The sequence below is a fragment of the Peromyscus maniculatus genome, chromosome 20 (assembly GCF_049852395.1).
Source record: "Peromyscus maniculatus bairdii isolate BWxNUB_F1_BW_parent chromosome 20, HU_Pman_BW_mat_3.1, whole genome shotgun sequence".
NCBI lineage: Eukaryota > Metazoa > Chordata > Mammalia > Rodentia > Cricetidae > Peromyscus > Peromyscus maniculatus.
The window spans coordinates 46,204,057-46,758,684 of record NC_134871.1 but is presented as its reverse complement, the minus strand read 5'-3'; the positions used below and the strand labels follow the sequence as shown (position 1 = coordinate 46,758,684).

Here is a 554,628-nt window from a genome sequence, read left to right as displayed (position 1 = left end):
AGCTGCCTAGCAACTTGCTCCTAGTGTCCAAGTTGAGTCCTGTCTACTGCTGAGCCCATGTGCTATGTTAGTGAACTCTGTGCCAGCTGCTCAGCATCTGTCCCTTAACTAACTCAAGAGCCATCACCAGAGCTCACCACACCCTTGACCTTGAACCCTGTACTCTTTCCTGACTGTCAGTCTGGCCCTTTGGGACATCAATTATTGAAGAGCCTGTCCCTTTGTCCTTGCACTCCTCCAGGCTCTCAGGCCTCTGGAAACCACTGCACCACAGCCCTTTGAATGAATGACCACTAGGTGTCCAGTGCTCAGTGTCCAGATAGATCCCTGCAGCCTTCTAGTCCAGGGCCACCTCACCCCCACAATTCTGCCCACCTAGGAACAAACCTTCCTTTATGAAGGAGACAAACAAGCCATGGTGAGTGTTGGGGGAAGAATGGAAACAGCCTATTGTCACTTCTTGTAGATACAGCATTACTTTATGGGTGTTGAAGTTATCCTGGTAGGCAGCAGAATACTTGAAAAAAAGAGGTACATCTAAAAAGAACTTAAAATGAATTTATGTGATGTAATAATGTGTCTCAAGTTTTGAAGTTGCTCTTAACAAAAGAAAAGGCTATGGAAAGAGACTAGAGAAGTCTCAGAGATAAGTAGAGGCCCCTGAAATGGACAAGAGAGATGGACAGTGTGTAAAGAAGAAAAGTGCTGAGGAGAAGCTGTGACCATGTCTGTCCCGGCCAAACACAAGTGACAGACAACAGGACAGTGTCTGCAGCTGCTGTCCCTGCAGGGATACTGCATTCAGTTCAGGCTCTGAGGGTGTCCTGGGATATGGGCAAGACTAGGAGGGTCCTCATTTTGAGCTGTGATTCCTCAGCCACAAATAAGGGAAGAATTAATGGTGTCCACACCATTGCAGATGGATGTCAACAGCATGTGCTTAGTCAAAACAGAGCCAATTGTAATGGGTATAACATCTGTGATTTCTGTTATGAAAATAAACTATGAAATGAAAAATGGTGAATGATGTGGAGAGTTGGGTAGTTACTTTTGGAATATGGAAGATACAGAACCCTGAGAGATTAACACCAGGACGTCACGTTGTATGATAAAATATTCTTGACCTTGATGTGACAAGGGCTCTATGAATCCATATCTGTGGTGAATAATCAAGGACGACTGTGAACACATGGAAATGACACAGTCAGATCAGTGGAGTTGCAGTGTGTGCTGAGGTCAAGCTCATTGGGCAGGCATGGCAAAGGAAAGCAGTTCACCACATGGCAGCCAGGAATTGACAAGGAGGGACAGGAGGAGACACAGCCAAGATGAACCAGTCTATGACATGCTCAGAGTGACCCACTGTCTCTAAGAATACCCCACTTCCTCACAGACTTCTCAGAATATTACTAGTCAATAAGTTGAACCACCCTAGTTAGAGCCTTTCTCAAGCAATTTCTGCAAAGAGACGCACAGAGGCCAAGTAACAAGGAGGGCTCTAGGACAGAGACATAGATCTGTGTGGGAAGGGGAAACAGAATAGATTTTTGAGTGGATTTTGTGAGGGCAGGTGGGGATGTGAACAGGGGGTATCAGGTGGGAGAGGGAGGGGTGAAGGAGAGAGTACTAGGAGAGACACATGGAATAGCGGAGCATTTAAGTGGCAGAGTGGAAACGTAAAGCAGTGGAACCTTCCTGGAACCTATGAGGGTAACCCTAGAAAGGACTCGTAGTAATGGAGAACATGCAGCCTGAACCTGCCATCTTCTATAACAGGCAAGGCCCCCAGTGGAGGGACTGGGACACCAATCCAGCCACAAATCTTTGACCCACAGCCTGTCCTGCTGTCAAGATGCACTGGACAATGGTGGCTCAGAGTTTGTGGGTGTGGACAACAGGTGCCTGGTCAAACTTGAGGCCCAAGCCACAAGAGGGAGCCCATGCCCAACACTGCCTGGATGGGCAGGAACTGGAAGCTACAAGGCTCACAGACCTAGGGTAGAACCAAACAGGACTGCCACAAAAAAAAAAGTCAGTGAGCTGATTCCTAAGGACAGTCTTCTATACTCACAGGACCAGTGTCTACCCCAATTGTCATCAGAGAGGCTTTTCCAGCAGCTGATGCGAGCAGATGCAGAGGCCCACACCCAAACATTAGGCAGAGCTCATGAGACCCTGTAGAAGAGGGAGAGGAATTATTGTAGGAGGCAGAGGGGTCAAGGACACAGGAGAACACAGCCCACAGAATCAACTAACCAGGGCTCAAAGGGCTCACAGAATCTGAAGCGGCAATAACAGAGCCTGCATGGGTCACTAAGGTCCTCAGCGGACATGCTATGGTTGTTTAGATTGGTGTTTTTGTGGAGTCCTAACAGTGGGAGAGGGGGTGTCTTTGATTATTTTTTTCCTGCTTGTGGGACCCCTTTCCTCCTACTGGGTTGCTTTCAGCCTTGATATGAGGGTTTATGCCTAGTCTTCCTGCATCTTGTTATCCCATGTTTGGTTGATATTACTGGGAGACCTGCTCTTTCCAGAAGGGAAATGGAGAAGCAGTGGATCTGAGGGAGAGGGAAAGTATGGGGGCGGAGGGGAACTGGGAGAAAGGGATGGAGAGGAGGCTGTCATCAGGAAGTATTATATGAGAGAAGAATAAAGTTTTAAAAGAAAAAATAGACTTTTGAATACATATTGGACCAACACTGTAAGCACTGTGGGGTGTGTGTGTGTGTGTGTGTGTGTGTGTGTGTGTGTGTGTGTGTGTGATTCCTACTGCGTGAGCAACATCTCCACCATCCAGATCACCTGATCTGTGTACTGACACTGAATGCTTATATAATAACTTCTCTCCACAACCTCTGCAAACACCACTTGTTCCTCCCTGCAGGATCTGTCTTCCCCAAAGGACTCTCGAAGGAGATATGGAGCATCTGTTCTTCCATGTCCTGATTATTTGATTTATGCTGATGTCCCCAGGCTTCATCATGTTGGGGAGGGGTGTCAGAATTTGCTGCCACTTAATGCTGAGAGGTTTTCCATTCGACACACTGTCACATTCTCGGGTCTGTTCATCTCAGGATGAACATCCAGGCTGTGCCATTGACTGGATCAATCAAGTCACTGGGGATATGAGAGAATGGACATCCATCTATGTCTCTGTTTTCCTTGTTGCTTCTGTACATTGACTCAGAAGTGGACTGGCATGATGATGTGGTTCTGTATATTTGGGGTGATCCGCCACATGGTTGCAGGGGATGTCAAGACTTTGCTATGACCTAACAGTGACACCTGCCAACTCTCTATGTCTTCTAACTCAGGGTACAGGCGGGTAGACTGGACGGTACCTTTAAAAATTGCTGCAGAACTGCCTGGTAATGTGACTTTCATAACCAGTCCCCTCTCCCACTCAGGAATCTACTGAACATGAGCCCATGTCCTCTTCCTGACTGAACTTTGTAGGCAACTTTCACAGTAATCAGCAGAAAGTCTTCGGTGTGATTTCGAGCTCTTCTGGGTCAATTCTGGATCGTCTCACTGTGGTTTAATCCAAAAGCTACTGTCTTCACTCAGCAAATGTGCCTGGTGCTCCTGATGATCCCGCATGCAGCAAACTGAGGGTAAAGTCATCTGCGCTTCGACACAAAATATTACATTCATGAGTTAGACTCTATTCTTATGTGCATGCCCCGGCCAGCAGGGTCTTCAACAGGGACCTAAAGGGAGAGCCAGCGAATGAGAGGGACAAGAGACACAAAGAATGAGAGCAAGACAGGATGTCTGATCAAGCTCCAAAATTTTATTTTCCTCTTAAGGCATATATAGACAGGGGAAAAGGGGATTGCAAGCAGGGAAGGGACTTCAATCATGGGTTGCTCAGCCAGCAGGAAATGTTGCTCTGGTGGTTTTCTATCTACTCTTGCCTAACTGCCTAATTACCTAACTGCCACTCTGTCACCTGATTTCTGAGAAGAGGTTCTGGTAATTGTGAGAAGAGGTGCTGGTGCTATGGAGACTTAAGCAAGGCCTAGATCTAAGAAAAGAGGAGAGAAGCCTAAATATGGTGGCATATGTGTCAAGGGTCACTTAGGCTTATGGCTCCCATCATGTGCAGTTCTACAACTGGTCATAGAACAAAGACTGAGAAGTTATATTTGCACTTGGAACCTTCCTGAAATGACACTTGTTATCTAGGGCCAGGTTTTCCCCTAATAAGCAAAACCAAGTCATGTGTTCTTGGGGTACAAGGGGCCAGACTATAATCATCTGGGAGCAGTGGCTGTCCATCACTCCCAGGAAGGAACCCAGGGCCATCAACACTGCCTGCTTACTCTCTTCCCTGTGCTTTGCATTGTGGGAGGTTTGTCTATCCTGACCAGGAAGATGATTTCAGAAGCCACCAATCACATGCTCATTAGGAAGATTCCAGCCCCTAGAGAAAGGAGACCAGCAGAGAGGTGAATGCTGTTCTGGGGCCATACCTCTTCTCTAGTGTTTGGACTGTGATAGGGTGACCATGGTGGCCAGACATCTTGGCTGCTGACCCCTCCACTAGGAGATGCTGGTGTCCACACAGCTCCCCTTAGAGTTCTTTCAGCTGATGTTTCCCATTGCATCAAGGTCACATTCCATTGGTATAAATTACCTCTAGATCATCCTCAACTCTTAAGTGACAGCCACCCTGAGAGACATTTCTTGGCATGTCACTCACTGGTCAACTGAACTGTTCTTTCAGTAGATCTTCAGGATGTTCAGGTGGGACAGACCCAAGGTTAGAGACCCCTACTCCACCCCTCATCATGTGATCCTGCAGCTCCATCCTGCTGCTCAACCCAGAGACTGTTTAAGAGTGTGAATACTTCAGTCTATTCTGTACTCTGCAGAGGGTCCATGTCACTGCTAGCCTGCAGCTCATGTGGACCCTTTCATGGTTCTACATCTCACTGATGTTCTCTGATTGTCTAGCTAAAGTCATGAGAATAAAATGGAACAGATTTCAGTGCCAGAGAACTTGTCAAAAGAAACATGGTAAACAATCACTGTAAACCAGAAAACATGGCCACAATTATTCCTAGGGGAGAGCCAAATAGCCTCTAGGAGAGCCAAGATGTTCTCTTTGTTTTAAATGTCTTTTCCGTGAGGTGAGAGGCCATCTTTCACTAGATTGTACTGTGGACATGCACAGTAGTAAAAGCATCGTGACTGTCCATGTATATGTGATGAACTTTCCTTTTTCCCATCTGAACCCAGGTCAGGTCAATCAGTTTTACTCCATGGACTGAGTAACCTGGCTAGGGCTAAAATCATTTTAGTTTAAGTAACTGTTTCATCTTTCATCTTATGACTCATGGATGAGGACCTGTGTGTTGAAATCAGGCAAAAAAGAGTAGCAGAATTGAAGGCAGTGGGCTTCTTAAACTGGACTAGAAGGAGGTCCAAGATTTGAGCCAAGTACTGAGAGACATGAGCATTAGACAGCCAGCATTTTTGTGTTCCTCAGGGATGAGGTTCAACAGTATGGGATCCTGGTGAGAGTAAGATCCTAACCCATAGTGAACTTGTTTTGATTTGTTTTTCATTAGATTAATGGTAGCCACCACAGCCATTAGATAAGTGGGCCATCCTGTGGCTACAGAGTCCAACTGTTTGGAACGGTATGTCACAGGGCATTTACATGGCCCCAAAGTTTGAGTTAGAAAGCCTTTTGTATGTCTTTTGTTTTGTGGACAAACAGATGGAAAGGTTTTGAGACATCCGGAAGTGCTAGGGTTGGAGCTGGAGTCAGAATGCTTTTAAAGCTTCAAATGGCTCTTGGTCAGTGTCTGTCCAGATTAGGGGGTCAGTGACCTCCCCACCTTGGGTTGAGGCCTTGCTATTTCCACGGACTCTGGTACCCAGAGGCAGCAATACCTGTCCACACCTAAGGACTCTTGAACCTGCCTCTCAGTCTTTGGAGCTGGGATCTGAAGGACGGCAGCAATGCTACTCTGAGACAGGCTCTTTTGCCTCCCCTCAGCACGTAGCCAAGATAGGTAGCCTCTGATATACAAAGTCGGCCTTTCTTGGGTGACATTCTGTGGCCCAAGGTCTTTAACTCTTGCAGCAGTCCATAAATGGACCTTTTATAATTTATTTTAGCTTTAGAAGCCAGGAGGAGGTATGGTAAGAGTATATATTGTAAGAGTGTGGTCCCAGGAAACCACTGATGGATGAACAGGAGGTCAGCATTTAATGTCTCATCAAATAGGGTTGGAGAATTTTCAAAACCTTGAGACAACCTGATCCAGGTAAGTTGCTCACTGTTACCTCTCTCTGGGTCGGTCCATGTAAAAGCAAAAATGGGTTGACTCACCTCTGCCCATGGGAGACTGAAGAATGCATCCTTCAGATTCAAGACTCTATACACCTGTTTCGCTGGAAGAATGAGACTTACAAGAACCAGAGGACCTAGGTTTCTTCACAGGCAGGAGAGGTGTGTTCCAGGGTGGCTGGCAGGGCACCAGGATGTCTGTCTCTCTAAACCTGGCAATGTGGACCACAGCTTCCCTTTTTGTTTCCAGGGTCACTGGGTGATGTTTAATCTGCATGAAAGTAGATGAACTGATTAGTTGAACAATCACAGGAAGTTGGTGTTTGGCCAGTCCTGGGGGGTTGGTTTCTGCCCATATCCCTAGGAATTGTACATCTGAGAGATAGTCCAAGCATATCCTTGGGCGAGGAGATATTCTTCAGGCAGAGTGGAAGACACCAACATTCTGCTGGGTATATGTGAGTCTAACTGTGTCTCATCATCTGAGAAGGTGACTGTGGCTTTCAGTTTATGCAAAAGTTCTCATCTCTCAGTCTGTTCTCTGTTGCTAAGTATCTTTGAGCTACTCCAGAAAGTGGGACCTATTTATACCTTTAAATTACTCTAATTTTCATAACTATTTTCTAATATTGAAGGCTAACAGGGTGACAAAGAAAATCTATTCAGCAACTGTTGTTAATCTTTCTAAAAAAAAATTTTTTAAAAAGGACCCAGCAAACATTTTTTAAAAGTCCCCTTGATCAGGGTTGCACAGAAGGGAAAATCCATTCTGTCCAGGAGGAACTAATTCCCACCCTCTCAAGGTCCAAAGGATTTTATACTTTTTTAGAGAATGGTAGGTTAAGAATTTTCCAATTATACAGATTGGAAAGGACACATAAATCATGAAAGAGGAAGGTATGGAACTTACTTTTCCGCTCAGGTGAACTTTTCCCATTTCCAGGGGCTGCTTAGAGGAAGGGGGGCTGATAGAGGGAGTGTGTAGCTTAAGAAACTATTTCTCCACTTGTGTGCACTATGCTTACATGTCAGGGCCCTCCTGCACAAGATCCTGGGCCCTCCCCTCCTCTCCATGGGGCCTGGGACTCACTCCAACCATGGTGGGGAGTCAAGCAACAAAACCAGGCAGCGCTCTGGGAGTGGGACAGGCAGAGGTTTTGGGTTTCTCTGTGTGGCCTAGCTGTTGGTTAAGGAGCAGTGTTCGTGGCTGGCCGGCACTCTCGGCTGCCATGCCACAGAACAGAGTGCTGGATATATCAGTGACAGAAGAGTCATGAGCCATAGTTACCTTTCTAGAGCTTTATTGGGAGAGAGAGGGAGGAGGGGAGAGAGAGAGAGAGAGGAAGATAGGAAGACAGAGAGAGAGGAAAAGAGAGAGTGAGGGAGAGAGGGAGAGAGACGGGGAGAGAGAGGAAGAGAGAGAGAGAAAGAGAGAGAGAGGAAGAGAGAAAGGAACAGAGAGAGAGGAAGAGAGAGAGAGAAGACCCCGTGGAGGGGGAGTACAGGAGAGAGTGCGGAAAAGGAGAACACACAGAGGGCATGCCTGCTTTTTAGGCTGGGATGCTGTGGCAGGATGGTGACGTAATTAAGGACATAATCCTTACACCCCAGACTTTCACTTAGTATAAAAAAAAAAGCACGTAGATTGGAATAGGGGCATCGTTCCTCTCAAAAACAGATTCCAGCTGACTTTTGGATGTCAGTTGGCTCTTGGGAGAATGGAGAAGGGGAGTCTTGCGAGGTAGACAGACATTGTGGGATGCTGTCTGTCATCCGTTTGCTCTGGAGACATGTATCCCTCTTGGCTGTGGCTGGGAACGTTCTGCTTGACAAGATGCTGGTGACACAGAAAAAACTTAGAGAGAGAACAGAATCATTATTTTTTTATGTTGACATTTATCTGAGTTAGATCCAGCCTGTCCCTATGGATTTTGAAACATGTTAAGCTTTATCAGAGACAGATTATTTTAAAGCACCTGTTTCCTTTATTAGTTTGGCATCCAGGAGACAGGTGATCAATTGTTAACAGCATCTCACAGTAATAGATGTTTATATTAAGTCTTTTTATAGCGCCCAGACGCTTTTGGGTCTGTGGGTGTAAATACCTTTTAGCTGTTACAGTTTCTTACTTGATGATCTCTGGACTCTGGTTCTATGGTGGTCCTGTATCATTGGATGAACAGTGAGTTAGAACAGGGAAGTAGGAAGAGAAAAGCTTATGGTGCATGTGGATTTATTTTTTTGGAATTAGGGACAAAGGAAAGACCAGGGCCCTGTCTGTATGCACATGAGAAACACAGGCAGTAACTCTAAAGGTGCAGTTAAATGTGGTGAGGTGGTAAGGCTGTCCTCTGTACCCGTGTGTTTTCTGCAAATGATATCCTGTGTTTACTACATTGTTGACTATAGAAAGTTGATCATTTCCTCCTGATTTTTATCATCTCCTCTTTTAAACGCAGTTTTATTTCTTGTGGCTTAACAAGAATATTTGAAATTTACACAAGAAGCATTTCCTTCTCTTTGCTGCCCTCCCCTTCTGGCCTCAGATGCTCCCCTGAGGCTGCAACACTGAGTGGTGTCCCCTCCTCCCTTGCAGCTCGGCGCCTTCCTCCCAAGTTCTCACCAACAGAGACTGACGGATGACCTGTGCATAGTCTAGGTCTTGTCCTCTAGAGGAACTTTCTTGTGTTCCACAGCCCCTCCTGTCCTTCCTGGACTGCAATGTATGCGGAAGGGAAAGCTGGATGTGGACAGAACCATTTCCCTGGGGTGCAGAGCAGGGACAGAACGGAGTCCTGGACAAACTTAGGAAAGAAAGCTACCTGCGTCCTGAGCTGCCTAACAACTTGCTCCTAGTGTCCAAGTTCATTGAGTCCTCTCTACTGTTGAGCCCATGTGCTGGGTTAGTGAACTCTGTGCCAGCTGCTCAGCATCTGTCCCTTAACTAACTCAAGAGCCATCACCAGAGCTCACCACACCCTTGACCTTGAACCCTGCACTCTTTCCTGACTTTGTCAGTCTGGCCCTTTGGGACATCAATTATTGAAGAGTCTGTCCCTTTGTCCTTGCACTCCTCCAGGCTCTCAGGCCTCTGGAAACCACTGCACCACAGCCCTTTGAATGAATGACCACTAGGTGTCCAGTGCTCAGTGTCCAGATAGATCCCTGCAGCCTTCCAGTCCAGGGCCACCTCACCCCCACAGTTCTGTCCACCTAGGAACAGACCTTCCTTTATGAAGGAGACAAACAAGCCATGGTGAGTGTTGGGGGAAGAATGGAAACAGCCTATTGTCACTTCTTGTAGATATAGCGTTACTTTATGGGTGTTGAAGTTATCCTAGTAGGTAGCAGAATACTTGAAAAAAAGAGGTACATCTAAAAAGAACTTAAAATGAATTTATGTGATGTAATAATGTGTCTCAAGTTTTGAAGTTGCTCTTAACAAAAGAAAAGGCTATGGAAAGAGACTAGAGAAGTCTCAGAGATAAGTAGAGGCCCCTGAAATGGACAAGAGAGATGGACAGTGTGTAAAGAAGAAAAGTGCTGAGGAGGGGCTGTGACCATGTCTGTCCCTGACAAACACAAGTGACAGACAACAGGACTGTGTCTGTAGCTGCTGCCTCTGAAGGGGTACTGCATTCAGTTCAGGCTCTGAGGGTGTCCTGGGATATGGGCAAGACTAGGAGGGTCCTCATTTTGAGCTGTGATTCCTCAGCCACAGATAAAAGAAAAATTATAGTGTCCACAGCATTGCAGATGGATGTCAATAGCACGTGCTTAGTCAAAACAGAGCCAATTGTCATGGGTATAACATCTGTGATTTCTGTTATGAAAATAAACTATGAAATGAACAATGGTAAATGATGTGGAGAGTTGGGTGGTTACTTTTGGAATATGGAAGATACAGAACCCTGAGAGATTAACACCAGGACGTCACGTTGTGTGATAAAATATTCTTGACCTTGATGTGACAAGGGCTCTATGAATCCATATCTGTGGTGAATAATCAAGGACGACTGTGAACACATGGAAATGACACAGTCAGATCAGTGGAGTTGCAGTGTGTGCTGAGGTCAAGCTCATTGGGCAGGCATGGCAAAGGAAAGCAGTTCACCACATGGCAGCCAGGAAGTGACAAGGAGGGACAGGAGGAGACACAGCCAAGATGAAGCAGTCTGTGACATGCTCAGAGTGACCCACTGTCTCTAAGAATACCCCCACTTCCTAACAGACCTCTCAGAATGTTACTAGTCAATAAGTTGAACCACCCTAGTCAGAGCCTTTCTCAAGCAATCTCTGCAAAGAGACACAGAGAGGCCAAGTAACAAGGAGGGCTCTAGGAGAGAGACATAGATCTCTGTGGGAAGGGGAAATAGAATAGATTTGTGAGTGGATTTGAGGGCAGGTGGGGATGGGAACAGGGGGGATCAGGTGGGAGAGGGAGGGGTGAAGGAGAGAGTACTAGGAGAGATGGCTGGAATAGGAAGCATTTAAGTGGCAGAGTGGAAACATAGAGCAGTGGAAACAAGGCTCATAGACCTAGGGTAGAACCAAACCAGACTGAATAAAAAAAAAAAAAAAGGCAGTGAGCTGATGCCCAAAGACAGTCTTCTATACTCACAGGACCAGTGTCTACCCCAATTGTCATCAGAGAGGCTTTCCCAGCAGCTGGTGCGAGCAGATGCAGAGGCCCACACCCAAACATTAGGAAGAGCTCATGAGACCCTGCAGAAGAGGGAGCCAGAGAAGTCAAGGACACAGCAGAACACAGCCCACAGAATCAATTAACCAGGACTCATAGGGGCTCCCAGAGTCTGACTCGGCGATAACAGAGTCTGCATGGGTCACTAAGGTCCTTAGAGGACATACTATGGTTGTTTAGCTTAGTGTTTTTGTGGAGTCCTAACAGTGGGAGAGAGGGTGTCTCTGATTCTTTTTCCTGCTTGTGGGACCCTTTTCCTCCTACTGGGTTGCTTCCAGCCTTAAAATGAGAGTTTATGCATCTTGTTACATCCAGTCTTACTGCATCTTGTTATGCCTTGTTTGGTTGATATCACTGGGAGGCCTGCTCTTTCCGGAAGGGAAATGGAGGAGCAGTGGATCTGAGGGAGAGGGAAAGTATGGGAATGGAGGGGAACTGGGAGAAAGGGATGAAGAGGAAGCTGTCATCAGGATGTATTATATGAGAGAAGAATAAAGTTTTAAAAGAAAAAAATAGATTTTTGAAGCTGTGGTAAAATATATATTGGCCCACCAATGTAAGCACTGTGGTGTGTGTGTGTGTGTGTGTGTGTGTGTGTGTGTGTGTGTGTGTGTGTGTGTGTGTGTGTGTAGCATTCCAACTACATGAGCAACATCTCCACCATCCAGATCACCTGATCTGTGGACTGACACTGAACCCTTATATAATAACTTCTCTCCACAACCTCTGCAAACACCACTGGCTCCTCCCCTGCAGGATCTGACTTCCCTATAGGACTCTCGAAGGAGATATGGAGCATCTGTCCTTCGATGTCCTGATTATTTGATTTATGCTGATGTCCCCAGGCTTCATCATGTGGGGCAGGGGGGAGTCAGAATTTGCTGCCATTTAATGCTGAGAGATTTTCCATTCGACACACTGTCACATTCTCAAGTCTGTTCATCTCCTGATGGACATCCAGGCTGTGCCTTTGACTATGATCAATCAAGTCACTATGGATGTAGGAGAATGGACATCCATCTGTGTCTCTGTTTTCCTTGTTGCTTCTGTACATTGACTCAGAAGTGGACTGGCTGGATGATGTGGTTCTGTATATCTGGGGTGATCCGCCACACTGGTTGCAGTGGATTTGAGACTTTCCTATGACATAGCAGTGACACCTGCCAACTCTCTATGTCTTCTAACTCAGGGTACAGGCGGGTAGACTGGACGGTACCTTTAAAAATTGCTGCCGAGCTGCCTGGTGATGTGACTTTCATAACCAGTCCCCTCTCCCACTCAGGAATCTACTGAACATGAGCCCATGTCCTCTTCCTGACTGAACTTTGTAGGCAACTTTCACAGTAATCAGCAGAAAGTCTTCGGTGTGATTTCGAGCTCTTCTGGGTCAATTCTGGATCGTCTCACTGTGGTTTAATCCAAAAGCTACTGTCTTCACTCAGCAAATGTGCCTGGTGCTCCTGATGATCCCACATGCAGCAAACTGAGGGTAAAGTCATCTGTGATTCGACACAAAATATTACAGTCATGGGTTGGACTCTATTCTTATGTGCATGCCCGGGCCAGCAGGGTCTTCAACAGGGACCTAAAGAGAGGGCCATCGAGTGAGAGGGACAAGAGACACAAAGAATGAGAGCAAGACAGGATGTCTGATCATGCTCCAAAATTTTATTTTCCTCTTTAGGCATATATAGACAGGGGTAAAGCAGGGCTCAAGCAGGGAGTAGACTTTAATCATGGGTTGTTCAGCCAGCAGGGAATGATGCTCTGGGGGGTTATCTATCTACTTTTGCCTAACTGCCTAATTGGCCAACTGCACCTCGGTCACCTGATTTCTGAGAAGAGGTTCTGGTAATTGTGAGAAGAGGTGCTGGTGCTATGGAGACTTAAGCAAGGCCTAGATCTAAGAAAAGAGGAGAGAAGCCCATATAAGGTGGCATACGTGTCAAGGGTCACTTAGGCTTATGGCTCCCGTCATGTGCAGTTCTACAATTGGTCATAGAACAAAGACTGAGAAGTTATATTTGCACTTGGATCTGCAACTTGGAATCTTCCTGAAATGACACTTGTTATCTAGGACCAGGTTTTCCCCTAATAAGCAAAACCAAGTCATGTGTTCTTGGGGTACAAGGGGCCAGACTAGAATCATCTGGGAGCAGTGGCTGTCCATCACTCCCAGGAAGGAACCCAGGGCCATCAACATAGTGTGCTTACTCTCTTCCCTGTGCTTTGCATTGTGGGAGGTTTGTCTATCCTGACCAGGAAGATGATTTCAGAAGCCACCAATCACATGCTCATAGGAAGATTCCAGCCTCTAGAGAAAGGAGACCAGCAGAGAGGTGAATGCTGTTCTGGGGCCATACCTCTTCTCTAGTGTTTGGACTGTGATAGGAAGACCATGGTGGCCAGACATCTTGGCTGCTGACCCCTCCACTAGGAGATGCTGGTGTCCACACAGCTCCCCTTAGAGTTCTTTCAGCTGATGTTTCCCATTGCATCAAGGTCACATTCCATTGGTATAAATTACCTCTAGATCATCCTCAACTCTTAAGTGACAGCCACCCTGAGAGACATTTCTTGGCATGTCACTCACTGGTCAACTGAGCTGTTCTTTCAGTAGATCTTCAGGATGTTCAGGTGGGACAGACCCAAGGTTAGAGACCCCTTTCCACTCCCTCATCATGTGAGTCTGCAGCTCCATCCTGCTGCTCAACCCAGAGACTGTTTAAGAGTGTGAATACTTCAGTCTATTCTGTACTCTGCAGAGGGTCCATGTCACTGCCAGCCTGCAGCTCATGTGGACCCTTTCATGGTCCTATAACTCACTGATGTTCTCTGACTGTCTAGCTAAAGTCATGCAAATAAAATGGAACAGATTTCAGTGCCAGAGAACTTGTCAAAAGAAACATGGTCAACAATCACTGTAAACCAGAAAACATGGCACAAGTATTCCTAGGGGAGAGCCAAATAGCCTCTAGGAGAGCCAAGATGTTCTCTTTGTTTTGAATGTCTTTTCCGTGAGGTGAGAGGCCATCTTTCACAAGATTGTACTGTGGACATGCACAGTAGTAAAAGCATCGTGACTGTCCATGTATATGTGATGAACTTTCCTTTTTCCCATTTGAACCCAGGCCAGGTCAATCAGTTTTACCCTGTGGACTGAGTAACCTGGCTAGGGCTAAAGTCATTTTAGTTTAAGTAACTGTTTCATCTTTCATCTTATGACTCATGGATGAGGACCTGTGTGTTGAAATCAGGCAAAAAAGAGTAGCAGAATTGAAGGCAGTGGGCTTCTTAAACTGGACTAGAAGGAGGTCCAAGATTTGAGCCAAGTACTGAGAGACATGAGCATTAGACAGCCAGCATTTTTGTGTTCCTCAGAGATGAGCCTCAACAGTGTGGGATCCTGGTGAGAGTAAGATCCTAACCCATAGTTAACTTGTTTTGATTTGTTTTTCATTAGATTAATGTTAGCCACCACAGCCATTAGATAAGTGGGCCATCCTGTGGCTACAGAGTCCAATTGTTTGGAAGGGTATGTCACAGGGCATTAACATGGCCCCAAAGTTTGAGTTAGAAAGCCTTTTGTAATGTCTTTTGTTTTGTGGACAAACAGATGGAAAGGTTTGGAGACATCTAGAAGTGCTAGGGTTGGAGCTGAAGTCAGAGCAGTTTTTAAAGCTTCAAATGCCTCTTAGTCAGTGTCTGTCCAGATTAGGGGGTCAGTGACCTCCCCACCTTGTGTGGAGGCCTTGCTATTTCCATGGACTCTGGTACCCAGAGGCAGCAATACCTGTCCACACCTAGGGACTCTTGAAACTGCCTCTCAGTCTTTGGAGCTGGGATCTGAAGGACGGCAGCAATCCTGCTCTGAGACAGGCTCTTTTGCTTCCCTTCAGCACATAGCCAAGATAGGTAGCCTCTGATGTACAAAGTCGGCCTTTCTTGGGTGACATTCTGTGGCCCAAGGTCTTTAGCTCTTGCAGCAGTCCCTCAATGGCCCTTTTATAATTTATTTTAGCTTTAGAGACCAGGAGGAGGTATGGTAAGAGTATATATTGTAAGAGTGTGGTCCCAGGAAACCTCTGATGGACGAGCAGGAGGTCAGCATTTAATGTCTCATCAAACAGGATTGGAGAATTTTCAAAACCTTGGGACAACTTGATCCAGGTAAGTTGCTCACTGTTACCTCTCTCTGGGTCTGTCCATGTAAAAGCAAAAATGAGTTGACTCACCTCTGCCCATGGGTGACTGAAGAATGCATCCTTCTGGTTCAAGACTCTATACACCTATTTCTTCAGAAGATTGAAACTTACAAGAACCAGAGGTCCCAGGTTTCTTCACAGGCAGGAGAGGTGTGTTCCAGGTGACTGGCAGGGTACCAGGATGCCTGTCTCTCTAAACCTGGCAATGTGGACCACAGCTTCCCTTTGTGTCTCCAGGGTCACTGGGTGTTGTTTAATCTGCATGGAAGTAGATGAACTGATTAGTTGAACAATCACAAGAAGTTGGTGTTTGGCCAGTTCTGGGGGGTTGGTTTCTGCCCATATCCCTAGGAATTGTACATCTGAGAGATAGTCCAAGCATATCCTTGGGCGAGGAGATATTCTTCAGGCAGAGTGGAAGACACCAACATTTTGCTGGGTATGTGTGAGTCTAACTGTGTCTCATCATCAGAGAAGGTGACTGTGGCTTTCAATTTATGCAAAAGTTCTCATCTCTCGGTGTGTTCTCTGTTGATGTAACCAACCATCTTATTAAATAAGAAACACAGAAACAATATAAAAGAGAAAGCCAAGAGGTCAGAACTCACAGCTAAAATCTCACCCTTCCTCCTGCTGTGTCCCAGCTTCCCGAAAGAGAGCTATTTCCTTGTGTGTCAGTCGGTTCAAAGTCATTCTGCCTTTTCATTGGTTGTAAACCCAAACACGTGACTGCCTCGTCACTGTCTGAATGTACAGCCCCCTAGGTCTTAAAGGCGTATGTCTCCAATGCTGGCTGTATCCCTGAACACACAGAGATCTATGGGATTAAAGGCGTGTGCCACCACCACCATGCTCTTGCTATGGCTCTAATAGCTCTGACCCCCGGGCAACTTTATTTATTAACATACAATCAAAATCACATTTCAGTACAATTAGAATACTACCACAGTTCTCTGTTGCTAAGTATCTTTGAGCTACTCCAGAAAGTGGGACCTATTTATACCTTTAAATTATTCTAATTTTCATAACTATTTTCTAAATATTGAAGGCTAACTGGGTGACAAAGAAAATCTATTCATCAACTGTTGTTAATCTTTCTAAAAAAAAATTTTTAAAAAGGACACAGCAAACATTATTTAAAGTCCCCTTGGTCAGGGTCGGACAGAAGGGAAAATCCATTCTGTCCAGAAGGAACTAATTCCCACCCTCTCAAGGTCCAGGGATTTGTATACTTTTTTAGAGAATGGTAGGTTAAGAATTTTCCAATTATACAGATTATTTGTTGGAAAGTACACATAAATCAAGAAAGAGGAAGGTGTGGAACTTACTTTTCCGCTCAGGTGAACTTTTCCCATTTCCAGGGGCTGCTTAGAGGAAGGGGGCTGATAGAGGGAGTGTGTGATTAAGAAACTATTTCTCCCACTTGTGTGTACTATGCTTAGATGTCAGGGCCCTCCTGCACAAGATCCCGGGCCCTCCCCTCCTCTCCATGGGGCCTGGGACTCACTCCAACCATGGTGGGGAGTCAAGCAACAAAACCAGGCAGCGCTCTGGGAGTGGGACAGGCAGAGGTTTTGGGTTTCTCTGTGTGGCCTAGCTGTTGGTTAAGCAGCAGTGTTCATGGCTGGCCGCCACCCTCGGCTGAAATGCCACAGAACAGAGTGCTGGATGTATCAGTGACAGAAGAGTCATGAGCCATAGTTACCTTTCTAGAGCTTTATTGGGAGAGAGAGGGAGGAGGAGAGAGAGAGAGAGAGGAAGATGGGAAGAGAGAGAGAGGAATAGAAAGAGTGAGAGAGAGGGGGAGAGAGAGAGGAAGAGAGAGAGAGAAAGAGAGAGAGGGAGAGAGAGAGGAAGAGAGAGAGAGGAAGAGAGAGAAGGAGAGAGAGAGGAAGAAAGAGAGAGAGAGAGAAGACCCTGTGGAGCAGGGAGTACAGGAGAGAGTGCAGAAAAGGAGAACACACAGAGGGCACGCCTGCTTTTTAGGCTGGGATGCTCTGGCAGGATGGTGACGTAATTAAGGACATAATCCTTACACCCCAGACTTTCACTTAGTATAAAAAAAAAAAAGCACGTAGATTGGAATAGGGGCATCGTTCCTCTCAAAAACAGATTCCAGCTGACTTTTGGATGTCGGTTGGCTCTTGGGAAAATGGAGAAGGGGAGTCTTCCGGGGTAGACAGACATTGTGGGATGCTGTCTGTCATCCGTTTGCTCTGGAGACATGTATCCCTCTTGGCTGTGGCTGGGAACTTTCTGTTTGACAAGATGCTGGTGACACAGAAAAAACTTAGAGAGAGAACAGAATCATTATTATTTTATGTTGAATTTATCTGAGTTAGATCCAGCCTGTCCCTATGGATTATGAAACATGTTAAGCTTTATCAGAGACAGATTATTTTAAAGCACCTGTTTCCTTTATTAGTTTGGCATCCAGGAGACAGGTGATCAATTGTTAAAAGCATCTCACAGTAATAGATGTTTATATTAAAGTCTTTTTATAGCGTCCAGACGCTTTTGGTTCTGGGGGTGTAAATACCTTTTAGCTGTTACAGTTTCTTACTTGATGATCTCTGCACTCTGGTTCCTTGGTGGTCCTGTATCATTGGCTGCACAGTGAGTTAGAACAGGGAACTGGGAAGAGAAAAACTTGTGGTGCATGTGGATTTATTGTTTTGGAATTAGGGACAAGGGAAAGATCAGGGCCCTGTCTGTATGCACATGAGAAACACAGGCAGTAACTCTAAAGGTGCAGTTAAATCTGGTGAGGTGGTAAGGCTGTCCTCTGTACCCGACAATAAAGGAGAGGTGACATCCCAAAACTCCCAGGACTAAGTCAGTGGCTCTGATGTCCAGAAGGAAAGAAACGGATCACTTCCCTGCTGCGTTCTGGGTCCCTGCCATGTCTGTAGCCAAGCCAAGGACTGCTGGAGGTCTTAGCTTGATGTACCCAGGCGTTTTGATGCCTGGGGGCAGTCAGCTGACTCCTTGTCTTTCTAGGCGGCACTTCTAACAAGGCTGTTGATGGCCTGGCAGGGCATTCGCTGGCCCATGGCCTTTTTCTCACTTAAAACAGGGACCCAGCAGCTTTTGGGAGTCAGCAAGTGCCAGCACTTGGCAATTTTGTTTTCAGGCTTTTATCTTTTCCCTGGCACACCTTAAATGCCACAGATGACTCTTTTGCCTGTGGGGTCAGAAGCCTTGCTCTCCAGATGTTTAAGTTTTAGTCAGGGAGGTGTGGGGAACAAGAGATGGATTTTACTCTGTGTCCTGATTTTTTTTTCCCTGATGATTGGTGGCTTAAGGACAGCTTTTGGAAGATCTGCCAGGAGGCAGACTATAAACCGATCCTTTTGGAAGACTTGTCTGAGGCTATAAGCTGATATTTCACTTAATTGCCATTCTGACTACTGTAAACTTTTTTGTATGGATCTTAGTCACTTCCAGATCCATCTGTGTCTCTCAAGGCAGTTTGAGAATGAGTGGGTAGAGTTAAGGTGGGTTAGTGCGAGAATCGTAGAAACTGCCCAAGCCCGCCCATTTGAGCCCGCCCACAGCCAGCAGAAGTCAGACAGAAAAGGTTGCATTTGCTAGAGGCAGAAATAGGGAGGGAGAAGGGTTGAGAGCTTTAGCAGAAAGTTTGGGATAAAGTAACTCTTTTATTTGCCCACTCGCTGGCAGAAGTTCCCGAGACACTGTTATGCAGGCAGGTTTATGCTGTTATGTGGCCAGGTTTGCCGGTACCCGCCCCTATTCGCCAATGTAAGTGGTAAACGTATCCGCTCCTTTGTCCCATGGCTGTAGCCAAGAAAAAAATGAAAAATTAAAATAACAAACCACGATCAGACTCCAATCTCGGGCATCCCCAAGGAGTGAAGAGAGATCTAAGAATCAGCTCAAGTTACCCGTCCTCTTCGTCAAGGGATGGGAAGGGATGCGGCTGTGCTGCAGTTGGTCCACAGTGAATCCGAGAAACCATTTACCTCCTCCTCAGGAGCAAAAATGTGCCTGCCGTTGGCAGCACACCCGAGGACAAACCCTGGGGTGTCCGTCACAAAGAATATAGGTCAGACTACAGCCTCGAGAACGGCAGACTCACTGTGGTGAATCATGGCGGTAGCAGTAGTGGTAGCTGTGTGGGAGTCCAGCAGAGGCGAGGGACACATGTGCATCGTGGTCTCCAGGACTCACTGGATAGGGTAGGAGGCGGCAGGTGGCAGAGGTCACAGCAGGTCCTCTGTGGTCTATCCGAGTCTGAACTGCACCAAACGGCACCAAGTGTTATTTTAGCGATGGCGCTTGTGGCTGGCCACCACCTGCAGTGGCCTTGCCAATGAAACAGAGTGCTGGATGTATCAGTGATGGAAGAGTCACGAGCCATAGTTACCTTTCTAGAGCTTTATTGGGAGAGATAGGGAGAGAGAGAGAGAGAGAGAGAGAGAGAGAGAGAGAGAGAGAGAGAGAGAGAAGACTGCGTGGAGGGGGGAGTATGGAAGGAGAGAACGCTTAGAGGGAACGCCCGGTTTTTAGACTGGGAGTAAATTAATTAATTAATTAATTTTTAGGCTGGTGATGTAATGAAGGACATAATCCTTACACTAGCAAAACCAAAAAGGATTCAGGTCCCCAACAGGAGGGCACAGGTCATAAGCAGGGATTGGTGAGTGTCTCACACCAGAGAAAGCCATTGGTCAGGTCAATACAGGGAAATAGAACTGACAGAAACAAATAGAGAGACACACAATAAAGACAACCAGTGTTGGCCGCCACACGTTCATACACCTGAGCAGCCCAGAGAAGTCTGGTGATGTCTCACTCAGATCCTGGACCCTGATCAGTGACCATGTCAGGCCTCTCCTTGTGTCCTAAACAGAAGGACTTACCTTAACCAGACTTACCCCCAGGGTAACATTCTAGTGTGTTTCCTTTTCTGGTGGAGGTGTCAGACCCCTCCAAAGCATTAGGCAGGGATTCATCAAAAGGAATTCTGGAGACCTGGAACATCTTAGGTTTCCAATCCCCTTCAAGCCCCTAGACCACTGCACTCTTTCCCACTCTAAGACCCCAGTGTCTCTAGGGATCTCCAGAAATGTTGTGGGGTCTCCACCAGAGAAGACTACTCAGACATGGGTTTAAGCCAATAGAAAGTCTTTGTTAGCCCGCCAGTTACTACACCAGTGTTCAGAATGCCAGTGTAGCCCTGATCCTTTCCCAGGGTGAGCTTTAAGCACAAAACCCATATCCTGGGTTGATATTCTTCAGGTAACAAGAACAGTTAACCAGCAGCAGATCTTCAGATGCTAAAAAGCAAGGTTAGCACATCCAGAGACTTCTGGGAGAACCATGGACTTTGATGGATTAGCACTTTGTATTCATTTTGTCAGGTGGTGCTGTCTATGTGCTGAGTTTGTGGGCCTTAACGGTGCTTCCATCATGGAGTCAGTTGTGCTAAGGTCTGGGGGCCTACAAAGGTTTGGGGTCTGTTACACTGAAAGGATGTGATACTTAATGATTCAGAGCAGGAGCTCCTGGAAGGAGAACCCAGGAGAGCAGATGTCCATGTGCCCTGCACCTCATCCTCGGCAGCACCACAGTCGGCATCAACAGGGCCAAGGAGGTGGGGATGGTGCTGAGGCTGCAGTTGGGGAAGTGGGGCATGAACAGAGCCCATGGGGTACAGGGAGTGATCTGTGGAGTGTCCCCTAGTCTGTGGTGGCAGGTCTTTTCCCTCCAGACCACAGAGACCTCATTTGAAATGGGCTCAGCCAGAAGAACCTAAAATGACAAGTTCAAGTTCATGCCTTTGAGTGGGGTCAGCAGGGAGCTTGGGATGAGGGTAGCATCCAGCAAGCAACAAGTTTCATGTGTAGTGTCAGTGGAGAGTTCCTTGGAAGCGGGGCTTTCGCTTTCTCTTTCTAGTCTGGGTATATCAGCAGGACACTGTGTTCTGTTATCACTTGGATGCACAGCTGGTCACAGTGCCCACACAGCTAAGGACTGTCCAGTCCTATCCAAACTCTGGCTGTTTGTAGTGGGTAGCTGTTCCACCTTTGACCTAGAAGTACTACCCACATTGAGGCTTGAGGTAACTATCACACCTACGAGGCGGGGCTGAGACAGGAGCCCTTAAGACCCGAGATTCAGATGTGCCGGTCTCTTGGTTCCTGGATTCTGGACGCTGGAGGTAGACGGAGCAGAGTTCTCCAGAGAACACCGCTGGACGGCACTTCACCTCTCCAGGACCCTGTAACCTATCCCTTTACTTGTAAGTTACACTACAAAATAACCCCCCCCCCTTTTAACTATGTCAAGTTGCCTTAATACTTCCACTGATACCTGTTGAAGATTGCTGGTAAGTTGGGGAATCTCTAGCTCTCACACCTGCATACCCACACAGCCACTCTGAAAGAGGATTATGGACCCATTTTGCTGATAAATTCAGCAAGGTTGGGCATCTGCCTCAGGTCATACAGTAGCAATGAAGCTGACCTTGCAGGCAGATTGGAGTCGGGCCGCTCCCCCTTTCCATCTGCTCTAAGCACAAGACAGGATGAGGGACACCTCAGAGAAGACCATAGAACTTATGGGGGCTCAGTGTATGCACAGGACACCCAAACTTGACCAGGAGACCTCAGAGAGATGTCATCAGTTACAAGGGCAGAGGGCAGTCCTGAGAGTGAGCCACCATTATCTTCAGCTCTCACCATATCAACAGGTCGTTCACTCTCATCCTGGTCAGGTCCCAGGAGGAGCTGATGCCTCCGACCCACACTGCCAAACATGTTTTCATTCCTTCCTCAGCTTCAGGCAATCTCAGTGCAGATTGTGTGTCTTTATGAAGATACTGAGGACTGGTCAGAGGAAGGAATGAGCATCCTCACACAGTGCCTGTGTTAGATGTTAACACCCTTTTGTCCAGTCCTTCTACTTCTACAAATAGCATAAGGAAATAATCTCAAATGCGGGCACTAACAGGCAGAAAGAACATTCTTTGCATTACATTTGCATAATAATTAGGAACAGCACAAGGTCCAGGAGTCAGGGAGAAGAGCAGATGTCAAAGGCAGCACACAGCAGGACCAGGGCCAGGTAGGACTCCAGGTCCTGACAGGACAAGGAAATCACAGAAAGAAGGAGGGTGTGGTCCCTGGGAATCACAAAGGACCCCATGAGCTTCCTAGAATGAGGACCTGGTACTTGGCACAAGGCAGTGCTGTGGAAACAGAAGAAGCATTTATAACATACACACACATACAATGATGCACACGTGTAATATAAAGAGGAGGGAATGCGGTTGTGTTTTTAAGATAGTAAAGCTTTTCATCTGAAAGTGAGAGGGCAGCAGGGCTGGAGCCACAGATTGAGTTCTTTAAATGACAGAGTCACAGAGACAGGGGAGCAGACATGCTTTGGTCAAGTTCTTCTGGCCCTTTGCATTCACCATTGAGAGAACTGTGGGTCACCAGATCCCTCTTCACAGCACCTGTCCCCATTCTGTCCCACAGGTTGTTTTTCCTCCTGTACCTGGATGCCTAGTGAGCTGTAAAGAAAACCTGTCAGGATTCCCTGAGTGACACCAAGACCCAGCAGCTGCCATGGGCTCCCCAGGTAACCAGTCTTATTAATTCCAAGCAACCCAATCCCCATCCAAAAGCTGTATTAGGGCACCTGCCCTTCACAGCGAGGACCAGAGCTTGCTTACAGGTGTGCCTACCTCAAGAAAGGCCTGGTTTTTTGTTTGTTTGTTTGTTTGTTTGTTTGTTTGTTTGTTTGTTTATGTTTTTGTTATTTTGTCATGTGAAAAAAAATCTGAAGTTGATACAGAAACCCGGGGCTTGAGGAACAGGAAATAGAATCCTCCACTCTGGAGTGACTCTGCCCAGGAACACCCTACACCAGCCTTGGATCCACACCAATCTCCAAGCCCTCTGTTCACTGGCTTCCTCCCCACCTCTGCTGCTTAGGCAGTCAGGTCATTTGCTCAGCACTTGGCCAACCCACACAGCACAGCAGTCGTGTTGACGAATGAGAGAGAAAAAACTGCAGAGACGTGTCCTCAGTCAGCACGGCTCTCATTAAGGAAATAGGCAACAGATAGCCAGGGAGAGGGACACGTGTTCGTCATGGGAATGTAAGTTCGTCTGGCCACTGTGGAAATCAGTATGGAGATTCCTCAAAAATATGAAAATAGAACTTCCATAAGACCCAGTTACCCAGCTCAAGGGTGAACACCCAAGGGAACCTCCATCAGTGTGTTAGAGGGGTGCTGGTGCATCCTGGTTTATCAGTGTGATTCACAGTAACTAAGATATGGAAGGAGCAATCTTGCACATCCACAGATGGATGCATAAAGACAATGTGATGTACTAACTATGGAATTTCATTCAGCCTTAAAGATGAATGAAAGTATGTTGTCTGCAGGAAAATGGATGGAACGCTGTGGGTCATCGTTTTGACCAAAATAAGTCAGACTTAGAGGACAAATATTGAGTGTTTTCTTTCAAATGTGGAACCTAGATCACACACACACACACACACACACACACACACACACACACACACACACACACACACACAGCATGAAAGTAGTAATGGGATTATTTAGCCAAAGGCAGACTAGTAACAGGAGATGGTACAGACTGAAAACAGTCCATGGACATGATAAACTTGAATGAAAGTGGCATTTTGAAACTCTTCACTATGGACAATAAACAGATGTTAATAAGACAGAAAAAACACTCAACAGAACAAGGAAGGGAGGAAAGTTTAGAAGCAGGGAGCTCAGAGAACCCAACAAGCCCTGTATTCTTGAGGAAAGTAGAGAGCATGTGGATTCCTCGGGGTAAATGTTCCCTTTTACTGAATATGGCAGTCTGAAAAACCTTGACAGGTGCTGGGGTATCAGTCCCTGACACATGATGAAATCACAGGTCAGCGTGGAGGGTCCCACCTACCAGCAACCTCCATATGCTGCCAATCTTGGCATGTCCATCACAGCAGGAATCCTCTTCACTGACAGTTGATTTTAGTAGTGTGACATTTGAAATGTCATTTTCAAATGTAAGAGGCACACCCACCAGGCATGTTACAAATAACTCGTACTCACTCCCTTCCTCTTAATACGAAAACCTCCACATCCCTGAGAACACTCATTGTGGGCAACTCACTTGGGCTGGAACCTGACCTCAAGGGACCTGAGAATATTTGCGGCCATTACACTGTTGGTCTCATTTCATGGAAAGCGCCCCTGTTCTGCTGCCATCGTGAATAAATGCCTGGACTGCTGGGACTGCCTCTGGATGCCTCCTCCTTTCTTCTTCTTCCTTTTGCATCTGTCCCTCCTCCTCTCTCTCTGTCCTCCCTCTCTCTTCTCTTTCCCTCAAACAAAGTCTTGTATGTCACCCAAGCTGTCCTCAAACTCACAGTCTTTCTACCTCATCTTCGATGTGCTGGGATTATGGGTCTGCACCATCATTTCAGGATTCCATTTCTCACAGGTTATAAATGCTAATTAATTGAATATTTTAGAGTAGCTAATTAATTGAACATTTCAGAGTAGATAATAGTGATAGTGAGAACTTAATTTTTAATATTATTTCTTTAGTGATTTGTTTATTTTCATTTTATGTGAACTTGGATTTTTCCTGAATGTATATCTATATGAGAGGTTTGGATATCATAATGCTGTAGTTACAGTTATGAGACACCTATGAGTGATGGGAATTGAACCTGGGTCCTCTGGAAGAACAGCCAGGGCCCTTAACTACTAAACCATCTCTCTAGCCCTATTTTGAACATTCTTAGCTGAATGACAAAAGTTTGAACTAATAACATACTAATTTTCCATGAAATATCATACTGTGTTACATATATACATACAATTACAATAGGACAGTTGAAAATGAAAATTTAAAGTCACTTAAAAATATTGTGAAAGATTTAGACTCTGAATGAGTTGAGTGTTTGCATGTATGTGTGTGCGTGTATGGACATGCATAGAATAATCCACGAATATTCACTCTTCCTCTGCTGTTTCCTCTGGTGTTGTCAATTCCATTTCCTTTTAATGTTTTTTTTTTCAAGACAGGGTCTGACATTGTAGCTGGAGCTCTCCTGGAGCTCACTACGTAGACCGGCGGGACCAGGAACTCACAGGCCTGCCTCAGTCTCCCGAGTACTGGGATGAAAGGCGTGCACCACTGTGTCCGGCTGCATTTCCTTTTTAAGATTCTTCTATCGGCTCTGTGGACCATTCGTTTGTTGATTAATTATGAGTCAGTTTCTAAACTGGTATTACTCACCTTTGTCGTTGTTGTAACTAATGAAAACATTATTTTGCTTATAATATTGCACATTTATTATCATTTTTCACATTATGGTCCATCCTTGAAGGGAAGCAGGGGGAGAGCTCACATCATGGCACAAAAAAGCGGTAACATGAAAGGGCCAAGACAAGATGCCCATCAGCCCCAAAGACACATCCCAAGTGCCCTCCTGACTTTATCCAGGCTCCACTTCCCATGGTGCCTCTGCTCAGTCTTTGAACCACTCATTAGCTCAGAGCAATTATGCTCTACTTATACCTGGGAGCCCCCTCACAAACCACCCAGATAAGGGCTACTGATCTCTAAGATATTTATTAATCCAGTGGATTGAAACTGGGGATTAATAACTAACCATTCCAGTGTCAAAAGTCACATTTGAGGCTGGAGTGGATCAATGGTTAAGAGCACTTGTTGCTCTTGCAGAGGACCAGGCTTCAGTTCCCAACACCCATATCAGGTTCACAACAGTCTGTAACTGCCACTCCAGGGGACCCAAGGCCTTCCTTGGCCAACACACACACACACACACACACACGCACGCACGCACGCACGCACGCACGCACGCACACACACACACACACACACACACACACACACACACGCACGGTGCGTAGACATGCATACAAGCAGGCAAATATTCCTATACATAAAATAAAAATCAAGGAAAAAAGTCACATTCAAGGTCCATGCCACAAGCACCCAGTAAATGGAAGCCATTTCTAGAATCTCCTTCTTCATGGGGATGAGGGACTCACCTCCTACTTGTTCTGAGTTAAAAACGATACACATCTCTGCAAAACACCATGACACCTCCCTGGTATATTGATCTTCTCAGGATGACATCTCCAAGTGACACTGGGTAGGAGACTTAAAAAGAAAAGGTGTCATTTCTCACTGCCCTAGAATCCGATATCCACAATCCAAGTGTGATATTTGGCACTGGAGAGCTCTGTCTTCCTGGTGGACAGAAGGAGCCTGTACCCTGTGCTGGCCCATGGACTCTCTTATGTGTCTGGAGGGAAGAAGAGAGGCAGGAAAAGAGAGAAAGGAGGGGGGAGATAGAGAAGTGGGGAAAGGGTGTAGATGTAACAGTCTTATTAATAAGAAACACAGAGCCAAATGCAGAGTTAAAAGCTCCAGAGGTCAGAGCAGTAGCTAAGAGCTGATACTAAAAATCCTTTCTTACCCTTCACTGCCGCTGCCATCCTTCCCCTCAGGAAGAGACCTACTTCCCGTGTGTCTGTCTTTTTATTGACTTTCTGTTCTGCTTTCTCATTGGTTGTAAACCCAACCAGATGACCTCCTCATCACTGCCTGTCTATACAGACCTCCAGGTCTTCTATGGTTGGTATTGAGATTAAAGGCTTGTGTCTCCATGCTGGTTGTATCCATGAACACACAGAGATCTGCCTGTCATGTGTCGGGATTAAGGGTGTGTGCTAATACTGCCAGACTTCTGCTACAGCTTGCTATTAGCTCTGAATCCCAGGCAACTTTATTTATTAACATACAAATAAAATCACATTTCAGCACAAATAAAATAGCACCATAAAAGGGTGGGAGGGAGATTTTTCTGGCTGCTATAAGGACCCTAATGCTATGGATTAGGGACCTCACTCACAACCTCACTTGGTTCCTTAGCAGGTCTATCTAAAAAATACAGTCACTAGTGGTTAGAGCTTTTACAAATGAGTTAATGGACACAACTCAGCTCCTTCCACTAGTGACATCAAAATTTACCTCAAGGGACAGATGCTCAGAACCACATTTACAAAGCTAGTTCCCAAAGCCATTTAAGCGCCAATGCACAGCCCTCTAACCATATTCCTTTTCCTTCCCATCTAGAGAGAAGAGGCTTCATTGAGTCTGTGGTTGAGTACGTCTGGGGCAAAAGGAGCATGAAGGACCTGAAACTCCAGGTTGTGAAAGTAGCAGCTTCGTTCACTTCCTCTCCAATTATTTTGATGTTGATTGTCGGCTTGCTGTGTATGACGTATATTACATATAGGTATGTTCCTTGTATCCCTGATCCCTCCAAGACCTTTATCATGAAGGGGTGTTGGATTTTATCAAAGGCTTTGTCAGCATCTAATGAGATGATCATATGGTTTTTTTTTTTCATTTTGTTTATATGGTAGAACACATTGACAGGCTTTCATATGTGGAGCCATCCCTGTATCACTGGGAGGGAGCATAGTAGATCATGGTGGATGATTTTGTTTTGAGATGTTCTTGATTTGGTTTGCCAGTATTTTATTGAGTGTTTTTGCAACAATGTTCATGAGAGAGATTGGTCTGTTTTTCTTTCTTGGTTGCATCTTGGTGTGGTTTGGGTATCAGATTAATTGTAGTATGATTTAAAAAAAAAAATGTTACACCTGGCTTTTCTATGTGACCATTGCAAGACAGAACTCATGTCTACTTTGCATGGCAAACACATTACCAACTTAGTCACATCCTCAGGCTGCATCTAGGGCTTTAAGGGAAAATTTTCGGAAGGCCTCCAGACACAGGCCAGCACAAAGGAAGTGCCCAGAACAAAGCAGGTGTTCATTAAAAGTTGATGAAGACAACTCCAGAAGGGCCTGCAGGAGAAGACAGGGAGGTATGCATCCATAGATTCAATGAAGCTTTTTCTCTCTAGTTGGGAAAAAGAAATGAACAAGATTGGGGGACAGTGCATAACAGCTTGAATGGCATCAGAGACCAGCTGTACAGATGTGTTTCTGAGCACCTGCCACGAGATTTATTTTACAGAGCTTAGGTCCAAACCCATGGCCTGCAGTTGATAGGCAAGCTGTCTACCACTGAGCTAAATCCCCAACTTAGCTGGGTGGTGGTGGTGCACACCTTTAATCCCAGCTCTCGGGAGGCAGAGCCAGGCAAATCTCTGTGAGTTCGAGGCCAGCCTGGGCTACCAAGTGAGTTCCAGGAAAGGCACAAAGCTACACAGAGAAACCCTGTCTCAAACAAATAAATAAATAAATCCCCAACTCCCACATGAGATATTTTAATGGTGTCACTAGCGGTAAGGACTGAGTTGTGTCCCTAAACTAGTTTGGGAAAGTCCTATGCCCAAGTGACTGTATTTAGACATTGAGACTTTAAGGGAACAAAGTATCGAAATTAATTAAGGGCCTGAGTGAGGTCCCTAATCCACAGTATTATCAATAAAGGTCAAAAGAGGACATCAGACTCCCTTGAGCACTGAGCCACAAATCGTGGGGGCTGGGAACCAAACTCACATTTTCTGGAAGAGACACGGTCTGAATGGAGGAGCCATCTCTCCAGCCCTTCGAAAAACAATTCCCTTTATTTACTTGGACATCAGCAATTTGTCTAGACCAGCTGGCCAGAGAATACCAAGGATCCCCATGACTCTGCATCCCCAAGCAGGAATTAAGGCCATGTCAAGCACCTGGGTTCTCTGTGTGGACTCTGGAAGACTGAATTGAGCTCCATGTGTTTGCATGGCAAACACTCTACCAACTTAGCCACATCCACAGTCCTCTTCAAGGGATTTCAGGGAGATTCTACTGTTGTCCTCAGGGTACGTGCAGTCTTGTGAGAGTTCACATGGAGTGTCACACACCAAGAAAGCTCCCATGGGAAGGAACAATTATTCTGATATAAGTTAACAGTCAGGAAGATGTTGTTCAGGACAGTTGCTCTAAGGAAAGAGACAGAACAGTTCTGGATATACATTCAGCTGGGGACTCTAGAGGACAAGCTGAGTGAGGGGCAGTAGACAGCAGAGAGTAGGGGCACTGGGCAGCTGACCTCAGGAATCCTCCTGAGGGGAGTCAAGGCCTAAGACTGCGGAAGTTAGACACAGGAACCTGATTGAGTACTGAGTACCGAAGGTAGGGCAGTCTCACAACCTGGCAGGATTCTTGACAAGCCTGGACAGGGCACACCCACCATACACAGGAAAAGCATGGAAAGCCAAGACAGATCCACACTCTGGAAGCTGTTTAGAAATAAGTACATTTACTCTAGGAAAATGTTTGTCAACGTAAGCCTCAGTGTCCAGAAGAGTGTTGGTCCTTAATGACACACACAGACCCAGAGGGAACCAGGGTCTGCCTCCCACCTGGAGTCCATGCTTTTAGTGTCTGGTTCCTCTGCAGGTCAGAAATGACAGCAAAATCCCACCACACATTGTCTTTTTCAGGCTGACCAATCCTGCTGGGGAGTCTAGGGAACCTATGTGTTCTGAACTCTCCGCTCAGTTTTACCTGCTACAAAAACAGGTGCAAAGGCACAGAGAGATTTCTTGGGGATGGGACACACATGTCAATGAGGAATCCACTCTGGTTTCTTTGTCTTCTGCTCACAGCTGGAAAAGAACCTTCTGTGCTGTGTTTTGAGTGGATGGATCTCAGCTGTGAGCTGCCCCACCAGATCACACATGTACACAGCACTGCAGTGAAAAAAGAATTCCCATAAAGGGTTTCCCTCTTAGGAATGTGCACTTTGCAGTCTCTCAAAACCCAAGTCCTCCAACAAACATGGACATCTCCAACCAGCAGGACATAGGTCATGTCTCAGTAACTGAGGTCATAGAAGGTTTTTCTTTAGGACAGTGAACTCTTCAGGGAATAGTAACTTTTCCTAAAACAAAGTGTTATTATATTTTCCTCTAAATCCACTTTTCTGTGTTTGTTTAGAGTTCCTACAGAGAAGTATTTTAGTTGTGATAACATTGACCTGGAGGGTAAGGCATCTTTATTAAATATCTAGCAATAGAGAGGTATGTTAAGGGACTAGAGATGTCTCAGTGGTTAACTCTGGTTGATCTTCCAGAGGAACCATGTTCAATACCCAGGACCCTCATGATGGATTACAACAGAATCTAAAGCCAGTCTTAGGAATGTGATGCCTTCCTTTACCCTCCACTGGCAACAGGCATGCACATGGTAAACACACAGACACACACACACTCACACACGTGCACACAGGCAAAATACTCATACAACATAAAAGAAAAATTTAAAAAGACACATTAGGATGGGTTTTAACCCACCGTCTTTTAAACAATTAAAGACATTGTGGTGTGTCAAGTGTTCTTGTAGCTATAAGAAAGATCCTGTACAACTGTAACACTCTCTGCCATTTCATTCAGAGCAGATGCTCTGTGCTTTCCACAGGACAGATCTAAACTACAAGCTGTCTTTCTCACTCAGTTGTTCTCTCCTGTCACAGGAAAAAGAACGATGAACAGAACAGAAGACTTTTAAGCGTTTATCTTCAGATGAAACCGGAGCTTGAGCAGCAGATCAGGAAGTTGCACGCCCTTGCAGACCAGATTGACAAGGTGCATAAAGGCTGCACAATCACACAAGTGGTGGCCAAATCTGCCAATGCTGTGTCCGGAGTCCTGACCATCCTTGGTCTCGCTCTGGCACCCGTGGCACCAGGAGTGAGTCTGGGACTTTCAGCCACAGGCTTGGGACTGGCGGTGGCAGCAAGAGTAACTAGTGATTCTACAAGCCTTGTGGAAAAGATCAGCACAGAGTTTGCGGAAGCTGAAGCCAGCCAGCAGGTGCCAACCAGCAAAGACACAGGGAAGACCATTAAGAAAATTTTGGAGAAGAACATAGACAAGCTTATTTCCATATATAAGAATTCCTTCCACAAAATGAAAGACGTGAAGAAGTACATTGATGCCATCAAACTGACCAAAGCTGACTCTCCCCAAGAAACTAATACGAACTGTCACATGACCACAGAAGGGGTGTCAGCTGGAAACACTAAACAGGAAGAGAATCCCTTTAGAGGCACTACTCTGGCAATGTCCAAAGGAGAACGGATCACAGGTGCAGTCAGTGCAGGTCTCTACCTTGTGCTGGATGTGGTCAGCCTTATACAAGAGTCAAAGCATTTGCAGGAGGGTGCGAAGACAGAGTCCGCTGCAGAGCTAAGGCAGAAGGCTCAGCACCTGGAGCAGAGGTTGCAGGAGCTCATCCAGGTCATTGACAGCCTGACTCAGTGACCTCTTCTTCAGTGCAGCTCAGAGGATTGGGCATGGGGGATGCTCTAGACACCTACTGATAGCCCCTGTCTGTATCCCCTCTACAGCAATGTCACCATGGTGGAAGTGCCTGCTAGATGGGGAGGCCACATTAAGAGAAAGGAAGCCAGAAAACAGATGGGACAGGCCTGGGACCTCCGAATAGACTCCACTTCTTAGCTCCAACAACTTCCCAATATCCCACATGAGGACCAAGCTCCCAAGCTGCAGAGCACATCCAAGGCATGATCCAACTTAGTCACAGCATGGCTGCTCCTCAGTCATGCCCACCACACTGCTCCTAGCTGAGGCTCACCATCCTCACTGTCCTCTGAGCTGCCAACATTCATACTGCTTTCTGATTGGTTGCATAGAGGCCTTATTCTCCTTCCTAGATCTGCCTACTTCTCTGTTTTTCCAAGTATTTCCAAATTCTGCAATTAGCCTCTGGAAAGAGCACCATTTCTGTTTTCATGATTTGGGTCACGTGGAGTGATGGGTCTTTCGGGGAAATACTCAGAGAGTTGAAAGGAACAGACCCTGGGAATATCATCTGCAAGGTATTTACAAGTTCTTGGTCCTAGTGCCAGCCATGTATCCTACAAGGAAATAGATGAGATAGGGTTGGCTGGTCAGTTCTGCTCTCTGCTACCAGATTCTGGGGAAATCACATGGTTTAATTCCTATTGACGTTTAAAATCTGCTGTGATGCATGTGAAAGACTACACTTGGTCCATAGCGTTTGAAGAATAAATTTCTAAACACTGGCTTAGTCATGCTTTGTGTGTTTTCTGCAAATGATATCCTGTGTTTTCTAGATTGTTGACTATAGAAAGATGATCATTTCCTCCTGATTTTTATCATCTCCTCTTTTAAAAACTATTTTCTTTCATGTGGTTTAACAAGAAAATTTGAAATTTTACAAGAAGCATTTCCTTCTCTTTGCTGCCCTCCCCTTCTGGCCGCAGATGCTCCCCTGAGGCTGTAACACCGAGTGGTGTCCCCGCCTCCCTTGCAGCTCAAGAGCCTTCCTCCCAAGTTCTCACCAATAGAGACTGACAGATGACCTGTGCATAGCCTAGGTCTTGTCCTCTAGAGGAACTTTCTTGTGTTCCACAGCCCCTTCTGTCCTTCCTGGACTGGAATGTCTGCCTAAGGGAAAGCTGGATGTGGACAGAACCATTTCCCTGGGGTGCAGAGCAGGGACAGAACAGAGTCCTGGAAAAACTTAGGAAAGAAAGTGACCTGCGTCCTGAGCTGCCTAGCAACTTGCTCCTAGTGTCCAAGTTCATTGAGTCCTCTCTACTGTTGAGCCCATGTGCTGGGTTAGTGAACTCTGTGCCAGCTGCTCAGCATCTGTCCCTTAACTAACTCAAGAGCCATCACCAGAGCTCACCACACCCTTGACCTTGAACCCTGTACTCTTTCCTGACTGTCAGTCTGGCCCTTTGGGACATCAATTATTGAAGAGCTTGTCCCTTTGTCCTTGCACTCCTCCAGGCTCTCAGGCCTCTGGGAACCACTGCACCACAGCCCTTTGAATGAATGACCACTAGGTGTCCAGTGCCCAGTGTCCAGATAGATCCCTGCACCCTTCCAGTCCAGGGCCACCTCACCTCCACAGTTCTGCCAAACTAGGAACAGACCTTGCCTTACAAAGGAAACAAACAAGCCATGGTGAGTGTGGAGGGAGAATGGAGATGGCCTGTTGTCACATCTCATAGATACAGTGTTACTTTATGGGTGGTAAAATATCCTAGTAGGTAGCAGAATATTTTTTAAAAAGAGGTTCATATAAAAAGAACTTAAAATGAATTTATTTGATGTAATCATGTGTCTCAGGTTTTGAAGTTGCTCTCAACAAAAGAAAAGTCTGTAGAAGGAGACCAGGAAAGGCTCAGAGATGAGTAGATGACCCTGAAAGGGACATGACAGATGGACAGAGTAAAAGAAGGACAGTGCAGAGGAGGAACTGTGACCAGGTCTATCCCTGCCAAACACTAATGATAGACAACAGGACTGTGCCTGCAGCTGCTGCCCCTGCAGGGATACTGCATTCAGATCAGACACTCTGAGCGTGTCCTGGGATATGGGCAAGACTAAGAGGGTCCTCATGTTGAGCTGTGATTCCTGAACCACAGAAAAGGAAGAATTAATGGTGCCCACACCATTGCAGATGGATGTCAATGGCATGTGCTTAGTCAAAACAGAGCCAATTGTAATGGGTTATAACATCTGTGATTTCTGTTATGAAAATAAACTATGAAATGAAAAATGATGGATGAAGTGGAGTGTTGGGCAGTTGCCTTGGGAATAGGGAAGGTTCAGGATCCTGAGGGCTTTATACCAGGGTGTTATTTTTTGGTGATAGAAAATTCTTCACCTTGATGTGACAAGGGCTCTATGAACCCATATCTGTGATGAATAATCAAGGACTACTGTGAACACATGGAAATGACACAGTCAGATCAGTGGAGTTGCAGTGTGTGCTGAGGTCAAGCTCAATGGGCAGGCATGGCAAAGGAAAGCAGTTTACCACATGGCAGCCAGGAAGCGACAAGGAGTGAGAGGAAGGAGACACAACCAAGATGAACTGCTGTGGGATGGTCTGTATGTCAAATTGCTCTGATTGGTCAATAAATAAAACATTGATTGGCCAGTGGCCAGGCAGGAAGTAGGTGGGACAAGGAGAGAGGAGAATTCTGGGAAGCGGAAGGCTGAGGCAGGGAGACACTGCCAGCCGCTGCCGCCATGACCAGCAGCATGTGAAGACGCTGGTAAGCCACCAGCCACGTGGCAAGGTATAGATTTATAAAAATGGGTTAATTTAAGATAAAAGAACAGTTAGCAAGAAGCCTGCCACGGCCATACAGTTTGTAAGCAATATAAGTCTCTGTGTTTACTTGGTTGGATCTGAGCAGCTGTGGGACTGGCGGGTGACAAAGATTTGCCCTGACTGTGGGCAAGGCGGGAAAACTCTGGCAACAATGAACCAGTCTATGACATGCTCAGAGTGACCCAATGTCTCTAAGAATACCCCACTTCCTAATAGACCTTTCAGAATGTTACTATTCACTAAGTTATCCACTCAAGTCCAAGCCTTCCCCAAGCAATCTCTGAAAATTCAGACACAACCAGAGGCAAGCTCTATTAACCTGCATATTGTCCTGCAGTTCAGCCAAGTGGACAATCATGATGACCATTCATACCTCGCCCTATGCCCTGATAGTTCTCCATAACGAGTTTAGTGCTCTGCAAGGAAAAAATGTAGGAGAATTTTGAAGAATGCTGACAAGTTTCAGGATGGATGCGTAGAGTTAATTTTCTGCTCTCTGCTGATCAGAGTGTGATCTTGTGGCCCTGTTCCATTGCTATCCACATGACATAAAGTAAAGAATAAATACAGAAGGAAGAGAAGTGGCTGTGGGCACTGCTTACCCACAGAGTACCATGTAGAGTGTAGGCAATGATGCCATTCCAAAGAAAGACCTCAAGTGAAATTACAGTTATGAGATTCTTAAGAAACTGATCCAAATATCAATAACCTGGTTGGGTCAGAGCAAGAGCAAGTGTCCACAATCAGGGTCTCCTCCCAGTGAAACCATGAACACTAACATGGGAGTCCACACTCATGTGCCATATTCCCTTCATCTGTATTAGCTATTACCTTGCTACACACAGGTCCCAGCCCAGATGCCAGAACCTTGTTCCTCATCTCTCCCTTGTGCCCATTCAATCCCTTCTCATGGCCACAACTTCAAATGATCAACTTTTCCTTGGATCCTAATAGGACTGGAGGCCACTGTCTTGGCTGGAATGCCCACAGCTGGCTGGACCACTTCTATCATCTGCTAGTTATGTGACTTTGGCAAGTTAGTTACCACTTCCCGACTTAGTGTCATTGCCATTGAAATTAGTGTAAGCAGAACAGGATCATGCACATGGAGTGCAAAGAATATGGTCAGCACACAATAGGTGCTCCTCAAAGTTAGCTTTGAAAGTCTAATGTAAAGAAACCAGAATCAAAAATCTCCTTGTAGCAGAAAAGACTGAAGAACTCATTAGGGGACAATTCAGAAGTGTGGACATGGTCAACATGTCCCCAGGTTCTGTCTCAGTCACTTTCCTGCCATCTGAGGAGCTGGAACAACAGCAGGGTCCTTGTGTGAGATGAGGAGGCAGAGAGCCCACGGTGCCACTGCAGAGCTGGGGTGACCCTGACTGTCCTCACTGAGATCTGGAGCCCCAGTGTGCTCAGTAGGAATGGGAATTCAGTCTGAAAGGACGTGGTGATGACAGCCTGGGGTGAGCAACAGGTCAGGGATGGAAACCCAAGTGCCAGCACCCTTCCCAAAGCCCAGAGACCAGGGCCAGGGTCACAGCCAGGGCTCAGGAGAGACTGTGAGTGACCTAGAGAGGAGGTGTGGGTAGAGGGTGAGGACAGCAGGGCTGGAAGGAGAGGGAAAAATTGATGGCACAGAGAAGAGGCCTAGCACAGAACAAGGGACATTATCAGCCCTGCTACGATCTCATACTCCATGTGTGAGCAGGGCTGAGCTTTGATGTGCTCTCCACACAGTGTCTTCGCTGCAGAGTTCTCAGGTGGCTGCTCTCTTCTATGCTGAGCTCCCTGAAATTCAGGAGGATTGAGACAGCTTCCAAAGGCAGTGTGGTCTGAAGACAATTTGCACAACCTGAGAATCTCAGGGAACTCCAGGTTCTGACCCCAGAAGAAAATACATCCCCTACTGCACTGTCCAAATTCAGGAAACTTCTGGCCTAGCATTTCCTACAGCTGGGTCTAAAATGCTCTTGAATCTTTAGGTGTGGACTTAATTTGTTCCACGTGATGCTCATGGTTCACCTCTTCTGTCATTGGAGGAAGCAGCTGTGGTACCTGATGCTCTGAAGGAGCATGTAGCACACGTGGCTGTGCATGCCAATGACAGCCTTCAAAAAGAACAGGACAGGAAGAGGTTTTTAGAAGCTTTTCCTGGGTTGAAAGGAAGCTTGAGGCGACAATCAGGAAAACTACGAGCCCTTGCTGACCACATAAAACAGATTCACTGGGGCTGTGCCAGCTCCAACATGGTGGCCAGTCCATAGACACTTCCTCTGGAAGACTAGACATGGCTGGAATAATTCTGGGACCCTTCACATCAGGTCTGCTGCTCTTAGGAGTGAGGCTGAGGCTGGGAGTAGCAGCTACTGTAACTGGTGGTGCCAGTTCCTGTGGATAAAGCAAGCCAGTTGTCAGATGATGCTGAAGGCAGAATCCTGGAAGGATCTTCACTGGAGGATTCAACGCCCAACGTGCCTGTCAGGTGTGGAATGCCTTTGAAGGTACTGCTTGGTCAGTGAAGAGAGGAGCCCGAGTCAGAGGAGCAGCATCTGGGAATTCCTTCCTTGCATTGGATGTGTATAGTCTTGTAGCAGACTCCATTTATCTACACAAGGGGGCAAAGGTCAAGGCTGCCTGAACCAACAAGACAGGTGACTGGTAGCTTGAGAAGTCTGTAGAGCTCAGCCAGACCACACGTCCCCAGACAGCACAGGGTGAACAAAGATGGCCGGACAGAGCGGGGAACAGTGGATCCATATTGTTAGAGGGAGAAGGGTGAGAGCAAGTCTGGGAACCAAACACTGAGCAGTGTGGATTTGGGTGTCTGAGCCCAGGGTTCATGTGGATCAAAGGGAAGACAACCGCTGGAGTCTGAAGCAAAGGGGCAGAGGAGACAAGAGCAGGGGAATGGACTGAAACACAGAGAGGGCTGGGCAGCCGGAGCAATGAGAACAGTGGGGAAACTGAGGTGCTGAAAACGGGGGAAAGTCAGAGTGAGAGTATTGAAGATGGAGAAGACACAGCGGCTCTCCCATCCCCCTCCCCTCTGGACGGTGAGATGTCAGCCACAGACCTTCCTCTCCAGCAGCATCAGCACCCTCTCATGCTTGGTGTAGGGTAGAGGGGCCAGCTAAAGAAACCCACCCTCACCCTGGAACCCAGAACCAGTGAAACAAACACAGTCTGGATCAGGGACCCAAGTCAATAAAAGAAACACTTTATCCCTGAACCCAGATCCAAAGAAACATGCCTGACTCTGAGACCAGTTCCAAAGAAACACACTTTGCCCTAGAATCAGAGACCGTGAAAGAAATCTGCCCTGGCCTTAGAATTAGAGCCTAAAAGCTAAGAAAGGCCAGTGAAAGAAACACAGTTTGGCTCTGAAACCAGGGCCATCTCTGCCTTTGACCAAGAAAACTAAAGAATCCCTGAGCAGGAAAATCTAACCAATCCCTGAGCAGAAAATCTCCCTAGAGAAACTGCACCCCTAAGTAACCCTATATAAACCACCTGCCTGTTCAGTTGTTGGCTGTTCTCTCCACCCTGGTAGAGGCAGCCACCTTCCTGGCCTCCTCCTTCTCAAATAAATCTCTTTCTCATAAGAGCCTTGGGTGTGAAGATCTTCATTTGCTGGAGCAGAACAGAAGAACCTGGCTGAGCCATCCCTCAGGGGACTGAGCAATGTGGAACAGAAAAAGTAGCAACATTTTGCCAGAGCCAGAGGGGATTGCTGTATTTCTGCAGGGATTTCCCCTTTAGCAGAGTGAAGTAGAAGAAGGAACACCTTGGGCTGGAGGAGAAGCAGAGCTCTGCTGGGAAGCCCTCTGAAGTGGGGGCTGAGCAAAGCTCAGCTGTAGCAGCTCTCCAGGAGAGGAGCAGGGTTGCTATATCCTGTGGGGAGATCATCCCCACTGCACCCCAACTCCAGGTATAGCCTGACTCCCCGATCAGTCAGGAAACCTTTCCCTCAAGAGCAGAGCTGTCGCATTGCAGTTCCAGCCACCAGAGCTGTCCTGGCAGCTCAGGGTATAGCCTGACTCCCTGAGCAGTCAGAATACCCCTCCCCCGCCCAGAGTTGTAGCATTCGCTTGTACTTTGTCAATCAGAACGTGACTTCCAGATGGTGACAGTGGTGGTGACAGCAGAGTGGGGGGAGCCTTTGGCAGGGTTTAGATACCCAAAGGACCAATGGAATTAAAATGGATCCCATGTGCAGTGCTGGGACAGTGGTGGTGAATGTCAGAAAGAAACATGTGGTACACATTTATCACCTTTAATGTGCACCTGGTGTAGTCACACTTCTGTTTACACTAATGTGCACCTAGTGTAGTCACACTTCTGTTTACACTAATGTGCACCTAGTGTAGTCACACTTCTGTTTACACTAATGTGCACCTAGTGTAGTCACACTTCTGTTTACACTAATGTGCACCTAGTGTAGTCACACTTCTTTCTACACTAATGTGCACCTGGTGTAGTCACACTTCTGTTTACACTAATGTGCACCTAGTATAGTCACACTTCTGTTTACACTGGAAGCTTAAATAACAATTCCTACTCCAGGCCTCTAGGATTAAGTAGAAATAAAATGAATTAAAATTTCACTTCTGACACACTTAGGATACAGTGCTAACCTCAGACTTGTGTTCCTGCTTGCCTCAGCTGAACCCCAACAGCACCCTCACTCCCCCTGACCTCGGGAGGGCTAACACTTGGGAAAGCTATCTCTTCAGCAGACATGGCAGAAACTGCAGGAACCTTGTCAGTCCTGCTTCTGTAGGCAAGCCTGACTGCAATGGATTTCCACTAAGAGCGCCCTCTGCAGGTGACTGCACGGGGAACGAATTCAACACAGTAGTTCAGCCCCTAAAAGCAGTAAGAAAACCAGGTTGAGGCTGGACTTTGCAAAGCACTAGCTGGGTCCAGGCCAGATTGCACAAATCTACGTGAGCTCCAGCTCTCTGTGCTCCGCTTGGTTCTTTGCTGGCCCGTTTTTCCACCACAGCACTTTTGGGGGCTGGTGAGTGCAGACAGATATTATCAGAAACCAAACAATTAGTGGTGTGTAGTGTCAACCAATGGGGGGGGACGGGGGTGTCACAAGACATGTTTTTGGCCTAGCAGGGTGGCTCAAAGGATGAAGGCACTTTCCTCTATACATGGTGATGTGAACTTGATTCTGGGGGACCCCGTGGTGGAAGAGGAGCACTGACTTCCTCAAGCTGTTCTCTGACACCCCTAAACTGGCTATGGCACCCTATCCACCCCCTACAAAACATATGCACACAGTAAGTTAATAAATGGCATTAAGTATCTTTTGTAAAAGATGCTGAGGTTATTTCATTTTAAAAAGAAGATGCAGCCCATGAGCCTCAGCTTCTTCCAGAGCTGGGAATGGGGTGCTGGTCAACACGATGTCTCAGGTCACCTGGCTCTGACTGTCCTATGCTCTATAGACATGGGTTGAATAAAATCACTTACTGCTCAGGAAAAATGGATGAAACAGTCAACCATACGAGAGAAGATGGCATGGGACAGAAGAAATGGATAGAAAGTGTTGGGGTGCCACCTACTGTAGTCTTTATTGGGGAGCTATGGCTGATGTAAGGTCAAGGGAATCAGGAAACCTGGGGGCCAGCCTGGACTTAGAGGGAGGGTTGTGGGGTGAGTAGGCTAATGGTGACATTCGCCAGAGCCAGGTAGTGGCTGTTCTTATCTCGCTGACACCTAGGCTGTGAGGCCGATTTCTAACGCTGGCAGCACAGGGATCCTGTGGTAAAGTCCCATGTGCTGCTGTCATGGCAGGGGGACCATGGAGGGAAAGCAGGGTGGGTTTTCTCATGGCCACTCTTGATGGTAACATCCCAAGATGGCTGCATCAAGCCAAGGTGGATCCCTTCAATAACACACTGAACCTCTGTAGTGTTGGCTGATGATGCCTGGGACCCCATGCCTGGCTTCTCTTTACTGTGAACCTTCTGTGTGGTGTGAGGGAACTGAATATTCCATGGTCTTCCTGTGCCCTCACTCAGGCACTTCCTTTGGTCTCTGCCATCTACAGGCCTCTCTGGAACGATGGTCGAAAACCACAGCTGTCTGCTTGGCTGGGCACAGGTGCATTCCTCAGCCATCATGGGAGAACAAGATTGCCTAGGCTCAGGGACCTGTACAAAGGAGGGTGTGAGGACCGGCTACAGAGAGATAGCTGGACAGCAAAACTCCCCCAATCTGCTTCTGGGTCCCTCCTTGACCTGCAAGAGCTTCCATAAATTTCTTCTGTGGCACTGCCCCTGAATACTTTCCAAGGGGGCCTCTTGTCCTTGAGAATACAGATTTGGGGAAATACCTGCTTCACCTCCCTGGTGGCTTCCACTACCATTCAGACAAACCCCTACAATTCCATGACACATACGGTGAGTGCTGTACCCAGAGGGGTCCACAGGCACCTCCAGGGGTCAGGGTCACACACAGTGGCTGAGTAAGGACTGATTCTGGGGCGTGTGGAGTGACTGTGAGCAATGATGGAGGGAAGAGCAATAGTGGATAAAATGACACCTTCTTCCTCCCCTGTTCACGTGGATGACTAAATCTGACAGAATGTTCTGAGGAGACTTTAAGGGACCATCCTCAGATCTCTGTCATGGAGAAGTGACAAGGCTCCGTGTGAGTCCACACTAGGGGCATCGATTCTCCGTTTATCCACACATGCGTCTGAGTGGAAGCTCTCCCTGTACAGGAGCAGGAGCATGGGGTGTGCAGACCTCCCCACACCACCTGTCACTCCTGAGGAGGCCACAGTGCTCAGTGAGTCCCTTAGTGCCCACAACCCTGCTGAAGACTTCTCACTGTCCCTCTAGCTGTCCCTTGTCCCGGCTTCCCCTGTGGCCTGCAATAGAGTCTTGCTTTCTCTGAAGCAGTCCACAGAGCCGTGGTCCCCTTTCAGCCTCTCATCGGAAAGACACATTTCACTTCTTAGTCAATTGTCATCTGTTTCCTACTTCACATTCTTCCCTAGATGGTCCCTGGGCACCGAGTGCCTCAGGCTCCAGTGCTGAAGTTCCCCTTGGGCCTGGATCACTGACTCCATTCATGGTAACTGTGCAGTCAGGGGCTTTGGATGGGAAGCAGCGGAAGTGGAGTTGGCTGATTTGAACAGAAAGAGCATCCATTAGAGGGAATGATACACACAGAGGATGGCAAAGAACAAAATCCACTCAAGTCCCAGGCATGAGGACCCAGCACCAAACCAGGAGCTTCTGGACACCCTCCCAGTGCTCTGCCCTCAGATGGCTTAGGTCCAAACACCTTGACCTCTAGGGCCCACCTTTACAATTGCAAATACGCAGGAGACACCAAGGGTTGGCTGAGGTGGTGAATAATTGGACCGTCCATCCAGAGGATGAGGAGAGCAGTGGATGATAGCAGTTCACTCGAAGGGGTCTCAGGTTAATTACACTGCACTCACAGCCTTAGCTGTGGCCTTGATGTCCTCCTCCTTAATGTGACAAACAACTGCATGACCATTTCCCAAGATGATGGAACAACAGATACTCTGCCTGCATCTCAAGATCAGGTCCAAGTGCAGGGCTTCCTACTTACTACTGTGTCCATTTCCCTGTTCATGTGTGCGTGTGCTTGTGCATTTGTGTGTGTGTGTGTGTGTGTGTGTGTGTGTGTGTGTGTGTGTGTGTGTGTGTATGTGTATGTGTTTGTGTAGGAAGAGAATCATACAGTCGACCCTATGGCCTGCAATTGCTGCCTGGGAGACTGAAATGTCAACATTGCAGCTGGTGTTTCTATCTGGCCGTCAGAATGGCTTTGGAATAGAAGTGGTCAATGGGGACCTCTCCAGGCCCATCTCCCTGTATCTACTACAACAGAGGAGGTGGAATCTAGGTTAAAATCTTGAGATATATGAGGCGTAGTGGCATGAGAGTGACCCCAGCCAACCTTCTCTCTGGTGAATAAGGAGTGTGGGGCCCTTTGCCCATTCTCCACAAAAGCCTGGTGGGGTGACTCTCATGGACCCTCCTTTCTCTCTTCCCCACTCATATTTGGGAGCCTTTCAACTTGAAGATGGATCCTCTCTCTATCTAAAGCTCACTGGCACCATCCTCAGGACTCAGCAGCGAGTCTTCAAGGTGAACCTCAGGGACTGTGTCAATCACTAGATCCTGTCTGAACTGGAATCACAGGACTGTGTTCCCTCTGCAGATACACATGACATTCCTGACCTGTATATGTGTTTAATACTGTAGGTGAGTTATCTGCACTTTGTCATAAAAATATAGTAATTGTGAGTTATACTCCATCTCTACACACTGTTCCTCTGTGATCTCCTTGAAGTTGGCACTTCTTATTTGGGATCTGGTGTCTCATCTGAGCCAAAGCACATAGGTTTCTTCTTGGATTCAGGCTGTCGGCTAGACTCAATGTTTGGGGACAATGTCTGCCTCTTCTACTTCCAGGTGGTCACAGAGATGTGAGCATAGGATGTACTTCTCTTCCCTATGTCCTGGGATGTATGTCTTTGAATGACGTCAGAAGCCTCCTTTCACATGGTTAATTGGAAGATCTCCTGTCCCTATTACATGATGTCCCTAGAGAAAAAGCAGCCAGTAGAGAGATGGACCCATGCTTCAGGGCACCGAGTACAGTGTCCAGCGTGTATGAGTAGAGTATATTCTTCATGGTGTGGACTGGATGGAAGCAATAACCAGGGTAGCCAGATGCCTTACTGAGGACCCTCTGAGCTCCACTAGGTGGTGCTGGTGTTCACCCTCTGCTTTCCAAAGTCACTGCAGGTGACTTCCCATTGCATTAAGGTCACACTCCCATTGGCTACAATTGCCTCTGGAACAAAGGTCTTATCAGCATCCTCACCTCTGAAGTGGCAGCCACCCAGGGTGACATTTCTTGTCATGTCACTGATCTACTGAGCCTTTCCTTAGCATACCTTCAAGATGTCCAGGTGGGATGGTGTCTTCTTGTGTACCTGGAGGATGCGATCCTGATTTCTGTCTTTCAGGTGAATCTTCAGCCGGGTCACACTGCCCCATGTGGGTTCTATTCAGGAGTGTGTTAATGTTCTGGTTCATTCTATGCTCTGTTCTGAGAGGCTGCCTCCAAATTTTTGTGTACATTTTCATAATGTACATCTGGCTGTGGATTTCTCTCACTGTCTACCTAAACTCTTGGTGATGAAGAAGGAAAAGGCAGAGCAAGAGAGTTTAGAGGAAGAGAATAACAAAAATAGCTTTAAATTTTTAAATTCTATTGATTCTTTAAATGTAAGTGAGTGAGTGCGCGTGTGCATGTGTGTGTGTGTGTGTGTGTGTGTGTGTGTCTGGTTGTCTGTGTGTGCTCCACTGTGTACAGTGCCTACAGTAATCATAACGGTGTGTCAGCTCCCCTGAAGCTGGAATTACAGGAGGTTGTGGCCACATGATGTATGTATGAACTGAGAACCAAACTACCTAGCCCCCAGATGACTTCAAGGAAGAAAGTATGGTCACAGTTGTCTAATGTCTAAGGCTGAATCTTGGTTTGAGTTTGACAAGTCCCTGAACCCTGGGATGTAAGCCATTCCCTCTCCCAGTGCCTCCTTGTCCTCAACAGAAAGTCACAGCGCTCCCTCCATATGAACACAACAGTTGCGTGTGATTTTAGGAACTAGGAGAAGAGGTGGATAATAAGGAATAAAACTCAGTAAACACTGAATAAGTGTGTTGACAGTAATAGGGTGAGGATCCCATGTCACCTGCCCTCCTTCTCTCAAGAGTGGGGATGGCCGCTAAGCTGCAGGACATATGTGTGGAATGGAACCTTTCCTCATACAAGGCACAACTGGCCACTGAGGTCCAGCCATGCTTAAATCCCCTGCTGCATGGAGGAAAGCTGTGGTATTCCACAGCCATCCCACCTGAGGTTGTAGACACAAAATTTCTATCAGAGATGGGCTTTGCCTCCTCTAGTCTAGGGATTATAGGAGCCAATCAGGGAGCCAGGGAGTCTGCCATGTAAGATGCTGGGGTTTCTCAGAGGAACCTCTGGAATGGTCTGAGCTCAAAGCAGAAACGTGAAGAAGAATAATCCACATAGGCAGCTGTCTGAGCACTGTGCTGCCACACTCAGCAGCGCTGTCCTCGTCAACCAATGGCACTGGGATGCTCCGCTGAAGTGCAGGAGGGGTGGGGTGGGGTGTGCAAGGGCACTGGGGAGGCTTGCCAGAGCAGGAAGGGGCTGGCAGTGATCTGCGGAGGGCTCCACAGTTTGTGGTGGTGGGTCTTCCCTCCATGGAGAACCCACCAGAGATGGGTTGCCCAGAACAGAATTGGGAATGTTGAGCTGAGGTCATTCTTTGACTCAGCAAGATGGGTGGGGCAGTGGGTGGTACCCTCCAAAGGTCCATTGCAGGATGCTGATTGGACCAGGTCTGCCCAGGTGAGGCGTTCAGTTTCTATTTCCCAGCTAGGTCTATCAGCCCAGAGGCTGTTTCTCCTTATGACTCAGATGTGCACCTGTTGACAGAATCTACACAGATACACCCTCAGAGGGATGTGGCTGTTCTGGGTGTCCTCTGGGAAATGGAGGAACTGAAGGATGTGAATGGAGAGAACAGGGGTCCCAGAGTCCACACATCCTTGTGTCTTGACCAAGGGTATTGCCAAATGAACAGACGGTGGCAAATGTGGACTTGGGAGACACAAGGAACACAGAGACTGAACCATGACTCTCTCAGAGTGTGTGTCTATGGCAGGATCCACAGTGGAAACTGAGGCCCAGAAAAGAATGTCCTGTTCCACATACCAGAAGGAACTAAGTCAGTGGGTGTCCTGCCTACACCCCTGGCCTTAGCCATCCTCTCTGCAGTCTGGGTGCTGGGTGGGAAAGAGAGCCAGCCTGTGGAGAGGGAGGGCAAGGTACCCAGTCCTGTAAACAGCACCTTTGTGTAATTGAAAGATCCAAGGGCAGAGTCCAAGTAAAGGCAACCTATTTGTCTATACAAGCAAAGAATAGTCTAGAAACTTTACAATTGTTAAAAATCACATTTTCCCTCCAAGTCAGAATCAGTTGTGTGACACTGTGTACAGTACTTGCCCACTCAGAATCTCTCTTTTTCTCCTGATCAATAGATATAGGATCGGCGGCTCTGCTCATCCCTAGCACAGCACTGCTCTCATCACAGCCAGATAGATGTCTGGCACACATGCCACAGTTCTCAAGGGAAAGTGAATACCAAAAAACCTGAGCTTGTCTCTGATCCTGGAGATGCTCAGAGGGAAGAGGCCAGGCTCTGCATCCTGGATTCCAGAACCATCAAGGACTTGGAGTACAGAGGATGAAAATAATTTGAATTTTTTCCACTTGAACTAATTGAAACAACGTCCAGACACAGTGCACATAAACACAGGTGCACACATAGTTCCCTATCAGACAGAGCTCTAAGAAGCTGCATTTCACCGGGCGGTGGTAGCACACGCCTTTAATCCCAGCACTCAGGATGCAGAGCCAGGCAGATCTCTGTGAGTTCCAGGCCACCAAGTGAGTTCCAGGAAAGGCACAAAGCCATACAAGAAACGCTGTCTTGAAAAAAAAAATAGAAGAAGAAGCTGTATTTCAACCTTTATCCCACAGGTTTCCAAAGAGGTTTATTTTCTAACACTTCATTTCTGTGTCTGGGTGCCAGAGCACCCCTTGGCGTTGGGGGACTCTGGTTGAGTGGTGTGGTAGCTAATCTTGGTTGTCAACTTGACCACATCTGGAATTCAATTAAAACCAAATATGGGGCACGCCTGCGAGGGATTTTTGCTTAATTTGAAGTGAGAAGACCCGCTTCTAAGCCGGATCTTTGAGGTGGGAAGACATGCAATTAATACAGATCTTTTCAGGAGGGAAGCCCTGACTCTAATCTAGGCCACGCCTCCTGCTGGAAGCCCATATGAGAACACGGAAGAAGGAAGTTTTTGATCTTTGCCTTCTTGCTTTCACCTCGATAGCAGGTCCATTCCTTCCCTGGCATTAAAGCCTCCTTCTTCAGGATTCCAGCCTGTACTGAAGAGCAGCTGAGACATCCAGCCTTGTGGACTGAGCAGCTACTGGAGTCTTCAACCTTCTATTCATAGGCAGCCATTGTTGGACTAGCTGAACCACAGCCTGTGAGTCATTCTATAAATCCCCTTTCTGTATGTAGAGAGAGATTTATTCTGTAAGTTCTATTCCTCTAGAGAACCCTGACGAATGCAGAGGGTCACGTCTCTCCTTCCTCCACTTTGGCCTTACAGCTGCTCTGACTTGTACCTCAAAGCCCTGCTCAAGGTTGCCATGGACTCACTCTGCTGTCTGCCTGATGGACATGTGTGTGGCTGTGGCCCGACCTGGGCAAATTACAGTCCTGGGTGGGTGTTGTTGACTGTCCTATAAAACTCCACAACCTTCCACAGTTCAACAGCTACAAAGGGGGTGTGTACCCACAGCCAGATGAATGGGCCTCTTCCAGATGTTTAAATTCTTTGACCAGTAAGTTCATTAAAATGCATCTCTGTATTAGTATGATTTTTTGAACCTGTCAATGAAAGATGGATGAATTCATCACCCCTGTACGATAATGTTCCAAGTCTCTGTTAATGTTATGGAACAGAAAGGTTGCTGGCCCTGAGGAGCTGACCCTGGGTCTCACTTTGGGGACCAGACTTCAGAACACCTGTTACATCTCAGTCCATAGGTGGTCCTTTTTTTTTTTTTTTTTTTTTTTTTTTTGTCAGAGCTGAGGCCCGAACCCAGAGCCTTGCACTTGCTAGGCAAGCACTCTACCACTGAGCTAAATCCCAAACCCCGACCCATACGTCGTTCTTATAGTTTTTGAACTATTCTCTTTCTATCGCCTTTTAATTTCATGTGAATATGGGAAGGCTGGAACAGGGAGGTGGAGACAAACCTGGAATCCTCACACTTTTGTGGGACAGGCCTAAGATTAGGAGTTCATGGTTCTGCTATGCTACATAGTGAGTCTGAGGCCAGGCTGGACTAGGTGGATACTTTAAGGTTTGGGCAAGAACACTGAGTTACAAGGGCAGAGTGCAGTCCTGAGAGTGAGCCACCATTATCTTCAGCTCTCACCATATCAACAGGTCGTTCACTCTCATCCTGGTCAGGTCCCAGAAGGAGCTGATGCCTCCGACCCACACTGCTAAACATGTTTTCATTCCTTCCTCAGCTTCAGGCAATCTCAGTGCAGATTGTGTGTCTCTTTATGAAGTCTTCCCCACCCTAAATACTACTGAGGACTGGTCAGAGGAAGGAATGAGCATCCTCACACAGTGCCTGTGTTAGATGTTAACGCCCATTAACCCAGTTCTTCTACTTCTACAAACAGCATAAGGAAATAATCTCAAATGCGGGCACTAACAGGCAACAAGAACATTCTTTGCATTACACTTACATAATGATTAGGAACAGCACAAGGTCCAGGAGTCAGGGAGAAGAGCAGATGTCAAAGGCAGCACACAGCAGGACCAGGGCCAGGTAGGACTCCAGGTCCTGATAGGACAAGGAAATCACAGAAGCAAGGAGGGTGTGGTCCCTGGGAATCACAAAGGACTCCACGAACTTACTAAGATGAAGACCCAGTATTTGGCACAAGGCAGTGCTGTGGAAAGAGAAGAAGCATTTACAACATACACACACATACAATGATGCACACGTGTAATATAAAGAGGAGGGAATGCGGTTGTATTTTTAAGATAGTGGAGCTTTGGGGCTGGAGGGACAGCTCAGTGCTCTTCCAGGGTTCCTGCTTTCAATTCCCCAGCAACCCACATGGTGGCTCCCAACCATCTATAATGAGAACTGGTGCCCTCTTCTGGCCTGCAGACATACATGCAGGCAGAACACTGTGTACACAATAAATAAATAAATCTTTTTAAAAAAAAAATTAAGATACTGGAACTTAGTCTTCTGTAAGTGGGATGTGGATTAGCATGTCCCAGGTTCAAGTCCTCACTCTATCAACACTGAAAACTCAAACACATTAAATAAATATATGCCTTTTGAACTCCTTGAAGTCACAAGAGTCTCGACCTAATAGAGTATGTGCAAAGAATTCATTATGTATGAGTAAGGAGCCCAGAGCACCATGGACAGTACGTGGCATGATTTGGAATAGGAATGGCCCTGTAGGCTCATATATTTGATGCCTGCTCATTAGGGTGTGGTGCTACTTGAGAGTAATTAGCAAATAAGGTATTGGTGGAGAGGTTGTGGCCTTGATAGAGGAAGTGTGTCACTCGTGGTGGACCTTGAGGTTTCACAAGCTCAAGGCAGACCAGCGTCTCTCTCTTCCTGCTGCCTGCAGATCTGGATGTAGAATTCTCACCTGTAAAAACACCAGGTCTGCCTGCATGCCACCATGCTCCCAACATGAAGGTAAATAGGTTTAACCTCTGAAACTGTAAACAAGCCCCAAATAAATGCTTAATTTTAAGAGAGTTTCCCGGGCTATGGTGCTCACTCACAGCAGTAGAACGTGACTAAGACAGTAAGTGTAAGAAATGGGACCCAGGCGGTGGTGGCACATGCTTTTAATCGAAGTACTCAAGAGGCAGAGGTATGTGGATCTCTGTGAGTTCAAGGCCTGTCTGGTCTACAAGTGAGTTCCAGAACAGCAAGGGCTACACGGAAATCCCTGTGTCAAAAAACAAAAAACAAAAATTTTAAAAAAGAAAGAAAAAATACCATTAAAACAAACCTGGTTCCCACACCCAAGTGAATACCAGAACATTCCTCGCCATCTCTCATTCTGTGTTTAGAGTCTGTTGTTTCTCCACAGCTGTGTCCTCAGATGACACCTTCTCCATTGTCCCCAACAGGACAGGAGTCCTCCACCTTGGCTGGAGAGAGGTCAAGTTCTCTGGGGCCGTGGTAGTAATAATTGAATGATTTGCGGATCACCTGATCCCTGTTCACAGCACCTGTTCCCATTCTGTCCCACAGGTTGTTCTTCTTCCTGTACATGGACACCTGGTGAGCTGTCAGGAAAGAAAACCTGTCAGGATTCCCTGAGTGACACCAAGACCCAGCAGCTGCCATGGGCTCCCCAGGTAATCAGTCTTCTCTGCTCCTGCTCATGGCCTAGGACTGCCAGAACCACGCACCTGGAAACTCTCACCTTACATTACCTATCCCTTCAGGACCCAGTGTCCCATGCTGTTCTGAGAGTAACGTGGAGGCAGGCAAGGGCCTGCTGCATAGCAGGTCCTCCCTTGGGTGCCTCCTGTCCCTGGACCCCATTAATTCCTTGGGATCCAATCCCCATTGCAGGCTGAGTTAGGACACCCACCCTGAACTTCCAGGACTGGCGCTTGTTTACCAGGTGTGCCTACCTAAGGTGGGGCCTGATGGTTTCTCTCCTCATTTAAAAGAAAAGTCTGAAGTTGAAGCTGAAACCCAGGGGGACAAAAAAGAAAAAAAAAAACACAGAAACAAAAACAAAAACCAAAAGTGGCTCCTAACCAGTAACCACCCTATACCAAGGGACCACCCACCTCCCTGGAACCACCCTACACCAACCTGATCCATACCAATCTCTAAATCCTTTTGTTCCCGGTCTGCTCCTGGCAACAAATCACAGAGATCCACCTGCCTTAGCCTTACAAGGGCTGGGATTAAAGGCATGCACCACTGTGCTGCCTCCATTTTCTTTTTCAAATGCTTCTATTGGCTCTGTAGACCCTTCATTCATTCATCCACTAAAAGTTAGTTGTTAAAACTAGTGTTAGTCAGTGCTAGAAATGGCTCAGCCGTTGAGTGCACTGGCTGCTCTTCCAGAGGATCCGGGTTCAAATCTTAGCACCCACAAAGGCAGCTCACTGCTATCTGTGACCCCAGTTCCATGGATCTGACACCTTCAAACAGAAATACATGCAGACAAAACACCAATGCACAATTTTTTAAAAATTAAAGAGAACTAGTGTTACTCACTTTGATCATATTTTGATTAATGAGAATGGATTTGGTTTGCTTACAATGTTATAGGATTGGGTCCATCCTATCAGGGAAACAAGGTGGGCAGCTCACATCATGGCACACACACAAAAACAGACACAGCAGTAACAAGAAAAGGCCGGGCTGGAGAGATGGCTCAGAGTTTAAGAGCACTAACTGTTCTTCCAGAGGTCCTGAGTTCAATTCCCAGCACCCACATGGTGGCTCACAACCATCTGTAATGAGATCTGGCACCCTCTTCTGTGTACATAATAAAAAAAAAAATTTAAAAATTTAAAAAAAGAAAAGACCTCTTCTCTCACTGCCCAGCAATCCAACATCCACAATCCTCGGGAGCACTGTCTTCCTGGTGGGCAGAGGGAACCAGTACCCTGTGCTGGCCCATGAACTCTCTTATGTGTCTGGATTGAAGAACTGAGACAGGGAGAGAGAGAAAGGGAATAGGGGTAAGATAGAGAAGGAGGAAATAGTAAGGCGGGAGTTTCTTCCTCTTGCCATGAGGGCACCAACGCTATGGATTAGGGACCTCACTCATGACTTCACTTAATTTCAATTACTTTTCTATCTTAATGGCTCTGTGTGCAAATACAGTCACCTGGGTTACAAATGAGTTAAGGGACACAACTCAGCCCCTACCACTAGTGACACCAAAGTATACATTAAGGGACAGGTGCTCAGAAACACATTTTTTTAATCAGCATATTACAGATGCCATTCAAGTTCTAAAGCATGGTCCCCAACCATATTCCTTTTCCTTCCCATCTAGAGATGAAACACTTCATTAAGTATGTGGTTGAGTATCTTCTGGAAACATGGAGTACAGAAGACCTGCATCGCCTGCTGACTGAAGAGGAAGCCTGGAAACAGCTTGTGGCAGAAGCTGATTTGTCCAGGTCACCACCCTAGGGGAGGCTAGCAATGCCACCAGAGCCCATGACTGGTTGGCTTTTCCTGGGCAGGAATGCTCTACTCAGGAAGACCAAGTAACTGAGGTTCAGGGTGTCCATGCTCAGTAAATATTTCCTCAGTGCTGTTCACTACCAGGGTACAGCTTCTGGTTGAGGAGAGATGGCAGCCACAGGGGACAAGATTGTTCCTGCCATTGCTGGTCCTGTGATCATGACAACTTAGTTTATGACCTTGTGCTTTATTTGGAGACATTGAACTTCATTGTAAGAAAAATCAGAGGATGCATGTAGAGGGCTCACCATATGTCCATCATATAGTATGTGTTCAGCACATAGTAGATGGTAATTGAAAATTGATTTGTACAAAATGTTTTGATTTTCATTTGTGTGTGCCAGTGTGTGCACATGTGTGTGTGTGTGTGTGTGTGTGTGTGTGTGTGTGTGTGTACTTCTTGCACTTGAGTGAGCTTACCTTACAAACTGTCTTTCTCACTCACTTGTCCTCTCCTGTCACAGGGAAGAGGAGGTTTTCTTGCGTAAAGCTCTTGAAGAGATCATTGCAGATGATGATGTAGAAGATGAAGACAGTATCCAAAATGACCTGCAGGACAAGAAAAGGTTTTTGGAAGTTTATCCTCAGGTGAAACTGGAGCTTGAGCAGCAGATCGGGAAGCTGCGCGCCCTTGCAGACAAGATTGACAAGGTGCACAGGGACTGCACCATCACACAAGTGGTGGCCGGCTCCACCGGTGCTGTGTCCGGAGTCCTGACCATCCTTGGTCTCGCTCTGGCACCCGTGACAGCAGGACTCAGTCTGGGACTTTCAGCCACAGGCTTGGGGCTGGGGGCGGCAGCAGCTGTGACCAGTGTGTCCACAACCATTGTAGAAAAGGTCAGCACGGCGTCTGTGGAAGCTGAGGCCAGCCAGCTGGTGCCAACCAGCAAGGACCCAGGGAAGGTCATTAAAGAAATTTTGGAGGAGAGCGCCCCCAGGCTTTTTTCTGTATCCAAGAATTCCTTCCGGAACCTGGAAGTCATCAAGAAGAACATTGATGCCATCAAGCTGGCCAAAGCTAACACTCGCCTGGCATCTAATGCCAAGCGTCTCATGACCACAGGGAGGGTGTCAGCCCGAAACACTAGACAGGTGCAGAAAGCCTTTGGAGGCACAGCTCTGGCAATGTCCAAAGGAGCCCGGATCATGGGTGCAGCTACCGCAGGTCTCTTCCTGGTGCTGGATGTGATCAACCTTGTGCAAGACTCAAAGCATTTGTACGAGGGTGCGAAGACAGAGTCTGCTGCAAAGCTGCGGCAGCAGGCTCAGAACCTGAAGCAGAAGTTGCAGGAGCTCATCAGGGTCCATGACAGCCTGACAAAGTGACCACTTCTTCAATGCAGCTCAGAGGACTGGGGATGGGGGATGCTCTAGATACCTGATAGACCCTGTCTGTATCCCCTCTACAGCAATGTCACCATGGTGGAAGTGCCTGCTACAGGGGGAGGCCACATTAAGAGAAAGGAAGCCACAACACAGATGGGACAGGCCTGGGACCTCCCATAGACTCCACCTCTTAGATCCAGCAACCTCCCAACATCCCACATGAGGACCAAGTTCACAAGCTGGGGAGAAGATCCAAGGCTTGACTGAGCCACAGCATGGCTCCTCCTCAGTCATGCCCACCACACTGCTCCTAGCTGAGGCTCACCATCCTCAATGTCCTCTGAACTGCCAACTTTCCCACTACTTTCTAAATGTGTGCATAGAAACCTTCTCCTCCTTCCTACTTCTGCCTAATTCTCTGTTGTTGGTTTGTTTTCTAAATATTTCCCAATCTTCCAACCAGACTCTGCATATGAACCCCTGTTGTAGAATATTATTTTAAGATGTGTTACATTTGTTTATGCTGTGGAGCACTTACTTTAATAATGCCAAGATGTGCTGCATTCTTTTATGTTGCATTTGTTTAACTCTGTGAAGCTGTGTTACTTTGCCTGTCTAAAACATCTGATGGTCTAATTAAGAGCTGAACAGCCAATAGAAAGGCAGGAGAATGGATAGGCACATCTGGCAGGCAGAGAGAATAAATAGAAGGAGAAATCTGGAAGGAAAAAGGAAAGAGTGAGAGAAGAAGAAGAGGAGGATGCTATGGGCCAGCCACATAGCCACACAGCCACACAGCCACACAGCCACACAGCCATCCACGGAGTAAAAGTGAAAGTAAGATTGCAGAAGTAAAAAAGAAAAAAGCCCAGAGGCAAAAGGTAGACTGGATAATTTAAGGTAAGGAAAGCTGACTAGAAACAAGCCAAGCTAAAACCGGGCATTCATAACAAATACTAAGCCTCCATGTATGGTTTCTTTTCCAGCTGGGTGGCAGGCCTCCCAAAAAGGCCAAAGGAACAAAGACAACCAACAACAAACCCCATTTCTTTGTTCATAGTTTGGTCACGTGGAGTGATGTGTCTTTTGGTGAAATGCTCATAGAATAGAAAGGAAAGGATGTTGGGAATGTCATCTGCACGGTCATCACAGGTTCTTGGTCCTAGTGCCAGCCGTGGGTGCCACAGGAAGGAGAGGTGACAGGGTATGGCTGGTCATTTCTGCTCTCTGCTACCAGATTCTGGGGGAAATCACAAGGTTTAATTCCTATTGAAGTTTAAAATCTGCTGGAACTGGATGAGATCTGCTGAGATGCACATGAAGAGCTACACTTGCTCCATAGTATTTGAAGAGTAATTTGTGAACACTGACCTGGTCATGCTTTGTGTGTTTTCTGCAAATAATATCAAGGGTTTTCTGGATTTCTGACTATAGAAAGATGATAATTGTCTCCTGGTATTCATCAACTCCTCTTTTAAAAACTGTTTCCTTTCTTGTGGTTTAAAAAGAATATTTGAAATTTATTTATTTTATTTATGTAGACAAGTGTTTACCTGCATGTTTATGTGTTCACGAAGTCTATGAAGTGGCCAAAAAAGTCAGAAGTGGATATCAGATCTGATGGATCTTAGGTATAAGTGGTTGTGAACCATCGTGTAGGAGCTGGGAATTGAACTCAGGATCTCAACAAGAGCAACAGATGCTCTTAACCACTGAGCCATCTCTCCAACCCCAGAATATTTGAAATTTAGACAAGAAGCATTTCCTTCTCTTTGCTGCCCTCCCCTTCTGGCCGCAGATGCTCCCCTGAGGCTGCAACACCGAGTGGTGTCCCCTCCTCCCTTGCAGCTCCAGCGCCTTCCTCCCAAGTTCTCACCAATGGAGACTGACGGATGACCTGTGCATAGTCTAGGTCTTGTCCTCTAGAGGAACTTTCTTGTGTTCCAATGCCCCTCCTGTCCTTCCTGGACTGGAATGTCTGCCTAAGGGAAAGCTGGATGTGGACAGAACCATCTCCCTGGGATGCAGAGCAGGAACAGAACAGAGTCCTGGAAAAACTTAGGAAAGAAAGCTACCTGCGTCCTGAGCTGCCTAGCAACTTGCTCCTAGTGTCCAAGTTCATTGAGTCCTCTCTACTGTTGAGCCCATGTGCTGTGTTGGTGAACTCTGTGCCAGCTGCTCAGCATCTGTCCCTTAACTAACTCAAGAGCCATCACCAGAGCTCACCACACCCTTGACCTTGAACCCTGTACTCTTTCCTGACATGTCAGTCTGGCCCTTTGGGACATCAATTATTGAAGAGCCTGTCCCTTTGTCCTTGCACTCCTCCAGGCTCTCAGGCCTCTGGAAACCACTGCACCACAGCCCTTTGAATGAATGACCACTAGGTGTCCAGTGCTCAGTGTCCAGATAGATCCCTGCAGCCTTCCAGTCCAGGGCCACCTCACCTCCACAGTTCTGCCCACCTAGGAACAGACCTTCCTTTATGAAGGAGACAAACAAGCCATGGTGGCTGTGGGGGGAGGATAGAGATGGCCTGTTGTCACTTTTCATAGATACAGTGTTACTTTATGGGTGATGAAAGTATCCTAGTAGGAAGCAGAATATTTTCAAAAAAGAGAGACATATAATAAGAACTTAAAATGAATTTATGTGATGTAATAATGTGTTTCAGATTTTAAAAGTGCTCTTAACAAAAGAAAAGTCTGTAGAAGAAGACCAAGAAGTTCTCAGAGCTAACTAGAGACCCCTGAAAGGGACATGACAGATGGACAGAGTGAAGGAAGGACAGTGCAGAGGAGAAGCTGTGACCAGGTCTGTCCCTGCCGAACACAAGTGACAGGAAACAGGACTGTGACTTCAGCTGCTGCCTCTGGAGGGGTACTGCATTCAGATCAGGCTCTGAGGGTGTCCTGAGATGTGGGAAAGACTAGGAGGGTCCTCATGTTGAGCTATGATTCTCAGCCACAAAAAGGGTCAAATAATAGTGCCCACAGCATTGCAGATGGCGGTCAATAGCACATGCTTAGTCAAAACAGAGCCAAATGGAATGGGTTATAACATCCATGATTCCAGTTATAAAAATAAACTATTAAAATGAAAAATGATGGATAAAGTGTAGAGTTGGAGGGTTGCCTTGTGTATAGGGAAGGTGCAGGACCCTGAAAGATGAAAGGTGTCTTTGTGGTGATAGAAAATTCTTGACCTTGATGTGACAAGGGCTCTATGAACCCATGTCTGTGATGAATAATCAAGGACGACTGTGAACACATGGAAATGACACAGTCAGATCAGTGGAGTTGCAGTGTGTGCTGAGGTCAAGCTCATTGGGCAGGCATGGCAAAGGAAAGCAGTTCACCACATGGCAGCCAGGAAGAGACAAGGAGTGACAGGAAGGAGACACAGCCATGACAGCATTCAATGGCATGCTCCCACTGACCCATTATCTATCTCTATGTATACATCACTTTCTAGTAGAGTATTTAGAATTTTACTCATTCAGTAAATTAAACCATTTAAGCCAAATCCTTCTCCAAGCAATCTCTGCAAACTCAGACACAATCAAAGGCAAGTTCTATTAACATGCATACTGTCTCGCAGTTCAGTCAAGTGGACAATCACATTGACCATTCACACCTTGCCTTCTGCCTTGCTATTTCTCCATGGTAAGTTTGGTGCTATGCAAGGGGTTGGAAATGTAGAAGATTTGGTAAGAACCCTGACAAGTTTCAGGAGGGATTTGTAGTGTTGATCTTCTGCCCTCTGGTGGGTAGAGTGTGGTGGCCTTATTCCATTGCTTCCACATGAAACAAAAGGGAAGAATAAATAAATACAAAAAGGGAAGGAAGAGAAGTTGCTGTGGGCAGCGCTTACCCACAGAGTACCATGTACAGGGTGGGCAGTGATGCCATTCCAAAGAAAGACCTCAAGTGGGATTACAGTTGTGAGATCCTCAGGAAACAGATCCAAGTATCAATCACCTGCTTGGCTCGGGCAAAGAGCTGTGTGTAGTTCACTAGGGATTTGGGACAAATTCTGAAAGAGCATTTAGAGCAGTGTTTCTCAACCTATGGGTCAGGACCCCTTTGGAAAGTCAAACAACCCTTCCACAGGGGTTGTATATCAGATATCGTGCATATCAGATATTTACACTATAACTCAAAACAATAGCAAAATTACAGTCATGAAATAATGACATAATTTTAAGGTTGGGAGGGGTCACCACAACATGAGGAACTGTATTAAAGAGTTGCAGCATTAGGAAGGTTAAGAATCACAGGTTTAGTGTAAGGTTGAGACTCCAGCTATAATTCCCAAATGGACAGAAGCTCTTAGAAAATCTACAAATAGAGACCTCAAATCAGCTGGAGGGAGAGGCCTGACACCCATGGACTGCTTAACCAGCTCCGGACATCAAGAAATATCAGCAATCTGCAATAAAGATACCCAAATCCCATAGCCATCTGCTCCCTGAAGCCCTTCTAGCAGGGGAGTCTGTGTTAATTGCCTTTCATCACTGTGAATAAATCCCCAATAGAAACAGTTAAAAAGAAGGAAGGATTTATTTGTGTTTGTGGTTTCATCCGTTGTGATCTCTACTTGGCTGGACCATGGTTTCTTGGCCTTGAAAGGCATCACGGCAGACAGGGGTGTAGGACTGAGGCTGCTCACCTCACTGTAGCCAGTAAGCGGAGAAGGGAACTTGAAAAAGCTTGTCCACATCAGTGTGACTCTGAAGTCACAATTGCCTCGGTGACCCTTCCCCCAAGCAGCTAAGAATTCAGAGAAGACATGAACAGTGGTGGAGACATGCTGTTAGAAGAGAAGGAATGTGAGATCAAGTCTGTGCATCTGAGTGTTGGAGAGTTTGCATTTCTGTGTCCGAGCACAGCAAGGTCAATGCAGACAGTCAGTGACTCAAGGAGAAGACAGAAACTGGAGTCTGAAAGAAGGGGCAGAGTGGCCCAGAGAGTGGGGAGTGGGACTGAAACATGGTGGGTGTGAACAGGGAGGGCTGTACAGGAACAACCAATGAGAAAGCAGGAAACCTGGGGAGCTGAAAATGGGAGAAAGCCAGAGTGGGAGTTCTGGGCATGGAGAAATCATTGCACTTCACCACATCCCTCCCCACAAGACAATGCCCTGGGGTACCCAGTATCATCAGGACCGACTCACCCTTGTGCCTTCCAGGCAGAGACTTCGGGATGACAGTAGTGGTGCTGATGGTAGAGATGCTACTGATGCTGAGAATAGTGGGGAACACTACAGAGCAGATGGAGCTCTGGGCAAGTGTCCAGTCCTCCAAGGGCACAGGATGACCTGAAGACCCAATGCAATTAAAATGAATTTCCATATGCTTTGCTGAGACAGTGGTTGACTAAGGGATCAGGGAGGGGTGAAGCTAGATCTGAGTAAAAGGTAAAACAATTTATGGTGTGGTGACATAAACCAGTTTGGAGTCATGATGCTGTGGGCCTCATTTCCTCTCAAGAGGTGTTGGATAAGATAAAGTCTCAGACAGGGCTTGGTGGCACACACCTTTAATTTCAGCGCTTGGGAGGCAGAGGCAAGTGGATGTCTGTGAGTTCGAGTCCATCCTGGTCTGTAAGGCAAGTTCCAGAACAGTCAGGGCTGCACAAAGGAACCCTGTCTTGAAAAACAAAAAGCCAAAAACAAAAACAAACAAACAAACAAAAGGCCCACCAGGTATGGTCTTGTTGAAGAAGGAAGTGTGTCATTGGAAGTGGGCTTTATTTCTTGGTCACTCTCTGCTTCATGCTTATAGTTCAAGATTTGAGCCCTCAGCTTCTGCCACCATGCCTACTACATGCTGCCAGGCTTCCCCTCCATGACAAACTCTGGAACCGTAAGTCCAAATAAACTCTTCTCTTTTTGTTTGTTTGTTTGCTTGTTTGTTTTGTTTTGTTCTTCGAGACAGGGTTTCTCTGTGTAACTTTGGTGCCTGTCCTGGATCTCGCTCTGTAGCTCAGGCTGGCCTCAAACTCACAGAGATCCGCCTGCCTCTGCCTCCCGAGTGCTGGGATTAAGGTGTCAAATAAACTCTTCTTTAAGTTGCCTTGGTCATGGTGTTTTATCACAACAATAGAAAAATAGCTAATACAGAAACTATGGATAATGGGAGGCCAAGGGAAGCAGCAAGCCTGGAGGCCTGCCACATGGGTCACAGGGAAGGGTTTATATGCTGAGCAGGGTAACAGTGACATTCACCAGAGACAAATGTGTCTGCTTTGCCTCAGCTGACACCAAGGATACCAGGCATGTCTCTAACACCGACAGCACTGGGGTGCTTTGGAAATTCCCACATGTCACTACAATGACAGGGAGGCCATGCAGGGTTTCTCACAGATGCTCTTGATGATTGTGAGTCAAGACGGCTGCAGCCAAGCTGGATGGCCGCACTGACTCAGCCTCTGCTGTGTTGACTGGCTCCCCTGGGCACCCGACTTCCCCTCACCATGAACCTTTCTGTCAGCATGTTGTCAGGCAGCAAGTCTTTCACGTCCTTCCTATGCACTCACTGTCCCTCCACCCAGGCATTTCTTTCAGACTCTGTCACCTCAGGCCACCCTGGAACAGTGGGTGAAGCTCACTTATGTCTGGCTAGGGTGGACACAGGTACATTCCTTAGCCATCCGCTGAGCACAGCTGACTTTGCTTGGAGGACCCATGTTCAGGTGTGGGCAAGGGTCAACTGTAGAGGGACCAAGATAGACAGACAGACAGCAAGCATCCTCATCCAAGTTGCCTTCATATTCCTTCTCTGCTCCTGTAGAAGCCTCTAGAATGGTCTTTCTTGCTGTGTTCCTGCCCATGCACATTGTCCAGAAACAGATTGTCCCTTGAGAAGGTAGATTTGATTGATCAGATGTTTACCTCTCTGTGACGGCTTCCAGTACCCTTAATACAAACAGTCAGAATTTAACGATGTCTGAATGAGTAATTGGAATGAACCGCAATTAAGGCCAAAAGGTGTGTCTTAAACCCTGTGGCTTTCAATTTTAACTTCAACAGCTCATCTTCGGTCCATAAGCCTAAACAGGGCAGAATGTTACAATGTTTAAATGATCCTGGTCATACCTGAGCGGACATTTCTGAAAGGAATTCCTTAGGTTCTTCAGCAATAGGCTGCAGGTCCTGCTGTCCCTGAAAGAGTCAGTTTGAAGGGACAGTTGCAAAGCTTCTTCACTGGGAAATGGTAGTGGAGAAGACTGTGTCCTGTCCTGCCCTGCCCCTGGGGATAGTAACTCAGGGTGGCGTGATGCTTGTACCTCCTGCCTTAGACACCACATGGATGTCTTAGTTTATACTATGGCTGGCCTCTGGCCTCTTTCTGGTTTAAGGTATCTTTCCTATTGTTTTTGTCTTAAGAAAACATAGTTGGCATCTTTGCTTATGACCAAGAAAACTGATAGATACCAAGAGACAGAGGGTGGCTTTGTGTATTCAACAAAAATACTTTGGCTAAGGAGACTGCATCAGCATTTGAGCTTGAGGAATTCAGGAGCTCCCATCTTTGTTTTCCAAGACATATCACTGCTATAATGGTGGCCACACTGGAGCTATGAATCAATGTCCTGTGAATATCCCTACTCCTGTCCCTGTAAACCATGATGATGGCACCAACTGATGCTAATTTTTGACTTTGACATTTTGGTAGAGATGGAGAACCCAGTGGCCTCCACCTGACAGTCTTTCTGAAAGAACAGCTCTCCTCTCCCACCCATAGATCTGCTGGACTAGATGAAGCATCCGACTGGGGCACTTCACAGTCTGTAACATGCATGTTTGCATTTCATTCAGTAGGAAGGGACCTGCACTGTCCATGGTTCCTTCTGAGATGTCACTCAAACAGCTCAGGAAATTTCTGAGTTCAAGGCCAGCCTGGTCTATAGAGCAAGTCCCAGGACAGCCAAAGCTACACAGAGAAACCCTATCTCAAAAAAAACAAAAACAAAACAAACTGATTTTCAACCTCAAATGAGAGACTCCATTTTACAAGCAGCTTTTGACTCCATTTTAAGGATGGAGGATGACTGTACACCTGTGTGGACACATGAGCACACCTTCTGCCCTGTAACACACACACACACACACACACACACACACACACACACACACACACACACACACACCACATTGCCTCTGTAAGGCCGGCCACCCAAGAGATTTGCTGTGTGAAATTGCCCAGGCTTTCAGAGGCAAGGGTGATTCCATGAGATTCAGCTACGTATCATTGGTGTGATGCTGCCTTTGAATACACAGAGAACACAAAAGTTACAGGGTCGTGTTAACATCTGTGTTTCAAAGAAAGGCCTGGAGGGCCAAAGAATGTGTAGCAGAGTAAATTCCCTTCAACCAGCCCCTACTGGAGTAGGAGGGAAGCTGTGGACGTAAAATGAAGACACTGGGAAATTAGAGAAGCAAGAAGAATGGAAAACTAGCCCAGGGAAACTGCAGGCCTGGAGGAAAAGGTAGGCATAACCTTCAGAGGTCCACCCCCGGTCTGGCAGCTAGACCCTACCTCCAAAAGGTTCTGCAGCCTCCTAAAACAGGGCCACCAGCCATGGAACATGCACTGTTCAGCTCTGGCAAGAAATGAGCCAGAGAGAGAGCTCACAGTGTTAACAAAACGTCCACACGAGGGCTCCCACACACTTTTAAAAGGAGGCTTTGGAGCAAGCTGGACCCCAGAGGGACCAGAAGTCTCTGCGGCAGAGCCGAGCCTCCCTCCAGGCCTTCGCTCCACAGCCTTCTGCCTCTGAGGATTTCCTTGTAGGTTTCCACGTTTCTGAGGGAGAGATTCGATTACCCCGAGGGGTCTTAGAACCGTGATCCATGGCTAGGGGGGCAGAGCAGGCAAAGGACCGTACGCAGCGGGGATGAGTTGAGCAGGCAGACCGCTAACCTGAGCCTTTCCACAGCATCCCCATTCACCAGCAGAGAGAGCCGGCATTCCGGCACTGCCTTTTGTCACATCCTCTCCCAGGACAGGAGCTGCTGGCAGCTGGGCCAGCTGGGTGGCTGTGTTCACTAGCGGGGCCAGGCGACCGAGCCTCTGAGGCTGCAGCTTCCTTCTCTCTCACACATAAATCAAAGAGCCCCTCCTCTGTAGCAAGGACTGCCCACGGCTCTGTTCTTTCTCCCCTTGCTGCTGCCTGCTCCCTTCTTACCAATTCCTCCCTGCCTCCACCCCCAGCCTCCCGGTTCAGTTTTCCATCAGCATCTGGCAGAAGGCGGGTGGAGGAGGAGCTGGCTAAATAAACTGGTTACCACATGGCTCTATAGAGCCAGCCATACTGATCCCAGGAGACACGGGGAGAGCCTCACCAAGCTCCGAGGCCAGTTTCCATGGCAGAGCTGAACCCCGACAGGTTTCTGCACTGGGCTGGGGGACAGGAACTCACCGAACTATCTATCCTCCTTCTTTCCTTCCTTTCTTCCCTCCCTTCCACCCGCCCCCCTCCCCCAGTGTTAAGACAGGGGCTTGCTAAGTTGCCCAGTCGGTCTTGAACTCCTTCTGTAGCTGTAGCCCAGACAGGTCTTGAGTTCGTAATCCTCCTGCCTCAGCCTCCTCAAGAGTGGGGTTCCAGATCTCCACCAGCAGTCCCAGCTGGTTTCCTCACAGTGGTCAGTCTGTCCTCCCTCCTCCCCCTGTGCCTCCTGACTGCCACAGGGAGCCCAGGACAGAGGAGGGTGCAGGGCAGAATTTGGGGAGCACAGATGCACTCAGAGCACCCCCCAAGCTGCATTGGAGTAAATCATGTGCTGAGAAGATGCACACCCCCAGACTAGGACTTAAGGACCACTGGACACTGTGGGGACCCCAGCATTCACATGGGGGCTGCAGCTGTGGGGACCGAGCCAAAGTAAAGGTTTGATGCTGATGGACACAGACTCTTCTATTCTGTTCAGTTCTTGGAGGCTGTGTTGGGGGAGGGGGAGGGTTACTGTCATTCAGGCTTCCAGAGGCTAGTGAGTGTGACAACTGTCTTTCACTGTCTTTCATTCCTTTACCTAATTTTTCTTAATCCTTTACAGACCCACACTGGAGACCGTGAGATCTCTGTTATTGCATAAAATCCCTTGTGTGTGTGTGTGTGTGTGTGTGAACCACGTTTCATTATCCATTCATCTGTGGATGGGCATCCAGGTTGATCCCACTTCCCTGCTTTTGTGACCAGAGCATCTATAAACACGAATGCGCAAGCATCTCTGTGGCAGGGTACAGAGTCCTTTGGGTACATGCCCAGGAGTGGAATATCTGGGTCATATGATGGTTCTATTTTTAAATTTCCAGGAAAATGGATGGATCTGGAAATTATTATAATAAGTGAGGTAATTCAGACTCAGAAAGACAAACACCACATGTTGTCTCTCATAGGCAGCAGATCCTAGTTATTAAACCGTGTGTGTGTGTGTGTGTGTGTGTGTGTGTGTGTGTGTGTGTGTGTACATATACGGATATGAACGTGACTGAGATGTGTAATCCAAATAAGCCCCTTCCTCCCCAAGTAGCTTTGGTCATGGAAAGCAAACTAGGACACTGGGCAATAGCTCCGTCCCCCTCCCCCTACGCCTTCCCACCTTCCCTTCCCCAGATTCTGTCCTTTCTCTGAGCATCATCCTCCATCAGAGAAGGAACTAGAGTGAGGCCAACCTCTCAGATGGATGGCCATGGACTCTGAAGCCAGCTTTCCCCCAGCACAGACATCACCAGGGCTCTCCAGAGATTTGCTGTGTCAGCCTTAGCCCCTGGGTGGAAGCGCTCAGGAACTAAATTGAACAGCAAAAGGGGGGGGGGGGGAGTCAGAGTCCCAATCTTCCGAGCTCTGTGCTATCCCATCATCCTTGAAAAAGTAAAGTCTTTCAAGTGGATTATTAAGTCCCTCAGCCAAGGAGAGTTTAAAAGACCTGTATCTAGGAATCCAGCTGCTCAGAGGAGCAGGGAGAAGTGGCTGGCATTTGCTCCAAAGCAGTCTTCAGAGTCCTGTTGGAATGCTGGGTCCCTCTAATCTGGGGACACTGAGGGTAGCACACTGACTGAGCAGGGGAAATGGGTGGAACTCCTAAGCAGAAAGGCTGAAGTGTAAGAGCCAGAAGTACTGGGCAAAATCCAGCTGCTGCCTCCAGCTGCTCCTTAGCACAGACCAGAAAAGTGTGGAACTGCCACTGCCCAGCTCCAGGAAGTGCAGGATCCAAGAGACAAAGGGGTGCTTCCACGCCCCAGTAAGGAGCTGAGGTGCAGGGAACGAGCCAAGGGAACTTTCTAGCGGTGATGGAGAGAAGCTACATAGAAAGTGCAGCAGAGCATAAGCTCTGGGCAGACCGAGATGGAGCTTTCAGAAGCCAGTTCACGGAGAGGCTCGGGTAAGTAGGAACAGCCCATATTTCAGGATGCAGGGGCATGCAGGGATGGGACTAAAAAGGACAGTGGGTCAGGAGTAGTGAAAAAGGAGGTTGCTGCACAAGTGTGAGGGTCTGAGTTCGATCCTCAACAGATTTTTTAAAAAGTCAGGGGTGGCAGTACATGTCTGTAATCGCGGAACTGGGGAATCAGGGACAAGAGGGTGCTGGGGCTTGCTGGCCAGTCAGCCTAGCTTACTTGGTAATCTTCAGGCTAATGAGAAACCCTGTGTCTAAAAAAAAGTCAATGTGGACAGCCCCTGAGAGACAATCCCCAAGGTGACCTCTGGCCTACACACACACACACACACACACACACACACACACACACACACACACACACACACACACTCCAAGAGGGGAGGGGGAGGAAGAGGTCCAGAAAAGACACATTCAAAAAGCTCAGACAAGGGAACCATGGATGGAGTCCAAACCCAAATTAGATGTTGTCTGATAGGAGGAGATTTCTCTTGTGAATCAGTCATTCTGGGAAGCGGGTGGGGGATGCTGTGCTTTTTCCACCACGGGAACTTTTTGCTTGGGTCTCTCAGTATGGCAGGCTGTGCGAGACAGACTCCAGAGGCTTACCTGGGGAAAACTCATGCCACACCCCAAAACAGAAACAGAGGCACCGTGACCCAGAAAACCACCCCGCCAGCCCTGCCCGGGTTTGAAAGGGAGCAGGACCCCACAGTGCTGAGAGGGGACAGGGTTGCAGGGAGGAACCAGCCAGCTGTCACGGAAGCTGCACACATTTCCCAAAGCCTGAACGTGAAGGACCGTGGAGGACAGAGCTCTGGGGAGGAGCACAGGAAGGTTTCGTGGGTCTCCTAATTTTCGTTCCTGCGCCCCCACCCCCACCCCCACCCAGTCAGCTCACTACAGCTTCACTTTTAATTCAACCTGTCCATGGGGCACGGCCTTTCCGAATTCTGTTCATATCCGTCCAGCCTGCCAGAGCCTCGGTGCCTATGAATATTGAAAAGGTCCAGTTGGGATCGCTTCTCTCCCATGAATATTTAAAAAGTCCCCTTGGGACCTGCTTCTCACTCACCCACCAGCATGTCTGACTCCAAGGTCACAAAGCCGAAGTCTAGCAAGGGACACAAAGGACTTGAAGAAAGTGTTGCCCCCAAAGGAATGAGGAGCGCTGAGCCTGTGTGAATTGGCAGGGAGACTCCAAAATGAGGTGGAGACCTGGAGCTGAGAAATTCCCACCTCATTCACTCATTCATTCATTCACTCATTCATTCGTTCATCTACCCATCTGCTCATCAAACCTTCATGGATAATGTTGGGTACTTTCTAGGTTCCGAGAAGATAAGGCTGAGATGGGGCGCACAGGCAGACACAAAGACTATGCCCTGGGACCCAGGCTTCCATACAGGCCTTTCTCTTCTCTCTGTGCCTGCCTCACCCCTGGGCTCCAGTGGCACTGAAGCTCTGGCTGTGGCCCCCCAACTCCAGGACACTCCTCCTCTGCTGTTCTCTGGATGCTCTCCGCTCTCCACCTTGCACACCTCTGCTTGCTCTTCATAACACACACAGCATGCGGGGAGTTCTTCCGGGGTCTGCCTGGACCCTCGGATGTGTGACTGATGCTCCTCCTCTGGGCTCCCCATTGTCCCACAGGCTTCCTCTGACCTGTGTCCCGTTTGGTACCTTCTGCTTACCGTCCTGTAAAGCACAGAGGCCTGGCAGCTGCGAAGCTAAGTGCATCACCCTCTACCCTTTGTGTTATTATTGTGTATTATTGCAGGTATGCCCACAGCACAGACCTTACAAGACAGCATTTTACCTTTTGCCTCAATGTGACGTCTATTTCAGAATTCTTTCTTTTTAATTTTATGTGTATGAATGTTTTGCCTTCATCTGTGTACCTGTATCACGTGAGTGCTTGGTGCCAGAGGAGACCAGAAGAGGGTGCCCTGGAACTGGAGTCACAGATGGTTGTGAGCTGCCATGAGAGTGCTGGAAACTGAAACTTGGTCCTCTGCAACAGCAACATGTGCTCTGAACTTCTTGAGCCCTAAGGAAGATGTATTTAAAAAAAAAAATTTTTTTTAAGTCAGGCGGTGGTAGGGCACACCTTTAACCCCAGCACTTAGGAGCCAGAGGCAGGCAGATCTCTGTGAGTTCAAAGCCAGCCTGGTCTACAGAACAAGTTCCAGGACAGCTACACAGAGAAACCCTGTCTCAAAAAACCAAAAGTAACTTAATTAATTAATTAAACTATTAATTCATTTAAAAATAAAGAAATAATAGTTCTTCAGTTACTAATAATTTCTTTTTTTTTTTTTCCTTTTGGAAACAGGTCTCGCTATGTAGCCCAGACTGGCCTTGAATCCACAGTCCTGGCTCACCCTCTGGGTGGGATTATAGGCACATGCCGTATTTATAATTTCTGATGTGTTTGTATCTGGGGATTCTCCTGTTGGTGTCATTTGACTTCGGCCTGAGGGCTTTGCTTCTGCAAATAGTTCCACATTTCTGGAGGTGAGGCCGTCTTTGTTCTCTGTGTCCCTCCCTCCCTCCCCCCCCTCCCCCCCTCCCCCCTTCCGTCCTTCCACACATGACTGTTTTGTCTGAATGTATCTATGTTCACCAAGAGCACATCTGGTGCCAGAGGAGGTCAGAAGAAGGCATCAGCAACCCTGGGACTGTAGTTACAGATGTTCCTGAGCCGCCATGTGTGTGCCGACGAGAACTAAACCCAGGTCCTCTGCAAGAGCAGCAAGTGCTCTTAACCGATGGGCCGTCTCTCCAGCCCATGGTGACTTCTTCTATTGTTCCTTTAGCTAGAAATGCCATTGTCATCATGCTTTTGTCTGTTCATTTAAGGCAGGGTCGCTTGCAGCCCCCCACCCCAGGGTAGCCTTGAGCTAACTATGTAGCCAAGGACGGCCTTGAACTCCTGATTTTCCTGCCTCAATCTCCCAAGTGCTGGGATTGAGGCCTCTACTGCCTTGCCCAGTTCGTGTATTACTGAGGATCGAATGTGCTAGACGCTACCGCTCTACCAACTGAGCTACATCAGCAGGCCCTGTTTTCATTCTGAGAGATAATTTTTCTTCTAAATATAGGATTTGAGGCTGAAAGGCTTTCCCCAGACACTTAATGATGCTGGGCTGCTGTCTTCTAGCTTCCCTAGTGTTTTGAATGACTCTCTTGAGTATTTTCTATCAACTCAGCAGGTGGCTCCTGTCCCCAGCAGCCACTAGATACCCAGACAGATGAGTACCTGCAGGGATCCCCCTGAATGGGTTCCTTTGATGTGGCCTTGCTGTCAGGGTTGACCGAGCAGCCTGGCTTCAGTGGCATGGGGGAGGGGGGGGGGACGACACCAGCATGCCTGGTGGATAGGAGGAAGGCAAAGAGAGGGAAATGTAGGCTGAAGGGTAGAGGGGACCCACAAGCCCACACCTTTCTCAGATGCACAGAATAATCCAAGCAGATTTCCTGTGAAATATAGAATTGGAAACTGTGTCAAAGGTAATGGCACTCTGCTTCTGGCAAGAGAAATCAAACTTCTATTTAAAAATGGATGCTAAGTCTCGAAAAACCAAAAAAAAAAAAAAAAAAAAAAAAATGGATGCTAAGGGCTGGGTGTGATGGCATACGCCTTTAATCCCAGCACTGTAGAGTCAGAGGCAGTGGGATCTCGGTGAGTTTGAGGACAGCCTGGTCCAAATAACGAGTTCCAGGACAGCCAGGACTACATAGAGAGATCCTGTCTCAAAAGTAAATAAATAAATATAAATAAAAATAAAAAACAAACAAAAAATACACTCGGAGATAGCACACAATCACACTCTTGCCATACAAACATCTCTGTCTTTTGTGTGGTTAGCATGTATGTAACATGTATATAACACACATGCAACATTATGCAGTATGTCTTCGGGATGATTTTAAGGTTTTGTGTTTGGTTTTGGTTTCCAGCAGGTTTACTATGATGGGCTTAGGGGAGCTTTGTAGCATGAATCTTAAAGAGTCTTATTAATAAAAACAAATCCGAGGCCAGTTATTGGGGTGAATACTGGAAGGTCAGAGAGACAGAATAAGCCACAGCTATCTCACCTCGCCGGATCTTCAGCTGGTCTTGTCTCCTCAGACTGGAGGCCTCTGAGTCCTCATCCGGAAAGGGTCTCAGCTGAATTACTGCTCAAAAGCCTGAATGCTTAACCAGCCAAAATCTTCTAGTTTCTGGTCCTCACGCCTTATATATCTTTCTGCTGTCTACCACCACTCCCTGGGATTAAAGGCTGGCTTTCTGGGATTAAAGGCGTGTCACCATGCTTGGCTATTTCCAATTGGCCTTGAACTCACAGAGATCCAGAGGGATTTCTATCTCTGGAATGCTAGGATTAAAGGTGTGAGTGCCACCATTTTCTAGCCTTTGTATCTAGTGGCTGTCTGTTCTCTGACCCCAGATAAATTTATTAGAGTACACAATATTTTGGGGAACACAATACCACCACAGAGCTTCTGTGTTGACTCTGGGGTTCACCAAACCTCTTACTTACATATCTTTATCTCTTTCACCAAAATTGAGATGGCTCTGGCCATAATTTCTTTAAAAAAATTTTTCCCCATTCCAGTTCCTCTTCTGAGGCTCCAGTTCTCCAAGTGCCCATTACACTTAGAGCAGGGAGGGGAGGAGCCCTGAGTGAGTAATCCTGAGCAAATGTGTGCTATTGACATGAGCCAGCCTTGAACTCACAGAGATCTGCCTGCCTCTGCTTCCCAAGTGCTGGGATTAAACACAAGCACCACCATGCCAGGCACACATGGCAGTGATCTTGATGGCAATCTCTGTTCATTTGGGCCTCCACCTGTGTTTCCTCGGACATCGCAATCAATTAACTCTTCTGCCTCAAACCCCAATCCCTGATTCTTCCCTGAAGGTGTCCTGGGGAATCGTTGCTTTGAATAGAAGCTATTTTCATCAGAATTAAAATCAGACCCAGCAGGAAGCCTTCTTGATTAACCCAGCACCTGAGTCATGTGGACAACGTCTTTATGTCCTCTGCCCTGTGCCACCAGCCTTCCTTATGACCTGAAGCTTTTCAGTGGGGGCTGGAGAGATGGCTCACTCTGTGCTTAACATTGCTGTTTGCTTGTGTAGAAACCTGGGTTCAGTTCCCAGCACCTGCATGGCAGCTCATAACTGCCTGTGACTTCTGTTCCAGGGGATATGATGCCTTCTTCTGGCCTCCATGGACATCAGGCATGTACATGTTGCATAGACATAGATGCAGGCAAAACACCCATTCACATGAAATAAAAATAAATATTTAAAAAATAAAATTTTATTTCTGGATTTTTCATTTCAAGTTTTCAGATCTCAGGTAACTGACTCCTTGAAAAGCAAGACTTCAGAGAAGGAGGAAGCCCTGGATTTACAAAGATGTCTCTATGAAAACTTGTCCTGGATATGTTTCAAAACTTAACTGTGCTGGGGAACCTGAATTACACCCACAGTCCTCTATGAAAACCTTCTATTAGAGGTTTTGGGATAAAAGCAAAATAAGACTCAATGAAACAACCATCGGGCTGTATTCTGGAGCACTTTTTACACACTCTGTGTCCTGACTCAGAGCAGGCTGAGTGTGCAAGAGGTGAGGCTAGAGTGGAAGATAAACTTAGGTCACGGGGAGGTAGTACCAAAGGAAACTCTGTAGCCTGCGTCACACTAGAGCCCCCAGCAGGTCCCCACAGGACAAGATTCTGGAGATTGGGGTGAGTTTGGACCTGGCCAGCCCAGGGTGGGGCTGATGCTGAGGATGGAGCTGCTTCCTTCTGTGTAGTTTCGGTTTCTCTTTCCCTGTCTCTTGGATACTAGAGCGTGCAGCTGGCTGAAAGTCCTCAGATGGTCAGTGATCCCAGAGCCAAGGTGGGAGCATGGCTTCCCTTCCAACTGCCCTTAGAGGAAGTGGTCATTGTCCTAGTCTGGCAAATGAGGACCCCTCTGAAGTAACAGCCTGAATTCTAATCTAGAGACTGTTCATTGAGCTCCTGAAGGGTGCTGGGGGCAAGGCCTCCTGTGACTAGAAGATCAATATATTTTCCTGGATACAAGGAAGCTGGGAGGTGTCCTTGGCAAAGACAGAATAAAGGAGAGGATTCCTCTCCTGGCCAGCTACAGCAGCAGACACCTACAGAGACTTCTCACTAAGGTCAGCATGCTGGCCGAATTCCCATCTCTCTCTGGAGGGTCAGAGTGTGAGCGGCCAATTTGAAGACATCATTTAATCCTTGAAAATGCTTTTTCAGAGAGTAGAGCTCAGGCAGGGGACTAGACTTCATCCAAAGAGCCACAGACAGCTCCCTCGGGAGTGGTACTGGAGCCTTGTCTTGAAGATTGACAAAGGGATGGAGACTGGAAAGAAAGTGGTCCAAGGATGCTGTGGGCAGCAGGCTGCATCCCGAAAGACCTATGGCTGGGGAGATGTCGGAGGAGGGAGAACTTGGATGCAGAGTGTGAACACAGACCAGCAGGGGTCTGAAGAGCAAGCGAGCTCACCACAGGGTCAGCCACTGGCAAATCCCTGTGGAGAGTTCTCCCCGAATCCTTTGGCCAGAGCTGTGTGAGATCTGGGACAATGGAAGCCTGTGCATCGCCAGCAGCTTCAGCAAGGACGGGAGGTGGCACTGTCTGCACAGTCATCCACAGTTGGAACTGTGCCTCCGCGCCCTCCCCCCCCCCCCCCCGCCCTGCGTCCCCGTCCCACCTCCCTCGGGGGCAGGGGTGGGGGGACCTGGAAGCCAGCGTCCACAGAGCGGCTGCTCCTGACGTCAGCAGTAACAGGAGATGTACAAAGCCTGGGGATCTGTGAGGGGCCGTAGCCAGGAAGAAGGGGGAGGCTCCAAATTGAAAACACACCAGAAACACTACCTTGGGGCTCCCTAAACCGTTGAAAGCAGTGACTAGGCTCTGGAATCCAAGCAAGTGGGCAGGGCTGTTCTGTGGCTGTTGTCTAAATTGCAGGGCAAGGCAAACACTGATTCTGCAAAGCTTCCCCCATCAGTGCGGACCATCCAGTGCTCCACTTCCATCAGGACCAGCTGCTGTGCCTGCAGCGAAAATAGTCCCTGGGCTGTTTGGGTTCAGGCCCATCTGAGAAAGGTACCCAGTGTTCCCATGGTTTCAGCCCTGCCCTGCGGTCCAGTAGGTTGAACCTTTGTGCTGGACCCTCCTCATCCTCTCCCTGCCCTCTAATTCCTACCTTTTGTCCACTGTCTGGCTGAGCCTCCATACCTCTGGCCTGGGCTGTGGTTTTCAAAACCATTGTGGTAGTTGTTAGGGCGGCCACATTCTTCCTGCCTTCCTCCTTTCTGCATGTGGAAGGATTATTCTTCCTGATCTCTTTACATCAGGTAAGACTATGCAATTAGAGGCTGCAGAGACGGCTCAGTATGAAAAGTACTTGCAGCAAAGTCATGAGGACCTGAGTTTGAATCCTCAGCACCCATATAAAAAGCTGTGCATGGCCGGGCGGTGGTGGCGCACGCCTTTAATCCCAGCATTCAGGAGGCAGAGGCAGGCGGATCTCTGTGAGTTCGAGGCCAGCCTGAGCTACAGAGTGAGTTCCAGGACAGGCTCCAAAGCTACACAGAGAAATCCTGTCTCGAAAAACCAAAAAAAAAAAAGGAGGTAAGTCATAATGGACATGCAGCATGAATAGGGACTCTGTTGGGGCTGTTTGTTATTGCAGTGTAACCTTGACTCTCCTGACTGGTACACGCAAACTCCTGTAGATCATGGGGCTACTGGTAGAGTGTCATGAAAGTGTGTGTATCCTTACACTAACTAGAATTATTAGCAGTAATGAGTATCACTTGACACTATGTGTCAGGAATGATATTGGGCTTTTTGGCAGATGGTTTCTCATTAATCCCTTCCACAGTCCTATGGATTTGAGGTTATTATTCTGTTCAGTATTAGTAATCTCATTGCAGAGTTCAGAGGTTAAGGCCAAAGGACACCTGGAGGTCATGACTGTAACTGGTATGTACTGAAATTAAAATTCAAACATAGAAGCTTATGGTTTCAACACCTTCTTTTTATCACTTTTTACTGTGAATATGCACAAAGCTGGACCAGGCATACCAAGAAAAAAAAAAAAGTAAATAGTTTTTAAAGAAATGATTCCTTAATGGGAGAAACATGAACGTCAGCATCAGGACTGAATCAAATATGAAAGGCGACCCGGACGCACGGATGGAGACGCTCGTGCTGGAAGGCTCATTCATTTTCTCCTCTGATTAGGTGCTTTGCCAGATAAGCTGTGGCGAGCGGCAAAGGTTTGAGAAAAATTCAAAGGGATCATTTTGTCTGTCACTTAAAATTGCTCTGAACAAGCTGGGAAACAGGTTGCATTATGCATTTTGCATAGCAGAATGAATGGCCCCGGGTCTTCGGGCATGGCTGGATAGAAGACACAGGGATGGCTTGACACCTTCCTGCCTACCCAGGTGTCCTTCTCGCCCTTGAGCCCAGCAGCCTACACCGGTGCATACCCCACCACACCACACCCCAGGGCTGCCCTCCCTGCCCCACCAGGCAGGGCTTTTCTCTGTCACCACAGCTTGCAACACATAGCAGGATGCAGAATGCCATCTCCAGGCCTGAGCCCAGTGAAGGCAAGAGCATACACCACATTCTTGCTGTGTGGAGGAGGTGGGTGGGTGGCTGGATGGATATGGAGGCCAGAGAATAACCTCAGCTGTTACACACATGGGAGCCGTGCACTTTATATACTCAGACAGACAGATCTCCGTTTAGCTATGTGGGCTGCCCAGGGAGCTCCACGGAACCTCCTGTCTCTGCTCTCCCAGAACTGTGATTCTATGCCTGTGCCACTACACTCATGGGGGGGGGGGGGCGGGCTCGCAGAGGAGGAGAGGGACGATTGTCAGTGGCCAGAGGACAACTTGTGCGAGTCATTTCTTTCCTTCCACCATGTGGGTTCCAGGGATGGAGCTGAGGTGACAAGTTTAGCAGCCAGCACCTTCACTCCTGAGCGGTCTTCCCACCTAGAGCTACGTAACCACGCCCACTCCCTTCCCACCCCGCCCCGGCCATCTTCTCTTCTATCATCCTACCTTTCAAGATGGTTACTTGAGCGATATGTATAACGAATAACCTTGAGAACCGGTTCTTTATGCTCAGCACAACTACCTGCAGACTCATCCAAGCTATGGTACACGTGATCAGAGCTGCAAACAGCTCAGCGGGTGCCTGATCATGACCCTGGGGAAGGGCTCCGCCATTTTTCACTCGCCAGTGCTTCATACACACATATTGGTTGGAAAAGTAAGTGCTGAAGAGCGCATGGAGTGTGGGCTCTGGAATAAGAAACCCCTAAACTCAGCCTCCAGGTGGGAGCAAGCGAATGACGTCATTTCCATCTGTCTTTTTTTTCTTCATTTGTAAAGTAGGAATCAGGGTGGCACCCATCTTCTATGGTTGTCCTGATAATTAACAAGTCAGCGCATGGTCTGCGTTTAGTTAGTCCACGGAACATAATTCACAATTATTAATTATAATTAATACTATGTATACACTGGACTGAATTGTAAAGTCTGGGATGAGAACATTCAAACTTGCAAAATGTTCGAATCAGGGAGTGGTAGCACATTCTAAAAGAAATTATTCTTTTTTTTTTTTCTGGAGCTGTCACATGATGTCTTTCCAAATAATGAGCTCCCCAGACTCATTGAAATACAAATATTTGAAAACAATGCAGCCGAACGCATTGGTGATTCTGCATCCATTCCAATGCAGCCACGGCGTCTCTCGGGGACAATGGAGACTGGATGGACTGGAACAATAGTTACTGAATGCCTACTGTATAGATGCCAGGTGCTGGTCTAGGTGCCAGGAAGGCAGCAGAGAAGAAAAGACACCTCCTCCAACCTCTGCCCTCCTGGCAGGGTCAATAGGAAGGAGGGAAGCTGTCTATTTCCCAGCTCCAGTTGCAGGCTGTGGGGGTTGCCGTGTGCACAGATGAAGTCTGCTGTCAGCAGGAGGCAAGTGGTAAAAGGATGACCTTGGAGGCACATGGACATGCCCTTTGCTCCAGTTTTGCAGAAGCAGAACTGGCCTTTCTCTTCTTGGCTGTCAGGGGATGAATCTGATGGGCCATCTGGTCCTCTCCCCATCCCCACCTCCCACACTTTAGTTCCTCTAGTGTATGGATGTGACTTCAGGAGGTGCTACCCTGAAGTCACAGGGGTACCTGGGACTTGGGCCTTCCAGTAGTTCCTACTGGACGTGGTGGTAACTTGTAGAGGCTGACTTTGCTCTCCTTTCTCCCTCCAGGGCGCCTCAGCCCAGAGATGGGTAGTAAGAGCTGCAGTCCGGCTGCAAAGCCACAGTTTTCTCCAAGGGATGCTAACTGGCCCATGACCTTGGCCTCATTAGCTTAGAACTCTCCACCTGAGCTGCCTGGATCGGGGCCAGCCAGAGAAATTAGCTCAGCCCACAGGCCCTCGGGAGAGGTATCAGGCAAAAATAGATCAGAGAGAGCCAGAGACTCCTTATGCAGGAGGACCCACGAAGCCTGTCGGCTCTGGCATTGTCCTACCTCCGCAGGCAGAGGCTGAAGCCCGGGAGAGGAAGGTCATATGGCCATCGGCGCAGGCCTGAGTGAGATTGGTCTCCGGACTTCCAAAGTCACATTCTTCCCTCACCTGGACAGCCCATCAGGCCATGATAAAGGAGCGATGAAAGCTGCCAGTAGACAATAAGCATCTCAGACAACGGAGTCACTAATTACAAGCCATTTGTTGGTTTTGCTTTTATTTTATTAAAAATGCATATAACGAAGTAAAAATAAAAATGGCCTGTAAGTAAATGGCAGTGGATTATTAAATATATAAAGAGAGGCAGTGTTGTGTGCTAGCTAAAAGGGGACCTCCATTGCCTGCATTCAAATCCCAGTTCCCCTCCTTCTTTGGCAGGTGTCTTCAAGCAGGTTATTCAATGTCTCTGTGCCTTGCCTGTATAGTAGGGAGAAGAGCAGAGAGCCTGCTGAGGCTGAGAGGGAGTGGGGAGCAGAGTTCCCCAACCCCCAATCCGCAACCTGCACGAAACACTGGAAGCCAGGACCACAGCAGAACAGCACCAGGTCAGCATTTGCCAGGAATGTCAACGCCACAGACGAGAATCAAAAGAGCAAAAAAAAAAAAATTGCCAGCCTGGACTGTGGGCTGAAAGGCAATCAGCATTAGCAGCTCTCTGTGGAGCCTTACAGGAAACCAGCTGTGTGAGCGTGCGTGCACGTGTGTTCGTCTGTGTTGAGCAATATCCTCATAAGGATGATGTCACATCGTCTGCTTTATACTGTTCCTGCACCCTGCCTCATCCCAAGGCTACCACGTCTGGGCATTTTCCTCTTTCAACCAGTTCTGAGGCACCCCTTCTATTTAAGGGCTCCACAGTATTCAGTGTACTGTTGGCTCTCTGTCCTGAACCAGACCCTGGCGAAGACAGTTGCCGCACAGGGACGTGGCTCCGCACAGCTGAAATGAATGAGTCCGCCGCACAAAAGCAGGTTGAGGGGAAAGGCTATGGCTCAGCTGCACAGCTTGATGCAAATGAAGATCTTTGTGCATGTACGGACACCATTCACCTCGAGAGCTCTCGGCCTCACAATAATTACTTATTATCAGAATCCCACTTGTGGCGAAGGCTAGCGACAAAGTCAGTTCCCCTGAATCATACCTTAGTAGGGCCAGGGTAGAACAGTCTAGCAGGGTGCCGTGTTCTAGTGCTACCGGCCGTGGGTGGTCTGGGCTTGATCCTAGAGGAAGTGACACTCCCCCAAGCTGCCTGCCCTGGCGGATCCTCTTGTCAGATCTTTCTCTGCCCCTGGCTGCAGCCAGCACAGTGGTTGGAGGATCTGGAGCCGTGAATAAAGGAAAGAGGTCCTCCGAGCAGCCTGAGTGTGCTCGGGGCCTTGAGGGGGCAGGCCTGTTGGGCCAAGGTCAAGGCTAGACTTCAATGAGAGCTGGCAGAGGAGAGCTTGGGTCTCCACTCAGCCCCAAGTCATTGTCCAGCCTGAGTTTTAGCCTCCTTTGGAAAGAAGCTCAATTCATCAGCCGTGTGTCTACAGGATCACTGTGAGATCACCATGGTTACCAGCACATCCCTTTCCTTAATAAGTCCCCTCTTCCCACCCTGCAGCCTCATCTAAGGGTGCCCTCCTGCTTAGTCAACTCTACTCTCTTTCCTGTGTGGTGGGACATCGGCCTTGGAATCGCGGTCATTTTTTATGAGTAACCCCTCCGCTGCACAGCTTGTCACTAAAGCCTGTGTCGCAGCCTGCCCGGTCTGTTTCTCTAACGGGAGTGTATTTGTCAGCTTGGTGAGTGTGTCTCCAAAAGGGAAAATGAAAACAGATCCCACACACACACTGTACAAATCCGTGCCAGGCAGCCTTGTGAATGACAAACCTTCCAGAGTCCTAGAAGTAAAATAATGTGAAAGAATGGATCTATGCCTGACTGTGGGGCAGGGAAGAATTTCTTGCCCCTTTTTCTTTGTGGGTTGTTGGTATTATTGTTGAGAAAAGATCTCCCCAAGTATCCCAGACTGGCCCTGGACTTGCCATCCTTTTGCCTCAGCCTCCAGAATACTAAGATCCAGGCAAGAATTCCACTTTGTTTGTTTGTTTGTTTGTTTGTTTGTTTGTTTGTTTGTTTGTTATCTGCCTAGCTATCTGTTTTTATGGTACTGGGTGTTGAACCTAGGGCTTAGCCCATGATAGGCAAGTGAGTAAGTACCCTTCCCCTGAGCTACATCCCCACCCATTAAGGAAGGACTCTTGAAGAGAAAAAGGGAGCATAAACCATTCAGTACAAAAGATTAACGGGAGGCCAAAAGATGGCTCAGTGGAGAAAGGCACTTGCTGCACAAACGTGGCATCCTGAGTTCAATGCCCAGGACCCACAAGAAAAAAAGAAAGAAAGAAAGAAAGAAAGAAAGAAAGAAAGAAAGAAAGAAAGAAAGAAAGAAAGAAAGAAAGAAAGAAAGAAAGAAAGAAAAGAAAAAAGAAAGACAGAAATATCATCTGGAAGTGTCCTGTGCTGCTCATTGAACCGCCATGAATACACAGCCCCGCCTCCATTCTCCGCTGCCTCCACTCCACCTCCCACCTCTGCTGCTGTGAGAGCCTAAAGATAGAATTACTGCAGAAAGGCTCTGAGCATGTCTGTCTACACCCTGGACCTCTATCTACATTCCTCACTGGTTGGCTCTGAGCATGTCTGTCTACACCCAGACAAAGGGAGGGTCATCTGAGTATGCCTTGAAATTTGCATGGCAATCATTGGCCATCCTGTTGTGTCTTTCCTGACATTCTTGTCCTGTTATCTGATGCCTACTGGTAGGAAGTTTGCTAACCATCCAGACAGCGTCATAAATGAGCAATCTTTTCACCTACTCAGTACCATGGGCTATGTTACTCCTAAGCCAGCCTTTAATACCCACTATTAGCTATTGTGTTTTTGCAGGATTACGGATGTCTAAGACGGTCCTGCCCAGGTCTGATGACCCAGGAGCCACTGTACAAGGATGTCTAAATGGGAGCGTAAAACGGGTTGAGGAGGTGAGGGGCTTGGGGTTGGCAGTTTCTCTCTTTGAGCAAGGATAAAACTGGCCAGTGACTGAGACCCAGTGCCAGAAGCTGAGTAATGGCTCCCTAGTGTGCTGAGCCGCCAACCCTGTCGCTGGGTCCCAGACATGAACTGTCCTCATAAACGCTCCCTTAGGCTGAGCACTGAGTGAGTGAATGGACCCTTAGGAACAAAGCTAGACATCTCCGTGGAGTGAGCATGGCACTGTGAGCCTGGAGGAGCCCTCCATCAGAACTGCCCTGGACACTGGGGGAAAGCTCCCTAGCCTGGGGGCCTCTCATCCCCACCCCACCCCCGCCCTCACCCCCCCACCCTACCCCTCATCAAAACATGGCTCTTTCCTCTAATGGCAGCATCTTCAGGGGAGCGAGCGGAAACCATTATCTAAGATGCCATTCTCGGGGAAGGCAGAGAAACATCTCTTCCGGGTAAAGCAATCCCACCCTCTGAGGACAAGGCAGCTGCTTCCAGCACAGACAGAGACCAGTAAGAAAACCCTGCTGGAGCTGTGTGTTTAGCGGAGGCCAACCCAGCTCAAAATAGCCCCAACAACCTCACTGGCACCACATCACGGAGGCAGGGAAAAATTAAAAAGCCCAATGACATAGAGTGATAGGGTTCCCAGAGGCTGCTGGGAGTGCAAATTGGTACCACCAGCCTGGAAAATGATTTGGTATTACCTAGTGAAACTGTACTCTGTGACTTGTGGATTCTAGTCCCATGTACCTATGGTGGTTTGGCTGATAAATGTCCCCCATAGGGTCAAGTATTTGAACATTTGGTCCCCAGTTGGTGGTGCTGCTTGGGGATGCTATGAACCTTTAGGAGGTAGAGTCTTGCTGGAAGAAGTGTGTCACTGGGGGTGGACTTTGAGAATTCATAATGTTGCCTCACCCATCTCCATCCAGTTTGTTCTGTTTCTGATTTGGGGTTAGTTTTTTTTGTTTTGTTTTGGTTTGGTTTTTATGGTTTTTCAAGACAGGGTTTCTCTGTGTAGCCCTGGCTATCCTGGAACTTGCTCTGTAGACCAGGCTGGCCTGGAACTCAGGGTTCAACCTGCCTCTGCCTCCTGAGTGCTGGGATTAAAGACGTGTGCCACCACCGCCCAGATGTTCTCTGTTTTCTACACACAACTGGAGCCATCTCTCGGCTTCCCACCGATTACTGCCACGCCCTCCCCCACGATGATGGACTCACCCTGTGGAGTCATAAACCAAAATAAACTGCTTCTTCCAGAAGTTGATTTTGGTCCTGGTGTTTTACCATAGCAACAAAAAGTAACTAATACACCACCCTGGAAAATACACAAGGAAATATGGACAACACATTTGTAATATAATCACCCGTCTGAAAAACTGGAAGCAGTCAAAGGGGCTGGGGAGACAGCTCAGGAGACAAAGAGCTTGCTAGGCAGCCGTAAAGACTTGAGTTCGGATCCCTAAAACTCACATCTCAAAAAACAAATATCAAAAAAAAGTGTGTGTGTGTACACACATGCACATATGCTTGTGTGCTCTTACGGCCGCTAGGGGTTAATGTCAGTGTCTTCCTTGATTGGTCTCCATTTTTATTTACTGAGACAGAGTCTCTCCTGCGGATTAATTAGTGCTCTTTTAGAGAGACATGGGAAGAGGTGACCTTTCTCTCAGCCCTGTGAGGTTACAGCAAGAGGCAGGAAGAGGCCTTCTGGAACCAAGCCGGCCCGCGCCTTGAGGTGGAGCTGTCTGCCTTTGGAGTTCTGAGAACTCCACGTGTGTCCTCGCTGGGGCAGTGGTGCTTCGGGTCCCGTGCTGAGCTGCCTGGGATGGTGGTGTGAAAACATAAGGGCTGTGGAGAGGAGTTGATGTTTTCCACAACTAGGGTAGCCGGACCCCAGCTCAGGAGAGTATGGAGCCGGAACTGGAGACTAGAGGATCCTGGGGCGGGTTGAGCACCATCCATGCAGGTCATTTTGGCCTGGGGAAATCTAGAACACACACACACACACACACACACACACACACACACACACACACACACGCAGTCTTTACCTCCCTTCCCATACTTGCAGGTCTTCACTGACCTCACAGAGGTCAGCCAATAGCTGTGACAAAAACAGGGTTCAAACCCAGATCTGCAAGCCCAGAGCCTGAGTCTATTACCCAAATCCACTAATTTAACCCAAGAGGATCCACTCGGGCACAGCCAAGACATAAAGAGGCAGCCAGAATCCAAGAGAAGCCACAGACACTGCTACTGCAATGTGGGAAGTGACATTCCCTGGGTCCACTGGGATTTGAGCTGTTTTCCAAGGCAGCAAAATCTATAAGGTCAGAGCCCTGCAAACCTGAGAGAGACTCCCTGAACCAATGGGAGGATCAGGGTCCCAGAGCTCCAGTCAACTGTGGCTGTGACCTTCATGAGGTCACTCAGCCTCTCTGACCCTCTGTGTCTTCATTGAAAAAACAGGGACGATAATGTATTCTGTGTGCCCTGGAGCAACACTGTCTTGAGTCTAACAAACTCTAATTCACAAGAAGCGCTGGAGCTGGAGGACAGGGGCAGTGCAAGTTCCGTCTCTTGTGGCATGACACAGGATTGGGCACACTCTCACACACATGGAGAAGGCTAGCCCTCCTGTCCTCTGTAGGTGAGTGGGCAGCACAAGTATTTTTTGAAGCCGGCCCAACCTAGTGTTCGGGATGTGGGCACACTTCAAGGCTGGGGTCACACGCTAATCTCCAACCTTTTCCTCAACGGTGAGCCCAGAGAAGATCATGGCTCCACTCCATCTTGGTGACTCTGGAGAGGGCCTGGGAACAACCGTAAAACTGAACAGAGGTGGCCGTCCCAGCTCTATCCTCCAGCCCCCTTGGGTCCCTCCCCCTTCCAGCTGGTGTCTCTGCCTTCTGTCAGGCCTGCCTGCCTCCTTTGGGTCTGTTTCAGGAATGCTGGTAACCGGAGATTCTTCGCCTTCATCCCGGCTCCAAAACACCCGCTCAAACAGAAACATGCTCGCTGCCACAGTATCCCAGCCTAGTGGGAAGCTGCCTGCCTGGACAGAGATGGGAGGTGCGGGCCCAAAGAAGAGGGGCAGGTTTTCCCTGACCCAGACTCCCTTCTCTGGGCCTATCCCGCTTTCCTGCCCTTCCAGACTTTTCCAGATTTTTCCTCTGGCTCTCAGCTACAGTGAGGGAAGCATGGGAAGGTAATAGTCTGTTCCCTTAACCCTTTCCATCTTTCCCTTCTGGGGCCTCTGCTTCCTCCGCACTCTGTTTTTCAACCTTCTCTGGGCTCCAGCCACCTCAGAAGCCCGTCTCTTATTCTATGAACAACGACAGTATGGTGACACCTGGCCAGGGAGCAGCTGCCCCTTCCCACTTTGTCCCATCCCTGCTGTGCCCGTCTCCTCTCAGCCACCAGAACGTACTTGACAGGTTTCCCATGTCACCGAAGGGGAGCCAAGACCTAAGAAAGTCAAGCCGTTTGCTCAGGCGCACAGCCAGGATGCCCCGGAGCCCTGACCTGGTTCCCTGAGGCCCGGACCTTCTGGCTGTGTCCCCACATGACGCAGGGAGCGCATCTGGCCACGTTAGAGCCACGAAAGGCTGTGGGGCCACCCATCAAGGAAGGGGCAAGCACTGGATGCTGCTCAGGAAACCCTGAGAGAAGGCGCTTCCTACACGATCCTGGACAGGGGATCTGGACAGGCAAGCTGGGCAAATCCCCTGGCAGAGCGCCCCCTGCTGGGTTCTCCCTTTCTGCGGTTCCCCTCGGCACCCACAGCTTGCTTTTTGTGAGCCAAATCTAAGAAAGCAGCAATGGCGAGGGCCACTGTTTCCCTACAGCCTCTCCGAAGACACAAGACTTCCTGCACTGTGGTCCCCACTGTCAGCCTGGGCCTTCCCATGCTCTCTGTCAGTCTCCCCACCCCCACGCTGCCAGGCTCACGCCCAGGTAACTTTAGAAGGAGATGCAGAGTCTCGTGACGGATACAGACTGTCCCTCTTGCAGCTTGGAAAAGCATCTACAGGCTCCTCTCATGCACATTTCCTTCAGCCCTTCTCCTGCCCATCCTCCATCCCAGACGTGGCCCTGCCTGGCAGGGAAGACAGACAACTGCCTGGACAGGAGTGGCCAGGCTTGCCCCCAGTGGGACAGGAAGTCCCTACGCAGACACACAATGGGTCTGTGCAGGGAAGGCAGACAATGGGGGTATTAATAGAAGCGCGCTCCGTCGCCACAACTGACAGGCGTTGACAGGCGTTGCTTAAGCACTCACTGCCTGGCATGTGATATCCCACTCGGTACCATGTGCTCAAGTTCTGCACACCTGGAGTCAAGTAAGGAAAGCGATCAAGTGCCTGCCCTGCCCCGCCCCGCCCCGCCCCGCCCCGCCCCTGACTGTGTGACCTTAAGCAAGTGACTTAGCCTCTCTGAGTCTCAGACTTCACGTCTATAAAACAGAAAAATAATGATTCCCTTCCAGCCGTCGTCAATGTATCGCTGCCAGGACAAAGTGATACATAAAACGAACGCACAGACACGCTATAAACTCTGTGAGTGCAGACCACACCACACATGCACATGCATCACATCATTTATCACTATGTACTTCATCTACCAAAGAGTCTCCCGTTAACTCCCATCCTAATTCTCCGGTCCTGTTCTAGAGCTTTCTCCTCTGCCCTCAGTCAACAGCGGTGAGAGGAGGTGTGTGAGCGGTGCTCCATCACTGTCACAAACACCCGAGAAAACCATCTGAAGGGAAAAAAGATTAACCCTGCCTCGCGGCTTCTGAGTCTCCTCCGCCTGGGCTCTGCCGGCTCCATGGCTTCCGGGACTCTGTGAAGGCAGAGCATCAAGGCGGGGAGGTACGGTGACGCACTCATGGTGGCCAGGATGAAGAGATACTGGAAGAAAGCGGCTGGGTGTACGATACCCTCTCCTAGGACACGTCCCCAGTGACTCCTTCTGACAACCAGACACCGCCTCTTAGTTCCCGCCACTTCCCGACGGCACCATCGGGGCTCTCGGCTTTAGCGGTACCCATCAAGGGAAGAGCGGAGAGGACCCTCTGAGAAAGCTCCTGAGGTCAAATGGGCCGTGGTATGCCCAGAGTGGGAGAGGGAGAGATGGCATGAGAGACAGTGAGAGTCCAGCAGGGGGCGCTCTGCCAGCAGGTAACACTCAGAAGGGGGGGTGTAGATCAGTGGTTCTCAACCTGTGGGCCAAGACCCCCTCGGAAGTCAAAGAACTTTTTCACGAAGGTCATATATTAAATATTTACGTTACGATTCATAACAATAGCCACATTACAGTTATGAATAAAATAATTATAATGGGGCCGGGCGGTGGTGGCGCACGCCTTTAATCCCAGCACTTGGGAGGCAGAGCCAGGTGGATCTCTGTGAGTTCGAGGCCAGCCTGGGCTACCAAGTTAGCTCCAGGAAAGGCGCAAAGCTACGCAGAGAAACCCTGTCTCGAAAAACCAAAAAAAAAATAATAATAATTATAATGGTTGGGGGTCACCACAACATGAGGAATTTTATGTGTTAAAGGGTCTCAGCATTAGGAAGGTTGCAAATCACTGTTGTAGAGTTAGCAGGAGCCCCGCCGCCGTGTTCTGAAAAGAGGGGGACTTGATTGTGTTTTAAAGCTCAGTGGATGTTTGACGGGGTAGGAAGTACAGCCCTAGTTCTCGAAGATCTACCGTCTGTGCAGCATGAAGGAAGGCTAAAACACAGACAGCTGGTTTTTGTACTGAGCCTTGCTGTGGAACCCATTTTTAAGTTTTGATTGAACGAGAATTCCAGTATAGGCCCTCACATGTTTATAAATGTCTTTATTTACCCCCTCACATACTGGTTTTGACGAGGCCCAGGATTTTAAGTTGCAAACATGTCCGGGAGAGCTTTGAAGAGATGGCCCATTGTCGTCCACGTCCAGTGTGACTGATACAAGCTCTAACTCCATCACAACGCCTTTCTTTGCCGGTGACCTGCACATCATTAAGCCTCCATCTTACCCTGGATGCTCACGAATTCCACCAGAAGCAGATGCTCTTCTTTTCTTCTATTATTTCTTCCTTTAAATTATTTGTTCTTTCAGGCAAGCATTGGAAGATGCGGTAGTCAGACCAGTCTGGTCACTGATGTCATGAAACTTTTCTTTCCTGCTTTCTAGATCTGCTTTGTTTTGCTACATCTAGGCTCCCCACGCTAATCACTCTGCTCTCCGACTTCCTTTCTCGAAGCTGCCTGTTCCTTAAGTTGGGTTGGGTTCTTTGATAAGCAAAGTCTTTAAAAACTGTTTGTGTGCAAAAGTGTATTTGGAACCTGATACCAGGAAGTACCTGCAGGGCAACAAGGGCAGTAAGATGAAGAAGCCAGGCAGCCAAAGAACTCGGTGTTGTCAAGACAACAGTCACAGTCAATCGTGCTGGGAAATGCCAGGGTGGAACATGATCAGACTCATTCCAACCAAGGTGTGGGAGAACTGAGGTATGTATTCCAGGTCTTATCAACTATTGGCTGAGGGCTCCTCCCAGAATATGAAGTGTTAGTTCTTGGATGCATCAGACAGGTAAAGGGAACTCTGAGGATGAATGCGGGATCTATGTGTTTTCCCTGGAAGTTTCACAAATCACACCAGATGTTCCAGGAATCAGGATCAGTGTGTCAGTTCCAGGGAGGAGTCACCAAGGGGGTCAGAATAACACGGCGTTCGGGATACATTGTTGGATTGTTTTGAGACGGATCTCACGTCACCCAGGCTGGTGGATAACTTTGAACCTCTCTTCCCACTTTCGTCTCCTAAATGCTGGGATCCCAGGTGTACGTCAACACACCTGACTTCACGTGGTGCCAAGGACCAAACCCAGGACTTTGCGCATGGCAGGCCAGCACGCTACCATCTGAGTCAAATCCCCAGCCCATCGGGTTACACGCCACTTATTTAATGTCCTGTGTGTTATATGGAACATAGTAACATTCAAAAATGCATTTCCTATTTGTCTGAAATTCTAAGTTAGCTGAGAATCCTGTCCTCTATCCGGCTGCCGTGTTGAGAACTGAGGCGGGGTGGGGGGTGGGGGGTGGGGGGGTGCGGTCCTCTGTGTCTAGGACTAACCATCCCCTTTGTGAAGCTTTTGCTTTTAGGGTTATCTGGTTATCTGTTTATTTTGAAAGAGGTCTCCAGCAGGGCCATGGCACCTAATGTAGAAGGAGCACAGTAAATATTGACAGACTGGCCGGGCGGTGGTGGCGCATGCCGGGCGGTGGTGGCGCACGCCTTTAATCCCAGCACTCGGGAGGCAGAACCAGGCGGATCTCTGTGAGTTCGAGGCCAGCCTGAGCCCAAGAGAGTCCCAGGAAAGGCGCAAAGCTACACAGAGAAACCCTGTCTCGAAAAACCAAAAAAAAAAAAAATGGAGCAGCTGCTGGGTTCCCTGCCTCAGAGAGGTCAGAGTCCACAGAGGGTGAAAGAGGAGGCATGAGAGACACACCTCATGCCACCCGGGTTCCGTGGAGAGGGCAGGCGAAGTCAGACCTGACCTGGGAGTAGAAGGACCGGCCGAAGCTTCTAGAATGTGGTAGGACCTGAACTGCAGGCAGGGAGCAGAAGCAAGAAGCTGAAAACGTCCTGAGCTGCAGATGGCTAAAGCCGGTGTCAGGAGAGGGGTGAACTTGGCACCTGAGGGCCTGGCAGGCGCCAGCCAGGCCTGGAGGATGTGGGAGATGGGGACAAGAGGACTGAGCACAGGCTCGGTGAAGGAGGATGTGTGTGATACCTGCCTCCTCATGCAGGACTTCCGCTCTGTGGGGCAGGGAGCCTAGCACATTAGTCAGGCTCATTAAGTCAGCCTGTAAACGTGACATTGTTTTTATAAGCTCTTCTTCCCCAGCACAGCCCTCTGAGATGCTGGGCCGCTGGGACGTCGTTTGGTTCCAGAGAGACAGATGCCCAGTGTGAGCAAAGCTGCCACCTTGTGGTGATGCTCATCAAGACACCTTGTGGAAGCCGCCCAAGCCTACCTCGTTTTTTGTTTTTTGGTTTTTTTTGGGGTTTTTTGAGACAGGGTTTCTCTGTGTAGCTTTGCGCCTTTCCTGGAACTCACTCTGTAGACCAGGCTGGCCTCGAACTCACAGAGATCCGCCTGGCTCTGCCTCCTGAGTCCTGGGATTAAAGGTGTGCGCCACCACTGCCCGGCCTACCTCGTTGCTAGTGTGGAGATGGTGGTAGTGATGGTGAGATCTCATTTTCTGAGATTCTATAAGATGTAAAATACATTGCATACATTAGGTTATTGACGATGACAACAACTACTACTATTACTTCTTCTTTATTATTTTTTTTTTTTCAGACAGGGTCTCTCTGTGTAGCCCTGGCTGTCCTGGAACTCAGTCTGTAGACCAGGCTGGTCTCAAACTCAGAGATCCACCTGTCTCTGACTCCTGAGTGCTGGGATTAAAGGCATGTGCCCCCATGCCCAGCTCATTATCGACTTCTTGAAATAAACATTTCAAGATAAGTAATTACCCCCAAATAACGGAGGAGGAAACTAAAACCAAACAACAGAGAAGGCAAGTTACTTCCTCAGAGTCACACAGCTGGGAAGACAAGAGTCTAGGATTCGAGCCCCAATCTTTTTTGGCCACAAAGTCCATATACAGTAGTGCCAAGTCCAATAAAAACAGTGAGACCTTGTCTCAAAAACACAGAGAGAAATGATGATAATTATGATGATGATGATGATGATGACGATGAGGAGGAGGAGGAGGAGAAGGAGGAGGAGGATCCAAAGGAGAACAAGAGACTTCCCACACTGCAGTGCTAGGTCGTTTCACTTAAGTCATCCCTCTTACTCTCTGATGAAGAAAGTGCTCCTGGCTTAAGGGCGGCCACCAGGCACAGCGGCCATGCTCTGGTCCAGCGCAAAGCTGCCCCCTCGTCTTGGCTCCAAACCCCTCAAGGCTTCCGTGTCCTTCAGAAGTTCTCATTCGTTCACACAGTGGAAGGCTAAGGAAGCGCAGGCTGGGGAGAGGTGTAGGCAGACCTTTGGGGATCAGGGCTGCTCAAGAAACCTAGAAGGGGCTACTGGTCACAAAGGGACGGGCCAGCCCTGCTCCGAGCCAGCTGTGAGTCTCAGAATCCGGGCAGAGTCTCCTCAGAAAAGCTGTGTGAAATCAGAGCTGCAGGTGTCACGGCTGCTCTACTGAGGCTGCTCCTCTCCATCCAGGCAGCACCACACCCCTGCTCCTCTCCATCCAGGCAGCACCACACCCCTGCACTTCTCCATCTAGGCAGCACCACACCCCTGCTCCTCTCCATCCAGGCAGCATCACACCCCTGCTCTTCCTGCATCCAGGCAGCACCACACCCCTGCACTTCTCCATCCAGGCAGCACCACACCCCTGCACTTCTCCATCCAGGCAGCATCACACCCCTGCTCCTCTCCATCCAGGCAGCATCACACCCCTGCACTTCTCCATCCAGGCAGCATCACACCCCTGCACTTCTCCATCCAGGCAGCACCACACCCCTGCACTTCTCCATCCAGGCAGCATCACACCCCTGCTCCTCTCCATCTAGGCAGTACCACACCCCTGCACTTCTCCATCCAGGCAGCACCACACCCCTGCACTTCTCCATCCAGGCAGCACCACACCCCTGCACTTCTCCATCCAGGCAGCACCACACCCCTGCACCTCTCCATCCAGGCAGCACCACACCCCTGCACTTCTCCATCCAGGCAGCACCACACCCCTGCACTTCTCCATCCAGGCAGCACCACACCCCTGCTCTTCCTGCATCCAGGCAGCACCACACCCCTGCTCTTCCTGCATCCAGGCAGCACCACACCCCTGTTCCTCTCCATCCAGGCAGCACCACACCCCTGCTCCTCTCCATCCAGGCAGCATCACACCCCTCCTCTTCCTGCATCCAGGCAGCATCACACCCCTGCTCTTCCTGCATTCAGTCATCCTCAGCCAGGGAAAGTCCTTACTGGCCTTGATGGGCATAACCCCTACTAAAAACATGGATTTGGTTTCATTTTATGTTTGGGGGAGATGGCCAGAGAATATGGTGGCTGGTCCAGGTCCCATTGGCATGACAGGGGATCTTGGGAAGGGGCACACACACATGTGAGATTATTGCAAGAAATTGGTTTATGTGCCTCTGGGGGTTGACTGGGTAAATCCGAAGTCTGAAGGACAGGTGGTGGAAGGGCTGGAAAGAGCGGGCACAGCCAGCTGCTGTTCACAGCAGAATTTCCTGTTTCCAAGAGCCTTGGCTATTCTTAGATGACGCGTCCACTGATGAACTGAGACCCACCCAGCCACTAAGTGGCTTAAGTAAAGAAATCATATGCCAAAGACAGCTAGCAAGGCCCTCAAGTACCTCCATGTAACAAAGACAGTGCCTAGGGCCTGGATGTGTGGAAACCACAGCCTAGCAGAGTTCACACATAGCACAGGCCTCTGGAATGGCTTAAGCCAACGTCGGGAGGAGCCTGGGGTCCCTCAGATGTCCTACGTTTGGATCTGCTCTGCCAGCACTAACCTCATGATACTGTTGGATCTTGGTGAGCTCCCTATGCCTCAGTTTCCCAAATGTGAAATGAAGACAGTTATAATTCATTACAACTGTAATGAGGATTAAAGGGACAAAAACGTGAAAAGGACTTGAAACCAGACAACACAAGCTCTTTATATGACTTTGCCACCCTGAGTACCTCACAAGGTAAGTGGGCAAGCCAGGCTCCTGGACCCTGGTCCCAAAACTGGGCTTGGTGCACACCCCCTAGAGGAAAAGGAGATGCAAGAAGGCTTGAAGGAGGTTTCCATCTTTAGGGATTCTGGCAGCTTTGCTGTGGGGCTTTGCAGCACAGGCAGGTTTCTTTTCTTCATCAATTAAAGGAGACTTGTAGGAGGCACGTGATGGACCATCACACCACTCTCTCCAAGCAGAGATGGAGGCAGGTCACTCCTCTCGCACCAGGAGGTAGAGCCAGGAGCCAGGGAGGAGTAGCCTCCAGGGGGCGCAATAGAGCTTCTGCTGCGGTCGCGGGCGGGAGGCGCGGGCTCCTGGGCGTTCTTGGAAAACCCTTGGAAAACACTGGACTTCCTGCCACGAAATGGGTGGGGACCGCAAGCGTTTGCAATCCCGGGTAACACTGCGCCTGTAACTCCATTCGCACTGCCAGATTGGGGGACACCCATCACGTGGCCCTGTCTGCTTTACAGGCCAGCCTGAATTTTTTGGAGCCAGGCTGGTTTCTCTTGGGTCGCTGGATGACCCAGGCTTTCGGTTTGATCTATTTGAACATGCCTGTTGTCCTTTACCTGCTGTAGCCCAGGAGCGGTCCTTTAACTCTGCAGACCACGTAGTGATGCAGGATAGGCAGGGGGTCGTTTAGAGCATGCAGGCAGTGGGAAAGCCTGAAGGCGGATGTTATATGCCGCAGTGGTTGACTTGGCTGACTTTGCCACCGCAGGCTAGAAGGAATGGAGAGGCTTTAGTAAGAATCTCCCCAGCCAGGCGTTCTGAATCACACTGGTGCCCTCGGACTCCGAGCCCTGCCTGGGCACAGAAGTAGCTCTTATCCTGGGCTCTTACAAGCCATCGGAACCTCATACACACAGATTCCCCCAAAGATGGCAGTTCACAGTCATCTTTTTCCTCATCTCCAGGGGACCCAATACCCTCTACAGGCACACGGACACATACATAATTAATTTTTTAATCTTTAAAAAGAGTTAAATGAAAATAGTAAATCCATCACATTCAATATTTTGTGAAGAAGAAGAAGAAAAAAAGGCTAAATCTTGCAAGACACAGACACCGGGTGAGCAGCATGGTGGTGTTCCCTGGTCTTGTCCCTGTTTTTCTTGTGTGGCTGAAACAGAGTAGAGCTTGCTTCTCAGTTTTGTTTGCTCAGCCTGTAGCACTGGGCGGCTCTGTTTGAGATTCAGGGAGGAACTTGGACCCACACGGACTTCACAGGAACAGGAGTCTGGAATGAGGAGTGTTTTAATAATCTCCCAGGTCCTTGTAAATAGTCCGTACCCCACCAGAACTGAACAAGTGGTACTTTCTTCTTTTTTAAAGATGTTGTCTTACTCTTTGAGGTACGTGTTTTGCCTGCATGTATGTATGGGTCCCACGTGTGTACTTAATGCCCTCAGAAGACAGAAGAGGGTGTCAGGCCACGTGGAACTGGAGTTATGGACGGTTGTAAACTGCCTTGTAGGTGTTGGGGATGGAACCCAAGGTCCTCTGCAAAAGCAGCCAGTGCTCCTAATCACTGAGCCATTTCTTTAGTCCCCTGTGGTAGTTTTTGTTTTTGTTTTTTATGTTTTATTCTGCCTCCCGAGTGCTGGGATTAAAGGCTTGCACCACCGATGCCCAACTCCAAGTTGTAGATTCTTAAACATCAGTTGCAATATGGAATATGGTTTCAAAGTCATTGGCCTTTGTTTGTTTGTTTGTTCATTTTGTTTTTCAAGACAGGATTTCTCTGTGTAGCCCTGGTAGTGCTGGAACTGTTTGTAGACCAGGCTGGCCTTGAACTCACAGAAATCCACCTGCCTCTGTCTGCCTAGGGCTAGGATCAAAGGTGTGCACCACCACCACTGGGCTGTCATTGGCCTTTTCTTAGTGTATTACATTATCCATTTATTTTGTGTTTTTAAATGGAGGTTTCACACGTGCATGAACTTACAGCACTGATTCTGTGGAAAATACTGACTACCAGATCTCACTGACACAGTTCATCACATGGCTAAATGCTGAATGATAGATAGCTTCAGCTCCCAATAATACTGGGTTCTATTTATTCTTTACAGGCAAGGTCTCATGTAGCCCAGGCTAGCCTCCAACTCCAAAGTCCTTATGTAATAGACAATGGTTTTGGACTTTTGAATCTCCGGCTTCCATTCCCCCCTACCACCCTCACCCCCACCTCCCACCACCACCACCACCCCCGCCAAGTGCTAGGATTAAAGGCATGCATCACCACAAATGGGTTTATACAGTGTTGGGGGCTGAATCCAGGACTTTGTGCATGCTAAGCAAGCGTTTTACCAACTATGTCCCTTACCACTCTTCATCAGGAAAATAAAAACAAACCAAAAATCTCCTAGTGTCATAGTCAGGGTTATTATTGCTGTGATGAACCCATGACCATAAGCAACTTGGGGAGGAAAGGATTATATATCCTGAATCATAGTCCAATGAGGGAAGTCAGGGCAGGAAGTCGAACTGAGCAGGAACCCGGAGGCAGAAGCTGATGCAGAAGTCATGGAGGGGTGCTGCTTACTGGCTTGTTCCTTGTAGCTTGCTCAGCCTGCTTTCTTATAGAATGCAGGACCACCAACCCAGGGGTGGCATCACCCACAATGGGCTGGGCCCTCCTACGTCAATCATTAATTAAGAAAATGTTTTACGGGCTTGCTTACAGCCTGATCTTATGGAGGCTGGATTAGTCAGGGTTCTCTTGAGGAATATATATATATGTATGTATATATATATATATATATATATATATATATATATATATATACACATATATGTTGCTGGAGGGCTTCTCTCCAGATTCCCCAAGCCCCGCAGTCCCACAATCCATTTATAAAATAATCACTCAGACGCTTGTATCACTTATAAACTGTATGGCCGTGGCAGGCTTCTTGCTAACTGTTCTTTTATCTTAAATTAACCCATTTTTATAAATCTATACCTTGCCACGTGGCTGGTGGCTTACTGGCGTCTTCACATGCTGCTTCTCCTGGCAGTGGCTGCAGTGTCTCTCCCTCCTTCTTCCTGTTTCCCCAATTCTCCTCTCTCTTTGTCCCGCCTATACTTCCTGCCTGGTCACTGGCCATCAGTGTTTTATTTACATAGAGTAATATCCACAGCATATATATATATATATATATATATACATATATATATATATATATATATATATATATATATATATATATATAATTCATTAGAGTAGCTTACAGGCTATGGTCCAGCTGGTCTAACAATGGCTGTCTACCAACAGCAAGTCCAAGAATCCCGTAGTTGTTTAGTCTGTGAGGCTGGATGTCTCAACTGGTCTTCAGTATATGCCAGAATCCTGAAGAAGTAGACTCTAATGCCGGTGAAGCAATGGTTTGCCCACAAAGTGAGGGCGAAGAACAAAAGCTTCTTTCTTTGTGTTCTGATATAGGCTGCCACCAGAAGGTGCGGTCGATATTCAAGGTGCATCTTCCTACCGAAAAAGATCCAAATTAAAGGTGGGTCTTCTTACTTCAAATGACTTAATTGTGAAAAACCCCCTCACAAGGTTTACCCAGCTTGGGTTTTAGTTAATTCCAGATGTGGTTAAGTTGACAACCAAGAATAGCCACCACAGAGGCATTTTCTCAAGTGAGGTTCCCTCCTCTCAGATGACTATAGCTTATGTCAAGTTGAACTAAAACTAGCCAGCACACCTAGTTTTAGGATTCTGTCAAATCTTCATAGTATGAAATTTTTAACATTTTAGCCGGGCAGTGGTGGCACATGCCTTTAATCCCAGCACTTGGGAAACAGAGGCAGGCAGATCTCTATGAGTTTGAGTGAGTTCCAGGACAGCCAGGGCTCTCTTATACAGAGAAACCCTGTCTCAAACAAACAAACAAAAGCCAATTCTAACATTTTAACTTACGCTCAAAAGCTGAAATTTTTATCGTTGGCAATCTACACTAACAGTTGCCTGGAGTGTAACGCTCACTGCAAATACATCTGAATAAACAAAGATGGGGGAGGGTTTGCTTGCTGCCCCTGAGACGCAACATCTGCATGAGCTCTCCCTAGAGACAACCAGGGCACTTTGCTAGGAAACCAAATGGCTCCATGCATACTCCCCATTGCACCCCACAGAAACATTGGGCTCCTTCTGGGGAGGGATCCCTGGCTGTAGATTTCAAGTTACCCAGTGGGTTATTTTCTCTGGGAAAGAGGCACAAAATGGCATTGTTTCGTGACCTCTGGACCTTGCCTACATTGCTTAGTCCGCCGATGGAACCCCCTTGTACTTACCCCAGCAAGATTCCTCCACCTAGACCTCTCCAAACAGTACCTCCAAACGGGGAATGAGTTCGTGAGCCTGTGGGGAAACCTTCTCATGCAAACCACCATACCATTCTTTTGTTTAAGCAAAACCGATGTGTCCTCAGTTCCAACAGAGCTCCTGGGAACAGCAGCAGGCAGCAGAGTTTGCAGAATCAGTTACAAGAATTTATAAGTTCTCCCTAACTCCGTGGGGGCTCTCCCACACCACCTTTCATGAAGCAGGACTATAGCTTAGAATTTTCTGGAAATGTTCAAGTCACAAAGACAGGTTGAATATGCAACAGATTTTGCTGTCTCCTGAAACCTTACCAGCATTTCTAGAGGGGGAAAAAAAAAAAAGACAAACCCACACTGTTGAGAATAAAAAGGAATGGAAGCCACAGCCACGAGGGGGCTGGTGGTGACTAAGCTGGCAGGCCCGGGAAAACCAAGTCCAAGGCGGCGGTGTGAAGGCTGAGCACCAGTGATTTACAGAGTGGAGTCTGCCAGGGACAAAGAGGCTGGCCGCCAGGGTGCCTCTGCAGTGGGGGGTGGAGCTAAAATAAGGCCTGGCAGGGGGACTCCGCAGGACTCAGTCAGATTTCCTAGGTTTGCCTCCCATTACCCGCCCCACCCTCCTATTCTATAAAACAGCCCTAAGAGTATTCTCGGGTCTGGGAGGCAGGAGGTACAGTTGAGGATGTTGCTGAAATCCCAGTGACCGAGTAGGTAGAAGCAGGAAGAGCCTGAGCTGGAAGCTAACCTGGGCTACATAGCAAGACCCTGTCTCAAAACAAATGAGATATCCAACAAACAAACAAAAAAGTTTAAAAATAATAAAAACCAAGAAAAAAAATTAACTGGGTGTGATGGCATATATCTGTAATCGGAGCACTTGAGAAGCTGAGACAGGAGGATAGTTGTAAATTCGAGGGCAGCCTGAGCTACATCGTAAAACCTTGTCTCAGAAACAAATTAAAGGGAGAGATGGGTCTGCAGTTAAGAGCACACGCTGTTCTTGTAGGGGACTCAGGTTTGGTTTCCAGCTCCTACCTGGAAGTTCACAATTGCCTCTAACTCCAGTTTCAGAGGATCCAGTGTCCTCTTCTGTCCTCTGAGAGCCCCAGGCATGTGTGTGGCACACACACATACACATATTCGGGCATTCACACACACATGTGGGCACACACACACACACACACACACACACACACACACATATTCAGGCATTCACACACACATGCGGGCACACACACATACATGAAGGCACTCACACATATACATAAAATTAAATTAGAAAAATGCAGAGGAAGAAACAAGTATGTTTTAAGAGCCAAATGTAGAAAGGGCACATTCTTGTTGCTCCAGCCCTCAGCCATTACTCAGTGTGACCTCACCCTCCAGGGAGGGAAGTGCAGGATGACCAACCTAATGGAAACTCATAAAGACACTGGCATACTGGGGTTCCTAGCAAATAGCCACCCAGACCACCCTGCGGTGAAGCTCAGAGTGGACAGCCCATACATGCTCAGAGCTGCCAAAAAGCCTCTCAGCAGGGCCCTGAGGAGAGAGCCAGGAAACACCTCACAGCCTGGGAAAACTCTGAGCACCGGAGAGAGACCAGAATAAACGGGACAGGCAGCCTGGAAGAAACAGATGTGTATGGTGGGAGGTGTGTGTGTGTGTGTGTGTGTGTGTATAAAGCACTTGTCCTCAGACTAAAAGTGCATGCCTTTAGTGTCAGCCCTCAGAAGGCAGAGGTAGGCAGATCTCTGTAAGTTCAAAGCCAGCCTGGTCTACATGTTGAATTCCAAGCTAATCAAGACCACACAACAAAACCCTGTTGTGACCCCCACCCCTGAAAAAAGGTAAAGATCTGAGTAGGGTATTGGGCACACCCTTGTGATTCCAATACTAAAGCATATGGACTGGGAGATCAGGAGTTCAAGGCCATCCTCAATGCATAGCAAGTTTGAGGCCAGCCTGGGCTACAAGAGACATTATCTCAAAAAAAAAAAAAAAAGGAAGAAGAAGGAAAAAGAGAAGAAGGGAGAGAGGGAGGCAGCCCTGATCACTGAAATATCTGAAATAATAATAAAAAGAGTTGGAAAGACCAAACTGAGGGGAGAAAAGAACAAAAAAGACAGATTGGAAGTGGGGGGCAGGGTTAAGTGGAAGTCTAGTTGAGACCACCCAGTACTAGGTAATTGGCATTCTAGGAGACAGCAGAAAACCAGAGAGGATCACCTGCCTCTGCCTCCTGAGTGATGATGGGATTAAGGCACGTGCCATCACCACTCGGCCAGAGAGGATCAGTGACATTTTGTTTTGTTTTGTTTTCAAGACAGGGTTTCTCTGTGTAGCCCTGACTGTCCTGGAACTCACTCTGTAGACCAGCCTGACTTCAAACTCATGGAGATCTGCCTGCCTCTGCCTCCTGTGTGCTGGGATTAAAGGCAGGTGTGCACCACCACTACTACCACCACCACCACCTGGCCAGAGAGGATCATTGTTTTTTTTTATAAAAAAAAAAAAAAAAAGCCTACAAACTGGAGTCCAACAAGTGCTGAGCATAGTGGGTGAAAAACTAGCTCACATTAAGGCCACTGTGAAGGCTCCGAATACTAAGAAATGAAGAGAGAGGGAGATGGGAAGTGAGGCGAATGCAGAGGAGGAGGAGGAGGAAGAGAAGGAAGAGGAGGAAGAGGAGGAAGAGGAGGAGGAGGAGGGAAAAAGGAAAAGTGAATCAAAATCACATCAGACATCTGATAACACCCACAGCCAGAAATTGACACGGGTGTCCTTAAATGCCTGAGAAAAATCATTTGCAAAATGTCTGGACAAAGCCGCTTTAGAGCTGTGGCTCAAGAGTGGCAGTTGTGCCCGATTGTCCGGAGGGCAGACAAGCAGTTCACCTAGTCCAGAGTCCTGTGAATCAGCGGGTGGACACGGTTTGGTTGTTATCGCAAGGTCGTAGCTTGAGGAAGACACTGTGCAGATGAGCACGCTGGCCCTTCCTGGACCACCTAGCCCCAGGCAGGAGCTCCAGCAGGCTCTGTTCTACCTACAGAGTCAGCACAGCTCAGCTCTGTACTACCTTGAGGCCTAGAGATAGGCACTGAACTAGGAAACAAATCAAACAAATCAAGGAAACAAGATCTTCCCCATCATGCAAGACTGCAGTCCGTGCCTTCCTCTCCAGCCGTCCTCCTGTCCTCTGGACATCCCTGACAGAAGGCTCAAGCCAGCCGAGGCAGCCTGTGACTGTGCTCTGTCCAGCCTACTCAGCTGGGTGACTTCATTTATTTGTACCCATACTGCCACTCCCTTACTACAGGTGCAGAGGGCTTCTTGGTTTTCCAAACTGAAAAAGGAGTGTGTCACTTCTGGGTAGTCACGTAGATAGCGTAGATAGGACAACTACGCATTGGTGTGAGGGAAATAGAGGACTGTGTCTGCAGCTTTGGTGGTAGAGCTGGTCTGGTAGGCAGGAGGGCCTGGTTTCCATGCCCAGAGCCCCCCAAGGAGAGGAACATCCTTTAAAAGAATCAGAACAGCCAGGCATGGTGGCACATGCTTTTAATCCCAGCACTTGGGAGGCAGAAGCAGGTGGGTCACTGTGAGTTCAAGGCCAGCCTGATCTACAGAGTTCCAGGACATCCAGGGCTATACAGAGAAAGCCTGTCTCAAAAAAACAAAAACAAAAACAAAACAAAACAAAAACAAAGAATCAGAACAGAGGTTCCCTTTGCAGAAGCAGAAGAATGAAATTCCAAGTAGAATTTCAAAGCATAGGAAGAATTTTTCTTTCTTATTTCTTTAACTAATGGATTCTTACACATTTATATATAACCCACAATTAAAAAGATAATTTAGGGTAAATGGGAGCTATAGCTACACTTTCTTTGGACCACCAGTTCCCAAATAATGACATGGAGACTTCTTATTAATTATGAGAACTTGGCCTTAGCTTAGGCTTGTTCCCAACTAGCTCTTAAATTGATCCATTAATATTAATCTACGTTCTGCTACGTGGCTCATTACCTCTCCTCTATACAGTACATCCAACTTCCTCCACTTCTGGCTGGTGAATCCCCCACCTTTCAGACTCTTCCCCTGAGTTCCTCTCTTTCCCCAGAAGTCCCGCCTATCCTCTCCTACCTAGCTATTGACCATTCAGTTCTTTATTAGGCAGATGAGGTAAACAGAGACATCTTCACAGAGTGTGATCTGCAACAGGGAACATTTTAATTTTTTCTTTTGTTTTATTTCATTTTAAGTTTTAGTAGCATACTTGTGCATATTTATGAAGTATAGCAAGAATTTTAAATAGCAACTTGGAAATATCAGATATTTGATTTATGCTTATCTTTTCATTCCAAGTTATAATAATAATCCCCCCCTTTTTTTTTTTTTAGTTTTTCATGAGGTTTCTCTGTGTAACCCTGGCTGTCCTGGAACTTGCTCTGAAGACCAAAATAAAAAGGAAGACTGTCTGCTCCTAGGTGTGGTGGAGGAGGAAGTTTATTGTAGAAAAAAGGGAGAGCATAGCCAGAGGCAGGGACATTTGGGAGAATCCAGAGTGGACATGACCCTGAGCCATGTGAGAAGATGGGGGAGAGGAAGGAGAGAGGAAAGAGGGGAACCAGGTGCAGCAGCCAAGAGGGCAAAAGGTAAAGAGAGGCAGGCAACAAAAATGTCAGGATTATATGGGGAAGAGCCTCTGGGGGAAGGGCAACCCATCCCCTGGGCTGAAGAGTTCAGGGTAGAGATTGAGGTGTGCCCGTCATATTCTGTAACAGGTGGGGACTGAGGGATGCTGGGAAAACCTGGCCAGGTCCACTTTGATATGTCAAATAAGCACCTCAGCCATTTGTCCCAGGGTTTGAGATATGACCTAGACCAGGCAGCCTCAAACTCAGAAATCCACCTGCTTCTGCCTCCCAAGTACTGGGATTAAAGGCACGCACCACCACGGCCAAGTTTATAATTTGTTTTCTTAAAGATTTATTTTGCTGGGTGGTGGCGGTGCATGTCTTTAATCCCAGCACTCGGGAGGCAGAGGCAGGTGGATCTCTGTGAGTTTGAGGCCAGCCTGGTCTACAGAGGGAGTTCCAGGACAGGATAGCCAGGACTGTTACATAGAGAAATCTTGTCTTGAAAAAAAAAAAAAAAAAAGAGGTTTGTCTTTATTATTTTAATCATGTGTATGTGTGTGGGTATATGCACATGAATGCAAGTGCCCACAGAGATCTGAGGTGTCAGATGCCACTGGGGCTGGGCTGACGGACAGTTGGGAGCCACCTGCCATGGTGGGAATTGAACTCAGGTCCTCAGGAAGAACAGTATGTACTCTGAAGCACCGAACTGTCTCTCCAGCCCTCTATAATTCACTATTTAATACTGCAAGCAGCGCCTCCTCTGTGTCCTACAGCTCCCCCCTTCAGCCCTTTCCATTCTCTCTGCTTTTTCATTTTCTCATACTTCTTACTAACTTCTTAATAGTGTCTACAATAACAAGCATCTCCAGGTTTTGGACCCCCAAAATATTATGTTCTTCAATCTGATTGAAAGCTGTAACAAATCCATTACAGGGGTTATTATCTGTTGCTATTTACCAGGTTTTAGAAATAAAGCCAGCTGAGCCTGGAACTCACACTTGTAATTCCAGCAGCACTCAGGAGGCTGGGGTAGGAAGTTCAAGGGGCATGGAATCTTATCTTAAAAATAAATAAACAGAAAATGTTTTTTAAAGGCCAGTGAGATACTCAGCAGGTAAAGATACTTTTGGCTAGGCCTGACAAGAGTTTCATCTCTGGGACCCACATGGTAGAGAGAGAAAACTGACTCCCACAAATTGTCCTCTGACTTCTACACATACTGTGACACACACCTGTCAAAACCATAATATATATACATACACAAAATAAATAAATGTAATAAAAATCCTTAAAAGGGGGCTGGAGAGTTGGCTCCTGGCTGCTCTTATAGAGGACCTGGGTTTAATTCCCAGCACCCACATGGTGGCTCACATCTGTCTGCAACTGCAGTTCCAGGGGATCCGATGCCCTCTTCTGACTTCTCAGAGCAACAGGCATACACATGGTGCAGATATACATGCAGACAAAACATCCATACATCCATACACATAAAATAGTGGAATAATAATTTGAAAATCCTTAAAAGATTAAAAAAAAAAAAAGAAAGAAAATCAAAATAAAATGAAGCTCTGAAGCCTGGGAACAGAGGAGTCCCAGATGTACAATGTGTGATCTATCTTGTCAACTATCTCGTAGCTTTGGAAAGTTCTGCTGTAACTGATAAGGTAACAAGAATGAAAAAGAACCGTGCATGGCAGCACACGCCTTTAATCCCAGCATGGCAGAGGCAGGCGGATCTTTGTGAGTTCGAGGCCAGCCTGGTCTACAAAGCAAGTTCCAGGGCAGCCAGGGCTACAGAGAAACCCTGTCTCTTAAAAAAAAAAAAAGAAAAAAAAAGAAAAAAAGAAAGAAAATAAAAGAAAAAGCCCAGCAAAGTTTGGCATTTAAACACTTTTTATCCTAACAATGCCCTGAAAGGGCCTTAAAAACCCTTATGGGGGCTGGAGGGATGGCTCAGTGGTTAAGAGCACATACTGCTGCTCTTCCAGAGAACCTGAGTTCCATTCCCAGCAACCACATCGGGCAGTTGCAACTGCTTGTAACTCAGCTCCCAGGGGGATCTGACACTGTTGGCCTACACAAGCACCTGTACACACTTACGCACATATACACAGATTTAAAAAATAATAAAAAAAAATATATATTAAAAAAAAAAACAAAACCTCTTATTGGGCCTGGACAGTACTCTGAGACCCATTGCTTAGAACAATGGCTGGCCCATGGAGGGTACAGGAAACCCTATGCCAGGTGCTGCAGATGTTTCTCACATAGGAAAGAACCCCCTCCCCACCCCTCCCCACATGTCATAGACACCTTCTGAGGTCTCTGGTAGAAGACAGTACTACAGTCCACCCTTCCTTCCTAGTTTTTTCATCTGTGGATTCAACCAACCATGAGTTAAAAATATCTGAAAAAAATATTGTGTGTGTCCTGAACGAACCTCCCCAAAACAACACAGTAGAACAGAGCCCTGTACGTATCACTCACTTGGCACTGGGCAGTACAGGTTAACCAGGGAAGACTTGAAGTGTATGGGAGGAGCTGGGCGTGGTGGTGCATGCCTTAAATTCTCACACTTGGGACACCGAAGTAGATGGATTGTCAGCCAGGGATATACAAGACCCTGTCTGGAAGTATGTGGGAGGAGCCAAGCAAAATATGTGCTGTGCCATTCTGTGTTCAAATTCTGTTTCTAGAGAAACCCTTTCGGGGCTGCAGGCCTGGTGTTAGGACAGAGTCTACAGCCCAAGGGCTAGTAAGATGGCTCAGCTGGTAAGCGCTGCAGGGGCCCGGCAACCTGAGTTAGGCTCCCCAAACCCCTATACAGATGGGAGAAGAGAGCTCACCCCACAGTCAGCCTTTGCCGTTCCCATTTGGGAGGCTTTGTGACGTATCTGAGCGCCTCTTGCAAAGACTAGCCCCTGCTTTATGGGCGAGGAAATGAGTTCATGGGACTCTCACTGAGAAGTGGAGGAGAGTCCACACAGGCCCAAGAGTCATGCAGCCAGTCGGTTTCCTCCTCTGCTAATTAAAGCTACACACTAGAGTTTATTCCCTTGGGGATGGGATACTCCAGGCTTCCAGAGTCTACAGTTTTGTTAGCACCAACAGGGTTACACTTAGCCAAGACATGTCTGTCTCATTATAGCGTGATCCAGCTGAGCTGCCTGGGAAAATTAGCCAGTTTGGGAGACATTTGATCTGGCCAGAAAGCCCCTGGGCCACTCGAGTCATTTGGGACAGTGGCATCATGAAGAACCCCATCACGTAATCTTGTTCAGAAAACAAAGCCTTACGCTCTGTCTCAGTGGAACCCGAACTTGGCTAAATGATGCTGATCTTGTAGTTACTGACAGTTATTAGCTGCCATGTGGGTGCTGGAATTGAACTAGGGTCCTGTAGAAGAGCAGTCAGTATTCTAAACCACTGAGCCATCTTTCCAACCCCACTGGGATACGTTTTTTTTTTTTAAAAAAAAATTATTCATTCATTTAACAAATAATGTTCAGTAGCTGTGGTCTGCCATTAATTATGTGCGATACTGTAGAGATTTGAATGAGAAATATCCCCCCATAGGCTCATGTATGTATTTGACCACTCGGTCCCCAGGTGGTGGTGCTCTTTGGGAAGGTTATAGGACTCTTAGAAGGTGGGGCCTTGCTAACAGAAGTATGTCACTGGCGATGGGCTTTGAGGGTTTATAGCCTAGTCCCATTTCTTCCCTCTCACTGTGTGTGAGGATGAAAATGTGATCAGCCAGCTTCTGCTCCTGCTGCCATGCTTTTCCTGATCATTGCACACCTTCTCTGCCAAGATGGACTCTCCTTCTGGAACCATAAGCTGGAATAAACTCTTTTCTCCCATCAGTTGCTTGTGTTGGGGCATTTCTTTTTTTGTTTTTTTTTTTGTTGTTGTTTTTGAGAAAGGGTTTCTCTGTGTAGCTTTGCGCCTTTCCTGGAACTCACTTTGGAGACCAGGCTGGCCTCGAACTCACAGAGATCTGCCTGGCTCTGCCTCCCCAGTGCTGGGATTAAAGGCGTGTGCCACCACTGCCCAGCATGCTGGGGCATTTTATCATGATAACTAAGTAACTAAGGCAGACACTGAGAGTTCGACTATAAAATGAGGTCCTCATGCTTAAGGTTCAGAGGGCTGTGGGTCAGAGGTGGTTTAGGTGCAATCTGTCCCCTGAGGGTTTATGTGCTGGAAGCCTGGTCCCCAGGGCAGCAGTATGAGGTGGGGGAAGGTTTTTGGAAAGTTCACTGTGGGTGCTGCCCCTGGATGGCATCCATGCCAGCATCCTGGAGTAAGCTAGTTCTCATGAGAGTGGCTGTTATTATAGGAGCAAGATGAGCTGCTGCTGCCCTCTGTCTGTATGTACATCTTGCCATGTGATCTCTTGCCACTGTGATGCCATCTGCCATCATGTGCTCACCGGGGACTGAACTACATGGGGCTGCTGGATCTTAGATTTCAGCCTCCAAAGCTGGGAGATCCGGGCTTGTCATATTGCCCACCAGGAAAATGTGCTTGCTGCTGAGAGCCTGAGTTCAAACCCCAGAACCAACTTGGTGGAAGGAGAGAACAGACTCCAGCAAGTTGCCCTTTGACTGCTACATGGTACTCATGTGTGCGCATGCACTGTTTCTCTCTGACACACACTAAACAAACAAACAAATAAATAGTTGAGGGAAACAATCTTTTCTTTATAAAATTACCCGGCACTGACTGTTTTGATATAGCCACAGAAAAATTTAACCCTTCAAAATTATGAACTAATTCTAACATTTTTCTCATACTCCTAAAGTAATTCTGGCACTTATTATCTGGAGATCTCTCTCTCTCTCTCTCTCTCTCTCTCTCTCTCTCTCTCTCTCTCTCTCTCTCTCTCTCACACACACACACACACACACACACACACACACACACACACACATCCAACTTCATGGAATTATGTGAGAACTGGCTGCTATTACCAGGCTTCGTTCAAACGCTACAGGCATGGACTTTCCCCATCCGATGGACTTTCCTCCATCAGGTCCTTGCTGCACAGTCGGAGAGGAAGTGTGTTAATAACAAGGGTTGCATATCATACATGCTGCCAAGGAGCCCTTCAGTCTGCAGTTCTCTGCATGCCTACTGTGTGTCCAGCATTCCCCTAAAAGAGGGACAGGAAAGAAAGAGACTCTGGCCCTATAAAGCCCCCAGTTCTCCTTTGGACCTTCCACCATGGTGGCCTCTCTTTATGGAATGTCTCCCCACTCTATTTTTCTATAGTTAACACCCTCTTCTATTCTGCTTTTCTCTTAAAAGTGGCCCTCACAAAGAAGCCTTCTGTGGGCTACCCATCAAAAACAGGCCGGTTTCCACCGGTCTCCACCCCGTTTCGTCCTCTGAGTGGCACTTACCCGGATTGCATGTCTTTCTTGCTACTTTCCCATCCTCCATACTAGAATGTAAGTAAGCTCACGAGAGCGAGGCCTTTGTCTTCTTCACGGTCATGTTCCCAGTGAGGGGCTGCTCAACCTTGGCTGAATGGTTCCGGAGGGACAGTTGACAAATCCTAAATTACAGGCCGGGAAGAAAGAAGGGCTTTGAGATGTTTAAGCCAAGGCTGGCTGGCACCAGCATGGATGACTACGAGGTCACAGTGGTTTGACAGGAAACCAGAAGCTTCTTCAAGAGTGCCCAGAGTAGAGTGGACATCAGATGCTCCTTGGTGACAAAGGTCAGGGTCAGAGGTATATGGCCAAATAATTTGGCAGAAGAATTCTTGCTGAATGACAAGAGATTAAAAGGGTCTTTTAAGGCCTGGAGAGATGGCTCAGAGGTTAAGAGCACTGCTTGCTCTTCCAAAGGTCCTGAGTTCAATTCCCAGCAACCACATGGTGGCTCACAACCATCTGTAATGAGATCTGGCGCCCTCTTCTGGCCTGCAGGGATACAAGCAGACAGAACACTGTATACATAATAAATAAATAAATCTTAAAAAAAAAAAAAAAGGCACAGGCCATAAAAGGGTCTTTTAAAAGTTTATATTTATTTTTAAATGAACAGATAAAATGATACATACTTATGGAATACAGTATGGTGTTTTGATATGCATATATATATATTGTGAAATGATTAGTTCAAGTTAATTAACCAACATACATTCCTCCACAACTTTGTGCATGTGTAATGAACACTTAAAATCTGTTTTCTGAGCAATTTTCAAGTCTCTGAGACAGTATAAGCACATGATGCTGGCAGTAGATCTCCAGACTTATTCTTCCACTCTCCCTCACACTCTCAGCCCTGAGACCAACAGTGTCCGACCCACCCCCCCTCGGCTCCTGGAAGCCAGCGTTCTGCACTCTGCTCCTGCTAGTTCCACTTTTGTGGTTGTTGGTCTGTCCGTGCCTGACATGCTTCATTCAACACAATGTCTTCCAAGTTCATCCATGTGGTTCAAGTGGTAGAATTTCCTTCTCGATTAAGATGCAAGCATGGCAGTGGTGGTGCATGCATTTAGCCCCAGCACTCAGGAGGCAAAGGCAGATGGATCTCTGAGTTTAAGGCCAGCCCCTGGTCTACAGTGAGAGCTCCAGGACAGAAATCCAGTTTGGGGGTGGAGGAATCGTCTAGCAGTTAAGAGTTCTGTTTAGGGTGGTGGTGGCACACGCCTTTAATCCTAGCACTCGGGAGGCAGAGGCAGGTGGATCTCTTTGAGTTCGAGGCCAGCCTGGTCTACAGAGGGAGATCCAGGACAGGCACCAAAGCTACACAGAGAAACCCTGTCTCGAAAAACAAAACAACAACAACAAAAAAAACCCAAAAAAGGAAACCTATTGTTCTGTGTGCTGATTTAAAAATAAACAAAAGAAAGACTATGTCAGGTATATGTGTTCCTCTGTCTTAATGGATTAATTAATTTTTATTTTATGTGTCTGAGTGTTTTGTTCAATATACATGTTAAATGCACCATATGCATGCCATGACTGCAGAGGTCAGAAGAGAGCATCAAGTCTCCTGGGACTGCAGTTAGAGCCAGCTGTAAGCCTCTTTGTGTGTAAGTGTGTGTGTGTGTGTGTGTGTGTGTGCGCGCTGCTGCTGCTGCTGCTGCTGCTGCTGCTGCTGCTGTTGAAAGAGCAGTCAGGACTTTTGTTTGTTTGTTTTTTGGTTGTTTTTTTTTTTTCAAGACAGGGTTTCTCTGTGTAGTTTTGGAGCCTATCCTGGAACTCACTCTGTAGCCCAGTCTGGTCTTGAACTCACAGAGATCTGCCTGCCTCTGCCTCCCGAGTGCTGGGATTAAAGCCGTGCGCCACCACCGTCACGCACAATAGGTTTCTTTATGGCATTTTCATACATACTTAACTTTGGCTGGTTCCCTCATCCCCGTTCCTCTCCCTTATCTTCCTAAGCCCCTTCCCCACTTGAAATCTTCTCCCCATCTACTTTCATGTCATTTGTTTATTACTCTTTTGACACCCTCTCTTAAGACCTCTTTTTCCAAATGGGGCTATGGGGCATGTAGTTTGGTGGCAGAGCACTTGTCTGGTATGCCTAGGATGAGGCCAGAGATTTGTGATTTTGTTCTACAATGTATATAGACATCATTATATAACTTGTCAATTAAAATTAATTTTAGGGCTGCCTAGCCAAAAAAAAAAAAAGACCTCTTTTTCCTGTCTCTTGGGCCCCTTTCCAGTTTCTTGACATCTATCCACAGTCAAATACACATGCTTAAAATGAGAAGCAAGGTCTGAATATGAGAAAATATGTAATATTTCTCTTTCTGAGCCTCAATTACTTCACATAACATAATATTTCCAGTTCTCATCTGTTTTGCTCTAAATTTCATAATTTCATTTCCTCGCAGATGAACAAAATCCCACTGTGTAAATGTACTGCATTTCATGCAGGCTGGTTCCACGTCTGCTATTGTGAGTAGAGCAGCAACAAATATGGATGAGCAAGCATCTCTGTGGTAGGATATGGAGCCTTTTTAGAATACGCCCAGAAGTGGTATACCTGGGCTGTATAGTAATTCTGGTTTTAGTTTTCAGAGGAACCTCCAATGCCTCACGCTCTTTTTCCTTTTGTTAGGAGCTAGGAAACATCCTTGTTGAACTGGGTTTCTCCAAAACAGTCCGGGAGCCAACATTGTGGGTGCCGTGGTTTATGTGGGTGGTAGTTCTGCGTGGCAGGAAGATGGAAGGGAGAGAAGGAAAGGAAAAACTACTTCCCCTTACAATACCCAGCAACTCCTTAAAACGGCCCTAACAAAAGAGGGCCGGGGCCGGGCACTTCATACAGACCTCCTCTGTGTGTGGTCCAGCATGGTGGCCAGCATGCTTAACCCCAGCAACGTGCCCAGCAGGCACAGAAAGCCCTTTGCCAGGTTAGGGCAGCAAATGACATCTGTGGGGCATGTGGGCTCTGCCTACAGATCTGCAGGAGACTTCACGGTAGAACTAGAGGGTGCATGTGTGACCACAGCTGCTTCTCCTGTGCTTTCGTACAGATTGGGAGAAGCAAGCCACGCCTTTATTCCTCAGCCCACCCAGGAGAAAAGGTATGGACAATGGCCGGATCTCAGAAGGACTAAACACCCCACTCCATGGAAGGAGGAATCAGCCAACGGAACAAAAGCAGAATCCCGGTGTCTCCTCCTGAGAGGTTTGAGTGAAGATGACAGACAGCTGACCACAGGAACAAGGACCCTTAGAGACTGTCGGTTACTGCCACATTCTTTGGTGCACAGAAGCAGTGATTTATTAGATTTGTGACTTTGGAAGAAGAAATTAGACAGGACCTGGTTCAGCTCCTTCTTGACTCGTTCTTCAAATCTGCCTGACAGCTGAGAGGGTTAGAGTTCTGGTCACCTTTTTGCCAGGCTGTAAGGCACCTGTCTCTGTTGGGGACTGCTTACAAGCACTCAGCTGTGCCAACAGTTTGGTGGCTGGGTCTATTTAGTTGGAGGTCCTAGCTTTTCTATGTGTTACACAGGACTTAACCCCTTGCTTATCCATCACGTGTCCTGACTTCCTCTCTCCTCCTGTGGCAATCGCTAAGGTAGTTCCTGATGTAACAAGGAAGGGAAGTGTGTATGGAACTCCTTTAGTGCTCCAAAATCTCTTGGGTGGGTTTTGTTTGGTGGTTGTTTTTATGACAGGGTTTTATTGCATATCCAGGTGGCCTTGAATTCTTACCAATCTTCCTGCTACAATGTCCTAAGTGCTAGGATCCTCATATCTGCATGCTCCTTCAGCTTTATAGACTTAATTGAAAAGAGTCAACTTCTGGTCCCTCATCTCTGATATTTTATACATTACAAGCATAACAGATATTTAAATATTTTATTGGTGAATAATGTAAACTGATATAAAACCAAACAATTAAAAACCAAACTTGGTGGCTGGAAAGATGGCTCGGGAGTTAAGGACACTCTTGCAGAGGTCCCTGAGTTTGGTTCCAGGCACCCACAGGGCAGCTCACAACCACCTGTAACGCCAGTTCTAGGGGACTGGACCCTCTTTTGGTCTCTGATGGCACTGCACCAGAGTGGCACACAGGCGTACACACAGACAAAACACACAGACATGAAAAATGAAAGTGAATGAATCTTGGGGGCTACATGAAAACTAAAAGTAAATCAATCTTGGCTCACTTGTTGAAAGCACCTATTGCTCTTCCAGAGGATGTGAGTTCAGTTCCCAGCACCCACATTCAGCAGCTCATCATCACCTGTAACTCCAGCTCCAGGTAATCTAATGCCTCTGGCTTCGAAAAGCACCTGCACTCACATGCACGTACACACACACACACACACACACACACACACACACACACACACAGCTAAAATAAATAAATAAAAATAAGTAAATCTATTTTATAAATCAGATTTTAGCAGGGTTAACCAAGTAAAAAGTCTATGCCTTGCTTACCCCAAAGCATCACCCACAGCTCCCTCCACTTAGCGATGAGGGCTTGGGTCTCTTCTTCTTGCGATGTTCCTGTCTTCAGACCCAGGTCTTTCCAGCAACCATGGAAGGAAGAGAGAAGGCAAGAGGGCAGGAAGGAGGACTTAGGAGCCACACGCAGAAGTGCTTCCATCGTTTTTATCCATACTCCATTGGCCAGAGCTGCCACACATGTCCATCCGGACTCCAGGGGAGGCTGGGACTGTTACCTGTATTCACAGAATATACCCAGAGTTGTCTTTACCGCAGAGACAATGAGGCTCTCCCTTTCCTTGTGCTCCGTGGTACCTTTTGCCTCTCCACCAATTAAACTGCTACAGTGTTTGGGCGGCGGTGGCGCACGCCTTTAATCCCAGCACTTGGGAGGCAGAGCCAGGTGGATCTCTGTGAGTTTGAGGACAGCCTGGTCTACAGAGCGAGATCCAGGACAAGCACCAAAACTACACAGAGAAACCCTGTCTCGAAAAACAAAAAAAACAAAGCAAAAAACAAAACCCCCAACCAACCAACCAAACCAAAAAACAAACAAACAAACAAACCAACAAAAACTGCTCCAGTGGGGCTGGAGAGACCGCTCAGCTGGAAAATGCCCACTGGGAGGAAACATAAGGACCTGAGTTTGGACCCCCAGCACCTGAGGAAAACTGGCAGAATTTACCCATAATCCCAGAGCCGGCCGGGATGGCGGAGACAGAAGGACTCTAGGGCAGCAGCTGATGGCCAGGCGGGGTAGCTGAAGCAGTGAGTCCCAGGCTTAGTCACGGACCTGTCTCAGCCAACCAACCAACCAAACAAGTAAGGAGGAGAGCATGCTTAGGGGGACCCCAACATCAACCTCTGGCGGCCACACCCACATGCATATACCTGCACACACAAGTACATACATGAATACATACACATGCACATACATGCACACATGCCACACATACACAGTTGCTACAATGAAAATGTAAAGAGAAATAACCAGGACCTAGGTTTTGAATCTCAAAACATACTTTTGAAATGAGTTTTGAAAGAAAATCTGTTTTTAAAAAAGCCTGGTCTTTTTTTTTTTTTTTTTTTTTTTTTTGCTGGCCACACCTAACCCTGTATGACTCTGGACGTGAAGTCTATGCTCTGGGAATAAGCAGAGGTTCAAAAGAGTCCAAATCAGCTGGACCAGTCTGGTGCCCACTCAGAAGAGGCGAATGCAGCCGGGGGCTACAGAGAATCAGGGCCAGGGCTGGGGAGGGTGTCAGCTGGGGGCTACAGGGAATCAGGGCCAGGGCTGGGGAGGATGTCAGGAGGATGCTGATGCCTGTGTCCTCCTACGTGGAGCCTCAGAGGGGCCAGAGGGAGAGTCAGCACTCCAGGTCTGTGTGACATCTGAGAGGGGAGAAGCCCTCGCTTGCTCGCTCTTCAGGGTCCTGGGAACAGCAGTTCAGCAGTTTCTCTTCAGCAAGGTGTTGGGAGCGGAGACACCTGGGTGTCTTCACCATAGGGGCAGCAGCTGAGTCAGCCGCTTGAAGTCCCGAGCTCCCAGAGCCTGGGGGGCTGGCGGGAGGGGGGGGCGCGGGGGGGGGGGGATATGCCATGACATTTTTCTGTGCCCTTGACTGAGGCAACCTGCATGGCTCAAGGACTGGAGATCAGATAGCCAGCTCAGTGAAGGCTGATGGGATCGGTACTGACAGCCAGACAGGAACCCAGAGGAGGACACTTGAGCAGAGGCCAGCAGGGACAGCAAAGATAACAAACACCTCACGCCTTGATTCAGAAAGCCCAGGAGATCATGCCACCGACACAGAGCTTGATCAAGGCACTTCAGTTCCTTATCTGAGAATAAAATGGTAAGCCTTTTTGGTCTCCCTCTTCCTGTAAGATTTGGACCAGCTCAAATGAAAACACACTAAGAGGTCCCTGAAGAGGTGTCTGCAGAATTGGTGAGAGACCTCAGTCAGAAAGGAGGAGATGAGTTCAGTCTCAAGAACCCATGTCAAAAACCAAAACAACAACAACAAAACCAGACCCGGTAGTTCACACTTACCAAGCCCAGCACTGGGATGGCGGAGAGGCAGATCCCTGGGGCTCACTGGCAAGGCTATTTAACAAGTTCTGGGTGGGGCCTGTCGGGATACATTTGAGCAGCAGAGGCAGACACATTTCTGTGAGTCTGAGGCAAGCCTGGTCCTTGTAGCAAGTTCCTGGCCAGCTAAGGTTACATAGTGATAGGACTCTGTCTCAAAAAAGAAAAAAGAGAGACTATGTGTCAAGATTGACCTCTGACCTCCACACACACACATGCACATACTTGCCCACAGTCCACACACGCAAAGACAGGGCTGCACTGGAAGGGACAGAAACGGAGTAAAAGGACAGGAGGAAGGTCTTTGTCATTAACTATCCCATGTGACCTTGAACAGGTCATTCCATTTCTCTAGGTCTCCATTTTTTTTCATTTATAAAAGGAGACGTAATGCTGCCCACTCCACGGGCCTTTTGTGAGAATTAAAAGCAAAAAGAGAAAGGCAAACAAAACGAAGCCTAAAACTATTCAGGGCTGCTATCCATGAGGGGCTAGGCAAATATCTGCACCTCCCCGCCCTTCTCCTCTGAGGTCATTGCCAGGATGAAACCCTGTAATTCTCTTCAGGAAGAACGGCACATGAGGCTATGTATAGCCTCGCCTAGAAAATGGAATAAAATAAGGCTTTCCTCCATTCCGTGAGGAAGCAATAAAAACCGAGGGCCAGGCACAAATCAGACAATGAAAACATGACTTAAGAGCAGGGTAGGGGGCAGGGGGCAGGGTGAGGGCGGAGACTGCACTAAATGAAAAACAACAGCTCAATACCCTGCTATCATCCTTCATCAAACTACAGAAATAGAAACCAGACAAACACATTATGTGAAGGGCGAAAGGGTTGGCAAGGTCCTGGCCTATAGGAAAAACCCAGGTTCAATAATGCCACAAGCAGAGAGGACGTGGGGAAGCGAGGTCAGAGTCAATAGCAGGGCTGGCGTTCGAAGGGCTGCTTTTACAGTTCTAATGAGGCTTAAGCATCTCCCGGTCCTTTGCTGCTGAACTCAGTTTCTCATTAGACTCTGTATCTGCTCCGGGATCTGCCAGCCACACGGCAGGAGTTGCTTCCACTTCCTCTGGCCGCTGAATTGCCGAGGGTATTCTCCGCCTTTCTTTTTTTTGGGAAAACGAAAGCTTTGGGGTAGAAAGCAGTCTCTTCTATTTATATGCAGTACTCTGCTCTGTCTGATTCTCTAACATGGTCAGTTCTGGAGATGGGGTGGACTGGGTTCTGAGAACCCTGTTTGGAGGGGTGTACTGTGAGGACTGCCGTCTAGGAGTGCTCGCTCTGCTGGGGGGTCTCTACCTGTTTATGGGGGGGATCTTAGACCCGACTGTACCACTGAGCTTACCTGGCCCACTGGGTTGTCCTTTTTTAACATCTTTATGATTGTTAGAATAGCTACATTTTGTGGCAATCTCACAAAACCTACATTGTGTGTCTCTGCTAGGTTCCAGGGACACAGGAATGAAGAAAAGGACTAAGTCAAGCTCATGTTCTCCAAGAACTTATAAATAAAGAGAGACGTCACCAGCTTGTCAATGACTGTTGATAACCAAGGGACTGGTTTTAACTCACTTTTTGAACCCATCTTTCCTAAGATCTTTGATCTCCTAGGGGCCTTGTAATAGTCTTGCAGACGGGTGCTCTGGTCCCCACTTCCAGATGGAAAGGCGACTTCAGTTTTTGTTTATTTGAAGACCACTGCCATTGTTCCTGAGCCAAACTGATAGCGTCTGACTTCTACTTGAGGAAAGGCAGCCGCCAGCATTTACTTCGCTTTCATCTGGACACCATAGCCTGGGGCTGCCAGGGTGGCCAACTGAGTTAAAGTCCTTGCCTTCCAGCCTGAGTTTGATCCCCACCCTCCACCCCCAGCCCCGCCCATATGCTGGAAAGAGAACTGAAGGCAGCGAATTGTCCTCTGACCTCCACACACACAAAATAAACATATAAATGTAGAAACAAAGCAAAACAAACAACAACAACAACAAAATCAACCAACCATAGTAACTTGTTCATTTTTAAAGACCCAGTTAAATGTAGCATTCTGGGTGAAAACTATTCTATCTCCTCCTGCCAGGGAGTAGCAGCATTTACCTCTGCAGCCCTCTTGGTTTGGGCACATGGGACAGTCATGGTAATAAGGATGGGACAGCCGGGCGGTGGTGGCGCACACCTTTAGTCCCAGCACTTGGGGAGGCAGAGCCAGGCGGATCTCTGTGAGTTCGAGGCCAGCCTGGTCTCCAAAGCGAGTTCCAGGAATGGCGCAAAACTGCACAGAGAAACCCTGTCTCGAAAACCAAAAACAAAAACAAAAAAAGGATGGGACACACAGCGGTAGGAGTAAAAGGTCTTTGGTACCACTCGCTCGGTGTCTGTAAACCAGGTGTTCTGCTCACTGCCTTACATGCATTATTTAATGCTCAAAAGAACCGCAGGGGAGACACTGCCTTTATCCTGCTTATAGAGCCTATCAGTTAGGACTTGGGTTGGGCTGGCTGCATGTTGAAACCTATCCACAGCGGCTTAGCCAAAGGCCAGCTGAGCTTCCGTTTCTCAAATAACAAGGAATTACAGGTAGCTGGGCTTGTGTGGGTCTGGTGGTTCTCCAATACCATTCTCAGAATGCTGCCTTGCTGCTGCTGGGACAAGCTGACTGCTGTTTTCCCAGTTTGCATTCTAGGCAGGCAGAAGGCTAAAGGGCAAAATTTCTTTTCTTCTCGTGATTTTTGTCTCACCAGTTGAGATGGAACGTTACCTCGTATGGACATCTTGAGGGCCATAATCATGCTACATGGCTGTCCTTAGCCGCCAGCAAGCCTGGAATTCTTCCTTCTTTGCCTCCTTTCTTCCTTTCTATTTTCTTTTTCCCCCGGAGCCTTGCACTTGCTAGGCAAGTGCTCTACCACTGAGTTAAATCTCCAACCCTCTATTTTCATTACATTTTGTGTGTGTGTGTGTGTGTGTGTGTGTGTGTGTGTGTGTGTGTGTGTGTGGTGTGTGATGGTGCATGTGGAGATCAGAGGACAATGTGGAGAAGTCAGTTCTCTCCTTCCATCAGGTATGTACTGGAGATCAAATACAGTTCACGAAGCTTAGCAGTAATTGCCTTTCCCCACGGAGCCTTCTTACCAGGCTCCCTCCTCCCCTCCCCCTTTCTTTCTTTTCCTTTTTCTTTTTCTTTTTCTTTTTTTTTTTTCCAGAGCTGAGGACCGAACCCAGGGCCTTGCGCTTGCTAGGCAAGTGCTCTACCACTGAGCTAAATCCCCAACCCCCTTTCTTTCTTTTTCAAACGTGGGAAGATTGAACAGAGTTGTGATTTGGTAAGTAAGAAAGTGGATGTTGGGCAGTGGATGTGATATAAAAGGCAAACGGGTCATCATCAAGGCGAACGTTCTTGCACAAATGGAGTTGGAAGTGAAGACAGAGTTCAACTCGAGTCTAGTGGACGCCAGAGTCTGTGTCTTGCCCACTGTGAGAGATGAGTTCCAACCATGATGCATTACAGTTAGCTCTCTATTTGTTCATTCTTTCTTCCTGAGTGATGGGCTGTTTGGTACTAAGAACAGATTGTAGCTACCTTGGTATTTGAGAAGCCTGTCCATAATTTAATCTATTTGTTAAATGGATAGATGAAAAAAATGTCAGGAAAGCACTCATTTCTCCAGATAATTTTTTTTCTAAGAAAGTGTTTCTCTCTCTCTCTCTCTCTCTCTCTCTCTCTCTCTCTCTCTCTCTCTCTCTCTCTCTCTCTCTCTCCAAGTAAGTTTGTACTCTATTTTCTGAACTCCAAAAATCCATTGAATGTCCTCAGAGGGTGCACTAGATATTAAGGTAAGAACAGGTGCTGGTACTTGATATTAGTGGAAAGGCCAAGGAACTATTAATTTTTTTTTTTACTCCTCATGCATACATATGTGTGCTTGGTATGTGAACCATTATATGTGTGAATGTGCACATGTGTGTGAGGCGACCTGAGGGTCTTCCTCAGTCGTTCTCCACCTCGTTTGTTGTGGCAGGGCCTCTCAATAGACTCCAGAGTCCACTGATAAGTGTAGGCTGGCTTGGCTCACTGCAGGAATCCCTTGGCTCTGCCGCTGGAGTGCTGGAATTACAGGTAGCAGCCTGTCATGCTGGGGGATCTGAACTCTTGCCCTCACACAAATGCAGCAGGTGCTTTAACCATGGAACCATCTCCCCATCTTGGAAACAGTCTTTAATGTTATCTTCTTCTGTACTTTGTTGTGGGACTTTCCCTGGGGTGATGTGAATAAATGTCTATTCACCCCAGACAGGGCACCAATGACAGACCAAAGAAACAATTCCACCCAGGTCTAGCTTGTGAGCCATTAAGTTTACGAGGGCTAGTTACAGTAGCATGGATGGGGGTTATCTTTAGCAACATGGACAACTCAAAGGCAGGTGCATCAAAGGAAAGCCCATCCTAGCACGGGTGATGACTCACAGAAACTGCATCCTTAGAGCTCATTGCAGGACTTAGAGGCACTTCCACCTGTCAGTCTCTGGGGATCCTACTGCTTATATAGCCTTGTGGGAGGGAGCATTATGAATCTTTTACATTTCAGGACCTTCCTGAGACCTGGGAGTTGTTTACTTCTTGATTTTGAACCTCCAGGATAGAAAGTTTGAATTCCGAGGAGACTGCTACTTATGTAACTATTTCCAGACAAGTAGCTTCAGATTGTAAGAAAAGAATGAACGTCTTTTGCAGTTACAGTTGTATTTGACATGTTCATTGACAGACTTCTAGTCTCCTCTTCCCCCCCACCCCCATTTACTTTTAGCTGGGCGTGGTGGCGAATACCTTTAATCCCAGCACTGGAGAGGCAGAGCCAGGCAGATCTCTATGAGTTTGAGGCCAGCCTAGTCTACAGAGTGAGTTCCAGGACAGGCGCTACACAGAGAAACCCTGTCTGGAAAAACCAAAAAAAAAAAAAATTTTTTTTTTGCCTGCATATATGTCTGTGCACCATGTGTGTGTATTGTCCTGGAAGGTTACAAGAGGGTGTTGGATCCCCTGAAACTAGAGTTACAGACAGTTGTGAGCTGCCATGTAAGTGCTGAAAATCAAACCCAGGTCCTCTATAAGAGCAGCAAATGCTGTTGTTAACTGCTGAGCCGTCTTTCCAGTCCCCCTTTAGTCTCTTCTTGTTCCCTAAATGCTTTATGTGTGTTTACGAAGTCATGGTGCTGTTTCTCTTTGTTCCAAAATCATCCAAACACTCCTCCACTTTGCCGCTCTACTTCTTAGGGACTTTAGTACTACCTGAGTAGCTATAATTTGAGTAATAAGCAGCTTTGCTCCCAAATCTTATTTTTCAAGGATCTGACATTATTTAGATGATAGAATTTTGGCAAAGCAGGTAGGGAGGGGAGAATTATTCTAAAAATAGCAGTTTAGCAAGTAACAAAATTCAAGAAACCAACCATTTATGTGCTTAGGCTTGAAAGAAAAAGGCCATTGTCGGCCCCGAGGCACCTTGATTTTCCTTCAGGCTATACGGTTGGGTGGACAGGATCAGGCTCCATCTGTTGTTGTAGGGTACGCCTGTAGGAGACCTTTAATTTAAGTGGGAGCTGTCCAGTTAAGCACAGTGAGCTGGGAGGCAGATGGACTTCCCCTTTGGTGGTGCAAACAGTCGTATTAAGTAAGAGATGTCTGGGTTTCCACTCCCAGACCCATGAGCTCCTGGCCAGTAGCTTATTGGCACCGTATAAATTAGATGACAAATAATTACTACGTATTAAACAGTTACTACGTTAGGCATTCTGTTAAGTGCTTTCATTTAGTGCTCAGAAAAACATCATGACTATTATTGTTGTCATCTTACAAAGGAGGGATGTAAGGCTTAGTAAAAAGGAATAATTGGCTTTAACATTAGTGGTTACACCCTTGGGTGACTTGTGGAGCTTTGTCCAGCCCATCTGAAATCTTATGAAGCCTTATCCAAGCCACCTTATGTAGCAACCTCAATAATAATTAACTCTTTTCTTTTGCTGGACATCTGAAGGCAAGATGGGTCACTGCAGCTCTCCTGGAGTCACCCTTGATAACTCAGCCAGGGTTCTCACTCCTCAGGTGTCTGCTAACTGCCACAGTCAGATCCAGAAATACCGGCTAAGCATGAGCTCGCAGTGTTTCCATCGGTATGGAAAGGACATACGCTCATTAAGTTGAACTAAGTGCTCTTCCTTGAATGGATTATTCAAGACTCTCTCTACCCACTAAAAGATCCTTCTAGCTCACTGTGCACACAAAACACTTAACAACCTTAAGAATAGTGATAACGACAGTTTTTGATTTTGATAAACAACATTTATTTGGTCGATCTGACCTAGAATGTGAAGAAAATCATAATGATTGGGCCAGGAAGACAGCTCGGTGGGTAAGAGCGCTTGCTGAGAAATCCTGATCTCAGGGACCCAGTGGAAGGACAGAACCAGCTCCTAAAGGTTGTCTTCTGAACTCCACATGTGTGCTGTGCTATGTAGATGCCTGCACTCACATGCCTACCTGCACACATGCCTGTGTGTTCGCGCATACACACACACAGAGATATCTGAATTTAAAAAAATGAAAATTCACAATGGCAATAATGTTAGTAACTAACACCTGCGTGCACTGGCCATCCTGAACTTGTTAGTTTATTTTGTGTCTCTGTGACAAAGTATCTGAGAAAACAATGTAAAGGAGGAAGGATTTATTTTGTTTCAAGATTTCAGATCAGTCCCTCTGTGGCTCCTGGGTCTGAGTGAGGGAGGTGAGGTATAAAAAAACACCACAGCAAGGATTCGGTGGTGGAGCAAACAAACTCACCTCCAGGGAGACTGGAGAAGGATGGAGACAAACAGGAAGAGGCTGGGGACTAGAGACAGGCTTTCAGATCATGGCCCTAGCAACCCACTTCCTCCAATCCGTCCTCCCTGTCCACTGTTTTTACCACCACCCCCATTATGAATTAATCAATGCATTAATCCACTGTGTGGGTCATTAGGCCCTAGTAATTAGGTCCTCATGATCCAAATACTTGGCACAGTCTATCAGCTGTTACCACATAAGCCTCTGGAGGACATTTTTGATTCAAGTCATAATATGATCAATGTTCTTAATGCTGATAACTCATTTGGTCTTCACAGTAATTCTTTTGAAAAATACTATTACTATGCTAATTTTAGGTGTAGAAGCTGAGGGACAAGAGCCACCAATTGGCTTCCTTGCATAAGGTGTCAAGACTTGTAAATAACTGAGCTATTGCAGCCTAAAAACATACAATGTACTCCGTAGGAAAACCCAGCTTCAAGGCAAGTTGTGCGGACTTTTCCAATAAACCTGCAAATCGAGCCTCATTGGACTGGTCTGACTCTGAAGCAGAGATCTTGACCACTCTGTCCATTTTTAGGTGCTTAATTCAAGTTCAAAGGCCGAGTCATAGTTGTTCCAAGTGACCTTAGAAATCATCTAACCCGGGATTTCTCAATCTCTGGACTGATTTGGACAACTCTCTCTTGTGGGGACTGTCCTGTGCACAGTAAAGTTTCGAACATTGCCAGCTTCTATTCACTAGAAGCCAGCAGCAGCCCTCCATTTGTGAAAAATAAAATTTATCAAATGACAAATGTGGAAATGGGAGGTGTTGGAAAGGTACCAATCCTTCCCTGGTTGGGAATCTCTGACCCAAACGATTGCTTTACAGATACTGCCGTTGGGATCCAAAGAGAAAAACGAACTTGTTTAAAGTAGCAAGAGAGGGAAAGGCTAGAAGCTAGGCTATTGTGCAACATTCTTTCACAATGTACATGCCACAGTTTGGGACCCAGAGAGGCAGACGCAGTTTCCATTTACAATCAGGTAGAGAACCTACTGGACAGACCTAACTGCATGAAGCTGATAAGCAGTGAAGGGCTACTCAGGCAATAAGGAGTGAAAACAAGAGAATGCGATCTGGATCGACCACGTTTCTGCTCCAGGACTTGAACAAATTCAGGTTCATCCATTGGGACCGAAAGCATGCCTTCTATTACCAGGCTCAAAACGGGTCCGTGCATGCATTGTGTAAGCCGTAAAGCTCTTATAAACATCAGGCACTATTAAAATCATCAGGGATGCGATCATTCTATTCATAGCAAAATTTCTCAGAAAAGCACATATGAGAGCCTTCATTCCTGGACTTCCCAGTTCTTGGGCGGGAGAGGAAGCAGGCAACGAGACTCTCCTCTCCCCGAGCTCCCTTCTGCTTCCCCATATCCCAGGCAGCCCGATGGGAGATACCAGGTCACCACTTCGCACAACTAATACAACTAGCGGGAGCCGCAGCCCCTTACTCGGGCCCTTCCAGCTCCGCCCTCCGGCCGCCGCCCTAAAAGAGGCAGACCGTTCCCTCTGCGTGCCTCCCAGAGCATCCCGGAGATTCCCGAGCTTTTCCGATCGCTTCCCGGCCTCCCGCGGGCGGCCCGCGCGGAGGGGGGCGGCGATTGCCGAGGGGGGCGTAGCCACGCCCCCTCGCCCCAGCCTCCTCTCGCGCGGGCGGCCCGAGTCCCCACACATCCAGGTCCCTCCTTCCCTCCCTCCTTTCTCTCTCCCCGCCTTCCCGGCGCTGCCACAGTGGCGGGACGGAGGATCCCGACCAGTGAGCTGGCTGCGGCTACGCGCTCCTCCTCCTCCTCCCAAATAAACAGCCCTCCCCACACCGGGAGCCCGGGCCGCCCCCTTCCTCGCGCAGCCGGCGAGTGGTGAGGGAGCGCGGGACTGAAGGACCAAGGGACGGAGGGAGCGGCGCACGCGCGTGCGAGCGAGCGTGCGAGCGTGCGTGCGAGCGAGCGAGCGAGCGAGCGGCCGGCGCGAAGCCGGAGTGGAAGCCGGAGCCCGAGGCGGAGCGGGAGCCGGAGCCGAAGAAGCCTGAGTTGGAGCGGTAGCGAGAAGCCGAAGCAGCCGAAGCGGGACTCCGGGGCCGGCGCGCACGCACGCACGCACGCGGGGGGCGGGGCCGGCGCGCGCCCGCCTGTCGCGACTGTCGGCGCCGAGGCCCAGGGGGAGGTGGCCTGTCGCGGGTCGCCCGGCTCCCGGAGGCGAAGGGGGCGCGGGCGGATGGCGGAAGGCGGCCAGCCGCAGCAGCAGCCGCCTCAGCTCGGGCCCGGTGCCGCTGCCCGGGGCATGAAGCGGGAGTCGGAGCTGGAGCTGCCGGTGCCCGGAGCGGGGGCAGACGGACCCGAGCCCGGCCTGAGCAAGCGGCCGCGCACCGAGGAGGCGGCCGACGGCGGGATGCAGGTGACGGCGCGGGACGGGCGCCCGGTGACGGCGGGCCGCGGCGGGCTCGGGCCTCGGGGCGCCGGGTGGGCCTGGCTGGAGAGTGGGCTTGGGGCCCGGTGCAGGGGCTGTGCTCTTAAGGGGGCCCCGGAGGCAGCGCGAGGGAGTGGGGTTTTCCTTCTGGAGTTGGGGGATTGAGCAGGATCGGGATGCAGTCTATTTCTTCAGCCCGTCCCCAGTTTCTTGGGAAGTTGGGGTATCCCGGATCTGTTGGTCCTGAGGAGAGCTGTTGGGCCGAGTCGAGAGCGAGGGAAGCTAATGGGAAAGCTCCCGAGAAGAAGGAGACTCCTTTTGGTTTACCCTGGGCACAGTGGGATGGGGAAAGGGGAGCGGCATGTGGAGGACAGACTGAAAAGCCAGCCAACTCCTGGAGAGACCCGAAAGCGGATGTGGCTGAGCTTGTGGGTTCAATCAGTTACACGGGGAGTCCTGAGAAGTCCGCGGAGTTTGGAGGTGTGGAGGCACCGTGATGCTCAGTCTCATTAATTTTGTGCAGCATGCTACTAAGTCTGGAGAGAGGGATCAGGCATGTCCCTCCTGTGCTTTACCCGTTGCATTCTACCTTCGTAGGACGAGTGTCCTGGGGTAGCGGAGAAAATTTATAGGGTTGTTAGGAGGCTGGTTTCTTGAGTTGTGGCCTCAAGGGTAAGCTGACTGATGAAGGGAGGGGGTGGCCAAGGTATTGATGCTGTCGGTTATTACTTAGTTTGAGGAAGGGCTTTAGGATTTGGTCTCCGTTTAGAAAATAATTGGTTATGAAATGGAGAGGCTCATTCAGCAGCAGTGGGATGCTGTTTAATTCTTTTAGAATCATAGAATGTTAGAGATGGAAGGGGCCAGAGATACCCACCTACTTTCCCGCTGCGGGTTCTCAGTCTTCAACACTTGGCAGAGCTAAGCAGAATGGCTTATATGTGCACTTTCAGTGAAGGGTCAATACTTTGCATCTTTTTTTGTGTGCGTGGTGGGAAAGGGTGTGCTCAAGTTCCAACATGTTTGAACAACCTCATTTTTATAGATAGGGAGTTAGAAGTCCTGAGAAGACTAGTGATTTGACTAAAGCCACCCAGTTCGCTGCTTCTAATTCCTATTCCTGTGCTCTCTCCATTACACCACTCTTGGAAATCTCTGCAGTGCTGAAAGACTTCCTGTGCTCTGCCTGACTTCCTGTGGTAGGGAAAGGAGCTGTACTTAAAGCCTGGCATGTTTGCTGTGTGCCTCTTGTCTCCTTTGCAGAATCCACCCTGTTAGCTCCATTGGTTTGGTAAAAAGGGACTCCCTTGGCTGTTTATTTTTGAATTCTTTTGTATGCTGGCTTTTACTTCCCTTAGAAGAAGTCTGTGAGGCAGAGGGGTTGTGAAGTCAATCTCGGAGCCGCAGAAGAATGGGGAGACAAAGTGAGGTGGGTTGGCACTGGATGATAAAGAGGGATCGCCGGATACAGCTGTTGATGGGCTTGTTCACTTGGTGTGTGCATACATCTGAGTACACGTGTAGTCACTTTCCCCCGTCTCTATGTTGGTCTTAGTTAATAGTTCTCTTTGCTCTCTCATTCTTTTGCCTATTGTTTGCTGGCTGCTTTCACATTGGCTAAGGATAGTGATACTTGGAAATGGAGTGGTGCATAGGGACTTGGGGATGTTCAGAGGAAGGAGTGAATTAGGTCCTTTGGGTGCAATTGGACAACTTAGAACTATCCCACAGAGAATTATTTTACTCTGTATATTTATGAATATTCTTTACTTTTCCCTTTGTACGTTCTTATGATTGCAGGTTTTGCTTTTGTTTTTGAAACGGATTCCAATTTGTAGCCTAAGTTGGTCTTGAACTCAGTGTGGTTGGTAGCTGAGGATGACCTTGAACTCCTGGACTCCTGACCTTCCTGCTTCTACCTTCCTAGTAGATTTCTGAGATTACAGGCATGTACCACCATGCCCAGCTCATCACAGTAGTTCTCTCACACCCTGTCACACAGGTGTTAACATAGTCATTGACTTAGCTCTCCCTCTGTTTTTAACTAGCTCTGTATTAACCCCAGGGAAAACCTATGTTTTGGGACCTCTGTTTCTTATTTAGAAAAGTGTTTGTATAAAGTGATTTCTAGGTTGCCTTCTTGAAAAACATAAGCTAAGTTCCCTTTCCTAACTGCATGTGACCTGGGCAGGGAGACAAATGAATGAAAAGTTAAACAAAAAAAAACTGTGGGTGTGTAAGCTTATTTAACTAATGTTTATCAAGCAGCTGTGACACTCTTAGGCACTGTTTTTTTTTTTTTTTTTTTTTTTTTTTTTTTTGAGCTTGCTATGTACACCAGGCTAGCTCTGAATTCAGAGATCTTCCTGCCTTTGCCTCCTGTGTGTTTAGCACTGTTTTAACCCTAGAGGATAAATAAAGAAACCCTACCTTTATTGAACTAATAGCCCATGGAAAGAGACAAATCAGTAGTTTTTCTTAGCTTGTGGGAAAATTAAGTAGAGAAAGAGACAACTTTAGAGTGGTGCAGGAAGGTCTCTCTGTAGGTGACCTTTGAAGTGCAGATGTGGGTCATTCAGAGGTTTTAGGGAAGAGGATTCAGGCCATTCAGTGGTTTAGGGAAGAGGAACCCAGAGGGCTGAGACATTGGGAGAGAAGCAGCTTGGTGCGCTGCATAGGAGGCCACTGTAGCTGGGACAGAATGAGCAGGCATGGGCTTTCTCAGGAGATAACGTCAGCGTTAGACGGGCCTGGAGGTGCTACATAGATATCTTATCTCTTTATATAGGCTTTTTAGTATATGGGTTTGTCTTAGAGCATATATGTATTTTTCTCATCTGAAGACAGAGTTTTTTCTGAAATCATAGCTGGGTCCTTGAAGATTTCCCGACAGCATAATTGGCACTATTAGACTTTGTTTTTGCCTGCTGGTATATTTATGCGTACTTATGCTTCATCTTTTATTGTCATTAGAGGCTTTATTGTGCCTGCTTCTTTAGACTGTAAGCTTCTACAAGGTAGAAACTGTATTTCCTTTATTTATTCTTCATAATACCTGGGTTTATAGTAAATGTTCAATGTCTGTTAAATTGAAGTTGAGATTTATCACTTACAAATAACCTAGGGATTAATCGTGAGATTCCTGAGTGAAGGAACCATCACAAAATTACTCAGTGCCCTAGAGTGCAAAGAATGAACTCTCCCCCTCCCCCTCCGAATTCAGTAGTTGACTGAGTTAATTCTACTTACTAAATGGAACTACAACTAAGTTTCAAGGCTGAGTCTTGTTAGGTTAGACCACCAGCTTTTGGACATCATTACTTCCAAAGTGGAGTTCTGGGACTCCAGAGTCTGGGCTTGTGTTGTAAGCCCTAGGCTCAGAAGGAACCTGAGGGAGAGAGGAAGACTTAGTGCTTTCGAGAACAGTGCATGAAGCCTCATGAGGGGAGAAGAGTCTACTCAGCCTGGGGAAGAGTAGAGAAGTAGAGAAACCTGGACTGCAGAGTTGGAGGAAAGAGATGGAGTTGGTGTGAAAATTGAAGCATGGTTGAGAAATGTGGCTATTAAAAAATGGAGCCTGGAGATAGTTATTGTATTAGTGGAAAGCTAAGTGTGTCACATGTACAGATGTTAGCACATCATCCCACTTTCAGCAAGGCTGGTACGTGTGACATGGAGGTTCTACCAAACAGACCGAGGCATGCTTTGGGTCAGCCTTTCTAGTGGTTGCAAACAATTTAATCGTAAAAAAATTGTATTTTTATGTAATCTTCCAGGAATTTGGCTGCAGTATAAGGTGAGGTGTATCTTAGTTTTTACTTATACCTTCAGCAAAAGTCTTTATGGCAGTGAAATGTTGGTGTGTGATTTTTGTGGCCTGGTAACTGCTTCTGACCGTAGTCATCAATTTGGAGTAGCTTAGTGAGTGCAGCAGTGTGAACAAGTGTGGTATACATGTATGTCTGCATTAGTGTGTATATAAAAGCATACACTCTGGGGAATGAATCTAAGGCCTCATGTGTGCTTGGTAATTGTCCTACCACTGAGCTACCTGTGTAGTCTGTGAGAGTTGTGTGTGTGTGTGTGTGTGTTTGTTTGTTTGTTGTTGTTGTTTTGTTTTTTCCAGTACTGGAGATTAAACCCTTGATCATGCTAGGGAAGCATTCTACCATTGAGCTATATCCCAGCCCTATTTTTATTCTTTATTTTGAGATAGTATCTTACTACTTTGCCTGGGCTGGTTTTGAACTTACTGTGGCCTAGGCAGGCCTGCTATCCTCCCGAATCAGTCTCCTAAGTAGCTAGTATTACAGATCTTGGCCATCAGGTGTGGGTCACTTTTTAGTGACTGTAGTAGCCAGAAGGCTCTTCCTGGTCACAGGGGAGGGCTCTCAGGTATCCTGGTGTCTTTTGAATTCAGTTATCTTCACATTTGTTCATTTCCAGGTTGATTTCCTTCTAGGTAGGTATCTATTTGGACCCTTGTTTGGGTTTTTGGTTCTGAAGCTGGGCATTGTGCTACTCTCAGTAAAGTTACTCAATAGTGTGCTTTCCTTACAAGTAATTTTGTGGACAGTGTCTCATCTGAATGACGTAAACCTCATTTCTCTCTGCCTTAGTTTTCTTAGGCCACCACAACCAAATGTCATCCACTGGTGGTTAAATGACAGACATTTCTATCTCACTGCTCTGAACGTCTAAGATGGTGCCAAGAGGTTTGGACCTGGTCTGCCTCATGGCTTGCAAGTAGTACCTTCTGGCTGTCTGCTGAGGTGGCCTTCAGTCACTCAGTGCATCAAGGGTAGTGATATTTATCTCAGTGGCCACAGCCTCAGGACCTCATTGAATTCTAATGCTTTACAAAGACTCCCATCTCCAGATGCTATCACTCTGGGAGCTAGGACGTCCACTGAATTTTGGGAGGATATATTCAGGTGGAGAAAACTGAGGCATAGTCAAGGGGAAAAAAAATCACTGGAATTTAAAAAAAAAAAATTCAGGTTGGGGATTTAGCTCAGTGGTAGAGCACTTGCCTAGCAAGCTCAAGGCCCTGGGTTCCGTCCTCAGCTCCAGGAAAAACAGAAAGAAAAAGAGAAAGAAAGAAAGGAAGGAAGGAAGAAAGAAAGAAAGGAAAATTTTTCTTTCCTGTATGACATGAAAGCCCAGAAATGTAAACCTGGTGATGTATTTGAGTTACAAGTAGAATTAGTCTTCTGGTAACTCAGACTGAGGGGACCATGTCTCCGCTCCCTCCCTTCTTCTAACCACCTTGTCATTCTTTTCTCTCTCACGCTGACATTTGAACATAACCTGAGCTGACTAAAGATTGAACTCTCTTCATGTGGTTGTAAAGCAGACTAGTACAGACAGGCCTCAGGATTACAGGATGAGGGGAAAGCAGTGCAGAAAATGAATGTAACTGTGCACAGCACTGGTGGGTGCCCGTGAAGTGCTAGTCTGATGTCTCTCAGGCCTTTAGTGGCCATTGTTGGGCTTTAATTGCCGAAACAATCGTGAGTGGACGTGTTTGAGTTTTTGTTGTATGTTCGTAAACACAACGTCATAAACACCTTTTTTCTGGGGCACACTTAAACTTCAAGTAGAGACAGAGGGAAGGAACCATAGAGATGGTGGGAAGGAAGCGGCAGACTCTGGAGCATGAGCAGACAGATGGAGCGAGGCCTGACGAGTGCATGCCATGTTTAGGTGGCCCCTAGCCGTATTGAGTTTCTTATTCTTTTCCCCTGCCGCCCCAGGAGGAGCGGGCAGCTTACATGGCTAAGGTTTCATTATCTAATCCATCACAGATCAGCTTGACTAAGCCCATTGGCCGCTGCTGATCTAGTTAGAGTGGTGCAAAGCTGCTTGAGCCAGGATTGGGACAAAGCGGATCAGAACTGCCATGTGAATCCTGGACATATTTCTGTAATTTGGGTTGGCAAAACGGTTTGGGAAATTAACTGAGAGAGCCAGGGAGCAGCAGGGCACTTCTCCCCCACCCCACAGACATTATCTTAGGGACCCTGAGGGGAGTGTGTATGGAGGGTATGTTTCTCTGGAGTATGGCTAAGTTGCTTTGATTATTTGAGCCTGAACTTTAAAAAAAGTTTTTTAGATTTATTTACTTTATGTGTACAAATGTTTGTTTTGCCCGTATGTATGTATGTGTAGAATATCTGTTGAATCTCCTGGAACTGAGGCCACAATATGGCTGCTGGGAATGGAACCCAGGTCTTCTACAAGATCAGCCAGTGCTCTTAACCTCTGAGTCATCTCTTTAATTCCTGAGCCTGAATGTTTTTTGATTATTAATGTTTTTTAGCAGCATTTGGAGATTTAATTTGTTATCATCTGGTTGTGTCTGACCTTTCTGGGTGATCCCTTATCTGAGATTTTAAAGAGTTATCTCTTCCTTTAAAGGGGGAGAGCCTGTTATTACCAAGCTGGTCGTATAAACATTTGTTATCTATATATTTTACAGGTGGTGTAGTAAACACCACTGGAGTCTTCCCGGTTTGGATTTGAGTCCTGGCTTCTCCACTTACCAACTCTTGGCAAAGTCCTGAGTCCTTGCACGCACATCTGTGACCTGGGAGAATTAATGCTTATGAGCTACTACAATGAGTAACTGAGATTATTTAAAGTGCCTATCAGTGCTAAATGTTGATTCCCAGCCCTCCTTATATCCTGCTGTACAGCACTCAGTAAGTTCCTGCTTACTGCTTGATCAGCATGGAGTGGTTAATGTGCTTCCGATTGATTAAGTGCCAGAGTTGGGGACTGTTGGAGATGAGCTGATGAGCTGTGTGTTAAACTGGGAAACCTCATTTGCTCTATATCCAGGGGAGGAAGAGAATGAACCTGGCATTAAGGGTGTGTGTGTGTGTGTGTGTGTGTGTGTGTGTGTGTGTGTGTGTGTGTGTGTTGTGGGGGGCTTTATTCTTTGTAAGAAGCGAAGGCTACTGAAGTGTCTTGGTTCTTGCTGGGCCTGAGGGTAGTGTAGCTAGTCTGTAGAATCCAGGGGAGCCTTCCTGGGAGGTGGGTGACAGATTGGCTGTTCTTCTTCCAGAGGACCAGGGATACAGAGTCAGTGAAAACGTTTTTTCAAATCATTCAAGTTTGCTGAATAACTGTGCTGCCTTAAGTAGATGGATTGCTGTCTTGTATGCTTTGTAATGGCTTGGGTTAGTGGAATTGAACAGCGAGCGGTACCTCTTTTCTCAGTGTCTTCAAACCAGCTTCAGACTGTTAATAGGAGTGACTCCCTAAAGGCAGAGCCGCTGTTAACTCTGCTCAAAATATTGTTGGAACCTGTGCTTGCCCCAGCATCATGTTCGTTCTCCTGTTTAGTCTACCAGCCCCTCCTTTTTCTACACTCTACCTCCATGTTCATGGCCAGAGACTTGTAGTTTTTGAGGACACCAAGCCTCCACTTTGTTTCTGTTCCTTTTCAGGAAACTCCTGTCTCTTCTCTCTGCACTTGCCCCTGCCTCCTTACCCCTTATTTGTAAGGCTCAGTCTTCAAGACTTTCCTGAGTGTTGATTGTCCCCAGATGTCTCCTGACTACTCTCATCTACCAGTGTCCATGGTTTTGTTAGTTGTTTTTTGTTTGTTGTTTGCTTGCTTGTTTGTTTTTGGTATGCACATGTGTCTGTGTGTTTGCATGTGTGTGTATGCTCACTGGTGCATATGTGGGTTTGGAAGCCTGAAATTGATGTCTGTTGTCTCCCACAATCACTGTCCATTATATATCTTATATAGGTAGGTCTTTTGCTGAACCCTGAGCTTGCCTTTTCTGCTAGTCTAGCTAATGAGCTTGCTGGGGTCCAGTTCCCAGTCTCTGCCTCTCTCTAGCTCAGAACATAGGCTGACCACCATGCCCATTGGCATTATTGTGGGTTCTGATCTGAACTCAAGTCTTCACACTTGTGTGGCAGGCACTTTACCCATGGAGCCATCTCCGAAGCCCGTTACAGGACTTTGTAGATTAACATTTGTTCAAATGTCTACCCCTCCTCTCCTGAATAGACTGTGAAATCCTTAGGGCTTTATAGGATTTCATACCATGCTTGCCCCAAGAGGCCAAGGAACTCTGTTCTTGGAGAAGTGAAGATTTTTCTTGTTTCTCAGTTGTGGCTCACAGATGGCTTTAATAGTTGCTCCAGATTTTCCCTGAGGGTCTGGCCCTTGGTGTCTGCCTTGCAGCTCCTGTGAAGGCTGGGTGTTGCATGCTCTATGTGTGTTACTGGATCTCTCCATTGCCATCAGGGTTAAAGGTGAGAAAAGGCTTTCTGAGAACAGAAGCTGGGGTGGAATTGAACAGCCAAATGTGTCAGGTGGGCATGGCAACCTGATATTTGGTTTCCTGTGCTCAGATACTAATTGACTGCACATGTGTATGTCTAAAAGCCCCTTTGTAACAGTGTGTTAAGGAAAACAGGGGCCGTACCAGTGAAGGGCATTTGGAACTAACATGTCGGGGTCACTGGAGCAGCCTGTTGACTTGCCTTTTACCATGCTGCCTGGAGAGTGTGGAGGGCTGTGGCTGAGATACAGCACTACAGTTACCACGATTTACTTGATCAGTTGTGGACTTTAAACCTTTACTGATCAACCAGCCAGTTTTCATCAGATACTGTAAGGGGTCCAGGAAGATTAGTAAGTGGAGACATTTTACACAACACACATTTGTTTTTTAGGTCACCCATGTTGGGTACATTTGAAAATGAGGAAGTTTGATACATTTCTTTGAAATCTCAGCTTTGGAGGTAGATTCATAGAAGAATTTTACAAACATTTTCTTCCTGGGCCTTGTTCTTCCTTCTGGTTTCTCTTGGGGCTACTTGTTCTGGGTCCTCTGTAACTCTGGCCTCCTGCTTTCCACCTTCCAGCCTCCCTGGTTAGTGTAATGGAGGCTTCCTAAGGGCATGTTTCCTGCCTGGCCTTTTAGATTCTGAGTGGGTGCAGCAGGCTCTAAGAGGAGGAGGGAGAGCAGCCACGCACCCCTTTTGACCTATCTTGCACTGTGTGGCATCTAGGAATGCCATGAGTATTCATGATAAACACCGTCACAAAGTGGGTAATATTTTTTGAATTATCAAAGATAGTAGTTGAATAACAGCATTAAAAACCTGCTTTTCCAAGGGAGGAAACTGAGTTTTTCAGATGGGTGTTTTAAACCATACATACTTTTTTCTTTTTTTTTTTTTTGGTTTTTCTGAGACAGGGTTTCTCTGTGTAGCTTTGCGCCTTTCCTGGAACTCACTTGGTAGCCCAGGCTGGCCTCGAACTCACAAAGATCCGCCTGCCTCTGCCTCCCGAGTGCTGGGATTAAAGGCGTGCGCCACCACCGCCCGGCTACTTTTTTCTTTTTTAAAGGACCCAAGTCCCCAAAAGTGTTCTTGTGAGAACTTTCCCACATAGAGGCTGGTTCCCTGGTTTCTCTTTGTTGAGGAAAAGTACTTTAGCTTTGGTTTTTTTGTTTGTTTGTTTGTTTTGTTTTTTTTAATTCCAGGTTTGTGGTTTTTTGTTTGTTTTTGATACAGTGTCTCTCTATAGCCCTAGCTGTCGTGGAACTCACTGTGTAGAACAGGCTGGCCTCTGCCACCCATGTGCTGGGACTAAAGGTGTGCACCACTATGCCTAGCTCAGGCATATATGGCATTTAAAGGAGATGTTCTGTTTATTTTTCTTTCTGGCTGCATTGATTCCCCCCCCCCCCCTTATCCTGATTGGAAGTACCACAAGCAAAACATGATTATTTTGAGAGATGGGCTGGTGGCTGTGGGACTCCTCTCACTCTGGAGGTGGAGTTGGGTGTGGGCAGAACAGGGGGCAGAACTGGTAGTAGGAGAGCTAGAGAACCTACAGACAGGGCTGTGGGGTCCAGTGTGGCCTCCAGCTACAGCTTGAGTTGGAACACTTAAGGAACAGAGAGGCTCATGGGAAGTTCTTCCAACTGTTTTATTTTGAGAGCTTTTTCCTCTGCATATTGGCAGCTGTTTGGAGGAGGGGACATTAATTGCTGACAGAACGTTTTCCAGAGCAGACCTATATGGATCTCATTAGGGATTAGTTTCTGGGGACTTTGGTTCAGCTTCCCAGGTTTTTGTGATGGGCCTGCCTTATTTGCCTGGGACGCTGGGTTGGTAGAAAAGCAGTTGCCTGAGGCATGGAGCTAGTCACAGAGATTACCTTTAGTGGGACTTTCATACTCATTCCTACAACCTTATCTTTTTGTTTGTTTGCTTGCTTGCTTTTTGGGACAGGGGTTCTTTGTGTAGTTTTGGTGTCTGTTCTGGATTTCACTCTGTAGACCAGGCTGGCCTAGAATTCACAGAGATCTGCCTGAGCACTGGGATTACCACAAAGGCATGGGGCACCACAGCCCGGCTTATCTTTGTTTTTAACTGTTTTCTTTCTGCACTTCAGCATGCTCCACAGAGATTCTTGAGAGCGTTGGAAATAATCTTGGTGGAAGGCAGGGCTTGCAGATCTTTGCTCAGCGTCATCCCTCCTTCAACGTTCCACCCATGTCAAAGCTTCTACAAATGAGGTCCTTACCCCAATCTGTCAGGTGTGTAGCTTGGCAGCCCTTACTGCTGCAGCTCGGTTTCTGTGGGATGGGATGGTAGGATTGTGTGACTTGAAAGCACAGTCCAGCAGATTTGGAAGTTTTATGGTAGTTCTCAGCATCACATTGCTTAACTTATCAGCTTTCACCTCATAGAAACTAGCAGGAACACTGTCACTGTTAGTGGTGGGCAGAGTGGGCTTGATGCCTTTGTTGGAACTTGAGGAAATCTCCACAATGACTGCCTCTTACACTGGGAGATTTGGCAGAGCTTGTTGGGAGTTAGTAATGCTTCTTTTGAAAGTACCACCAGGTTTTGTACTGTACATATCTCCAGGAGAGAGGCAGAGAAGCAAATGGTTTACCAGAGTGGAGCGGAGTGCTAGGCAGGGTTTCATATATCCTGTGTTTGCTGTATGCATAGGCTTTACTGCATGTTTTATGTGGTGCATTGGAACTTGAAGCCATAGGCTGATTCATTCCTCTCAATAAAGCCAATTTAATATCAGTGAAGACTGAGGTAGGTAGTGCTGGTCTTGTTCAGATTTGCATCTGGCTTTAGACAGTCCTTTTTTGAGGAATCGGGGGAGGGGGCAGCAAGGTCTCTTTGTGTTCCTGGCTGGCCTTGAACCAGGTGTGTAGCCAAGGGTAGCCTTGAACTTTGGCTCTTCCCGTCTCTATCTTCTGAGGCCTGGGATTATAATAAGCATGCCCCACCATGCTCGGTTTAGGCAATGCTAGGTGTTGAACCAGGGCTTTGCTCTTGCTAAGCAAGCACTATACTGACTGAGCTACAGCCTGTGTCCCTAGATACTAACATTTTGACCACCTCTGGTTAACTCATTGCTCATTGTAGACATCTTTGGCTCCCTCCTGAGCATAGATCTGTAGCTGCTTCCTGTGATACTAAGTAGGTCTTTTTGCTGTAACAATTTGGCCTTGAGCTGGTTGTTTTACAGTGTTAGAGATCAGTTGGTTTCCTTGGTACAATCTACCTTGTTACAGTAGTCACTCAGAAAAGATGCTTCTCAGGGACCATTAATGATTTTTGTCAACTGGCTAAAAATGCTGTGATGATAGATGACCCTGTGTCTGTGTTTGTGTCCCCTGTATACTTATGTCACTGTAGGCTTTGCTTTTTAGCCATGGAAAGCCTATTTTAAGACTTCCTTTGATATTCTTGGGTTTAGTGGTGGGCTCATTTACTTTTTTTTGGATTTTAGCTTTAGTGTTAATTTTAGACAGTTAAAACTTAACTTAATCTCCAGAGCTTGACCAAACAACTCATCTGGTCTAACATTGTTTTAAGCAAAGCAAATTGTTTTAATTAGGAGTGTCAAAAACTATTCTGTTGATCTTTGAGAAACATAATAAGTATCATTTTGAAAAAAAAAAAAAAGAAGTCACATCACTTTAAACAAATTAAACAAAAAGGAATTAAACAAAAGGTAAAACTGCTGTACTGTACACTTCCAAGCAGATGTTGTGACTGTGGAGTAATTTGTTTTGGTTTTTTGAGACAGGATTTCTCTGTGTAGCTCTGGCTGTCCTGGGACTTACTCTGTAGACCAGGCTGGCCTGGAACTCACAGAGATCCACCTGCTATTGCCTCCCGAGTGCTGGGATTAAAGGTGTGCACCTCCACTGCCCAGCAGTGAATGTGAAGTCTTACACAGAATTTCCAAACTGGCTTAACTGAGTCCAGATTTGTGCCCGTTTTCTACATCTAAGTTAATTCCTGACTCAGATTTTATAAACATAACATTTAATGAATTGCCTCCCTTTCGTGGTGAGTCCCATCTGTCCCAGATGCGAGTGCACCGTAGTCACCACTTGTTCTTGGAATCCTACATTTTTCATTTGCTCTACTAGAGTGTAAATGCTTTTAATATGGCAGTGAGAGTGTTCGCGTTAATGGTTTCAGGCCTGTGATGCTCATAGATGCTTTTCTCAGTCCCCATTAGAAAAACTAGAATGGGCCTCACACAGTCCTTCCATTTCCAATGCCAGGGAATAGTCATAACTTACTAAATGTTTACGGAAAACAGATCAAACTGTGTATATCTCTGAACATCTCTCGATGATCACATCTCTGAATCTGAAGCATGCTGCCTAAAGTTGCATGTAGTGGTCATGAAGCTCATGGTGTGTTTGTAAAAGGCTTCCCCACAGGCTTCAGCCAGTCCCTACAGCAATCCTAAAAGGTGGGACTAGGGAGAAGCAAGCTGAGACTCCTCCTCCAATCCAGAGGCTCTTTATCAAGGCCTTCTAAGTTTTGTTCTTTCATAGGAATTAATGGTATGACAGATAAAAAATGGAGCACATAGGTACTTACTGTCCTTGAATGCCACATACTTAATATTGAAAGTATTTTCTCCCTCCTGCTTCAAGTTCCCAAGTGCTGGGATTAAGGGTGTGTCCACCAAGCCTGTCTCAAAACATTTCCAGTGCTGTTGCTTTCTGTAGAACTTGAAGCCAGCACTGAAACCCAGTTTTTTTCTTAAGTTATTTTGGATATAGCCAGTGTATAGTCCAAGTGCCAAACAGTATATCAGGGCTTTGTGTTTATCTTGGTTTCCTGTGGTTTAGCTTTGTGGGAAGTAACATGAGCTCATTGGTTGTGGTGTGTATGATGGGTTGAGTTTTTGTTGTTGTTTTGTCTCAGAATTATCTCATTTCTAATTTTATTGTTGCTTGAATGATGAATTAACAGCATATCAGTAGATTGATCATGGAAGGCAAAATAGAAGTCATTAAAGATGGATGGCCTGGAAGGTAGCTTTTCCCTTGGCTTTAGTTAGGGGGAATAGTTGATGTATTTAATTTACTTTTGGGACAAGGTCTCGTTGTGTAGCTCTGGCTGGTCTGGAATTCACTATGTTGATCAGGTTAGCCTCAGACTCAGAGATCTGCCTGCCTCTGCCTACTGAGTGATGAGACTAAAGGTGAGTGCCGCCATGCCTGGCTTTACATTTATTGTAAAATTTACAGCATATTCACATGGTTACTGTGCAGAATTCACAGAGGTTAAGGAGTAGAAAGTCTGCCTTCCACCAGCTTTCCATTCTCTCCCAGGGTAACTGATGTGGTGGTGGCCTCTCCACAACAGAGACAGTTCCTATGTATTTCCCTACCTCTGACAACTCTAATGTAGGGCAATACTCGCACTGTTCTGATTGCTGCTTTTCTCTGTTTGGGCATCCTCTCCTGTCAGTTTGATCTCCCCCCTCCCCTTCTACTTGTTGGCTTTCTAGAATTAAGATGATTTTGTTTTGGTCTTTTGAGATAACCATATCTGTGTGTTCAGTGAGAATGAGTGATTAGTCTTGGACCGCGTTTGGTATACTGCCATATTTTTCATGGAACCAGAAATAAAAGGCCAGAGACCTAAACTGCATCTTTATCCCTGACTGGTGATGGAGTAAAGACAAGTACTATCAGCTTTCTGCCTTCCCAGCCAGCTGCTTTGGGTTGTCTGTCTGTCTGTACTAGTAGGGCAAGCTGTGGGTCAGATAGCCCATTTGTCATTGCGCTCATGGTCCTCAGAATCTGCCTTGAGTCACTGCACATGCAATCTGACTTCAGTGATTTATTTCATATGACATCTCTTGTAGATCAGACATCTCCCAGGTGCCCAGGTTTATTATGATTGAATGTCACTGCCAGGCAGTGAACCAAATTTGGTGTTGAGTTGTGAGAAAGGAGGGTTTAATTGGTAGTAGGTGTTCCCATCTCAGCAGCCATAATTGCCTTTCTCTGCATGTAACCCCTATGTTTGTGGAAAGCCCCGGGTTGATGTTCTTCCTATAATATGGGCTCCATGTAACTGAGGCCTGTTGGAAAGTAAGATACTGCTCAACACACAGGAAATATCTTTGTTTCCTGGATGGTAGAGGATTAGGTTTCAAAATTAGGCTTGATTCTAGCTCTGTTACCTTTACACACTAATGCATTTAAAGCTAGGAAAGAGCTGTTATACTTTGCTTTGAGACGGGTTTTGCTGTGTAGCCCTGGAATTCACTGTGTAGACCAGGCTGGCCTTAACTCACAGATTTACCTACTTCTGCCTCCCGAATGCTGGGATTAAAGGCAAACACTGCTGCGCCTGACTTGAGCTGTTTTTAGAGTTGTACTTGAGCTGTTTTTAGAGTTGGCTTCTGTAGTAGAGTTTGTTCTCATGAGGAAGAATGTATCGAGGACCAACATCCTACAAGAGATGTCATCATCTTCTAGATGGATGTCAACCTCTCCTCAGTCCAGGCTCATCACGCAGTCATTGTGACCTCCAAGGCTCCTCAATGGGTGAATCAGGTTTGCTCTGTCTTAGTGGCCTGAGTCTTTTGCCTCAACAGTGAATGGAAGCAGACAGGGCACCAGATGCTCTGTTGTTTCGCCTATTGCTCTTTCCTTCACACCCAGTGTAAGGTTTCCAGGCATTTGTGCAACCTGATAGCGGAAAGCGCCTGCGGGAGCAGTCTAGAGATGGGTTGGCAGAGGGCTCAGGTTACTCTGTGATCTTGATAAGAGCCATCGATCTAGGTTGGTGGCTGTTGGAGGTGGGGGATAAGCTGCCAGTGCTGTCGCCAGTGGGGAAGGTGATGTGGGCCTCTGCAGGATCTGTAGAATGTCTCCCAGTTAGCCTGAGGGGCCTAGCCAGTCTCTCTAGGGAAACAGCACACATTTGATATGTCTATCTTACCTTCCAGAGAATGTGGCTTAGGAAATGATGGCATTCAAGAGTAGGCTAACAATGTAGGAACCGTGAGGTGCAGACCTAAGGGATAGGGTTATTATTTTAAAAACTTTACCTCTTAACCTAAAACCCGAATTTACTTGAATCATGAAGTGCTGGGCACAGTATCTTGAGTTTTCAGTGGGGCAGTGACATGTGCATAGACTAGTGACTACGTACGTACTACGTAATGCTTTGGTGACACTGTATTTCCGAATCTGAACAATTATTACATTGTAATAAAGTCCCGAGTCTAGAGGACTCATGCTGGTATGAGATTGCCTAAGATCAAATTTTGTCTCCAGTTACTTATCTGAGAGTCTTATGGGCAAGTTACTTCTGGTTTTAGTTTTTCATTTGTAAATTGAAGGTGGTAATTCCTGACTCACAGGTGAGTAGGTTAAATGAGTTAATAATAGGAAACTATAGTCCTGCAGCAAGGGCTCTGTGTTATTTTTTGCTAGGGGGCTGTGACACATAGGTGTGACACATACAGTAAGGATACAGGAGACCATGGCAAGCACAGCTAACAGGTGTGCAGCCCTGAGTTTCTGTGTTCACGGACAGACTACCCGGAAGCAGGAGAGTACAGGGTTAATGTGACTAAGTACTTGGGTGGGGGTGGGCCGGTCAGTGTTTTCAAAGCTGTATAGAGTGTGGATGGATGCACTTTGGGTTCTGTGATGCTTTCAGAGCGGGATTCCCACTGTCTTGCAGAGCTGCATGAATGTCTTTCAGCCTTCTTGGCATTTGAAGGACAGAGTTAGGTACTTTAAGGCAGGACTTCTTAAGCTTTTTCTGCAAATAACCTCTTTTTGCCCTAGAATTTTAGAATTTAAATAAAAACATTTAAAACATTATTTAGGTTGTGGAGATTGGGTCAACAGTTAAGAGCTGTTCTTTTTGAGGACTGGGTTTCAATCCCTAGTTACCCACATGGTGGTTCACAACCATCTCTAACTTCAGTCCTAGAGGATCTGACGCCCTTTTCTGGCTTCTAAGGGCACTGCATACATGTAGTCCACAGACGTATATGCAGGCAAAATGCCCATACACATGAAATAAAAATTAAAAAGGGGCTGGAGAGATGGTTCAGCGGTTAAGAGTGCTGGCTGCTCTTCCAGAGGACCCAGGTTTAATTCCCAGCTCCCACATGGTGGCTCACACCTGTCTGTAACTACAGTTCTAGGGAACCTGGCACCCTCACACAGATAAACATGCAGGCAAAACACCAGTGCACATGAAGTAAATATAAATAAATTATTAAAAAATTAAAAGAAAAAATCCCATTTATTGAGTGTATGTTTGTTGTGTATCCACACAACACACGTGAAGGGCAGAGCACTTACGGAGTCCATTCCCTGTTTCTACCTATGGATCTCATGGATTGAACTCAGGTTGTCAGGCTTGGTGGCAGGTACCTTTATCCACTGAGCCACTTCCCTGGCCCTAAATTTTTATTTTTAGAAAACCTCATATATTATGTAGTACACACTAACCACTCTTATCCCCCACCTCCTTCCCACGAATCTCTGTCACATTCATGTCTGTTCATTTTGTTTTGTGCCCCACTGAGATTAACCGGAGTCCTAAGTGAGCCTGGGTTTGGAGCTGCCCATTGATTGGATCTGGTGGACTCTGCAGAGGGCACACAGCTGAAGACAGTGGTTCGCGCTCTCCCAGAATCTGCTGCTAGCTAATAATTCAGAGGTGAAGTGGGGGGCCAGTAAGCTCCTCCTTTTTCTTTGACTAGTGTTGATGGGGCCAGACTTTGGTAACTACGGTTGTTGTGAGTGAATGATTGTAATGGTTGTACCAAGTCTAGAGGATGGCACTTTGCAGCCCTTCCCGTCTTCTGGCTCATATATACTTCTACCCCCCTTCCACAGTGTTCCCTGAGCCTTAGAGGGAGGGGCGGTATGAATGGCTTTTTGATGTTTCGAGACAGGGTTTTTCTGTGTAGCTTTGCACCTTTCCTGGAACTCACTCTGTAGCCCAGGCTGGCCTCCTGGCACAGTGCCTTATGCAGAGCTGGTCATGATGGGGTTTGAACTAGAGTCCCACTACCTCAGGGGACACCTCTCCTCCCCCACTCCTGGCTCCTACAGCAGGAGGCCTCCATTGCCTCAACCCTTGAACTCAGAGATCCGCCTGGCTCTGCCTCCGTGGGCCACCACCGCCTGGCTGAATGTCTTATTAGTGTTGCTTTTGTGCATCTTGGGCAGCCATGAGTCTGCATTCGCCACCATTCATTGTAAGGAGAGGCTTTTCTGATTAAGTAAGGCGGGGCCAGCCTTTGCCTAGGGTATAAGAACAGATACTTAGCAGGCAGTTCGCTGCTGTGTCAGTCTGGTTAAGCATCTACAATAAGTTCCTCCCTGGGCCTGCGGCCTTCCCAGACCTCAAATCTAGTCAGAACACAGACTATGCCCCCACCAGAGTCAAGCTGCATTACACATGAGGGGTGGGAGCACATATCTTGGCTCGTAGATTGGCCTTTTTGTTCATACAGTGATGCCTTTTCTGCCGGAGGCTAAGTTCCCTGAACGCTAGGCACCAGGGAGGAAGTTTCCGGTTCTGTTCAGCCTGCTTTCTCTGTGTTTGTGACCGAGGTGTGTTGTGTCTTTGATAATAACATCTTATTCTCTAGTTCTGGTTGCCCTAGAATTTTTTTATACAACTCTGGGTTTTATGTGTATACAATATTTACACAATGAAAACATTTACTGGTAATAAATCACAAAGACATTTATTTTAGGAGAGATGTTCCAGTGGTTAAGAACACTAGTTTCTCTTACAGAGTACTGGGATTCTATTCCAAGCACTTAGAGGTGCTCACAACCATCTCTAACTCCAGTATCTGGGGATCTGTCTGTTCTGAGACAGACATTGCAGGTACCAGGCATGCACATGGTACATATAGACTGCATGTAGGCAAAACGCTTATAAAATAAAATAAATAAGCTAAAAATGTTACTTATTTTAAAACGGTTTTTCTATATATTTTACAGCCAGTTAAAGATGAAAACATCTGTATAGTGAGATATGTGTGGGTTTGAGGACACCCTAGTCTTCAGAGCAAGTTACAGGACAGCCAAGGCTACATAGAGAAACCCTATCTTGAGAAACCAAGGGATAAAAAACAAAACAAAACTATTTTAGATAAAAAAAAATTTTTTTTAAAGATTTTATTTATTTTGTATACAGCATGTATGACCAGAAGAGGGCACCAGATCTCATTACAGATGGTTGTGAGCCACCATGTGGTTGCTGGGAATTGAACTCAGGACCTCTGGAAGAGCAGTGCTCTTAACCTCTGAGCCATCTCTCCAGCCCTTAGATCAAAATTTATTAATGCTTTTTTTCTTTCCTCTCTAAAAGAAAAATTGCTAGTGTTTTAAGAACTTTCTTGTTCTTTGCAATATGAGTACATCTCTCAGCCCAGCATGGTATTGAATTTTAATTCCAGCACTGGGGTGGCGGAGGCAGTCAGATCTCTGAGGTAAGTTAAAGACCAGCCAGGTCTACATTGTTTGTGAGGGTGAAAGGTCACATAACTTTCATAAAGACCTATTTGGAGAGCTGGCTCAGTGGTTAAGAGTGTTTCTTCTGCTCTTACAGAGGACCTAGGTTCAGTTTCCAGCACCCATATGGCAGCTAACACCACCTGTAACTCCAGTTCCAGGGACCAAGTGGGAAGGGGGATAGTGTATTCTCATTTCTCAAAATAGCATACAGTTGAAAACTTATGTCTTATTTCTGGACTTTTCTATTTAATATTTTTAGATTGTTTGAATAACTGAAATTATGGAAGTTAAACAGTATATAAAGGGGACTGATATACATGCATTGGCTGAGTGTGCTACTCAATGGTTGAGCACACAGCATGAGATTCATCCCAGCACTGCAAAAGAAAATTTATTAATTAATAATTGCATGTTAAAGAAATGAGTGAAGTGATGCATTAGAGCAGAGGTTTGCTGGTTCTGACATAGCAGTCAAGAAGTGAGTGGCACTTGTAGTGCCATACAATCAATTTAATTTTGTCTTATAATAATGTTTTGTGAACACATAGGGTATTTCCATTGCTAAGCATATTTATGCTATGTATGTTGTTATGCATAGTTTTGCATATATTTATTGTTAGCTATGTCGTTTATTGTTGACTGGAAGTGCTTATATGAAGGGATGGGCAAATGCAGAGAAGAATTAAAAATGGAAAATAATATTAGAAAGTTTGATGTGCGTACAAGTGAGTCATTTAACAGTACAGTTATAAAAGGACAAGTGCAGGTCAGGCAGTGGGCTGAGAAGAAGCCAGGTGACTCAGAACCAATGCATAAGCCTCTGTGGGCATCTATGTTTTCTTTGGTTGGTTTTCTTTTTGGCATTTTATGGGCAGATGGACTTGGGAGCAGCCTTTTGTTTCCATAGCTGAGCTGATGGTAGATGGAGGAGCTTCTGTGACCTGACAGGAGAGAGCACAAGAGTGGAGTGGAGAGTTCTCAAGAGTGTTCTGCTGGAGCTCTTGCTGAACTCTGAGGGAGAGAAAGGAGCAGTCCATTCTAGGAGAAGCAATGGAGTGTTTATGGACAAGGCTTGCAAGCCTGGGGTCGGGACTGAGGGTGGGGATTTTCCACAGTGTCATTGGCATTTTCAAGACAGCCGTCACCTGACCATCCTGTGCCAGTGTTCACAAAGCTAACTGCCTATGGCTGTCTTATCCTGTTCCTCAAGGAGTGTGTTCTGTGGTGTAGTGACACTGTGTTTTGTTCATTAATAGAAAGCTGGGGCTGGGCATGGAGCGCAGTGGGAAAGCACTTGCCTAGCACTCCCAAGGCCTTGGCTTCCACCTCTGTACTGCATCAGGAGATGGTGGCAGGTCTCCAGTGGACTCACCCATTTTCCTCTTTCTCGGCTGTCATTATTGTAGAAGAAACTCAGTTTGGAATCACAGTTTGCCAGTTTGCTCTGTGGAAACAGCTTGAACTTTGTGCTCTGCTTTTTTAATTCATGCAAAGCCCTTGCTTCCATTCGGGTATAGGTTTTGCATTTCATAGCCTGGGATGCTGCAGCTGGCTTGATCCTGAGAAACTTTGAGCAGCTCCGAGAGTAAGTGCTCCATTGCTGTGGTGATATTTTATTTGTACTGAAATGTGATTTTAATTTTATGTTAATAAATAAAGTTGCCCTGGGGTCAGAGCTATTAGAGCCATAGCAAGAGCGTGGTGGTTAGAAGAGCTAGGTAGATTTCTGTGTGTTCAGGGATACAGCCAGTATTGGAGACATACGCCTTTAAGACCTGGAGGGCGGTACTTACAGGCAGTGATGAGGCAGTCATGTGGTTGGGTTTACAACCAATGAGAAGGCAGAACAGAAAGATTATTTAAACAGGGACACAGGAAGTACCTCCCTCTGTCGGGGAAGCGAGGAGCACTGCAGGAGGTAAGATTTTATCTCTGAGCTCTGACCTCTCGGCTTTTTTTTTTTTACCTTGGCTCTGTGTTTCTTATTTTAATAATACGATTGGGTACATCTACATCTGGCGCCCAACGTGACAAGAATCCATTAAAAACTGCTTGGGGCCGGCTCCCTAAATACTTTACATTATTACCAACTATTAGGATATAAAGAAATAAAAGTTAGTAGTTAGACATTACAATAGAAATTGTAGTCATATTAGATATGTTTTAAAAATTGAGCAGATGTATTTTAGACAGGTCATCTTCAAACCCTTCAGAGATCTACCGAATATGACATTTAAAATATTTTAAAAACTTAGAAATTTTTCTTTTTTTGAGACATGTCGGCTCCTGGCAGTACTAATCTACTTCAGAGAAAATATGGGCATTGAAGAAACTGCATATGGAGTTAACTTTCATTGTGACAAAAGTTAGCCACTGGACAACAAAGTATCCTCAAATCAACAGAAAAAATGGACAGACAGAACACAAAACAAAGGAGTACCAATTCCTTCCAAAACAAGTGTGGTTATGGCTTTATCAAAAGGCATCTTCTGAGGCCAGGACAACATGGCACCATCCCTAAAGTGGCCTTCACAATCCGGAAAAGGTACAGTGTCCTTTTCTTAGAAGGCAGCTGAACAGGCAGTGGGCCGATGGCTTCTGTTGTGCAATGGAACAGCAACTGAAAGCTCACGCCTCTCAATAGTAGACTGGCATTTAATAGAGGGATGTGGAGAAGGGCATGCTTAGATGAAGCCATATATACACAGCCAAGAAGAATGGACAGCTGAATTCAAAAACCATCAACAATTTCCAGAATTTAAAATCCTGAATCATGACATGACACTAGTGGAATTCAGGTGTTTCTGGTACATGGACTGCTCTCACCCAAATGGAGGTTGAACTGTTGACCTTGTGTACAACCTACTTCACAAATGAGTCTGTCAGATACCATAAGCCTATAGGCTGAAGATGATGCCCCAACACTGTGGAGAAACCTCAGGTGACTGTCCAGGCAGCTGGCTGTTTCTGTCAACTCACAAAATTTTTGGAAGTTGCTTTTGTGCACTTCCTGTTTTTATTTTTGTTAGCTAATATTATTTCCTTCTTGGGTCTCTGAGGGAGTTAAAGATTAGTTAGTTATAGTTAAAGATTAATTAGGATAGAAAGTGAATTAGATACATTTTGGACTTACTAAAATAAGATAGATAAGGGAATTATTTTCTCTGATTTGTCAAATACAAATGGACTAGACATCGTTTAGGTATTTGTTACTTGTATATATTGTATATAGTTATTGTACTTTTGTATATAGTTTTTCTTTTGTTAGTTATAACCTTTTGCCTTTTTTCTTTTTATTAAAATAAAAAAGGGGAAATGTGGTGATATTTTATTTGTACTGAAATGTGATTTTAATTTTATGTTAATAAATAAAGTTGCCCTGGGGTCAGAGCTATTAGAGCCATAGCAAGAGCGTGGTGGTTAGAAGAGCTAGGTAGATTTCTGTGTGTTCAGGGATACAGCCAGTATTGGAGACATACGCCTTTAAGACCTGGAGGGCGGTACTTACAGGCAGTGATGAGGCAGTCATGTGGTTGGGTTTACAACCAATGAGAAGGCAGAACAGAAAGATTATTTAAACAGGGACACAGGAAGTACCTCCCTCTGTCGGGGAAGCGAGGAGCACTGCAGGAGGTAAGATTTTATCTCTGAGCTCTGACCTCTCGGCTTTTTTTTTTTACCTTGGCTCTGTGTTTCTTATTTTAATAATACGATTGGGTACATCTACACATTGCCATACATAGTGCACCGAGTAGGTGCAGCTGGGCCAGTGGTGGTTTCCGTGAACCCTGGGTGTTAGCACATTGTGACTGTCTGTCCCTTTTGGAGAAAGCTTTTCTTTTGGAGCTGAAGGTTCTATACTTTGAATCCACTCAAAGACAAACGATTCTGAAAACAAAGCTGGAGCTGAACCTGGTCAGAACCTCTGAGTTAGGAGAGAGGGATTGAAATCAACTTTTCCAGCTAAAAATAATTTTGCTCACACGTTACCAAAAATGGCTCACTAGAACTGCTTTTAAGACACTTGTCTAAGCTTTTAGGTCAAGAAAAAGTTTAGAACACATCTTAAGAAGGTTTTGGCTCTAATTTGCTAAAACTTTTGCCAGGCTGCTTACCCTGCAATTACCTCATAAGACAAAAGCTAGTAAAAAATGTTCTGCCTTGGATTCAGTAGGCGCCAAGTGACTCTTTTTGTTTGTTTGTTTGGTTTTTGAAATGGGGACTCATGTAGTCTAGGCTGGCCTAGATTTGTTTTGTTTTTAGTGTCTCATGAATGTGAGGTTAGGGGAGGGAGAATAGTAGGTGTCGAGGGCTTTTGCTGGATAGGAGAAAGACTGTAGAAGTAGCTGCCCTTGGTCTGAGAGTAGTGGTGGACACTTACAACGTCATGCTTGGGAGGGTAAGGCGAGAGGATCACTACGAGTACAAGGTCAGACTGTATATCAAGACCCTGTCTCAGAAAACTAGAACAGTGCTCCCGTGGGCAGCACATAACACTGAAATGGCACCTGTACAGAGAAGGTGAGCATGGCCCCTGTGCATAGGTAACATGCACATTTTTGAGCCTTTCCATATGTTTTTAAAATTGTGCTTATTTTTATGTGTTTGGTGTTTTGCCTGCATGTATGACTGTGTAATACTTGTGTGCCTGGTATCTGTGGAGGCCAGAAGAGGGTGTAGGTTCCCTGGGGACTGGAGTTGCAGGCAGTTGTGAGTCACCATGTGGGTGCTGGGAATTGAACCTAGGTCCTCTGCTAGAGGATCCAGTGCTCTTAATCAGTGAGCACCTCTCCAGGCTCTTTGTTGCATACTTTTCTTTTTCTTTTTTTTTAAAAGATTCATTTATTATATGCAGTGTTCCACCTGCATGTATGCCTGCACATCAGAAGAGGGCACCAGATCTCATTACAGATGGTTGTGAGCCACCACGTGGTTGCTGGGAATTGAACTCAGGACCTCTGGAAGAGCAGTCGGTGCTCTTAACCTCTGAGCCATCTCTCCATCCCGTTGCATACTTTTATGACGTGAAAGAAAGATGGGGCGGGGAAGTTATAAGGGGATGGGGGACAGGGGAGTTGGGAACATAAGGGAGAAGAGGATCTTCTAAAACATACTTTGTTTACAATGTCATAATTATCTCTTGACCCTTTGTATGCTAATTAAAAAAATTAAAACAGAAGCAGCAGCAACAACAAAAAACCCCAAATGAAACAAGACAAGTAGTAAGGACTTGAGGAACTCTCAGGCTTGGTTGGAGTCAGGTGGTCTGGGTGGTTTAAATTTTTTTTTCTCCAAAATTTGTTGTTAGTGTATATGAATGATTTATGTATGTAGACACACATGCCATGGTGTACATTGTGTAGGTTAGGATAACTTTGTGGAAACAGTTCTTCCCTTCCACTATTATGTGGGTTGTAGGGATCAAACTGAGGTTGCCAGGCTTGCATGGCAAGCTCCCTTACCTGTTGGGCCATCTTGCCAGCCCCAGTTCTCTTCAGTTTATCACACAGACTTACAAGTCTATGAATGTAGTCTGGTGCCATTACTCAGGATCAAGCGCTGATCTGCTGCTGAGGCAGATGGGTTTGGGTAGACTAAAGGAATTGGAGAAGAGAAGACAGGTAGGAGGAGCCTGAGATCTGAGCCTGAGATGAGGACGCTGCAGGTTTGGGTAGTGATGAATCCTGAGGGTCTGGTGGGTGACTGTCGGGGTGACCCCTGGAAATAAGAACTTGGAGTCTAAAGTGAGGATATGTCTGTCAGCTTGAATGTTGAACAAACAAGATTGAACGTTGAAATCACTGGGCAGGTTGGATAGGGAATGCTTCACAAGTTGGAGACTGAGAAGGTGGAGGTGACGGAGGGCTGGAATTAACTTTGTTCTCGGCTGGAGGCCATCATTGGACTTTGCTAATTGTGGAGATGCTGGCATCTAGTGGCTAGAGGGCAGGGATGCTGCCTTATATTTGAACAGGCCCAGTCCCAGGCCTGCAGGGAAGGGCTGTCTAGTAGTCTGGAGGTCCAGAAGCTACACTAACTTAAAGAACAGTGGCGATCCAAGGCAGTGCTTTTTGGAATATGATTTTCTCTTCTTCCATTCTGCTGTGTAAGCCTTGCCACATCATCTGGTGACAGTTGTGGAGCTCCAGTTACCACTAGGCACTGTGCTCAACAGGCCTAAGGACAATAGATTAACTAGACATTATCACTTTTTTCAAGTTTCTTTTTTACTTTCATTTTTTTAAAAGTTTAATTTAAACATTAAAGAAAAGACTCTTGCTTTGTAGTTTAGGCTGGTATTGGACTTGTGATCTCCCGGCTCAGCCTCCTGAGTGCTAGGATTACAAGTTTGCACCACCACACCTAGTCAGTTAACATGTAAATCTGTTCTTACAAATATCCCATCCACACCCGCACACTCTAAGATCCAAAGCCATTGGTCACAGTGAAATCAGTAATGTATTTGTGTATGTTTGGTGTTTCACATGCGCCTTCATGAATTCATGAAAACGAGCTTTTGTCCTGTGAGTTTGTCCTGTCCTCAGTGGGACTGTGAGCATGGCTGTTAATTGCTTCCTGGTCTGTTGAGCACTGAGGTACTGTCTGCCTCACAGTATGGAAGGCAGATTACTCGCAGGGACTTAACCTTTTGATGTTGTGACATGATGTTGTCATTTACAACAAAGTTCACATTTGAGAACTGTGCAATTGACTTACAAAAAAGGATACAATTTTATGTTTAATTAAGTTTATGAGCTTGTGTTGGGCTGCATCTGTAGCTGTCTCTGCATGTAGGTCTTGAGTTGGACAGGCCTCAAGCATTGATGATTGTATCAGTTCTTTTTTTTTTTTGGTTTTTTCGAGACAGGGTTTCTCTGTGTAGCTTTGCGCCTTTCCTGGAGCTCACTTGGTAGCCCAGGCTGGCCTCGAACTCACAAAGATCCACCTGGCTCTGCCTCCCGAGTGCTGGGATTAAAGGCGTGCGCCACCACGCCCGGCTATCAGTTCTTTTTAAAAGGTCAGCTTGTGGCTTGAGGACTGCCTCAATGGCTTAGAGCACTGGCTGGTCTGCCAGAGGACCTGAGTTCGGTTCCCAGCACCCATTTGGTGGCTCACAGTCATCTCTTAACTTCAGTTCCAGGGGATCTAGTGCCCTTTTCTGATCTCGGTGGATACCAGGCTCATGAATACACACACAATGAAATAAATAAGCAGAAAAAAAAAATCACCTGCTTTAAAGCAGGTCAGTTTGTACTTTGCCCTTAGATTCAGTTATGACTATCTTGTTCTTGTTATCTTGGCTGAAAACGGAAAAACCTGTAGGAAAAAATTCTGTGGTTATCATGTGCATACTTAGGTTGAATACTCTGACCTTTCAGCTAATGGTAATTTCTTTCTTTTTTTTTTTTTTTTTTTTTTTGGTTTTTCGAGACAGGGTTTCTCTGTGTAGCTTTGCGCCTTTCCTGGGACTCACTTGGTAGCCCAGGCTAGCCTCGAACTCACAGAGATCCGCCTGGCTCTGCCTCCCGAGTGCTGGGATTAAAGGCGTGCGCCACCACCGCCCAGCTGGTAATTTCTTTTAAAAAACTCAACTTACCTTTCCAACTATGCCGGCCCCTCTGGAGCTAGCCTGGGCTGTTCTCTTTTGTTGGCTTCTACAAGTTGCCCTTGAAAACATGATCATAAAATGGTTAAAATCATATCAAAATGGTTTCTGTGGCATTGATTCTTCCTGACTAATTGGAGGAATTTTCTGTGGTCAGAAATTCGTAAGGAAGGAGAAGGAGTGAAAGTTCCAAGTAGCTTTGGCTCCTTCGCTCTCTTACTGATCATTTGTCACGTGGCGGTGGAGAGATCACCCCATCCCCATAACTTCCATGATTTGGTCGGAAGCTTTTTCCTTCTCCACCGCTGGAGTGTGGTTCACTTCTGTGATTCCTCATTTGTGTAGCTTCCATTGAGTCCATCCTAGCCCTGCCCTCCTGTGTGAACTAGAACCTGGTTAGAGGTATTGTCTGAGGCTCAGCTGTGTGTATGGTAGTGTGGAAAAGGGATTCATAGAGGGTTCAGGATATAGTTGATGACAGTATGGAAATTCATCCCGTATTTGCTATCAGTTGAAGTGGGTGATGAATAGTATAGGGTCATAAATCGCTGTTTTGTTGTGAGAAAGATATGACTATATTTAACATCAAATTGAACTGGAATTTAATAAATAGTTTTAGCTTTGACACTGACTGGGAAAAGGAAAAACAAAAGAAGGGGGAAAGATAAAGAATGTTACCTAATGTAAATGAAAAAATTCTTGTGACTATTTCCTTTCTTTCTTTCTTTCTTTTTTTTTTCTAAGACAAGGTCTTATGAAGACCAGGCTGGCCTCAAATTCATGATATAGCAGGAGATGACTTTGTACTCCTGACCTCTCAGGTGTTGGGATTACAGGCATACACCACTGCCATGTCAGGATAACTTTTAGATTCTTCAATGAAACTGTCAGTAATTATTTTTGTCTTAAACCTGGTGTCCTCTGTAACTTTGTCTCACCCTAGAAACAGTCTCTTGGTCTGGTTTCCCTCCCTTCTGCTTGCCATCCACTGCTTGCAGGACCTCCTTGACTCTCTCTTTGTTACTGCAAAATGTTTCACAAAATCATGCTGTAGTAATAACATTTGTGGAAGAAATAAAATTCTGTAGAAAAAAAGAAAAAGTGGGAGGAAGAAGCATGTAGAGTATTTGGTATCTTGTGTCTTGCTTAGGGACAGTGTTACTGATGGCCTGGCTGGCCTGGAACTGGCTATGTAGATCAAACTGGTCTTGAGCTCACAGACATCTGCCTGCCTCTCCTTTCTGAGATAAATGCAGGCCACTATGCCTGGCTTCATTGGCTTTTAGTAATCTCTACGTCTCTTCTGAAGGCAGCCTTTCTTCCATTCTCATGGTTTGGCTGGTGTCTCCGGTTTGGACTGCTTCAATCATGTGACTGTCTGTAGTGCTGAAGACTGACCACCCAAGGAGTATGTGGATCAGATTCATTTGAATCATTGTAAGTCAGAGATTTTGAAGGATTATTGCCATGTGGGTGTAGAGAGAGCAAGTGGGACAGATTGCTCCTTAGTTCTTAAGGCCTCATAAACCGGTGCCTACCGGGTCCTTGTTAGGTACACGATGCCAGGAAAGGTCTGTTTTCTTCCCTGTCAGTCACTGAGAAGTTCTTGTGTAGAATTAGTGCCTTCTCTCTGGGGCACTGCTGTTCATTCTGGTAGTGTATCAGGACCTGTGTGCAGCCACTTTTCCTTCTAGAATTGATGTGTGACCAATTTTGGGCACAGTGGAAAGTAGATTAACAGTACTGAGGCTGGTGGGCTTGGGCTTGTCCAAAGAAACACTTCAGAGTCTTCTTTCTTAATCAACAGTGCTTGAAGATCTTTGTCATTTGAGGCCCAAGAGACGATTCCCTCTTCCCTAGGTTTCAGCAGCCTTGTATTTCTTGGTGTCTTCTCCCCTGGTGTGTGTGTGTGTGTGTGTGTGTGTGTGTGTGTGTGTGTGTGTGTGTGTGTGTGTGATGTGTATGCGTTCACATATGTGGGTGTAGGTAAGTGTGTGCCACAGTGGGCAGGTGGTCAGAGGACAGTCTTGCATATCAGTCCTCACCTTCCACCTTGTTTGAGATAGGGCCTCCTTGGTGATTTTTGCCCCTGCTAAAGCCAGGCTAACAGGTCCACAAGCTTCTGGGGACCCTCCTGTCTCTTGCCTCCCATCTTGCCAATGAGAGTGCTGGGATACAGACTTGTGCTACCACCCTTGGCTTAGTGTGGATTCTGGGGACTCAGATTCAGGTCCCTTACACTCAGGCAGCAAGTACTTTACCCACAGAACTATTTCCTCAGCCGGACATTTTTTTCTTTTCAAAGTTTTACTTAACGTCAGAGGTATTGACTTTAGCAGATACTATTAAAACATTCTTTTCTCACTTGGTGGATTCTGGTCTACTATGTATTGTGGGAGACCCATGGTACCGGTGGTCTCACATACTGGCTAGTATTTCTGTGAGGTCTTTGGTTGTGAATCTGTCATTTCCTTCATTAGGAAAAGAATCTTAAGAAGGGAGAAGAAACATTGGGGAGAAGTCAGAAGTAGCTTTTGTAAGGTCAGAGTGGGATCATGTGTGATACACTGTGATTCCTCCTTCTGCTCTCATTCTGTAGATCTCATAGCAGCTGTCTCCAGCCGTCTTCTGGATTTTGCCCAGGCCTCTTGGGATGGCTGCAGTGACACACAGCTGGGCTTTCCCCTCCATAATGATCTGAGTCTAGAAATGGTGGAGGAGGAGAAGGGTGCGTTGGATTCTAGGAGGTAGCATTGGTGGGAGGGAGTGTCAAAGGAGTTAACTAGAGGAGGCCAGATGTGCTGCCTCTGCTTCCCTCCTGCTTTTATTCCTTTACTTAGTTTTTAAATATTTGAATCTTTATTTTATGTGTGTGGGTAAAGTTTTGCCTGCATGTATGTCTGAACCATTGTGTATGCAGTACCAGGGAAGACCAGAAGAGGGCCCAGCATCCTCCTGGGATTGGAGTTAACAGATGGTTGTGAGCCATCATGTGGGTGCTGGGAATAGAGCTCAGGTTGTCTGGAAGAGTGGCCAGTGTTCTTAACTCCACTGCTCCCACTTTTTATTTGAGATGGGGTCTCTCTACATAGTCCTGGCTGGCTTGGAACTCACTATGTAGACTAGATGTAGATCAGGCCAGCCTCAAACTCAGAGATCCACATGCCTCTGCCTCTGCCACTCAAGTGCTGGGATTAAAGGCGTGCGCCACCATGCCTGACTCTCTCTGCTTTTTACTCTTCCATTTCTTTCACAACCTTCTACTTCAGGTCAAACCACATCTGGCCTTTAGTCCTAGGTCGGTGTGTGCAGTAGATGGCGAGGAAGCACCAGTTAGTGAAGCTGCAGGCAGTGTTTTCTGTGCTCTTGGTTTTGGTGCTTTATAGGGAGAATTCATTTCTTTTGGAGTTTTCAAAGGGGGCCTTCCTTTTCCTGGCAGCAAACAATTAAGCACTGTCTTCTCCAGCTTTGGGACCTGTATAAATGAGATAGCCAAGTGAAGAAAAGAGAAAGAAGTCTTTGGGTGTTTGGTGTTTCACATATTATACCATATTCTGCAAGGGAAACAAGCTGCAGAGCAGATACTGTACAGGTCGTCACTGCTGGCCGCAGTTGGCTGTCAAGGACCTTAACTGGCTGGTCTGCATTCAAATGCACTGCAGATGTTAAACATAGGCTTTGAAGAACTACTACAAAAGTTATGTGAAATATTTCATTATGCTTTTAAAAATAACCATGTTTTTATCTCAGTATGTGAAATTCCAATATTTCAGATATATTAGATTCAATAAAATATATTATTAAATCAGTCTCACCTCTTTTTTTTTTTTTTTAAAGATTTATTTATTTATTATGTGTACAGCATGTATGATTGCAGGCCAGAAGAGGGCACCAGATCTCGTTATAGATGGTTGTGAGCCACCATGTGGTTGCTGGGAATTGAACTCAGGACCTCTGGAAGAGCAGTCAGTGTTCTTAACCTCTGAGCCATCTCTCCAGCCCCAGTCTCACCTCTTTTTACCTTCTTAATGTGATTGTTAGAAAATTTTGACTTGTGTAAATGTCCCATATTTCTGGCTCTCATTGTATTTGCAAGCCCTTTCTTGGTAGAAGTCACTGCAGTACAGGCAGTGACCCCAAGATCCAGAACCTGTAGAGGTTTGGGATTTCTGACATATAGCCCATGACATTTGGGCTATAGTGTCTTCTTGATATCAACTGTCAGTTGGTGCATAGCAAATGGCACCCATGCCAACTGGCTTCAGACAACAGTTTCTTCTGGTCACAAATTTGGTAGCAACTTGGGGTCTCTCGTGAGGTTTAGGCTTGCAGTTGACTGGACCTCAGTCATCTGAGGGCATGGCTGCAGCAGTGGATCTGCTTCTGTTTTTGCCCAGGCTATTAGAAGCAAGTCTATCGCCTCCTGGTGGGAGGAGAATGAGGCACTGCTTCTTGAATGGACCTAATAGCCGAGTATCTGTGATGTGGTTTAAAGACTGCCTGGATTTCACTGGCGGCTGCTGCTGACAGGGTTTCTCTGTGTAGTTTTGGTGCCTGTCCTGGAACTCGCTTTGTAGACCAGGCTGGCCTTGAACTCACAGAGATCCGCCTGGCTCTGCCTCCCAAGTGCTGGGATTAAAGGCATGCACCACCAAGCCCGGCTATGGTCAGTGGAGTGGCAGAATCTCACTCCACCCTCAATCAGTGCAGTGACTGCAGTTCACTCAACCCTCAGCTGTCAGTTCTGCTGGATTATTTGGAATAATTGTTTATTTTGAGATCTCAAATTCTGACCTATTATAAAAACAGACCTTTAGTGGGGAGGGCAAAGGTAAATTTAGCTCCACCATCACAGATGCACATGTGTGCATCACCTGTGCCTCAGCTGAGGCTCAGGAGTGTAATAATGCTGCTGGGGCTTTGCATGGTAATTGTGTTAGGAGTACTAGTGAATTATCTGTGTATCACATTTCTGTTAAATACGTCAGGATAGCAGCTTTTTATGTTGTAAGTAGGGAGAAGAGGTGTGTTCATTTCCATGTGAGGCTAAGTCAAGCTAGGGGGAGAATTATAGAAGTGGATAAGGCAGAGATGCAGTTGTATCCGGCAGTGGGTTCATATGTGCCTCTTACCGTAATATAGCTGTTTTGTTTTGGACTCAGCCCCAAACTTCTGAAGCTTATGTTGTGGCAAGAGCTCTAAACTAAGTGGCCAGGAGATGCAGTCTTGAGAGTAGATTGCTGTCTGCTTGGGTCAGAAAATGAGCTTTAGTACAAGGTTAAAAGGAGTGCTGGAAAAAGGTTTTGGGTTAGGATAGGTCCAAGATTCAGGAAAGCAAGTATTCAAACCACTTGGATGCATGTTTCATGGTGTACTGTGCTTTATTTAGCCAGGTGTTTCCTAAAGAGTGTAACCATTGCTGGGCGGTAGTGGACTTGCCTTTAATCCCAGCACTCAGGAGGCAGAGGCAGGTGGGTATCTGTGAGATCGAGGCCAGCCTAGGGAGTTCCAGGACAGCCAGAGCTGTTACACAGAGAAACCCTGTCTCAAATGTTTTTGTTTTTGTTTTTCCGAGACAGGGTTTTTCTGTGTAGCTTTGCGCCTTTCCTGGAGCTCACTTGGTAGCCCAGGCTGGCCTCGAACTCACAGAGATCCGCCTGGCTCTGCCTCCCAAGTGCTGGGATTAAAGGCGTGCGCCACCAACGCCCGGCCCCTGTCTCAAATGTAACAGTATCTCTTCAGCTTGAAAGTCTGAGATAGGCCCATGGACTTTGTAAAGTTTGCTGCCTTAGATGTGAGTTAAAAAGCTGTTGACTTGGGGGTCCTCTGTGTCCTTGTTATTTCTGTCCCTGTTTAGCTATTAAGATTGAATTTTGGGGGGCTGGAGAGATAGCTCAGAGGTTAAGAGCACTGACTGTCCTTCCAGAGGTCCTGAGTTCAATTCCCAGCAACCACATGATGGCTCAATCATCTGTAATGAGATGTGGTGCCCTCTTCCGGCCTGCAGGCATACATGCAGACAGAACACTGTACACATAATAAATAAATCTTCAAGAAAAAAAAAAGATTGAATTTTGGGCACGCACTTGCCTTTCTTTTCAATTTAGAGATGGTCTCACCTAGCCCAGGCAGGCTTCTGTGAAGTGAGTATGATCTCAAACTGCTGATCTTGTCTTTACATATTACATAGTAAGTGTAGGGATCACAGGGATGGGCGACATGCCTGTGTGTGTGGTGCTGGGCTTTCAGCCAGGGCCTGGTGTGTGTCAGACAGGCATTCTGTCAGCTGAGCTGCATCTCTAGTCCTGTGGTCAGTATCTGGTCACTCTCTTCATACTAAGTTTCTAACAGTAGTGCCTTTGATTTCTTTATTCCCCTTGATAGCTGTGTTCTGAACTGTGTAGGTGAGGGGAAATGTACTTAAGCACACGGATGGCCATGGCCACTTGTGCAGTTCAGTGAGCAAGAAGCAGAGCCTAGTGGGCAAGAGTTTAAAGCCACTTGGCTTTGCAGGCAAGTTCCTTCTCTGTGGCTGGATGTCCTCACCTGTAAGGTGTTGCTAGTAGTTTCTACCTCATAGATTTTGGAGATTAATGTTATGTTATGTGACAGATACAACACTTGGTACAGAAGAGCTATGCATATTATTATTACGTCGGTAACACAGATTATTTTATTTTTCACTTAAAGGCATCAAAGTTCTTGAGTCTTGAAGTAATAAGTTATTTACCTGACATTTATTGGTTAGTCATTACTGCCCGAGGTGTCAGAAGACTGAGTGTTAGGCCTTGCCAGCCTGAATTGATCCAGATCATAAGTGACTCCATTAGAGTTCTCTTGTCTGATCTGGGAAAATACAAGCACAAACCAATTCTTAAGAACTTTGCAGTGGCCCAAGGGCGCAGCTCTACAGCTCTTGTCTGTGTGCAGAAGGTATGGCTCAGGTGCCCGTGTGTTTCCATCCCAGGCCCAGCCAACTTTGGTTTTCCCCCTGGGCCTGATTGTCAGTGGCTTGCTCTCGTGTGGTTTGTCCATTTTGCTGTTGTGTAGTAGCAACGCTCCTCCTCAGCCTCCTCACTGGCTCAGTCCTGTTTCTTTCAGAGGGTCCTGTCCTCAGTGGGTGCTCCTAGTGCTCTGTCAAGGGAGGTGAGGGTCTTCTCTTGGCCCTTCTTCCTTCTCCATTGCAGGTCCCTGAGCACTCTGCCCTGCCCTGGGGCAAAGTCCCAGGTGTCTCACATTCTGATGTCACTTGTTTGTCTTACCAACCCCTCCCCATTTAAAACAAACAACTTCTGGCTCTTGGACCATGGGCCATTATTTTAGGAGACTGCAGTGCCTCTGGGAAGATTTAACATCTGCTCTACTGACTGTAGTCTCCCCTCCCACCTATTTTAAGGCCCAGCTCTGTCAGGCTGGAGCTACTTCATTTCTGAAAAGGTTACAGTGTCCTTGCATTAAGTCTGCCTAGTCTTGGCTTCAGGCACTTGCAGCCTTTGTGCCTCCAGTGTCACTTAGGAATGGGGGCGTTGGGCTTTGGCCTCTGTGTTCTTGTCTTTCTTCCTCTTTGTTCCCCTCTCCAGCTTGTTCAAATTGTTAGTTTGCTCTTTGCTTACACAGCCCTTTGGTCAGAATCCTTGCAGACCCAGCCCATTTCAGTACAGGCGCTGCCTTCTGCCCGCATGCTTTCCAGCCTTTCCTAGCCCAGAACTCCTGCCCTTTGTGCCTTCTCACTTGGATCTGGGGTTTCGAATTCTTGTCCTTACAAGTGTGGCAAGTGCTTTTACCCATAGAACCACCTCACAGCCCCACTCATCTGTCCTCCTTCCTTTGTGCCCCTTTTCTCCTGCAGGAAGTGCTCCTGGGTTTCCTAGATTTTGACCTGTCTTTCTATTTGGTTTCGTCAATTGTGAACAGAATGTTTGAAATCCAGCATGTTTTGTTCTATGACTATGTTCACTTCCTGCTTCTTTTCACTCTTCTCCCTTCTACAACCCCCTTCTTGCAATAGCTGTCCGTCTGTTTGAACTGTTTTCCTCCATATCCCCGTTTACTCTGTGCTGATCCTGGTGGTTTCCCTTCCTGTCGTCTTGTCCTCGAAGTACCTCCATTCTGCTGCTACTCTGGCACTATCCTTTGAAACTGTTCCCTCTCCGTCTGCCATTGCTCTTTCCCAGTCCTCTCAGGGAAAGATGGACTCCAGGCCTTTCATTTTGGGTTGTTATGTATGCTCTACTTGGGCAAACACATCTATGGATAACTTTATTTATCTGTATGGTGACAGTTTCCAGTTTGCATTTTGTGGCTTACCTGCATTTAGCTAGCTGTGTCTGCCTGTGTCCTGCGTGCGTGCTTACATCTGTGTTTCCTTCCTTTGTAGCCACTGAAGATCTAGCATTGTATAAAACTGAGGGTTCCCATCTGGTTTTGGTGGCAAAACTCCTGACATATAACTCAGGAGCCAATGCCACCATTTGCCCAGTTTGCAGCCATTGCCTATAGCCTCCTAAATGACCCCTTTACTCCTACTTTTGTCACTCTTGATTCCTGTCACTGCACCATAGTGACCTTAGAGTGAGCCTTCTGAAAAGCAGCTGTGATCACACCTCTGCCAGTCAGTGTTTCAGTGGTGTTTGTGATCTGTGTGTCAGCCTTCCACTATGGTCACAAATTATCCAGGATAATCAGCTGTCCAAGGAGAAAAGGATTTAGGTGTTTTGGTTTATGGTCCCTTGGCCCTCCTGCTTTGGGCATGTGGTAGCTAGCACAGTGTTGAGAGTATGTGGTACAGGAAGCCTGCTCACTCACGACAGTGGAAGGTCAAGAGAGAAGAGCGGGCCAGGGCCCTTCTATCTCTGTTAGGGGCAGTCACTCCTAGTGACCTAACTGCCTTCCACTAGGGCCACCTGAATGGCTTCTCCTCCACCGCTGCAATAAATCCAACTGAGCTGAATGAAAAAGTTTATTTCGGGCTTAGTCACTTTGTGCGGGCGAGTTCCTGGTCTCACAGTAGGAGGTCCATGAAGTCGAGGGGCTGGACTGGGTGAGGGGCTTTGGACTAGAGCAGGGTGGGAGGTAGTGACATGCTTGATAAGGTATTGGAGAATTGCTTGGGTTTGGGGGTCTGGTAGGTGTGTCCTGAGTCCAGTAGTCACTCTGGAATCTAGAACTTTGTCCATCGTTTTGCGCGGGCCTTTTAAGTGCTGGCTTCTGATGGGAATCTCTTTGTCTTGTTCATGGACTTCTGCAAGCGTCAGCTTCTGCCTGGGGGTATAGGGGTGTGGATTTTTGTCCCGAAACCTCCAGCTTAACACCACTCCTTAAAGGTTCTGGCACCTTCTGGCCACTGACTAGGGACCAAGATCTAGAGACATGACTTGAGGACATTCAAGATCTAAACTAGAGCAGACCATGCTGTAAATGCCTGTTGACTTCATATGATCCACATTGAGTTCCTCCAGGGTGAGTGAGTGCCATGCTTGACCATTTCCCCTAGTATCTAGACAGTGCCTGGTGAACAGTAAGGCCTGTATTTAATTAGATGGTTAATGGTTGGAGAGACAAGAATTTCTTTTGTATAGAACACATACATTCCAGGTTTTCAGAGTAAATGATGTGTTGTATTTGGTTCCTGTGCACAGTCTTTAATACCAACACTGGGGAGGCAGAGGCAGGTTAATCTCTATGACTTCAAGAACAACCTGGTCTACAAATTGAGTTCCAGGCCAGGCAGTGTTACATACCGACACTCTGTTTCAGTGTATGAAACAAGCCCTGGGTTTGATCCCCCAGCATAGCATAAAACCAGTTCTGGGGCTGGAGAGATGGCTCAGTGATTAAGAGCACTGGCTGCTCTTTCAGAGGACCCGGGTTCAGTTCCCAGCACCCACATAGCAGATATATATACCCCATCCATTTTCTGGTGTATTAAAGGTGGTCAACAGTGGTTTTTTGTTTTTGTTTGTTTGTTTGTTTGTTTTAGACTGAAGAAAGAAGATCAGGTAAGACTATATTATCTCATTTTTAGGTCCAGCAGCCATTAAGCATCTAGAAATCTGGGGCCCTTTTCTATCTGAGACTTTTTGGGAGTTTGCCTTACGGACCTTGGATCATGATCTGTAACACAGTTTGAATAAGTTTCCATCTTTTGTCTCCTCTGTAGGGTTCTGTGGGTTGAGTCACTGCTGTTGTGTTACACACTCTGTAGAATGGACTGGCAGATTAATTCCCTAGAGGTTGGCTGGTTGGAAATAGGAGCATTAGTTATCACTGGAAGAAGCCGGTTTTATTTAATTACTTTTCCATTTTAATGCCATTTCTTCATTGCTTTTAGGGCTGAAGTATTTCCCAGTCAGCCTTTGAATTTTGAGAAGTTCTTTATGGCTGTTGATAACTTTGGGAAATGTTTTTTAAAAGGATGAGCTCACACTCAGTGCATTTATTTGTGGCATTAATTGCTTGACAAGACACACTTCCTGCTGCTTAGCCAGTGCAATAGTTAGGATCTGGTCTTTGCTTTAGAACATCTGTCTCTTTAGAGCCTTAGGATTTGAAGCACACCCAGATATGTTCTTCATTCTTGGTTGTTGCAGCAGTGTGACATTAGTGTGTGGCATTCAGAAGCCAGTGCGTGCTTTGTGTGTTGTTAACAAGCAGCAATTTCACAGATGCCAGATGGAAGAGTTATCTGCATTAGTCAGTATTACAATTGGGGAATTTGAAACACTTGAACCATTTTGAATATTCTGTTGTCATTAACAAACAAAACTGGAAGTTAAAATGCCAAACTGATCACGGATACTTGAAAATGGGCTGCTCACCAGTTTTCTTTCCTATGTCATTTATGTAGTAGGTTTTTATTTTTAAAATCTTTACTTATACCCCACCCATCAATCTTAAGAGTTAATGATGACTGACTAATGCTCCAGCTGTAAACTGGATCTATTTTTTCGACAGGCCTAGGGGTTTGGTTAATAGTGATAGGGCGCCCATAAGGCAGAGGTTGGCATTGCCAGCTTGCAGATAGATGTTAATGCTTTGACCTTGCTTCCTCCATGGGGTAGTAGTGGAAACGGTTGGGAGGAGTGCCTCTACTTTTAGCTCTCCTGGCTGATAATTCTTTCTTTTATGGTTTTGTTGTTGTTGTTTGATTGTTTTGTTTTTTGAGGTGGTCTTATTATTTTGCCCTAGCTGTACTTGAACTCAGATCCCCTTGCCTTTCTCTGCCTCTGGTGTGCTGGGTTTAAAGACACATGCCCCTAAAGGGATTCTTAGAAGATGAATGTGAGTAAAACACACACACTAGTTCTTTTTTAAACTGCTTACTTTCAGGTTTGGTCATTTATAATAAGTTAGCACTCAGAAAAATAAACTTCTCCCACCCCCACCACAGGTGCTGTCCATTCAGACAGCAGTCCCGTTGCTTTTAGCTGAGGGAGCTCAGTGCACAAGCCATGGGGCTCAGCTTGCACATGACAGGACTTGGTTAAGTGAATCAGGCGTCTGAATTTGTCACTCTTCTCCATCCCACTGTTCATATCCCATTCCTGCTGTGTTTTGGGGCTTCTCACTAGTCTTAAGTGTAACTGATCTCCTCATTGTCCTGTGCGGGGCGTATGTCTGTGTACATGGCTTATACCTGTTTAAGCACCTCATCACCTAGGGTCCTGCCTGTTGAGCATGCGGTCCAGGTTAGAGCGTCTCTTTTGGTGACACCTTTGCTGCTTTCCTGTGGGGGCAGTAATGACGGCTTTCCTGTGGTCTCATTAGATCATTTGGGAAGGGACTGTTTTCTTTTTGTTCCCTAGCTCTTGTTACCACCTTGCTGTTTTTTTGTTCAAAAGCTATTTAGAGTCTGGACTCTTAGAACTATGAAGAATTTAGGGATGGTGTGGGCTGGAGGAGCAAGCTGTATGGCAGTGGATTGACCTCCTGAGTTTGTTTGTGTTTGACTATACCTAATTTTAAGGACAGGTTTCAAGAATTCAGGATTGTTTTGAACTCATTGTGTAGCTCCCAAGGGTGACCTTGAACTTCATTCTCCTGCCTCCACTTCCTGAGTGCTGGGATTACTGGCATGCACCACCAGACCATGTTTATGTAGTGCTGTGGATTGAGCCTCGGGGCCAGCCACACAGATCGAATGCCAGAGGAGCACTCTTATTGACTCGGCTGTCCCCAGCCTTGACTAGCAACAAGATATTGGATTTGTCATTAAAACACTGGGGAAAGGTCATGTGAAGTCCCAGTTATTGTTATTTGTTTGTTTTTGTGCACACAGACTTACACACCTCACATGGAATATAGCAAGGAAATTTGAGGTAGGGTCTCATGTAGCCCAGGTTGGTCTTGAGTTTACTATATACCTGAGACTGGCCTTGAACCTCCTATTATTCTTGTCTTCACCCCCTGAATGCTGAGATTAAAGGTGTGTGCCTCCATGCCTGGTGAAATTCAGATTTCTGACTTCTCCTGGCAGAGTGGAATAGTCTGCAGTTGTGTAGATAGCAACCTCTCACTTCAGTTTCAGGAAGCCCCTGTCTGTGCACGGCATGTTACCAGCCCAGTTTGTTTGGTCTGCCTGTCTTTCAGAGAAGGATTGCCTATAGTCCCATAGGTGATTAGAACAACTCAGGCTCCATGGTTCTTGGCCTTTAGTTGGTTGTGATTACTGCTACCAGTTAGAAATTTCTACTTTCTCCTTCATATTTTAAAAATTAATTTATTAAAAATATTCATTATGAGCCAAGCCTGGTGGTACACGCTTAAGTCTCAGAACTCAGGAGACGGAGGCAGGTGGATCTTTGAGCTTGAGGCCAGCTTGGTCTATGCAGTGAGTTCCAGGACAACTAGGGTTATGTAGAGACCCTGTCTTAAGAAAAGCAAACAAGCTTGGCAGTGGTGGCACACGCCTTTAATTCCAGCATTCAGGAGGCAGAGACAGGCGGATCTCTGTGAGTTCGAGGCCAGCCTGGTCTACAAAGCGAGTTCCAGGAAAGATGCAAAGCTATGCAGAGAAACCCTGTCTCGGGAAAAAAAAAAAAAAAGAAAAGAAAAGAAAAGAAAAGCAAACCACAAAACAAAAAACACAAACAAAATATTCATTGTCTACTAAGAATCTGAAAAGGAGCATGGCGCATGGCAAGGTTTCTTGTTCTTGATTTGGCCTTGAGGACTCCATGAGTCTACCACCATTATTAACTACTGTAGCATTATGTTGTTCTTTCTGCTATTACTTAACCTTAACTACTGTCTAGAGTTATCTTTTTCTGGTGAGGGAGCGGAATTGAGACGGTTTCTCTGTGTAGCCCTGGCTGTTCTGGAACTCGCTCTGTACCAGGCTGGCTTCGAATTCGAAGAGATCTGCCTACCTCTGCCTCCTGAGTGCTGGGATTAAAGGCATGCACTACCATGCCCAGCTTTATGTAGAATTATCTTGTTTCTTAGTTTATTATCTGACTTCCTAGTAGAATATAAGCACCATGAAACTACTCTATACTTTATTCATTGCTTTTATTTTATTTTACTATTACTACTTTTGTTGGTTTGTTTTTTTTCGAGACAGGGTTTCTCTCTGTATTTTTGGTGCCTGTCCTGGAGCTTGCTCTGTAGACCAGTCTGGCCTTGAACTCACAGAGATCTGCCTGGCTCTGCCTCCTGAGTGCTGGGATTAAAGGCGTGTGCCACCACCACCGGGCTTTATTATTATTTTTAAAAGACAGTTTCACTGCATTGTTCTGGCTGGCCTGGAAATATGTAGACTAGGCTAGCTTTGCTCTCAGAGATTGGCCTGCCTCGGCCTTCTTGAGTGCTGGGATTAAAGGCACACACTTCCACCCCCGGCTTCATTGCTCTATCTCCAATGCCTGTGTCAATTCAAAACACAGCTGCTGTCACCTTAACCGAAGAGATAACATAGACTAAGTCAAATATTAGTGACCATGGCCTGGGAATGTGGATTTCATGTTGCCTCACATGATGTGTTCCAATCTGGAAGTGTTTACATGAACGATTATAGTTACATAACAAAAGAAAATCACAAATTGGCTGCTCTTTCCCCCCTCCTTTGGTTTTTTGAGATAGGGTTTCTCTGTGTAACATCTCGCTGGCCTGGAACTTGATCTGTATATGGGCTTGGCCTTGAACTCACAGAGGTCCACCTACATCTGCCTCCTGAGTGCTGGGATTAAAGTCATGGGCCAACACTGCCTGGCTAATTGGTGGCATTAAAAAAAAGTGTTGATGAGAGCATTAAGTGGGTGAGTTACTGGAAAGCAGGGAACACTATAGGTTAGATGTTACCTGTTGACATTCTCAGCCTTTGGTATGGTGGAGGATGCTGGTCTGTTAATACATTCTAGATGTTTTACCTGCTGATTAAGAAGATATTAGAACTCACATAGAAGTGGATAGTGAATGACTGATTAGGGAACTAAAGATAACACAGGATAATTTGCCTTTGGATCCACAACATTGCAATTCTTGATAATCAGAGATTTTTAATCCATCAACTGGCATTATAAGAGTCATTAAAATAGATGTGGTTTTTAACTTCAGTTCATACTCTCCATGTAGTAGAGTCTTAGTGTTTGTTGAGTGAATCATTTAAAGGTAGTGGTTGAAGGGTTTTGAAAGATGAATAGGTTTTGTAGAGTTAACAGGAGTTAAGTATGCACAGGACAACACATGGAAATGCATGGCGTAGTCTTGTGCCTTGTTGGGGTTGGGTTTGTACATGTACCACAGAAAGCTGTTTTTGATGGAGAAGGACCATCTGGATTCTTGGTTTAAAAAAAAAAAGTGAAAAACTAAATGTTTTTGAGTAAAAAGCCTCCCATGCAGCCCTTTCTCCTTCTGTGCTCTTTTAGCTTAGTGGGATGCCAGTCATTTGTTGTCATTAGTGAGCTTTGGGACCCTGCAGCCAGACTTGTCTGAGCGTGGCAGGGAGCACTTCCAGAGGGCCTTCTGTCAGAGCGCCTCTGCCTTGGTATTTTAGAAGTCCTGAACTACTGGTAGTGTTCATTTTAGAGTGTAGAATGACTGCATGGGGAACTTCTGAGGTGTCAGCCTTTGCTATCTGTGCATCAGAATCCCCTCAGGACCTTAGAAACATTCAGTGCTTGACAGCCACATCTCAGTGGGAGCAGTGAAACCAGGATTCTGTGGATGGGGCTTAGGAATCTGTATTTCAAAACTTGCCTGGTTTTTATGCTGCCACTAGTTTAGGAGGCCACAAATAAGCAGAAGGAGCAGGCTTCAGGATGGTTTGTAAGTTAACGTGAGGAGGATTTCCAGAGGTTCCAGAGGTCTTTGAGAGGAAGTTGGTTAATTAGGAGAATTATTAGAAGAGACTCTGAATGGACAAAGAGGGATGTTTTAATTTACATTTTAAATTTAAATCTTGTTGTTGTTTTCAAGACAGGGTTTCTCTGTGTAGCCTTGGCTGTCCTGAAACTTGCTCTGTAGAACAGGCTGGCCTCAAACTCAAGAGATCCGCCTGCCAATGACGGAGTGCTGGGATTAAAGGCGTCCTCCTCCATCACCATCACCATCACCATCACCACCACCACCACTACCACCACTACCACCACCACCACCACCACCACCCAGCATAAAGGTTATTTTTAAAAGATTTTATATGAGAACTGTATTTACATCACCTCTCCCTTCCTCTCCACTGACTCCTCCCAGGTCCTCATCCCCATTCCCCAATGCATAGAATAGGGGTGTTTTTTTGAAACTAGTTTAGAAATGTATAATTTTTAGAGTAGTGAGAGGAAAGGCAGTCTGGGAATCTCAAAGCTGGTTCAGGGATGAAGGAGTGTGCCTGGGTATTGAAGCAAGATGTCGTGGGCCATGGTTCTAGCTTTCCCATGAGTTACTGTGCTCATCCAGTTCAGTACATGTCAAGAGTTGAGCACTTCTCGGGGCAAATCAGATACAGCTCTGTCATTTTTGATTTGACAGGGTAACTGCCAATAGCAGTTTTTGATTCCTGTGAACCTTCCTCCATCTGCCTAGGGTTGGGAGAGGCTATTTCTGAGGTTGTTTTAAGCTCTGATGCTCCATTACATAAAATCTGGTCAAGACCAGTGCCTCCTGAAAGTAGTTGCTGTTTTTCATCAGGAGGGAGAAAACATCTTAAGCAAAACTGTGACTGAGGATGCAATCAGAAGCAGCTTCAAGACCTTGTAACTGCTTTACCTGCCATACTGTGTTCTGTCTGGGTTTTACCAGTGTAGTTAGTAAGGAAGGATGGGAGGTTAGAACCAGCGGTCCTAGGATAGCTCTGTGCAGGTAAGACCCTCAGGGCAGGTGCTGTTGGTAGGGACTTTTCATATGCCGTCTTCCCAGTACCTTATCAAGTTAGTAAATGCATCCTCACCCAAATGAGTTTAGCTGTAATTGGTAATAAATTGCACATCTTCTTGACAGCCTTAAGAATCAAATTGGAAGAAGTGGGGAAGACAGTCTTTCTGAGAATTCATGAGGATTGGAGTGCATTCCTTGTTTACTTGGGGACCTCTTGGGGGAGATGGTGAGCAAAAGGCAGAGAGAGGAGCCCTTGGAGAGCTGCTAGAGGATATAACACTAATATGGGAAGTGGGTTTTTGTTTTGTTTTAAGTAAATGATGCTTTTAACTTTATCTTATTCTAAAGTTCTCTGTTAAAGACTGTTAAGAGCCAATTTTCCCATATAAGTATGCTTGCTCACCAGGCAGGTTTTTTTTTTTTTTTTCAGTGTAGATTTGAGCTAGCATGGTTTCTGTGCTGATAGTCCTGTACCCTTGCACCTCCAATTACTACCAACCATTTCCTTTCCCACAGCCCACTTCTCTGTTCATTTGGCACTTTTTGTATTGATCCAGCATATCTTTATTTTGCACGGTTGTCCTCAGCACTCTCTGTAGGTGTTGTTCAGGATCCTGGCGTCGGGGAGGGGAGAAGCTCTATCCTCAGTAGCTCTATTATAATGGGGAGACCAGTACTGGCCACATTGCAGTGGAAAGCTGAATATCTAGGGAAATGGGGAGGGGATTTCTAAGGCACCCAGGAGCAGGGTAGATGTCAAAGAGAAGGGCTGGGCAGTGGGAAATGCCAGCTCATTCAGTTGGAGACTTAAGACCTTTGCTTTTTGGTCTTTTGTGTTCAGAAGTACAGTGGCTTTCTTTGCTTCTTGTTCCTGGCAGCAGATTATCTATTCCTTTGAAATTATGTGGGTTGGAAAAGAATGGAAAGGAATTGGCCCACCTGCATGGAGGGAGAGGGTGGCATTAGGATGTGGGTGTTTAAAAGCTCTTGGCATGCCTGCCTCTAAGTACAGATGGCTATTTGTGTTGCCATTATTGTAGCTGTTATGCCTACATTCCCTTCGCTATGCCTCTCTACAGGGATAATTGTAGGGCCCTAACTTATATCTCTTCCTGCTGCCAGATAAAATGGATGCTGATGTGTAGTGTGCTGCAGAATATACAGTGAATTCTGTGTGGGCTGTCTGCTCCCTTAATCTTCTGGGGCTTCTGGAACATAAGAAAAATGTGTTGCATTTTTACAACCCACATTGGTGAAAACATAAAAAACGAATATACTAGATTTTACTGAAGGGTTTGCCTCCAAATGGGGCCAGATTTACTTTGGTGAATGTTTGGGATTTAAAAGTGTTAAATACAAAGGACTTGAATATCCAGGGGGAGGAGATTTGTTAGTGGAATCCAAGCAGCCTGTCAGGTCTGAGAATAACTCTTGAGGTGGTAGAGCAGGAAGATGGATTTTCCAGTCAGGCTGTGTGTGTGTGTGTGTGTGTGTGTGTGTGTGTGTGTGTGTGTGTATGCCTTCAGTTTCTGACTCTCTGCAAGTCCTCACTTTCTCATTAATAAAATGAAACTAGTGATAATTACCAGAGAGTTGTGGTGATTGTTTATTCCCTGCTAAAAAGCCCTTCATAGGATGCTTTATTAAACTTACGTTCAGTCGAATAGATTCATCCTCTATTTTTCTCTTTTTTGCATTGTTACATTTTTTTCTTGAAAAATTCTTAACCAATTGCATAAAATTCTCTGCAGAATTAAGATATGAACTTGACAGAATCAAGTTGATACTTGCTTGTTATTACTATGTTTGCACACTTACACGTGAATTGTGCTCTTGTGAGTGACTGGTGTGCCAGTCAGAGGACAGCCTCTGGTGTCAGTGTTTGCCTTCCACCTTGTTTGAGACAGAGTCCTTGTTTCTATTCACTCTGTACACCCAGATCCCTGGCCTGGGAGCTTCTGGGGAGCCTCCTGTTTCCACTTCTCAGATTCCAGACATATGTGCTGCGAACCCAACTTTCATGTAGTTCTGGGACTCTGAACTCAGGTCTTCGTGCTTGATCAGCAAATACTCTCCACTGAATCATCTCCCTAGCCCTTTCTTGTTGTTTAGATGCCAGCCAAGTGGTGTTTCCTTTTTGAGGAAGCTGATGGCTGGTTATTTTGGCTGATGGTTTTGGAGATTGAAGTTCAAGGTCTGATCTCTGGTGAGAGTGGCGTGTCTTGGTGAGACAGTGGAGTGGGTCAGAGCAATCTCACATCTGGAGCCAGGAGGCAGGGAGGGGAGAAAAGACCCAGTTTCTGTAGTCCCTTTGAGGGCTTTCTAAAGGGTTCCAGTGCCTGAGTTGTTGTTGTTGTTGGTTTTTGTTTCTTTTCTTTTTTTTTTCTTTTCTTTTTCTTCTTCTTCTTTTTTTTTTTTTTTTTTTTTGTTTTGTTTTTTTGAGACAGGGTTTCTCTGTGTCATTTTGATGCCTGTCCTGGATCTTGCTCTGTAGACTAGGCTGGCTTCGAACTCATAGAGATCCACCTGGCTCTGCCTCCCCTGCGCTGGAATTAAAGGCATGCACTGCCACCGCCACCACCCAGCCACAGCAACTCTTACAAAGGAACACATTTAATTGTGCTGGCTTACAGTCCAGAGGTTTAGTGTATTTTCATCTTGGTGGGTGGTGTGCAGGCAGACATGGTGCTGGAGAAGGAGCTGAGAGTTCTACATCTTGATCCACAGGCAACAACAGGAAGTGAACTGTCCCACACGGGGTGCAGCTTGAACATATATGAGACCTCAAAGTGACACACCTCCTTCAGCAGGCCACACCTACTCCAAGGCCACACCTCCTAATAGTGCCACTCCTGTAGGCCAAGCACATGAGTCCATGGGGGCCATACCTATTCAAATCATCATATAAGCTCACCATTTCCTCTCTTATAATTGGTTGCTTTCTTGTGGAAAGGTATTTTGAGATTATACATTATTGTGTTTTATAGCAGACCTCTACCTGAGGGCCTTAGGTTTTTTGTTTTGTGATGTTTATGGCGCTGAGGAGTGAATTCCAGGGCTTGAGTATGCTTGAGTGTTGTGTCACTGAGCTACAGCCTCAGCCCTTACCTTAGTACTCTTGGTAATTCCTCCCTGGGCCAGCCCCTTCTGTGCTACTTGAGTGATGAAATGATCCAATTTCTCACGGTCTGTGTTTATCGGTGCCATTCTGTTATAGGAAGGAGTGTTCTCGTTGATTTCTCTGTATGTCTTTTTCAGTGTGTTATAATGAAGTTATATAATTCTGTTACTCAAGCTGTTCTGCATTTGAGTAGGGCCAGTTGGACCCATCTTAAGCTTCTTTGCCTTTTGATCTGTCTCCATCATTCATGAGACATTTCCTTGCTTTCTGGTATAAGGTTTTTTCTTGCTTGTTTTGTTTTATTCTTGTCAAAGGCCTGGAATGAGTCATTTCTAAGGAGCTACGATTCTTTCAGATGAGGACGCTGGTTAGAAACCAAGGCCTGGGTGGCAGCTGTGCATGTGGCTAGGTTTGTCATTGCCTCTAGGCTCTCAGCAGACAGAGTAAAATGCTACCAATACAACATACATATGTATCTTGTGGCGTATCTTGGTGAGACAGTGGGTCAGAGCAATCTCACATCTGGAGCCAGGAGGCAGGGAGAAAAGAGAAAAGACCCAGTTTCTGTAGTCCCTTTGAGGGCTTTCTAAAGGGTTCCAGTGCCTGAGTTGTTGTTGTTGTTGTTATTGGTTTTTGTTTCTTTCTTTTTTTTTTTTGTTTTTTTGTTTTTTTTTTGTTTTTTTGAGACAGGGTTTCTCTGTGTCATTTTGATGCCTGTCTTGGATCTTGCTCTGTAGACCAGGCTGGCCTCGAACTCACAGAGATCCGCCTGCCTCTGCCTCCCGAGTGCTGGGATTAAAGTCATGCACCACTGACGCCCAGCCGGCTTTTTACAATTTTTTTTTTAGGAAGATTATATGTTTTATTTTGTTTACTAGGTGTATTTTATGTGCAGTGAAATATATCCTTAAAGATTTTATTTTTAATGAATTCTGACAAACTTAGTCATGTAGCCATTGTCACCATCAAAGTACATACAGTGCTCTCATGGGCTCCTTTGAAGTAGGTCTCTCTTGTTCCAGCTGCTGGCCTTTCCATAAATGCTACATGAACATACCTTTTTAAATTTGGCTTCTGGTGTAATTCCTTTGGAATTAGTCCACTGTGTTTTGTGTAATAATTAATAGTTTATACACTCACTATAGTTTGCCCATTCTCTTTCTGATGAACATTTGGGCTGTCTTCAGTTTTTGACATTTGTGAATAAAGATTTGTATGTGGATTCTTGTGCATAGTTATATCTTTATTTCTTTGGGGTAAATAAGTAGAGGTGGGATTGGTGGGCCATGTAGTTAAATATATGGTTAACTTGATGGGAACACCAAAATGTTTCTCAAAGTGGCTGTTGTATTTTGGTTTCCATCAGCAAAGATTATATCTGCTTTCTTTCCACTACCTGGTATTGTCAGAGTAAGAACCTGGCCAGAGTTTTTCCAGGAGGTGTGCAGTGATCTATCTTTGTGATTTCAGTTTTTACTAATGAGGTTGAGTGTTTTTCATTGTATCTTTGTCCTCTGAACCTCTTTGATGGATTTTATAAATCTTTTTTTTTTTTTTTGGTTTTTCGAGACAGGGTTTCTGTGTGTAGCTTTGCGCCTTTCCTGGAGCTCACTTGGTAGCCCAGGCTGGCCTCGAACTCACAGAGATCCGCCTGCCTCTGCCTCCCGAGTGCTGGGATTAAAGGCGTGCGCCACCAACGCCCGGCTGGATTTTATAAATCTTTGCCTTTTCTTTTTCCTCCTTGGTGACTGGGATGGAACCCAGGACCTTGTGCATGCTAGGCAAGTTGCTGTACCATTAAAGCTACAACTCTGGCCGCTTTAAAATTTTTTTAATTTAAAAATATTTGTTTATGTATTTTATATAGATGAGTGTTTTGTCTGCATGTATGTCTGCATACCAGAAGAGGGCATTGGATCCCAGGAGCCTATGGTTATAGATGGTTTTTTTTTGAGCTCTCATGTGGGTGTGCTGGGAATTGAACTCAGGACCTCTGGAAGAGCCGGCAGTGCTCTTAACCATTGAGCCATTTCTCTAGCTCCAGTTTTTGTTGTCTTTCTGAATTTGTTTAGAAAGTTCTTCATCTTTGTTACCAGGTTCCCCACAGGTGCATGTATTTGAACACGTGACCTGAAGCTGCTGGTGCTGTTTCGGGAGATTATGGAGCCTTCAGGAAATGGGGCCTGGCTGATGGAGTCACTGGAGGTGGACCTTTGAAAATATGACTCAGTCATGGTTCCAGTCCTGCCTATTTTGCATCCTGTCTGTGAGCAGTGTGTGACCAGTAGACTTGCTTTCTCTCTCCTTCACACTGTCACTCTGAATCACTGTGCCTTTTCTGCCATCATAGACTGAAAGGATGAACTCCTAGAATGAAGCCTTCCTGCCTCAGTTGCTTCTGTCGAGAAATAGAACTAATAACCACAACCCCTTTTCATATATGCATTTGCAAATATTTTCTCCCATTTTGTTCCTAGTTTTAAATAGACATGTAGCTTTTTTTTTTTTTTTTTTTTTTTTAGTACACTAAAGTGTTGGATTGGATTCATAGGGGCTTTACATATAGCCTTTATGCTGTGATTCCATAAGGAGAATGAGTATTTATGAGAGAAGGAACCTTATGCAGAGGTGGAGCTCTCGGGGATCAGAACTGCCTCTCCTCCGTGGCTAGGAAAGGAGGGCTGAGGGTGCTGGCAATCAGGGCCTTAGATGGTAGGTTAGCATGCTAAATGCAGTTATGGGAAGAACGCTGCTAAACTGTTGAGAACAGAAGACAGACAGCAGGAGGGTTTGACAAAGCATTGAGCCTAGACCAGATCTTACAGTGAACTGTAGAGAATCTTAGCAACCATATTGCTCCACTTCTTTATTTGATAGCTAGGAGTTGGCCTTAGGAAGGGATGGGGCTTCCTGAAGATCAAGTGGGCTGTGGACAGCAGTAAGCAAGACACTTCATCCTATGAAGTAGGGTGGGTAGGAGAAAAATAGAATATAAAATACATAGTCCCATTGTTTAAAAAATATCCTTGTCAGGCGGTGGTGTGCACACCTTTAATCTCAGCACTCTGGAGGCAGAGGTAGGCGGATCTCTATGAGATCGAGACCAGCCTGGACTACAGAGCAAGTTCCAGGACAGGCAGAGCTGTTACACAGAGAAACTTGGCTTCAAAAAACCGAACTAAACAAACAAGCAAACAAAACTGTATTGATGTAGTATTTAGTATAATAGCAGTAATAACAAAAGCACAGTGGTATAGTTAGTGACTGAACTGGGAATATTTTGACTGGAAGTGAGATTAGAATATATCTCAGGTCCAACAGAAACTGCAAGAGATCAATTGAGAATTTATGTTGGCAAGCAAGAAAGTGTGTTTTTCCTGAGACCAAAAGGAAATACAAGAGATTGTAGGTCTGGATTATGCTAGTTATAATTAGCTGTGAAAACACAAACTCCCAAGGTGAGAATTTGCTGGAGTTTGAATTGCTTTTGGATTAACAGAGTTTGCCAAAGGAAGTACCTAGAGGACCTGACAGTGGTATTGGGCTTCTTGCCTCTACATTTTCCTAATCCTTCATACAACGAGGAGTATCTTGTGACATTACATTTCTATTTATAAATGCCAAAACTGGGATTCAGAGAAACTAGACGACCGGCCAAGGTCATAAGACCAGGAAGTGGTTGAGCTGAGATTCACTGTAGGGATTGCAAGGTATCCCAGCATGCTTTTTCTGTGCAGTGCCAGTGTTAAGGTGTCACTTGTGGGCTGGTGTTATTTCACTCACCGTTTATTACCAGTTCATACAAGATAGGTACAGAAATTGAAAGCACTTAGACACTCATAGTGATTTGACAGTAATTTTGTGAGTGCAATCCAAGAAGGTTGTGTGTCTTTGGATTTTTTTTAATTTGATTTCACACTTTTAGTAATACATTTTAGTTCATTTAAAAAAGACAAAGATGCTATTCACTGATGGGTAGGAACCTATAAAGAATGGATTTCTTTTCATGGCTGATCTGAGAAGCCCCACTGGGCTTGCTGTAACCTAGCTGCAGCCATCTGAGTGGCCGGGGAATGAGCTCAGGGAACAGGAGAGGCAGGAGCAGAGCGGAGAGGACCAGGGAAGAATGTGCAGCAATGACAGTAAGGTGAGGCTGCCCTGCCCTCTGTGGTCGGGATGTCCGGCAGCTGCTTTCTGGAGAGCCCTGACCTGCTTTTTACTACCCTTGGTGATTGCAGTTCCTGCCTGTGATGCAGAAGAGACCAAATGTAGGAGAAGAAAGCCATAGAAATGCAGTGAACTGAAGATGGGAGTTCAGAAGAAACTCACTCACTCACTCACTCACTCACTCACTCACTCACTCACTCACTCACTCACTCACTCTCTCACTCTCTCACTCACCTCTCCTCTCCTCTCTCACTCTCCTCCTCCCCTCCCCTCCCCTCCCTTCCCTTCCCCTCCCCTCCCCTCCCCTCCCCTCCCCTCCCCTCCCCTCCCCTCCCCTCCCCTCCCCTCCCCTCCCCTCCCCTCCCCTCCCCTCCCCTCCCCCTGCTTCCTTTAAGTGTTTCCCTTTAAGGAAAAGGCTGTAGCGTGTTTTTTTTTTTTTTTTTTTTTTTTTTTTTTTTTTTTTTTGGCAGAGCCAAGAGTTTTGATTGGCCCCTTCTGTTGTTTGCCAGAAGAATCCTGACCAGTCCAGTTTTGTTCAGAGTTGGTTTGGGAGTCAGCCCAGCAACCAAGTCTCTGGATTTAATTTGAAGTGTATAATGTTTCAGAGAGGGATGGACCCGGCAGATGTGCCCCGCTACTTTCAGCTTTCCAGTGTCCACCAGGGAGTGTGCCATTGCTGTTTTTAGAAACTCCCCAACCCCCCTGCCCTGCCTCATGGAGTCTTAGTGAATTTCTAAGGTCTTGCCAGTATGGGGAGGAAGGAGGTTAACTGACTGAGGAGACTGGTGTTAGGGACCCCCATGCATTGGCTGTGGAAAAAGCCATCCCACCTCTGTCTTAGCCTCAGGACATGAGGCTAAGGAATGTGCTCTAGGACTGGACAGATCGGCTTTCTCTTCTTCTTGATGCTGTACGAGCTAGATCAGTTTCTGTTTTGAGGAAAACATCTTGGACGGTGACTAGATACCAGGGCAGGTGTTGTGTATAAATGGACCCTCTTGCTGAAAACTTTACATTTCATTTTAGTCAATCTCTGCCATCTTAGTTGGGTCCGAAGGCAAGGCTGCCAGCAAATGGCAATTTAATCTCCCAAAGTTTGGGTGCTGACTGATCTCAAACCCCATAACTCAGCCTGAGGTCAGGAGCTGGCTCCTGGCTGCTTAGGTATAACAGTACCCATTGGGACCACCGTTGGAGTATTCTGCTAAGTCTCGCCTGATGTGGCTTACTAGGTCTGCCCCTCTGTGTAGAGAGACTGCTTGTTTATTAACATTCATTGGCACTATGGGGAGGTTGGAGCCTGCACATTTCATGTGAAACAGTTTTCAGATTTGTTATACTCCTGTAACTGATTAACTGAAGATAAAACAAAACAAAAAATATCCACTTTGAAAAGTACCCCTTAAGGAAGGCTTGGGGGAACATCAATCATAGGACTCTGATACACACTTCCCTCATACACAGCTCCCAGAGTCCCTTGTCTAAATGCCACAGTGCTTGATGTTAACCTGGGTATCCTGTATGTTCTCAGTGGTCTCTAGACCACTTAAGATATCTAATACATTGTCACACTCTGTAAATCGTGGCTGCACTATATTGTTTAGGAAAAAAGGACAGAAAATCTGTGTATGTTCATAACAGGTGTAGTTTTTTGGTTTTGTTTCCCTCAAATATTTCCAGTTGATGGTTGTTGCAGGTGTGGAACCTATAGCTGTGGAAGGTGGTTAGCTTTACTTATCAACAGTGTGAATTAAAATTGCCTTCCAACACCTATGCCTCTCCAGTAGCCTGTAGCTTCCTGGGGTGCAGGGCAGTTTCTTAGTCTGCTTTCTTCTCAATCTGGTCTTGGTAATTTTGACTCTTAAGTGATTTTAGTTATATAAGAAGAAGCTTTTAAACTGAGAACAAAGGATGGTGCTTTTTCTGTGGCTTACTTGTGAATTGGTGCTGTACTTCTCTGATAGTTGCTGGGTCCAGGGGCTAGTAGACACGTCTTCCTTTAACCCTGTGTACACCTGCCTTGGGCTGTTAGGAGGAGGATCTGAACATGAGTTTTACTAGTAGACAGGCTGTGTCCATTCTCCTGTAATACACTTAACTCTTTATAGCCTGGAGGGAATGAGAAACTGCCTTGAAGTGATAGTTCTTATCTGTGCTTCTGTTTTATTAAGTATATGGAATTGGAGGGGTTTGGTGGGTGCTGAAAGAGACTGCTGTGCACATTTTACCATATTAAAAGATAGAGACCTGGGAGAGTTAAGTAATAGCTAATAAATGATGGCCAATATTATTGTCAAGACTCAGATTTACTGAGCTGAGTCCCAGGCTTTCTCTATCAGGATTCCCATTTTTAGTAGAAAGCATCAATAAAAATTGACTTTCTGAAGAAACAAGTGTTAACAATTAACTCAGGATTGTGAATGGGAAAAATAATTTCCCTTTGAATGCTAGGACAACTATGCAAGTCTTTTTTGTACTTTTTGCACAATTTAGAAGACAAGATAAATGCCAAAAGTTTCACAAAAGATACGCTTCATTTACAGCTTAAAAGAAGTGGAACAATATTTGACTGTCTAAATATAGCATTTAAAAGTGTTAATTATTAAAAAGGAATTTTGATTGCATGAATGGTATAATTTTCTTGGGGTTTCTGGGCCCTGAGAGAATGCTAGCCATTGATCATATGGGTCTCCTGATTGTGGCTCCCAGGAAGAGATGGAGAAGTGAAGTTTCTTCCCTTTTGTCCCCCAATCCCCCTTTCTCTTTCTTTCTTTCTTTCTTTCTTTCTTTCTTTCTTTCTTTCTTTCTTTCTTTCTTTCTTTCTTTCTTTCTTTCTTTCTTTCTTTCTTTCTTTCTTTCTCTTTCTTTCTCTCTCTCTCTCTCTCTCTCTCTCTCTCTCTCTTTCTTTCCCTCTTTCCCTCTTTCTCTCCTCCCTCCCTCCCTCCCTCCCCCCCTCCCCCCCTCCCTCCCTCTCTCTGTCTCTGTCTCTCTGTCTCTGTCTCTGTCTCTGTCTCTGTCTCTGTCTCTGTCTCTGTCTCTCTCTCTCTCTCTCTCTCTCTCTTCCTTCCTTTCATCTTTAAGAGAAAGCCAACTACAAGCCTGGTCCTAACTGATTCCAGATGGGCTTGCTACAGTACAAAGGTTTTCAGTGTATTTGGGCTAAGGCTGACCATGAGGCCCCTGAGCACTTCCTCTGCAGCTCTGCAATTGTATTCATCTAATAAGAAACAGCCCTTACTGCTGGAGCCCAGAGCAGCCGTGTTGGTGTCCTGTCTTTGTGCCTCATTCTCTGGACCACCTTGTCCTCTTGCCTGCCTTCTTTACGTTTCCATGGACTCACATGTACGCATATTTCTCATGGATGAGAGCAAAGAAGTGTCCAAATAACAGCAGATGATGAATATTTAGGAGTTTTTTTTTTTTTTTTTTTTTTCTCTTCCTCTTTCTGAATGTGAGGGGAGTTGGCTGGCATGTAAATCAGACTGGGAAAACCAAGGTACTCTTTATTTTTAGTTTTTAGAACATCCTGGTACTCTTCTTGAACAGTTGAGAATAACGTGAGTGGTGGTTTACTCACTTTATACACTGAGTATCACAAGCGGTGTCTGTGCGGAAGGGTGAGCATGACCTTGAACTCAGAGGAAGGTGTTTTGCATTCAGACCCTGTGCAGCATTGTTGCCAAGGAGCATGCCTGCTGTCCTGTGACACTGGCTTGGATTTGGCTGTCCTCCCAGCCACCGCAGTGTATCTCAGGCCTACACAGCTTAAAAGAGGATTCTGTGACGCTCTACTGTAGGCTCTGTGAATTCTTCTTCGGGCCCTTCGAGAGGTTGTCCAAAACATATTTTATGTATATACTTGACTTTCTGTTTTGGTTCAAGTACCTAATGACTGAGGATGTGCTGATCTCAGCTCTCAATTTTTTAGATCTAGCTGATGATTGCAGAAACTCTGCCATCCCTGGGCCTTGCATCTGGGCCTTCGCAGCCAAATTCTAATCTATTTAGTATTTAGTTTAGTTGTTAGAGGAGAGCTTATGGGAACCTGTTTCTCTTTCCTTTGTGTGGGTTCTGGTGATGGAACTCAGGTTACTAGACTTGGTGCCAGTATTGGCAAGTACCAGTACTTATGGAATCATCTTTGTGGCATTCCCCTCAGTTTTTTCTTGAGCCAAACGTGAACTGTATTTGATGAATTACGCTGTTTCTGAGTAGTGAGGTTAGCTATCTGGATGTTCTGGTGTTTATGATAGGTCAGAGTACTTAAAGTGGGATGACTTAAGACAGGTCATACAGTCACCTTTAATATGAATGAGCCCTAGCTTTGCTGATGAAGGAGATTACCCATATTTAAACACCCACATCTTGTAATGTTCTCAGATGACCAATAGGATCCTCTTTTCTTTATTATTGTTAGCTCTGGAGAAAAGGAGGCAGCCAAGGTGTGCACTCATTTGTCAAGTACAAGGCTCCTATTATTTCTTCTTCATTAAACTGATAGATACACAGCCTCATTTCCCCTTTCACATAGGAAAACTGCATTCACTATTGTCACAGAACTAGTGAATATCAGAGAGGTAGGCTTAACTCTTGCATGCTGTGTCCAAAGGTGCGATACATTCTCCTGTCAGACCTTTCTCAGAAACTTCTCCAAAAGGATGCAGTGACCTAGAAAGACATAAAAATAATTTTAAGTTTTTTTTGAATATTTATTTGTTTGTTTGCTTAATATACAGTGCATGTATGTCTGGGGACATACAGTCCCTGCATGTATGCCTACAGGCTAGAAGAGAGCATACAGATCTCATTACAGATGGTTGTGAGTCACCATGTGGGTGCTGGGAATTGAACTCAGGACCTGGAAGAGCAGCCAGTGCTCTCAAGCTATCTCTCCAGCCCCAATTTTATCTTTTTGTTTGTTTTCATCATCTTTTCTTGTTAGGTTTGCTACCTTGTTGTCTCTGACTTATAAAATGTTAATACTGGGGAGAGAAAGAGTCAAGCTCTTTAGCCATTGTTTATAGAGAGACTTAGGTCTCCAAAAGATGCCATTTTTGTTGTTGAAATTTTTTTTCAGAGCAATTAAAGAGTGACACGTATTTGTATAAAAAGCAGCTTTGAAATCACAAAAAGACAAACTTTGTGACCTGGACAGACACCATTCACTGTCTTCCAAGGCATTGTTCAGGGAGAGTATATGAGGGACTTTGGGGACCCCACTTTAGGATGCGCACTGGTCAAAGACTCAAGTGCTGTGCTCTGAGGCACCTGATGTGTAGCCCAGAACTCAGACTGTACCCTGAAATTTTACTGATTTGCCTGGGCAGACACATGAGAATGTGGGGCTAGGTGGTGGGATACAGTAGTTAATCATGAAACGTAGTTGGAATTGATGGAAGTGGGGTGGGTTCACTCAAGTCTCCATATACATTTCTCTTGTGCTTGCAGTGGTGACATATAATGATATATTTCATGTAATGTCTTTGTCCCAACTTAACTAAACTTCACTAGGGCAAACACTGGGTCTGCTTTTTCATGTAGGATTCATGGTGTTTGTTTATTGGGTTCTGGTCAAGCCTTGTCTGTTATTTTGGGTCAGGGAACTGACTTGGCAAATTTTATTGGACAACCCCCCCCCCCCCCCCCCCCAGACTAGGTTTCTCTGTGTAGCTTTGTACCTTTCCTGGATCTCACTCTGTAGCCCAGGCTGGCCTCGAACTCACAGAGATCCTTCCGCCTGGCTTTGCCTCTCCAGTGCTGGGATTAAAGGCATGCACCACCACCACCACCACCACCACCACCACCACCACCACCACCACCACCACCACTGCCGCCGCCGCCGCCGCCGCCCGGCTGAACTGGGTCTTGTGGTACATTTGCATTTCCAGCCACGAAGGAGACTTAAAGCAGGAAGATTGAATGTTCAAGTCTAGCCTGACTGGGCAAGTGAGTGAGAACCTCTCTTAACATAGGTGAAAGGACTGGAGGTGTAGCTTAGTGTGCTAAGTGGTAGAGTGCTTGCCCAGTGTGAACGAGGCTGCTGGATCCAAACCCACCTACATTGGAAAGAGGGGGAGGGGATTCTCTTGACCCTTGCTACTGTCTTGTAGTCTTTCTGAAGCTCACCAATAGGTCCTTGCTTGGTGTGTAGGATGTGCTCACAACCTAGAAGTCCGGGTGGGTGTTTCTCCCTGTTCTGCATGTTTAGAAGAGAACAAGTTCTGTCTTGAGATGTACTGTAAAGTGGTGGAGAAAGAGAATTCAGGAACTGTGCTTTCAAAACTCTGTCCATCTAACAGAGTTGGTTTAACTACTGTTCTTTCATTTAGCCCCTTTCAGCTTCCCATCTTGAATTGGACTGTAAATCTTTTTTTATGAAAAAGGTTTGTGTGTGTGTGTGTGTGTGTGTAAAATCTCTAGCTTACTGGTTCTTCTTCTTCTTAAGACCAGGGTAAAGCCTTTACAAGACCAAGAAGAAAGAGATAAACAGTTATGGGCAAGACAATTAGAGAACATTTGGGGAAAAGAGTAGGGTTGTCTGGGTGCATGTCAGCATGTGTGGACATATACACGTTTCCCTTCTCTGCTCTTCTCTGGCTAGAATGACCTAGTTATTTTGTTTGCTTTGGATTTTTTTTTAACATTGTGGAATTTAGTGCATAATTGGTGGACTAGGTAGTTGGGTTAGAAAATACTGGACTTGTAACTTTCCCTTTAAAGATCTTTCTTATACTTTTAAGAAAATTGTTAGCCGGGTGATGGTGGCGCACGCCTTTAATCCCAGCACTCGGGAGGCAGAGCTAGGCAGATCTCTGTGAGTTCAAGGCCAACCTGGGCTACAGAGTGAGTTCTAGGACAGGTGCAAAGCCACACAGAGAAACCCTGTCTTGAAAAACCAAAACCAAAACAAGGAAAAGAACATTGTTAAGTGATGTGGATTTTAGATATGCGAGTTGAAGAGGCAGTTGCAGTAGTAAAGTAGTGCCTTTCCCTTGTGTTCTCTGTTGAAGTAGAAATTGCTCAGAGCTAGGATAATATAATGGAGGATTATTTATTTCGGGCACTCTGATGTCAGAATCCTTTGATTTAATTGCTCAATTAATTTATTAGCTTGTTTTTGTTCCTGTAATGAAGTATTTGAATCTAGATATGTATAAAGTTTTGAAGGCTGAATTCCAAACTGCATAGTACTCCTTGTGGAAGGCCCCTTAGCTATACTATTTCATGACTGATGACCCCCTGTAGTCCCTGGGATAAAGTTTGAGATGTCTGACCTATGTGGTAGAAGAAACTTCATTTATACATGTGGTGATACATTGTGTACCCTAATAAAATTTGTCCAAAGATCAGAGAACAGAACAAGCTACTAAATTAAATATAAATACCAGGTGGTGGTGGCACATAACTTTAATCCTAGCACTTGGGAGGCAGAGATCTGTCTGGATCTCTGTGAGTTCAAAACCACCCTGGAATGAGATTGACTCAGTCTAGAAGAGAAACAGAGCCAGGCAGTGGTGCCACACACCTTTAATCCCAGGAATAAGAAGGAAGTGATGGCTGGATGGAGAAAGGTATAAAAGGCATGAATTTCAGGCCTAGGAGTCCTAGAGGTAAGATGTGGCAGTGGCTTGTTCCTTTGTCTCTCTGATCTTTCAGTTCCAAGTTTTTTTTTTTTTGTTGTTGTTTTTTTTATTAATAAGACCTTTTAACATTTGAGCTTACATATACATTTTATGTATACATATCTGATATACAATATGCCTGGGAATCTTAAATGGTAAATTTTAAATGCCACTATATTAAAGTTTCTAGAAGAAAGCAGACAGATACTGTCTAAGGGTTTCTATTGCTGTGTTAAAACACCATAACCATAGACAACTTAGGAAAAAAGGGTTTATTTCAGCCTAAAACTGTCAGCTCACACTTCATTGCTGAGGGAAGTCAGGGCAGGGTCTCAAACAGGGTAGGAACCTAGAGGCAGGAGCTGAGGCAGAGGCCATGGAGGAGCGCTGCTTACTGGCTTGCTCCTTATGGATGATTGCTCAGTTTGCTTTGTTACTAGGAACACCAGCCCAGGAGTGGCCACTGCTCACATCAATCATCAGTCAAAAAAATGTACTACAGGCTTGCCCACAGGTCAGTCTGGTGAGAGTATTTTCTCAGTTGAGGTTCCATCTTTCTAGATGACTTTAGCTTGTGTCAAGTTGGCATAAACCAGCTAGCACAGCCATCGTTTCATGATACTCTTTATTTGAAAGGACTATTCAGAAGACTCAGGATAAGCTGAATGCATTGATTTTAGGAATAGCTACTCATTAAGAGACACTTTTAAGAAAGTAAAAAAGCAAATCACAGAGTAGGAGAAAGTATTTGCAACACACAGATTTGGCTGCTATCCAGAATAGGTCAGTTATCCCTGCAACTTAGTATATAAAAGGAATGCTATAAATATTTTTTTGAAAACAACCTAGTAGTAAAGTGGGCAACATATATGAATAGGTACTTTACAGAACATGGTACCCTGCTGTTCAGAAATGGTCACATGACTCTTCTCCAAGGTAAAACAGATGGCCACAGTGAGGTTCTGTTGCCCTGTCTCCTGAATGACTGAACGAAGAAGGCAGACATTTAGCACCTGGAGCCCTCATGCGGTGCTGGGGAAAGGTTAAGGAGCATAGCTTTGGAGAACTAAAAGTTGGTAGTGTCTCCCAAAGCTGAAAACAGGAGTGCACTGCAGCAGTCTCACTCCTTGCCACAGCAGCAGAAACCTGAAATGTGTATGTATGATTGCCCAAAGAGTATGTACAAGGATGTACATGGCAGCATGTTTTCATAACAACTTGAGATAGTGACTCTTTGTTGCCCACTTGGCTGGATTTGGAATCACTTAGAGATATACCTTGTGACATTACCTGTTCTTTGAGGAAGGAGACCCACCCTGGATGTGGCCAGCATCAACCCTTGCTGGGGGTCCAGGCTGAGTTAAAAAGGAAAAAATGAGACAGCCAGTTGAGCACCAGTATTCATCTCTCTGCTACCTGATCTGCCCCAGTGGGAGCATGCAGCGTCCTGCCACCATGTCTTCCTTGCTGTGGTGGACTGTACCCTTAAATTATGAGCCACAGCAAGCCCCCTTCCCCCTACCATAAGTTTCCTCTTGTCAGCTGTTTGTTCATAATCACAGGAAAAGTAGCTTGTACATAGCCCAAGCTGAAAATAATGGGACTATTTTTCAGCATCCTAAAGTGCTTTCCAGTACATTAGGATATTTAACACATACATGTGTTATTGAATACAGTGCTTCACAGAAGGAAGCATGGCGTGTGAGCATTCCTAGAAAAGTCACAGCAGAGTCAGTTATGTTGTGAGTAGCTGAGAGTGACTGCAGAGGCACAAGACAGACCTAGGGTGCCAGTAGGTTTTCTTCTCTTTTCTGGGTGCTAGGTTTCTCTTGGGGCGGGCTCACTTTGTGAGAACGTATTAACATTGTACACACAGGATTTCTGCATATATATAATTAGCAAAAAGTTTACGTCCTGTGATAGCTGCAGCTAATAGATGGCTGGCTCCTTAGATGTGGTGTACTTCATCTGTTCAACTGGTAAGATGTGAATATGCACATACATTTATGTGTTAGAGTATTGCATGAGGATGAAGGGGCTTTTTGAAAATGGTAATTTCCTTGCCAGATAGTCAACATGCTAATAATCTTTTTAAAGAGACATAGGAAAAGAGATGTGATAAATAAACTCCAGTTTACTTTCAAACCAGGTCTCTGAGAAGAGCAAGAAAATGTTCACTATCCTTACCAGACAGCAAATTTAGACTTGTTTTCTGGACAGAAGAACATTCTTCATGAGTGTTCTTAGCTGCTAGAGGCTTCGTTTTCAGGACATAACTTCATTTTGGCCTTTAATTTCACCATGGATACTTTAAAGATAAGAACTATCCATATAACATTAAAATGTTTTTTTGTTTTGTGTTTCAAGACAGGCTTTCTCTGTGTAGCTCTGGCTGTTCTAAATCTAGTCTGTAGACCAGGCTGGCCTCAAACTCACAGAAATCTGCCCACCTCTGCCTCAGTGCTGGGATTAAAGGTGTGCACCACCACATCTAGCTGACATTAAAATGTGAAACCCTGTCTCGAAAAACCAAAATAAATAAATAAATAAATAAATAAATAAATAAATAGATAGATAGATAGATAGATAGATAGATAGATAGATAAATAAATAAAAATGTTTTAACCTATTACTTTTTGGAGATCTGACAGAAAAGACATTCTAGGCAAACCCTATCTGCTATGGAAGATTTTAGGAGAGATTGCCTGTGCCTTCTCTTAACTGGTCATTTCTCTCAGCTTTTAACCTGGCCTTTACAATGAACCCGAAAGTTCTCTATGTTTGCTGTGTTGCCTTGCTCTCCTCCTTCATTTGTGCTCTTTGTTCTCTCTCCCTGAGATGCCTTTACCTTCATTCTTTACCTAAGAATTTTCTACCTAATAAATTCTGCTTCATGCATCCTCTGGTGCTAACCACGTGGCTTACCCACCCCCTACAAGTGAATATCTTTGCTGTGTTGCATGTCATTCATTGTTGTGTTTATTTGCCTAAAGCACTTATCTTTTGAGACTTGCTTATGATAGGTGTTTAATTAATATTGGAAGTCAGTATCTGTTTTCTAAAGGATAAAGGGAATTATATTACATGGTATTGGTAGATGCATGCTTTGAATTTGTTTTCAGAAGATGTAGGTTACATTACTTTTTGGTAAAAGCAAGCATACATGTTTATAATTAATTGTGTGTGGCGGTAGGAGAGAGTGATGCCAGTTGGATTCCACGAGTACCAGACATGTGACCTTGGCCTCTTTGGCATGGTCCTCTAATCACCTGATTTAATTTTAGTGAAATCCCTGCAGAATTGCTCTGATTCTGTATGTAGAATGTGGAAATTATAAATTTAATATAGACTCTGACTGCATTAGGGTTTCTGGAGTAAAGCTGATGGATGAGCTGAGGCATAGCTCAGTCAGTAGAGAGCTGCTCGTGCTTAGCACGTGTGAAGCCCTGGGTTCCATTCCAGGCACCAAAACCCATTTACAACAGCTCCCCATCAGAGCAGAACAAGCAAATGAGACTCTATAGGCATTATGACGTTGTGACTGGGTCAGTATAGGCATTAAGACTCTGATAATTGTCTTTTTATCTCAAATAGAAGAAAATTAAATTCCAGAATATGTTATCCGAAGTTTTGGCATTTCACTTCAGCATGTAATTTTTTAAGCTAATCTTAATTTAAAAGATCTGAGTAAAATCATTACCATTTGTTCAGAAGTTTAGAATAATAGGATTAGAATAATAAATTAATAAGTATTGAGTACCCACTTATAGTTAACTATGGTTATTAATACATCAAAAGTATGACATTAACTTTTATGTCCAACAACTTATGTTTTATTGATGATATAAGAGAACATAGACACAAAATGATACTTGAGACATTTCTTTATAATTATGACTGTGTGTGATTGGGAGTAGAAAAACTGCATAGGTTCTGGAGTTCAGAGAGACTAGACACACTGACTTTTTGAACTTTTCCATTTTCAGAATGGAAATAAGAATATATACAACTCATTATTTTTTGTATAAAGGTTCAGTGACTGATATGATGGATAGTCTCAGGCCACTTGGGTCTTCCCATGTAGAATAAGGTGACCATCTCTGAGAGTTAAGAATTGTTCTTGGTGCTAGAGAGATGGCCCAGTGGTTAAGAGTTCATGCTGCTCTTCCAGAGGACAACTCTCTGTAACTCCAGTTCCAGGGGACCTGACACCTTCACATGGACATACATGCAGTAAAACACCAATACACATAAAATAAGAATAAATAAATAACATAAATAAATATTAATTAATATGCATATAATTTTATAAAGAATTATGCTTATCATAGTTAATCTATGGAGTCACCTCTACAGCAGTGTTGTTGAGAGTGGTTTCACCTAAGGACTGGTTTGTTAGGGGTGAATTTGGAGAGCATCTACCTCCATCTCAGAGGCAAGCTAATCATATCTACCCCTACTGTTGGGATGAGAGTCTTCAGTGTCTCTCATGTACTTTTGAAGCTCATTCTAGATGCTTTGTGTATTAGTTTGAAAACACTATCTTTTGCCATGCAGAATTATGCTACGTTGATGCCACCCTGCTTTGGAAAACGGGTGTCCTGGAGCTGGATTTCTACCCTGTAACAAAACCACAGATTTCCTGGGTGTGCCTTATTTTTATTCATCCCCTTTTCTGATATAAGGCCCTGACCTACTTGATGCATTTCCAACTTAGTTACAGCTTATGCTTTGTCTTTCAGAGTCATATAGGACATGCTTAGTTTAAATCAACCAAGTAGTTTCTGAGAAAGAATCCCTTCCTAGATGGAAATGGATAGCTGGATTGAGAAGCAAAGCCCTGGTCCAAATTTACCTGTTGTTTAGGGAGAGTGGGAGCCACTTTAGAATTAGATCTTGGATTAAGGCAAGAGTAGGATCAGTCCCAGATGCACACTAGGCACAGACCAGCGCCAGAGTGGAGACCTTCGAAGAGACTGTCCAGGGATTTGAGAGAGCATATACATATTTTACGGCATTATGAAAAAGTGGTTTTCTAGAAGTTCATCTTCTGTGGCAGTTTCAGACTTCTCATTAAGATTTCAGGAATTTGCTTATGGTGTCAACTTCCTCAATCCCTTTGGCTCAGGGACCTAAACTACTTACCATTTAGTCAGCAGTTTTGAGAGCATCCTTGTGTGGAGCTATGTTGTAGATGATGGGTGTGAGAGTCTGCTCGAGTTTCCATAGGAGGTCAGCCTGGGAGGTGAGCATTTGGATGCAGAATTTGCAGTGTGTCGGCTTTCATCCTCACCTCCCCACTCCTGTTTCTGTGATGGAGGAAGTTCCGTCAGAGGGTAGATACTGTTCTGCCTGTAGGCATGGCTTTTCTCTCCTTGGCTTAGGGTGGAAGGAGTCAGCAGACTGATGTTCCCTACATGAAATGCCCCAACGGTGTTTTTGTTATTGTTCTGTTTTTTCCTCTCCTGATGGGAGGAGGTGAGTGGGGAATGTTCTCTGTATGTGGGGCAAGCCATCTGGTTGATTTTTGAAGGCTCAGCACATACTGCTGTTTGAGTTGGGGGCCAGACAGGAGGAGAAACAACCAATTTGGGGTGTGGTTTAGGGGCGGGTAGAATATAGGAAGGAGGATATTTCTATGTTTTCTTAGTCATAAGACTCAGAATCGCAAGTGGCTAAATTTAGCCCAGGTTCCTGTTGAAAGCATCATTTTTGCGGGCGGGCAGTGGGGGCAGAACGGAAAACCTTTTTGTGTATCCTGCTCCATGAAGCCAATAGGGAAGCAGGAGGAGGTGAGGTTGCCATGGAGATGGTAGCTGTGTGCAAGGGGAGAGCAGCAGGGTTTAGAATTCCAGGAAGGAAGAGAGAGTGATGTCATCAGATTCCATGGACCAGCCCAGGAACCCCTGTGAGGTTGGTGGGGCGTTGGGTGTGTGTATGGTGGGGGTGGAGTGGGAGTTTGTCGAGGGGAACGTTGGCCTCAATAAGGTGTGGGGAGTCCAGTTCAAACAGAGGTTGGTTGTGTGGAATTATATGCTGATCTGCATTAATGCTTGTTTGAGAAAAAAATTCGTAAATCATTTCTGAATTTGCAGAATATTTTCTTTGTTGAGAAAGGACATATTTCTTCCACAAAGGAGCTCACCAGATATAAAAATGTAATATCTTTTTATAGCTAAATCCCTATAGTATTTGTGTATGCTTTTATCCCTTGTATGTGAGGGTATTTGGGTGCATATTTTAGAAATGTACTTAGTTACCTTTGCACTATTTCTTTTATGATACTACATGCAATTAAATGATTCATTAATGCCAAATTATAGCACCTATTTTTATATGGATGGGTGTAAATAAAACACTTAAATTCTGAAATCAAAGCAGTTGCTTTTCAGCAGAGAGAAAAACTATATGCTTCAAGACAGTTCTGAGCACATACATGTTCATATTGGTAGCCAAGGACAAATGAATTTGTTTAGATGTGACTAAAAGGATGATTTTTAAAAGGAAAACATGTGACAGAATCTGTGCATCCAGATGAGTACTGACTGTCCTTCAAACAGTCACCTGGGCTCTGGCGATAGAAGCATTGTGCATGACAGAAAGAACTGGTTTGAGTCGGCTTCAGAGACCAGTGAGGAGGAAAATATTTTCCAAATCTAACTGAATTTTCCACCAAAAAACTTAGTCAGAATTGGCTTTTCCTGATTATGTCCATGCTCAAATGGGCTTTTATCCCAGTTAAAGCTATTTCAAGCACGTGTCGGTTCTGAAGGCATTTTTGTTTTCTGAACAAGAACTGTGGTGTGCTGTAGTTTAGCAGTGATGTTTGGAATAATGGTAGCATGTGAGAATACGAGCATTAGCTTTCCCTGGATGACATCTCCGAGGTGACCCACTTGGGTTGATTTGTTCCACTGTACCACTGGGCAGTGCAGTCTGTGTGTTTGAGAGCCTAGGTGCCGGGATCAGAGTGGCCCGAGTCCAGACCTGAGCTTCTCGAGCTGACCGTGGACAAGTCACTGTTTCTTGCTACCTTGTTTTTCCTCATATATATGAGCTGTGATGTAAGAACCAGCCTCAAAATGCAGCTTGAGGATTAAGCAAACCAATATATAAAACATTTCCAAATTTTGTATGTTCTCAGTGCCTGCTGACTGGTCATTTAATAAAGCCTATTTCTTAAGCTGGTGTGATAGGACACTCTTGGAATTGCAGCACAGAGGAAGCTGAGGCAGGAAAGTTAGGAGTTCAAGGTCAGTTTGGGCTACATTTAGAGACCTTGTATCCTAAAACAAAAGAGGTCAGTGAGGGCTCGGTGGGTTAGGCCGTTAAGCCTGATGGTGAGCTTGATCCCTGTGACCTACCTACAGGGTGGACGGAGAGGACTGACTTCCACAAACTGTCCTTTGACCTCCCTGTGCATAGTGTGGCATATCTCCCTCTCCCAAAATAATTAAATAAAATGTTTGAAAAGTATTAAGACCTAACAGGGACTGGGGAGATGGCTTGGTAGATAAGTGGTTGCTGTGCAGGTGAGGACTGGAATTTGGGTCCTCAGCATCATGTGCAGCTGTGGCTGCCTGTGTTCCCAGTGTGGGAGGCTGAGACAGGATTCCCACAGCAAGCAGGCTGGCTTCACTGGCCACAGTTGGTGAACTCTGGGTTCAGTGAGAGCCCCAGCTTCACAAAATTTATAGATTGAGGAAGACAACCTCCATCAGCTTCAGTCTTCCACACGCACTAGCCAACTTGCACCTACACACAATGTGTTCACATACGTGGGAAAACTCTTACACATGCATGCATCTCAGGGGTGTACACACACCACACAAAAATGTATTTTTTGAGATGAAGAACTATGAGAAGCAAGTTATCTGGGATAGGATAGTCCAGTGGGCCCACTTTGGTATTAGAATCAATCTGGGACCTTTTCTACATAATTTGGGACCCAGAAGGAAGAGGCCCAGAACTCAATAGTTTTAAATGGTTGCCCAATTATCACTAAGGATTGAGAACCACGCAGAGTAACCTATTTAGAGTGTGGACCAGGTACCTTAGCTTCATCATGAGTCACCTAGGAGAGGTGAGAACTTCATGTATCACTCAGAACAGCTCTAAATTACAGAGCCTGCATTTTAACAGGGAACCAAGTGACCTGTCTTTAAATTAAAGCAAAAGGCAGCACTGGGAATAACTATAGGTTTCCTCCTTTACCAGAAGAGGATCAGTTTGCCAAGCCAGTGTCCAGATCATCCCCTTCTTGCCTGGCCCTGAAGAGCAAGGCTTTTCTGCACTAAGCTCATGTTTAACGTGTAATAGAAAGAACATTTGCAGTTGTGACTGTGCTTCAACCACAAGTAGCTGTTTGCTTCTCGGTTAACCTTTCTGAATCTCACTGTCCTCATTTGGTAGTGGACATAAGACCCAATCATGATCTAAAGTATATGAATTGTATAGCACCTTGTGCTATGTGAAAGTTACAGTCCCTCTCGCCTCCCCTTCAGCCTTTTATCTGCAAATGTGTGTAGTAGTCCTGTTTCTCAGAAGGGTCCCTTCTTGAGTCTCAGTATCTTCTCATCTCTTTAGTTAGGTTCCTTGCCACTTAACCTGTCTCTCAGCTGTCTCAAATATTTAATTGTACACACAGAGAACTGTATGAGTAGGTTTTCCCTATCAAATGTTTATTATTCCCAATAAGGGTTATACGAGGAGGAACTGCAGGAGCTGAATAGTTCAGTGGATTCAGGATTCAAGTGTTCTGAAAAAGAGAGCTGATGAAGATAGCTCTGTGAATTCCTGATAGTTGATCACATGTTTAAGAAAGGGAAGTTTGTGGTTTTTAGATCTTGATCCTGAAAGAAAAAGGTTTGGCAGGGAAGGTACCAAGATCATGAAGAAGATTGCATTTCAGATAATATCCATTGCATTTTAGGTGTGATCCATTGCATTTTGGATGTGTTGACCCCTGCAAATTCTCAAAATTGGGGAAACTCAGTTGTGTAATTTGTGAATGAAGAAATTGTGTATACACTCCCCCGCTGGCCCAAATCCAACTCTCAGGTGGTTTTATTTGAGGTTTCCTTGATTGGTCCCAAGCAAGAATTATCATGCTGGGCCGGAGAGATGGCTCATCAGTCAAGAGTGCTCACTGCTCTTGTAGGTGACCTGGGTTTCATTCTCAGCACCTACTTTGATGGCTTACAACTGCCCCATCCTTAATTCCAGTTCCAGGGGATCCAGTTGTTTCTTCTAGCTTCCATGGACACCAGACACGCCCATACAGTGCATTTACATATTCAGGCAAAACACTCATACACAAAATAAGATTTATCAGCTGATCATGGAGTCAACAGCAGTGAGTACTGCCTTCTTCCTGAAGGGAATCAACACAATGAGAGGAAGGTCAGGGAATTGTTTTAGGGACCCCAGGAGAGATAGGGAGTTGGCATTGGGAGTGACACGGGAGTAGGAAATAGAAAAGGCCCATTTGTACTTAGTCATGCAGATATTAAGGGAGGGAGAGGAAAGACAGGATTTCAAGCTCAAAGCTCACAACACCAGTGATTGTAAGCTTTTCTCTGTAAGGGAGGTTGACTTGCAGGTGCTTCTCTGCGCTATGCTGAATCTTAACATCTGTGTACAGCATAGGTATAATTACATACACGTTACAGATCAGAAAACAAATGCCTAGCAGGGTTGTCCTAAGTCACCGGGCCAGTAAGCAGTAGAGCTAATTTGACATGTTGAATAGCAGTGTGAGTCAAGAGACAGCTGCAAAAGCTAAATTGAAACAGTCAGTATGTACCAATTAAGAAAAAACATTATTGTTTTGTCTATATTGACTTTGGATAGAACTGTTAATTTAAATATAGAGTATGATATTCAACATGTTAGCGTGTCTCAGAGGGACTTTTTTGAATATTGCGGAATGGTTATTTGGGATGTTTCTTTTGTGCTCAAAAGCTAATTAAGAGGTATATTTTTTTTAAAGTGCCAAAGCTTGTGAATCCTTGGTTGGGCTCAGTGAAACACCAGTTTGAATTGAATATCACAACACACTAATTTGTTGGTGGTTATCAGTTGGCGTATTTAGTCATAATAAGCATTGTAATCATGGCTGCTTCAAATCCAGATGCAGATGATTATCAATTATTGCACAAAACAAATTTCATCTTCTTAGAAAGTTCTAAGTTCCAGCTGGAAGAACCCCAAGTCTGTAGTTAGAAAACTTGGGTTCCAGGCCACTTTGTTATTTACTGCCTGTGCACCCTTGGGCATGTCATTTAACCTAACCAGTCTGAACTGAGATTTCCCTTATCAGCCAGAAGGGGACATAGTTGTTCCTCAGTGTCTGCAGGGATTAGTTTCAGGATCTGCTCGGTCACCCAGATCTGCTTACACATCTAGCATAGATAGAGTGGTTTTTTTTCTTCCATGTAACACATACACATATGCCTGTATACTTTAAATTTACAAATGCATTGTCAGTGCTCTGTAAATAATTGTTATTCTGTGTTGTTTAAGGAGTATTGACAAGAAAAAAATGTATGCCTGTGTTCAATACAGACAGTTCCCCCTGCTGTTCCCTGAATGTTCTTTGTCAGATGCTGAGGTTATGGTATGGGGTGTGTGTGTGTGTGTGTGTGTGTGTGTGTGTGTGTGTGTGTGTGTGTGTGTGTGTGCGCGCGCGTGCGCGCGGGGGGGGGGGGGGGGAGGGGGGCACAGCTTAATGTTACCCGTTTACCAGGACTGTTTCCAGTAAGATGTTTAATACCAAGTCCTACCTCTTCTCAGCTCTGTAACTGCAGAAAAGACATCTGAAGCCTGCTTTGGCTTTCCTATGTGTGTTGTGTGTGTGAGTACAGTACAGGTAAGAAGGGTGCATACCAGGAATCTCAACCTGTACAGGTCAGAACTGCCCACATTTGTGGGGGTGGAAATGTATACAGCTGAAGCATTGTTTCTCATTATCTTTGTTCTTTTGTTGTTGTTTTGTTTTTTCGAGAGGGTTTCTCTGGGGCTCTGTAGACCAGGCTATCCTCAAACTCACAGAGATCCGCCTGCGTCTCTCTCCTGAGTGCTGGGATTAAAAGTGTGTGCCACCACTGCCCGGCTTTTATCTTTGTTCTTTAGAAAGACTACCCCATTAAGGAGCAGGGACTATGCAGATAATTTTGTACATAATACATTGATCCTTAAATAGATGGTGCTCTCATTTAAAAGGCTAAGAATTTGAGGCTGAGAGGCAGACTGCCTTCACGATCACAGATAGTTGTGATACAACAACTATTCTTTCCTCTTGCACAAATTGTGACATGTCAGACTAAGGCATGGTTTAATTATGCCATAGACAAAATGCTGGTAGTAAAGGAATGTAATGACTGTTAAATTATATTCTGTGTGAGTGTGTACATATCCATGTGAATATGTGCAAACATGCATTCCAGTTGTGTCCATGTATACACATGTCCCTGTGTGTGTGCAGGCATGTAGGTTGAGGTCAGAGGTTGCCATTAGATACTGCTCTTGGTCACTTTCCATCTTACTTTTTAAGATAAGATCTTGCTGGACCTAGGCCTTGATGATTTCATTGGCTTGCTGGAATTCACCCGTCTCTGTCTCTTCAACCCTGAGGTTACAGATGTGTGCTGCTGCCAGCTTTTATGTGGGTGGTAGAGATCAGAACTCAGGTCTTCATGTTTTACACAGCAGGCACTTTACCAGCCAAGCCATCGCCTTAGCCCCCAGGAAATTGTATTCTTCACTGACACATGGTTAGCATTAAAGAAGTGGAGAATAGCATAACCGTCACTGCTAATGTTTAATTTTCCACCCTGACTGTGTATCTTTTTAATCTTGTGGTAAAATGGCAATATGTGGAAAGCACATATCTTGTGGTGTGTGCTGAGTATAGTGTCTGTTGCAGTAGAAAGTGCTGTTGTGATTATTTGAGTTACCAGCTGAACTAGCTACCTTTCCAAGGGATGCCATTTTTAGTTGAAAGCACAACCCATAGACCATGATTACTGAGGCTTGGGTACTGGCAGACATTTTATTAAAAGTGGATGCCTGTTATTTGAAGGAAAACAGTGACAACGATACTTGTTGCTGATGATAAATTTTGAGTTTTCAAGGAAACATTTTGGAAAACTTACCCAGAGGTGTGCTTTATTGATCTCTTAGGTAGGCACTCCTCAACCGGTCAAGTCAATCAGGATTTATTTACACTTTCCTAGTCTACTTGCAGCCATATTCACCTCCTTTCCTTGGCCCTTTGTTTCACTTTATTGCATGGCTAATGTTAATATTTTACGTGCCCTTCTCCCTTAGGAGTCAAAGTTTCTCGTGACAAGAATCCCTGTGGCAATTTGTTCTTTGCTTTCTTTTTGTTTTTTGTTTGTTGAGATAGTTTTATGTAGTTAAGGGTGAGTGCTGGGATTACAGGTGTGTATCACCACACACAACTGGTGTTTGCATTATTAGTACAGAACCATACACATTTTAAAAAAAGTTCCCTAGGAATACTTATTGAAGAGGCCACTAAACTGGTGAGACCTGATTTAGAATATTGGGAACTTAATCTTTTAAGATAAAGAGTGCCATTAATATTGAAGTGAGAGAGTGTGGTTGTAGGCAGTTAACCCTGACCTTAAGAAAGCTTTGGAGGGATGTTTAGATAGCTATGTTGCTGGGCCAGCCGAGAGACTGTTATTATAGGAATTCAGGCATGAGGTAGTCCAAGTTCTAAATTAAGGAGAATGTTTTTGCTGTAGATCATAAGGCACTTAATTTGAGGAATATTTTGAAAAACAGGAACATCTCAATAGTTGTAGTATCTAATGCTCAATAAGGGCTTTATGTGTGTTACCTGCTACAGTCTCTGTGTTTATCCCAAACTTCAGTAACATAAGGCTTGTTTTAGCATACTATATAATAAATACATTGCTTTCAAAACCGTTTTATTTGAGTAAAGATTCACATATGATTAACCTTATTTTTATTATTAAAGATTTATTGGGCTGGAGAGATGGCTCAGAGGTTAAGAGCACTGGCTGCTTTTCCAGAGGTTCTGAGTTCAATTTCCAGCAACCACATGATGGCTCACAGCTATCTGTAATGAGATCTGGTGCCCTCTTCTGGCCTGAAGGGATATATGCAAGCAGAAGCAGAACACTATATACATAATAAATAAATAAATAAATCTTAAAAAAAAAAAAGATTTATTGTGAGCTGGGCAGTGGAGCTGCGTACCTTTAATCCCAGCATTCAGGGAGCCAGAGACAGGTGGATCTCTGTGAGTTCAAGGCCAGCCTGGTCTACAGAACGCGTTCCAGGACAGGCAGGGCAACACAAAGAAACCCTGTCTCAAAAAATAAAACAAAACAAAATATTTATTGTGGGTTTTTTGTTTTGTTTTAGGTATGGTGGGTGTTTGTCTGTGTGTATGTCTGTGCGCCATGTGCAGGCAGTGCCAATGGAGGCCAGAAGAGGTTGTTGGATCCCTTGTAGCTAGAGTATCAGTTGTGAGCTGCCATGTGGGTACTGGGAATCAAAGTTACATTCTCTGGAAGAACAACCAGTACTCTTAACTCATGAGCCATCTCTCCAGCCCCAAGATTAACTTCTTAAAATGGAAAATTTTGTGGCATATAGTACATTCTCAGTGTCAAACCTATCAGTGCCTCCATATTATTCTGACATTTTTCATGACCCCAGTAGAGATTTGTCTTTAGCAATCACCAGTCCATTTTTGGTTTCCAGGATTTCGGCTGCTTTCCACATTTCATACTCTGTCGTGTCTGACTTCTTCCAGTAGTGTGATGAATAATAAGTTGCTACATGGCATACGTGCATGGACCTAATAACAGCCCCTTGTTTATGTAAGTCATACTTTACTGATGTGCTGGTTACAGTTGAGAAGAGTACCAGGGAGCAGTGCATCTAGAATTTGTTTGGGTAGCCGGTCTAGGGTTTATGTGCCTGGGAGTGAAATGACTGGGTCATGTGATAGCTCTTCATTTAACTTCCCAAGGAACTGGCATGCTGTCTTCCATAACAGCTGATCTTTTACATCCCACCAGGAATGCTCAAGGGTTTATCAATTTATTATTAATGAAGAACACACTAAGATGGGGAAGGTAAGAGAACAATGTATGTGTAGTCTTTTGAGTTTATTAGAGCTCTGTATTTCAGATTTTGTCTGATGGACTTATTAAATATTTATTTACCATCACTTCAGCACTAAGAATGAAATTTAGCCCAGGGAAATATATCTAATCCACTTAAGTGGTGCACAGACAAAGAAGTGAAGACCAAAGAAGTGAAGGAAAGGGAATTTAAATAGCCTATGAAGTTCCTTGAGGGCAAAGGACCTACTTATCTGTACATCTCAGCATTTAACAAAGTGATCAGTGTGCCAGGAGGTTGTTTTGGGTCTCCCAAGACATCTCAGGCCCCCTGATTTGCTAGAACTTAGCAGCACTGAGTGCAGTAATGCTGTAGCTTTGTAACAAGAGGATGTAGTGAGTGACAGCAGCTAAAGGAAAGGGCCAGGTTCTCCTTCTCACACCACAACAGAGTTTGTCACAGTGAGTTGTGACAGCGTTGTCTACTAGGGAAACTCAGCAGAGACTTGAGTGCTGAGGTGGATATGGTGGGGCTGTTCACATAGGGGTACCCTGACCCTAAATTTCAGACTCTAAACAAGCATCAACTGATAGAGTCGGTATGACTGGTTCTGAGCTAGAACTCTGCCCAGATCTAATTTCTTAGACTACAGCCTTCTTCAGAGGTAACAGTGGGACTTGCCCTGTCCTTCTGTACACAGATGCATCTCTAGCTTTGTGAAGAAAAAGAAATAACAGTAGAGAACAGCTGGAGCATTAAATGGACCTGGAGTTCTAATACTGTGGAGAAAATGCATAGTTTTTCTGAGTCTGTTTCCTTACTATAGAATGATGTATCACAGGTTTTTTTTTTTTTTTTTTTAAACCTTTCCCAATTTATTGCCAGCAAAGGCAATGCCTGCTCTCCATCTCATAGACAGAACAATTGAAACATTTATAGCATTGTCTTGTAGCAAAAGTCACTTTTTTGGGCTTTCTTTTTGTCCTTATTATACTCAAGAGTTCGGGGCAAAGTTGGTCAACCTGATCTACAAGTACTAGGCCCCTGTGATCGTAGCATTCCAGAGGTGCAGGGTATAGCACAGTTTGGCTATGTTGTGAAGCAGTTGTATCAGGAGAGGCAGAGACAGATTATTATCAATGAAATTGACCTTGGTGAGCTGGCAGCATTGGCTCAGGGCAGGCAAGAGCACCCTGAATCCTGAATCCTCCAGCCAACATTTCTCCAGTTCTAGGCTTTGCAAAGTGACTGACTCTTTCCAAGAGAAGTCCAAGTGGTCCAGGCCACTCAGCTAAAAGTACAGAACTCAGGTGCAGATGCCGGAGCTCAGAAAGGTTCAGGCACTGGGGCAGGTGATCCAAGTCTGACTGGGAATGGTGGCAATACGTAATGGATAGGGTCTCCAAGGGCTTCTTCAGGGACCTGAGCCATTCTCTCATGCAGCCAACTAGAAGGTAGATATCATTTATATAGAGATGCTGTAGGCAGTGGAATTTGGGGAATTGAGAGAGCAATGTGCTTATCCACTCCTCTTCCAGTCCTTGGGATTCATCCATCCTGAAGGTATTGGTGATGCCCTTTAGGATTAGAGTGTGAAGGTTTCTTATTTGCCCCAGGTAAGGTCCAAAAGCAGCCATATCGTCTATCCACAAATCACGCAGGTGCAGCTCCCATATACAGTGGGGATCTACAGAATTTAAGATCTCTATGACATTGGAAACACATGATTCTCAAATCTGAAGTTTCAGACAGCATAGATGAATGGAACCTTTTCTCTGCTGGGCCCACTGCACCAAGTGAGTGGCATATTCTTTGGTGTCGTTGTCCACAAGTTTGAGGTCAGTTACCACCTTCAAATTGTTCTTCATCCCTGAGTCATGACATGTCTCCATGGGCTGCTCATGACTTCATCCCTGAGTCATGACCTGTTGAGAGCAGTCAACTTCATAGGTTCCAGCCCATATGCTCCAGAAGTGAGTGTCTATGGTCGTCAAATCCAGCACTCTGACTTTCCCCTTTGTCCAGAGCAGAAATGGCCAAGGCCTCCTCCCTGAGTAGCCCTTCTATTGCAAGCTGCTGGAGTGTTGGTGGGGCTTGGTCTCCCATTGTGACTGGCTTTTAGGAGTCAATATCCTGATCTGGACACTGGTGAGAGGCCTCCAAACCCAGGCAGGGGCAGGATGTGACTCCAGGATCCAAGACTGAGCCAACAGGGTTTTAATGAGGTAATATATTAACATTAAACACAAAGTTTATCTTGTACTAGTCAGTAGCTTTCACTATTTCACTTATCTCACTTGTACACTCTGGGTCTAATCAGGAGAGAGAGACTGCTGGAATTTGGACAGGAAGTTTGGTAAATGTAATGCAGAATTGACTTATGTAAATCAAGGTAAAATCAGAAGAATGAGACATATAGTAGTAGTTATAATATGCTAATATGATTGATACATGATAAAACATATTTAGTGTAACTTGTATATGATACCACCTACTCATGAAGTAGGACACCTAAAGAGCTGGCTCCTTCAATGGCTTCCCCACTTTTCACCTCTCCACATCAGATCTGGACATTGTTGGAGAGGGTATGGCCATAATTCTAGATATCAGAGAATGAAGTCTCATACCAAATTGCCACAAGTTTACCCTCCAGGATACTGGAGAATTCAAGGGGAGCTGAATCACCAGAGATCTTCTGCTGGGTAACAGCCTGCAGGGGACTCCTGGGGAAGCTTCCAGCTGTTGGCTGCCCTGTATTAAAGGAGCTAGAAGGAAGGGGAACTTCTTTTCCTATAGGAGCAGCTAGACCTGGAAGCAAGACCTTTTCCTCCTAAAGTGTCTCTGCTGTGCCCTCTACTGACAAAGTTCCACATCATGCATGCTTGAAAAGCAAAAATAAAGGGCCTAGGCAAAAAGGCAGTTTGGAGATAGAAATCTTTGCAGATGCATAGAATGAGTATTTAAATCCATATCCTTAGAACTAAAGAAGATGGTAAATGGATGGAATTCCAAGGAACCTTTAAAAAATGCAAAGAAGTTGGATCCTTATGTGGTGAGAGCTCTCTCCTCAGGGTGGAGCCAAGACCTAGACATGAGGAGGTGAGACCTTAGAGCCATCAGAGAAATCTACGGTGAATCTTTATGACCCTGGGTTTGACCATGGATTTTTGGGCACGACACTAAAAGCACAGAATAAAGACAAAAGAAACCAATATGTTTGATTTTATGAAAATGAAAAGCTTTAGATGGGTTTGGCTATAAATGTAAAGGAGGCTGAAGCAGATTGTCATGAGTTTTAGGTCAGCCGTGGTTACATAGCAAGATCCTATCCCCAAAAGCAAACTAAAAATCCAGAGAAGATTTAAACACTTTTATGCATAAGAGGATACTAATAACAGAATGAAAGGCAACTTACTGACAGAAAAAAATATTTGCAGCCCGGTGGTAGTGGTGCCCTCAGAGGCAGAGGCAGGTGGATGTCTAGACTATAGAGTTAGTTTCAAGACAGCCAAGGCTACAGGGAGAAAACCCATCTTGTAAAACAAAACAAAACAAAACAAAAAAAAAAAGGAAAAAAAGAAGAAGATGGTATTGGTAAACACAAGATGAGCAATAGTACCTAGTAACAAAATAATCTTCAACAGCTCAGTTGAGCAAAATAATTTAATAGGCTGTCAGGATAGTTCTGTAAACATATATAAATGACCAATAAGGACATGAAAAGATGCTCAATTCACTAATCATAAGAAAAAGAAAGTTAAAGCTATTGTTAGATGCTACTTCATACCCACAGGATAGCTGTTAATAGAGGGGGGGGGAGGACAAAATAAGCAAGTGTCTGTAAGGATGGGGAGAAATGAGAACCCTTGTGTATTATTGCTGATAGAAATGTAAGATGGATAGTACAGCTACTATGGAAAGTAGGTAGCATGGTGGTGACTCAAAAATTTAGAAGCACCACTCCTGGATGTAAACCCAGTTGAGCCCGAGTCAGGTAGTGAGCAGGTACTTGTCTGCTTAGATGCTTCTCAGCTTTACTACTCAAAGGTAAAAGTAGCCCAAGTGTCCAAGATAGTGAAATATGTTTCCATGTGCAGCACAGTGTTACTGAGACGTAAAGAGAAGGGGGTTTGACACATGCTACAATATAGATAAACTTTGAAACAACTGTGATAGTGAATAAGCTACCCACAAAGAGACAGATGCCATGGTTCCATTCATAAAGTATCTGAATAGTGTTCTGCCTGCATGTGTACATAGGTACCAGAAGAGGGCACCAGACCTCATTACAGATGGTTGTGAGCCACCATGTGGGTGCTGGGAATTGAACTCAGGACCTCTGGAGAGCAGCCAGTGCTCTTAACCTCTGAGCCATCTCTCTAGCCCTGGGTATTTCTTTTTTCTTTTTTTTTTTGTTTTTTCGAGACAGGGTTTCTCTGTGTAGCTTTGCGCCTTTCCTGGGACTCACTTGGTAGCCCAGGCTGGCCTCGAACTCACAGAGATCCGCCTGGCTCTGCCTCCCGAGTGCTGGGATTAAAGGCGTGCGCCACCACCGCCAGGCTGGGTATTTCTAATTAAAGCAAACAAGTAGTAAAATCAGCAAGATCAGGGTGTGTGTAAGTGTAACAAAGAACTGTCATCCATTGTGACCAGGAGCTGCAGTGAGCTGTATTTTGTAATGTCAAGAAAGCTCATAATGTAATGGCTTTAACAGTTAGCAATTGAACGTTGGACTGGGAGCATTGCTAGACCTACCAGGTCTACACCCTTAGAGCCTTCATCTTATCTCTAAGTACTTTGAACCCTGTGGTTTGGAAGCAGAGTGATACCATGATTGCTTAGCAGCCTCTCTTCGTGAGTTAGAGGTGTTTGTTGCTGGGATTCATGTGCAGCTTAGGCTCATGCTCAGTGCCTATGGTATTTACTTCTTTCTCTGTTTAAACTAGAGCCAATACTTGAAAAAGAGCAACTTGCAGTGATTAAGGTAATGAAATATCCCAAAGAATTGCCCCCAGTCCATGTGGCAAAAATCATTTCTCCTTCCATTGTTCCAAATGTATGCAAGTCAATAAATTCATTTCAAACAGAGATTAAATCATTGGACAGCCAGAGTTTGTGGTTGGTAGAGAAGAGGTCAGTTGCTACCTTCCTTTGTTTGCTTTCTCCTAAGGCACAGATTTTATTTTATTCATAGTATCCTTCCTCTTCCATTTTGTGAAATTGGTTTGATTTTGTTAGATACAAAATAAAAAGCAGTGATGTTAACTGTGTCCATTTGTACCTCTCCTGGGTTTTCTCACCAGATGTGTTGGGGAGGGGGCAGTAAGGAAATTGCTGACATGACCACTCCATTATTTGGGAAGGTTTTGTTGTAGATATGGGAGAGAGAGGGAGGGAGGGAGGGAGGGAGGGAGGGAGGGAAGAACTTAGAGGTCTCTGGAAGAGTCCAGAGAAGAGAGTAAGGGAATCAGACTGGACATGGCCAGTGCTAGGGAAGTGGGAGAGCAGAGGAGACTATAGCCGGAGATAGAGAATAAGAGAGAGAGTGCAGGATAGGAGAGAGAGAGAGAATAAGAGAGAGAGAGAGTGCAGGATAGGAGAGAGAGAGAATAAGAGAGAGAGTGCAGGATAGGAGAGAATAGGGGATTATAAGGACAGGGAGTAGTTGTTGGGAGGGAAGGGACAGGGTAGCTGAGTGGGGGCTTTGACTATAACAAGGGACTAAGAGAGCTTTGGAATAGGCTTTTGTATGCAGCCACAAGTATATGTCAGGGGAACCATGCATCCCTTCCAGAAGTAAGGGAAATGACTCCTTTTGGTAGCTGGGAACCAGTTTCACAAGTTCCTGAGGAATGCTAGCTTTTCTCTAACCACTAGAAATCCTCCTATAGTCCAGTGTGTGCTCATTTCTGGATATCTGGACAACTTGAGCCCTAACAGTGGGATAGTTCTTGAACTTTTTTCATTGATTAGCTTATTTCATCGTATATTTATTATTTCTGCTTCTATTCCCAGCCAGCCTTCATCAGTGATACTGGCCAGGATGACATGCTTGCATGATAAAGCTTTAGATTGGTACAGCATGATATGTACATAAGGCAGGAGGATGGGCAGTGTGGTGTCCCCCTAGGCTCCTGGGAGACTTAGCTTTAGTGCTGTATGGACTGCTGCTTGGGGTCCGCCTCACAACTGTAATTGTGAACCAGAAGAAGGACCTTTGATGCTCAGCATTAAGTGTTCTCAGCATCCCCTAGTTGTACTTACAGTTGTTTCACCTACCTCCCATTCAGTATTCTTGACAAAGGTATTTTTTAATATATTTGCTGGTGTTTTTGTACATATATTAGCTAATTCAGAGATGACACTGATAATTTTCACAAAGCAGTTTTTTAAGAGTGGCTTTAAAAACTATTGTGTAAGGAACAGAGTATGGTAGAGCTCTTGCTTGGCATGCATGGGGCCCTGGCTGGGTCCCCCATCTTTGGAATGAGGGCAGAAACTGACCACTACTGCAAACAAACAAACAAACAACCCTGTACTGTTGTCGTTCAGCATGCACCAGTCTGTCAGATTGATTGATTGATTGTTCTAATAAAAAACTAGGGGTATTAGGCTATTGTGCCCCCTCCCTCTTTCAAAAAAAGTCCTGTGGTTCTAAACAGCTCTACCCACGTTACCTTGCAATCATCAGGACTGCACCGTCAGTACCAAGGACACTGGTGCCTGGATTGTCACACAGCTGTTGCCAGGTTCATTCTTGCTCCATAACGGAAGGTTCTTCTGCTCCGCTGATCTTCCATCCATAGGTGTGTCAGGGAAGGGAGGGAAGCGGGTAGCGTTTGTCTTGCTGTGTCACTTCTCAGTGTCCACCAGCACAAACCACATCCATTGTGGTTTTGCTCTACTTGGCAGTTACTTAGGGACCTTCTGTTGCCTTTTCACATGTCCACACAGGTTTAATTGCTGACCTCTGTAGCTAAGAAGCATTTCTGTGGTAGTGAGTCTCCTCTTCCTCTTTTTTTTTTTTTTGTTTTGTTTTGTTTTGTTTTGTTTTGTTTTTTTGAGACAGGGTTTTTCTGTGTAATAGTCTTGGCTGTCTTGAAACTTGATTTGTAGACCAGGCTGACCTTGAAACTCAGAGATCTGCCTGCCTCTGCCTCCCAAGTGCTGGGCTTAAAGGCATGTGCCACAACCGCCTGGCGTGATTATACTTCTTCTATGTGTATATATTTAATTAGTTAATGGGTTTTTCAGACAGAATCTCATGTAGCCCGGACTGGCTTGGATCACTGTCACCAAGGATGGACTTGGAATTCTTGGTCCTCCTGCCCCATTTCGTCAGTGCTGGGTTTTATAGGTTCATGTGACCATGCCCTGCTTTTATATACCTGGTTTCTATCTAAGCTTTTAACTTTATAATTCCACCCCTTGTTGGTTTGTACTGATTAAAAACTCAACAGTAAGGTATCTTAAGTGAATGAAGTGCATGCCATGCCAGCCAAATTATATGCTTTTAGATCATTCTTAGAGATTTTCCTTGATTTTTAAATGTGCACATAGGATGTTGAAATCACATAAATGATGAAATGCCCCCATGGTGAGGGAAACTGAAGTTCCTCCTAGGTTTGTCCTGTGATTGACAACACTGACAATCTGCATACATGCTTCCTGAGCACATGTACTGGTGATTCTCTAGAGTAGAGAGAATGATGGGGTTCCACTAGGTAATTTTGTCCCATTGCCTGCCAGTGACCTCTGCATACTTATTTCCTACCTCAGGCATGATGATCCCTGTTTGTGCATCTTCTTGACAGTTGTAATAGTCTCATTTTACTTCTTGTTGCATGCATGAATGGGAAGTGGTGTCTCAACTCTAAAAGGATGTCCACAGGCTGTGTGGTTAGTAAACACAGAGTATAACCAAGAGGAATTTCAGTATTCATCAGCAAGAAAGTAGGATGGTAATACCTGTTGGCATTTATAAGGATACAGTACTAATAGAGCAGCATTCAGAATGAGTGGAATTAGTGCTGTGGAAATGAGTCCCACTATATTGAGCAAGTTGCTAGAAAATACATAGCGCAAAGATCCGTATTTAGAAAATCCAAAGCCATAAGAAGTTAATGTAGAGAGGCGGGTGTCTACACAGTAAAATTGAAAAGGAAAGCCATACTTTTTCATTTAGTTCGGACTACTCGGAGGCATGGCTCTGCAACTCCCAGAAGAGTTCCCAGTAACTTTTGGCCTTGTTGTACAGCAAGTAGTGATGTTGCTCAGTCTTTGCTTCTGGTGTTTTTGACGATACTGGCTTCTAGGATCATGATATCTCTCTCTCTCTCTCTCTCTCTCTCTCTCTCTCTCTCTCTCTCTCTCTCTCTCTCTCTCAACAGAGTTTTCTGTGTTGTTGGTTTCTAGGATGTCAGGACACAGGATGTATATGTTGTTTGGAGGTGGAATGGGTCCTTGTTAGCAAGCACTTGGACTTTTTGACTATCTTTTTTTGTTTTATTTAAATAACATTTTTTGTTGTTGTTGATTTTACATACTGACCGCAGTTTCCTCTCCCCCCTTCCCATCTACCCTGCTCCCCATCCACTCCTCCTCCAGCTTCATTCAGAAAGGGGCAGGCCTCCCATGGGCTTGAACATAGCATGGCACATCAAGTTGAGGCAGGACTGAGCCCCTTCCTTTGTGTCAATGCTGGGTGAGGTAATCCAGCATGGGGAACAGGTTCCCAGAAGCCAACTAAGCACCAGGGACAGGTCCTGATCTCACTGCTAGGAGCCTTACAAAGAGACCAAGCTATGCAGCTTTGACTACTTTCTTAGTCATATAACCTCTTTGAGAAAATGTTGAAATTTTTATAGTTAAAGGGTAATATGGAATGGTCCTTGAGATGAGAACCCGCAGAAAGGGTAGAACAGGTCCCTGGAGTACTGGGTTCTGCAGGCTAAGGTCAGCAGTTCTCCCAAAGATAGGAAATACATACACCCTGACACATTCCTGTATCATCTCTTCTTTGCTTTGTTCTCTTCCTCTTCTCCCCATCCTGGAGTTATACTGCAGAGACTGCCCATGATCTGAGTGTTTTCTTTGTCGTCATCACTGTAAGGGAATGGTGTGGAGATAAATCTGTGAATCCAGAACAAGTAAAGTGCGTGTGGACTTCAGAAGCCATGTTCTCTGTCCTCTCCTGTCTTGTCTTCTGTCCTTCCCTGCCGTATCCTGCCCTGCCCCCTTCTCTCTCCCCTTTTATAAGTAACCTAAGTTATATGTCTCTCCTGTGACTGCTAGTGTGAGGGAGAGGCAACATTGCTTTTAACTATTACTGTTTTTATTTTCTCATCTTTTAATTTTAAAAATGTATGTGCTTAGACATGTACATACATTTTGTATGTACAAACAAATACATGCCACAGTGCATGTGTGGAGGTCAGAGGACAACTTCCGGGAGTCAGTTCTAGACTTCTATGCTGTGGGTCTGAACTCAGGTCTTCAGGCTTGGTGGCAGGCACCCTCACCAGCTGAGCCATCTTGCTGGCCCCTAACTATGATTATTTTAAAGTAAGAGATTGACTAAGGTGTTCCTACACTATCAATTTCACCTTTTCAAAGGATTGGTGTTTTTTCACCAGTATAATGACTGAGCTGTATGTACATCTATCACCAATACCCAATTCTGAGCAGTTTCATCACCCCCAAATAAAACCTATTAGTGTTACTGCTCATTTGTACTCTGTTGCCTCTGAAACCACTCATCTATTTTCTATTACTGTGTTTTTGTCAGGTTTGGACATTTCCTGTAACTAGAATGTTGACATTTGTGGCCATTTTCTCTTTGGTCTTTTTTCACTTACTGTGCTATTTTCAAAATTCATCCACACTTAGTATCTCATTTCTTTAATTATTCTGTTGTTCACTGTTTTGCTCTCTGGGTCCTTTGGAATTATCTGCTCTGACCATTTATGTCCCAGTCGATTGGATTGGACATGTGTTTTTGTTTCCTTGGCTGTGTTCCCTGTTACGGAATTGGAGTCCTGCGATAACAGCGTGTTTAACTTTTTCTTGTTTTATTTGTGTGTGTGTGTGTGTGTGTGTGTGTGTGTGTGTGTGTGTGTGTGTGTGTGTATGTATGTGTGGTGAGTATGTACATGTGAGTGCAGGGGACCACAGGTGCTACAGGTATCATCAAAGCTGGAGTTATAGGCAGTTATGAGCTTCTGACTTAGGTGCTGGGAATGAAGCTCAGGTCCTTTACAAGAGCAGTCTGTGTTCTTAACCACAGAGTCATCTCTCCATCTCTCTAGCCTGTGTTTAACCTTTTGGGGGACTACAAGTTATAAGATGACTTTCCATTTTCACCAGTGGTGTACAGAATCTTGATTTTTTTTTTTTTCCCCATCCTCAACACTTGGTGCTGTCAAGTCTTGATTGGAACTACCCCACGGTGTGTTGTCTGTGTGGTTGGGCTGTGTCAGTGGCTCGTGAGACTGAGCCTCCGTGCATGCACTTTTCTTACCTGCCATCTGCGTGTCTTTAGGAGAACTGACTGTTCAAACTCTTATTTTATTTTTTCTTTCATTGTTGAGTTGTAAGAGTGCTGTCTATACTTTGCACACTTCTCCTTTGCAACTATGACTTGCAGATGTTCTCCATTGTGTGGATTACCTTTTTTCCTGGTGGTCTTTGAAGGACAAATGTTGTAACTTTTAGTGGTGTTTAATTGGTCTCACTTTCTGATCTTCCATGCTTTTGGTGGTGTAGTGGAGAAAGTGCTGTTTATCCAAAGGTACTGAAGATTTCCTTTTTAAGTTTCAGTTTCAGGCCAGTCTATCTGGAGTTTTTTGTTTGTTTGTTTGTTTGTTTTCGAGACAGGGTTTCTCTGTGTAGCTTTGCGCCTTTCCTAGAATTTGCTTTGGAGACCAGGCTGGCCTCGAACTCACAAAGATCCGCCTGCCTCTGCCTCCTAAGTGCTGGGATTAAAGGCGTGCACCACCATCGCCCGGCTGGAGTTAATTTAATACATAGCACAGAACTTTAATTTCTTTGGCACGGGGCTATCCAATCGTCTTATCAAAGTTTTTCTTAAAAAGACTAGTCTTCCTGCCTTTGGCTTTCTTGGCGTCCTTTAAAAACATTAATTGGTTATAATTGTGAGGCTTTTGTTTATTTGCTCAATTCTCAGTTATACTTTATTGACTACATATCTAGTTTTCATCCCATCCAAAGGCTTTTATTTAAATAAATATAAAAGGGCTGGGGACATAGCTCAGAGGTAGAGTGTGTGTCTAGTACATCTAAGACCCTGGATTAACTTCCCAGCAGCACACATACACAGAAAGAAATGGATGTGGGGAGAGGATAGTTCATCCTTAGACAGAAACAGACATGCCAGTGTCCCATTGTCCTGATTGTTAGAGCTTTGAATAGTCAACTTCAAGATCCTGCTCTTCAGCTCTTTTCTTTCAAGATTTTTGTTTTTTGGTATCTATAATTTTTTTTTTTTTTTTTTTTTTTGGTTTTTCGAGACAGGGTTTCTCTGCGTAGCTTTGCGCCTTTCCTGGAGCTCACTTGGTAGCCCAGGCTGGCCTCGAACTCACAGAGATCCGCCTAGCTCTGCCTCCCGAGTGCTGGGATTAAAGGCGTGCGCCACCACCGCCCGGCCGGTATCTATAATTTTTTAAGGCAGTTATCTCTAATAATGACTAGTGGTTGTTGTTTTGTTTTGTTTTGAGACTACAGATATTTAAGTGTCCAACAGAAATTTAGGTACAGAAAATAACTTAGATTAGAATTTTTAGCTTATGTAAAACCAATTCCATCTCTTTGCTTAAATATTGTTTTAGGTGTCTACCATGTGTTAGTCATTGTGCTAGATCTTGGGAGAGAACAGCGTGATGGACAAGGTACAGTGGTCCTGTATAAGCTTAAGTTGACTCTGCCTCATATTTTTGAAGTGAGTGCATACTTTGACTGTATATGCATAAATATCGATGCTTTTGAATGTAATTACATCTTTAATGTCTCTGCCATTAAGTGGAAAATTTATTCTCTTCCCATGAAGCCCCATCAGGGAAAATTCTTGCTTCTTCTCTTCAGTATGAATGAAAATCCAAGTGCCTGGAAGAGCGTGGGGCTCTTTAAGTAGCTGCATTGAGCTCTTAGAAACGAAAAGAAGTTATATGCTGTCATTACTCCTTTGTGTATGCACTGTTGTCTCCTAAAGTTTCCCGGGATATAAGGATATCGTTTTACTCAACTTTCTCATGTCTTCAGTCATCTAACATTACTCTGGAATTTCAGTGTTCAGTGTCTGTTGCTTGAATGATCAAGTTGGTCCAGCGAGCCCCAAGTGGATGCTTAGGCCGTGGGTTGTGGGACTGAATTAGCTGCATAACTTTTGTTGGCTAGCACTTCTGTCCTCATGGATCTTGATTTAATTGTTTGGTGTGAAGATGAAACACACTAAATATGATGAATTTTTTAAAGGAAGAAATTAAAATAGTAACATGGAAAGTGAACTGTGCAAGTAATTTAAGTAATACTAACATATATGCACGCTAGGACTCACTTCAGTCCACAGATGATTAAGTGATATGGAAGCCTTGAAGCGAAGTGGAATTTCTTTCTTCCTTCCTTCCTTCCTTCCTTCCTTCCTTCCTTCCTTCCTTCCTTCCTTCCTTCCTTCCTTCCTTCCTTCCTTCCTTCCTTCCCTTCCCTTCCCTTCCCTTCCCTTCCCTTCCCTTCCCTTCCCTTCCCTTCCCTTCCCTTCCCTTCCCTTCCCTCCTTCCTTCCTTCCTTCCCTTCCTTCCTTCCTTCCTTCCTTCCTTCCTTCCTTCCTTCCTTCCTTCCTTCCTTCCTTCCTTCCTTCCTTCCTTCCTTCCTTCCTTCCTTTTCCTTCTAATTTTTCAACAATTTTATTTTTATTTTTGGGGGGTGGGGTGCTTGCAGGAGTCAATTTTCTGCTTCCATTCTGTGGAACTCAGGTCATCAGGCTTGGTGGCATGTACTCTTACCTGCTGAGACACCTGACCAGCTCCAATAATTTAAAAAATTTTATTTTGTGAGAAATCTATTTCAGCCATAATGTCTCAGAAGCAGTGGAGATGTTTAGGAAATCAGACAAACACTGTACGGGAAGAAATTACTAAAAATTGTGAGCGAAGTGGAAGTTATCTGTGTTTAAAAGAACTGATAGGATGAACTGAAACTTTCCAGGTTAGAAAGCATTTCTCGACAAGGTGAGTACACATGGAAATGTGTGGATCTCTGGTTCTCCTTCTGTCAGCTTCTGGGTCTGCTCCAACTCCAGGGATGAATGAGGTTAGGAATTATTCTCCCTGTGTCTTCTCAGTAGTACTCTGCTTGAGGTACACCATGAAGGAAACAGTTTGTCTTCATAAAGAGGAAACTAGGATTTGTCTGTAGTGTGTGTGTGTGTGTGTGTGTGTGTGTGTGTGTGTGTGTGTGTGTGTGTGTGTGTGTGTATGGCATTGTAAGGCTTAACTGGGGAGTGTGTGTGTAGTAGGCAGGTAGAGTACTGAAATGGCCAATTTTCGTAACTTGGACAGAAATTCATATTTGGTTAGTTTGAATGATTTTGATTCTTAACATTTTCTTTTCTCTTAAAGTTTGATTATTATTTTTCTCTTTGTCTTAGAACGAGCCGCTGACCCCGGGTTATCATGGATTCCCAGCACGGGACAGCCAGGTGGGTGTCCGCTATGTCTAATTCTGTTACGTGTGTTTTGAAAGGATGCATTAAGACAGAAATGGTGGCTTTTCCTGAAATAATTATTTTGGAAGGTAATATAGTTTGTTTCACCAATGAATTTGCTTTTAGAGGTTATGAGTTAAATACATTTCTTAATACTAAAGTTATTATAATTATGTTATTTAAATTATGGGTCTTATAGGAGGAACAATCTCTTAGCCATAATACCTGCTTTTGATTTCTAGGCTGTGTAATTTTTTGGCCTGGTTTTCCTGATACCTCCTACTTCTTTTTTTTTTTTTTTTTTTTTTTGTTTGTTTGTTTTTTTTTTTTTTGGTTTTTCGAGACAGGGTTTCTCTGTGTAGCTTTGCGCCTTTCCTGGAACTCACTTGGTAGCCCAGGCTGGCCTCGAACTCACAAAGATCCGCCTGCCTCTGCCTCCCGAGTGCTGGGATTAAAGGCGTGCGCCACCAACGCCCGGCACCTCCTACTTCTTAATACTGGACTTGTCTTTTTATTTTCTATCATTTGGCTTCTGTTCACAGATTACTTGAATCTTTTTTCTTTTAATTATTATTATTTTTTTAGATTTATTTATTTATTATATATACAATTTTCTGCCTGCATGTATGCTTACAGGCCAGAAGAGGGAGCCAAATTTCATTATAGATGGTTGTGAGCCACCATGTGGTTGCTGGGAATTGAACTCAGGACCTCTGGAAGAGCAGCCAGTGCTCTTAACTGCTGAGCCATCTCTCCAGCCCAGATGACTTGAATCTTTGCAATAATCTGCAGCAAGACAATTCCATTCTTCTCCCTGGAGTGTTCTTAGTTGGGTGGGTTTTAATAAGGGAAGCCTTACTTGAGAGAAAGCAGTTTCTGTTGCCTTTATTGTTGGTTTATTGGTTATAACCTCTATGGCAGCCTGGGCTGGAGTGCTTTCTATAAGACAGCCTCAGTACAGCCGGTGTGTAAACCCTCAGCCTCACTGCAGCCGGTGTGTAAACCCTCAGCCTCAGTGCAGCCGGTGTGTAAACCCTCAGCCTCACTGCAGCCGGTGTGTAAACCCTCAGCCTCACTGCAGCCGGTGTGTAAACCCTCAGCCTCAGTACAGCCGGTGTGTAAACCCTCAGCCTCACTGCAGCCGGTGTGTAAACCCTCAGCCTCAGTACAGCCGGTGTGTAAACCCTCAGCCTCACTGCAGCCGGTGTGTAAACCCTCAGCCTCACTGCAGCCGGTGTGTAAACCCTCAGCCTCACTGCAGCCGGTGTGTAAACCCTCAGCCTCAGTACAGCCGGTGTGTAAACCCTCAGCCTCACTGCAGCCGGTGTGTAAACCCTCAGCCTCAGTACAGCCGGTGTGTAAACCCTCAGCCTCACTGCAGCCGGTGTGTAAACCCTCAGCCTCAGTGCAGCCGGTGTGTAAACCCTCAGCCTCAGTGCAGCCGGTGTGTAAACCCTCAGCCTCACTGCAGCCGGTGTGTAAACCCTCAGCCTCAGTGCAGCCGGTGTGTAAACCCTCAGCCTCAGTGCAGCCGGTGTGTAAACCCTCAGCCTCAGTGCAGCCGGTGTGTAAACCCTCAGCCTCAGTGCAGCCGGTGTGTAAACCCTCAGCCTCAGTGCAGCCGGTGTGTAAACCCTCAGCCTCAGTGCAGCCGGTGTGTAAACCCTCAGCCTCAGTGCAGCCGGTGTGTAAACCCTCAGCCTCAGTACAGCCGGTGTGTAAACCCTCAGCCTCAGTGCAGCCGGTGTGTAAACCCTCAGCCTCAGTGCAGCCGGTGTGTAAACCCTCAGCCTCACTGCAGCCGGTGTGTAAACCCTCAGCCTCAGTACAGCCGGTGTGTAAACCCTCAGCCTCAGTACAGCCGGTGTGTAAACCCTCAGCCTCAGTACAGCCGGTGTGTAAACCCTCAGCCTCAGTGCAGCCGGTGTGTAAACCCTCAGCCTCAGTGCAGCCGGTGTGTAAACCCTCAGCCTCACTGCAGCCGGTGTGTAAACCCTCAGCCTCACTGCAGCCGGTGTGTAAACCCTCAGCCTCAGTACAGCCGGTGTGTAAACCCTCAGCCTCAGTGCAGCCGGTGTGTAAAATATTCAGTGTCGTTCTGGTATTTAAAGATTTGAGCAGATGAGACTGGAACGGGGTAAGGTAGGACCATAAGATCATCCCTTAGAGAAATGTTGTGAACTAACTTCATCTTGTTGGCAGGATATTGACATTTTTAAGGAAGTTTGAAAGGGCAGTTTCTGATACTGTCAAAGGTTTACTCATGGTTTTTTATAGGGTTATCCCAAAAAGCCACCCAGGTTACACTTATCTAAGGAACACATGGAATGTCAGTGCTAAGTGAAAGATTGAGTAGTTCCCTGTTCTAGAAGGTAACTGAATCTCATCAGAGTTGCTGAAGCAAATCTCACCAACTAGGATAATCAATAGTCCCCTGCATGGTTGCCTTCTGCATTGAAGAATATTTGCCCGGTGTTTGCATTTTTGCTAGGTTGATGTCAGAGTGCCCACAGGTAAGATAGGAAGGACAGAGGAAGAGTTGTTCTTCTCAGGGTTCATCTCCCAGTGGGATCCTTACTGTTGAAATAGAAGATGAGCTCTTTTATTGAAAGATATGGTCACTGACCCCAAATCTAAAGAGAATGTAGAGTGTGTGTATGTTTTTCTTTTTAGTGTAGGTTTGCCACCTGGCTGTGGTGTTTATGACCTTCTATAGTTCTATATCTTGGCCGTGCATCAGAAAGAAAATGCTGGTGACTGGAGATGAGCCCTGCAGATTCTGACTGAGCAGGTCACGGGTTGGGCTTAGTGGTTCTAATGTTAGAAATCACTATAGGTGGTTCCATCATGCAGAGAGGGAATGGTAGTGTTAGGGGCTGCTTTACAAGGAGGGGTTTTTCTCTGTATTGTCTTTTGCTTTTCATCCAGGGTGCTAACATATAAGAGATCATGCCCAGTCTCTTAATCTAGTCTTAAACAGTAACACACATAGTTCATTATTTATAAAATATTGCCTGTTTGGGGATCAGAAGGTAGGTTAATTGATGTACCTGTGGGGAAATAGACTTCTCAATTTGAAGGCTCTGAAAGAATCCTGTCCAGTTTTGTGTTCCTGTGGGGATTGCAGATCAATGAGCTAAGCAAAGGGACTTAGTGAGAAATTGTTAAAGCTCATACAGCAGCGTCTCTACCCCACAGTCCTTCGTTTCTCTTCTTTTGCAGCACGGAGCTGTTGTGTAACTGTGTGCTCATTACTTGTGCTACTGTCTGTAGGCTGGTGCAGACCGTTTGCCGTGGGGCAAAGCTGCTGATTTTACTTGAGGCACAGTCTGTTGGTGAAAGGTTTATTTTAGTTTATTTTCTTGGGCTTTGTTTTGTACTGTGGCTGGTTCTTTGAGTTAGGGATCTTAGAAGAGTGCAAATATGCAAGTATTGAATAGCTGCTTGTTGTATTTGATGAATACAGAATCCAAATAAGTGCTGCTAATTAATGCCTCTAACCTTGTGAACTCTCACTTGGTGCTTTGAGATTTGGGAGGCATTTATCAGTGTGAAACACTGGTCACTGAGCAGGCTATGCTGGGCAGGAACTGAACTTGTGACCTTTACAGCTCCCCAGTGTGAATTTGTCTTAGCAAATCCAGGAACTGTGGTAGAGGTAGGGTGATGGGGTGAATTTTAATTGTGAGCCTTTATTTGCTTTCCTTATTCTTTTGGGATTCCATTCTAAACATGTAGGAACTATTTCTACCCAAGGCTTTCATCAGCATCTAATGCTCTTCTGATTGTTGTAGAATGCTGTCATCAGAGATTCTCATTTCATCTCCCCAGACTTCTCTTAAAATAAACAGGCAAGTGTTCACTTTGGAAAGGTAAAATGCCTTCCCCAAGGCTGCAGTTTTAGTCAGTACTTAATCAGATCTTATACTTCTTTTGTGCTTGTGGTCCTTCCCTTCAAAGTGGAGAAGATGATTTACACTCACTCACTCACTCACTCACTCACTCACTCACTCACTCACTCACTCACTCACTCACTCACTCACTCACTCACATTTTTACTTCCATTTAGAGATTTCCTAGACTTTGTGATGTTTAGTTGAGATCTTTCAGTTCAGTATCAACTTAGCGGACCAGCATTGCACTGTATCTGTAACACGTTCATCATGTTACACATAAGACACAGTTATGTTAAAAACCTAGGAAGAAAAGCAGAGGAGAGCTCATCTACTGGTAGAGATTTCGTTGTCTTCCTTTTTGGTGGGGTTTTGTTTTCTATGTAGCCCTGGCTGTCCTGGATCTCGCTCTATAGACCAGGCCCACTTGCAACTCTCAGAGATCTGCCTGCCTCTCCGCTCCTGAGTGCTGGGATTAAAGGTGTGTATCATTACATCCTGCCAAGGTATTTTTGTTGCTGTTGGTTTAAGATTTTGCATGCATGTATGTGCATGTATGTGTGCCTGGTGTCCATGGAGGCTAGAAATGGGCTCTAATCCACTGGACCTGGAGTTATTGATGGTTGTGAGCTCCCCTGTGGGTGCTGGGAACCAAACCAAGTCCTCTGCAAGAGCAGCCAGTGCTCTCAACAATCTCTCTAGCCTTGCTTTGGGTTTCTTAAGCAAGGTTGGCTTAGTCCTTTTTCCTGAGCAATGACAGTAGTCCATTCATTCATAAAGTTCCCAAACCCACACTGGCACTTGCCAGTGTGCTCATTCTGTAAAAGTGGAGAAGGCAAACATTGTTCCAGTTTCACAGATGTAGAATCAGCTCAAACATCTCTAAGTATTTATCAAAGCCATGCAGGATTTTAGGCTGGTAATGCCGTTTAGTGGTTGAGAATCTTAGCTACTGGGGGCTGGAGAGATGGCTCAGTGGTTAAGAGGCTCTTCCAGAGGACCCAGGTTCAATTCTCAGCACTGATATGGCAGCTCACAACTGTCTGTAACTCCAGTTCCAGGGGATCTGACACCTTCACACAGACATATACGCAGATAAACACCAATGCACATAAAATAAAAAATAAATTCTTTTAAAAAGAGTCTTAGGTACTGCCTTTTAAAAAATGTTTTTATTAGCATATATTGGTTATGCATAATAATGAGTTTTAAAATGACACTTTCTTGCATGTATATAGTATATTGATCGTGTTTATGCTCCTGTTGCTCTTTTTTGTCCTCCTCTTATTGCTTTTACTGACCCTTTCCTCTTCCCAGTTTGTCCCCCCTCTTCTGCTTTATTCTCCAACCTGTGACTTAATGGGTTTTATTAAGACAGCTTTTAGAAGTGCAAGGTGAGAGGTTATTTATAGTAACATTGCTATATCACTGGGGGGAAAAGGCCCCTTCCCTAAAAGAAACATTCTTAGGGATAGATGAACCTCTTGAGTTTCATCCTGCTCCATAATGAATGTTGATGGCCCAATCTTGTGCAGATAATTACAGCTTCTGTGAGTTCAAGAGTGCCACAAACATGACATACTCAGAAGATAGCATTTTGTAATGCTCCACCCCATTCTTGGTTCTTTCATTGTTTCTGCCTTCTTGGTGATGTCTTGGAGGGGATGACATAGATGTCTCATTAAGGCTGAATGCTACATGACCACTTACTTTCAGCATTTTGACCAGTTATGTATGTGTTAACATTGACCAAAGGGGAGGGATTCCTCTGATCAAAGCTGTCATCAGCACTTATCTATAGGGATAAGCATATTTGTTTAGGTAGCAACTTGATAGCAGGTCCATTCAGGAAAAACAACAGTTGGAACGTCTCTACTAGAACCTATGACTCCATACCACCCTCAACAGGCTTTTGACTAGATTTATAACCCCGGGCATGAATTCCTTCTTGTAGAGTAGATTTGATTCCAGTCTGAATGTGGTTGGTTGGTTATCCTCATAAAAGTCACGCCTCCTCTGCACACCAGTGGGCACATCTTACAACACTAGCTATCGCTGAGGAGAGCTTTGACAGTCTCCACAGCACCTGAGCAGCAGCAGCTCCTGGCACTGTGCAGGCTGGCCAGCAGAGGATGCTCCCATCTCAACCCCAGCCTGAGTACTCTATGTCCTCCGGCCATAGTGTACAGTTTCAGCAGCAGGGTCTTAGCATCTAATTCTGGTGGAATACTAGCTATAAATTGTCATGCATGTGCTTACATGTACCCAGGTATAGTAAAAATGAGACTTTATGGGCTTGTATTTTTAAATGGGAAGATAATTGCATGAATTCTTGTATAGAGGGATTTAGGAATGGTAATCCAATTAGAAAAGAGTTTAGTTTTCTATAAAAACCTCACTGATTTGCTAAGATTATTGATTTGGAGTTGGCTGTCTGGAAACCTTGAAAGTACATGAGGAATCCTAAGGCTGATGGTCCTTTGTCACTTCTGAGTGTCACAACTTTATGTATCTGCTATTATTAAGGTGACTATATTAATCTGTTGTTCAAGTTGGGGCACTTTTGAATGTGGAAAGAGATGTTGACAATCGTACTGATACAGCCTCAGACCAACTGGGTGGCATGGGATGAAGGCTCATCTTAGCTGCGATTAAACAGCTTGTTCTTGTAGTGTGATGAGGACTAGCAGGCCACCCAGGTTAACTAAACATTTGGTTAAAGTGGGAGCAGTTTTAAACTTTTGTTTTAACTCAGAGTATTGTACTTTAATTTAAACAAACGTGTTTACTCTTTAGTCTTTCAGTAGGAGGTCAAGGCATTTTATGTGCATATTGATCTACTGATAGAAATGCTACTAAATTGTTTCATAATCTGGCTTCACAAAACGTCCAGTGTCTGTTAATTTTTTTTTTTTTTTTTTTTTTTGAGATAGCTTCCCTGTGTGTTCTAAACTCACCTCCAATTTGGGATCTTTCTGCCTTAGCCTGCAAAGAACTGGGGTCACAGGTGTGTTGCCAGACTTGGCAGTGTGTGTGCTTTTCTGAAGAGAAGCAAGGCGCTAACGGCATTGCTAGTAGTCCAAGGAAGTCCCTTCCTGTTCTCTCTCAGTCTTGACATTTGTCTTGCCGGCATCTAATCTGACTGAGCAAAAATTTCTGTCTTATTAAATGTTCTCAAAGCTTTCAAATGTGAACTGTTTGCAGGGAAACTCTGCTAATTTCAGTTTCATCGATTTATATAGTATCTACTCTATACTCTAAGAACTTCAATTTATGTGGCCAGGTTGCATGCAGCCAAAGGGCTGTGAGAAGGGTTTAGAAGAGGAACGCAGAATTGTGAATGGGTTTAGCAAGCAGGATGGCTGGAAGCATGTTGGCTAGGAAATGCAGAGCTAGTGTGTGTAACCCGTGAGCTGATTAAAAGTACACTACCAGCAGCTGTAGCTGGGATGGTTTTACTGTCTGGAGCTCTGTGTATTTCTAGAGTTACTTGGTTGACGTTTGTTTTGGAGTCACCTCAGTGCAGGCATGAGTAAGGGTAGAAGCAGACGCGTGCAGATGAACAGGAGCCCATCTAAGACATGCTCAGTAGTGGGGTATTTGTAAACTGGTATTGGAAGCTAATGCTGCAGTGTCCCCTTGCACTCCCTTTCAGAGCTTTAATTCAGGCACATCTCGGTGTCTCCCACTTCAGCTGTTCGGGAATAAGGCGTTACAGTCAGGATTTGAGACAAGAACGCAGATTGGCTTAGGTTTAGGTGTTGAAGTCACCATAGAAATGGAACTATCAGTAAATTAGAAAAACTAAGGTCTGTAAAGTGCTTTGTGTCTTAGGTTTACAGAGCTCTTTGTGTTTGATTTTTAGAGTAACTCTCCCAAATTAGGCTTTATTCCTGCTTTATAAAAAGAAAACCAAGCACTTGTGTCCCAAAGTTGTATTTCTGTCAAGTTTTCTTCTTGTCTTTCTTTAAAGGGCTGGTTGCCTATAGTTTATTTCTTTATTTTAAAATTAGAGGAAATTACTGTTCTATTGTCAGGTTCTTGATTTGATTGAAGAACAACTTTCAGTTTTTAAAGTTCGTTTGATTGTATGGATATGTTTTACAGAAACCAGTGATTCACAGAAATAAGTGAAAATTTCAGAGCTGACGTAAGTTGTCAAGTACAAGAGAGTCACAGCTCCTTTAATGCTGAGAGCAGGCTCAAAGTGATGACCTTTATTTCAGACTAGCCTAAAAAAATTTTAGACTTATATATTTGTTTGTTTATTTTAATGAGTGTTTTGTCTGTATGTATGCATGGGCACACTGTATCTGGTGCCCTTGAGGTCAGAAGAGGGGGTCAGTTCCCCTGGAGTTAAGGAGGGTTGTAAGGCCCTGTATGGATGGGTTCTGGGAACTGAACCTAGATTCACTGTAAGAGCAGCCAGTGCTCTTAACCACTGAGCCCCCTCTCTAGCCCCTCAGACCAGTTCTTGGGATGAACTTTCCAGAATTTTAGTTATTTTGACTGGGAAGTAAGGACAAAAGCAAAGGAGTCACTTGTAGTCTTTTGGCCTCGTGGCAAAGAAGTGCTGGCTGCTCTGCTTCCCGTGGTAGGATGTTGCTGGGTGGGGAGGTGGGGAGGTGGGGAGGGTTCGTTACATAGCTCAGAGCCTCCCAACTTAAAGATGGACACAGTCAGTGTGAGGTGTGCCTTTCAGGTCCTGAGCCAGTGTGTGCATGCCTGCGTACCTTGCCCCCCCCCCCATTAGTTTTTACCAGTGCTGTGTGTACACTGATCTTTGCTCTGTTTTAAGTATTGTAAGATTATCCATTTTATTCCGTTCCATTAAAAAAATTGTCAATTATGGTCAACAGTTGATTGGTGGAAATTATTTCCTGGACTTGATAAGCTGTGACTCTTGAAAAACATTATTCCAATCATTCTTGCCCTTCAGAATTCAACCTTAGGGGCCGAGAATGTAAACGGCACTTAGCAAGTATAGGTCCTGGGTATAAGCCTCAGCACAAATACAAACAAAAATATATAAGGATGCCCATGTCTTTGAACATTCACTGTCCTACCTAAGTCCCCAGATAGAGGCTAGATTAAGATGATGGATTCCTAAGTTAAATATTCCTTCTGTTTCTTAAGTCCATAAGCTTGTGCGTGCCCCCACCCATGTGTTGTCCTTACACCCTCTAGTGGAGGAAGGCAGACACATGCAGCAGCTTCTCAACTACATAGGGAGCTCAGCCTAGGCTTTTGCCTCAGGATCTCTCATCCCTCAGATAGTTCACAAGCTGCGTTCTCTTAGGGAAGAGTTTTTTCTGTTGTTACTGTCATCGATCTGCATTCTGCCATTTCTTGTTTATTGATTGTTCATATCATCTGGCTTTCTGCTGCTGAAGATAGGAATTTTTTTTTTTTTTTTTTGGTTTTTCGAGACAGGGTTTCTCTGTGTAGCTTTGAGCCTTTCCTGGAACTCACTTGGTAGCCCAGGCTGGCCTCGAACTCACAGAGATCCGCCTGGCTCTGCCTCCCGCGTGCTGGGATTAAAGGCGTATGCTACCACTGCCCGGCTTGAGGAATTGTTTTATAAGCATACCTTCTTCCATCTAATAAATTCATTATTTGTTAAGCCACTATTTATTATTGTGTTATAGGTTACATGGTACATCATCAGCACTGTAAAAAAAATTTTTTTTTTTTGGTTTTTGGTTTTTCCAGACAAGGTTTCTCTGTGCAGTTTTGGTGCCTGTCCTGGATCTCGCTCTGTAGATCAGGCTGGACTTGAACTCACAGAGATCTACCTGGCTCTGCCTCCCAAGTGCTGGGATTAAAGGCGTGTGCCACAAATGCCTGGCTAGCACTGTAAATTTTTTATAGCCATATGGTAAAGTATTATGACTATATTTCCTTTCTTATATACTGTCATTCATATCGGTTATGAATCTATTTAAATGTATGTGTGGCAATTGCTTTTTTAAAGCTCTATTGAAATATAATTTCCACACCATGAAGTTCGTCCATTATAACATTTTCATTCAACAACTTTTGTTAAGTTTTGGTGGAGTCATGGCCCTATCCCCATACTCCAGTTTTTTAACACCTCTGTTATCCCCTATATTCACTCAGATCTTTTTTAGTCAGTTGTTGACGAAAAGACAAATGCTGTGATAGGCTTTCTGACTATCAGATTCTCTCTTCTGCATGTTTCCTAGTGATGGACTTGTTTGATGTATATAATATATTGTGTATGACTCTCTCCTAGCATAATGCTTTGAGGCTCATCTAGATAGTAGTATATATCACTATATAGTAATGTTTTAATCATCAACAGTGCTTTAGTTTTCAATTGAGCCAATAGAATTCGGTTGTAGCATGTTCTCTATAATTATACATTTAAGCAAAAACAGAGCTCTGATCTCACTGGATTCTTTATTACCCCGCTTAGCATGTATCTGCTGAGGACATGCACTGGTCCCAGCCTCTTCCCTTCCGTCTCATGTAAGATTCTCTGTATTCTAGCCTTACTGGGGGGCTGGGTAAGGGAAAGATGTTGTACATTCTTTAGAACGGGTTTGGATTCCAGGACCCTCCGTTGGGGTACTTCAAATGTTTAAATTCAGCCCATCCCTAAGTCTCACTTTAGTTGCTACCTCTGCCATGAAATCTTGCCGATCCATTGATTTAGGAATAGATTCTTGGTGTTTGCTATCCTCTGAAAGACATACTTCCTACTTCTGTTGGTACTTTATCACTGCCATTAGGTGATGGTTAAAAGGTTATGACCCATACAGCCTTGTGATAAGAACCTGATATATTTGGACAAGGAAGAACAGGACAGCTTTGGCTAGACTTGCCAGATTTCATCGCCTTTGGCTTGCTTTATGAAAAATTAACACTCAAGAAGCAAGATAATCTGATCTCCTGTGAGAAAGCACCTCTTACAAATTTAATGAGTTTGGTCAAGTGGGTATTAAATGTAAATCTGTCATTTTATGTAGCCCTCGAAGGCTCTGAGAATACCCAATAAATGTCTTTATTGAATTAGTAGAACTTTCTCTGTGTGTCTCTTACTATTAGGACAGTGCACCTGCACCCAGTGCTCTCACAAGCTTCCTGGCATCATGTAGATCACAGTCACCTAAGACCTCAGTAATTCTGTTGTTTTGTGACTGTCCCCCACCCCCAACCCATACTTTAGTTCTAGTAGATGTGCTCTAACCTCAGGATAGCTGGTAGCCAGGTAGGAGTGATGTGATGAAGGCTCTAACTCATGGAGAGCATGATGGTGCCAGAACCTATCTATAGGAGTCATTCAGACATTCAGGCTTGATAGGTACAGAAATAAGGCACAGGGAGGTTAAGACAGCATATAGGGCTCTGTGTCTCATAATTAGTGAATCTGAATTCTAAATTTAAATGTGCTGTGTTTCAAATTTTATGAATTTTCAAGTAGGCACATCTTGTATTTCATTACTTTCACTTTGATTAAAGAAACAATTTAAAGAAATCTTTTTGGGCTGAAGAGATGTCTCAGTGGTTGAGATTACATACTGATTTTTTCCAGAGCACTGGGATTTGCTTTCCAGCCTCTGTGCCAGGTGTTCACAGCTGCCTGTAACTATGCAGTACGTTCTTCTGGCCTCTGCAGGAGGCCCTTGCACCCGATGTGAACATACATGATTGTGTACGTACGTACACACACACACACACACACACACACACACACACACACACACATACACACACTCCTTTAGTCAGCATTAACTCCCCTTTGCCGAGGGGTCATCGCTGTCCTGTTTCTCTTGTCCCGCACAGTTTGCCTAGCGTTATCTTCATACTGGTTCTCCTTTGATCTCAGTGAGACCTCCAAGGAGTCTATATGCAGGGGGACAGAATTTTAATCTTTGCTGGCACATGAAGAAATTAAGATTTCCAGTTTTGTGAGAGCTTGATGAAAGGCTGTAAGAAGTGGCATAAGCTGGCTTCTATTTGGGTGAGATGCACTGAACTTCAGACTAAAAACAAACAAACAAACAAACAAACAAAAACTTCAGACTAAAAAGGTTAACTTTCAAAAATAATTTTTCTTCAGATGATTGTATATGGTGGAAATGAGACAAGTATGATTTGGCGAATCCTACAGTTTATTGCCACACAAAGAACAACTTCTGAGGCTTACAGTACTTAGGAGGTAGAATGATGTGGATGGAATACTACAGAATACACTCAGTAGACAGGCATGTTAACCACACAGTGAGAGAATTGGATGGAAGCAGGCCTTCATGGAGAAAATGCTTCATTAAAGTTCCTGGGAGATGCCAGCTTGCATGCCATCACATTGGAGATCTGGGCAACAGAGGAATCCTGGATGCTAGAGGATTGTATTGTGTGGCCAGGCAAAGCTTTATAGCTCCAAGGTAACATGGTGTTCCTTGTGACAGTTCTTGGAGGACACAAAGAGAGTATAGCCCTGCCATGGCCTAAATACTCAGTGTTAATCAGACTCTTGAGTTTGGCATGTGTTGAAATCTAGTAGTTGAGGCCAGTAACTCATATGTGCTGTTATCCAAAGGTTCTGAGGTAGCATTCTAAGGTGTGGGATCTGATGTCATACTCTAAGGAGGGAGAGGGAATGCATACTGTGTAGCAAACCATGGAAATGCCTAAAGTCATTTCATAGCTCACAATATGAATTACTCCAACAGTTTGTACAGATAGGTAAGTGGTGGTTGGTTCTGATAGAAACACAGGGAAGCTCGAACCTGTCCTCTTGGTTTCTTTCGCTTGGGAGATCCTGCAGTTTACTGGAGCAGTTTGAAAACCACTGGCGAATGATTGTAGGACTTTGGTGTCAGATCAAAATTCTAGTTGGGGCCTGATGTTTCACCAACTCTCTGAGGTTTTGTTCCTTATTTATAAAGAGGAATGATGAAAAGTATTAACTGGAAACATACGAACACTTTTCACAGTGTTTCTGGTGACAAGATGGGTCAGGTATGCCCAGTGTGCAGGGCTTGAGTTGCTGGGTGAGCGACTGCACAGATGATGAACTTCCTATGAAAATGAAGGCCCCCAAATCACATGTCTCAGTAGTTTAGAATGGGAGAGGCCCTGTTTTTGTCAAGTAGTGAGTTAGATATGTGGGCTCGTCACTCTTAGTTCTGAGGAAAGGAGACACAAACGGTAGGAAATTCAGTATGTATAGCCTTTGCTCTGCTGACATTTCATTGGTGGGCCTAGAAATTAGAATTTTTAATAAAAGTGTCACCTGCTTTTGATTTTTTTGTTTTCATCCATTAAAAAAAAAAACCCACAAAAACTAGGGCTAGGGAGCTAGCTCAGCGATAGTAAGTAAATTGGTGCACAAGCACAGTGTCCCACAGCTGTGTAAGAAGCTGGGCGTGGTGGCACACTTTAGGTCTTACCGCCAGGGAGGCAGAGACAGGTAGACCCCCTAGGCTTTGCTGGACAGCCAGCCTAACCTAATCTTCAAACCCTAGGTCCCAGCGAGAGACTGTCTCAAGAACATGGTAGGTGGCTCCTGAGAAACAACTCCCGAGGTAGACCACGGGCCTCCACAAATACAGGCACCCATACATGCACACGAACACCAGGGGAAGGGGGGGGGGAGGAGACTGCATGTCTCACAGTCAGGCTCCATGCAGCTTCAACAACAAGCGACAGGCTGACTTTGGCCCCCAGTCACACTTAACTGGTCCCTCATTTAGCTGTTTCTTTTTAATAGCCTATGCACCCTTTGGCCCCATGAAAAACAGTTTTTAAAACAGATTGTTATTAGTGAAAGATTGGTATTAGGGAAAGCTTAGCTGTGGTAATGGAAAAAGTAGGCTCACCCCTGTGAATAGTTACATGTTGGTTAGTTTTTCATACCCCCTACTTACACAGGTGGTTAAAATGTGGGGTTGTCTTCAGTGGCTGAATGAAAGAAGTGTTCTGGCTGGGGCTGAATCCAAGTGCTTTGGAGGCAGAGGCAGGCCTCTGTGAGAGAGAGGATCTCTCTGTGAGAGAGAGGATCTCTGAGTTCTAGGCCAGTCAGGGCGATATAGTGAGACACTATCTACCAAAAAGACCTGGAGTCTTGAGTTTGTTGTTGGTACTTGTGACTCATTGTCATTTGACTTTGGACGTTCATTTCCTCAGGTGAAGAGTTGAAGAAGGTGGACGTGGAGACACTTTGTAGCTCTTGCTTTTAGCTGGGACAGGATGGTGCAGTTCTTGCCAATATAGATGCCCAGGATACCATCAGCATTTCACATTGTACTGGACACTTTACAAGAGCAGAGTTTGTTGTTGTTGTTTTGTTTTCCTATGCCACTTCTGAAGTGACAGGCGAGTTTGGCGTACACCCACAAAATCATTCTGGCAAATGCTGGCCACTTAGTCTTTAACCCCAAAGCAGTAAACCTGCATGGAGACAAGATGGGACCCCACATATAGGGAAAGGGCCTAGGAGAGCTGCCAGAAGAAAAGTCTGTCCTGCCTACTGTGGGCTGAGGGAAGTTTCTTTCTTTATAATTTATTTAACTTAATTTTATGTGCATTGATGTGAAGGTGTCAGATGTCCTGGAACTGGAGTTACAGACAGTTGTGAGCTGTCATGTGGGTGCTGGGAATTGAACCCGGGTCCTCTGGAAGAGCAGCCGTGCTCTTAACCACTGAGCCATCTCTCCAGCCCCTGAGGGAAATTTCTTAACTGGAAACTTTTTTGTACTCTGAATCATACTCTATGGACTCTTTGGTTTCCCGGGTGGGAGAAGAAAGGGAGGAACAAAGCAGAAACGGCAGTGTTGGGTTTTGTCAGCAGAGGGCACCCAGAGCAAAGCAAGTACCCATTGGCCATGAGGGAGTTGACCAGACAGACACAGAACAACTTGCTCTGGGCTCACAGGATCTGTCTGTTGCATTTTGTTTGATCTGTGTTAACATTCTCAGATGGTTTTACATGCATAAGAGTTTGCCCTTGTTTGTTGCCCGTTTTCAGTAGAAACCCAGCTCCTAGAGTGTCCTGAGGTGAGTTATCCCACACCATAGATCTGGGCTCTTGGATGAGTATGTGGTGTTAGACACTGTTTATCTCATATCCAGTAATGAAATAGACCTGGAATAACATTGATCTAAAAAGGCCCTTAAAGGCTGTGTGGCTTATTGTCAAGTGACTTTGTTCTTGCTACTTGGAACAGTGGTCTTCAGTGGGTGGCTTCTGGACCAGCAGCATCAGCACCACCTGGGAGCATATGTAAATTTATGGTCTTCCTACCTCCCAGGCTTACTGAAGAGGATGGGGTCCAGCAGCCTGTTCCATCATGCACTCCAGAGGATTCTGGCTCACACTCACAGCAGAGAAAGCCACTGTTGTAGGGGAGGGGGTAGCAGAGCACAGGCTGGTCCTTTCTGAAGGGTTCTGCCAAGTACTCAGCCAGGAATTTTCACCTTCACTTTCTAGGCAAGGATTCAATCCACTCACTTGTCCGTTGTATATGAAAAGTGGTGGGGAAAGCTCTGAGCCCTGGTCTTTCTGATTCACAGCTGTGTGCTAGTTGCTAAGAGAATGCTGAGTCATCGAATTGATGTTTTAAAGTCTTTAAAAGCAGTACACACCCATCAAAGAAAATGCAAAATACACAGTAGATCAAAAGGATAAAACAAAAGTTCCCCTGGCACGTTGAACCTTTTGTTCATTGTTCTAATCTTGTTTGTATGCAGCTGCTTTGTGTATATGCACTCTTAAGTTTTTTCCAGAATGTCAGTTGTATTGTAAGAGGCTTCTAGCTCAAGCCTACACAACTGAATCTTTCCTCTCATGTTATTAACGACTACTGTTTTTTGTTTTGTTTTTTTTTTTTGGGGGGTTTTTTTTTTTTTTTTTTGGTTGCCTAGTATTCCACTGTGAGAGTATCAAGTTCCACTATGATTCTGAGTCTGTCTTAAGTAGTTTTCATGATACACGTTTAGGAAGAAGGATTGTTAGTGCTGTACTGGACAACAGTTACCCAGGGTGGCTTCCAAGTGTCATAATTAAGATGATGAATACAGATGACGATGGAGGAGGGAATGTGATGTTGGAGAGGCAGTACTTAACAGGTTTGGGATTAGAAGTGAGTTGAAGAATGGAGAAACAAATTGAAGAGTGGGTCAGTGGTACTCTGCATTCACCTGGCCTTGCAAGGTGGACCAGGTCGTCTAGGAGGTGGTTATGACCGCCTTGGAGCTAGTAAACTGCTTTTATCACTGGCTTTTTGACATGGAGGCCAACCTGCTGGTTAGGTGCCATGAGAACTACTGGGTGGACAGCTTCTATAGTTGGCTTTATTATCGAGTACTTTCGGGTGGTAGACACCATATTAATAATTCACGTAGATTTTGTTGCTTGTTTACCTTTTGTTATAGCTACGTTTATTAACTCTTAGGTGGCGTTTCTATTTTACAGAAGTGTTGATGCTCCCAAACCTGTGCCTTTCCTCTGTTCTCATGATATGACAGGCTTTTGCAAATTCTGCACTCTCTCATGTGTGGTTTTACTTTTTCTGCTGCATGAAGGACAATTAGATGTGTGTGTAAAAGGATACTAAAGTCAGGACTGAGCATGGGCCGACTGTAAGACTCAAGTCAAACTGACATGAGCCCAGTTGTTGTCTTGGGGAGGTGGAAGCCTGACCTGGATACTACAGAGGAACAGAGAATGGGCCTAAAGAAATTATAGGCAGGAGCTAGCAGGCCCTGTAAACAGAGGCTGGCTGGAAAAACCCAATCTCCCTTAGCAGCTTTCTTTCCTGAAGAAAGATGTCATTTCTTAGGATGTTTTAAAAATACCTGCTCTGGGCTAGAACCTGCATGCTACACAGTTGAATCATTTAGCATATATAATTCCACTGACTTTGTATGCTCACAAGAGTTGTTCAGCCATCTCAGCATCAGATTTAGAACAATTCCATCACTTCATCCAAAGCAGCTTCCCACTTAGTCATCACTTCCTAATTCCTGTATTCCGCCCATGCTCCACATTGTGGGCAGCTACAAGTTCTACTTTTTCTTGACAGATTTTCCTTTGCATATAGATAGGTGTGTGACCCTTTGAGTCTGCTTCCTTACGTTGAATATTCATGTATCTGTCCATGCTGGATGGGGGATTGGGTCAGTGCTCCTTTTTTCTTTGGTTGTTGTTGCTAAGGCGTGTTCCTTTGCATGGCTGTGATGTAAAAACTTAGTTATTCTGGACAACGTATTTTTTCTTATGCTAGAGAGAAAAGGGTAAAGGAAATGGAACAGTAAATAAGCCTTGGTAATTCTTGGGGAGTGGGGAACTGCTATGTAAAATCCCAGCCTGCTTGAGTATCCACAGCTGACAGCATAGGAAGTCAGATGGCTGGTACCCGCTTCTTGGTGGGTCCTCTGCAGCAGGGCACAGTGCTTTTGACCTGAGCACGTGTGGCTTTCAGGAATCCCATTGTGTAAACCTTGTGTGTTGGCCAGCACAGCACCCCTCCAGCACCTCGTGTGGAACGAGAGAGGCCTTTGCTGATCTAATCTGGATACACTTGATTCCTGCAGCTCTGGGTCCCTTGAGCATCCTTTCTAAAGAAAGAGCTGCCAGTTTGCTGAGTGCAGGCAGTTGTGAGATTGCTTCTGACCATATGATTAATCCAGTGCAGATACCTCCTTCCCTTTAGCCCCTAGTCCATTGGTCAGATGTAGCAGTCATCATTTCTGTGTGTGGCGTATGATGACCCCTGTTTGTCCTTTGTAGCAATGGTGTTTGGGAGGGTTCCTTTAGCAAGCCAGAAGAGTGCCCTTTCAGAGTGACTTTACACATTTGTTCCATTTTTTCCTGCTACTTGCTTTTAGTTTATACTCCAGAGTTGTGTCTTGATGTGAACTGTCAGTCTGGTCTAGAGAATGAGCTACAATGACTTGTTTTAATGCTCCGTCTCTTCACTGGCATGTCTCCCAACATTAAAACAGCCCAGGGTAGGGAACATAAGATGGGCCTTCAGGTCCTAAATCACTGAAGGTCAGAGCTGGGTTACCCATGTCATCCATGTTCTGCAGTGGGGGAAACCGAGTCAGAGAGTGGTTCTTGATTTACCCCAGGCCATAACCTGGCGTGCCTTTGCTCTAGCTAGTAAAGAGCTGGGCCTGCGGTACAGGGCCCTTATTATCAGCGTGCACTTCCCCAGAGCAGTTTCCTGGTGGACTTGTACTGTCGAGACCAAGGCTTGGCCTGGCCCTGCTCCACTCCAGCACTGCAGGCTTTGAGGTCTGGGTCGGTGTGGGTTTGGCAGGTTGGAGTGAGGATGATGAAAATCTCAGGAGTCGACAGCCGGAACAGCACTGGGTTGTAAGCTCAGGAGCCAGAGTCGCAGAGTCCTCCTCCATGTAGAGTGTATATTTGTCTGTGATTATATGATTGTAATTCCTTGAGAGTTTATTTCTGTTTGATAAAAACATGCTGCTGCTCCAGCCTAACAAGCAGCCATCTTACAGTGTCTGCCTAAAAATGTTTGGTCATGGTTTTCAGCTCCATGCCTGGTAAAATGTGCAGAGATGACACTAGAGTCCTCCTCCTTCTTCTTGTCCACATTTCCTGCTCTTCTGTCATTCTTCATGTGTGCAAGTCTGGAAAGGGTTTGCTTTCAAGCACTCTACTCCCCCCCCCCTTTTATTTTATTTTACAATACCATTCAGTTCTACATATCAGCCACGGGTTTCCCTGTTCTCCCCCCTCCCACCCCCTCCCCTTGCCCCAGCCCACCCCCCCATTCCCACCTCCTCCAGGGCAAAGCCTCCCCTGAGGACTGCAATCAACCTGGTCGACTCAGTCCAGGCAGGTCCAGTCTCCTCCTCCCAGACTGAGCCAAGTGTCCCTACATAAGCTCCAGGTTTCAAACAACCAACTCATACAGTGAGCACAGGACTCGGTCCCACTGCCTAGTTGTCTCCCAAACAGATCAAGCCAATCAACTGTCTCACCTATTCAGAGGGCCTGATCCAGCTGGGGGCCCCTCAGCCTTTGGTTCATAGTTCATGTGTTTCCATTTGTTTGGCTATTTTTTTTCAATAATTGAGTAAAACCGAAATTTATTATAAGCCACAGTCGTCCTAGGGACCTCCATGCTATATATATAGCCTCCATGGTTCTATGGGTTGTGGTCTGATTGTTCTTTATTTTGTATCTAGAATCCACTTATGAGTGAGTACATACCATGACTGTCTTTCTGGGTTTGGGTTTCCTTACTCAGGATGATTTTTTCTAGTTCCATCCATTTGTCTGCAAATTTCATGCTTTCATTGTTTTTCTCTGCTGAGTAGTACTCCTTTGTGTATATGTACCACATTTTTTTCATCCATTCTTCCGCTGACGGGCATCTAGGTTGTTTCCAGGTTCTGGCTATTACAAATAGTCAAGCACTCTACTTTTGCCTCCACAGATCTGTTCGCTATGGCAGCTGACTCTGTATTGAGACCCTCCTCACTATCTGACTTCATGACTTCGTTTTCTCTGTGCTTCCTTCAAGCCATGAGCCTCTGGCAGAGATGGTGTATTGCATTTTATGCCTTCAGTGGTTTGGCATCCTCATCTTGTTTATGTCTCACCCATGGCATGGGTAAAGTACAGAAATGCTAATAGGACGGTTGTCAACTGGCAGTGTTAACTCCTTCACAGGAGTTGTTTTACAGTCCTCCATTATAATTTATAGCAACAGCTACTATTTATTGAATGCTTACTGTGCATCAGGCACCACACTAAGTACACACACCTATGTACACATCCCTTCAACTTCTCATTATCTTAATGACTACTCTTTCCAAGGTTGACGGGAGAAGTTGTAGTTTACAGATGCATAGACTGAGCTTTAGTGAGGCTCAAGTCTTAGAGGCTGAAAGTGGTGGAACGGGTATTTAAATCTAGACCTGGCCTGACAGCCAGCCTGCGCTTCTAGCAGCTGTGCTTCTGTCTCCCCTAAGTAGTTAATTTGCTGAACATTCCCGAGAAAAGACTGCCTGGTCACCAGTGCTTCTAAGATGTATACAGGAGACACTTGTGTTAGCAAAGGGCATTGGCAACATAGTTAGACTTGGCTTTGGGATAACAGCCAACACAGAAGAGCCTCAGGAGGACCCTGCCGCCACTTATTTCCTCAGCTATGTTGAGGGAGATTTTTGCCCTTGAGGTCAGAATGATTGCAGGTCTTCCATGATCTCCACTTCTGGAGAGATGGGGCTGTCCAGCATTTCTGGTTTGTTCGGTTGGGCAGGGGAGGATTTGGCCCAGCCCTGGTTCTGAGGCCACCCAAAGGTGAGCTCAAGTTCATTCCTGCACTGACTTGGTTTAGGTTCCCGAGCTTTGCCATTGAGCAGGAGCACCCTCCTCCCCCAATCCCTTACCAGGATAGAATTTGATGCTTTGTAGGTACAAAGGCTACAGAGCTAGTTTCAGTGGCTCCTTACTGCTTAGCATATGGAGTCCTTGTCAGCTGCCAGGCAGAGCAAATGCTACTCCAATTCTCTTCACAGAATTTACACTTCCTGTAAAATTTTGAAATGGGACAGAGAAACTCCTGAGCAATAAAGAGTGGATAGTTAAGGTATGAGGGAGTCTCACATTTCCTACCTCTACCCTGGGGGAGAGAATGTAGCTAGGACTGAAGGGCATCACCTCAACTAATTCAGTTAAGTGGCCCCAGCCCGGCTAATGACTTGGGCAGACCTTCCAATGGATTTGGCAGGGTATTAGGTTTCCCTCTTCTCTGCCTTCCCCACATGTGTGCTAACAATTGCAGAGTTGGAATTTGCAATTCCTTCCTTCCTTCCTTCCTTCCTTCCTTCCTTCCTTCCTTCCTTCCTTCCTTCCTTCCTTCCTTCCTTCCTTCCTCCCTCCCTCCCTCCCTCCCTCCCTCCCTCCCTCCCTCCCTCCCTCCCTCCCTCCCTCCCTCCCCCCCTCCCCTCCCTCCCTCCCTCCCCTCCCTCCCCTCCCTCCCTCCCTCCCTCCCTCCCTCCCTCCCTCCCTCCCTCCCTCCCTCCCTCCCTCCCTCCCTCCCTCCGTCTTCCTTTTCCTCCCCCACCCCCTAAGTGGAGAGGCTCCTTCTGAAAGACAAAGCAGAGAAGGGAATGTGATTGAGTAGCCAAGTCATGTTTCCAAAATGACAGAGCAAAAACCAGGGAGAGGGAAGGTGGGCTGGGTCCACTCTGAAAGGAGAAGGGTGGCAGTATTGACTTTCATCTCCAGACCTTGAGTGTGGGGCGCTCACTTTGCACTGTGGATATATGAAACTGCCCTAAAAACATTCAGTCATCCCTGCTGTATTCTTAGGACTCTAGTCCTTGAACAGCAAAGACAGTGAAGGTCAGAAGTTCCCATTTCCCAAGCTTGGTGGTCACAGGTATTCAGAAATATGTCACAGATTTAGTGGAAAACCTGAACAGATGCGCCTGCTGTTGTTTACTGTGGAGATCCGGTGACATTCTTCTTTCTTCTTCCCACCCCTTTGGGAACCGACCAATCACAAAGAGGAATGGATTTCAGTGCTTTTGGCCTCCTCCCATAAGGCCCTGCCTGGCAGCTCCAGCCCTAGTAAGGCTGGGTGTTTAACTCTTGGATGTCTGAATCACAGAAATGGACTGTAATGGACTCTGAGCCACCCCCAAGCGATGTGGACGCACTGAGCAAGAAGGAGCTGCTTTTTAGCTTGAATCCTGTCAGTAACCAGTAGTATAACCTTCGGAAAGCTGCTTTGCCTTCTTGGGCTTGATGCCCTATTCTCCGGAATGAGGGGGCAGAAAAGAGACAGAAGGAGGATTACGGCATGTTCCCATACAGACCAGCAGCGTTCCATGTAGTGCCAGGCTTGGAGGTGTAGGGAAAAGCATTTGGCCTGTAGTAGCTGCCTGTTCCGAAGCAGCTTACCTTTTGTTAAATTCTCACAACTCAGCAGAACAACTACTGCCCACTCAGTTTTGTAGGTGAGAAAACTGCAGGCTAGAGGGGCTGTCCTGCTCCCAAGGCCACTTCTCTAGGAAAGCCCGACTGGTTCTCCTGCCAGACTCCCTCCATCCCACTGGATGGTTGAAAAAGCCCTGGACATCCTGCCAGCCATCTTATTCTAATACTCTGAAAACTTCACTTCTTAGCTTTTAGTCCTGTCCTGCAGAGCTAATACTGCCTCCTGCTCTGTTGCCCTAGCAGGCTGGCGGCTTCTAGATGTTCTTTGTCAGCAGCAGCAGGTGCAGCCTTGGGTATTGCCAGGATTCCCTTTCCTCCATGGTCTTGTATGGTCAACCCCCCCACCCCCACCCCCCACCCCCATGCTCATGCACACACCTCTGTTTTTCTTTTTTCTTTGTCTTGTGTTTGTGATTACCAGGAACATATCAGTGGTTTAAAGGAGAAATGGAATTTTGAAGAATTTTAAAACGAAAACAAAACTTCTTTATTAAGTCTTTTCCATCACATAGAATCAGTAGTATTTGGTTCACCTTTGCACACACACACACACACACACACACACACACACACACACACACACACCTACCTATAGAAAGGAATAGAGAGGGTGTGTGTGTGTGTGTGTGTGTGTGTGTGTGTGTGTGTGTGTGTGCACGCACACAAGTGTGTGCATGTGCTTGGTTGGTCTTGAAACCAGAATAAACTTCGGTGTTGTGGAGATGGCTCAGTGGGTAATGTGCTTACTGCCAACTGGGTTCCTTCCCTGGGTCCCACACGGTAGGAAAGAGAACTAGTTCCCGGAATGCATTGTTCTGAACTCCAGATGCCAGTGTCAGCACCGCTCCCCAGTATACATCTAAAACAATAGCTGTTCTTTAAGCCAGGCATGGTGGCGCACCACTTTAATTCCTAGCACTCAGGAGGCAGAGGCAGGTGGACCTTTTGAGGCCAGCCTGGTCTACAGAATGAATTCCAAGACAGCCAGGGCTGCACAGAGAAACCCTGTCTGGAGGTGGGAGGATTTAAAAGAAGAGTTTTGTTTTTCTCATATCCTAGCTACCTGATTTGATAGGGACTCCTTACCCTAGCTTCAATCTTTTCTTTCTTTTTAAAACTCTTTTATGAAGCCTAGGTAGGTTTTTAAGAATAAGATGCAGGAGGATGGAGACAAAGAGAAAGGATTTTCCTGGGGTAAAGAAAAGCTTTACCCATTGCCTAGTGCATGTTCATTTTTCTGAACTCCTGCGAATGGTGATGACCCTAAGGAAAGGCGGGCCTTTGTTAATGAATGCCCAGGAATCCTGACTTTCACTCCTCATGAATTGCTTGCAGTTTAACTCTGCTGATGGTAGCTTGAGGTTCCTAGTCCTGTTCTGTGTGAGGCTCATAGGAAGTACTTCTATCCAACACTGAAGTGTTCAGACATCACCACTTACTGTGTGCCTGTGATGTGCATGGCATGATATTGTTGGTAAAGAGGTGGATGTGGCATGTCCCCCAGGAGGTCACAGTTTAGTGGAATTTGCAATCTCATTTACAGATCAGACCACTGCGCATGAAATTAACAAGAGGCAGAATAAATACAAATTGCTGAACCAGACACTGCAAATGTCACAGGGCTTTAGATACAGAAGGACTTCGGGTTTGCCAGAGAGGGAAAACCAGGGTTCACTCAGAGTTTGATCTGGAGCTCAGGTTGGGGCAACAGGGCTGGGGTGAGGTGGAATCTGGGACCTGACGCAGCTAGTGGGAGAAGGAGAGAAGTGGCTCAGTGAGTTAGAGGGACACTCCTGCCTTCTGGGGTTGTTGACGGGAGAGCTCGAGTGCGTATCTGTTAGCTCTTTAAACTTAGAAACTCTTTATTTGTGGGAGGGGTAGGAACGCATACAAACCATGGTGTATGTGTGGGGGCCAGAGGACAATCTTGGGGGGTCGGCTTTCTCCTTCTGCTCTGAAACCCAGGGATTGAACTCAGCTGAGGCATCCTTCCAATCCCACTTAGCTTTTGTGTATGTATGTTTTAATTTTTTATTTATTTGTATGTGTTTTGTCTACATGTGTGTCTAACACTTGAATCCCGGTTGCCTGTGGATGTGGAGGCCAGAAGAGGGAGTTAGATCCCTTGGACTAGAATTATAGACTTTTGTGAGATGACATACAGATTCTGAGAATTGAACCTAGGTCCCCTGGAAGAGCAGCAGTGCTCTTAACCCTGAGCCACCTCCAGCCCCACTTCTTTTTAAAAACAGGGTCTTACTATGTAGACGTGGCTAGCCTGAACTCACTGTGCAGACCAGGCTGACCCCAAACTCATAGATTTGCCTGCCTCTATCTCCCAAGTGCTGGTGTTAATGGTGTGGGTCTCCACACCTGGCTCCCCCATTGGCTTTTCCAGTGAGATTGTAAAGGTGCCAGCAACAGGAGTAAAAATGCCCATCTACCACACCTCTAATCCCTGAGATCACAGTTTAGAAAAAGTTAATGTCTTACGTTTAGTCTTTGGGTCCCTTGCTTAGCTTGTTTAGAAATCAGAGAATATATTATGCTTTACATTTATTCTTTGGGGGTGTTTTAAGACAGTTTCACTATGTAGCCCAGGTTAAGGAAGATTAGAGTGAGATCAAGCACAGATTAAGACGTTACAGGGACTGTGGCTTACTGTGTAGCATGGCTATGGATGGTTGTTCAACATTCATGGAATTCCCACCCACAAAGCACAACAAAGTAAGGATTCCCTTTTAAACTTCCAAAATTGACCTTACACTTTGCTGTAGGAGAAGACTTAGGAAAAGGAGCTTCTCTCTCCCTCCCCTCAGCCATGCTTGCTTCATTTAAGTACCCTAGAGATAAAGATAAATGTGGAGACTTGAGATGAGAGGAACATTAGACCCAGAAAAGTCAGGGGAGGTCATATCAGCTTAAAGTGGAAACTATGTTACAACCTAAGTAAGGAGCAACTGATAGTTCTATTAATAGGATTTTATCTCCTCATAGAACATTTCTGGCATGGTTTGTAGCTTCCCATGTGGGGGACTATAATATTTACTAAAAATAAACCGTTTTTCAGAAATAATTAAAATAAATCACAATGGACTCATTTGTGTTATTAAAAGTATTGTCATGGCCTGAAACTAGTGGTCTGTACTAATTTTTAGGAACTCTTGGTTCTTGAATCCATTGGTTAGATCTGGAATAGAACAGTGTGGTCCATCTAGTGTGGATTTAGATAGGCTACCATCTTAGAAAACTAGGCTATTCCAGTCAGTTCTGCTTGCTAGCTCAGAAGACCCCTGTGCTTTCCCTTGTATTCAGACACAGGAGTTGGTGCTCTAAGTGTTCATCTAGGCAGGCAGGGCAGCTCTCACTGTTAACAGCTCGCCCTGTAAAGCTGCAGAGACTGCATAAACCAGCCCTTCCAGGAGAAGCAAAACCTGCAACTGTCGGGAGCCTGTTTCTCACACCCCCCTTATCCTGATTGTAGCTCTTTAAATTTTGTGGCAAATTCTTGGCATCTGCCTGCCTGTCAGCTCATCTCTGACACCCCTTAGTAGTTTCTTCCTATCAGTATTTGTAAACTGTGTCAAAACATCTATTCATTCTTAAATTGGGCAAATAGTAAAATTGCTTAAAATGTAATTCGCGGTGATTTGACCCTAGAATATCTTTAAAGCGTACTAGATTGAACAACACCGCACTGGTGACTAAGTTCATGTGGAGCGAGAGTCACCAACAAGTGGCCTCAGAAAAGGTGACTTCATTCTGCCGTTTCAAGCTGTGAAGCACATGTGAAGACCTTGAACAATTTAGGAATACAAAAGTTTTAAAGAAACTGTGCCGGCTTCGTTTTGAAAATAAAATCCCAGAATGTTGAAATTAAATATTTACGATTTGTTTATCATCAGAGTAGACTGCATGTGTGACACACAGGTTCAAACTTGCTTTCCCATGTCCTTCTTCTCAGGTCCCTTCTTCTCAGATCAGTTCTCACACACTGAGTAGAGCCGTACATGTGCTTGGCCTTTTTCACTCGGAAGCGTTTTTTGTCTGTTTGTTTTTGTACTTTGGTTTTTCAAAACAGAGTTTCTCTGTGTTCCTGGAACTCACAGGCTGGCCTCAAACTCACAGAGATCCTCCTGACTCTGTTTCTGGAGTGCTGGGATTAACGCCATGTGCCACCATTGCCTGGCCCAAGAATTTTTTTTTTTTTTTTTTTAAAGAAAAATGATAGCATCAATTAAAAAATTCCTGGGGGACTAGAGAGATGGCTCAGCAGTTAAGAGCACTTGTTGCTCTTGCAGAGGACCTGGGTTTGGTTCCCAGCACACAAACGGCAGCAAACAACTTTCTGTAACTCCAGTTCCAGGGGATCCAGTGCTCTCTTCTTGCCTCCTTGGGCACTAGGCACACAGGTGGTGTGTGTGTGTGTGTGTGTGTGTGTGTGTGTGAGAGAGAGAGAGAGAGAGAGAGAGAGAGAGAGAGACAGAGACAGAGACAGAGACAGAGACAGAGACAACATACAATAAAAGTAAGCAGATCTTAAAGATAGCAATAAAATTATGTCTGGGGGCTGGAGAGATGGCTCAGAGGTTAAGAGCACTGGCTGTTCTTCCAAAGGTCCTGAGTTCAATTCCCAGCAACCACATGGTTCCTGAAAACCATCTGTAATGAGATCTGGTTCCTTCATTGGGCCTGCAGGCATACTTGCAGGCAGAACACTGTATACATAATAAATAAATAAATAAATCTTTTTTTTTTTTTTAATTATGTCTGGGCTACTTATCGACAGTTTGTGAAATGTTAGAGCAGTTTATAGACTTCAGTGGATCCATTCATAAAGCATTTTAATTTAAGTCTTTAACTATTCTTTGTTTTATTTTTGTTTCCTCCCCTTGTAAGCTACTTAACTCCCCTGGTGCTGTGAAGAAGGGAACTGAAGTTTCCAAACAAGAATAGTTTCTGAAAGATACAAAAATGGGAAAGTTGATAAAAGAGACTAGACAAATTCACTGATTTATTTGGGCTTGAAGCCCAAGTTTTTGTCTACTTAATTGCTCTCATAGAGTAATTTTTGTTTGTTTCTCATTTTGTTTTGTTTTCTGACCACATTTACCCATTGTCTGTTAAAGTGGTAATGGTGAATGTGTGAATGTAAATATATGTGTACATACTGCTGTGTTTGCAGAGTTTTCAGCATAGCTTGGATCTGTCAGCATTGCTGTTCATTGTGTTGTTGTTTCTATATTTTCAGATGAAAAAAATGAGCATAAGTGTTTGACTTTATAGGAGTGTGTAAGTGTGAGTGATTATGTTTGGGAATCAGTTCTCTCTTTCCACTATGTGAGTTCTTCAGATTGAACTCAGGACAACAGGCTGAGGTGCCTTTACCCCTGGGCCATCTCACTGGCCTGTGTTAAATTTTGATTTCAGTTATTCTCTGCAGAGTGCTTAGAGACAGGGGGGTTAGGGAGATTGACTAGTTAGTTCACTTCTTGTCAGGATTTCCCATGTAGACATTTCAGGATTCTCGACAGTTGCTTAGTCATTAAATTTGTATACTTTTGGTATGTATAGAAATTTCTATTTTTTCAAATGAATTCGAATTGTAAATTTTAAGTTAATATGAAATAAATTATTTGGGTAATGGTTACTGTATATAACCAAAGCTAACTAAAAAAAACACCAAACACACACACACACACACACACACACACACACACACACACACACACACACCAAAAAAAAAAAAAAAAACCTCTCAAATAAGAGAGGTTATTTACTTAAATAGGAAAGGTTTATTTGTCTTTAACAAAAACTAAGTCTGGACACAGGTGGCCCAGGGCTGATAGGGTGCCTCATGGTTGCTGCTGTTGGCTTTTTTGCTGATGGGATGCAGCCCAGATAGTTGCTACCTTCCCTTTCCTTCCTCCTTCCCCCCTTCTTCTTTTCCCCTCCCCCCTTTATTTATTTTTTTTGGTATGTATGTGCTTTTGCCCGGTAGAAGCCAGAGGTCAGTTTTAAGTCTCTTTCTCTAGTGCCCCCCCCCCCCTTCCTGACATTTTGACTAGACTGGCTGACCAATAATGAGCCTGGAGGACCTGCCTGTCTCCTCTCACTCCCTAGCACTGGGACTGTAGGCATGCGCTGTCATGCTCGGCTTTTATGTGTGTGCTGAGGATCACTTTATGCAGAGACACTTCCTCAGCCCCTATCTCCCTTAGGTGTGTCTCGTAAGAAGACAGGATTTCAAGTAACTTTCTGCATGAACTTCCTTGGCCAGAGCTTAGTCTCATGGCTATACCTAACTGCATGGAGGTAAGAGAAGAGTCTCTTCTGACAGACAGCACATGGTTATGTGCTGGAATGAAAATCGAGGATCGATTACTAAGAAGGTGATATTCCCAGCATTCTCAGCCTCAGTGCCTGTCCCAGTGGTCTAACTGTACAGCCATATGGCATTGAAGACCTTCTTTCTGCAGCCTCCCTGGGGGCTTGTTTAACCTTTCTTCCTATCCAGTGAGCCATATTATCCAGTAACATGACTCAGGCCTTAAATCTACACATCTGTGTGCTGTTATTATTACTTTTTAAGTTCAGTGATATGGAATAGTAAAGACCATTGCCATCTGTTTTAACTTTGAGGGTTTAAAAAAAGTGCGTACGAATTTGTTGGGAGTGTTCATGCACTGCATGTGTGAACATAGGAGGGTAACTGTGGAGTCAGTTCTCTCTCCTTCCACCTTTACATGGGTTCTGGACAGCAGACTCGGGGGGGCCAGGCTGTGGAGTGAATGCGTTTACCAGCTTGGCCATTTTGCTGGTTCCAGTTTCAGGGTGTTTTGTTTTGTTTCTCTTGGTTTTTCTAGACAGAGTTTCCCTGTGCCAGTAGCTCTACCTGTTCTGAACTAGCTTTGTAGACCAGGCTGGCCTTGAACTCACAGAGATCCACCTGTCTCTGCATCCCGGAGTGCTGGGATAAAAGGCATGCTTCACCATGCCTAGCTTCAATTTCAGGGTTTTTTTTTTTTTTTTTTTTTTTTGGTTTGTTTGTTTGTTTTGTTTTTGTTTTTAATGTTTTTATAAAGAGAGATAACATGAGTGAAACATTTAAATGTCTGATAAAGGAAAACAATTTTTTTAAAAGGATTGATTATATTTTAGTTTTTTAAAGCATGGATAAGCCATTGATTATACATTTTGTGGGGAATACAGAAACAAAAAACAAAATTGTTACTTCTCTCCCTCTCTCCCTCTCTCCCTCTCCCCCTCTCCCCCTCTCCCCCTCTTCCCCTCTTCCTCTCTCTCCCTCCCCACACCAGGCTGGCATCACACTCAGAGATCTGCCTGTGTCTGCCTCCTGAGTGCTGGTATTAAAGAGTTGCACTACCATTGTCCAGCCAAGATTGTTACCTTTTTTTTTTTGTAAAAGATTTGTTTATTTATTTATTATGTACACAGTGTTCTGCCTACATGTATGTTGTATGTTGGCAGGCCAGAAGAGGGCACCAGATCTCATTATTGATGGTTGTGAGCCACCATGTGGTTGCTGGGAATTGAACTCAGGACTTCTGGAAGAGCAGCCAGTGCTCTTAACCACTGAGCCATCTCTCCAACCCCGATTGTTACCTTTAAAAAAAACTAGTAACAAATTTATTTCAGTCTGTAGCTAGAGTTTTCCTGCCTTGCCCACAGTTAGGACAAATGTCTGTCACCCGCCAGTCCCACAGCCGCTCAGACCCAACCAAGTAAACACAGAGACTTATATTGCTTACAAACTGTATGGCCGTGGCAGGCTTCTTGCTAACTGTTCTTATAGCTTCAATGTGGGAGCCCGTTCTGGGGTTCTTCGTGGCTTTACCCAGCAGGTCCGAATAGAGGATGATCAGGACCACGGGCCTGAGTGCAGGTGTCTGAGATGGTCTGCACTTGGCTGTGCTGGGGGAGGAGGTCTTTTGCTCCACCCCTTGGCGTCTCTATAAAAACCCTGGACCAGAGACAGTCCGGGCCCGTTGGAATAGGTTCCAGGCCCTCTCGAGGCTATCCTTTATTTTCTATCTGTTTATCTACGCAAGATTCTCCGCTATAAATCCTTCTATCTAATATTTCCTGCTGCTCGCACTCAAGAAAACTCTGGGAAGCTGTGGGGGTGGTGGGTAAACGCCCCACAGAATGGCGCCGTGAACAGGGACTAAAAAAAAGGGACTAAAGAAAAAAAGGGACTAAAGAAAGGGGGAAAAAGGGACTAAAGAAAGGGGGAAAAAGGGACTAAAGAAAAAAGGGACAAAAAAAGGGGGGACTAAAGACAAATGAACAGGGACTTAAGACAAAGTAATAGGGACTAAAGATAAAGGAAAATAATAGTTTTATTACAGAGTTTTTGGTGAAAGTGCTGAGTCAGCCCTGCCAGTGGAAAGGCATGCCGGTGTTATGGAACATATATATTTTTATATATATATATATTTTTGGTGAGGCAGGGGTTTTATCCTCGAGAGAAAAGGAAAGCGGACTGGAAGGATGTCCGATGCTGCAGCGAAATTCTCTTCTGTCAAAATTTTCTATCTTCTATCCCTTTCTCAATTTCTATCTGTGATAAGTATAAGATATAGGGTAGTAATATAGTTTAGGAAAAACTTAGAAGTATAAGATTGTGTAGGAAAAAAGTAAGGCAACTAGACAGAAAAACTCAGTTTTCTAACTTTGGGGGCTTTGAAAGCAAACTGGGGAAAAAAATCTTTCTTTGGGCTTTTCGGGTAGTAAAAAAGCTCTTCTTGGAGCTTATGGGGAAGGAAAAGTTTCCTATGGAAGCTTTTGACCTGGGGACAGCTGAAATGCCAAATCCAAGCGGCAGGAGAAAGTAATTTCTCCCCTGAGGCAAAAATGGGGGTGTAAGAAGTCAAAGTTTAAAGTTGGGAAGTTTTGGGAAATGTTGGTCTTTCTCCTGGGGGGAAAAAAACCTTTCTCTTAAACTATAAAGCTTTTCTTGGAAAACTTGGGAAAAAATCTCTCTAAAAAGCCTTAATCTTTCTCTCTTAAGAAACTTAAAAACTAAAGCCTCTAACCTCTCTCAGAAAGAGGAGAGTAGAGTCATCCGGAAGATATTAGTATGGGGACCACCTGTGATTAGCTCTAAGGGAAAACAAACCTCTTAAGACAGCAAAACCTCGAAGTTCTCTTTCAAGCTTTAGCAATCCTCCCTGCAATGCAGGAGGCAGGAACAAGTTTCTAAAAACCCCTTCTAAGCTCTGTCTCTTCAAGCTAGTAAAAGACAGTGGGTCAGAGTACCCTGAGGAAAAGGCTTGGGGAGAGTGTTGTGGGTGACGAGCTACAGAGAGCCCAAAAAGGGCAGGAAACTTTACCTGAGAAAAGCAAAATAGTCAAGCTTCACAGTTACAGCTGAGCTGAGGCAGCAAAGGTTTTGAGTGAGCATTTCAGAATGAAAAGGTGCTCCTAATCGTCCTATGCAAAGATTCCCTGAAACTGTTAGCATTGTATCCTCGCTTCTGAGCAAAAACCCAGAGGCGACTGGCCAGCGTCTCTGAGTTGGAGTGCATTTCGGGGATACTAGGGTTCCTGCGTTGTAAACTTCCTGGAGCACAGAGCTGAGGCAGGAAGGTGCAGGACCCAGGGGAAGATTGCTAATGAACAAACAAAGCTAAAGCCGGTGGGAACGGCATAGTTGTCTGCTTTCCTACAAGTCCCAGGGTTGAAAGGTCCACAACTACAAAAAGAAATCTGAGAAAAAGCTTTCCTATCAGAGTAAGGACCTTTCTGGGAAAACAGTAAAGCTGAACTGTGTCTGAAGCATTCTTGCTGCCGAGTCAGAACGCTGTCTGGGGAAAGAGCCCAGCCAGGGCAGAATAGAACTAACCAGGAGTAAAGCTTTCTTTTCTGTCAGAGAAAGCACCTCTTTGAAAAAGCTTTATTTCAACTGACTCCCTGAGATGAGTGTAGCCCTGAGGGGTGATTACCTCTGGCATAAGCTCTGTCCTTGAGCACCCAGACAAGCAAATGCAACCCACTGGGGGACTGGGCCAGGTGAAGCCCTGATGAGGCACAACACCTGTCCTAATGGGAGTTTAGAAATGGCGAAAACCTCCCTTGCTAAGCTTGATTTATGAACACAAACCTCAGACCCTGAAAAATAGAAACAGACAAAAGCCCCTACCTTCAGTAGCAGGGAAAGCCGCCGCTCTAGTGTCGGAAACTGTCTCTGGGGTAGAGGGGATAAACTGAGACCAAACTGGATAGTGTCAGGGAGAAAGACTCTGAAGAAACAGAGAAGGGACATAATCCTCCCCAGAAAATGTGACCTGAAAAAGCTGCTAGAATTTGAGGCAGATTCGGGGGGAGAAAAAAAGCCCCCTACCTCCAAAGGCAGCTAGCAGAGGAACAGAGCTACAGACAGATACCTGAAGCTCTGCATCTGGGGAAGGAAGGAACAAGCAAAATGAGAATAAAATCAGTGGGAGAAAATGTCTCTGAAGGAGCTATGGAAAAGCTGTTGTACATGATCTTGTTTTTCACTGACTGGCTAAGGCAAGCACAAGCCCCGAGGAAAGTTGCTATCAGAAATACCAGCCTCAATGCCGGCTAATGAGGCAGGTGTGGTTCTGATTCGGGGGCCAGTGTCCAATGAAGGAGAAACACCCGTTGAAGCCAGCTGAGGAGAATAGAAACCTCCCAATGTGCCATAGCTGAAAATGTAAAATGCTTGTTCAAATCTCCCATTGCAAAAGCAAAAAACTTTGTTCAAACCTCCCGGGCAAGAATTTGTAAGCAAGTCTGGTAAAAGAGAACCAGTTGACTCTCAAACCCGATAAGAAATAAGGGACTGATGATATAAGGGACTGATATGGGACTGATATTATTATGGACTGATATAAGGGAAATGCATTCTGGGAAAGGTAGTTTTTCCGCTAAAGATGGCGACATTGCTCTGAAATCCTTTTGTCAGCTCAAAAATACGTTCATGGTAAACTTAAAATACAGCTTTTAAAAGAATAAGGAGGAAAATCGTCTAAGAGTTTAAGTGTCAGTTCCGAAGAAAAATTGAAAGGATACGGAACTAGGTGCTTCGCGGTTTGGGGCTCCGTTAGTAAAATGCCTTATTTACCCTAATAGCTGTGCAAAGTTTTTACGGCAGTTGGATGACAAAAAGCTACCTATAAGAGCAAACAAGTCACTTAAAAATCCTTAAAATACCACCTAATAGCTGTGCAGTTTTTGGTGAAGAGCTTTACAGCAGCTAAATATGGTAATTTCACCTTCAGTGTGAAGTGAAGTTTTCAGAAGAGCATACCAAAAGTACTGCTGTAATAGAAACGTTTGTCTGAATTGAGGCATTTAGGGGAGCCATTATGAATTTGGGTGAAGGGACAGCCTCTAGTTGAAAACCGTTTACCGCTGACAGTGCATCTCTGCCTGTCCGGAACTGCTGAGAGAACTCGCAACTTTGGGGTGTGGCTTCGTCCTGAGAATGTTACAATCCCCTAGCAACAAGTATCACAACTCTATAATGACAACACTCACTAAATCCCAGTGCTTTATAACAAAGCTAACTATAAACTGTAAACTTTAGAAATGATGTACGTACTTCCTGTCTAGTTAAGAGAATCTTTCTGATAGAGATGGTGATAATAATTAAGAGTAAGAAGTAGAGAGACGAATATAAGATATGTGAGTTTGTAAAATTCTGTCTTGTTAGATCTGTGTTAAGATTTCTTTAGGTGTTTGCTAAGTTAGATATATGCTAATGGTAGCCTATATAAGTTTGTAAAATAGATCAATAGAGTTCCTTTAAGAATATAAGCTTGTAAGAAGTATCTAAGGTAGTCTTAAGACATGTAGTAATAAGCTTGTAAGATGCTAGTTGTAAATGTAAGTTTAAATAAGAAATAAGATAAGTATATAAGAATTAATAGGAAATATATTTGCTAAAGTAGTTCTATAAAGTATAAATAAGTAGATGTTAATATGTTGTATGTGAGTTTGTAAAAACGTGTAAATGTTGAATATGAGTCTAAATGCTTTGCAAGGCAAAAAAATGTTATATGTGAGTTTGTGAAAAAGTGTAAATGTTAAGTGTGAGTCTATTAATGTATATGGTGAAAACACCTGAGACACAGGAGATAGTGTCCTAGTAGACTGCAAAGTAGGCAGTCTAAATGATTTCAAAAGCTCCAGAAGCCGCTAAGAAGCTAAGAATGGCGGACGCCAGAACCAGCACAAGGCATCCGCAGCTGAGATCCGTGGAATATCAACGCAGCACAGAAAAACCTGAGCTAACAGCAAAAACGGTGCGGTTTAAAATCTTACTATAACTAAAAAGGTCTGTCTGTGAGAACAAAAGTTGCAGAGACGCTTGTTTGAACAAAAATTATTAACTGCAAAAAGTTTTGGTTAAAAAAGTCTCTTCATATTTGGAAGTAAAAGCCTGATACCAGAATTTATTTCTTATTTAAACTTTTTGAACTTAAAATGAGATAAAATTACAAAAACATTTTGGTTATGGATTTCTTCAAATTTGGAAGACTAGTACCAATATTTATCATTTGAATTTTGGTACTTAAATGAAATGAACAATAGAGATTTCATTGCAATGGGACAATTTTGAGCTTACTTATAGTAATGACCTAGGAACGGTTTTCTGGAATTGGGTTAAAAATGAAACTGTTTAAATGAAGAAATGTATTTCTACTCAGAATCAAGATGCAATTTTGTGTATGCGTATATGCTTTATTAACTGGAGATTTATGAATTGTTTTGTGGAACTGTTTATGTAAAAATGGAATTACTTATGGAACTGGTTTTGTGTTACAAATGGAACTGTTCAAACAGATAAGTTTGGGTTCCTCTAACTAGGTTTGAGACTTTGTTTAAAAAATTATAAAGAAAAGGAGGAGTTATGAGATTGAATTATGTTTGCAGAAACCTATTGATATTAATGCACCCTGGTTTTGTGGAGTTAAGAAAATGTTTAAGTTTGATGTGGATACATCGAAGTTTTTCCTATGTTCTGTTAACAAGAAAATTCAAATGACTGAGTTAAAGTTGTAAGACGGAGAAAATTGTTAACTATATATAGCGCCATATATGCTAATTCTAATGGTTCTGTTAAGAGTTTGTTTTGAGTTGTAAGATTGAGAGAATTGTGACTATGTATAGCAATATTTATGTTAACCTCTTAATGGTAATGATGAAGCTAAGGGATTCTTTAAGTTTGTAGTCGCCTTAAGAGTTTTGGTTTAGAAAGGGCTTGAGGCAGCTAAGACTGCTGTGGTCACCTTGGACCTAATTCAAAAGAGAAATGCCATCTATATCGTCCTCTACTCCCATACTGGGAGGTGTAACAGCTATGGAGATTGCTGTAAGCCATTAATAGTTATTTTTTTTTATATATATTAAGAAGGGGGGACCTGTGGGAGCCCGTTCTGGGGTTCTTCGTGGCTTTACCCAGCAGGTCCGAATAGAGGATGATCAGGACCACGGGCCTGAGTGCAGGTGTCTGAGATGGTCTGCACTTGGCTGTGCTGGGGGAGGAGGTCTTTTGCTCCACCCCTTGGCGTCTCTATAAAAACCCTGGACCAGAGACAGTCCGGGCCCGTTGGAATAGGTTCCAGGCCCTCTCGAGGCTATCCTTTATTTTCTATCTGTTTATCTACGCAAGATTCTCCGCTATAAATCCTTCTATCTAATATTTCCTGCTGCTCGCACTCAAGAAAACTCTGGGAAGCTGTGGGGGTGGTGGGTAAACGCCCCACACTTCAATTAATCCATTTCCATAAATCTATACCTTGCCACGTGGCTTGTGGCTTACCAGTGTCTTCACATGCTGCTGGTCATGGCGGCAGCTGGCAGTTTCTCTGCCTCAGCCTTCTGCTTCCCAGAACTCTCCTCTCTCCTTGTCCCACCTACTTCCTGCCTGGCCACTGGCCAATCAGTGTTTTATTTATTGACCAATCAGAGCAATTTGACATACAGACAATCCCACAGCATCAGTCAGTCTTAAAGCACACAGTGGTCACATGAGAAGTTGCCACCCCATTCTTTCCTATAAAGCAGCGATTCTCAACATGTAGATCGTGACCCCTTTGCAGGGTGCTAAACAGCCCTTTTACAGGTTTTGCATATCAGATGTTCTGCATATCAGATATTTATATTATGATTCATAACAGTAGCAAAATTACAGTTATGAAGTAGCAGTGAAAATAATTTTATGGTTGGGGTCACCACAGCATGAGAAACTGTATTAAAGGGTTGCAGTGTTAGGAAGGTTGAGAACCACTGCTCTGAAAGTATTAGTGTTTTGGCTTTGTATGTGGCTCTTTCTCTTTTTTAAATAATTGGTAGTGTGATTTGCATCATTCTGAACCTTTCTCTTTTCACATGTGACGTATATCAGGCTATTTTGTGTAACACTATGTAATATCCCCCATACTCCCATAGTGTTCTGCTATATGGCTCAGCCAGTTCAAGAAAGATAGGGGGCTTGTCTCAGACTCGTAGATACCTGCTTTGTAAGCAGCGTTTGCTCATATTAGTTAAATTGAAGTCTTCAGTTTAAACATTCAGGACATTTTTAGATAGGTTTTTGGTTTTGGTTTTGTTGTTGAGTATCCTAACTAGCTGAGAGGATTTCCTCCTTTGAAAACCAAGATGTTTTAAGATTTGGTCATTGGAAGTAAGTCCTTTAAGAAAGTGCTGCATAACTGTTTCTTTTCAACAGTGAAATGTAGGCACTCCTGAAAATGGATTTTAACACAGCTGTCAACATCTGCAATGACTGGGAGTGTCATTGTGTGTTGTGGGAGTGGAGGCTGCTGTTTCTTCTCAATGTCGTTTTGCCCTTTTTTTGCTTATATCTTCTGTGCCGATTGGATCTTTCCCCTGTGTGTCTTCTTATGTCTAACACAGTACCCTATTTCCTACTACTCCCTACATTCCTTTCCTCGTTTGCCTTTTGAACTTTGGTGCACAGTCAGCCAGATCACCAGGACAGAAGTTCTCTTAGCCTAAATGAAGGTACTTAAGAGAAAAGGCCTCACAAGCTCTCCCACTTGGAAGGCTCGCACAACAGTGTCGTCTTCTTTGCACTTCTGCTTCCTGGTTGTCACCATTCTGTAATAGTTCTGTCCATTCAGCTTTCTCTTGGTGAAAATGTTTTATAGTTGCTGTGTCCACTGTGATATCTACCTTCGGTGTGTGGCCATGGTTGAGGAATTGAGTAATTTGAATACTCACAAAGGACCACCTCATGGTTCTAGACTTACATGTGCTTAATTTGATTAGAGTGCTGTTTCAGTTGGGTGGTTTTAACATACTGAGAATAAATTTACAACATTGGAAATGAGGCAGTTTGGAATGTTGATAATTAAATTAGCTTAAAATAAATGAGTAAGTTGGAGCTTCTTTTAATACTAGTATTTTGATTATTTTCAACTATCATTTTCAAGTCACTGATACTGATGTTTATTTATGGCTTGTAGTGATGGTAAAGCTTTCTGTCCTTTTGGTAACTAGGAGGAAATTAGTAGCACTCTAATTTTATTTATAGGACTGGGTTAGACAGTTGCTGAGTGCCAGAAATGCCTACGAATAACTTTGACCTTCCATAACAAAGAGTCAAGGGATAAAATGAATGTTCCGTGACAGAAGGTCTCACTTGTGTCTGTCTGACACACAAAGTATTGCTTTCTAAAGGTGAAACTAGCCACAGACAAGGGGAAAAAGACGTTTAAAGAGTTTTTAGAGCTGCCAAGAAGAAAAGAAGCAGGACATGGTGATAGAAAGCCAAGGGTTGGGAAGAAGGACCTCATCTGGATAGAGAATCTGGGGAGTCTTATTTCAGGGAAGGATGTTTAAGACTTGAAAGATAAGAGGAGCCAGCCTTGCCAAGAACAAAGGTTGAATGTAGAGGGATTTGGAGATGAATTAATAAAGGGCTTAGAGTTTGGAGGAGAGAGATGGAGTTTACGTGATCAGGAGCTGACAGAAGTATATTCAGAGCAGTGATAGAGAGGAGAGAGTGGTTTGAAGACAGGTTGGAGGGTTGGGAACCTTGCAGAGCACAGAGGACATTAAAGGAGTTAGGATAGAAAAAGAATTCCTGTGTATTCTGACATTGTAGAAGAGGTGGGTGGTGTGTGTTATGATCTGCAGTGAGATAGGTATTTTGAAGGGGAACAGCAGCAGAAATGGGGAAAGTATTGTAAAGTTCAGAAAGGAGATGTTAACCCCCTGGGTTATGAGAGCCACATGAAGAGAAAGCAGATACATGGGGGTGGGGGTACAGGAGAGGTCCATGTTCTTGTACTTGCCAGGTGGTGCCATTCAGGTAGGGAATGGCAGGGGCATGCTGGATTTCAGAGGTGATGGTAGTGACAGGTTAAAGAACCAGTTTTGAGCATGCAGTATTTTGTCATGCCTGTCGGACAAGTAGTGATACTGGAACTTGGGAAGGGAGGCAGCCTAGGCTAGGTATGTCACTTGGTCATTAATAGCATGATCAAAGTAATGGGAATAGAGGAGACAATTCAGAGAGAAGAGAATGACCTAGATTGAATAACAAGGAGTATTTTCTTAGGAGGGAAAAGCCCCACTTCCCAAAAATCATTTAGGATTAACCAGTGATAATGTTAAAACAAAACACAACACAATCCCCAAGTTGTAGCATGTCCAAAACTGCAGGAGAGCTTCTTGCTAAGAAGCCAGGTAACCAGTGGGTTAGGCGAAATGGAAGAGGTAGACTCAATGGAGTGCAGGACTTGGAAACTTTGATCAGAGGGAGGTGAAGAGAAGACAGATCTAGACAACTTCTTTGAGTTCTGCTGTGAAGCAGTGAGCAAAAAAGTAGTAGGGTGGCAGGTAGCTGAAGGGAGTGAGGGATGGAGTCAAAGGAGAACCTTCAATCATGCTTTATCTAGGCCAACCTGTCATTGGATGTTTAGGTTTAATTTTTGTGTTTTACTCATAGAGATTGATGCAATAAACTTCCATTCACACTTGGTGTCTGTTCTCAGATGGGCCACTTGAGGGGCATTGCTGTGCCAAAGGCTGCTGCATTTCACAATTCAGGGTATTGCCAACCGACTTGCAAAGTCAAGAACTAATTCACAAGTTGTCCATCACTGTATGAGAGCAGAAAGGGAGGTTTTCAAAAGATGAGGTTAAGTGTTTCTTCTTTGACCACGGTCAGCAAAGAGGTGAGGTTTCCTGTAGTGACATAGGAAAGAGTAGATGGGTGGAGAGGGCGTCAAATTTTCACTTAGGGGATTGCATACATGTGCCATAGTGCGGGGGTACTTGGCGGGAGAAATACCCTTTCATTTTGTTGGAATGTAAGTAGATGTGTACATCTCTAGGCAGAACTGAAGATTTGGAAGTTGAGAAGACACTTTTCTTCTCTTTTAAAATGTCCAGTAAATTGTAGAGAACACCAAGAGTAGGTGGTAGGGAGAGAATGAGACAGGTTCCAGAGGGTCCAGAAGCCTACAAGAGCAGCCTTGGTAGAATCGCCCATTTACAGTGTGCAGTTGTGGACACACAGTGGGATCAGCTGGTGTGACTTTCCTTCTGCAGCATTGAGCTAGTGGGTGCACATGCAGAGAAGACAGAGACTTGTGTTTAATCAGGATGCGATTTCCTGGCAGTGACAGAGCAAATGCTTGAGGGTATTTGCAAGGCAGGGGTTATAATTATGGTTCTTGAATCAGTTGGACAGAGGCAGTAGAAGACAAACTGGAGTGGGTAGACAATGCAAAGCGGCTAGGGTAGGAAGTCGTCTTAAGGTCTGAAATTATGGTGTTGGGAGTACTAGAGAGTCAGAATGTAGATGTAACCAATCATATTATTAAAATAAGAAACACAGAGCCAAGGTAAAAGAGAAAAGCCGAGAGGTCAGAGCTCAGAGATAAAATCTTACCTCCTCCAGTGCTCCTAGCTTCCCCGAGAGAGGGAGGTACTTCCTGTGTCCCTGTTTAAATAATCTTTCTGTTCTGCCTTCTCATTGGTTGTAAACCCAACCACATGACTGCCTCATCACTGCCTGTAAGTACCGCCCTCCAGGTCTTAAAGGCGTATGTCTCCAATACTGGCTGTATCCCTGAACACACAGAAATCTACCTAGCTCTTCTAACCACCACGCTCTTACTATGGCTCTAATAGCTCTGACCCCAGGGCAACTTTATTTATTAACATAAAATTAAAATAACATTTCAGTACAAATAAAATATCACCACATTTCCCCTTTTCTATTTTAATAAAAAGAAAAAAGGCAAAAGGTTATAACTAACAAAAGAAAAACTATATACAAAAGTACAATAACTATATACAATATATACAAGTAACAAATACCTAAACGATGTCTAGTCCATTTGTATTTGAGAAATCAGAGAAAATAATTCCCTTATCTATCCTATTTTAGTAAGTCCAAAATGTATCTAATTCACTTTCTATCCTAATTAATCTTCAACTATAACTAACTAATCTTCAACTCCCTCAGAGACCCAAGAAGGAAATAATATTAGCTAACAAAAATAAAAACAGGAAGTGCACAAAAGCAACTTCCAAAAATTTTGTGAGTCGACAGAAACAGCCAGCTGCCTGGACAGTCACCTGAGGTTTCTCTGCAGTGTTGGGGCATCATCTTCAGCCTATAGGCTTAGCGTATCTGACAGACTCATTTGTGAAGTAGGTTGTACACAAGGTCAACAGTTCAACCTCACACTGGGTGAGAGCAGTCCATGTACCAGAAACACCTGAATTCCACTAGTGTCATGTCATGATTCAGGATTTTAAATTCTGGAAATTGTTGATGGTTTTTTAATTCAGCTGTCCATTCTTCTTGGCTGTGTATATATGGCTTCATCTAAGCATCCCCTTCTTCTCCACATCCCTCTATTTAATGCCAGTCTACTATTGAGAGGCGTGAGCTTTCAGTTGCTGTTCCATTGCACAACAGAAGCCATCGGCCCACTGCCTGTTCAGCTGCCTTCGAAGAAAAGGACACTGTACCTTTTCCAGATTGTGAAGGCGACTTCAGGGATGGTGCCATATTGTCCTGGCCTCAGAAGATGCCTTTTGATAAAGCCATAACCACACTTGTTTTGGCACGAATCAGTAGTCCTTTGTTTCGTGTTCTGTCTGTCCATTTTGTCCTGTTGATTTGAGGATACTTTGTTGTCCAGTGGCTAACTTTTGCCACAATGAAAATTAACTCCATATGCAGTTTCTTCAATGCCCATATTTTCTCTGAAGTAGATTGGTACTGCCAGGAGCCGACATGTCTCAAAAAAGAAAAATTTCTAATTTATTAAAACATTTTAAATGCCATATTCTGTAGATCTCTGAAGGGTTTGAAGATGACCTGTCTAAAATACATCTGCTCAATTTTTAAAACATATCTAATATGACTACAATTTCTATTGTAATGTCTAACTACTAACTTTCATTTCTTTATATCCTAATAGTTGGTAATAATGTAAAGTATTTAAAACTAGTAATTGTCTTTTTCTTTTCTTTCTTTCTTTTTTTTTTTTTTAAACAAAAACCTTAAATCTAATCTCCTTTGCTTAGCCTTTTTCCTAACCCTTGACAACTTGTAACCTACCCCCCTAAATAATGAAAATTATCCCAGACCCAAAACCCATTAAAAGAACCAAAAAACCACCCGCCCCACACCACTTCTTTGGCAATGTGGGTGTCATATTCTTAAAATTGCTTCCTGCTGGGTATGGGCGAAGTTATCTTTATCCTGAAAGAAAATTTTTTTAGGTTAATTGTCAAATTCTAGGAAAGATAACTATATCCTTCCTTATTATCCAGTCTATGTATAAAGCCAAAGTTCAGGGTTTATCTCAAGTCCTTATTCAAGTAGTCTTTGAGACTGGATCATCTCAGCTAGTCATCTCAAAATTGCTCTGAGCACCTTGTAGTTCAAAGCTGATCTATAGATGATGTTTGTCAGTTCAGTGATATTATTATTGTCCACGTGGAATTGTTGTTGTTGTTGTTGTTGTGGGGCCCCATCTTCTTTCCGGAGACTTCAGTTGAGGTTAGGCCTGGCCGTGATTTCCTGCAGAAAACTGATAAGAGACTCGAACACAAAGACATATATATGCAGCTAACTGAAGCCTTTTTTCTAGAATTAGTTAGTACTCTATATGACCATTCATATCTTAACAAAGTTTAAAAGGTATATATATATATTAATCTTGTAAATTTTGATATAAAATTTATACTTTAAGAAAAGTTTAAAGAATCAGAATAGAATCAAAGAGTTGAGATTAGTAATAGAATAGTCCCTTAATTAATTTGGCTTTTGTCCTGTCCCATAGCAGAAAATGGCTCTTTTATTCTGTCATGATACAGGGAGTTTGTATTTTCATTTTAACAACATGCTTGAGTTTAAAGAAGGAGAGAGCCATTCTCCAACTCCAAAGTCAGCTTTAAATTTTAATTGAACTGGGACTATTAGAAAACCAATAGTGTTAAATCTTTAGAGAAAAGCAGAAACAAACATTTAAGAAGACATAAAATTTTTTAGATAATATATACCCATATGCCATATACTCCCATATACTCTGTTTCCTGGGATAGATGATTTGTCCCTTTTCTTCAGTTGTCTCATTTGTCTTGTGTCCTTCAGATTCCTTAACCTTCATTCTCCTAAAAGACAAAAACAAAAACCTTCCCCCAAGACTAATTTTGGGGATGTTCCTTTTTGGCAAGTTATTATCTGATTAAATGAAAAGGCATGTGTTACTGTACAAGTTAGTTTAAATTGGATGTTCATGCTGGTTGATGAACTATCACCTCCTCTAATTAAGAGGTTTTTCTTGTTCAAATCGAACCTTTATCAATTTTGATGGTATCCACAGCTTATCTTCTCCTGTAGAAACAAAAGCAAAACCTCGTCCCCAACGTAATACATACCCTGGTTTCCATTCTGAGGTCAGCACATCCTTAAAGTATATAGGCTGATTTAATTCTGTAGTTTTTTCTATTACCCAATGTCTCTCTGCAGCTGTTGTTCCTTTCTCATTGGCATTCAGAAAATTCAAAGTTAATAGAGCATTATGCAGTCTATTTCTGGGGGTTTTTGTTACTCCTTTCTGTTTATTTAGCATATCCTTTAGAGTTCTGTTTGATCTTTCTATAACTGCTTGACCTGTAGGATTATGTGGTATACCTGTAATATGCTTTATATTGTAATAAGCAAAAAACTGTTTCATTTTAACAGAGACATATGATGGAGCATTGTCAGTTTTAATTTGTGCAGGTATACCCATGATGGCCATAACTTCTAGCAAATGAGTGATTACAGAATCAGCTTTTTCAGAACTCAAAGCAGTTGCCCATTGAAATCCTGAATAAGTATCAATGGTGTGGTGTACATATTTCAATTTTCCAAATTCTGCAAAGTGAAACACATCCATCTGCCAGATTTCATTCCTCTGAGTACCCTTTGGGTTACATCCTGCTGGTAATGGCGTTTGATTATAGAAGGAACAAGTAGGACATTTCTTTACTATTTCTTTGGCTTGTTGCCAGGTTATGGGAAAATCCTTTTTTAAACCTTTACTATTGACATGATGTTTTTTATGAAATTCTGAGGCCTCCAGCACATTTCCTATCAATAATTTATCAATCTCATCATTGCCTTGTGCTAGAGGGCCTGGCAGACCAGTATGAGATCGGATGTGAGTTATATATAAAGGATGACTCCTTTTCCTGATTGTATCTTGTAATTGAATAAATAGTGAAGTTAATTCTGAAGCATCAGGGATAAATTCTGCAGTCTCAATATGTAACACCACTCTTTCAGCATACTGAGAGTCAGTTACTATGTTGAGAGGTTCTAAAAAATCCATTAATACCAACAGAATAGCATACAATTCTGATTTTTGCACTGAATTATAAGGACTTTGTACCACTTTACTTAAATTTTCTGATTTGTAACCTGCCTTTCCTTGTTTGTTGGCATCTGTATAAAATGTACGAACTCCAGATATGGGTTTTTGCCGTACAATTCGAGGCAAGATCCAATCAGCTCTCTTTATAAAATCAATTCTGTTGCTTTTGGGATATTTGCTGTTAATTTCTCCCAAAAAATTACTGCAAGCTCTTTGCCAAGGTTCACTTTCTGTCCATAATTTTTCAATGTCCTCCTTAGTTAAAGGTACGACAATTTCTGCTGGGTCTATTCCTGCTAATTGACGAAGTCTCAATTTTCCTTTCCAAATCAAGTCAGAGATTTTTTCCCCATAAGTTTTTAATTTTTTATTTGGTTTATTTGGTAAAAATATCCATTCCAATATAATATCTTCCCTCTGCATTAATATTCCAGTAGGGGAATGCCTAGAGGGTAAAATAACCAAAATGCAATCCAGCTTTGGATCAATACGATCCACGTGCCCTTCATGTACTTTCTTTTCTACCAAGGCCAATTCTTTCTCAGCTTCAGGTGATAATTCTCTTGGACTATTTAAGTCCTTGTCACCTTCTAAGGTTTTGAACAAATTAGTCAGTTCATCATTTTTTACCCCAACAATAGTTCGTAGATGAGAAATATCTCCAAATAATCTTTGAAAGTCATTAAGAGTCTGTAGTCTATCTCTCCGAATTTGCACCTTTTGGGGTCTAATTTTTTGTAGCTCTATTTTATATCCTAAATAATTAATAGAATCTCCTCTTTGTATTTTTTCAGGAGCAATTTGTAATCCCCAGCAAGGCAAAATTTTCTTTACTTCTTCAAACATTCTTTCTAAAGTTTCTGCATTTGAGTCAGCTAGTAAAATATCATCCATATAATGATAAATTATAGATTTAGGAAATTTTTTACGTATCACTTCCAATGGCTGTTGTACAAAATATTGGCACAGAGTTGGGCTATTTAACATTCCCTGTGGGAGGACCCTCCATTGAAATCTTTTAACCGGTTGAGAATTATTATAAGTAGGCACTGTGAAAGCAAATCTTTCTTTGTCTTTTTCTTGTAAGGGTATTGAAAAGAAACAGTCTTTTAAATCAATAACTATGAGAGGCCATCCTTTTGGTAACAGAGTAGGCAAAGGAATTCCAGATTGTAGAGAGCCCATTGGCTGAATTACTTTGTTAATTGCTCTAAGGTCTGTTACCATTCTCCATTTACCAGATTTCTTTTTAATAACAAATACAGGAGAATTCCAAGGGCTGGTTGACTGTTCAATATGCTGAGCATTTAGCTGTTCTTCTACCAGCTCTTCTAAAGCCTGGAGTTTCTCTGTTGTTAAAGGCCATTGCTGAACCCATACAGGCTTGTCTGTTAACCATTTTAAAGGTAGAGCTGTTGGTATTTTTGGAAGATTATCAGTTGTTGTGCCCTGTTCTTGTATAATATGGATGGCTGGTGACCACTTAAAATAATGCCTTCTAATATTTCTCTCAGAAACATGTGCTAGTTTATGATTTGTTTCTGAGATTGGAGGGATTTTAATCTGAGTATTCCATTGTTGCAACAAGTCTCGACCCCACAGGTTCATAGCTATGTTAGCGACATATGGTTTTAATTTTCCTCTCTGTCCTTCTGGACCTATACATTCCAGCCATCTTGCACTCTGTTTCACTCCAGATAATGTCCCAATTCCTAACAGTTGAACGTTTACCTCTTGAAGAGGCCAAGCTGGATGCCAAAATTCTGGTGCAATTATGGTAATGTCCGCACCTGTGTCTACCAGACCAGACAACAAAACACCATTTATTTTTATCGTTAATTTTGGTCTCTGTTCATTAATAGAAGTTTGCCAAAAAATTTTCTTTATGTTTTCTCCTGAATTTTCTATTCTCTCTTTTTCATCATCCTGACCAGCATGATTTATTCCAATAGTCATTTGGTTATTTAATCGCTCAGAGCAGGGATTTCCTCTACAGCTGCAGGAAAGGTTTGAACTGGTTTTGCTATGGGGGCCTGCATGAGGCCCCTCCGGGAGTTTCCCGAAAACTGAGGCAAAGGATTACCCTGTCTGTCCTTTGTTGATCTACATTCGTTGGTCCAGTGTTTTCCCTTACCACACCTTCTGCATACTCCAGAAGGAAGGGGCATTCTGTTGCCATTGTTCCTTGAAGAAACATTGCTTCTAGGAATGACCTGTTTACAGTCCCTTTTAAAATGTCCTTGCTTTCCACACCCAAAACATCTAACACTCCTCAAACCTTTTGAAATTACTTCTCCTACCCACGTATCATGCTCATCAACCTCAACATTAATTGTTTCTCTAATCCAATCTTCCAAAGGTGCAGATCTTGCCCTTAACGGCCTGATTATTCTTTTGCATGCTGCATTCGCATTCTCAAATGCCAAAGCTTCAATTATTGCCTTACTAGCTTCTGATCCTGAGACCATTCTGTTTACTGCTGAAGCCAGTCTTTGTAAAAAATCTGTGAAAGATTCTTTAGGGCCTTGCATAACCTTTGTGAATGACTCATGTTTTTTTCCTGGTTCATCAACTCTGTCCCATGCATTCAAGGCTGCCATTCGACATAAAATTACGGTTTGAACATCATATAAACATTGTGTTTGTATTGAAGCATATTGGCCTTCTCCAATAAGCTGATCCTGACAAACTTGTATTCCTTTATCCCTCCATTGTGTTTCTACGTTTCTAGCTTCCTCCTTAAACCAAGTCAGAAATTGAATTCTCTGGCTGGGTTCCAGAACAGCTTGTGCAAGGTCCCGCCAGTCCTGTGGTATAATCCTATTATATGTTGACCAAGAGTTTAACATTTGCTTTACATATGGGGAATGCATGCCATAAGATACTATTGCCTCCTTAAACCTTTTAAAATCCATCAGTTCAATTGGAGCCCAGATATTTTGTGTAGCCATTTGATCAGGCATCTGCTGTACGGTTACAGGATAAATTAAGGATGATTGTGTGAAAACAGGCTTTCTTTCTGTAACCTTATGATCCAAACTTGAACCAACTTCACTGTTAAAATTAACAGGTTTTTCTAAAGCTGTTATCCTGGCACTTAAATCGACTATCTTTTTAAATAGTAAAATGAGAATAAGCATGGTGATTAACTGCATAATTCCCATAATACTAATCTTTTCATATAGTTGTTCCATTGTCAGACTGCCTAAAATTTCAAACAAAACCCAATTTTCTTCCAATGTACACAGGAAACCCATTTTTTTAAATGTGGAAAAAATTTGTCTTTTAAATAGTTTCCTTTATGACTTACCAAATCTGCGTAGAACAGTAGAAATCCGAGCGAATTTCAAAACAGCCACCTAGAGTCCTAGGTGTAAATCCAGATAGAGAGAGAGAGAGAGAGAGAGAGAGAGAGAGACAGAGAGACAGAGAGAGACAGAGAGAAACAGAGAGACAGAGAGAAAGCAAAAGCGAAAGCGAAAGTGAAAGTGAAAGCGAAAGCGAAGGGGTAGCCGGCTAAAGCTTAAAGCCAGCCACTTGTTCCCTCTTGAGCCGAGTCAAGGCTTGGCTTTACAGGCAGGGGCCCTATTTAGCAGGGCAGGCCTGAGCTGTTTGTAGCACTGGCTTTAAGCAAGCAGCTCACAGTCCAGCCTGAGCCCAAGCAGACCTGGGCTGGGGCTAGGGAGCCGGCTGCTCCGGCTAGGGAGCCGGCCCCAAGCAGTTTTTAATGGATTCTTGTCACGTTGGGCGCCAGATGTAGATGTAACCAATCATATTATTAAAATAAGAAACACAGAGCCAAGGTAAAAGAGAAAAGCCGAGAGGTCAGAGCTCAGAGATAAAATCTTACCTCCTCCAGTGCTCCTAGCTTCCCCGAGAGAGGGAGGTACTTCCTGTGTCCCTGTTTAAATAATCTTTCTGTTCTGCCTTCTCATTGGTTGTAAACCCAACCACATGACTGCCTCATCACTGCCTGTAAGTACCGCCCTCCAGGTCTTAAAGGCGTATGTCTCCAATACTGGCTGTATCCCTGAACACACAGAAATCTACCTAGCTCTTCTAACCACCACGCTCTTACTATGGCTCTAATAGCTCTGACCCCAGGGCAACTTTATTTATTAACATAAAATTAAAATAACATTTCAGTACAAATAAAATATCACCACATCAGAAGTTGGGGGAGGTTCTTTGAGAGTATTTGAAACAAGACCCCTAAGACAATGAAGTTTTCTGTTTCAGGGATGGTGGCCCTGGTTTCTTTCCCTTAGAATTGGAGAAAAAGTCCTAACAGATGTCCTGCTTGCCTTTGCCAAGAAGCCAACTTGGAGATTTCCCCCTTTTATGTATATAACTAGAGCTTATTTCAGCTGTCCTTGATAGAACATAGCCTCACCTCACAGGACCCTTTTGTCACTTACAGTATATTCTTTGGTCAGTGCATCAGCAGCATGCATACCCTCAGTCTCTGTCCGCTCCTTGGCCTTCATTTTCAGTCTCTGTAATGGGCAGAGGTAGAATGCAGGGTGACATCCTAGTGGCCTTGCCAGTCTTGTAGCAAGGCGAGTAGGTATGACATAGAAATGATCATGTCATCTTGTGCTCAACTTAGAGCCCCTTTAGTCAGTGCTGTGAGAGTGTGCGTGGTGTTTAACCTCTTTTGACCTTATTTTACTTTGTTATATGTGATAGATAAAGTGTACTTACAGGAGTACTGGGGAGATGTTAATGAGGTACTGAATGCTGTTTGTAGTTCACAATGAGCTTGGAGTGCAGAGTAGATGAGGCTGCTGTTACTGCTGGTGCAGGTCTCTCCACTGCTGCCTTGCAGTGAGCCAGTGCTATCTGACCAGCTTCTGGGATTGCCTGTGCATGAAAAAGCACTTAGAGCCTTTGTTGCAGTGTGTATCTTGAGCCAAGAATCTCTGTATCTAAGAAGCTTCTCCTTGCTGATGTGGGTGCTGGACTTGGGGGCACATTTTGAGTAGCAGAGTTCTGTCAGAACTGCCCTATGGGATTCCCTGCTATTTTAAGGTGAGAGGAAATAAGGTAAAAAGAGGCTCATTCTTTTGGGCTTTTTTAAAAGTCAAGTTCAGCTGGACTGCCTATCTGATATCTCTAGCTTGCCTCCGCCCCGACCAAGGCAGGATCTCATTTTGTAGACCTGGCCTCTGTCTTTAAATGCTAGGATTGAAAGCATGTGCCACCATGCCCAGCCATCTAGCTTGCATTGTTGTAGTGAGGCTTATTGTTTCTCCTAGGCCTGGAGGTAGAAGAAATATAAAGTGTATAAAGATGTTTGCCTCAGGTTCTTAAATCTCAATGCCTGACTTTTCAGGTGTGTTCTTGAGAAATTATCCTGCCTCTCTCTATATAGACTCTTCACCCCAGTCTTTCATAGTCACAGGGAGCTTACTCTTCATGGTATAAAATCCAGCACCTCTGTAAGCAGCAGTCAGTGTGCCTGCCGAGGGTAGCATTGTTTACAGCACCCACAAGCTGCTCTGAGTTCTTTCCTTCCCAGAACTGAGCATACTAGAGATTTCTTCAGACCTTCCCTGGAAGAATGCCTCCTCAAACTGACCCATTCCCCCTGAACTAATAATACAGAGGCCAATCCAGAGCACAGGCACATAGTCTCTATGTGTGGGTTTTCAGGTAGCTGCGTAGTGTGGAATCCTTAGACCCTTTTGTGGTGGTACCCAGGGCCCCACACACACCACCCAGCAGTTTTGCTCGGCTGTGCCCCCAGCTCTTTAACATGAACCCTATGTTGCTGTAAACCACAGGTTTCCTTATTTGACTCTGATGATTGGAAAGACTTTTTTCCTCCTGCTTCTTTGTTTCTTTTGTTTAAAGGTAGAGAATGTGAGCATGCATGGGCATGAACACAGGAGATTCCCTTGACTTGTCTGTGTCCTTCCTGTTTGTGAAACAACACAGCAGTTTATTTTCTGACTGTCCACCTAATTGAAAAGTTATAATAAAGAAAGAATTGCATACATTTAAAACAAAAATTTTCATATGGTTTCAAAGATGTTTCTAAGTGATTCTACCTGTGAGATTTGTAAAGGTGGTTTTCTGATTTTTGTGACATAGTTAGACTTTTCTTGCTTCATTTTGAGGATTTTTCCCATGTGATTTTCTCTGCTTTGTGAATGTTTTGTTTGTCAAGACAGGGTTTCTCTGTGTAGCAGCCCTGGCTGTCCTGGAACTCGTTTTGTAGACCAGGCTGGCCTCAAACTCACAGAGCTCCCCCTGCCTCTGCCTCCCAAATGCTGAGGCCAAAGGTGTGTGCCACCTCATCTGGCCACAGATACATTTTTATTTTTTTCTTATCCCTTAAAATGAGAGTATGAATATTTGTACTTGATTGTGTTTGTTTTATTGATGCCACAGTTGATGAATGATTAAAGAATAACAACAAAGTCTTAAGCTGGGTATGGTAGCATAGGCTAGTACTTCTAGAACTTAGGAAGCTGAAGCAGAAGGATTGCTGTGAGTTCAGTGTTAACCTGGGCTACACATTGACACCGTGTCTCCCCCACCCCCCAACCCTTCCCCTAACTACAGTTTCTTAATGTGATGCTAACATGTTTATTTCTCATAGGTGAGGGCCAGGGCAGGTGACTTCAAATTTAGATCATTGACTGTGAGACAGGAAAATTGCATGTACTGAGTAGCTGTGGACATATTCAAGATTCTAAATAACAGTTTGTTTAATTAAGATTTGTTTTCTTAGGATTGGAGAGTTTCTCAGAAAAATATTTATTTTCTTATTTAAAAAAATTTAAAGCAAAAATCAGTGTCAGCTTTAAGCTTAGAAATTTTTACTCTGCTTTTATACTAGGAAGGAGGCAACCTTGTCTTCAGAAGAAGCAGAAAAAGGTTTTGTGGGAAGAACAGAAAAGGTCAAGAGCAGTGGTTCTCAATCTGTGGGTCATGACCCCTTGGGGGGTTGCATATCAGATATCCTGCATACCAGCTTTTTAAATTTATGGCTCATAACAGTAGCAAAATTACAGGTATGAAGTAGCAATGCAATACTTTTATGGTTGGGGGGTCACCACAACATGAGGGTCGCAGCATTAGGAAGGTTGAGAATCACTGCTCTAGACAAAGCCGAGAACCCTGCCCCAGTCCACCAAGTCAGACTGAGCTGATGAGGGAGGGAGGGAGGGAGGGAGGGAGGGAGGGAGGGAGGGAGGGAGGGAGGGAGGGAATTGTTATAGGCTTCCTGCAGAGGCCATGCTTAGAGTGGGAGCAGCAGAAAAGGGACTAGGAGGGACCAGGCCCCGACTCTCAGAGACACAGTGCTATTTTCCAGGCATGTGGGACCAGAGCAGCACCGCAACAGTGCGGGGGTGCGGGGGACGCCTGCCTTCCTGGGACTTGCATCTCCTACTCAGAGATTTCCCAAGCCGGAGGGAGCTGTTTAAACAGCTGTCAGAAGCACTTGAAAGGCAGGAGACTTTGTTTTTGTTTGTTTTCAGTTTTGTTTTGGTTTACTTTAAATAAGTTCACGAAGCAGAATATTCCTCAAAAACAGTAACATTTTGAGGATATTTTGTAGCTCTATGCCAATCACTATGCAAAAGATTCCAGGGCCAGAATTAGATAAATTGTACCCGAAGGATGCAGAGAAGATTCGTATGGACATACCTGCTGTAGAGGTGGTGGATGCTGTGTTAGAAGCTCCAGGCCCAGGAGGGAGTCAAGTGCCAGTAGGGTGGGCCTTGGTTTGGTTGGTTTCACTTTGTAGCCCTGGCTGATTAGCTTCAGACTGTAGGATCTTCTTCTTGCCTCTGACTCTTGAGTGTTTGAGGTGGGAGTGCCTTTGAGTTTAAACGTGGCAAAGTGAGTCAGGGAGGTCAGGAAAGTATGTGGGCATTGATGGACGGGGGCAAATTGAGCTGTTTTTGGAATGAAAAGCACCAGGACAACTGATTTGCTAGTTCTTACTCATCAGTGGTCATAATGGGTAGAATATTTGGCATGCAGAAGACACAGTGTTTAAATTGAAATTAGAAAAATGTGGTGAGCAGGATTTGTGGCAGAGGATTAAACGGTATATATGCCTTTATCTAATTGCAGCTCCACCTGGGTTTTTTTGGGTGAGGAATTTAGACCCAGGCCTTGTACCCTGCCCTGTCCACATGCTCAGGTAGAGTCTGTGTAGCATGCTAGAGACCCAAGAGCTATACAACTCTGAAAGCCCTTGTTGCTGGTCCTTTCAGACACAAGGCTGTGTTAAGTAGGGGCAGTAGTGATGACAGCAAGGACTAGGAATGATGAAGATGAAAAGCCCTTTTTAAAAAGAAAGAAAAGAGAACCTTTTTAAAAAGCGTGTATCTAAGTTTTCCTGTATTTTACAATCTTATAGATGGAGAGTTTTTAATGGTGAAGTGACAGAAAGCATAGTGGGCCCCAGACCAGTGTCACGGAAGGATTCTGTGTGTGTGCCCGGCCTCTGCCGGGGGACCCAGAAGTATCAGGACAGGGGGCAAGCTTGGTGCATTTGTCTTGATCTTGGAGGGCAGAGTTTGTTGGTTGCATCACTCATTTGAACTAATTTGTGTCTAGCACTAGAACCTGGTGCTGGTTGTTCATTACCAATGCCACCCAGCCCTGCCTTTTGCAATAATCTTTGTGAGTGGCGATTGTGCCTGTAGAAGGAGAATGACAGAGAGATTCCCTGAAGGCAAATACAGAGAGTGTGTGCTGTACACTCCAGTTTAGACACTTGGGCCGGGAACTCCCTGAGAGGGGGGGGAGGAGGGCGGGTGAGAGGGAGGAGAGAACAACAGAACAGTCGGCTGGAGAGGAGGGAGGAGGGGGGAGAATACTGATGTGTGTGTGTGTGTTTTAAAGAGGATTTTTAGCTCAAGTGATTTTAGGGGTTCTCTCCACTCGATCCTTTTCCCCCCATTCTGGTGTCCTTTTTCCTCTGGTTCACTGAAGTGCTTTTGCAGTCCAGGCTCAACGCCAGCTGAGTCTGCAGCGGCTCTGCCATGATGTACCTCTGGGTGAGTAGAGTGCTGTGGTGAGGCTTCTTGCACTTGCACATATAAGGAGTGGAAAGCTGAGGTTCTGTTCCTGCACAGAGGCTCCGCAGAGCACAGGCCACAGCCCTTCCTCGAACAGGTGTGAGGGCCTTTGAACCCCGCAGATTATAATATTAGAGTCTGGTTTCTAAATGTTGTTTATCTTGTTAGACTTCGTGCAAGGGCTGAGCTCCCAGAGCAGTGCTGTCCCCTGGGCTTGGTAGGTTTGGAGAAGGCAAGTGGGCAGATGACGTGAGCTGGAGGTTTTAGGAGTGGCACTCTTCCTTGTGGGTCAGGATGGGCTTGCGTGTCATGTGTTGATAATCAAGCCACATCTGTAGATACCACCAGTAGATGGCACAGTCCTTAATAAGCTTTTGTGAGTTTTTATCTAATAATTAATGTCCTTCACAGTTGTCTTGTGAAATAGGTCATTGTTGTTACTAAAACTATGAGGGAAGTAATTAAGTCACAAAGAATGTCTTGCTCATAGTTAGAAACAAGGCCCATGGCAGCTGGAATAGTAATTAATAACCAGCCATTATAAAGCATTTTACATTTGTAAATCCAGAACGTAATATGTACCTTACTTTATTTTTAATTTTCTGGTAATTGTGGCATTGTAATTTGTGATAGAGTGAATATTCTATAGTTAGAGAAGTTTATAAATGGTAACTATAAAAACTTTTGGGAAAATGTCAGGGAAAAGAATACAGAGTCCTCTTCCTCCTTTGCTTTTAGCTGCAAAAACACATCAGTAATCCCTTGTAAAGATGGCGATAGCTGTCTTGAGCGGACAGCTGTTGTGTGTTGCTAAGGGAGACTATTAGTCCATGTGATGCCTTTGGCTACTAGCCAGATTTTGGAAGTTTCATTTTGCCCTTTGCCCTTCATCCCAGATATCTGGAAATGTAGGAACCTACTTGGCTCTGGGAAGCTACATTTGTAAATGCCAGAAGCCAACATTTTAGCGATGTTTGTGAAGATGGAGCTGGGTCAGAGTGTGTATCTGTATGGCATGTTGGGGAGGCTTCTTTATCTCTTTCTCCTTTCCATTTGAATATGACCTTGAAATGTAATTTCCTCCCCTCTATTGATTGATTTTAGTAGTACTGTATTTATGAGAACTCGAGGGTTTGCTGGTACACTAATGCACACTAAGTAGTTTTCGCTGGGTGGGGGATTGATCCACGTCCTTCTCTGGAAGGATATGCTCTTCTATCTTTTGATTGTTTTTAAGAGGGGTTATGAAGGGATAGGAATTGAATTAATCTCATTTCAGCTTACTTAGGCTTGCTGAAACTGACACTGACAGTCTCCTTCCTTATTTCTTCTGTGGCTTACCGTTACACATGTATTTATCTTAGTCCAGTTACTATATTAGAACAGCTTGCCAACTAATATACCACATGCTGCATTGAGATGCTGTTGTGCCAAGAGAACTGGAACAGCCAAAGGGTCTTGTGATTCCCCTGGTTGTGTTGACCATCTGCATCTGCAGTTGTCACTGTGTGCCATAAACTTTCACTACTCACCCAACCGTCCGTCCGTCCGTCCGTCCGTCCGTCCGTCCGTCAATCCATCCATCCATCTATCCATCTATCTGTTTACTTACTTATTTGAGACAGGGTCTCTTTATGTAGTCCTGGCAGTCCTGGAACTCAATGTGTAGAACAGGCTGGGCTTGAACTCACAGAGATCCTCCTGCCTCTGCCTCCCGAGTGCTGGGGTTAAAGATGTGTATCACCAAGCCCTGTTCATAAAAATAAAAATGTTAATTTCCAGGGATGGAGAACAGCTCAGTGGATAAAGTACTTTCTGTACAAGCATAAGGATCTGAGTTCAGATCCCCAGCACCCATGTGAAGGATAATATGGGTGTGGCAGTGTGTACCTGTAACTTCAGCACTGGAGGAGGAGGAGGGTAGAGACAAGAAAGCTGGCCACCCTGATCTGATGAAGAGTTGGAGTGTTAGAGACTTCACTGAATGCTACTTGTACCCTTCCCAGTTGTGTGGCTGTGAACGAGTTACTTAACCTGCAGACCTCAGTTTCCTCATTTGTTGTGCAGAGAAATTAATTCATACCACATGGTTATCATGATTGAAGAAGACCTGTGAGACAAACATGACCCGGCATAGGCACACTGCAGGTGCTCAGTAAATAACTAGCACATAACACCTGTGCGTGCTTCGTTTCCTTCCTTTGTTTCAACAGTCTCATGTAGCCAAGGGTGGTCTCAAACTGAGTAGACAAAGATGGCCTTGAACTTCTGGTTCCCCCATTTCGCCTTCCAGTTGCTGAGATAGGCATGCATCACCCTGCTCTTGCTCTTGCTGGCCAGCCTTTTGCTTTGAATATTTGCATAAACAGACTGCAAATCATCCCTGATTTTTTTTTTCCATTGTGTTGAGAATGTCCTTAAATTCACCATAGGGAGAACTTTGACAAACACAAATTAGTTTTATGTGAAATAGTCACCCTTATTGATATTTGAAGTGTTAGTGGGTAGCAAGCCCTCATTACGGCTGCCTTTCAACTCTTTTGGGAGTATGTGCCATACTATGGAGAGTCCTTATGTCATTTATTCACCCTGTCTTCATAATCTCAAATGATGGAGACAAGGAAGAAAGAGACAGAAAGAACTGATTCCTATGTTAAGCAAACATGCTTGCTTGATGATTATGTGATTTTTATCAAGTAAACAAAATTATACCGCACTTTCCAAAATTCCCAGAAGACATGGCCTGCTCTCCAGTCTGAATTGAGTTTGGTTCGTCTGACAATGAGAGCTCTTACCTACATGGTGTTTGGCTGGACTTTTAGATCTCATTTGAACTGTTTGGTCATCAGTCAATTCTGTCTTAATAAATCAGTTCATCCAGTATTTAAGGAGCTCCTGAAATGAGTGGAACCACCTCTTGCAAATACAAAGATGGTTAAAGACATCTTGTGTCCTTAAAGAGTAAATACAGTGTATGAAGAGTGTATATAATAATAGGGATTGTTATCTGATTTTATTCAGTCAAGAAAGTTCCTTTATGTATTGCATTGTTTTATTTCATTCTCACAACATTGCTAAAGGATGTCACTACTGCACAAGTGAGGAAGAAGAGATCAAGAGAGAGTTCATATTACTTAGCAAATGGCAAGGCCAGAAACTCATCTCTTAAAGAATGGCCTTTATTTCTTTAAGTAGCCTATTGAGTGCTCACTGATGGACATAGATGTACCATTTGCAGTCCTTAACAACTCTGGAAGTTCTCCACCCCTGCATTTTACACACTGGAAAGCAGACAAGTGTGAGTTACAGGTAGGATGTGTGTCCTAAAGTACATGGCACCCCTCTTAACCTCTCTCTTATGTGTGCAGGGGTTTCCTGTTGGCACCACTGCACTCAGGGTGACGACCCAGGAACAGAGTAGGGGAAATAAGGGGATGTGAATTCTGTTTCACCGCTACTGGTTACTTGAGCCATGCTTTGCAGGTTGTGGAAAGGATGTGATAGTGCTTAGGAACATTCTTGAAATGTTCGTGGAGTCCTTAGAAAAAAGTCTCTTTCGGCCATTTTAGAATGAATAGCAGCAATCCGTGGGTATCTTAGGCTGAACGTCGGCCTCGCTTGTGCTGCGTCATTGTGCAACATTTCAGAGTATTAGGTTCAGATTTCCAAAACAGGACGGGTAGACTAGTGATGTAGTTTCTGTGAAAATATAAGGCAATAATAACAGCACCTCTTAAATGGAAGTTATATGCTAATTTTTTTAGTGACCACCTTCCACTTGCCATTCTAATGGGTGTATAGGACTAGAGAATGAGACAATAGTAAATTGAATGATCACAAAATGTAGTTAAGTGTTCAGCTCAGATAACATAAGGCTGGGTACTACAAATGGGTACTTGGCAGGGAAGAGCCGTAAAAGACTTTAAACGGGATTAGGAGTACATGAAATAGAATTTACAGTTGGTTTTTGTTTTCTTTTTATTGTTTTTGAGTTCTCTATTCAGACTAAAGCAGAGTAAACATGCAGCGAAGTGCAGTGACCGTAGTCTGACCTAATTGGCAATCTCCAGGCCAGTGAGAGACCCTGTTTAAAAGGAAGCGATGTCAACCCTGGGGTTGTTTGCAGGCCTCTACACATCTACACACACACACACACACACACACACACACACACACACACACACACACACACACACCTGCACACAATATAGCCAGAAACATTAAAAGAAGAAAGTTCAGTAAGCTCTTAGGTTATTATGTTAATAATAAGACTTAAGCAGTTAATGTACATTAGCTGAAATTATTGTGTTCCATTCATTGTGTTGTGGGTGGCAGAAGAGCAGCAAGCAAGGTGGGGAGTCTTCCATAGATGGTTTTCTCTCCTTGTTTAAGCTGGTAAGAGAGAGCAGATTGAACACATCGAGAAAAGCTCTGATAACTCTTAGGTACTTAAGGAAACAAGGAAATGTGACCATGGATAGTTTCATTGGAGTAAACAAGACCGAGTGAAGAATTCCTTTTGGGGTCTATAAGGAAGCACTACAAGCAGGGGATCAGGTAGGAATAAACAGAGATTGGAAGGGAGATGTGACTGGGATGGAGAGGACAGAAAGGGGATGGTCTGGAGAGCTTGGGAAGACCGCCTCTCTCACTGCCTGTGGGAGAAATCTGAACTTTGTCCAGGATTAGAATGGCTAGTGTTGGCAGGTCTTAAGTGTGTGGCTCTTTTTAGGAAGAGAGAAGGGAAAGCAAGTGGAAGCTTTTGCCAGAGTCTCAAGCAAGAAGCTGGGAGTCGGAAGGGTTAGCTCGCTAGACCCAGGAGACAAGTTTTGGATATGTGTTAAGAAGGAGAAACCTAGGCACTCAGCTGTTGGCTTGAGGAATTAGAATGGAAAGGACTGTTTTTATGGCTTTGTTTGTTTGTTTGTTTGTTTGTTTGTTGTATTTGTGCTATCTATTACGTATGTACGTGGATCTGGAGCTCAGAAGAGACGTGTGAGTCATAGGTAGAAGGTTGAGGTTCATCGTGTATACAGGTGAATATTTAAAGCCCGGGATTAAATGTAATAGAGAATAGGCTGAGATCAAAACCCTGAGTCGTCTCTGAAAGTGACTGAAAAGAATGGGTTGACTAGGGGAAGACTAGACAAAGACGCCTGGAAAAGAAAGTGCTACTAGGTTTGGGTAATAAGACCAAGTAATTGACATTGGCCTTGGTAGGGTGTTAGGTTAGTGACTAGGAAAAGCTATTTTGGAGAATATTGGCGTGAACTGCATTGTTAATTGGTAGGTGTAGGTGTCAAGACTAGGAACACTGTTGAGCAGAGAACAGAATTGTGCAGTAACTGCAGGGAAATGTAGACTGAAGGGCTTTTACAAAGGTAAGTGTCAGGCATGTGTCATGTCAGTGGGAAAGATCAAAGTAGAGATGAAGAAATAGAGGGTGCTAGAAAGAAAAAGGCTAGTACAGGAGCAGAATATGTTTCGTCCAGCCCGGTACACAGGTCTCTAATGGCAAGGAGGGCATCTGCCTTACTGCCAGGTTGGATGGGAACATTGGTTTCATGGAGGTCTTCTGGTTTTATCTTCTTTCTCTGTTGTGTCCCGTGAACGTAACTGAACCTTGAATCTAAGGAGCGGTGAATACTACAGCTGTTACGCCTGAGGAAAGGTGTAATGAGTAGTATTAGACTGTTGCATCTAAGCTGCCCTAGGAAGAAAGGAGGGACATGATGGGGAGTAAAGACAGGAAAAAGGATGGAGTCGCTTTGTAGACTGGAAAGCATAAGAAGGTTGAGAACTGCTGTAGTGGGAAACCAGCACACACAAACTCTTCTTTAGATGCTTGACATTGTAAGAGGTGATGGTGGTGTTAGCCTGATGCTAGTAGGTGGTTCAGGTGAAGAGTTGAAAAACATATTTGGTGCTAAAAACATTGAAAACAAATCCTAGGAGGCCAGATGTTGGTTCAGTATGAATGTTGAAGTCCCGAAAAGAAGACAAACAATGGAATTGAAGACAGGACTGAGACTAGGAAGTCAGTAAGTGGAACCGCTTTTAAAAGATGTGCAGTTTGGATGAGGACAGGGTAGGGGTTTGGAAGTTGTGCTGGGAAGCAAGGAAATTGCTTGCCTCTGCCAAAGCAGGTGAACAGCTTTTGCTGCAGAAACAGCTGTATTCTCAGGAGCTGTCAGGCTTCCTTTAGAGCAAAGGGGTAGGGCGCATCGTAGAATTGAGGGTGGATTTTTAGACGAGTCTGCTAAGGATACTGTTGACCTCAGTTCTTGGGAGTAGAAGGTAGGATTAGGAACAGATGTAGACAAGCATTCATGAGCTGTCCTTTTAAGACAGCGACAAGGGGAGATGAGGCAGATGGGTTATTTTGGTAGTCTCTCAGAAGAACAAGGAGATTTAATGAACCCATTGGGCAGGAGCAGCAGTCTCAGACATACTTGTGCATCAAGATTTCAGATGGCTGAGCTCGGCCTCCAGCTTTAGATTCCTTGGATCTGAGTGGGCCTGGAACTTTACATTTCTAGTAAGTTTCCCATGATGCTGATGCTGCAGGTAGAGAACACACTTTGAGAACCACTGTCTAGAGAGATGGTTGTGGTTAGTTGTGAACTGTAGCTTGCAATAATGAATACCCTAGCAATAGGCAAAAGAACTGATACCGATGATATGGCTTCATGTATTGTAGGCAAGCACTGGACCACTGATCTCTATTCTCAGCCCCAGAGTGAATGCCATGTGTTGTAGCTGTTCTCACCCAAACTCTGAGTAGTTCATATCTCAATCAGCAGTGAAAGTCACATGCCCTACACTGGCCTTGTGGCCTTATTGTTGGTTCTCCTGCTTAAGTGTTGGCCCCGTGTTTTTAGAAGCCTTTCTCTGTTTGCTCCACGGGTGTCATACTGACTGACATCTAATATCTGAACATATCAGGCAGACTAGTTGCCTCCAGGCCGCAGCACTTAGCCATTTCACTGCCCTTTTCTCAGATGTCAGAAAGGAGTAGCCTACATATGTGCTGATTCCTTTCTTGTTTGTCTTCTAGTCTCAATTTTTATTTTTCTTTTATTTTTTTTACTGTACCTACTACCGATTGATATTCTTCCTTCATGAAGTTACAGGTTATTATATGTCCCTAGAAAGGTACCTGGCACATAATGAACATTTGTAGAGTGAAAAGAAGCAAGAGTGCAACATTTGGGTGGAAACAAGGACACCTGTGATCATTGGAAGTGACAGGCATGGAAGAGATGTGTGGTGGATACACTGGAGGACCTTGAACATTAAGTCACTGTTTGCTGAGCCTAGAAAACTCTTGACAGTTTTTCAGCACAGTATCACGCATGTAGTATCTTGAAACACTTTTTTAAAATTTGGGTTTGTGGAAAGGATGGTTTGAAGAGAGACTATGATGAGGGAGACCTTTTCCCATTGCAGTCATGTAGGAGAGAAAAAAGGTTTGGAGATGAAGGGTTGGTGGTGAGGATAGACTTTAGTTAACTGAGTGTCTTCTGTAGAAATGCTAATGGTGGCCAGCTTCTGATTGCACAAGAAAGCTGTTTTTTTATGATTGTTCTAATGTGGCCTTTAACTTTGAGTATTCTTAAGTATATTTGCCATGTTTCAAACCAGAGTGTAGTGCTTTGCTGTTAACACAGTTTATAAATTAGAGAAGAAACCAAGGATTGTAGGGACTCATTTTTCCATTTTAAACTGTTTGGAGGGCTAAAGCATCGTTGTGTTTATGTGGTCTACACATGGGCCAGAGACTCTGGAGGTCACTTTGCGAGGTCCTTTGTTCCATCGACAAAAAGCATCTTAGGAATGGTAGTCACTTACTCTCCCCCACTTTCTTGGATCTGGAAATATGGATTGTTTTTAAAAATGACATCCCTATGTGAACATGAGCTACTGCCGCTCTTCACAGGCTTCTTCTGATAATCTTCACTTTTATCAAAGAGAACACATGCTGCCTAGAGTGCAAGTCTAGCGCAAACTAGGCACTTCACAAACACCGCACAGAAAGAAAGCTGACTAGTTACCACATGTAGGTGTAATGAGCTGCCAATGGAGCAGTGTCCACTTGAGATCCTGGGATTGTATTCCATTGCTCTGCACTGCTCTGAGGCTGAATGCCTGTGGGTCTACTAGCTTTGGCCTTAGACTATAGATCATTCAGAAGCTAACTGAATTAAGACTGGATGTACGTTATTTAAAGTAACTGTTATATTGTTTTTCGTGAGTATGAAATGAACTGCTTAATATGTAGCAGTTTTAACAAGGTCTGTACATTCCTGGAAATCAGACCCAGTGGCTGTGGCTCTGTTGTGCATTGTGTCACATCTGGTTACATTTCCATCACTGGCTCAGTCATTAGTTGGTTCTGTGGTCCTTAAGGCATACGATCTTTATGCTGTTGTCTCGCATCTAAAATGGATGCAGTTACTTCTCAGTACTGTTTTAAAATGATATTCTTCAGGGAATTTGAAAAAAATTTAGCGTGTGTGTGTGTGTGTGTGTGTGTGTGTGTGTGTGTGTGTGTGTGTGTGTGTACAGAGTTGGTTCTCTACTTCCACCGTGTGGATTCCAGAGATTGAACTTAGGTTGTGGCTTGATGATAAGTGCCTTTACTCACTGAGCTATTTCACCAGTCCAGAAAAGCAGATATCCAAAGATTCTTAATGATTATTTTGTTTAATGTAGTTACAGTTATTACAGTTACTGTTAGACCAAAAAAGTGTTTTGGGTTAAGATGAGCTGAAAGTCTCCCTAAATAGTACAGTAAAGCAAAGGGGAGAGGTGTTAGTAGGATATATTTTTAGGGGGAGCAATTGCTGTGTGATCTTCCAGTTAGGTCTCATTATTTGCAGAGGTTTATATTTTTTTAACTTCTGATTTTTATCAATAAAAGTAAATGTCCTGGACTCACTGAAAACGAAAATCATTGTGTATGGTACTCAATGCCATTCATTTATAGATATCCACTGACAGAGTAAATGTCAAGATTGTTAAGACAGCTGAGATTGGAATGGAGAGGAGACTAGGAATCACCAGATGTTTCCTGCAGATGAAGTGTTGGGTTAGCTGTTCACAACTGTTACCTTCCTTTCTCTTTGCACAAGGAAGCAAGATTCAAACCTAGGCTGAGCATGGTGCCTGTATTCCCAGCACTCAGGAGGCAAGCTGGAGGCCAAAACCGGTCATGTGACAGAACTCTGTCTTTCAAAAAGATTCAAACCTTGCTGAAGTGCTTCAGAATTGAGTGAGCTTCAACTAGACTGTGATAGACGACATCCAGGATGCTGCTCCTGGTGATTGCACCTGCTCACATCCAGGTCCTTGTGCAGTTTCTTCCCTTGATGACTTTGTGGGACTAGAATATGACAGTAAATGTGGCTGTGGAGACCAGCTTTGCTCTCGAGAGCTCGTCCTTCCCAGTGCTTTCTTTCTCTTTGGGTCTGTCCTTTGGGGGAACAACTTGCTGTCTTATCAGTAGCCCCATGGAATGACCCATGTGGCGAGGAGCTGATGATTAGGGCCAACAGCCAGGTGAATGAGCTTTAGTTAAGCCATGGTGACTGCCAGCACATGGATGGCAACCCTAGGAGAGACCGACCCCAAGCCAGAAGCACTCCACTGACCCAGCTGGATTTCCTCTAAGTGTGAGTGGTGCTGTTGCTTTAAGTTGCTGTGTCTGAGAGGGGTTTATTACACAGAAGTAGGGAACCGTGGGTTTGGGTAGCAGAAAAGGGGTGCTCTACAGCACAAGTCTAAATACAGGCATGATTTGGAGACAGGGCAGTGGACTTGAAGGAGAAGGTTACTGTATCTTGAAGATTTCTAATTGAAGACTTTGAGGGGATTGCCATGAGGCCTAACAGGAATGAAATTGGGGATCCTTGCTGTGTAGTGGCAGAGTTTAGCAGTAATGTCATTTGTGGTTTTGTGCCTAGTGAGTTGGGAGATCTAGCTAAGAAGATGTCTAAGCAAAGTACTGAAGATGCTTGCTCTTTTTTAGTGCTTACAAGTAAAGATAGTGGGGAGTGGGATGAGATGAGGGAGGACTGCTAAACACACAGGAGCCAGAATATGATGCTTTTGAAACTTCTGTGCCTTTCTGGATGATAAATGGTAATAATATTTAGGCATGTGTTCTTGGCCAGTGGCAGTCAATGAAAAGATGGTTGTCTTACGCTTTCTATTGCTTTGATGAAACACCATGACTATGGCAAATCTTATAAAAAAAACATTTAATGAGGTGGCTTATAGTTTAGAGGTTTAGTCTATTAAGGCAGGACATGGTGGTGTGCAGGCAGATGTGGTGCTGGAGAGGGAGCTGTAAGCCATACATCTTGACCCACAGTCAACAAGAAGAACTAAAAGACTGAGCATGGCTTAAGCATATATGAGACTTCAAAGCTCACCTCCACGTTGACACACTTCATCCAACAAGGCCACACCTACTCCAACAAAGCCCCACCTCTCAGTAGTGCCACTCCCTGTGAGCTTTTGGGGGCCAGTTACATTCTAAATACCACACTGGTCTAAAGAGGAAGCCTAGGACTATGAGACCTTTCAACAAGGCTTCACACAGACCAAAGGCATTAGCAAGGGCTGATGGCCGTTATCACAGGAGCTGCCTTGCTATTTGTGGATGCAGCTTTTCTAGTTTGCTGAACACCAGTGCATCTGAGACAGGAAAGAAGAAGCTGTGTCCATGAGAAGAGGCGGTTGGACATCCCTTTATTTCTGTCAGGAAGCAGGCTGAGAAAACTCCTCTGCTGTTAACACATGCCACCTTTCACAAAGATGGAATGACTCAGTGGTTGGAACTGAGAGTTCAGACAGTGGAGGTGAGAGTCAAGGAGAGCTGTTCCCCAGCCCTGAGACTGAACCAAAGACCAGAGGTTGGTTCCCTTGTGCCTGCCTGCCATTCACTGTCCCTTTCTCAAGAAAACATTTATCCATTGATGATTTCAGAGAACAGAGCCTGAGAGAGTGAGGTAGGAAGGTGCTGCAATCTGTGCCAGAACTCCACACTTGCTATTCAGTCACCACGAGGGTGGGAAGAAGAGAGGGTTCCCTGTGGGTTTCAGAGGACACGGGAGAAACTGAAACAGCAAGGGGAGGATCTCCTGCACACCACCGTCAGCAAAGGCCTTGGCTGTGTGCTGGGACTTGGATCCAGCCGCTCCCCTTTCTCAGAATCTGAGTTTTCTCTCTGTTGGGTCTCCCATCTGTGTGTGTGTGTGTAGTGTGCATGTCGCCTGTGGAAAAGTCACACTGCGCCTGCCTTCTTCATTTCTGCCAGCACCTGTGGGCTACCTTTGCCTTTGAAGCCGACACAGTCGGGCTGTTCATGCCGGGTCTCCTTTCACCCCTCTTAGCCACAGTCAGGTTTCTCTTACCGTTGTATTACGGAAATGGCTCCTGTCAACATGGCCAGCAACCTGCCTGCTAATGAATCTGTTGATCAGACCTCAGCTCTCATTTCTGTGTCCCATTTCCATCCCCACCCCCATGGTATAATTTGCTGGATGTTTGACTTCCCTCAATACTTGTGAAGTTTATCATCATCAGTCTGAGGCTATAATACTCGAGGCCGAGTCCTTGCTCTTCTTTTAGTCAATGGTTTCTCCGTCCATGCTTTAGTGCACAGTTAAAAAAAAAATATTTTTTAAATGTTTAGCATCTGAGTCCAGTGGGCCCTTTAAATTTTTTATATTTTTCAGCCTTATGACTAATTTAGAAATAAAAATAAAAGGGCTAATGAAATAACAGAGGGGGGTGGTGGTACATACTTGTGGTCATAGCACTTGGGAGGCCAGGCTGGGAGAGTCACAAGTTTAGAGTCTGGACTGCAGAGCAAGACCCTTTGCGTCTCTCCCTCTGCCCCTCACAAAGCAAGTTGTGGGCTTTTTCTTGTGTATTTCATGTATATTGCCTCTACAGTGTTTACAGATCACACTTGAGGGCCCTGCCCCCATATTTCTGTTCTGGGGTGCTGGATGGAAATCAAGGCTTCATGTTCCCACCAGCTACATCTCATCTTTATTCTGTGTTTTAACTCCCCTTTGCAACATTTCATGTTTTCTTTCTGTTTCCATTCTTTAGTTTCTGAGAGCTGCTGCTGCTGTTCTATATTCTTGCAGGCTCATTTCCTAGAGTGTGAGGACTTGTCTTGTTTGTGATACTTGACTCACAGAAGCATTCGCTGCATTAATGTCCACTGTGTTGTAGAGCATCACATGGACTACCCTGTAGCCACTCTTCTGCAGCCGTGGTTCCTGGTCACCTTACCTCTTTGCCCTCCTTCAGGTTTGTAAGTGTCAGGTCATCTTAGGTGTGTTTTGTTCTGTATTTATTTATGATGTATGCATGTGTGTATTTTAAAGATGGGGGTCTCACATAGACTAGGATGGCCTTGAATTCCTGATCCTCCTGTCCCCACCTTCTCAGCATCAGGGTTATAGGTGTGTTCTGCCATGACTAGTGGATGCAGTGCTGGGGATTAATTAAACCCAGGGCTTCACACATGCCAGGCAAGCACTTTACTGAGCTACAAGTGCAGCCCATGCTTATTTCTTTCTTTATTTTTTTAAATAGCACTGGGAATTTAGGTCAGGGTCTTGCCCATGCTAGACACGTGCTTGACCACTGCAGGATGTCAACTTTGGGGTTTTTTTGGTTTTGGGTTTTTGTTGTTGCTGTTGTTTTGTTTTGTTTTGTTTTTAACAGGTTTTGGATCTGTTAATCTCATAATGAGGTTAAGTTGAGATCATCAGTGGTATTCCTTAGGACAAAATTATTGAATCTCTTTGAAATCTATAGGATATGCCTCATTTCTCATTTTTCACCTGTGAAGACGTGTTAAAGCTGAACCCTGGAAGATGGCCAGATGGCTCAGCAGTTAAGACCAGTTGTTGCTCTTGCAGGAGAGGACACCCAAGTTCAATTCCCATCAACTACCTGGTGGCGTACAGTTGTCCATAATTCTAGTTCCAGAGGATCCCGTGTCCTCTTAGGACCTCCACCAACACTAAGCACGCATGTGGTCACATGCATACATGTAGACAAAACACTCACAAATAAAATGAATAAATCTAATCCAAAAAACAAAAGCTGGATTCTGTTGTATTAGTTCCATCTGAAGCAGATTTTTGTTAAAAGCACAGCTAAAGCTAGTCCCCATCCTGGAACTGTCACAGGTTGTGTGGTGGCGGGTTGAGTCGTTACATCAGCCTTTGCACTGCTTTCACTCTTTGTTCTGTTCCTGTTCTTCTGTAGGTCTCGAGCTGTGCAGATCTGAATCTGCCTAGGGTATGGTGCTTCACAGACATACGGTATCCACATTTTGACCCCCTAGTTTCCTTTAGAAGTATATGTACCTCAAAAGAGAACTTTCTTTATATGGACCTGATAGTCTATTACCTGCCACTCAACACCTTATGTAGCCTTCTTACAAATTCTGATTGCAGACTTGAGGTGTGTTTCCAACAGTCCCTCTTTACAACTACCCCTGTTCTTCTCATGCACAACTTACAGAGCATTCAAAGGCCGTAAAAAACCTTAGTTAACATAGACATAGCATTTAAAAAAATGAGCTAATTTTATTGAATAAAAATAGGTTATATAGCTATAGGTTATATAGCTGCAAAACATTTTTATTTCTTATTTACAAACACTATTCAGAATGATAATGCAGTGTTTCTACATTGTGCTTTTCAATTCCCTATGTGTGTGTCTTCCTGCACCAGGGGCTTTCATCTTTACAGGGATCGAATGGTTAGCGCACACTCTCACAGGGTTCAAGGCATAGTTTCTTGGGCCAGTGCCACGTCATGGCAGCAGGCATCTAAGGTAAGGAGAATGTCTTTACCTCATTGTAGATAGGAAGAAGAGAGAGGGAAAGAAGAAGGGGACAGGAGTAGTTACCCTAACAACCTGTTGTTGGAGTGACTTCCTTCCTCCAAGTAGGCCTGACCTCTCAAGTTTCCAGAACCTCTCAAAATAGCATTAGCATGAACCTGGGGACATTTCATATTCAAACTGTAATCCTGCCACCACAATCTACCAAACTGAACTATATGGGAGAGTTTTGTCCTATGAACATAAGGTGAAAGAAGACTGTTGTGTGCCCTCTTAGGGAACCTGACCTCAGTGTGTTTCATCTGTGTTGTAGACACACTGTTTACTTGTTGATTCTTAACTTGAGAAAATCCATCTGTTAGGATATCCTCTAAAAAAATCAGTTTTCAGATGGCTCATGTCTGTAATCTCAACACTTAGGAGCTGAGCCAAGAGGTTTACTATGAGTTTGTGGCTGGCTTGGACTACCTAGTAAGCTCTAGGCCAGCCTGAGCTACAGATGTGACCCTGTATCACAAAACAAACAACTCTCTGTACCCTTGAGATTTCACTCATAATCTACTATGTCCATGGCCACTGAGTTTAGAATGCTGCTTTCTATGCGTCTTGTGAATCATTCAGTAGTAATTGTGAAATGTCTACTTTTAAAATTTTATTCTCTTCACTGTTGTGGGTGAAAAGACACTGAATTTGTAAATGTTCAGAGAAAACTAAGCAACCTGTAAAAGACAGTCTACAGACTTGTTTATGCTCTTTTTGTGGCATACAAAGCTTTGTGATGCAGTGAGAAAACAGGAGTGTCCTTTCCGAGTGGCTTGTCCACGGTTCCACTGTTCTTCAGTCAGTGAGTGCTGTTGATCTATTGTTTAGTCTTCACTGCAACACAGATGAGAGTCTAATAACTAAAGACGGACAGAAAATCTGTCCTGTGTCCCGTATCCCCCCCCCCCCCCCTTTCCCTCTCTATCTCTTTTGGAAACAGGATTTCTCTATGTAACTGCCTGTCCTGGAACCTGCTCTGTAGACCAGGCTGGCCTCAAACTTACAGAGATAGGCCTGCCTTTGCCTCCCCAGTGCTGAGATTAAACGGATGCACCATCACAACCCAGCCAACATAAATGTTCAATGAATAAGATTCCTAAAACCTCATAACAAGTATTGGATTTATAAAAGGATCTAAGGAATTATATATATGTTAATCAAAGTAGAGTCAGGTTTTTAAAATACTTATTTTATTTCTTGAGATTATAATATAATCACATCATTTCCTCCTTCCCTCGCCTCCCTTTAAGCCTTTCCATATAACCTCCTTGCTCTCTTCATTTCATGGCCTCTTTTTCTTTAATTGTTACATACACACTTGTGTATGTGTTCGTTCCTGAAATGAACCACCACCTGCTCGGTCCATAGAACCTCCCTTTCCGTGTATGTGTGTACTGGACGGCCACTTGATGAGCTCTTCCCGGGCGAGACCTCGGCTTTCCCATTCTCAGCATTCTTTCGTTGTCTGTAGTTCTCTGTCTAGAGTAAAATAGAGTCAGGTTTTAGAATAACCTTTTCAGATTATTTTTGGGGTAGTTCTGTTTAAGAAAAAAAAAGTCATAAAATGTAAATCCTCACAAATAGAAACCCCCAACTCCCATTCCCCTGGGGAAAAAAGAAAAACCTGTAGACTGATGGTCTATTGATATAGAAGACTAAATTCTGTCTGAATGCTGAGGCTCTTAAATGCATACCCCTTGGCCAGACCTCTCCTAGCTTACAGATAATGCTCACATGACATTTCCATATGTAATAGCTACCTTAAACTTACCATTTCCAAAGCTGAACTTTTGATCTGTTTTTTTATTTTTATTTTTAAATATTGTGTGTGTGTACACACATGCACATGCTTGTACTTGCCAGCCATAGTGCACTGGTGGAGGTCAGACGGGACTTCAGGAGTCAGTTCTGATCCCACCATGTGGGGACTAGGGATAGCATTCAGCAGGCTGCTTGGCAAGTGCTTTCACCACTGAGCCATCTCTAGTCCCATGAACTTCCGGTCTTTACTTGCCTTCTGCACCCTGACACGCCCATAGCCCTCCTCTTCTCAGATTATAACATCTCTCGGGTTCTTACAACTACAGAGTACTGTAGTGACTGCGATCTTATCTTTTCCCCTTGTGCTAGTCCTGCTCAATAACAACTCCCCAAGGCTCTACCTTTCAAAAGTAACCTAGGTCTGACCCGTTCACTAGGGCTACTATCTCTGTCCTGATTCAGGGGACCATGCTCCTTTGCCTGGGTTATTGTTCCTGCTCCTTGCTTGGTCTCCTCATCTCCAGCACTGAGTGATTCATCTAAAGCAGTCTTCTTAAAATCTAAATGTGATCATGCTCAGAATTCACTGATGTATGTCACTCCGAGCAAAAGCACGGACCCTGCCAAGGTCTGGTGTGGATGGCCCCTCAGCACCTCTGCTTTTCCATTCCTCCTTCTCCTCCCAGTCTCTCTTTTCTAGCTGCTTTGGTCTTGCTTCTTTCTCTGTGGCCTTGCCCTTTGTGTTCTTTCTTCTGCTTGTAGTAGTTTTTCTAGGTCCCTATGCCTTACTTCCTCAGTGTTCTCAGATTTCTGCACAAATAGGATCCTTTCAAAAAGCTCCTTTCAAGCCTTCAAATTCTCCATTACACTTAAACATCTTCTAAATACTGTAAAAATGTCTTAAAAGAACTCTCCCTACCCCCCCCCCCAAAAAAAAAAAAACGCTACCTGTGTGTCCTGTAGAGAGTTTTTATTTGTTTGTTTGTTTGTTTTTTGAGACAGGGTTTCTCTGTGTAGCCTTGGCTGTCCTGGAAAACTCTGTAGACCAGGCTGGCCTCAAACTCAGTGATCTGTCTGCCTCTTCCTCCCGAGTGCTGAGATTAAAGGATGCTCCACCACCTCCCCAGCTTTGTCCTATTTTTAATCTGGCTTTTTTACTGTTGTCTCCCCAATGTATATGTCAAATGGGTACCAAATTCCTGACATTTCCTACTTGTGATCCTTTCTTTTACAAAGTGGTACTAAGTGGTGATGGAACACTCTTAGTCCTTGCCATCTGTCACTCTTTTATGAGCACATGTGTGTCTATGTGATGGCCCTGGTGCTTCAGCAGAACACACCTGATTCTGGTGGGAGTACTGTTTGGATGATTTTTGACAAGCCATTGTACTCTTGACTATAAAATCTAACAGTAGCATTGAAGACAGACGTTTGTGGCAACAAAAAGCTCTCAAAGAATGCCTGGTGTGTAGGAGCTGTTGATACTGTGCCGGTTACCACGATTACTGCTGTTGTAGCCCCAGACCAGCTGTGTGGTGCCAGCTGTGCTCCCAAGCAGCAGGACTCAGCAGGCTCTTTGCCACCTGTTTTCTTCCCTTTAGGGATACCATAGGTGTTTGGGTCCCTGCCTCTGCCCCTCCCCCACCTCTCTCGTGCCTCCAGCATCTTTAGGTTCTCAGGTTCTTACTGTTTCTTCCCTTCACTCTTAGTAAGGTTTACTTTTCCCTTCCCAGTCTGTTCAGAATCTTCCTGGTTGTTTGTTTGTTTTCTTGGTTTTTTTTTTTTTTTTTTTTTTTTTTTTGCCTCCCATCTTTTTAAAAGTTCTGTGTGTAAAATTTCCTTATCTGTTGATTGTCTCTAATTGCATTTGTGTATATAAAAAAGGAATATAAAAAAGGAAATATTGTAGGTGTCCAAACAAAGATAAAATTGATTTTTTATGGAGTGGAAAAATCCACAAGCAAACCCAACCTTACAAGTTGTACCAGGCCCTGGACCAAGCACTCCTGCTCCTTTCTCTTGTCTCCACACCTCCACTTCCATGGCCAGTGATTCATTTAGTCTCCTACCACCCAACTTGGAACATGACAGGAGAATAACTTCCTGTGTACCACATCAGCATTGTTTGAAGCATCCTACTATTTTAGAGTCTTAGTTTCTATTGATATGGCTTAGTGGTCTCAAAGTCCCCTCTCCACCCTTTATTGTATCAGTAGTTCCTGTGGCTCAATCTTGAAACGTAGCCACCATTTAAAAACCTGTGTATGTATATGGGTGTGTGAATTTGTGTTGTTGTTGGTGGTTTTTTTCCCCAGTGATAAAATGTGATCAGTGTTCTAAACTTAAAAAACAAGACATGTTTTTAGAGTGTGATCTATTTTGTGAATTTCAGACATTCTATAACAGAGGAAGTGACCTCCTTTTAGCGTGCACTTGAAAGGGCTTTATTTTTGAGAGCTTAACAGTCTTTTATTTATAAGGTGAGCTTCTCTGTTAACCTGTTGTTACAGTATTACAAGAACAGCATTCTTATTGCTCCTTGGCATTTTAAACATTATTGATGCTTTACTTCTATATGTGCACCGTGTTTGTGCCCATTGCCCAGGGAGGCCAGAAGAGGGTATCATATGCCCTGGAACTGGAGTTTACAGATGGCTGTGAGCATCCATGTTAGTGCTGGGAACTGACCTAGGTCCTCTGGAAGAGCAGCCAGTGCTCTTACCTGATGAGTGATTTCTCTAGCCCTCTGCTCCATTTCTTGATAGAATAATATTTTGGTGAGACCATATACTTTGATTTAATGGTAGTTTATGATTTTTCAGTAACACTTATTTTCTTTTGAAATGCTAAAATTCGCTTCTTTCACATAAGTAGACAAATTTTAAATTTATACCTTTTAAAAATTATGTTTGAATTGAGCAGTAAAGCTCTGTTTAGTCATTTCCCTCTGTGTGTGACAGAACACCTGACACATTGAGGAGGGGTTTCCTTTGGCTCACTGTTGATGGGTCAAGTCCAGCATGGAAGGGAGTGGGAGGAGGGAGGGAGGCAGCTGCCACATTCCATCTGCAGTGGAGAAGCTGACAGAGACCGTGCTCTAGTGCCCACTTGACTTTGCCTTTTTATTCAGTCCTGGACGTCAGGTAGTGCTTCCTTCCCACAGTAAAAGGAGATATTTCCACCTCACTTAACCCAGTCCAGCAACTCCTTTACAGATGTGTCCAGAGATGTGTCTCCTAGAAATACACATCTTCTACTTGTATTTCTCCAAACAAAATTTATTAGGAAGATTTCTGAAACTAATGAAAAGTTCAAAGGAAGAGGGGAGGAGGGGAGGAGAGAGAGAGCATCTCATCCCTCTACTCATTCCTTACATGGGAGCAGTTGGTGCATTGTTTGGGAACTAGGTAAAAGATAACATGACTTTTACACCTGCCTCTACTTTGAACTGAGTTTCTACTGTGCCTTTAAAGAATTTATGTGCAACTCTCCCATCCTCCCACGTACAGATCTATAATCCCAGCACGTGGGAGGCAGAAAGACAGAGAGGACACAGATTTGAGGCCAGCCTGGGCTATGTCGCAAGTTCAAGGCTATTCTGGGTTATAACCAGAGCCCTGTCACAAATAGATACAGGTCCATTGTCTAGAATTTTGCTAAAAACTAAACCTGGTCAGTGGCCCTCTCATAACATTTTTATTCTCATCAACAGGAAGAAAGGAGAAGGAAAGAGAGAGTAAGGCATATGTTTGTATTTTAAGTTAGAACTTAACCTTTTGAAGGCTTTTCCAGAAGACTTCAGGGCTTAATTGTCTTAGCCTGCTAGGACTAATGTAAAAAATTACCACAGACTGGTAACCCAATGGAAACTTGACCTCAGGAGATGAACCTATCAGCAAGGACTGTTTTATTCCAAAGTTTTCCTCTTGGTATATAGGCTTTTGCCATTTACCTTTTGACTTACATCCCTTCTTCATGTGTAATGTGGTTGGGGTCAGGAGGGAGACAATTCTGGTGTCGTTTCTTACAAGGATACTAATAAAAATGGGACCCCCGCCCCTTCTAGCACTTTAACCTCATTGCCTTCCTTAGTGGTCTCCTATCATAACTACCTGGAGGCTAAGGCCTCAACATGTGAATGGGCAGGCAAGGAAGACATAGACAGCTCATGACACTTGAATTCACAAAGAAACAAAGTTTGTAGCCCAGTGTGGTGGTATTGGCTATAATAGAACCCCAGCACCTGGGGTACCGAAGCAATCTACTCCTTCATGAATTGGACATGGTTTCTAGGAACTTAAAAGGTAAATATACATGTTAACTCTTTTAACAGATTAAGCAGTATGTAAAAGATTTCATGTATCTTTCTGTTAAGCATACTAAAACCCCATAAACTTACTTTAAGTGAGTTACTTTTTAGTAGCTCTAGCACAAACTTGATTAGTTTTCTTGTTGCTTACTGACTGCCCTTTGCTAAGCACATTTTCTCACAGCATTGTTCCCAGGTGTCCAGAGGTTGCTAGAGATGCTATTGTTTATACATACTTTTACTGACACATTTTATTCTTTTATTTTTATTATTTTGAGATTATAGTAGAATTACATCATTTCCCCCTTTTCTATCCCCAAAACCTCCCACATACCCCTCCTTGCTTTCTTTTCATTACTTGTTAAATACATATACAAACGTGGATATATGAATGTGTATATATAGTCTTACATACATAAATATATAACATAAATATATATTCCTAAATACATACAACGAGCTCAGTCTGTATAATGTTGCTTGTATGTGCGTATGTTTTTAGGGCCGACCTTTGGTACTGGATAACTGTTTGTGCTTTTCTCCAGGGAACATGATTTCTCCTGCTTTCAGCGTTCCTTAGTTGCCTGGAGTGCTTTGTGGAGGGCTGAGGCCCTGTGAGCACTGCCCCACTACCACCCCACGGAACTTTAGAAAAGAGCAGCCCAGATGAAGCTAGTTTGATCTATCCACAAGGCTTGCTTCTCTTTGTGGAAGATCAGTCTTCCTTCAGTTCCACTTTGACCAGCCTTTATTTCACTATCCACAATTTCAGTTTTCCTATATTCCCATTATTGCATTTTGAGGCTACTCTGGGTCTGAAGAATTCTTCTCCTTCTGCTTGGACATTCATAATTCCCTACTTTTCCCTTCTCTGATCTTCACATTTTTTATGTTCTCCTTCGCCTGGCTACCTGGTACATAGTACGTGGAAAAGCCCAGTTATATTTTGGAGTGTGGGCCTTGAAAACATGTTCATTCACTGTCGAAGCTGTTTTTCATCCTTCCCTCTCTCCCCAGGTAATTAGCACAGATGAATATAGTGACCTTTTAGAGTCTCTTTCAAGGGCAGCAGCCAGTGTTCCAGCTTCCCCAAGGAGACTGTTGGATGGAAGCCAGCTCCATGAAGTAAGAATGAGAAGTGTGAACCCTTAGCATAAGCGATTTCAAAAGTATGGAAGCAATAAAGAATGCCTAGAAATGCTGCTGTCCCTTAGCACTGAAAGGGTTAAAAACATCCAGTGAACTATTTTCTTTAAATTTCATGTTCTGTGTATTTGTGTCACTGTATTGGTAAGTGGACTAAACTCACATTTAAAAACTCATTTTTGCATATAAAGTTAAATACAGTTTGTTAACACTTGCATGCTATCAATAAAGGGACCCTAAAATTTCAGGTCACTAGCTGTCAGAACCTAAAAATATACTGCATTGTTTTGGGGGAGGGGATGAGACCAGCCTTTTTCAAACTTTATCAAAAAAAGCTGTAAATCCAGCCATGTGTCCTGCGCTGGCTACATGTGTTCTCACAAAATAGTTGATGTTCGTAATGAGGTCCTAATGTTTTCAGCACAGCTCAGTTAACCCAAAAGTTCTGGGCTTTTCTTTTGTCTTTGCAGTTTATTGTTTTGTTTTTTGGAAAGTGTCTTTATTATTAAAAAGTGGGGTTGGGGATTTAGCTCAGTGGTAGAGCACTTGCCTAGCAAGCCCAAGGCCCTGGGTTCGGTCCTCAGCTCTGAAAAAAAAGAGATAGAGAGAGAAGAAAAAAAGTGACAGGAAGCATGATCCTAAAATGCTTGCCATAATGTGAGCATATCCTATCAGCATTAATTCCTAGTATGCTGGCGTAGATGCAGCTACCCAGACTACAGTGTTACCATTGGCAGGCTAGGATTATGCATGGAAATAATATTCTACTAATGAAAACTTGTTTACTACCCAACTGGGCTGTGACTGAACTGTTCTGGGGTTTCTCTTATAGCTCAACAGTGCTGTTTTCTGTTAGCCTTACTCTGTTCATATAGATACTGTTCTGAAACTTTTAAAAGAGCCTTGCCACACCAGTCCACATTGACGTTTTGTATGTTTAGAACCCTAGTCCCAGAAAGGAATGGGAGGTCAATGAGACCAGAATCTTGGCGGTGACACACAGAGACTCTATGGTTCAGAAAGGAAGGCTTTTTTCAGGGTGTGGTGGCGCACATTCTTTTAATGTGGAGGCTGAGACAGGAAGAGTTCTGTGAATTCAAGACCAGCCAGGGGTACAAAGTGAGACCCTTGGAAAGAAAGAAAAGGTTTAAACCTCCGGGTCATAATAAGCATGTCAGAAAAATAGATGGTACATGCTATTCTGGGTTGCTGGAAGATTCAGAAGAGTAGGTATTATGAAACGAGGGTTTTCAAAATGGTTAAGAGACACTGGTTTAGAGTCTTTCATTTTCTCAGACTAAAAGAATTTCTACTTTAGTAAATCTTCAGTAGAAGCATGTCATTAGAACTTGTTCTGACTCCAAGATGTGGGACAACTTAGTAAAATATAGGACAGCCAGAGGGGTGATATATTCCTAACCCCACATTTTCTCATGGAGAGTTGAAGCCAGATTAGTTCAAACAACTGTTAACTGCCCAGCTTTCTCAGGGGAGTGGGGATGACTGTCAGTGTGTGTGCCCCTCAGTAGGCACTGAGAGTGGAGCTGGAATGTGTCCTGTCACTTAGTCCCTGCCTTAAAAGAGTCACCATGGGGTAGGCGAGGGTTTAGAGCCTGGGCCTACCATTAATAGCCAATTAATGTGAAACAATAATCAGTTTTGCTTGACATGCAGCTAAAGGATGGATTAGATTCAGAATAGAAGTGTCCATGTTCATTAGAGCTGTACTCTGTGACAGGTGGAAATAGATTCTGGGTTTTAAAGAACTTAACCTTCTTTTAGATCTTTTTAGTCAGTACCTTTTTTTGAAAATTGAAGATGATTGATATAGCCAAGGTATATGATACATTATCTGATGACTAACTGAGGAGCTTAGAGAAGCATCTGCACTTGGGACTTGGTCACTTGCTATGGTCCTGGACAGAGCTTGCCTACCACTTACGCTGCCATAGGAAACAACAGGAAAGGACACTACTAATGGTTCCAACTCTGGAGACAGTGACTCGAGTGTGACAGCAGAGCTCTGGGGATACAGCTCAGTCTGTAGTTCTTCCTTGTCTAAAAACCCTGCTGAGCTTGAGCCCAGGACCTAAAAACAAACAAAATAACAAGTGCTTCCCTGGTAGTGGAACTGTAATATGAGAGATTGCAAAGGCCACTGTGAGGTTGGATGCTTTGGTGCACAGTGGACTTGTGAACTTGAAGACAGTAGGTTGGACCCAGGTTTGTATTTGGAGTGAGGATCAGAAAGCTTAAGAACCCACTAGAGCCAGCGAGCAGCACACTTACTCACTGGTGCTGGATGAGAACGAAAGCCAGAGCATATTGAAGATCTGTAGACAAGATTCTAGAATCCAAGGAGACCATCTTGGCAGAGGAATTTTGATGCTGAAGCAGAACTTTAGGAATGAGATTCTTGGGTATGGTCCCTGAATACTAGGGATTCAGTTTCTCCAGTCAGTAGGTTTCAGATACCATTTATTTCTGCATTTATTTTCTTTTACTTAGTGCACACATTGTGCAGACCTACCACCTTTATTCTTTCCTTCACAAAATAATTTTCAAAGACTTTCAGTTAAAAAGATGAGGCATACCAATGGAGGAAGCAACCCTCCATTGATTTCTAGGAGCCTTTATATATACAAGCTCAGGACCTTGTCTTTCAGATTTGCAACTCCTGGCACCATGGGTATTTGTTGCTTGAGCCTCCATGAGCTGAAGATTTTGAAATCTAAAATGCTTAAAAATCTAAAAATTTTCAACAGGCATTTAAAAATGCATTCAGTTTTTGGATTAAGGATATTTTACTTCTGAATTAAAAACATGAACAATAAACCAGAGGGTTGTTACATGGTCTGCATACTGGCTGTGATTCGTACAACTGTGTAACCAATGAATACAAAGGATACATTGTAAAGACAGGTGGTGGTGGTAGCTCATGCCTTTAATCCCAGCACTCGGGAGGCAGGGGCAGGAAGGCAGGGGCAGGTGGATCTCTGTGAGTTCAAGGCCAGCCTGGGCTATAGAGTGAGTTCCAGGAAAGGTGCAAAGCTACACAGAGAAACCCTGTCTTGGAAAAAAAAAAATACATTGTAGATTTCACAAAATATTTTGTTAGCTCTATAGAAACACATCCTAAATACCATTTTGTGAAGTTTTGGGTGACATAAAATATAAAGGTGTTGCTGGGCGATGGTGGCACACGCCTTTTATCCCAGCACTCAGGAGGCAGAGGCCAGCCTGATCTACAGAGTGAGTTCCAGGACAGCCAGAGCTACACAGAGAAAGCTTGTCTTGGAAAACCAAATATATATATAAAGGTGCTGACAGGTGTACTCAAATTATTCTTGGTCCTGGTGCTAAGTAGTTTTATTGGTGAAATTATTTTGGCCACTCCACTTAGTTAAAAGGATATTTATTTAATGGTGTAACTCACAAATTAAGTAATAGGTAGGTCGCAGGGTCTAAGGAAGGTGTATGGCAGTCCAGCGGTGTTCTCTGGAGCTCTTCTTGGTTCACCTCCAACGATCCAACGATCAGGGTCCCGGCACAGAGATAGCGCACAGAGCGAGCGCTGGCCCATCCAGCTCTCTGGTCTCCAGGCACCTCCCCTGGCCCCGCCTCGTAGGCGTGACAGTTGCCAGAGTCTCAATGGGGCTTGGAACTTCCAGATCCAAGCTGGAATGGCTACCCACTACATAGTTTTTTGGATTAAATGTTTTGTTCTGAGATAATTATCAATAATTATCCATTGACCATGTTTGAAGTATGGTGTTGATGGAGATTTGATATGGGTAAATACCCAGGACACATTGCATTCAAGATTATACTCATCAATCCAGAAAGATTTTCTTTATCTTTTTATCTTAATTGCTTTAATGTCTTTTAAAAATCACCTGAAAATTAACTTTAAATTGTGTCTGTGCAAAATGTCTTGAAGGTTCCCAATAATTCTATATCTAAAACAAGGACATTCTCCTACTTAATTCCAGTAGCATCAGAATCAGACCATTAACTGTGACTACTGTCATCAGATTGGCAGACCATAGTCTAGTTAAGGCTGGATTTTTTTTTTTTTTAAAATATATAAAGTGTCAGATATATGGTTTGCAAGTACTTTTCTTCCAACACTGTCCTTGGCAGTGGTAGGCTTTCCTGTGATTGAACTGTGTGTGTGTGTGTGTGTGTGTGTGTGTGTGTGTGTGTGTGTGTGTGTGTAGACACTGGGTGCCTTTCTTGATTACCGTCTAGCACATTTTGAGACAGGGTCTTTCAGGGAGTGCTGAACTCACTGGTCAACCTTGGCTGGCTGAGCACTGAGCACCGAGGGCCTCTGTTCTTTGTTGTCAGTGAGTTTTCAGACAGGAGCTGCTGTCCAGACTTGAAGGTGGGGCTTAGACATCAGAACCCAAGTCTTCCTGCTTACAGGTCCTTCACTGCTGAGCCACTTCTCCTGCCCCTTGTTGAACTTCTTGTTTCCAAATGCAGCTGCCTAAATACAGAGAGTTCCCACAGGCTCCTCTTCTCCAGTTTTTCAGATGACAACATGGAAAACTAGTGCAATCCCAGGACCCTGGCTGTGGTGCTGTGGAGACCCAGACTCTCTCACCATGAGTTCTTGTTGTTGCTCATCTGCAGCCCATCCTCTGCTCCTACTCCTTGAGTGGCATGGCTTCCCCTAATTTGTTCTTCATTTCAGGAATCTTCCCATGTCACTGTAGCCTTGGATGTCCTGGAACTCACTCTGTAGACCAGGCTGACCTTGAACTCACAGAGAGATCCTCCTGCCTCTGCCTTGATAGTGCTGGGATTAAAGGTGTGCACCACCACTGCCCAGTGGGTTGAATTTTTAAACTCAATGTAAACTGAGTTTCAGGAAGTTGCAGGTATCAATCATTTATTTGTCTTTATTGCTTAGTTCCATGGTGTAGATTTGTCAGAGTTTAAGTGATCACACAGTAGAAGACATATTTCCTTCTATTCTCTCTGTCTCGTTTCTTCCCCCTTTCCTTCCCCTGTCTCACCTATTGTATTACAAATAAATAAAGGTATTACAAACATTTATATAGAGATTTTGTGTGAGTGTAAACTCTCATTTCTCTGGGTAGATGCTTAAGAGTGAAAATGCTGGATCATGTGGTAATTATGTTGTTGTTTTTCTTAAAGCAAATATCTAAGCTGTTTCTAGAGCTAAAGTACCATTTTCTATTCACCAGTGATATATGAATGATTCAGTTTTCCCATATTCTCATCACATTTGGTATCATTACTCTTGTTAACTCTTTTTGTCAGTGTGTAGTCTATCTTGCTAGAGTTTCAATGTGCATTTCCCTGTTGGCTAAAGATGCTGAGCGCATCTACATGTCTGTTTAACTGACGGTATATCTTTGGTGAGATGCCACTGTCTATCCATATTCTAATTGGATGATTTCCATTGTTGAATTTTAACAGTTCTTTTTATAACTACATAGTTTCAGATACATGGGCTACAATGCTTTCTTCAGTTTTGTTGATTTTCTTGTTTTATGTCACAGGGCAAAACAAAAACTCAATTGTAATACAGTCCAGTTTATTTTTCCCACTTATGGATCATATTTGGTGTCTAAGAACTCTGCCTTGTCTTAGTCCTGGAGATTTTCTGGTATCCCCTCCCCTTTCCTGAAAGTTTTGTAACTTCTCGGGGATAAATGTCGGTAATACTACCTCTGCAGACATGTTGAGTCACCTGGTGAGGGAGAGGTCAAGCCCAGCACCCAGCATTTGCTTGTTTGGTGGTACTCTTAGGCTGGATTTCAGAAGTCTGAAAGCTATTTGGTGTTGCCCTTCCTTTGGTTAGAGAGGCAGGGCACTTTGTCCATGCCCACTGGTGTTCCTGGGTGCTTGTGCCACAGGTCTGGTCCACAGGAGACAAAGAAAATCCGAGAACTCCCACCCTTCCCCGTCCTGAAGAGTCTTCGTGGTTAGAGGTCAGAGCACAGCTGTGGCTGGAGATGGAGCTCAGTGGGAGAGCACACCACCACCACCACCACCACCACCACCACCACCACCACCACCACCACCACCACCACCACCACCACCACCACCACCACCACCACCACCACCCCAAAACAGAGAGAGGGCAAGGTTTCCTTGGGTTTGTGTGAATCTAAATGGTTTTTGGCTTTTAAATTGTACCCAAGGGGCGGGCAGTGATAACTGTGAGTGCACCATCTTCCTGGAAGCAGGAATCAGTAGTTTAGTTTTGCTAATTGAATACTGCCAAACAGGAAGACGCACAAATTAACATGCAGACATTCCCAGGGAAGTAAGTGGTGTTTGAAATGAACTTAGAAATAGGTGAGTACAGAAGCCAATTTACTGACATAAACACTCCGAGGGAAATAAAGGGAACATATAGTGTCTTTCAGATAACCTTTCTGTGTTACATTTTTTTCTTTTCAGGAGCTAAAACTCTGAAAATCACACCTCCAGACATATCCAGCAAATACTTATTCATCTACAGCCTCAGAAGAACAGTCATGTTACCTTCCCTGGTATATCACACAAAGCTTTTGCTGATCCCTTTTGTGTGGCAGCAAGTTTCAAAAACAGCCCCCAACCAAAAGTTCTGGGCAATTTTTCTTAACCCTTACTTCTTTTCTGGAGCTGGTGAACTATAAAGAGCAGTGCAGTGGTGGTTTCCACTGGGCCTCTGTTCTGGTTCTTCTCAGTGCATGTCTGCCTCACTCACAGCAGCGATAGCCATTATTCAGTGTGCTGTGTTTATAGAGGGAGCCAGCAGCTGAGCACATGTTCCAGATTTGCCATTGCCTGAAGATAGAGAACACCACCCTTGCACAGAGGCTCACAGCTCCTTCAGCTATGAGTGGATGTACCAGAATCCCTTGAGTCTAGGAATTCAGGGATAGCCCCAGCAAGACAGTCAGACCTTGCTTCTTAAAAACAATGAGTGGAGCCAGGCAGTGGTGGCACACCCCTTTAATCCCAGCACTCAGGAGGCAGAGCCAGGTGGATCTCTGTGAGTTCTAGGCCAGCCTGGGCTACAGAGTGAGATCCAGGACAGGCACCAAAACTACACAGAGAAACCCTATCTCCAAACAAACAAACAAACAATGAGCAGGGCATGGAGACACAAGCTTTTACCCAATATTTGAGAGGCAGAGGCAGGCAGGGGGATCTCTGTGAGTTCAAGGACAGCCTGGTCTACACAGAGAGATTCTGTCTCAAAACAAATAACAATAAAAACAGTAACACATTTAGAAACTGAATACAGACTCACAGCCTTTACTTAAACACCCAGGGCTGTCATCTGGATTCTTGGATTTTAGGAGTAATGGCTGCACTCCCTTTTAAGAGTGCCCACTTGTTGGTTTGTTGATGTTTTTATTTCGTCTTTTTTTTTTTTTTCCAGAGCTGAGGACCAAACCCAGGACCTTGCACTTGCTAGGCAAGCGCTCTACCATTGAGCTAAATCCCCAACCTGATGTTTTTAGATGTCTACATTGGTTTAGCTCACATTTGTCACACAATGAATCCTCTCCTACCACCACACAAAAGTCAAGGAAAAGAATGAAAAAGAAATTGTTCTAGACTTTTGGACTTTAGAACTAAGGAGAAGGGGTTTTGGGCCCTGAAGTATGCTCATCAGCAGGACTAGCCTCAGCAGAAGCCTGTCGTTAGCCCTCAGCTCTCCAAGTTAAACAGTAAGGAGATTCAATAGGTCTGAACTGTGATTGTTCACATAATGAAAACAAAAGTAGCTATTGATTTAATCCTGTTACATGGTGTTGATCTTAGAAATCATTGGATTCATGCTAGGATTTGGGGTTTAATCCTGTATGGATCAGACTTTCTCATCTTATTTATCCTAAGTCCTTTGTAATCTTATTAATTATGCCAGGCTATTTTCACAAAGTGCTAGTGCGTGCATGCATGTGTGTGTGTGTGTGTGTGTGTGTGTGTGTGTGTGTGCGCGCGCGCGTACATGCATATGTATGTGTGTGTATGTGTGTGTGTATGCACACAAGCGTGCATGCATTTGTATGTGTGTGTGTGTGTGTACACAACTATTTTTCTAAGATAGCCATGTCCCTCTTTCTGTCTTTGAAAGAGAACTTGAACTTTGTCATGAAGAGCTACAGAGCTCTTCACAGGTCTCCAGATTAACACCACTGTTGTAAGCATGACGTCACTTCTATATTCATATACCTAAGATTAAAGTAGGTCTTGGCGGGCTTCTGGAGAGGGCCTCTAGTCTTGGATTTCCTGAGAAGGCATGTGGCACTCTGCTGAAGGGTGTGTGTGTGTGTGTGTGTGTGTGTGTGTGTTTAGAGACTCTTAGAATTTCTTAGAAATATTAGTTGAATTAATTATAATTGTGATACTATTCTCCTGTGGTGGAACAGAAAACCAGATTTTTGTGTTTTGTTTTTATCTTTATACTGAAATTATGCAGTGTGTGTTAGGAAACAAAAATACACATTTAATCCTGTATTTTGTGTTCACTTTTGTAATTCACTTCTTAACTGAATGGGACCTTATGCTCGCTAGTTCATTCTTTCCTCCCCCGCCCCCCCAAAGATAATCATTATTTGGTCATCCCAACAATCAAAACAAGAAATTTTAGGTAGCTATCAATTATTATTTGAGGGTAGGAATTTTTATAATTGGATCAGCAGTGTTATGATTGATGCAAGAACTACTTCGTGTGCAAAATAGAGAGGTCTTCCCCCCCCCCCCCCCCCCCCCCCCGTTGTTCGCATTCTAGTTACAGAGTGTGCCAGTGGTTGTTTTTAACTAGCATGTCCACATTAATAGTTTGTTGTTTTTATTGGTGGGGGGAGGCTGCCATAGCACCTGTGTGGAAATCAGAGAACCATGTGTAAGAGATGACTTACACTTTCCACCATGTGGACCCTGGGGATCCACCTCTGGGCTGGTTTGGTGGCAGACGCCTTCACCCACAGAGCCTTCTTGCTGCCCCGATATGCAGTTTCTAGCAGGAGTGTTTAGTGCAGAGTCTATGGGTTGTTGTAAAAAAGTGTTTTGATGTTGTAGGTGGAAAACCTCTAGAAGATATTCTGAACCCTTACCTGACTTAAGGGTTAAGAACATCTTACGGTAATCTTATGACTTAAGATTTCCATATATACAATGTATGCCATAGCAAACTGTTGTGGTTTGAAGTGAAATAAAACTGGGGAGGGAGCTTTATTGATTTTTTTCAATAAATTGAGGTGTCTCCCCCTCCCCTCCTTTTTAAGACAGCATTTCATTAAGTATCTGTCCTTTATCTTGTGGTTCACCCAAGAGTTAGAGTTACAGGCTGGGCCTACAGTGTCTTTAGGCATGTACGTATGAATGTTACTTTACTTACTTATTTAAAAGGAAATTAAGATAATTTCTTTACCAGAAGGCGGGCTGAATCTTTAGTGAATTCCCTAATGCTGACATTATGGTCTTGAAAAGTAGAAAGAAAAATCTAATTATATAAAGGAGAAAAACATAGGGCTAAAGGACCTACCTTAGGTATAGAGTAATTGTACAGGAAGGGGAAGGGGCTTTAGTTTCTAATCCTCTTTGGGGGAAGCTTCGTATCAGGCCTGCACAGAAACATTCAGTGGAGCAGCTCCTTTATCATAAAGGGAATTTTAATTTAAAAATGTTCTTGCATCATGAGCAGAGTAAGCGACAGACAGCTACACTGGGCATTTATCTCCTTCAAACCACATTACCAGTAATTGCTGCATTAAATCAAAGTCAGAAGAGATCACAGGTCTGAATAGAGCAAGGAGCCGGTGCCAACCCAGGGATTCCCACACTGCTTCGTGTTGTTAGAGCCCCACCCCTTCCTCAGCGGGGATGAGAGTCAGGGGAGCTGCCCTGATGTACACTGTGCATATACACTGTAGGGTGCAAGGGGATCAACACAGTCCGGAAAGAGAGGCAGCCACACATCCAAGACCCCACAGTCTCACTATCTGGGGTGACTAGCTATCATCTGTCTGCCCCTATCTATCCTATCTATCCTATCTATCCATCTATCTATCTGTCTGTCTACCTACCTACCTACCCACCTACCTATGGAACTACTAGATAAATAAGAGGTAGGCATAAAAATCATATTTTCCCCTAAACTCATGTATAGATAATATTCCCTCCTGCCTAAATTGTCAGAGATGATGCTGAGGATCCTCACTATTTTCTGGGCTTGTTTGTGCACTGACTGATTTAATGAAATGCTATTGTTACCTTCTTCTTTCAGAGGGAGAATTTGAAGCAGAGATATTAAATAACTCCCAAGTCATACAGCTGTAGAGCCTGGCTGCTAAGATTTGACTCCAGCTAGTCTGGCTTCAGAGCCATCTCCAGCACACACTCTGTTGTGTAGGCCATCCCGGGATTCTGCTGAGTGTAGGTGACACTTGAAGAACAAAGGTCAACTATATAGTCCCTCTCTCCCCAGAGTTGGAGTGACAGAAGGATGTGGACAACAAACTGAAAAGGCCGTGTGCAAGTGTGATCGAGGAGTCTGCCAGCAGCCTAGCCTAGGCAGTTAGTCATTTCCAGAGCAGCTTGTCCTTCCCCTCTGCTTACATTTCAGACCTGATTTCCACTATATCCTTCATCTCTTCCCCTAGGACAGGTTGAGGCTTTCCTCATTTCCCTTGGCCAACCCTCCCTCCCTCCCCTTAAAGCAGATAACTAACTCCTAAAACCTCTCTGCAATGAGGGGGTGGGAACTGAGTCTTTGATTGGCAATTCTGCTGAGGTGTAATTAATACACAAGAAGTGGTACACACTGAAGTCACAGTTTGTTATGTTTTGACATGTACACACTGATGAAGTTGTCATCACAAATGAGATCATTATCAGATTGAAGATCTCCAGATTCTTCATGTCCTGATGCCTCCCCTGTCCCAGCACACTAACAAGTGATTTGCTTTCCACCATTGTAGATAAGTTTGCACTTTTAGCATTTGACAAAAATGAAATAATACAGTAAAAAGTTCTATGCCTGGGGTTTCTTGTATCATTATTTTGAAGTTCATCTTGTGTGCACTAAAGGCTTTTTTGTTGCTGTGTTACAAGTGTTCACTTGTGACTCTGGCGGTATGTCAAGCATTATCTCCTAACAGGTGTTTGGGTTGTTTGTACAGTAGGGTTCAGGGACAGGTGGTTATATGGATATAGGTTCTCATTTCTCTTGGGTAAATATTAATACTAGCAGAGTAGACTGGGTAGGCTATATGAAAGATATATGTGTGATATTTTAGGAAGTTGCTAAGTACTGAATCTAGATCAGTTGTACAATTTTCTTATGTATTTTGGCTTAAAGCCCTTGATCAAAAACATGCTTTATAAATGGTATCTCTAATGTGTGACTTACTGTCTTCTCCTCACAGTGTTCATTGGTGAGGAAAAGTTTTCAGTGAAGTCTGATTTGTTGGTTTGTTCTTTTCTGGCTTGTTTTTAGTCTGTTTGGTGCTAGGGATCAGACCAAGGGCGTTGACTATGCTAACCATGCACGTCACCACTGGGCAACACCCATAGGTAATCATAGCTCAGAAATCTTGCTTAATCTAAGCAATTTATTAATCTAAGGAATTTTATTCCTGAAGTTTGTAGTATCCTGTTTTGTGTTTTAAGCCTGTGGTCTAATTTTCTCTATGGTACAAGGGTGTACATTGGTTCATTTTTACCATGTGTGGCTGTGCAGATAGCCAGTTTCAATTGTTCTGATACTGTTTGTTGGAAAGACTATTCTCTCTGTGTATTGCCTTTGTACTTCTGGATGTGTTTCTGATTTTTCTGTCAGTCTCCCCTACCCCACCCCCAACATCAGTACACTTATTTTTTTATTAAAAATTTTTTAAAATTCATTTTCCATACCAATCAAAGATCCCCCTCTTCCCTCCTCCCGTCCCTCCAGCCTCCCCTATCCCAACCCACCCCCTATTCCCTCCTACTAGAAGGTAAGGCCCCCCATGGGGAGGTACATTTAGTAGAAGCAAGGTCCAAGCCCCTCCCCTTACCTCAAGGCAGTGCAAGGTGTCCCATCACAGGTAGTGGGCTCCAAAAAACCTGCTCATGCACCAGGGATGGATCCAGATCCTTCTGCCAGGGGGCTCTGTACACTCATTCTTGTAGGGATGAGTATTATGGAGTCTAGTAGACTTGAGGAAAGTGATCAATATCACAATGTTTAGCGGGAAGATAATCACAATCATAGAACATGAATAGCACAAGGAAGTGGGAGAATAGCTGTGCATGGACTCTGTTCTAGGATGTTAAGTCAGCTCCAACTGGTCTGTGTCTTCATTGTAATCTCATTCAAAATCCCAGACAAATTTTTATAGAAAAAAAACCTATTGTTTTTTGACAAACCTATTATAAAATTACTATGGAAATGCCAAGGACCTAGAATAGTTCTAACAGCTTTGAAGGGAAGAAGGGCTTATTTTAGCTTGTGGGTTCAGAGATTTCAATCTATAACTATTGGCTCCATTGTTTTTGGCCTGTGGTGAGGTAGAATATCATGGTAGGGTGTCAATGGGAAAGAAAACAAAGCAGCCCACCTTGTGGGGGATTGGGAGGTAGGTGAGGTGCAGGGATAAGATGCAGTCCCCGAGGATACACTCCACTGATCTGTTTCCTCCAAACTGCACTGGTACACAGTACCATCCCATTCCAAAAGGGAGGACAAGACAGTAGCAAAAGGATGAACCTTAAATCCTGTAGCCTCTTTCTGGCACCGTGGGCATGTGCTTTTGTGATATAAGATCAGAGGCGGGTAACCCTGTCCCTTTGGCATTGCTACCTTCCAGACCCTTCTCTTGGGCTGGCTGCTCCTACCTGCCTGCTCCTTTCTTTGGCAGAGGTTTCATGTTCCTAGTCATCTTTTATCTCCTGTGGTCTCTATTACATCTTCCCCTTTTCTGTCACAGCTTCACATACCATTCTTTTAGGGACTGCCCATGGGGATACCAACACTGTTACACATTTAATGGCCTCCTAGGCTTTCTTCTGTAATCTTGGTAGAGGCCTTTATGGTCCCATAACTCTTTCAGCATACCTGCAAAACGAATATCACACACATGATAGCAAAGTTCCTACCAGCTTGACTCGTAGTTAGAACCCCCAGAATCAAAATGCTGAGATTTCTGAGTGCCTAGATGTCTGAATTGGGGAAACATTTCCTAAGTGGTCCTGTGTAAACAAGGGACCATCATGGCTCTCTTCTCAAGGGAAAGTCATTCAAAATACATACATGTTTATACCCTTGAGGTGCATGGGGTCTAGCCAATTTCTGAGGTACCTCTGAGGCATCTTTTCTGTTGTTGTGGTGCCAGATTTATTTTCCATCTCCTCAGCAGCCATAATTTCTGAGGCCTTAACTTTATGCAGCCTCTTTTTTTGTTGTTGTTGTTGTTCAAATCACAAGCTTTAAAAATCCTTGTGCTCTGCTTTTTGCCCCAGATTCTTACTATATAAACCTAGCTAAAAACAGTTAGCAATAATCATGCAATAGACTACTTGGAAATTTTTTTCTACCAGATTAGTTTATAGCCTTTAAACAAGCCTTCTACAAAGTCTCAGGACACAGACAAAATGTAGATAGTTTTTCTTTGATAAAATAACATGAGTGGTCTCTAGTCCAGTTCCCAGAGAGTTGGTGTACCCATCCAAAATCACATGGATATCATCTTTCCTGACCATATTTCTGTGGCATCTTGGTCTTCTGGCCTCCTACTACCCAGAGCTGTACAGTAAGCTTGGTTTATATTCTAGGCTCTCTCTAGCCTACTTCTTTGTTTTCTTTGATTTTAATTTTATATGTATGAGTGCTTTGCCTGAATGTATGTTAGTGTATTATATGCATGCAGTGCTTGCAGAGGCCAAAAGAGGGCATTGAATTCCCTAGACCTGGAGTTACAAACAGATGTTATGAACTGGGATTCAAACACTGGGCCTCTGGAAGAGCAGCCAGTGTTTTTAACCACTGAGCCATCTCTCCAAGCCCTAGCCTACTTCTTCAGACTCTTCTAAATTTCTTGATAAACCAGTTTCAAAGGCTTATGTACTTATGATAGAATAGTTTTTAATTATCAACTTAACGCAATCTAGAGTTTGCTTAGGATGAAATTCTCAATGAGGGATTGTCTAGATAGGTTTGCCTATAGACACGTCTGTGGGGATTGTCTTGATTATGTTAATTGAGTTGTAAAGTCCTGCCCATTGTAGATGGCTTCATTTTCTAGGATCCTAGACTTTGTAAGCCTGGAGAGAGTGAGTACAAGCATGTATACGTTATTCTCTCTGTGCTGCTGACTGCAGATGTGACTAGCTGCCCCACACTCCTGCCAGCTTAACTTCCCTGCAATGATGGACTCGAATCTGGAACTGTGAGCCAAATAATAAAGGAAGAGAAGCTAAAACAGCAGGGTCTGGTCAGGGGCAGTCACAGCAACAATTCCACTTTCTGTGTTGGCTATGTCTTGTCCTGTGACAGAGCATCCAAGAGAACAGCTTAAGGGGAGAGGTATTGGCTCAGTTCTTAAAACAGTGATTGTTGTTTATTTATTGCGTTTTGTAGGCCAGGAATGGTTTTATTTGGGTTGGATTGGCTGGGCATAGGTACTGTAGAATGATCATATCTGGCAGTTAAGTAGATTGTTTTTTCTTAGGGGGTCTCAGTTAGAACAGCTCATTTTTGTTCCATTTGGTCTCACTGTCACATTCCTTTACATGATGGCATCAGGACTACAGACAGATACAAAAAAAAAGGCTAGCCCCAGTGAGGAGGCACCTGTCAAATTCTCTGCTTTTCATTTGCTAATTTTTATTCTTTCCCTTAAACATTACTTTTTAAAAAAATTTTTACTCCTTTATATTATCTATTAAGATTTGAATAATTATTATGCTATTATTTATAGGTACATTTTACTATTTTCTCTTTTCTTTTTTTTCTTTTCTTTTGAGACAAGGTAGCCCTGGCTGTCCTAGAATTCACTGTGTAGACCAGGCTGACCCTGAGTTCCCAGAACTTCACCTGCCTCTACCTCGTTAGTGCTGTGAATGAAGGCTTATTACTTATTAACAGTACAGGTTGAATACCCCTTATTGAAAATTTGAAGGACCAGAAGTGTTTTAGATTTTAGAGGGTTTGTGGGGCTTTGGAATACTTTCTTTTTTTTTTTTTTCTTTAATTTATTTTATTTTACAATACCATTCAGTTCTACATATCAGATATCAGCCACGGGTTCCCCTATTCTCCCCCCTCCTACCCCCTCCCCTTACCCCCAGTCCACCCCCCATTCCCACCTCCTCCAGAGCAAATCCTCCCCCGAGGACTGCGATCAACCTGGTAGACTCAGTCCAGGCAGGTCCAGTCCCTTCCTTCCAGACTGAGCCAAGTGTCCCTGCATAAGCTCCAGGTTTCAAACAGCCAACTCATTGGAATACTTTCATAAACTGCACTAGTTGAGCATTCCTAATGCAAAACCTTGAGATCCAAAATACTAAATCTGAAATTTTTCAGTCAGTGTCAATAACCAAAGATTTTAGATTTCATAGTTTGGGGATCAGGGATTCAAAAACTTGGCCAATTTAGAAAGAGTAAGGACAGGCACTTCCAAGAAGTGTTGTCGACTTGCCATGCCTTTCATTCCTGAACAAAATGCTGTTTCAGTCATACATACACTGGTTTGTTACTGCCCACATTTTTTCTCCTCTGTGTCATGCAAAGGCATGTTTCTACCCTTTGCTGTGATTTGCAGTGTTCTGGTAGGCATCATTTGAAGTCTTTCTCTTGGTTAGAAAATTCAACTGTCTCATGCTAGAACCAGTAGAACTCTTATGCAGATAGTCATATGAACTTTTGGCTTTGTGATGTTTTTCTGCCCTTCTGTGAGTACCTGAGGATGGCTTTGCTTATAGCATGTTGTTTATTCGATTAGAATGCTGCTCCACTCTCCATCCCATACCCTTCCCAGTCTATCTGGAAAACTTGCTAAACCCTCCAGTTTATTTCATCATTGTCTATGGAATATTCCCAGTCTTCCTCACCCTGGAAAATGAGGTAGTAACAGTGGAAAACAGTAGGCTGCCACTGTGTTTCCCTTTTTCCCAGCTATCTTCAACTAGGTGTGGCATTCATCAAATGCAATTCCGTGTTTCTTACTTCCTCTCCCTGCATTATCAGCTCTTTTGGGAGCTGTTTTTGCTCTTCATACTTTACAGCATGTTGGGCACATTGTGTTGCTGTGAATGGACATTGACTGAATGAAGAAGTTAAGGATGATTGATATAGTAGCTCTTCTACTTTTCTTCTCACTGTAATCAAAATACTTGGTAGAACCAAGTTCACAGAGGAGAAGCTTATTTAGGCTCATGGTTTTAAAGAGACTGCAGTTTGTCTTGGTTTGAGGAAGCTGGGGTGGGAATTGACTCAGCTCTGACGGCAGAAACTTGTGGCAGTGACTTATATCAGCATAGTTTTGAAAATGATGCAACATGAATGCACGGGTATTGTCCTTAGGCAAAAGCATCTAATCAGTATGTACCCAGGATCACAAAGGAAGTGCCATTATACTCAGCAGGAAGGCAGCTGGCCCTTATTGGACATAAGAAGGGAGAAGAACCTGTTGTGTGACCAGTTTTCTTGGGGAGACATAACACATGTCTACTCACCCCAGAAAAGGATCCCAAGATAGACTCAAGTATGGATATCACCAAAGTCCAATTAGTGAACCAGTGAGTTTTATTGGGGTCACTTACAGGAGCAGAAATGACTCAAGACAGCTGCATCACCAGGGCCCACCTTAGTAGCATGGATGAGAGCTCACAAAGCTGGGAGCCTGGAGCACACTGCACAGCCTTCAGGCAGCTCCACAGGTTGGAGAGTGTCCTTTCCAAGTGACTCTGCTCTAAACCCCTTCAGGCAGTGCAGCTGCTTTTGGTCTGCTCACAGAGCCTTGCAGCTTTTCCCCTTTGAGAGTCGTCTCTGCAACTCAGCTTCCTTCAGCTTCCTTCGTCTGACAGGGGCTCTTGGCGTTTACTGCTTCCTCTCCAAAGAAGGGTTTAGTGAATCTGGTCAGTTTCAGGGACTTCCTGAAAGCTATTTTGAGTTGTCACCCTTCCTGCTTAAAGAGCTTCCCTGTTGGGTGGAATATTTCAATCTTGGAGGAAAGTAGCCAAAGTGAGCCTTATATAGCAGTGTTGAAGACAGGCCTTGAAAGGGCCTGTTTTTAGACTCAGACTCCAGGTTGCACAAGGAAATAATTTGATCACAGGCACAGGGGTGAACAACGATGGAAAAGTCAAAGGTGTGCCACTGGTGGTGCCAGTAGCTGTCCTATGCATCCCACCTGGGCCCAAGGCAGAAAGTTTTGGTGAAATTCATATTCAGGTGTGGTTTCTACTTTTTTATTTTGACCAGCATTGAGCCCACCCTAGTACCAGTGTCACCAAACCAGCTCTGAGAAGTAAGTGCAGTTTTCAAAATCCTCATTCTCTTCAGCCTTTACATGTTGCTACATGGCATCGTTAAGGGATGTGGGGTACAGAAAAGTAGCAAATGCCCTCTGTGTTCTGGCTCTTGTGAGGACTCCAAACCCCACTTAATCTTGTGCTGTCTGCTTTCTAGAAGTTCAGGGTTCTGTAAGATTCCACTTACAGCCCCTTTGCCTTCTCTCTGAGTGTCTCTCCCCACTCTCATCCTTTTGTTGTTTGTTTGTTTGTTTGTTGTTTTTGTTTTTCGAGACAGGTTTTCTCTCTGTATAGCCCTAGCTATCCTGGAACTCAGAGATCTGCCTGCCTCTGCCTCTTGAGTGCTGGAATTAAAGGTGTGTGCCACCACTGCCTGGATCTTCTGTTAACCTTGAATACAATACCACCTGAGCATTTAGTCTCCTGTAATTAATTCACCAGATATCAAACTGGGTTAAATGATGAAGCTTTAAGTTTGTCAGCTATAGTTTATTACTATGATCCTATTATCATTTTCAAGTTTTTACATCAGGAAGAATCTTAGAAGATTAAGGGGGCAGCTATGCTCACACTGACTGGACCACCAACACAGACTCTCAAATTTATTGGTGACTTCAGGAGCTAACTGACAGTGTCATGTGATCAGTCATGAAATACTGCTCTATACCAGTAGTGAAGTTGGAGTCACATAGAATTCCTTGATTTAAGAGGATATTTTGGGTAAGATTTTTATTACAGACACCTGCCCCTACCTCCCACACCTCCTCTCCCCACCTTAGGATAGAACCAGGGTCTTATGCATGCTAGGCAACTGCTTACCCTTGAGAGCTACCCCCAGTCCTCTTCTGCTATTTACTAACTTCAGAGGGGACAATTAAATGTACATGATAGGCTTTTAAGATGTGGCCAAGCAAATGTAAGATGTTAGGAGATTCTGATGATCTTCTTCCGAGTTGGCAAAGGAGGTGTTACAGTTTAGTGATAGGCGACACTGTAGAAGTATGTGTAGTGAGCACCTTTAAACAGTACTAGTTCAATTATGGTAAGTTGCTCACAGTGCTTAGATTTGTGCTATGGCAGTATTTCACCTCTGACTCACCTATACCTTCAAAGTCCTTTGCACCAGACTGTTGCTACTAATTTCTCTAGTACTTAGCATAATACCTTATGTAGAGTAGATGTAAATAATTGTCTTTTGATATGGGACTGGGTGATCTTGCTGTCCTTTGCCATTCGGGCCTTGAACTCTGAGCCTCTTGCCTTAGATTTTTTCAGTATCTGGGATTTACAAGCATTCTCCATCAGACCAGCTGTTTTAATTATATTGAATTAGTTGGGCTTTTTTTTTTTTTTTTTTTTTTTTTTAAGACAGAATTTCCCTGGAACTCACTCTGTAGACCAGGCTGCCCTCAAATTTACAGAGATCCTGCCTGCCTCTGCCTCCTAGAGTGCTGGGATTAAAGGTGTGAGCCACTACTGCCCAGCTGAATTGGTTTATTTTTAATCTACATTTGTAATTCATAGAGAATCAGTGCTAGCAAGCTTGAAATATTCTAGTATTTTGTGTGGTCCTTGCTGTAGCACAAATCCTAATTGGTCTTATAATAAAAACCCAGAGTCAGATATCAGGGTAAAAGCTGAAAGATCAGAGAAGCAGAGCAGCAGCCGCTAGAGTTCTTACCTCTACTGAATCCTAAGTCCAAAAGGGCTCTCAGCTTCTGTCTCCTCCTGCTTTATATTCCTCTTTCTGCCCAGCCATATTGCTTCCTGTCTCCACTTCCCTAGTGCTGGGATTAAAGGTGTGTGCCACTGCCTGGCCTCTATGGCTAACTAGTGGCTTAGCTCTGCACTCTGATCTTCAGGCAAGCTTTATTGTTAGATCACAAACAAAGTATCACCACACCTTGCAGTCTGTTTGATTGTTTTAGGGTGCATGTTGTACCTGGAAGACCATCTCTAGATGTGTCAGTGTGATTTGAACCTTAAAGAGCAGTTTCTCCTGAACACTCTTGCACTTAACTTCAAGGGCCATAGAAGGCTGCATTGAAGGTGTGTGGGAGCAGCCATACCACCACAGGCCCTCACACTCAACCTTGCTAACCCCATGAAGGCACCTCCTAGTGTTACTGGTTCTGCCTTAGTAGATTAAAAGATCATAATACTGAAACAAACTTAGAATTGCCATTTTGAATTTTTGAATGTTTGTCCCAAATACAGGATTTCTTAAGAGGAATAGTTTTACCTGGTGTGTCTCTATGATCTGTTTATTTTCACTTTTTGCGCATTGTGTGTTACTGTCTAAGGACTACTTAGCTGTTTTGATTGTAGGTGAAAGCCAACTCCAGCTTGCTGTGGGCTGTCAACTAACCTCACACCTGTCCGTGTTTGTTACTGCTTTTAATATCAGTTACAGAAATATGTGTGCACATGTGTGTGCAAACAATGGCAGGGTGGGGGAAGCCTCTTCCTAAAAGGAGAAAAGCAACTGCTTTTCTGTAGCGACCTCTCCACCCCCACCTCTTTACAGGCAGCCACAGTTAATCCCTCCAAGTTTGACTGGAACAGCTGAGAGCACGCCCTGCATATTTGCAGGCCTCCAGTGGACTCATGTTGCTCAGAGTTGGGGCCACCTTCCTCTTTTCTAGCTGACCCTGCCAGCTGTCCTAGCTCCTGTTAAAGCAGGAGGGGGCTGTGTGTTAAACGATACAAAACATACAGGATCATGAAAGGGACCCTTTATTGCATGTATTAGTGTGACTCTTTTCTGCCAGTTCTTTTCATGGCTGGGCTTTATGCCGTTAATCCTAACACCTGTCTCTGCCGGCGACAGTGAAGAGGGAGAGAGAGAGAGAGAGTGTGTGTGTGTGTGTGTGTGTGTGTGTGTGTGTGTGTGTGTGTGTGTGTGTGTGTGTGTGTGTGTACATGCACTCACATTCCCACCCAAGGGAGGGCTAGAGAAATAATACAGCTCCACTTGCCTCCCATGTCCTAGGCTGGGAGTATTCCCTTTGACACACAGCCTGGGACGTATTACTTGCTCTGGATACCTTGTGCTTCTGCCCTTGTTTGCCACTTTAAGGAGCCAGAGGTCTCTTCCCTGGCTGTCATCTTCTGCCTCTTGGCTTTCTGGTGGAGTTGTCGGCTAAAACCAGTCCCAAGTGCTGTACAGCTAACTCAGTTGGAGCAGTTTGCTTTTCTTTGAACATCTCTGGTGGATACTGCTGATTCCTATTGGTCTGAACCAAACTCCGACTTCACCAGCTGAGCCAGCACAACTAACTGAAGACTGGCAAGTAGGACAAGGATTTTTTTCTTTTCTTTTTTTTTTTTTGAGGGCTTCTAGGTCCCTTGGACAGGACACATCAGACAAGACAAAAACTTAAGGTGATTTTTGTGCTGTCCAGATCTGGAGTCTCTTTCCCTCTGCTATGTATGGTGTATATTGCATGGATTATCAATATCCTCTTGTCCAGGTAAGCTGGGATATGACTTGTTTCCCAAACACTTATTTAATTGACGTGAAAGTTTTATGATAGAAAAATACAGACTTTTTAACATTTGACTTTCTAACATTTGCCATTTGGGTAGATTTCTCAAGTTTTTTGTTTTTTGTGTTTGTTTTGCTAATTTGCTATAGCAAGAGATTTGATTTTAATAGTGGTGGGAACTGGACAGGAGTGGTTGGCTTTTCAGTTTTAGAAATTCTGTAGCTTCAGAGATTGAGGGGCAGAATAGGTTTGGCAGTATAAATGTAATATTTATATAATGCCACTATGATATAATAGACTTCAGGCTCTTTGGAGGCAACTGAGAGGTACAGGTAGCAGTCTCCAAGTGTTGCTGTGTTTTTCAGAAAGGTAATACATAATCAAGGCCATGCCTAAGCTATTTTAATTTGGTTTTAGCCCAGCATTTTCAATTATTTTGTGTTAGAATTAGTGACATTTTCGTTGTTAACTTGTTGAAACCCAGAACCAGAAAAGGTTAAGTCATTATAAAGCATATTACATTGTGTAACTGCCTTTCAGTTGGTAGCAGTATAGAGAGGGAGAGCAAATGGAAAAGAGTTCTGGATTCTGGCTCCCGCTGTGGTAGTTCTATGTATCCATGCTCGAATAACTTCATTTTTATTGATTGTTTGAATTTTGAATTACACATATTTCATGATCCTTAATTACTGTTCTTCCAGGTGCCATTTCTAATAACCAACACCTAAGTTACAGGTTGAGCAGAGATACCCAGGGTTAAAAAAAAAGATGTCCAGAATCTTACCCCAGCCACCTCCATTCCCTCAAGACCTTACTGGGAGTTTGGGGCCTGGTGGGTAAACTCCCTCTCAGGCCCCCAGTCCTGGAACCCTGCAGAGGTTGTGTTCTGTTTCTCTTTAACTGTGTCCTGACACGTTGATCTTGGCATTTTATGAGAAGTCCATAGCTATTTCCATGGTTTTTGATTTTTTAAATCAACTGCAAGTGTACATCACATTAGTCATGAGGTTTGCAGCATTTACAGATTTCATTTATCTGTGGACTATTTCTCCACTGACACATCAGGGTATTGGTCTTTCTACCTGCTTAAGACTGGACATGTCATGAGACTAGACTAGAAGCAAATCTTCTTACAAGTAAATACTGATGGGCCTCAATGAGACGCAGCTAGCAGTGACCAGAAGCATAAAATGGCTTAGTGGAAAAAAGTTCTCTTCAGACTATGATACAGTTGGATAAAAACTTTGGCAGTGAAACTTTGATTCTTTTGTGATAAGGTGAATTGATGTTCTAAATCTTTTTAGTCACTTAGATTTATTATTGTTTGGGGTTGGGGATTTAGCTCAGTGGTAAGGCCCTGGGTTCAGTCCTCAGCTCTGGGGGGAGAAATAGATTTATTATCGGTGAATACAGGGTTAGTATTTTAAACCGTACTTCCCGAGTCTTGCTCTGTTGGTAGGTTTATTCTGTCTAGCATTAAGATAGCTGAGAAATACAGGGAAAGGTGTTAGAACTAAAAGTGTTTTCTTCTATCTGCCACACCAGGAAATTAATGGGGTTGGGGAAAAAAAAATAAAAACAAAATCAGTTTTACGTGGAAGAATTAAAAGTTATTTTATGAAGATATTTATTAATTTTTTGATGGAACAGTTTCAGTGCATTTGTAAATGGATGATAAATGGTTGTTTGCTACACACTTTTCTTTTTTGTTTTTTGTGTGTGCTTTCTTTCTTTTCTTTTCCTTTCTTTCATCTAAGACAGGGTTTCCCTATGTAACTGTTCTGGCTGTTCTGGAACTCACTTTGCAGACCAGGCTGGCCTTGAACTCAAAGAGATCTGCCTGGCTCTGCCTCCCACGTACTAGAATTAAAGGCGCATGCTGCCACTGCTTTCTTTTGAAATCTATATTATATTATTATACTTGTTTTAATCAAAACCCATTGCATAATACTTGAAATCGTGTACCAGTGCATTATACAGTGAACACACTTAAGGACGTGACTGAATAGTATTTTTAAATAAAATTTATATCTTTTTAATTGAGTATTTCTAGAATTGCTAATGTTGAGATAATGAAAGAAAGTGAGTTCAACAGAAGGCAATAATGTATTTCACATACTTGACCTTTCATTACTCTTAATGTTAATAAAATAATGCCTGCCTAAGGCGTGCAATTGAAATTTATTATTTTATTAGTTATAATTCCTGTAGAACCCAATCTGTTTAAAAATACAGATAGGTTAAAAAGGATAGAGGCTTGCTAGAGAAGGGTTTAAGAGATACTGAGTTTCCTTGTCCAGAAAAAAGATATGAGAAGTTATACCTAAAGTAATTCTTTCTCCTAACCGGGCTGTGGTGGCACATATCTTTGCTCCGGGCACTTGGGAGGCAGAGGCAGGTGGATTTCTGTGAGTTTGAGGCCAGCCTGGTTACAAAGCAAGTTCCAGAACAGAACTATTACACAGAGAAACCCTGTCTCAAAACAACACCCCCCCCCCAATTCTTTCTCCTTTGTTTATTTAATTTGTTTATTTTTATTCTTCTAGACAGGATTGCACTATAAACTTGCTGTGTAGACCAGGCTGGCCTAAACATCAAGATCCATGTGCTTCTCCTTTCCTAGTTCTGGGGTTAACCAGGCCAGGTCCTTGACTAGATAGTTACACCACCGCCTTGACTAGATAGTTACATGTAGCTATTGTTGCAAATTAGGGGGATTATTTATTGTCACAGTTGTTCCTCAGTGAAAAAAAATGTTACAGACTACTGTCCTGTCACCCACTAGTAGTGAGGTGGTTAGAGGAAGAGGAAGCAGGGTCTTAAATCACTGGAGGCAACTAAATGTACTGATTGGATGGTTTAGGACAGCCAAGGGCAGCCCAAGGATGTTTGGCTGGCTTATGGAAGAATAAGACAAAGGTACCTATGCAAAAGATACTATTGATACTAAGATATGCTTGTATGTGCAAAGTACTAGAGCATGAATTAGTGCCTCTGCTTTGTAGTTCTCCAAGAAATGATGACGCTGACATATAGTGATACACACATTCCTTAATTTCTTATCCTGAGTTAGTTTATTGTACCTTTTTTTTAAGTACCTCCCATGTGCCAGACGTAGAGATACAGTGACAGCCAGCCCAGCATAGTCTCTAATAATTTAGTTTAGACACAAGGCATGTTTTAGTATTAGAAAAAGAGCACATTTTGGTTTTCAGTTTAATCATGTATTTTCTTGATAATTTAGTATTGACACATTTGTTTACATTGCACCCTTTTATTATTGATCTGAGAAATTTCTCTTTGTCATGGAAAATACAAAGAAGGGCATACATCATTTCAGTTGTATAAATGTTTAAGGTTGGAGTATTATAAGGTATGAGTAAATTACCTAAAGCCAAATTATAGTTAATGAAGTAATAGGTTTTGATCTGTCTGGCTTTAAGCAGGGTGTTAGTACATGTTTTTAATGTTCTTTTCTAATGGTTAGATTTGGGGGTACAAGAAGTAAATGTGAAGAAGTTGTGAGTGTATAAATGTATAAGGTTTAAAATAGTTTTCAAATTCTAATCTCACCCATTTTTCTGAAACGGGCTGTCTGTATTGCACCTTGCAGTACAGAAGAAAAGCAGCTGGCAATTATAGAATTAAATCTCATCATCACATATCGAAAGGAGTATTGGAACAAAGGAGGATATTGAAGTCGTATCTTGAGATGCTTCTGGAAAGGTGTCCAGTATAGGAATAAATTGTCACTTAGGGTTATTGCAGGAGTGTGCTGTGAAGGGCTTTTGTACTAACAAGGTTTCATTGTTGGAGGAAGTACTCTCTCTCTAATGTTGCTCTTCACTTGGGTGTCAGAGGCCCCTGGGGAAGTGTGAGCAAGCCCCGCCTCTAGTCAGGGACTCTGGGTCTACTTTTATAGCATAGCTGGTATGTGGGTGGCAAGTAGGGAAGTTGAGTCACAACCATAAAATTACAAAGAGCAAAATTATGTGAAGTGAGTTGTTTGTCCGTCGTCGTCGTCGTCGTCGTCGTCGTCGTGTCGTCCCCCCCCCCCCCCCACACACACACACACACACACCAGGGTTTCTCTGTGTAGCCCTGGCTGTCCTGGAACTCACGCTGTAGACCAAGCTGGCCTTGAACTCACAGAGATCCACCTGCCTCTGCCTCCCCAGTGCTGGGACTAAAGGCGTGCACCCCACACTCAGAATGAAGTGGGGGTTTTAATTAGCAGGTATTCTGTATACAATCTCAAGTAGTCTAATAAAAGTGAAAATAAAAATCTTTATCTCACCTTATCTTTCTACATACTTTCCAGTTCAGTGTTTTAAAAGATGCTGAAATAAATTTATAAATTTGAAAGTATTACCAAGAAATATATTCTTAGAACAAAGAATGCTTTCATAGTACTCAATAACTGCCAAGATACTTTCCATCCTTTTTTTGTTTCGTTTTAGGATTTTGTTGTTGTTGTTGTTTTTTGGGGGGTGGGGGATGGGTGGGTGTTTTGTTTGTTTTTCAAGACAAGGTTTCTCTGTAGCCCTGACTGTCCTGGAACTCACTCTATAGACCAGGCTGGCCTCAAACTCTTGAGATCCACCTGCCTCTGCCCCTTGAGTGCTGAGATTAAAGGTGTGTACCACCACAACTCAGTGATACTTTCCATACTTATTAGCACAGTATGCCTAAATAATGTCTAGAGACAGATTAATGCATCGTTTGAGTTCAGCAAGCACCACCACCACCACCACCTCATCATCATCTAAGTACTGGTAAGAACTGGGGTGTGATATAAAACATGATTTCTACCCTCTAGCTGCTCACAGGGTAGTAAGAATTATGCAAAGGCTTATGCCCATGATAGATGCCAAGGTAAAGTGTACACACAAATATGGGACGACTAACTGGGATGTAGAAAGCAGATAGATCAGGAAATGTTTTCGGGGTAAGGATTTCTGTAAGTAGTAAGCCTTAGAGAATGGATTCACAAATAGAAGGCTGTTTTCAAGGGTCGTAACAGAAGCAGGATCGAACTAACGAGTTGCTCCGTGTGGCAGGATGTGACAGAATACTAGAGGGATGGGAGCTATGATTCTGATAGGTCTGCTAAACAAACAGGTGATGCTTTCAGTTCCTACTAAAGAGTTGGGATTTTCCCAGGAAAATGGCTTTATTTACATTAGCCTTTTAAGGAAGGAAAGAAGGAAAAAAGGAGGCAGTAATAAACCCAACCAGTAAAACAAAAAAATTCAAAAATATAAAATGCCAGACAAGGAAATTGAAGGAGATACCATAAGAAGGAACGACATCCCATGTTCATGGATCAGCAGAATTAATGCAGTGAAATTATTGTATTAACCAAAGCAGCCAATAAAATTAACCTCAAAATTCACTGACATTCTTCACAGTGGTGGGGGGAAATTCTAAAGTTCATAGGGAAGCACGAAGATCCTCAGATAGCCAAAGCAATCCTTATCACAAAGCAGTGCTGGAGATGGCACATTATACCAAAGATCCATCGTCAGTATGGCTCTCCACAAAAGGACCCATGCACTGAACAGAGGGCCTAGAAATAAAACCTCACATTTGTAGCAACCTTGTTCCTCACAGAAACCAAAAACACACATTGCGGAAAAAGCCAACCTTTCTGACCAATGGTGCTGAGTAAACTGGATATCCACAGTTTGAAATCCCTTTTTCTTACTTTGCACCAAAGTCCATTCAAAATAGCCCAAAGGCTTTAGCACAAGATCTAGAACTTTGAAACCGCTAGTAAAGTCTTTAGGGAAATCATTTCAGAATACAGTCACAGCCATGGACTTTCCGAGTGGGACTCTGCTAACTCAGGAATGAGTAGAAAGACTGATGACTAGGAGTGGATCCAGATGCAGAGCCTGCATGGCAGAGGGACAGACAGTGAAGAGAGCTGCAGAGTGGGAGCATCGGAATATATGAATATATACCAGAATATAGGAACAACTCAAAGACCAAGCCCCCAAATAACAACCCTTATAAATAAATAAATGGGCTAATAAGTGAAGTAAACAGTTGTCAAAGGAAGTACACATGGGTAATAAATACACGAGAAAATGTTCAACATCCTCAGCCATCAAGGAATGGAAACCAGATACACAGAGATTTTTAGCTGGATGGTGTACACTGGTAAGCTTGTTACTGTGTACAATTCACACTCATTTTAACAAAACCGAAGAGAAATGGCAGGATGAGATTTGTGGTTAGAAAGATGACTGGCAGTAGTGAGATGCTTGGAGGATAGACCAGAGACACTAGTAGAGAAGCAGCTCCAGAGCAAAGAGTCTGTGGGCATGGGCAGGCAAAGAAAACAGGGCTTACTCTAACTTAATGTAGCCTTGAATAAGGAGGAGCCCTCCACCTGTGGGCTTGGGTTTGACCCCAACTTTTGTAGCTTGCTAGCTTGGCTGTCTATGAGCAAGACGCTTACCCTAACCTAGCTGAGTCTCCGTCATCTCTGCAAAGGAGAGTTCACTCTCTCACCAGTGTCCTGAGGATAGAGGGGGCTAATAATGCACAATTGCCGGCTCAGAGCCACTTCGGAGTAAGTCTTCAGAAGCAGGAGCTATGTTGCCTGCTGTGAAATCTGGCCTTCATCAGTAAGACAGGCATGCTAGAATGCAAGAGTCACACGAGAAGCTTCTGCTCTGCTTTGTCCATTGCTGTTTCCCTTCGAGTTAGAGGGATGCCTTGGCATAAGTACAGCAGGCACTTGGCTGTTCTGGGACTTGATGGTTCAGTTTTAGATTTAAAGACTGGTTTGTTTTGTTTGTTTAAACCTGTGCTTGCGTGCATGTGTGCGTGTGTGTATGTTGAGGGGTGTGGGTACACATATGTACCACAGAATATGCATAGAGGTCAGAGACAACTTGGAACAACCGGTTCTCTTTGAACTTAGCTTGTTGGCTAGTGCTAGTGCTTGGTGGCTAGTGCTCTTTCGTTCTGAGACATCCCATCATTCCCAGTTTGGGACTTTAAAGACGAGTACAGAGGTGACTGTTATAAGCAGCTGGATATTCTGCTCTGAAGTTAGGAAAAGATAGATGTGGGCGAGATTCAGAAATAGGTCCTCAGGGTTGATGGGCATTGTTAACTGAAGTGATGGAGTGAGATCCAGACCTAGACAAGTATTGTCAGTGCCAGCCTCCTAGAAGTTTGGACTCCTGAAAATCTGAAATACCTGGCTCCTCTCTGCACAGAAAAGCACAGAAGACAACATGCTTTGACTGGGGTGCTGGTGTGAGGAGCTGTGCGCTTTGGGAGGATAAACTCCTATTGCACTAAAAGATTGAATATGGCACCTCATGCAGTATCACCATTCAGAGATGAATGGGGAGCAAGAAAAGTTAGAAAAGACTGGTATATTGTCCCGCTTTCCCCTGTCTCCCTCTTGCTCTCTCTCTCCCATTTTGAGATGGGTAAACAGCTGAGGGAGCCTCATTGCCTGGAATGCTGCCAAGGGACAGCTGTAGTCTGAGGTCCAGCAACAACAGCACCCAGGCTCCTGTGTGGCTGTGGTTGTCCGGGTGGCAGTAGATGAAGCAACATTTGAAGCTAAGGGTGAGTTTCCCAAAGACAGGAATCCAAATGCCACAGAAATGTCCATTGAATTTGGTCATCACCTGGAGATCCTCGGTGACTCACTGAGATGAGTTTCAATTGAACAGCATAGAAGAAAGGAAGCAGGGGGTCTGGAGACTGAAATGCCAAGGAGACGGTCAAGAAATTGAGACACAAAGTACCCTTCCCTGTGTTTGTTTATTCAGCAAATATTTCGAGTACTTCCCATGTCCAGGCATACCTCTGAAAGCCAGAGGCTGCTCTACTAGGCTACACATGATCTTCTTTAGCTGCCTGTTGTACTCTGTTCAGATGCCCACTTCCTCATCACTCCAGCCCCGTCCGTCTTTCCAAGAGAGAGACAGACTGTCAAATGAGCTTTTCCTTGGTACACTCAGCCACCAGGGACTTCAGTGGTTTTGCAGGGTCAGATTCAGGCTGTTCAATTGCTCCTCTATCTCTTGGGCACCAAAGAGCAAATTGTCCTCTCTGTCAGCCTTTAAAGTCAGGGACACACTTCAAAATACCACTGGCCAGTGCTCACGGTGATCCTGTTATTCAGAGACTTTATAAAAAAATATTTCAGTGGGCCGGGCGGTGGTGGCGCACGCCTTTAATCCCAGCACTTGGGAGGCAGAGTCAGGCGGATCTCTGTGAGTTCGAGGCCAGCCTGGTCTACCAAGTGAGCTCCAGGAAAGGCGCAAAGCTACACAGAGAAACCCTGTCTCGAAAAACCAAAAAAAAAAAAAAAAAAAAAAAAAAAAAAAAAAAAAAAAATATTTCAGCATATTTTATTTTTAGCTTATTATACTGTCCCTTGTGGTAATGAATTTGTAAGCCTATTATTTGCAGGTAAAATATTAATCCTATGTATAAAAATGCAGTTTTAAGTTTCTGGGCCTGTGGAAACCTTTATCCTTGTCCAACACTTTTGTTTATGGGAACCTTCCATTTCTCATTTATTTTTTAAAGAAAAAAAGTCCCCTTGTCTTTATAGTAAGGGACTGAAGTCATACCCAAGCACCCAAGTAGCTTTCTTGGTGCTTGTGGCTTTTTGTTAAGGGCGGTATAATGGCCTGATAGGTTCAAAACATACTGTACGGGGACATACAGGTTTACTTTGTATGTCAAAGCTGAAAACAGTTATTTCATAAATAAGACTTTTTTTCTTAAAGTACAGGAAGGATTGCAAGCATGCATTACCGCACTCCGCTTCTGCCTACCCCTTCTTCTTTCTTTGCCTTTTAAAATTTTTGATGTCATTTGGTTGTGTATTCTGAAAGCCCTGGATGTTCAGACTTCAGCGTGTTCCTAAAGGTGTAAATCTTGTGATCTGCTCCTCATTTTTGTTTGCTTAACATAGTACTTGAAGACCTCATCCTTTAAAGACAAGGTAGGGGTGTGTGTGTGTGTCTGTGTGTGTGCGCGCGCGCGCGTGCTTACAGGTGCCAACAGAATTGAGAAGAGAGTGCCAGGTCACCTGGAGCTGCCCAGGATAGGTGCCGGGAACTGAACTCAGGTCCTCTGCACACTCTTAACCACTGAGCCATCTCTCTAGCCCAAGATTATACTTTTGCACGTATTTCTTCATATCTATAAAATATCAGGACAACAGCTTCTGCCCGATTACACAATCAGTAAGCTGCCCTGACTGTGGTCTCCAGATTTCATTCATGGTTCTGTAGTCTGCATTCTTTATGAAATTGTTAAAATAATTGGCAATTGAGAGAACATGGTGGTAGTGTGTTGGCAAAAATGCCACCCAACTGTATTACGTTACATTTTAAAAGCCTGGTTCTACATCAAGCCAGACAGTCCTGGTAGAGACAGCAAGAACCTCTACTATTGTGATTACTGACTTACAGTTTTGAGTATTTATTTTTAAAATAGGAAGCTAATTTTACAATTGATCTCTTCTACATTTCAATGAATATAGTAGAACTAAAACATGTAATCTTCAGGACAGGATCTTGTCAGAATCTACTTAAAAATCTTAATTTATGAGATAATTGGCACAAGTCCTAAATTTATCAAATACTCACATAATTTGAGTCTTTATATAGAGATGATGAAATTTACATTTCAGAATTCAGTGCGCCACCCCCCCCCCCCCATCACTAGTAATGGACAGAATGAGATGAACACTCCTGCCCAGTTCATCACTATGCGAGGCTTTTTTATTTGAGTTTTAAACGTGAGACTTAAAAGAAGCATTTGTGTAGAGTAAACATTGTCCTGAGCCACTGTATTCTCAGAGCTCTGTAGTAACTGTTACTGTTTGCAGTAATGACGCAAGTGCTGGTGGGGGGATAAGAAAGGTGTTCTTTTTACTGTAGGCTGAAACACAGTAGGGAAGTAGGCAGAGCAGTTCTCATTAACCTGAGCTTTATGAAGTGGGGAGCTTCAGCAGTCAGATGTCCACACCTTGAGATTGATGCTGACACCTTTTTCAGAATCTCCAGGGCTTTTAGAGGAGAAAAAAATAGGCACGTAACTGACCTCCCTTCTCTCCTAGTCCTGTGCCCTCATTACATCGCCTCTGTCTTCCAGCACCATTCTGCATGCTGCTGTCCTTGAAAACCTTTCTGTGTACTCACTTGAGCAGCTCTTCATTCCATACCTTTCAGTAGACCCACTCTTACCTGTGAATGTCCATCAATGGAAAAAAACTTCCATTTCTTTTTATTATCAGATATTCATGGCCATAATCTTTTAAATCTGTATTAACTGTAATAAGTTGTGGTAAGTGCTTCCAGAGCAATATAATTAATACCACTATCACAACCTTATAATATGCCAGCACATGATGCCTACCCCCTTCACTCTCCCCCCTCCTTCTGCTTTATGTGCTCGCGCACGCATAAACACATATACACACACTCACGCACACACGCCTGCGCACAGTAAAGCACAGGCCGAACTGCCATTCTCCAGCAGGCCTGCTTCTGGAGTTGGGAGCTGTCAGCCTGCTGGGAGGGGTCGGGGGGAGGAGGAAGAGGTGGGGCTCCACTCTGATTAATTACCTTAGGCATTCAGGGGTGGGGCTTCCTTCAGCCATCTGCCTGAGATATGGGAGGGAGCTGGAGAAAGAAGGAGGGGGAGAGACTGCCAGAGAGGAAGAGAAAAGAAAGGAAGAAACACTAGAAAGAGAAAGGCAGGAAAACGAATAAAGGGAAGCCGGTCACCCGCCCTAAACCGGCTAGCTGGGGACGGGTGGCAAAGAGCCACAAAGGTGTGCCCCACTACGGCGGCTTCTACTGGTTATCATCTGCTTCTTCTGGTTTATGGAGAAAAAGAAAATGGTAACTCAGGTAAGACTTGTGCGTCCTCCACACATTTCTGTCTCAGGGATCTGCGGGAAGGTCTTGGGGTGGAGTGCAGCCAGCCAAGTTTTAGTGAGGGTTGTCTTCTTTAAAAGGCAGATTTATTGTTATCAGCTGAAGTGTTGGTCCTTCGAGCATGTGTACTGTATCGGTGCCCTTTTCTCCCCTCCTCCGGCTCCATAACCGATCCCAGTTTCCTGTAGTGTGCAGCTGGAGCTCAGGAAAGAGCCTGTGGGGATTTGTCTACCTCTTTGTCTTGATTCTGAGAAGAGGGAGGGAGAGAGACTGCAGAGGTAGGAAGAGATTCTTGTAGACTGCCAGAAAGGGGAGAGGGAGTGACTTCCTTTTAAGAATTGCAGAAGAATTTGTGTTACTGGGAAAGCTGATTCACGGGGGTTTCTCGGGCATGGCAATGGAATTGCAGTTTGCTGCCTTCTTTCTAAACGGATTATCAAAAATGAAGGCGAGGAAAGAACGTTTCATTTCTGTGGCATTGTCGTTGGTAAAGGATGTTTTCCATAGGAACCCACAGAACATCTTGGTGTAGCAGAGGCAGGTACTGCTTTTTCTGATGGGATAAATACGTACACAGTGACAATTGCCCGCTCTAAAAGACGTTTGAAGGAGATGGAGTAGGAAATGGAAGAGCTCCATCTCTGTCTCCTCCCCATCCCCCTTCTCTCTCCCTCTCTGGTTGTGTCAAGCAGTGTCTACTCTGCATTTTAGCAAGTCATTCCCGACAGATGGAAAGGTGACTGCTGTTCCGTTCCTGGCAAGGCTGTTTTTTTTCTGGTTGACACCCTACTGATGCTCCTTTACCTCCTTTCTTTATGTATGGCTTGGGGGAGAGTGGTGAGGCTGTGTCTTATCAGAGGACGTCATTTCCATGATAGGACTTTCAGACCCTTTAGTCTTAGACTTGGGATCAGTCCGCCCCAGGCTTCCCTCACAGGACAGTGCTTTCCTTTTAAGGAGGTTGCCCCTTTTTGTATTCTCTTCCCTCTTTTCCTCTCGGAGTCGCCACCGGAGGGCGAGAGGCAGCAAGCTATCCATCGATAGAGGCATCGCCTTTGGGGCTGGAGCCCTGTTTAGTTAAATGTTATATAATGCCCTGCAGTGCCGTTTGGAAGGAGGGATGAATCCATCCTGACCCAGAGAAGAGGGAAATTTCAAAAGATAAATCCTTCCAAGGAGGATTTTCTCCAAATCTAAATTGAGGAATTGTCAAATTTCTCCTTTAGAAAGTGGAGAAACTCTTGAATTTTTTTAAAAAAACACTTCTTACTCCTTTATAAAATCTAATTAATGCTTTTGAAATCTCACTTTATTTTGTCAGTCTCCATAGAAAGAAAGCCCATGTCTTGATTCTCTCTGAAGCCTGGGAGATGCTGCTCACTTCACCTGAGTCCACACCAAGTCTCCACGGAGGAGCTGTGTGAAAGCACAGTGGCCCTCAGCTCCATGGAGGACTTCACCCTGCAGTTCTCACGCATTTTACAATCTAAACAGCAAATGTTAGAAAAAGACTTCTGTGGCCTTGTGGAGCATGGCCTCTTGGTTTTAGAAAATTGAAGTGTGTGTGACAAGTTAGAATGTGCACGCTCGTTCATACTTCGTATTGTGCTCCAATTCCTTGGGTCTATGGAAAGTGTAATTTTAGGAACAAGGTTGAAGAAATGAATGGAACCTGGAAAGAGACTGGTTTAGTAGTTAAGAATTCCAATAGATAAATTTAATCTTGGTGCTTTCTCAGCCGTGTTAAGTGCTGAAGGAAAGAAGGCTCATTTTCTCATGTTGAATTCATACAACTGAGAAGAGCAGGATCTGTGTGACATTTGTTTCAATGTCTACACCATCTACCTGAAAGTCACGGAGATGGTTGGTTGTAATCTAGAAAACAGAATCAAAGGAAATGGTAATTGGAGTCAAACCTTTGGGCTAGCCTGGGGTTTGGGGTTTGGGTTTTTTTTTTTTTTTTTTTGGCTTTGTTGTACAGGTTTGTGTGTTTTGAGCCAGACAGCAAATCCAAACACTTGATAATGCCCTATCACCTACATGTTTTCTGTATAAACTGTGTATACTGGTCGGGGTGACTGTCAGAGTTAAAATGGCTTGTTACCATACTTAGTGTTCTGGCTAGGATGTAAAGAAAGTGGTAAGATGTTTGCTCAGTTCACCCCTTGGTTCACTGTATCTGTGCCTTAGACTCTCCTCCCTGCCCCTCATCCCCATCACTGGGTGGAAGAAGACATCTTCATCATTTGTTGTTAGATCAGATCCCTTTGTGCATAGTGGGCATCTTTGTTATTACACACACTGTAGTTTTATATGGCCTTTGGTTGTTGTACTAGCTAACAATTTTATCATTGACAGTAAATAGAACTTGGCTTTTTAATAAAAATAGTGTTTTAGTGGCAAAATTCTCATGCAGTCGTAGCCAGACATGCTCATGTGATACTTTAAATAATACCTTTGTCTCCTGTTCATGTTCAAGTTCCAGAAGTTTTTCCCTGAAGTCTCTTTAACTTGATTGGCATACTAAAGATAGTGCATGTCCTGTCTATAGACAAGCAAGGGGATAAAAGGAAAGAAAAATCATTCTCATAATACGTGTAAACTAGAAAAACAGAGTTGAAAATGACTTTACCTAATTAATTTATAAAAACATTAGCAAGACACAAATTCTATTTATTGTTGAGAGGAAAGTCTATCAGGCAGAGGGGAAAAGCTTCCAGGACAACCTGAAAGCAGATGTTGGGCTCGACGACCGGGTGAGACTGCCAACTTCTGTGGAGCACAGGGCCCTCCCTTTCTTGGACAGTTGAGTGCTTTGCTGGCATTTTCTTCAAAATCTGTTTTCCATCAGAACCAGGAGGAGAGAAGGTGTTAGGAATAGGGAAGGTTGGGAAGGAGGTTGCTGTTCCTTTAAATGGTGCTGTGACCCGAGTGGCAGCAGGCAGCAGGCTGCTCTGGAGCGTGTTCTTTTGTAATGAATCACCAGCTCCATTGTCTGCTGCCTCCCCTTTGTAGCTGGCAGGCCCGAGTCTTTCACCTGAGCTGTGCCCTCTTAGGTTCTGGGTAGTTGGAGGAGACAGTGGGCGGGGGTATTTGAGGCTCGAATTAAAGGCAGATAAGACCGCAGGTATGTTTGCTTTGTTTCGCTTTCCCTCCCCCTTCGGTTTGTGCTTTCTGAAATGGACCGTTGTTGGGAATCTGGTCTGTGAATTTGCTAAGCACATCCCATTTCTGTGAATCTGGGAGTCCTGCCCTTCTCTGAGTCTCCATTTTGTGGCCTTCGTCTGAAGTGATTCCATTCTCTTGCCTGCCAGTTGCACACTCCTTTCCACACAGCCTCGTCCCTCCTCCCGCAGAGTGGAGCCCACAGTGTTTGTTTTGGCACACTTTCCACTTTCTATGGGCTGCGCAGGATTCTGGGGGAAGTTTGGGGATAGGTGGGGATGTGGATTGGAGGCTAAATTTATGTTCCTTTACAATGAACCAAAAAGAAAAAGCCGTACTTTTCCCAGTGATTTTGTTTCTTTCTGAATTCCTCTACACTGGTTGTTAACTTCATTTTTAACCATTTCCTTACTAAGACCAGGAGTGACTATTCAAAACTGTCACTAGTCTAAAAAGTATTTATCTTTCCTGGAAGATACCCAGAATTCCATAAATGGGGATGTTACGGATCTGAGCATTTGTGATGCTATAAATGTTTTCGCCTCTATCCCATACCCCTCTTCTCTTGTGTCCCTTCCCATTTTTATTTTTCCTTTTGCTGCTAGGTCTCAGTTGAGACTGAGAAAGCTTGGTGTCTGGCAGCTTCCTGTTGAAGCGTGCATTGCTAGAAGACAGTTTTATGCTGGAAGGTAGTGACAGCCCTCATCCCTCTCACTGGTTGTGTTCTCCCTGAAGAAACTGTGAAGTCACATTGTCCAGATGGCTATCGGGAACAGGCTCATCTCTTTCTGACCTGTGGTTCGTGGAATGCTCAGCTTTTAACCTCTCATGATGTAATGTCTTTCTTTAGATTGACTCATGGAGAACCTATTTGTGATGTTCATGCTGTCACTCAAGATCAGTCACACCCCAGTCTCCTTCCACTGACCCCCGTCTCAGGGATCTACTGTACAAGCTCAATTCTAGAGCCACAAGTCCGCAGTCAGTGTCCCTGATATTCCAGAACCAGTCAGTTCATTCCTTGCACGTCTCCACCCCAGAGGTCGTACAGGAACTTGGCCAGTCACGGTGCAGTGGCTTCCTTCTGGAAACCTCTTTGCTGTTTGGACCACAGCACCTTTGTTCTTGAGCTCAGATGCTCAGCCTCTTGTAGGCAGACAGGGTGCTGCAACCTTCCACTGTGGTGCATCCTTTCCATTTCCAGCCTCTGAAGGAAGTGTTCCTCTGTTACTTTTGGAGTGACTAAATTCAGGAAACCATGGAGTCATTTAATTCCTCAGAGGACTCTGCCCAGGGTGACTCCCCCAGCTCTCCACCACCCGGCCACCTTGCGCTTGTCTTGCCAGGCCTTTTCCTCTCACTTCACTGCTGTGCCCTCCAGAACCTGAGCCACCAGGCTTCCTCTGCATACTCTACTATCTTGAAGGGAGTGTGCCTTTGCCTGGCCCGCTTCACCCAGCACTGCCTGCTCCTGTTCACCACCCTTCTTTCCATCCTCTTGCCACTGCTCTTCATGCTTATCATTGTCTGTTGTCTGTCTCTCCTCATCCCCCCAATTCCAGGAGGGCAGGAACTTCAGAAGTATTCTTCCCTTCCTGTTGTCTAGAACAATCATCACAGCAGCTAATCCTATATGCAAGTATGTAATGTCATTATCAAACACCATTCTCAGCACATTACCTAAATTAACTCACTGAATCTGGCAACTTTGGAATTTGAGTAAACCCAAAGAGTTTATGTCCACATTCTTGTTCTTAAGTATCACCAATAATGACTGTCGTTAAAATAAGCATTTTACATACCTACGTTGCACTGATACATACATACTGCATTTACAAATGTGAATTATGATTGCTTGCCAATCACCTTTTGAATAGTTGTCACGCATACTGTTGGTTAAGGGGCGGCAGCCATGCCGACAGAGGAGAGTGCTGGATGCATTGGTGACAGAAGAGTCGTGAGCCATGGTTACCTTTCTAGAGCTTTATTGGGAGAGATAGAGGAGAGAGAGAGAGAGAGAGAGAGAGAGAGAGAGAGAGAGAGAGAGAGAGAGAGAGAGAGAGAGAGAGACTGACTGCACAGAGGGGGGGGAATGCGGAAAGAGAGAGCACGCCTGCTTTTTAGGCTGGGATGCCATTGCAGACTGGTGACGTAATTAAGGACAGAATCCTTACACATACAACATACCCTGTTGAGGTAGTTTGATGTGTGTCTTGTCTCCTCCTCCCCACCCCCTTATTGCATGAAACGCTGAGATTCTGGAGGTCAAGCAACCTAGTAAGTCTTAAGTCCAGAGAGATTTCCAACCTGAGGGTGATTGAATTCCAGATTCCTATGCTGTTTGATTATATTGCTGGCCTTGCAGTACTTTCCATGTGGGCTGCTGAGAAGCAGACATGGTTTCCTTGTGGTGAGCTGAGTCTGTCTCTGCTATTGCCTCTCACACCTCTTAGTCTTTCCTCTCCAGTCACCTAGTGTTCCCATCACCTTTACTCACACACAGCCATTGGAAGATAATGTGATTGTCCCTTCAATCTTCTGTTGTCTTGGCCCATTTCACCTCATTCCTTGACTTAGCCTTCCTAGAAAAGAAAATATGGTTTCCAGGATCCTTACTGTCCTAGACTAATTGTATTAATTTGTATAACTATCAGTTTATTGTATTTAGTATATTATACATACTTTTGTTTATCATATACTTTAGTATATTAATATAACGAGTATTACTAAGTATCATGTCTTTATCAAAAGTTTGCTTTATAATATTTTCCCCTATTAAAGTATTATTTTTCTGTTCCATTTTATAGCATGTCACCATCTTACTAGCAAGAACCTACTTGTCATTGAGCCTCTGAGCCTTGCCTCAACTCCTGAATGGCAATCAAGATTATTGATTAGCTGAGTGTGTGTGTGTGTGTGTGTGTGTGTGTGTGTGTGTGTGTGTGTGTGTGTGTGTGTGTACCTCTGTATGAGCACTCTCATACACATGGGTGGAAGTCAGAGGACAACTTGAAGAGTTGGTTGTCTTTTTCCACCATGTCATCTCAGGAATCAAACTCAGGTCATCAAGCTTGGTGGCAAACACTGTTACTCAACCATCTTATCCACCCAGGATTCTCATTTTAACTTACTTGTTAGAAACAATATTTTAAAAATGGTAGTTGAATTAACAGTAAAAATATTCATATTCCTATCACGCCCTTTAAATTTTCCTTTTAAAGGGACTATCAATCTCAGAATATTAGAATAACATTTCCTATTTAACCAGTTCAGAAGAAAATGGATATGGCAGATAGTTGTTAACAAAAGAATACAGTGTTTAAAAATTGTAACTTGAGCTAGGTGTGGTCATGCATACTTGTAATTTAGAACATGAGAGTCTGAGACAGGAGGATTGGAAATCCAAGGCCAGACCAGGCTGTGTAGTAAGACTGTCTCCATTTAATTAATTACTTAAAAGTGTGTGAGGCTTACAGTCATGAAGAGATTTTAATTTCATTGAAAATTACAGGGAAAGGTTTTGGCACCAAATTTTGAATGATATTTCCTTTTTGGTTAAAAGAATCTTAATACAGAAGACATGGTAATAGAAACCAGTAATTATTTGTGAAATTACTGATGAATGACTTTATATCCATGATTATGTTTTTTGTTTTAACCTAGTGTTTATTATGAGATTGCCTGGAAAACTCTGTGTGTGTGTGTGTGTGTGTGTGTGTGTGTGTGTGTGTGTGTGTGTGTGTGTGTGTGTGTGTGTTGTGCACGCATGCTGGAGTTGAGTCTGTCCTTCCACCATGGGAGTTCTAGGGATCAAACTAAGGTCGACAGGCTTGATGGCAAACATCCTTACCTGCTAAGCCATCTTGCTGGCTTTCCTTGCAAGGCATTTTAAAGAGACAATTTGAGACCTAAGCAAAGGAGATTGGATTTTGAAAGACTCTTAACTAGATCCACAAACTTTTTCTGGAAATGTTTGGTAATAACCAAGTTTTGCTCTACAGGCCTCTGTGTTTTCTCTGTTCTACTCTGTTGCTGTAGCATTGAGAAAGCCATAGACAATACTTAAATGAATGAATGTCTGTGTTCTATAATACGTTATGGACAATAACATTTGAATTTCCTGTTATTTTCATGTTGCAAAGTGTTATTCCTTTGGGCTGTTTTTCAACTATTTATAAAGATAAAGGTTTGCTTGGTATCTTGGTTACTTTTCTATTGCTGTGCTAAACACGATGACCAAGGCAGCTTAAAAAGAAAGCATTTATTTTGGGTGTATATCAATGTCAGAGAGCTTGGCAAGATTCAGGCAGACAGGCGTGGTGCTGGAACAGTGGCTGAGGGCTCACATCTTGTGAGACAAGCATGAGGCAGAGAGAGCTAACTGGGAATGGCCTGGGCTTTTGAAACCTCATAGCCCACCCTCAGTGACACACCTCCTCCATCAAGGCCACACCTGCAAACCTTTCTTAAACAGTCCCACTAACTGGGAACCGAGTATTCAAATATATGAGCCTTTGGGGGGGGGGGCTTCTCATTCAAAGCACCTCACTTGGTTTGCTGGGTATATAAAACTAGGTGGGTAGGCAGGCTTTGGACCACAGCCATAGCTTGTTGACTCCTGAGGGGTGGGTTATGTTTTTAGCATGGGTTAGGTTTTCCTATGTAGATTGATCATAGCGACACACATAGTTCCTGAGCAGTTTGGCAGGCTGTTTTGAATCTCTTTTTTTAAAAAAGCCCTTTAAAGTCTCACCAACATGACTGCCCAAATGTGAGCTGAACAAGGTGGACGACACCAACAGACATGTCAAAGTGGATGGGGAGAAACCCATGAGGCCCCACCTACACAAAGAACTAGAGCCAATTGAGGAAAACTGGGAGGGGAGAGCACATCCAAGAAAGAGCACACCAATTGGTTGTCCGGTACCAGTGGTCAGCCCTGAAGACATACAAATAAATGACATACAGAGCAGGTTGTATTTAGGAATGCATATGTATCTACTTACATGCATGCAATAACAGTGAAAAAAGAAAATAAACAGTGAGTTTAAAGGATAGTGGGAAGCGGTATATGGAAGGGTTAGGAAGGAGGAAAGGGAAGGGGGAAATGTAATTATATTGTGATCTCTCTTTTTTTAAATTATTTTTTTATAATCATAATCTTTAAATTCTTGACCTTTAACTCCCATATGAATATTTTTCTTCTACCCTAGAGTTCAGTGTTTTTGTTTTTTGTTTTTTTTCATATATCATTATTTTAAACCAGAGTGCTTTTTCCCCTCAGTTTTGTTTTTGTTATTCAAGAATCACTGTAAAGCTTCCCTGGTTTAGAAAGCTTGCCTGGCAGAGGTGTGCCTCTCGGCTCCATTGGCCCCTGTGTAGCTCATCCAGTAAGCCACCCTACCGACGTACTTCTGTAGCTGCGATGTATGTGTTGTCTGGTTCTTCTGTCAGACCAAGTCACCAGTGTCCATCACCAGATCTGATTCAGTTCCGTGTTCTTGATGTTTCACTTAGCTAGAAAATAGGTAGATATGCTGCTCTGTGGGGACCCAAAACTTGTAGATGTCTTAGTAGAAGGTGAGGAGATCAATGGCATAGGCCATTCCATCTCCAAAAAGTCAGCAAGGAAGAGGAGTATGGCAAAGAAGGAAGGGAAAGGCATAAAAGAAGCCTGAAAGATGGCAGCCCAGGGTGAGGATGTAAGTGCGGCAGGCTGCAGGCTGTCTCCCTCCCTCCCTTCCCACCATTCAAGATGGCTTAAAGCTAAGAGTCTTTGTCTAGTTAGTATCTTTTAAAAGCTGCCAACCTAGATATGTGTGCATGCCTCTTGTTTACTTTTGCATTTCTGACTACAATATCATTGTGGATGCTGGTCTTCCTGTTGTGCAGAGCTTAGTTGTCATCAGTCCAATCCAATTTCCACATCTAAAATTTTGATGTGGATCTTGTTTGTGCCTCTTAATTCACCCTAAGGCGCTCATGTTTTTTCTTCACATCTCAAACACAGGGAGTGCAGATGCCTTAGTGCCCTTCACTACTAACCCCAAATATATGTTGGTTCCGGGTGATGGGTTTGTGTTTTCCTGTTTCTTTGCAAGCCTGTGAACTTTTTAAAAATTGGATTTCAGACATAGTGAATTTACCTTTTGGATGTTGGTGTTTTTAATCTTATAAATAACCAAGCTTTATGTTTGAGCGTCACACAGCTAAGTTTCTTAGCAGTACCACAGTCCTTTTGGTCTTGTTTTAAGTGTTGTTAGACGTGACCAGAGCTGTGTTTAGTCTCTGGCAAATTGTCCCTGCTGCAGAGCAAAACTGGAATTCCTAACTGATGGTACTGAAAGCATTGGTTTTCTGTCCTGACACCTCGGGAGTTCCTAGCCCTGTTTTCTGTGTTTCTTTCCCTAGCCTCTTCTTCAACTCATGAAAGTGACAGCCAATGTTTGGGGGCTTGTGACTTTTGAGTCTCTGAACAGCTTTAGCTTCCCCAAGATTCCCATGGTGACCTCTGTCAGGCCTGGCTCTCCCCAAACCTCTTGCCCTGAGCTCACTTCCTGGAGACCACCAGCTGCATCCCAACACTCTTCTCATTCTCTGGGCAGCAAGCTGGGCAGCCGTACAGTCCACTACCCTGCTGTCCTAGCTAAGGAGTTAGTGCCCTGCTTTGCCTACTGTACAATCAGTCCTTGGAGTGCTCTTGTTTTATTTTTTTGAGCCTGTTTTGGGTTTGAGGTAACAAGGCTGGAAGCAGAAGAGAGATTATTTTTAAATAAAAATAAAATTGTGTCTCATTTAAAGTATTAGATAGTGCATGAAAATCAGTTGAACAGTAATTTCAAGGAGCATCAAGAAAGAATACCTAAGATGCCTGTACAGCAGTAATCCAAAGGAACACTAATTAATTTCTGTAACTGTGCTTTATTATGTCTTTAGTAAAGCAGAATGGGACTCCATTTCCCTTAGGTTTTTATTAATGTCAGTGTTTATAGGGAAAAGAACACAGAGTATTTTCAGATTCTAATTCAGCAGCTGACTTGTATTTCGGACTATGTGGTCTTTTTTCTTCCTTCACAGTACTAGTGACTATTCTGTAGTGCCTGCTTTTTATTTTGTTGTGTTTTTGGTTTTTTTTTTATTTTTTATTTTTTTAAGCTAGAAGCAAAGAGTTTTGTTCACCTGATCTCAGTGCTTGTGCACTGATGGGTAGTGATCCTTTTTCCATTTTACAGGTGAAAATCTTGAAGCAGTGAGGAATTGAAAGACTCATCCCACACATAGAGTCTGGATTTTAACCTAGATTTATCCTTCCAGTGTCTTGATATCCTCCTTCTCCCACCATGGTCTGCATTATGCCAAATACAGCATAAAGAGTAGATAGACCTTGGACTGGGCTGTGGCTCAGTCCATAAAGTGCCTGCTTAGTATGCATAAAGTCCTGAGTTTGATTCCCAGCACATATATGGTGTGCGTTCCTGTGGTTTCAGCATTTGAGAAATGGAGGCAGGAGTGTTGGGAACTCACTGGCATCCCTGCTATATATGGAGAGTTGGAGGCTAACCTAGGCTATATGAAACCCTTTCTCAAAACAATAATTCTAGGCTTTAATATTTCTTTAACTTTTACTTAGCAGAAGTTCTTTCTTCACTTACTAAATTTTTGTAAGCCATTTTATCCAGTACTTTGAGATTTGTGTTCCTTTTCTGAGAGCCTTAAGTTCTTCTAGGATAAGTGGAAATGTCCTCAGTTTAACTATTTCCTGCCATTTTGTGTCAACACAGTGGTTGAGAGTCTGAGGGTGCAATAATTCATGTGGACAGCATTGTGCAAGGTGCTAGAGACTGGGAATGCTCAGTCACCTAGGTGTTCCCCAAAGAGTTGGTTTCACCCTCATCAGGTATTTTCATAAAACCCATGCATGCCATCAAATCCTGATGCAGTGTAAATACTGTAAACAGTTGCTGTCCTTGAGTCTTCCAAGAATAAAGATAGGGAAAAGGTCTGCATCTTTAATACTGACTCATCTTTTTCTACATATTCTTAATAAACAGTTGGGAATAGATGTATCTTTGTATGATATGGAGGACCAGCTTTATTGGCTGTCTGCAATAGCTTGTAGCTATTTGAGCTTGGCAACAAATAAACTGTTTAATAACATTTTGTTGACTTTGTTACAGAGAAAACACTTTTATATGGTAATATACCAGACACATTGCTTCCTTTTCTAGAAACTTGATTCTTTCCCTGAGTAAAGCCCCTGTATCACAGAACTACAGACTATTAAATCCCAAGTGAAGTTCACTTAGAAATCAGAATACAGGCTGTGGGTTGCTCGGGCACATGTTAAAGGCAGAACTCATGTTTCCTTGTTTGTGTCCTGCTGCCTAACAGATGGGTTGACCTGTAGTGTCCAAGTGTCAGGTGTTTATAGCACCTCCTTCTGGAAGGAAACAATGAACAAGTTAAACTTGTGTGGCAGGACTTTGTCCTGTCCTCTGTGTGTGTGTGTGTGTGTGTGTGTGTGTGTGTGTGTGTGTGTGTGTGTGTGTCCGCGCGCGTGCTCGTGCGTGCAGTACCTGATACCCAAGGGGTCAGTGAAGGCCTAAGATCCCCTAGAACTGGAGTTACAGATAATTATAAGCCACGATGAGTGCTGGAAACTGAACCCCAGTCCTCTGGAAAAGATTCCAGTGCTCTACACTGCTGAGCCATTCACTTCTCCAGCCCTGCTAAAAACAATTTATATGCAATTTTTCCCCTGTGGTGGGGTTCAAACCCAGGGCCTTGCACATGCTAGGCCAGTATTCTATCCATGGCTTACATCTCTAATCTGAATTTTTATTTTTGAGTAATAACTATAATTTTTATATGGTTGATCAAATTCAGGTAAGGAGAAGAAATAGCTCACATACCACTACCTCTTAAAATTGAGCATTGACTTGATTTTCACAGGAGAGTAGAGAAAAATCTGGATGTGTTTTACATATTAGATCCAGTGGAGTATAGATTCCTTCCCTATGGTGCTCTGAGAGGCGGTTTCTGCCTGCCTGCTTTCTGGTCCTGTGTCTTCCTTTCCTCTGAGACAGGCTGCCTTGACCAGGGGAAGAGGCCTGCTGGTGGTTCCTTCTCTGATTTGTCTTGTGAACAAGGATTAAATCTTGTAATCGCTGGTTTATGTTTCATGGCTGTTCCTGACTGAAGGATAAGAGTCCATGACATGCCTTATTGATCCATTTGTTAGATCAATGAGGCAACAGAAATCATTTTCCTCTTTGGGCTGCATTCTTGTCTGGGCCACTGTTGCATTCATTAAAGAGGAGGCTTTCTAGTTGGTAAATACTTGATTTTTCTTTTGTTTTTTGAGAGTAGTTAGACACTTGCAAATCTTCTGTGTGTGTGAATAACTGCTCCCACGTTGTCTTGGGGCACTTGGCTGATAAAATGCCCCATGCACTTTATTCTGATGTTCCTCTGAGTTGCTTTGCTTTCCACAGTCTCATTGTACCTAATTTTATCTTTAAAATGTTTACTTATTTTGAGATGTGTATGTGTATATAACACATGAGTTTGCATGTATGTGTTTGTGTGGAGATCAGAGGATAGCTTCACGGCTCACCTTCTACCTTGTTTGAGACAGGGTCTCTTGATATTTACCACTGGGCTGTGTATTCCAAGCCAGCTGGCTCACAGGCTTCTAGAGGTTTCCCCAGTCTCCACCTCCCATCACACCTAAAAATGCTGAGATTACAGACACGAATCACTGGGTTTTACATGGCTTCCTGTAAACTGATCTGAACTCACTTGTACAGCAAGTGCTGTTCCCCACTAGCCATCACCCTGGCCGATGCACCTAGTTTCTTGAAGCTTAAGTGCAAGGCCTGTCTCAGGAATTGTAGCAAACACTTTTCATTTTCCTTTGAAGCTTTGGTTTGTTTTTAGGGAGCTTCTTGGTGTCCTTGATAGCCAACCTTTCTCACTTACATAGAAGTCCAGAACTAAGCTCACTTAAAGTTGTGATTGTCTTACATAATGCGAGCCTTCACTTCTAGGTTAGGATGCTTTTACATTGCCTCCTATCCTTGTAAGATCCACTAGCAATATAGAAATATGAAAAAAAATGGCAGAAGAAAGTGAGAAGTGGCATACCTAATAACAAGGGCTAAACAAAGTTCTGGAAAATTAATGCAAATGAAAAAAACCTGATAGGTAAAAAGGAGGAGGGGCTAAAGCCTGAGGGCAGCCTTAATGTGGCTGCTGTGATAAAGGCAGTGTACCCAGCACAAAATGAAGACAGAAAGCAGCCAAAGATTCTGTTTATATGGGCGGCAGGCTGCTTGTCACTGTTCAGGCCTCTCCAAGGACTTCCTCGGCTACTGTGACACCCCCTTTCTTCAGCATCAAAGTGGAACAACCAATGCTGTAATTGCTTCTCTCCAAGGAACCTGATCAACATGTTTGGGGGAAATTTAATTATGCTTTATTTTATTTTGTTTGTGTTTTGGATTTGGCGGGGGGGGGGGGGGGGGGCGCGGGGCGGTGTTTTTGTTGTTGTTTGTGGGTTTGGTTTTGGATTTGATTTTTTGTTTTGAGACCAGGTCTTAACTATGTAGCCTTGACTGCCCTGGATCTCCCTATGTAGACCAAGCTGACCTGGAACCCATAGAGATCTGCCTGCCCCTGCTTCCTAAATGCTGGGATTAAAGGTGTATTCTATCACACCCAGCTTTATTTTTATGTATGTGGGTGTTTTGCCTGCATGTATACCACTCATTCAGTGCCCACAGAGATCAGAAAAGGACCTTGGATCCCTGAAACTAGAGTTATAGATGGTTGTGAACAGCATGTGGGTGCTGTGACTCAAACCTGGATCCTCTGGAAGAGCAGAGAGTACTTTTAACTGCTAAATGATCTAACTCCTTAATTTTTAAAAATTTTATTATTAACTGTGCATATGTGTGCTTGTCATAGGGGGTTGGGGCTGGGTATGTAGAGGTACCCACAGAGGCCCTAGAGGCCAGAGGCATCAGATCCCCTTAGAATTGGAGTTATCGTCCAACACAGATGCTGGAAATGAAACTCGGATCCTCTGCAAGAACAGTATATACTCTTCACTGCTGAGCCATCTCTCCAGCTGTAGAAGTTTAATTCATTATTATGATACTTGGTGGATGAAGAGATGATGTTCCACACTAACAGAAAGCCTATGGTGTCCTCCTGGCCCTGTCACATTCTGAATTCCCAGTTGGAATTTTAATGCCAGAAAACCGATGAGCAGAGGAAACCACATCCTGTAAGCAGGTCTTTCTACCTGAGTCATTGGAGCATGAAGATTGTTGGCACATCCTAGAGGAATCTGAAGCATCCAAGAGCTAGAAGGAACAAAAAGAAACCCTGACCTGAGGGGAAACAGATAACCCTGGGAACAGAAGAGAACTTCAGGAAACCTTGTGGGTTTCAAAGATCATGCATTCATAATTACTAGTAACTGAATGTCAAGAGTTAAGAAATGCACAGGGAGCCCAGCACTCAGGAGGCAGAGCCCAGTGGATCTCTGTGAGTTTGAGGCCAGCCTGGTCTACAGAGTGAGATCCAGGACAGGAACCAAAACTACACGGAGAAACCCTGTCTGGAAAAACAAAACCAAAAAAGAAATGCAAAGGGTTTGAGACTAACAACATACCTCAGAAAAGGACATGCAGAGGAAGGAGAGGAAGATGGACTTCAGACCTCCCAAGGTGTAAAGTAGAAGACACGGTGATTTCCTTAGCTTGTGTTCTCTAAGACAAAGCCTGCTTACACTGTTACCAAGAAAGATCTCAGGGCAAGGCAATAATGCTGCCCAAAGCAATATGTATTATTTATTGATGGATTTGGTAAAAGTATTCCAAGAGACTAAGGGTGTTTCTCTACTCCCCTACCCCATCAGAGACTGGCATAGCACTGTTTTGTGGCCCATTTCCCTCTGACTTGTTGAAGTTTGCTAGGAACAAACGCACTTGGTCCTTCCTTCCTCCAGGAGCCTCAGGAGTGGGGTGCCAGGCTCTGCTATGTATGCAACGTGGTAAATTGGCCTAAGTCTAAGAGCTTCCCCAGCATTTGCAGCCCCCTGCCTAGGACCTCTCCCTCTTTAAGAGATGTTAAAAGCAGATCCCCCACCCCCCAAGACTGAGGGAGAATAGTGCTGCTACTCTTCACAAGTTTGCTGTCAAGTTTGGTTTGCTGTCACCTGCATGGGCACATTTAATAACAATAAAGGGTTGGGGATTTTTACCTTTTATTTATATGTATGTGCCTCTGTCTATGTTGAGTACATGCCACATGTATGCAGGAACCAGAAGAGGGCGTCAGTTCCTAGGTCTGGTATTATAAACAGTGGTGAGCTACCCGATGTGGTTGGTAGCATCCAAACTTGGGTCCTCTGGCCAAGCAGGAAATGCCCTTAAACCACTGAGCCGTCTGTCCAGCCCCTGAAAGAAAACTTAAAAGGGGAAAAATGAATTACCAGCTACGCCTTAGAAATAGCTGTCAAGGACCTTTCTGCGTTAGAAGCCTTCCATCGAAGCTCCTTGTCTCTTCGTGCAGTCCCGTTTCCCCGTGCTGGGGTTTTCTAGTCTGTTCAGTATCACTTTGGGTATTTCTCAAAAGTAGCAGAAGTTTATATGCACTAGATGGTAACTCTTCTTCTGTGTCTTTAAAAAATACCCATGGAGAAGTTGAAAGGTTTAAATAGTTGCTGGACGTAGGAAGAACTGGAACTGGACATTTTACCTGGTTAGGGAATTCCTGCTCTGTGAAAGTCAGTGGGTCAGCAAACAAGGACTGGAGGATATAGTGCTAGGAAAGTTAGACATGAGGGTGGGAGGAAGAAGAGGGAGAGCTGTTTGGGGCGAGGAAAGAGCCTAGAGAAGAGTAGGTGCCTGAACCACATATTAAACATTGTGTGTGAATTAGCCAGATGGGGAGACGTGAAGAGAATAATTGGTACAAAGAAACTTGGAGGATTGGGCAGGCCTAGAGAGACAGATGGCTCAGTGGTCTTCCAAAGGACCTGGGTTCATATCCCAGCACCCACACGACAGCTCACAACTATCTGTAACTCCAAGATCTGACACCCTCACACAGACGTACATGCAGGCAAACACCAATGCACATAAAATAATAAAAATAAATAAATTTTAAAAAAAGAAACTGGAGGGCAACACAGGATAAGATGTCTTTTCAGGATTTCAAACTTTGAGCACCTTCTCTCTCTTGGACTGTTTGGACTGGATCTACCTGCTCCTGCCTTCACTGAAAGAACCACATGCAACCTGACCTCTCTACACCACTTCTCGGCTCGAACTCTTTCTTAGACCACAGAAGCCAGAATACTGGCTGGCTACAGCTCTACCAGCTCCCTCTTAGCTGTCACTCTGTTCCCACCACCGCCTTCACTTTATCACCTGTCACTGTACCTCGCCTGTCTGTTCCAGTCTCTTGCTATGGACCTCAGTACTGTGTTCCTCTTGTCTGCCCTGCTCTTGCATCCAAACAGACATCTTGCTACCTTGATTTACAAAGAAACCTGACCAGATGTCACTTTCCCTGACCTCCTGCAGAAGGTAACCCTCCCACCCCCCACCCATGACCTGCCCTCCAGCAGTCCATCTGGTCATTGCTTTGCTAGTTTGCCATTATGTTTCTCTCCCTACTAAAAAAAGTCAACTCCACAAGGGTTTTGTGGCTAATTACTGGTGGTTGCCCCCAGCAGAAATTGTATCTGTCCCGTGACAGTCATGGAGAGGATGAGCTGAGGGCAGAGTAGACCAGAGCACAAACAGCTTTATTTTCAAAGTAGCTTCTTAGAAATGAGTCAAGTTGGGGCTGGAGAGATGGCTCAGAGGTTAAGAGCACCGACTGCTCTTCCAGGGGTCCTGAGTTCAATTCCCAGCACCCACATGGTGGCTCACAACCATCTGTAATGAGATTTGACACCCTCTTCTGTATACATAATAAATAAATCTTAAAAAAAAATGAGTCAAGTTGAAGTTTAAAATTTTTTACATTTTTTTTTTTTTTGTGTGTGTGTGTGTGTACACACTCTTGTGAGTATAGTGCCCATAGAGTCTGGAAGAGAGCATCTGATCCCTTGGAGCTGAAATTACAAGCAGTTATGAGCTTCCCAAAGTGGGTGCTGGAAACTGAACACAGGTCCTCTGCAAGAGCAGATGTACTCTTCAACCTTCTATTTTTGATACCCATTTTTGAGTCCCTTGTAGCCCAGACTGGCCTTGAACTCTGTGCATTCCCAGCCCTCTGACTTTTCATTCTCCCATAGTACATAACACAAGCCTCCGGACTCTCACTGTAGCCTTCCAATGATTATACCTACTCTAGTAGAGCTGAAGGAGAGAGAAGTCATCTTTTTCACAGATGGTACTTCAGAGTAAAGGACCAATTCAGTGTGCCCATCAGCCACTCATACAGGGAGGATCTTCGAATGAAAAAGTTTATAGTTCATTTCTGACCAACTTAGAAACTTGAATGCCCAAGCCATAATAGAATGATTATAGACACGGTCCAATTTTATTCTGGGAAAGGAATAGGGAAGAATTTTGCTAGTTACTTATATGTGTATCTAATGAATTTTTTCCTCATCATGAAGTAGACTACAGTAGAGCACCACCCATAAAACGTAGTTATTTTATAGCTCTGAAGACACTTTGAGCCCCTGCCACGGTGTTTTATTCTGAACCAGAGTTGTTACTATTCCTAATAATATTCCAGTTTTGACATGGGATGGATGTAAACTTAATTATCCATGAAGAAAAACAGCAAATTAATTTCAGTTGTTGTGGGAATTTTGGTTGAAAAGAGAATCATCTGTAGATTGCATAAACCATCAATCAGGTTGACAAGACTAAACTTGTAACCCACAGGAAGGGAATGGGGGAGGGGCTTCCATTTCCAAGCAGCAGATGATGATGATGAATAGAGTTGGTGGTCTTCTGTTGCTGATGGAAGGCATGATTCATGGATGTTTGGGGCTCTGAGTGCTGCTTTAAGGGGAAGTGGAAGAGAAGTTTGAGAGTTTGGAGACATTAAGACTATTACAGGGTTTGTCACTTTTGTTGTTGTTGGGTTTTGGTGTGCTTTGTTTTGTTTTGTTTTGGTTTGGTTTGGTTTGGTTTGGTTTGGTTTGGTTTGGTTTGGTTTTGGTTTTTTGAGACAGGGTTTCTCTGTGTAGCTTTGGTACCTGTCCTAGATCTCGCTCTGTAGCCCAGCCTGGCCTGGAACTCACAGAGACCTGCCTGACTCTGCCTCCCAAGTGCTGGGGTTAAACGAGTGCACCACTGCCCAGCGTCTTCAAATTTCTGATAAAAATAACCCTAATATTTGGCTGAGCAGATGCTATAAAACATAAAGCTTTATCCCAAGTTTGTTCTCTTAGCCTATAAATATTTTTAGCAGAAAATTGAAAAAATATTGTTATCTGTCACATCTCTCTAAGTAAAAGGTATTCCTGACCTCCTGATGGAGGCCTGCACCCCTCTTCTGGAAGACAGAGTCCCACTGTGGCTGCATCTCTGCAGTACTCAGACTGTGGCTGGACCCTAGAAACATCACCTTTCTCCCCATCTCCCACCACTAGTTGTTTATTCAGTTGACTGAGCCAGCTCTGTCAGGAGTGACCCCATGGGTGATTCATGCTGTGTACTTGAGTACCCAGTCTCATTCCCGCCAGGGATGAGGTGGAGAATGGAGGTTAGAGTTCAAGGAGAGCAACATCAGAGCCAGAGGCAAGTCCTTGGCCACTAATCTGAACTTGGAAACTGGGTCTTTAAGTCCTCGTGTGTTTCTTAATAGACCCTTTCTGAACCTTTCTGATATGCAATACGTTAGGTAATACGTTAGGTGCTGCTCATCCACCAGTCCACCTGAGTTTAAACTTTTGTCTGTTTCACACCTGTCTTCAGGCCTCAATCTTCTAGGGAAGCAGTGTGCTCTGCTAACTATGGGTACAGGCAGAGCACCAAAAGATTTGGAAGAGAAGATCAAGTATTAAAATTCTGGGCTGCCAAGATGGTTCAGCAGGTAAAGGCACTTGTTACCAAATCTGAGTTTGATCCCAGGACTCACATCGAGGGACGACATGGAATCATAATGCTCAGGGCACGCACACACACACACACAATAGATAGGTAGGTAGATAGATGGATGGATGGATTGTTGGATAAATGAAGGTTTGAAATGATAAAAAAAAAAGTTAAAATTCTGTATACATTAAACCATATTCCAACTTAGAGATAGTAAAAATAAATTATGTAGCGACATAAACAGGCATTTTTCCAGGAAAAAAATTACAAATAAAAAAAGAAATTGTGTCCTTATAGCGTAATTTCTAAGAAGTAAAGGGGAGATTTTTATGTTCCAAGTCATATTAACCTGGTATCTGACTTACCTCTACACATTTTGTTCTGGTTGATTCCTCTGGGACTTTAAAATCCACTTGTCCTCCAGGTCCCATCTCTTCCTGTCCCTCTTTTCTTAACTTCCTGATCAATATTGCTGAAGCCCCCTTTCAGTTCTTTCTATTTTTTCAGGTTTCCTGTCTTAAGAATCCCACACACCTCAGTTATGCTCTCAGCTTTTCTTGTATTTCAGTTCTCTTCGTGGAAGCTTCTGTATGAGCTCATCGGTGCTGCATCATCACTTGGTGTACTGTTTGATTGTGGTAGTTTGATCGTATGATGAGGCACACCCCCTTTGCAGGCTTCCCTTTCTCCCTTCTCCAACATTCTTGGTAGTTTTTCTATCAAATTAGAACTGCCGCCTCCCACAGGTACATGCCATTTGCTTCTAATCGGTAAGGGAATCAGGGCCTCTTATTTGGAAGATTAGTGTTAAGTACTCAAAACAATTTACAGCTTTTAGTTATTCAAATTTTGTTTCATATGGTGTATGCTATAATAAATTAATAACTAGTTTAAAAATATAATCCTCACACATTTTTTAGTTCTAAACAGGTAGTCATGTTGGTCATTGATGAGTTTGCTCTTTTGACTGTAATTTATAAAAAGTGTTTTCCTAAATCCCATCTCTGGTCATTTGCTAGCTATTATATAACAGTGTCTGAGACAAATTTTTTAATTGGTATCTTGATGTTGTCTTTCAAAGAACAGATTTTTTTAAAATATTGATAAATTTCATTCATTTGTTTCTTCTTAATGGTTCTTGCTTCTGTCCTAAAGATTCTTACATTGATTTTTCTTACACTTTGTAATCTTGCATCATTGGGTGCGTATTAGGGAGGGGGGAGGGGGGGGAGGCGAGGTCATTTCCACCCACCATTTATTCATGTTTTAAGATCTCTCTTTCCAGGTTGACTTATCTTGCTGCCTTTGAGTTGGCAGTGTGCCTGGGCCCTGTGTCTGGGTTGCTTTCTGTTTTATTCTCCTGTCTTCTACTCCTAAGCCACTGTTCTGATACTGGCTCTAGAAGAGTACATCTTAAGTCAGTGAGTGGCAGCGTCCCTTGGTTGGTTGGTTGGTTGGTTGGCTGGCTGGTTGGTTGGCTGGCTGGCTGGTTGGTTGGTTGGTTGGCTGGCTGGTTGGTTGGTTGGTTGGCTGGCTGGTTGGTTGGTTGGCTGGCTGGTTGGTTGGTTGGTTGGCTGGTTGGTTTTTGTATACTTTTAGAATTGCTTTTCACTTTTCAGTTGAGTTTCCATATACTTTCATAAGAACTTGCCAGTGTGGATAAAAAATGCCTGCTGAGAATTTGGTTGGGTTTTTGGTTATTGATTGGGGTGGATGATCATTTTTAAGAACATTGAATCTTCCAATCCACATCTTTTTTTTTTTTCTTCATTTATAACAGGCTTTGCCAATTTGTTATGTTTCAGTGTTTGCAGACTGACTGTACTAATGATAGCTAAGCCTTCCTTTTAAAAGTACCCTCCACAGACTGGGTATGGCTTTAGTGATGGAGTGCTTTTCTAGCACACAAGAGACTTGGGGACTCCCCTCTCCACATCCACTCCCCACAAAGGGTTTCTCTGTGTAGCCTTGGCTGTCCTGGAACTCACTTTGTAGATCAGGCTGGCATCAAACTCACTGAGATCTACCTGCCTCTTGAGTGCTGGGATTAAAGGTGTGCTCCACCATGGCCTGGCAGCATGAGACCTTTTGATAGCTTTGAATTCATCATGTTTGAGACGGTGTAACAGCCAACATGTTTGATGGTGAAAGCCTGGAGTAATGTTTACAAAATGCTTTTGAGTTTAGCTCCCCAAAGTTCTTTCAGACTAGAGAATTCCCTCTCAAACCAAGGGCAAAGTGGATAATCAGGACTGGGGAGAAGGGGAATGATTGCCTCTTTGCTTACGGCTAATAGGAAACCAAGTGTTATAAACCCAGATTCTCTGTGATACCCAGTCTTAACATCTTAAACATTAGGGGAGGGGCAACTTAGCTAAGTGCCTGCCCTTAATGTGAAGTCTCTGGCCATCTTGGCATCTATTTCTAGAAAGACATTGCAGACTTATATGTTGAGTAAAATAGTGACATTTGCTTTTCTTGAGTGAATTGGAAGGTGGGGAAGTCTTGTTGGGAAGTAGGGTGATGGTAAGGGCTTCGCAGAATCTGTAACAAGATTCCTGTTTTTATATTTGACCTTCAAGACTGAACAGACAGGAGACAGAGGCCATGACACCAAAATGGCTTCAGTTTCTGTAGTTACTTTATCTTTTTTAATTTATTTTTAATTAGCATACCAAGTGTTAGTTTTTGTTATGGCATTTTCAAACATAGCTTGATTTTGTTGATCATCCTCTCCTCTCTCTTCTCTCCTATCCAATTACTCTCCACCCACCTGTCCACTGCCAACAGCCTCCACTTTCATGTCACAGAGCTACAATTCTGCATCCCAAATCTGTGTCTCACAGCATCTGGGAATGGAAGTTGTGGGGTGGGGGAGGTGGGGAGTGGTACTGTGCTTTCAGCTTTACAGGCTCGAAATAATTATTTAAAATGTGCATATTCAGTTCAGTCTGGTAACTACCTTTCTGTTTTTAATACATTCTGACATTTTTTATGTGTGTGTGAGAGAGAGAGAGATTTTGGATTCATATGTGTGGAGGTCAGAAGACAGCTTTCAGTAGTCAGTTTTCCCTTCTACTGTGGGTTATAGGGATCGAACTTAGGCTGCCAAGCGTATGCTTTTTACCCACTGAAGCCATCTCACTGCTCCCTTATATTTTTAACTGAAGGAAAGTTTTGTTGTTAACCTAGTAACCACAGTTTAAATCAATCTGTACGTTGATGTCTAAGCCTCTAAGCTGATTATTTAATAATATTCTCCTTTCTGAGCTCTACTCTAAAATTGTAGAGGGTATGTCTTGTTTCAGGCTTTAATTTGTAGTGTCTGTCTCTAGATACTATGTATTGTAATTGTAATTACTTCCCTTTGGTTTCGTACACAGACTCAAGCCATAAGAAATTAGAGTTATCTTAGTTAGGCTGGCAAAATGGCTCAATGGTTAAGAACACTTGCGCTTGCAGAGGGACCCAAGTTCAGTTTGCAGCGCTCATATGGTGGCATGGCCATATGTAACTCCAGTTCTAGGGGATCTTATTCCTCCTTCTGACCTCTGCAAGCACCAGGCATGCGTGTGGTACACATACATATATTCAGTGACAAAACACTCACATAAAGTTAATCAATTTTTTTTTTTAAAGAATGAGAGTTATCTGACGATCCAAACAGTTTTTCCTAAGTGGGGGTATAATGATAAAGCATGCCAAGAGTTCTGTATCCTTACCCTGTAAGTCATTCTTTAATGAAGTTTTATTCACTCACTTCCACTCTCTTGTTGCTTCCTCTAGGGTAACCAGGAGCCAACAACAACTCCTGACGCAATGGTTCAGCCTTTTACTACCATCCCGTTCCCACCACCTCCACAGAACGGAATTCCCACAGAATACGGAGTGCCACACACTCAGGACTATGCTGGCCAGACCAGTGAACATAACCTGACGCTCTACGGGAGTACACAGGCCCATGGAGAGCAGAGTAGCAATTCACCCAGCAACCAGAACGGATCTCTCACGGTATGTGAAGTAGGAGATGCAAGGCAGAATGATGTGTGAAATCTTCACCTTCCTCTGAAGACAGAAAGCCCTTTGAGTTAGTTTGTGCATGTACTGGCTGTTCTTCCTGGACCTGCCTTCCCACATTCTCTGTCGCACCGGTCCCCATACTCTGCTCTCACCCATGCTGTCTCACAGCAACAGTCTCACATTGCCTCTCTCTGTTCCCTAGAGCAATGGGCATGGGGCTTGTACCTCCCTCCTGGTTTTCCTATTCAGCAATGGCTGTTCTCATGGCTGTTCCTCCTCTTATTCAAATCTCAACTGTTTCGGTGTTCTGGGTTTGGGTCTTGAAACCTTTTTTTTTTTTTTTTTTTTCATATTTTATGTGCTTTCTCTATATTTTTACACTCAAGTCTTACACTTAAGTAATTATACACTTACAACTTACACTTAAGTCACTCAGTTACTTAACAAAAGCTAAGCTTTGCTGGTTCCTTATCCTTCATTTCTACCCTTAATTATTACAGAGTTTAGTAGCCACAGTTCCAACTCAGCCCTTTTCTCGTGTCTTCCCCGAGGCAGAGAGCTTAGCTCTTCTGCCAGCTGCTTGGGGTTGACTCAGGTGGGTTGAGCTTAAATCACAACTTTACCTCAGAAGAATGAGTTTAGGCAAGTTATTTAATGTTCCTTTTTTCTTGAAAGAGAATAAAATAAAGGTCATAGTGCCTACCTCAAAAGCTGTCAGGAGCATTACAAGAGTTTCTGATAGGCCTGGTGGTGGTACAGGCTTATATTTTAGCAACTCAGAAGTCTGAGACAGGTGGATTGCCATAATTTAAAGTCTACTGGAGTTACAGAGAGAATTCAAGGCCAGCCTTGATACACTGGCAAGACCCTGTCTCAAAAGTACGAAGGGGCTGGGGATAACTCAGTTGTGGGGCACATGTGTTAACACCACTTGAGTTACCTCTCTCTAACTTTTCATCCCCTGCAAAGCAGACATAATGGTTTTGTTTTCTAGTCCACGCTGTCCTGTGCTCCTGCCTAACTCCTAATAATTTTCTAGCACAATTAGAAAAATGTCCAAACTCTGTACTTGGTTTTCTATTTTCCCCAGCTCCAACCCACCTCTTTGACCTCACCCCTACTACTTAATAAAAGAAAAGAAAATGTTCTAAGCTCACCACAGATATATATCTCATACATATCTACAATCACATCATACTGCCTGTGGGATTTTATTCTAAATGTCGAAAAGTTCTGTTGTCTGAATCGAGCTGTTTCTCATGCTTAGATCCCATTTTTCCTCAGTATCAAGTTAGCAGAGGGGTCCATTATTTAGACCTTAAGCATCTTGATAAGATTCACTTCCAGAAGCTAAAAGCGTCAATTGAATAAAGGTGAATATAACCTGCAAAGGCATTTATTTTATTTTTATAGATATCAGACACCCCACCCTGAAAAAAAAGAAACTTGGTTACATGAAAACATGCAGTCTTTCCAATGATGGTTACTGCTGTGTATTTTATATCCAGTTGGGTTGAAGGAAGCGTCTAGGTCTGAGAGGTAACGAAGAGGCTCCTTGTAGTATTTGTTCAGGACATGGAAGGTACAGACTGCTGTGTCAGACATGGTCCAGTTAGTTGCCTTTCAAATGATAACAAACTCACAGACTTTCTAAGACAGTTGGTTCAACCAAAGGACTAAAAAGGAAAAAAAAAATAATATGTATCCGAGGCTTTTCATGATATTTTAACTTCAAACTCTATTTCTAGAGTAGTTAATTAATTAATGGTAGTTAGTAGTTAATTAACTAATGGTCTTTGTAACTGCTGTTTCTTCATTTCTATTTTCTTGGGAGTTTTGGTCTTTTGTATGTCCTTCTGTGGAGCTATTTTCTTCTGAGTTGATAATTTCATTAAATAAAATTACTAAGTGTGTAAATCAGCTGATGAGTGCTTACCTTACAGACATGAAGCCCTGGGTTTGATTCCTCAGAACTGCATAAAAACCAGTCATAGTGGTGCATACCTATAATCCCAGCCTTCAGAGGTGGGAGGAGAGTCAGAAGTTTAAAGTCATTCCTGGGGGCCTTCGAGGCAAGCCTGGGTTCTATACCTTATTGCAAAACAACTTAATCATAACAATATATGATCCTCTTTTTATTTTCTATAGTTTATAATAATACCTTATCATTATTTTTGTTTGTTTGTTGGGAGACAATTTCTCTGTGTAGCCCTGGCTGTCCTGGAACTCACTCTAGACCAGGCTGGCCTTGAACTCACAGAGTTCCACCTGCCACTGCCACCAGAGTGCTGGGATCAAAGGTGTGTACCACCATGCCTGGCTCATTTGATTTTGACAATTTTTACCTTCTCTGGTCAGTGTACAAATTAAAGTTTGTATTTATTTCTGTGTGAGGATGTGGGTGTATGCATGCTCATGTAGGTGCACATGCACACCATATACATGCGTGTACCTGCATGTGGCGAGCAGAGGACAAACTTAGGTGTGGTTCCTTGGAAGCCACCCATCTTGTTTTTTCCTTGGCCTGGAGCTCACTAAGTAGGCGAGGTTGGTCAGTCAGCAGGTCTCAGGGATCTGCCTGTCTCTGCTTCCCCAGAGCTGGGATCATAGGTGTCCACCATCATACTTGGCTTTTCTGCTTCAGTTCTGGGGGTTGAATTCAGATCCTCACTCTAGCAAGGCAAACACTCCACCCGGTCCCAAGGCTTGTTGTCATTCTGGTCTGCACTGTCTCCCACTTTCCTGATTACTGTGTGACTTTTCCTCCTCTACAGTTTGTTTTATGTGTCATGTGTCTGCCTGCATGGCTGTGCACCATGTGTATGCAGTGCTCTCAGAGGCCAGAAGAGGGCATCAGATATTCTGGGACTAGAGTTACAGGTGGTTGTGAGCTGCCATGTGGGTGTATCTAACCCAGGTCCCCTGGAAGAGTAGCAAGTGCTCTTAACTAACCTGAGCCATCTCTCTAGTCCCTTTTTAGCTTTCCAGGTTAGAAGCTAAGTCGATTGGTTTTTCAGGATTTTTTCCTTCTGTGTTTAAGGTCTATGTTTCCCTGTAAAAATCCTTTTAGGTGGAACTCACAAAGGTGATAGATTGTGTTACTATTTTCATTTCCCGACATTCTTAAAACTTCCTTAGTTTCAGGCTGAGCACACCTTTAATCCCATCACTCAGAAAGCAGAGGCAGGCATTTGTGAGTTTGAGGTCAGCCTGGTCTACAAAGAGCAAGTTCCAGGACAGCTAGGGCTACACAGAGAGACCCTGTCTCGAAAAACTAAAAGGAAAAAAAAAATTTCTTAGTTTCTTCTTTGACCCTGAATTAATCAAAGTGTTGATTTCCAACGTTTAAGAATTCCCCCAACTTTCTTTTATTTATTATTTAATTTGTTTATGGTTTGAGACATAGTTTGTATGACTTCGGTCCTTTGAAATTCATTGAGACTTATTTTATGGTTTAGTACATAGTAGCTAGAAATGTCCTCTTTGTCTCTATTCACATTTCTTGCCTTAAAATGTACTTTGTCTCATTTTAATATAACCATGTAAGCCTTTTTTTGTTTGCTGTTTGTATGATACATCTTTTTTATTTATTTGTTTTAGTGTCTTTAACATATATCTCATTTTAAAGAGCATTAAGGCCTAGAGTGGTGGCACACGCCTTTGATCCCAACACTGGGAGGCAGAGGCAGGTGGATCTCTGAGTTCAAGGTCAGCCTGGTCTACAGAACAAGTTCCAGGACAGCCAGGGATACACAGAGAAAAAACCCTGTCTTTTAAAAAAAAAAAAAATCAAATCTTCCTTCTTTATCTAGTCTGGGAATGTTCACTTTCTTTCTGGTCCATCAACACTTTCATGCCATTTACCAAGTCTCTTGTCTTCCTGTTTTCCTCTGCTCCTGACTCAGAACTTATATTTCTTTGGTAAAACACCATGGCCAAAGAAAACTTGGTGAAGAAAGGGTTTATTTCATCTAAACTTCCACATCACAGTCCAGCTTTGAAGGAAAATGAAGACAGAAACTCACGTTAGGAACCCGGAGGCAGGAACTGAAGCAAAAGCCATGGGTGAATACTGTTTACTGGGTCACTCAGCCTGCTTTCTTAGAACACCCAGGACCACCTGCCCAGGCTGGCACCACCCACAGTGAGCTGAGCTCTCCCACATCAATCAGCAGTCAGTCGGGCAAATGCCCCTGAGAAGGCACTTCCTCAGTTGAGGTTCCCTCTTCCCAATGACTCTAGATTATGTCAAGTTGATATAAAACTAATTTCAAGACCAACCAGTATAGCTCCATCTGCTTTTCTCTCTATTATTATTCGGTGTAGGTGAGTGGAACACTTGTGATTTTCCTACTAGACTTCTATTTCATTTTCAAGTTTAATCTGGATCTCAACAAAAATCTGAAATTCTGTTTATTTTTCTCCAGTCCTTTCCCCCTCTTTTGTTGTTAATTTAATAATTTCTGTTTTCAGCTGATTCATTCTTTGTTGCGCCATCTCAGATCTGCATTGTTCTCAATCTAGTAAATTTATTTGTTATTTCACTTTTTAATTCTGGAGTTGCTGTTATTCTGCATATCTCTATATATAGATTTCTTACTTGCCATAATGTCTTCCTGTAATTCCTTAGCTGTATTTGTATTTGCTCCATTGGCATCATCTCAATCCAGCATCTGGGCCTGGGTCCATTTCTGGCTACTGCTCTTTTTTGTATGTTGTTTTTGTTTTGGTGTTTGCTGCTCATGTTTTTAATCTGAGTCAAGCTTTGCACTTTCCTACTTTCTGTAAGTAGTGACTCTCTTTCATTTGTTTTCACACACATCCGAGAGTGCCTATGCATATGTGCTCTAAGTGGTTTGCCTACACTGGAACCGCATTGCCAAGACACTGGTGTTGCTGTTCTCTTTCTCTTCCCCTTCCCAGCTAGAAGGCAGATGCTGCTGAAACACCTGCAGCTTTAGAATCCAACTCATCCTGTGAGCTGCCTGCCTATTAGGAGATACATTCAGAGTTCAGACCGCATCCTGAGGTTTCTCATTCTCCTCCCACATTTGTAGGAGGTGGGGAGTCCATTGCTTAGAGATGAAGTAGAGCAGTAAAACTTAGACCTAATGTTTATTCTACTAAACTTTTACCATCTGCTATGTATCTCATAAAATAGCCTAGCAGTTTGTATGGCCAATTAAATCCAAGAGGCAGATAGGAAGCAAATTAATTAATCATAACCCAAGTTTGCATAGCACCTTTCAGTTTAAAATGCTTCTTCAAACATTTTATTGTGGCTTGTAAAATAACCCAAGTGGGCAATTCTAGATCTCTACCCTTCACTGTGTCACTCAGATTCTGCTGCTCATACCCAGCAGAAATAGATTGTATGCATATTTATTAATCTTCTCGGGCTGTGAGCATCTTGTCACTCAGCCCATGCAGATACTGTCATTACCAGAAAGCCTTCCTGACGTTCTGAAGCTTCTAAAAGAAAAAGTTCTGTTGTGTTCATCTCTGCATCCCTTAACGTCTCCCAGTGCCTAGCATTTCATGATAAAACAGGTATAGATATACTCAAGAGGGAGCGGCTGGGTTTCCCTGGTAGATGTTGTCGTAAGTGATCTGTCCCTTGTATTATCAGCAATAGGAAGTCAAGCCTGCATAGATAGTGATACGAAGGACTAAAAAAGTCACATCTCAGTTAGGGGTTGGAGAGAAGGACTCATAATGACTACATCAAAACATGGATTTACCTTTGGACAAAGGTCAAGGGGTTTGATGAAGGCCTGTGGGAGAAAAACCATTTGAGCATGAATTGGTAAGAGCTTTTGAACCCTGGGATGAGAATCAGGGACTCCATTGGAAGTTTTAAGCAAGGAAATGAAGTGAGTAAAATATGCTTCTAGAACATGGTCTGTTGCAGCATAGGCAGCAGGGATGCCAGAGCTTGAGTGAAAGTGGTCACCTCCACAGTGAGTCACTGGTGTGGTTCTTACTAGGGGTCATAATGGCTATGTAGAGAAAGTGAGTTTAAGAGAAATACTGCAGGTGGGGAGTCCAGAATTGGACAGATGACTGAAGTGAAATAAGTAGACAAGTAGCTGGCCATACAGTGATTGAGTACAGGGTGTTTATTTGGTTTCACTTCCCTTCTCTGTGTGATGAAGCTACTAGTCACCTCAGCTGGAGGACAGTGAGAAACTAGGAACGCACAAACCTTTGACAGAGTTGCTGAAAACACGTCATCTTATTCTGGCGATGCCACAGGTTAACCAGAAGTTGCATATGATAGCTAGGCAAGTGCTTGCCTCTGAGTTACATCCCCAGCCCTGGGGGTTTTGAGGCAAAGTTCACTTTGTACCCCAGACAGGCCTTCAGTTACAGACTCTCCTGCCTTATCCTCCTGAGTCCACTGAACTCCTGGGATTGCAGTGTGCCGCTGCACCTGGCCAGCTGTTCTGAGTGCAGCTTTTGCTTGTGTTGGATTGGATACTCCTGTCTTGTTGGAGAGAAAGGACTTTTCATTCAAAGATGAGAACTGAGCATTCAATCCTAGAGTTTTTATTTTTAAAATTAATTTTAGAAATTAACGTTAACATCAGGCTAGAAATTTGGCCTGCTTTTAAGATGCGAGCTTGTTCTGACAGTTGTTTGGCCCCTTGCTATGCACCGGTAAAAGCAGCAGCAGTTAGGGGCTACCTCCTAGAGAAGAGAGGAGCCCAGTTCCTATGCGTGCAGGTAATGAATTCTTCTAAGGACAGCGGGCTTAAATAACCAAAGCATTTGACGTAGTCGAGTGGAAAAATTAAATTTAAAAAATAAAACAAAACACGTTTAACGAGAGAGGGCTTACTGGTAAAATTCAGCTTCAGTGACTGATTGGTAGTAAGGTTTTAGTCTTCCCTCTTTCTGATGGTCCCTGAGCTATGAGGGGTGGAAGATGTGATGTAGATAATCCCATTTGTGACTTACTACTCTACGGACACTCTGTTGTGCTTGACCGGTGTGCGTTTCCCTTCACTTCCATCTACTGCATAGAGAGACTTCTGATGAGGTCTGAGAGCTGCTCTAATTGATGGGTATCAACATAGAAATTTAGAGAGCCGTTTGATACCATGTGTGTTTGGCCAAGTACTAATAGTAGGTTTCTTCCGGACCTGTGAGCTCCCCACCCTTGAATTCTTGGCTGGATTCACAGTACTGGGTATACATGTCCTCCTGTGGACGGGCCTTGAATACAGTCAGGAAGTGCTGGTCACCCCGTAACATCTGTGCCACTGTTGCACCCATGGGCAGAGTGTGCGATGCCAGCCCTTAGTGTAGTCACAGAGTTGACATCTGAGGAAGACCATTGAAGACTTGTTCCTCCCAGCAACCTGCATAGCACCTGAAGAAGACTCTTTTGTCTTCGAAGAAGACATTTCCATGTGTGTTAATTGCCTCTGAAAACATTATAGTAGGACAAGATGTGGGAGTAAGTGATAGCAATACCCTGACTCTGGAGGCCTAGGCAATGATGTGTGTTGTCTGTCTTGTTTGTTTGTTTGAATTTATTTTATTATTTTATGTGTATAAGTGGTTTGCCTGCATGTATGTCAGTGCACCACTGTGTGCCTGTGCCCATGCAGGCCAGGAGAGGGCGTCAGATCCCCTGGGACTAGAGTTGCAGGCAGTTGTGAGCGAGCCACCATGTGAGTGCCAGGAATTGAACCCTGGAAAAGCAGCCAGTGATCTTAAGTACTGAGCCAACTCTCCAGCTCCTGTGTCTTATGTTTTAATAAATAAGTATAAAATGTAATTTAAAAAAACTAAAAATTTTAATATAAATAAAGCATTGAATAAGGATTACTATCCTAGTTTATTTTCTGTTTCTGTGGTAAATGCCTTGCCAAAAAACTATTTGGGAAAAAGGTGTGTTAAGAGAGAAATGAATGTACGCATGCTCACTTGCTTGTGCTCAGCTCAATTTCTTCACTTTTCTACAGTTCAGAACCCTACCCAGGGAATGATGTCACTCATACCTGGCTGGCCGAGTCTTCCCATGTCAATTAACTTAAGACCACACCCCCTTCCAGGTGATTCTAGGTTGTATCAAGTTGACAGCATTAACCATGGCAGCTGTATGGTGTTTTTATGTAGCTGTATGGTGCTTATGTTTTTGAAGCTAAGTGTTATTACAAGAGTTTTAAAAGTAGTTGACCCTGGTGACACGTGTTTTTATTCCAGTTCTTGGAAGATGGAGGCAGCAGGGTCAGGAACTCCGGGCAGCTTCTGCTATCAGCAGTTCTCAACCTTTGGTTCTCTACCCCTTTGGAGGTCGAATGACCCTTTCATGGGGGTCACTTAAGACCATTTGTATATTAAATATTTATATTATGATTCATGACAGTAGCAAAATTACAGTTATGAAGTAGCAATGAAAATTTTGGGGTCACCATAACATAAGGAACAGTATTAAAGGGTCACAGCATTAGAAAGGTTGAGAACCACTTTGCTACATGATACTCTGTCTCTTTAATTTAAAATATATATATAAAATAAATAAATATAGAATTTTATTTTAAGTTTATATTACAGTTATATAATAAAAGTATAAAAATAAATAATAAATATAAATTATTTTTAAGTAAAAAAATAATAAAATAGCAGGAGGTCTCTGAGTTCCAGGCTAGCCAAGGCTACATAACAAGAACCTTGTCTCAGTCACCTTCAACTATGATTCACTATTGAAAACATGATAAGTTGTGGTTTGTGTATCCTAATGTGATGAGTGTAGTAGGGCAGTGGCAGCCTGGGTCTTCGTGTGTGCTCACACTCATCATGATCTTAGACAGACATTTTCCAGTTCTGTAGACACCTCTCACATGTGCCCGGCACAGGTGTACACAGTTTAATCCTTGGGGTCTTGTTCGCTTGTTTGTTGAGACAGTTTTTCTGTGTGACCCAGTCTGGGTCTGAGTTTACAGCAGTGCTCCTCACTCAGCCTCCCAAGGGTGAGGACTGCAGGTATGATCTAGCACACCCTGCTCATTTGTTTTAAAGTCTGTTGATTTCTGACACTTGAGGATTTTTTTTTATTATTGACACTAGCATTTTAATGACATTTTATTTGTTTACCTGTATGTGGTGGGAGTGCATGCATGTGTGCCACAGCATGTGTTCATGTGGAAATCTCAGGACAACTAGGGGAACTGGGCTCTTTCCCTCCATTATGTGGGTCCCAGGAATTGAAGTCAGCTTGCTGGCTCTGGAGTGCCTCTGCTTTCTGAACCAGCTCATTTTTATCTATCTTTGTTTAGTTCTGTGTGCATTGACAGTGGTAATTTATGCATGTTCATGTATGTGTAAAGGAGTCTCAAGGGTGCCTAGAACTTCAAACTGGGCTCTCTGTAGAAAAATGTTTTTTGAGAAAGGTTCTATGTACCCTTGACTAGCTTAGAATCACTACATAGTACAGGACTGGTGGTGTGTGATGTGCATACATGTGTGTGCATATGTGCTTGTAGAAGCCAGAAGCCAGTCTTGGCTATTGTTCCTCATGAGCCAGCCACTTTAGGGTTTTGTTTTTGAGGGTTTTTCATTGGCCTGGAACTTCCCAAGTTGGTGAGGGTAACTGATTAGCAAGCCCCAGGGATCCACTTCTCTCTGCCTCTGCAGCTTTGGGATTACAAGTGTGTGTCACAGCACCCAACTTTTCATATGGATTCTGGGGGTAGAACTCATCCTTGTGTTTGTAAAGCAAGTACATACTCAACTGATCCATTTCCCCACCTCATTTTCAGTTTTTATACCATATTTATACTGTACCTTTTTCTCTATATAGACCTGTGTAAATATATTATGTTAAGAACTTCCCAAAAATGTTCAGTACAGTAACATACCATGCAAATTTGTAGACTGGCAATAATCAACTATACTTTATAGCAGTGGTTGAAACCCCTTTGGGAGTTGAACAACCCTTTCACAGGGGTCGAATATCAGATATCCTGCATATCAGGATTATGATTCATAACAGTAGCAAAATTACAGTATGAAGTAGCAACAAAAATAATTTTATAGTTGGGGTCACCACAACTTGAGGAGCTGTATTAAAGGGTTGAAGCATTAGGAAGGTTGAGAACCACTGCTCTTTAGCCTAAGTATACAGTAGACTGTTACATCTAGCTTTGAGTAAGCATGATGTGATGTTTACACAGCAATGAAATTGCCCAACACTTTACATGTCTGTCATTAGGGATTTGGGGGTGTACTTAGAAGAGTTTTCCAATGGAATCAATGTGATTAGCAAATATGGTGGGAAGGGACACTCAAGTGTTAATACAGTTAAATGTGTAGTGGTGGCACACACCTTTAATCCCAGGACTCAGGAGGCAGAAGCAGGTAGATCTCTGTGAGCTCCAAGCCAACCTGGGCTACAGAGTGAGTTCCAGGATAGCCAGGGCTACACAGAGACACTCTGTCTCAAAAAAACCTTAATTGATTAATTGATTAATAATCAAATAAATAATAAAAACTGCCTCATCATCAGCAAACCAACATTTTTTACCATTTACAAAAAATGTTACAAAATCACGCATGGGTGAACTAGCCACACAAATTACTGGTTGTCCAGTAAGCAGTAGCTTAACGAATAGCATGAGAAGTTTATTGACATTGCCCTTAGCCTTCTAGAGACTGCTGCTTGTCAGGCTGAGGGTGTAGCTCAGTGGTCTAGTGCTAGCCTAGTTAGTGTATGTGTGGCCCTGGGACCCATCGCCAGCAAGAAACCACAGCTTGTCGACTTAGGGTATTTTATCCAAGAAGATAATCCACAGTTTACTGAGAGGACTGTCAAGGACAGTACTTCTCTCCCTTTCCTAGCAGTCTCTCTGGGTCAGATCAGTGCATTACAACAGAATGAATGCGTGTGTTATAGAGATCACTAATAGTTAACTGAGTTTTGTTTTGGAAAATAGTTAATTTTTCATAAAAAATATTACTTTAACAGACAGTAGGCATGTGACTTCTGTGTAATCTGCCTGTTTTAAAATATTTCTCATAATGGTAAATAATAACAAATATAAATCCACAGGATAAGAAACCCTGTGTGCTTTGTAATGTAAAGTTGAAAGAGACCAAGCATGTGTTGCAGTCCTTATAATCTCAGACCCCAAGAGACATGTGCAGGGGAATCAAGTTTGAGACCAGCCTTGACTGCACAACTGACTCTTATCTCTAAAGAAAAAATTAAAGAGTAGAAATAAGAATGTACATTGAAACCTTTTTTATTGATGGTGAAAGGTGGCTCATGCTTAGGGTTATAGCATGGTGTTCTGAGAACAGTGTATTTGGTGTGAACATGAGAAGAGAGAACCTCAGTTAAGAAAATGCCTCCATAAGATCAGGCTTGTGAAGTATTTTCTTAATTCGCTACTGATGTGAGAGGGCCCAGCCCATTGTGGTCCCTCTCACGTTAGTAAGAGGGCTGGTGGTCCTGGGTTCTATAAGGAAGCAAGCTGAGAAAGTCATGGGGAGCAAGTGTGTAAGCAGCACCCCTCCATGGTCTCTGTATCAGTTCCTGCCTCCAGGATCCTGTCCTGCTTGAGTTCCTGCCCTCTGCTTTTGATGATGAACTGTTCTATCAAGGTTCTCAACCATCTGCTGACCTCTGGCTGCTTCAGTCTCATCCTTTGTCATGCTAATAGTAATGCCTGCCTCCAGGACCTAGCTATAAAGAAACTGTACCTGAGAGCCTGTTCTGTGTGGGCTGGAGAGATGGCTCAGAGGTTAAGAGCACTGGCTGCTCTTCCAAAGATTCTGAGTTCAATTCCCAGCAATCACATGGTGGCTCACAACCATCTATAATGAGATCTGGTGCCCTCTTCTGGACTGCAGGCATACATGCAGGCAGAACATTGTATACATAATAAATAAATAAATAAATAAATAAATAAATAAATAAATAAATAAATAAATAAATCTTTTTAAAAAAAGAGAGCGCTGGCTGCTCTTGCAGATGACTCTTTCCATTCCTAGCACCCATATAGTGGCTCACAGCAGTCTGTAACTCCACCTCCAGGGGATCCATCATCCTTGCCTGGCTTCCATAGCATTCCACACCCCACCCTGTGCATACACTCATAAGACACAAGATTTCAAAGAAAAGGATGCTCATACTCTGTCACCATGGACACAGAAAGACCAGTGTGTTATTTAATAGCTAGGGCCCCATAAAGCCTTGGAGTGGAAATGTAACCTGCATTTAGGACACAGATAAGGGTCCGCTAATACCAAAGTCACTTGGAATTGAATCAGGGAGAGGTGAGAATAAAGATGAATTCAAGACAAGAAGCTGCCTCAATTTTTAAGCAAATTGACTGTCGTCACTAGGTTTTCTGCCTTCATAAGTAATAGCGTTGCAAGCTCTGAAAGCAATAAGAAGAATCGAATGTTAAAGTACTGCCCTATTGGTTTCCTTGAGAGTCTGAGATGATGGCACTAAAGAGGCAGTGACCTCTACAACCAAGCACAAGGGATGCTTTGTTTTCAAAACAGAGAGATCTCCAAAATAGAAGGCTCTACTCAGGGCCTGAGAAGAGAAGGGCTATTTTTACATCTCCATGTGGGCTTCAGCAAACCACAGAGGGTTCTGTGCCTGTGCTCCATTTTGCTAATGGACTAAAAATAATCAAAAGACCCAAATTTTGTTTGTAGACTAGAAGCATTTTGAGCATCAATGACACCTTGGGCTTTTTCTTCTTTAAAAGGACAGTAACGAGTATGTTTTTCCACTGTTTGACTTCATTTCACATCATTCTTAGGAAATAATTACTGGTTTTGTGATGTTCATTGCATTTACTTATTTCTTTAGCAGACAGAAGGTGGAGCACAGACAGACGGACAACAGTCACAGACACAAAGTAGTGAAAATTCAGAGAGTAAATCTACCCCCAAGCGACTACATGTCTCTAATATTCCCTTCCGCTTCCGGGACCCTGACCTCCGGCAGATGTTTGGGGTAAGTCTCTAATACCTTTTTATGGATTTAATTAAAACAATTTAATCCACCAGAGGTGTTATTAGGACTTTAGGGTAAAACTATAAGGAAGTTAAGAAAGAGCCTTAATAAATCACTGTTGTCTGAACACCTTTTCCTGTCACCTTTCCTGCCCTAGACATTAGTGTCATAGGTTGTCACACAGACACAGAAGCTGCATGCAGCTGTTAGCTAGGGAGACATTCAGTGCCCAAACCACTGAGATAGCCCCCTCCCTTCTCACACACCAGCCTTAGTGAACATGTCAGTCATAGTCTTGGTTTCACTAAAGAGCTCTGTGGCACGATTCCTAAAGCTGTGGGTGCATTAGAATCCTCCGAGGAGCCTAAAAAGGCCGTACACCCAGGTGTGATGGACGCTCACTTTGGACCTGTGTACTACTCTAAAAGATCCTCAAGAGATTCTGTGTAGTGCTTGGTGTAGCAACATGTTCATTTTCCTGACACATTACTGCTTCTGCCCTTGCTGCCTCTTCATTCCCTGGTTCAGGATGCATTACTTCTGGTCTCTACCTCTGCACTGTCCCAGGACATCTGCAGTGTAGATAATACAGGTTTACAGGTGGCTCATCTAAATGGAACAAGTATGGAATGGCATTTTAAAGAGCCCAGGATAAAATTCTAGTTACTTAGGACCTTGGGAAATTCATGTAATCTCTCTTTTGACCTTGAAGTTTATATCTAAAAATGAAGTAGTAATCTCTAACTTGAGTGTTAGAAGTAAATGAAGTACTATCAGTATTTCCAGGGGCTTTGTTTTCAGTCCCTTCTCATACTCAGTAGTCTCAGGGCCAGTGTCTAAAACAGGGGACACTATTTTCCTACCTCTGATGAGTTCCCTCAACTGATCACTTCTTCCCCAAGTCACCATCACAAAAACAAAAGTATAATAGTACAAAGTCATGTTGTCGAAGGTGAGTGGCTGCTAATGTTTTCTGAGCCTCTGTGTTGCTGTCTGTTTTATTTTGGCTGCTGTTAACTTGACCTAGGACAGAAAATAGTCAATAGTTCCCTAAACATTTTTTAAGGACATCTGACTTTGTCAAAACAGATGCCCTACTATGGCTTGCTGTGCTGCTTCATGGTGACAAGGCATAGGAGCCAAGTTCTGTCACAGCTAACTGCCTGGATGTATTTTTGCCACCAAAGAAAAGGTCGGAGTTGAGGTGTAATGACATTCTTGAAGTACTTAGAGAGCTTTGCCACATATCATGGGGACAGCTATTTTCCATCTTTAGAGGAAAGAGAGCAGTGGAGAATAGACGGGACAGTTACAGGACTTAGTTCACATGAAGAAGGCCCGTCCTAAGAGGATGAATTATGGGGTCTCTCCCGACCATCAGAGTCAATATAAAGCCCTGATCTTGGATGCCGAGAATGGCAGGCGTTGGCATCTGCCACTGGTGTTTTCTCTTGTGTCAGAAGAATGGTGGCCTTGCAAGAGCTACCCAGGTCCTTTAGTGATTTCTCAAAATGGTTCATACCTTATCCTAAAGCATAAAGTAGAAAAAATTTTTCTTTACAAAGGACATCTAGGTGTCTCTTCTTCCACGTGGTTGATGCCTGTCGTTAGAACAGTAACACAGAAAGAGCAGGGATTCCATGCTGCATCCCGTTAGCCCTGTCAACTTCCACCACAGCTACTGGAGCGCCATTCTTCTCGACCGGAAAAGAGGGCAGACCTTGCTCCAAAAAGTTGTTATGAATGGGCTTGGAAAATGCCCCACTGTGAGAACACTTGCTGCTGTTGCAGAGGTCCAGACTGCAGTTCCCAGCTCCACAGGGTGGGTCACAACCACCTGTGACTCCAGGCCCAGGAGTGTCAACACTGTCTTCTGGCCCTCACAGACACCCACACAGATATGTGCATGCATGTGCACACACAAGCACAAATAATGAAACTTTTATATAAAAAGGGATGTTTTAAGGGCTTTTCCCCAACCCCAGCTAGTTCAGTTTGAAATTCAAATGAAGCACATAGTGGGGACAAGTCAAGGCAGTGCTGCTGGGAGGACCTGTGGCCTCCTCTCACTCAGGCTTGGTTTAGCAGGTTGTTCCCTTAGCACCTCTCAAGTGACCAGGTGTAGATAGGTGTCGGGGGCTTCGCTACATAAGATAGAGCTTTGTGGCTCTGTATCTTTTAGCTCTGAGATGGTATTTAAATAATTATTGAACAAATTGTTACTTAAAAATATTCCTGATACTTTGTTATAAAACTATTAAAATGGCAAATAAATGGAATCATCCTTTATGTCAACAATGTTTTAAGTATGACAGAACATTATGTTACCTATAGAGACTGTAACAAATACATATGTATTGGGGTCAGTCATTGGTGACAGTTTCAAAAGACAAAAGCAGTATGTGGCGTTCATCTGGGGTTGTGTCTGTATGCCTGAGCACAGAAGGCCATGTGGTCTAAAATGGAAGAAGGCCTGTGGTTGGTCTCTTGTTTCCTTTTTCCTTTTTGTTTATATTATCTCATTTTTGTACCTTTTTTAAGGAAGGTGGGGTGGGAGCAGACTGCCCTCAACAGTGTATTGATTCTGCTTGAGATTTAACTTTTTAAATTGAGACATTAAAAAAATGAAGGCAGTAGGTAGAAAAAGATCCAGGCCTTGGCCACATGGTTGCAGTAGAGCAGCTCTTCGAAGTGTTCGGTCGGTGACTCCACACATGGACAGAGATGCACCTGAGTGAATAGAGGAACCACTGGCCCTTCATGTCGGATTTGCTGACCCTCGGGAACATGCAGCTTAAGTAAACACTAGTTCAAAGAAGAAAAGCTGACTCCTTTAGAGGGAAAGCTAGTGTCTAGACAAAGGTTGACCTTAAGTAAATGCTTTTGTTTTTGTCTCTGCAGCAGTTTGGCAAAATCCTAGATGTGGAAATAATCTTTAATGAGCGCGGCTCCAAGGTAAGCCCTGTGTCGGTATCTGGTGCTCAGCTTCCTCTGACTCGGTTTATCAGCACAGTGAGCATTCAGAGAGCAAAAGCGGGTCCCTGCTGCACAGAACTCTTCCCAGTATCTTCCCTGGGCCAGACTCTCCAGAAAGAGGCTGCTGACATCTGGAGGGTACTAGGAAGCAAGAGAAGCTAGAGAGGAGTGTGGCAGTTTCAAGGGCAGGAGGCAAGGTTCCTCATCCAGCCTGGGCCAGCCTGCACTGCCTTTAAAGGCAGAGAGAGGCACCAGGAGGATGTGAAAGTCCAAATTCTCTTGGAACGAGTCCGTTTGTGAAATGCCAGTGTGGCGTGCTTAGTTAGAAGACCTTGGTGAGGACTCTTTTCTCTCAGTTCCCCAGGTCACTTGTTCTCTTTGGAGTAAATTCTGACAAGCCTCCACTCAGTGAGTAGTGAGGTGTTCTTATTCCCAAGTCACACCCATGAGTGAGCCTCAGGATGCAGCTACCCTGGGCTCACAACAGGTTTCATATGAAGAATGAGAGTAGCATCGGTGTGCAAGCTGGTGTGTGTGTAGTCTCTAATGTGTTCTGTGTAGGGACTGACATTTTAGTTAAATTATTTTCCTTATTCATTAGTGATTTTAAAACTAATTTTTATTTGGGCATATCTGCTGCTTTCAAAATAGGTCTTGGCCGTGATTAAAGCCCTAAGATTATAATGTAAGGAGAAGCTGAATGCAGTAAATGAGTTAACATTTACCTTTCTTCAGTCCACTGCAGATTCCTGTGCTTTAGTAGTTGCTAGCCCTCACTTCCCGCCCACCTGCACGGATGCACACACGCACACTGTTCTGATGCCTCAGTACTCTTGCATCCCTTAGAGCATACCAATAACTGATATTTATTCATTATTAAAGAGGTCATTATACTTGAAGCTTCCAGCTTTCATTTTAAACAAAAAAAGATTAACATGTCTGTTTAGACCTTCCTCCAGCACTTAACCTGGTAAGTATCTTTAAGTGAATCTGTTAACTAACCTTGAGACTACTGATGCTTATACTTCCTTACATTTATTTTTTATTAAGCATTTAGCTTCAAAGTAGGAAAATGACCATGGCTTCAAGGTGGAAGCATATGAATGAAGATGAAAATGAAAATCAGTAAATGAAGATCATTGACCACAGTGTTTATCTAAAGGAGTTAACTGAGGCATTTTTTTTCGTTTTAAGTTGTGTGTACTTCAGATAACCTTAGCTAAGCTGTACCAGCCACAAGGCCAGTGTGATTGCCCCAGGTGCTAAGCACTTGCTCCTTACAGAAAAGAATGACTGAACTCTTGTAAGGAGAAGGGAACTGAGCTTTCTGAAGGCTTTCACCGACTTCAGGATTCACCTACTACCAATATTTAACTTCACCATGCGCAGTTACCTCTCCCATGTGATTTCATTTTAAATAATGGCACCTGCCTGCCTTTTTCCCTTTCGGGACCCTTGAAGTGTGTGTTGCTTCTGTAGTTCCAGGCAGTGTCCTCACTGCCCCTACTTTCTTTGGGCTGTGATAGTATAATCACTGCTAATTGATAAGTGTATCCAGAGCAAAGCATAGAATCACCCTGGACCCTTATTAAGGGCTGAGAAAACCCTGGATGGGACCTTTGCCTTCCTGACTGCTGTGAGGCCTTTCCCACAGTAGGCAGCCCTGGAACCCCACTCCAAATCTGCTGAAAAAGTGATTGTGGAGTCAGATCAGTAATGTCTCCTTTGGGATCCACCTAAGAAGAAGGAATAAGCACTCGTCTTTTGGGAATGCAGCTTCTCATTTCTTTTCTTTTTTCTTTCCTGGTTCATTGTTTTTGTTTTTGTTTTGAGACAGGGTTTCACTATGTGCCTTGGCTATCCTGGAACACTCACTCTCTGTAGCCCAGGCTGGCCTTGAACTCACAGAGATCTGCCTGCCACTGCCTCCCGAGTGCTGGGATTAAAGGCGTGCGCTACCACCGCCTGGCTTTTCATTTCTTTTGTATATTTGGAGTTGACTACAAAATTTCAGAAAGACTTTATTGTAGTACTATGGTTTTACCAGAAGCCCTGCCCAGGCTTTTAAACAGAGTACTTTTCTAATCAGAAATGAGCTTTATTAGAAGTTTTAAGTAGTAATAAACTAGTCATAAATAAGTCTGAGATAAGTAATACTGACATGTAATTTAATGTTTAACCAAATTATTCTAGAGCAAAACCCAAAACAAAACAAAAAACACCCTCCCCCACCCTGTGCTGGCTCTGGAGCCCAGGACCTTGTGTCTGCTAGGCAAGCACTCAGCCAATGAGTTGCATCCCAAACTGTCTTCTTTAGCATGAGTCCGTTTGGAAGGAGGTAAGTGGTGCTCCCTGCACTCTGCTCAGCCTTCTGCAGCTCCTCCTGTGGAGTCTGCTGTGCTCTGCAAAGCAGTGATGGCCCCCTGTTTGCCTGGCTCCTCTTTTGCTTTGACTGTCGCTGAGTTCTGCTAGGGGTACATAGGCCACCATTACAGTATTTCTTAAATGACTTCTCATGAGTTTGTTGTCGTTTTATTTTTTGCTCCGTGAAAGCAATCAGCTGTGTCTAAATTCTGACCAGCTGAAACAAAGCTCTGCCTTTTAAAGTGTGTAATTCAAATGTGTGGTGAGAAGTAATACTCCTGACCGAAAAGTACCTCATTCCCTCGGAAGGATCTAGAAAGCGAGTGTGAGTTACACATAGCTCTCCTGATTCTCAGATTTCACTAGTAGCAGCAGAGTGTTAACATATCATGAGGTAACCTAGATAGACTTGTCATACTGTTCCTGGTGTCCACAGTTATTCATAATTCCCCTTTCTTCCTCAAAATGTCCCGATTTCAATAATAAACTACAGTATTCTCTCCTTGTAGCTCCTTTAAGCAATGATTTTAAAGTACCTTTTTTGAGGGAAAACAGGCCCTTAATGAAAAGTAGGAAGTAAACATACAGCCTGTCCACCCATGAGTAGTTTTTGTGGACTCTTCAGCAGAATGCTGAGTCATGGCTGCCCTTTAGCCCCAGGATACTTGAGCTGCTAGTTCTTGCTTGTGGGTTCCAAAGCCTGAAAGCTTTTTCCTAAATTCATCCTATTGCTGAAGTCGAGACTTTCCACTATCCTTCTGTTCCCCATCACCCGCTCCACTGCAGGCTGTCGTGACAATTGCCACGCTTACTGATGCACGCCCGCCGTGCTCGGTTCCTTCCCTCAGGTGGATTCCTCAGGACAGGCTCTGGCTTCAGGTGGATTTCTGTTGAGGCTGGAGTGCAGGAGATGCGAGGTGTCTTCTTGTCCTCACACACACAAGAGCTGTGCTCTGGTTTCTTGACCATTGCCTTGGCTTTGATTTCACATGAAGAGAAATTATTTATTTCCAAATATGGTTAAAAGATTTTCTTTGAAGTCACACTAAGTGAGCCTTTGTGATTTTTGGTGAAATTAATAGATAATGATGGTATGAAATGTTTTCCATTGTACTTAAAACTGAATTAACAATAAATATGTCCGGAAGGCTTCATTTATTTTCTTTTGTTACCACTTTCTGGGTTTTTTTTTCTTTCCTCCCCCCTCCCCCATTTATTTTTTTAATTTCTGTGTTCTGGCCATACCCAGGAGATCCGTCTGCTTTTGATTCTCCCTTAAAAGTTACATGGTAAATTTTCTTTCTCATTCTTCTGAGATGGAAAAATTCAAAAATTATACAAAATTTAAAAAAGAATGTTTTTACACTGTTTATCTTATTGCTTGTTACTTATTACAGCCTGAGGCCAGACCAAAAAGGTGACAGTTACTTGGCTGCTGTGTGCCATTGATGATAAATGGGTGTCAAGGCAGGTATGAACACACTATTCCTCCTGATAGAAGTTGGAACATGGCCATGTACCTAACACGGCGCTCTGTTTCTTAAGTACAGCTAAGACAGTTGGGAAAGTGCAGCTGCAACATGAGAGTGTTTCATTAACATTGAGGATAGAGAGCCCTAAAGCAAGTGTGTATAGACCTGTGTTGTCCACTGTGGCAGCCATGTGAGCCTTTGAAATGTGATGAGTGCACACATCAGACTGCAGGGGCTTAGCACAGAAAGAACACTAGGCATCTAGTAGGATGTCTATGTTGCTCTCATATTGAAATGATGATATGTGGTTAGGCTGGGTTGAATATGTTGTTACTTGAATGTGACTCTCAGGAGATTTAAAGTGTATGTGGTACATGTACTTCTTTCTGGTGGATGGTGTTGGTGTAAGCAAATGTGGCGGGTTTGTTTTCTAATGAAAAACAAGTTTACTTTTTATTATCTGTTTTCATTACTGGGAGCTAAATAAAAATCATTGCCTTATATACTTGAACTATTTCTTCTTGTTAAGAATTGAAGAGTAAACAGGGCAGTGGTGGCACATCTTTAATCCCAGCACTCGGGAGGCAGAGGCAGGAGGATTTCTGTGAGTTTGAGGCCAACCTGGTCTACAAAGTGAGTTCCAGCACAGCCAGGGCAACACAGAGTAACTCTGTTTCGGGGTGGGGGGGAGACGGGGCAGTAAATTGGGCATGGTGGCACACACTTTTAATCTCCAGTACTCTGGAAGGCAAGAAGAGGCAGGCAGATCTCTGAGTTCAAGGCCAGCCTGGTTTGCATAAAGAGTTCTAGAACAGCAGAACTATATTATATAGTAAGACCCCCCCCAAAAAAAATGAGTGATTACCTTTATTACAAATTATATCACGTATTTATTATTACATATTATACTAGTGCAGGTTGAGTTTTATATTTCAGCATAACTTATATGGTCATTTTTAACTGCTTAAGTAAAATGTGTTGAATTTAGATATGGTTTTATTTTCCCCTTTAAAACTAGAGATTCGGTGGGATGGTGGTGGCATGCGCCTTTAATCCCAGCACTCAGGAGGCAAAGACAGGCTCAAAAAACCAAAAGAAAAGAAAAGAAAAGAAAAAGAAAGAAAGAAAGAAACTAGAGACTTGAACTAACTTATTTTCAGTTCAGTTTGAAGGATAGAGGTACATTAAAACCTGGTTTTCTGGAGCAGGTTTTCCTGCGGGTGACCCTTAACCCAGAGAAGCTGTGGCTGCGCTTAGTATATAGTCCCTATGCCTTTTCCAATCGTGAACTTTATAGTATTGACACTGGAATATGAGTGTGTTAGGTAAGGAAGCATGGGGTTAGGTTAATGGAAAAATGCCTTTTTCAAGTTTTCACAAAAAGCTTGGTACCCTTCTAACAATAGACTTTAATTCCTAGGGGTTATGCTTTGTTTTGTTACGTTTTCTTGTGTTTCTGAACAAGTGACCACAAGTCTGATGGCTAAGAGCCACACAGTTACTACCTTACAGTATTAGAGGTCAGACGTCTAAAGGCAGTCTTACAGGGCTGCACAGAAAGTTACCTATGTTGCTTTGGGAAGCTCCTGCCTTTTGGGGCCTCTAGAGGATCTCTGCTGCTACTGGACTGTGGCCCCGTTTCCAAGGCCAGAATGAGCAGTCAGGCCTTCTTGAGGCTGCTGTCTGGAGTCCGGCCCTCTTGCATTCCTTTGCTTTATAAATACCATGGGGATTACATTGAGCCCACCCAGATTGTCAGGGTAATCTCCCTACCTTGAAATCATTTAATCACATCTGCAAAATCCCTTTGGCCTTGCAAGGTAACATATTCTGTGGCTTCAGGGATTAAGACTTGAGGGACTTAGGGGAGGGGAGCATTATCCTGCCTACACAGGATCTGTTTATCTTCAAAGGAAAGAATGAAATCTTACCTCTGCTTCGTACCAGAGAATCCCAGCCATCCAGTGGGCCTTCCTCCTCTCTCACCAGGGAGGCCTGCTTTAGTTTGATGTCTTTAGTTTGCTTTGTATTTCCTTTGGCATTTGATCATCTTAGAATAGGAAACACTTTAATATAGACATTTGAAAATGCAATTTTCCCCCAGATAGCCATTACTGAGAAAACCTAACATGGAGAGTCATGTTAAACTCCCCAGACACCACCTACCATGTTACCACTTAGACTGCTGAGGGATCACATCCTTGCTTTTGTAAGCTCTGCCTAAGATGGGGTTTATGTATGGAGGCATGCTCCTGCTTACACAGCAGTGACTCCTGGGAATCCTGAGGGGTTCCCCTCTGCAGGTGTTAACTGTTAGGAAGTGAAAAGCTAGAGCTGTGGAGGGTGGGCAGTGCCAGTGCAGCTGTAGTGAAGTTGGTGGGCACTTGATGAAGCAGTCTGTAAGCATGTAGTGATCTTCCCCTTGCAAGTAGTGGGGACACGTGAACAGAGGAGTAGGTTAACTAACTCCTGGCCTCCTGATTTGTGTGCTCTCTCTTTGGATCCACTACAGGGGCACTTTGTATTAATCCTAACTCCCATGGCAGCCACATCATTACATCATGGCATTTTCTTCCTGTCGAATAGGGGACAACCACCCTTCCTAACATTCCTCACTCCTGATACATGTTGACTATTCCTTCTTTTCCTCATGTGGAAAATCACTAGTTTACCTTTAACATCAGAGATAGACATCAACAGATTCATGATATAGGCAGTTTAGGTTATCGGTTTTCCAAAATTTACCTGTACATATATTTTCTATAAAGTGCCAATCTGAATTAAAATTGTCATTGAAAAAACATCCTAGTTGGTTGTCCAGTGATAGTCTCCCTTGCTTCCACAAGTGTTGCCTACAGAACTAGACCTCACTACTGTCCTCAGTGATCCTATCCCAAGACAGTAGTATAAGACAGGTTCAGTGGGACTGAAATAACGCCTTAAATCTTACCATGGAGCATCAACCTTAAATGTGAGAGAAAAACCATAGGGTCTGGAAAGATGGCTCAGTTGTTAAAGTACCTTTCTTGCAAGCATGAGGACCTGAGTTTATTCCTCAGCACTCAGGGGAGAAAGAAAGAAAAAGAAAAAAGAAAAAAGCCAGGCATATTGAGATGCTCAGCCGATGAAAGATACCTGCTGCCAAGCCTGGTAACCCGAGTTTGATTCCCAGAACCCATAATGGAAGGAGAACCAGCTCACTCAAGTTGTCCTCTGACCTCCAGGAGCGCACTGTGGCACACACATAGCTCACAGACACACAGATATTTTTTAAAACTGTATGTATGTATGATGACCCAAGTTCTGTCCCTGGGAGCCACTAGCTGGAAGGAGAGAACCAACTCCTGAAAGTTGTCCTCTGACCTCCTCTTGTATGCCATGGTACATGCATGCCCATACACATACACACTAAATAAATACATGTTGAAAGAATAATAAAACTAAGGTGGAAAGCAGTTGGGGAAGACACTGCATTTATCTCTGCCAGCCACATGCACCAGTGCATGCGTGTGCACACACAGTAAGAATAGTTTTATGGTTTGGTTTTGTTTTTTATGTTCAGATTTTTGGTTGAATAGTGTGACCCGAGTAACTTCCTGCCTTAATCTTGGTCTGGCCTCATGTACTTAATATTTTATTGTTATTGTTGTTAATTACATTACTGTTACTATTATTACAGTTCTTTATCCTTTTATTGGGTTTAAATTTCCCTTTACAAAATATGCATGGATCAAAAATGTGCCTTTGGAAGAAATTGCTGGTGTTAGTTGTGCTGACGTCACCTCATACTGTGATGTTTTCTCTGTTTACCAAGAGATGAGTATTTCAATATAACGATGTGCATGTTTTCCCCTTCTCCCGCTGCATGCAGGGATTCGGGTTCGTAACTTTCGAGAATAGTGCTGATGCAGACAGGGCCAGGGAGAAATTGCACGGCACCGTGGTAGAGGGCCGTAAAATCGAGGTGCATGTCTTCAATAATTCAATTTCTCGTTTATATTTTTCTTTCTCTTTGTGTCCTGCCTCACTTATTTCACATTTGGAACCCTGTCCTGTCCATGTGTGCACACCTGTCTGTGTCTGTCTTCACCTCCTTGCACCACGCTGTGTAACGTAACACCCTGTCTGCTTCTCTCCCGCCCTTGGTTGTCTGAGCTGCAGTTGGGGGCGGGGAATGTGTGCTTACCTGTGCTCTCATTTACTTTTTTTCCTCTTCCAAAATGTTTATCCTCTGCTCTCTTGATTTTTTTTTTTCCTTTGCTTCAGTTTCTGCAAGACTCTGAATTCCTATTATGAGGCCTAAGCAAAACTAACTTCAAAAACGTCTGAAAACTACCTAGCTTGTAACATTGTGTCTTGGAGGCCAGTTCCCCTCCACGTGCGTTTGATAAGTGTGGATACACAATGATGGAGGTTTGGGGGGAGGACAGAATCCAGAACTCTGGCAGTTCAAAACTTTACTTGATACCAAAATTTTACTGCTTGATTACAAAGTTGACAGCAGAGGGTTCAAGGGCAGCTGGTGGCATAGATGGACAGATACTGTGATTGTTAAGTCAGCCCTGGGCTCACCAGCACTAGAGGTACTAACGCATTGAAGGTTAACTGGCTCCTCTCTCCTTTACCAGTTCTTTAAAGTATTAAATATAAAAGCCACCATTGGAGTAAGATGTCTGCATATTTTGCTTTTTCCCCTTTCCGATGGTTTAGCCTTTAGGGCCCTTCACTTGACCCACTCTTTCCATGGTAACTATACACAGTGCTGGCGATGGTGCCCGTTGGCGGTAAGTGAATCGAAAGTGCTAGAGAAGAAGCTTTTAAAAATGTAATCACCAAACAATTAAGAGAGAAAAGTCCATCTGCCATCTCACATTAGCACTACCAGATGTGGTTTGACTTGCTTCTCCCCCTTCCTGCCCCTCTTCTTTTCCCTGCTGTGGGGTGATGTCGCCTGGACTGTGGATGTACCATCCTGTCTTGTAGCAGTCTGAGCTGTTTGGTTACTGACTTCATGGTGATTTTTTTTTCCCCTTGCGCATCTTACTCAGAGTGACTGAACTCCAGTTTGGCTGGTTTTATTAATGCACTTCCTAATCCTCCTCCTTCCCCTTTCCCAAACCACTGGGCACCTCTCCTGCTAACACCCTTCCTCACATTCTCTCCTGTTCCCCCCCACACACTCGGTTCTTTTCCGGACTTCTCATTTCTGCCCCTTCCTTTCTTCCTTCGCATTCCCCTCTGTCTGGCAGCTATTGGTGTCTCTTGCTGACTGGTAGTGTCTGGTTGGTTCTGGCTGTTTTTCCTTTGAATTGCTTGGTGGCCTTCTGCTCTAGCAGCTAGTTCAAGCTTTTGCTCCATTCCGACCTTGCTATCCACTTTCCCTCTTCTTTCCGAGTTGTTTCTTTGGTTTCTTTGTGTGGGTTAATTGCATGCTCTCAGTCTCATCCTTGTTGTCTCCCATTCGTTCCTTGTAAATGTGAAATGTTTCCATCTTCTGGTGGTCAAACTAGAGTAAATGGAGTTTCAAGCTGTCTTCACACAGGGAGGGCAAGGGGTCACCCTCCAAGTCATAAAAGAGATCAATGTTTCTAAATTTCAATTTTACCTCAAATTGGTCTTCATAAAATAAATCTAGCTATAAATATATATATATATATATATATATATATATATATATATATATATATATATATATATATATATATATATATTCATTCGTAGAGGCAAAGTAAGCTGGCCTTGGTGGCACAAGCCTATAATCTAAGCATTCAGGAGGCTGAGGCAGGAGGATCACAAGTTTAAGGCCAGCCTGGCTACATAGCAAATTCCAGGCTCAGCTGGAGCTGCCTAGTGACACATTTATATTTCCTAAGCTCTGAGCTTGAGGCTGGCTGTTGAGTTTATGGTGAGGCTTTATCCTTCAGACAGGAGCTCCAGGCTCCATCCCTCCTTTTCCAGCAGGACCATCTTTGTTAGGCGTGCTTACCTTGGCATGGAGAGTGCCTCAAACTGTGTGCTTGTCGGGGTAGAGAGGACCACAGCACAGGAGAAACAAACACTCTACTTTTCACAGTTGAGCATTTCAAATGAGTAATCCATGTGGTCTAGAAAATTCAAGATGGCCCTACAGGCTGTCAACATGGGAATCTTTAGTTATTCTATTTATTTAGTAATCCCAGACAATTTTTTTAAAAAGTAGAACATCGGGACAGAAGGGTGGCAAGCCTCTGTATTACAAACAAGCTTCAAAGTTCATTTGCAGATATATTTGTTCCCTATTTACTTTTTTCCAAATTGTCCTCAGTATGGAGAAATCTCAAGGCCATCTAGAGAACTTGTAAGTGTATCATTTCTCTGGAGTGCTGAGAGGTAGAACAGCCACAGTTTTCTTTTTGGAGACCAAGAAACTGCATTTTACTCTTGTTAGCCTCATTTAATAAGTACTTACATAAAAATTCTATGACTATTTTATAATGCTGTGTTAATAATCTAAATGCTATCAGACATTTACATTTTAAATTACGTACTGTGTTACTGGATGAGCAGTGTCGTGTTCCCTAATGTGTCCCTTCCCGCCCCTCTTGTCTGCTCCTTATTTTTAGGTGAATAATGCTACAGCACGTGTCATGACCAATAAGAAGATGGTCACGCCATATGCAAATGGTGAGGAGTTACATGCTGCCTTGGGGGAATGTTTGTTCTCATGTAAATATATGGGAATTTTCATGACTTTCTAGGACTATCTGCTCAGTTAACATTCGACCTCTTAGAAGAATGTCTTATCCTTACAAATGAATTTTTTTCCCTTAGAATTAAGCTAAGGTTTTTACTTATGAAGATGTTTTGTTCTCATTAACTTTCATCTTCTACGCAATACCATCATGCCACTTGAGGCTACCTGTTAAACAGACTAAGTAGCATGTGGGCAGCCTCCTCTTCAGCCTCTGTAGTTCCTCGTAATGTGGGAATTGCCCTCGGAGCCCTGGTGGTCCAGGTACATTTTCCCACTGATTCCTCTTCAAATAAGTGTGATCTGGATTAGTGGGAAGGAAAAGCCTAGTCTCTTTTGTACGTATAGATTCCTTACTTTCCTTAAGGCCTGGAAGTAATGGCCATCGGGCTTAAGGGTTGCTTTTTATTCCATGATGACAAGTCACATAGTGAGTTTAATGAATATTTGTGAGAACGGGATTTTCAGCAATAATTTGCCCCAACAAAAACAAACATTGGGCTGGAGAGGTGGCTTCTCAGGTAAAAAGCACTAGGTATGCAAACCTTAAAAATGGTGTTCAGCAGTGTGGTGTCCTTCAGAGTCTGAGTAATCTGTTCATTAAATGTATTTGTTATCAATTAAAACCTCTGAAGCCATGCACAGAAGATAGGAATGGAGTTCGCATTTTATTACTGCCTATCTTTCCCTTTCTACTTAGTGAACCCCAGTTTTTACTATGAAAGGGGATTTCCAATCACCCACAAAACTTGCATGATGTAACTGAATGTGCCATCAAGTTCCAGGCCACATTTGAATTCAGTCTGAGGACACCTTACTGAATGAAGCCTCTAGTGGAAAGTACTGTATAAGGAAGTGTTATCGTGTGCTACCAAATGATAGGTGTTGAGATTTCTTTCCTCTTCTAAGCTCAAAGCAGGTCATCTGGGTACAGTTCTGAACACAGTCTGCCAAACCCCACAGTTTATTTCTGTTTCCTCTTCCTCTTCTCCTTCCCCCTCCATCTTCCTCTCTCCATTTTCTTTCTCTGGTCTAGTTACAGTCCGTTTCTGTGATTAAACACTCAGACTAAAAGCAACTTTGGGGTCCATTTTTATCATTAAGGGAAGTCAGGGCAGCTCTCAAGCAGCAACTGTGGAGGAACACTGCTTGCTGGGTCACTGAAAAGCTCAGACTTAGCTATATAACACAGGACCACTGCCTGCCCAGGGAATGATGCCACCCACAGTAGGCTCAGCTCTCCTGCATCAGTTAATAGTCAAGCCCACCCCCACAGATGAACCACAGAAATCTGATCTGGACAATCCCTCTATCTTCCCAACCCTTCACTCCGGGCACCCCTGCCCGCTACCTGCCCAAGCCCTTATCCCCTCAGTGATGCTGCTTAAAGATGATACCATTGCCCTTTCCTGTAAACTCTAACTTAGAGAGGAAAAACAGCCCAGAGATGCCTGGAGCCATCTTGACGTGCAGCATTCACACCTGTCTTCACATAGTCTTAAAACGTTCACGGTCTTCTTTTTTCTGTTCCAGGCTGGAAATTAAGCCCAGTAGTTGGAGCTGTGTATGGCCCTGAATTGTATGCAGGTATTGTTGTACTGCTTCCCTTTCTGCTACTTAATGACATCTGTGCTCTTCATTTGCCTATGTCTTTGTAACCTTTTCACATTTTTATTTTTTATGCACCTAGCATCCAGCTTTCAAGCTGATGTATCCCTAGGCAATGAGGCAGCCGTACCCCTGTCAGGAAGAGGAGGCATCAACACTTACATTCCTCTAATCAGTAAGTAGACAACACTGGCCTGGCATGAGTTTTGACTGTTGCCACTGATGGGTTGGATTGGTCTGTTTTTCTTCTCCTAGCATGATACAGAACTGACAAAAGAACCATTCTTTTTTGTTTGTTTGTTTTTCGAGATAGGCTTTCTTTATACAACAACCCTGGCTGTCCTGGAACTCACTTTGTAGATGAGGCTGGCCTCAAACTCACAGAGATCCACCTGCCTTTTCCTTTGGAGTGCTGGGATTAAAGGCATGCACCACCACCACCCGGCTGACACAAAACATTCTTGAGAGAGTAATAGATGCCTCAGTGCCCTGTTACGTATGGCTCACACTAGAAGCTTCCACAAAACAAAAATCACTGTACACTATACAGAAGGTGAACGTGTAAATATTTTTTCTGTATTTGATCATGAGGAAATCGGAAGATACAAGGATCTATAGACTGTATTACTCGAGCCTACTCCCCCACCCCCGCACAAACACTCTCCCATGGAGTACCACTTAGCACAGATCCAGTGTCAGTGACTACTCTGCACTCTCTTACTGTCTCTAGAGTCACTTTGACCCGGGCCCTTTCCCCTGGCAAGAGGTGTGACTAAACTGGATTCAGCAGAGTGAGGTGTTTCTGCATGACTTCCAGAGCAAAACACACTTAGAACAGGCCTTTGGAAAATGTCTGCCTCGTTAAAGGATACAGGTTGGCTGGGAAGGTTAATATTTCAGAGATGACTGGGCAGTGATGGTGCATGCTTTTAGTCCCAGCACTAGGGAGGCAGAGGCAGGCGAATCTCTGTGAGTTCAAAGCCAGCCTGGTCTACACAGTGAGTTCTAGGACAGCCAGAGCTACACGGAGAAACTCTGTCTTGAAAAACTATATATATATATATATATATATATATATATATATATATATATATATATATATATTAGAGAAATGAAATTGGCAAATGAATTCTCTAAAAACTATTGTTTATCTTGGAGGTGAATACCATGTAAAAATACATAAAGAACATTTCTTTTGAGGAATATTTATTATATAATAACATTTAGAAATGAAATTGAGCCGGGCAGTGGTGGCACACGCCTTTAATCCCAGCACTCGGGAGGCAGAGGCGGGCGGATCTTTGTGAGTTCAAGGCCAGCCTGGTCTAGAGAGCGAGATCCAGGAAACACGTAAAGCTACACAGAGAAACCCTGTCTTGAAAAACCAAAAAAAAAAAAAAAAAAAAAATGAAATTGATAGTTAGCCCGTTCAAGAATTTATCTGATTTAAACCACCAACAGAAAGTAAAAGTTGTATATCTTATTGAGGTGAGCTGCTTCTGATAAGTTTCCTATCAGCATGCATTATGACTGGAAAACCTGGAAGGAACAGAGTAAACTCAAGATTTGGGATGAGTGAGACATGGAATCATTGTTTAGTCGTCTTGTGTCTCTCTTTCCATTTCTCCCCCCAAAACCCCAGAGTCAGGAGATATTAATAAGTATGCTTGCTATCTTTTCAGGAAAAAATTGGTGCCCATCTTTCTACCTTTTCCGTAATTGATTCTCAGTCTGGTTTTATACCAGCTCCTGAATGCAAGTTGAAATTTCTGTCATATTTTGGGTCTCCCTTTAGTTCCTGGCTTCCCTTACCCAACTGCAGCCACCACGGCAGCCGCGTTCAGAGGAGCCCATCTGAGGGGCAGAGGGCGGACAGTGTATGGTGCAGTCAGAGCGGTACCTCCAACAGCCATCCCCGCCTATCCAGGGTAAGCATTAGATTCCAAAATCACCATTTATAATGAGCAGTTGGATAAAAAAAAAAAGAAGGGAAGAAAGAGTGCTCTGGACCTCTCTGATTTCTAGGATGTCACTGGGCAGCATTTAGATGCTGTATGAATATTTGCAAATTAATGGATGGAGGGCAAGAACCAAAATACAGAAATATAACCAAGGGTCAATTCATTGTACAAACCCTCAATTTTGGCCACCTTAAGCCTTCATGGTGATGGCTTAAGACAGTAGCCAGAGCCGTCTTGTGTTTGCTAGCAGTGTGTTGGCATGGAGTTCACTCAGCAGCGCACGAGTGTGGATTAACACTACTGCAGAGAACTAAGAAAGGAGCTGGAGATTTTAGTGCCAGACTCTGTCTGCTGTGCTCACCCCATCTCACCACCGCGTGTGGGGGCCGAGGCCAGCACATGCGCCCACCCTATGGTTTCACTGCCTGGGTAGTGAGCAGCAAAGCTAGTTACCCACAATGGATTTGCTTTCTTTGTAGGAAACAGATTGAAAGAGGTGAATTCAAAGACAAACCAAGTCCAATTGAATGGAGGGAGAGAGGGAGCAGTAGGAGGAAGCCAGCTGCAGCCGGCTTCTGAGATGGTGGCAGCTGAAGCGGCTGAGCATCTCTCGCCTTCAGCTTGCTGCCGGGTGTCTCATGCAGTGGAAAGATTCCATAGCAACAAATAAATCCTTTGTTTTTGAATGGGGAGAAGGAGGGAAGATGGCAGATTGGCTTTTAGTTGTTTATCTGTGTCAGCCTAACATATTTTTATATAAAGTGAACTTCTCTAATTCAGTTGTGCCAAGGACTTTCTCTCTTAAAAGATTTGACATTTCTCTTCATCTTTTCTCTGCCTATGACAGTGTTTTTTTTTTTTTTTTGGTTGTTGTTATTGTTGTTGTTGTTGTTTTTTGTTTTTTTTTTTCCTATATTCTGGAGAAATATAAATAGCTGCAGAAAAGCCAGATAGCTGCTTTTTAGTTAAAACATAAAGGAAGATAGCATGTCCCTTTCTGATAGCATAGTTGGCTTCACCAGGAAGTATACTAATTTAACATTCATTCATTCATAGACCAATGGACATACCATTAGGAGTCCTCCATGCCACAGAATTAAAGCATTTTTATTAGACAAGGCAAGTATGCATGCTGAAGTGGGCAGACTCCAAGACACTGCAAGGGAACTGCTTCAGAGAATAACTTTCATTTGCAATTTATAGATAATTAAATCCCATGCATTCCATCATCTCCATCTTCTGCCATGACTTGCTTTTAATTTTATCCTTTTTTGTCTCAACTTGACCTTTGACCTTCAACCTCTGACATCTCTTTTTTAAAAATTAATTAAAGATAGAACTGTGTTTCATCAAGAAATATTTGAGTGAAACCTGAAGTGAATCTTTTACAAGCTCAGCAAACGAGGAAAACTGCTCATGATGTGTCTCCATTTCAACCCAAAAAGCTTTTACTGTCACATTTGCAGGGAGAGAATGCCCAGAGGAACATGGAACTCCCTATTTTGTGATTTCCTGAGCTACTTCATACGGTAGCTGGGTTCACTGCTGTTCAGTGTAGGACCTTTCAGTGTACTGACCGAACTTAACCGTTCTCTAGTGAGTCTGTGTCAGGTGTGGATTTGCCTCCACGAATCCTATCTTTTATGTCTGATCATGTCAGTTTCTGTGCATCGCATTGAACACTAATTTCCCTTGTATTCTTTTTTATTAACTATACCATCTGTTTACATGGAAGATGGCAAGGAATAAGTCCAGTATTTCATGGGGAATGAATGGCCTAGAGTTGCTTTCAGCCTTGTTAGTCACTGTGCTCTAGCCTCTTACAGCACTGGGCACAGGGATTGTCAGAATCTGGAGTTCAAGTGAATACTCACCATAAGTGATTCCCTTGTTTTGAATGACAACACTCTTCATAGAAGGACTGTGTTGTGGTCTCTGCCTGTGCCCCCCTCACTGACATTGATGAAGACTCATTCACCACCTGTCCCCCATGCTGTCCGGTCATCAACCTTCTCCACCAAGTCTTTTGTGAGAATGCAGTGGAGCGGCAGATTCGACCTGGTAGCAGACTTTAGCTGCAAGTGCAGACGGAAGCAGACGGAAGCAGGTGTAGCCTGCTTTTCCTGCGGCACCACACAGAGGCCTAGCACTCGATACATTGCAAGGTGTGACCTTGCAACTTGTAGATAGAAGACTCAGTGGCCCTGCTTGTTAGCTCAGTCATTATAACTGAAAAAAGAAATTATCCATTTTAGTTAGCTGACGAAACAAAAACAGATTTTTAAAAATGTATTAAAAAGCCAAGTCTTGACCTGACAAATGTGAAGATGAACTTTGTCTTCTCTCTACCACTGTTTATGTCTTCTGCTCCCAAAATAATGTTTTGGGGGAAATCTATGTATACAAAAGCACTTCATAAGGCTGGAGAAAAGTCTACATTTTAAGAATAACAGTATAGTGCTGCTCCAGATTTATATTTAAAAAACTAATATTGCCTACTTGGCAAAGCCCATTCCCAAATAGGAGAGGGGGCCCTGCCAGCAGCTTCCTCAGTTTCACTGTTTGAAATCAGTAGGACAGGCCTAGTCATGCCCAGAACTTCAGTCACCAATTGTATTTTTCAGAATTCTTTAAGTGCTCTATTAAGAAAGAACCCTTAAAAATCTTCCAGTTGCTCCTTCCCACTCTGGATTATATTGTTACTATCTGGGATCCCACTGCACCTTTCAATTCTTGGACCAATCACCTTAACCTTGAGCTCATTACCTCTGCTTGTGAAAGCAATGCATTGTGGGTATTTTTGGTTGTTTTGTTCTTTCGGTTTTTTTTTTAATTACATTTCTCTGTTTACTTTGGTCAGAATTGATTGACTTGTTTTTCCAAGGTGTTGCATTGGTTCTCAAAAATGCTGAATAATAATACTTTGCATGCTTGTGTGATCAGCCAAATCTTATCGCATGTCTAATGTGCAGGGTGAAAAGCAGGTGATGTATGGATAACAGGAAAAATATACACTTTACTTCAAAAATATGAAATGAAAATACACTATTAAGCATCATTTAAAACACACTTTGCACATAGGTTCTGATCTAATGGAATTCATTTTGTTCACTCTCTTCATAAAGTTAAGCCCCTCATCATCCCTACCCTTTGTACACTTTTAAAGAACAGCGTTCTCCTAGAACACACTTCCACTTAAAGTCCAGATTTTAAAGTTGATTTGTCCAACCCAGCAGCTCTCAGACAACTACATGAGGCCCTGCCTGCCAGGAGCACTGTTTGTTTCATTAGTCTGAGTTACCCAGTGTCCAGGTGCTCGGTCTAGTTTTGCAGACCCTTAGCTCTCCTTGCATGTCCTGGAGCCGTGGAACGCACGTGTGCACTTGGCACATCTCTGTCACCAGCTTGCCGCGGCCCCATGTCCAGGTCACATTCATACATCACCTGCCTGTGTAGCGCATGTGCATGCTGCCGTCCTCAATAACCGGAATGTGTTTCTGTTCTTTTGTTTTTTGTTTTTGTTTTTGTGTGGATTTCTGCAGTGTGGTTTACCAGGACGGATTTTACGGTGCTGACCTCTATGTAAGTACACACACCGGGGCCTTTTTGACCCCATCCCCTGACAAGCCAGCCTTTTTTTTCTGTTCCTTTAGTTTGTTTTGTTTTCATTTTTGTTTTGTTTTCCTTTTAAAAAAAATATAATTTGTTTTGTTTTCCTTTTTCCTTGTGGATATATATATATTATATTTTAAGAATGCAAGCATGCTTCTCTGCCACTGCGCTTGCCCCTGGGTGCAAAAACTAAGCCTTTGGGTCTCATGACGGTTGCTGGGGTCAGCCTACTGGACATATTCTTCCCCTTCCCTATGCCCACAAGCGTTCTGGGCATCTCTTACCCTGTGAGATGGTCAGCAGGTTTAAAGTCGTATTGTTGTCTCATCATCTGCATACATGAGCAGCAGGACTAGTTTAGCCTGACACCAGCTCTTTCCCTCTTGTGCCTTTCATCTCACAGCGTCTTCAGAGCATTAGGGCTTTGGTATGTGTAAATGGCAATCAGCTTTCCAAACTGTGTGCTTCCTAATTTGACATGATGTGAAGAACGTAAACTTGTGAAAGTGCCATCAAGGAGCTGATAATTCTGAGGATCGTGTAGTGACTAAAGGATCTCAGATACTCAGTATAAAACCCATCTGCCTGGAAGACCACAGCCAGTGGGTCTGTTTCTTAGGAGTCAGCCGGGGAAACCGAGAAGCATTCTTCACATCCTGGACTCTTACAGCCATTCAAGTTTGTGAAGATCTGCCAATTCCACCAGCCACAGTGACACTGAATCCATCTTCCATCTAGCTGGAGATGAAGTTCCATGATTTGTTGGTCACATACTACTTAAAAGATGGACAAAGAGATGGAGCTGACACAGGAAAAGCTTTTGAATGTTGAAGACCATTGTTAAGAGCCTTCCAGATGGTCTTTTTCTGAATGCCAGCGTAGTCCACTGACCCAAATCATTAATACAACTTTATGAAAAAGACACGGCAGTAGGGAGTGACTCTGTAGGTGGGTCAGCGTTCCCAGAAGATGCTTCCGGTGCCCTCACCTCTCTAGTCCTTGAGGCTGTTCATACCCGCTTCCCCGGCAGTCTAAGGGCAGCCATTCAGAAGGCACCGAGTCAGTAGAGCATGCTGAGTCTACACATGTGCTATTTAGAGTAGGCCTTCAAAGTGTACCTAGTAAAGAAACCTTAGTCATGATTCATTGATCCATCTCTCAGATTGTGATTACCAGAATTTCACAGCCAAGCATAAAGATCATTATCTCTTTGTACTTTAATTAAAATCTAACACTTGCTCAGCAAATTTTCAAGAAGTAACATTCCCCCTGTGTTCACAGTTGAGAACTAGGCAGATGACACATTTCTGAATGTGCATATTTACATGTGACGTTAGCATGTGCATCCTCCATATTCTCATGAAACTCAGCTTCATATTATTTCCTTCTTTGGAGCCTGCCCTGTTAGAGCAGGCTTTCCATTTGAATTATTTCCTCAACTGAGGGTTTTATTGTTTGTTTGTTTTAGGGGGATTAGATTGTTGTGTTTTTGTTTTTTGTTGTTGGTTTTTTGGGGGAGTATTTTTGGTTTTTTTGTTGCTGTTGTTTTTTTGAGACAGGGTTTCTGTATGTAACCCTGACTGTTTTTGGAACTCTCTCTGTAGACCAGGCTGGCCTTGAACTCTCAGAGATCTGTTTGCCTTTGCCTCCCAAGTGCTGGATTAGCACCACCACCCAGATTTTTCTAAAATTATCCTATTTCTATACTGGTTTTGCCTATTTTTACCTTTAACCAACCAACTAAATATTTGTTTGAGGCTCTCCTACTTCCTTATTTGGCATTTTCACATCTTAATGAGAGATGATTTTTCATCAAGAGAATGTTCTTATGGGTGTCTTGTTTGTTTGTTTTTGTTTTTATTTTTTAATCTAAATGAATAATCTACAGAAGCCAAGCAAGAAATCCAGTGGCTTGGCCACAGCACCCTTTCAGGGGCCCTTGCTAAAGCACTGGTGCGTGTCTGCTGCCCTTTCTTTCTCCCATCTGAGTCAGTGTTGCTAGGAGGGGAAAAGTTGCTCGCTAGTGCTGAGACCACATCTGAGCCCTCCTCCCATGAAAACCAAGACTACAGTATCTTCTCCAGGCTGTGGCTGTTGACCAGATGTCTGAGTGTGAGGGAGCTACGGAGGCCTAAAATCACAAGCCAAAATGGCTGTCTGCTTTTAGTTTGTTCTGCTTTCCTCTGTACTTTCCTAACTCTGGAAACCTATCACTGCACCTTTAGATCTAGTTTCCTCAGAAGTGTACTAGAATAGGATGAGTGCAGGATCCAGTGTGTAAACGCTACTCTGGCCCAGACAGAGCATGAGCAGGAGCCATTGGGAGGAGCCATGGCGCCTTGGTGCTGGCTTTACTTCCCTATTCCGCTTTCAGAGCAAGCGGTTCCTGATAGCCCTTCTGCTTCCTCATCGTGCACTTGTGTCTGGAGATGATCTAGCCATCATGTCCTCTATTTGTAAAGAGGCTTGCTCTTCCAGGATAGATGTATGCCCACTCCCCATCCTCGCTGTCCCCCTTTTTTCCCAGTAGAAAAAGCCATAGTTCACCCTAATTCATCCTTTTTGTGGGATAACAACTGCTCCTGATTCTCACCTGTGAAAAGCATGCTTGCATCCAAAGGAAAGAAAAGGCTGGCAGCCCATGGTGGGCTCTTTGTATGATTGTTTTCCTTCCACAGCTGTGTTTTTGAACTGCTCTTCCTGTGTTCTGTTATAGAATAGTCTTACAGGAACCAATCATTAGCGCTAAAATACCTCAGGTAGGAGTGCCAGTGTGACCTGCCAATCAATCAGATTGTGGATTGCAGTGAAAAAATTGAATTATACTAACCATTCCAGCTCCACGTTAGAGATGGGAACAGAGGCTTTTTTGGACAATCAAGACTTGTGAGCGTGTGATCTAAGCCCTGCTACCTCAGCAGTGCACACATCACATCCACACATCATGGCACTTCCTTCAAAAGGAGCTTTCCAGTCCTCTCAACACACATCTGCACAGATCGCATGCACTCTCCCACCACTGATGCCTCCTTCAGCCTGTCAGTCACATTTGCCTGTGCTCTTTATTTAAACCAGTCTTTTGTATTGGAGATCTTACCAGCTGAGGGCACTAACTGTGACAGAATTGTCCAAAAGGGAGGAGACAGAAGCCTGCCCGTGTGAGGCTTCCTCCTTCCTCCATCCCATGTTGAGCCAAAATCCTGGGCAGAGGTGGCCTGTGCTGCTGCAGAAGCATGAAGTCTCTACAGGTCTTCAAGGACACACTGGACTGGTAGCTCCCTGTGCCCTCTTTCCTTTCACCAAATGAGATCTGTGAGTGTTGGGATTAGCATGCTCGTTAAGAGAGTTTTCGGGCAGCTTGATGCTAGGAGAAGAAAAAGAGTCCATTACTTTATAACCCAGTTACTTCATGTAACCCAGTGATGTTTTAGAAATGGACTAATTTGAAGAGATGTGGAATAATAAAGTATTTGAAAGATTTAATTCAAAAGACCATCTCTCATCTATCATATAAGTCAAAGATAATCAAGTTGATCATAATAATCTCTCCTTAGTCTCAAATTTAAATAATCATGAGATAGAACTTTAAATGATGTTTTTCATAGTAGATCAACCTGTCTATCTAGAGCAAAAATTAAAATTTTTGTATTCAAGTCTGTGCCATGTCTTCATGAGAACTCACTGTTTAGTGAACTGTGGCTCTCAGTTGGAGTGTGGAAAGAGGCCACTAGGATCACCTACGGCCAAAACCAATGGTTAGAGGCCAAACATTAGACCCTTGCTAAGTGAAATAGATCTCCTTGGTGGTGAGACTAACCATCATACCTGCTAGTGCCCTATACACACACGCACACACATGTACACACTTGCCTTGCTCTGTCCATCTGCACACTACATGAGGATAACAAGCTTTCATTTGTCTGCTGGTCTTGAACTACACACTTTCCTCCTCGGTGTCACATGTCATTGTCTTTCAGGTAGAGAGAAGGTGTCTTGACATCACATGCTCACCAAAGTCCTGTTTTAATGTAAACCTAAAGCAAAAATACAATAAAATTAAAGGCAGGGTTAAAATCAAGACAAGATAAAAATCTGTAGATGTGCAGACAAGGGTCACATGCAGGGGAGCAGTGATTAGAGTCTGTTTTGTTTCAAACAAAGCTGCAGAAATGGTACAGAAGAGTCCCAGTGGTACAGAGTTGATTCAGCGAAGAAGAGTAGCAGATCTCTCGGTGGGAGACAGACTTTCCTTTAACGCTTCGGAAAGTCTATAGCAAAGGGGCCTAAAGCAACAGCATTTGGCTTTGAAAAGCTGGAAATGAAAGCAAAGATATGGCAGATAATTGAGAAAACAAAACTCTCAAATACAAGAGAAACCTTGGAAGAACACTAGATAAGAAGATGCAGTTGCTCCCAGAAAGTGAGCAGCCGGGGGAGCTCTGTGGGTTGGGGTTGAATTCTAGTGACAGAGCCGGGCAGGTTAACTAGCACAGTGATGTGGAATTGGGCCACCAGATTGGGAACACTAGGCATTATTTAGGAAGGTTACGAAGAAAATTAACTATTTTTCAAGGAGCATGTACGTATTTGAACCAGGCTTAGCCAGGCCAAACTTAGGCAGCTCTTAGAGTTCCAGAAGCCGTCTGTGTGTGCCCTCCTACACTATGGTGTGCTGTGGCCATGCTAATCCCCATTTTTTGTTTTATTTCAAATCACACACAGATAGAATCTGCAAACTGCTTCAGATCAAACAGGTCTGATTGTGTGTAAATACATATGTCCTTTTTAATTTTTATTAATGGTTGCTTCAGTTTTGCATCAGTGCATGGTTAAAGCAATACACATCAGCTATTCATGACTTCATATCTCCAAATGAATTATTTCTCCTCTTTTTTTGTTTGTTTGTTTGTGCAGTCAGCTGAAGAAATGTTAACATCTCACTCTAAATCTCTCAGTGGAGTCTCTGTTCCCTTCTCTGATATAACAGATGGGTTACTGCTTGTTATAATTATTAACATTGTGGTGTGGGCCAGGGCTCGGGTGGGCGAGATTTACTCCTCCTTTGGGCTGGGGAGGGCCAGTTGTTAGGGTCTGGAATGTTAACTCAAGTGGTGACTGACTGTTTCCGTAATACCAGGTCGTTGTGGCTGCACGCTCTAGTAATTGAGGCTGTGTACTTCACCGAGCTTGTGGTAGAGCCTAGGGCGAACCGCTGTCCCAAGAGAATGCTGGGATAGATAGAGTTAGCCAGTGCCAGTCTGGACGTGGTGGTTTTGCTGTTGTTTTAGCTCCGGATGTCGGCATGCTCAGTTTTAATGTGATTAATATTAATGTGGCGCCACCCCCCACCCCACGCCTGAGCCCTCTTCTCCTTCTTCCCACCTTGTTCTTTTTGAAAATTTTAAGAAACAGTAATGAAAACCTTGGTGTTTCAAACTGCACTTTGCTCTCATGTTCTATAAAAACCTTCAAATTTTCTGGTTAAAGTAAAATCTGGGGGAAAAAAACTTAGCCCTTTGTACACTCTGAAACCGAGAATACAGTTAAGTGAGTTGTAGTTTGTAGATTTTGTCCTGAGTTTTGTGTAATGTTCTGTAGGTACCCAATTTAAGCAATAGCAGAAAGACTTCAGAGTAAGATATAAGATCCGAAAGGATTAGCTTCCTGATGTGCAGTGCACTGTTCCTAAGGCATTGGTGAATTACGGGGTTGCTTTGGTAAAGTATTACCTCTCCAGCCCACATGCAGCCCTCCTTTAAACGACTTCTCAGGAACTGCTGAAAGATCATCGGCTTTTCAAAAGCGTTAATGTAGTTTTTCTTATTGCTAGTATTCTCCCAAGCCCATCAGTACCAATAAAATATTTCATCCCATCCTGCACTTGAACCCCAGAGAGCTTCATCAGTCAAACCCCAAAGTCAGAGTCCACTCATGGAAGCAAATACTGCAGATGGAGAAGGCCCACTTCCTCCCAGTGGGAAGGACCTCAGCCACCGAGGAAAACCTTGCTGTCAGTGCCTAGCTTAGGAGCCCTTCCTCCCCCACTTGACAGCCGCAACTCCGAGCTCCCAGGGATCTGGCCTGAATCTACTTTCAGTGAGGACTTCCACCCTGCTCCAGTCTGGAAATGCTGTACCTAGCTAAGCACTGATCCAACTGTGGTTGCTTTCACTACCGTAGCTTTCTAAATTTGTAAAGATTGTTTTGGTGTTTGAAGGAATGCTAAAGAGACCAAGCACATAGTGCTAAATTACCCTTGTTACTTACAAAGAAGTTTCACTGAAGAATCAGCTTCTGATCTAAACAAATGGAATCATACCGAAACAGAATGAGCAGCTGAGCCTTTGTGGCCCAGATAAAGATGAACTGTAACGATGAGCTTTGTCTTCTAACCAGTGCTTTCACCATTCCGTGTCCTCTTTGGAGTCTAAGAACTAAGGGAAAGAAGGACTGGAGCAAGCCCTGGGGAGCTAGATGTGAAGTGTTGCCCAGGTGGTCCAGCCTGCTCTCCCAGTAGATAGACAGGGCTCAGTCACAAGGTTGCTTCCTGCCACATTCCCACCTAGGTCACGTCACTGCTAGGGTCTTGTAAGGGTAACTCAGGTTATCCCTGTGGACACCTACAGAAGGACCCACAGCAAAGGAGTGTTGCAGAGCAGCTTCCTGGACTGGAGAAGTGTATTGGGAGCTGCTGACAGTGACGCCGCCTTACAGCGTAGACTCGGAGAGCAGGATGGATGCTCCCTCATACTGCTGGCGCTTTGCTAGAGGAAGCTTAGACGTTCATAAAATTATAGGTAGTCCCCAAATGAGATTCATCAGGAGTCAAAGACGCCGGCCAGAGCTGCTAGGCAGGATGCCAGAGAAGACCAAGGATCTCATTAGAAAATACTTTAGTCTGGTGGTGGTGGTGGTGGTGATGCACACCCTTAGTCCCAGGAGTCAGAGGCAGGTGGATCACTGTGAGTTTGAGGCCAGCCTGGTCTATACTAGGACAGCCAGGGCTACACAGAGAAACCCTGTCTCAAAAAGTAGAAAGAAAGAAACTGGAAGGAAAAAAAGAGAGAAGTAGTACTGGGTGGTGGTGGTGCACACCTTTAATCCCAGCAGAGGCGGGTGGTCTGTGAGTTCAAACCAGCCTAGTCAACAGAGCAAGTTCCCAGACAGCCTAGGCTACGCAGAGAGACCTTGTCTCCAACACACACACACACACACACACACACACACACACACACACACACACACCCCTTTACAACCCTAAACAATGGGGGCGTGGAGTGAGTAAATGTGAGGTCTCTCTTGTAAAGTTAGCAAAAAATGAACATTTATTTGAAGGAAGAAAAAAAATGGGATACTTCATCTCTTATGAGATGTGAACTGTCTACAGGAAAAAACATGTTTTATCATTCACAACTGAGCCAGTTTGACCAACTGAACATCTATTTTGGTAGCCAAAGGACAACAGTTAAAAGATGTGTATCTGGTAGAGAAGTGGTGGCCTTTAATCCCAGCATTCAGAAGGCAGAGGCGGGCAGATCTCTGGAGTCAAGGCCAGCCTGGTCTGTAGAGTAAGTTCCAGGACAGCCAGGGCTAAACAGAGGAACCCTGTCTTAAAAACACCCCCACCCCACCACAAAAAAAGGAAGAAAAAAAAAATAAGGAAATGTGTATCTGAATTATATTTAGATAAAGTGGGTGAACTGTAGAAGGCTAAGTGAGATGAGGCTTATCAGGGCCTGTCTCAAGAGCCCTGATTACATGACTGTCCTTGAGTCCTTCTAGAAGGGAAGAAAATAAGCAGTTAAATGATGAAGAGGTATGTCTGTCTGACTTCATCAGAGCTAACACTCCTAAGCCACTTGTAATCTGATTTCCTTGGGATGTGGACTGGTGTTAACAGTTTTCTGTAGAGAACTGGGGTCAGACATGTGGCTTGTAAAGCCACAGTCTCTGCAGGTGGCAGGCTAGATTAACTCATGGGCAATGCTCTCCTACCTGGTCTGCTTGTCCTCCCTTCTCCGGCTTGCTCTCCACAGACCTGCTATGTAGGACAGATCCAAGCTCTGGGTCAGACTTGCCTGTGACCTGCTGCATTCTCTAGTAATCAGCCAATCCCAGGACAGAGAATCTGAATTGGACACCTGAGTATTACAGATTTTAACTCTTTTTAGCTCTGTTACATGCATGTGAACTCAGAGTTCTCCCAACATACCATGAATATTTTCCCTATCGAGAGTTCCAGAAAACACTGTGAAGTAAGATTCAAAATCCTGTCTGTATTTCTTAACATTACTAGGTAGCATTTGTGTACTTTGTTTTTCTTACTGTCACAAATTGGAAAGCAAATTCCAACATTGGCTGAACTTGATTTTGTACCACAGGAGAACATGTAGACTGGTGCAGTTTGAAACACCCCTTCCCATGTGTGTCTCTGTGTTTGTGTCTGTCCTGTGTCTACACGTGAGCGTCTGTGTGGGGGTGGGGGATGTCTGTCTAGGGGAGAGGTAGCTGTAAAGTCAGTTCTCTTCTCTCCTGTAGGGTGGATATGCAGCCTACAGATATGCACAGCCTGCTACTGCAACCGCAGCCACAGCTGCTGCAGCCGCTGCAGCCGCTTACAGCGACGGGTACGTACAGAGCCAGGGCAGGCAGGCTCTTTGATGCCCTGAGCATCGGGCCAGCTGCAGCACCCCCTTCCTCTGTCACCGCTTCAGAGCTGCCCTTAGTCCCTGAGCCTCCTGGCATGCCAGCACCCAGGCCTAGCCTCTTCCTGTCCTCACTCTTGTTCTGTCTCTTCACGGCTGTGATCACCGCCCATCATCTTCTTCCTCCTCTCACCCCTTCTTTGCCATGTTATAGAAGTACATCAGGGTTCCCAGTCACTGCATCCGGGGACAGAGATAGGGAGGCTTTTTCCATCTGCCATTTTCCCTCCGAAGAGTCCAAGTCCGCAGCACAGAACCTTCAGTTTCAGTAGCGCTTGCCTTTCTCCATCTGACTGTGCTTCTCTTTTCCAGTTACGGCAGGGTATACACAGCTGACCCCTACCATGCCCTCGCCCCTGCCGCCAGCTATGGAGTTGGCGCTGTGGTAAGTTTATAGACCTTTCTTCTTCTCCTTTTTTTTGTCTTTTTTCTGGTTGTCCTGGAACTCACTCTGTAGCCCAGGCTGGCCTTGATCTCACAGAGATCCGCCTGCCTCTGTCTTCTGAGTGCTGGGATTAAAGGGGTGCATCACCGCAACCCAGCTGTATACCTTTTTTCTTAAACCATGTTACTCCTAACTTGTACACACAAACTTTGAGAGATCTGGGGAAGTGACACATTGTCATCTAATCCATTACCATGTGAGGCTCCGGGAGTTTCTGCTACTCTCTTTACCTGTATGTCGGAAAGGCCATGAGAAGGAAGGGATTGATGGTGACAGAGGCAGTTTCTAGTAGCAGTTATAGAGAACTGCAGAAGTACATAGAGCTTGTCTACAATAATCCATGGGAATAATGTTCTTGCTGCAGCCCTCTTGGATTTGGCTTAGATGCCTTTACTGCTGGCTGGGATTCATAAATACCAGGGCAGGCCACTCCATAATGACACCGAAAGAAAGACCCAGGGTAAGATTCCTGGGAAGGTTCACATGAAAAGAAATAAGATAGCAGAGAAAGTCAGTTGGTAAAGGTGAGGAAATAACCAGGGTGGCATGGGTGGCATGCACATCTGCACCTCACACTCACAGACCCAACCACAGTATCAGGGAAGATAATCACCATTGAACACATGTCGATTCATTCCCCCATTAGTCTCCAAACAATACAATATGACAGCAGTTTACAGAGCACTTAACCTTCCGTTAGGCCTTTCATGTACTATAGAGATGAGTCATTTGCAGAGGATGTGTCTGGTTAGACATGCACACCAAACCTTTCTAACAAAGGACTAGAGTTGTTGAGTTTGGGCATCCCTGGGCATTTCTTGAATCAGTGCCCCATGGACATTGAGACAACTGTATTTTATAGATTATGGAGGAGATCTGTTTCATTGGTGGGAAGACTGACTTAGGTTTAAATGTAGCATCATCTCAAACACAGGATGTGACCACCTCTGCCGAGGAGAAGTTGGAAGTAACACACTCTTACAGGTCATGTGTGAGAAGGAAGTTTAGTGGTCCAGCTCCCCTCGGGGCACTAATAGCATCACAAATGTCCTGCAGGATTTCCCTTTGTAAAACTGGTTGGAAACTATGCCAGGTCTGCCTTTTCTACCTAGTCCTGGAACCATGGAGGAGGCTGCTGTGCTGCCCCCACGGCCTGGCTGCCCTGCCCGAGGGGTGGTGACTGACCCTTTCTCAGGACGTGCTGCTCATGTCTAAGTCTTCTCTCCATTGTTCTTCTGTCTCTAATCACTGCAGGCGAGTTTGTACCGAGGTGGCTACAGCCGATTTGCCCCCTACTGAAGTGACGTGAGACCCCTGCAGATGGGACAGCCCCCAGTTCATGAGGCCTGGCTATTGCAATATTTACTAGTAGAGGACTCTATAGCAAGATGAAGAGGAAAACAAACAAAAAGAGAGAATACTTTTTTATACCTCACTATGTTCTTTGAATATGTATTTTTCCTTTAAATTTCTGCCTTTAATTCTTTTGTTCCAAAGATTGTGCTTTTTTTTTTTGTTTGTTTTGTTTTTTTGTTTTGGATTTTTATTTTTGATTTTTGGGGTTTTTGTTTTGGGGAGATTGTTTTTGTTTTTGTGTGTGTGTGTTTTTTGGGGGGGTGTTTTTGATTTTTTTTTTTTAATTTTTTTTAAACTGTGGTTAAAAAGAAAAAAAAAAAGATACTGCATTTCCATATCTATATGTCCGTGCTTAGCTTATTCTGTCAGTCACAGAAGAGGCAATCCAGGAGGAAGGAGCTGATAAATGTATTTGATCAGAAGCCAGCAGACAGAATTACCAAAGTGTATCTGGTGCTGAGTGGCGGGGGGCGAGCAGAGTGGGACCAGCTCGCAGCAGTGTGCTCTTCTGGCCTGTCTTTGGCCGGAGGTTCTGACTGGCTGTGGCTGGAATCCACGTGCCGCTAGGTAGGAGTCTGTGCTTGTCAAAGAGAATTTAAAGGATGCTTTTCTCTCCTCTTCCCTCCTGTTTGCCTTCTTTTTACAATCATCGACACTCACGGCCTGAGAGTGCCGGCATGGTTTGGGAACTACGGAGCTGATGGTTCCCAGCGTGCTCTCAGGCTGTGGGTAAGAGACACCTCAGCAGAGAACTGATCTTGGAGTGAGCTCCAGACAGGAAACACAACAGCCCAGCCTTCCTGCTGGGTTGCTGCCCCTCTCATTGAGCCACTGCACAGCTCATCTATTCTTTTATCAGCATGCTACTCCCATGTCCTCAAGATTCAGGAAGTTAGGACCCAGGGACAGAAGAATGAATAGTCGATGGCCAGATTTCCCCCCAGGTGTCTGGGCACAGCTCGAGGATGAAAAGTACCAATTGTTTAACCATTAAAGAGTGTGTAGGAGAGAAAAAGGGATGTTCAGCCTGCTAGCCCTTCCTTTTCCTGCAGCACCAAGTCAGTACAGAGTTAACAAGGCTTCAGAAAGCCTCTGCTGGGCCAGGATGAGGAAGCCAGCCCTAGGTTGTCTATCCCTACAAGTGTGGTGATGAGGCTGTAAGGGCAGGCAGAGGCCTTTTGTACTCACTCCAAAGCCATAGGAATTTCCATCTTCCAAAGCCTCAATGAGTCTCCCGCCCTTGCGACCACTGCACCCAGCTTCATGCTCTCCTCCAGAGTCACAGCCAAGCACCTGGACCCCTTGGGAACGTTAACAACAGGACAGGCCGTGGAATCCAGGTCTACCTTCGAAGGAGGATGTAAAATGCAAGGTCCTCCTGCAGGGACCATGGCAGTGAAACCTGGCTTCAGTTTTGTTTCCAAAGGATTTCTCCCCAGATCTGAGGTGTACCCGATAAGGCAGGGGTCCCACAGAGGCTCCAGAATGAAGGCATTCAGAAATGGGCACATCAGCTGGCTCCCTGGTCACTTCAGCTAAGGGGTCACTGCTAAAGGGAGTAGCTCAGAGACACTAGCTTCGGCTTTGTTTTGGTTTGTTTTAGGTTTGTTCTTGTTGGGGTTTTGGTTCTTTTGTTACTGTTTTTGCCTCTGCCTCTACACGTTTTTGACTGATAAATGATTCATGTCCCTGAATTAAAATGGCTGACATTTGACCGCATCAAGCATCCTTTGTAAGCTGGACCCTGGCCTGCAGTTGACACATACCATCTTGCCTCAGATCCTATCTCCTGTGATATCTGAGCAAACAGTATGGAAGCCAGAGATGGCAGCGTAGTCATTGATTCCGGGACAATGTGTAGAGTGGGAAACAAGACTGGCCATCCGCTGGCCGTTTATGGAGTCCCTTCCCCAAGCCAAAGTGTGGTTTGTTACTGCTGTTGGACAGTTCTCATTGTATGTACGTAAATATTTTAGTTGGGGAAGGGATGGGCTGAGGCCTCTTGGAGTTCTAGAGAATGAGGGCAGAGGAATTTTTCTTTCTCTTATTTCATTTTGAGAAAATTTCCTGACTAAAGGAACAGAAATTTTGGGTCATATTTAATAAGGGCCATTCTCACAAAAAGGCAAGCCTCTTCACCCGGTAGAGACTAGGCCAGTCCCTCAACAGTTGTATCCACAAAGAGGAAAAGAGGGAAAAGAATTGAAGAAGGCTTCTTTTCTTTTCTCCTAGACAGAAAAAAAGGGGCCTTGGCAGGGTGAGGAAGGCATTTCCCATGGCCCGTGCTGGAGGGGCCTCCATGCACTTCAGTTCAGCTGGTTCTGGCTGAGGCCTCCAAGGCCAGTTGTTTGCCAGTGTGTCTCTGCTGTGTGTACAAGGACACTCTCCCATGCCACTTCCTCAGCTTCCTTTCCAAGGAAGACTAGATGGAGTTGGTGTTTTATGCAAGGGTCTTTGGATTTCAGGGTGAGCACTGAAAGTTGGGGCTCCCCCAAGTGTCTGGATTCCACTGTATCTGCCTTGTGGTTGATCCCCAAGGCCACAGTGCTGGCATGTTGGACTGCTTTAGGAAGCAGGCTAGAGGAGACGGGCGTTTTGTGACTATTGGAGGATGTGGGTGATGATTTCCAAAAGATGACTGATGCTGAATCACAGTATGAGAAGGACATTTTCAGCTTTGCAGGCATTTGTACCTGACCTTTCTATGCTGCGACTCTTACCTTAGAAGCTGGGCTCCTTTAAGGAGACTTGTAGTGAAAACATTGGTCTGGCTGTCCCTCTTTCAGCCCGGAGAGCTGCCTTAGGTCTTTTCTAGAATCTCTGTGTTACTTAGTTCGACCTCAGCCCGGATCCACCATGTTACTCATCATTTTTAAGGCTCTCAGGTTTCCCAGAACCTCCCGTCATCAGTGACCATCACCCTGCAGCGGCCACAGTCTGAATCGAGCCAGCATGTTTTCTTTCCTTGGAAATGGCCTGACACTTCTTGGCTCTGAGTTTAAGGGAGCTCGTGGCTCTTCCGGAAAATGTGGACTCCGTGGGCCGAACTGCTTAGTTCAGGCTGCACTTTTCTAGAGTTGCAGCCTGCAGTCCATGACCACCTCCATCCTATAACTAGTCATGTAGCTTCCAGACATAAGGGACTCTAAGATGAACGGAGCAGCCCCAAGGATATGCAAGAAGAGCACAGTGCGCCCCCTTCCTGTGCCAGGCCAACAAGACCACCCAAGGGCAGTCTGGAACACAGGTGTGTCAGGAGGGGCAGGGAGCTGCCTGCCGAACCTTCCCCTTGGGCCCAGCTGGCTCTCCACTACTCGAAACTCTAGCATGGCAATGTTTGCAGAACTGCAGCCTTTCCCCCCGGCTATTAGGAGGAGAGGGGCTTTGGGGGGTGGGGAGGGGGTTGTGGTGTTTTAAAGCATAAGTTACCTGTTTGCACTGTTTTCAGATAGGAAACAATAGTGGGCACGGTGAACATCTAATGTAAACGTGTGTTTTATTTTGTCATGCTCTTGAGAATGTCTGACCATTTGTAGTATACACCAGTGACACTTGATTCTCTGTTGCATAAAACACTATATTTTTGGAAATGTTGCTGTCCAGAAGCCTCTTCCCACGCTCTCCCTCTCCTGTAACTTCCTTCACCCTTGCTTTCCCCATCAGCCAGGCAATTGCCATGCCCGAGCCAGAGCGGGAAACAGGGCCCCATCCCAAGCAGGCTCTGGGTGTCCTAACCAGCATGTGCCCTCTAGGTTACTGAGTGCAGGACAGTCCTTGGCAACTTTCCTTTCGAAAGGCTCACCAACTACCACAGGTTGCCGAACTCTTCAGCGAGGCACTGGGAGTGAGCCAGGGGGCACAGGTCCCTGAAATATTGTGGTTGGCTGTGGAAGCCATGTTCTTATGCAAGTTACCGAAACTGTAGCCAGTTACAGTGTACTCAGGAAAAACGGTAGATGAGTTCAGCCATGGTGGTGCTGGCTGGCAGGGATTGGTAACTGAGAACTGCTCATCAGCCAAAACTCAACCTTGCCTTGACAGAGACCTCCCGCCGAGGGGCAGCCCTCTGTCTGGCCGTTCTGTACATGCCAGCGCGGGGAGGGCTGCATTCACCCTGGCAGGCAAAAAGGGAACAGCGATGCTCTTTCCTTCCCCTCCCCCTTCCGGTTACCAATGCCAGGTGCCCAGGGGCACGCGAGTTTTTGAGTTTTTCAGAAAATGCTTTTGGTTTGGTTTTTCCGGGGACTGGCATGCTTTAATGGCTGTCTGTCCCATCAGGACTCCTAGCTTAGCTGTTTCCTTGTATTTTCTGTTCACAGTATTTTTGTGTGTGCGTGCTTGTTGGGCAGCTCATTTTGGCTGCATTATATATTGAGTGATGAACTGATCCTTCTTTTTTTCCCTAGGGACATGAATTTTGCCCTTATGTCACCATTATGCTTGTGAATAGCTAGAGCCAACCTGGGGCTGCCACGTATAAAGCTAGAGCTGCAGAGCACACTGAGGCTCTAGGTTTGGGGTCTCAGTCTTTTCAAGGCTCAGAGTGCCACAGAGCCTCTCTCTTCTCCACACCCCTGTGGCAAGGAGTGGCCTGCCTAGCACGTGCAGTTTCCCTGTGGCAGGACAGGTACCACTGGGGCATGGGGCATACTCGGATGCTTGTACAATTGACCACCTAGCCATGTCTCCTTCCCTCCCGTCCTCTCCACGGTCACCCCTAGGACACCGGAGCTGCTTGCCCAGGGTCCTGTTTCCCTGCCAACTCCAGAGAAGCACCCGGGGCTTTGTGACAGTCTCTAACCCCTCCCTCTCCTCCTCTCCCTAAGAATCATATTGTATAGTAGCTTTCAGACCATACAGTATTCATTGGGTTACTCCTATTATTATCAAGTAGCTGGAATTGTGAAGGTTGGAGTAGTTAGATGTTTAGCTTTTATTCCTTATTTTTTGTATTACTCTCCATGTGTATAAATTATTGATCATGTTGCTGGCTTTTATAAACTCTAAGCGAAGGAGGGGCCCTGCCTCAGCCTTTGCAAACGGTAATGAAGCACTGTTTTTAAATAAAAGAGAGAAACACCACCTCTGGCTGTGTGTGGATCCTTCTTTCTTTCCTGAACCCCAGGCTCTAATAGGAAAGAGGAAGAGAAACCACAGCACTTCCTCCTGGAAGGCTTCCGAGGGCCAGGAGCTGGGAGGTCGGGGATTCCACCAGCTGCTCTGGCTGGCATCTGTGAAGTGAGGTACATCTGCAGCTCCCCTCCATTTTTCAGATGCCCGCTTGCATTGCCTCGGCACTGTTTGCCAGCTCCGCTGACCGTCTGAACCCTCCTGGGGTGCCTGCTTCCCTGGCTTCTGCCACCTCTGTTCACCGTAGCTGTGGAAGGCAGGCCTCTGCTGTTGGATTGGCCTTCCACCATCCCTCACCAGTGGTTTCTCAGCCAGTACCCCAAATACCTGAAATCCCCCCCCCAGCCACTCCCTTCTGTGTCCAGGGGAGAGTGGGGTCATCTCAGACTCCTGAGTGGGTTTCTGCCCAGATGTGTGAACCCTGGCCTCCTCTGCTCGCCATGCCTGCTCTTCTCTTCAGCACTCAGGTGAGCCCCACCCTGCGCTCTGTGTCAGCTGAGGCATTTGTCTCCTCGCTCACAACATGAGCCTCTTCCTGTCTGGGATCTTAAATCTTAAATGGTTCCCCCCCAAAAAAAAAAAAAAAATCCCAAGTTTTCTCCATGGCAACCCAGAATAAGCTTCCGCCTGCTGCCTCTGCACGAGGAAGCAGCCCCTCGGGGTGAGAGCAGACACCGCTTAGTCCCAGGTGGTGTCCCTCGGGTGCCTCTGCTGGCCCCCGTAACTGGCAGATCCCCTAAACTGAGAAATGATGACGGTGGAGAACTTGGGGCTCGAGGGACTGTCCCCTGTGCTGTTGTTCGGACCACCCACACTGTTGCTCATGACCTTTGACCCTGGGCCTCACTGTGTCCCCTTACTGAACACAGAAGCTAAAGCCTGGAGTAGGGATTGTGTCCAAAGCCACATGGGAAGTAGCAGGGCAGGGTCCAGGCCCAAGCAGCCCAGCTCATATCCAGCTGACCTCTTGTTTGCTCTCTGTGCACCCCAAAATGTCACTGATTTCAGCAGCAATTTCTGCCCGTAAACTGGGTAGATTACAACAGAAGCTTGTTTCTCACCACTAAGGTTAAGTCATCAGCAGGTCTGTGTGGTTAGAAGAGGACAGACAACTTGGGATGGACACTTGGACATGAGGATTTCAACATAAAAACTTGGGGGACGTCCATGCCACAGCAGTCCCCTGGGTCTGTGAGTGGCAACTGATAAAGCCCTTGATAAAAGAAGGATAATGGTAAGGTGGAGGCTATAGGGGATTACTGGCCCAAGTATGTGATGCATTAGAAAGTGTCATAAACCACAGCTAACTGGAGACAGAAGCAGGTGGATCTCTGAGTTCAAGGCTAGCCTGGTCTACATAGTGAGACCTTGTAGCGAAAAGAAACCCTTACTTTGTTCAATGACTATGCTTTAGAGCAATGATTCTCGACCTTGCTAATGCTGCAACCCTGTAATACAGTTCCTTATGTTGTGATGAGCCCCAACCTTAAAATTATTTCATTGCTACTTCCTAACTGTAGTTTTGCCACTGTTAGGAACTGTAATATAAACATCTGATATGCAACCCCTCTGAACGGGTTGTTTAATGCCCCCTCAAAGGAGTTGTGACCCACGGGTTGAGAATTGCTGCTCTAGTTAAAGAGGAAAAACATTCTGAAAGGAGGCTACACTCCCACCCCTTTTGGGTCAGTTATCACTGATCCCAGATCCTATTCTAGGGATACTGCTCAGAAACACTTGTTGCTGCAGCTCCCATGGGGACAGCATTACCAGCCAGTTTCTGACCTCCAAGTTCTTCACCTGCCTCTCACTGAGCCCTGGCTGCACCCTGCCCTGACAGCTGAGCTCATTCCTGTCTTGGGTCCTTGACCAAGCTCTGCCTCAGCTCTCCCCTTGGTCATGATCTAAGTACCCTTCTGGGAAGACCTGACCACCCATCAGCTTAAGTGCCTTCCCAGACTGCCCCCCCTTGTACCTACCTGGTTCACTTGCTTTCATGGCACCCATCTCTCTGAGGGTACATGACTGACCCTGCCCACTTGTGATCTTGTTAATGTGTTCGCCTTAGTTGTGAGATGGCTTACTGACTTCCTCGGTTAGTCCACCAGGCTTTCCCCCTGGATTCTTCTAAAAGCATGACCATATATCCAGCTCCTTAAAGACCCATTTTCCAGTCTACACTCTAAACTCAATGCAACTCTCCAGGCCCCCAAGCACTTCAGCTGAGCTTACACCCCATCCCACAAGCATAGGTTTGCAAGTATCATAGGTGCGCTGATGAGCTATGTGCATTAGGAAGGAAGGCAAAAAGCAAATCAGCGTAACCCCAGCTGGAGAGATGGCCAGGTGGTTAAGAGCAGTAGATAGTCCTCCAAAGGTCCTGAGTTCAATTCCCAGCAATCACATAGGGCAACTCACAACCGCCTGTAATTCCAACTCCAGAGAATCTGATGTCCTCTTCTGGCTGCCACAGTCAGCTGCACACATGTATCATGCACACACATAAGTCTTTAAAAGAAAAGTGTGTCCCTGTAGTTGGTCACTGTGTGTACTCAGCTTTCAGACTGGTTATCTAAAGTGCTGCGATGGATAGCCCTAATCCTCCAGGAGAGGGATCAAATACATACCACTATGGGTCACCACGTGTACAGTCACCTAAGATCTGAAGAAACTACCTTTCATACATGAAAGAGTACAAAAGGCCTTTTTTTTTTTTAAGAAGCACATTCCAAGGCTAGATTATGACAATTACATGGAAGCTGGCTGACTTGTCCCATGATGAATGTTTTCCCTGTTTAACACATGGCTGTCTTTAGAGCAGGCTTTGGCATTCCTTGTCTCCAAGGCTCTGTCTGATGATTCTGTCTGCTGACAGCAACGTTCTCTAGTAATTGTTCCTCCCACGATAAGCGTCTCCCGCCTTAGACACACAGCAATGCAGTCTTGTACACTCACTGGTGTAGACCAGACAATGTAGATGAGCCTACAGCATCCCCATTCTCACTTGGCTTCGTATCCTACACTCACTTGCTTCCACCCACCAAGCACAATGTGTCCACAGTTATTTTCAAATAAGCCAGTAACTTCACGGGACCTGGGGGAGTGTCAACTGGGTAAGTGATTAGTGTCCCATCCCCACCCCGGGGATGGGGAAGGACAAGGTCTCTATATAGCCTTGGCTGGCCTGAAATTTACTATGTAGACCATGCTGGCTTCAAACTGCCTGCCTCTGCCTCCAGGGTGCTAGGATAATGATGAGTCTTTAAATTGAAGGTGCCCCCTTGCCATGTCACAGCCAGTCCCCTCATCCAAAGGTTCTAGCAGAAGTGGAAAAGCAATTGTCATCCCCTCAAAATTCACTCTTGGCACCCTTGACCTTACCCATCCGAAGTCTGATGTTGCGGTTTGGGAATCCAAATCTGTTCTTTCCCATAGTCCAAGTCTAAGTAAGTAAGTGCTGAGGGGTGTCTCACTTCTTCATGTGAGTGCATGGGGAAGTTGTCCAGGGTTGGAATCCCTTAGGGATAGGAAGTCCATTTGATTTAAAAAAAAAAAAAATAATAAGTAGGGATGTCTTCATTTCTTTTCTACTGCCATGACCAAAGCAACTTTAAAAAAAAAAATTTAATTTGGCACTTACAGCTGCAGAGGGTTGGATGGAGTTCACGGCAGCAGGCTAGCAGACATGGCACTGGAGCAGTAGCTGAGAGCTTACATCCATGAGGCAGAGAAAGAGAAACATGGAGAATGACCTCATAGCCCACCTCCACTTCCTCCAACAAATCCACACCTCCCATTCTTCCCTAAACAGTTCCAACTATTCTAACCAAGTATTCAAACACAGGAGCCTATGCAGACCATTCTCACTGAGACCACCACCGGTGGTTTAGAAATGCTACCCATCACAAAAGGAAGCATGTGCTAGCTCCCCTGGGTTTCACTGGGTCATAAATGCAGATCAGTCTTCAACTGGCAGGCCACTGCCCAAGGGTTAGTTCGTCCATCTTGTAATCTAGAGAAACCTCTCTTCTATCCCAACATGCATGTGCACCCCAATTTTATGTCATATAAATAACACACAAGCCAGACTCCAATTAGTATGCGTGTGGGTGTGAGGTCATCAGTAGTGGAATATTTTAAATCAAACCACTTTCTACTCCAGGCCAGTGGGAATGTAGACTCAATCTCAACTTGGCCAACAGAATCTTCAGTGGAAGGCACAAGGGCAGAGTGAGGAGAGACAGTGAAGGCGTACCAGGGGAGAGGGGATTGGTTTGTTTTCTCATTGCAATTATAAATGGACTGTGGGGTCAAATGCAACTTGGGAAACACATCCTAAATTTACTCAGCAAAAGTTTGTTTGGAGCCAGGCGGTGGTGGCACACGCCTTTAATCCCAGCACTCAGGAGGCAAAGACAGGCGGATCTCGAGGCCAGCCTGGTCTACAGAGTGAGTTCCAGGACCAGGAAGTTAGAGAAATTCGGTCTCCAAAAAAACTAAAGGAGGAGGAGGAGGAGTGTTTGTTTAGTTTAGTTGAGTTTTGTTTTGTTTATTTTGACTTGTTTTTCTGAGACATGATCTCACTGTGTAACCCAGACTGGCTTCAAACTCATGGTAGTCCTCCTGCCTCAGGCTACCAAGCGCTAAAATGACAGGTAAGACCCACCACACCTGTCCCAACATCAGTTTTAATGACCACAAGTGACTAATTTTCACTGAGACAATATCTAATGGGATCGATCAGGGAAGAAGTTTAGGTTAGCACGTGGTCGCAGACAGCACAGTCTTCTCTGGTGGGAAGATGTGACCGGTGTGGCTTTTGTGGCAGTGGAAGCTTGAGATGGCCACATTGCAGCAGCAGCAAATAAGTAAAAACATGTCTTTAATCCCAGCACTCGGGAGGCAGAGGCAGGAGGATCTCTAAGTTCGAGGCCAGCCTAGTCTATAGAACGAGTTCCAGGACAGCCAGGACTACACAGAGAAACTCTGTCTTGAAATACCAATAAATAAATAAATAGAAAAGTAGAAACGGGTGTCACCTTCCAGGCCCATCTCCCAAGGCTCCCCAGCTCCCCAGAACAGCACTGTCGTTGGGGCACCACGTGTTCAGACAGGAATCTGTGGGACGTGATGCACATTCCAACAGTAAGGGTGAGTCTTTAGGTTTTCATGGTCCCCCAACCCTATCTGTCTCTTGCAAATTTCTCTTTCTGAGTATTTTTGGGGTCCCTATGATCACTGCAAGCCATGTCCCTTGTCCTCATAGCCACTGGCTTCCTAGCTACCGTAGGAATTCCCTAACCCTAAAATTTCTGGGCTGAGACCTGTATTGATACTTTGTCCCCTTTAGACCTATTTCAAGGAAAGCTCACCAGTCAGGACAAGGCAGGTTTACGGCTTGGATAGCACACAGGACCCACAGCAGGCTTTGCTGAAGCCCCAGGTGTTAACGGGACTGGATGAACTCTTTCTTCATCCTACACACCCACCATGCCTGTCTTACTTGCTTCAAAGGGTGCAAGGCATGGTCACCTGTGCCCTGAATAGCAGAATGAGTGAACACCCCATCTGGATACAAACACACAGGCCCAGGGCCACAAACTGGCAGGTAATGCAGTGGAAGGGGACCAGCTTCTCTCCTCACTGGGTGTTCCCCTCCCCCAGACCCACCCCACCCTGTGGGGAGTAAGATGTAAGTTTGTCCATCGGAGATTCCCATTGCAACTGACCTCTTCATTAATTAATGGCTTTCTCGGAAGGGGGCAGGGGGTGCTGAGCTATTAGGGTAAAGACCTCCTCTCCCACACTATTCTCAGCACCCATCTAGAACCTGCCATTTATAAGAGAGAAGCCTGGGCTAGGGAGATATCTTAATAAAGCTCTTGTCACACGGGCATTTTTAAAAGCCAGGAAGGGGGTGGGGAGAGGTCACATTTGCCTGATCAGCGAGCTTTGGGTCCCAGTGAGAGGCTCAAAAAAACCAAGGTAGACAGAGCCTGAGGAATGATTCCTCAGGTTGACCTCAGTCATTCACACGCATTCATTCACACACACACACACACACACACACACACACACACACACACACACACACACACGAGGAGGGGGGCTGGTTCCTGTGAAAATGGAAGATTGCTTGAGAAGTCTCAAAGCTATAGAGAAAAAGGACATGTCTCCTCCCCTTCTAAAGCAATGGGTCTTACACTCGGTTGCACAGCATAATCACCCAGAAAGCATTAGTATACCCAAGGTCCAGGCAATCCCCAGACCCCAGGGGATGGCCCCACCCCCAGCGCATCGTGACACATCCCAGGTAGAGAAGTTCCTAGCCACTCCTTATCCTGATGCTCCGCTAAAATCTGACCTTATGAGCTTCACACCTTTGGCAAAGACTTCCCCTCTTTCTCATCTCCAGCTGTGACCTTGCCTCTTGGTCACCTTCTCATCTCCTTATAAAATTGAGATGGATCTTGGAAATTCTCTTTATTTTCTTGTAGTGGTTTCTTACTTTGGCGTTTCCACCTAGATACTAAACTTCTCTAAGTAGGCAAGTTAAGAAATGAAAAGCTTTTCCAATTAAAAAGAAAAAAAATCTGTTCTCCAAGGCTAGAAGTGTGGGTGGGTGGTAGACACATGTCAGTCACGCACACAAGGCCCTGGGTTCAATCCCCAGTAAACCCCAGATCGTCCTTTTTCAACTCACCAGAAATGTCGTGTGTCATGTCACAAGTCCACGCTGTCCAACACCGTTCATAACACCTTCATGTGGTGAGTGCCGCCTGATACTGCGGACACTGGTGTGGACAAGACAGGCCTGTCCCCTCCCTGTCAGGTCTTCAGACCCCAGAGGGGACACCACTGAAGACAGATGTCCTAAGGTCAGGACAGGCAATGTTTAAACCAGGGGTGTGGGCAAGCCATCCCCAAAAGAGCAGCTGTGATTACCCTGAGTTTTTATAATAACCAACGTCACAGATCCAGTCACACCCCTGTCACCTTCATCCCTCAGATTCGGCAACCTGGTCTTCCTCTCCAGCCCTGCCCAGGGACCACAGGACAAGGCACTGTGGGGCCAGCTTGGCTCTTGCTCTGGATCCTTAGCAAGGGTTCTCAGCCCTTGACCGTCCCCTCTCGCCCTCCTCCCCAGGCTTCCAGTCACGTAGGAGCCTGTGCACATCTGGCCAAGCAAGGGGTAACCCCTCAATGGTTCTCTGTACCCTGCCAGACTTCCAGAAAGGGCTGGTGGCCATGAAGCTAGAGCTGGCATTGAGTCTGTGGGTGCTGCTGTATGTGTTGTATCCATGCACACTCCAGTGTCCACCTAAAGCCTCTGGTTGCTCCTTGAATGCTTATCCGTGCACACTCCAGTGTCCCCCTAAAGCCTCCGGGTGCTCCTTGAATGCTTATCCGTGCACACTCCAGTGCCCCCCTAAAGCCTATGGGTGTTTCTCACATCCTTATCCATGCACACTCCAGTGTCCCCCCAAAGCCTCAGGCTGCACATCCATTCTTTCACACCAGACCCTGCTTTGATTCTTACCACTAAATTAGTTTTGTTTCCTAAGACATTTATCAAAATGTTGGTACCAGCAGCTGTTGAGAACATGGAAGTCCCACTGTGGCAGGTCCTAGGGCCTTGAGTGCAGATGTGACTGTAGGAGCAGCCCTGATGAGCTAGCTGGGAGCCTGGGTTCAGGTCCCGTCAGCTTGCCCTGCAATGGCAAATAGTTCTCTGGTGTTCTCATCCAGCTTAAACATTTGTAAGGGAAATTGCTGGAGCTGGTCTTGAACTTGTGATCCTCCTGCCTCAGCTTCCCGTGTAGGTGGGATTACAGGCCCATGCCACCTGATGGAGCTAGAAAATTCTATGAACTAAAATGTCCCCTTTAAAAAGGGCCCCTGCTCAGTTTTCCCTCTGAATTCGTTTGGTCTGGATCCTGGCTCATTACAGTCTACAGAGTTTTGAGAATCATGGCTCTAGATCAATTTGTCTGCTAGGAGGCTTCCCGGGTGGCCACGGCTGACCTGTGCAATTGCTGTGCAGGCCCTTCCTGTGGCACAGCCAGGCTCTTCAGAGGTGGCACTTAGCATCTCTGAGCTCAGATTCCAGGGAACGAACCTGTGAGGAGAAAGCCAGAGGTGTAGACAAACTAGACTTGCACAAAGCAGCCCCCAGGCCTCAGAGCAGTGTCAACAATGGCCTGGGGTCCTCCAACTCCTGGGCAAGGTCATTACTAGATAATTAGGGCCAGCCTGTCTGAGCACCTTTGGGGAAGCAGGAGGGGCCTCCCGCAGACTTTCCCACTCAGGAGAGCATCATCAGATTTTGTTAGAGACGTATCTGTGTTCCTCGGACAGCAAATAGCCTGCTTCCTGGCTCCCAGAGCTCTGGGGTGTCTACCGATACATGGGTGGCAAAGAGCCATCTGGCTGGCCATTGGCAAATACAAAAGCTCCTGATGCTGGCCTCGGTGCAGACTCAAACCATAGGGCTTCCTCGAGGCTGCCCAGAGAGGAGTGGCCAGAGCCTCGGCATGGTGTCTGTGAGTGCAAACCCCTTTAAGAGAAGTAAACTTGCCGGGCGGCGGGGCACACCTTTAGTCCCAGCACTCGGGAGGCAGACCAAGGCGGATCTCTGTGAGTTTGAGGTCAGCCTGGTCTACAGAGTGAGTTCCAGGACAGCTGAGGCTACACAGAGAAACCCTGTCTCTAAAAACCAGTGTGAGAGAGAAAGCTGTAAACTGCAAGGCAGTGACTGCTCATCACACTCAGGCAGTGATGGGATTCGGGTAAGAGCCCAGGACTTCCACTTTCCAGAGCCTGGCAGCTGCCCCAACCTGGGCAGGGAGGAAGGAAACTCCATCTCTGCCCTCCTCATCCAAGAAGAGGAGGTAGCCATGTACATGAGCACCTTGGAAGTGACCCACAGACTCCAGCTCAAGTAGGGTTCCTTATTCCTCAGCACGCTGCGTTTAGTGGAGCAGGCAAGAGGAACCAGACAGAGGTCAAGGGCAGGTAGGGTGTGTGGGTGGCAGGTAGATGGCATGGCAGTGGGATCTGTGTATCTCGGAACCCAGTGTGGTTCACAGAACCTGACGGCCAAATGCAGTTCAGTCCCACCTCATAATGCAAGCACTGTGGTGTTGTGTCCCCAGGACCCTGGATCACAGGGTAGGACCTAGACACCCTCCTGGGTTGGGAAAGGATGGAGAAAGGCGAGTGGGACTGGATAGTGAGAAAGGAACAAATGGAGTGTAGATGGCTCCATCGATCATAGGCCCCAAGGATGGGACCATCAGTGCCCTGCAGAGGTTCTCAGACAGTGAGACTTTTCTCTCTCCTTTTTGCTCAGCTCTGGTGGCAGACAGAGGACCGAGTGTGCTACAAAATCACTTTTCTTATTGGGACCAACACTTGACATGAACAACTTCCATATGTCCGCTGTTGGCGGCTTTTGGGGGAGGATTAGGTGTAGCCTCGATGGAGGAAGGACTCCTGTAGTGATACATTATGTACCCTAATAAACTTGCCTGAGGCTCAGAGGACAGAGCCAGCCACTAGATTAGACATAGAGGCCAGGCAATGGTGGCACACACCCTTATTCCTATCACTTGAGATCTCATGCCTTTGTTTGGGAAGCACACACACCTTTAATCCCAGGAAGTAATACATCAGGGCAGAGAAAGGTATATAAGGCGTAAGGAAAAAGGAACTCACTCTCTTTAGGCTGAGGATTTCGTAGAGGTAAGAACTTGTGGCTGGCTGCTCTGCTTCTCTGATCTTTCAGCTTTCACCCTGATATCTGGCTCTGGGTTTTTATTAAAAGACCATCTAAGACTCAAACAACAAAAGACTCACTCCATTTTGAATGGTTCTCTCTCTGCTTCCTGTTTGCTAATGGAGATGGGAGCTCTCAGTTGCTGTCCCAGCACCATGTGCCTGCTCACTGCCACGAGTCCCACCTGGATGATGATTAAATCAAACCCTCTGGAACCCTAAGCCCCAAATAAATTTCCTTCTAGAAGTTGCCTTGGTCATGGTGTGTTAGCATTACAATAGAAAAGTAACTAAGATAGGTTTCTTTGTTGACTTAAATCTCTCTGTGTATGTGTGCATGATGCGTGCTGGTACAGTGTGCATATATGTATGTGTGTAGAGGTATGCTAGTCCATGCGTGCACATGTGGGGGTCAGAGGTCAATTTCCTCTGTCACTAATTTTTTTGAGACAGAGTCTTTCACTGAACCTAGATCTGGCCCTTTTTAGTGAGGCCAAAACCTTTCTGTGTCCACCTCCACCACCCTGACCCCACCCTGCAGATCGGGGTTACAGCTTTTCAGGTGGGTGCTGGGACCCAAACACTGGCCCTTGTGCAGCAAGCACTTTACCAGCTGGGGCAGCTCCCCACCTCCTGTCATTTGCTTTGTTTTGTTTTAGACCAGGCTTCTTGTAGCCCAGGCGAGACTGAAACTCACTCTGTAGCTGAGGACACCCTGATCCTCCTGTGTCTACCTCCCCAGTGTAGTGGGTAGCTGTTCCAGCTTTGACCTGGAAGTTCCAACCCCCATTGAGGCTTCAGGTAACTGTCACGCCTACGAGGCAGGGCTGAGACAGGAACCCTTAAGACCCAAGATCTGGATGCGCCGGCTCTCTTGGTTCCTGGATTCCTGGATCCTGGACACTGGATGTAGACTGAGCAGAGTTCTCCAGAGAACACTGCTGGACTGCGCTACACCTTTCCCGGACCCTGTTACCTATCCCTTTACTTGTGAGTTACCCCACAGAATAAACCTCCCTTTTAACTATGTGGAGTTGCCTTGATACTTCCACCAACCCCCCAGTGCTAGAATTACAGGCGCATGCCACCACACCCAACCTTCTTCTCAGGTTTCAGCTTCCGCGGTTATGATGGGGAGGCACAGCTCCATCTCTCTCCTCCACATCCGAAGCCTGTCATCTCAGGGCTGTTCCTTTGTGAGCAGACTTCAAAAGACCTGGCAACGCCTCATTTCCCAATTGCACCTGGCTCCTGTTTGCTGCAGGTGTGACTGATGTTTGAACATGCACCTCATGAAAGCAAAAAGGACAAAAACTAGTTGAATGGGGTGGTATATACCTGTAATCCCAACCTTCAGGAGGGTGAGGCAGGAGAATTGCGGAGAGTTCAAATCCAGCCTGTGCTGCGTGGCAAAACCTTGCCTCAAGCAAGCAAGCAAAAATAGAACAGCAAGAGCACAGAGGCCAATTAGGGCAGTGTCGTAGCGAGCGTTTCTACTGCTGTGAAGAGACGCAGAGACCACGGCAGCTCTTATAAAGGAAAACATTTAACTGGGGCTGCCTTTCAGTTTCAGAGGTTTAGTCCATTATCGTCATGGCGGGGAAGCATGGCAGCGTGCAGGCAGACATGGCGCTGGAGAAGGAGCTGAGAGTTCTACATCCCAATCGGCAGGCAGCAGGAAGAGAACTGGCTTGAGCTTCTGCCACCTGAAAGCCCACCCCCTAGCGACACACTTCCTCCCACAAAGCCACACCTACTCCAACAAGGCCGCACCTTCTAATTGTGCCACTCCCTATGGACCTATGGGGACCATTTTTATTCCAGCCTCCACAGGCAAAGAGATAGCTCTGTGGGTAAAATGCTGACTGCACAAGCTGATGACCTGAGTTCAAGCCCCAGGTCCCATATAGACAGCAGGATGTGGCGATCCAGGTCTGTGACCCCAGCACTCCTGTGGTGATACCGGAGGTGGAGACAAGAGAATCTGCTGGAAGCTCAAATAACACACATAGAGGCAGACATAACAAGAGAGATACAACTTGTGGTGGTGTGAAGGAGAGCAGCCTCCATAGGCTCATATGTTTGAATGCTTGGTCCCCAGTTGGTGGAACCATTTGGGAAGGATTAGGATGTGTGGCCTTGTTGGAGAAGATGTGTCACAGTGGGTGGGCTCTGAGGTTTTAAAAGTGCACACCAGGCCCAGTCTCTCTCTCTCTGCCTGCAGATCAGGATGTCAGTTCTCAGCTCTGCTCCAGCACCATGCCTGCCCGCCTGCTGCCATGATGTGCGTGGACTCACTCTCTCGAACTGTAAGTGAGCCCCCAATTAAATGCTGTCTTTTATAAGTTGTCTTGGTCATGCTCTCTGTTCACAGCAATAGAACAGTAACTAAGACAGATTTGGGGGGGGGGAGACTGGCTCCCGAAAAGTTGTCCTCAAACCCCCACATGTGTGCTATGGCACACACACACACACACACACACACACACACACACACACACATACAAACACACACACACACAAACACATGCCAATTAATTAATTAAATATTTAAGATGCCAATGAATATAAAATAAGATGCCGAGTAGCATTGATAGTCCCAGTGCAAATTTAGAGCGTGGCTGGGTATTTATTATCTCATCGAACAGTTTGGAGAGTGTAAAAAGGTATAAAGAATAAAGCAGTCTGGTGGAAGAGTGTCTTAGCTACTGTCTATTGCTGTGATGAAACACCATGGCCAAGGCAACTCATGGAAGACAGCGTTTAATTGGACTTACGGTTGCAGCGGGTTAGAGTCCGTGACGGTGGAGTGAAGGAAGGCATGGCAGCGGAACAGCTGGGAGCTCACCTTCCCTCAGGTGCAGTCAGCACTCTGGGGGACACTTTGTGACGGCTCACAGGGTTGGAGGTGACACAGAGACCTCATTGCCTTCCATCATCTCCATAGCTGCTTCCTGATTCCATGCTGTTTATTTTCCTTTGGTGCTGGGTACCCAGCCAAGGAGCCTCACATCACCATATTTCTTAATCTGCCTCCTCCTCCTTTCTTCTTTCTTCTGGAAATGCCCAGAACATGACCTGGTCTGGAGAGAAGTGAAATCACCCTCTTACATTGCTTAGCTTTGTCTCTCCAAAGAGGGTAGTACACTGCTCCTCTGAGGCAGTTAGATCCCAGACACTTACAGGCTGTTCTGTAGACACCACAGTCTCTGGGTTGAGAGTGCCACGTGCTTGGCCAGATCCTTTCTTTGTCTTTTCATGGAGAAAAGAAAAAAAAAAAACAAAAAAAAAGACAGCTGGGCTGCTTTCTGATCCACCTCCACGCCACCAGCCAGGGGGCAGCACAGTCCTGGGTTTAGAGGATGGGAGGGTCTGTGGGACCTCAGCCACGCAACCAGGTCTGTTCTGCCTGGGTTCTGCCCATGGTGGAAGACAAGCCAGGTTGTTCCCATGGAGCTGCTCCTTTGTGCTCCTGTCTCCTGAGCTAGTGTCTCCTGCAAGCACCAAGGCAAGGAGGAGTGGGTGGACCAGGGACGGATGTGGGCACTGACCGCACCACCAGTGATGACCAGCCTTCCAGGCCCGGGCACTTTAGAGGCGTCCCTGCTTGCTTACTACACAGCAGCCTGCTCTGCTCTGTGGTCTCTCTCAAAGCTGCCAGAGAATGACACAAACACCCTTAGAAACAATGTGCAGAAAGCAGTCCTGCCTCTGGGGGCGGGGTGGGGGGGTGGGGGTGGGGTGGCCGGGCTCTGGGGGAAGAGCGGAGGGCATGTGGGTAACTTCGGATTTCAGGAGGGATGACCCTCTTCAAGGCAAAGGATGTCTCCAGATTGCATGCATAAAGTGTCTTGTATAGTGAGAGAATGTGAGGGACTAGGAGTCAAACTGGTCCTGGTAAGCAGGCAGGCAGGTAGACAGACAGACAGACAGACAGACAGACAGACAGACAGGGAAAAGAGGTCCTGATAGATTTATACTGTTTTTCACTTCAACATTTAAGATGGCTGACCTCCTGCATCTGCTTTTCTAAGACAAAGACTTGATGGTCTCCCCTCAATTCCAGGGATCCGGTCAGTGGGTTGTCTCCTCCAACCCTGGGGAACTGTTCAGTGGGTTGTTTCCCCCCAGTTCTAGGGATCCGGTCAGTGCGACAGTCTCCCCCTAACCCTGGGTAACTGTTCAGTGGAACCTCAAGTCTCCACAGGACTCAGTCAGCTTTCCTGCCTTCACCTGGGTTATCCACTCGCTTGCCATCCAGTTCCGCCTTCTGGAGAACAGGGGCCTCATCCCATCCTCAAACACAGAGAAACCCCCAGCCCTCGCCAGCAAACTTGCACACCATCTCTGCTGGGTTTGCTCCTCACCCTGGGAAGTCTGTCCCTTTGCTCATGTGCATGCATGTGCATGTGCATGTGTGTGTAGGTGTTTGCACATACTTTCACTAGTATCTGGCTGAGTGCTGAGACCTTGCTTTTCCTGCCTTTTTGGTTTTTGGTTTTTCCAAACAGGATTTCTCTTTGTGGCCCTGGCGGTCCTGAGACTCGCTCTGTAGACCAAACCAGCCTCAAATTCAGAGACCTGCCTGCCTCTGTCTTCAGAGTGCTGACATTAGAGGTGTGTACCATCACTGCCCAGCTTTTTCCTGCCTTTTTTATTCTTTACATTGTCAGAGAAAACAACAGCTTTCCACAGCCCTAGAGGATCTCGCCCTGACAGCATCAGAAGATGAAGAGGTTGGCAGTGCATCGAGACTGTTCCCAAGAGGCAACGCAGATACAACAAACTGAGAACAAAAAAACAGCCAAATTTTAGGGAGCAGGTTGTTAGCAAGGCACAGATGCACCATGAACACTTTGAAAACTGCCTGGGGGGAAACTGAGGGAAAGTTGGACCTAGGTGCAGGGAACTATTGTGCTAGAACACAGCCCTGGCTTGGCCCCTGTTTAATACCTGTAAATGCCTAGTGCATGGAGGGAAAAAAAAGCCAGCCGGCACAGGCTGTCTTAGTTAGGGTTCCTATTGCTGTGGAAAACATTTAATGGTGTGGCTTACAGTTTCAGAGGTTTAGTCCATTATCATCATGGTGGACATGGCGGCATGCAGGCAGACATGGTGCTGAAGCTGAGAGTTCTACATCTTAAGCAGCAGGCAACAGGAAGTGAACTGAAACACTGGATGTGGCTTGAGCATATATGAGACCTCAAAATCCACCTCCACAGTGGCACACTTCCTCCAATAAGGCCATATCTACTCCAACAAGGCCACCCCTCCTAACAGTGTCGTGTCCCATGAGCTTATGGGGGCCAGTTATATTCAAACTACCACACAAGGTCTACACAAAAACAAACAAAACAAAACAAAGTAACAAATTAACTCAGCCATGCGGAGCCAACCGGCCTAATTTAAGGGGCAAAGGATTAGGAACCTTAAAGAACCAAAGAAGGTGCCCAATACCTCTAAGCTGTAGATGTAACTAACCGTCTTATTAAATAAGAAACACAGAAACAATGTAAAAGAGAAAGCCGAGAGGTCAGAGCTCAGAGCTAAAATCTCACCCTTCTGCCTGCGGTGTCCCAGCTTCCCGAAAGAGGGCTACTTCCTGTCTGTATGTCTTTTTTATAGTATTATTGTTCTGCCTTCTCATTGGTTGTAAACCCAAACACGTGACTGCCTCATCACTGTCTGTATGTACAGCCCCCCAGGTCTTAAAGGCATATGTCTCCAATGCTGGCTGTATCCCTGAACACACAGAGATCTATGGGATTAAAGGCGTGTGCCACCACCGCCACACTCTGTCTATGGCTCTAATAGCTCTGACCCCCGGGCGACTTTATTTATTAACATACAATCAAAATCACATTTCAGTACAATTAGATTACCACCACACTAAGCATTAGGAAAATGCAAATTAAAATAGCAGTGAAAGACAGTTTTAAAAACTCAGAAAACAGCATGCTGATGAGTGTCTCCTCTGCAGCTTAGTCTTGGTTGTCTGTTCGACTGGATCTAGAATCAACTAGGATCTGTTCCTCTGGGCGGTCTGTGGGAACTTTCACTGGAAGCGCTCATTAACTGGGGAGAAGGGCCCTCCCCCAGAGTAGGCGGTGGCCCAGGTGTAGGGAAGTGACAGTGTTACAAGATGGTGGCACCTTCTGGAGATGAAGCCTGTGTCCACCATAACGGCCCCTCTTCAAATCCCTCTCTGGCTTGTCCTGTGGTGGGATTAGTCCGTCTTGCACATACTCTGACAGTGACATCATTTCCTCGGAAGTCCTCACACAGTGAAATCAATGCTAGGCACGTGACCCCCAAAACTATGAGCTGCATAACAAACCTCTTCATCAAGTGTGCAGCCTCAGGCCTGTGTGGTAAGAGAGAGCCTATCTACCCTACAGTGACAGAGAGTAGGCTAGCACACAAAGGTCCTCGCAGACCGATAGACTGCAGCCCTATTCACGGTAGCTAGAGTGGGCAGGCACTCACCTGTGTCCTGTGATGTGATGTTCTGGATGAGGCCTCAGCAGGCAGTGTCATCCACAACCTGAAGAAGGGAATTCTGTTTGTTTGTTTGTTTGTTTGTTTGTTTGTTGAGACAGGGTTTCTCTGTGTAGCTTTGCACCTTTCCTGGAACTCACTCTGTAGCCCAGGCTGGCCTCGAACTCACAGAGATCCGCCTGCCTCTGCCTCCCAAGTGCTGGGATTAAAGGCGTGCGCGCCGCCGCCGCCGCCGCCGCCGCCGCCGCCGCCGCCGCCGCCGCCGCCGCCACCACCACCCGGCAAGAAGAGAATTCTAATGCATGCTTCAACATGGGTTTGAGGGACCAGGAGTCAGATGGATCCCCAGCAGATAGACAAACAGGGAAGAGAGACGCCAAGTAGATTAGTGTACATCTCATTTACACACTTAAAATGTCTGACTTACTGATTCCCCTCCCTCTCCAAGACAAAGATGCCATGAGCCTTCTCTACTTAAAGGAAGCTGATCACAAAAAGCAAAGGTTGCGAGGAGCTGGTGGAGATGGGAGATGGGTTACTGTCTCAGGGCGGAGTTTCAGCTTCAAGAAGAAAGATCTGGAGATGAGTAGTAGGTACTGACTGGGGCGTAGCAGTGTGAATGCTCTTAGAAACAGAAGCTGATGATGGGATATATTAGGGGATATATATGTGTAAAAGGTTATATATAAGTAAGAACGATGCTTAGGGGCCAACTTTAAGTTATAATGCTGTACACAATGAGGACATGAGCACTATGGTTATGGAGAAGGTTTTTATTGTAAATATGAGGGAGAGCACAGCCAGAGGCATCTGGAAGAGTGCAGAGCAGGCAGAGAAAGTAGTGGACTGAACATGGCGCATAAATGAGCTGGGCCATGGTGGGTGGGGAGGCATGAGAACCAAGAGAGAGCCGAGAGGAAAGACGGTGCCCGGCCGAAATGGCAGGGTTGTATAGGAATGAGAGGCTGGGAAAAAGGCAAGTCCAGGAGCTGGAGAAGTTTAGGGGAGGGGCTGGAGTGAGAAGAGCTGAGAGGAGCCACAGGGACCGAGTGAGGCCGGCATGTGCCTTGGTGTGCTAATCGGCACCACAGTTAGCCGTTTGTCCTGAGTTTCTTTTGGACCTGACACATGCCTAAAGCCACACTGTGAGAGAAGATATCTGCTACGTGTTTCTCACAAATACCTTATCTGCAGATAAGGAGAAAGAATTGGCACAGCCAATAAGAAACACGGGCAAAAGGAGTATTAGAGTGGCCCGTGGATATACTCAACATTGTCTCTGCAGGCGTAACGTGAACACCCTGTACGCTGCATTCCCCAGCGTCCTCAGGTCCACCCGAAACCTCATGAAGTGAGGCCCATGCTCCCTGTCACTGCCGCCTCCAGCTTTCTCAGCTCACCCCAGAGTGACCCGGCAAGCCCTGGGGATGCCATTCTAGGGCTTTACTAGCTTCCAGATGTTTCCAAATTCCTTCCCCACACCAGTTCCACAGGCTGTGGAGCCCCACTGTGAAGACTGGTGAGAGCTGCTAACGAAGGCTGTGTGGATGTCCCTGGGGAGAACGCTGAGAAGAAGCAGTGTTCCCAACTGGGGCAGCACCCATGTGCCGAAGACTGTCGTGACCTCAGAGTGATGAGCGAGGCAGCTTACTAGGGACTCCTACAGTGTGTTGACGGACACCCCCACTCCACCCCATTCCTGCTTTACAGGGCCATAAGTCCATGCAGCAGCCAGACCGGGGAGGGGAGCCGTGTGTCTGGGAGCACCCCAAAATCCTCAAGGCAACACTGTGGTGAAGACTGTCCAGCCTGGGTGCCCAGGAGCCTGCAGCGAGGGTCACTGATGACTGCACCAGGCACAGGGACTCGGCAGACAGAATTGCAGCTGTGACCGTAGGAGAAAGGAGTCGCCTGCGTGGGACCTTTCTGTGTCTGAAGGTAGAAGAGATGTGGCAGTCAGGAAGGGGAGAGAGAGAGAGAGAACACATGAACAGGCATGCTCTGGGGAACTGGAAGGAAATGAATTCTGTCCACAGCTGTGAACCGGAAATGCCTTCTGTCCTACAGCCATGAGGCAAGAGCTGGGCCAGCCAAGGAGAGCTTGCCAACTAGCTGAGCTGCTGGGACTTTTCACACAGAACCGTGACATAATCGATGGGTGTCGATTTAAGTAGCTAAGTTCACAGTTGTCTATCACAACCATAGAAAACAACAACAGTGAGTGTGGACCGCAGACAAGATGAAGCAGCTTAATGGGAGCCAGCTGTGTTCCATGCCTTGATCATGCATAATGAACAAGCATGTAAAAATTAAGCTTAACATTCTATATTAGTTACTTTTCTATTGCTGTGATAAAACTCCATGACCAGCTGGATTGTGGTATATGCCTTTAATCCCAGCACTCAGGAGGCAGAGGCATGTGGATCTCGGAGTTCAAGGCCAGCCTGGTCTACAGAGTGAGTTCCAGGACAGCCATAGCTACACAGAGAAACCCTGTCTTGAAACCAATCAAATAAACGAAAAACACCATGACCAAGGCAACTTATATAAATAAGAGTTTATTTTGGCTTAGGGTTCCAGAGGGATAAAAATCCCATCATGATGGGGGGTATGAAGGAAGGGACAGGAAGCTGAGAGCTCACGTCTTGAACCAAAAGTATAAAGCAGAGAGAGCAAACTGGAAGTAGGTGAGCTTCCCACTTCAAAGCCTGTCCCTGGTGGTGGGTTCCTCCAGCAAGGCTGCACCATCCAAACTTCCCCAATCAGTGCCGCCAACTGCACATCAAGTGTTCAAATGCCCGAGTCTGTGGGGGACATTCAAACATCACACACTCTAAAACCCATGTAAGGGGCTAGAGGGACAACAGCCTGGAGTATTTGCTGCTTGTTGGGGTTTGAATGACATCTTTGAATGACATTGTCCCCATGGTCTTGAGCATTTGGACACTTGGTCCCTAGATGATGGCAGTGTTTGGGAGTGTGGTCTTGCTGGAGGAAATGTGTCATGGTAGTGGGTTTTGAGGTTGTATGCCTTTGGTTCAAAACATGAGTCCTCAGCTTCCCATTCCTGCTGCCACACCTTTGCTCAGCCATCTTGGACACTAAACTGTGGGGTGTTTACCCACCACCCCTACAGCTTCCCAGAGTTTTCTTGAGTGCGAGCAGCAGGAAATATTAGATAGAAGGATTTATAGCGGAGAATCTTGCGGAGATAAACAGATAGAAAATAAAGGATAGCCTCGAGAGGGCCTGGAACCTATTCCAACGGGCCCCGACTGTCTCTGGCCCAGGGTTTTTATAGAGACGCCAAGGGGGTGGAGCAAAAGACCTCCTCCCCCAGCACAGCCAAGTGCAGGCCATCTCAGACACCTGCACTCAGGCCCGTGGTCCTGATCATCCTCTATTCGGACCTGCTGGGTAAAGCCATGAGGAACCCCAGAACGGGCTCCCACACTAAACCCTCTGAAACTGTAAGCCTAGATAAACTCATCTTTCTGGGAGTCTCCTTGGTCATGGTGTTTCACCACAGCAACAGAAAAATAACTGATACACTGTTCCTCCAGAGGAACCATCAGTTCCCAGCCTCCGTGTTGGGTCGCTCACAACCACCTGTAATGCCCTTCCAGGGGGTCTGATGCCCTCTCTTGGCCTCTGCCGATCCCAGCATGCACACAGCATACACACACATAGACGCACATAAATAAAAACAAATCTTCATAAACATCAAACTCAATTAAAAACAGTTAACCGGGAGTGGTCCAGGGGCTAAAAGTACTCCCCACAAAAGTGGCAGTCAGAGCACCTGCAACCCCAGCACTGAACCAGCAGACGGCAGATGAGGACAGGAGGGTCCCCAGGAGCTGGAAGGCCATTTAGTCTGTCATATGTGAAAGTAAACAAGAGACCTCGTCTCAAATAAGGCGGAAAGGCAAATGCCTATACCCAAAGCTGTCCTCTGACTTGTACACTCGCACCGTGGTAAGAACAGGCCCACATTCTCATACACATACACACACACACACACACACACACACACACACACACACACACACACGATAGATAGATAGATAGATAGATAGATAGATAGATAGATAGATAGATAGATAGATAGATAGATAGATAGATAGATAGATGGATAGATGGATGGATGGATAGATAGATAGATAGATAGATAGATAGATAGATAGATAGATAGATAGATAGATAGATAGATAGATAAATATTTTCAAATTTTTCTTTTCTTCTTTTTTTTTTTTTTCCAGAGCTGAGGACCGAACCCAGGGCCTTGCACTTGCTAGGCAAGCGCTCTACCACTGAGCTAAATCCCCAACCCCATATTTTCAAATTTTTAAGTGAAGGCTTGGGAGATGGTTCTGTGGGTAAAGTGCCTACCACATAAGCATAGGGACCTGAGTTCGGATCCCCAGCACACATCTAAAAAGCCAGTTGTGGTGGTATGTGAAGCGCCCAGGGGATCCCCAAGGGCTTGTCTACTGGTGAGCTCAAGATTCGGGGAGAGACCCTGCATCCCCCAAAAGGCAGAGAGACTGAATAAGACAGTGTTGACAGGTTCTAAATGTGCACACACATGTGTACATGCACACATGTATGTACATACACACACACACCTAAGGTGACCTCCAGGTGACACACCTTTCCTGTATCCCCACTAAGGAAATCATGGCAGCCACCTCCCAGCCCCTCTCTAGATGCCCAGGGAGGAGTTTATCCACTAGTTATTTTAGGCTGGAGCCCCGGCTGCCCAGCACTTCCTTCCCCTGTCCCCATGTCCTGCCTGAAGTGTGAGAGGGAGGCCCCAGGGGACGCCTGCACCTGAGAGGGGCGGGCACTGCTCAGCTGTGTGCCAGATGTTCTCATGACTCAGGCCAGAGCCTCATGCTCCAGCAGCTCTGGAAGGAAATAAGGTCAAATTTTGACCTCCATCTGCTAAATTCTTTGTGCTTTGCTTATTTGTTTTGGATGTGGGGAGTGGGGGGGACGGCGCCTGCCACTCCATGCCTGTGAAGCCACAGGGTAGCCGTCAAAAGTTAGTTCTCTCCTTCTACCGCGTGGATCTCAGGGACCAAACACAGGCTCCGTCAGTCAGCAACGCCTTTCCCTGCTGAGCCATCTTGCCAATCCCGTCTTAATTCTTACCAGTCTTGTGAGCTGGTGCACCCCCCAAATGGTGCATCAGAATCCTCAGAAATTGTGTTGCTCCGGCCTTTGGGTTTGGGTACATAAATAAGTCTTTGTGGAGTTCCATGCTTAGTGCCAGTGCTGGGTGGCTTGGACCTGTCATGTGGCCACTTTAAATGGAGCCAGCTTCATTTGCTCGATTCTCAGTTAACAGGGGTTAGGTCCTAGTTCAAGCCAGCCCCATCGGCCTCGGAAATCAGTCCTGGAGGCTCTTTAGACATTGGTAGATGGGCAACCAAGGAGCAAGATTTTCTCTGTTTCAGCGTTTCTTGGGCTGAACCACAGCGTTAGTCACAGCCTGCACTGTGGGTAAATGTTTAGATCTGGGGTGCTTTCTGCAGGCTTGTGCTTGGACTGGTCCCCAGCTGGTGACTATGCCGGGAGGCATGGCGGCTAACTGGCGGAAGCGGCTCAGTAGGGTAGGCTTTTTGAAAGTCATGGCCAGACCCCTGTGATGCCAGGAACCTCTAGCACACACCCCTGCTGTGGAGAACCCAGCCACACTGCCCACTCCCCCGTGGACTGAGACCCTCTGAAACCGTGAATGCAAATGATACTTTTCTCACTCACGTAAGCTGTTCCTTTCAGGGATCTTTGTCACAGATCTCTGAAAGGTACTGACACGAACATAACACATGCAGAAGCTATCATCAAATTGTTGGTGCCCAAGAAAGTGAAGAAGTTACAGAGTAAAACCATAAACATCACTGAAAGAAATAAGTAAAAACATATGTAGATGAAAAGATACCTTGTGTTCGTGGGTTGGAAGCTTTAACATTGCTCAGGTCAGTGTTTCCCGACCTGTGGGTCTCGACCAAGATGTTTACATTATGATTTACTACTGTTATCAGTAGTAAAACTACAGTTATGAAGTAGCAATCAAATCATTTTAAGGCGGAGGTCACCACAAAATGAGGAACTGTATTAAAGGGTCGCAGCATTAGGAAGGCTGAGAACCACTGTTTTAGATGCTAATGTTGCCTAAAGAGATGACAGGTTCCGTCAACACCTACCAGAATCCCAACTGTTCCATTGGAAGCTCTGCCTCAACCCCTCTCCTCCCTTTCCAAATCCCTTCCTCTCTCAGAAAACCGGCCAAGTAGCTGCTCCTCCCCCAGAGCTTCTCAAGACCACGCCTACAGTCCATAGACCTGCCATGATTTCCCCTCTTCCCTGGAGATCACCTGGGAATGCTTTGCTCAGATTAAACCTGGTCTTATTAATTCGGCTTGATTTGGCTTATTGTATCAGTGGAAAAACCCACTACCGGGGATTCAAAATACTTATCATCTGGTGCCTAGCCGGCTGGAGTTGAGTCTTTCCCATGGCCACTCTCCCTCTTACCCACCCGCCCTCCACTAGACCTGACCGGCTTCTGACTCGGCAAGTCACCCATTTTCAAACCAAAAGCCTATAAGGAATCCAGGATCCCTTCCAAATCTTTTGACACCTCCTGGGTCAAAGGCTTTCTGAGTACTCTGCGAGGATGTGGCCACACCAGGGGTAAGCCCACCCCATTTCCAGAAAAATCTGTCTTTGTTCCGTGGGACCTTTGGTTAGAATATGTTCTAACCAGAGACACCGGCCCCCACACACTGCTTGACCCCAGGCTATGGGGGGGGGCACATGCCTCACCATAGTCTTCGGTCTCTGGCACAGGCTTGGAAGTAGGCAACACCAAGTCTAAATCTGATCTCCAATCACTATAAAATTTATCCAAAGTGGGGCTGTCTCACATCATACACCCTCGCCCATAATATCGGGGCTTTGCACTTCTGCACCCCCGTTCTCTACCTGCATCTCTGCATATCCCCCCCACACCCAACTCTCTGTTTCTGCCTGCTCTCCCTCGTACCATGCTGAAATTCCGCCCACCTGTTCCACCCTTAACAAATCTGCTCTCCTTGAGTAAACTCCGCTACGTCTTCCTCTCTCCTAAAAGTCTTTTTCCAAGTCCTCCATTTGTTGCATGAATCCTAATTGGTCTTATAATAAAAACCTGGAGCCAGACTTTGGGGTAAATGCTGAAAGATTAGAGGAAACAGGCCACTAGAGAAACTTCTCACCACTACTGAATCCTCAGGCCAAAAGGGAGGTGTGGTGATATTGTGTTCCCCAAAATATTGTGTACCTTAATAAACTTATCTGGGGTCAGAGAACAGAAAAGCCACTAGTTAGGCAGTGATAGCACATGCCTTTAATCCTAGCATTCCAGAGGCAGAAATCCATCTGGGATCTCTGTGAGTTCAAGGCCACATTGGAAACAGCCAGGCATGGTGACTCATGCCTTTAATCCCAGGAAGCAAGCCTTTAATCCTAAGGAGTGATGGTAGAAAGCAGAAAGGTATATAAGGCATGAGGACCAGAAACTAGAAGCATGTGGCTGGTTAAGCATTTGGCTGGTTAAGCTTTCAGGCTTTGAAGCAACACAGTTCAGCTGGGATTCATTCTGGATGAGGACTCAGAGGCTTCTAGTCTGAGGAAACAGGACCAGCTGAGGAACTGGTGAGGTGAGATAGCTGTGGCTTGTTCTGTCTCTCTGACCTTCCAGTATTCACCCCAATAACTGGCCTCGGGTTTTATTTTATTAATAAGAACTTTTAAGAATTCTTCTACAGGGAGGCGAGATCTTGTCTCCACGAATCCTCAGACTGAATGCCCCTGAGTCCTCAGCTGAACCTTTCTAGTGCTGGGATTAAAGGCATGTGACTACCAAATACTGGTAGCAAAGGCATGAGATCTCAAGTGCTAGGATTAAAGGTGTGTGCCACCACTGCCTGGCTCTGTTTCTCTTTTAGACTGGATTAATCTCATGTAGACTAGGGTGGCCTTGAACTCACAGAGATCCAGATCCAGAAGGATCTCTTCCTTTACCTCCCGAGTGCTAGAATTAAAGGTGTGTGCCACCACTGCCTGACCTCTATGGCTAACTCTGTGGCTGGCTCTGCCCTCTGATCTTGAGGCAAAGTGTTAAGAGTACAAACAAAATACCACTACATCCACTTGCTGTTCCAGCACGCTCATCCAGGCTTTCTTTCGGCCTTGGGCAGCCTGTGCTGCTACTGTTTTTCAGTCCCGTGTCCATGTCCCGTCCATGGTCCTTCCTCCCAGCCCCCCACTCCCCGCAATCGGATGCAGTGCCTTCTTCTCATGGCTCAGGTGCACGAGGCCCTGCTGATTGCAAGCCTGCAGCAACTCACCCACCTTGGACCCTGCTGCATGTGAACTGGGCATCATGACTGGTGGTGCCCAGCTACCCTCAGTGGGCTGCCCCAACCTGATAGGAACCACATTATGGCTGAAAGACCCTAACCCTTCAGGCTTACAACCCCCCTCCCTGCAAGCCCCAGGAGAATAAGGAACTAAAAAGAAAACTAGTTCCAAGGGCAACCTGACTCAGCCATTATTCAACCACCCCTGCCACAATGTAACAATGTAAAGAGATCTCTCTTAAGAGATGCACTCAACTGTGACTGGGATAATTGCAAGTGTTCCAGAAAGGACCACTGTGACCTTTGTGTAAACTCCACTCCTGCCCTGATACCCCACCCTTGAGGTTTCAGGAAAAATGTGCACGTGACTGTACCCACCCCGTGATCAGGCCATGATCTTATGAAATTAGCCTCTAGACATAAATCTATCAAAATGAAATTGTATGGGAATTGTAATCTTATGGCTTTTGTGGGTTTTTCCTTTAAAAGCACCCATGTGGCTACAGTAAGATGAGACTCTTGCTCTCAGGACAAGAATAGCCCATCTGTACAGTCGCTTCAATAAACCTCGTGCTGTTGCATCAACTGGACCGGAGTCTGGGTTCTTGGGGCGCCCACTCGAGAAGGTAGTACCCTAGACTTTGGGGTCTATCAATGACCAAGAAGCACTTTTTATTCCTATGCTTTCTTACATGCTACTCTACACTGTAACCTCTTATTTCAGGATTTTTTAAGCTCATCTGACATGGTTTCCCATAGAAAGTTTTGTTTCTCTGTTAAAAAGAAAGAAAGAAAGAAAGAAAGAAAGAAAGAAAGAAAGAAAGAAAGAAAGAAAGAAAGAAAGGAAGGAAGGAAGGAAGGAAGGAAGGAAGGAAGGAAGGAAGGAAGGAAGGAAGGAAGGAAGGAAGAAAGAAAGTCCTATCTACTTTGTGTACATGGATAGAAGGTGACCACTACATGCTTGTTTCTGACTGGTCTTGGATGCCTGTGTGTACGTATTCCGTGTGTCAGCCATTGCTATTAACAAAAAGTTAACTTAAACCTTGTAACTCCAAATTGGAACTGCTCTGAGAAACAAGACATGGTCTGCCACCACCCTAATTAAGTACAACATGTGGACAGCCACCATTTTGACTAAGGATGGAGAAGAGGGAGGTCATATGACCTCACTGGCATCTTAAATAAAGGTGACCATGTGGAGTGGGTCCACCAAGAGACAACAGGTCTCCAAAATATTTTAGATTAGGATGGATTTATGTATGATAATTCCTGTCCTGTCCTAAAAACAAGGTTTATGAAAGATAGGATTTAAAACAATACTGGTTTACTGAAATATCAAAACTGCACCTCCATGCATCCATGCACAGGGATGTATCTTGCTGGCAGCCAGAATTTGTAACATAAGAATAATCCCCTTGGCATTGATTTTAAATTGTTACACTATTAAAACTGTGTTTTGCCTTCCAGAGATATTAAACTGCTTATACCTAAGAGATTATGATCCACTGATCCTCAAACCTTCAGAGATCTGAGAATATGGCATTAATAAAAAAAAAAAAAAAAAAAAAAAAAAGCTTCTTATGATAGAGACATTAAGCTCCTGGCAGCACCCTGTACCTCCTCCAAGGAAGATGGATGGCCGCAGAAGAACTTCCACCTGGAGCTTGCTTTAAACGTAGCAAAGCCAGCCACGGAGTGGAAAGCTGCCTTGCACCTTGCCTGCTAAGACCGTGTCCAGACTGTGGACAAGCAGGACACTGGGGAATTGATTGCTCTGCTTGCCAAGACAAGGTAGACTGGTCTCCCTGAGTTCCTACTCCACAGGAAAGTCTGACAGATCTTCTGGGCCTGGCAGCTGAAGATTTATGCTGCCTTGACACCTCTGCCCCCAAAGACCACGGAGAAACCTGGGGTAGCTGCCTAGGTAGCTGGAAAACTTCTCACGTCTGCTTCCTCAGGTGAAATTTACCCTTCTCAGATCTGATGGTGTTTGATGACCAGGGTACTGATAGCTTTGCCGGTTTAACAGCTCTCCCCCAACCCCCAAGACTACAACCACCTTGGTAGCTCATCAGTTCATTAGTTAAGTTTCCTGTTAAAAATACAGACAGGTTTGAAATGCCACCTCCTCCCCCTCTGAAACAGGTCAGCATTAAAGAGGGTATGGAAGCCTGCAGGCATGTTCAAGTCTGTTCCTCCTCCCCTGCTCCTCAGCCTCCCTCCTCCCCCTCCTTCACTCACTCAACCTTTTTCATTCAGTAAATTTCCTCTGGTTGTCTTCTAAGAATAGGCTCAAAGGTACATTTCATCAGGCTAAAACCAGGCCCTAGGAAAAATGTTTTTAACTCAAAGCCATAGCCTTTGCTATGACGCCAAGGTGTAAATCTGTTCCAGGTGTTTTACAGGCACCTGCAGGTTCCTGGGGAAAGAGTTCTGCTGCTGTATCAAGACATCTGGCCCTCCAGATACACCAGCCCCTATACCAGCTCTGAGAACACCAACTGGGCAAGGACTGGTAGATTGACTTCACCCACATGCCCACTCATAAAAAGCTCTGTTATCTCTTAACTCTTACTGACACCTTTACAGGACCGATGGAGGCACTCCTCACTTCCAGGGAGACAGCAGATGTGATGACTCAGGTGCTCCTGGAACACATCATCCCCTGATTTGGCATGCCATTCCCCCAAGCTCCTGGGACGTCGGTGCTGGTACCATCTCTCCAGGCTCAAGTGGGCACCTATCCAGGATAGATGGTCTGTCCAACAACTGGGACCCTCCACCCACTGGTTTTCCCAATTGTCCCACTGAAGGGCCTATCTGCTCTTCTGCCTTGCTCATTTGCCTTTGTCAGTACAACCAGGGCACAGCTCATTCCATTCTCACCGGCAATCTCCGCTGTCCCCGTGGCTCGTTCTGTTCATAGGCCCGGTGTTAATATTCTATTTTTTCTCCTAGTAACTCACCTTCTCCGCTTCCTCAAGAAACAGATTCCTGAGGTCATGGCAGTTAACCGAATGCTTCTTCACCCATACATACCTCCTGCTGAACACAAGCTTACTGACTCCCAGTTCCCTCTCCCCATGTCATCCCTTGCCAGCAGGAAGGAGCCAGAACTGGTGCCCATACATCCAAGAAGATTGGGGTGTTCTATTGGAAGCTCTGCCTCAGCCCCCTCCTCCCTCGCCAAACTCGAAGAAAGCCTACCAAGCGGTGGCTCCTCTTCCAGAACTCCTCAAGACTTTGCCTACAGGGTATTTGCGCTCCGGTCCATAGACCTGCCATGTGATCTCCCCTCTTCCTCTGAGATCACCTGGGAATGCTTTGCTCAGATTAAACCTGGTCTTATTAATGTGGCTTGATCTGGCTTATTGCATCGGTGGAGAACCCCACTACTGGAGATTCAAAATACTTATCGCCCACAATGGTTTTTACAGGATGCAAAACCCTTTTGATGCTTTGATAAAGCACCGTGACCAAGGCAACTTAGAGAAGGGAGGTATTTGGCTTCTGGTCCCAGGGGGATACAAAGCATCAGGCAGAGAGGGAACTGAAACTCTCCAAGGCCACCCCTGGAGGCATACTTCCTCTACCAAGGCCACACCTCCCAAACCTTCCCAAACAGTGCCACCAACAGATCCTGCTTCACCTGAGTGGAAGTCCCTAATGAATGAGGGGTCAATTCAAGCTGCGGGTGCTCTAGAGCGCCATCTCCTGTTGCAGTACCACCCACCCAGCAGGCTGCTCATAGACACACCTGCAAAATGTTTGTAAGAACAATGGAGGCAGACACAAAAGGACACAGTGCAAGAGTCTATTTATTCAGGCTTGCGATGGTTAGTTTATTGCCTTTTTTAATGGTTTTTTCGAGACAGAGTTTCTCCGTGTAGCCCTGGCTGTACTGGAACTCTCTTTGTAAGACCAGGCTGGCCTTGAACTCACAAAGATCTGCCTGCCTCTGCCTCCCAAGTGCTGGGGTTAAAGGCATGTGCCACTACCTCCTGGCTTCATTAGTTTATTTCTTCTTTGATTGTTGTTTCAAACCGATAGGTCACAGGATTCATAAGCAAAGCTCATTCAACCAGCTCCACTCTGCAGTGCCGTGGGCCCAGCCTCTCTCTGCTTCACCCAGCTGCCAGGGCCACGGTGCAGCTGGGCCATTACAGCACTGGTGTGTCATGCATGAGGCCCTGCTTCCACCCTAAGCAGCACACGCACACACGTACGCACACGTGCACACACAACCCCCAAATTTCTTCTACTGCGTTACAGTGTCCCTGTGGGTTCCTCTCCTTTCCCTTTCGAGGGGTCTTTATCTTAGGGATCCCAGTTTGAGGACTTGATTTTGAGAAAGAGCGTCTTCAAAGTCACAAAGCAAGCTTCTGCCAAGGTCATTTCACTACCTCGAGGGTCAGAAACGTCGCAACCTCAACGCTATGAAAAGCGGAGTGTAAACACCGCTTCTTTCTCCTCCATCCCGGAGGAACCTGGTCCTGGCCAATCAAAGTACGTTCTGTATTCTTACCCAATCCCCTTCCACATAGCAGAGCCTGCAGGGTGTGGCTTGGGGGTACAGCTCTTCCTGGCAGCAGTCAGCACCCTTCCTCACCTGTCCCTGAGGTGGAGACAGACACCTGTGACCTGTGTGTGCTCACGGTACCCCTAAGCCCAAGCGCTTGTGTGCCAACATATCCTACCTGCCGTGTAAAGGGGTGAGGGCGGGCAATTCTGTGGACGACAGAGCACGAACAGGGTGGGAGGGTCAGTCAAGTGCGGGGTCACAAAGGATGAGAGAAGAGGGGTTCAGTTCTGCAGCACACTAGGAAGGAGGGGCCCCCAGAGTCTAACGACAGCTGTAGACAGCCAGCACCTAGACACCCGGGAAAGGAAGAACACAGGAAGTCCTGTGTGCACCCTCCTCGGCAATTTCTCCCCCAGCCTCTTCCTCCCCGGGGTAGTTTTTGTGGTCTTTAAGTGTTGTACCACCCATGTGTGACTTTCAAGAGAGAAACGGATGTTTAAGGTGGGAGACCCGGCAGCCAGGTGAGGCCCTGAAGGCTGCTCGCGCAGGACACGGGGCAGAAGAGTGGCGTGCAGGCCGCCCTCTGTCCTTCCCCTGGAATCTGGCCTAGCAGGTTCCAGGGACAGCCTTTGTGTGGAAACCTGGCTCTGAGCCAGCAGTTCCTACTGAGAGGAGAGGAAGAGGACACAGGGAGAGGTGGGCAGACGGGGAATCTTCACACCTTATCATTGCTAATTACTAGTCATTGCTAATTACTACGGAAGCTGGCCGGAAGCCATGTCTGTCTGAAACCAAGCAGGGTGTGTGCGAGTGAGTGATGGGGACCAGGGAGAGTGGACGTGGTGGTCGAGTCAGCATGAAGAAGGGAGGCAGGTTCAGGAGTGGGGCTGACAGGACCCTCCCTTCTGAGACCCTAGGGGCCTCCCTGGCACCCCGCTGTGTATGAGCCTCCAGGCATCACCTCTGCCAGCCCCGCTACCCCCACCCCCGTCCCTGTTTATTGATCTCAAAGACCCATGATCTCAGCTCCTCTATGCCACTGTCCCCTGGGCCTTGCTTTCCCAATGGAGGACAGAGGCGGAGGCTGGGTCTCCATGGCTGTTTCCAAAGAAGACCCCGCAGGTCTCTTCTGTGAGTCTCTGAGTTTCTGAGGGGGAAAAAAAAAAAAAAAAGCCTAAGGTGAGCACGATGTAATTGTGATGTCCCAGTCTTGTTGTTAGAAAAGAAGAGCCAGGATCAGTGGCGGGAAACACACACACACACACACACACACACACACACACACACACACACACACACAATCCCAGCACTCATGAGACTGAGGCAGGAGGACCACTGTGAGTTCAAGGCCAATACAGTGAGTTAAAGGCCATTGCAGACAATGTAAGTGAGGGCCTGTCTAGAAGGAGGAGGAGGAGGAGGAGGAGGAGGAGGAGGAGGAGGAGGAGGAGGAGGAGGAGAAGGGAAAAGAAAAAGAAGGGAACGGGGGGGGGGGGGCGGGGAGGGGGGAAGGGGAGGAAGGGAAGGGGAGGAGGGAGGAGAGAGAAGGAAAGCCACTAATTATGGAAGAGCCCCAGGCCAGGTTTGGCTTCATGAGGCAGCCTCTTCCCAGACAGCCAGGTGTCAAGTGCCAGTATTTGCCATCCTGGGTCTGTCTACCACCACCTCATTGTTTGTTTGTTTGTTTTGAGAGGGTCTCACTAAGTAGCCCCAGTGACTGGGAACTCAATATGTAGTCCACGCTGGCCTTAAACTCACAAAGATCCACTTACCTCAACCTTGTGAGTGCTGGGATTAAAGGTGTGTGCCACCAAACCCAGTTTATGACTACCTAACCCCCAGTGGGACAGAACTGGGAAGTGGGGCCTCCTGAGAGGCCCTTAAGCCATGAGGTTTGGGGCAGCCCTCGAAAAGGGACCACTGGGAGTTGGTTTGTCTCTCCTGCAACTGCCTCCTTCTCGTTCCCAGCCCAGCCTGTTTTACAAATGGTGAAAGGCCACCAGAGAGGAGCCTTATGGGTCTGATGTGACTCCAGAAGCCCACAGCACAGGAGTTAGTCAAACAGCTTAGATAACCCCAAGACAGGGGTTTGACCCAAATCCTAGCACATCCTCATGCAAATGAAAGTCTGTGTCAACACCAGTCACATGACGCTGTCACCCTTCCCACTAGTCACAGCATTCCCTCTGCAGGGCCACCAGCAGAGCTACCTCAGTGGAAATGGCAGCAGGGCCACTTCACTGAGGGCTCTGAAGGCCACAGTTGGAACCATCATGGCCAGGGCTGTGATTTCAGGAGCTGGAGTTACCACCCTTCACCAGCAAGCAGCTGCTGTGGGATAATGCTCTTGTTCACTATAAAGATTTGTCCCTTGAATTGGTTTAATAAAATGCTGATTGGTCAGTAGCCAGGCAGGAAGTGTAGGCAGGGCGACCAAACTGAGAATGCTGGGAAGAGGAAGGGTGGAGTCAGGAGTCGCCAGCCAGAAGCAAGATGAGAATGTCATACTGAGAAAAGGCACCAAGCCACGTGGCTAAACATAGATAAGAACTATGGGTTAATTTAAGTATAAGAGCCAGTTAGTAACAAGCCTGAGCTATCGGCCAAACATTTGTAATTAAAATAAGCCTCTGTGTGGTAATTTGAGAAGTGGCTGTCACGGGTATTTGGGAGCTGCTGGTGGGACAGAAACCTCCAACCACAAGCAGCTGTCAATGTTGTGTGGCTTCCTTGAGGCATTCATGGGGCAGTCTAAGCAACCAGAGCTGGCATGGGGATGGTTCAACTGACTCTTGGAAGATTATCCTTCACTCAAGGCAACCAGAGAGCCAGGGAGTTAACAGTTATCAACTAGGGAGTCGAGTCACCTTGTCTCTCAGTATCTTAGCTTATTTACAAGTAAAATGAATATTGGAAAGAGTTCTTACTGGTAAGGCCTTCTCATTAATATTAATAATGATTTTAATAGTGGGTTAAAAATGCTTATACCGGGGATAGTGGCACAAACACATAATCTCAGCACTTGGGAGCCTGAGGCAGAAGGATCATATGTTTGAGGCCAGCATGGATTACATAATGATGTCAAATCAGCCTGGGCTACTCACAGAGTGAGATTCTGTCTCAGAAAACAAAACCATCACCAGTGTTATCCACCATCACCACCACCACCACCACCATCACCACCACCATCACCACCACCATCACCACTCACCATCATCACCACCACCACCACCATCACCACCACCACCACCATCACCACCACCACCACCACCACCACCACCATCACCACCACCACCACCACCACCATCATCACCACCACCACCATCACCATCACCACCACCACCACCACCACCACCACCACCACCACCATCACCACCACCATCACCACCACCACCACCACCACCACCACCACCATCACCACCACCACCACCACCATCACCACCACCACCACCACCACCACCACCACCACCACCACCATCACCACCACCATCATCACCACCACCATCACCACCACCATCATCACCACTCACCATCATCACCACCACCACCACCACCATCACCACCACCACCACCACCACCATCACCACCACCATCATCACCACCACCATCACCACCACCATCATCACCACTCACCATCATCACCACCACCACCACCACCATCACCACCACCACCACCACCATCACCACCATCACCATCACCACTCACCATCATCACCACCACCATCATCACTATCACCACCACAGGTACTTTTCAGTGCTCACCACTGGCCCAGCACCCTAGGGAGGGGTAAATTGTTTACTCTGTCTCAAAGGTTCTGGCCTGTTCAGCTCCTGTCGGGTGCTGGCTTTTCCTCAGCTCGCAGATGTCTGATTACTCCCAAGGGGAAGCCTTTACATAGGTTCTCTCTGTGCAGGTGCATGGGGCGGGTTTCCCAGCTTCTTCCTTCTCTTTTGTGGACATCAGGCCTGTAAGGCTCTATCTATCCACCCTTACAACCTTATTCAACCCTAACCACCCCTCAAAGGCTCCACTCTAGATACAGAAGGGGTAAAGCTTCCACATAGAATTTGAGGGGGTAGTTAGTCCAAACACTCCCTGTGACTTGGAGACCGAGTCTGTTCAACCAGGAAGCTCTCTTCCCAACATGGAAGCCATACAAAGAAAGCGAAGGCTAACCAAGCCAGCTGAGGACAGCCCTCCCTGTTCTCCAAGGGGCACCTGAGCACTGGGTACTATCTGGACCTGTCCTGATTAATTGTTGTTGTTGGTTTTGTTTGTTTGTTTGTTTGTTGGGGGGGGCAATTTAACAGAAGCCAGGGTCATTTGGGAAGAGGAACCGTAATTGAGAAAATGCCTTCATCAGATTGTCTATAGGGCATTTTCTTGATTTAGTGATTGATATGGGAGGGTCCAGTTTATTGTGGGTGGTGCCACCCTTGGATCCTGGGTGGCGTAAGAAAGCAGGCTGAGCAAGCCATGGAGAGGGAGCAAGCTAGTAAGCAGTGTTCCTCCATGGCCTCTGCCTGAGTTCCTGTCCTGGCTCCCTCGATGGACAGTGACTCAGGATATGTAGACCAAATAAACCCTTTCCTTCTCAGTCTCAAATTGCTTTTGATCATGGTCTTTATCACGGCAATAGAAATCTAACTAGAACAGACCTCTGAGGCTACCATATGCCATGCAGTGAGAGAGATCTCTAAAGCTTGCCATATAGCATGTACACATACACATAATCACATGCACACAACATACACACACACACACACACACACACACACACACAGGTTCCCTTAACCATGGCTGTTTCACATGTCTCCACATATGATAGTCCTGGCCCCTTCCAAACCCTGGCCCTCACCTTCTTCAGGCTTTTGTAGCGACGGGTCTGTTCTGATAATACCCGATCCAGCACCTCAGCCCGCTCTCTTAACTCTTTTGCAAGCTCCGTTGGCGTTCCAGCCTCCAGGTCCTTCCAATCCGCATAGAGAGAATGTAAGTCATGGGCAAGAGAGAGAGCAGCAAGTAGACCATTCTTCATGAGAGCATTTTTGGTCATTGCCAGGGCTGTGCCCCCAAAGGCCTTTTGCACCTGCCTGCTGGTTCGGGTTGAGACTTGGCCAGCACTCATGAGCTTCTTGGCAGCCGAGGTGAGATGCGGGTGTGTTTTGGTTAGCTGGAGGGCTCGGATGTGGTTGTTGATGGTTTCCCAGGCATTCCCACATTTGGAGACAACCTCACCAGTGGCTATGACATAGGCCGTCTTCTTTCCCCTGACTTCCTCAAGCTCTTGGTCACTGGTAGGCATGACTCTGTTGGCCTCAGCTAGGGCTCTTCTCTTGCGAGAGTTTTCCTTCACATCGGTCACAATATTGGTGACCCCAGCAACCACCCCTAAACCTACCCCAGCAGCAGTGAGCATCAGGCTTCCACCTGCAGTTACTGGAGCAAGGGCAAAACCCATGAGACTCATGATTCCAGAGACGACTGATGCAGAGTTAGACACCACGTTGGTCTTGGTGGCTTTTTGGTGGCTTTTGTCAATTCTGTCTGCAATGGCATAGAGATTTCTGATGTGCTTTTTCGCATCCTTTTTCCAGCTGGGGAACTGTTTTAAAAACTCAAGTTCTTCATCTGTCAGGGCATCATCTTCAACCACTACTTCTCCCTCATCAGTCACATATCCACCCAGAGGACCACCATCCTCATCACTGTGGGTGAGGGAAAAAAGACTTGGCTTCAGCATCCCAGAGGAAGAAACCCATGTGGCCTCCCAGGTGGCCTTTACTCCTAACTTTGAACCCTTCATAAATCTCCCTAAAAAGCTCCTATGGGGGAAGCTGGAGGGATGGCTCAATGGTTAAGGGCACTGGCTGCTCTTCCAGAGGTCCTAAGTTCAAATCCCAGCAAGCACATGGTGGCTCACAACCATCCATAATGAGATCTAGTGCCCTATCCTGACCTGCAGGTGTACATACAGGCAGAACACTGTATATAACCAATCAATCTTTAAAAAAAAAAAAAAAAAAGAGCCCCTGTGGGTCACTGAGAGTGAACTTTGCGGGAAGTGATGGAATAATGAGAAAAATCACAGAAGAGGGACAGCTGGGCAGAGCACTGGGGGTGATTTCGGCCTTGTTCAAAGACATGGAGAAGACAGGACGGCCCTGAGGGACATTCCCAACCCTGCTCCAAAGAACTGGAGTGCTGTCCTGGAGGAGGGGATGCCACTGTCCTGACCAAGAAAGGGGCACAGAAGGCAGAGGGGGAGAGGGGCAGGAGGAGGAAGGAGGAAAGGAGGAAAAAGAGGAGGGAGGTGAGGAGGAGGAAGAGGAGAAAGAGACCATTCTGTGTAACACAGCTGCACTCTGACCATCTTGACTTTGGCTGCAGCAGCTGGGCCTTCACGTCTGCGCCACACTCTGAGAGGCCGGAGATGGATGGTAACTAGTGTCTGCACATCCTCCTTGGCCACCTCACTGGGTCCCTCGGCAGATGGGATGGATCTTCAAGGAAGTCCTTCCTTCCTTAAGGCCAACATGGTGCATCTGACTAAATTTTTACCTAACCCTCCAAATTTTTTAAAAATATTTGTTTATTTATTTGCTATGTCTACAGTATTCCTTCTGCATGCCTGCACTCCAGAAGGCGGCACCAGATCTCATTACAGATGGTTGTGAGCCACCATGTGGGTGCTGGGAATTGGACTCAGGACCTCTGGAAGAACAGTCAGTGTGCTTAACCTCTGAGCCATCTCTCCAGCCCCAACCCTCCAAAATTTTACAGTCACCTCATGGAGTATTTTCTCCTTAAGGAAAACACACTTCCTTGGCATTATGGAGACTTTTGAAAAGATAAGCCCCCTTTCCCGCAGAGCGATCCTGGAGTGGCATGGTAGTTTGTATAAGAACAGCCTCTATAGGCTCATACATTTGAATGCTTACTTGCTAAGGGGTGGAACTGTTGAAAGGATCAGAAGGATTAGGAGGTGTGGCCTTGTTGGAGGAAGTGTGTCACTGGGGGTGGGCTTGGGGATTTTAAAAGTCCACTCCAGGCCTGGTGCCTCCCTCTCTCTCTCTGCCTGTCTGTGGATCGGGATTCAAAGCTCTCAGCCACTACCCCAGCACCACGGGTGCCAGCCATGCTCCCTGCCGTGATGGTATGGACTAACCTTTAAACTGTGAGCAAGCCCCCAGTTGAATGCTTTCCTTTTTAAGAGTTGTCTTGGTCATGATGTCTCTTCGCAGGAATAGGACAGTGACCAGGACAAGTGGTTATTCTTGGTTGAAAGGACACATGCTGCCTGAGAAACCCACCCTGGGTTACCTTTGCCCGCCAACATCAGCCTCATATTCCTTCTCCGCAGCATGGTTCATCATTCGCATTAGCACCAAAGCCGTGTCCTTATGGGTCAAGTTGTCTTCTAATAGGAAATATAGAAAGCAAATTTACTGCTAATATCATAAAACATTACAAAATTCAAGTGTGGAAGGATTTTTAAAATATGCAGAATTGAATCATACCAAACCATGGTTTATACTAACTACAATATCTGCAAACTACTGTTTTTTAATTTTTAATTAAGGTATAACCTAAATGTAGCTGCATACCCAGTGTAGCACTCAGTGTTAAATATTTATATTGGAAGGCAGCAGAATTTGTCACCCCAAAATATGTTCCTTTGGCATCGGGATAATTGAGAACCAGAGAGTCATTTCCCCTTAAGATCCCGATGAGCTGCAGAGACCCAGGATGGCACCAAGCCCTCTGTTGACCACGTTACACTGAGGGATTAATGGGTAGGTAGCATATCAGAAACACTGGATAGAGAATTGGTCATGTCACGGGTGGGACAACTCAGAACATTATACAGTTTAAAACTTAGGGATGACTTCTCGCACTTTCCATTTAATATTCTTAGATTGCAGGAACTGAAACCTTAGAAAGCAGAACAGAGCTACTGTCCCCAACATTGTCACAGTCAAGACTCACAACTTCCTCTCAGCACTACCTCCCCCAGAGGGGCACCACACTCTGACTTCTAGAACCATTGATAAATTGGCTCATTCATTTTTTTGTTTTGTTTTTTTCGAGACATGGTTTCTTTTTGTGACTTTGGAGCCTGTCAGGAAGCTCACTTTGTAGACCAGGCGGGCCTCGAACTCAGAGATTCACCTGCCTCTGCCTCCTGAGAGCTGGGATTAAAGGCATGCACCACCACCACCTGGCCTGCTTATTCATTTTTTATGTGTATGTGTGTGCGTATGTGTGCATGTATGTTCTGTGGGTGCACATGTGTCTGCACATGCATTTGCATGTGGAAGTCAGAGGACAATCTCAGGAGTTGATCCCCAGGTGCTATTATTGGTTTTTTGTTCTGTTTTGTTTTGTTTGTTTCTTAAATTTTTACTTTATGTACATTGGTGTTTTGCCTGCACGTATATCTATGTGAGGGCATCAGATGCCTAGAACTGGAATTACAGACAGTTCTGAGCTGCCATGTGGATACTGGGAACTGAACCCGGGTCCTCTGGAAAAGCAGCCAGTGCTCTTAACCACTGAGCCATCTCTCCATCCTGCTATTATTGCTTTGAGGCAGTGTCTCTCACAGGCCAGTAGCTCTCTTAGCTGCCTTGGGCTGGCTGCCCAGTGAGCCCGGATCGTCCTGTCTCCTCCTTCCTTTCTGTGTAGCATGCTGCCATGCCCGGCTTTCCTTTTTTTAACCTGGGCTCTGGAGATTGAAACCCCATGTTGCGTGGCAAGCCCCGTGTGGACTGAAGCACCACCCCCGCCCACGTGACTTCTGTCATTCACTAGAACCTCTGTGGGATCCACCATGTTGTCGACGGTATCTAAAGTGTAAAATCACTATGGCTAGGTAGGATTTCATGATACAAATACATTGCAATGGGTTTCTCTGTTTTATTGATTGATGTGTTGGGGTTGTTTCTTATTGGCTATTGAGAACAAATGATAATAATGATTAAAAGTTCATTTTCACAGAACAACACAACACTGATAAGGATTTTGTACAAATTGTATTTCCAAGGACATATTAACATTATGTTGGATTTTGTAATATATGTTCAGCAGAGAATTCATCCTACTGGGCTGAGCTCATGTGCTGGGCACCAACACACCAAACAAAAGCCTAAGCTGGGGTGGCCCATGCCGATGTTCCAGACCAAAGGGACACCAAAGGGTGTCTGTCACCCTCAGAGAAGTCAGGAGAGAGCTGGCACCCCATTGCCTGCAGGACAGTTTCAGCAAAGGTTCTCTCTGCCTAATCCTCACCAAAATCAATTAATTAATTGATATAAGTATATATAAATATATATGTATATATTAATTTATGCATATTTGTGGATGATTGGTGTGTATATATTAATATACATACACATAAATATATATGATAAATGAACTTGCGGTCGCGTGAGGTCCCTGCTGCAGCAGGGCAGTAACTTTGACCTGACCACTGCTCCATGCTGTTCCCACTCACCCCACCCTTCCAGGTCTGTGGACCCAGCCTGCCCACTCAGCTCACTGGAACACTCGCTCCATTTTGTGAAGCATTACTCAGTTTTAGGAATGAAAATGAGGTCAATCAATTCCTTAAAATTAAATGCATTTGGATTTTTATCCGACAGATTTTTACATTGATTACTTAATTTTGTGAGCGTGGGGTCAGGAGGCACCTTTGTGCCACTGTGTACTTGTGATGGGTGGGGACAACTTGTAGGATCTGATTCTCCCCTTCCCCTTCTGGGTCCTGGGGATCAAAGTCAGGTCATCAGGCTTGGTGGCACACACCCTCACCTGCTGGGCCGTCTTACCAGCTCCAGAATATGCCCCTGCTGTGGCAAGAAATATATTTATGTCTTCTTCCCTGTTCTAGGCATAGCTGAGACCCTTGGCATTCCCACGAGACAGGGCTCTAGAAATGAAAAGACATAGCGGTCCTTTCAGCCATGGAGCTTCTGGAATGAGGTGACTGTGGAAAGCCCCTAAGGATCTGGGAGTGGTTATCAAGACAAACAACTATAAGTTAGGTTTCCAAGAGGGAACAGGGGCTGGAGATCAGCTCAGCCATGTGGTAGAGGATGGCTTAACCACTCACCTGTCCATACTGCGGCCTCTGTAAAACTCAAAAGAACCCTCAGGAGAGCCCAGGAAATCCCAAGACCCCAGGAACTCTGTGTCAGCCACCCTTGCCACTGTCAGAGACGAGATATCAGATCCAAGGTCTCCAGAGCCCTAGTCTGCAAGATGTTAGGAGCTCAAAGGCAGTGGGGGCACGGGCCAGTGTGAGGATAAAGGATGGGGTGGGGGGCACGGGCCAGTGTGGTGATTGGGGGGCATGGGCCAGTGTGAGGATGATAATTTTTCAGGATGTGGAGAAGAAACAGAAGGAGTCACAGGAAGAAAGACCTTGTTCTTGGAGCAAATGTTAGCATCTTGGGACAGTTATGGAAACTCTTAGATTTTCCCCAGGGCCCATAAGGTGTGAGATCCAAGGACAAGGTCAAGCCTGAGGTGTGGACGACTATTCAGCTGACCCCTGCACTGAGCGAAGGCTGAGGGGTGTTTCTGTGTTGTGGGTGTGAGGGAGGCTGGCTGCTGGTTGAGCTCATGAGGCCATTAGCAGTCCCACTGGTGTGAAGTAGGCAGGGGGTGAGTGAGTGTCCAGCCAGAGCGGAGGAGGGAACTGGTAAAGGGGAGAAAGGCAGAGGACAAGCGGAGACTGAGCCACCCAGTGTCACAGCTCAGCAGGAGGAGAAAGCAGAGATGAGGAGTGTGGCTGAGGAGAGCGTTCAAGTATGCTTGACAGGTCTCTGTGCCCCACACCCTGCACCCCACCCCACCCACACACACACACTCAGACACACACACGCAAACACACACACACATACACACAAACAGACACATACACACAGACACACACAGAGACACACACTCACCCTCCAGGCAGCACTCTGCTATCCCAGCCCTCTGGGTATTTTTCAGTATCCAGCCTGATGACTCCACCTCTGACCCATATCTGCCCCGAGTTGACTGGAGGACCAGAACGTACCTTGGCAGATTCTGCTGTGGTGATGTCTGGAAGGACGGCCCTGCTCTCCTTCACAGTGCGAGTGACTGGAGTGCTCAGCAGGGAAGAGGTCTGTCTGTCCTCCCTGCAGAAGACAGACACTCTCAGCGATGTGAGCAGAGTCCAGAGAGGTGGAATCAGAGACCTGTTATTTTCCCAGAAACTAACTTGCTGTTGGAAGTGTCTCTGTCTGGGGAACAGCTAGCTAGAGCAATCCTTGCTAAGGATCCATCGTCTCTGGACGTTTCATAATTACACACAGGGTAAGAAACACACCAAACTCAGTTCAAAGGAGAGAACTGGAGTACATAAGAATGCAAAGCCATGTGCCCCTGGCAAGTGGCACATCTGAACCAGTGAGGTTCCAGTGGATTGTCATATGTAAGGCTGGCTTGTCAAATGTAAAGAGCGGAGCCTGAGACCACCCAGCAGGCTACTTCCTAGCTACCTGGTCTTTGAGCCCCGCTAGCCCACGTCAGCTTTTTCCTCAGCCAGTGCCTGGCCACTTGTTCCGTTGGTCTCCTTGTCCAGTAGGATCCCCAAAGCAGCCCTCACCTGCCCGCTGTCCCTCAGAAAGAGGAGCCCAGGCTCAACCTTCCCCTCACCAAGAGCCCTCCAGTCAGTCTAGCCGGACCGGGCTGAAGAGCAACGGAGAAGGAAGGGCCTATTTTTTTCACCAGCTGGGCCAATCCGGAGTGTGGGTGGCTCATGGAGGCGGGAGCAGGATTATGAAACTGAACACATCTTAATTTCAACGGGTGCTGTAGAGCCAGCCCAATGGGAAGTCCATTTCCCAGAAAATGGGCCTTGCTGAGAAACGGCCCGCTCTGACATCTCTCACGTTCCTCCCACAGGCGCGCAGTGAGGTGGAGGGGCAGAGGCCCAGCTGCGGCATGACTCAGGGTAAGAGTGCTTGTACGTGCCAGACCCTGAACTCCACCCCCAGCCCTGCCACAGAAGCCCGATCCTCTCCCTCCCAGATGTGTGCCAGGCTCCACACCGAGTGGCCACTGCTGTCCCGGGACCTGGAGGTCCACAGGGCCTCTGCAGTGCTGTGGTGGGTTCGCCTGCCCTTGGCCTTAATTCTCCATCTATGAGGTGCACATCAGACCAGTGTCGATAGCTTTAAACCACTGTGAGATGCCCCTGAGCATGCGCTGCGTCACCCAGCAGGCAGCCCAAACGTGATAGATTCGCAGCAGCTGTACTCACCATGTCCAGTTCCCCCTCGCCTGTCCCAGGCTGTCTCCGTGTGTGTGTATGTGTGTGTGTGTGTGTGTGTGTGTGTGTGTGTGTGTGTGTGTGTGTGTGTGTGTGTGTGTGTGTGTTCTCTGCAAATGCCATAGCCAGTCAGCAGAAAAAGATCCATATGAGGAAACCCAGTTCAACAAAACTTAGCTAGCCGGTGTTTGTTCCAACTTCTAGACTCTGATGCCAAGCAGTTTATTTCTGACATAGCTCAGCAGCACAGCACAACTTTGGAAACAAGGTTTCTGGTGACACTTACCACAGCAAAGGTTACATCAAAACTCCTCCCCAGCACACATGCCTTTTGCAAAGTTATCTGTGCCCTCTTCCACAAAAATGGGTTCTAAGACTCCGGAATAAACAAACATACTAGTCTGGGGGATGCGGGTGAGGACTGCCCCTACAGATAGAAAGGTCGCCAGGTTATTAACCACGTCCAATCCATGGCAGAAACAGGTTGAACTACCTTCTGTTGAGAAAAGCCTGCGTGTGTGACGTCCTTGGCTTCTCTAGTGCTTATCTGTGAACACAAGGACCTCATGCCCTGTACACTATTGCATCTGATTCAGATGTGACATCCTTGTCACAACCCCACTAGGAAGACAGCATTAGTACTAATAACTCACACCTGAAATCCTTAGACACAAAGTGCTTTAAAGGTAAAAACTGGGTAGAAGGCTCAGCTGGGAAAACTGAGCATGCAATTGCCATGCAAGTATGACGACCTGCGTTTGGTCTTCATCACACACAGTAAAAAGCCACCATGCCTATAGTCCCAGTTGGGAAGGTGGAGTTAGGAGGATCCTGAGACTTGCCGGCCAGCCAAGTCGGGTGGGAGACACTGTCAAAATTAAAGTGCAAGGTGACTGAAGGAGATATTCATGTCAGTCTCTGGCCTCCACACATGCACGCCCATGAACAAAAGTGTGCACACATACATGAATACTTACACACAATTAGCCAGGCATTTGGTGGGAAAACCTGACCTGAGCCTCAGGGAGGAGGCATAATGTAGATGTCCTGAGCACTCCACGGTCACCTACTCTCTGCACTTAGACTAACTGTGAGTCCTGAGTTAACCTCCATCCACTGCAGGGAGAAACTTCCCTAAGAGACACAGAGTATCAAATTGCCCTCTAAATCTATCCTTATCTTTACCAGCTTATGCTACAGTGGTTCATATACACATGCTACAGTCTGTCAGCCCCATCTGGGGCTTCCACAGCTACAGATCAACTAACCACAAATAACAATATTGGACTGGCAGAGAGATGCATTCTCATAATCCCAGCACTCAGAAGGCTGAGCTTAGAGGATGAGGAGGTTCAAGCCAGCCAGGCTCCATGACACTACACTGTCTGGACCACTACTTTTCCTTTTGGCTTGGGAAAGTACTGCACTACTATTGAACACATACAGATGTTTCCTGTTACCATAAATTGCTACCTATTTGCATATCACTTATATTGTATTAAGTGCTGTAAGTCACAGGAGGGCAGGATCAGGACCATACAGGAGCACTTGCAGAGGCTTTCTGCAAATACCATGCCACGTTATCTGAGAGACCTGAGCATCCCCAGGGTTTAATGTCTGAAAGGACCCTGGAGTCCTTCCCCAGGAGTATCATAATGTCAACATGTACACACATATGTACACATGGCTGTCAATACACCCACCACAGGGGGATGGGACCAGTGAGCATTCTGACCCTGAAACTCTCCGACTCCAGGAAACAATTACCTTTTCCTGGCCTCTGTTTCTAAGGACGCTTTGTGATGAAGTTGTCTGAGATTGCCCTGTGCCAAATGTAATAAAGTTTCCATCTTTGCCGTCCAGGCTCTGCCTAGAAGCAACTTTTAGGACCCTGGGAGCCCCGGGCAGAGTAGAACAGGAAGGCAGTAATTGTGAGTAGAGTCAGGAGGCTGAAGAAAATGGTTCAGCTATTACTGGTCTTCCAGAGGCCCCAAGTTCAATTCCAGCAACCATGTCAGGTGGTACACAACTACCTATAACTCCAGCTCTAGAGGAGCCAACTTCTCTGATTTCTTTGGGCACTTGTACATACATACACATAGATGTTAAGATCAATCCACATGAATCTATTTAATGGGTAATAGAGGGTTTTTTGTTTTTGGTGGTTTTTTGTTTGTTTGTTTGTTTGTTTGTTTGTTTGTTTGTTTGTTTGTTTTTTGAGACAGAGTTTCTCTGTGTAGCTTTGGTGCCTGTCCTGGATCTTGCTTTGTAGCCCAGGCTGGCCTCAAACTCACAGAGATCTGCCTGGCTCTGCCTCCCAACTGCTGGGATTAAAGGCGTGCGCCACCACTGCCCAGTGGGATATATTAATATATAAATTGAGGAAATACACTCACGAATATAGAAGCGAGTAAACAGCTGAAGTTGTCCTCTGTTCTGTCCAGGAGTGAAGGCACCTGGCAGTCTGATCATGCCAGGAAACAGGAAAAAGGGAACACATGACCTCTTTCCCTTTCCTTTTAAGAGGTCATATATGAAGGCAAGAAGCACCACCTCCTTCAGGCCCTATACCGAAGGTCATGGGTGGAGCAAACACCACTACATTTTCCCTTTTTGTCTAAATAAGAAGGTTCTAAACCTAATGCAAACTATATACAACAAGAATGATTATCAAGTATTGTCCAGGAGAAACAAAGAGTAATAACATAAACAAAAATGGAATTACAGCCAGCAAGAACACCATGAAACAAGAAACACATGATGCATGTCCAGAAAATATCCAGACCATAGGTTAAAAAAAAATGGAAATTATCCAATAGTTGTCCTACCCTGAAGAATATACCTCTAGTGTCTAACATGTTCTTAGCTAAGACATGAGAGGATTATAACTGTACCTATCTAGTCTTCAACCCCATCAAAGACCTGAGAAGCAAAATAATATTACCTGAGGAAACAAGAAGGGCAAGCAAGCAGCTTCTAAAAAATTGCAAGAATTGACAGAGACAGCTGGCAGCCTGGACAGTCAACTAATGTTTCTCAACACCGTTGGGGCATCCATTTTTGGTACAGGCCTAGAGTATCAGACAGACCATTATCAGAAGCAGGAATTTTGAAAGACCATCTTACCCTGTCTTGGCAAAGTTCAACACTTGCTCTTCCTTGTATCCTGCTTGTCCAGAAAGGACAGTGTGTATACTGTCAGCAGTCGAGGCAAGGGCAGTTCTTTGCCCAGTAGACCATTTTTTGCCAAGAAGACAAACTTCCATATGGAGTGTCTTTAAAGCCCAAAATTTAGAGAACAGAGAACCACATTCCAACTCTAAAGCCAGTTTGATTTATAATTGAGTTGGGACCATAACTTTCCTGGAGGTAAAGAGATACTAATGTTAGGCAGTGAGATATTACCCTGTAGAATATATTGGTACCAATAGGTCCAATATTCGTTGCCTGTAAATTTTTTCTGTCCAAGGCCTTTTGACCTCTGGAAGATGGGTATTCCTATCATCCTGTAAAGACAAAAACCAGAACCCTGCCCCAACCCTTGTTTGTTGAGTTTTCCTTACAACTTGTAGAATTGTCTCATCAAGGGGTTTCTCCTGTTCAAATCGAGTTGTTATTAATTTTGTTGCTATCTATAGCTTTCCTTCTGCGGAAACAAAAGCAAAACCCTTTCCTCAATGTAGCACATATCCTGGTTTCCTTTCCTGAGGTCAACACTTCTTTGAAGTAAACTGGTTGTTTTAACTCAAGAGTTTTTTTCTGTTGTCCAATGTCTCTCCAAAGCTGTTGTCCCTTTCTCATCAGCACTGAGAAAATTCAAGGTTAATAAAGCATTATATAATCTATTTCTAGGAGTCATTGTTACTGCTTTCTGTTTATTTAGCATATCCTTAAAAGTTCAATTAGATCTTTCTATGATTGCTTTGCCTATAGCATTGTATGGTATACCTGTAATATGCTTTATATTGTAATAAGCAAAAAACTGTTTCATTTTACTAGAGTCATATGCTAGAGTATTGTCAGTCTTAACCTTTACAGGTATTCTCATGATGGCTATAACTTCTAATAGGTGTATAATTATAGAATCAGCCTTTTCAGAACTCATAGAAATTATCCATTGAAATCCTGAATAGGTATCAATGGTATGGTGTACATATTTTAATTTTCCAAATTCTGCAAAATGAAACACATCCATCTGCCAAATTTTATTTCTTTGTATACCTTTAGGATTACCTCCTGCAGGTAATGGAGTTTGGTTATAGAAGGAACAAGTAGGGCATTTTTTTTATGATTTCCTTGGCTTCTTGCCAAGTGATGGAAAAGTCCTTTTTTTAAACCTTTGCTATTTACATGGTGTTTTCGTGAAATTCTGAGGCCTCTAGCACATTTCCTATTAATAACTGATCAATTTTGTCATTACCTTGTGCTAGAGGACCTGGCAGACCTGTATAGGATCTGATGTGTGTTATATACATAGGATGTTCCCTATTTCTGATGATTTCCTGCAATTTAATAAATAGTGAAGTTAATTCTGTTTTGTCAGGAATAAATTAATCAGCTTCAATATGTAAAACAACTCTTTCTGCATTTTGAAAGTCAATAACTACATTGAGAGGTTCTAAGTCCATTAGTACCATAAGAATGGTATTTAATTCTGACTTTGGTACAGAACTGTAAGGGTTTTGAACCATTTTACCTTATTCTCCTGGTTTATATCCCACCTTTCCTGATTTATTTGCATCAGTATAGAATGTGGGGACTCCAGAGATTGGTTTTTGCCATACAGTGTGAGGAAGGACCCAATTAATTGGTTCTTTTTATGAATTCTATTCTCTTGACTTGGGGATAACAGTTGTTAATCTCTCCCAAAAAAAATTAATGCAAGCTCTTTGCCAATATTTATTATCTTTCCATAAAGAAGATATTTCCTCATTAGTTAAAGGTACTATAATTTCTGCTGGGTCCATTCCAGTCAATTGACGAAGTTTTAATTTTCCTTTTAAAATCAAGTCAGATCATTTCCACATATGTCTAATTTCTTACTCAATATACATGTTAGAAATATTCATTCCAATATAATATCTTCCCTCTGCATCAAAATCCCTGTAAGGGATAGTCTAGAGAGTAATATGACCAGAGTGCAGTTAAGTTCTGGATTCACACAGTCCACATGTGCCTCTTGTATTTTCTTTTCTATCAGAAGCAATTTCTTCTCAGCTTTAGCTGATAATTCTCTTGGACTATTTAAGTCTTTGTCCTCTTCTAGGGTACTGGCCAAATGTACTAATTCATCTTTGGGTATCCCAATAGTGGTCTGTAAGTTGGAAATGTTTCCTAACAATCTTTGAAAATCATTAAGAGTCCACAATCAGTCTCTCCTGATTTGTACCTTTTGGGGTCTAATTTTTTGTAGACCTATCTTATATCCTAAGTAATTAATAGAATCTCCTCTTTGTATTTTTTCAGGAGCAATTTGTAATCCCCAGCAAGGCAAAACTTTCTTTACTCCTTCGAACATACTTTCTAAAGTATCTAACTTTGGATTAGCTAATAAGATGTCATCCATATAAAGGTAAATTATAGATTGTGGAAATTGTACACAAATTATTTCCAATGGTTTTTGCATGAAATATTGGCACAGGAACGGGCTTTTTAACATTCCCTGTGGAAGAAACTTCCATTGACATATCTTGACCAGCTGGGAATTATTAAAAGTAGGTACTGTGAAAGCAAATTTTTCTCTATTTCTTTCTTGTGGAGGTATAGTAAAGAAACAGTCTTTTAAGTCGATAACTATAATAGGCCATTCTCTAGGTTAACAGAGATGGCAAAGGCATCCCAGGCTTGTAAGAGCCCATCAGCTGAATTACTTTATTTATGGCTCTCAGATCTGTCAGCATTCTCCATTTTCCAGAATCCTTTTTAATAGCAAATACAGGAGAATTCCAAGGACTGGTATATCCTTCAGTATGTTGAGCATTTAACTGCTCCTGAACCAGCTGTTCTAAGGCTTGTAGGTTCTCTTTTGTCATAGGCCACTGCCCAACCCAGACAGTTTCTCAGTTAGCCATTTAAAGGTAGGGCCTCTGGTACCTCTAAGAGTTCAACAGCTGTTGTACCCTGTTTTTGTATAGCCTGGATGGTCAGTGACTATTTTTTATAGTATCTTACAATATTATTCCCAGAAACACGAATTGGGTTATGTTCCAATTCTAATATTGGAGGAATATTATTCTGATATACATATACATATACATACACATATATACATATACATACATATATACATATACATACACATATATACATATATATATATATATATATATATATATATATATATATATGCTGTGACAGATCATGACCCCATAGATTCACTGCTACATTAGCCACAAATGGCCTCAGCCTTCCTCTCTGTCCTTCTGGCCCTATGCAGTCAACCAATCTCATGATTTGTTTTACCTTAGAAACTGAATATCTACCTCCTGAAGAGGCCAATTCGGATGCTATGATTTGGAGTAATTATACACACATCCACACCTGTATCCAGTAAGCCTTCAAGTATAACGTTATTTATTCATGTCCTTAGCTTTGGTCTTTGTTCATTTATGGAAGTCTGTCAAAATATTCATTTTATGGTGTTTCTTGGAATTTTTGATTCATCATTCAAAGCTGTTCTATCATCCAGTACAGTATGTTTTTTTACTTTAGGCATTTGATTATTTAATTGTCCTGGGAAGGAGTTTCCTCCACAGTGATTGGAAATGACTGGATCACATTTGATTTGGGGGTCTGTGAAAGGCACCCTAAGGCAGTTCCTGATTTTAAAGGATTGCTTCATATGTCTCTTGTTGATCTGCATTCATTGGTCCAATGTCGGCCTTTGCTGCATCTTCTGCATAATCCAGAAGGTTGGGGCCTTTTGTTTGTGTCATTCCTAGAAGAAGTATTATTTCTAGGAGTGTCCTGTGTATGATTCCTTCTTATATGGCTTGGTTTACCACAATTAAAACATTTGACACTTTGATGTCTCTTTATGCCTTTAGAAATCACCTTTCCTATCCAAGCCTCATCAGGATAGTTAAGAGACTCAACATTGATTATGTATTGGGCACATTTTTATATGGGTGCTGATCTGACCTTTAAAGGTGCAAGTATCTTTCTGCATTCCAAATTAGCATTTTCAAAACCAAAGATTGGATTAATACTCATCTAACCTCTTGATCTGATATTGTTCTATTTACATCTTTAGTCAATCTTTGTAAAAAGTCAGTAAACAGTTCTTTTGAGCCTCGTATGACATTAGTATATATCTCACATCCACACCTGTGTCCAGTAAGCTTTCAAGTATAAGGTTGTTTATTCATACCTTTAATCTTTGTTCATTTATGGAAGTCTGCCAAAATATTCATTTTATGGTGTTTCTTGGAATTTTTGATTCAGCTATCAAAGCTGTTCTATCATCCAGTGCAGTATTGGTTTTCCTGGTTCTGAGATCTTTTTCCAATCATTTAAGGCTGCCATATGGAATATGGATAAGTTATGCTCATCAAAGATATGTTGTTTATTTAGATCAGCAAAACAGCCCTCACCAAGAATTTGATCTGGTAAATCTTAAAACTTCTAGTCTTAGCCAGGTGGGATGGCGCATGCCTTTAATCTCAGCACTTGGGAGGCAGAGGCAGGCAGATCTCTGTGAATTCAAGGCCAGCCTGGGCTACAGGGTGAGTTCCAGGAAAGGCACCAAAGCTACACAGAGAAACCCTGTCTCAAAAAAAAAAAAAAAAAAAAAAAAAAAAAAAAAAAAACTTCTAATCTTACCTTGCTGCTCACAAGGGCCTTAGCTTCTTCTCTCAACCAGCTTTCCCACTGTAATTGTTGACTATATTCTAATACTGCTGACACCAATTGATTCCAGTCATTTGGTGTGATCCTATTTTTAGAAGACCACATATTTAACATCTGTCTCACATATGTTGAATGTATACCATAGGTAAGTATATCTTCCATGATGTCCTTTAAATCTCTCATAGGCATAGGCATATATATATATATATATATATATATATATATATATATCCTTCAGAATATTTACCAGTTGCTGGCTTTTCACAAATAGTAATAGGAGAAAGGGGAGATTGCAACTTTTGATAAGTCATCTCTAACTCTGTAAGACACTAGCAATGTTATTTCTCCTCTAACCTCTTCTGTGTGTTAACATTTTTATTATCAGTTCTAACAGGGTCTTGTAAAGCTTGAAATCGATTAACCACAACTTTCTCTAAATTCTGTACCTCTTGTATAGTAAATGATTCCAGTGACTTCATAGAATCAAAATTTTTCTTATTTTCATCATTAATACATGATTTTAAAGACTTCATTTTATCTACTAATGATGACCTTTCATCCTTTGAAATTATTTTTATGCCATGGAGATTGTCCTCCAAAATTAATTTTCTATCCACTAATTTTTCATATTTATTTTCAATAGAATTAATTCTGGTTGTCCATTTATCATTAGTAGATTGTATGGACTGAATTTTGTGTGGTAAATTAGCAGATTCCAAAGAATAAATCTTCCAGGTTAATTTCACATTACCACTTTGCAAAATCTGAATCAGTCCAATTAATGTCTCATACTTGGTGCTGTTATCAAAGCATTTTTTAAGGATATGATATGAATTACCATGCTAATTGTAATTATAGCAAAAATTGTATATGTCCCAGAAAAGTCATATATGTCTTCAAAAATTTCATCCATGGTAGAATCAAAGAAGTTTTTACATTCCTGAATGGTTATATTATCCACCATGGTGTAAGAGAGACTTAAAATTTATAAAGAAAATTTTTTTTGTATTTATGTATTTATCTATTAATTTAGTTATCAGCTTAAGGTATAAAGTTATCAAGTAATTTACCTCAGATAAGATCCTCAAGAGATTGTACTAAGTGTCCTTGGTATTCCAGGTGTCCCAGGCTCTTAATTAACCAGGAAGGGTGAATGGCTGGTTCGTGCAATGATTTTTGGGTGTAGTATCAATGTTTGGCCAGCAGATTTCTCAGGTATAGTGCCAAGGCAGGTCTGGCTCAGGCTGACTCAGGCTCCTGGCGTGGGCTCCTGTGAATTAAAGACTGACCCAGACAACCCCCACCTGGTACCCCTGAGTACTAGGCAGAGCTGCTGGGATCACAACAGATGAGGTAATACACCAAACGAGCTAGGACACTTGCCTGGTGGGAGCCACCTGTCTGGGATACCTGCAGACAGCCTCGGAGCTGCCTGCCTGCCTGCGGGTTGCAGTGGATAACAGCAGGTCATAGGGGGTCACGGTGGCTGTGCACAAAATGCAGTTGCAGTGGAGGCGGTGCAAGTTTCAAAAAATGGAGTTGGCAGCAGTCACACCAAACAGTTTTAAAAGAAAAAGAACAGCCTGCTGGCTGTTGGTTTTAATGTGGCAGCGCTGTGTTATTCATTAAGTGGCACTGTTGCCATGCGAGAAAAGCCATGAGGCACGACAAAATCTACTATCAGAGTATAATAGGAGAAGGGGGGGGGACAGGAGAGGGTGTGATCAGGCCTTTGGAAGACATGTGGGGGGGGGAGGAGAAGGAGAAGAAGAGAGGGGAGGAGTCTGTGTCCTGCTTCTTATGGATTCCCCTGCACATGCGCATATGGGCTTACAGAGCTACACCATGCATGCACATAGATTGCATGATCACGCTGTTTGCAAATTATGCAATCATGTAGCGCATGGACTATGTAGGGCATAAGGCCCCTTACTTGGCTACTGAACTGTGCATGTGCAGTCATGTAGCTGGGGGAATGGCCAGGAATTCCAGACTATTTGCTTATTATTAAAAAAAAAAAAAAAAAAAAAGGTGGGTGAATGGGAATGGGGATGCTCTGTCTCCCAGAACTGCTTCTAGCTGACTCAGTGGGCATTGGTTAACTCTTGGGAGATAGGAAAGGGGTCTTCTGAGGTAGCCAGGCATCCTGGGGTCGTGGATTATCATCTGCTGCTTTGGGAATCATCTGACAAGGTGCTGTCCAGGTGGATTCAAGCTGGAGCTCAGAAGACTTTTTAAACATACTAAGAAGCTGTGGTTGGAAATTTAAAATCTTGAGCTGGTAGCCATGATGTTACAATGTTTAGTACTCTGCTATATTGGTTAGTGTTTGTGTGTGTGTGTGTGTGTGTGTGTGTGTGTGTGTGTGTGTGTGTGTGAGAGAGAGAGAGAGAGAGAGAGAGAGAGAGAGAGAGAGAGAGAGAGAGAGAGAGAGAGAGATTTGGAACATGCTTTTAATTTTTACCTGGGATAAGCCTTATCTGAGACAAATTATTTTAAGGCACCTGTTTCCTGTAGTGGGTAGCCATTCCAGCTTTGGTCTGGAAGTTCCAACCCTCACTGAGGCTTTGGTAACTATCATGCCTACAAGGCGGGGCCAAGGGAGGGCCCTGAAGACCCAAGATCTGGATGTGCGGTGCTCTCTGTTCCTGGACCCTGGACGGTGGAGGTTGACCGAGCAGAGCTCCAGAGAACACCACTGGACTGTGATACACCTTCCCCAGACCCTGAGACCTACCTATCCCTTCATTTGTAAGTTGTGCCACTAATAAACTTTCCTTTAACTATGTGGAGTGGCCTTAATAATTTCACCAATAGCTTCCTTTATTAGTTTAGCATCCAGGAGACACAGGTGATCAATTGCTGAGGGCTAACAGTAACAGATTGTTATATTAAAGTCTGTTTTTTGCAGAGCCCAGACCCCTTTGGGTCAGGGGGTGTAAATACCTTTGGACTGTTGCTGTTCCTTATCACTTGGATGTATATTTGATAGTCCTTGGACTCTAGCTCTATGGTAGTTCTGTAACAATTAGCTGAGTAGTTAATTAGGAGAGGGAAGAGAAAAGCTTGTGGGGTGAAACCTCATTCCTCTGGAATTGGTGACAAGGCAGTGGATGCTGATGTCCTCTGCAACTTGAGAGATAGCAGGGCCCTGTCTGTGTCACTGTGCATGAGGAGAAGAGGCATTACTGATGGGTCTGGAGTGAGGCACATGGGAGGAGCAAATTAAATGAAAGCTCCTACCTTAGCTGCAAATTCTCTTCCCATTAGGTATCCCTGAAAGTACAATTAAGTGGTGGGGTCTGGTGAGGTGGGTAAGGCTGTCCCCCTACCCCAATAACAGGGAAACAAGGACAGGTGGGACCCCAAAACTCCCTCAGGGCTGAGTAAGTGGCTCAGTGTCCAAAAGGGGAAAAATGGATCACCCCATGCTGCCTTGGCTTTCCTAGGTTCCTTGTGAGCCCATGTCCAAGCCTATGTCTGCTGGAGGTCTTTGTTTGATGCCCCCATGCCATGAGGTGCATAGGGGCAGTCAGTGGACTGATATCCCTCTCAGTGGCACTTTGGACAAAGCTCAATAGATGGCCCATGTGCAGTAGGGCATGCAGAAGCCCACATGTCCTTTTCTACCACAGTTAAAACAGGAACCTGGAAGTCTTCAGGCAGCTGCTCAGATAGCGTGTGTCAGCATTTGGCAATTCTGTTCATGGACTTTCTCATCTCTCTCATGGTACCTTAAATGCCACAGCTGAGACTTCTGCCTGTGGGGTTAGGGGCCCTCTCTCCAGATGCTTAAGTTAACTCTGATGTCAGGAAGCTCTGGTAGACATGAGACACCTTTTATTCCATATCTTGAATTACATTTTTTAGCTTTTCATAGTTTACTGGTTTTAGGGCAGCCTTGCAGAGACCCCCCAGGAGGCAGGTTATAAAGTGGTCTCTAGCTAGAGAGCCGGATGGTTATTGTAATAATCAGGTTATTGTAATCCCAATATGGGTCCTGATTGGAAACTCATGTGCATGCATCCTAGCCTGCTTCCAGACCTGTCTGAGCTCTTCAGGGCAGCTTGAGAATGAGTGACAGTGAGAGTGAACGTGGAAGCCAGAGTTGGGCAGTTGGGATGGCCCGCCCAATACCAGAGAACAGAGCAGAGGTCAGATAGGCCAAGGTTCTTTGGAGTCAGAGATTGCTCAGGTTCAGGTTGCACATGCGCAAGAGAGAAAGACTCAGAAAGGGAGTGTTCAGAGCTTAGGTAAAAAGTTTGGGGATAAGGTAACTTTGCTCATTTGCCCATTTGCTAGCAAAAGTCAGATAATTCTCATGAAATATCAGGATTCAAGCAGCCATTGTGAGACCATATTTACTGGTATCTAGGGATATTTAAAACATTTCCCAGAGGAGGAGCAGGACCAAGAGGAGGAAGCCTTTATGTCCCATGACTGCAGCTGAGAGAAGAAAATAAAAAAAAAAATACTAAAATAACAAACAGGATTCAAGACCACAGTCTCAGGTGTCCCCCAGGTTAGGGAAGGATCTGTGAATCAGCACAAATTACTCCACCCTTCATCAAGAGAGAGGTAAGGGCCAGGGCTGGAGGACCACCGTGGTGTCCGACAGCATTCAAGGCTTCATCAAGAGAGAATGAGTCATGGTGTACACAGCCCGAGGACCCTCAGGGGTCCAACAGGGAGAAATATATCTCAGGCTATAGTCATGGGAAATGGCGAGGGATTGGAAAGGAAAAACTCACCAATCTGAGCAGCCAGTGTTATTCGGAGTAGTCTGGCGGCAAGCAAATGAAAAAAGTGGGCAGTCATAGGTCGAAGAAACCTCAGTACAGGGTCCCGGATGCAGACTGCTGGGAGAGCCTATTTCATATGGGCACCAATGTTGGTTTTAATGCATTGGTGCTGTGTCATTCTTTAAGTGGCGCTGTTACCATGCAAGAAAAGCCACGAGGCACAACAAAACCCATTATCAGAGTTTATTAGAAGGAGGGGACAGGAGAGGGTATGATCAGGCCTGTGAAGGACATGTGCAGAGCGGGAGCAGGGGTGCGTGTGGGGTGTGTGTGTGTGTGTGTGTGTGTGTGTGTGTGTGTGTGTGTGTGTATGTGTGTAGGAGTATGTGTCTCGCTTCTTATGGATTCCCTTGCACATGCGCATATGGGCTTATGGAGCTATATCACACAAGCTCGTAGATTGTGTGATCACACTTTGTGCAAATTATGTGATCATGCAGTGCATGGATTATGTAGGAGGTAAGGCCCCTTGGCTACTGAACTGAGCATGTGCCGTCATGTAGCTGGGGGAGTGGCCAGGAATTCCAACACTGGCAGTCCCTGACTTGTGGGCCCCAGTGCTTAAGCAGAGCAGAATGTGCCCAAACTGCAGAGCAGGTACACTTTGCTAAGGGATTTGCGCCACTCACTAGTACCAGGCAGGAGGCTGTGACCCGATCCAGTCACTTCAAGCACCACTGCTGGGTGTGCTGCCTGGCCCTCCTGACTCACATGCTGCTCCAAGCTGCATACACCCACAGGCTCTAGAGGCCGGTTCACCTGAGTAGGGGGTCAGGCAGCTCCACTGGCCTGGAAAGTGCCTGGGCTGAGACGGGTAAGCCAAAGACGGGTAAGTGCTGGGCACCCCAAGACTCAAGCTGGAAATGAGTGGTTTGCCGGTGCTAAGGAGGCAGGCTTGCAGGGAGCTGTGAACCTCTGAGCAAACCTGCCTGGGCTGCCTCGGAGGCTGTGGGCAGGAGCCTCAGGGAGTGTGGGGTCTTTTTATCATGTGGGTGCCACTTGTTAAGATCCATCCACATGAGTCTATTTAATGGGTAATAGGGATTTAGAACACAGAACCACGTCAACAGCTGAAGTCATCCTCTCTTCTGATCAGGAGCAATGCACCTGGCAGTCTGATCACTCCAAGAAGCAGGAAGAAGGGAACATGTGACCCTTCGCCCTTTCCTTGTAAGAGGTCATGTATGAAGGCAAGAAGCACCACCTCCTTCAGGCTGTATAGCCCAAGGTCATGGGCAGAGCAAATGCCACTACATATAGACATACACATAACTAAACATAAAAAAATAATTAAAAATAAATAAAGGTTACTGGGTGGTGGTGACACACGCCTTTATTCCCGGCACTTGGGTGACAGAAGCAGGTGGGATCTCTGAGTTCGAGGCCACCCTAGTCTACAGTGTGAGTTCTGGGACAGCCAGGGCTATACAGAGAAACCCTGTCTCAAAAAACAGGAAAATAAACCAACCAACCAATCAACCAACGAACAAACAAACAAATAAATAAAGGTCAAGTTACCTCCAGCAGTGAACGGACCAGGACCAGTTGTTTTTTCCAAGGGCCAGTTTGCTAAGACCTCTGCCCCATATTACTTCACCATCCTATGTTGATTCACGTCTGGCTTCAGGCAGACCCTCAGGAAGTACGTCCAGGCTAGTAGCCAATGAGGGTCCTACCTGGCCACAAGCAGGAACTGTTCTTGATATTTTCATTCAAACAGACTGCTGACACAGCAAACAGACCCAGACACTGCAACCATTGTTGCTTCCATTGTTGCTGACCAGATATCATGAGCCAATCATAAAATGATTCCTGAACCAGTAAGGGTCTACATCCAACCACTTCAAAGTACACTTAACCACAGCTGGAATTTCACAGTAGGCTCAAAAGGGATTGCTTTATGTTCCCCTGGGGTCAACATCATTTTGGGTGAAACCCAACATGCTGCGTTTTCTGTCTTGAGAATAAAGCTGCTTTCTGTAATTGCATATTGGGTGTCTTCTGGTCATTTGGAGCAATCTAAGGACCCTACCTTAGCATCCTATGCTGCCCACCAAGCCTTCAGCACGTGGCCTCTAGGGGGCATTTTATAGCCAAACCATGACAGCGAGGTGGTGGAATGTGGTAGTGGCGAGGGTGTGGACTGGGGATCCGCCAAATGGGCCAGAAGGAAAGAACAGACCAGGCCAAGACCACCACAGAACAAACTCGGGGAGTTGGGCTTACTTGGCCCTGTGCCCAGTATGGAGTCAGGCTGTGCCCTTCTGTGGTCTGTCACCCTGTCAGCAAAAATGAGGATCAAGGTTTTTCAGTCTCAGAAAATGGAGGCTGAGTAGGCTTGTGCCTGTGTTTTCAGGCTAAATTATGTTCCCTCTGCTCAATGGCTTCTGAAAGTTGAGGATGTGGGGGTGGAACCTGGCTTCTCACCAGAGAGCAGGGACCTGTCCAGGGAGAACATGACCCAGATGGTCAAGAACCAGCCTGCCTCCATCTTAGTCTTAAAAGCCATCTTATAGTAAAGACAAACTAGGTTCACTCCTGTTTGTTATTAGACCCCTGTTTCTCAAAGATTGAGCAATGCCCCACCTGTAACTTTAACTACAAATGGTTCTATACTGCCTATTCCAGGAACCGCAATTGTGTCTTTGTTTCAAAAGTTGTTTATAACCGTCTTGCAACCCTACTTTGTTTCAATAGTTATTATGACTGCTCTGTGTTATGACTACCTTATTAGGACTACCTTGTTACAACCACCTTGCAAACATGTCTTTGTCTCAAAAGGTTGTATTGATCAACTTAGTATGTTTATGTTCTGCTTCTGTAACCCTATTTTCCCCCCACCCAAATCCCCCATTTTGAACCCCTGCTACCTGAGTTCTAAAAACCTTTGTCTTCCTCATGTCCAAAGCTGACTTCTTGAACCCCACCTTAGGGGAAGGTAGCCCATGTACATGAATTAAAATATCTTCTTTTAATTGCTTGCTTTAATTAATTTGGCCATGATGGTTTGTGTCTATGGTCTCTCTCCTCCCATCTTTGGGATTAACATTTGGAGCCTACCAGTGAGGTCAGATCACCCACCCAAATTCTGAAGCCAGACCCCTTGTTCAGGGACTTCCAGGGACCCCCAGTGAGCTGCCCCAGGAGTCATGTACCTTGGCACAATAATCAAAGATTAGGGAGGGGTGCTTTCAGTTCTGCGGACTCCCTGAGTGAACAGCCATGCTTAAATAGAAAGCAACGTTTTTGTTTTGTTTGTTTTATTTTAGAGACCGCCTCTGGCAAGTCATAGGAACTTTTTAACTTTCTGTGACATCTGGTTTCTGATTCTGTTCTAGTTCTGTGGGATTCAGATCTGGGGACATGGAGTTTGGGAGGGAGGGGAGAGTCTGATAAGATCCAACATTTCCTTGTTCAGGGCAAAGCAAGATATTGCTCAGCTGTCTGGTTCTTTCTGGTTAATTGAGAGTTCAGCCAGAGTCACCAGTTGTTTTTCTGAGTTGTCTTGAGGCCTTGAGGATGCTCTGGTGATGCTGGGGGCCCAGATGGAAACTGGAGAGGCCTGGCTCCTGAGCGTCGATTGACAGCGTTTCAGTGCCTAGGCTGCACAACAGAGCTGAGGAATCATAAGGACACCTCACAACACTGGAGGACAAGCCAAGAGTTTCGATAGACCCAGCACAAGACATCAGGCATCCCAAAAGCCTAGACAGAAATGGAGATGCCTGGCCTAACTGGACCTGGGAAACCAGACACTTAGGAAGCCTTTGGCGTGTCCTCAGTGACTGGGTTGTGTGGGGAAGCAACTGGGAATGCTGGGTCTGGGAGTCACAGAAATAGTGAGAATGAGGCCACCAAGTTAGATGAGAAGAGACAACTTTACCCCACCACTTTGAGTACCAGAACTTCTAACTAAGGCAGGTCGGGTTCTGACACCGCGACCCCAAACAGAGAAAGTGGGACCCTTTTAAAGCAAAAGCCACAAGTAGGGGGTCAAAGTGATATTTAAAAAAAGAAGAAGAAGGATTTTTACAATTTGAGGAGGTTAAGTCCTGGGTGAACAGACATTCTGGGAATTGACAACTTGTGGTGACATTTGACAAGTAGCACAGTTTGTGATAACAAGGTGCTTGTACAAGCTTAACAGGGGTTTCTAAAAGCTGGTTTATACAAGTCTGTGGTTATCTTAACACAGTCCGTGACATAGCTAGGTCTTTGTTTGTTTGTTTTTGTTTTCTGAGACACGATCTCTCTGTGTAGCTTTGGAGCCTGTCCTGGAACTCTCTCTATAGACCAGGCTGGCCTCGAACTCACCAAGATCTGCCTGCCTCTGCCTCCTGAGTGCTGGGATTAAAAGGCATGTGCCTGCCTGGTGGGTCTTCTCTTAATTATTAACCCATTGTTCTTCTAGGAATAGAAGAAGCAGGGTAGGTGGTTAACATTTTTGAATTATTGTGAACGCTACAGGAAAAGCCTCTTATGTGTTTAAAAAAAAACTTCTTTGGTCAAACTGGTGAACCTCTGAATGATCCCAGGTGTTATTATCATTGTACCTATTGTTATTTCTGCCCTGTCTTTGTGTGTGGGGTGAGTTCTGTGTATTGGTTTCGTTTTTGCTATGTTTGTCTCTTGTGTGCGTATTGGTGCCCCCCATTAATCTTTTCCAGGTACAGATGGACTTGGGAGCTGGGCCAAGCTCTAGCTGCTGCCACTCCTACCCCACCCAGCTGGGGCAATGCAGGCACACCAGCCCCCTTCTCAGCATACCACCTGGGTGACTTTGTGCACTGACCCCTGCCTAGATTCAAATCCACTGCTGCCACTTTTTATGACTATTTCGATAGCCAAGGCTTAGCTTCTTTCTGGTCACTGGATTCAGTTTATCAGGGATTCAAATGTCTTTTGGGTATGTGTAATGTTGAAATATTGTTTTGTGCTGTTCTGCTGCCTTGAAAAGCTGGCACTGGGATTAGTTGTCCTATGTCAGGCAAGTCACCTGGCTTTATGTGAGGGGAAAAAAAAAGAACAGAGCAGAGCCGCTAAGAAAATTAGACTATTGGTTTAACTGACTAAAACTTTTGCTAAGATTTAAACCTTACCTCAAGGTTTCTAAAACTGTCATATGCACTTTATGTATCTCAAGATTTATAAATTTATTCGAATGGTTAAAAATCTATAATATCTGTACAAAAAAACTGACTTGAAACTTATTGAAGAGCCAAGGAGTATAACATTTGTACATATTCTAGATAGATGAGAGCTGACAGCCAGCAGCTCTGTTAAAGGCCAAAAGTTAATCCTTAACAATAATAACTCTCTGCCTTATAGCCAGCAGCTCTGTCAGCAGCCAAAGGTTTGCTTTTAATGATAACTCCCCTGCCTTACAGCTGACACCTGCCGTGGACCAAGGCTAACCATTAATAGTTGCCTCTACACAACCTTCCACCTTGCATTGTCTTGTATTCTTCCCAGCTACAGGGAGAACAGCTGTGTCAGGATAGCTGCAGACTTTTGCAAATATCTTAAGCTAACACCCTGTCAGCAGAAATTGTAAATCTTTTTTTTTTTTTTTTTGGTTTTTCGAGACAGGGTTTCTCTGTGTAGCTTTGCGCCTTTCCTGGAGCTCACTTGGTAACCCAGGCTGGCCTCGAACTCACAGAGATCCGCCTGGCTCTGCCTCCCGAGTGCTGGGATTAAAGGCGTGCGCCACCAACGCCCGGCTTAGAAATTGTAAATCTTAAAATGTAACATGACTCTAAGCTTATCTTCAAGGTTGCAAAAACCATTTATGTCCCCTACATGATGCTTATTTTTTACTGTAAGAAGAGGCTCGAAACCCACCCCCATTGCCACAGCACCAGAAGCCAAACTCTGACTGTGGCCCAGGAAACCAGTAACCTTCTTTTTGCCCCATGGTGTCTGATACAAAGTTTGCTTCTGGTTCATAGACTTTGGTGGTTTGTCCCTCATTATTTGCATGTACCCAGGACCCAACATCTTTGGTGCTAAAACCTGGGACTTCACACAATTCTGGGAGGACACCCCAGTCTCTGGCAACTTTATCCTACTGGTTTTGTCCAACCAGTAAGGTTTTTTTTTTTTCTGATTTTGTATCTGGTGTCCAGACAAAACTAGGGCTCAATAGAGAGCAGGTGGATGTGCTTTTGACCTCTGAGCTGGAGGAAGATGGGGGACACCCTGACTCCTCTTCTTACTGTTGGGCCATTCATTTGCTGCCCTTTGGGATTGGACCAGGACCACATGGCCCATCATGCAGAGCTCCCCTATCTGTGTCTGCTGGCTTTTCATCTCCCCATTTTTGTTTACTCACCTTATTTGCTGTCAGTCTCCTTGTTGTACCTGTGAATTAATCTCCGCCATGTCACAAACTTCCTCTAAGACTGAGGCTCCCCTGGATCTTGTCCTTTCTCATTTTCAGAACCTCAAGGATGCTGCAGCAGTTTCTGCAGCCCATGTGAAACTGGGGTGACTTAATGACTTCTCACTAGAATGGCCAGGCTTCCGGGTTGGCTGGCCTCCTGAAGGTTCCTCTGATCTTAAAGGAATTCTTAAGGTCCAGGATGTTGTTTTCAGCCATCCAGGCCATCCAGACCAAGTCCCCTACATTGTTGACTGGCATTATCCCTAGGTCTACCTTCCTTCCTGGATAAAACCCCTTATTCTTTCTTCTGAGAATGAGACTGCCACTCTTCCTGTTCAAATGAAAAAATCAAAAGTAAAACCTAGCTGACCTGATACTCCTAGAGTTTTGCTTTCCCTTCATGATCCTGAGCTGGCTGGCTCTCCTCCACCTCCCTATAACCCCAAGGAACCCCAAGGAAAAAGCTGATCTTTTTCCTTCCCTTCCCATAAGTCCTCCTAGAGTGCCTCTCCCTCCCCCTCTCGCCATTTATCCCCTGAGCCAAGTCTACTCCACAATCGCTCAGGAAAACCATGAATAGCAGCCTCTATTGCTCTCCCACTCTGCACCTTGGGACCACCCAATGCATATGGCAAGCCTCGCCTAGCCTACTTTCCCTTTGCCTCCAGAGACCTGTACACCTGGAAGCTCCAAACTCCTTTTACTGAGAAGCCACAGTGCTAATAGCTCTTCTTGATACTGTTTTGCTCACCCATCATCCCACTTGGGATGATTGTCAACAGGTCCTTCAGGTTCTATTTAATACTGAGGAGAGGGACAGTATCTGGCAAGAATGCCGCAAGTTGGTTCCAGGGCAAGATGGTCACCCCAAGAATGATGAGACAACTATTAATGCTGCCGTTCCCACTTCCTGGCCTGATGAGGGGTGGGACTACAACATCGCTGAAGGTAGGGAGAGGCTAAAGGTCTATCACCAAATTCTTATGAGAGGGTTTCAGAACAGCTGTTAGACATCCCACAAATTTTCTAAAGTGTCAGGAACTGTGGGAGACCATCTCCCACCTTTCAAAGGGTTCTTGGGTGGAGGAGAGAGGAATGAGGATATACTAGATAGAAATAAAGATGGAAAGGAAGAGAGAGACAAAGACACAGGATAGCTTCGGGAGGGCCCTGGGTCAATACCCAGCCACCTCTCTTTATTTATAATGGGCCTTTTAAACATCAGCAAGGGGAGGAGAAAAAGACCTCCCCTTTTGAAGGTCAAGGTATAAAGTATCCATGACTACACCTGCAGATCCTGCAGCCAAATACATGGGATCCAACTGGACTTGACTGACATCCCCTGGATGGACTCAGAACTCACATACTACACAGATGGCAATAGCTTCATTCAGGAAAAAACCAGGTATGCAGGGACAGCAATAGCAACATCTTTTTTTAAAAATTTATTTATTTTATTTTACAATACCATTCAGTTCTACATATCAGCCACGGGTTCCCCTATTCTCCCCCTTCCCACACCCTCCCCTTACCCCCAGCCTACCCCCCATTCCCACCTCCTCCAGGGCAAATCCTCCCCCGAGAACTTCAATCAACCTGGTAGACTCAGTCCAGGCAGGTCCAGTCCCTTCCTCCCAGCCTGAGCCAAGCGTCCCTGCATAAGCTCCAGGTTTCAAACAGCCAATTCATGCAATGAGCACAGGACTCGGTCCCACTGCCTAGTTGCCTCCCAAACTGATCAAGCCAATCAACTGTCTCACCTATTCAGAGGGCCTGATCCAGCTGGGGGCCCCTCAGCCTTTGGTTCAGAGTTCATGTGTTTCCATTCATTTGGCTATTTTTTTTTTTTCAATAATTGAGTAAAACCAAAATTCAATAGCAACATCTTTAGACTGTCTGGGCCACTGCCCTGCCCCTGGTACCACAACACAAAAGGCTGAGCTAATTGCCCTCACCAAGGCTTTACAATTAGGAAAAGACAAAACTACTAATGTTTATATGGACGGCCATTATGCTTTTGCTACAGCACATGTCCATGGAGCCATCTACAGAGGAAGAGGCATGTTAACTGCTGAAGGAAAAACTATTAAAAATGAACAAGAAATCCTACACTTATTGTCTGCTCTCTGGCTTCCAAAAAGACTGGCCATCATCCATTGCCCAGGACATCAGAAAGGACACTCTTATGAAGCCCAGGGCAATAAAAGAGCAGATCGTGTAGCCAATGAGGTTGCCCTAGATGCCACCAAATCACTGATAACAATACCAGACCCTGTGTTGCCTGGAATGTGGGATTATTCTGCTCAAGATGATAAAGTCTTTGCCTCTTTATTGAACACCCAGGTTAAAAAGAGATGGAGGTATATGTTGTATGAAAGACTTACCCTACCAACTGAACTAGCCAAGTCTTTGATCTGCAAGAGCCACAGGGGAACATATTTAGGCCAAAGAACATTGAAGGAACTCCTGAGACACTCAAAATTCAAAATCTTCAACATAAATCAGTTAGTGGAGGGTTGTGTGACTCGGGGCCTCCTCTGCTGGGCTACTAACCCACAAAGGAATGAACCCTCTCAAAACAAGAGGGAAAGAGGAACTTCCCATGGAGTCTACTGGGAGGTGGACTCCACTGAGGTAAGACCTGGAAAATATGGATATAAATATCTCCTAGTCTTTCTAGATACTTTTCAGGTTAGGTAGAAGCCTTCCCCACGGGGGAAAAAAAGAGAGAGACAGCATCAACAGTAGTAGAAAAGACACCATAGACCTGCTTATGTCTGTCTATTCTCTCTTTAAATGTGGTGGGACAGCATGTTGAGGTAGGATGGCTCACCTACCCATCTGGTTCTGATTCTGTTTGGAAAGTTTTGTTTGTCTTGCTAAAAAAATTTGTCTATTTCTCAAGAAAGTAGTATATGCTTGTTTTGTTGGAACATTTCTTCTGTGTTTTTCTAGTGTGTTCATTAAGTTTTGTTACAAGCATGGAGCTGAAACAGAAATAGTTTAGATATTTTTGCTGTCTCTGCTGTTGATAGCAGCCAGTCACCATCACCCACCCACCACTGCTGTGGCTTCCTTTATGGTCAGTGGGTTAGCAGGAGTTCAAATGTCTTTTTAATATAGATAATGTTAAAAGTTTTTTATACTGTTCTTCTTTATTGAAAAGCTGGCTCTGGAGTTGGATGATGGCTCTTCCTTAGCTAAACCCAGGCATGCTTACTTCAAGGTCTCCTCTATGTCACCCTGTCAATCTGAGCCCCTGGCACAGTGACAGGAAGAAGAAAAAAACAGAACAGCCCAGATATTAAACTTTGGAATTGTTGGCACTATCAGAGCTTGGTGTTTTCTCCCTCTTCAAATAAAAGAGGGTACTTTATTTTTTATATTACAGGAATACATTTGAGATATCTTAAACCTTTTCTTAAGAACAATTTTTAAGTTATTAACATTTATAAGGCTTCTTGTTTCCAGCTAGGTCAAATCAGTTGCTTCTGATAAATGCCCCATTGCCTAAATTCCCTTCTTACCTTTGACTAGCCTTTTTATCCTTGTTGTGCCCTGACCATCTGTGCACCATTTTGGTTTGAAGCAGCTATAAAAGAGAATACATCATCCCTGGCCCCAAAACAGGCTAAAAAGGCTAAGTCAAAGGGAAACTCTGAGGCATAGGGGGCAAAATAGCTACCTGTAATGCCCATTAACATACTAGGAAACTGGGCCCATAGTTGCCTAGAGATTTATTAACTAAAATGGTTCTACAATAAGATAAGACACTTCACATTCTTTATACAAAACCAAAGAGGTATCATATGGCCTTAAGAAATTATTATTTCTATATAAATCATTCAGGATTATAATCTGGCTATACTTAAAGATCAGATCAAAACTAAAGGACCTTAAAATGCCAGGCAGTTGTGGCACTCACCTTTAATCCCAGCACTTGGGAGGCAGAGGCAGGCGGATCTCTGTGAGTTTGAGGCCAGCCTGGACTAGAGTGAGTTCTAGGAAAGGCATAAAGCTACACAGAGAAACCCTGTCTCTAAAAACCAAAAAAGGACCTTAAAAATGACAGGTGAGGGGCTGGAGAAATGGCTCAGTGGTTAAGAGCACTGACTGCTCTTCCAGAGGACCTGGGTTCAAGTCCCAGCACCCACATGGCAGCTCACAACTGTCTGCCACTCAAGATCTGGCACCCTTACACAGTCATACATGCAGCACAACACCAATGCAAATAAAAATTTAAAAAATTTTAAAAAATGGCAGTTGATGCAGAAATCACTGCCCTGGGAAAATCTGTGACACATTTAGAGGAATCGCTCTCCTCTCTAGCTGAAATAGTTCTCCAGGATAGAAGGAGCCTTGAGCTAAAATTTGTTCAAATGGTTCCCCTAGCCATCATTCCTTCAACAAGGGGGCCTATGCAAGGCCTTAGGAGAGCAATGCTGTTTTTATGTTGACTGCTCAGGGAATCATTAGAAACTCCATGACACTTCTGGAAAGGCAGATGACACAGAAAGACAGTAGCAACAGGGAGACCACTGTGGTGTCTGCCCTAGCTAACCCCTTGATGATGTTGCTTTGTTTACAGGGATAGCCTAGGACCACCTGCATGTATTGAGATTCATAACAAAGACAAAACTACAAAAATGTCTATCCTTATCTAAGGTCTATTCAGGCTAACAAAGACCAATTTATGCCTAACCACCAGGTGGTGGTGGCACACGCCTTTAATCCTAGCACTCTGGAGGCAGGGCCAGGTGGATCTCTGTGAAATCAAGGCCAGCCTGGTCTACAGAGCAAGATCCAGGACAGGCACCAAAACTACACTGAAAAACTCTGTCTTGGGGGAAAAAAAGTTTATAAAAAATTTATGCCTTACCTTCTTGCTTTTACTTACATTTTGATAAGCTTTAAAGTGGCTGATGAGGGCGGTGGTGGTGCACGCCTTTAATCCCAGAATCCCAGCACTCGGGAGGCAGAGCCAGGCAGATCTCTGTGAGTTCAAGGCCAGCCTGGGCTACCAAGTGAGTTCCAGGAAAGGCGCAAAGCTACACAGAGAAACCCTGTCTCGAAAAACCAAAATAAATAAATAAATAAATAAAGTGGCTGATGAGGGTCCCCAATCCCTACATAAAAATTGGTGGAAATGACTTTTTTAACACCTGAAAAGTCACAGCTAAGCCTTCCTGATGGGCCCAGCTGCAACAGAAGGCTACAATCCAAGCCCATGCCTTGGCAGCTGCCCTGAGGCCATGGAGGACAAGGGAAGTCAATCATGAGGCTCTATCTCACCAGAGCTCAGCCCAAGTCAACTCCACCAGGAGTCTGCATCAAATGCAGCCTGGGGCCACTGGTCACAGTAGTGCCCTGACCCTCAGCTGCCCATGAGGCCATGCCCTGTCTGCTGACAGCCTGGACACTGGAGATTGGAACACCCCATCTGGGCTTACCCTCTGTGCCACACCACAGAGATCCAGCCTCACCAACACCGGCATCTGACTCTCCCGGCCTTTAAACTTATAAGCCTGGTGGAGGACTGATGTTGCCTAGACTTGGTGGCTCCCATTATCTCTCTGAGCCTGGGGTGGCACTTCAGGGAGTGAGTAAGTCCATTGACCTTCTACTGGACTCTACTGGAGCTACCAACTCTGTTCTCACCTCTTCCTTGGGTCCTGCAGTTCCCTCACCAATTCCTGTCATAGGGTGGATGGAACCCCCTCCTTTCCGTTTAAGAGAACCCTGGGACTGCCTACATAGCTGGGAAGCTGTCTCAGTTCTGTTCACTTACTCATCCTTCTCGGATCTGATGGTGTTTGATGACCAGGATTTGCCAATTTCACAGTTCTCTCCCAAGCCTAAGGCTACAAACACCATTTGGTATCTCATTAATAAGTTTTCCTGTTCAAAGTACAGACAGATGTGCCTCGTTCACAGACTCCATGGTACAGGATAAAACTGGTTTCAGATGTAACTTTGACGGTTCAAAATTTTTAACATTGATAAGTGCAGTTTTGATAAACTGATAGAGCACTGACTACAAGCAGTTTTGGGAGTCCTTAAATTTCTCTAGACGTTACTGGTCTCAGCTTTTAGAGATAGGTTAGCATTAGAGAAGGTATGGAAGCCTCCCTCCTCCTCCTTCACTCACTCAACCACTTCCATTCAGTATATTTCCTCTGGTAATAGATTTAAAGATGTGTTTCATTTGGCCTAGAAAATGAAACCAGGCCTAGAAAATGTTCGTGCCTTTTAGCCCAAAGCCATAGCTTTTGCTGTGACAACAAAATGTAAATCTGTTCCAGTTGTTGTTACAGACACTTGCAGGTTCCTGCACAGATCCACCCCTCCTGCCAGACTCACACCAAGGCCCAATGCTGCTAGCCCCAGGAAAACGTAATGGAATTTGCTAGAGTCACAAAAGCTACTACTTGGAAAGGTCAAGGACTTTTCTAAAGGTCAAGCCATGGCTTAAGAAGTTTCGGTGATATTTTAGCTTTTGTATATATATTAGCTGTTTCCTGCAATGATTTCCTTGTATGATATGTACACTTCCAAGAACTCATAATAGTATATTTTATCTGAAATCCCTATCAAGCATCCAAGGCCAAATGATCTCCTTAATTAAGGTAAATTAAGCTCAGACACCCCTTTTTTATGCAACCTTAGTGGTATTTATACTAACATTATAGATTCCTAATATTTACCTAACCACCCCTAGGAATGTAGTTTGAGCACATAAATTCCCCTTTTCTAATATGTTAACCTCCTCCTTTACCACTCCCCTTTTGGGTTGTAAAAGAAAGCCTGATGGTCACTACCTGAGGAAAATTCTTGTCTGCCTTATGACTCTGTAAGAATTCAAGCCTGGTGACTTCACTTTGGCTAGAGCACTGCTATTGTGTGGGTATATAACTGTAAACCTCAGAGACTTAGAGAGGATTGAAAGGATTTTGACTGGACAACTAGGTGGAGAACTAGAAGAATGAGATGAAAGATGAGAAAGAGCCTGATGGGGAAGAACGAGATGAGAAAGACCAAGATGGGGCAGAACTAAGATGAGAGAATTAAGAAAGAACTTAGAGGGGACAGCAGATAAATGTAGAGAGAAATCAGGCAAGAAAGGAGCTAGGCATGAGAACAGAACTGAAGCTGTGTAGATAGAATTTTATCCCAGAGGAATAAAGTAGATAGACTAAGAGCTCTGTGTACTTAGATTCTTTTCCTGAAAATAATTCTCACTGTTTTTAACTTCTCTTCTGGGCCCCTGTGAAGAAGATTGTTAAGGCTGGTCCATAATAATATTGGAGAACCCAGCCCTCGGAGTCCTCCAGATACACCACCAGCTGCTGCACCAACCAAGGACACCAACCCAACTGGGTGAATACTAGCAGGTTAACTTCATCCACATGCCCACTCATTAAAAACTGTTATCTCTTAATCTGTTGACACTCTTACAGGATGGATAGAGGCATTTCCCATCTTCAGATTAACAGCAGATGTGATGTCTCAGGTACTCCTGAAGAACACATCATTCATCAGTGCTGGTACCACCACTCCAGACTCAAGGGAATAGATGCTCTTTTTGTCAGGCTCATCCACCTTTGCCTCTTCTGTATAATCAAGGGACTTCTCCATTCCGTTCTTTCTGGCAGCCACATCACTCTTCCCATGGCTAGCCCCATTCATGAAGCCTCTTCTTATAATGAAAACTAAGCATCATGTATGGGACATAAAGGGTTTATATAAGCTGTTGGTGGCACATGCCTTTAATCCCAGCACTCGGGAGGCAGAGGCAGACGGATCTCCGTGAGTTCAAGGCCAGCCTGAGCTACCAAGTGAGTTCCAGGAAAGGCACAAAGCTACAGAGAGAAACCCTGTCTCGAAAAATCAAATAAATAAATAAATAAATAAATAAATAAATAAATAAATAAATAAATAAATAAATAAATGGTTTATATAATCTTGAGGTTAAGCTTAGAGTCATGTTATATTTCAAGATTTACAATTTCTGCTTACAGAGTGTTAGCTTAAGATATTTGCAAAAGTCTGCAGCTGTCCTGACACAGCTGTTCTCCCTGTAGCTGGGAAGAATATACAACAATGCAAGATATAAGGTCGTGTAGAAGCAACTATTAATGGTTAACCTTGGTCCACAGCAGTTGTCAGCTGTAAGGCAGGGGAGTTATCATTAAAAGCAAACCTTTGGCATTTAACAAAGCTTCTGGTTGTCAGCTCTCATCTCTCTAGAATATGTACAAGCTTACAATTTTATTTATCTGGGCTCTTCATTCCCCCCTTGAGTTATTACCAGAATCAAACCCTTGATTCCTCTGAATCTATATATGAGTCCGAGTCTAAGTCTGAATCTTTAATGGTTGTATACTGTGGGTAGAGAATCAAGAGTTCTACTGAAATGTGTTTTCTTATAAATCTAATCAGCATATTGATCACACATGGACCAACTGTTAAAAGTATGAAAAGAATAAGCAACAGACCAGCAATGGAGGACAATAAGGTTGTTAACCAAGGGGGACCAATCAAAGAGCTTATGGAACCAAGAAAATGATTGTTGTCTCTCTGTCTTTTGAGGAGACTTACTTTGAGCTCCTGAAGAGTATTTTTAACAACACCTGAGTAGTTAGCATAGAAACAACAGGATTCACCCAAGGCAGCACATAGCTTTCCTTGTTTTAGGAGTAGTTTTTATAGAATAGCTAGAGAATGGTGGGTTGGGGTTGAGGAGCCCCACAGTGGGTGAGAAAAAGACATGCCATGCAGACATGGTGGGCATCAGTCACAGCAGGTGGGAGCCACAGGAAAGATATATCACGCAGGTGGCACTCACATGAAAAATTTTATTGTTAAAGGGGGAAGAGAGAAGGATAGGGAGGAAAGGAGAAGAGAACAGAGAGAGAAGGAGAGAGAGAGAGAGCAGAGGTGTGTAACTCATGGGAATAGAGAAGGAGAAAAGAGGGAGGGGTATTTTCTTAAAGGATACTTTATGTAGGATGGCATTGTAAGGATGCTGGGCAGGCCAGGGGCCAGTCTGGATGCTAACATTCCTCCCTTTTCGATTATTATAAAAGGTGAGTTATGGATAGCAAGTGTGGGGGGGATGAGGGCACCGAATTCTTGAGACTACTTCCTGCTGATTTGGGACAAAGTGGGGAAGGAGAAGTTGGGAGTCAGGGTCATGCACAGTGGGAGGTATGAGTGAAGAAGCATTCAGTTAGCTGTCATTGTGGAGACCTCGGGCATCTGGTCCTTGAGGGAGCTTAGAAGACAGGTTGCTAGGAGAAAAAAAATAGATAAATTCAGCAATTTCAGTATATAAGACCACTATTTCGGAATACTGAGAGCCAGTAACTATTTTGAGAATTTCTGAAAAATCCATTAATACCATCAGAATGGCATAGAATTCTGGGTTTTGGACAGAATTATAAGTACTCTGAACCACTTTACTTAAATTTTCTGATTTATAACCTGCCTTTCCTTGTTTGTCTGTATAAAATGTTGGGGGGCTCCAGATATTCATGTTTCCCATACAATATGAGGCAGGATACAGTTAGTTTACTTTCTGCCTGCAATTTGTCAGTGTCATCCTTAGTTAACAGTACTATAATTTCTGCTGGGTCTATTCCTGCTAATTGATGAAGTCTCAAATTTTCTTTTAAAATCAACTCAGAGATCTTTTCCACATAAGTTTTAATTTTTACTCTGTTTATTTGGTAGAAATTTCCATTCCAATATAATATCTTCCCTCTGTATTAAAGTTCCTGTAGGAGAATGCTTAGAAGGTAAAAATAACCAGAATGCAATCAGGCTTTAGATCCAAATGATCCACATGTGCATCCTGTATTTTCTTTTCTACCAAAGCCAATTCTCTCTCAGCTTCAGCTAATAATTCTCTTGGACTATTTAAGTCCTTGTCAACCTCTAAGGTTTTGAACAAATTACTCAGTTCATCATTTTTTGTCCCAATAGTGGTCCATATATTGGAAATGTCTCCAAATAATCTTTGAAAGTCATTAAGAGTCTGTAGTCAATTTCTCCTAATTTGCACATTTTGAGGTCTAATTTTTGTGGACCTATTTTATATCCTAAATAATTAATAGAATCTCCTCTTTGTATCTTTTCAGGAGCAATTTGTAATCCCCAACAAGGCAAAATTTTCTTTACTTCTTCAAACATTCTTTCTAAAGAATCTGCATTTGCGCCAGGTGGTGATGGCACATGCCTTTAATCCCAGCAATCGGGAGGCAGAGGCAGGCGGATCTCTGTGAGTTCGAGGCCAGCCTGGGCTACCAAGTGGGTTCCAGGAAAGGCGCAAAGCTACACAGAGAAACCCTGTCTCGAAAAACCAAAAAAAAAAAAAAAAGAATCTGCATTTGAATCATCTAGTAAAATGTCATCTGTGTAATGGTAAAATATAAATTGGGGAAACTGTTTTCATATTACTTCCAATGGCTGAAATACAAAATATTGGCACAGGGTTGGGCTATTTAACATTCTCTGTGGGAGAATCTTCCATTAATATCTTTTAACATGCACTGTGAAGACAAAATTGCCTCTGTCTTTTTCTTGTAAGGTATTGAGAAGAAACAGTTTTTTAAATTGAAAACTATAAGAGGCCATCCTTTAGATAACAGAATAGACAAAGGAATTCCAAATTGTAGAGAGCCCATTGGCTGAATTACCTTGTTAATAGCTCTTAAATCTGTTGCCATTCTCCACTTACCAGATTTCTTTTTAATAACAAATACAGGAGAATTCCAAGGGCTGGTTGATTCTTCAATATGCTGAGCATTTAACTGTTCTTGTACCAGCCATTCTAAGGCCTATAGTTTCTCTGTTGTTAAAGGCCATTGCTGAAACCATACAGGTTTGTCTGTTAACCATTTTAAAGGTAAGGCTGTTGGTGCCTTTGAAAGATCAGCAGCTGTTGTGCCCTGTTCTTGTACAGTCTGGATGGTCAGTGACTGTTCTTTATAATACCTTCTAATATTTTTCTCAGAAACATATGTTAGTTTGTGGTTTGTTTCTGAAATTGTAGGAATGTTAATCTGGGTATTCTATTGTTGTAACAAATCACATCCCCATAAATTCATAGCTTTATTAGACACATATGGCTTTAATCTTCCTCTCTGTCCTTCTGGCTCTATACATTTGACCCATCTCATGCTCTGTTTCACTTAAGATAATGTTCCAATCCCTAACAGCTGATCATTTACCTCCTGAAGAGGCCAATTTGGATGCCAAGATTCTGGTGCAATTATTGTTACATCTGCACCTGTGTCTACAAGACCTTCAATAAGAATGTTATTTATTCTTATTTTTAATTTTGTTCTTTATTCATTTATAGAATATTGTGAAAAAACTCACTTTATGGTTTCTCCTGAATTTTTTTTCTCTTTTCTATAGCTGTTCTATTGCCCTGAGCAGCATGATTTGTTGTTGTTGTTGTTGTTGTTGTTTTTCAAAAGGCATTAGGTTCTTTAATTGCTTTGGGAAGGGATTTCTTTCATGGTGGCAGGAAAGGACTGAACTGCCTGTCAGTTTTTGTCATGGGGGCCTGGGAGAGGTCCCTCAGGGAGTATCCCAATAGCAAAGGCAAAGGATTACCTTGTCTGTCCTTTGTTGATCTACATTTGTTAGTACAATGTTTGCCTTTGCCACTCTTTCTGCATAATCCAGAAGGGAGGGGCATTATGTTGCCATTATTCCTTGAAAAAACATTGTTTCTAGGAATGCTCTATTTACAGTCCCTTTTTAGGTGACTTTGCCACAATTGAAACATCTGGCATTACTATTTTTCTTCAAACCTCTGGAAATCACCTCTCCTTTCCAAGTATCATGGTCATGAGATTCAATATTCATTGTATCTTAGATCTATTCCTCCAAAGGTGCTGATCTTGCCTTTAACAGCCTAATTACCCTTTTGCAATGTCCATTAGCATTTTCAAAATCCAGAGATTCAATTATTATCTGTCTAGCTTCTGAATTTGGTACCATTCTATTTACTACTGAAGACAGCCTTTGTAAGAAATTAGTGAAGGTTTATTTTGGGCCCTGTATAACTTTTGTAAATGACTCAATTTTCTTTCCTGCTTCTTCAATTCTGTCCCAAGCATTCAAGGCTGCCATTTGGCATAAAGCCAGGGTATGGTCATCATATAGAGATTGTCTTTATATATCAGCATAATCACCTTCTCCGAGAAATTGATTGGCTACAGGCCACAGGGAAATATTATAAGAATGCAGCTGGTTATGCTGAAGGAATCAAGGAATTCCTTCAGAGGAAGCCAAATTCCAGGGAGTTTTTGTTGTTATTTGGTTTGTTATATATCAGCTGTCTTCTGTTATGAAAGTCATGTGTGCCTTCATAGTTTTCCCAATTGGTTTTTCCCTAAGAAGTGCAAACAGTGTGGACTGATCACTCTCTGGACATATACATTCAAGGTATTTGGAGAACAGCCTCAAGAAAGGCTTCCTCCCATCCCCCAGCCCATCTGTTTCTCCTCATTCAACACTGGAATCAGATATCTCCCTTAGCCACATTCTAGACTTAACAGAAATAAAAGTCCAGATCACCATAAGCTAGTCTCCTGATTTAAGGTAAATTCCACAAGGAAACACGGCTTAGATCAGATGGACCTTAAGCAATAGCTTTACACAATTTAGCTTAGACCCTCTTACAGCCTTACTAACTTTATAGACCCCCTAACTTCTTACCTAACCACTCCTAGGAATATAGATTGAGCACATAAATTCCCTTTTTGATATACTAACTGATAATAGCTCTCAGCTGACCCTATCCCTTAACCACTCCATTTTCAGGTTGTAAAAGAAAGCCTGACAATTGCTGCCTGAGTAAACTCTTACCTGCCTTTATGACCTTGCAGGAATTCAGACCTGGTGACCTGGCTGGAGGGGAGGATTGTGATTGTTTGGGTATATAACTGTAAAGCTAGAGACTGAATGGGGAATTAAAGTGAATAGAATCTCAGTGTGCTGAGATTCTATTTTCCCAAAAAATAGTCCTCACCATTCTTAGTTTCTCTCCTGAGCCCCTGGGATATATAATGTTAAGGTTTATCCCTCTAATATTATACAAGATTGATCTTGGGAAATTTCCATACCTCTAGCCCTATTCTGTTGTTCAGTAGTCTTAGCCTCATCTTTCCACCAGGTCCTTCATTGTAATTGGGGACCAGCCTCTAAAACTGCTGTAAACAAATCTCTCCAGTCTTGAGGGATACTTCTATTACAAGTTGACCATGGGTTTAACATCTGCTTCACAAACAGGGAATGAATACATATGGCATTATAGCTTCTTTGAATCTCCTCATATCTAACATTTGCACAGGGTCCAGTCAGCTCTTAGACAGCCTTGAGCATTTGGCAGTTTTTGTACGGCTCCTGGATAGAGTAAGGTTGGCTGTTTGAAAGCCTAAGGCTGTTTCTCTGTAACCTTATAATCCAATGCTGAGATTGGTTTACCTTTAAATTCTTGTATCTGGGTCTGAATATCTCTATGGCCTGTTTTAACAAGTTTTTCTAAAATTTTATCTTGGGACTCATATTAACCAACTTTTTAATGATAAAACAAAAATGATCAAACAAATAATATTTATAATTGACATTACATAAATCCCATCAACATTAATTATCCTCTCATTTAATTGTTCCATTTTCAGAACATCAATTGTCTTATCAAACAGACACCAAACTCCTTTCATTGTAAAAATGTTTTCCATTTTTTCAGTGTGGGAAAAAATTCTCTTTTAACTAATTTCTCCCTTTATGAAATCCCAATTGTCTCATCAAATCGGCCAACAATGATGGTTCAGATGTGGGGCTGACTGCTTCTCTATAGAACAGTAGAAGTCCAAACAAGTTTCAAGGCAGCTATCTAGTGTGGTAGCAGCCCAAGATGGGGATCCAGGGAGAGCCCACAACCCACCAGGAGAGAAGAAACCAAAGAGACAGCCATCTGTACGAGGGAGCATGAGAAAGTGGCTAACTCCTATGGCTTTTGGAGTCCAAAAAAAACCTACAGAATTTGCTACAAAGAGGCTGCAACAAAAACCTAGCCAATGGGTTAGGAAGTCTGGCCCAGCCAGGGTGGAGATTCTGGTCACGTGCAGCCTGGGCCTGAGCCATGGCCTACAAGGCCACAGGCAAGCAGCTTTTTGGTGAATTCATGTTCCACAAGTTGGATGCCAGATGTTGCCCAAATCTTAGATGGTCTTATTAATTAAAAAAAAGAAAAAAGAAAAACCAGAGCCAGATATCAGGGTGAAAGACCAGAGAAGCAGAACATCTAGCCTCTAGTTCTTACCTCTACCAAATCCTCTGTAGAAAAGAGAGTGAGCTCTTCTCTCCACCCCACTTTATCACTTCCTCTCTGGCCAGTTCTATCACTTCCTGTCTGTCTATACAGACCTCCAGACCTCTATGATTAACTAGTGGCTAGCTCCTCCTTCTGATTTTCAGGTAAGCTTTATTTGTTAGAGCACAAATAAAATATCAGCACATTTCTATGCTAACCAAATAAGTGTAATTTTTGAACAGACCACGTATCTTTTGATTCTTTATAAATTTTATTTCCCCCTAATAAAGAATACTAAGACTCGAGTATTTGACAGGGACACAGAAGAAAAGGGGGAGAATGAAGAACCAGGCTTAAAATCCATCTTATAGTAAAGACAAACTAGGCCCATTCCTGTTTATGATTAAATTTCTGTTTCTCAAGAATTGGACTATGCCCCACCGTTAACCTTAACTACAAATGGTTCTGTACTGCCTATTCTAGAAAACAGAAACCATGTCTTTGTTTCAAAAAGTTTATAACCATCTTTTAACACTACTGTGGTGGTTTCAATAAAAATGCCCCCCACAGGCTCATAGGGAGTGGCGCTATAAGCAGGTATCACTTGATGGAGTAGGTGTGGCTTTATAAGAAGAAATTTGTCACTGGGGCCAAGCTTTGAGGTTTCAGTTACCCAAGCTAGGCCCAACATCACTCTCTCTTTCTGGTGCCTTCAAAAATAATGAACTCTCAGCTACTTCTCCAGCACCATGTCTGCCTGCACTCAGCCCTGCTTCCCACCATGATGACAGTGGACTGTGAGACAGTCCTCAGTTAAATGTTTCCCTTTATAGGAATTGCCATGGTCATACTGTCTCTTCACAGAAATAGAAACTCTAACTAAGAAGTTGGTACCAGGCACTGGGTTACTGCTGAGATAGGCCAGACCATGATTTTGTTTGTTAAGAATATGGAACACTTTGGGACTTTGTACTAGAAAAGCTATTGGATACTTTAAGCAGGCCTTAATAAGACATATATATTAGTTGGAACATGGAAGACAGTGGTGGTGAGGGTGATTTGAATTGTGGGGGTCTGGCTGAAGACATTTCAGAGGAGAATATTAATATATGGCCTAGAGACTGTTCTTGTGATAGTTTGCTGAAGAATGTGTCTACTTTTTGCTTTTGTCCCAAAACTCTGCCTGGGGCTAAATTGAAAAGTTATAGATTAACAGCTTAAGCAGAGGTTAATTCCAAAGACTCTAGCATTGACTGTGTTGTGTAGCTATTAGTGGCCAGCCTTATGCAGATCTATAATGAAAAGGAGCAAGCTAAGCAAGGAAAAATACAAAATGTACAGTTGGAGGAGAACAGGAGCACCAGGAAGTGCAAGTAGATTAAATAAAAGCTTGATGCTAAATGGAAGAAAGGAAGTGGGGACCTCAGAGCAAGACCCCACCCAGCTAAGCTTCCAACTTATGAAAAGGATTTAAAGAAAAGTAAAAAGCAATTAAAGAAAAGATAGGAGTCGCCGGTGGTGGCACACGCCTTTAATCCCAGCACTCGGGAGGCAGAGCCAGGCGGATCTCTGTGAGTTCGAGGCCAGCCTGGGCTACCAAGTGAGTTCCAGGAAAGGTGCAAAGCTACGCAGAGAAACCCTGTCTCAAAAAACCAAATAAATAAATAAATAAAAGAAAAGATAGGGCCAGGTGTGTGTGTGTGTGGTGCACGCCTTTAATCCTAGCACTTGAAAGGCAGAGGCTGGTGGATCTCTAAGTTCAAGGCCAGCCTGTGCTATGGAGAGAGTTCCAGGACAGCCAGGCTTAGGCAGTGAAGGAAACCATCAAAAACAGAATGCTAGTGAAAATGTAATTGAAGAGGAGGCCGTGTTCCAGCCCAGCAAGCAGCAGAACTTGGTAGCTTTGCCCATGTGGTTCTGGATTTAGAGTCAAGGAGAGAGGAAAGGGGTTATGGAAACTCCCTCCTGGACTCAGGAACACTGCTAAGGCCAGGCATGTGTCAGGGCCATTGCTGCATGGAAGCTTAGAGAGGCCATTGTGTGAAACTGAAGCCTTTGTTGCCTTGGAGACCCCAAGATGTTGGAGATGCCAGAGTCATGGAACCTGCTCAAGAGAGCTGCCAACAGGGAGTGGAACCAGCCCAGTGAAAGAAGTGTGTCACCATCAACAAAGCTGAGAGGAGTTGGAGATCTGAAGAGTACTTTGACATCATCAGATACAGAGATGTAGAGTTTGGACTTTGCCCAGATGGTTTTTGGTCTTGTTTTGGTCCAGTACTTCCTCACTAGGCATCTTTCCCTCCATTTTGGAATGGTAATGTATATCTTGTGCCATTTTATGTTGGAAATATATGATCTGCTTTTGTATTTTGATTTTACATGGGATTACAGTTAAGAGATTGCCATGAGTCTACGAAGAAACTTTGAACTTTGGGTTTTTAAACAGTGCTGAGCCTTTTATAGACTATGGGAGTTTTGAAGTTGGTCTGAATGCAGTTTTGCATTATGACTACAAGCCTGTGGGGTCCAGTGAGTTGAATGTGGTGGATTGAATGAAAATGGCCTCCATAGGCTCACAGTGAATGGCACTATTAGGTGGTATAAGCCTTATTGAAGTAGGTGTGACCTTATTGGAGGAAGTGTGTCAGTGGGAGTGGGTAGAGGGTTGATGAGGTTTCCGAAGCTCAGCCTAGACCCATTGGCTCATTCTTCCTTCTTGCTGCCTGTGGATCCAGATGTAGAACTCTCAGCTCCTCTCCAGCACCATGTCTTCCTGCCTGCTGCCATGTTTTCTGCCATCGTGATAATGGACTAAACCTCTGAACTGTAAAGCAGCCCCGGTGAAATGTACTTTCTTTATGAGAGTTTCCATGGTCATTGTGTCTCTTCACAGCAACAAAACCATAACTAAGACAGCACCTTGGACACAGGTGCCAAAGGAAGATCGAAGGCTTCTTTGGCAGGGTCGGGCATGGAATTCAGGGTCAGGCCCATGCACACACTCTTACCTGAGCCATGACACCTCTGCCCACCCACCACACTGTGCACGTGGGAGGAAGATAGGAAAGTGAAACATGAAAGCAGGCCACTTCTCAGCAAGGTCCCTTTTCTGGGAACTTGACTTCCAAGCTGGGCTGGAGCTTTACTGAGATAAATATGTATCAATTTTACAATCCTGTTCCTGCTTCCATGATTCACCCATTGGCCCACTGGTAAATAAAAACCTGCCCTGTTCAGCCCAGACTCTGGTCACAGTTCCTGCCGGACTGATTGGAGGGCTCTTGATGAGGTAAGGGCTCTTGATGAGGCCTGGGCTCATCCTCTCTCTGAGGGACAGCGGGCAGGTGGGGGCTGCTTTGGGGATTTGCATTCTTATGCACTCCAGTTCTCTCCTTTGAACTGAGTTTGGTTTGTTTCTTACCCTGTGTTTAATTATGAAAAGTCCAGAGATGATGGATCCTTAGCAAGGATTGATCTAGCTAGCTGTTCCCCAGACAGAGACATTTCCAACAGCAAGCTAGTTTCTGGGAAAATAACAGGTCTCTGATTCCACCTCTCTGGACTGTGCTCACATCGCTGAGAGTGTCTGTCTTCTGCAGGGAGGACAGACATACCTCTTCCCAGCTGAGCACCCCAGCCACTCGCACTGTGAAGGAGAGCAGGGCCGTCCTTCCAGACATCGCCACAGCAGAATCTGCCAAGGTACGTTCTGGTCCTCCAGTCAACTCGGGGCAGAGGAAGGTCATTATGGGTCAGAGGTGGAGTCATCAGGCTGGATACTGAAAAATACCCAGAGGGCGGGGGTGGCCTTGGTAGCAGAGTGCTTGCTAGACTGTGAGAGCCCCGGGTTTAACCAAAAACAGTGTGTGGGGGCAGGGGGGTGCAGGGGGTGGGGCACAGAGACCTGTCAAGCATACTTGAATGCTTTCCTCAGCCACACTCTCCTCATCTCTGCTTTCTCCTCCTGCTGAGCTGTGACACTGGGTGGTTCAGTCTCCACTTGTCCTCTGCCTTTCTCCCCTTTACCAGTTCCCTCCTCCGCTCTGGCTGGACACTCACTCACCCCTGCCTACTTCACACCAGTGGGACCGCTAACGGCCTCGTGAGCTCAACCAGCAGCCAGCCTCCCTCACATCCACAACACAGAAACACCCCTCAGCCTTTGCTCAGTGCAGGGGTCAGCTGAATAGTCGTCCACACCTCAGGCTTGACGTTGTCCTTGGATCTCACACCTCATGGGCCCTGGGGAAAATCTAAGAGTTTCCATAACCTGTCCCAAGATGCTAACATTTGCTCCAAGAACAAGGTCTTTTTTCCTGTGACTCCTTCTGTTTCTTCTCCACATCCTGAAAAATTATCATCCCTACACTGGCCCGTACCCCCCAATCACCACACTGGCCCGTGCCCCCCAATCACCACACTGGCCCGTGCCCCCCAATCCCCACACTGGCCCGTGCCCACCAATCCCCACACTGGCCCATGCCCCCACTGTCATTGAGCTCCTAACATCTTGCAGACTAGGGCTCTGGAGACCTTGGATCTGATAGCTAGTCTCTAACAGTGGCAAGGGTGGCTGACACAGAGTTCCTGGGGTCTTAGGATTTCCTGGGCTTTCCTGAGGGTCCTTTTGAGTTTTACAGAGGCCACAGTATGGATGGATGAGTGGTTAAGCCATCCTCTACCATGTGCTGAGCTGATCTCCAGCCCCTGTTCCCTCTTGGAAACCTAACTTATAGTTGTTTGTCTTGGTAACCACTCCCAGATCCTTAGGGGCTTTCCACAGTCACCTCATTCCAGAAGCTCCATGGCTGAAAGGACCGCTATGTCTTTTCATCTCTAGAGCCCTGTCTCGTGGGAATGCCAAGGGTCTCAGCTATGCCTAGAACAGGGAAGAAGACAATAAATATATTTCTTGCCACAGCAGGGGCATATTCTGGAGCTGGTAAAACGGCCCAGCAGGTGAGGGTGTGTGCCACCAAGCCTGATGACCTGACTTTGATCCCCAGGACCCAGAAGGGGAAGGGGAGAATCAGATCCTACAAGTTGTCCCCACCCATCACAAGTACACAGTGGCACAAAGGTGCCTCCTGACCCCACGCTCACAAAATTAAGTAATCAATGTAAAAATCTGTCGGATAAAAATCCAAATGCATTTAATTTTAAGGAATTGATTGACCTCATTTTCATTCCTAAAACTTAGTAATGCTTCACAAAATGGAGCAAATGTTCCAGTGAGCTGAGTGGGCAGGCTGGGTCCACAGACCTGGAAGGGTGGGGTGAGGGGGAACAGCATGGAGAAGTGGCCAGGTCAAAGTTACTGCCCTGCTGCAGCAGGGACCTCACATGACCACAAGTTCATTTATTCATATATATTTATATGTGTATGTATATTAATATATACACACCAATCATCCACAAATATGCATAAATTAATATATACATATATATTTATATATACTTATATCAATTAATTAATTGATTTTGGTGAGGATTAGGCAGAGAGAACCTTTGCTGAAACTGTCCTGCAGACAATGGGGTGCCAGCTCTCTCCTGACTTCTCTGAGGGTGACAGACACCCTTTGGTGTCCCTTTGGTCTGGAACATCAGCATGGGCCACCCCAGCTTAGGCTTTTGTTTGGTGTGTTGGTGCCCAGCACATGAGTCCAGCCCAGGAGGATGAATTCTCTGATGAACATATATTACAAAATCCAACATAATGTTAATATGTCCTTGGAAATACAATTTGTACAAAATCCTTATCAGTGTTGTGTTGTTCTGTGAAAATGAACTTTTAATCATTATTATCATTTGTTCTCAATAGCCAGTAAGAAACAACCCCAACACATCAATCAATGAAACAGAGAAACCCATTGCAATGTATTTGTATCATGAAATCCTACCTAGCCATAGTGATTTTAAACTTTAGATACCGTCAACAACATGGTGGATCCACAGAGGTTCTAGTGAATGACAGAAGTCACGTGGGCTGGGGTGGTGCTTCAGTCCACACGGGGCTTGCCACGCAACATGGGGTTTCAATCTCCAGAACCCAGGTTAAAAAAAGGAAAGCCGGGCATGGCAGCATGCTACCCAGAAAGGAGGGAGGAGACAGGACGATCCTGGCTCACTGGGCAGCCAGCCCAAGGCAACTCAGAGAGCTACTGGCCTGTGAGAGACACTGCCTCAAAGCAATAACAGCAGGATGGAGAGATGGCTCAGTGGTTAAGAGCACTGGCTGCTTTTCCAGAGGACCCGGGTTCAGTTCCCAGCATCCACATGTCAGATCACAGCTGTCTATAACTCCTGTTTCAGGGGATCCAATGTCCTCACACAGACATACATGCAGGCAAAACACCAATGCACATAAAGTTTTAAAAAAGCAAACAAAACAAAACAGAGAAAAAAAAAACAATAATAGCACCTGGGGAACAACTCCTGAGATTGTCCTCTGACCTCTACACACAAATACACATGCAGACACATGTGCACACATATGCACTCACATACACATAAAAGATAAATGAGCCAATTTATCAATGGTTCTAGAAGTCAGAGTGTGGTGCCCTCTGGGGGAGGTAGTGCTGAGAGGAAGTCGTGAGTCTTGACTGTGACAATGTTGGGGACAGTAGCTCTGTTCTGCTTTCTAAGGTTTCAGTTCCTGCAATCTAAGAATATTAAATGGAAAGTGAAAGAAGTCATGCATAAGTTTTAAACCGTATAATGTTGTGAGTTGTCCCACCCGTGACATGACCAATTCTCTATCCAGTATTTCTGATATGCTACCTACCCATTAATCCCTCAGTGTAACGTGGTCTACAGAGGGCTTGGTGCCATCCTGGGTCTCTGCAGCCCATCAGGATCTTAAGGGGAAATGACTCTCTGGTTCTCAATTATCCCGATGCCAAAGGAACATATTTTGGGGTGACAGATTCTGCTGCCTTCCAATGTAAATACTTAACACTGAGTGCTACACTGGGTATGCAGCTACATATAGGTTATACCTTAATTAAAATTTTAAAAACAGTAGTTTGCAGATATTGAAGTTAGTATAAACCATGGTTTGGTACGATTTCAATTCTGCATAATCTAAAATCCTTCTACACTTGAATTTTGTAATGTTTTATGATATTAGCAGTAAATTTGCTTTCTATATTTCCAATTAGAAGACAACTTGACCCATAAGGACACGGCTTTGGTGCTAATGCGAATGATGAACCATCCGACAGGGAAGGAATATGAGGCTCATGTTGGTGGGCAAAGGTAACCCAGGGTGGGTTTCTTGGGAAGGGCTGGTTCTACTGAGGGCAGCATGTGTCCTTTCAATCAAGAATAACCACTTGTCTTGGTCACTGTCCTATTCCTGCGAAGAGACATCATGACCAAGACAACTCTTAAAAAGGAAAGCATTCAACTGGGGGCTTGCTCGCAGTTTTAAAGGTTAGTCCATACCATCATGGCAGGGAGCATGGCTGGCACCCGTGGTGCTGGGGTAGTGGCTGAGAGCTAATATCCTGATCCACAGACAGGCAGAGAGAGGAAGATACCAGGCCTGGAGTGGACTTTTAAAACTACAAAGCCTACCCTCAGTGATACACTTCCTCTAACAAGGCCACAGCTCCTAATCCTTCTGATCCTTTCAACAGTTCCACTCCTTGGCAAGTAAGCATTCAAATGTATGAGCCTATAGAGGCCGTTCTTATACAACTACCACACCACTCCAGGATCGCTCTGCGGGAAAGGGGGCCTTATCTTTTCAAAAGTCTCCATAATGCCAAGGAAATGTGTTTTCTTTAAGGAGAAAATACTCCATGAGGGTAACTGTAAAATTTTGGAGGGTTGGGGCTGGAGAGATGGCTCAGAGGTTAAGCACAATGACTGTTCTTCCAGAGGTCCTGAGTCCAATTCCCAGCAACCACATGGTGGCTCACAACCATCTATAATGAGATCTGGTGCCGCCTTCTGGAGTGCAGGCATGCAGAAGGAATACTGTAGACATAGCAAATAAATAAATAAATATTTTTTAAAAATTTGGAGGGTTAGGTAAAAATTTAGTCAGATGCACCATGTTGGCCTTAAGGAAGGAAGGACTTCCTTGAAGATCCATCCCATCTGCCAAGGGACCCAGTGAGGTGGTCAAGGAGGATGTGCAGAAACTAGTTACCATCCATCTCAGGCCTCTCAGAGTGTGGCGCAGATGTGAAGGCCCAGCTGCTGCAGCCAAAGTCAAGATGGTCAGAGTGCAGCTGTGTTACACTGAATGGTCTCTTTCTCCTCTTCCTCCTCCTCACCTCCCTCCTCTTTCTCCTCCTTTCCCCTGCCCCACCCCCTGCCTTCTGTGCCCCTTTCTTGGTCAGGACAGTGGCATCCCCTCCTCCAGGACAGCACTCCAGTTCTTCGGAACAGGGCTGGGAATGTCCCTCAGGGCCGTTCTGTCTTCTCCATGTCTTTGAACAGGGCCGAGGTCACCCCCAGTGCTCTGCCCAGCTGTCCCTCTTCTGTGATTCTTCACCTCATTATACCGTCACTTCCCACAAAGGTCGCCCTCAGTGGCCCACAGGGGCTTTTTTTTAAAGATTTATTTGTTTTTGTTTGTTTGCTTATTAATTATGGTGTTCTGCTTGCGCGTATGCCTGCAGGCCAGAAGAGGGCACCAGATCTCATTATGGATGGTTGTGAGCCACCATGTGGTTGCTGGGATTTGAACTCAGGACCTCTGGAAGAGCAGCCAGTGCCCTTAACCATTGAGCCATCCCTCCATCCCCCCACAGGGGCTTTTTAGGGAGATGGGGGAAGGGTTCAAAGTTAGGAGTAGTGGCCACCTGGGAGGCCACATGGGCTTCTTCCTCTGGGATGCTGAAGCCAAGTCTTTTTTCCCTGACCCACAGTGAAGAGGATGGTGGTCCTCTGGGTGGACACGCGACTGATGAGGGAGAAGTAGAGGTTGAAGAAGATGCCCTGACAGATGAAGAACTTGAATTTTTAAAACAGTTCCCCAGCTGGAAAAAGGATGCGGAAGAGCGCATCAGAAAACTCTATGCCATCGCAGACAGCATTGACAAAAGCCACCAAAAAGCCACCAAGACCAATGTGGTGTCTAAGTCTGCATCAGTCGTCTCTGGAATCATGAGTCTCATGGGTTTGGCCCTTGCTCCAGTAACTGCAGGTGGAAGCCTGATGTTCACTGCTGCTGGGGCAGGTTTAGGGGTGGTTGCTGGGGTCACCAATATTGTGACCAATGTGAAGGAAAACTCTCGAAACAAAAGAGCCCTAGCTCAGGCCAACCAAATCATGCCTAGCAGTGAGGAAGATTTGGAGTATGTCGGAGGAAAGAAGATGGCTTATGTCACGGCCACTGGTGAGGTTGTCTACAAATGTGGGCGCGCCTGGGAAACTCTCGGAATGAACGCCCGAGCCCTCAAGCTCTCCAAAACACACCCGCATCTCACCTCGGCTGCCAAGAAGCTCATTACTTCTGGCCAAGTCTCAGCTCAAAGCAACAGGCAGGTGCAAAAGGCCTTTGAAGGCACAGCCCTGGCAATATCCAAAGGTGCTCTCATAGCGAATGGTGTATTGACCTCCTTCTTTCTTGCCCAAGACATACATTCTCTCTATGAGGATTTGAAGGACCTGAAGGCTGGAACGCCAACGGAGCTTGCAAAAGAGTTAAGAGAGCGGGCTGAAGTGCTGGATCGGGTATTATCAGAACACACCCGTCGCTACAAAAGCCTGAAGAAGGTGAGGGCCAGGGTTTGGAAGGGGTTGGGAGGCATAAACTGTGATCTGTGGAGCCATGTAGAACAGCATGATTAAGGGAGCGTGTGTGTGTGTGTGTGTGTGTGTGTGTGTGTGTGTGTGTGCGCAGCAATGTCTCTCACCACATGGCATATGGCAGCCCCAGAGGTCTGTCCTAGCGAGGCTTCCATTGCTGTGATAAAGACCATGATCAAAAGCAACCGAGCGAGGAAAGGGTTTATTTGGTCTACAGGGAACATTAAGGAAAGCCAAGGCAAGAGCTTAGTGTAGGTACTTGGAGGCAAGAACTCAAGCAGAGGTCATGGAGGAACACTGGTTCTCTCCCTCTCCGTGGCTTGCTCACCTTGCTTCCTTGTGTCACCCAGGACCATGTCCCTGGGGTGGCACCACTCACAGTAAACTGGATCCTCCCATATCAATCATTTATCTGAAAATACCCCACACACTTACCTACAGGCAGTGTGATGGAGGCACTTTCTCAGTTGAGGGTCCTCTGCCCAGGTCTGTAGCTTGTGTCAAATGGAGAAAAGAAAAAAAAAAAAAAAAAAGCTGATCTCAAAGCTAAGAAGTGGTAAGCTGGGCTTGGTAACCCTCACCAAGCACCATCCCAGCACCCAGAAGGCAGAGGCAAGTGAATCTTTGTGAGTTCAAGGCCAGCCTGGAAAACATAGTAAATTCCAAGTCATCCATAGTGAGCCCCAAACTTGAACGCTAGGTAGTGGTGGACCTGGGGTGGCAAAGACTGGCACTTGCCACCTGGCTGCTGGGAAGCGGCTGCCTCATGAAGCCAAACCTGGCCTGGGGCTCTCCTAAGATTAGTGGTCTTCCTCCTCCCACCTCTTCCTCCATCCTCTTCCTCAGACAGGCCTTCACTTACACAGTCTAAGATGACCTTTAACTCACTATAGCCCAAGCTGGCCTTGAACTCACAGGAGTCCTCCTGCCTCAGTCTCATGAGTGCTGGGATTGTGTTTTGCAGCACTGATCCTGGCTCTTCTTTTCTAACAACAAGACTGGGACATCACAATTACATCCTGCTCACCTTGGGCTTTGTTTTTTTTTTTTCCCCTCAGAAACTCAAGAGACTCAAGTGAGGTGTTCTTTGATAACGGCCCTGGAGACAGCCTCAGCCTCTAACTTCGATCAAGAAAGCAAGCCTGGGGGCAGCAGTGAAGAGGAGCTGAGATCATGGGTCTTTGAGATCAATTCAAGGGGACCAGGGCGGGGGTAGCAAGGCTGGCGGAGGTGATAACTGGAGGCTCAAACACAGGGAGGTACCAGGGAGTTGAGGAACCTGTCTGACTCCATTTTGAAGGCAGAAGCCATTTTGTTATTTTGTTAAAAATAAGTTTCCATTTGCTGTAAGAGCTGAGTTTCTGTTTTCTAGAACCAGACCTGCCCCAACCCATGACCTTGTTTTTGAGAACATCCTGACCCTCCCTAATCAATGACCACCTGATGATAACTGTTGATTTTTTGCAATGTTTTTTCTGTACTTCTTTGTCTTGCGTCTATAAATTTCTTTGCAACTACTTGTGATTTTATTCCTTAAAGGGGCCCTGAGAAACACTCAGTACTACTCTCTTTGACCTAGGAGTCAGTGGATGGTCTACTCTTTGGTGCATCCCATTAAAATAAAACTTGTGTTAATCCCAAAGATGGGAGGAGAAAGATGACCAACCCAAATCATCATGGCCAGATTAATTAAAGCAAGCAACTAATGAAAGCAAGCTTTTTATTCATGTACAATGGGCTGCCTCCCCCTAAGGTGAGGTTCAAGAGGTCAGCACTGAATGTAAGGAAGACAAGGTTTTTATAGCTCGGGGTAAGGGGTTTCCAAATGGATTTGTTGGGCAAAATAGGCTAGGTTATAGGAGTAGGACATAAACATAACCAGTTAGTCATGACCCGAAACCAAGACATGGTTGCAAGGTGGTCATAGCAAAAGGTAGTCATAAAAAAACTTGTAGTCATAATTGAAAAGCTTTTGCACCCTGATAAGCCTCTCTGGCAATGCAGCAATCCAAATCAGACTGAATTAGGAAAAAAAAAAAGGCCCTGGTTAATGGATAAAGCATTCCCTGGTGATTCTCCAGCCCCTCAGAGAGGAGACAGGGACGAGAGACTGAAAAACCATGTGTCTGTTTTCTGGGATGCAGTTTAAATGCCCTGTGGGAGTGGTCTTGAGCATCTCTAGGGGAGGAGCCATGTTTGGCAGATCTTTCTGAGGGGGCAGGGTCTGGGCAGAGAGGTGGGGCTTCCACCAGAACATTCCAGACTCTTTGGGTCTATGGGTGTCAGGGTGCCAGGGACTGAGGTGGAGCTTCCACCAGAACATTCCAGACTCTTTGGGTCTATGGGTGCCAGGGTGCCAGGGGCTGAGGTGGAGCTTCCACCAGAACATTCCAGACTCTTTGGGTATAGGGACGCTGGTTCGAGTCTGACTACTTCCTGTGGGCATGGGATGACATGGGGAAGAGGAGTAGGGAATTGGTGGACTCACATTCAGCAGGAGGTGTGAGTGGAGGAGAATCCAGTTAATTGTCATCCTAGAGACCTCAGGCATCTGTTTCTTGAGGAAGCAAAGAAGGCAAATTTCTAGGGGAAAAAAAATAGATCATTATCATCTGCCCTAGTTGTACGGCAAAGATGAATGTAGAGAGCAGAAGAGCAGATAGGCCCTTTATTGGGTCATCTTGGAAAACTGGAGGGTGGAGGGTCCCAGCGGCTGGACAGACCATGTATCCTGAATAGGTGCCCACTTGAGCGTGGAGAGATGGTAACAACATGGATGTCACAGGAGCTTGGCAACTGAGGGGGTGGTGAGGATCACAGTATGAGGTCCTGCCCCTCAGGGCTTGAGAGACTTAGGAGCTAGCTGTCTGAGGAGTCCTCTCTTCCCTGGGGAGGGTGGGGCAGGCTCAGGGGCAGTTGGGTTCATTGGTATGGGTGCATGGAGATAGCAGTCTGCATATGAATGAAGAAGGGACCTCAGAAGAGACAGGAACCCAGCCAGTGGGGGAGTTTGGGGTGGGAAGTAGTGGTTGAGGAGGAAGAGCCTTCATAAAGGAACTCGAAGGGGCTCAGGCTTGTAGGAGAGTGTGGGGTAGCCCGGAGTCAGGTAAGGGCAATGGGGAGAAGAGAGGAAGGGCCAAGATAACCTGAGTTCAGTGGAGAGCTTGGTGAACTATTGTTTGGTGAGTCCATTGGCCCTCCCAACCTTTCCCGAGGATTGTGGGCGATAGGGAATGTGGAGCTTCCAGGAGACATTGAGGGCTTCTGACAAGAGCTCCATGACCCTGGAAGCGAAGACTGGCCCATTGTCCATCTGTATGGTCTATGGCAGGCCAAATTTAGGAATGATGTGTTCCAGGAGGACTGGGACCACCACGGCTGCTGTTTCCCTGAAGGCCGGGAAGGCGTCTATCCATTCTGTAAAGATGTCAACCATAGTTTTTTTTACATGGGGTGGGCACGTGAGAGAAATCAGCCTGCCAATCTTCGCCCAAATCGGTGTCTTCAAAGCTGGTGCAGGGGCTGACATATCTGAAGGACCCCCTGCAGGTTGGCAGGAGGAGTAGGACCTGTGGAATACGAGCTTGAAGATGCATGGAGTCAAAGAGGGCCTCTAAGAAGTGGAGCAAAGCTTTGGGGCCTGTGTGTAAGGTCTGGTGGACATCTGAAATGATGGACAGTGCTGGTCCTGAGGGAGGGAGGATGACGCGGTTATTGAAGTAGAACCATCCATCCTTTGTCTGTGTGGCACCTTTTTTGGGGGGGTGGGAGCTCGTCCCTCTCCTCTGGTCCATAACAGGGCTGATAAAAGGGTGTCAAAAACAAAATATGTTCTGTTGATCCGGAGAAGCTGGAGGCCAGTCCCCAGGCTACGGAGTCAGCCTTGGCATTGCCTACGGGCCACTGGGTCCTTGGAGGACTGGTGTCTTCTCCGGTGGATTATGGCTACCTCTGCAGGGAGCTCGAGGGCCTCCAAGAGCTTAGCTATAAGGGGTTCATTAACTACGGGAGTGCCCCTGGTAGTGAGAAGCCCCTTTCCCTCCAAAGGACAGAATGGATATGGGCTATAAGAAGGCATATTTAGAGTCAGTATACATGTTAGCCCATTGACCCTTGGCTATCTGGAGTGCTCTAGTCAAGGCGATTAATTCGGCCTTTTGTGAAGAGGCTCCCATAGGCAGGCGGGTCACTTCAACTGTTTTAGTGGAAGTGACCACTGCGTGTGCCACCTGGTGGTTTCCTGATCTGTCTGTAAGAGTACTTCCATCAACAAACAAGTGAGTTGGGGATTTGTGAGCAGCTGGTCTAGGAGACCAGGCAAGGGTGAGTGTAAGGCCTCCCCAGCTCCTGGGCAGGAGTGAGAGGAAGTACATGATGGGGAGGGGACAGGAAGGATTGCAGGATTCAGGGCAGGACCGGAGGCCACGGTAATTTGAGGTCTTTCTAGAAACAGTAAGTGAAAGACTTGGACTCGTGAGGGCCCAAGGAGGGGGAGAGAGAAGTGACTCAGAAGGTCTGGGAGGTGGTGGGTGGAGTATACTGCAGGGAGCTGCCATTCTAAGATGGCGCCGACTTCCTGGTAGCCTAGCTGTAAACAACTCCATATTTGGCTATGCTCCAAGGACTATGTGTCCCGAGGCCCACGCATGCGCGTATATTTGTAATTGGCTCTATGTCCTCAGCCTATCCCGTGGCTCCCCGTGCTCACATTCTGGCGGGATCCAATCACGGACTGACCCGTTTGCTTGAATCGTCATATAAGCTGCTGCAATTTAGTTCTCGGGGCCCCTCACCTCCAGCTCTCCCTTAATCAAGAGGCGCTCCAATAAAGTGTGATCTGAGAAGAATCCTCGAGTGGTGGTCGTTCTTCCTTGCTGGCCGAGGAGCTCGCCGCAGTATACCATGATTGGCTGGAACAGGGTGGTCTTGGGTAGCCTGCCCTGTGAGTTCAGCCACTGCCCCCAGGGCTCTCAAGCATGGCTACCATCCATGGACAGTGGGGTCCAGTTGTTGGGACAAGAATGCCACGGCCCGGTTCAAAGGCCCGACTGGTTGGACTAGAAGCCCAGTGGCCACTCCCCCACCCTTTCATCGGTATAAAGGTGATAAGGTCAGGAGGGGTCTGGAAGAGTAAGGGCGGGGCTCTTAGAAGGGCGTCTCTCAGTAACGAGGAGTGGCAGCGGACAGTTGCCAGGTGGGTGAGGGGCCCCTTGGGAGTCTCTCTAGCTGCTTGGTATAGGGGCTTGGCTAGAATGGCAAAGTCAGGGACCCAGTGACGGGAGAATCCCATCAGGCCCCAAAATGAGAGAATCTGGTCTGCTGTGGTCAGGGGCTGTAAGTCCCACAGGGCTTGGACCCTGTCAGAGGTGAGGGTCTTCGACCCGGGCTGAGTTGAACACCCAAATACACCACAGTGGGAGAGCACAGCTGGGCCTTTGATGGGGAAACATGATATCCCAGGGCGCCAAGGTAGTTCAGGAGCGAAGAGGTGGCCTGTGGGGACAGAGGCAGAGTGGGACTGCAGAGAAGGAGGTCATCTACGACGTACTGGAGGAGTGTGCTAGGACCAGAGTCGAAGGTGGAGAGATCCCGAACCAGGGCTTGGCCAAAGACATGGGGACTGTCCCGAAAACCCTGTGGGAGAACGGTCCGTGTAAGCTGTCTGGAGGACCGGGTGTTGGGGTCCTCCCAGGTGAAGGCAAAGAGGAAGTATGAGTCGGGGTGTTAAGGTACAGTAAAGAAGGCATCTTTCAGGTCCAGAGCAGTGAAGTGGGAGGTGGCAGGAGGGACGCTAGACAGGAGGTTGTAGGGATTGTTGGCCACTGGGGGGGTTGGAATAGCCGCCTCATTATTGAGGCAGAGGTCCGGAACTAAATGGTAAACCACAGAGGACTTAAGGACGGGAAGAAAGGGGGTGTTGCAGGGTGAGTCAAGAGGTATTACAAGTCCCTGAGAGAGAAGGTGGGTGATAATAGGCTTAAGGCCTCAGCGATGGGTTTCCAAAATAGAAAAACTGGGGTCTGGAAGGAAAGGAAGAACGGTTCTTAAGATGAATCACAACTGGCTAGTGGTGAGTAGCCACCACTGGCATTGAGGTATCTCAGACTTGGGGAACCACTGGATATGGGAGGGTAGGGACAGGACAGGAACTTGTGAGGCTATTAAGGGGATGAGAAAGTGGAACTCAGGAGAGGGCATGGGGGCCAAGGTGAGTGTAGCCCCAAAGCAAGTGAGAATATCATGACCAAGCAGAGGTACAGGGCAAGCAGGTATGGCCAGAAAAGAGTGTGAGAAAAATCATCCTGCAAGAATTCAGGGAAGTGTCAGGGTCTTAAGTGGGAAGGAGGGGTTCCCGTCCACCCCCACGACAGAAATTGGCAAGGGAACTGTAGGACCTGAGTGAGGCATTAAAACAGAATAGGTAGCTCCCATGTCCAAAAGAAAAATCAATGGACATGCCCGTTACCTACTGCGTTACCCGAGGCTCAGAGACGGCAACGGGGGTCACCAAGTCTAGGGTGTGTAGGTCCTCTGCCAAGCTTAGGAGTTCAAAGGCCACAAGAGTCTCCGTTGCCAGTGTTGGTTAGGCTGGACCTCTGTGGTATGGCATAGAGGATGAGCCCACATGTGGGCATTCCAATTTCCAGTGCCCAGGCTGTCGGCAGATGGGATATGGCCCTCTGGGCATCTGGGAGTCAAGTCAATACTGTGACCAGTGGCCTTGCTGGCCGCATTTGAAGCAGGCCTCTGGTGGAGTCATCTTGGGCTGAGCTCCAGCAGGATGGAGCCTCGCGGTCGACTACACTTGTCCCCTTTGAGGGGGCTCTGGTGGCCTCAGGGCAGCTGCTGAGGTTTGGGCTTGGAGCGTAGCCCTTCTGTTGTAGCCTTGTCTGTCAGGTGGGCTTGGCTCTCTCTTCTTGAGCATTAAAAACTTGAAAAGCCATTTTTATCAATTCCTGGAGAAGGGTTTGGGGACCCTCCTCAGTCTTTTTTAATTTTTTTCCTAATATCTGGCTCTGACTGGGAAATGAAGCGGGTGGCCACTGGGGAGGCCAGGTCAAGGTGAGAATATTGAAACGTGGTCTCTCGTAAACAGTTTTAGAAAAATGGTAGGGTTTTCATCAGCTAGCTGTGTGATCTCTCGGAGCTTATCAAAATTAACAACTTTGGCTCATTAAGTCTTGCTGAAAGTGTCCAATAGCTTTTCTAGTACAAAGTCCCAAAGTGTTCCATAGTCTTAACAAACAAATCATGGTATGGCCTATCTCAGCAGTATCCAGGTCTCTGGTACCAACTTCTGTCTTAGTTAGGGTTTCTATTGCTGTGAAGAGACACCATGACCATGGCAACTCCTATAAAGGGAAACATTTAACCAAGGGCTGGCTCACAGTTCAGAGGTTTAGTCCACTGTCATCATGGCGGGAAGCAGGGCTGAGTGCAGGCAGACATGGTGCTGGAGAGGAGCTGATCCAGTTCTGCATCTGGATCCTCAGGCAGCAGGAAGGAGGAGTGAACCACAGGGGCCTAGGTTCAGCTTCTGAAATCTCAGAGCCCACCCACAGCGACACACTTCCCCCAACAAGGCCCATTTATTCCATCAAGGCCACACCTCCTAATAGTGGCACTCCCTGTGAGCCTTTGTGGACCATTTTTAGTCAAATCACCATAGGCTCCCTACTGAGTGGTCACTGCTGTCCCGGGACCTGGAGGTCCACAGGGCCTCTGCAGTGCTGTGGTGGGTTCGCCTGCCCTTGGCCTTGATTCTCCATCTATGAGGTGCACATGAGACCAGTGTCGAGGGCTTTAAACCACTGTGAGATGCCCCTGAGCATGCGCTGTGTCACCCAGCAGGCAGCCAAAACGTGATAGATTCGCAGCAGCTGTACCCACGGTGTCCAGTTCCCCCTTGCCCGTCCCAGGCTGTCTCCGTGTGTGTGTGTGTGTGTGTGTGTGTGTGTGTGTGTGTGTGTGTGTGTGTGTTCTCTGCAAATGCCATAGCCAGTCAGCAGAGAAAGATCCATGTGAGGCAAGAAGGAAACCCAGTTCAACACAACTTAGTTAGCCGGTGGTTGTTCCAACTTCTAGACTCTGATGCCAAGCAGTTTATTTCTGACATAGCTCAGCAGCACAGCACAACTTTGGAAACAAGGTTTCTGGAGACACTTACCACAGCAAAGGTTACATCAAAACTCCTCCCCAGCACACATGCCTTTTGCAAAGTTATCTGTGACCTCTTCCACAAAAAATGGGTTCTAAGACTCCAGAATAAACAAACATACTAGTCTGGGGGATGGGAGTGAGGACTGCCTCTACAGATAGAAAGGTCGCCAGGTTATTAACTACGTCCAATCCATGGCAGAAACAGGTTGAACTACCTTCTGTTGAGAAAAGCCTGCGTGTGTGACGTCCTTGGTTTCTCTAGTGCTTATCTGTGAACACAAGGACCTCATGCCCTGTACACTACTGCATCTGATTCAGATGTGACATCCTTGTCACAACCCCACTAGGAAGACAGCATTAGGACTAATAACTCACACCTGAAATCCTTAGACACAAAGTGCTTTAAAGATAAAAACTGGGTAGAAGGTTCAGCTGGGAAAGCGATCGCCATGCAGGTATGATGACCTGCATTTGGTCCTCAGCTCACACAGTAAAAAGCCACCATGCCTCACCCCTGTACATGTATGTGTGTACATGCCTCATACATGAATACTTATACACAATTAGCCCATGCATTTGGTGGGAAAACCTGACCTGAGCCTCAGGGAGGAGGCATAATGTAGATGTCCTGAGCACTCCATGGTCACCTACTCTCTGCACTTAGACTAACTGTGAGTCCTGAGTTAACCACCATCCACTGCAGGGAGAAACTTCCCTAAGAGACACAGAGTATCAAATTGCCCTCTAAATCTATCCTTATCTTTATCAGCTTATGCTATAGTGATTCATATACAAATGGTGCAGTCTGTCAGCCCCATCTGGAGCTTCCACAGCTGCGGATCAACCAACCACAAATAACAATATTGGATTGGCAGAGAGATGCATTCTCATAATCCCAGCACTCAGAAGGCTGAGCCCAGAGGATGAGGAGGTTCAAGCCAGTCAGGCTCATTGACACCTCACTGTCTGGACCATTACTTTTCCTTTTGGCTTGGGAAAGTACTGCACTAATATTGAGTACATACAGATGTTTCCTGTTACCATGAATTGCTACCTATTTGCATATCACTTATATTGTATTAAGTGCTGTAAGTCACAGGAGGGCAGGATCAGGACCATACAGGAGCACTTGCAGAGGCTTTCTGCAAATACCATGCCACGTTATCTGAGAGACCTGAGCATCCCCAGGGTTTAATGTCTGAAAGGACCCTGGAGTCCTTCCCCAGGAGTATCATAATGTCAACATGTACACACATATGTACACATGGCTGTCAATACACCCACCACAGGGGGATGGGACCAGTGAGCATTCTGACCCTGAAACTCTCCGACTCCAGGAAACAATTACCTTTTCCTGGCCTCTGTGTCTAAGGATTCTTTGTGCTGAAGATGTCTGAGATTGCCCTGTGCCAAATATAATAAAGTTTCCATCTTTTCTGTCCAGGCTCTGCCTAGAAGCAACTTTTAGGACCCTGGGAGCCCCGGGCAGAGTAGAACAGGAAGGCAGTAATTGTGAGTAGAGTCAGGGGCACCGAAGAACGTGGCATTTCTGGTCTGGACGCTTCTGCAGCCGTTCCCTGACTTGGGTTCCTGTAGACATCAGATTGTCTCGAGTACAGTAGAGGCTGACGCACACATCAGATCCCCCGTGAGTGTACTTGCATATAGGCACTTATCGGCATGTGTGTGGGATATTTATGGATATGTGCGTGCTTTGTACTTGACTCTCTTAGGAGACGAGATGCTCTCTTTCAAAAGCATTTACTGCCGGGCGGTGGTGGCGCACGCCTTTAATCCCAGCACTCGGGAGGCAGAGCCAGGCAGATCTCTGTGAGTTCGAGGCCAGCCTGGGCTACCAAGTGAGTTCCAGGAAAAGGCGCAAAGCTACACAGAGAAACCCTGTCTCGAAAAACCAAAAATAATAATAATAATAATAATAAATAAATAAAAAGCATTTACTTATTTGTTTGTGTGTGTGCACACTGACACACTGTCCACACCACAGCACTCACGTGGAGGTCAGAGGGCAGCTTTGGGAGGTTGGGTCTTATCTTCCACCATGTGGGTCCCAGGGATTGAACTCAGATACTGTCAGGCCTGGCAGCAAGCGCGACTACCCTCTAAACCACCTCTGTGGCCCTTGAGAGGGCCATCCCTCCACTTCATCCCACCTTGCATTAAAAGCTAATGACACTCTGCATTCTTTCCCCTCTTCGATTGGGCCCCCGGCCCAGTGAGATGGGGGAGATGATTCCAGACGGCATGCAGCTGGCTCAGGGCTGGACCGGCTGTCCCCTGTGGGTAAAGCAAGTCAGAAAGGGCACAGTGTTCAGAGGTCTGGGGGGCGGGGGGGGGGGGGAGTCACCGGAAGAAAACGCCAGAGAGGTCTGGGCAGAAAGGCTTGCTGGGGCTGTGGTTTCAGGGATTTCAGTTCGTGGTCAGTTATGGAAGGAACTGCTCACCTCGGGACAGCCAGGGAGGAGGGAGAGCAGGAGGGAGAGCAGGAGGGGGCAGGAGGGGAGCAGTGGAGGAGGAGAGGGAGAGGAGAGGTGGGCAGGGCAGGGCAACAAAGGAATAAAAAGAGAAAGAGAAGAGAACTGGGCTCCAGTCCCTTTCCTTGTGCGGACTTAATGACCTCACTTCCTGGCACCAGGTCTCTCTTCTTAAAGGGCCCATCACCTTTTGGGCTGGAGATATAGTTCAGCTATTTAGAGCATGTAGTGGTCTTGCAGAGGCCCCCAGTTCAATGCCGAGCCACCATGTCAGGTGGTACACAACTGCCTATAACTCCAGCTTTAGAGGATCAAACTCCTTTGGTCTCTTCGGGCGCTTGCACTGGTGGGCACATAAAACACACGTATAACTAAAAATAATAAAAATAATTTCTAAAAAGAGGTTATGTTACCGCCAGCAGCATCCTGTACTGCCCACCAAGCCTTCAGCACGTGGCCTCTAGGGGGGCATTTCAGAGCCAAATCATGACAGCGAGGCGGTGGAATGTGGTGGTGGCGAGGGTGTGGGCTGGGGATCCGCCAAATGGGCCAGAAGGAAAGAACAGGCCGGGGCAGAACCACCACAGAGCAAACTCGGGGAGCGGGGTTTGCTTGGCCCTGCACCTGGTATGGGGTCAGGCTGTGCCCTTCTGTGGTCTGTCACCCAGTCAGTAACAATGAACAGCCAGCTCCTCCTGTCACAGAGAGCAGAGGCGGAGAGGGCCTGGTGGCTGGGTTCCCAGGCCAAATCCCATTCCCTCTGCTCTATGGCCTCCGAAAACTGAGGACATGGGCACGGAACTATCAGCTTCAACCCTGTGGTGTGTGCCTGGCTTCCCACCAGAGAGCAGGGACCCTGTCCGGGAAGAATATGATCTAAAGGACAGAGAAGACAGGACAGGGACTCCCCCCGCCCCCAGCTCTGTGGTGATAATGGCCTCCACAAGTGGGTGGAGGCGAGGACTCTATGGGATAGATGCAGCCTGTTCCTGAGAGGTGGGAGAAGCTGTTCTCTCCCCCCTCCCACCCCCTCACCCCTGCCCGCCAACCGCCAGGCCAGACAGGGAAACCTGCCAGTGATCTCGGGAGGGGACTCCCCAGTGCAGCCTGAGCTCCAGATGGTTTTTCCATGAGTGCTTTTCCAGAGTCCAGAACCGGAACCACAGCAATCCAGAGACTGGGCTAGCCTCCCTCCCCAGGGCAGGGCTTCCCTTGGCTGCCCTGAAGCGCACCATGAGGTCTGCAGAAAATCCCTTCTGCTTCAAGCCCACATTTTCCCTTCTGTAGACAGTTGAACAACGACCTCCCCTCCCCCAGAGCTGAGCCTGAGACCATGGGACCTGCAATGGGACCGTATTTGGAAACATTTTCCGAGGATTAAAAAAAAAAAATCAACTGAAATCTGGAGATGAGATCATCCTGGAGCTTGTCGGAGCTGAGAAGCCAACAGAGTGTCCTTGAAAGAGACAGGGGACGGTGGGGGCTCTGAGGAGCAAGTAGGGCTGGAGGGAGAAGTACTTCAGTCCCAGACATGGTCTCTCTTAGCCTACCTTCCTGCAAGCAGATCCCCCGCCCCCCCCCCCGCCCCTGCTCTGTTCAAGGCATGTGTGATAACAAAGAATATCAAAGCCTGTAGCCACGTGACTCCGGAGAAGCTTGGGGAACTAGCGGGCTTGCAGAATTTGCCAGAATTACCTCCTCATTGACTGTTTCTTCCCATCTTCTGACATTAAAGACCTGAATTCACGAGAGGAAGGGGGAGCAGGGAGGAAGAGGGGGAGGGGGCGAAGACTCTAACCCGGTCACTGAGTGGGTACAGCCTCTGCTGCTGGGTGAAGTGTGGGGAGGGCTGTGGAAAGGCCAAGCCACACAGGACTTAAAACTTCTGCCTCATCATCCAGTTTAACGCGACAGCGAACTGAGCCACAAAGACGAAGGAGGGGGCCTGTGGAGTGTGACCTGCTCCTCTTGAGAAGAGTGCTTCCCTGAAGGAGGGGCTGCAAACAAAAGGGGGAGCCCTCCAGGCTGAGGCAGCCCCAGAGAGACTGACCAGGGAGTCCACCAACCACACTTTACACTACCCAAAAGGCCCCCAAAGTGCTGCCCACGGCCCAAAATGAGTTCCTGGGAGGACACCGAGCCCCATCCCACACAGCACTCCCTGCCCAAGATTCCCCTGAGGCTGTAGCTGGCTGCCACACAGCTCACACACTGTGCCTTTTGGCTTCTGGGCCGCTGGGACTAATTTTAAGTGACCCTCTGATTCACGCTGGAGCCCTGGAACCGCCCCTGACTCCAGCCGTTCCTTGGACTGCAGGAGCTTGGCCAAATGCTCCAAGTTCAAAATCCCTCCCAATGAGCCCTCTTTCAAAACCTCATTCTTGACCAACCCACTTCACAAATTTTCCCACCCAGCCGGACTGGTCATCTTGGGGTTTCCAGATCATTCCATGTTAGGTTTCTGCTCCCCAAGCTTGTACTAATCATCTCTCAGACCCTCCTGACCAGAGCTCTTACGCTCCTGCCTGCTCCTGTACTTGCCCCTCCTGCCCCATCCATTTCCCATGCCAAGCACAACCATTAGTAAAGCAGATGTTTTCTGGTCTCAGGCAATGACCATGGCAGCAGTGTGGCCACCCACTTCTGGCCTCACCCTCCTGGCCCAGAGAGGCATGTCATTGCCCTCCCTGTAAGATCTCACTGGCTAAAGCAAGTAGTGGCCCTCTCAGAGGGGTCTCTAAACCTCTCACTTGGTCCTGAGCACTTCCCTTCCTCCACTGTGGCTTCACTGGGAGACCAGGGGTGTTTGGTAGCCCTGAAGAAGGAAGGTAGGTCCTCTGGAGCTGGGTGGTAACATAAATGAAGCCTGGACCACTCAGGCCAGTGTGACTGGGGGCTGTTTGTTACAGCAGCGTGCTCTGCCTCCTGCCTCCTCTCACAAAGCCTCAGGTGCATGTCTTCCCACCTCCTTTGTCCTCACAGTGCAGATCGGCCAGTCACTGTCCTCCGCATGGAGCTGCCAAAGCTCCAGGGTCGGAAGTCTCTCCTCCACTTTCTCCCATTTCCTCCACATCAGCATCCTCAGGGCCTGAGCCAGTTGGTTTTGGTTTTGTTAACTTGACCCAAGCTAGAGTCATCTGGGATAAGGGAACCTCAGTTGAGAAAATGCCTCTATCAGGTAGCCTAGGAGGCATTTTCTTGATTAATAATTGATGTGGAGGGCAGAGTCCACTGTGGGTGATGCCACCCCTGGGCAGGTGGTCCTGGGTTGTATAAGAAAGCAGGCTGAACCAGCCAGTGAGCAGTGTTCCTCCGTGGCCTCTGCTTCAGTGCCTGCCTTGGTTTCCCTGAACGATGGACTGTAATCTGTAAGTCAAACATACGTTTTCCTGGATACGTTGCTTTTGTGTTTATCCTAGCAATAGAGAGCACACTGGAACGAGGTCCTTCTTTTTGCCCTGCTTCCTCTCTGCACACTGATAGAGCCTACAGCTTAAATCCAAACCTGTGCTCTGTGGGGCAAACGGAGGCATCTCCAATGGCTGGATAAACCCTAGGCTGTTCTGGGATACAACTAGGGAATGAAGAGGAACAAACCCTCCCCCTCCGGTGACAGAATAAGATGGGGATGTGCTAAGTTCAGAGACGCCCCAGCCCTGCTGCGGAGGATGTGAATGCCTCCCAGGACTGCATTGCAGAGTGGAGGGTTTGATTTTGGGAGACGCAAGGATGCCCTGTCCCTTCTTCTTCCGAGTCCCCCTCCCACGGGGGAGCTTTGGAGAGCATGCCCTCGGTTTTCCAGAGGGCAAGGGGTACAGGGTGGAGGAGCTGGGAACCCAGGAGAGGACCCCTGGGGAGGACACCGCGTTCTGCGTGGACGCTGCCAACCCTGGAGCCTCTGCCCAGGACACGCTGGCAGGCCAACGCCGCTGCAGTGACTGTACAGACACGTGGATGGTCCAAGCTGGGAAGGCGGGGACTCTGCCCTGCCGGCCCGGGGCCTGCAGGACTCCAAGTCACGCGCGCCATCTGTCGGTGAGCCGTTCAGCCTGACCGCTCAGGCCGCTCCCCTGCCCTCCCCCCTCCGCCACGTGGTCGCCCTCTCCTCTGCATCACCACCACCACCACCACCACCACCACCACCACCACCACCACCACCACCACCACCACCACCACCACCACCACCACCACCACCTTGGCCACATCCGCACCGCAAGCACCTAAGTGTCTTTTTTGCTCGAACCTATCGGTGGTTTAAAAAAACTGATGGGCCCTGGATGTAATCCAGCGGCCGAGAGCGCATGCCTCTGCCCTCGTCACCAGTGAAGAGAGTGTGTAGGAGGTGGGTGAGGCTGAGAGACGCGGCGAAGGGGTGAAAGGGCACTTTTGGGGGGTGATGACAGTGTTCTGTGTCTTGACAGTTTGGGTGAGCCAAGGGTGTGCTTTAACAAAACCCAGAGCAGCCTCGGGTGCGTGAGTGGCTCCGGATGTGAGCGTTAACTGGGAAGAAAAATAGATGCAAAGCTTGCTCCTCCTTCGGAAAGCCTGGTGAAGCTTTATAAGGCAGGCAACGAGAAGCCTGCAGTTATGCATCAATTGGGGACCAGGTCCCTTCTAAAAAAAAATGGCTGCTGGTCCTTGTGTGGTTATCTCAAGGACGGGAGTAGCTGACTGCAGGCCTTGAATTTGGGACCCCTTTACACCCCAGGCAGTGTCCCGCAATCTTAACTATATAGGTATCTAAAATAACGAACTACGGAGCTGCTGATGCCTCTGACCCGCGTCACTCTGCACCTTTCATGCGTCCCTTCCTGTGCTGGCCGTGGTAGCGGTTCATGGGTGGTGCAGCTGGGTAGAACTATCTAATTGCTTCCCTCCTTGGCAGCCGGCACACAGTGTTTTCTGGAACCACGGAAGCCAGACTACGGGAAAGAGACTTTCAGGTCAGATCCACCTCAAATCTTCTGAGTCCTGTGTCCTAAGTGTGCGGTGCCTTCAGCAACAGAGGCCGATTCTCAGCCCCCAGAGGCGATCAAGGGCTACATCAATAATCTATATTGTTCGGGGAGTCACCAGGGCTACCCCGAGCGACCATTTGAAAGGTTTATTATGCCTGCTACTGGAGTTTTTGTTAGTCTGTGGTTCTTGTGGGGAGCATGGTCAGCCCCAGAGGTCTAGCTTCCTTTAGGATATATTTATGCCATATATAGTCTTTACGTGAATATAAAATAATATGATTCCCCGGGGCTTTATTAAACAACCTGGTGTCATCCCTCCCCCTTCTGTACTGATCTCCCTCCCTCATCCCCAGCCAGAGCCCCTCCCCCCACTTCCATTTCCCACTTCACATCACCTGTATCCTGCTGTTCCCACCCCCCCACCCATGCTCCCTTTACGCTTCCCTGCTCTCTGTGGTTACTCCATGTGTATTCTCACACCTGCGGATTTGGAGCTGGGAACCGCAGACGAGAGAGAACCCGCGGCGCTGAATGTCTGGTCTGGGTTATTTCACTCACCATGATCTTTTCTAGCATCACTCATTTACCTGAACATTTCATGGTTTCATTTTTCTTTACAGCCCATCAATATTCCACTGTGCTTTATGGCCACGGTTTCGTTATCCCTTTATCTGTTGAAGGACAGTTAGGTTTGTTTGTTTGTTTGTTTGTTTGTTTGTTTGTTTTCCATTCCCTGACTGCTGTAAACAGGGTGGCAATGACCATGGCTCAGCAAGTATCTGTGGAGTAGGATGTCATCCTTTGGGCATATGCCAAGTTCTGTCGCTGGGTAGATTTAGTTTTACTTTTTGAAGATTCGTCATACCGGTTTCCGGAGTGGCTGCACAGATGTACATTCCCCCCAACAGTGAATGAAGACTCCCCTTTCTCCACAGTGTCGCCAGCATTTATTGTCCTTAGCCCTTCTGAGTGGGGTGAGGTGAAATCTTAGAGTTGCTTTAGTTTGTATTTCTCTCATTGCTAAGGATGATGGACATATTTTGAGGTATTTCTTAGCCATTTTTATTTCTTCTATTGAGAACTCCCTGTTTAGATCCCTAGCCCATTTTTAATTGTCATTTGTTTCCTTGACTCTTTGTTTTTGAGGTCTTCGCAGATCCTGGATATTGAGCCCCTGTTTGGACTTGAGGCCCATTCCACAGAAGGGAAACATGCCAGCTTTCCCCGGGCTGCTGAGGCCATGGACCTCAGAAGAGAGTCTGCTCCCACACTTCGCTAGATCAGCATAATTCCTTCCTGCCTTCTAAAACTTTTTTGTTTTTTGTTTTCCAAGAAAAGGTATCTCTGTGTAGCCCTGGCAGTCCTAGAACTTGTCTCATAGACTGGGCTGGCCTTGAACTCAGAGCTCTCGCCTGCCTCTGCTTCCCTGGTGCTGGGACTAAAGGCGTGCGCCACCACCCAGCTCTACATTCTAAATCTTATCCTTACACCCAGAGATACGTGTAGCTCCCGCCGCTCATCAGGGAAGCCTCTCTCTACAGCACATGGAGACCATCACAGAAAACGACAACTGGACACAAGGCGGAGTTCAACAGACTGTGGGAAGCCAGCCCCAGAAGACACGTCTGCATCACAGCCCTTGCATCTGTGGCTCGGGACATCACAGAAGAGCAGGCAGAGAAATCATAGGAGCCAGAGGACCAGGAAGTCTGCTGTGAAACCGTCTCTCCTAGAAATGGCTGCATAAACAAGACCAGAACAATGGCCATATCATTGGAAACGTTAACATGAAAGGGGGGATCTTTTGCAGGGTCCCACCCTACACAAAGAACTACAAGCAAATAATGACCGCTAGGGGATGGAGACTTCACCTCTCCCAAGAGTGAGCCTCCTAATTGGTTGTCAGCCTTGGAATCATATACACACCACCAACGTAAACAGACTCGGCAGGTGACAGTTATATGTACTTGCGCATACACATGCGTACACGCACACATATATGTATGCAACAGCAATAATAAAAGAAAAAGAGGCTATCAGCTTGAGAGTGGGGAGTGTGGGAGGGGCTGGAGAGAGGAAAGTGATGTAATAATATTACAATTAAAAACCTGTTTTTGCCGGCGGTGGTGGCGCACGCCTTTAATCCCAGCACTCGGGAGGCAGAGCCAGGCGGATCTCTGTGAGTTCGAGGCCAGCCTGGGCTACCAAGTGAGTTCCAGGAAAGGCGCAAAGCTACATAGAGAAATCCTGTCTCGAAAAACCAAAAAAAAAAAAAAAAAAAAAAAAACCTGTTTTAAAAATTAAAAGGCAAAAAATAGCTAGACAAATCAAGCATTTAATGATAACAAACCATTAAAAAATTATTTTAAAACAATTCTTTAGGGGCTGGGAAGATGCCCCAGTGGTAACAGCTCTTGCTGCACAAGCATTAGAATCTGGGTTCAAATGCCCAGCACCCACAGAAAAAGCCAAACGTGGTTATAAGTGCAACCTATAACCCAGCACTGTGGAGGTGGAGACAGGAGAATCACTGTGTTCAGTGAGAGACTCAGCCGCAGAAAAATAGGTAGGGAGTCATAGAGCAGTCCTCGGGCATCCTCCAGCCTCTGTGTTCAGGTATGCAAATCAGTGCGTATGCACGCGCACGCACACACACACTCACATGCACATATGAACGCTTGCACCACCACCACCACCCCAACCTCTCCACACATACATACAAGCGCACACACACACACACACACACACACACACACGCACACGCACGCGCGCGCGCACGCGCACACACGCACACGCACACAAGCACACATACACAGAACCCAGTAGATGTCTTTCCCAGTGCACTTCCAAATGAAAGAGAAATTAATACTTTGGGGACCCTGTTATCTGGAATTTGGTGTCACCCACATCCAAGCCCAGTCCTAACCCACCAACCTGACCTGGCTTCAGTCTTTATGCCAGGAATAGCATGTGAGGCAAATTTTTTCAAAAAGATATCTGAAATAGAAGGGTTTATTGAGCCATTTTAGATGTTTTCCAGAAATAAGTGACCCTGGGACAGGTGCCCACTGCTCACGGCGGCAGTGGAGAACGTGTCTGCTGAGTCCAGAGCGAAGGGTATTTTTATAGAGAACTCGGAGGCAGGCAATGTGTTGTCGACAACGAACCTGTGATGCCTGTAGATAGATAAAACAGAGAGGGGAGCCTTGGGTGAGCGGCAGTCCACGAGGAGTGGAGATGGCTGCCTCTGACCAGCCTGGTAGAGCAGCTGTCTGGAAGCTCAGACGTGAATGGGGCAGGCGGCTGTGGAGGTCAGCCCTGATGGGGTCCTAGGCAAGGTCACAGCACGTTCAGGGATGTGAGACAATCTCTCCGGGTTTTGCCTGATTAACTTCCCGCCCCTCTTTCCCTTTCATCTTCTAAGTCAGTGTAAGTAAACGTAGAATGTTCCAGAATTTTCCTCCTAACACATCCTTTCTTCATTCTGCTCATAAGAACCTCCTACTGGGCGGTGGTGGTGCACGTCTTTAATCCCAGCACTCAGGAGGCAGAGCCAGGCGGATCTCTGTGAGTTCGAGTCCAGCCTGGTCTACAGAGTGATATCCAGGACAGGCACCAAAACTACACAGAGAAACTCTGTCTCGAAAACAAACAAACAAAAAACTCCTACTGGGTCACACATCACATACACATATATGCATACACACTACATATATGCACATACACAATACACATGTATGTAGTTGTTGATAGAACAGATGGGTCTCTCATGATTCCTCAGTACTTTACACCAGAACGTGCAATTATGGAGTGCCTGCTGCACACGGGCCTCGCTGAGTCTTTGCATCTGCTCCCTGCTTTAGCACTCATGGTGAGGAGCTGGAGATGCGGTGCAGAAAGGAAGAATAACACACGTGAGGCCCTGAACCCCAGACCAAGGGGAAAAGTCGGGCGTGGCCGCCTGTGCTTGTGACCTTCGTGCTGGGCCTGGGGGTGGCAGTAGAGACGGGCTGATTGGGAGGGCGTGCTGGCCAGCCTAGCCCAACTGCAAAGCAGCATGTTCTGGGGTCAGTGAAAGATCCTGTCTCAAGGGAATCAAGTGGAGAGTGACAGAGCAGGACCCCTGTGTATGTCCTCCTCTGGATGCCACGTGCATGCTTGCAGATACATGTGCGCGCGCGCGCGCGCGCGCATATACATAGACATGTATACACATACACAGATACACACACACACACACTCATACACATAGACATGTATACACATACACAGATACACACACACACACACAGACGCACACAGAGACATACACATAGACACATAGACATACACACACATACGCATACACAAAGACACACAGACATGAACACATACACACAGAGACATACACATAGAAACACAGAGACATACACACACAGACACACAGACATACACAGAGACAGATACACAGACACACACACACAATTCTCGTGATGACACTTGAGAAATGAACACCTTTTAAAATTCTCGCTTTACAGATGGTGGAAGAAATGAGGTCATGACCCAGCTGAGCTACCCTCACGGCCATCCACACACCTGCCAAAGCGACCTTCCCTCCACCACGTTAGGAAGCCCCGGGGGCCCCGTGTTTCTCCTCAGCCCCGGGAGAAAGACCTCACGCAGGGCCAGGTCTGCCCCAGGTCCTCGCCTGGCCACCAGGTCCTTCCATCTGGGGCTCACCTCCCGCAGAACCCACGCACCACACTCCCTCCCACTCTCCTGCCAGCCCTCCGTGGTTTCTGCCCCAATATCTGCCTCACAAGAATTTGACTTGGAGACGCTGAGAGCCAGGAGTGTGAGTGACTCATCTTCTAACAACGCAGAAAGCATTGCGGGTCTACCAGGCCAGGGGCGGTGAACACACTCCAGCATGTGAGGCAGGGGCGTTCCTCCGAGTCGCCACTAGATGGCAGCAGGTGCCCCGGTTGCCGGGCGCCAGGACCGAGAGAGACCGTTTCTCTCTGGCCCCTGGGACTCGGGATGGAATCCAGACACTAAAATAAGCATTCAGAACGCCCAGGCCTGGTGCTCATTAGTGCTGCCAGAAAGATGAGAAGGCGAGGAAGGGAAACCAAATCAGACCACTGCGGAGCCTCAAAGCACAGACGCCCTGGGTTCTGACGTGCTGGCTCACAGCTCTGCGGCTTTGAACAAAATTCCTAACCTTCTGTGCCTCTGTGTCTTCACGTGTAAGAGTGGGGGCTCTAAAAGTGTTCACCCCAAGCCGGGAGGTGGTGGCGCACGCCTTTAATCCCAGCACTCGGGAGGCAGAGCCAGGCAGGTCTCTGTGAGTTCGAGGCCAGTCTAGGCTGTAGAGTGAGCTCCAGGAAAAGCTCCAAAGCTACACAGAGAAACCCTGTCTCGAAAAACGGGGGATGGGGGGGTGTATACGCCAGAGTGAGGCTATGTCTATATAGAAGATCCTGCAGACTGACTGACTGGTTAGAGCCCTGTGGTTACGGAGAGTTGGAGTGTTGCAGATCCAAAGCCGGCATTATCGCGGGCTATATCCCATATCCTTAGCCGTTGATCACCCACCCCTCTATCTATCGTCACATGTTTCTACTACCAAGTGAAACCATTAGCTCCCAAGAGCCCCAAATCTAAGAATGTCTTCGGCTGGCATTTGGAATCTAGGGTTTCCTGTAACACACCTCGTCTGCTGTCCTCACCAATGCGTTTGCTAAGTGCCTTGATTTCCTATATTAGCTTGTTACCTGACTATAAAAAGTTCATGTAGGACATGGTGGTGGTGGATGCGTGTGATCCCAGCATTTGGTAGGTAGAGGCAGGAGAATGAGGAGTTCAAGGCTAGCCTGGGCTACATGAGACCTTGTCTCAAAAAAAGCAAGCTAGGAAATAAACACTTCACAAACCGGAACAGTGAATAGTGTCATATATACACACGTGTGTATATATGACATGAACCCATTCCCAACACTGTTCACCCATGTTTGGCTCCAAGTAAACGGTCTTACTTCTTCTGGAGCAAGAGCTGTGCTTTGTACCCCTGAGTCTATAATCCTGGCTCTGCTGTACTCACAGAGTGAAAATGGGGTTCTACTGGTCCAGACTGGCTGCACCCCCAAACAGAGAGGCAAGAGGCCTAAGCCTGCATCGTAGCCTGGAAGGTGAGGAGGGATGCTATCAGGGAAGCAGAGGAACGGGCAAGTCCTGGCGTGGGGGACTGTGGAGGGGGCTCACTCATGCAGGGGACAGGTCTTGGAGGGTCAGTAGAGGGGAGAGGGAAGCAGGCCAGTGCCCTGGGCCACACCTGTTGACTGGTACAAGCAGATCCTGTGTCCCTGCCAGCCTCCCCAGCAAGCCCCAGGGGCCTTCAGGGAAGGAGCAGCCTGTGTGTGGACTGTATTTTTAGCTCCCTGTGCATCCCCTGGCCTCTGTGAGGCGCCTCCTTCGCTCTTAGCCTTGGTCACTGGCTCAGGCTCCAGAGGCTATCTGGGGGAAAGGTTGGTGTGGTCAGTACGACACTGGTTGGGAAGGGTAGCCTCAGCCATGGGTGGTGAGTTTGGGAGCAATGTGAAGAAAGCCTGGGGGGCCCCCACCCCATCGGGTTTCCCAGGCCCAGGCATCGTCAGGTTTGTTGGGCGGATGTCCTGGCCCATGACAGCCAGAGTGAGGACTGGACCGGGGATGTGTCTGAGCCGAACCGGGCAGAGGCCCTGCCCAGATCAAGGAGTAAAGAGGGAGGGGACCCAGGTTTCTGGAGCCAGAGTGCTCACATCCCCTCCCCCCACTGTGTCCTCAGTCCCAGGAGAGTCGTCTACAGGAGTCATCTCTCGACCTGGCAAGAGAGGCTTGTTGACTACCCAAAGGCTGTCAAGTTCCCAGGTCACCAGAGAAGTGTGGGGCCTTGAGTAAGGCCGGGTGTGCAGCTGCCGGGGTACATGGCTGTCCCCTGGGCACTGGCAGACTGAACACAGACGCCATCTCCTGTCCCAGGCTGAGCTCCTGGCTTGCCCTGTCTGGTGTGGGGCTCAGAATCCTTGGAAGGTGTAGACTGAACAAAAAAAGCTAGATGAGTTTTTAGTTCCCAGTCCCCCTCCCCCTGCTTAGGTGAGACTCGGCAGGCCCTCTACACCCCAGAAGCAAGCAGAGTCCAAGCAAGAGAGTGGGTGTACAAGGTGTCTTTGGGGTCAATATAAAGGGTTGGTACAGCTCTGGGTAGTGTTCACTGACGCTACAGCCATTTAAACGGCAATATGGTGGTCTGTCAGAGGACATTTAGTGAGAAATTGGATGGAGCACACTAAAAGTTCTCTTTAGCATCTAGACACCGTGGATCTGTCATTCTAGACGTCTCCATCCCTAGATGTCTATGATCCTGGAATCTAGAAACCAAGATTCTGGTTCTAGAGAGGTAAAAACCGGAAGGCTTTGGTACACAAGGACTTTTGTCCAGACATCTTGAGACTCGAGATTCTGAAGACTTGAGGTGGGTGTTACTAGCCTCACACCTGGGGATGCAAAACACTCTGGGAGAGGCGGAGAGTGGGCTGACTCGGGAATTTAGCGTGTTCCACGGGTGTCTAGCAAACTCACATGTGTACATGTGTGACAAGAACGTGTAGAAATCAGGCTGCAGGGAGCTTTGCAAGGTATCCTGGCCTCCTTATGGTGAGTCTGCAGCCTCCTAACCTAGCCAGGATGCAGCTGGCACAGGGAGACCAGCAGGCACCAAACTAAGGGGCTGGCTCTGGGTTTCCATAGCAACCGAGAGGCGGGCTCTCTTGTGGCAATGTGTAAGTACACACAGTTGGCCGTCGTCCTGGCTGATTCTGTGTGTCAACTTGACACAAGCTAGAGTCATCAGAGGAAGGAGCCTCAGTTGAGGAAATGCCTCGATGAGATTCAGCTGGAAGGCATTTTCTCATTTAGTTATCAATGGGGGAGGGCCCAGCCCATGGTGGGGGGTGCCATCCCTGAGCTGCTGGTCCTGGGTTCCGTAAGGAGGTGGGCAGAGCAAGTCAGAAGAAGCAATTCCCCTCCATGGCCTCGGCATCAGTTCCTGCCTCTGGGATCCCGCCCTGTTTGAGTTCCTGTCCTGACTTCCTTCAGTGATGAAAAGCAATGCTGAAGTGTAAGTCAAATAAACCCTTCCCTCCCCAGCTTGCTTTTGGGCCATGGCATTTTGTCGCAGCAATAGAAACCCCAGCTGAGACAGCCATGCTTCCCCGAGAGCTCATGGCAAAGCTTTAAAAAGTTCATCTCCTTCGGGGCCGCAGGCTCGCTCACAGAACACCTTGCCAAACTGCTGACAGCTCCCAATTAAACACCTCAGCACCACTGTGGGGGTGGTGAGGGTTTAACTACCTGGGCTACCACCAGACAACTCTGGGAAGCTGGAGACAGAGCAGAGCCTTGATGAGTCTGGGTAAGCCAATCCCTCGGGATTGTTCCACGGGGACACACAACCAAGTCTGAGTACCTCGCAGTGTCCCACTGATGGAAAGTAGCACCTAGAGCTGCTGGCTGCGGCAGGTATGTCAAGGAGGGGAGCCAGTGCACTCCCCAGCATGTGGCTGGGTGGGTTGGCCTCCTTCCCTCCTGCACCCAGAACTCATCCCCTCAGTGACCAGAGACGTGGAGGAGTGGATGGTTCCTCAGTTCCTCTAAGACCAGCATTGACTAGACCCTCTGTCCCTGCCCGTAGAATGGATGAATGAACAGAGGGACAGACAAATGATACATGAACATTCACTCCGGAGCCCATGTCTTGTCTGCTTCATTAGATCGGGCCCTGGTGGCCAGCAGCCTAGGCAGGCCCCAGGTGTGAACAGGAGTGACTCTTGCCTTTCCCTCCCTCACAAGTGGCTGATGTCCCGGAAGACACTGGCAGAAGCCATGCCGTAACCTCTGGGAACAGCACATAACCGTTTTGGGAATGGAGCACCTGACAGCAGGGCCCTTTGGAGAATCCCGGCCACTGGCCAGGACCTGTGGTAGGGATGCTCCTGAGCGTCAGGCCTCCCTAACTTTGGCTAGACTTGTTCCTGTGGTAATTCTTAGCTTTGCTTTGTCAGTTGGGATTGTGGCTGAGTTTACTGGGAACAAAAGCTGATAATTTGTCTAAAGTTTCTACAAGGAAATTCAGCATCTCTGAGACTCTACCACAGAAACCAGTTCCTTTGGTCGCCCCTGGTGGTCTTTGCAGTCCCCCTGAATAAGAAAGAACTCACTAAGGTTAACGGTTCTTGCTTACTTAACTGTTCTAAAAAAGAAATAACTATAGTCCAAGAACTTAAGAGATGATTTCTTTTTCTTTTTTCTTTTCTTCCCCGCCCCCTCAAAGAAACAGGGTTTCTCTGTGTAGCCCTGGCTGTCCTGGAACTTAGGCTGGCCTTGAACTCAGAGATCTGCCTATCTCTGCCTCCTTGAGTGCTGGGATTAAAGGTGTGTACCACCATCGCCGGTTTCTTAAAAGATGACATTGAATTTTTTTGTTTGTTTGTTTGTTTTTGTTTTTCAAGACAGGGTTTCTCTTTGTAGCTTTGCGCCTTTTCTGGATCTCGCTCTGTAGACCAGGCTGGCCTCGAACTCACAAAAATGCACCTGCCTCTCCCTCCCGAGTGCTGGGATTAAAGGCATGTGCCACCACTGCCCGGCAACATTAAAAATTTATAGGAACATATAAGGAAAAGATAAAGGACATGAAAGGTCAGACATCTCTCCAGTGCCAAGGCAAGAAAGGTTAGACATTTTCTAGTGCCGAAATATCAACAAAGGTATCTAAAATTCCTAGTCCCCTTGGTAGTAAAAGAACAAGTAGACAGTTGATTGGCTTGATCAGTTTGGGAGGCAACTAGGCAGTGGGACCAAGTCCTGTGCTCATTGTATGAGTTAGCTGTTTGAAACCTGGAGCTTATGCAGGGACACTTGGCTCAGTCTGGGAGGAAGGGACTGGACCTGCCTGGACTGAGTCTACCAGGTTGATCTCAGTCCTCAGGGGAGGATTTGCCCTGGAGGAGGTGGGAATGGGGGGTAGGCTGGGGGTAACGGGAGGGGGTGGGAGGGGGGAGAACAGGGGAACCCGTGGCTGATATGTAGAACTGAATGGTATTGTAAAATAAAATAAAAGGAAAAGAAAAGAAAAGAAAAGAAAAGAAAAGAAAAGAAAAGAAAAGAAAAGAAAAGAAAAGAAAAGAAAAGAAAAGAAAAAGAACAAGTAGAAACTTCCAGGAAGAATAGAAACTCGGCCCCAACAGTTAAGAGTCAGATGTTAGTCGTCACCACTCTGAGAATGTCTGAAGAACAGAAGCACAACTCCTGCTCACGTAAACGTGATATGCAGACCTCCTAGAAATTGACTTAGACCTGAAAAAAATACTCTAGGTATAGTATCATGCTCTTAGCTGACTACAAAAATATAAGAAAGAGCATCATATTGCTAAGGACTCACCATAAGGCTGGACTATCTTCCATTTTTGGAAGCACATGTTTGCTGCCAGCGTGGGCACAATACAAATAAGAGGTGCCTGACGAGTTATAATCATCTGGCTTGCAATATAAAATGAATGCTTAGAAATGGGGTAAAGGTCAGTTAATGATGTCAGGGGAGTGGGGAAGAGAGAAAGCAACCGAAATGGGTAAATGTTAATGATTCTCGGGAAACGATTAAGGAGAAATGAATTGAAACTGCTCGTGCTGGGGATGCATCAGAACCTGTATAAATAAAGACTGCTCATCTGATTGAAAGACAACCAGTGGACACTCTTCATTCTCACCAACCTCACACCTCCGTCCTGCAGCTCAGAACCCCGCTGCAGCAGGACTCTGGCCGGCACACAGAGCCGTGCTGGAAGTGAGGGCTCATGGGAACTGACCCGAGGGAAGTTGTGAGAACCAGGGTGGCAAAGAGCCCTCTTTTCCGGCATTCATCTCCAGGGCTGGATATGAGTTTCGCCCTTTTCCTCTTGTGTTCTCCCGCTGCCTGTCTGAGTCTAGTCACAGCCGTGCTCACAGTCTGAGATCTGAGAGATCTGGCTGGCTGGTCAGGTAGAGTCCTGCTATCCACGGCCCTGAGTCAGGTCTCATCCCTGGCCCTGTCAATGGTGGCTGGTGGCTGGTTTGAGGGGACCAGTCGTGTGGTCCCCGAAGATGGCTCCCCTGTCCCACCTCAGCAGGGCCTGCTAGAGCAGGTTCTCGGAGCCATGGCTCTCAGCCCCTCCAAATGCTATGACCCTTTAAGATAGTTCTTCACGTCGTAGTGACCCCCGACCATAAAGTGATTTTTGTGCTACTTCATAACTGTAATTTTACTACTGTTATGAATCATAATGTAAACATCTGTTATGCAGGGTATCTGGTGTCACCGGACCCATGGGGGTTGTGACCCACAGGTTGAGAACCACTGCTTTGAAGCGCCCTGAAGGTTGGGCAGTCACTGCTGGCGTACCCAGAGTAGACCCACCATAGTCAGACACATGTGGCCTGTTCTTTCTGAGCTGGGCTATAATGGGACAGTGCCCCTTCCTCCCTTGGTGATTAAATGGTAATTGCCAGGGAGACATTTTAAAACCTGAAAAGCCACTGGGTATAGTGTCACATGCCTTTAGTTCAAGGATTTGGGAGACAGATATAAACAAACTGCTGTGAGTTTGAGGCCAGCCTGGGCTACATAGCAAGTTCCAAGCCAGTCAGGGCTGTATAGTGACACCCTCTCTCAAACAAAACAAAGCAAAAACTGGAGCACCTTTGTCTTCGTTAGCGTTCCTGTTGCTGTGAAAAGACACCATGACCACGGCAACTCTTATAAAGGAAAATATTTCATTGAGGTGGCGGCTTACAGTTCAGAGGCTTAGTCCATTATCATCATGGCAGGGAGCATGGCAGCATGCAGGCGGACATGGTGCTGGATACGACCTGATCAGAAGGCAACAGGAAATGGACTGTGACACTGAGAGAAGCTTGAGCAGGAGACCTCAAAGCCCGCCCCCATATTTCCTTCAACAAGGCCACACCTCCCTATGCTATTATGGGGGCCAATTACATTCAAACTCCCACAACCCTAAACAAAAAAAATGTCCGTGGGATCTCCATCAAAGCACTGAGCTCTTCAGGAGTGGATTTCTTTGCCACAGGACTAATTTTGTTTTGTCAGCATATGACAGAGTGGCTGTCATACCATGTGTACTCTCTGACTGTTGATAAGATAGATAGATAGATAGATAGATAGATAGATAGATAGATAGATAGATAGATAGATAGATAGATAGATAGATAGATAGATAGATGATGGATATAGATGATAGATGGATGGATGGATGGATGGATGGATGGATGGATGGATGGATGGATGGATGGATATGGATAGATAGGTAGATAATAGATAATTGATAAGTGGAACATGGATGAAGGATGGGTAGTAGATGGATGGATGATAAGTAATGGATAAATTATGGATAGATGGATGGATAATGGATGAAGGATGGATAGAGATGGATGACAAATGGATTTATAGAGTAATAATTTGTTGGTGAATGATGTATGTGGATAAATGGATGGATGGATGGCTAATAGCTGGCTGCTGGCTGGCTGACTGGCTGGCTAATGGACAGGTTGAAGGATGGGTAGCTGGACAGATAAATGGAAACTCTGCTCAGTCTCTGTCTTCTTTATAAAGCCATCTATCTTTTATTCAACAGTATTTCTTCAGCTCAAATTTGGTACAGGGCCCAGGGTGGGGCTCAAAAGATATATGATAAATAAAGCAGACCCTCTGACCCCTCATGAAACCTCAAATAATATTTTAAATTTTATTTTTATATTTGTTTATTGTGTGCACGTGTGCGCGCACGCGCACACACACACACACACACACACACACACACACACACACACACAGAATTCAGAGGACAACTTGCAAAGTCTATTTTCTTCCTTCTTCCACCATGTGGGTCCTGAGGATGGACTCAGACTTGGAGGCAAGTGCTTCTAACCACTGAACCATCGTCTCTGTAGGCCCCCAAATAAGGTTTTCAAGAGCACGGACTGTGGGTCCAGACTCACTGGGATCAAATGCCAGCTGTGTTATACATCCTGGGGCCCATGTCAGTGTTTACCCTGAGGGCTCCTGGGGGGTTGCAAGAACTAAACAAAGAGAAGAGGGCCTGTGGCCCAGCAGAATCTGGGGGTGCTGGCAGCTACCGCCTTGCTGGTAGTGCTGTGTGAGGCAGCAAGGGTAGTTGTGTGACAGGAGATCACAAGTCAAGGGAGGGGGCTGAGGGCTTCATGGAGCGTGGTAGCACGACCTTTCCGAGGGAGCAGGCCCAGAGCCAGACATCCTTCGAGTCAGAGACGTGTCTGTGGTCCAGCAGCAAGTGCAGACCCCCTGGGGCTCCTTTTACTGCTTCCAGCTCGGTTTGGAGTATCAGGCGAGTAAGCAGAGGGCAGCAAGACGGCTCAGTGAGTATGAGGGAGGGCTTGCTGTTAAGGTCAAGGATCTGAGTAAGATCCCTGGATCTTTCTGAAAGGAAAGAACCGACTCCCGAAAGTTGTCTTCTGACCTCTACAGACATGCTATGGTACACATGCGTGCATACATGCACGCACACACACACATGTAATAACAAAGAAAAGCAGTCAAAAGGTGAGAGGAGACTTCTGGGGGCCAGCTGGATGTCTGTGCCCAAGCTTAGAAACATGACAAGTCCCCTTGGGGCAGCAGACAGGGGAGAATTGGGTTTCAGCTGCTGGCAGTGGCTGCGGTGCCCTTTCTGTGGGCTTGTGCAAGTCCAGACAGTGGCCTGCCTGGTTCCCGCTCCCCGCCCCCTATTGCCCCAAGCTGTCCTAGCTCCCCACAATGGCACTTGCCCCAAAATAGCTGCCCATGTGAGGGCCGGAGAAAGGCAGAGATTAGACCCCTGGGGGGTTGAGGAGGGTGGCAGGAGGAGCATGTGGCACCCGGGGATCCTGGCCAGACTAACAACTGGAAAGGTATAAAAGCCCTTCAGGACCAGATGGCCTCAAACCACAGCTGACAGACGGCCCACACTCACTCCTCTGGACTCACTCCCTTTGTCCTCTTCAGAAGCCGCCATGACGCTCAGTGATGGGGAGTGGCAGCTGGTGCTGAATGCCTGGGGGAAGGTGGAGACTGACCTTGCCGGCCTTGGACAGGAAGTCCTCATCAGGTAAGAGGAAGAGACCCCCCATCCCTCCACTCATCCCCTAAAGATTACCAGTGCATGGCTGCAAGGTGGAAGTTGGCAGGGTAGACCAGTTGGCTGCAATTATGAGATCAGATTTCACTTGCTTCTAAGTGCTGGGGACTGGACTGGGGGAAGGAAAAGGGGATCCATCCATCCCAGCTGATGCCAGCAACTTGAACAAGCTTGAGCATCTAGCAGTCTACTACTAGAAGAAGCTTATCATGGCAGTCAGCCAGAGTAACAAAGGCTGTGAAAGATCTTGTCCACTAGTGTGAACTGAAAGCCTGGAACATGTGGTTGCCTTCTGCTGCAAAGATCTCAAGACTGGATATGCCCAGAAAATCCAAGATTCTGAGCCTGGGCAAGGCGAGGGTGCTGAGGCTCATACACAGGGCCTCCCTTCCCATGGCTCACCCAGAGGCTGGGGCTCTTCCTGGGGCTCTGGGCTCAGCTGGCTTGAAAGCCCAGTGGGATATCCATGAGTGATCATTTTGGCTCTGGAAGGAGGTGACCCTGTTGCCATCAGCCTCTGCAATGTCCTTGAAGCTGTAGTTTGGAAATTAATTCCTTGCTACTTAGAATCCAGGGTGAGTCTTCCTCCCATTTTCAATGGTCTTGCATACTCCCTTGGCCTTTGTCCTTTTCTAGCCCCTCTGCTTGGGAGCAAGGTCTTCTGAGGTCAGAGCCCGTTAGACAGCCATACTGGAAGGAGGCTGGGCAGCTGCTGGAACACCTGGATCCTCCTGTCTGTCTTTCTCCCCCAATGCCCACTTAGATGCTGAGCCCACAGGCCTGTCTGACTAGACTAGCCCCCATCCCAAGTTGGCGTCAATTCCTAGGCCACAGATTTCCTGTGTGACCTTGGACAAGTTGTTTCCCCTCTCTAGGCCCTATTTCTGCCTTGGGCTGTTTACCACAGTCTCTGAGATCCCTGCCCACTCTCAAGCCCTGGCATTCAGGGTCTCTGCCCTCCTTTGCTGTGGACAGCAGGCTATTGGGAGGCATGGTTGGTAGAACTGAGTCTTGCAAGATTCCAAGGCTGCCAGGCCCTGGGCAGTGAGTGGCTTGGGACTTTGAAGGAGACTCAGGGTATTGCGTCATCAGAGAGACATTCTTCCCTTCCCAGGGGAGTAATTGAGGCATGCCAGGACCCAGGGCCAGGTGGGACATGATGCCCAGGCAGCTGACCCTGAAAGGCCCCAAGGGCACAACACCCCCACTATGTCTCAGACTTGGGTCATGGGGCCACACCAGCTGTTCCGGCCTTCTCCTGTTGGGGGTACAGGGAAGGTGGCCTCCCAGGGAGTCATGCCAACTCTCAGGGTAGCAAGTGTCCCATGGACACTGGGCTCCTGTCTTGTCCCAGCCACCAACCCCAGCCCTGTCTGCTGACCTCAGCAAGGTCATTTCTCCTAGTGCCTTAGCAGCACTCTAAGGCCTAGGCTGGTAAGCACAGAGTTCTAGAACAAGGAGATCCAGCAGCTAGCAGAGCTGTGGGCTCCAGGTGGAAGGGGCTGGTTCCCTCTGAGCCTCACCTCTTCCTGCCCAGACCTTTTCTGATTCATTTAAACCTGCATTAAAAAAAAAAAAAAAAAACTTTACCTTTTGAGTATTTTGCCTGCATATATAGATGTACACCACGTGCATGCAGTGCCCAGGAAAGCCAGAAGAGGGTGTTGGATCCCCTGGAACTGGAGTTGCAGATGGTTGTGAGCTGTCATGTGGGTGCTGGGAATTGAACCCAGTTCCTCTGGGAGAGCAGCAAGTGCTCTTAACTGCTGACTGAGTTGGTTGACTCCCCAACCCCTACGATAACGTTTTGGTTGGGGAAAGGATTTAGGAGCCAAGAACCAACTGCAGGTGAATAGCAACCTCTCACATAACCAGAGAACTGACTCAGTCTCAACCAGGCTGTGTCGGCGATGGGCCACCCCCAAGAAAGAGTCCCGGTGGTGATAGTGGTGGTGAAGGCAGAGATGAGGAGGAAGAGGAAGAGGAGGAGGAGGAGGAGGAGGAAGTCTCCCAGAGCAAGTCTCTGTGTTATGAACACCTTTACGAACTCATGTATTACATCTAACTGAGAGGTTTAGCAACTTGTCCCAAATCACACAGCCAATAAGAATACGGATGGGATTCAAATTCAGGCTACTCAGCCTAGCCAACGCTCTTGGTGACCCTTCTATCCACCACCCTACGTGTTCCTGGGCTGGGCTCTGATTGGTCAGCTGTGTAGAGGCCCGCAGAGAGGCAGCCTCCCTTCCCTTCCCTGACCAGCCTGTCTGCTGAGCCTGGCCACAGGATGAAGAAAGGAACCCTGAGAAAACATCCTTGGTCTCTCCCATAGGAGCCAAGTCAGGTGTGCTCAGGGAAATCCAAGGGCATGGGCTCCGAGCCACTAGAGAGACTCCACCTGTGGGACTCAGGGTCCAGGGAGCCAAGTGGCTATATGGGGCTATATGGGTCCTATATGGGTCCTCTTCTCCCGTGAGGTGAGCAAGCCTAGTCCTCTTCTGCCTAGTGCTGGGGGAGGACGAGGTTGGGGCAAGCCTTCTAGAAATCACCTAAAGAACCATTTTGATTTACATTCCATGAGCTAAGACCCAGAAAGGCTGAGTAACTGTTTCAGCATCACACAGGACACTGGAGACGGAGCCAGAACTAGACTGTAGTGTCTCTAAAAGCCTAAAGCCTCAAGTCCCTGTTCTTGCCCTCTTCTGGCCCCAGCCAGCCTGGTGACCTTGGGCTCCACCGTAGGTGTCAGCCCTCCCATCTGTCAGCAGGAACTCAAGGATCATTGTCGCTAGATAATAATAGTCAGGAGCTCAGGGACCCTGGACAAGCTGGTGCCAGAAACAAGCTGTCGGTGACGCACACGGCTCTGGATGGGCTCCCGGAGTGACGCTGGGACAGAACCAAGGCTGGGGACAGACCCACCCAATCTTCACGACACCAGCTTGTGTGCACGGCTCGTCACACACATGAAAAACAGACTTGCGTGTCTCTGTGCATGCCCTTCCGAGAGTGTGTGTGTGTGTGTGTGTGTGTGTGTGTGTGTGTGTGTGTGTGTGTGTGTAGGGGTGGGTTTGCATGTTATCATTTACAATGGAGATGCCTTTGCGTGTGATCGTGATAGGGTCCAAGCGGTCACCCAGAGGGTGAAGGGGAAGCCGTGAGGTCTAGTCAAACCCCTGCAGGACACTTCGGCTTCCTATGCCTCCATTTCTCCAGCTGTCACACAGAGTCTGCTGACGCCAGGCTCACTCAGCAGTGTGCTACAGTGATGACCGCCTGGGTGTGGCTTGGAATCACAGAGAAGGAAGTAATTCATGTGCGCTCCTGGGTCCATGCACCTGGAATGGGCACATCAGGGGCCCCTGTAGTCAAGAGGGAAGGGCTTGAGTGGTAGGAAGGCCTGTCTGTGATGAATGACCACGAGGATGCAAGAGGGCCGTAGACCAGCCCATCTCAGTGGCTCTAGCAGGCATCCATTGAGATTATGATTGGGAACTATCTGATAGGGAACTGTCCCCCACTTGTGGAACATTGTGCCCTCAATTGTCCTGCACTGTCTGGGGACTGCTGGCTACGCCCTAGAACCCCCCTGTTCCTTCTCTGTGGCCTGATGCAATGGCAGAATCTACTTCAGCTGTACCATGGGGATCCGGTAAATTTGCAGGCAAAAACCTGCAAAGCACTTTAAACATGTACATCCTTTGTGCATACTCTGTAGGCGATGTTCATACTCTCTATGCGGTACTCTCACTCAAAACTCAGAAGCCACCCGTCCCTCACTGTGAGGTCCTAACCACACTGGCAGGGCTGGAAGGAGGACTGGAACAGGAGAGAAAAACCAGTCCCCCCACTCACCCACCCACCCCCACACAGACATGGGTCCCATTGTCCCCATGGGGAGACTGGGCACCTCAAGAGAAGAGTTGGGGGCATCAGCGGATCACAAACTCAAGGGATCATGGAGGAAAGTAACTCTCCAGCAGCCAGACTTAGCCCTTGGGTTGGATGAAGAAGCCTGATGTCCTGGTCATAGGAGGTACTCCCCATGGGACCTTGGGGCAGGGGCCATAGGGACTGTGTTTCCCACGCGCCTTGGCGCACGAAGAGGAGCGTACGTGCTCATAAAGGTGTTATAAGGATAATGCAGAGCCTGGGTAGCCAAGGTCACCCTGATAAACACGTCAGGGCGGGGCTCTGGAGGGGACCAGATGTGAATTCTAGTACTGTCCAAGGCTCCAGTTCTGAGCTCTGATACCCACCTGCTGTGAGCTAGGGCAGGCCACTGCACTTGATGGTGTTTCATTTGGCCTCGAGTGGATCAGGGACTGGCCTCATCTGCAAAGGGTGGTGGTCCTTGCAGCCCTCACCATATTCCCAGAGTAGGGCTTGGGTCCCTGACTAGGTGAAGTCAGAGCTCCCAGGGTGGCAGGCAGGCAGGAACAGCTGTGGCCTTTAGTGCCCACCCCCTTGCCATCCTCATTGGAAAATGGGTGAGGTAGGTTCTGAAGTCTATGTGGGTGTAGAGGGCGGGGGGTCTCAGGGTAGCCACAGCTGACCAGGAGGTCTAGAATTTCAGGTAGGGGCATCCCCAACATAGACTGGGGTGGCCTTCCGAGTCATCCAAATCCAATGGCTGCCTGGCTTCTCTGCACACCAGCCCTGAGATCCTGCTGGGGACAGTCCATTCAGAGTCCTGTCCCTGTCTCCAAATCAGGAAGAGTGTGGATAACATGGGAGGTAGGTGTGAGCCCAGCATAGAGATGACACACAGGTGCTTATCCCCAGCACACCCCACTCTCCGGAAAACAGAGAAAATGGGGTGAGGACACAGAGACGGCACCGCCCTTGCCCCTCTCAGTCACCAAGAGAAGAAGAGGGTGATGGTATGGATGGTGACAGAAGAGCAGCAGACGTTTACCGCACACACACTGTGCCAGACACCCGACGGGTCACCTCACTTGATCCACATCCGTTCACGCCATCCCCCATTCATAGGGAATGCTGAAGCATAGAGAGGTGTGGTGAATGCGCCCAGGCCACACAGCTGGGAAGAAACACAGCTAGAGTCCCGTGGCCTCCAGACTCTGCACATCTCACTCCATCCTTCCTTGTCCTCTAGTCTGTTTACAAGTCACCCCGAGACACTGGAAAAGTTTGACAAGTTCAAGAACCTGAAGACGGCAGATGAAATGAAGGGCTCAGAGGACCTGAAAAAGCATGGCTGCACCGTGCTCACAGCCCTGGGTGGCATCCTGAAGAAGAAGGGACAGCATGCTGCCGAGATCCAGCCTCTGGCCCAGTCACATGCCACCAAGCACAAGATCCCAGTCAAGTACCTGGAGGTAGGTGGCCATGGCAGGAGGGCAAGTCTCCAAAGGCAGATTTTTGTTTTGTTTTTTGAGACAGGGTTTCTCTGTGTAGCTTTGGTCCCTTCCTTGGAACTCACTCTGTAGCCCAGGCTAGCCTCAGACTCACAGAGATCCGCCTGTCTCTGCCTCCCGAGTGCTGAGATTAAAGGCATGTGCCACCACTGCCCGGCCAAAGACAGAGATTTAAACCCCCAGCCCAGCCCCTCTATGTGAGTGGCCTGGTTCCTCCCCACTAAAGGCCAATTTCTCCTCTGCAATCAGCCCCAGCTCTGTTCCCCTTGAGGACGGGACACTGAGGACCCACAGCTAGCATTTGATTCAGTGTCTGGCTCCCAGTGCTGGGTGAGCGCCTCAGTGTGAAATATGACTCTCACACAACCTGCCTTCTCCCCATCAGCAGGAGCCTTTGTGGTACCCACTAGATATATGGGGAAACTGAGGCACAGATGGCTCATGCAAGTCACAAAGGAAGGATTCCCACTCAGGATTCTGTGAGAGCAGTGGGAGCCGAGGGTACCTTCTGCTTTCCAGCGCATGGCTGCCCCACCCCATGATGGTTCAGACTCCACCTGTCCTGTGGCCTGGAGAGAAGCCAGGCCAGGAGCCCCTCAGGGGTCATCTCAGTCCCCAGGCTGCAGCTGGAGTCACAGGGCAGGGAAGGGGCAGACACAGGACTCTCCCCACTCCCCGAGGATGGCCTTGGTTCTGCAGACCTAGGCCCTACCATCTTTGCTGTATCTGTGAACTGTGAGGCAGAGTTCCAGGGGTCTGTTTGCCAAGGACCCTCTGCCTTCTGGATGTGGCACCTGTGTCCCTTGGTGCCTCCTTCTGCTGTGTCCCCACTCTGTCTGCTACGTCACTTGCACGGGAGGGCCCAGTTTAAAAGATCAAAACAGCAGCTGCACCCCACTCCTGAGCTAGCAGGGGCCTGCCTGTCCACAGTCCCTGGGTCCAACCTTAGCTCATTATTTACCGGCTGCATGACCTCAACCAGGCCACTTGGTAGTCTCTTCAGTAAAATGCCACCACTTAGTACAGCAGCCAAGGCTGAATGGGACCAAAGTCCAAGTCACCGATGATAAGCTCTGTGACCATTTCATCATGAGCCTGTGGATTCTGGGCGGTCCCATACACATGCCCATCTCCATCTGGGCAACGGGGGTGCCTTGTCAGTATCTGTGACCACCTGCTTGGTGTGGCCCTAAGTCAATAGTCAATAGTCATCTTCAGTCCCAGGTTCAGAGATGAAATAAATGCACAGGATAGGAAAGCCTCCTCCCGGGTGTCCTGGTTGACCACAGATCCCAGGTGGGTTAGCACCCGGAGCAAGGTATCATGTCTGCTACCTATGAGCTTGCATGGGCTGGCTGCTGGGCATACGTCTTGCACTCAAAAGGTGAGGGGGGGGGGTGTTCAAGAAACAGGGTTCAAGTGCCCCTTCCTGGCTGTGTGACTTCAGCATACAGCTGAAGTCTCTGACACGCCTGTCTCTGCCTCAGTTTCCCCATCTACAAAGCAGGGATGGTGGTGGTACTTGCCTCCCGGCGACAGTGGGGTTTAAAGGAGTTGTTTGATAATGGTTGCCCAGAATGGCACCTGGGGAACCGTAAGAGCCCAGGACGTGGTCCTGGAATAAAGAGGAGGGTGAACGCCCTCGGCTCGTGGCCTGCTCAGCCCCATGACCTATAACCTCTTGTCCCCTTCTTGCAGTTTATCTCGGACGCCATCATCCAGGTCCTGAAGGGCAAACTTTCCGGGGACTTTGGAGCAGATGCTCAGGGCGCCATGAGCAAGGCCCTGGAGCTGTTCCGGAATGACATTGCCGCCAAGTACAAGGAGCTGGGCTTCCAGGGATAAGCCGCCTGCTCCCAACCGCCCGGCCCACCAAGCTGGGACCCGGTGTCACGTAGCAAGTAGAGTGTGCAGTGCCCTAGGTTAGCAGAAAGCAGAAGGCGGGAACATAGCATGGCATCTGGCCATCTCACCCACACTCCCGGGGACAGGGCCCCAGGTGGCACCCCCTGCGACCCAGAGGTGCAAAGCAGCCTCTGCTTCCTCAGTTACGTTGGGTCAGCCTCAGTTCTCCTGTGACCTCAATCCCAACCCACTTCCTCCTGGTGTCAGGAAAATCCCCCTCCCCACTGTCACATTTGATCCCAAATCCAAGTCACTGACTACCAGTCCCTGACCTTTGAGTGGGCTGGAGGGTTGCTTAGTGGGAGCAGAGGGTGGAAAGGGGGCCACGGGAGTCTGGACATCTCCTGCCACTCAGGTTCCCACTGACCCACCTTGTTCCAATAAAATCCCCTGAAACGCCTCCTTCATTGTCTCTGCCTGGTATTTTTTTATCCAGCAAGGGAAACACCCACAAGCCTCTCAGGGAGAATTGGGAAGGTGTGCTCTGGGGTTGCAGACAGTAAGGATGTTGGACAAGCCCTTTCCTGTGGTCACCTCTCGATGGCAGGCACACACTGGGCTCAGGGACAGGGAAGAAAGGGCCCCTACCTGGGGTCCTATCAGTGCCATAACGGTGGGAATACAAACAGGGCCAGCTGACCTTGGCAATGTCGGGGTCAGTGCCAGGTGCCCAAGGCAGGAAACAGGGAGGAGATGTCACTGTGGGTCCGACAGCTGCTGAAGCAATGTGAGAAGGTCACCCAGCCAGGAAGCGGCAGAGCAGAGATCCAGACAGTAGCCTGGAAGGCAACGGGGACTCTGGCCCCAGGACAGAGCCAGTGGCCAACAGCGGCAGCTGCTGACCTTCCGGCCATAGAGAGGACAGACAACTGGGAGACACTCTCCAAACCCAGGAGAGGAGAAGAAACTCATGTCTCCAGTGCAGACTGCACGATGGAGCCTCACCAGGAGCCCGGAGCAGGCCTGTTCCTGGGGCTGATACAGTCAGAGCCGAATCAGCCAGGCTCGGCCACCAGTCCTCAACGGGCCGATTAGACAGATAGTGACGTGGAATGGCAGAGAAAGGAGATCTATTCAGTGTGGCCACACCAGGAACAGAGAGGCCCAGTGACCCCTCAAGCCCATCTTCAGGGTCCCAACATGAGGTGAGGTTAAAATACAGGGGCAGAGGCATGCGTAGGTAGCTGAGCCGTCCTGGTCGAGGTGTGGTCTCATCCACCACCGTCTCCTCTCCTCTGTCCCACAGTGGGGTCTCACAGTTGTCCAAACTGTGCGAAATTTCTTCCCGGGAGACGCGCGCCTCCTCTGGCTGCACCGAACTTAAACATTTCCTTTCTTGGCGTGGGATCCTGATTTAGGGGAATCCATTGTTTCAAGGGGAGGGGCATCTTTTCAAGTCTGGTGACCTGAATTTGACCCACGAGAAGATGGAGGAAAAGATCCAACTCTGTAAAGTTGTCCTCTGACCTCCACCATGGATGCATGTGTGCACATCTGTGCGCATGCGCACACACACACACACACACACACACACACACACACACACACACACATCAAGCATATACACACAATAATAATGATGATTCATAATAATAATAACAATAATGTCTTCATTCCCATGTGGGGTTATGCCCTTCCCTTATAGAAATTCCGTGGACTTTCAGACAATGGGCCCTCCCTGACATGCGATCTCCCTAGGAGATGAAGGGCTGGCTCTTCCCCTGCTATTAGCCATCCATCAGCATTCCTGTCAGGGAACACTCCTGGCTCCTGATGGTTAAGTCAGCAGGAAGAAATGCGGCTGCAGAGGAATGCCAGGTATTTGTCATCTGTCCTGCATTCATCCAGCAGACCCTGTCAAACCTGGAGGTAAAAATAGAAGCGAGTTGAGAGCTCCACCGTGCACCCACGGGCCACCTGCCTCTTTTGTCACACTTGCTCCACTAAGTGTCTGCTCTGAGTCTTCATGGCGCCAGGGGCAGATACTTCAGTTTATTTGCCAAGCTTTGGCAAATTCCACCTGCTGAGTCGTAGTATATGAGTGTGGAGGGGGTAGTGTGTCTGTAACCAGATCCTGGTATTGTCCTTGGGGACCACTGTACCCCCAGCTGCTCCTGAAAGCCCCTCCTGGAGTTGAGGTGCAGATTCCCTCTGTACCTGGCCCCCGGATTTGGCTGTCTCCTCCAGGTCCCAGGCAGGGGGATGGAGGTGTGCATCCACCCGGTGCCTGACCAAGGCAGCTCCTAAGGCTTGGGTCTCTGCGCCCTGTACCAAGCTACGGCCTCAGAGAAAGAATGTGTTTTCCTAATCCACATGGGGTGCTCTGTGATCTGGAGGTGACCCCAAGCAGAACCCTTTTCTCTGAGATCCCCTGCCATCTTAGTTCTGATCCATTCCCTGCGTCCAGAGAGTTCGAGAGAGAGGTTTCCCAACCCAAGTGATGGGAGTCCCATGAGTAGGCAGACTTGTGACACAGAGGTCACCATGCTTCCAGAAACAGAAGCTGTGATTATGGGCATCCCCTGTAGGACAGTGTGCTTTGGCTCCGTATGCTGCCCATGGCACATCCGGTCAGCTTGGAACACCGCTGTGTATGGACTGCCGTGAGCACGGCTTGCTAAAACATTGCATGCAGGCCGGACATGGCAGCACAGGTTTTTAATCCTAGCACTGGAGAGGCAGAGGCAGGTGGATCTCTGGAGGGCAGCCTGGTCTACATAGGGAGTTCCAGGACAGCCAGAGCTACATAGAGAGACACTGTCTCAATCAATCAGTCAATCAATAAGTGAATGAATGAATGAATACATACATACATACATACATACATACATGTTTAGGAGGCTTCGGGGGACCCTGAAAGCTCTAATTCTGAGCTCTGTGTCTGCCTGTGTGTCTGTCTATCTGTCTGTCTGTGCCCATGCTTGCATACACACTCAAGCATGCTCATATAAAATGTCCCCTGATGTATGTGTGTCTGCCCGGCTCCACCCGGCTCCTCAACTCTTACCGTTACCTCAGTTTCCCTCCCATGCTACTGTCCCCCCGCAGTTCCCATGAGCACGCAGTACAGTGGCCTCCTCAGGGCCTGTTAACACCCAGCTGTCACCACGCAGCCGGGGCTGTGACAAGCCGGGTGAGTTGGAATTGGAGAAAGCACAAAGAGGGGCCACCTGGGCCAGCCTGGCGCCACACGGAGAGCATCTCCTAAAGCTGTGCTGATGTGCCAACGTGATGGACTCAGCCGTGACGGGCGGCACCTGTGCACACTCCTCAGCCATCTTACTGGTGATTTAAACCGTCGACATGTGGTTTTTTCATAGGGAAAGAAAATCGAATGTATGGAGTACACCACTAGGGTTATCAAATGAAAGGTAAACTCGGCATCTTCCCCTTCAATTGACCCACACCAAAGTGGTCATTATCATCTGGTCACGGGTCACCCACAAATAGAACGCGTCTTCCTAAGTTGGCATTTTGCCAAGAACTAGAAATAAACACCTGCCCTGTGTTGACCCCTTTGACAGACAAGCAAGGTCGCCTTGTGCATGCTGCATGCTTGGGTGCCGTCCAGCAGGGGGCGTACCGGAGTCCAACCCAGCAGGGTTCAGGTCCCCAAGAGGAGGTGTGGAGTTGGTGAGGGGAAGAAGAAGACTGACACCATCTGAGGGTGAATCCCGATGGCTGCCGGTTTATTGAAAAATAGGCTACACCTTTTATACTGAATAATTTAGCCATAGGCAATATTGAAAGCAGACTCAATGATTCAGGGACATTAACTTCATTATAGCATTTTTCCTGAGACAAAAGCGGTAAGTTCAGCAAGTATCTAAATGCCTACTGTTTCCAAAGGGTCAGTAATGCCACCAGGCACCCTGTTACATCAATGGAAGGGTCACAAGTTCCTCCTGCCGGAGATAAGGACAGTGACTCCCTTTAGCAAGCAAGAACTTTCTCCTCAAGCCCCTGAGGGAATGGAGGCCCTTATCCAAATGCCTGGCCTTGGGAAAAGGACTTCTTCTGGGGACCAGACACTCTTACAATTTAAGAGCAATTTTCATCCCTCAAGGGGCATGATGCAGTGTTTGCGTCATGTAGCATGATGAGCCCTGAGCTGTTTCCTAGTTGCGTATCTTTGTGTCTGAGCCTTACTATGTGGGCCTGTTCCCCTCAGAGGCTCCCACAAGGAAGGCCCTGATGTCTTACTGTTTACCCATTACACTGTATCATTCTGATTTCTCTGTACTACTAACTCAACTCTTACCTGTAATGGCCTCAGGCTCTGCATCTGGATTGCAGGCATTTCATCCTCAGGGACGGGTGTGTCCGGTTAGTAAATCTCTACCTTCCCTGTTCTCGATGTAATCAGGAGGGCACAATGGGGATTCCTGTGAACGGAGTCATCATGCTATATGGTTCCGTGGTGGCAGGGATTTTTTCCAAAGAATTATTTTGTTTAAAGAGGCTACCATTGGGCTGGAGAGATGGCTCAGCGGTTAAGAGCACTGGCTGCTCTTCCAGAGGACCCAGGTTCAATTCCCAGCACCCACATGGCAGCTCACAACTGCCTGTAACTCCAGTTTCAGGGGATTCAACACCTTCACACATGCACATAAAACATGAATGCACATGAAATTTAAAAAAAAAAGAGGCTACCATTGTATACATCCTCATCCTCCATTGAAGATCACGAGAAAGTCATAATAGTGAGAATCACTAAAAAATGAAAGTACAAGGGTGCTGGAGAATTGTGATCTGCAAAGCCAAAGCAGCAATGGTCCCCATGTGGTCCACACTAGGGTTGTGTGTGCCTGTACTGCTCACAAGTCTTCCTGTTACAACACTGTCAGAAGGAAGAACTTCCCGCCCCCAGCTGGAGAGCAGGGGACTGCGGACCTAGAGGGTTATGACACAGGATTATCCAGAGCTTTCAGTACGGAAGACTGACCCACGTGGGAGGGGGTGGGACCCAGAGAGTGGGTGGGCATCCTTGGTTCCACGGAGCAGTGGTATGCCAACCAGTGCCCACGCAGAGGCTCTGCACCAGATTTCACCCAAAATAAGCCAATTGAGTTAGTCTACCAGAAAAGGTTAATCTGAGGGCCTGACTGGTGTATGTCAGGGGCAGGACTACATTTTCTGGGGGTATTTTGTGGTAGTGATGGGGAGAACCAGGCGTGAGGAGTATACGTCATATTCAAAATGTTTCTGACCTGTGGGTTCTTCCAGTAGCTCTATGAGTGAAATACGACCATGATCGCCATCACCACAAACGTTATTTCTATGTGTCACCTTGGGCAGGCTGTGGTACCCAATACTGGAGTCAAATGATATTCTTGATGTTGCTAGGACGAGGAGTTTAACATTTAAATCAAGAGTGGCTGCCTAAGGCAGATGACCTCCACGCCGGTGGTGAGCCCTGTCCATAAGATGAAAGGACGTGGGCTGGAGAGATGGCTCAGAGGTTAAGAGTACTGACTGCTCTTCCAAAGGTCATGAGTTCAATTCCCAGCAACCACATGGTGGCTCACAACCATCTGTAATGAGATCTGGTGCCCTCTTCTGGTCTGCAGTCATATATGCTGTATACATAATAAATAAATAAATCTTTAAAAAAAAAAAAAAGATGAAAGGACTTAAAAAGGGAGGCAGAGTCCCCAGTAAGAAAGGAATTCTGGGCCCAGTGACTGTGTGATTCTCCCCTGGTCCTCCCATCTCTCCACCAACCCCGCAGACTTCCCCTGCACCAGGTCCTTACCCTAAACCCCTTTCTCTACATCCTTTCAGTTTGGGGCTCTGCCATTCCTGGTTCACAGATGGTGGTGAACAGTTAAAGGGCCTGCCCCCCCCCCCAAGATCACCCACCTGAGAAGAAGCAGAGTATGGTTTGCACCCAGAACTTCAGCTTGCAGTCAGTGGTGGGCAACGTCATGGCGTGGTTCTGGAGGGAAGGCTACATGTGTGTGCACATGTGTATGTGTTGTGTGTGTGTGTGTGTGTGTGTGTGTGTGTGTGTGTGTGTGTGTGTTTGCACAGCCTGCCCCTCCACTCTCAGCTCCCTGAGACACAGCAGGGAACAGACACTCACGTGTGTTCTAAGCCCAGAGCTCACTAGTCTGCCAGCTGAGGCCAGACACCAAATCCTATGCTAAGTGTCTGCAGGCAGGCCAGGCTTGCAAGTCTAGGGTGACATCCAGCCTTCCTGGGACAGCCAGGTCCCAGGTCACTCACCTCTCACCTGACTGAGGAGTGTCTATGGGAGGCAGCTGGGGGGCTCTCCTGAGCCATATGACATGGGACAAGTTATTCCACCCCTCCAACGCCTCAGTCTCCCCTCCTGAAGAATAATAATAATTTTATTATTACTCCAAAGTTCTCCGAGGTTGAGAAGAGCGAAGGTAGCTTGCAGGCCTAGGACACACCTGGGTTGTGCTCATTCCTGTCACCACCACCAGGACACAGTTCAGACAGCATCCTGACCAGGGTGGTGGCCGGAGCTGGCTTCCCCCACTCTTCCTCCGCAACCAAGTGCAAGGGGTCACCCCTGGAGGGAGGAGAGGGACAGTCTGGTGAGCCACCATCCATCAGGTCCCCAGACCTCCAGGAGCAAGTGTGGCACAACCAGGTCTACCTCTGTTACGATGCGGCTCGTGGGAGGCCTTGGTAGGTTGGACCAAGGCGCCCCAGTGGGTGAGGGAGACACACCATGCAGACATGGCAGAGGGCTGTGGGGTGAAGCGGTGGAAAGTTACTCACACCATGCAGACACGACATGCAAATGGAAAGTTTCTGGGGGGGGAAGGAAGGGAAGGAGAAAGGGGAGGAGGGGAGGGAGAGAAAGAGGAGGTGCACACCTCGTGGGAATAGAGAGAAAGAGAGAGGGGGGAGGAGGAATTTTTCTCTTAAAGTGGGTTTTACGTAAGATGACGTCAGGACGACCCTGGGAGGGCCAGGGTATTATCTGCTTATTGGCCAGGATTCCAAGAAGTGGGTCTGAATGCTAACAACCTCCCCTTGTGCGGGTCCAAGGGGATGGGGCATCAGATGAGAGGAAGCTGGCGACAGGGCCAGGGAGGGGACACAAAGGACAGACTCAGGTTAGGTCCACTCCGAGGAGAAACGATCAGAAGAGCCCTGCTCGCTGCTCTCGGCAGCCCCAAGTCAGGGGGCTGCGACCCCAGTGTCTGTACAGCAGAGTCTGGGCACCTTTGGGGGTTGCCTAGCTTTGACTATACGGTTGAAGACAGAGGTGTTCTCAGTCTCTGTCTCTCACTTTATGTCTCTGTCCCTCTGAGTGGCCCAGACCCACAGGCATCGTGGCCTCTGAACTCCTAACAATCTTGGTTTCTGGCTTCTTCTCTCACCCTCCAATCCCACAAAGTCTCCTGGACTCCGTAACGGTTGAACATGGAGAGAAAGGTTCACAAGCATGGCGTGGGCCTGGGGGGCTGCGGGACTTGTGGCCACTACACAGTGAAGCCCGGCTCTTGAGGGGTGCCAAGTGGCTGGAGGTCAGATGCCAGGTCTGGCCAGAGGATGACCCAGAATTAGCCAGTACCAGGGTAGGACGTGCCACAGTGAGAACACAGGGCCAGCTGAGGCCACTAAGAGACGTGCAGGGGTGCACTGCCCTGGGGACTGGCCAGGCTCATCCTGGCACAGGCTCCTGGTGTTGGCAGTCATGGCATCTTGAGAGGCAGCCTTACCAGAATGACAGGTGAGGAGCAGAAGGGACAATGGCCCCATGGCTAAGCTGAGTCATCCTTCATAGCCAAGGGCTGGAAGGGGGTCACCTAAGTGACACAGGACTAGGTCCCTCCACCCCAGGGTAAATTCAGTCACAAGGCCTTCTCTAGCCACTTCCCGGCATGTCCCTTTCTTCCTAGGACACTGAGGTCTGGAGGCACGACCCTCTAGGCCCTCTGCCCCTGCAACTCCGGAGAATGGCAAAATCCTCACCCTCAATCTCCTTAGTACCGCTACCCCAAACTCAGGCACCAAAGCTACCCAGTGACTCTGGGCTCCAGGCAGGGTCCTGGGAAGTCTCACCAGCATCATCCACATTCACCTTCAGTTTCTGAGCCACGTGGGCTCGGTCCAGGACTTGATCCCGCCGAGCCTCAGCCCTCTCCTAGGCACCAACAGGGGCTCTGTGTATCTCAAGCAGCTCGTTCCATTTTAAATAAAGACCCGGGGCCAGATGCAGTCATGGTGCCAGGCTAAGGAGAGAACTGGGGGGGAACAGGCAGCCTGGAGTAGACTAGGGTGTCAGGGCCCAATCCTGGGTATACAAAGACCCACTGAACTGCCCACTGCCAGTGAATGAGGTTCCCATGCTGAGCTGTGGTAGGCGCTGGGCATATAGTATTTGCCTGCCTGGACAGAGACCCTGGGTTCCACCCTAATCACTGCCAGGAAGGAACGAAGGGTCTGGTAGGGCCTCCATCCTTTGGAATCTGTGAGGAGAGGAAGCCCCTGTGCAAGCCCCACCCCAGGGGCTTAGGGTCCCCTCTGCCTCCTCATGTGGCCCACAGCCCCATATCCTGTGTGCAATTGCAGATGCAGGGTGATGTCAACTCCTTGGTCTTAATTCACTCAGTGCTCAGTGAGAGAACTGAGCTGCCTGTTGGATCACATGAGGCCACTGGACAGACAGTCAGCTAGGCTCCAGAGCCGGGAGCCCATGGCACGTGTCTCTACCAAGCTCATCCATTCTTGGAGAGTGGGCACCATTGCCACCCTTGTGCTTTTCATGTGAACTTTTCAGAGACACAGAGCGAGTAAGGAACTTGCCTGAGGTATCGGAAAATGGGAGATGAAGCCAGGACCCAGCGGAAGCTGCCTAGGTTCCCGCCCCTTGTAGCTCACCCTCCCCTCAGGGGTCCCAGCTCTGAGAAGCCCAGCTTTTCCCATTGGGCCTTTAGCCCAGGTGCTGTGAGAACCCAGAAACCTCTGGGAAGGCAAGGACAGCTGGAGGTTTTCCTCCGAGTCTCCAGCTTTCCCTCGCCATTGTCTTTGACACAGACAGTGGAGTCTCTACTTCCTTCCCTGGTGCAACCACGAGGTGCGGGACCTCAACACCCTGGGGTGTGCCATCTCGGCAGGTTTGCAGGAAATGCAGCAACGGTGGCCACCCGCAGTCTTAGCACTCCGAGCCTGCTCCCACCCTCAGTGACGAGTACACAGGGGCCAGGCCTCCTCCCCCACGCCCACTGGGCTGGCAACGTCTAGACAGGGCACAGCACCACATTCTCACGGACCCCGGGTGACACCACTGCCAGCTCTGCTGCGCATTGCTGCTGTCACTCCAATATCAGCCTCAGCCAGAATCGGAGGCTGCAGGGAACCTGTCCTCACCCAGACGTCAGAGGGGGGGCACCCGGACCGCTGCCTCAGCCATGTGGCCACTGGAGGGCCAGGGCTGCAGGAGTGATGTCAGGGCTTCCTCAAGAACCTGTTCCCATCTCTGCATCTGTGAAATGGGCACAGATGGTGGCCCCCTCAGAGGGTCTCTGTGATGGTCACTCAAAGGCCCAGCCCAGTGCCAGCCGAGAATGGCACCCATCCACCCATTTACCCCCTAACAAAATCCAACATCTAAGTTCCACATCCTAGCACAGGAAGCAGGGACACTTGTGGGAATCTGGAGATAAATGAGTTGGCTCTGATCTCTCCTGAGCAGTCAGGCTTCAGGCCCTGAGCAAGGCTGAGGGCAACTCTACTCTCACGTAGCTCTTACCAAGGTCAGCAGGCTTCTCCTCACAAAGATTTCCACACAGGGCCCCCCAAGGGCCCTTGAAGTACCACACAGGCTTCACCCAATCTATCTGAGAGGCCACACAGAAGCTGCAGAATCATTATAACCCTGCCCCAGAAGCCAACGACATTTTCTTACTGTCCTGCTGGTAACCCAAGTCTTGGGCTCAGTACAAAGTTAAGTAGCAGGAGCCAGGATGTTGGGGACCCCCTCTCTGACCAACAGTGTGGTGCTCCAGGGTTGAAACCCCTCTGTGGATGGAATTTGAGACCCCCAGGCTCTGTGTGACCCCCCTCTTCATCACTGGTGTTTTATCACAACATCAGAAAAGGAACTCAATACAGACTACATTTTTTTTTTTGGTTAGGGTGGTTCAAGATAGGGTTTCTTTGTGTATTCTTGGCTGTCCTAGAACTAGCTCTATAGACCATTCTGGCCTCGAACTCATAGCGATCCACCTGCCTCCGCCTCCTGAGTGCTGGGATTAAAGGTATGTGACACTACCACCCGGCTACACAGGCTACATTCTTTTGAAGACTAGGCACTTTCCACAGCAACAGGAAACAAAACAGACATGACCTTCATGAACCTCAGTCACCTAGGAAGGATGACCTCTGACCTCTCATTTTTTTTCTACGAGAATATTGAAGATTAGAGGTCAGGTAATTTGCCTAAAGTCACACAGCAAGAGAGGGTCATGATTTCAGCCCCAGCACATGGGACTCCACAACGATCACAATCAGCTAGACCGGTCTGTGGAGCCCATTGTTTTACAGAAACTCCCTCTTTTAAAGAATGAGTGTAGTTTGTTTTTAGCTATGTGTGTATATGTTTGTGTGCAGTTGCCTGCAGTGACCAGAAGATGGCACCAGATCATCTGGCACTGGAGTTACAGACAGTTGTGAGTGCCCTGACCTCAGTGATATTGAACTTTGATCCTCTGGAAGAGCAACAAGCTCTCTCAACCACTGAGCTGTCTTTCCAGCCCCAGAAGCTTCCTCTCAGGTTTGGTCTAGCTTTCTACTTCTCAGTTACCCATAACCAACCATGCTCTGAAAATATTAAGTGAAAAATTCCATTTCTGCCAGGTGGTGGTGGTGCATGCCTTTAATCCCAGCACTTGGGAAGCAGATGCAGGCAGATCTCTGTGAGTTTGAGGCCAGCCTAGTCTATAGAGCAAGATCCAGGACAGGCACCAAAACTACACTGAGAAACCCTGTCTCGAAAAACAACAACAACAAATTTCTAAGGTTTATTTTTGTTTGTTTTTTGTTTATTTGGCCGGTTGGTTCCTTCAATAAAAGGTCTCACTATGTAGCTCTGACTGTCCTAGAACTCACTATGTAGACCAGGCTAGCCTCAAACTCACAGAGATCTACCTGCCTCTGCCTCCTGAGTGCTAGGATTAAAAGCCTGGGCTACTATGCCCAGCCAATTCCTAAGTTTTAAACTGTTCAGTCATTTTTAATAACATGATAAGAATTTCTCACTGTCCCCCTCCTCTTGTGAGTCTTGCCTCACTCTTCATGCAGCGTTTCCATGTGGTATAGGCTACCTGCCCTTTAGTCACTCAGCAGCCATTCTGGTTACGAGAGGCTTGTCACAGTGTATTTGAGGAACCCTTATTTTATTCACTGATGTCCCAAGTACAAGATTAGTGATAGCAATGATTTATTACAGTATATTGTAATAACTGATCTATTTTATATGGGTGGTTGTTATTGGCTTTTATTGTGCCCAATTTGTACATAAAATTTTAAGCCAGGTGGTGATGGAACACACCTTTAATTCCAGCACTTAGGAGGCAGAGGCAAGTGAATCTCTGAGTTTGAGGCCAGCCTGGTCTACTGAGTTCTATGACAGCCAGGGCTACACTGAGAAACTCTGTCTTGAAAAACAAAAAGATTTATCACAGGCTTGCATGTGTGGGGAAAAGCATATTATCTATGAAGTTTGGTCCTGTCCATAGTTCCAGGCACCCACAGGGGATCCTGGGATGCATTTCCTGCATGTTTGAGGTGCTTCTGGATCTTGTCCGTTTCTTGCAACCATGCTGTTTGTCTGCCCACCTGGGCTGGAGGGTCTGGTCCTGCTTGGCTCCTAAGCACATTTCAAGGGGCAACTATAGAGGATAACCTTTTTTTTGGGGGGGAGGGCGTTGAGACAGGGTTTCCCTGTGTGGTTTTGGTGCCTGTCCTGGATCTCGCTCTGTAGACCAGGCTGGCCTCAAACTCACAGAGATCCCCCTGCCTCTGCCTCCCCGAGTGCTGGGATTAAAGGTGTGTGCCACCACTGCCCGGCTCAACAAGCTAATTTTTAAAGTGAATGAATAATATATCAAGCTCCTTGAGGGCAAGAGCCTTCACAACCATGAGACTTTTCTGGCTGTGGTTGTCCCTAAGCATGATGGATTTCTCTAGTCATGTCCGTCCCTCAGGATGATGGGAGTATTCTGGCTATGGATTTATCTGTGGGGAAACATTGACCATCACCTCAGCTTTTTGCTTGGTAATCCAGCTTCAACCTGATCCTCAGCTGTTGGCTCTTCACTTCAAATCATAAGGGATCTGCCTCCACACTGACCCCTCTGCATTCACAGAACCCTCACAGCTTTCCTGCTCAGACTCAGGGCAAGCCTCGCCTCTTTGCAGAAGCCTCAGTCACCCAGGTCTGTCCTTGACTGGGCAGGCATGCTTCAACTAGGCCTTAGTGTCCTCCACTGAAAAATGAAAAGGGTCATTTTGTTCACTTCCGACTCACCTCCAGCTGCAGGGAGGATTAGGGCCTTCTATTTTGGTATCTCAGTGGGCTCTGTGGTTCGGAGGTTGAGAATAGACAGCATGTCTCTTCAATGCCACTAGATGGCACCCGGTGGCCATCCTTCTCCCCGAGGCAGGCCTCCCAAGGCATGCCACCCCGGAGCACCAATCCCTGAGCCCAGCCTGGCCAAGGTAAGGGGTGAGTGTGGGAAACCAAGTTAGCATGAACTTGGGGGTTCCTGGGCAGCCTCTCCTCTTAATGAGTGCCCTGGCTCTCCTTGGCAATGAACTTGCTGGGTCTCTGAGACCTCAGGTTCACCTCTCAAGGAAGAGAAAGTGCTAGCACCCGGCACATAGTGTCCTTGCCGACTCCTGGCACAGCACAGGCTTCCTGGCGAGCCACCTGTTACAGCTGTTGTCAGTGTTGCGTTGGGTCTCAGGGTCTCCGCTGGGCAGAGTTCTGGGCATGGCGCCTGGGAATCTGCATCTGCATCTGCATGTGGCTGTCCTCTTGCTGTGTGACCTTTGGCCAGTCACTTCCCATCTCTGGTCTTTTGCTTGGCTATAACCAGCCTCAAGTGGTTTGGAGTGTCATGGGAAAATAAGGGCTTGGGAATCAGGCAGACTTGGATGTGAACACTGCCAATGTGGCTTCCAGCTGTGTGACTTTGGATGTCCCTGGACCTCTCTGGGTCTCTCTGGGTCTCTCTAGCAATCGTGATGGTTTGCTCTGAGTCGGTCATCTTGGCGCCACTGAAGAAAGTTCCACAAGGGCCTTCTGACTCAAGTCTGTGTGGCTCAGCGGTTAAGAGCGCTTGATGCTCATGTTTTTAGTTTTTGTTTCTCCACCCACCCACCCTGAGACAAGGGGGAAATAAAGCCCTGGATCTTACTCTGTAGACCAGGCTGGCCTCAAACTCACAGAGATCTACCTGGCTCTGCTTCCCAAGTGCTGGGGTGAAAGGCGTGCGCCACTACACTGAATGAAAAATAAAATAAAAGGAAAGAGTATGACTTGTTTCAGTTTTCAGCACAAAATGAGATACATAGAGAGATAAAGGGATAGATGATAGATAGATAGATAGATAGATAGATAGATAGATAGATAGATAGACAGATAGACAGATAGGAAAGAAACGTTACTGGTCCCGGGTATAGTAAAGGAAAATGTTTATTATAGATATATGGGAGAGCATAGCCAGAGGCAGGGACATCTGGAAGAGTCCAGAGTGGTCATGACCAGACTGAGCTGTGAGGGGAGGGGGAGGGGAGAGGAGAGAGGAGGGCACCAGGTGCAGCAGCCAGGAGGCCAAAGGTACAAAGAGGGCAGGTAACCAAAATGGTTGGATTAGACAGGGAAGAGCTGTCTAGGCCCTGGGCTAGAGAAGTTTAGGGTGGGGTAGGGTGTGCCAGCCAGGAGGGCCCTGCAACAGGTAGGGACTGAGGGATGCTGGGAGGAGAGGGCAGCCAGTGTCCACTTTGGTATCTTAAATAGGCAGCTCAGCCATTTGTCCCAGGTTTGAAACCTAACCCAGGCCTGGCTTGTGTGTTCACCTCCATAAACCCAGTTCTCCGCGTGGGGTCTGGCACAGACGAGTCCTCAGCCTTCGAGATCTGCTGTGACTATTTCCATTACTGCTGGGCCGTCCATGCCCTTGGCAGGCGTTGCTCAGAGCAGAGCCTACACCATCAGATTTCCACCCCAGAACCCACACTGAGCAGCCAGGCGTGGAGGTGGCACACTTGTGGTCCCAGCACTGAAGGGGCAGAGATGGGCAGGTCCCTGGGGATCATAGGCTGCCCAGCTTAGCCTACTTGGCCAGTGAGAGACTGTCTTAAAAAAATAAAGGGACCACTTGGGAGGCAGAGACGGGGTGGGGGTGGGGGTGGGGAGGGTGTCTCTGTGATTTGAGGCCGGCCTGGTTTACAGAGCAAGCTCCAGGATAGCCAGGACTACATAGAGAGACCCTGCCGAAAAGAAGGAGAAGAGGGAATGATACGCCTGAGGAACAACACTCAAGGCTGTCCGCTGGCCTCCACATGTGCAAAATACACTTACTTGTATACATGTGAGTACACACACACACACACACACACACACACACACACACACACACACAGAGTATTGTACAAAGGAACCTTTGGGCAGTGTGTAAGGTGGATAGGTGATATGAGTGACTTGGGGTTGGACTTGAGTGCTGTTCCCCCACATACCTCATTGCGAATCTACAGATATTTTTGTTTAAGCATTTCATGTAAGGGAATAATAGCTCTATAGGAAAGGTCAACAGAGATGTGGCACACTGGAGGTCCAGGGCCTCTTCCAGAGAGAGACGGTGGACTAGAGTGTGCACTGGGGCAGGAACGTGTGGGTAGGGGGCAGGGTAAGTTAAAGCAGAGGCTGTTGCTGGGCCGGGCGGTGGTGGCGCACGCCTTTAATCCCATGACTCAGGAGACAGAGGCAGGTGGATCTCTGTGAGTTCGAAGCCAGCCTGGTCTACAGAGTGAGTTCCAGGACAGGCTCCAAAAGCTACACAGAGAAACCTTGTCTCCTCTTTCTCTTCCTTAGAAAGAGACCTCTTCTCTCCCCTCCCCTCAATAAACCTCCCATGTGGGCCCTGGTGTATGGTGTGACTCCTTCCCGATGCCTCATCATTTTTAAAATACAACAGTGTCTGTGGCCCAAGCTTGTCTTGAGTTTTAAGCAATCCTCCAGCCTCAGCCTCCCTAGTGCTAGGTATAGGCACAAGTCATGACAGCCTTCTACTTCCTTTATTATATGACTTCCTGTCTTAGCTTTTAAATTCTTTTAATTACCCCTCTGGTAAATGAAAAGGCTTTTCTTTCATCATGATCTAGATCTAATTTTATTAAGTGATTTTATTTTAAAAAAAAGAGAGAGAGAGAGAGAGAAACCCTGTCTCAAAAAAAAAAAAAAAAAAGCAGAGGCTGTCGCTGCTGGATTATCTGAAGTCAGCAGGAAAGTGAGGAGGCCTGAGTGCAGGAAGGCCTGGGGGGGATCAAGTGTAGAGGGGAAGGAGGTGGGAGAGGTAATGCACATGCAGACTGCAGTTACCTGCACTTGGGGAATTTCAGAGGGTGCTCCCAGGACCAACCTAGCCTCACCTGGCCAAGGACAAGGGTGGTGCTCTGAGATCTCTCCTCTAAGACCACCTCCTCCCAAGAGCATCATGCCCCTGTGCTCAGCAGATGGCAAGAAAAGAGCCTACTGGCATTCAAGCCTGCTTTGTTCCAGGGCCAGACACCCAGCGCGCCTGAATCCTGAGATGCACATTCTGTTTTTGACTACACACCATGGCTCTTTTTTACTTTTGCCTCTCTCAGGATGATGTTGGAGAACATTAGTCCCCAGAAGGACAGCTGAAAAGGTTGGGTCGGGACGTTTTCCGCTGCCTGTAAGCCAGATAAAAGGTTCTGTTGTGGCGGAGCTATTCTGCTCCTAGGTGCATCCATCAGTTTCAGGAATTATCCGGCCTCACTCAGGAGGACGGAGAGAGGTCTTTGCCTAAGACAGGAAGGGTTCGTGTGTGATGTTAATGATGCTTTACCACGGTTGAGTCTTCCTACCCCAAGTATAATCAATATCTAAAGTTTCCAGGAAGCAAGAGCCATACTGTTTCCTCCAGGCAGTTCTGTGGGATAGGAAAGCTGTTAGCATTTACTGAGAGGGTCTTCTGGGGCTGAGAAACAGAAAATTACAACCATTTGATGCTGTGGATTCTACACAGTGTGTTTAGAAATTCAGAGAGTGGATTCAGCCAAATAAAAAAGTTTCTTTTGGCTGGGTGGTGGTGGTGGCACACACTTTTAATCCCAACACTCGGGGCAGAGGCAGGCAGATCTCTGAGTTTGAGGCCAGCCTGGTCTACAGAGAGAGTTCCAGGACAGCCAGGGCTACACAGAGAAGCCCTGTCTCGAAAATCAAACCAGTCTCTTTTGTTTGTTTTGTGACATTATCTCCTGTAGCCCAGGCTGGCCTTGAACTCATTATGTAACTGAAGCTGGCCTTGGACTCCTGATCTTCTGGTCTCTACTGACTGAGTTCTGTGATGCGCAGGTCTGTTCTTACGGCTCATCTTTAATTTATGCTGTGCAACTATTTCCTCTGAATTGCAACACACTCCTGGGCAGAGGGAAGAGACTTAAGAACCTGAGGGAGCTTCAATGCCTCTGGAAAACTGCAAAATCCATAAGGACATCTGTTAATCCCAGAGATGGGAAGAGAAAGACCACTGACCCAAATCATCATGGCCAAATGAATAAAGCAAGCTTTTTTTATTCATGTACACGAGCTGTCTCCCCCTAAGGCAGGGTTCGAGAGGTCAGCCTTTGGTGTGGTTTTTATAGAGCTCAGGGGTAGGGAGGTTTCCAAATGAGGGATTTGGTGGGCAAAATAGGCGGGGTTACAGGAGCAGAACGTAAGCATAGCAAGTTAGTCCTACTAGGGCCCCTGAAACAGACATAGTTGCAGGGTGGGCATAACAAGGTAGTCATAACAATTGGTAGTCATAACAAGGTAGTCATAACAAGGTAGTCATAACAATTGGTAGTCATAACAAGGTAGTCATAACAATTGATAGTCATAACAATATAGCCAGAGGTAGCTACATAACCTTTTGAAACAAAGGCATGATTATAAGCAACTTTTTGAAACAAAGACATGATTGCCTTTCCCGGAACAGTCAGTACAGAACCCTTTGTAGTTAAGGTTACAGGTGGGGCATAGCCCAGTCCTTGAGAAACAGAGATTTAATCATAAACAGGAATGAACCTAGTTTGTCTTTGTTCTAAGACGGCTTTTAAGACTAAGATGGAAACAGGCTGGTTCTTCACATCACCAAGGTTATGAAAACATCAGCCATTGCTGGGAAAGGATGCTCTATGGCTTTGCCACATGTCAGTGGGGAGCCCTAGTGGCACAGCTGTCCCGGTCACCCAGGCTGGGGTGACACCGCTGTCTGAATCACCGGGAGGCAACACCAGTAACTGCACTGGTTCCCTAAGCTAGACTTGGGAAGGATGGTTTCTTTACTCTGCCATCCGTGACGAATCTGCGGTGAACGAATGTTTGCTTACATCTCCCCAGGAAGAGTCACACAATACACATGCAGGCGGGAAGCAAAAAGTCCAGGAGAAGAGTTTTTAAGACAGTGTCACAGGGTTGGGGATTTAGCTCAGTGGTAGAGTGCTCGCTTAGCAAGCACAAGGCCCTGGGATCGGTCCTCAGCTCCGACAAAAAAGAAAAGAAAAGTGTCACAAGGTGAGGAAATGTGCCAAAAAGATGAGAAAATTCCAGACTTGAGTTTTCACAGTTTCCTGAGCTAAGATCCAGCTACATCAAAGCTAGAAGAGATCTCAGTCAATTTTTGACTAGGTTGTGCCGGGTGACGTACAGTCCCCCAATCTGGTTACTGCAACCAGAACCACTGCTTCCTCGCTCACACTGTGTGTCAGCAGTGGAGGGACCAGCGGCCACTGCTTTTGGACAGCTGCCTTGGCCTTCATTTCTTCCTATATCTTTTACTGTTTTGTTTTGGTTGATACAGGGTCTCACTGTGTCGCCCAGGCTGTCCTGGAACTCACCCACGAAGACCAAGCTGATTTTGACTTTGCACTGATCTTCTGCCCCAGCATCCCGAGTGCCGGCATCACAGGCACTACCTCCCCCTCTCCCTGTACAGCTTCAGGACAGATTTTTGTGTCTGGCTTATTCATTCATTCAGCAAATGTTATACTGGGGATGCGTGGATACCATGCTACCACGGAGACGGCAATGAACAAAATCAGCCCTCCAGCCTATGGAATTCGCATTCTTGGGGAGACACTAATAGTAACTAAAGCAAGGTCTGTGCAGTTGACACTCACTGTCCACAGGGCGTGGTTCCAGGACAGCCCACAGCAGGTTTCTCCTGCAACTGAGGTGGCCTATAAAAGCGGAGTAGAATTTACACCTCCTACGCGATTGTCTCATGTTCTTTCAATCATCTCCCGATGATTTTAATAACTAATGCATATCATTAGTTACGCATCATCAAATATGTGTATCACCAAATTTGTGATGTAAGCAGTAGTTACGCGGAGTTTAGGGAATGATGACAAACAGAAATGGCTGTAGTTGTTCAGTGTAGACATAACCTTGGTCTGACTTGTTTTTTTTTTTTTTTTTTTTTTTTTTTTTTTGGTTTTTCGAGACAGGGTTTCTCTGTGTAGCTTTGCGCCTTTCCTGGAACTCACTTGGTAGCCCAGGCTGGCCTCGAACTCACAGAGATCCGCCTGGCTCTGCCTCCCGAGTGCTGGGATTAAAGGCGTGCGCCACCACCGCCCGGCAAGGTCTGACTTGTTTTAATCTATGTTGCAAGAGACTGAGCATATATGTGTGCTGTGTGTGTGTGTGTGTGTGTGTGTGTGTGTGTGTGTGTGTGGTGCAAAGGAGAATTTTTAAAAGGCAGAGTGAGGAAATAAGGCATGCTAAAGGGGTTGTTTTGGATGGAACAGCTAGGGAGGCCTCTGTAGATAGATAGATAGATAGATAGATAGATAGATAGATAGATAGATAGATAGATAGATAGATAGATAGATGATAGATAGATAGATAGATAGATAGATAGATAGATAGATAGATAGGATTGGGTCTGGGGCTCAGTGGTAAAGGTGTCTGCCAAGCATGTGTGAGGCCCTGGGTTCAGTCCCCAGTGCCACCACCAAAACAAACAAAAATGGTGAGATGGAGGTTGTAACAAAGACCTCGATGAAGTGAGGGGAAGCCACAAGTGTGCCTGAAGGATGTGGCAATGAGAGGGGGAGCATCAAAGGCCCTGAGGTTGCCAAACCTGATGAGTGGGTAGCACAGCTAATTTTGAGCAGGAATATGACCCTGGTGAGGACAGAGATATTTAGGAGCCTCGGAGGAAGGGATGCGGGTTGTGGATGAGGGAGGTGGTAGGCTTTGGAATGCTTGGAACAAGGACATCTGTCAGCTGTCCTGTGAAGAACCAAAGGCCGAGAGACCTGAGAAGTGGCTTTTGTGACTGTGGGCAGCAGGGTCCTGGTGGCTCTGGGAGTGGGGTTGGCCTACAGCACTTTACAGAGAGAGTCTTAGCTTTGAGTCCACAGCAGGAAGGGCAGAGGTTGGGAAGAGAGTAAGAATGGGGGTGTCCATCCCCAGGGCCTTTGGATTCCCTGCTGTCCCTGATATGCATCCCAGGCAAGTCTAGACTGGAAGAGCTAGACCCAGGCAGGAGGCAGGAGGGGCCACCTCTGGGAGCCACTGAGAGCAGACAGTGAGGCTGCCCCCAGGTGGACAGAGCCCTGAGAGCTCTCGGAGCCTGGGGTCCTGACCTTGTGCTGCTAAGATGGAAGGTACAGCCTCTCAGGAACACTGCCTAGCTTGCAGAGCCACTGGTCCAAAGACTGACCAGCCCCAAGCCCAGGAAGGGTATCACCCGGCTCCTGCCTAACCACCGTCTTCACATCACTGCCTCGCTCTCCTTGGTGCACTACACAAGGCCCTCAGCGGGCAGATCTCAGCCCTGTTTATTTTCCACCTAATATCTAACATCAGGGGAATCTCACCTCCCCCAGAAGCCGCCCATGCGCTCCCAACTTGGCGCTCACCCATGATGCACCTTGATAGCTTAGCAGAGTTATTTCGCCGGTCCCCTGTGTGATGATTTTCTTGCTGTCCGTCTCCATGGCCAGCCCCACAAGGACTACCTTTCATTTGGGGATGAGCTGGGGGCTCCCCACTTTCTTCCTAACTCCCAAACACACTATAGAGTTCAGGGCCTGTGAGTTCCCACCTTGAGTTGTCTCCAGATCCAGGCCTGAAGGCAGATGGATCAGGCAGGTGGATCAAGAGTTCTTAGACTGGAATGGGGGAGGGAAGCCAAAGGCTCCATTCCCAAGCATTATCAAACCAGCCCCTCACCTGGAGGACTTGCAGCGTGAGAGGTGAGACTGACTGGCCCATCCCAGAGTGGCCAGGGGTGCCGTGGCTTTGAGCTTTTTTTTCTGACTTCCTCTCTGACTTGCTCCTATCTCTGGAATTCTTTATTGGTGAGCAGAAAGGGCCTGGCTACAGCTGATGCTCTTGGGGGAAAGCATCCTGGGGCTTTGTATCCTGGGCCCTGGAAGGGAGACTGGAGAGCAGCCACCTCAGGGAGAATCATCTTTTCTCTGTGTGTCTAGGTCAGGGGCATTTCACGGTCTGGTTCAAAATTCTTGCTTTACAAGTAGAGAAACTGAGGCACTGGATGAAGGGGAGTCCCAGAAGCAGACGGCCTAGCGGAGCTGTTCCAGTGCTCTGGTTCCCAAAAAAGGGCACAAGAGGACAAAGGTGGCTGCTGGGGTCACTCTCTGACATCTTGGTACATCACTGCAGCTGATTGGCTGCTGCGTTCTGCCTCCTGTGGCCTCCTGTGGCCCTAGGCTGCAGCTCAGAATCAATTGACCCCCAAGAAGGATGATCTGCTCCCCACCAGGGGCTTTAGGAGTGATCTTAACCTACCTGGATGAGCACTCGGCTCTCCCAGGAGGTTGGAATAAGATAATGGTGATAAAGGGAAGCCATGAGAGGAACAGGCTGTGCAGAGCCAGGGGAGGTGGGGGCCTGGGTGGAGTCTGGCCTCTGCCGCCTGCCTTAGACAAGTAATACAGTTTCCCACGAGTGATACAGTTTCCCGTGCCACACCCACCTGTTCATTGGGTCTAATCAGATTAGCTGACAGTACCATGCCGGCCTGACAGCTGTTCTGACTCCCAGTTCCCTGCAAAGGGATCTTTTAGAATCACCAATCTGATCATGTCACTCTAGAGTCAAAAGCATTCTAGAGGCCTCACGCTGCCTGGATGAAGACACAAGGCCTTGGCTAGCCTAAAGCACCCCAGTGTCTGGCCCTCCCCTGCTAGTGTCAGGCCCATCCTTTGACTTTTTGTTGGAGATGTATTCCATGTGGCCACAGGACCTGTGGCACATGTGGGCTTTTCCTAGTCAAATGTCGCCCTTGCTAACTGGTTAACTTCATACCCTCTGATCTCTGCTGGGATGGGCAGCTCCCCTTGGGTGTCTAGGTTACTCTTAGGGTATTCACCACTTCTAATTACAAGGGTGTGTGTGTGTGCATATGTCTGTGTGTGTATGTGTGTATGTGTGTGTGTGTGTGTGTGTGTGTGTGTGAGAGAGAGAGAGAGAGAGAGAGAGAGAGAGAGAGAGAGAGAGAGAGAGTTGGAGACAAACTGATAGATGAATGCCTCCCACGAAGTCAATAAGTGTCCCGGACAGTACCTCTGATCTTATTCTTGGTCACATGCACTATTCAGGCAGGCTGTAGTCACTTAAGTGCATGTGCGAGAGATGGACCCCTGAGTGTACAGCAGAGCCCAGCACCATGGGGCACTTCTTCCCATCCACTGCCTCACATTGCGTTCCTCTCCTCTTTTAGGATCTCCGTGGGGACTCAAGACTCAGGCTGAGGAAGGCTTGCAGACAAATGTGAAGCTTGCTGGTGGCTGGGTCTGGAAGTTACCTGGAGATTTTTCTTTTTTTTTTTTTTTTTTTTTTTTTTTTGGTTTTTCGAGACAGGGTTTCTCTGTGTAGCTTTGCGCCTTTCCTGGAGCTCACTTGGTAGCCCAGGCTGGCCTCGAACTCACAGAGATCCGCCTGGCTCTGCCTCCCGAGTGCTGGGATTAAAGGCGTGCGCCACCAACGCCCGGCCCATCCTGGAGATTTTTCTAAGTATCCAATGCCCAGGACCTCATGAAAAAGACCCTGGTATAAATTAGGGGTACATGCAACAGGGAGGTGACCACAACTTCCCCGGGCCGAGCCTCAGAGCCCGTGCTTTGCCCCGGGTATAGACTGAGGTCTGGCAGAAGACTTCTAACCCCAAGGACTGGAAACCATCTCAGGACCCCCGCTGGTGGCTCACCAATGAGAGGAAAAGCCTGGCTCTGGAGAGGCCACTTGTCAACACACATGACTTTGAGCAGGGGCTTACTCAGAGGGTGGTATGTCTATGTGACAGATGGGGAGACAGACATGAGGCCATCAGAACCTTGCAAAGTCGCAGTCACCCAGCCACGAGGTGGCGGTGTCAGGACTTGAGTCCTGGGTGGTTTAGCTCCCAGATGGGGGTGCCTAGCCACTACCCTACACGGTCCGGGAGAGGGTCCCACTGACTGTCTATATCCTCACTGCCACCTTCCCATTCTTGGGGAGATGGGGGAGGGGTCTTGTGTGTCTGGTGGTGTCTGGTCCCTCTTTAAAAGGCTGCTCCCCAAGCCACCAGGAGGCACCATGGGGCTGGGATTAGACAGGCTCAGCTTGCCCCCTTTCCCAGACAGGCTTCTCAGATGCTAAAAGCCTTCCTGTAGCTACCGAGCCATTGCCAGCCTTCTGAAGACACTAGTCGCTATGGAAACCCTGGGACTCTCCGGAGTCACAACGGGTTGGCTTTCAGGAAAGCTTTCATGGTTCCACCCGGGGCTCTGCTGCAAGGCGGGAGGGAGGGCTGTAGCCAATAGGGTCCCATTTAGCCACCATGCCAGGTTATCTCCAAGCACTTGGCAGCAGCCTGGGCCAGCTTTGCACCTTTCATATACACTTGTGGGGACGCTCTCCCCAGGCCTTCTGTTAGGAGGTGCATTGGCAGGGGAGGCCTGCTGATGATTGACATGGGGTTGAGCCTCTAGTTAGAGTATGGATTATGTGCCCGTCAGAATAAAGGAAGGCTCACCTCTGAGCCAGGGTCTATGCCCCAGCCTTCCCCTGTGCCCTTCTCCACAGGAGGCATGCACCCTGGTCTAACTGCAGTGCCGGGGCCTTTGCAGCCTTTTGCTCTGTCTCCAAGCCCTGCTCCTAACTGTGACACCAGTGAGTATATCAGGCCCCTGGACTGCACAGTGGCAGTGATCCTCTGGCCCCCAGACTTAGGGGGTCACCTGGCCTGTTCAATTAAATGAGAGCCCTGGAGTGGCACATAGGCTAGATGCTTGGCACAGCTGTGGTTCTGATGGGCAACCAGGAAGAGGACACACCCTGCCTCCTCTTTGTACTTACAGGGAAATGGAGGTTCCAAGACGTGAGGGACATGCCCAGTGCCCCCCACCCCAGTAGCAAACAGCTTTCTAAATCAGGTCTTCTCCGGCCCGCTGACCACTCCCAGCTCAAAGCGACTCAGGAAAAGAGAAGCAGGTGTCACTGGGCATGCCCAGAGGCTGAGAGGAAAGGGGCCAGCTGGAAGACATAACACCTTCTTGTCCCAGTCAGGGGGTAGGGGCTATGCAGGAGAGCTGAGACACAGAGATACCCTACCTTGTGGAAACCAAGGAACACAGCGGGACTTTCAGGTTCAGCTACAGGCTAGAGCCCTTGGAAATGTCAGGTCAGCCCTAGACCCACACTGCAGGTGGCCCCTATGGGTTCAACTTTAGGAATCCCAGGAAGGACCCTGGAGCAAGCTAGAACATCCAGACACTCACGCCCCCCTCTAGGGAACAGCCCTCTAACCTGCTACAGTTCCTCCATCTAGGATATATGGGATAAAACTGAACCGGGACCGGTGAGCTGGGAGGACCAGAGATAGGGAACCAGGTGACCCGGCTCGGCCAGTGGGAGAGGGTCGAAGCAAGTGTATAGCTTCCAGCCAGCAGATTCCCGTGGAGGATGCCCCGGGGTGGGGGTAGGAAGGGGTGCTGATCACGAGCCTTCCAAGAGGCCCCGAGTTCCCTGAGGCACCGTCTTGTTCCAGCAGACTCTGCTAGAAAAGAAATCTCACCTCCCACTTGTAAAACCCAGGGATTTGGTCCCAGGCCCATGTCTTAATGATCTAAAAAAACAACAAAAGATAACCAAAACACAACTTTGTGCCAAGAGAAAGAAGCTGAATGAGAGCAAAAAGAAAAATATATCTACCCCGCCCCGCCCTGTGCACCCCTTCCTTCAAGTCCTTCCCCTCCTCATTTGTTCTTGGCAGAGCAGGTACATGCCTGGGCCAGCTGCACCTGCTGGGCCTGAGAATGCCTCCTCCTCCTCCTCCTCCTCCTCCTCCTCCTCCTCTTCCTCCTCCTCCTCCTCCTCCTCCTCCTCCTTCTCTCTCTCTCTCTCTCTCTCTCTCTCTCTCTCTCTCTCTCTCTTTCTCTCTCTGTGTATTATGTATGTATATATGTGTTTGCATGTGTCACTGCTCTGTGTATAACATGATGCTAGTTGTATGTGTGCTAGTAGATGTGGGCATGCATGTATAAATGTGTCCCTATACAGATGTGCACATTTTTGCATATGCCTGTATTTGAAATGCTAGTATGCACACGTACAAATACACGTGCCTGCACTCAGAGCCTTTGTGTGCATATGTGTGCCTCTACATTCACTGTGTGTATACATATGGGTGTGAGAACCATGGGGTGAGCTAAGGCTTCCTTTAAGAAGCAGCTTGAGGGGCTGGAGAGATGGCTCAGAGGTTAAGAGCACCGACTGCTCTTCCAGAGGACCTGAGTTCAATTCCCAGCAACCACATGGTGGCTCACAACCATCTGTAATGGAGATCTGGTGCCCTCTTCTGGCCTGCAGGCAGAACACTGTATACATAATAAATAAATAAATCTTTAAAAAAAAAAAAGAAGAAGAAGAAGAAGAAGCAGCAGCTTGAGGGCTGAAGAGATGGCTCAGTGGTTAAGAGTACTGGCTGCTCTTCCAAAGGTTCTGAGTTCAATTCCCAGCAACCACATGGTGGCTCACAACCATCTATAATGAGTTCTGGTGCCCTCTTCTGGCCCACAGGCAAAACATACAGGCAAAACACTGTGTGCATAATAAAGAAATAAATCCTAAAAAAAAAAAAAAAAAAAAAAAAAGCAGCTTGAGAAGTCCAGGAAAGCCTGGATATTGGAGGATTTACCATGCCATTCTCCCTGGTTTCCAGTGCATTACCGGTCCACAGTTTTCATCATGTCTGATTTTGCTGAGGCAAAACTATCAGTGCAGAACTATGCTGGTGGGTAAGCTAAGCCAACCCACCCGGAGATGAACAGTTCCTTCTGGACAATGACCTTGAAGAAGCCCAATTGCTAGGCTAATGATGGACCAATAAAGACATCCGCTAAAGAATCAGGAGGGCCCGGGATGAGGGCAAAGTCAGTCAAGTGCTTGCTGTACAGGCGTGAGGACCTGTTTGCATCCCCAGGCTCGGCATCATGTGCCAGCAATCCCGGTTCTGCAAAGAAAGGCAGAGGTAGGAAGATACCTGGCCAGCCACACAGGTGGGAAGGTACCTGGCCAGCCACCCAGCTGAATCCCTGAGCAGCAGGTTCAGTGAGAGACCCTGTCTCAAAAATAAAGTGGAGCTGGAGACATGCGCAGCAGTGAAGGGCGCATACTGTGTTTGCAGAGGATGTAGTCTGGTTCCCAGCACCCACATCAGATGCCTCACAAAGGCCTGTCCCTCCAGGTCCCCAGGATATAGTGCCCTCTTCTGGATCCTGAAGGTGACTGCACCCATTTGCACAGGAACACACACAAATGAATATACAAACAGTAAAATAAGTCTTTTTTTTTTCTCTCTTCCTCTTCCTCCTTTTCTCATTCCTCCTTTCTCTCCTAGCTACTGGCCATTCAGTTTTTTATCAGAGCAATCAGGTGCCTTAGGCAGACAAGGGGAGACAGATGCAACACATCTTTACGTAATTAAACACACATCCTTACCTCGTTAAATAAATGCAGCATAAGAAACGGTGACACACCTTTACACAGTTAACATGATATTCCACAGCAGGGCTATGTCTGCCAGAGGCTCTGCATAGACGTGGAGCATCTTGAGGGAGAAATGAAGGTATGCAGTGTCTGCATCTGTCTGAGGACTTAACTGCTGTAGTCCCATTTTTCCCCCTCAGAGTAGGGCTGCAGTACTGAAGGCAGCAGTCCCTGGCCCTTGCATCCCTACCATCTGGGCTCTCCTGCATCACTTGTGGGGCAGCACAAAGGGGAATAAGAGGAGGTCTCCCTCTGGTCCTGAATAAGCATACATTTGGGGAAAGTGCCTGTACAATCATACATAAGCCTGGACTATAATGCAGATGTTTTGAGGTTCTGCAGTGAGTGAGACCAGTGGTATAGGCAAATCAAGTTCCTGTGGGAGAGAAATAAGCTTCTACATTAAGAGCAGCCATGAAGACTAGTATTACGGGAGGCGGAAACGGGGGAGGGACCAAACAGGAGTCCTATGTGAGAGAGTCTCAGCCTGTGTGGATCCAGGTGAGATGTTCTATTTCTGGTCCTGGTCTGGAACAACCTTGGCATGGGAGTGATGAATCCTGGGGAAGGAGCAGGGGTGTGTGTGTGTGTGTGTGTGTGTGTGTGTGTGTGTGTGTGTGAACCTTGATGGCAGTTAGCGCTGTCAGGATGACAGTATGAGGTCCTTTCCAGGCCTGTGTCAGTCCTTTCTGAAACTTCTTGATGTACACTTGGGTGTCTAGTTGGAATAAATGACGAGGCACCCACCAAAGAGGGAACTGGATGGGCATCTTGAACCCTAGAAGAGATGGGAGAGACTTTCAAAGAGACTGATGAATAGTCTCCTCAATGATAGGCTCTCTTAAATGGGGCAACAGTTGGGGGGATAGTCTTCCAATCATAATCTCATAGGGGCAGATCTTGTCTTGTAAGGAATACATCTTGTGCCAAGAAGGACCAGGGGTAAAAGGTTTGGGCCAGTGTTTATTTGTTTCCAAAATTAACTTAGAGAGGGTGGACTTAATAGTCAAGCTTGTGTGTTCAACCTGCCTAGAGCTCTGAGGTCAGTAGGTGCAATGGAGCTTCCAGGTTACATTTAAGTAAGGCCTTACTGACTACTGGAGCTATGGACAAAGTGAAGGCAGGTCCATTATCAGATCCAATTGACAGGGGCGGCTGGAACCTATGAATAATCAATGTTTAAAAAAATAATTTTTTAGTCACTGTCAGAGCAGTTTCCCTCAGATTGAATGTTTTTATTCATTCTGAGAAGGGCGTCCACAGACATTAACAGATACTTACACCCAATGTGAGAAGGCTTCATTGGAGTGCTTATGTAATGACTCTTCATCAATAAAAAAAATCAGGAGTCAGATACTGGGATAAGAACCTGAAAGATCACAGAAGAAGGGGAGCATTCACCAGTCACCTCCTACCTCTTCTGTTCATTCCTCCAAAATGGCCAAGATTCTCTCTCAACCCCACTCTACTACTTTCTGTCTCCAGTTCTCTAAACCTCTATGGTTAATTTTGGTCAGCTAGTGGCTAGCTCTGCCCTCTGACTCCAAGCAAGCTTTATTTGTCAGAACACAAGCAAAATATCACACAACATTTCCCCCTTTTTGTCTAAATAAAAAGCAAAGGTTTTTAACAACCATAGTAAAACTATATACAATAAAAGTACAAGCCAGGCGGTGGTGGTGCACACCTTTAGTCCCAACCCTCGGGAGGCAGAGGCAGGTGGATCTCTGTGAGTTTGAGGCCAGCCTGGTCTACAAAGCAAGTTCCAGGAAAGGCGCAAAGCTACACAGAGAAACCCTGTCTCAAAAAAAAAGTACAATAACCATATTCAAATATACACAGGCAAGAATTACATTAACAATGTCCAGTCCATTTGCATTTGACAAATTCAGAGAAAATACTCCATTATCCTATCTTGGTGAGTCCAAAGTGTTGTATCTAATTCACTTCCTATCCTAATTTGTATTACCAACCCAAAACTACCTTTTGATGTCTCTCAGCTTTATACATTTTACACCTCTTTTGTGAGTTTCTTTTCTGAATTTGGTAACAAGGGAAACTACAACTATCTATTCTTCAACTCTGTCAGAGACCTGAGAAGGATATAATATTAGCCGAGTAAACAAGAAGTACAGAGCTAGCAACTTCCAAAACTAAGAAATGAGAGAAACAGCTGGCTGCCTGGACAGTCACCCAAGGTTTCTCTATAATGTTGGAGCATCCATCTTCGGCCTGCAGGCCTAGAATATCTAACAGACTTTTCTGTGAGGCAGGATTTTTGAAGGGCTGTCCTGCCTTGTCTTGGCAAGGTTTAACATTCACTTTCCTTTGTGTCCTGCTTGTCCAATTTGGACAGCAACTGTGAGCAATTGAGACAAGGGCAGTTTCTTGCCCAGTGACTAACTTTTGCCACAAAGAAAGTAAATTACATACAGAGTTTCTTTGATGCCCATCACCTTCTCTGAAGTAGATTGGTGTCTTAAAAAAAATCTTATGTTATTAAGACATCTTAAATACCATATTCTATAGATCTCTGAAGTGTTTGGAGACTGTCTGTCTATCTAAAATATACCTCTTTGACCTTGAAAACATACCTAACATGACTACAAGTTTGATTTTAATAGGTGACTAACTACTAACCTGCATTTCTCTATTATCCTAAGTAGTTTGTAATAGTAACTTTTAAGAACTAGAAATTTACATTACATTGTTAAATGAGCTGCATAGGTACAATATCTTAAACAAGCATAAAAATGTATGTACAGTATGTTCTAACAAAAATAACCTTACATTTGTATCAATATACAAAAATATCTTAAACAAGAGTAGAAACATATATACAGTATAACAAAAATAACCTCCAATTTGTATCAATATACAAAAATCCAGACCAGTGTGAAATATGTAAGACTAGTAGTTGCTTTTTTGGTTTAAAAATAGATTCAATAATCTACCCTTTTATCCTATCATTTCTATATCTCCACTTTTTCTTTTCAGAACAAGATCCCTAAATCTAATCTCCATTGTTCAGCTTTTTCCTGACCAGTACCAATAACAACTTGTAATCAACTGCCCTAAATGATGACAAATACCCATAACCCATTGAACAACCAAAAACCACCCACCTTGGGAATGTGGGCATCATGTTCTTAAAATTGCTTCCTGTTATCTGGGGGTGATGGCATAATTGTCAAGTCCTGGGAGAGCTAGCTGAATCATTTGTTGTCCAGTTTCTGTATAATGAGACAGTGCAGGGCTTATCTTAAGTCCTGGCTAGAGTAGTCTATGAGGCTGGATCTGTTGCTGGAGGGCTTCTCTCCAGGTTCCCCAAGCCCCGCAGTCCCACAATCCACTTATAAAATAATCACTCAGACACTTATATCACTTATAAACTGTATGGCCATGGCAGGCTTCTTGCTAACTGTTCTTTTATCTTAAATTAACCCATTTTTATAAATCTATACCTTGCCACGTGGCTGGTGGCTTACCAGAGTCTCTACATGCTGCTTGTCCTGGAGGTGGCTGCAGTGTCTCTCCCTTTCTTCCTGTTTCCCCAATTCTCCTCTCTCTTTGTCCCGCCTATACTTCCTGCCTGGTCACTGGCCATCAGTGTTTTATTTATATAGAGTGGTATCCACAGCAGGATCATCTCAGCTAGCCACTTTGAGATAGTCCTAAGCAGTTTGTAGTCCAAAGTCAATCTTTGGGTGGTGTTTGTCAGCTTAGTGGCATTACCACAATTCAGGTGGAATTGTAGTTGTGGGACCCCATCCTCTTTTTGGAGACTTCAAAGGTCACTGTTAGGCATGGTCACAGTTCATTACATTCATTATTGTAAATGTCATATGCAGCAGATCTTGAAGAGATTAAAGGACCATAATTTGTTATGTACACCCAGAGTACAAAATCTGAATTCCTAGTTACCTGTTAGGGACTCAAACCCAAAATAATGTACAGGAAGCTAAATGAAACCTTTTCTAGATTGGTTAGTACTCTATATGACCATTAATATCATGACAAAAAGTTTAATATATATATTAATTTTATAATTTTTGAGATTTTTTTTTTTTTTGGTTTTTCGAGACAGGGTTTCTCTGTGTAGCTTTGCGCCTTTCCTGGGACTCACTTGGTAGCCCAGGCTGGCCTCGAACTCACAGAGATCCGCCTGGCTCTGCCTCCCGAGTGCTGGGATTAAAGGCGTGCGCCACCACCGCCCGGCTTGAGATAATATTTATACCTTAAGAAAAGTTTTAAAGAGTCAAAATAAAAATCAGAGAATTATGAGATTAGTGGTAATAGAATAGTCCCCCTTAATTTTGGTTTTTCTTCTGTCCCATATCAAGTGGCTCTTCTGACATAAAACAAAGATTTTGGATTTTTCTTTAACAAGCATTCTTGGATTTAGAGAAGGAGAGAGCCACGTTCCAACTCCAAAGCCAGCTTTAATTTTTAATCGAACTGGGACTACAAAAAGGCCATTTGTATTATATGTCTGTAGAGAACATCAGAAACAAACATTTGGGAAGATTTATGAAATTTTATCCTATTGGAAATGTGGTATACCATTAGGCCAATTTACTCTCTTTCTTGGGACTTTTTCTCTGGATCAGTAAAGAGATGGGCCTCTGCCTCAGGCAAGGCAGTGCCCTGGAAATCTGAGAAAGGTCCAGCAAGTCCTCACAGTCATAGAAGGGGTTGTCATCAGGCATCAGGTTGAGACTTTGTTCTTCAGCAAAAGTGAGGCAGGAATGATCAAGCAACGGACTATGATACTGAGTGGTGTGGGCCTCTGACATCCACTGGCCACTTGCCCTTCAGAGGAGGGTTTTCATAGCATGAAGAGCCTTTAAACTTAGGCTCCTGGCTCAGCATGAGCTTGTCAGCCTCCCTTAGCAGACTCTGGCAAGTTGCAGGATATTAGATCACACTGTGACACCTCAAGACCATGTTAATAAAGTTAACCTTGAATCAGGAGGCGGAGCCAGTGACTAGCTGACCAGAATTAGCCATAGAGAAGCCAGGAATATGGATAGAGAAGATGCACAGGAAGGAGTAGGGAGAGACTTAGAGATTTTGTTCGGTCTCTTTGAGCTGGGAAATGTGGAGAGAAGGTCAACTGGTCCCTCCTCCACCGCTCCTTTGGTCTACCAGGTTTTCACCCCAAAATTTGACTCCTTAGTCTTTATTGGTAATAGAACAACTTAGATAAATACATCAATGGCATGCAGACAGGATGGCCAGCTAGAGGCCACTGGGTCTGGATACTTGGGCAGATTTGCTACAGACCCGCACTAGGGTTCCAGGGTCTGAGTCAAAACATCCTTTGCAATGCCTGAGTCTTGTGGGTGAAGAAATGGGATGGTTTAAAGATACCTGGGTCAAAGCTGGGGCTTGGGTCAGAGCTTGACTTGGTTCCTGGAAACCCTTTTTCTCTGTTTCGGTTTACTTTAAAGGCTGGTCTTGGGCTGGAGAAATGGCTTAGAGGTTAAGAGCACCGACTGCTCTTCCAGAGGTCCTGAGTTCAATTCCCAGCAACCACATGGTGGCTCACAACCATCTGTAATGAGGTCTGGTGCCCTCTTCTGGTCATATATGCTGTATACATAACAAATAAATAAATCTTTAAAAAAATAAAAAATAAAAAAATAAAGGCTGGTCTCCTGCAGTGGGAGAATAAAATGGCTGGGTTATTTTAGCAAACTCAGAAATCCAGAGCCTGCAACACCCCACTCCCAACCCCCAAGAATTTTCCTACCTGCTTCTCCATTTGGGGAATGGGGATCTGGAGGATGGTTTCCTTTCCTGCAGCACTGCAAGGATGATTGATTGATTGGTTGATTGATTGATTGATTGATTGATTACCTTGAGTGAGCTTATATCCCAGACAGGAGACTTCTGTTTGGCAGAACTGAGCTTTTTTCTCAGAGACAAGAAATCTCAGTGTTTGGAGCAGCTGGAGCAAGTCTTTTGTGTCTTTCAAACAGGCGGTAGTGGTGGCGGCTGCCAATAGATCATCTACATACTGGAGCAGAATGGAATGAGGCTGTGACGCCTGAATCCTGTTATGTCTTTTGTAATGCCTCCCCAACGAGGGGAATTTTGAGCCCTTGGGGTAGCCATGTCCAGATTACCTGACTAGCCCCATTGGACATGGGATCAGTCCATTCAAAGGCAAATATGAGCTGGCTCATTGGCACCAGGGGAATGAAGGAAGGATCCTTAAGGTCCAGGGTGGTGTAGACCTAGTGGGCTGGTGGGAGGAGACTGAGCAACGTGTACAGATTAGAACAAGAAGATAATTGGTTTCAGTCCGTTTATTTACCTCCCAGACATCCTAGACTTGGCCCATAATCTGCAGTCCCTGGTTTATGGATAGGCAGGAAAGGCAGATTCCAAGCTGACTGGCAAAGGGTGAGGATTTAGCTTCTAACAGCATCTTGATATGGGGAGCAATTTCCAGTCTAGCCTTTTGGTTCATGGGACATTGCCAGACCTTATTGATGGGGCTGTAGCCAAGAGACTTACAACCTGGTGGGTGGTGCACGCCGGGGCTGGAGGATTTGTCTCAGCCCGTGACCTGAGGAAAGTGCTGTTGCAAGTCCTGGAGCAAGGTCCCGGGGTCGGGAATTGTTTCTGTTGTCGAATCTGGGGGAGCTAGAAAAGTGTTCTTCAGACTGAGGGGCAGTTAAGCTGAGTTGGCAGCAGGTGCAAAGGAAATTTTAGAAATTGTAGTTTCTCGAGGAGTAAAGATGATGTCCCCAGTTTTCTAAGATCTCTGCCCACAAGGAAAGGGCAGTCGTGGCTGCCACTGCGAAGGAGTGAGTCACCTGCTTGTAGCCTAGGCTGACTCTTCTGTCAGGTGTGAGGTGATCGACCCCTGTGGAGCCTCTGGCTCCCTGGCTCCCTGGTCTTTTTATTGGTAACTGGCCCTGCTTTTTGTTTTTGAGTCTTTCCCCATTGGACATGTGCAGTATGAACAGGAGGGAGCTCACGGTGGACCTCATGGTGGACTGACCTGAAGGCTGCCACCGTGATCTTTGCCTGCCTGTGTGTGGCTTGTCAGTCGCCAAGACAGCTTGCCCCTGGGGCTTTCAGAGTCTCGGTTATTGTGGACTTTTGGGGCCACGTTAGTGAACTAACAGGTATCCATCTCAGCAAAGCCCTTTAATTTTGGGGGTTTGTTTTTGTTTTTGTTTTTGTTTTGTTTGTTTTCAGATATCCAGAGCTGACTGAGTTGACAAAAGCCAAATTTAATGCCCTAGCATTTTCTAGAGCCCGTGGATCAAAAAGGGTATGAATTCTGAAAGCTTCTTATAATCGTGAGAAATACTCCAGGAGACTCTTCTGGGCCCTGAAGGACCCCAGTAGTCTTAGACAGATTAGCGGGTTTTTGAGCTGCACCCGAATTCTAGTCATAAGGTACCTGTGAAAAGTGTCCAGGGCCTGGGATCTGTGTACAGATTGGGGTCACAATCACATTGCTTTGATGGGAAAACTGCCTCAAAAGTAGCTTTGCAGTATTCACACCAGTGGCTGAGGCAAAAAAAAAAAAAAAAAAAGCTTTTATTGCCTCTGCCCCCCAAAATGTTCTCTTCCCTCTGAAGTGAAGAGTCGGGAGTTGCTAGCCATCATCCGTGGTCGGACAATGAGTGTGGAGGACAGACTGAAGGAGGGCAGTTAGGGCTTCAACTTATTTAAAAGGGGGGTGGGGGGAGTTGAGTCTTCCAATTACATGGATCTGATATAGATCAGAAAAGGGCAACAACGCTCTTTCCTCTAAGTCATTGCCTGCTGCTGTGCCACGAGCATGTGGTGCCTCCCGTGACACAAAAAACAGGCTGGGGCCGGGCGGTGGTGGCGCATGTCTTTAATCCCAGCACGTGGGAGGCAGAGCCAGGCGGATCTTTGTGAGTTCGAGGCCAGCCTGGGCTACAAAGTGAGTTCCAGTTCCAGGAAAGGCGCAAAGCTACACAGAGAAACCCTGTCTCGAAAAAACAAAAACAAAAACAAAAACAAAAACAAACAAACAAAAAAAAACAGGTTGGGACTTGAGTCTGGGGCGTGGCTGGCCCTCCAGAGGAAAACAAGGATGGTGAAGGACGTGAGGGAGGTTGGGGAAATTGGTTATATCCATCCATCCGGGGACGTAGTAGTAGTCATAGAGGGGAAGGAAACAGAGCATAGATCCAGAAGGGAAAGTGCGTGAAGTAGGGATGGGGTTCAGGTGCGGAGGTGGATAGAGTGCGGTGGGACTGGATAGAGGGGCCTGTGGTTTCGGGGAGGAGGAAGAATCGGAAATAGATGGAGGGGAGAGGGGAGAGATGCACACAGAGGGAAGGAAGCCAAGTAAAAGGCGGCAGGACAGGCGACCGGAGGCTGGTGACAGGAGCCCAGCGTTCCGCTCCGAGCTGAGAGCAGCGAGCTTGTGTCCCCCTCCCCTCCAGCCCTCCGTCCCCACGGCAGGAGCAGGAGTTCCACACCCCGGATGGAGCTGGGCCGGGGCCCACAGCGAGCGCAGCCTGTGCAGCAGGCCCGGGCTGGAGGTCCTGCCACGGCCCGAGAACGACCCTCCACTGTGGATCCCCAGGCCCGAGAGGCACTGGAGGAGAGGCCAAGGGTGTGGTTCCAGGACCTGGAAATTTCCAGCCCTGGAGAGGAAAGGAGACCGTCCTAGCAGACAAAAAGACTGCTAACCATGACATACAGAGGGTGCCACCTACTGGCAGAATGCGGAAAAAGCAGCAGAATGTCAGTCAAGAGTCAGAGCCCCTTGGGGAGTGGAGAGTCGGGGGCGGGGGGACGAGACAAAACAGAAACACAAGCAACAAAATTAAGAAATCAAATAAACAACTAACTCCCTAAGCCAAACGTCCTTGTTATGCATTTAGTCATCCACACAGTTAGCCAGCCAGCCAGCCATTCCAGCAAAATCGAAACTATCTCTATTGAAAGACAGAGAACCAGGATATAGGGCCCCCCCACCATTGGAGTGCTAACCATGTAGTGTAGTGGGTGGCTGTCTGAGCCATGCTTCACCCTAGTAAGGTAGCAGGTAGCTCTTACATATGTCTATGACCTTGAGGTACATGCCCCTGGGGCGTGGCCGCTGGGGGACCCTTAAGACCTGGGATGATGCACAAACGCTCTCTATTCTTCGCTGTCTTATGGTTTGGGATGCTGGGACAGACCAGGGCAGAGCTCACCAGAGAACCACATTGGATTGTGTCTCACCCTTCCAGGATCCTGCGACAAATTCCTTTATTCTGTCTTGCGAGTTAACCCCCAAATAAATGCCTTTGTTCATTAAAGGGACTTGGTGGATTAATCCCATTATTGAGACCTAACTATCTGAGCTTTCCTACAGGACCCCACAGAGATACCGTCGCCCCCTAAACATCAAGAAAAAAAATTAGACTCAGTATTCTGCTGAGCTCCGTTAACTCATTAGGGATCACACAACTCTGATAGTTTTCTTTCTTGGCTAGGGTATTTCTGAAGCTCATTCCTGACTTAGCTATCCATCACTCATCGGGGCTTTGTCAATATCTTGTCAGTGATTGCTTGGTTAAAATTTCTTCCTTTAGAGGTCACTTGATAAAGGCATACACGAATAACTTAAGTTCTGACTCTGTGTCTTCACACACAAATATACAGATGTACCTACATGCATATACACACACAAATATGAAAATGTACACACATAAACATACACATGTTACACACAAATAGTCCCATGTACACACATGTATATACACATAATTATATGGATGCACATACACACATAAATATACACATGTACAAATAATTATACACATATACACACTCATACACACAACAGACTCTTACCATAAAGATACTTTCAATAAACTCCATCCTGGCAGTTTTCTTTCTTTGGGTGTTTTAAATGTGATACTCCATTGTCTTCTCAAAAAAGGGAGTTAATATGAATCTGAGGATAATCTGAATTTCTAAGATTGGTTCTAAGGACCCACATAGAGAAGGGCAGAGCCAACTCCCACAAGTCACCTGACCTTCACATGTGGGCTGTTGCACATGCACACACATGCACCACACGCAAAAAAATGAATGCAATAAATGTTTAAGCTTATTTTAAATAGTTTGCAGGGGCTTATTGTCAACATCTTAATGTTACCTATAGTGTAAACTCTGGGTTACTATTAACTTGCATATTATGCAAAAATTTTTCTTCCTATTTATTCTCTGCCCCTTCCCTACTGCTTTTATGGTCATACAAACCACATATTTCATGGTATGTACATATCAACACAAATTCATAATTGTTATTTTATAGATCTAGCTTTCAAACAAGGTAATTACAAATGAAATACACTCAGACTTTCTTTTTAATTTATTTATTATTCTTTTATATACATTGGTGTTTTGCCTGCATGTATGTCTGTGTGAGTGTGTCAGGTCTTGGAGTTGCAGACAGTTGTGAGCCATCATGTGGTTACTGGGAATTGAACTCAGGACCTCTGGAAGAACAACCAGTGCTCTTAACCTCTGAGCCATCTCTCCAGCCCCTCAGACTTTCTTTTTTTTTTTTTTAAGATTTATTTACTGATTATGTATACAGAAGAGGGTGCCAGATCTCATTACAGATGGTTATGAGCCACCATGTGGTTGCTGGGAATTGAACTCAGGACCTCTGGAAGAGTAAGCAGTGCTCTTATCCTCTGAGCCATCTCTCCAGCCCCGGACTTTCTTTTTAAGATTTACTTTATTTATGAGACTGACATGCTGCTACTTTGCTCAGGAGGCTCTACAAGGCCTATTTTTCCTCTTTGGTTTTACAAGAAAGGGTTTCTCTGTGTAGCCCTGGCTGTCCTGGAACTCATTCTATAAACCAGGCTGGCCTCAAAACTCAGAGATCTGTCTGCCTCTGCCTCCAGAGTGCTGGGATTAAAGAAGTGTGCCACCACTATCTGGCAGCTTGTTCTATTTTTAATTATGTGTGTGTGTGTGTGTGTGTGTGTGTGTGTGTGTGTTTCTGCACTAGGGTAAGTGCCCACGAGTGCAGGTGCCCATGGAGACCAGAAGCAACAGAGCCTCTGGAGCTGGAGTTATTGTGAGCAACCCGACATGTATGCTGGGATTTGAACTCAGGACTACAATAAGAACTGTATGTACATAACTGCCAAGAAGCCCCCTATTTACACTTTTTTTCATATTTAACTGTAGTTTTTATTTGCTGGTGGGTAATAGTAAATATAACTGTTTGCTTTTTCATCTGGATCCAATGTACTGTCTACCAGTCTCTCATTTGTACCTAGAGAATTCCTTTAGTATTGTTCGCAAAATGACCTACTGCCAGTGAGCTGCCTCATGGTTTTATTTATCTAAATATGTCTTGGTTTCTTCCTCCCCTGAAAGGATGGTTTTACTGGACATAGGTTTCTTAGTGGGTAGTTGTGTTCTTTTTTATCCCAGCGTTATTTCTTGTAAACACTGCAGGCCACTGCTTTCTGCTACTGTAGATTGAGATGAGACATCAGCTGAGAAGCTGAGACACAAACCCGTTCTTTCGCTCCTCCAAAATCCTTTTGGTCGTTAGCTTTTATAGCTAGATTATGAAGTGCCTCAGTGTGACTCTCTGAGATTTTTATCCTGCTGACTGTGTGGAGCTGGCTGGATTCACAAACTAACAGTTCTCGTCAAATGTAGGAAGTTTCTGATATCATTTCTTCATCTACCCCTGCTCCCCTCCCTCCCATCCTCCCACGACTCACTTTAGAGTCATAGACTAGATTGTATTCCCTGACTCTCTGAGACTCCGTCCATCTTTCTTTCTCTTCCTCAGTATCAGTAACGCCAAGTGGCCTTTCTTGCAGTAGCTGGCTGCTTTGTGGGACTATTCAAATCTGTTCATCTAGCAGGACCTCTTTTGGTGTGTGATTCAGATTGCCCCCATTTTATCCCCACATGAAAATAGCATTGCTCTTCATAGAAAAGCTGGAGTCATGAACCGGTATAAGGAAGCAGGATTGAAAGTCCTGCCATTTTGACAGATGCATTGTGATTTTATCAACTTTAATGAAAAGTGTATGACAAAAGTCCTAGCAATGGATTCGACTTAGTAAACTAAATTCTGCTGTCCATGACGTTTTGTAAGTACAGCTGTGAATGTTTCAGTCACCATCTTTATCTGCCGCAGACCACCCAGAGGGAGACCACCACTGCGGGAGAACCAGGGAGAAGGCTTGAGGAGAAGTCAGGAATCAGCGAGGAAATGACAGACAGACACACAATGTGTTGATGTGCTGCTGCAGATTTACTTCTGCAAAATCAGTGCTTATATTCTTTTACAATCAAGGAACTTGGCAGGGGGTTACATCAGACTTTTAACTTTTACAATTACTTCAGAATCAGCAAAAAACAATAACAAAGTACATCAGTATCTATTTCTGTGTAGTGCAAGAGACAATAACAAAGTACATCAGTATCTATTTCTGTGTATCATTTCCGCAGCTTGGAGTTCATTGCGGTTGTTGCTTAAGGGCATGATCTCAGAATTTTGTGAAATCTGTCTCGCGCCAAAGACCACATCTGTGGGAACCAGATTTTTACCAGCCAAGGTTTAACTCACCCTCTATATACTTTTTGTATAATTTCATTTATTTTTTCCTCACTCCTATATATCCACTTATCCTTCCAGTTGTCATATACCCTTCTATACCAATACCTTAGGGCTGGCTTCATATTTTCTATGATCTGCTGTCTTTCTTCTTTACTATAAAGGCACCAAGGCTTTCTAGTCCTGGCTAGCCTTTCCATAAAAGGCAAATCACTCCAAAGTTGTTTCTTTCCTTCATGATTCACCCATCTATTCCCAACTTCATCATAGCTTCCCGTATATGGGAGCAGCTCTAGGTAATTTCCACTCTCAGGGGTCCACCTAGGGGCTGTCCACCAACGCCCCCCACACACACAGAAAAGACATACAGAGAAAAAGCATGATTAGTGCCAACAAGGACTGTCATCAAGGCCATCTTGTCCTCCAGGGCCTCCTGGAATCCTCAGGCTGCATGACGACTGCTGATTGTGGGGGAACCGCTTGAGGCCTCGCTCCAGGAAACTCTAACCTCAACCCTTCAGCTGATGGGCCCCAGTGCAGCGGCATGCTTTGCTACAGCTACACAGGTGTCACAGCTGTGGGCGTAGCAGTTCCTCCTTTTCTGTTTTTAAAATGAAGCTCGAACACGTCCTGTTGCACTGTTTTTACGGAAGTATAGAGACATTTAATGAGACAGGGAAAGAGAAAAATGAGAAGCACCACCAGTAAAATAAGCACTCCAATGACTATAAAATATTGTAGCCAATCCATCGGATTTAAATCTTTGATTCTTTTTTTTATTTTTGAAGCTAGGTCTTGTAAACCCCCTATTTGTAAGTGAGCCTGACTCATAGCTGAGATGTCTTTCTGAAGTGCATCTAAATCATGAGTAATATCTGTATCTTGCCAGGCACCTTGCAGGTGGGCCTTGACCTTTTCCCAAGGCTGAGAAGTATTATAAGGTAATGGAGTAACACAGATGGACTTAAAATTACCATGGCAGCAAGCAAACATTGTGGTCTTAAGGTTAGAAATATCTTGTCCTAAGGCCAAAACCACTTCTTCTAAAACATTAATTTTTGACTCTAATTTTTTATCTATAGCTTCTTGTTCTAAAAGGGCCATAGTGACATTCTTATTAAGAGTATTCACATAATGAGCAGTATGAATTTCTTGAACTAGAGCTGTAGTTGCAACAGCAAAAGTAGTAATTATAGAAATTAATGCAGTAATGCCCAAAATTAATGCAGCAACAAACCGTTTTGGCCGAATCAAATCTCTCAAAGTATTCAATACTTGTAAGGCTGAATTATCATACCAAGGCTCAGGGCAACATGACAAAAGGAGGTCGCCGAACTATAATCACAGTTCCCAAATCTTTCGGCTCCGAGGAAGTGATACAATTTGTTAATTTACAAGAACTACAAATTATCCGAAATGAATTACCATCTTGTGAAATATTAACAAAGGAAGATTGTGCCAAGAGTCAAGCATTAGGGTAGGATACGCAGGCTCGAAGACCAATGGCCTCTGGTTGAGTATGGTTAGGCTTTTTCTCTAGCATCATACTGGCAGCTGTAACAAGCCTAAATAAATCAGAATGTTTTCTAGTGATGTTGCCTTGTTTTGCAAACCAGGTGGGCTCCACAAGGCCTGGAGAAAACCATCTCCTAAGGGGCTCTCCACGTCCCTCAAAGACATACTCATGAAATTTCTCTTTATGAGTATTCAAGTAATTTTTATAAGTCTCTCCTTTGTCATTAGAATTAGAGTAGTCCCAAACTTTAAGCACATCCAACGACCCCCGTGGTTCATACCACGCAGCAGCATTAGGAAAGCCACAAGTCAACCAAGCTGGAAACTTGGACAAGGAAGAATCCCAAAATTGATCCTTGTCTCTATATTTTTGAATGCAAGGAGTTATAGGAATAGTATTAACTTGAGTAAAATTATCTCTATACAGTCTGTCTCCTAAAGTTTGTATCCGGAGCTCCCAAACCCATCGCCTACCAGCACTCGTTTTGTCTGGACCGTCAGTCAGGAAGGTTCTATAAGATGTCGGAAAGCAGCCGTAAGGCACTTTCCCTTGTAGCGTCAGGCAGATTGGTAGTGAATCTGCTCTGCCCTCAAAATTTATTAAAGAGGAGGAGCTGCTTCGGGCGTCAGAATCTTGAGCTCCACCCAACCTGACTGAATCATTTGTCAACACTTTGATGGGTTCCCCGATCTAACCATCCCACGGGTTGAATGATCGGGAGATTAGGAACATACGCCCAATAGGAAACTCCCTGAGCGGAGATCAAAGACAGAAAGGCAATGAAGTAAAATGAAGCGGTGAGGGGTTTTCCTTGCTCAGTCAGCAGCTTCTTCGCGTTCTGAGTCAGAAGCCGAATCTGCGACCAAGTCACTTTCATTTTCTCGCCGCCGAGTTTCATCTTCTTCATTTTCGTCAGCAGCTTCTTCTGTTGCTTCCTCCAGCGGCGCTTGCGCCTTTTCTCCCTTTGCAGGTCGGATAAGGCGATCCGGGATCCAGATGGGGGAATCGGCATCCTGTGGAAAAACACAAGCATACCCATGTCCCGCGGTTTTGAGGACATCTGGTCCCTTCCATGTGCCAGATAATAAATCCTTCCAATACATTTGTGGCAGTGGAGTTTTATGAAACTCACGGTCCCAATGGATCAGGGCCGCAGTAAATCCTTTGTCATTAGTATTTAGATGGTTGAGGACAAACAAGGTATGAGATAAAACATGATGAGGAGTAAAATATGAATTAGAGGCTTGCAACCTTTCTATTTGCAGCTTTAGATTTTGATGAGTTCTTTCTATGATAGCTTGTCCCTGTGGGTTATAGGGTATTCCTGTAGTGTGGGCAATTCCCCACTGGTTGCAAAATTGCTCAAATGCTTTTGAAGTGTATGCCGGCCCATTATCTGTCTTTATTTGTGATGGAAGGCCCATAATCTGAAAACATTGCGTGAGATGTTGAACCACATCTTTGACTGCTTCCCCAGTTCTGGCTGAGGCAAAAGTGAAGTGAGAATAAGTGTCCACTGTAACATGGACATATCCCATCCTACCAAAGGAGGAGATATGAGTCACATCCATTTGCCAAATGACATTTGGTTTTAAACCTCTAGGGTTTACACCCATTTTTGGTGGGTGGTGTATTGGAGGGCAATGTGTACATTCCCTCACTATTTGTCTTGCTTGTTCCCTTGTTATAGAGAACATTTTCCTCAAAGCAGATGCATTCTGATGACTCCGTTGAGCTTCTTGTATAGTAAAGGCTCCTAAAGAATTCTGTGTTAGTAGATCTGCCATAGCATTTCCTTGAGCCAGTGGGCCAGGTAATTTGCTATGTCCCCTTATGTGTCCCACATAAAATTTTTGTGATCTATTGTGTACCAAATTCTGCAATTTTTGCAAAAATGGTAAAATAGGGGACTTCCCTGATAAAAGAGCAATTTCTAATGCTGGAAACAAATTAGCTACATGTTTTGAATCTGTAAAAAGGTTAAGCTCTTGAGGAAACTTCTCAAAAGCTAAAATAACAGCTCTTATTTCTGCTTGCTGTGCAGAAGTTTTTTCTCCTTCCTCTATCCACAGCCCATGTGTCTGGGTGAAAACCGCAGCTCTTCCTGTGGAAGAGCCGTCTGTAAAAATATTTACAGCATGATCTAGGGGGCTGTGAGAGAACCAGACAGGAAATATCAGTTCCACATGCCTTGCAAATTCTATTATAGGATGTCTAGGGTAATGATATAATATCTGGCCTGTATAATTTTGTAATGCCAATATCCAATCTTCATTAAATTGATACGGATTTTCTAATTGGGCCTTATTATATGGAACAATAAGCTTATGAGGTTCTCTTCCAAACAATTCCCTAGATCGATTGCGGCCTTTGCAAATTAACAGGGAACACAAATATGGATAATCAGCTAACATTTTTGCTTGAGTGTGTGGCAAATGTAGCCATTCCAACACCCCGTCCTGCCAAAGACAGGCAGTAGGTGTATAGGAAGTTGCAAAAATTAGTAAAGACCAAGGTTTTTCATAATTTATCTGTTTGACTTGAGCTTCAGTTAAGGCTTGTTCCACTAATTGTAAAGCCTCAATAGCTTCCTTTGTCAATTCCCGTTTAGATTTTGGATCTGAATCACCATGAAGAATGGGGTATAAAGGGCTTAGCATTCCTGTAGTAATTTTTAAGTAAGGCCTAAGCCAGTTAATGTCCCCTAGAAGTTTTTGAAAATCATTCAAAGTCTTTAATTTATCTCTTCTAATGGAAACCTTTTGAGAAGTAATATAACCTTCTTTAATAATTTAACCCAAATAATTCAAAGGCCTATCTCTTTGCACCTTATCAGGGGCTATTACTAGACCATATAGGGTTAATGCTTCAATAGTTTCCTCTAATATTTTTTCCAGCTGGGTTTTATCTTTATGAGCCAAAAGTATGTCATCCATATAATGAATAAGATACAAATCACGATGTTCCTGTCTTATTTTTTGTAAAGCCAAGTCTACAAATTTCTGACACAATGTGGGTGAATTTTTCATTCCTTGTGGTAAAGTAATCCATTGATATCTCCTAAAAGGTTGTTTAAAATTTTCTGAGGGAACACTAAAGGCAAAATATTTACTATCTGAGGGATTAAGTTTAATGGTAAAGAAACAATCCTGTAAATCTATGACAATTATATGCCATCCTTGTGGCACAGCCACAGGTGAGGGCAGACCAGGCTGTAAAGGTCCCATGTCTTTCATGACTGCATTAATTGCTCTAAGATCCTGCAACAGTCTCCATTTTCCTGATTTCTTTTTAATAACAAAAACAGGAGTGTTCCATGAACTATTGGACTCTATTATGTGTCCTTTTTGTAATTGTTCCTGCACCAGCTGTTCTAGAGCCTGTATTTTTTCTGTTGTTAGGGGCCACTAACTCACCCATACAGGCTCATGAGTAAGCCACTCTATTTTATCTGCATATAGATGTTCTGCAGTGGCCCCTATGAAAAATTTTGATGACTAATTTGGTCTGAGATTACTAACTTTATATCCATGGAATCTAACCTATCTCTTCCCCACAGTGTAAATGGAAGAGAAGGAAGCACATAAGGTTGAATCAATCCCTCCCTGCCTTCACTCTTCCATTTTATTTTTTTTTTATTTTTTTTTTTTTTGGTTTTTCGAGACAGGGTTTCTCTGTGTAGCTTTGCGCCTTTCCTGGAACTCACTTGGTAGCCCAGGCTGGCCTCGAACTCACAAAGATCCGCCTGCCTCTGCCTCCCGAGTGCTGGGATTAAAGGCGTGCGCCACCAACGCCCGGCCACTCTTCCATTTTAATAATGCAGTGCTCTGCATAACTCCTGAAGCAGAGCCAAGCCCTAACAAAGAGGAACCTGTCTTATGGACGGGCCAGCTATTGGGCCAATCTGAGGCAGCTATACAGGTCCTGTCCGCACCTGTATCCATCAGACCCCGAAACTTTCGTCCATTGATCATAATACATTTAAAGGGTCTCTCCCCGAGATCCTGTATCATGAATGCACCTTCAGTGGATCCAAACTGCCCTTGCCCTCGAGCACCTTTAATAACAGGATTGGGTAACTTAACAAAAGGTAAAAGAATCAATTGAGCTAGCCTCTGTCCTTTATGAATTTGTATAGTTTCAGCTAATGGTTTCACCATAACCTTGATTGTATTTTCTGTATCTGCATCAATAACTCCAGGAAGGACCTCAAAGTTCTTTTGATAATTGGAGCTTCGTCCAATGACTAGCCCCACAGTTTGTGGCAACAGAGTGCCCTTCACATTAGTGGGGACCAATGTCACTCCATCCCATTTGGATAATATCATATCCTTAGTGCTCGCAAGATCCAAGCCAGCACTCTCTGGGGTTGCTCTAGGCAAATCATGAATGGTAAATTTTGGAGCATCAGGGTTTAACCCTGAGGGAGGTGCCTTTTGCTTGGCCTCCTCTCCCTTGGGTGCGGGGTTAGGAGAACACCCCTGACCTAGTTTTTTGTCTCCTCTTGATCATCATCGGAACCTCCCCTACCTAGGGGAGTTCCATCCTTATGAAATTTTGATTTGCACTCATTTCTCTAATGTTTACTTTTCTTACAGCGAGGGCATAGGCCAGGAACCCCCTTTTTGGGTCCTGCTCTGTTTCCCTGCCTGCAATCTTTTTGCATATGTCCTTCTTTTCCACATTGAAAACAAGTAGGAGATTGGGTGGCCTTCTTGCCATTCCCATATGTCTGTTTTATATAGGCGCTAAATTTCTGTCCTTTCATTGCTGCGGCGTAGGCCATTCCTTGAACTACAACCGGTGAGGCATCTTGGCATGCTTTAATATAATCTTGCAGGGTTCCTGTTTTTCTGATTGGCCTAATCAGATCCTGACAGAGAGCATTGGCATTTTCCCATGCTAACTGCTTTAAAAGAATGTCCTTTCCCTCAGAGGGAGGGAGCATTCTAAAAACAGCTTCTTCAAGCCTAGCTATATACTCTGGGTAAGGTTCCTCAGTACCTTGCCTAATGCTAGCCAATGCTCCTCCCTTGGTTCTCTGAGGAGGAATCTTACGCCATGATTGTACGGCGTTGGTTGTTATCAACTGCAAGATATCTCTAGGTATCTTGGTCTGTGATTGTGCGGTGGCGTAATCCTCTGTCCCCATGAGCATGAAATGCCTGTGGAGGCAGAGTCTTTTTGCCATTGGTCTGTACATATTTACGCATCTCTTTCCCCACTCTCTTCCACTCATCTAAAGTCAAGGAGCCTTCCTCAACGAACCAAGGGCTAGTCTTTCTTAGAAATTCAATAAACTGTTCCACATCTGAAACTGATGTCCGGAACCCTGATTTGGTTAACATGCGTTGTATCATAGTAACCAACATTTTTCCATTCTTAGTCAATGCGTGCCCCATGATTCCTTGATTACTTACACTTAACCGGTGATCCTTTACCGGCGGGACTGCAGCTCCCTGGTAAGAGCCGTACCTGACTTCTGAGGAAAGAAAAGAGGGAAAGATTACCTGTCCTTCAGGTCCCTGTTCCGGCGCCACCTGCCGCAGACCACCCAGAGGGAGACCACCACTGCCAGAGAACCAGGGAGAAGGCTCGAGGAGAAGTCAGGAATCGGCGAGGAAATGACAGACAGACACACAATGTGTTGATGTGCTGCTGCAGATTTACTTCTGCAAAATCAGTGCTTATATTCTTTTACAATCAAGGAACTTGGCAGGGGGTTACATCAGACTTTTAACTTTTACAATTACTTCAGAATCAGCAAAAAACAATAACAAAGTACATCAGTATCTATTTCTATGTATCATTTCCGCAGCTTGGAGTTCATTGCGGTTATTGCTTAAGGGCATGATCTCAGAATTTTGTGAAATCTGTCTCGCACCAAAGACCACATCTGTGGGAACCAGATTTTTACCAGCCAAGGTTTAACTCACCCTCTATATACTTTTTGTATAATTTCATTTATTTTTTCCTCACTCCTATATATCCACTTATCCTTCCAGTTGTCATATACCCTTCTATACCAATACCTTAGGGCTGGCTTCATATTTTCTATGATCTGCTGTCTTTCTTTCTTACTATAAAGGCACCAAGGCTTTCTAGTCCTAGCTAGCCTTTCCATAAAAGGCAAATCACTCCAAAGTTGTTTCTTTCCTTCATGATTCACCCATCTATTCCCAACTTCATCATAGCTTCCCGTATATGGGAGCGGCTCTAGGTAATTTCCACTCTCAGGGGTCCACCTAGGGGCTGTCCACCAATGCCCCCCCCGACACAGAAAAGACATACAGAGAAAAAGCATGATCAGTGCCAACAAGGACTGTCGTCAAGGCCATCTTGTCCTCCAGGGCCTCCTGGAATCCTCAGGCTGCATGACGACTGCTGATTGTGGGGGAACCGCTTGAGGCCTCGCTCCAGGAAGGAAATTCTTTGTAATTCCACTAGAGGGCACCATGACAATTTTCACTTATAAAGAGACTGTTAATAGGCCATCTAAAAAAGAAAAAAATCCAAAATTGGAATATTGAAACAAATGGACATAATTAAAGCAGCAATACCTTGACCAAAATTGAGCCAGTTGCCGGATGGTGGTGGTGCACACCTTTATCCTAGCATTCAGGAGGCAGAGGCAGCCAGATTTCTGTGAGTTCAAGGTCAGCCTGCTCTAAGAGTTCCAGGACAGCAAGGGCTATACAAAGAAGTCCTGTCTCAAAAAAAAAAAAAAATTGATCCAATTATAACTTTAAAATCCCTGGCCAGGTGGTGGCGCACGCCTTTAATCCCAGCACTCAGGAGGCAGAGCCAGGCGGATCTCTGTGAGTTCGAGGCCAGCCTGGGCTACAGAGTGAGATCCAGGACAGCCAGGGCTACACAGAGAAACCCTGTCTTGAAAAAAAACAAAAAAAAAAACACACCCTATAGAGTGATTCATTTGCTAAGATATATTAATCTCAGAGACACAATTTTAGCAAATCAAAAAAATGCAATAACTTACGTGACCGGTAGCTAATGACTATCCATTGTTACCATCCCTCAAGCCTCTATCTAAACAGGATTTTCCTTCCTTTTTCAGAAGTCATGTTAGGAGATCTACAAAACTTCCTACATGATGGCAGTTTATTAGAGATCACAACTTCCAAAAGAACCGTGAGATGAGAGGATGCCCTGTGCACAGCCGTTGGTGTAGAGGTGACATGACACACAGGGAGTGCTCCAGCTCTAGTGCTCATTCATTCATTCATTCATTCACTCATTCACTACAGCTTTTAGGCACCAACTACACACTGCTTTCCCAGGATCTAGAGCAGTGGTTCTCAATAACCTTCCTAATGCTGCAACCCTTTAATACAGTTCCTCATGTGGTGGTGACCCCCACACGCCCAACCGTAAAGTTATTCTCGTTGCTCCTTCATAATGGTGATTTTGCTACTGTTATGAAATCGTGATGTAAATATTTTTGGAGATAGAGGTTTGCCAAGGGGGTCTCAAACCCCAGGTTGAGAAACAATGATCCAGGGTTATAGTGGTGTGAGAAATACTGGGTTTTGCCTTCATGGAGCTTGGCATTCAAAAGAAGACCCAAGCAGTCAGATAAAACCATCCACATTTTCCGACTGAGAAATCAGTAGGAAGATAATAGAAAGGTATCATGAAAGAAACTGATGGGGAAGTTGGGGATTTAGCTCAGTGGTAGAGCGCTTGCCTAGCAAGCGCAAGGCCCTGGGTTCGGTCCTCAGCTCTTGAAAAAAGGAAAAAAGAAAGAAAGAAACTGATGGGAAACTTACTGACCAGCTTGTAAAACAAAACCCCTGTGTGGGTGGCCTGAGACAGGAAGAAGAATCTGCAGTGTGCTAACACGAAAACAACAGCAGCCGCGTGGCTGAAGACCCCTCAGCTGGAGTGTTCTGCGGGGACACCAGGGACGCAAGGGAGGCCGCTGTGTGTGGAGCGGTGCGCCCTGGGCAGAGGCACGCGAAGTGAACCCAGGCTGGAGGGTGCTGAAAAGCTTCACGTTGTATTCTTAGTGTAACTTTTAAGCCGATGACACGCTCCAAAGAATTGATTTGACAGGAGGAACACAAAGGTAGCGAAAAGAGGGTACAAGAAACTGGAGAAACGAGCTAAAACATCACCACAGCGGCTCAGAGGAGAAAATGGTGTCTAGGCGCATGCCTTAAGCAACCGGAACTAAATGTTTGAGAAATGACATCGACAGGCCTTACTGAGGTGTTGTATGTGGGGAGAAAGTTAAGACAAAAGCGACTTGCCTGGGACAACTGGTAAATGGCTGTGCTGTCGAGTAAGCCTGGGAAAGAGGTGGCTTCCAACTTACACATCGGGGACTGTGAGCCAACCATCCCAGGTAAACATGTTCACTCTGAGCACTCAAGACACAAGCTCCATGTATACCAAAATGGTCCCTCTTCCTAATGTGCACAGAGGTCTTTTCAAGGTCTGCGTAGTGAAGGGCACAGGGCCCTGCGCCCTCGCTGCACGTCCCGCTAAACTGTACCTGATGTGGCTTCCAATGTTCTCTTCTGTGGACAGAGTATTTGCTCTCTGTCCCTCCGAATAACTCCAAATTGCTATTTCCAGAGAATCGATAGTGCCAACGACCCTGGGTTTGCGCTAAGATACCCAAGCTGTCTTTCTCACTAGCAGTATAACCTAGGGGATATCTTGAACTACGGAAGCCTTGAAGGTCTTTCTGAAGAACCGCGCAGTAATTATAAGTAACCCATTTTGTAAACAGTAAGCAGTTACAAAAATCGGTGTTTTTGTTTTCATTTATCTCAACTGCCAGCACTGTTACAAAAACCCGCCACCTTTGGCCGATCTCTTCCCTCTGGCCTGCTTCTTCTACCTCCTGTCCTTTCTGCCAGACAAATTTGTTTCCCTGCAAAAGGCTGGTTAGTTGGAGATATCATCACCAGCCAATCAGAGCTCAGCATTCCTTGCTGGTAAGCCAATCAGATGTAAGCTCCAAGCCTCCTTTCGGTGTTGCTAGGGCTTCAGGTCTACTTTGCAAAGCTGGCTTCCTTGCTATTGGTTCATTGTCCCTGTCTCCCTCCCATTTCCCTTCCCACCTCCCCTCTTCAGGATTTGGAGCAATTCCAAAAGCATAAGCCTTCCGGAAATTTGGGTTATTATGAGTAAGCAAGGTTTAAACAGTGCATTTTCTCCCTCAAGAAACGGAGGACAGCTATTCCATATTCAATTTTTAAAGCATGTGTTTTAGCAGCTTAATGTCTCTTGGATCCATAAAACAGAATTTGTGTCTAAGGGAAAAAAAGTTTGGTACACTGACTTTTATTCAGACGACTAGAACACAAACTGGCATTAAACTTGGCAGTGAAACCACCTATCACTTGAACCTCATTGGGCTCAACAGAATGAATTCTACGTGTTTCCAAGTTCTTCCCGTTTTAACTGATGATGGATGATAACATCTAATAGCATCGCAGTTGTTAACTTCTGTCTTACACTTTCAGTGCTGGGATTCCTGGAGGAAGCAATTGCTGGGCAGTGATGAGGACTCTCACCACACTGCTGCTAAATGAAAATTTCCTCCCTCACACCTGGCTTGTCTATGGACCCATGGGTCCTTTTAGATGCTCTCTAGCTGGGTGTGTGAAGATGCCCTAGACTCAAACTGTCTCTGCCTTCGAAAAACCTAAGGACAATGCTAAATTGGCTAGGAAAATAA

General features: G+C 45.5%; 6 protein-coding genes, 5 long non-coding RNA genes, 1 other non-coding gene and 1 pseudogene across 55 annotated transcripts; 7 read left to right on the top strand and 6 right to left on the bottom strand.

The window, feature by feature from the left end:
* Positions 1 to 19,307: 19,307 nt before the first annotated feature.
* LOC121826272 (apolipoprotein L3-like) lies at positions 19,308 to 32,469 on the top strand. The gene is made up of 4 exons (XM_076556217.1): positions 19,308 to 21,476; positions 22,717 to 22,819; positions 27,382 to 27,544; positions 30,742 to 32,469. The coding sequence occupies exons 2-4, from the start codon at positions 22,807 to 22,809 to the stop codon at positions 31,529 to 31,531; spliced, it is 966 nt and encodes a 321-aa protein (XP_076412332.1). The 5' UTR covers positions 19,308 to 21,476; positions 22,717 to 22,806; the 3' UTR covers positions 31,532 to 32,469.
* A 13,866-nt stretch (positions 32,470 to 46,335) lies between these two features.
* Positions 46,336 to 54,137, top strand: LOC102926566 (apolipoprotein L3-like). Of its 2 annotated transcripts, XM_042264668.2 has the most exons (4): positions 46,336 to 46,549; positions 49,383 to 49,489; positions 51,160 to 51,286; positions 51,818 to 54,137. In XM_042264668.2, exons 2-4 carry the CDS (start codon positions 49,477 to 49,479, stop codon positions 52,680 to 52,682), a joined length of 1,005 nt encoding a protein of 334 aa, XP_042120602.1. In that variant the 5' UTR covers positions 46,336 to 46,549; positions 49,383 to 49,476; the 3' UTR covers positions 52,683 to 54,137. The 2 variants fall into 2 exon arrangements, with proteins under 2 accessions (XP_042120602.1, XP_042120604.1); XM_042264670.2 differs by lacking the exon at positions 49,383 to 49,489.
* LOC121824265 (uncharacterized) lies at positions 49,136 to 60,060 on the bottom strand. Its single transcript, XR_013046470.1, has 3 exons — positions 57,858 to 60,060; positions 51,774 to 51,902; positions 49,136 to 49,417 (listed from the first exon to the last, which is right to left on the bottom strand). It is a non-coding gene; the product is annotated as an uncharacterized LOC121824265 (long non-coding RNA).
* A 57,993-nt stretch (positions 60,061 to 118,053) lies between these two features.
* Positions 118,054 to 382,716, top strand: Rbfox2 (RNA binding fox-1 homolog 2). Of its 36 annotated transcripts, none has more exons than XM_076556269.1 (15): positions 118,058 to 118,794; positions 204,251 to 204,301; positions 333,187 to 333,411; positions 346,262 to 346,405; positions 349,307 to 349,360; positions 357,089 to 357,181; positions 359,820 to 359,880; positions 361,481 to 361,534; positions 361,638 to 361,732; positions 363,341 to 363,483; positions 367,059 to 367,098; positions 371,851 to 371,882; positions 375,667 to 375,755; positions 376,146 to 376,218; positions 377,533 to 382,716. In XM_076556269.1, the coding sequence occupies exons 1-15, from the start codon at positions 118,615 to 118,617 to the stop codon at positions 377,585 to 377,587; spliced, it is 1,389 nt and encodes a 462-aa protein (XP_076412384.1). In that variant the 5' UTR covers positions 118,058 to 118,614; the 3' UTR covers positions 377,588 to 382,716. The 36 variants fall into 36 exon arrangements, 35 of the variants coding, with proteins under 35 accessions (XP_076412398.1, XP_076412400.1, XP_076412405.1 ...); XM_076556271.1 differs by having other exon boundaries at positions 118,060 to 118,794; positions 361,638 to 361,730; positions 363,351 to 363,483; XM_076556268.1 differs by having other exon boundaries at positions 118,064 to 118,794; positions 346,259 to 346,405.
* Positions 142,111 to 142,218, top strand: LOC121824586 (U6 spliceosomal RNA). Its single transcript, XR_006066513.1, has one exon. It is a non-coding gene; the product is annotated as a U6 spliceosomal RNA (small nuclear RNA).
* LOC121824519 (uncharacterized) lies at positions 173,215 to 182,044 on the bottom strand. 4 transcript variants are annotated; one of them, XR_013046495.1, is made up of 4 exons: positions 181,609 to 182,044; positions 177,754 to 177,818; positions 174,968 to 175,077; positions 173,215 to 173,509 (listed from the first exon to the last, which is right to left on the bottom strand). It is a non-coding gene; the product is annotated as an uncharacterized LOC121824519 (long non-coding RNA). The 4 variants fall into 4 exon arrangements; XR_013046497.1 differs by lacking the exon at positions 174,968 to 175,077; XR_013046496.1 differs by lacking the exon at positions 177,754 to 177,818.
* LOC143269832 (oogenesin-1 pseudogene) lies at positions 191,727 to 192,458 on the bottom strand (annotated as a pseudogene).
* LOC121824520 (uncharacterized) lies at positions 272,205 to 297,556 on the bottom strand. 2 transcript variants are annotated; one of them, XR_013046498.1, is made up of 4 exons: positions 297,419 to 297,556; positions 291,103 to 291,322; positions 290,283 to 290,423; positions 272,205 to 272,510 (listed from the first exon to the last, which is right to left on the bottom strand). It is a non-coding gene; the product is annotated as an uncharacterized LOC121824520 (long non-coding RNA). The 2 variants fall into 2 exon arrangements; XR_006066448.2 differs by having other exon boundaries at positions 290,283 to 291,322.
* Positions 382,717 to 411,250: 28,534 nt separating the features above from the next.
* Positions 411,251 to 423,784, bottom strand: LOC102927698 (apolipoprotein L6). Of its 3 annotated transcripts, none has more exons than XM_006995624.4 (5): positions 423,665 to 423,784; positions 423,042 to 423,144; positions 419,297 to 419,393; positions 416,832 to 417,681; positions 411,251 to 413,119 (listed from the first exon to the last, which is right to left on the bottom strand). In XM_006995624.4, exons 1-5 carry the CDS (start codon positions 423,767 to 423,769, stop codon positions 412,979 to 412,981), a joined length of 1,296 nt encoding a protein of 431 aa, XP_006995686.2. In that variant the 5' UTR covers positions 423,770 to 423,784; the 3' UTR covers positions 411,251 to 412,978. The 3 variants fall into 3 exon arrangements, with proteins under 3 accessions (XP_006995686.2, XP_042120787.1, XP_015844537.1); XM_042264853.2 differs by having other exon boundaries at positions 419,287 to 419,393; positions 423,615 to 423,763; XM_015989051.3 differs by having other exon boundaries at positions 423,615 to 423,763.
* A 37,430-nt stretch (positions 423,785 to 461,214) lies between these two features.
* Positions 461,215 to 468,929, top strand: LOC102902778 (apolipoprotein L6-like). The gene is made up of 4 exons (XM_042265099.2): positions 461,215 to 461,346; positions 464,808 to 464,904; positions 466,530 to 467,379; positions 468,471 to 468,929. Exons 2-4 carry the CDS (start codon positions 464,846 to 464,848, stop codon positions 468,489 to 468,491), a joined length of 930 nt encoding a protein of 309 aa, XP_042121033.2. The 5' UTR covers positions 461,215 to 461,346; positions 464,808 to 464,845; the 3' UTR covers positions 468,492 to 468,929.
* A 12,389-nt stretch (positions 468,930 to 481,318) lies between these two features.
* Positions 481,319 to 485,130, top strand: LOC143269771 (uncharacterized). Of its 2 annotated transcripts, none has more exons than XR_013046467.1 (3): positions 481,319 to 481,432; positions 481,548 to 482,099; positions 482,950 to 485,130. It is a non-coding gene; the product is annotated as an uncharacterized LOC143269771 (long non-coding RNA). The 2 variants fall into 2 exon arrangements; XR_013046468.1 differs by having other exon boundaries at positions 481,971 to 482,099; positions 482,950 to 485,128.
* Positions 485,131 to 486,018: 888 nt separating this feature from the next.
* On the bottom strand, positions 486,019 to 494,943 carry LOC143269694 (uncharacterized). The gene is made up of 2 exons (XR_013046269.1): positions 494,866 to 494,943; positions 486,019 to 486,198 (listed from the first exon to the last, which is right to left on the bottom strand). It is a non-coding gene; the product is annotated as an uncharacterized LOC143269694 (long non-coding RNA).
* Positions 494,944 to 497,035: 2,092 nt separating this feature from the next.
* Positions 497,036 to 504,927, top strand: Mb (myoglobin). The gene is made up of 3 exons (XM_006995625.4): positions 497,036 to 497,211; positions 502,361 to 502,583; positions 504,321 to 504,927. Exons 1-3 carry the CDS (start codon positions 497,117 to 497,119, stop codon positions 504,465 to 504,467), a joined length of 465 nt encoding a protein of 154 aa, XP_006995687.1. The 5' UTR covers positions 497,036 to 497,116; the 3' UTR covers positions 504,468 to 504,927.
* The last annotated feature ends 49,701 nt before the right edge of the window (positions 504,928 to 554,628 follow it).

What these genes read in the sequence shown, in the direction of transcription:
- LOC121826272 (XM_076556217.1), top strand. An exon ending in ATGACGTATATTACATATAG is followed by an intron (nt 27,545 to 30,741) that starts GTATGTTCCTTG and finishes CTCCTGTCACAG; the next exon opens with GAAAAAGAACGATGAACAGA.
- Rbfox2 (XM_076556301.1), top strand. Translation starts at nt 118,615, where the DNA reads ATGGCGGAAGGCGGCCAGCCGCAGCAGCAGCCGCCTCAGCTCGGGCCC. An exon ending in TCCCAGCACGGGACAGCCAG is followed by an intron (nt 204,302 to 333,186) that starts GTGGGTGTCCGC and finishes TGCTTCCTCTAG; the next exon opens with GGTAACCAGGAGCCAACAAC. An exon ending in GGTCACGCCATATGCAAATG is followed by an intron (nt 359,881 to 361,480) that starts GTGAGGAGTTAC and finishes TTTCTGTTCCAG; the next exon opens with GCTGGAAATTAAGCCCAGTA.
- LOC102902778 (XM_042265099.2), top strand. Translation starts at nt 464,846, where the DNA reads ATGCGAATGATGAACCATCCGACAGGGAAGGAATATGAGGCTCATGTT. An exon ending in GCTCATGTTGGTGGGCAAAG is followed by an intron (nt 464,905 to 466,529) that starts GTAACCCAGGGT and finishes CCTGACCCACAG; the next exon opens with TGAAGAGGATGGTGGTCCTC. An exon ending in GCTACAAAAGCCTGAAGAAG is followed by an intron (nt 467,380 to 468,470) that starts GTGAGGGCCAGG and finishes TTTTCCCCTCAG; the next exon opens with AAACTCAAGAGACTCAAGTG.
- Mb (XM_006995625.4), top strand. Translation starts at nt 497,117, where the DNA reads ATGACGCTCAGTGATGGGGAGTGGCAGCTGGTGCTGAATGCCTGGGGG. An exon ending in GGACAGGAAGTCCTCATCAG is followed by an intron (nt 497,212 to 502,360) that starts GTAAGAGGAAGA and finishes CTTGTCCTCTAG; the next exon opens with TCTGTTTACAAGTCACCCCG. An exon ending in TCCCAGTCAAGTACCTGGAG is followed by an intron (nt 502,584 to 504,320) that starts GTAGGTGGCCAT and finishes CCCTTCTTGCAG; the next exon opens with TTTATCTCGGACGCCATCAT.
- LOC102926566 (XM_042264668.2), top strand. An exon ending in GCAGAAGCTGATTTGTCCAG is followed by an intron (nt 51,287 to 51,817) that starts GTCACCACCCTA and finishes CTCCTGTCACAG; the next exon opens with GGAAGAGGAGGTTTTCTTGC.
- LOC102927698 (XM_006995624.4), bottom strand. Translation starts at nt 423,769, where the DNA reads ATGAGCCACCCACACTCCGGATTGGCCCAGCTGGTGAAAAAAATAGGC. An exon ending in GACTGACTGGAGGGCTCTTG is followed by an intron (nt 423,145 to 423,664) that starts GTGAGGGGAAGG and finishes TGTCTTCTGCAG; the next exon opens with GGAGGACAGACAGACCTCTT. An exon ending in CCACAGCAGAATCTGCCAAG is followed by an intron (nt 419,394 to 423,041) that starts GTACGTTCTGGT and finishes ATTTCCTATTAG; the next exon opens with AAGACAACTTGACCCATAAG.